This window comes from Pongo pygmaeus, chromosome 15, assembly GCF_028885625.2.
Source record: "Pongo pygmaeus isolate AG05252 chromosome 15, NHGRI_mPonPyg2-v2.0_pri, whole genome shotgun sequence".
Classification (NCBI taxonomy): Eukaryota; Metazoa; Chordata; class Mammalia; order Primates; family Hominidae; genus Pongo; species Pongo pygmaeus.
Window position 1 is genome coordinate 88,768,648 of NC_072388.2, and position 514,630 is coordinate 89,283,277.

The 514,630-nt window shown below is 42.1% G+C and overlaps 4 protein-coding genes and 1 pseudogene across 27 annotated transcripts; 3 read left to right on the forward strand and 2 right to left on the reverse strand.

The window, feature by feature from the left end:
- Window positions 1-14,385: 14,385 nt before the first annotated feature.
- LOC129012369 (cysteine and histidine-rich domain-containing protein 1-like) lies at window positions 14,386-38,584 on the reverse strand. Its single transcript, XM_054447992.1, has 4 exons — window positions 38,505-38,584; window positions 37,736-37,937; window positions 34,811-34,887; window positions 14,386-15,172 (listed from the first exon to the last, which is right to left on the reverse strand). The coding sequence occupies exons 1-4, from the start codon at window positions 38,582-38,584 to the stop codon at window positions 14,452-14,454; spliced, it is 1,080 nt and encodes a 359-aa protein (XP_054303967.1). The 3' UTR covers window positions 14,386-14,451.
- A 10,895-nt stretch (window positions 38,585-49,479) lies between these two features.
- On the reverse strand, window positions 49,480-230,250 carry EFCAB11 (EF-hand calcium binding domain 11). 16 transcript variants are annotated; one of them, XM_063651985.1, is made up of 7 exons: window positions 230,028-230,167; window positions 229,346-229,441; window positions 225,535-225,580; window positions 209,502-209,603; window positions 208,519-208,609; window positions 132,112-132,181; window positions 72,178-73,832 (listed from the first exon to the last, which is right to left on the reverse strand). In XM_063651985.1, exons 1-6 carry the CDS (start codon window positions 230,100-230,102, stop codon window positions 132,115-132,117), a joined length of 477 nt encoding a protein of 158 aa, XP_063508055.1. In that variant the 5' UTR covers window positions 230,103-230,167; the 3' UTR covers window positions 72,178-73,832; window positions 132,112-132,114. The 16 variants fall into 16 exon arrangements, with proteins under 16 accessions (XP_054305858.1, XP_054305856.1, XP_063508055.1 ...); XM_054449882.2 differs by lacking the exon at window positions 132,112-132,181 and adding an exon at window positions 130,885-130,975 and having other exon boundaries at window positions 230,028-230,161; XM_054449883.2 differs by lacking the exons at window positions 72,178-73,832; window positions 132,112-132,181 and adding an exon at window positions 49,480-51,113 and having other exon boundaries at window positions 230,028-230,188.
- Window positions 230,251-230,325: 75 nt separating this feature from the next.
- On the forward strand, window positions 230,326-321,876 carry TDP1 (tyrosyl-DNA phosphodiesterase 1). 9 transcript variants are annotated; one of them, XM_054449871.2, is made up of 17 exons: window positions 230,326-230,418; window positions 230,976-231,122; window positions 238,512-239,077; window positions 241,566-241,609; window positions 242,789-242,844; window positions 246,282-246,378; window positions 250,873-250,907; window positions 255,618-255,710; window positions 259,615-259,782; window positions 260,234-260,312; window positions 263,994-264,179; window positions 264,796-264,844; window positions 266,995-267,061; window positions 268,445-268,552; window positions 294,177-294,279; window positions 307,689-307,797; window positions 320,584-321,876. In XM_054449871.2, the coding sequence occupies exons 3-17, from the start codon at window positions 238,519-238,521 to the stop codon at window positions 320,655-320,657; spliced, it is 1,827 nt and encodes a 608-aa protein (XP_054305846.2). In that variant the 5' UTR covers window positions 230,326-230,418; window positions 230,976-231,122; window positions 238,512-238,518; the 3' UTR covers window positions 320,658-321,876. The 9 variants fall into 9 exon arrangements, with proteins under 9 accessions (XP_054305846.2, XP_054305849.2, XP_054305851.2 ...); XM_054449870.2 differs by lacking the exons at window positions 230,326-230,418; window positions 230,976-231,122 and adding an exon at window positions 231,135-231,413; XM_054449872.2 differs by lacking the exons at window positions 230,326-230,418; window positions 230,976-231,122 and adding an exon at window positions 231,381-231,722.
- Window positions 321,877-337,552: 15,676 nt separating this feature from the next.
- KCNK13 (potassium two pore domain channel subfamily K member 13) lies at window positions 337,553-464,753 on the forward strand. The gene is made up of 3 exons (XM_054449877.2): window positions 337,553-337,730; window positions 338,164-339,305; window positions 463,014-464,753. Exons 2-3 carry the CDS (start codon window positions 338,972-338,974, stop codon window positions 463,904-463,906), a joined length of 1,227 nt encoding a protein of 408 aa, XP_054305852.1. The 5' UTR covers window positions 337,553-337,730; window positions 338,164-338,971; the 3' UTR covers window positions 463,907-464,753.
- On the forward strand, window positions 384,406-384,726 carry LOC129013328 (glutaredoxin-1-like; annotated as a pseudogene).
- Window positions 464,754-514,630: the final 49,877 nt, after the last annotated feature.

The window sequence follows — 514,630 nt, forward strand, 5'->3', positions numbered from 1 at the left end:
CCTGACCTACAATAACGCATATGGCACATCTCTTCATTGGTAGTCAGCCCACCATCACCCCCTACAAGCCCATATTTTAAGGCCATTTTATAAATTCAAATGTTCCCTCCAATACAGTGAAAATCCATCCAGTCATGCTCAGGTGATGTGATGATAGACACCTAGTCAGAAACTTATTTTATTTATGTCGGTTACAAATTAAAGTCATCATTCATCCTCCTAGCACAGTAGTATCTTGCCCCTCTGTGACTTTGGATGCTGCCAAGGTAGTCACGAATAGATTTCATTCATCTTTCTAGATCCTGTGTTCTTGATATTTGTAGCTCAAGAATGATTCTACACCACTGGCCCTGCCCCAGATCCTCCTGATAGGCTACTCTGAGTAACCAAGCAAATGAGAAGATGACTTTCTCTCCCAGGCCACACAGATCACTAAACTCTAGGTTTATTAAAATCTCTCTCTAGACTGGGCACAGTGGCTCACACCTGTAATCTCAGCACTTTGGGAGGCCGACGCAGGTGGATCACTTGGAGTCAGGAGTTTGAGACCAGCCTGGCCAACATGGTGAAACCCCACCTCTATTAAAAATACAAAAATTAGCCAGGAGTAGTGGTGGGTGCCTGTAATCCCAGCTACTTGAGAGGGTGAGGCAGGAGAATCGCTTAAACCCAGGAGGCGGAGGCAGGAGAATCGCTTAAACCTGGGAGACGGAGGTTGCCGTGAGCCGAGATCAAGATTGCACCATTGCACTCCAGTCTGGGTGACACAGCAAGACTCCATCTCAAAAAAAAACAAAAACAAAGACAAAAACCTCTCTCTAAACCCACCAGCACACTGCTACCTTTGCTGCTGCTGTGCATATTCTCTTTGAACCCCCATTCCCCACCCCCAAGCCCCAAACCAGGTCTTATAATTCTTTGCCCCTTCATAGTGCTCAGCACAGGGCTGGGGCAAACTTGTCAAATTCATCAGTCACACGGGAAATAAAAGTCACAGACAACTTTGAACCAAGCCAGGTAAATAGGGTTTGTGCAAGAGTCAATCTATTCATAGGACCAAGTACATTTCCAAGCTAGAGACAAAATTGGCCATGGAAACATATTTTTCTGAAATGTAATTTCTCCAACTCCTTTAACTATCTGCCCTCAGGTGCATTAGGTTTTTCTTTCTAGCGCTATTGTTCTGCAACTTGATCCCTTTTCCTGCCTCTGAGAAATTCAAGTTTTCCTGAACTTAGGGTTTTTAGTACTTTAGATTTCTAAGAAAGGCAGTTTATTAGGAAACCTTGTGTGTACTCAAGTTTGCAGCAGGTCCCGGTTGGCCAGCAGGCTAAATGTGATTCCTTGAAATTCTGTTCCAGGCGTGGACTCCCGGGAGCTAAATGTAACATTTAGTCATCAATAGGATAATTTAGCTTCATTCTTTCTACTTGCCTCCTTAAGAAGGGATTGGAGTTCACGCCGGTATTCTCTAGAAAACGGAACTACCTTCCCATCCTGTAGAAGTATGTTATGATTGAAAGAGCCACCTATTTCCTGCATTGGCTTCTTCTCTGCTTTCGGATTTAGGCACGGTGTCTTTTCAGATGTGCTGACTTTTTACGGCTTCAGCAAGGTAATACTGTATAAATGTCGTTGGCCGTTTACCATTTGGGATTCAACGCCACGTCTGGATCTTGTTATGTAGGCATTTTCAGAGCATTACAGCTCAGCTGTGAAAGCACTCTGGCTTAAAGCGAAAATGCAGTAGAACCTTGCTAATCTAACAACTTAATAACACTTGCCACCCCTTCACAGCAAGGACTTAATGGTAAGACTCAAAGTGAGGCTTCATGTTTTAGAATGCACAGGAATGCATCCCACAGATGACTGTGTTATCATCAATAATCTCCAACTTTGCTTATTAAAGCACATGCAGCAACGTTACTTTAACACCACGCTATCCTTTAATTCAGCCACCAAAGATAACCTCAAAATAACGAGAACCTGACTGAGACCTTCTGAGCTATGCTTTGCCTTCTCTCCTCCAGCACCAAGAGTCTATGAAAAATCTTTTCTTTCCTTCTTTCTTTCTTTCTCTCTCTTTTTCTTTCTCTCTTTCTCTTTCTTTCTTTCTCTTTTTCTTTCTCTCTCTCTTTCTCTTTCTTTCTTTTTTCTCTGTTGACAGAGTTTCGCTCTGTCGCACAGGCTGGAGTGCAATGGCATGACTTGGCTCACTGCAACCTCCACCTCCCGGGTTCAAGCCATTCTTCTGCCTCAGCATCCCAAGTAGCTGGAATTACAGGCATGCGCCACTATGCTGGGCTAATTTTTGTATTTTTAGTAGAGATGGGGTTTCATCACCTTGGCCAGGCTGGTCTCAAACCCCTGACCTCAGGTGATCCTCCCGCCTCAGCCTCCCAAAGTGCTGGGATTGCAGGCGTGAGCCACCATGCCCAGCCGGGCTTTCAGTTTCTTTAGGTGTCTTTAGAGGAATGTTCTAAACACGTTTTAGGTACAGGTATTCAAAACCCAGGTTAGATTATCCGCTTTTCTAAGGATTTTATTTTCACATAGCTAAGTCTAATTTTTGGTTAGAATGGGTTAGTCCATTTTCTTTGCCTGTGGGGGCGAGGGAAGCTTTCATATTCAAAGTTAACTTGTTTCTGATGATCTCCAAGTGATTTCTATGGCATATACTAGTTAAAATTTGTTTTCTATTTATATTTCTCTCTTCATAAAAATACTGTGTTTAAAAAATAAGCAAGACTAAAGAAGTGACCTATTTTTATTTCTGAAATGTAACTGATCTCACCTAAAATTTTACTGACTCTAATAAAGTTATTACAGTTGAAATTTTCCTGTGTCTGTGTGTGTAATATTGTTATAGTCTTCTATCTGATGAAACTTTTTACAGATCTTGGAAGGCAGCCCTCAGTAACTAAGTTTAATGGAGATACACAAGGGAAAATTGATGACCTTAATGTATTTACAAGTTCCCATGAAAATGACTACCAATCTATTCAATGACGATGTTTTATTTGAATATGGTGCTTGTAACTGAATACAACATAAATACCCTGTAAACGTGGACACAACCATTTTAAGCAACTTGAAAAACACACTGATGGTTCATGTGATGCAGATTTCCTGTATGTGGGGCTTTAGAATGCCAAGTCTTTGGTTAATTCTTTTTTTTTGAAGAAGAAGAAGAAGAGTCTCTGTTACCCAGGCTGGAGTGCAGTGGCATGATCTCGGCTCACTGCAACTTCTGCCTCCCAGGTTGAAAAGATTCTCATGCCTCAGCCCCCGGAGTAGCTGGGACTACAGGCATAAACAACCATGCCTGGCTAATTTTTGTATTTTTAGTAGAGATGGGGTTTCACCATGTTGGCCAGGCTGGTCTCGAACTCCTGACCTCAGGTGATCCACCCACCTTGGCCTCCCAAAATGGTGGGATTACAGGCGTGAGCCACTGCGCCCTACCCAAGAATGCCAAGTCTTTGGTTAATTCTGAATAGGGTCTAGGTATGATCTGTATGAACTGCTTTGTGGAGATCCTTTATCTTTTGGCAACAAATTGCTCAAAGCTTCCAAAGTAATTGTCACTTACCCTCTGATTACTTCATGTGAATCTAGAGACGGCATTTGTCAAAGGTGGAAAAGATGCCTCAGAGTTTGCCCTGGCCCAAGTTGTCCCAAAGTCATGTCAGTTTAGCATCACTTCTTGTAAGTAAATTACCACATACCAGACTATTCTAACCCAAAATATTCTTCAAGAAAAGGATGTTCTTCCATAGGAGTATATAAACACAGGTATTTCTCTTGTCGTAAACCCGGCATCACCGAATGTGGCAGGAGAAACTTGAGCAGTAATACAATAGTCCAAGCAATTGTTAGCTGATCTCTTAATCTTCAAGGGACAGAATTCCTAGAAAACCAACAGAGCATCTTAACTATTCTAAGAAGTTTTTCTGGGTTTCATGATCAGTACGACCTTGCCTGCCAAATTCTTGGAAATCTACAGAAAATCTGTCATAAATTTGAAAATTATCCCTGAAAAATGTGTGTGAGATTATGTCCCCCGCCCTGCTCAAAACACTCCAATGACTTCCTATGACAATTGGAAGAAAATTCGGTCCTTACCACGCCTCCAAGGTTCCTCATGGGCTGACCCTGCCTTCACGGGTAGCATGCATGCACTGCCTCCCTGGGCTGTGGCCACTGTGGCCTCTCAGACTCCAGCCTAGAGCCCATGTACTCACTGTGCCCCTGCTGGGAGCATCCTTCCACCACTAACTCACCTACAGCCATGACTTGTTCCCTTATTCAGAGCTCTGCTCAGACGTCTTCCTTCCTCAGAGAGGTCTTCCCTGACCCTCTTGCTAGGGGCTGAATTATATTCTCACCAAATTCCTATGTTGAAGTCCTAGCCCCCACTACCTCGGCATGTGACTGTATTTGGAGACACGGTCTGTAAAGAGGTGATTATGTTGAGTTCACTTGAGTGTACCCTAATCCAATAGGACTGGTGCCTTTTTAAGAAGAGGAGGTTAGAACACAGACACTGAAGTACACCAGACATGTGTGTACACACAGAGACAGCCAAGTGAACACACAACAAAAGGCAGCTATACGCCAAGGAAAGTCTCAGAAAGAATCAAACCTGCCAACACCTTGATCTCGGACTTCTAGACTCCAGAACTGTGTGAGAATAAATTTCTGTCATTTAAGACACGTGGTCTCTGGTATTTTGTTATGGCAGCTCTAACAAACAAATACACCCCTCAACCTGAGAGCTACTTCCCTGACTTTACCCTGTATCCTGCCGTATGTCTCCTCATAGCACATGATAATATGTTCCTATTTATTTATGCATGATCATCTCTCTCCCCTGTGTACAATGAAAGCTCCTTGACAGCAGGCACTTAGTCTTGTTCTCTGCTGTATTCCCGATGTCTAAAGTAGTACCTGACACATAGTAGGCATTCAATAAATATTTGATTAACAAATTACTAAATATATGTTAAATAATGCACAGTAGCCAACTTCACCATAACTCTAATAGGAGCTTTGAGCAGTATATACACAGATACTGAGGTCTCATGTTTAAATCAAATGAACCAACTTATTCCCTAAATGTATAGTAACTTGTATTGAAATGACTGTAATCTTGGCAGGCACCTTGTAAATGACATTGAAATAGACCTAATAACTAGAGAGGCACTGAGAGGAAGCTGTGAATATGAAATCAAATTCAAGAACATATATGTATATATTTTTGCTGCTTTCATGGTCATTATACTATATTTGGAATAATTAGGAAAAAACACACCACAAAGAAGCTAATGTTCAAAAGGCAGAGATACTTGAAAGTCTTTGAACACCTCACTAGAAATAATTTAACCAAATAAGATTAAAATTCCAGATCAAAGGTAGCAAAAATAAAGGGAAGAAAGGCAGTTGTGAGACTTCCCATTCCCACACATGTTTAACACTATGCAAATGATGAATAGAGATAGGGTTCCCATAGCAAATAATTCCGTTTTCAACATCTATAAGGAATAGCGTTGCATCACTGTTCTTGGAAATATAGCTGGTAGTTTCCATCACTCATGATCTGAATGATCTAGGAGCACATAAACAATAGAGAAAAAGAATAATACTGAAGGATGAATCTTTACTATTGTGTAATAAATCAGCAAATATGTATTGACTACCTGCTTCTATGTGAAATTCTAGCCATGGTGTTATAGGAAAATCCACCATTATATTCAAAAGCTTCATGCAATTTACGTAGTCAAGGAAATCTACACTGAATGGCACTGGGCATTAAGCCCCTTGCTGGAATGTAAGCTAGGGTCACGACACTGACTCACCTGTATATTTCAAGATCCTTACACATAATTAGTGCTCCATTAATAATTTTTGAATGAATAAAATGAATATCAAAATAAAAGTCAACATACGGCTGCACTTCAGAAATGTAACAGCAATGGCTCAGCTTCTTGAGTCATGAATTCAAAGCTGTTAAACAAACAAAACCAGGCTACTGGTCATCCAATTCAGTGATATAGATTACCTGCAACTTTGAGATCAGATAATATCCAGTGTCTACCATGGACGGCTCTCCTGGCAGTGACAGGGAACGTCTGTCATTTTTGTCTCCCTTGTATGTGTTCTGTCCTTCAAACTGAGGTGTGGGAACAGCATCTAGATTTCCCTTTCCACATTCTTGGGTCACACAGTTTGAGTGGAGTCGAACCCCTCCTCCAACCCCGGGCATGAAGACAGACACCTGGCACAGGCCGGGTCACCTCGACGTTTCCTTCCACTTGACCACAGGGCCTGGCTTAGGGATGTTAAGTGGCCCAAGACAGGCCCATAAGACTCAATCCCAGGATTCATACTGGGACTTTTAAGGGGAAAAAGTCCTCTCTTTCTACCAGACTTTAAACTTTTGGATATAGGCCTGTTGCTACTCAGTTTAACCATGTCAGCAGGGATGTGAACAGACTCTGTAGGTGGAGAATGTGCGTGTGTGTGTCTGCGTGTGTGTGTGTGTGAGAGAGAGAGAGAGAGAATGAATGAGAGAGAACCACCACCTCATCACTTGGATACAGCTGTGCCTGAAACTGGAGATTCCCAGTGATCCCAGTTATGCCACCAACAATTTCCTTTCCCATACTCACTTCAGCAAATTTGAGTTGGCTTCCCGTAGCTTGCTAGTAAAATAATTCGAACAATACAGCAACACAGGCAAGCCTCAAATTAGTCTGTTTCTCAGTGGAACACTGCATGGCGAAAATAGTTGTCAAAAAAAAAAGGGGGTAGAAATTTATGGATGGGCCAGGTGCGGTGGCTCATGCCTGTAATCCCAGCATGTTGGGAGGCCGAGGGGGGAGGATTGCTTGAGCCCAGGAGTTCAAGACCAGCCTGGCAAGGGTGAGACCTTGTCTCCACTAAAAATAAAAAGTTACCTGGGCATGTGACATGCACCCGTGGTCCCAGCTACTCGCCAGGCTGAGGCGGGAGGATTGCTTGAGCCTGGGAAGTGAAAGCTGCAATGAGCTGTGATCATGCCACTGCATTTTGGCCCAGGGGAACAGAGCAAGATCTTGTCTCAAAAAAAAAAAAAAAATTATAGATGAACCTGTAACTGATTAGTTACCTTTGGACTCTCTATTCCTCATCTGTGAAATGGGGATAATAATAAAACCTGCCTTGTGAAGGAGTAAATAAATCAATATATCAAAATACTCCCAATGTTAACCAATACTGCTGTTAGCCCCATTTAAAAAATTATGTCCATGCAGAGTTCTGTTGTTCTATGTGAGGGTACTGCTTTCGCATCAGATATGAATCAGTACCAAGTTGAAATAATTATTCATGAGGTCTCTTCATTACTGGATACATTGATTATTCATTCTGTCTTTCAAAAATGAAGTCCATATCTGAGTCTGGGATTTGGCCTGACACCGGAATCCACAGGGAACACCCATGGATAAACAAGAGGCCCCTGAAGGACAGGGTCCTTCATCACTGCACAGAGCCTATAAGGACCAGGGAACCTGTGGCTCCATCTGCACCTGTGGAACCAACCACAGTTCCCATCTCTGTGGAATCCAATAGGGAGATGAGTATTTTTAGAGGAACCAAGGGAAAAGGATAATGGTAGCTTTAGCTTGAGTCTTGAAGCTGTCGCAAGAGAAAATAACAGTGTTGGTAATTTCTCCTTCCTGTTTAAGCACTTCAGCAAAGTGTCTTCCCTTAAATTAAACTGGGAAGTAAGAAAAACCTAGTTCCCATGCCAGCTTACAGACCCACAGGCCCACTTGGCCACAGACTTCTAGCACACAGGAGTTCTCTTAGAGAGTAACTGGGGAACTGGGCCAGACTGCAATGTAAGAATTTCTCTCTTATGTGGAAAAAAAAAAAAGAGATTTAATCATCCCAAAGACATGTTAATGTCCCCTTCCCCAAACCCTTTTTATTCTTTCTTCTTCTCTTTTCTCTCTCTCTCTCTTTTTTTTTTTTTTTTGAGATGGAGTTTCATACTGTTGCCCAGGCTGGAGTGCAGTGGCACGATCTCGGCTCACTGCAACCTCCACCTCCCAGGTTCAAGCAATTCTCCTGCCTCAGCCTCCCAAGTAGCTGGGATTACAGGCACCTGCCACCATGCCCAGCTAATTTTTTGTGTTTTTAGTAGAGACAGGGTTTCACTATGTTGGCCAGGCTGGTCTCAAACGCCTGACCTCATGATCCACTTGCCTTGGCCTCCCAAAATGCTGGGATTACAGGCGTGAGCCACCGCGCCCGGCCTCATTGTAATCATTTTTAAGTGTACATTTCAATGGTATTGAATACATATACATTGTTATGCAACCATCACCGGCAACCATCTCTAGGACATTTTCCCCTTCTCCAACTGAAACTCTGTACCCGTTAAACATAATTATCTCCCAATTCCTCCCTCCTCAAGGTTCCTGGTAACCATCTTCTACTTTCTGTTTCTATGAATTTGACTACTCTAGGAAACTCATATAAGAAGAATCATACAGTATTTGTTCTCTTGTGACAGGCTGATTTAACTTAGCATAATGTCTTCAAGGTTTATCTATGTTGTATAGCTTTGTCAGCATTTCCTTCTTTTTTAAGGCTGAAGAATTAACATTCCACTGTATGTATGTACCATCTTTGGTTTATCCATTTATCTGTTCATAGACACTTAGGTTGTCCACCTTTTGGCTACTGTGAATAATGCTTCTATGAACATGGGTGTACAAATCTATGTTGGAGTCTCTGCTTTCAATTCTTTTGAGTAGACACCCAGAAGTGGAATTGCTGGATCATATGGTAATTCCATGTTTAATTATTTGAGGAACTGCTGAAATAATTTCCATAGCAGCAGCTCCATTTTACATTCCCACCAGCAGTGCATAATTATTCCAGCTTCTCTGCATTTTTATCAACAACTGTTATTTTCTGATTTTTTTAAATGATGGCCATCTAAATGGGTGTGAAGTGGTTTCCCATTGTGGTTTTGATTTGCATTTCCCTAATGATTAGTGGTGCTGAGCATCTTTTTATGTGCTTATTGACTATTCATATATCTTTTTCAGAGAAATGGCTATCCAAGTCCTTTGCTCATATTTTAGTTGGGTTATTTGGTTTTTTCTAATTGATTTGTGGGAGTTCTCTATGTAGTCTGTATACTAATCCCTTATCAAATATATGATTTACAAATATTTTCTCCCATTCCATGGGTTGCCTTTTCACTCTGTTGATAGTGAGTGTCCTTTCATGCACAAATTTTTAGATTTTGATGTAGTCCAGTTTATCTATTTTTTCTTTTGTTGCCTATGCTTTTGATGTAATATCCAAGAAATTCTTGTCAAATCCAATGTCAGGAAACTTTTTCTCTGTTTTCTTCTAAGAGTCTTATAATTTTAGCTCTTACATTTAGCTCTTTGACACAGTTTGAGTTAATTTTTATATATGATATAAGGTAAGGGTCCAACTTTATTCTTACGATGTGGAGATCCAGCTTTCCCAACACCATTTGTTGGGCAAGAAAACCGTTCAGTTTGAAAATCATCTATAATTGTGAATTAAAAATTTGTTCTCTTCTCAGTTCTTTCAGTGTTTGCTTTATGTATTTTGAAGCTCTGTGAATAGGTGCATGTACGTTTAGGACTGTTGTGTTCTCTTAATGAATTGATCCTTTTATTATTGTGAATTGCCTTTTTTAATCCATGGTTATATTGTTTATTCCGAAGTCCACTTGGTCTGATATCGATATAGCCACCTCTGTTTTCCTATTATTAGTGTTTGTATAGTATATCTTTTCCCATTCCTTTATTTTCATCCATTTGTTGTCTATCTATTGGGTTTCTTTTAGACAACTCTGAATTGGGTCTTGCTTTCTTATCCAGTCTCACAATATTTGGCTTTTAATTTAAGTGCTGTTATTTAATATAGCCTCTGATAGGGATGGATTTAAGTCTACCACTTTATTATTTTATTTCTACTTGGTTATCTGTTTTTATTTTTTCCCCTCTTTCCCTGCTTTCTTTTGGATTGAGTATTTGTAGGTTCCATTTTTTTCTCTATTGTCTTATCACCTATGTCTATCTGTTTTATTTTTTAGTGGAGTACAGTATAGGGTTTACAATATGCATCTTTAACTTACTGCAGGTCTACTTCCAAATTATAGTATATCTCTTATTATATAACCAAGAATCTTACAAGAGTATATTTTCATTCCTCCCCTTGGGTCTTTTATGCAATTGTTGACATACATGTTACTTCATGTAGATAATAAATCCACAATATATTATTGTTTTGGCTTTAAACATTCAACTCATTTTCAAAGAAATTTGTAAATAAGGGGGAAATATATTTTACATTTGCACACGTATTTACCACTTCCAGTGTGCCTTCCTTTATGTAAATCAAATTTTCCACTTGGTATTATTTTCCTTCAGTGCAAAAAGCTTTGTCTAACATTTCCTTTTTTTTTTTTTTTTTTTTTAAGAAAATGATGTTTATTCCAGGGTAAGGCATTGCAATGGAATATGTATGCCATGATAAACTATATGCATATTCAGGGAGTTAAAGAAAGACAAAAGTTTTTAAAGAAAAAATGAGGAGAATTGCATAATTGTTGGAAGATATTTATCCTTGGGTATAAAGATCAATAATAAGAGTGACATTCATCTGACGCTAGACAGGCAGTTGTTGGGCAGATGTTCTTACAGAAGCATTTTTTCATGTGTAAGGTCGTGATGGACTTTGTGCAATCCTTTAACATTTCTTATCGTGGAGGTCTCCTGGATGAAAAGTGTTATTTTGTTTATGTTATTGTTTTAAAGATTATTTTTGCTGGATATAGAATTCTGTGTTGACTTTTTTTTTTTAACTTTTAGCTCCATGACAACACATATTTATTGTCTTCTGGCTTGCATTGTTCTTGACAAGAAGTCTGTGAATATTCTTGTCTTTGTTCCCTGTATGTAATATGTCTTTATTATCTGCTTTTAAGAATTTCTTTTTTATTACTGGCTTTCAGCAATTCACTATGACATGTTTTGTTTATATTTTTTTCTGCTTGGGGTTCATTGAGCCTCAGAGCTATATATTTATAGTTTTCATTAAATTGGGGGAAATTTTGGCCATTATTACTTCAAATAAATTTTTTGTTCTCCCTTTTCTGGGACTCCTATTTTTTGTACATTAGACCACTTAATATTTTCCCAAGGGTCATTAACGCTCTTTCTTTTTTTCTTGAGACAAAGTCTCACTCTTGTCCCCCAGGCTGGAGTGCAATGGCACAATCTCGGCTCACTGCAACCTCCGCCTCCCAAGGTCAAGCTATTCTCCTGCCTCAGTCTCCCGAGTAGCTGGGATTACAGGTGCCTGCCACCATGTCCAGCTAATTTTTGTATTTTTTTAAGGAGAGATGGGTTTTCACCATGTTGGCCAGGCTGGTTTCGAACTCCTGACCTCAGGTGATCCGCCCACTTTGGTCTCCCAAAGTGCTGGGATTACAGGCGTGAGTCATGGTACCCAGCCTCTTTTTTTTTTTTTTAAGAGAAACAAATCAATAAAGCATTTTTTTATTAACCAATAGTAAAACATATGCTACCTGACAATAACTGTGTCCCTTTATGTATGAGTCTAAGATAAATATCGTTCAGATTTTTATCTGGACAACAATTTCAAAGGCTCCTTAAGAAATAAGAAACAAAATACCATGGTTACTAATGTAACCAGACTAAATATAAAAGCTATATATATAAGTGTGTGTATATATATCTTAAAAAATCAATGTTTTGATCAATGTAACTAATCTGAGTTTACAATAACTCACTGCTTTAAATAATATTTCAATCACATATATCAGATTAAGATCCTGTTTGGGGAAAACAGCCTCAGAAGGAAGTATTAAAAAAAAGGTGGCCTGCTGCGGTGGCTCATGCCTATAATCCCAGCACTTTGGGTGGCCGAGGCGGGCGTCACAATGTCAGGAGATCGAGACCATCCTGGCTAACATGGTGAAACCCTGTCTCCACTAAAAAATATGAAAAATTAGCTTGGCGTGGTGGCGGGCGCCTGTAGTCCCAGCTACTCGGGAGACTGAGGCAAAGAGAATCGCTTGAACCTGGGAGACAGAGGTTGCAGTGAGCCGAGATCGTGCCACTGCACTCCAGGCTGGGCAACAGACCAAGACTCCATCTCAAAAAAAAAAGGTATATTAATCATTACTTTTAATCAAACTAAGTATCAACCTTTCCCCCAACCTGTAAAGACTTCGTGTCTCTAAATGGTTCCTAAATCATGAAAGATAACTTGAAGATTTTTAAGTAGATCTCAAGGTATTAGATACTTATACACACAATGTGGGCCCAACTTTTACTGCCCAGAGTTTCTTGTCATGGTAATGTAACGGCATGAAAGTCTGGTCGCCAGATCTTTTTGTTTTTATTTGTAACACAGCTAAACCTTTTAACAGTTATATTAACTACATCTAAGTTATTTGCTAATGGTAGTAGAATGATATATATGCTTTATTAACAAAAATAGTACTTCTGGAAATTTTTCTTTGTAAGAATTTCATAAATACTAAGGAAAAGAAAAGACTCAGGGGGTTTGGGAAATAAACTCCTTTTATTTTCTTTTTAACTCTATATAAGTTTAATTTATTCCCAAACTTTCTAAGTTCTTCCAGAGTTCTGGACTTCATAATATTTCCTAATTTTTCTTCTTGAGTTCTGCACTGCTTCAGAACCTATCCAAACAATCTAATTCTGTGTTACCTATATTTAATATAAATAAAGTAAATATATAATCAACATTGTATCACTAGAATTGTGAAGCTCTTCATGAATTACTTTAAAAAAACTCCAAAAGAATTAAGCTATTTTATTTAACATGTAATAGATAGATATAAAGCAAGTCCATATATTTAGTTTTCTGATACCTTAATGTATTTCCACAAACCTTTTAAGTCTACAATTTTATATAGTTTTCCATCAGGGAGGCAAGACATATATAATTTCTTTTTATATTTAACTAATTAAAGGTTTTAAGAGGGTTTAGTCTCTAACTAAGTAACAATTAGTCATAACACCATACAAACACATTTAAATATTCAGGAAAGAGGTTTTTAAGATTATTGCTTAGTCTTATAAAATGGTGAATTTTAACCAAATTGATACCTCTGCATTCTTACTTATGCTTCCTATACTCTTACATCATACTGTCAGCAATGTAAGTTTTGATGTAATTTAAAAATTCGAGTAGTTGTAAACAAATTCTAATTTGTTAAACAGTTCATATATTCCCCTTTACTTACTACACTACCTTGGAATTAATCCTCCTTAAAAAAGTAATCATCCCACATAGAAAAAACTGCAGAGCTTCTCATCTCCTCCTTAAATATTTTCAAGTACTGCAAGAGCACAAATCCATGAAAAACTGATTAAAATTTGACATTTCATCTTGCTTTACTAATCATGGAATAATAGAAAGACATAAAAACCATGTTCCTTAATATTTCTGTGCTCAACCGAGAAATACAAAGAAATACTGCAATTATAGTTATGGGCTATTTCCATCCTCTTCAAGTACAGGACACAACTATGGTTCCTACCAGTAAGGAGAAATTAATAATCAATCTTATATAACATAAAAGAAAGACGAGAGGCCTAAAAAGACAAACTGACTTTGGCTTTTAAGAACCTAATGTTAACCCTGAAATGCCAGATTCAGTAACACAACAATAAAACAAAAGATTACGGCAGCAAGCCACCACTTCACACAATATTAAGAATTCTGAAACACAGGATAGCCTTCCTCCCCTCTCCCACTCAATCTGTTGTGTCTTCTTTCTGTTTTTCCTGCTTTTTCACTGCAGGCAGTTCAAGGCTTGCCCACTGCATCGGTTCAGCTTTTCGCACAGTGATCTCAATCTTTGTTGCAGTCAAAGTTATGTAACTTTGCTTTACATCAATCACACCCCATAATTTCACATTTTGATCAAATTCCTTCTCTCCTTCAAATACAATGTGCACATTTAACAATGTGCTATTGCTTCTACTCGACTAAGTTCTGGAAGTGAATTTTTAGCATATGCTTGAAATGGTAAGTCCACCTCCAGTCTGATGCCAGTCATGTCTACATGGAACAACTTTTTTCCCGGCATCCTTTTTTTTCTTTTTTCTTTTTTTTTTTTTTTTGAGATGGAGTCTCGCTCTTGTTGCCCAGGCTGGAGTGCAATGATGTGATCTCGGCTCACCACAACCTCCGCCTCCCGGGTTCAAGTGATTCCCCTGCCTCAGCCTCCTGAGTAGCTGGGATTACAGGTATGTGCCACCACGCCCAGCTAATTTTGTATTTTTAGTAGAGACAAGGTTTCTCTGTGTTGGTCAGGCTGGGCTCGAGCTCCTGACCTCAGGTGATCTGACCATCTCATCCTCCCAAAGTGCTGGGATTACAGGCGTGAGCTACCGCGCCCAGCGTCCCAGCTTCCTTTTTAGTCCACATGTGTTTCCCTGTTGTACAGACCTCTTGGGCTAAGAATGTATTAAAATCAGAAGTTTTTCTTCTACAACAGCTCCAGTATTTCATCCCCTCATGGAAAATAGCTTCTCCAGAATGATATACACAGACTTTTTCTAGACTCTCTAGACCCTGATACGTCTTTGAACACCCTCCATTCTTACATGAGGTGCCAATCTTAATTTCTTCGTTGTCTTCTTTCTTATCTTCTTCATTCCCTGATGACAGTTTATCAAGTGCTTGTTTTAGGGAGGCAGATATTTTTAATTCCGAATTTGTCATTGGTTCATCTGGGCTTGGCCGTTTTATTGCTTCTGCTGGCTTAGGGGCTGGAATGATGCGTTCCTGAAATTTGGGTTTCAATTCAGATAGTTCCTTCTTCTCAGTAGTCTTGACTTCAGGTTTGACTGGCTCAGGTGGCTTCTCACTATTATGTCTACCTTTTGTACAGCCTACAATGCTTAAGAAATCAGAAAAATCAGTTGTTCTTCTCTTATAGCAAGACCAACCCTTTGAAGCACCGTGAAAGACTGGAACACCTGGGTGGTATGTACAGGCATCATCGGAATTGGTCTCATGATCAAAGCGCTGACCGCAACCCCAGTTGTAGCCCGCAAGGCCATTTTCTTTTCTCACCGTTGCAGGCAGGCAAGGCCCAAACACCAGGAACGGCAAGAGGATGTGTTAGCCACTCCCGTGTCGCTAGCACCGGTTTGACGACTGAGGCAGCTGCCGGCTTCGGGAAACGACCGCTCTTTCTTTCTTTTTTTTTTTTTTTGTTTGTTTGTTTGTTTGAGACGGAGTCTCACTCTGTTGCCCAGGCTGTAGTGTAGTGACGCAATCTCGGCTCCCTGCAACCTCCATCTCCGTGGTTCAAGCAATTCCCCTGCCTCAGCCTCCCGAGTAGCTGGGATTACAGGTGTCCACCACCGCACCCAGCTAATTTTTTTGTATTTTTAGTAGAGATGGGGTTTCACCATGTTGGTCAGACTGGTCTTGAACTCCTGACCTCAGGCAATCCACCTGCCTCGGCCTCCCAAAGTGCTGGGATTACAGGCGTGAGCCACCGCGCCAGGCCTTTCTTTTTTATTCAGACTTTTTCTCTGTGTGCTTCAGTCTAGATAGTTTCTTTCATGATTTCTTCTAGTTCACTGACCTTTTGTTCTTCAGTGTCTAATCTCTAATTAAAATTTCCAGTGAATTTTTCATTTCATTTGGTTCCATTGAAATTCCATTGACTTTATGTTGATGGTTTGTATTTCTCTCCTCATGTGGTCACGTTTTTATTTAAACTCTTGAGCGCATTCATAAGAACTATTTTAAAGTCCTCATTTGATCATTGCATTATCAGTCATTATGGGATGATTTCTACTGATTAGTTTTTCTTCTGGTTATGAATCATATTTTCCTGCTTCTTTGAATGTCCAGTAACTTTTGATTGTGATTATTAATGTCACATTGTTTTGTGACATTTGTGTCTGGATTTTGTTGCCTTTCTTTAAAGAGTATTGAAGTTTATTTTGACAGGCATTAATGTACTTCTGGATCAGCTTAATCCTTTCAAGCTTGTCTTTAGGCTTTGTTAGGTTGGGTCTAGAGTAGCCATCACTTTAGGACTAGTTTATCATAATACTACGGCATGACTGTTCTGGGGTCTCTAATAAATGCCTCAGTGGTTATAGTAAGCAAAATTATTCCACCAAAGATGTTCACATCTGAATCCCCAGAACCTGGGAAAATGTTAGGCTACATGACAGAGGGAAATTAAGGTAGCAGCAGCTGGAATTAATGTTGCTAATCAGCATGCCTTAAAATAGGGAACTTATTCTGGGTTATCCAGGTGGGCTCAAGGGTCCTTAAAAGCAGAATAGGGATGCTGAAGAAAGAACCAAAGAGATAGCAGCATGAGAAGGACCTGGCTCAATGTTGTTGGCTTTGAAGATGAGGAAGGAAGCCATGAGTTAAGGAAAGTAGGTGGCCTCTGGAAGGTGAAAAAGGCAAAGAAGTGGATTCTTCCCTACATCCTTCAAAAAGGACAGCCCCATGCCGTGATCTTGGTCCAGTGTGAGATCTGTGTTAGAATTCTCATCCACAGAACTGTAAGATAATAAATTTTTGTTATTTTAAACCACCATATTTATGGTAATGTATTACAGTAGCCACAGAAAGCTAATACAATGATCAGTGAGATTTCTCCACACCGACTGGATTGTCTTCCAGATCATCATGAATGCTGAGAATGTTCCAGTTTATAGCTCCCTGGTGGTTCTTTCACTCTGTTTTGTTTCCTTTGTCTCAGGAATTATACTTTTGCTGTCCAATATCTGAAAACAATTGTATCATATAATTTTCCAGTTGTCTAGCTGTTTACAGGTAGGAAGGAAACAAGTAGAACTGGTTATTCCAACATCGCTAGAGGCAGAAATAATATGTTCAGTTTTGCATATTGAGAAACAAACTTATATAGTATGACTTTTCAAAAACTTCCTTCAACACAGAGCTGAAGACTCAACTCAGTTCCACCCTCCTCAATTACAGCACTGCCTTCTTTTGGTCTTAGCAGCCACCACTGAAGATAAAAGTAATTCCCTGTGTCTTCACAGCAGCCTTCCCTCCGAATGTGTCTGAGTATTAATCTCTTCTTTTAAGGAGGTCAGTTATACTGGTTTAGGGCACACCCTGGTGACCTCATTTAAGCTTAATTACCTCTTTAAAAACTCTATCTCCCAATATAGTCACACTTTGAGATATTTGGGGTCTTTGAATGCATGAATTTTGGAGGGACGTAATTCAGTACATAATAGTGCCCTTCCATGCTTAAAGTTACTGTGTTTTTTTTTTTTTGAGACGGAGTCTTGCTCTGTTGCCCAGGCTGGAGTGCAGTGGCACGATCTCAGCTCACTGCAAGCTCTGCCTCCCGGGTTCATGCCATTCTCCTGCCTCAGCCTCCTGAGTAGCTGGGACTACAGGCACCCGCCACCACGCCCGGCTAATTTTTTGTATTTTTAGTAGAGATGGGGTTTCACTGTGTTAGCCAGAATGGTCTCAATCTCCTGACCTTGTGATCTGCCTGCCTCGGCCTCCTAAAGTGGTGGGATTTCAGGCGTGAGCCACCATGCCCAGCCAAAGTTACTGTTTTAAGAACACTGGGAATCTTTTTCTTCCGTTTCTGTGGCCCATTGACTGTTCTTCCTCATTTAAGAGCAGCAGCAAATATTAAGAAAAACTTGATTTGGCCTGGTGCCGTGACTCACACCTGTAATCCCAGTACTTTGGGAGGCTAATGCAGGGATCAATTGAGGTCAGGAGTTCAAGACCAGCCTGGTCAACATGGTGAAACCTCATCTCTACCAAAAAATATAAAAATTAGCTGGGCATGGTGGTGTGCACCTGTAATCCAGCTACTCAGGAGGCTGAGGCAGGAGAATCACTTGAACCCAGGAGGCAGAGGTTGCAGTGAGCCAAGATGGCACCACTGCACTCCCCGCTGGGTGACAGAATTAGACGCTGTTTCAAAAAAAGAAAAGAAAAGAAAAACTTGATTTGCTGGACAGGATACCAGGATATGGTCAGGATACAGTTCTTGCTCTCAAGGGGCTTACTTTTTGTGGCGGCATTATATTTTTGATATATAAAAATCTTCACTGTTTTTGTTGTTGTTATTGTCCTTAGTACTTTCTTCTACCCACTGACCCACAGACAGATTCTCTGATACCCGGGACTCTCACACAAGCCTCTTTATATTTATATACCTATAAAGGGAATTGGGGCAGCTGAGTCCTGAAGGGCCTTATAGTAAAGAATGAGTAAAAATCTCACAGTTAACTGACAATGAAATATCAAAGAAATGAGGATGTCTCCATCAGATGATATTAAAGACCAGCTACGCCTCCATAAACCAGAACATGGGTTCAAATAAAAAACATTAGAAAACCCCCAAACTACCTAGAATTTCTTTTCTGCTACCCTTGTGGCACAGAAACTCAAGAAATAAATTCAGTAAAGAAATGCATTTCTTGCACCTTGAAATCCATACCCATGGTATTGTCTAACTGGGGAGGTAGGACATTTCCATAAAAAGAGAAGCACTGACGCTTTTAGATGCTGAGGGTAAATAAGTTGTGTAGGAGATACTTTCTATAGTAGGTCAAAGCCTGTAGAGATGGAGAGGACATTGAGAATGTGAGTGACCTTCTTGCAATATTAACTGACCATACTGGTTAGGGTAATGCAAAGTATCTCCAAAGCTAGCTGCTAGAACAAACGCCAAGTGTCAAAGGCTAACCACAAAAGAAGTTTACTTCTTGCATATTTAACAGTTTGACAGAGGCAACCCTGGTTGCTAGATGGCTTCCTCCACACAGTCATTCAGGGACCCAGGCAGCTAGATCTCCCCAGAGCAAGGGGAACAATTTAACAACACTATAGGGCAGCGGATCCCAACCTTTTTGGCACCAGGAATTGGTTTTGTGGAAGACAATTTTTCCATGGACTGGGGTCAGGGGATGGTTTTGGGATGATTCAAGCACATTACATTTATTGTGCACTTTATTTCTATTATTATCATATTGCAATATATAATGAAATAATTATACAACTCACCATAATGTAGAATCAGTGGGAGCCCTGAACTTGTTTTCCTGCAACTAGACAGTCCCATCTGGGGGTGATGAAAGATAGTGACAGATCATCAGGCATTAGATTTTCATAAGGAGCATGCAACCTAGATCCCTTGCATTCACAATAGGGTTTGCTTTCCTATAAGAATCTAATGCTGCCGCTGTCAACAGGAGGCGGAGCTCAGGTGGTCGTGTGAGCAATGGAGAGTGGCTGTCAATACAGATGAAGCTTCGCTTGCATGCCCACAGCTCACTTCCTGCTGTGTGGCCTGGTTCCTAACAGGCCATGAACTGGTACTGGTCATGGCCTGGGGGTTGGGGACCCCTGGTATAAGGTATTGCTATGAAAGGAATCATCCTAGTTTGCATTCCTTGAGCACTTTCCGGGGAGCAGGCAATGTGTTGGGGCTCCCCATACAATCCTCACAATAACCCTGTGCTGAGGAGCCAGGTCCCAGAAAGATTCACACCCAATTTTGGCCAAACCCAGCCAGATTCTTAATCTCTCTGCTCTACATCAGCCTCTGGATTTATGTTGCTCTTACATTCCTGAGACGTGCCAGTTAATTCAAAAACATGTAGAGCAAAAATGAATTTTCTCACAAGACACAAAGGGACAGCAAAGCAGGAAAAATGCTCTAGTAGGTTGCAAAAGACTCCAGTCATGGAAATGGTTTTGCCACATTGCATTAATATGAGCAGTAAATAAGCAGTTTATGGGGGAAAACTGAATACATTAAAATTTATTCATGGAATAAAACAAGAAAAAAACCGCCACTGACTGATGGTGTACTGGCCAGAGTAGCCTGCAATAGGTAGTATGCAAGTCTCCATTCGCTACCCCATCAGAATTCTAACATACCGAGTCTCTCATCATATTAGTGGTGTTCCCAACCAAAGGCCCCTGTTATTCTTGGTGGCCCTGCTGAAACTTGTTCTTAGTATTGTCACCTGGGTGAAGCCTGGGGCCAAAGCCTGTGATGATAACAAGAAAGATCAAGCCCTGAGTGCTGAGGGCAGGCACTGCTGTAAACACATGCATCAACCCGTTTCATCTTCATGTTCACCCAACAGGAAGTTTCTGTTATTATCTCCATTTTATCGGCGAGGGAACTAAGGCGCTAAGAGACTGAGCAACTTCCTGTGATGGTTACTTGTATGTGTCAGCATGGCTGGGCCAGATGTCCAGATATTCTGGATGTTTCTGTGAGGGTGTTTTTAGATGAGATTTACATTTAAATTGGTATGCTTTAAGTAAGGAAAATTACTCTCCATAATGTGGGGGAGGCTCACACAGTCAGTGGAAGGCCTGAATAGAACGCAAAGATGACCTTCCCTAAGCAGGAGAAATTCCGCCTGCAGACAGCCTTTGAACTTCCTCTGCCGCACCCGCTCTTCCTGGTTCACCAGCGGACAGCCTTTGGACTTGAACTGTGTCTCTTTCCTGGGCCTCCACCCTAGCAGCTTCCCCCATCAGACTGTGGAGATTCTAGACATGCCAGATCTCCACCGTGATGTGAGCCAATTACTTAAAATAAATTTCTTCCTACACACACACACAGACACACACACACACCTTATTGGTTTTGTTTCTCTGGAGAACCCTGATTAATACAGATTTTGGTACTGACAGTAGACGGTGGTCAATGGTTTGGTTGGATGGTCAGGGGCTTCGAAGGAAAATGATTAAGAAATTGATGGCAAAGAAGTCTAGGAAAGAGTTATGTGGATAGACTTCTAAAGGGACAAAAAATAGGAAGGTATTTGTGTCCCATGTGAGTGCTCATTAAAGGGTGGTTTCAGCAGAGGAGAACTTTAATAATCAAGCAGATAAGCTGACCAGTTCTATGGATATCAGGCAGCCTCTTTCCCCAGCCACAACTGTCATCGCCCAATGGGCTCATGAACAAAATTGCCATGGTGGCAAGGATGGAGGTTATGCATGGGCTCAGTAACATGGACTCCCACTCCCCAAGTCCAACCTGGCTATCACCATAGCTGAGTGGCCAATCTGCCAGCAGCAGGAACCAACACTGAGTCCCTGCTATGGCACCAGTTTTCCAGGTGATCAGCCAGCTACCTGGTGTCAGGCTGATTACATTAAACTTCTTCGACCCTGAAAGGAGCAGCATTTTGTTGTTGCTAGAACAGACACTCTGGATACAGATTTGCCTTCCCCTCGTGCAGGGCTTCTGTAAAAGCTACATTCCACAGACTTACAGAATGCTTTCTCCACCATCATGGTATTCCACACAGCATTGCTTCTGATCAAGGAGCTTGCTTCACAGAAAATGAGGTGTGGCAGTGGGCCCATGCCCATGGAATTAGATGGTCTTGCCATGTTCCCCACATTCCTGAAGCAGCTGGCTTGATAGAGGGTGAAATGGCCTTTTGAAGACTTTTAGCACCAGATAGGTGGCAGTACCTTGCAGGGCTGGGGCAAGGTTCTCCAGAAGGCCATGTATGCTCTGAATCAGCCTCCAAAATACAGTGCTGGTTCTCCCCATAACCAGGATTCATGTGTCCAGAAACCAAGGAGTTGAAAAAGAGTGGTGCCACCCACTATTACCCCTAATAACCCACCAGCAACATTTTTGTTTCCTGTCCCCACAGCTTATACTCTGCTGGCATAGAGGTCTTAGTACCAAAGGCAGGAATGCTTCCACCAGAAAACATAATAATGATTCCATTGACCTGGGAGTTAAGACCGCCACTCAGCTACTTGGGGCTCCTCAGGCCTCTAAACATCAGGCAAGAAGGGAGGGACTGTGCTGGCTGGGGTGATTGATGCTGGCTGCCAAGGCAATTTTGGAGTGCCATTCCACAATGGATGTAAGGAACAGTATGTCTGGAATACAGGAGATCCCTTAAGGCATCTCTTAGTCATGCCCTGTGATTAAAGTCAATGGAAAACTACAACAGCCCACTCCCAACAGGACCACTAATGGCCTAGACCCTTCAGGAATGAAGATTTGGCTCATCCTACCAGGTAAAGAACCACAACAAGCTGAGGTACTTGCTGAGGGAAAAGGGAATATAGGTAGCCATAAATACCAGCTACAGTCAAGTGATCAGTTATAGATACAGGGACTCTAATTGTCCTGAGTATTTCTTCCTGATTTTGTTATGAATGTGTGTGTTTTCCTCTCTTATCCGCTTATCGTGTAACATAAGCTGTATTGACTTTGTATCTTAGTATTTAAGTATTGTTACCTTTACATCATATACTTAGGCTACAGGATCTCAAAGTGAAGAAGAAAGATCATTCATGGACTTTGCCTCCTCTTCTGGGGAAAGGGTTAGTAGGTTTTTGGCTGTACACAGGATAGTTCTATCACATTAGGCAGAGCTATAACCTTATGATTGTCTTTGCTTGAAGATTAAGTACAGTTTAGGGAGATGTGTGGGGGTGCCCAGTCAACAGGAGTGGACTTGGGATGGTTAATTTTATGGGTCAATTTGGTGGTCCATGGTGCCCAGATATTTGTTCAAACATTATTCTGGATGTTTCTGTGAGGGTGTTTTTGGATGACCTTTACTATTAAATCAGTGGACTTTGAGTGAAGCATATCGCCCTCCATATGAGGCTTCTGCAGTTAGTGGAAGGCCTGAATAGAACACAAAGATGACCTCCCCTGAGCAAGAGAAACCCCACCTGCAGACAGCCTTTGAACTTCCTCTGCGGCACCGCTCTTCGTGATTCACTGGCAGACAGCCTTTGGACTTGAACTGTGACTCTTTCCTGGGCCTCCTCCGTCAGATTATGGAGATTTTAGATATGCCAAGCCTCCACCGTGATATGAACCAATTGTTCTCTCATGTGTGTGTGAATCCTTTCTGTTCTGTGTCTCTGGAAAACCCTGCCTAATACACTTGCCTAAGATTATATAGATGATAAACAGTAGAACTGGCTTTAAATCCTGCAGTTTGGTGCCAGAATCCACACTCTTGATGTATACCATTCTGTTAGCCTTTATCAGTGTAATAGGTAATGTCCATTTGAGGCCAATAGTGATAGCTTTTTCCCTTGTCTTCATATTAACTGACCATATTGGTTAAGGGGATTCCAAGTGGCTAAGAAGCTAGCTATTAGAATAAAAAACTCCAAATGTCAAAGGCTAATCACAATAGAAGCTTACTTCTTACATATGCGTCAGTTTGATAGAGGTAATCCTGGTTGCTAGGTACTTCCTCCACACAGTCATTCAGGGAATCAGGCTGCTATAGGCTCTGCCTCCTTCAACATGTAGCTTCTAAGATCACCCTGGGCTTTGATTCCACTCTAGCCAGACAGAAGGGGAAAGGAGAATGGTACATTAGGCATGGAAAGTTTTTATACTTACTACTGCTAAGGAATTTGTTTGATTTAAAAGGAAGGCAGTTTAAATTGTTTTATTCTGAAATTATTTTGTGTGTATGTGTAGGTATGTGTGTAAAGTTTCCAATCTCTCCTTCATCTTATTTCAAACTCCTTAAATTAACATGGTATAAACAGAGAGGCAGGTGTATTTCTTCAGGAATCAACCAAATTGGCTGGAAGAGCTGTTTTACATAGAGGATATTGAGAGAGAAGATTGGAGATAAAGTTGAAGCCAGATTGTGGAAGGCCTTGAAATGCTTGGCCAAAGGGCTTGGACCTTATCCTCTGAGAGATCTCAGGTTCTTTCTCTCTCTCTCTCCTCAACTAACTGCCCTTATTCTCTACACCAACGAATCACAGGCTACATTCACCACCACGTGACGTGGTAATATTTAACTTGTCCTTTGTTTATTTTCTTTCTTACCCCACACCCATCACCTGGATAAACCGTATACATCTCAACAGCAAGAACAATGACTTATATTTTTCTCAATGCTGCACAAGCCTAGGACAGGGTCTCATATGTAATGTTTAAGGACTACATTCTGTTGACGTGCAAGAGGTGTATGTCCCTACACCTTCAAATGCCCTACAAATTGTCGAATGTAACTATAGCATATCGTTTCCTCCCCAAATCTGGTATATTTTGACTGAAAAATGTGAATAATATCTTGAAGCTTCTAATGCCTTTATAAGCTACCACATTCTGATCAGAGTTCTTGGCAAAATGGCTTAATGAATTATGCTTCCTTGTTTTGAGATCACATCCTCCAACTGTTTTCATATCATAAAGCCAAGTCATCATCACATTTGACATTCTGTTCCTTGAAATTTCTATTATTGGGCTAGGAATGTCTTTCTCAGGCCTCTTTATTTTCTCTTTATTTCAAACACTAGGACTAGCAGAACTGGTTTTTTGACAAAGGAACACAGCCTTAAGAAAAAAAAAAATCACATTAAGCCAGGTGTAATGGCATGCACCTGTAGTCCCAGCTACTTGGGAGGCTGAGGTGGGAGGATCACTTGAGCCAGGAGTTCAAATACAGCCTGGATGACATAGCAAGACCACATCTCTTTAAAAAAAATAACATCATAAAATGTACTGCATAAGGAACTACATGTCAAGAACAAAACTCTGTTTATGTGATAGTCAGCTAGGATCACTCACTAGCTGAGAAATTCACTCCCGCCCACAAGCCTGTGACTCAAATTCATGGCTCAGCAAAATTACAAATGACTGTATATCGTGGATCTGGTATTTATAAACAATCAACACCACACATGCTGATCATGCGGAAGGCAAGCATTTATGATATAATAGGTAAATGTGACAATAGCATTGACCCCACCTAGTTACCAAGCCTGAAACATGTCTACATGAATACATATGCATACACATGTGAGTTTGGAGATATATATATTTTCACGTTCTCTATGGTTACCTAAGACGTTATCTCAGAATAGTGGCTTGCAACAACAATCATTTCTTCTTGTGTCACACAGTTCTAGAAGTTGACTGAGTTCAGCTAGGTGGTTCTCGCTCTGGGACTGGCCATGGTTGCAGTCAACATGTAGGGAGAGCTAGAATTTTTTTTTTTTTTTTTTTTCCTGAGATGGAATTTCACCCTTGTTGCCCAGGCTGGAGTGCAGTGGCACGATCTCAGCTCACTGCAACCTCCGCCTCCCAGGTTCAAGCAATTCTCCTGCCTCAGCCTCCCAAGTAGCTGGGATTACAGGCTTGCGCCACCACGCCTGGCTAACTTTTTGTATTTTTAGTAGAGACGGGGTTTCTTCATGTTGGCCAGGATGGTCTCAAACTCCCGACCTCATGATCCACCCATCTTGGCCTCCCAAAGTGCTGGGATCACAGGCATGAGCCACCACACCCGGCTGCTAGAATCATTTTAAAGGCCTCTTCATAAACATGTCTGGGGCCTGGACTGGGAAGACCCAAACAATTGCAGACTAGAGCATGAAGACAGGCGGCTCCTTGGGCATCTCCCTCTATTTGTATTTGGTCTCCCCATTTCGTTGTTCCACTACGGTGGCTTCAGGGTAGCTGGACACTTACACGGTGGCTGGTGACTCAGGGCTCCAAAGGCATGTGTCCCAGGAGAGAGACGTGCTGTACTCTAACATAATCACATGCTTCCCATCACCTTTGCTGTCTGCTGCTGATTAGAAGCACATCACAGGTCCCACCCACACTTGTGGGGAAGAGCATGACACAAGCTGTGAATACGAAGAGGCAGGGATCATGGCGGCCATCTTAAAGTCTGCCACACTTAGTAAAATTTAGCAATGTTGCCCCAGGTCATGTAGCTAGTGAGCAGCACAAACAGTATTTGACCCCACACAGTCTCACTCCAGAGTCCCCATTCTCAAATAGTACCCCATAGGGCCACTCAGTGTGAGTGACTATTTTTCAATAGTTCTCATTTTCATTTTAAATGAATACATTCTCCTCTGTGTCCTCAGTTAGTAAGAGACTACACTACTCCCGCCACACTGGCAGAATCATGCTTCTGGGTCTACAGAGCTGAAGACCAGACTCTGACATATGGTGACTTCATGCAGGTAATGCCATACCCATCAACAAAGTTCCCTGCTGGCACCTGTTCCATGATCGTCCCCTCGAGTCACAAGAATATACCTAACATATTTGTACAAACTGAAAAAGAGATCTTGTCAGAAGACTATGCATTTCCTTAGAACATCATCAGGCCAGAAGCCCATGGGCAGGAAAAAATGGGTAATGGAAAAATGGAAAACAAGTGGGAGAAAGTTCTGTAGATGCTGGGACTTCAGCTTTGGAAAGGCCCGTGGCCACAGCTGATTTTCTACAATGCAACTGGCTGAAAAAATACATCTCTGCAAAAATAAAGAAAAGCCTAACCGAGTGCAGCTGCCATCCTCCCAGTAATGAGATTTGGAGGATTATTGCTGAGATGAATGGAAGATATCATATGGTCACTGCTAGAAATATTTGCCATCCTGGTCTAACTACATGAATAGACACTAGAGTTCTTAGCAGACCCACATATGTTTGTTTTTAATTAAAATGTGCTGAATGAACTGTTAGCAGCACTGAAATAATGAAGAAAAGCAATATAAGACAAATCGGCTAATTGACAACTCCAAACATTCTATTTTATACCCTTCAGTTATGTTAATGGAGGTTTCCAATATGTTCTAGCTGAAATAATCATTACACAAACACAGTTACATAATAATCTAAGGGGTAGATGAAAATATAAATAACTACAGCAGCAAAAACCACAAATGGGTCAAAGGATTACAAATTCATTTTCTCAGTCTTTATTCTAAAACAATTTAGTGAGTGCTTATTGGTTATTATGTGCCAGGCGCTCATGGGCTAATGCCTATGATGAAATCATCCTAGTGTTTCCAAATATACACTTTTGTTTAAGATAGCGTGTTCTGTGAGTACCAGGGCGCTGTGTAGAGTATATTTCCAACCACATGATGAAACAAAACAGCAAGCGACTCTTGAAAGGGAGAGACCATCATTTTAAGTCATTTCAAAAGCTAGTTCATGTGAAGGCAGAGACTCTGGCCAAGATCTTAACAAATTACATTTTATTAAGTGCACAAGAAATTAACACAGCTGCCTGAAGGAAAATATGTCCTGGGATTGTGTACACAGTGCAAGGCCAAAGGGCAACCATATTCCAAGTAGACCGTAAACAGGAGGTTTATTGGAGGCCTTTCCAAAGAACGTGGCCAAATTTCAGCCGTGAGATAACCAGAATTCCAGCCAAAATTGGGAGTGATGGAAACTGTCACATGTCTTTGGATGTTTTGTGGAGATTAATCCCTTGGCTGTGCAGTCTCTGATGAATGAAGGAGAATAATTCAGAGTCACTGAACACCCTTGCTCCTAACTGGAGGGGCAGGATATCAACGAGGTAAGTGAACGCCAATGCATTTAGAGTTTATTTACAACTAAACTGCTAAAGCCTCAACTCATCCATATTCAATTAGAGAAAGTTGTGGTTCATCCAAGACAAGACGTGAGCCAAAATTTGGGGCGAGGGTGACATCATCTGAAAGGGCTGGAAATAAAGTGTAAATTTGAGTATCATCTGTATATAAGTGATAATTAAAGCTGTGCAACTCATCATGTGCCAAAAGAGGTCAATAAAAATGAAGAACAACAGGGTCCCAAACCACATGTTACTTCTAAAATGGAGATTTATTTTTTTTAAGGTGGTGGGGGTGAGCTTTTATTTCCTGCTGCATGATCTCAAAACAGATACAGATCACCTGCAAGGAAGACTCACTTCTTCTGCAGAAAGTCACTGAATTACTTGAACATTGAGCTAAGGAGAGGGGCTTTTCTGTGTGATCTATACTATAAGGAAGTAAGAAGTCATTCCATTTAGTTTGGGGAAGACCTCCCCAACCCCCTAAAATAGATCACTTTAGTAAATAATATCTAAGAGAACCACCAATTCAAGCTGATACTTGATTGTCCTTTTCAAGTCTGGTGTTAGATTTGGGCAGGAAACACAAGTTGCTTTTATCTGGGTGCTCGATAATTTCATTCATGCAGTGAAGAAATAGGTTCTTTATTCTCAGCAGTGTTTGAACACTTTAACAATGGGATAACTGAAGTAAGATGCAGCTTAAATCAAATGAAATGGAGACTTGCTCACAAGGACTTATTCATTATAAAAAGGGCAGCTCTTGTCCTAATCGTTCCTCTAGAGATCTATGACTTAGGGCTCTTTTTATTTTTGACTACCAGCTACCTTTCCAAATCATGGAAGCTTTCTAAAAATACCAAGTTCCTCAGTAGCTGGAGCTGAGCAGGGAGTGAGCCCAACCATAAATGATGGGTGTTATGGGTTTAAATTGTTTCCCTCCCAAAAATCATGTGTTGAAATTCTAACTCCCAGTGCCTCAGAAGGTGACCATATTTGGTGACAGTGTCATTAGAGAGGCAATTAAGTTAAAATGGGGTCACAAGGATGGATCCTAATGCAATATGGCTGGTGTCTGTATAAAAAGAGGAAATTAGAACAGACACGTACAGAGGAAGGACCATATGCAGACACAGGGATATGACGGCCATCTACAAGCCAAAGAGGGAGGTCTCAGAAGAAGCCAATCCTGCCAACATCTTGAACTCAGACTTCTATCCTACAGAATCGTGAGGAAGTAAATTTCTGTTGTTGAAGCCACCCAATCTACAGTACTTTGTTACGGCCACCCCAGAAAACTAATACGATGGGGCAAAAGGAGTAGAGCTAGGGCCGGGCGTGGTAGCGCACGCCTGTAATCCCAGCACTTTGGGAGGCTGAGGTGGGCGGATAACCTGAGGTCAGGAGTTCGGGACCAGCCTGACCAACATGGTGAGATCCCATCTCTAATGAAAACACAAAAAGTTAGCCAGGCGTGGTGGCGTGCGCTTGTAATCCCAGCTACTTGGGAGCCTGAGGCAGGACAATCGCTTGAACCTGGGAGGTGGAGGTTGCAGTGAGCCAAGATGGCGCCACTGCACTCCAGCCTGGGCAACAGAACGAGACTCTGTCTCAAAAAAGAAAAAGAAAAGAAATAGAGCCAGGCCGAGCACAGCGGCTCACACCTGTATAATATTCTGTGTATTTTTTTTTTTTTTTTGGTATATCTTAAATTTGTAAAAGAGTTTCTAAAAGCAAAAAGAATGGTCAATTCATCCATTCCTGGAGATACTTTATTTAAATTTGCTTTTGAGTGAAGTCAAACCATGAATGAAGGAGCTGCACAGTGGGACTTCATTTCACCTTGAACTCCCTAGAAAGGCCTTGCTCCTTCTTGCTGCATTTGAGTTTATGCAACTGTGGTTGCACTTTAGGGATCAGCCCTATGAGCGCCTCTTTGCATTTGTTAAAGTGGTTAATGATCTTGTCTATTACTTCATACAATTTTTTCCCTTACTAGACCTCATTATTCTGAAGATATTTTTTATAAGCAGACGAAAATCCTTTTAGAATAAGGAGGAGCATAAATAAATACATGATTGTTATATCAAATGCAATAACTGTCTCTGCTGGTGGATAATAGGCTCATGCCTCTAGAAGGATGAAAGCAACTTTTACTGAACTCCTACCGTGAGCCAAGCCTTCTGCTAGAGGCTTTAGACAATTGTCTGCCGAATTTTAATTTTCACAGTCTTATGAAGCAGATTATGAGAAAGTGTAGGTAACTTGTCCAAAGTCACATTGTAAATGACCAAACCAGAAAACCACAGTATTTTATGATCATACAAAGAATGGAAGAGGGAAAGGAGAAAAGCTTGTGTTAATTTGTTGAGAACCTACTTCCAGTGAACCAAGTATTTTTCATCCTGATTTAGAAATAAGGAAACTAAAGCTCAGAGGAATATATAAACGTATAAATATATGTAACATATATATTAAAAATATACGTTATATATAATATGTATTTGCTCAAGGTGACATAATAGATGATTATATTAGGTAGGTCTATTTCTAGAATGAGAGGAGACATTTAAGACGAGGAGATTCCATGGAAAATACATAAGCTGGCTCTATTTCTTTTTTTTTTATTTTGTTTTTTTAGAAACAGGGTCTTACGCTGTCACCCAGACTGGAGTGCAGTGTTACAATCATGGCTCACTGCAGCCTCAACCTCCCCAGACTCATGTGATCCTCCCATCTCAGTCTCCCAAGTATCTGGGATTACAGACAGATGCCACCATACCCAGATAATTTTTGTATTTTTTGTAGAGATGTGGTTTCGCCATGTTGCCCAGGCTGGTCTTGAACTTTTGGGTTCGAGGGATCCACCCACTTTGGCCTCCCAAAGTGCTGGGATTACAGGTGTTAGCTCCCGCCCCCACCCTGTGCTCAGCCAATCCAGAGCATTTAAATGTTTACTCACATATAGAAGGGATTTCTGTAGGTCTGTGGGTGTGTTCCATGCCTCTAACTGGTAGGTGATATCATATGGTATGCACCATTATGCCTCATGCACATTCAACTCAACATTGCTTTCTGAGATGGAGACACTTTGTTATGCATGGATCTTACTCATTCCTTGTAGGGGCAGGGTTATGGGCTAAATTGTGTTCCCCTCAAAATTTGTATGTTGAAGTCACAATCTCCTAATACCTCAGAATGTGACTGTATTTGGAGACAGTGTCTTTAAATGGACAATTAGGTTAAAATGAGATCACTAGGGTAAGCTGTAATCCAATATGACTGCTGTCCTTATAAGAAAGGGCAATTAGGACACAGACACAAAGAAAAGCCATGTGAAGGCTAACAAAAACAAGCAACAGGGAAAGGACTCCCTATTCAATAAATGGTGCTGGGATAACTGGCTAGTCATATGCAGAAGATTGAAGTTGGACCCCTACCTTTCACCATATACAAAAATTAACGCAAAATGGATTAAAGATTTAAATGTAAGACCTCAAACCATAAAAATCCTAGAAGGCAACCTAGGAAATACTCTTCTTGATATTGGCCTTGGCAAAGAATTTTTGGCTAATTCCCCAAAAGCAATTGCAACAAAAACAAAAATAGACAAGTGGGACCCAATTAAATTAAAGCACTTCTGCACAGCAAAAGACACTATTAACAGAGTAAACAGACAAGCTACAGAATGGGGGAAGATATTTGCAAATCATGCATCCAACCAAGGCCTAATATCCAGAATCTATAGGGAACTCAAACAAATCAACAAGGAAAAAGTAAATAACCCCACGTATTAGTCCATTTTCACGTGCCTATGAAGTACCCAAGACTGGGTAATTTATAAAGGAAAGAGGTTTAGTTGACTCACAGTTTCACATGGCTGGGGAGGCCTCAGGAAACTTACAATTATGGAGGAAGGGGAAGCAAACATGTCCTTCTTCACATGGCGGCATCAAGAAGTGCTGAGCAAAAGGGGGAAAGGCCCTTATAAAACCATCAGATCTCATGAGAACTCACTATCACAATAACAGCATGTGGGTATCTGCCCCCATGATTCAATTACCTCCCACCAAGTCCCTCCCACAACACATAGGGATTATGGGAACTACAAGTCAAGGTAAGATTTGGGTGAGGATACAAAGCCAAACCATATCATTCCACCCCTGCCCCCTACCCACATCCCATGTCCTCACATTTCAAAACACAATCATGCCCTTCTAATAGTCCCCCAAAGTCTTAACTCATTCCAGCATTAACCCAAAAGTCCAAGTCCAAAGTCTCATCTGAGACAAGGCAAGTCCCTTCAGCCTAGGAGTCTGTAAAATCAAAAGCAGGTTAGTTACTTCCTAGATACAATGGAGGTACAGGCATTGGGTCAATACACCCATTCCAAATGAGAGAAATTGGCCAAAACAAAGGTGCTACAGGCTCCATGCAAGTCCAAAATCCAGCAGAACAGACAAATCTTAAAGTGCTGAAATAATCTCCTTTGACTCCATGTCTCACATCCAGGTCACGCTGATGCAAGAGGTGAGCTCCCATGGCCTTGGGCAGCTCTGCCCCTGTGGCTTTGCAGGGTACAGCCTCCCTCTCAGCTGCTTTCATGGGCTGGCATTGAGTGTCTGAGGCTTTTCCAGTTGCACAGTGCAAGCTGTGGGTGGATCTACCACTCTGGAGTCTGGAGGATGGTGGCCTCCTTCTCATAGCTCCACTAGGCAGTGCTCCAGTGGGGACTCTGTGTGGGGGCTCCCACCCCACATTTCCCTTCTGCACTGCCCTCACAGAGGTTCACCATGTGAACCTCCAGAGGTTCACAGAGGTGCTCCATCCCTGCAGCAGGCTTTTGCCTGGACATCCAGGCTTTTCCATACCTCCTCTGAAATCTAGGCAGAGGTTCCCAAACCTCGATTCTTGTCCTCCATGTACTGGCAGGACCAACACCATTTGGAAGCTGCCAAGGCTTGAGGCTTGCACTCTGAAGCAATGGCCTGAACTGTACCTTGGCCCTTTTAGCCATGGCTGGAACTGAAGCAGCTAGGATGCAGAACACCATGTCTCAAGGCTGTACAGAGCAGGAGGGCCCTGGGCCCGGGTCCAGGAAACCATTCTTCCCTCCTAGGCCTCCAGGATATTGATGGGGGGGCTGCCAAAGGTCTCTGACATGCCCTGGAGACATTTTCCCCATTGTTTTGGTGATTAACATTTGGCTTCTTGTTATCATGCAAATTTCTGCAGCAGGCTTGAATTTCTCCCCAGAAAATGTGTTTTTCTTTTCTATCACATCATCGGGCTGCAAATTTTCCAAACTTTTATGCTCTGCTTCCTCTTGAATGCTTTGCAGCTTAGAAAATTCTCCCTCCAGATACCCTAAATCATCTCTTTCAAGTTCAAAGTTCCACAGAACTCTAGGGCAGGGGCAAAATGTGCCAGTCTCTTTGCATAGAAAGAGTGACCTTTACTCCAGTTCCCAACAAGTTCCTCATCTCCATCTGAGACCACCTCAGCATGGACTTTATTGTCCATATCACTATCAGCATTTTAGTCAAAGCCATTCAACAAGTCTTCAGGAAGTTCCAAAGTTTCCCACATCTTCCTGTCTTCTGAGCTCTCCAAGTCTCTAGGAAGTTCCAAAGTTTCCCACATTTTCCTGTCTTCTTCTGAGCCCTTCAAACTGTTCCAACCTCTGCCTGTTACCCAGTTCCAAAGTAGCTTCTACATTTTCAGGTATCTTTACAGCAGAGCCCCACTCTGTGTGTTACCAATTTACTTATGCAAATTAAAATTTAAAAATGGGCAAAGGACATGAACAGACACTTCTCGAAAGAAGACATACAGTTGGCCAACAAGCATATGAAAAGATGCTTGCTCAACATCACTAATCATCAGAGAAATGCAAATCAAAACCAAAATGAGATACCATCTCACACCAGTCAGGATGGCTATTGTTAGAAAGTCCAAAAACAACAGATGCTGGCAAGGCTGCAGAGAAAAAGAAACGCTTATACGCTGTTAGTGAGAATGCAAATTAGTCCAGCCACTATGCAAAGTAGTCTGGAGATTTCTCAAATAACTTAAAACAGAGCTGCCATTTAACCCAGCAATCCCATTATATACTCGGTATATACCCAGAGGAAAATAAATCATTCTACCAAAAAGACACATGTACTTGTATGTTCATCCATGTTCTATTCACAATAGCAAAGACATGGAATCAACCCACTGCCCATCAGCGGTAGACCAGATAAAGAAAATGTGGTATACGTATACACCATGGAATACTACGCAGCCATAAAAAGAATGAAATCATGTCCTTTGCAGCCACATGGATGCAGTTGAAGGCCATAATCCTAAGGGAATTAACGCAAGAACAGAAAACCAAATACTGCACGTTCTCACTTACAAGTGGATGCTAAACACTGAGCACCTATGGATATATATATATGGGAAGAACAGACCCTGTGGACTACTAGAGGGGGCAGGGAGAGAGGGGCCAGAATTGAAAAACTACCTATGAGGTACTGTGGTCACTACATGGGTGACGGGATTTGTACCCCAAATCTCAGCATCACGCAATATTCCCAAGTAACAAAGCTGCACATGTACTTCTGTGTCTAAAATAAAAGTCGATTTTTTTTTTTGAAAAGGCCGTGTGAAAACATAGGGAGAAGACAGCCATCTCTACCCCAAGGAAAGGGGCCTCCGAAGAAAGCAGCCCTGCTGACACCTTGACCACAGACTACTAGACTCCAAAACAGTGAGAAAATAAAATTCTGTTGTTTGAGCCACTCAGTCTGTGATACTTTGTCACAGAAGCCCGAACAAATTAACACAGGCAGCAAAGTATTCTACAGACCACAAACACCACAGTATTTTAGCCAGTCTGATGGTGGACATTTAGATTGAAACTAAACACAAATATACATCCTTGGACAGGGCCTCTTGTGAGCACCTGTGGGAGTAAATACGTAGAAATGAAATTGCTGTTACAGGGGACGCATGTTTTCAAATCTACAAAATGCTGCTAAATTGTTCTCTCAGATATCTCTGTTGATTTACACTCCCAACAAAAGTGAATGACGGCACCATTTCTCTCACAGCTTAGCCAACATTTGATATTCTCAGGCTCAAGATTTCTGCCAATGTGATTGGTCAAAAAAAAACCCATATTGTTTTAACTGCACTTTCCTAAGTTTGCATGAAGCTGAATATTTTTTAATATACACATTGCCTGTTCTTATTTCCCCTTCTATACATTCTCAGTTCATATTTTTGGTCTGTTTTTCCTTTGGGGTCGTATGACTTTTTCCACCTGATTTGTAGGGATCACATATATTCTAGCTCACAATTCTCTGTCTGCTAGATCTTCTGCAAATACCTTCTCCAAGGCCCCCACTTGTCTTTTAATCGAGTTCATGGTGTGCTTTTGACAAAAGGTTTTAAATCAGGTATAATCAGATAGACCTCTGTTTATAGTTTGTATTTTTTGTATTGTCTTAAAGAAAATACCCTCTGGCTGGGTGTGATTACTCACACCTGTAATCCCTGGAGGCTGAAGCAGGTGGATCACTTAAGGCCAGGAGTTCGAGACCAGCCTGCCCAACATGGTGAAAACCCGTCTCCTCTAAAAATAGAAAAAAAATAGCCAGGCATGGTAGCACATGCTTGTAATCCCAGCTACTTGGGAGACTTGAGGCATGAGAATCACTTGAATCCAGGATTTGGAGATTGTAGTGAGGCGAGATCGCGCCACTGCACTCCAGCTTGGGCAACAGAGTGAGACTCTGTATCAAAAGAAAAGAAAAAACATTTTCTCTCCAAAATTCAAAAAGGTATTCTCTTATAATTTCTTCTGAGAGTTTTAGTGTATTTTCCCCATGTTCCAGTCTTTAGTACCTCTTTAATGTATTTCAGTGGTGGCAATAGGTAGGAATTGTATTTTCTTTACGATTTTTTTCTTTTCTCTTTCATTTGAGAGTGAATTGTCCCAACGCCACTTACTGAAATATCAAATGCTTACTCCAGCCATTAAAAATATATATTCAGCAAAGCACCCACAGACCATCTCATTTTGAGTAGTGTAATTTCCTGATAAATCCTCCATAATGTATTAGGAGAAAAATGTACCCCTAGGTAAGTAAATAAGCTGATCTAAATGGGTATTTGGCTATGAGCCAAGCAAATGCTAGAGGTTGTCTGCCAAAAAATGGTTTTGATATTGGAAGAGTTGATGTTAAGCCCTTCTTCCTGACAGTCATTGGATAGTGGGGCCAGGTGTCTTTTGAGGCCACTCTGAGTTTGTAATGATTAAACCATGTCCACGACATTTAGGAGAAGACTTGTCCTTCCATTGTCCCCACCAAGGGAATGTGCTTCCTGCCCAGCAGAGTGGTGACCCCTGCACAGAAATCTCTGGAATGACGTGCTAAAGCCAGCCACAGTGTCGTCTCCGGAGGATGGAAACAGGGTGTTTGTGAGGAGGGTAATTTTTCACTGAATTCCTTTTCTATCTCTCTTAACTTTGTTGACCATATGCATATACAATTGATTCAAAATAATAACTTTTTTTAAAAGCCAAAAAAAAAAAAACCCTGCCAAGTATGTCACTAAGACACTAAGGAAAATCAAGAAAAAATACGTTCCTGTGGCAGTCTGCTAAAAACAAACAAACAAACAACAACAACAAAAAAACAACGACAAAAAAACAGATACATGAGAACTTCTTTTGCCGGGGTAATTAAACTGGAAATTATGTTTCACCTTGTTTGAATAATTTAGAGAATTGTTTTTCATATATTCCTTAGTCACAAGACACTTTGTTCAAGCTAGATCTTCCTCAAAGACCAACATATAAAATAGATGAAAGTATTCCTGTTTAAAAATGGGGATCCCCATCAGCGGCCTTTCAGGCAGCTCTGTGGGGGTCCCCAGGGCTCTTCTGAGTACATTGAGAACCTTCCTTTAAAGTCAGTGTGTTTGAGAGTTAGATATATAATTATCTTTTGCACCTTCTTCATGTAGTAATACTACACCCCACTTTAAAATTTACAGCATTGTGTATTTGCTTATGCTGTAAACATTGCTTGAGCACCTACTGTTTGCCAGACCCTAGAATAGACAGGAGGAGGAAGTGACTTAAACGTGGTAAGGTCTGAACAAAAGGTCGAAGTGTGAATAGAAAACAACCAGGAGGGCATTCCAGGTCCAGTAGACTGCAGAGGAAAGCTGGAAAGCTGGGAAGAAGCAGACTGGCAGAGCGGGAAGATGGGGGTGGGTGCACTCAGTGTGCATAGATGCACGGGGCATCTATTGGTCCTAGCAGGTGCTGAAACTGGAGAGGGAGGGAGCAGTAAGTTATTATTTCCTGGTGGATCTTTCTAAGTTTGGACTTGGCATGCCATGAGGAAGCGATTGAAGGGTCTTAGACAGGAGATTGACACAGTCATATTTGTGCTTTGGAATGACTGCTCTGACCTAAGTGAGCATTGCAAGGGGACAAGATTAAGGCAGTGAAACTGGGTAGGGAGGTCTTCGCAGCCACCCAGGGAGGAGATGATGATGGACAGACTTGAAGGCCTGGCAGAGATAGAGCAGAGGGGGTGACTAAAACGGAATTAACTGAATGTTGGTGGGAGGCAGAAAAGGGATGTGTCTAGGAAATTTCTGGAGTTCGGGCTGTATAACTGAGTGGGGTTAGATAACTGGGGCCATTCAACAAAGCAAGGAAGATGGGAGAAGGCATTTGGGCAATAGATGATGAGCTTCATTTGGGGGAAGGTTTTGATTGAAGTACCTGTAAGACATGAGGTGGAAATCTCCAGTAGGCAATCAGATAGCCGATCTGGGATGGAGGTGAAGGCCTGAGGCCATCCTCAGTGAGCTGATAATAGTAGTCAAGAAGATACTTGAAACCCCCAGGAGAATGTGAGCAATGAGAGAGGAGAGGCCCACGCAGGCAGATCTGGGATGGAGACGAGAGGCCCATGCAGGCAGATCTGGGATGGAGAGGAGAGGCCCACACAAGCAGCGGATGGTTCACATGAATCTGGCTGAGATGCCTGAGCAGTGAGGAAGGAAGAGAGTCAGGGAGAGTGGAGGTCAAAGAAACCAAGGAGGGAAATTGAGGATAGGAGGAATTATCAGCAGGCTCAAACCCTGCACAGAGAAGAAGCTTAGGGACTGGAGAACTCATTGGACATAACAACTAGCAGCTCACTGGAGAGAATGAGGAAAGGCAGTTCCCAGAGACATGGGCAGCGGGGAAACCATACACCGGGCTTGGGGAGTGAATGGGCAGGGAGAAACTGGGGAAAAGTCGGGTATGACCACTCTCCAAAAACGGCGATGATGAAGGAAGTGTCAGCTACCTCCAGGTGGGCCTGCTTCAGTCCTCTGATGAGCAACACAGAATGACTGGACCCGTGCCTCTCAATTCCAGCTGCGCTTCTAATTCCAACTGCACAACAGAAGCACCTGGGGAATTTTTTAAAATAAAAAAGTACCAAAGCCAGGGCCGCAGATTTAATTGGTCTGGGGTGGGGCCTGGGCAAGGGTATATTTTTAAAGCTCCACAAGAAAGTCTAATGTGCTGCCACCATTAGGACCATGGCTCCAGTTATTCCGTATTTTGAGCAACAAAGGATTGAATGAGCTTGCTTGGGGAGAAGTCAGAGGTGGTCCTCTGACATTGATCTGTCTTGTTGGGACACAAAGGAGAGGTTCGTGAAAGAAAGAGTCCCGCACATTTAAATGTGTCTGTGTGGACCCAATTCTTTTCAGTAGAGATAGGTCCTGAAATTAGGGGAGCACCAAAAATGTGTTCTCCATTGCTGGAGAGTAGGATTTCACTGGACTTTTCTAGAACATAAGAGACCTGTCCCCCAAATCATTCTGACTCTATACTTGCCAAATCTCCTTTTGATTAATAATTAAACTCTACCTGGTGATTTTTAAAATCATACCTGTTTTCCATAATTTCCAAGAAATACATGCATAGGATGAAAAAATAAAATGCTGCAGAAGTAACCTTCTACCTCCCACATCGCCTCCACCTGCAGCTGCTTCCCAACGCCAACCACTTGACTGTTTCTGTTTTTGTTTTTCCTGGTGGTTACCTCCATAACCTTAAATCATATGCTTACTCTTCTCCTTCATAATTTACCAACAGCATACATGATCTACCTATTTTGAAAGGTAAATGTCTACTAACTGCCTCCACTTCCCCTTCTCCCTTCCAAAGTTTGGTGGTTTTAGTACTATTTTTAATCCTTCCATTGGTTACTTACATAATTTTAAGTAATATACTTAAAATTCCAGTTCTCACTCCATGAACTTACCTTATTTATTTGAGACAGGACCTCATTCTGTCACCCAGGCTGGAGTGCAGTGGCGTGAACATGGATCACGGCAGCCTTGAACTCCTGGGCACAAGCTAATCCTCCTGCCTCAGCCTCCCAAGTAGCTGGGATTACAGGCACGTGTCAACGCACCTGGCTAATTTTTAATTTTTTCTTTTTGGAGAGATAGGATCTTGCTATGTTACCCAGGCTGGTCTCAGACTCTTGGCCTCAAGTGGTCCTCCTGCCCCAGCCTCCCAAAGTGCTGGGATTTCAGGCATAATCCACCACGTTTGGCCTCATTCCATGAACTCAACAATATTTCTTAACTCCACACAGTATGAGATGGAGATACCAGCTCCCCCACTTTCCCCTTTCAACTTCTTCCAGCTTGATCTTTGTTTTTCCATTGTTCTGATTGGTAACATTACATTCTGTTCTGCAACCATGATGAGTCCTCTGTGCTTGGTCTACGGGTTAATTCTGCTAGTTCGAAGCCAATGAACTGCATTAACATTATTGTGAGCGGGTAAATATTGTTCCCTGGAGAGCCAAGGACTGCATTAGGATCACACTTCTTCCTCTTGCATTCAATGTCACCACCTTTTGGGTGACTCAAAGGAGTATGTTCCCAGGAGTACAGCCAAATTGATTTTCTTTTATTACATCCCTGCAGTTACTCAAAATTACAATTCATTTTATTTTGCCTCTATTTGGACCATGATTTTCTTGTACCTTTTTGAGTTTTTCCTAGAGTTTTTTTTTTTTTTTTAATAGAGAGAAGAAACATATTTTGGTCCTTGCCACATCACGAATATTTTCTAGCTTCTTACTCCTTCCATCTGAAGCATCGAATACCTTCAATTTTTCTTCTTACAGAGAGATTTATTGGACCATGCTGACTTCCTGCTTTAACTTGGACTTAATGACTTTTAGACCTCTACACAGCTACCATCTTTCCCCTGTGTTGTTACTGGGAAATGAATATTAGAGATAACTAACACAAACTTTTTTCCCATCAACTTTTATCTTAAGTTCCGGGCTACATGTGCAAGATGTGCAGGTTTGTTACATAGGTAAACAAGTGCCACAGTGGTTTGCTGCACAGATCAACCCAATACCTAACTAATGGATGCTAGGTATTAAGCCCAGCAACAATTAGCTATTCTTCCTGATGCTCTCCCTTCCCCCACTGTCCCTACACAGGCCCCAGTGTGTGTTGTTCCCCACCATGTGTCCATGTGTTCTCATCATTCAGCTCTCACTTATAAGTGAGAACATGTAGGAACACAAGCATTTCGATCGCTGCAAAGGGACAATCTCATTGTAAACAAATCCATTTGTCATGTATTCATTTGTCTTGTCTAAATTTAATTAGTGTGATTTGTCATAAAAAGACTGATCAGCTATGGACATATAAAGAAAATTCATGTCCTGGGCCTCAGAGATTAAGTATTAGACCCCGGAGGTAGCCACCCAACCACCCTGAGAAGTCTCACCATAACCATCCAAAATCCTTCAATGCATCTGTAGTGGGAACTGGAACATGCTGCCTGGAGACACAAAGGACTCAAAGGACTAAGGCACTCAGTCCCCTGCCTCAGTCCCAGATATCTCTGAAGGACCAGCCATCTTCAGAAGTCCCCATAGGGTGAGCTGAGCCCTCTCTCACAATTGCCAAGAAGTTCAACTTCTGTCCAATCCTTCTTCCTTCATTCTCGTGCAGGTTTCCCCCAAAACTCTCCCCTAGAAACATTTATCTCAAAGTCTATTTCCTGAGGATCCATTCCTACAACCACACCTTTATCACATACCCTAGAATTGTAATATCAACAAAAACACAATAAAAGGTCAATTGCTGATGGGGATAATGAATTATTGTGGGAAGTGGTTGTTTTACAGGCAGGAAATGAGATGAGGATTGGGTTTCAGTCCTAGGGGAGGCAGGAGAGGCTGGGATCCAGGGCACCTAGGGAGGGGAGCAGGAACTAAGCTTTGTCAGAGGTAGGAATGGAAGACAGAGCGTGAGATGCAGATCATCACTGCAGGTACTAGAATGGGGTATGAAGCTGAGGAAGTGGTGATGATGGTTGTGACTGTGAAGTTTCTTGGGGAGAGGAGCTCTCTGTTTGTAAATTCAGTTTTTCCTTCTATTGTACATGGACCTTGAGACCCTGGTGGGTGGGTGGGAGGGTAGAAGGGATGCGAGTGGATGAGGACCTGAACTGAAACAACTGCAGCAATTACAACATGTTCTGGAATATTCAGGTTGGTGAACGTGTTTGCGCTCATTCACTTAAAGTAACTTTAAATTCCTATTAATTCAAACTAGAATGAGTTTATATAGAATCTATGCTATAGGAAGGGAGTTGGGAGGGGGAGCCAGCTTTCTAAGGCCAGCATTAGAAAATGTCGGTCCTATTAATACAGAAACGGAAATCCAAATACTGCATGGTCACACTTGTGAGAGTTAAACATGGGGACACACAGACATAAAGATGGGAACAATAGACACTGAGACTCCAAAAGAGGGGCGGAAGGGAGGGGGGAAATGGCTGGGAAGACTTCCTATTGGGTACCATGTTCACTATTTGGGTGATGGGATCAATAGAAGCCCAAACCTCAGCATCACGCAATATACCCTTGTAACAATTCTGCACATGTACCCCCGAAGCAAAAATAAAAACAGGCCAGGCATGGTGGCTCACACCTGTAATCCCAGCACTTTGGGAGGCCGAGGCAGGCGGATCACCTGAGGTCAGGAGTTTGAGACCAGTCTGGCCAACATGGTGAAATCCCAACCCTACTAAAACTACAAAAATTAGCTGGGTGTGGTGGTGGGTGCCTGTAATCCCAGCTACTCGGGAGGCTGAGACAGGAGAATTGCTAGAACCCGGGAGGCAGAGGTTGCAGTGAGCCGAGATCACACCACTGCACTCCAACCTGAGCAACAAAGAGTGAAACTCCATCTCGAAAATATAAAAATAAAAATAAATAAAAACAAAAAAAGAATATGTCAGTCCTTGCTAAGTTAGTTAAAATTAACTTCAGCTTAATTAGAAATGATAGAAAACCTCAAATAATAATAAATTTAACAAGATACACATGTAATTGTCTAATAGAAACCAAGTCTGGAAGTGAGCAGAGGGGAGACTGTCCTGGTACCTGGCAGTTCTGCAAACACTAGGAAGCCAGTCTCCATGTTCTCGCTCCACCAATCGCAACAAGAGTACCTACCTCATGGTCTTTTTTTTTTTTTTTTTGAGACAGGATGTCACTCCGTCACCCAGGCTGCAGTGCAGTGGCTGTTATAGCTCACTGTAGTGCAGCCTCAACCTCCTGGCTCAAGCAATCCTCCCACCTCAGCCTCCAACGTAGCTAGGACTACAGGCACACACCCCCATACCTAGTTTATTTATTTATTTATTTTTTGTAGAGTCGGGCTCTTGCTATGTTACCTAGGTTGTTCTCAAACTCCTGGGCTCAAGTGATCCTCCCATCTCAGCCTCTCAAACTGCTGGGCTTACAAGCATGAGCCACCACTACACCTGGCCTTCAGAATTCTTATTACACTGTGTGGAACAACAATTTCTGTAGATGCATTTATACTTTGGTTGCCCAGGCTGGTCTCGACTCCTGGCCTCAAGTGATCCTCCCACCTTGGTGTCCCAAAATGCTGGGATTACAGGCATCAGCCACCATGTCAAACCCACCTCATGGTCTCAAATGGCTGCTGGAGTTCCGGCCATTGCATCCCTACCAGAGGAAGGATAGCAGGAGAAGAAGGGCATGGTCACACTGAGCTGCAAGGGAGGTTGGTGGTCATGTGCCCAGTTATTAATAAAATATGGGAGCTCTAGTACCAAGGCAGAAGGGAAGAACAGGCATTGGGGGCAATCCACAGCTTCTGCCACAACTGCCTTCCCTACACCAGACACCTGGCATCACCTCTACCCTTCATCTGCCAGCTCAGCCCCCCTCTAGGGCTGACCGACTCCCACACAGAGTAGTCAGTGAGTTAATGTCCATGGTCTGTAGGACTGCTGCTTGGCACTTCTGTGCCTGCACACCAGAGAATTGCACTTCTCAATCAGTTTCCCTCCCAGCACCCCTCTTGCATGATGGCGGCCTGGCCAGCTCTTGCCAATGCTCTCTCTATGGAGTCTAGTCTCTCTCTGTCGTGCCCTCAATCTCTCCAGACACTGGCTGGGGCCCTTTTCTGACGGACCCACCACCCAGATCCCAGTATCAGGCCACCCAGCTTCCCGGGTCGCTTCCTGCTTAGACCTTTGCCTCACCTCTCCCCACCTCTTCATTGAGTTGCTCAAACTACACCTGAACTTGACATGCTTATTAGCTTCTCACCAATGATGACAGTGAGCAAAGTCTTTTTTTCCTGGAAAGGACTAATTCCAAAAAATCATAATTCTTAAGAGCTATATATTTTTCTTTCAAAAGAAGAACTTGAATCCCAAGAGAAAATGTACACCCTTGTAGTTTAGATCACAAGGGCATGACTTGTCAACTCAGAGAGTGGCCTACAGCCTTGGTTCCATCTCTTGCTAGCTGTGGGACTTAGGCATATAACTTACCATCTCCGAGTTTCGGGTTCCACAGCTGGAAAGCTATCCTAAGCACAGCACCTACCTTTCAGCACTATAAGGAAGATTATGGAAGATTAAATGAGGTACACTGCCCGGTGCATGGTAAGCACACAGTAAATGTTACTTATAATAATAATAATTGACTTACAATAACATGAATTTTAAATATCAGTAAATTGGCACCGATTTTTTTAGTTGCTAAAATGTTACTGCCTGGGCTTTTGTGAGAAGTAGTTCAGTGCAGTCAGTGTTTTAATTTTTCATTCTGAAATCTTGTCTAACTCCTTACTTGCTCCTTTCCCTGGTGGACTCAAGCAGTGGAGGTCCCAGTGTGCCTTACACCTGAGGAGGTGTGGTGTGTATATCAAAATCAAGCCTGCTTCCTTTTGGTAAATAGTTACACCACACCAGGCAAGGGCCTGCCTACTCCAGTGGGACAGATGTATTTTTCCAAACCCATCAACTCAGAGATCGGTTTATTGGCCCAACCACATCTGCTGCCCTTCATATTACATCTTGGAGTGGCAGTTGAGGGCCTGGCCAAGTAGAGAACTTGTCTTTTGGGGATGAAGTAGCATTCTCCCCCAACTCTCACTTCCTTTTCTATACTTGGATTTCTTTCTGCAGTCTCATTTTATCTTTGTCTTTTTGGCTTTCTTTGTCTACACAATTGTTTTATTTATTTATTTGCCCCCATCCCCCTACTTTTTTTGCAATGGGATCTCTCTATGTTGCCCAGAAGCATCTGGAACACCTGGGCTCAAGCAATCCTCCCATCTCAGCCTCCCAAGTAGCTGGGACTACAGGCCTGAGTTACCACACCCAGCCCCACAATTGTTCCTTTTTACATATTAAATAAATAACCTATGCTTAATTTAGAAAATGCACAAAAATGAAAAGACGGGGAAAAAAACCAAACATGTAACCCCTGCACCTTGGTGTGTACCTGTCCAGAACACAACACATGCACACAATTTTTGTTTTCTCGGAAATAAAATCATATGAGCTAGACCAGTGGTTCTCAATCAGGGTGATTTTTCCCCCATAGAAGACATTCAGCAATGTCTGCAGACATTTTAGGTTGTCAAAACTGGGGCAGATGGTGATACTGGCATCTAGTGGTTGAGGCCAGAGATACTGCTAAACATCCTAAAATGCACAGGCCAGCCCTCCACAACAACAAATTACCCAACCCCAAATGTCAAAAGGCCCAAGGTTAGGAAACTCTGGTCTAGACCACGGTTAAGCAAACTATAGCCCTCCTGGTTGGCTACCTGTTTTTATAAATAAAGTTTTATTAGCACACGGAGATGTCCATTCATTTCTATGTCATCTATGGCTGCTTTGACTTACAAGGCAAGTGAGCAGTTGTAACAGAAACTGCGTGGTCACAAGGCCTAAAATAAATATGAGCCACACATGAAATTTTAAGTTTTTCTAGTAGCCACATTTTTTAAAAGTACAAAAAAAGCAGGGGAAATTAATGTTAGTAATATGCCCCAAATATTATCATTTCAACCTTGAATCAACATAAAAATTAATGAAATATTGTTATATTCTTTTATTTCCATATTAAGTCTTCACTTACAGCACTTCTCAATTCAGACTAGTCACATTTTTTTTTTGAGACGGAGTTTTGCTCTCATTGCCCAGGCTAGAGTGCGGTGGCACAGTCTCAGCTCACCACAACCTCCTCCTCTCGGGTTCAAGCTATTCTCCTGCCTCAGCCTCCTGAGTAGCTGGGATTACAGGCATGTGCCACCATGCCCGGCTAATTTTGTATTTTTAGTACAGACCGGGTTTCTGCATGTTGGTAAGGCTGGTCTCGAATTCCGAACTTAGGTGGTCCGCCCACCTCAGCCTCCCAAAGTGCTGGGATTACAGGCCTGAGCCACGGTGCCCAGCCCAGACTAGTCACATTTTAAGTGCTCATACAGCTGGTGGCTATTGTATTACACAATGCAGGTCTACATTGCATTTTTCACTAAACTGCTTTTTTTATTATTTTATTTTAAATTTTATTTTACATATATTTTTGAGACGAAGTTTCACTCTTGTTGCCCAGGCTGGAGTGCAGTGGTGTGATCTCAGCTCACCACAATCTCTGCTTCCTGGGTTCAAGTGATTCTCCTGCCTCAGACTCCCTAGTAGCTGGAACTACAGGCACGTGCCACCACACCCGGCTAATTTTTTTTATTTTTAGTAAAGACAGGGTTTCACCATGTTGGCCAGGCTGGTCTCAAACTCCTGACCTCAAGTGATCCCCCTGCCTCGGCCTCCCAAAGTGCTGGGATTATAGGTGTGAGCCACTGTGCCCTGCCACTAAGCTGTTTTTTTTACTTAATGGAAATAAAAGTCTTCTCATGTCCACCATACATTTTTATATCACTTTTAAAGCGTTCAATTTTTTTAAAAGATTCCAATTTTCTGGATGTTTATATTGCTTCTGAGTTTCACAATTATGAACGATTCTGCCATGAACATTCTTAGATAAAACTTTTTCACCTCATCTGTAATTATTTCCTTAGGATAAACTCCCAGATGTGCGTCAATGAGCAAAGAAACATTTTTAAGGGTTTTGAAATATATATGTTTTTAAGAATAATAGCTTCCCTATAAGATTATTACAAGAATTAAGTTAGTACATGTAAATCGATTTTATTAATTCAAATAAGGTCAATAAAACTTAAAATAGTAGGCTGGGCACGGTAGCTCACGCCTGTAATCCCAGCACTTTGGGAGGCTGAGGCAGGTGGATCACAACGTCAGGAGATTGAGACCATCCTGGCTAACACGGTGAAACCCCGTCTCTATTAAAAATACAAAAAATTAGCTGGGTGTGGTGGCGGGCGCCTGTAGTCCCAGCTACTCAGGAGGCTGAGGCAGGAGAATGTCGTGAACCCGGGAGGTGGAGCTTGCAGTGAGGTGAGATTGCACCACTGCACCCCAGCCTGGGCAACAGAGCGAGACTCCCTCTAAAAAAACAAAACTAAACAAAAAAAACTTAAAATAGTAGAGCCTGGCACATAAAGGCACTCTATAAATACCATCTATTATTGGTATCAGTATTGCTCCCGAATTTATCTCCAGCATTGTGGTTCTAATTATACCTCCACTAACAATGTCTGAGAATGCTTGTTTCTGGTATACTCTTTCTAATACTATTATTTTTATAGCCCTTGCAAATTTTATATACGAAATTGGCTTCTTGTTATTGTTGGTTTAATCTGACTGTAGTTCATTCGTTTTCTTCAATTTAGGATGTTTTTCTTGGGTAGAGTTGTTACAAGCTCAGTCTATAGCCACATGTTTAAGAGTTGGACCATTTTTCACCAGAATGATCAGGACAATAAGTGACCATTTGTATCAGTCAGCTTTCACTAGGTTATGTGTTGTAACAAGTACCCCTAACATCTCAGTGGCCCACAATAACAAGTATGTATTTCTCACTCACATTGCACGTGACAGCCCAGGCTGAAAGAGCGGCGCCCATCGGGGACATGCCATTCCCATGGTAGAGGGAAAGAAATAAATAAGAAAGAAAGCAAGGGTGAAGCCTCCAAAGCTTCAGCTCCTACCCGCACACACTCCCTTCCGCTTGCATCTCATCGGCCAGAGCAAGTCATGGTGCCAAGTCCAATATCAATGGAGCAGAGAAGTGTATTCCCACCATAAGAGACACTGCAAGCGACATAGCAATGTGTGGGAACTGAGATAGGGAGCAATCCACCAGTAAAATCGATGCAATTAACTAATTGTGTGTCTCTACTCGCCTCAAGTCAGGATTCCCCCTATATGGTTCATTACAGTTCTCATAGAAATGATAAGCCCCATCCCCGCTAGCCACCGCGGGAACAGACAACAGATACTGAGCTGCTGTACTGCTTCCAATGGGCTCTAAAGACAAACTGGTCTGGAGAGACTCAGCCTAAACGAAACATGAGGACATCTCCCACTCCCTGCATGAAGGGGCAAACTTGCCTATCAACGAAAAGAACTTTGTGCCTAAAGTCATTACATCACCAACAAGTAGGAAACAATAAATCTCTGATCTGATCTAACCGTCATCAAACAATCATCCATCATACACAGAGAGTGTAATGGTTCCCTTAGAATAAAGAGGATGGGATTTATATTGTAGTTGGCCTCACCTGTGAGATCAACAGTTGCTATCATCAGTAGCATAGTCACCACCATTACCTCCAGTGCCTTTTAAGGTCAAGCCAGTTACCATACCCAGCCAACAGCACCCTGGTTGGCACAGGATGTTTACAGACAAAAGGACCGACCCCTGTCCTAAAGAATTGAGCCCTTGGCTCTGCTAGCCTGGCTGGTTGGAAAATTATTATGCTACTTGAATCCTCATAAAAATGTATTCCTAAAATCCTAACACTAGACAGTTTTAGAATTAATAAATGTATATTAAAATTACAAGCTATTCTACCCCAACCCCGAAAGAAACCATTCTAGGAACATGAAAAACAAAAAAGAGCGAGGCATGTTTCCTAAGGTAAGTCACTTCCTATTTGAATCATTTATTTATATAACAAGCCTTTCTGGACTGATTAAGGAAACTGTCAGTTACACTTACCAGCTGTTCCTCAGGTTGGGGAGAAGCACGGCGTTTTCCTCCTGCTTTACATGTGAGTGCCTGTGCTGGAGATTTTTGTCCTCGTACCCAAATTCTCCCCCTTTCTGTCAGTCTCTGGAAGGATTCGATGCTCGAAGAAAAACACTTCTCATCCTGAACCAGTGGCAAAGGGAAGAAAACCAACACGATCCTTTACATCCCCCTGGGCTGCTAGGTTCCTTGAGCCTTAGAAAATGATCAGGAACGAAAGTACGGTATTTTCTTCTTCATCCGTTTTTAAACTTTAGGTCTCCCAACGCCCAGCTCAAATCCTACCTGTCCTATGAAGGCATTCCTAACGACCTCAGCTGAGAATGGTTTTCCTTCCCTGAACCTCAATTGCAGCTTCCTGATTTTACCCCCCACCAGCACTGTCTTCACTGCCTGGTAATGTTGGTTAACTTCCCAAGTGGGCTGTAACAGCTACTGGTTTTACAGGTTCATTCTAATCTCCTTTCTTCTGAGGTTTGGCGTGATTGGTTCAGGGTGAGCCTGTAACCCCAGAGGGACCGTTCTGCATTTCCTCTTCATAGTTAAGTATGCCTTGAGAGAGAGAAGCTCCTGTTTTCTCCTGGGTCATGAGCTAGAAGGGAATTGTGAGCCTGGAACTTCGAAAAGCCATCTTCCCTGGACTCCTGCAAGAAGCCAATGTTGGGAGACGGAGAATCCTAATGACATACTTTGAACCCCTAGATCCAGTTATGCCTGAAACTCTTAGCCTGAACTTCCCAATTACGGGAACAAATACATTTCCTTTTCTGCTTAAGTGAAAAGTCTGTCTTGTCTTTCTTTTCTTTCTTTCTTTCTTTCTTTCTTTCTTTCTTTCTTTCTTTTCTTTCTTTCTTTTCTTTCTTTCTTTCTTTTCTCTTATAGAGACAGGGTCTTGCTGTCTCTAAAAGGAGGCAGGCTGGAGTGTGAAATGGCACCATCATATCTCACTGCAGCCTCAAACTCCTAGGCTCAAGCAATCCTCCTGCCTCAGCCTCTTGAGTAGCTGGAACCATAGGTGCACATCACCATGCCTGGCTAGTTTTTGTATTTTTTGTAGACAGGGTTTTACTATGTTGCTTAAGCTGGTCTCAAACTCTTGGGCTTAAGCTATCCTCCTGCCTCAGCCTCCCAAAGTGCTGGGATTACAGACATGAACCACTGTGCCAGCCAATTTCAGTTGGTTTTAATTTTTTTCCTTCCTTCCTCCCTCCCTCCTTCCTTCCTCCCTCCCTCCTTCCTTCCTACCTTCCTTCCTTCCCTTCCTCCCTCCCTCCTTCCTTCTTTCCCTCCCTCCTTCCTTCTTTCCCTCCTTCCCTCCTTCCCTCCCTCCCTTCTTCCTTCCCTGCCTCCCTTCTTCCTTCCCTCCCTCCCTCCTTCTTTCTTTCCTTCTTTCCTTCCTTCCTTTTCCTTCCTTCCCTCTCTCTTTTTCCTTCCTTCCCTCTTTCTTTTTCCTTCCTTCCTTCCTTCCTTACTTTCCTCTCTCTTTTTCCTTCCTTTGTTCCTTCCTTCCTTCCTTTCCTCTCTCTTTTTCCTTCCTTTGTTCCTTCCTTCATTCCTTTTTTAGAAACAAGGTCTTGCTGTGTTGGTCAGGCTGGTCTCAAACTCCTGACCTCAAGCCATCCTCCTGCCTTGGCCCCCCAAAGTGCTGGGATTACAGGTGTGAGCCACTGCATCTGGCCTCAGTTGGTTTTTATTATTCACGACCTAAGTGACTAAGAAGCTCACTCAGAACTCCTTAGGAAAAAAGAAGAGTATGATGCAGGTGCTTTAGGGTATAAAACCTCCAAGATCTCTCCATCCTGCTGCTCTGTTCTTGTCGTCATGTGGTTGAAGCTGGGTTGCCTCAGATTTGGGTTCCAGCTGATGGGAAGGGGAAAGAGCACGTGGAGGGGTAGGCAGCTGGCGTCCACAGGTGCAGCTCTGGAGCCGGCACACCCACTTGCCCAAACATGCATGTGATAAGTAGCAGTGATACGGCCACCCCTAACTGCGTGGGAAGCTGGGACATGGCTCTGTCTGGGGAGCTGTGTGTCCAGCCACAGCTGTATTTCTGAAAGAAAGATGTGGATGCACAACCAGCAGTCTAAAGCACACCAGGTGTTTGTGGATTAAAACAATTGCAATAGCACATCCAATTTCAACACATGCGAAGTCTGGAGTGAGGTGAAGAAAACACTGTTTCACAGGTGTAAAGTGCTGGTGAGAAGAGCCCCTCAGGGTCTACTGTGGGGGGCTTGGACTATGGCAATTTAGCGAACCTGGAACTACATTTTCTAGAGTTCCTTCCCTGTAGGGTTTCAAGTGAGGGCTGACCAGGAGAGAAATTTGCATGAGATATGGAAGGTGGAAGTGAAGCAGCAGCTCTCACGCTCCACAGGTGGGTGTGGGGCACTGTGCATGGTTACTGTAGCTCCAATGCGTTGCCACTGATCTGCTGACTCACCCGGTGGCTTGGGGCAGCCAGCCCTGCAGTTCCTCAGCAGCTGCCCCATATCCTCTTCAGCATCGCCAAATCCTCCCAGGTGCAAGTGTTCTTCAATGATAAGGGACAGCAACTCCTGCTTCGGGTTATCCCATCACTGAGTGGGGCTGCAAGAGGCAGACACGGCTTATAGGTTGTGGCCTTTCTTCACATAAGGGTCTCTCAGCCTCAGCACTGTTGCTCTTTCAAGCCAGATAACTCTTTGTGGTCAGAGGCTATCTTGTGCATTGCAGTGTTTAGCAGCGTTCCTGGCCTCTTCTCACTAGATAGTCGTCACTCTCACCTAAGTTGTGGCCACCCAAGCTGTCTCCAGACATCATCTCCAAATGTCCTCTGGGGGACAAAATCGTCCCAGGTTGAGAACCACAGCCTTCACATCCGGCTTTTTTTCTCAACTGCTGGCTTTGTGACCTAAGGTAACCTCAAGCCCATCTGCAGATACAGGTCTAGCAGCTCTGCTGAGATCTCTCCATCAGCTGCTACAGTCACGGAAAAGCCAATCCTTAGACTCAGTCCCTTATTCCATGTTACTCACAGCAGTTCTGCTCAGAGATGAATTATGACTTCTATGTGCTGAGCCAATTTGCCTTCATGGACCTTCTTCTACTGTTAAAACATTTAAAAAAATTATAGTTTAGGCCAGCTGTGGTGGCTCACACCTGTAATCCCAGCACTTTGGGGGGCCGAGGTGGGTGGATCACCTGAGGTCAGGAGTTCAAGACCAGCCCGGCCAACATGGAGAAACTCCATCTCTACTAAAAATACAAAAATTAGCCAGGCTTGGTGTCAGGTGTCTGTAATCCCAGCTACTAGGGAGGCTGAGGCAGGATAATTGCTTGAACCTGGGACGCCACTGCATTTCAGCCTGGGCAACAGAGCGAGACTCCTCCCTGCCCCCCCAAAAATTATATTTTGTAACTATGTTGGTATAAAAAAATACTACCCAGGCTGGATTCATTATTATGTATTCACTATTATACTCATTTTCCTCCAATCTTAAAATAAATTATAACTAAAATTGGGCTCTGCAAGTATCCAGGGCTGTAGACATTGTGTGTCTGATGGAGAAGTCGGTCTTGGGTCTGCTCCTTTTGCTGAAACCCTAATGACACCTGCATTAACTTCACATGATTATCGTCTCTGTAATCAGAACAAAAACTCATGCAACAATGATTTGTTGCTTTCAAGGCCAACCTGAGTTTGGGGAAATCACTCCGAGTACTCGGTGCTATATTCGATGGCAGCAGAGCCAAAGTGAGCGAAGACCCTTGGTGAGCTGGCGATGAGCTTACCAGCTGGGTCAATAGGAATGATAGTGGCTGTATAGGGAATTCAAGGGAAAAGATGAGTGTGAAATAAAACTCCCTTTAAAAAACACATCAAAGAAAACAAGTATGTCTCAAAATGAAATGGCAGACATGTGTTTTCGATGTATTTCCCATTAGATTCTTAATAATAGGATGTAAATCATCAACTGGAGTCAGACGGACCAATCCCAGGGCCCCAGTCCCCACCAACGATGGCTGTTTCTGATTAGCTTGGAGCCTACTATTCTCAGGAACAATGAGCGCTTCTTGGGGTCTGTGAGGGACAGGAAATTAAGCCATCAGGCTTCTTGCCTATTATTTCCATACTTTCCTCAAGTTGGAAATCCATCAACTTTGAAAGAAAGACAAATAAACTGGTCAAAGTGGAAGGAAGTTCAGGATGCAGTTTTATTCCACACTCCCCTTAACAAGCTTGTCCACAAGGGCTAGATATCCACTCCAGAATTAAAACACCTCCCTTAACACCAGATGTTTTATAGATGGGTACCATAGCGGATGTTAGAAAGTTTGTATCAAAACACCAAATTTTTCCTGTAGCAAAAACTCTGCTTTTTTTATATGGAAATATCAGGAAACCATTTTACAGTTGAACAACCAAACCAAAGGCAGTGGGGTTTAAGATAAATGTTATGAAAATTGCATAAAACATTATATCAAAACCCTTGGCAGTGTCGAAAAGCAAGATTTCTGAATCCAATGAGTAGCCGAAGAAGAAAATTCAATTCCATTTTTTCACTTTGCCTGCCAATTTTTATAGCACTTCATTTAAAATGGAATCTCTAAAGAATCAATTCAAATTAGCTTTACAGTTTTCCCCAAAGAATCCGCTTTAAAATAAATTGAATTGGAGCATGTGACATAATAAGTGAGCATAAAATTCATGTTAACTAGAGTCTGAAGGAAAAACTTCTCATAATAAGGAAACAAATAATCTCACTTGACTGAGCTAAAAATAGTCTTTAGATTGTCAGTTTCAAAACTGAACAAAAACAGGGGGAGTTGTTGTAATAATGACATGGCGCATTTCCCCCTAATGAAATGGCCTTGAATTTTGTAATAAATTATAAAAAGAGAATTCTTTGGGTGAAAAGGAGATTCCAGACATGAGTTACTTTCATAAATATAGTGACAGTAATGAAAATACCTTCCATCTGGGACTGAGCGTCTTTGGCCATTCTCTCCAGAGGCCCCACCATCGAACCCAGGGCAGAGCTGGGATTAGAGCGGGGTTGAGCCGTAACAGGCTGCTTCTCCTGTTCAGAAAATAGCTTTTGCTTCTGCATTTGTTTTATTTTGATCAGGTAGAGCTATTATAAGTTTTTACTTATGTTTTTTATAAAGTTTATTTAGATCTTAAGCTCCTGAGGACAATGACTATACATATATATATATATATATATATATTTTTTTTTTTTTTTTTTTTTTGGAGAGGCAGGGTTTCACTCTGTCATCCAGGCTGGAGTGCAGTGGCATGATCACAGCTTAGTGCAACCTCAAACTCCTGGGCTCAAGCGATCCTCCCGCCTCAGCCTCTGGAGTAGCTAGGACTACAGGCATGTGCCACCACGCCTGGCTAATTTTTTATTCTTTTAATTTTTAGTAGAGGAAGAGTCTCGTTTTGTTGCCCAAGCTGGTCTTGAACTCCTGGGCTCAAGTGATTCTCTCACCTCAGCCTCCCAAAGTGTTAGGATTACAGGTATGAGCCACGGCGCCTAGCCTGACAATATCTTATCTGACTTTGTAACTACCCAGTACCTATCATAGTGTCTGACACACAGTAGGAATTCCATTATCATTTGAGGGAGAAACACAAGACTGAATAAGCCAATGAATCAATCTATTGTTTAAATCAGATTAAACTGAGCTTTTAGATTATATCAGTTAGTTTGGGAAATGCACGGTTTTTAATTAAGAAGGGGATAGTTGGGTTGTGGTGATTTTTTTTCCCCTCTATTGAAGTCAAGTGACAAATAACTTGGTTTATCTTTGAAGAAGTCTTGGTGGAGATTACTTAAGGCTCTGCCTGAAAGTAACCATACAGGCGAAGTTTATCTTAAGGGGACTCAATATCTTGAAATGTAATTATGTTGTAAAGTATGGGCCATCTCCTCTTTTCACAATACCATTTGGGCTTCCTTGCATTTCCACTATGCTCAATCAATATAACTTAGTAAAGACCGTGTTTTATTTCCTGCCACCTTTACCTATCTTTCCATCCTTCCACCTATCCATTCATTAGTCCATCCATCTATCTGATTATCCGTCTATCAAGTAGTTAGAGACACAGTGATGAATAATAATAGCTAACATTTATTGAGTGCTTATTACATCCCAAGGACTGCAATAAACACTCTGTGCTAATTAACTCATTTAATACTCCCAAAAGTTCTATGAAGGAAGTACAATTATAATTCACATTTTACATACAAGGCAACTGAGGCACAGCAAGGTGAAATACCTTGCCCATATTTACACCACTAGGAAGCAGGGCGGTCGAGATTTGAACCCAGAGACTCTGGCTCCAGAACCACCTGTCTGCTGTATTAATTAGGCAGATATGGTCACAGAACATAGACTTTGCATTCTAGTGGAAGAAATAGAATTTAAACAACTAATTATGTAATTTTAATAATAACAATTGCTTTGAAGGAAAAGTACAGCGTGTTATAAGAGTCTATGAAAGATGTCTGGGTGCAGTGGCTCATACCTGTAATCCCAGGAATTTGGGAGGCCAAGGCAGGTGTATCGCTTGAGCCCAGGAGTTCGAGACCAGCCTGGGCAACATGGCGAAACCCCATCTCTACTAAAATCACAAAAATGGGCTGGGCATGGTGTCGTGCACCTGTAATCCCAGCTACTCTGGAGGCTGAGGCATGAGAATCGCTTGAACCCAGGAGGCAGAGGTTGCAGTGAACTGAGATCGCGTCACTGCACTCCAGCCTGGGCGACAGAGCAAAACCCTGTCTCCAAAAAAAAAAACAAAAAAACAAAAACAAAAAGTAAGAAACACTGAGCCTAGTCTGAGGAAATTAGAAAGCCTTCCCTGCTGAGGAGGTTGACCCTTGGGCTGAGATGGGCTGAGAGATGGCTGGTGGATGGGCAGTGAAGTATAAGCAGGAAAGAGAGTTCCAAGTAGAACGGCACATGCTGGAGAAAGAGGTATCTGTGCTGAGGAACAAAAAGCGGCCAAGTGGCCGTTAGTGTCTACTGATGTCAGTATGACTAAAACTCAGCTCAAACGAGGGCCTATTCTGGAGCTCTCGACCCCACTGACCTTCTGTACTCAGTTATGGAAGTCAGAAGTCCAGGAGAGAACTGGTCATCTCCCCCCTCACCAGTGCCCACCACACCTCACCTGTCACCAACTCTTGTCTCCTGGTGCCCCCCCATATCAAATCAGTTGCCCCTCACAGATCTATCAAATCCATTCATTTCTTTCCGATCCCATCCCACCTCCTTTCATTTCCTACTTGGATGTCTGCAGCATTTCCCTGTATCTGATGCTCTGTGAAACGTCCCCCAGATCCCCACATGCTTGCCCTCCGCCCTTTAGCCAGACTGATATTTCCACCTCTGCTGTCACTTAGAAACCTTCAGTGGTCTTCCATTGCTCTTGGAAAAAGACAAAACTCCTGACCATGGTCTCTGAGGCTGAGCATGGCCTGTTCCCCACCTAGAAAGTCAGCTCTGTCCTGGGCCCCATGCTCTGCCTCACAGAATCTCAGCCGCCGTGGCCTTCTTGCTTTGGTCTCTGTAGTGTGACCGGCCCCTCCTGCTGTAGGGCTGTAGCGCCTGCTCTCACCTCTTCTTGAAAGACACTTTTTCTCCTCTTTGTTTCATTTGCTCTTACTCATCCTGTAGATCCCTGTTGAATAGGGAAGCCTACCTATGTCCCTGCTCGGTTATCTGACCTGTCCCCATTACAATCTCTGTCCAGCTATCTCTCTGTTATGGGTGAAATTAGGTTTCCCCCAAATTCCTGTGTTGAAGTCCTAATCCCCGGAACCTCAGAATGTGACTATATTTGGAGATAGGGCCTTTAAAGAGACAATTAATGTGAAATGAGTCAGCTAGGGTGAGCCCTAATCCAATGAGTAGTGTCTTTATAAGAGGAAATGTAGACTCAAAAAGAACCAACCCAAATGTCCATCAATGATAGACTGGATTAAGAAAATGTGGCACGTATACACCATGGAATACTATGCAGCCATAAAAAAGGATGAGTTCATGTCCTTTGTAGGGACGTGGATGAAGCTGGAAACCATCATTCTCAGCAAACTATCACAAGGACAAAAAAACCAAACACCGCATGTTCTCACTCATAGGTGGGAATTGAACAATGAGAACACTTGAACACAGGAAGGGGAACACCACACACCAGGGCCTGTCATGGGGTGGGGGGAAGGGGGAGGGATAGCATTAGGAGATATACCTAATGTAAATGACGAGTTAATGGGTGCAGCACACCAACATGGCGCATGTATACATATGTAACAAACCTGCACGTTGTGCACATGTACCCTAGAACTTAAAGTATAATTTAAAAAAGTTAAAAAAATAAAAACCCTTTTTCTGTCAAAAAAAAAAAAGAGACCCTATGGATGGGTACGCAGAGAGGAAAGGCCACGTGAGAGCGCCATAAGAAGGCAGCCATCTGCCAGCTAAGGAGAGAGGCCTCAGGAGACACCAGCCCTGCCTGTGCCATGATCTTAGTCTTCTCGGCTCCAGAACTATGAGAAAATAAGTCTCCGTGTCTAAGCCACCCAGCCTGTGGTATTTTGTTATGGCTGCCCGAGGGGACTGACATACTTGCTTTCACAGAACTGGTCACAGTTGTAATCTGTTTTATTATCATACTGTCATCTTGACAAGAATGCAAGCTCTGTGAGGACAGAAACTGGGTCTGGTTTTGCTCGGCCAGCTGTCCCCAGAGCCTGGCACGGGGCCTGGCATGTAGTGGGTGCTCAATAAATAATTACTTTCTCACTGAATGAATGAATGGACAAATAAAAATGTGTGAGTGGGCCAGGTGTGGTGGCTCACGCCTGTAATCTCAGCACTTTGGGGAGGCCAAGATGAGCGGATCACTTGAGGCCAGGACTTCGAGATTAGCCTGGCCAACATGGTGAAACTCCATCTCTATAAAAAATACAAAAATTAGCTGGGCATGGTGGCACGTGCCTGTAGTCCCAGCTACTCGGAAGGTTGAAGCACGAGAATCACTTGAATTGGGGAGGTGGAGGTTGCCAAGAGCCGAGATTGTCACTCCAGCCTGGGTGACAGAGCGAGACTCTGTCTCAGAAAACAAAATAAAGCAAAAACCAAAACCATATGAGTGAGTGGTCACTGAATGAATGAATGGACAAGTAAAAACATGAGTGACTTGATGAACACACACATGAGAGAAGCGATCATTACTGCTATTAGTGGGTTTTACCTCTGGGAAGATTCACTTTAGGCCTGGCTTGCATCTAGAAGCAAGGGCACCTTGTATTGACTAATATGGGTATTAGTATGCATTTATGTAATTTCACCAGATACAGCCAATTCCTGGAATTTCAAGTTTTTAGCCCCTGAGAGAAATACTGTTTAATGAAATTTAATCTCATGGATTTTATTTTTAAAGAGGCAAATCTCTCTCTGTAGGGTTAAAAAAGATCATTCTAACAAATATAAGTCCAACATCCTCGCAACGGGAAGAAAATACAAAAGTGAGAGAAACGTCCTCATTTGTATCTAGCCAGGTTGATTTATGGCACGCTTGACTTTGGCTTGGAAAATGTCCTTGCTGGTTTCCGTGGGGGCAATGACACCGTGAGAACACTGCGGAATCGCTAGACGGGAGGGAGGGAGGGTGGAACACATACACGAGAATTTCTATCGAAGTCTTTGGAGGAACCTTCTTTTCTGAGAAACTCATTATTCACTTAATTATTCATTCTGTTTATTTACTGTATAGTTATTACACATAAATATGGTGCAAATCCCCAGAATCCTCAAACACCAGATGCCAGTTTCCCTCCACAGTCCCAAAAGACATAGCCAAGCCATCACTGTGAGAATTAAAACAACAGCAACTAAAACCCAATTAAAATTGTGCCAGCATGTTCATTTCCAAAAGAAAAACCCTGCAAATGAATAAGCTTTAGTCACTCTCCCGACTGCTGCTGCAAAGAAACAAACAAACAAACCTTAACACGAAAACTGAAATATCATTAATATTTACATCACAGCTACATTGAACTTAGTATCTGCATGGAAAGGGCATTGGTGAAATCAATTTTATATCATTTCTTCCATTTTCTAAATCAGGTGATTGGGAAAAAAATGCTGTTTTGCTTTTCAAACTTTCAATGTGTCTGGCAAAGCCCAGTGGTGGTGGGGAAGAAGCCAGGTAGCGCTACGTTACTGATGGGGTCTTGGGATTCTTGGATTACACAACCCCTCCTCTTACTGATCTGAGATGGGTTGAAATGGGTGCATCTTGCTCACCTGAGTGCATGAGCGGGCATCCTGAGGAGGTGAGCCTGCAACATGAGCTCTTTGGACAAAGTCGAATGATGTATAAGCCAAATGCCGCCAGTCAAGGAGGCTTCCTGTGAGAAATGGTGGGAGGTGCAGAGAGGACCCCAAAAACAGAGGGCAGTGCAGGGCTGATGGCTGGGATGGAGGATGCATGTAGGTGTGTAGGGAGGAGGGGAGGGGTGTGTGTGGGTGTCATTGCAAGTCTCCAGTCCTCTGGTGACATTGGCTTCATGAAGAACAAAGTGGTCTCTTAGATGAGTATGTGATGGTGGCTGTCCCTAATAAAGAGTCACGTTGTACCTGGGAGATGTGTCTAGACTGTTCCACCCACACCAACATGTCTGCCTGGGGGGCCACTGATCAGACACACAGGGACCTTTGAGACACAGGCCACTGGTTCTGCTACTGGAAACACTTGAAGCGCCTCTAGATCTGTGGTGCCTCCCCAAACCTAGAGCTCAGACCTGAAAGGCCAGGGGTCTCCAGCCTCAGTGTTGAGGGTCTGAGGATGGACTCTGGGCCAGACTGTCCAAATTCAAAGCACCAGCTCTCCCACTTACCATTAACAGTCCTCATCCTTCCTCCTGAGAATCAAGACTGTGTCTCGATTTTTATAGTTGCCACAAGAATTAAATTCTATGGCCGGGTGCAGTGGTTCAGGCCTGTAATCCCAGCACTTTGGAAGGCTGAGGCTGGCTGATGACTTAAGGTCAGGAGTTCAAGACCAGGCTGGGCAACATGGCGAAACCCAATCTAAAAATACAAAAGTTAGCCGGGCGTGGTAGCATGCATCTGTGGTCCCAGCTACTCGGGAGGCTGAGGCACAAGGATCATTGAACCTGGGAAGAAGAGGTTGCAGTGAGCTGAGATCGTGCCATTGCACTCCAGCCTGGGTGAAAGAATGAGACTCTCTCTCAAAAAAAAAAAAAAAAAAAAGGAATTACATTCTATAATTCGTGCAAAGTGCTGAGAACGGTGTTGACCAATGGCAGGCATACAATAAACCAGCAGTCTCTAACCTTTTTGGCACCAGGGATCAGTTTCATGGAAGAAAATTTTCCCACAGATGAGATGGGAGGATGGTTTTGGGATGAAACTGTTCCACCTCAGACCATCAGGCAATAGATTCTCTTAAGGAGTACACAACCTAGATCCGTCTGCACATGCAGTTCGCAATAGGGTTCATGCTCCTATGAGAATCTAACGTTGCTGCTGATCTGACAGGAGCAGGAGCTCAGGTGGTGATGTCTGCTCATTCACTGCTCACCTCCTGCTGTGTGGCCTGGTTCCTAACAGGCCATGGATTGGTACCAGCCCCAGGGGTTGGGGACCCCTAAAATAAACATTGGTTTCTTTTTTTTTTTTAGATGGAGTCTCACTCTGTCACCCAGGGTGGAGTGCAGTGGTGCAGTCTCGGCTCACTGCAACCTCCGCCTCCCAGGTTCAAGCGATTCTCCTACCTCAGCCTCCCGAGTAGCTGGGATTGATTACAGGCACCCACCACCATGCCTGGCTAATTTTTTGTATTTTTAGTAGAGATGGGGTTTCACCATGTTGGTCAGGCTGGTCTGGAACTCCTGACTTCAGGTGATCCACCTGTCTTGGCCACCCAAGGTGCTGGGATTACAGGTGTGAGCCACCATGCCCAGCCTAAACATTGGTTTTTAATAAGTTAATAAGTTCAGTTAATAAGTTAATAAGTTCAGTGCATGTGGCAATTTAGCACAGCACGAGGAAACCCTGTTTTTCCTGCTTTTTATCCCAAAGCAGCTGACATGATTATTTGTTTTGTTCTTTAGCATAAGAATGTTGCTGTTCCTGGCATCTCTGATTGAAATAAATTCAGCACCTCCTGTCCCACAATGCCTTATGGCCATTTTGGTTACCTGTTGCAAATATTCTCTATTCATGTAGCCTAATTTGGGACCTTTTTACTAAGAAGGCAAAAACATTTCCAATCTGTTTGGCACCCATGTTATAAAGTATCAGACCCACCAAAACACAAAAGGTCTTCATTAATAATATATGGAATATGAACTCTGTAGAATATTTCATTATTGCTTTCTTATTAACATAACATTATTAATCTGTTGCTGTTTTAAGAAATTCATATGTATGAAAGCCTTGTATATTAAGTTATTGCTCAAACTAGATATATTAAACTGACACCCATGAAACCATGAAAGAAATGTGGGCGAACTGAAAACATCAATTTTAAATTAAAATAAAATCATTCTCCCTGTCTTAGTCTTTGATTTTCAAAGCAGCTGCTCTTTCAGATTAGCACCGCTTTACTTCCGTATCAGAGGTCAAAGGTAAATATGCATGCACCCCAGCCGTGTCTCTCCTGACAGACATGTGAAGTAGAGCTGCTCCAATGTCTTTTTTTTTGGGTGGGGCAGGGAGTGGAAGGTTGCTGAGGAAGCAGGGGCTGACGGAGCGGAAGGTGAAGTGTATGGCTCTGTGAGTTCTTAGCTACAGCACTGTGCAAGTCAGCCACAGGGACTGTAAGACTCTGGAAGGCATCCTCATAAAAATGCAGAACTGGAAGATTCTGCAGGGGTCAGCTAGTTAACCATTTCCCAAGATATGATCCATGGAACATCAGTTCTTTATGATGGCACTCTCTACATACACACACATACACAGGCACCCACATCCAACGTGGTTCCATGGTTCATCAAATAAGTCTGAAACTCTGCACATTCTACTCATCTCTTGGAGTGCCATAATAGACTTCAGCATTTCAAAAGTTCTGTGAACCCCTGTATTAAAAAATACCCATTTATCTTCCTTGACCAAGTATTTCCCCAGCTTCCCTGGCCATGACACTCTCTGCTCATATAATGCTAATTCGTGTATAATGGTGCAATGGAACAAATGTTTGTGTCTCCCCAAAATTGGTAAGTTGAAATTCTAACCCCCAGTGTGATGGTATTAGGAAGTAAGGCCTTCAGGAGGTAATTAAGTCATGAAGGTGGAGTCCTCATGAATGAGAGCAGGGCCCTTATGAAAGAGACCCCAGAGAGATCTCTCACCCCTTCTACCATGTGAGGACACAGTGAGAAGAAGGGTGTCTATTAACCAGGAAGCAGGCCCTCCCCAGACACCTAATCTGCTAGTGTCTTAACTTTGGACTCTCCAGCCTCCAGAATTGTAAGAAATAAATGTTTATTGTGTAAGCCACCCAGTCGATGGTATTTTTGGTATAGCAACCCGAATGGACTAAGACAAATGAGCATTGAGCAATCATATCCAAGTCAACAACTTCACTGAAATTTATGAAGAAGCAGAAATTGAAGCCCAAGAAGTGGTTGACTTGCCAAAGAGTACAAGAGATAGGAATTGAGTGGAGTGCAGAATTCCGGCTTTCTGATTCTTAGCTCTATACTGCACCATCTTGCAGAGAAATTTCCTTTTAATTCATCAATGTACCAAGATCTGTCATTTATGAGGCATTGTGCCAAGGATTAAGGACACTGGTCCCCAGGGAAGCTGGGGAACTACTTGGTCAAAGATGATAAAATACAAAAAAGACACATAGCCTTAGCCTTTGGGAAGTTCATCATCAAGAGTCAGACAGATATGGAAATATGCCAATCACACTACAACATGGGGAGGACTCTGAAGAGGCTTCTGTGAGATTCCAGAAGAAAGCATGACAACCCTCTAAAGGAGCTAGGAGAGTTGTCCTACAGGGGGTGATGTAGGCATGGGGCCTTGAAGGATGCTATAGTTTGTTTGTCTCCTCCAAAGCTCATGTTGAAATTTAATTGCCATTGTAACAGTATGAAGATGTGGGACCTTTAAGAAGTGATTAGACCATGAGGGCTCCACCCTCGTGAATAGATTAATGCTGATATTTAGGGAGTGGGTTCATCATCAAAAAGGTATGTTTAACCCCCTTTTCTAGCTCTCTCATCCTCTTGTTCTCTGCCATTAAATGATGTGGGAAGAAGGCCCTCACCAGATGCTGCCCCTTGATCTTGATTTTGGACTTCTCAGCCTCCAGAACTGTAAGAAATAAATTTCTGTTCTTTATAAATTACCCAGTCTCAGGTATTTTGTTACAGCAGCACAAACGAACTAAGACAAAGGATGACCAGGCATTTTCCAGGCAGTTTGCTGCAAAGTGTTTGTCTCTCCCTCAATCCCTTTCTAAGGAGTTCCTACAATAGCTCTCTTATATGGGGTACGGTTTGCACACATCACCATGCTAGTGCCACAGGACTCTGTCAGCTGTTTGGACCAGGATGGGCTGCTGACCTAGAGCAGCCAATCTAAAATCTGACTAGCATTGCACAGGAGCACCTAGGGAGTGCTGTCTAGGCCAACAGAACTTGCTGCAGTGATGAGAATGTTCTATTCTGTGCTCTTCAGTATGGCAGCCACTAACCACATACAGCTATTGGACACTTGAAGTATGGCTACTGGATATGGCTGTTCAGTGGTGAACTAATTTTTAAGTTTTATTTAATTGTGTTAAAAATTAAAATTAAATAATGACATGCACTGTTGGCTACCACATTGGACAGCACAGCCTCAGACTGATTAACAGATTCACTTGGTGATTCTAATTTAAAATACAAGTTGGCTTAGATTTACGATTTTAAGTTGAAATCCAAGCTTACAAATAGTGTTGGAACATTCAAGAGAACTAAGACAATAGATTACAGAGTTTAATTTACTATTCTTAAAAACTTGTTGAAATACATGGGAAGATGTCTTTGTTCATTGGAGAACCAAAGGCCTTAAAAGAGAATTGATTGAAAGATTTGAAAGATTCAGAATAAGTCTTCTGGTCACAGTGAAATTAGTAGAAATCACCAAAGAAAACTAGAAAACCCACAATTTTTGAAAATTTAACATCTCATTTCTGAACAGCGCATGTGTCAAAGAAGCAATCACAACAGAAATTAGAAAATGTTTTATGATAATTATAAAGAAGATAAAATGTATAAAAACTTCTGAGATGCAGCTAAAGCAGTACTCACAGGAAATTTATAACCTTAAATATATACATTAGAAAACAAATACTGGAAGTCAATGATCTTAATTTCTCAAGCAGCCAAAAAACAAAGAGCAAAAAAGAAGGGAAATAATAATAATTAAGAGCAGAAATAATGAAACAGAAAACAAACAGAAAAGAAAAGCAGCAAGACCAAAAGTTGGCATTTTGAAAAGTTTAATAAAATTGATAAATTCCTAAAAAGATCAATCAAATAAAGTGTGATGGTTAACATTAAGTGTCAACTTGACTGGATTGAAGAATGCGAAGTATTGTTCCTGGATGTGTCTGTGAGGGTGTTGCCAAAGGAGATTAACATTTGAGTCAGTGGGCTGGGGAAGGCAGACCCACCCTCAACGTGGTGGGCACCATCCAATCAACTGCCAGTGCGGCTGGAATAAAGCAGGCAGAAGGTGGGGGAAGCTGACTTGCTGAGTCTTCTGGTCTTCATCTTTCTCCCGTGCTGGATGCTTCCTGCCCTCCTTGGAACATCAGACACCAAGTTCTTCAGCTTTTTCACCAGTAGCTCTCGGGCCTTTGGCCACAAACTGAAGGCTGCACTGTTGGTTTCCCTACTTTTGAGGTTTTGGTACTTGGACTGAGCCACGACCAGCTTCCTTGCTCCTCAACTTGCAGACAGCCTATTGTGGGACTTCACCTTGTGATCATGTGAATCAATTCTCCTTAATAAACTCCCTTTCGTATATACATATATCCTATTAGTCCTGTCCCTATAGAGAACCCTGACAAATTCAGAAAGATAACTGAATATATATTTTATACGTGCAGGTAAAATGTATGGAAATGTAACAGAATTATGAAAGCCGCCTTAGAGTGATTCATACAATTTTCCAGATTTATAAATAGAAGAATAGGATCTGTCTATAAAGTAAAAGCTTAAAGGAAGAATTAGGCTTGTTAACCATTACAACTTTAATGTAGAAAACATGAACTTTGTAAAATCAAATTAGTCCCTGAGTAATCTCACAATGGCCATGCCGGTTTTCCGAGGCTATGACTCAGTGCCAAGCTGAGGCCAAGCCACCAGGACTGCAGAGAGAACAGGGGGAGGGCTCCTCCCAGTATGCGGGTGTGCGCCACTCATTAGCAGCCTTTTCGAGACCTGCTGCAGGGTGAATCTAGGAACTACACCTTATGGGTGGATGGCACCTTACAGTTTTCTCAGCACTGTGAGAAATTACCAAGTTCAAAAGAAGTAGAAAGGCCTTTCTTTTCAATAGGTCCAAAGCTAAGGGATTTCTTTCCTTGAAACGTATATTGAAAGCAGTATAATAGAAAGCTGGAGACTTTCTTTTTTTGAATGTTTTCAAAACGCAATTCAAACATACTTTAAACTATATGAGGTCTCTTCTTTGTCAGAAACCAATCCGAGTCATATAAGAGGCTGTGAACACACTTCCCTATGGCAAAGGCCTGACCCTATTAGGGAGGCCATCGTTGAGGCTGCGGTCAGAGGGTCCTATAAAGGTGCCGTAAGTGGCCGGGCGCCGTGGCTCACGCCTGGAATCCCAGCACTTTGGGAGGCCGAGGAGGGCGGATCGCCTGAGCTCAGGAGTTCAGGACCAGCCTGGGCAACATGATGAAACCCCATCTCTGCTAAAAATACAGAATTAGCTGGGCGCGGTGGAGCATGCCTGTAATCCCAGCTACTCAGGAGGCTGAGGCAGGAGAATCGCTTGAACCCGGGAGGCAGAGGTTGCGGTGAGCCGAGATCGCGCCACTGCGCTCCAGCCTGGGCAGGAGAAGCAAAACTCCATCTCACAGGCAAAAAAAAAAAAAAAAAAAAAGTGCCGTAAGTGGTGCTCTACACAGGTTTTTTGCTAAGTATTCCATAACATTATTCTGAAAAGTTATGTACTCCTTTTTCCATATTTTTAATTGATACCTTAAACTTTTATTATAAATTTAAATAGTGGAAAGGTATAGAAGTTCCACCATAAAGTAAGATCTGATTTTTTTTTTTTTTTTTCAGACGGAGTTTCACTCTTGTTGCCCAGGCTGGAGTGCAGTGGCATGATCTCGGCTCACCGCAACCTCCGCCTCCCAGGTTCAAGCGATTCTCCTGCCTCAGCCTCCCGAGTAGCTGGGACTACAGGCGTGCACCACCACACCCGGCTAATTTTTTGTATTTTTAGTAGAGACGGGGGTTTCTCCATGTTGGTCAGGCTGGTCTTGAACTCCGGACCTCAGGTGATCCGTCCGCCTCGGCCTCCTGAAGTGCTAGGATTACAGGCGTGAGCCATTGCGCCCGGCCAGATCTGAATTTTTTTAAAAATAAACTTTTTACTTTAGAACAGTTTTAGGTTTACAGAAAAATTAAGATAGTATAGAAATTAATATATATCACGCACTCAGTTTTCCGTATTATGAACATTGTATGCGTATGATACATTTGCTGCAATTAATGAGCTAATGCTGGTACATTATTAACTAAAGTTCATACTTTATTCAGATTTCCTGGGTTTCCCATAATGTCCTTTTCCTGTTCTAGGATCCCATCTAGGCTATTGCATTACGTTTAGTCACCATGGCTCCAGAGGTTCCTCTTGGAGTTTCTTAGGCTTTCTTTGTTTTTGATGGGCTGGACAGTTTTGAGGAGGATTGGTCAGGTATTTTGTAGAAGATCCATTCACCTCTTAAGAACATATCTTGGTTACTTCTAGTTTTTGGTGATGATGTAGAAAGCTTCTATAAACGTTCATATGCAAGTTGTTGTGTGGATGGAATTTTCAAACCAGTTGGGTAAATACCTAGGAGCTTGATTGCGGGGTTATGTGGTAAGACTATGTTTAGCTTCATAAGAAACTGCCAAACTGTCTTCCAAAGCGGCTGTACCATTTTACATTGCCCCTAGAAACAAATGAGAGTAGAAATTATCCAACTGAAACAGGGAGAGAAAGGAGGAAGGGGAGGAAGAGCATGAAGATGTGGTGGAGAAGAACAGAGAATGAGAGATGTGTCAGATAATATTGATATAAAATATGTACAACTGGAGTTTGAGAAGGCCATTCTCTTCAAGATTGTGGTAAATGGAGTATTTGAAGAAATCGTGGCCAAGAGATTTCTATGTTTGATGAAAGACATAAAGTGTTCTGGAATTTTGGTTTCAATTTGTAGTAAGGGGGAAAAATCTGCTCATAGAAGTTTGAATGTCAGCCAAGGAGCAGGTCAGATTGAATGAAACTTAGATGGTCCAATATATGCAATTCTAGGAAGTAAGGAAGGAAAGAAGAAAGGGAACAAGGAAGGAAAAAAAGAAAGAAATGAACAAATCCTATCCCATGGGCCGTCCAAGACAAGTAGCAATAGTGAAAGCTTGGTAAGGAAATGGACTCAAGAACTCTCTCTGACACATTTGACCTTAGAAAAGTTATTTAAAATTAAACTTGGCTTCCTTATTTAAAATTAAAAAGATGTTCAAACCTGACTTCTACCTTAAAATGACTGTTGCTATGACAATACACACAATATATTTCCAGCCCCTTGGTCAAAATTTTTTTCTATAAATTCAATATTATTGGAATTGCTCTTTCTGAAGTCACACACTTTAGCCAACTTAACTGTTTTGCTCTCTGTTAAAATTTTTTTCAAGGATCAGTAAAGCATAAAATGGGGAGTATATTTGGATTTCAGTTTACGTTTTCACATAAATGTGCATTTTCTCTGAAGTTAGAATTAATTCTTTTTTATTCACATTTCTGAGTATTTCGTCAACTTAATAATCTAAGAAACATTTCGATTAGACACTCTATATTTTATTATGTTAAATTGTTTTAAGCTACTTTTCAATCCCTGTGGCCAATCCAATTTAAGCCTGTTTTATAAGAAAGGTTACTTTGTGAGCTGCTATTCCTAATGCCATTGAATTTCAATTTGTGTGTGTATATGAATTTTTTAACTGCCTAGTTCTGCAGTTCCAAACAAATTTCTCAAAAGTTATAAGCTACAAGAAGGAAAGTAGCCAACAATTCATTTTTATTAATCCTAAATTACAATTCTGTAAGTGAGGTGTGAATACCAAGTAGGCTGATTGGTGAGATACACTGTTTAGAATTTATATACATAAGTGAGCGTTGCTCAGTGGGAATGCACACCTATTTCAAAGATGCTTCAATTGTTCGCAGCATTTCTGAAACTCCTCTTTGAATACTGCCTTTAGAGATTGCAGCACATTTTAATCTTTGTCTTTTGAAAGTGGGTTTAATAACCCAAAGTAATTTTGGTTAAGTTTGGTGATGCAGAAGATGGAAAATATATATATATTTTTTTGAGACAGAGCCTCACTCTGTCGCCCAGGCTGGAGTGCAGTGGCACAATCTTGGCTCACTGCAACCTCTGCCTCCCAGGTTCAAGTGATTCTCCTGCCTCAGCCTCCCGAGTAGCTGGGATTACAGGCATGCGTCAACAAGCCCAACTAATTTTTATATTTTTAGTAGAGATGAGATTTCACCATGTTGGCCAGGCTGGTCTCGAACTCCTGACCTCCGGTGATCCACCCGCCTCGGCCTCCCAAAGTGCTGGGATTACAGGCGTGAGCCACCAAGCCCAGCTTGGAAATTAATTTTTAATACCTACTATGTGCTAAAGGCTTCTCTTGGATTGTCCAGTGAATCTGGGTAAATTCATTTTAGGTTTAAAATGAAGTGTCACCATAGAATATGAATCAATGTCATAGATGATTTTCCCACTGCAGGTAATAATGCAGCATCGTAGGAAAGGCATATGTTTTCGGTCAGGCTGACAGGTTTGAATCCCCACCCTGACACTCTTCTCCCATCACCATCACTTAGCCTGAATCAAGTTACTTAGATTTTCCGGGACTGTTTCCTCATTTATAAAAGAGGATGACTAATATCTATCTCAATAATTTAAAAAATAAAACAAATATACAAAATACCTGGCATAATTAGTCCCCCTTCCCAAGGTGACAAAGTGAAGGGAAAAATACTCATTATGATGAAGATGATCCCGGATGTTTTTCAAAGTGAGTCTTATTATTTTATGGTTGCATTTTCCTATTATCTTGTCAGATATGAGTTCCAAAAGTATTTGTTACTTCTCTATTTTGGGCAAAGATGTTTTGTTTTTGGTGTATTTAGGAGAAGGGACTGTGTGTGTTGAGTTTACCTGGTTGTGGGGTGGTATGGCAGAGGTAGTTGTGAACAATGGGACTGAAAATATAAATTGATACCCGATTATGGAGGGCTTTGAATGGCATATTACAGGGTTCAACATTATCCAATAGAAAAGATGGCCACCGAAAGCTTTTGAGCAGAGACAAAGTAATTTTGTCTGTGCTTTGGGAAGATAACGGACGTGTTAGATTAAAATTTGTTGACAGCAGGGTTTGCTTCTTACTTGCACATCTTTTACTCATCTTTATATCAATGAGTAGAAGAACAAATGACTAGGTGGAAAGATGGAAGGGGGAATAAGGACAAAGGCAGAATGATCAGGAGGGGATGGAAGACAATGCTGTGAGAGTTTACAGAGCCAGGCTCAAAAGGATTCAGCAAGTGTCTGGATGACGGAGCTAAGGAAGATGGGGGGACTCGAAAAGAACTCTGCGGCAGCTGGCTTGGATGACAGCTCTGGGCGGGGGGTGGGGCAGCGGCTAGGAAAAAGAAACACAGAATGGGAAAATCGTTTTGAAAATGAGAGGAACAATGAGTCTGATTTCAATTCAATGAGTTTGCATGGCAGTCCGATAGGCAAATGAAAACACAGGTCTGGAGTTGAGCCGAGGTCAAGATAAAGATTTGTTTGTAGAGTCATACCCATAAAGATAATAGCTGAAATCTTGGTGGTGATGAAATAATCCTTGGAGAATGTGTGGATCAAGAAGATTAGCCAAATACAGGGCCTTGGAAAATGCTAATACTTACAGGATGGCTGTAGGAGAGGAAGCAGGAAAAGACAGAGGGGAAAAAATGGGCACAGAAATACCAGGAGAGACCCATGTCATGGAAACTGAAAGGGAAGGATTTCAAAGGTGCAGCTGTCAGGGCAGACCCAGGAGAAAGGACAAGTGTGATGAGGTTAGAGAAGGGCTGGTACGTTTGGCCATTCATTAGCAGCTCACTGGTGACCCCTTTGAGAGCTGCTGCCATGGGGAAGATGGAGCTGGGTTACAGGGAGAGGGCAAGTCAGGGCAGGGGAATCGTAGAGAGAAGGGGGCAACAGCTTCTGCTTCCACCTTTAACTGCTTCTTCTCAGTCTCGTTAGACTTTTCTCTGCTGTCCTAGTAAATGTTAACGTTGCCCAAGACTCTGTCCTTGGCTCGATGCTTACAACAGTTAGGGTTCTCTTGGTTTCAAATAACAGAAAGCAACTCCAGCTGGCTTGAGCAGAAAGATTTATTGGGAGGATGCAGGGTTACCTCACAGGACCCAGAGGGTTATGACTGGGCCTTGGACATAAGCTTTAACCAGAAGCCAAGCACCATGGGGCTTCTTGTCTCCTTTCTTGTTCCCCTCTCGGTGTCTTTTTCTTTTTTCTCCGCTCTCAATGCCAACTAGCTGCCTTGGGTTTCCAGGCCGTGGTAGAAAACATGTGTGCCACTCACTCCTGAGTCAGACCCACTTACTCAGCCCCTCAGAGGGGCACTGCTGTCTCTCACTCATGCCCACTCTTGGTGTTTCCCAAGGGAAGAGATTGAGTTGGTCAATAGATGTCCACCCTTGAGCCACTGAACTGAAATCAGATCAACAAAGTCATTCTGCACAGACAGTAGCATGTGGACTGGGGACAAAGACAGTGACTAGGACCTGGAAGTGAGATGCTCAAGAAAAAGCTTACGGGATGAGGATTTGGATTGGGCCCAGGGCAAGTGAAAAGAAGGGGAAGGTGACATGAGTGGCTTCTCATTCTCTCTTTCTGTATTTGCCGAGAGCCTGGATCTTCCTAAGTAGCAAATCCGAGGAGCACTCTCCCTCCTAGACTACACTTTACAGCTAGACAGACATACGGTTTTCTTCTAAGAAAGAAAATGGGATGTCTGCTCAGATCTTAAAAACTTCCCCTGTCTGCGACCAGCCCTGGGTATACCTGGGCCAGTCCCCAGTGGCCATGTCCATACCCCCTGGGTGAACCAGAGTTGATTGCTCCAAGGGGCCAGAGCCTCTATGTGGGGTCTCTAGACTTGAAACTGGATGAATCATGAGCCAATTCCTTTTCAGGATACTGTGAGGCTGTCTGTGACTAGGGGAGAGAGGCAGAATCTGAAGGTGCTGGTATGGTTGGTTCTGGTTATCCTGGAAACCCACTGCACCACTGCCGTCTCTATGTTAGTTCTATCAGATAGCCCAGTGTTTTCCAGTACATTCTCTGGCAGTCTAAGCTAGTTTGGGTGGTTTTCCGTCATTGAGACAAAAAAGAGCCTTGACTAGTCCAGGGTCAAGGGAGTTGCCCAACAGCTATCCCCAACTTGGCCTCTTGCCTGCAGCATCAGCTGTAGGAAATGACCCCTCCCTTTCCCCTGTCATGTTTCCCGGGAGAAATGAGGTCCGAACAGTGACTGCAATAGGAGGTTATGGCTTTCTGGAAATTCTGAATAATGCCACTTTGTTCATGTATTACTCCAATTTTGATATCTTAAAAAATCTGAAGTATGCATCATTTATGTTCTGAGATCAGGATCAACGACTCAATTATTCAACTTATGATGAAAATACTTGCTGAACAAAACTCTACCCAAAATCAGAAAGTAACAATTCATCAACTTTTCATCAACTGGAACAATTCGTACATAAACACAAAAGCTACTCAATGATACCATTGATCCACTTTGTTTTTGAAATAAGATTTTATTTTTACTTGATTTTCAATGTTTTCTTCATTTTAGATAAAGTTTAGCTTAACAGGTTTTGAATAAGACTTTATTTTTTAAATGAACTTTTAATTTTAGAATAATTTTAGATTTATAGAAAAATTGTGAAAATAGTAGAGGGTTCCCATATACCTCACCCAGTTTCCCCTACTATTAACATTATTTATGAGTAGGATACATTTGTCACAATTAATGAACCAATAGTGATACAGTATTATTATTAGCTAAAGTCCATACTTGATTTGTTTCTACTTAATGTCTAGTTTTTTTTTTTTTTTGAGACGGAGTCTTGCTCTGTTGCCCATACTGGAGTGCAGTGGCACCATTTTGGCTCACTGCAAGCTCTGCCTCCCAGGTTCATGCCATTCTCCTGCCTCAGCCTCCGGAGTAGCTGGGACTACAGGCGCCCGCCACCACACCCAGCTAAATTTTTTTTTTTTGTATTTTTAGTAGAGACGGGGTTTTACCGTGTTAGCCAGGATGGTCTCGATCTCCCGACCTCGTAATCCGCCCACCTCAGCCTCCCAAAATGCTGGGATTACAGGCGTGAGCCACCGCGCCCGGCCAATGTCTGTTTTTTATTCCATGATCTCATCCAGGATACCAAATGACATTTAGTTGTCACATCTTCTTAGGCTCCTCTTGTTTGACAGTTTAAAACTTTATTTTTATTGGCCAGGCATGGTGGCTCACGCCTGTAATCCCAGCACTTTGGGAGGCCGAGGCAGACAGATCACTTGAGGTCAGGAGTTCAATACCAGCCTGGCCAACATGGTGAAACCCCTTCTCTACTAAAAATGCAAAAATTAGTCAGATGTGGTGGCGCACACCTGTAAACCCAGATACTCAGGAGGCTAAGGCAGGAGAATCACTTGATCCTGGGAGGCGGAGGTTGCAGTTAGCCGAGATCGCGCACTGTACTCCAGCTTAGGTGACAAAGTGAGACTCTGTCTCAAAAAAAACCCACAAACATTTATTTTTATTAAGGTTATCGGCTAATAATTTGTATGATAATGATGCTTAATGTTTCTATATTACAAATTTACAATTTTACTTGACCTTTAAATGTTAACACTTAAAAAGTGAATTATATTAAAAGTTCTTTGACTAATGTTCATGTTATGCATTCCGTACACTTATAAATAAGAGTACTGATACCAGTATTTTGGAATTACCTTCACTAAATGCTGAGTGTCCAGCATTGCTGTTCTTGCTCCAGGATAGCAGTTATTGGAGCCCAGCAGGACAGGCAAGGCACGGGGAACGTGAACACACATGGCTAAGGCTCTGGGTGCAGGACATGACTGCTAGGAACCAGGGGGTGTGCAGCAGAGGGCAGCTGAGAAGCTCAAGGCTTGCTTCTCTGCAGTGAGACTCCCAAGCCTAAGCCATCCTAAAGGGTTCTGCAAACATGTCTCTTGCCTCCAGTACCCTTACCACTCTGTTCCTCCTCTGTATACAGCCCGAGAGGGCTTGCTCGTGTTAGCCCAAGCTGGTTTCTTTGTCTTGCACAGACAGTGCCCTAGGACCACTTTACAGTGATGATTTGGACTCAGGGACATTATCTTAGAGAAGTCTTTATATATATTTTTTAATTGAAAGTGTTTTTTTAGAGACAGGGTCTTGCTCTGTCATCCAGGCTGGAGTGCAACAGTGTAATCATGGCTCACTGAAGCTTCAAAGCCCTGGGCTCAAATGATCCTTCCACCTCAGCCTCCCAAGTAGCTGGGACTACAGGTACACATCACTAAATCCAGATAATTTTTTATTATTAATTTTTTGGTAGGGATGGGGTCTCGGTATGTTGCCCAGGCTGGTCTCCAATTCCTAGGCTCAAGTGATTCTCCTGCTTTGGCCTCCCAAAGTGCTGGGATTGTAGGCACGAGCCTATCTTAGAGAAGTCTTAAGCCTATGCTTCCCAAGGCCTGGCTCATTGCTTGGAACATAGTAAGTATTCTGTATGTGTAGGTGCTATTATTTGTTCAACCAATGTTGAGCAAATGAAGGAAACTGGCACCATTGGCAGGAAAAGGCTGCCCCTCTGCAGATATTAGGAGATGATGAGATTCAGGGTGGGATGGTGAAGATAATGAAATGAGTGAGTGGAGCACCGTGGCCTGCAGTGTGGAGAGGGCAGGGGGCAAGAAGAGTGAGGAGGAAGGGGACCACCAGTGCCATCCCTAGCCCCAGCTCTAGCAATGGCGGCCTGACTCAGGGCTGCTGGCCACACAGAAGGAGACCACCGGCAGCAACTACCTCTAGGATTCTGAGATGCAAGTCCATCATCAGCATCCAAAAATTATGATTAAAAATTTAGTCAATTACTTATTGCATGCCTGTGCCAAAATATCTCCCGTAACCCATATATGTGTGTGTGTATATATACATATGCACCTACTATGTACCCACAAAAATTAAAAAATTTTTAAATGTTTAATCACAAGTCTGTAGCATGACATCATTAGTAGAGTAGAGTCTGCTGACATTACAATCTATTGATCTCCCCAGAGTTACCAAAAGTAGTTCACAATAGTTAGGCTTCCTTCTGTCCATAGTTCAGAGCATATTCAAAGTCTCTAAAGCTGACATGACCATCTGAGTCTCGATCTACTTCCCTGGAAAATGAAACAAAAAGTCATTTACACATTATTCTCGTTAACACCTATGCACCGAGAGCACATTAGAATCTTTATTTATTTGCATGTCTGTGTGAGAGAGGAACCTATTTTATCTACTTGAAGGCTGAGATTGATGCCTGTTTTTTCATTGATAATAAAGGTTTGCAGGAAAGAAAGGGTATTTATTAAAACTTACAGAAATAATATATTCCACATATTGAAAGAGATGAAGCCAAATACACAGATTATATAAGAAAAAAAGAAATGGCTCTTTCTAATTATCTTACACATGTCTTTCTGTGATATGTCAAAAACATATGCAGGCCACATGCAGTGGCTCACACCTGTAATCCCAGCACTTTGGGAGGCCAAGGTGGGTGGATCACCTGAGGTCAGGAGTTCCAGACCAGCCTGGCCAAAATGGTGAAACCTCATCTCTACTAAAAATACAAAAAATTAGCTAGGCATGATGGTGGGCCCCTGTAATCCCAGCTACTTGGGAGGCTGAGGCAGGAGAATTGCTTGAACCCAGGAGGCGGAGGTTGCAGTGAGCTGAGATCACGCCACTGCACTCCAGCCTGGGTGACAGAGCAAGACTCCATCTCAATTAAGAAAAGAAAAAGTGTGTTTGAAAACATAACTGATGAGTAATGGTCCCAACTCCTCTTCGGGGGCATTCTAAAACAATGCCTTACAAGTAGCTTCTGCAGTTGATGCCAATTATATTTTGTTCAAACATCAAATTCATATCAACCATGACATAGGACTTTTCAAAGCAAAGACTGGCCCAAGCAAGAGAGCCACTAATCACTGTAATAGTTTTAAAGCAGGCTTTTAAAATATTGAATTCTAAAATAAACTTTCTGAATATTTCATGCCAAAGTCTCTGAAGTCTATAATGGTTCTGGATAGAGTGATGATAATTTTTCATTCTTTTGAAGTAGAGAAAAATCCCTACTTCTCTGCCCCAGGGCAAAACCATGTTGCAGTGTGTTCATATAAAATGATTGCAGACTGCAGAGGCCATTATTCTTGTTACTTCTTTTGGTAAAATATACATGATGATTTCATGCTACACAGGACCAAAAGCATAGTGTCAGATCTCTTCTAAGGGATTAGAAATAATCAGTATCACATTACTAACTACAGAATATAAATCATCACTTTTATTAAGTTAGATAATTGAGGATTCTTAATATTGCCTAAGTATTTTTTCCCAAGGAATTGGATTAGATAAACGGCCTTTTTTCTTTCCACTCTGAACTGGTATGGTTGAACTATAAATCTCAGAGGGTGAGTTAAGCGAGTAACCTAGAAAAATAATGTTTAGAATAAACTGCTTCTGATAATATTTTGTGTGTGTGCGAGTGTGCTTATTCACTTATTGAGATGCTGAATGCTTGTAGAGAAGCAAATCCCTTTGCCTGACTTTCTCAGTAAACGACCTTATTGTTATTGTATTAACTTTTGGTTGAGATAGAGTCTCACTCTGTCACCCAGGCTGGAGTGCAGCGGTGTGATCTTGGCTCACTGCGACCTCCGCCTCTCCGGCTCAAGCAATCTTCCCACCTCAGCCTCCCGAGTAGCTAAGACTACAGGCACACAACACCACGCTTGGCTAATTTTGGTATTTTTTTGGTAAAGATGGGGTTTCACTATGTTAGCCAGGCTGGTCTCGAACTCCTGAGCTCCAGCCATCCCCCTGCCTCGTCCTCCCAAAGTGCTGGGATTATAGGCATGAGCCATTGTGCCCCGCCTGTTATTGTATTAACTCCTAATTTTTCTTGCTGCTTTTGCTAGAGCTTTCCATCATAAAATGAGTACAGTATAACCAAGCACTGTTAAAACTGGAAAGTTTATTCATAACATGTGGGGTGGCATTTTATTCACATAATGAATGGCAGGGCATCATCATTTTAAATTTATATTTCAAATGAGACATGCTGAAATACTTTATGTCTTTTGACTTTTCGTCCTCATCACATATATACAAGCAGGCCTGGTCATCTCACGGAGAGTGCAGAGGAAATTCAAGTTCAGAGCTATCATTTTAAAAGCTAACAAATACTGTTTTTCATTGCAGACAGAATTGTTCTGAAGAAGGAAGGTCTCAGCACCCACACTCAAATCACTGTGACAGAGAAGATGTGCGGCGGGTAGAATTAGTGACTGGCTGAGGAGAGGAAGGAAATGTCATCAGGTTAAAAAGCCCTCTTTTTTCTGTTACAGCATTCAACCCTAACGTGAGTTTGCTCTAGTTTTGAAACTAGAATGCGTTGTTTTGGTGTCATCAACAAACCCTCAGCACTAAAAAATTCAGCTCCCCCAACCCCCCAACCCTGACTCGAAAGAAACTTTAGGAGGGTAAGACCTTTGTCTTGTTTGCTGCTGTGGCCCCACTTCTTGTCCCACAGTAGAGGATGAATGTTGAATGAATGAATTTGTGGAATAAATGAATCTGAGGAAACAGCTGATAATATTATAGAAAATCTATTACCTCCCGGGAGGTACTAGGGAATTAAAGAAAGAAACTGTCACCTCATTGTCTTTACCGAGTCTAAAAACACTAGTGGCCGGGCGTGGTGGCTCATGCCTGTAATCCCAGCACTTTGGGAGGCCCAGGCGGGTGGATCACCTGAGGTCAGGAGTTCGAGACCAGCCTGGCCAACATGGTGAAACCCAATCTCTACTAAAAATACAATAATCAGCCAGGCGTGGTGGCGGGCGCCTGTAATCCCAGCTACTTGGGAGGCTGAGGCAGGAGAATTGCTTGAACCCAGGAGGCAGAGGTTGCAGTGAGCCAAGATCGTGCCACTGCACTCCAGCCTGGGTGAAAAGAGCAAAACTCAATCTCATAAACAAACAAACAAACAAACAAACAAACGCACGCCTGAGAAACACCTTAGACCCATCATTCAGGGACACATAAGTAAGTCGATTACGGCTTCCATGCTCAACCACATTTTGCAAAACATAGACTAGGTAGAGACAAGACCACATGAGAGACAAGCTTTGGAAAATGAGGCTCAAAACATGGGGCAGTGGAGTGAGGGAACCCCCTGAATGTCAGGCTGAATCATTTAGAGTTAAGAAGCAGGAAATTGTGAACCAACTTAGAACACTGGGTACACATGGTCTAACCCATAGTCAAAGACCACGCACTTCAATCCAGTTAAGCAGCTCCCCTTTTACCAGACACAGGGATATAGGTATAGACACATATACAGACTATCTCAGAAATGGCTTTTCAAAGGAATTAAAGTTTATGCAGATGTAAAAGAGGAGAATTAACAACAACTGCTTCTAGAAATGTAGGCCCAATGAAATTAAAGGCTTTTTTGGTGTGTTTGTTTTTGAGATGCAAAAGGGAGACCTGGAATTGATTTTGGGAGTAGAGACTCAAGAGAGCAGAACTGGCTGGGTGCGGTGGCTCACACCTGTAATCCCAGCACTTTGGGAAGCTGAGGTGGGTGGATCACTTGAGGTCAGGAGTTCGAGACCAGCCCGGCCAACATGGTGAAACCCCATCTCTATTAAAAAGGCAAAAATCAGACAGGCGTGGTGGCATGTGCCTGTAATCCCAGCTACTTGGGAGGCTGAGGCAGGAGAATCGCTTGAGCCTGGAAGACGGAGGCTGCAGTGAGCTGAGTTCACACTCCAGCCTGGGTGACAGAGCCAGATCCCATCTCAAAAAAGAAAAAAAAAAAAAAGAGCAGAACTGCTCTGTATTACTTGGTATGAACAATTTAGGGCCATCTGGGAGGAAGGAGATGACAAGCCAAGACAAGAGAGGGTACAGGCACAGGGAGATGCCATATAAGAACAGTCATGAAATTCCCCAATGATGCCATGATCAAAAGTCCTTCAATTAACTGTTACATTTCCTATGTACTTCCAAATTGTTTGTATTACCTGTTCTAACCTCTCCCCTATCTTCACCAAGGGGCGTGCCAGGCACACACACACTGTGGGGGATGGTGACTTTGGGGTGTCAGTGTTGAGTCAGGGGCTGAAGATTGAGTCAGGAGATGAGCTCTGTCTGAAGGTGCAGCAGAGAGCAGGAAAAGCAAGCAGGGAATGGCAGGATGATCTATCCTCTGAATTCTCTCAGAGAAATGAGAACTCAGAGCCATAAGCCTGCTAGGAATTTGCAAGAATCTTGGGAAGTGCTTCATAATCCCCCAGGTGTAGAATGGAGGTTCCAGGCAATACTCTATGGACTTCGAAGTACAGGAAGACCTCAGATGACACAGGATACATTCCAAATTTGCAGAACTAGACTCAGTCCATTCAGTTGAATTCCAACAGTTTTTAAATTTGTTAAAGTACAAATATTTTGATTCATTGTATTAAAAAGTGGTTATAGGCCAGGCACGGTGGTGCACACCTTTAATCCCAGCACTTTGGGAGGCCATGGCAGGTGGATCATTGGAGGTCAGGAGTTCAAGACCAGCCTGGGCAACATGGTGAAACCCCATCTCTACTAAAAATACAAAAATTAGCTGGGCATGGTGACGCACGCCTATAATCCCAGCTACTGGGGAGGCTGAGGCAGAAGAATTGGTTGAACCCAGGAGGTGGAGGTTGCAGTGAGCTGAGATCGCGCCACTGCACTCCAGCCTGGGAGACAGAGCAAGACTCCGTCTCAAAAAAAAAAAAAAAAAAGAAATAGTGGTTATAATTACTTTCATCAGCATGAACTTTAGCATTTTTCTCTCTCACATCCAGATTTTTTACACAAGATTCTAATTGCTCTTTTTTTGGCGCTGTGTGGGCTTCAACAGCCCAGGCTGGATGCTTCCCTGACCCAGAGCTAAGAGGTCTCAACCCTGAAGGAGCCAGGGTTTTACACTGGGACGCTTTTCTTAAAATTATTAATAAAAGGGTGGGAACGTATTGCTCTAATACATTCTGAAGGAAAACCTAGGGTTTTTTAAATTTAAAAAATGTCAATAGTTGGCTGGGTACGGTGGCTCGAGCCTGTAATCCCAGCACTTTGGGAGACGGAGGCGAGCAGATCATGAGGTCAGGAGTTTGAGACCAGCCTGATCAACATAGTGAAACCCCGTTTCTACTAAAAATACAAAAAATTAGTTAGGCATGGTGGTGGGCGCCTGTAATCCCAGCTACTCAGGAGGCTGAGGCAGAAGAATTGCTTGAATCCAGGAGGCAGAGGTTGCAGGTAGCCGAGATCGCACCACTGCACTCCAGCCCAGGCGACAGTGCGAGACTCTGTCTCAAAAAAAAAAAAAAAAAGAAAAAAAAAAAAGTAAATAGTCAATGTCTCTCACAAGGAGTAAATGTTTCTTGTATGAAAATGTTGACATCATAACAATTTCTTAGAATGTTCTGAAAGTAGTTATTTCTTGGAAAATCATTTTTCTTGTAAAATTATTCAGGAGTACCCCATGTCTAAGTCTCCAAAGCCAGGCTTCAGACTAGAGTACTTGCTTTTACCCAAGTTACTTAAAAAAAAAAAAAAATGAAAGAAAGAAAAAGGAAATGGTTTAAATTTGATTACATTGAAACGATGGAATCTTTTCTATCAAAATGACATAAAGACTATGAAAGTGATATTTTTAAGTGGGAGCAAGAATGCAGAATGGTATTCGCATCATCATTGCAATGTTTTCATTTTTCATTTTAATTTTAATTTTAATTAATTAATTAATCTAGAGACAGAGTCTTGCTCTGTCACTCAGGTTGGAGTGCAATGGTACAATCTCAGCTCACTGCAACCTCTGCCTCCCAGGTTCAAGTGATTCTCCTGCCTCAGCCTCCTGAGTAGCTGGGATTACAGGCATGCGCCACCACGTCCGGCTAATTTTTTGTAGTTTTAGTAGAGATGGGGTTTCACCATGTTGACCAGGCTGGTCTCAAACTCCTGACCTCAAATGATCCGCCCGCCTTGGCCTCCCATAGTGCTGGGATTATAGGCGTGAGCCACTGCGGTCGGCCCCATAACTGCAATTTTATAAACATTTATATTCTTTTGGGCAGAAGCTGAAGGCTATATGTTACACAGAAACTTGTCTTATGAAGATGGTAGGGTTTTGGGTAATTCTGTCTTAAGATATTCCTTAATATTACTTATATCTTTTTCAACTGAAAGAATATTTTCTTTCAATTTAGTCTGAATTTTCCAAACAATTGGCCTTATTTCAAATTGTATAAATCCACAACAGCTAGTGCTGGGCTTCTCAACGTCAGCACAATCGATATTTTGGACCAGACAATGCTCTGATATAGCAGAGAGGGGGCTGTCCTGGGCATTGCAGGACGTTTAGCAGCATCTCTGGCCTCCACCTGCTAAATGTTGGTAGAACCCTCTCCCACCCCTCATGCCCAATTGTGACAGCCAAAAATGTCTCCAGAAATTGCCAAGTGTCCCTTGGGGGACACAATCACCCCAGTTGAGAACCATTGAGCCAGAGGAATCACAGTTTAAGGCAATCCTTTCGAACATTCCAGCTAAATCTATACTTGCTAATATAATTGCTTTAAAGACTTTTTCTTAAAAAAAAAATGATTTCAGGGTCAGCTGAGGCACTTGTTTCTCAAATCATGCAGATGACTGTCCCAACACTCTAAGGTTTTGAAATGAGCCCAGAGAGGACCCCACTGGAGAGGCAAACTCTTGCTGGTGGTTAACAGGGCCTGTGCCAGACATATCTGTGTTCCCAACAAACACACTGACAGATAGTAATTATTTTGAGTCACTGTGATAATCCCATGAGATTTTGAAAGTTGATGCCATATTTGATGCACCTGAAATGTGAATGAGAAATTTAATGTGGAGGCCAAGATTTAAGTGAGAAAAGTTTTCTTAGTGGAATTTTTGGGGTGGGGGAAAAGGGAGAGAGCAGCTTTTTCTCTTTGATTCTTTATGGAATAATTTAAACCAAAGTCAAAACTGCCATTACATTAGGGACAAAGCTGTCATACTGACTGAACAGTGAAAGTAAAAATTACCCTCCAAGCAAGGAGCCCCTGCTGGGGATGAGAGGACCCGCCAATTGAAGATGTAATGATGACAGCCTCTCCCGCAAGCAGCCTTCTCTTCTGGGGAGCCCGCTGCTTCTTCCCACTGGCGTGCTTGCCTCTTTGTTGATGAGAGTCCTGCAGGGCTCTACAGCAATTCAGCTGGTAATGTGTTTATTAATTTTACCTTTCTAAAGACATGTGTTAAGAAAAGCCATTCGGATACACAGGAAAGACTAAAGAGATATGCAGATGATTTCTGGTCTTTTCTAGGCTCCAACATGACTTTGGCAGATGCGCTGCATTCTCTTCGGTGTGTACTGGGGTTCCTTTGTGTCCGTCCCATGGTATGCAACCTTCTTTGACTCCAGCCATTGCTGGGAAAGCCTCGCCCGAGCCAGTAACAGTATCTTTTGCTGTTTGGGACTGCTCTGACACCTGGGGTGGCACCCCCTACCTCCCAAATGTGGAAGCATGAAAAAGAGTGTTAAGGCCTTCTTCAGGCACAGAGCAGGTAGAACCTCTTGACCAGTTTACACTCCAGCTCACTCTGCTGTTCTCTCTTTCCTTCACTGTGCATGGCTCCAGTCTCAGGCTGGTAATTAACACTTAAAAGCCTGTGCACGAATTATTGAATCAATGTACCAAAGGAGCACAGGACTGTTGTGGAGACTGCACCCTTATGGCAGGAAAAGGCTGTGGCAATACCAAGCCTCACCTCTGCATCCCAGATGGCCACATGTGGGTAGAACAGAGCAGGTGGCACCCCTTCACCAATGCACAGAGCATTAGTCAAGCACCCCTGGACCAATGAGGCATGAGGCCCGGGGGATAATGGCTGTCTGCTTTGGTGCTTTACGTAGACAACTCTGAGGTCATTCTCTTGGCTCATCAGAGGTTCCGGTGGGATCAAGCTCCAATTGCTCATAGTAGTAATGAGCTTGGTGACAGACACTTGCACTCCCTCATTCTCTGTTTCACAACCACCTGTACACAAGCCCTCATCAGGCTCTGCTTTCAAGAAGAACCCAGGTTAAAACACAATGGAAAGTTTATTTTGAGGGATGAAACTTCACACAGAGCATTTACATTGCCATCAGCAATAGCACGTCATATCAGATTCTCATTCAAGTAAAAGAGATCTCACTACTTGAAAGAGATCAGACTATTCCTCTATTTGCAAAATGCTTTTTTTTTGGAGGAAATTAAATATTGCCTTTAAGAAGAGCTCTGAAGTTTGAAGTTCCAAGCAATTAAAATGCCAGAGTTAACCAGAAAAAAACACTGCAGCAGTCTTCTTTTTACTAATATACATGTCTTATTAATAATATTTAGTCCATTAATAGTAAATAGTATTATTGGACTTTAAGTGCTCCTTCAGAGTGAGGACAAGGGATTCCTGAATATAAGATTCTTACAGGGTCCTTTTGGATGCAGAGGTATAGTTATGATCTGACCATAAGCAAGTGGTGGACCTGGCTGTTTAGGATGAACTGTGAAGGGTAAGAGAATGTCCAGATCAGGCCAGGAATAAAGAACTACATAAGCCAGGCAAAACGGCAGCCTCATTAGCACTCGGCTCAGCCTACTAGCCTAACAATTCCATGGACATTGTTCGTTTCTTCCCCAACTTCCATCTTACCTGCTCTGTGCCATGTGGCAGCTGTGTGACTGTGGGGGAACAGACCCCCACCCCAAGCTCTAGAAGTGGGATCTCACTGGCCTTAACCAATGGCTGTAATCCCACTCTCCTTACCACAGTGACTGGCTCGAGGATTGATTGGCTTAAGCCAGTTAACACATGTCATTCCTCCCTGGCCACTACTGATTGGTAAAGAATTGGTACAAACATAATGAAGTCCAGGAATTTTGTTTGCAAGTTGAGAAGCTCTTTCAATGTGGACATCTGAGATGCAGAGGTGAGGCTTGCTATTGCAACAGCCTTTTCCTACCATAAGGGTGCAATTTCCACAACAGTTCTACGCTCCAATGGTACACTGATTCGATAATTTGTGCACAGGCTTTTAAGTGTTAATTACCAGCTTGAGACTAGAGCTATATACAATGAGGGAAAGAGTCAGAGAACAGCACAGTGAGCTGGAGCCTAAACAAACCATGCCTGAAGCCTCCCCTATGTCAAGACTCTTAGTCACTGACCCAATAAATTCCCTGTGTTGTTTAAGGCAGTCTGAAATGGATTTTCTGCTACTTGGAAATGAAAGCATCCTGACATACAAAGGATTCTGTCTGAAATCTTTTCCAAACCTTGCAGTATTTGGAACCTGATGGACAAGACAGCAGATACTCAATAAACATAGTATTTTTGAAATGATTATTCCATTTTAAAGAAACCATAAATAATTTAGATTTCTCTTTGGATGCGAGCTCAAGATTCTGGATTATTCTCCTCAGCTCTGCATTCTAAAGAAGTAACTTGCTTGCTGTATCCAACAGAAAGTTCTGTTTATGGTGCCTTAATTGTGATTCTTAATGCACTGAAGAGGCTATTGAGGGGACTAATATATATTTTCCCTAACAAGTGATGGAATAAATTCTCCAGTCCAAGAAAAAAGGAAAAATGGATGTAAAATACAGTCACAGCTTACCAAAGTGACTAACCATAAATAATGACTCACTTTTCCCTATTTACTGAATTTTAAGAATGAGGAATCTCACTGACAGCTAGACATATTTTAAAAGGAAGAAAATGTAATTTCAGTATGTCATTTCGGATTATTGACCACTTGTAGACATGTAGATAAATGCAATCAACATATAGCCCAAGGCCCTGGGCTATATTTCCAGGAAATAATTTGATATTCCTTCTCTATCAAGTGTTTTAACAGAGCTGCTAATAAACAGGGATATGATCATGTTTCTAACTTTGATTCTCTGGAAGAGAAATGACAATGTAAGAAAACAGCACAGATCAGACAGCTTTCAGGATAAAGTGCAAAAGTCAAAGTGAACATCTTTGAACTAATCATAACAAATCTGTTTCCTACACTTCTGAGTCACTAAGATCTTCCATTTTTCCCCCCATGCCATAAATGTGCAACTACCACAGGCCCACTCTGAATATGGCCGGGAGACAGTGTGGTCCAGCAGAAACCCCCCAGGAGGGAGCTCTCTGCTCAGCTAGGCTGCTGCCAAGCCCTGGGCAAGTTTCTCAACTGCTATGACTTTGAAGCTCCTCACTTGTCAAGCTGAATGGCTAGGCTAGAAGATTGCTAAGATTTGGTTCAGTTCTCAATTTTGATGAATCTAAGCCGGATCTTAGTTGTACAACCAGTATCTTCGTATGCAGAAAATTGGAAAATGCAACCCAACTCCTGTTAGCCATGTTTAGCCTTTTAAAAAAAAAGTAGTTTGAACCTTTGACCCCATGGACATTTATAAGGAAACATAAGTATATATAAATGTAAAGAAAAAAGATCCTACCATCAACAATATGAAATATGAATGGAGATAAAGCCATTTCTATTTCAAATATATAATCACTTCAGCTGAGACACCCAGTATCATCTTGAACTTGATTATGAGATAAAAGAAATGGGACAGAGATGGCAATCATTTACTCTCTTAAGAACAGCTATTCTGAAGAGCTTTTCACTCTATGCTCAATAGATTTCTAGCAGGTTATGATCTGGCTAGAAAGAAAGCATAATGATGAAGAAAATTATGTTTTCAATAACACAGGCTTTTTACAGTACAAGTCCTTCCACAAAGGAGGCAATAAAATGAACTCTGACCACTTTAACAGATGGCATAATGGCTCAGTGCACAGACGTGGCCTCTCTGAAAGCAACAAGTTCATCTCCTTGACTGGAGGTTTAGGAATGAGCTGAACTTTCAAGTGTAATGTAGGAAAGATTACATATTTCCATACAAGAAAGCTGAGTATTAGTGGGTTCAGAAGCTTGGAGAGATGGACTGAAAGAATAAGGCTTAATGAGTTTCATTTTGCTAATGCAACAAATAGAGTTGAAGTTGAAATGTGAACTATAAATATCAAGCCATTTGTAAATGCCCTCCTAATTACATTGTTAGCCATTGTTTAGACGGAAGCTTGCCTTTTAAAAAGCATACTTCCTCAGAGTCAGAAAATACCAATTGTCAAATAATGCTTATTTTCTTTAATAGTATAATATTTTGAGTGGGATATATTTTTAATAATACGTGATAGAAGGACTGTAGAGTCGTTTGTTTTCTTTGGGAAATTTGATAAATCAAAAGTTTATCTGGGAAAATAAATATGCCATAAAATTCAAAATATTTTTAAAAATAATAATGTTATCAAAACAAAAGATAAATCCTCAATTCAGTAATTAAAACAGTATGATTATTACTCAGGAATCAATAAGAATAATATCCAGAAATATGTATATATAGGAATTCTGCAAAAATCAAATGAGGCAATTCAAACGAGTGGGGATGGAATAGGTTGGCAGGAAAAGAAGCCGGGATAATTGGCTATCCATTTGGGGATGGGTGGAGTTTGACTCCATGGTAGAGCCTGCTTTGTGTTCAACAAAATTTACTTCCCTCTCTTCCAGGGAACATAGCTAGACTACATTTCCCAGCCTCCCTTGCAATGAGATGCAACCGGGAGTCCTGGCAATGAATGTTAATAATATAATGATATAGGAACAAAGACTAGCCATTGCTCCATCTAATTAAAAGCTAATATTTCAAAGGCCTGTATAGGACCTTATAATCACCCTAGGGGCTGTGACATGGCCAGATCCTGAAGGATATTCTCATACAGTGTTAGCAAATACTCACCAGTAAGTGAGTAATTTACTCTATAGATCTTGGTTATAGAAAAATTACTTTAAAATTCTGTGAAGATAGCTTTTTTTTTCCATTAAATGAGAGTGCAGGAACTTATATAAAAATTAAGATTTGTTTTTAACAGCTTATACTTTAGTTTTCAATAATCCATTTGGGAAAATCAGATTTTACATCTCAGCCCATTTCTCATTGATGCGATGTGCATCACTGGGCCACTAGGAAATCTGGCCTTAGTTCAGCATGACTATAATAAATTATTTATGTTTTCATTTACAACATGCTCCTAGCATTTAAAACCTCTGGGTCTGTGGACAATAATACATGACATAAAAAATGAAGAACATTTGATAATGAAACAATTCCCTCAAATTATCAAAAGCACTCTATTAATGGAGTCCACTCACAATAAAAAAGTCACACCAAATGGAATGACCAAAAGGGCTTTTAACAAGAGAATTTCAGTCTAAAGAGATAAAGGTTCAGAGGGCCATATACAAGCATTTAGAAAATTATGAAATGCATGAGGAGTGTGAATATGGGCAAATCAATCAAATCCTAGGATTAAAACTCAGGGACTCCAAGTGAAAGTTCAGAGGGGACATTTGAGGACTCAAACCTGGAAGTGCTTCTTCATCTAACAGTTAGAATTTGTTTTCTATCTCTGCACTAATTCTCAAAGTTGTTATGGAGATGGGAGAAGAAAAAGGAACATACCGTGAGGGAGGTCTTACAAATTGCATATGACATCCTCATTCCCCGACCCTGTCCACCTCTCTCCCTCTGCCTAGCACTAAGCATTACTCCCCAGACAGGTGACCATTGTGCTGAAACTGGTGTGCCATCTGCCTTAGTGAGTGGGGGAGGCAAAGAGTCCTCAGAGGTTTCAGGCCAGGAACAGACACTGGCTCATGAGGGATTTCAATAATGCGTAAATCACTAAGAGACATTAGGATGTTGGGGAGCTCTTCCTACCCTTGGGAAGAAACTGCTCTCCCATAAATTGCCACACTAATACCAATTTCAGGGATTCAAATTACTGGCCCAATCCAGCAACACACTTTCTGCTCATTATCTAGTTTCTCCTGCCTCCAGGCAGGGCCACATCATTGATTACGGAGCATTTCAGCCACTAAAAAAGATCACGCTCATCATTAAAGGCATTAAGTGTTGATCTGTGCTGGCTAAGTGACTTAAAAGGTTCGTGCCCTTCTAGTAACAACTCAAAGAGGCTATTTCAGGATATTTATTAAACAAATTAAGTATTTACATTATGCTCAAGCACAGAGGCACAGTCACCGAGTGCAGAAGTGTAAGAAGACAAAACCAAGAGAATTCATGTTGGAGAGAACTCGGCATTTTTAGTTCTTAGAAGTGGGGGCTGAGGAACCTTCAAATGTCTGAGAAAGAGAATGAATTGGGCAGGGAAAGGGTTCTACCTCCCTCCCCCCCGTCAATGGCGTCCCAATGACCACCTCTTTAAAAGGGGATAAACAATGATTAAAAACTGCAGAGACAATTTAGAAAATCTCCTTCAAGGCCTAAAGACTAAAGGAAACAGGTATATTAACCCTACAATTTTCCCCCACAATTTAAAATTTTAGGACCCTAATAATGATGACCCGGATTTTAGAAGTATTTTCTGTAGCCTATAGTACACACTATGGTGAAGGAACCCATGTTTTCTTGAATACAGCTGCAGCCCATGAATGCTGGACCATCAATATGACTGTGATTAGTGTTCTTCCTCACCTGCCTATGAACTTACAGTGGGCAGAGGCCACCTATATCGAGTTCACTGTGCTGTTCCCAGCATTTGGCACAGTGTCTGGCACACAGTGGTGTTCAATAAGTATCTGCTGAATATGAGCACGTGAGTGGGAGAGTTTGGAGATGGGAGAAAGAACTCACCACCCCATGATCTTACATCAATTGCTGTGAAAATGTTGGCACTTTTCCTTCCGGCAGCATAAGAACATTTGGATCCTGCTATTTAAATGTAAAACAGATGTTTCTCCCCATTGTTACAGTCTTTATAATTTTCATTTTTAATGGCCATATGCAATTTTATCGAATGGACTTGTAATAAATTATTTTTTGTTGGACTTTTGAGCCAATCCAGTCTTTTCACTTTTATAAATGTATCACTGAACACGCTGAGTAACTATGCAGAGGTGGGTGGATCACCTGAGGTCAGGAGTTTGAGACCAGCCTGACCAACATGGTAAAACCCCATCTCTACTAAAAATACAAAAATTAGCCAGGTATGGTGGCGGGCACCTGTAATCCCAGCTACTTAGGAGGCTGAGGTAGGAGAATCACTTGAACTCAACAGGCAAAGGTTGCAGTAAGCTGAGATTGTGCCACTGCACTCCAGCCTGGGTGACAAAGTGAGACTCCGTCTCAAAAAAAAAAAAAGGATTCCTGAGTTCAGTTACTCATTCACCAGGCAAACACTAAGAGCCCCCTATGGTCCACGCACAATAGGTTCTAAAGATACATGGGTGAGCAGAAAAGACAAGCGTCCCTTTGAGTTTTTATCCAATCCTGGGAGAGAATTCTACAAGCAAAATTAAATAATTCTATTCATACAAGCAAAATAACATTACCAGTGTACTAAATGCCCTGGAGGAGTGACAGAAGGTTCCAGGAGAGGGTGGGACATAGGGGCGAGAACTGGGCAGCAGGTCAGGGGAGCATGACCTGGCTGAAATCTGAGAAGCATGGAGCTAATAAGGGAGGTGCAGGTGGGGAAGAGTTCTCCAAGCAGAGGGAACAGCATGTGCAAGGTCCTTGTGGCAGGACAGAGCAAGGTACATTCAAGGAACTGAAAGAAGGCAAATGTGACCAGGCACAGAGTAAGGATAAGCATGGAGCCAAATGAGGCTGTGGGGTGCATGGGCTGGAACTATTCAGGTCCTGTAAGTCAATGTAAGGACCTTGGTCATGATCCAAAGAGTGATGGGAAGTCATCAAAGTGCTTCAAGGAGGGGGCTGACGTGCTTGATATAAATTTTGGAAGTTTATCTTTGCTTAATAACAACCCGCCCCAAAGGTATCCATGTCCTATCCCCAGCACCTGTGAATATGTTGTATTATGTGGGGAAGGAAACTTAGGGTTGCTGACTCTAAAATGGGGAGATTATCCTAGGTTATCTAGGTGGGGCCAATGTAATCTTGGGGGACTTTAAAAGCAGGAGAGGGCGTACAAGAATCAGAGGAGCCAGAGAGATGTGAAGATGCTAAACTGCCAGCTTTGTTGATGGAGAAAAAGCCATGAACCAAGGAAGGCAGGGGACTCTGGAAGCTGGAAACAGTAGACATGGCTTCTCCCCTTGAGCCTCCAGCAGGAATGCGGCCCTGCTGACCACCTGGATTTTAGCCCAATGAAGGCCATTTTGGGTTTTGGCCTCCAGAAATGTAAGATGATAAATTTGTGTTGTTTAAAGCCACCAAGTCGGTGGCAAATTGTTATTGTGGCAATAGGACTCTAATACAAAGGAGATGATCATGAATTTAGTTTTGGATATTTAAGTTTTACAAGTCTTTGACACAAAGAACATGGACATTTGGAAGTATTATTCATCTACAGCCACTCTCCTAATGAGTAATATGATCTTTATTTAATTATTTTACCTTCCATGATCTCAGTGTTATCATATATAAAAAGAAAATAGATTTAAGGTTGGTTCCAGTTCTAAATCTCTGAGCTTATAAGCCTGGAAAGGAACAAATATGCTTTTCACTTAGATTCCTGTCAGAATTTGGCAATCAGTGGGGAAAAAGTGATATTAAAAATAGTGATCTAAACTAAAGGGGGAAAAGATTCCATTTCTAAAAAGTACCCAAAATATGAAATAACTAGAAATACCTTAATAAGAAATGTGTTGAATTTATATAAAGAAAACTACAGAACTCCTTTGAGACATATAAAAGGATATTTGAAAATGTGCAGGGACAAGCCACGTGTGTATTCCTGGACGGGAAGACTGAACATTGTAAAGATGCCAGATCCTTCCCAATTAATTTATAGGCTGAATGCAATTTTCATCCAAACCCCAAAGGGAGTTCTTGGAACTTCACAAAAATGATTTTACCATTCATCTGGAAAATAAACAGGCAAGAAGAGCTGAGAACAAATTTGACAACAAGAAACACCAGGTTTTAGAACACATTGTCAGAACTAGGGGGGGAAAGGTGTGTCCCTGGAGTAAGAATAAGCTGACCAAGGGAATAGGATAAATGTCCTGGAAAGGTCACCTCGTATGTAAAAGGGATCAGTACAGCACAAAGTGATAAAGTCATTATATATAAATGGGGATTATTTAACAAAGGATCATGGAAAAACTGGCTATTTGGAAACAAAAATGCTTAGATCATCACCCCATGCTATATACCAAAATAAGTTCCAAATTCATTAACATGTTAGATTGTCCTAAAATTCAAACCAACCAAGAATATGGAAGCAGATATTAATCTGGTCTCTAGACAAGGAAAATTTTCTTAGTACAAAAGCAATTGAAGAAATTGTGAAGGAAAAGATCACAGATTTGAATACATGAAAACTTAAAATCTTTGCACATCAAAAATCATAATAAAAGAAAACAATAAGCTGGAAAAACAGTTGTAATAAAAATAGAAACAAGTAAATGTTTTCACTACAGAAGAGAAAATGGGCAAATGGTATGAATAGATAATTCACAGAAAAAAGAACAGAAAAGGCTAATAAACATGTAAAAATGTTCAAAGTTATTAGCAGTTGGAGAAATAAAACAAAAAAATAAGATACTCTTTCCACCTATTAGATTCGTAAACATTTGAAAGATAACATTCGGTCATTGGTAAGAACAGGGCGAGAAGGGCATATACAGTGAGGGGAGCAGAATTTGTTTATTAGGCAATTGGGTAAGAAGAACCGGGAGCTGTAAAAATGATAAAATAACTTCATACTCTCTGATATGATACCTTGATATCTAGGAACATCTCCTAAGAAGATAAAAGTGAAGACAAATTTGTTTATTGTAGGGTTATTTATAAAGGAAAATGGCAAAATGACTGAAAAGCATGGGATATAAAACTCACACTCATCTTAACAAAAACAGAGAGAAACAAGGAAGAATCAACACCAAAATATTAATGATGATTATCTTTGGTTTGGTATGAATATGGTTGTTTGGTTTGTTTTTTGTTTGTTTTGTTTTTTCTTTCTTCAGACCTTTCTCTATTTCCAACATATCCTATGAGGAGCATTTGTTACTTCAGCCAGATCTCCTCCTAACCGTCCACCCCCACCCCACCTTCTACCCTCCACCCCCTATAAAATGCCTACGTGCTCAGCACACAACCACTTCTCTATTTTGTGAGTTTCCCATTGCGAGCAGCTGATAGCTGAGGGAAAATTCATGCTTGATAAAATCATCTTCTGAGTGATGGCCAACCAAGGAAAACCATTTCACACTTAGAGAGTTTACATAATGTGAGTTTATAAGAAAGGAATGAAAGAAAAGATGTTACGGGCAGAACTTTTAGAGAAACAACCGTGCTTGACTCTGCGGAGAAGGAATGCAGTTCCAGGGTGCCCGGTGTCTGCGCACATTCCTCGGCTGCTGCTCTCTTTCAGTGACTACATGGTCTGACTATTTGACTCGTTTGACACTCTTTAGTAATAAATATATCCCCATATGGAAGTTTTACTGAAAATAGCTCCCTGGGGGGAGAAAAAAAAAAAACAACCTTTTTTTTTTTTTCCACTTTGAATCGAACCACAGGTATAAAGTAGCTCTGAACTTGGTGTTCAGTGCTACAACCTCTAGAGCACTGTACAGAACAAATGCCCTGAAGTGAGAACTTTTCATGTCTTCTTTTCTTCCCCCTTTGCTTTTCTGTCCCTTGCTGAAGTGAGCTGTGGTGAGGGCTTCAGACCTGCCGCCTGCCAGCAACACACGGTCTGGACCACTGGGAGAAAGGGCTCTACTGACTTGCCCACCATGCTTCCAGAGTCCAAGCCTCTCCCCAGAACAACAACACGTAGTCATTTTTCCTTCAAGGGACTTTAAAAATCACCCAGCAGGCCAGGCGCGGTGGCTCATGCCTGTAATCCCAGCACTTTGGGAAGGCGAGGCGGGCAGATCACCTGAGGTCGGGAGTTCGAGAGCAGCCTGACCAACATGGAGAAATGCCGTCTCTACTAAAAATACAAAATTAGCCTGGCGTGGTGGTGCATGCCTGTAATCCCAGCTACTCGGGAGGCTGAGGCAGGAGAATCGCTTGAACCTGGGAGGTGGAGGTTGTGGTGAGCCAAGATCACGCCATTGCACTCCAGCCTGGGCAACAAGAGCGAAATTCCCTTTCAAAAAAAAAAAAAAAAAAATCACCCAGCCCCACTCTTTCATTTTACAGATGGGGAAATGGAGGCTCAGATGCATGAAACTGCTTTCCCACCTAGCATAGCAGAACAGGTCTCTGGATTCATGGCACAGTCCTACACCCAGCTAATAACTCTGGGCTTTTGAAGATTTTGAGGGTCTTTGCCAAAAACCCAAGTTGGTCCCATTGGACACAGAAAGGAACGCCAATTTGTAATACACTGCCATCTCAAAGCTGTGTACACACTGCAAGCAGTACCAGGAACAAGACATTGGGACTCCCCATTTCAACTGCTTGATCATTTCCAGCTTATGTGGGAATATGGGATAAACTCTAGGATTAGGATGACTTTGGTGTGCAGTTAGCCTAAACTTTTCACAGTCATGCAGAATTAGGGGCTGAATAAGATGTGAAGATCTGTCTCTGGAATATGCGGCAATTATGACATCACAATGAACATCCTCCCCAGAGCCCCGCAGAATAGCCCAAGAGAACATCCCAACAATTTGAGGGTGGGAAAAGAAGGCACAAAAACTTTTCAAAATATCAGTGTTTCAAAAATGATGTCATAAGTGTATATTTGAAAAATTTGTTTAAGTTCTTAGTTAGGTTTTCCCCCCACGGATGCTGGGTTGGGCTTAAGAAAAAAGTCTTTCACAAAACCTGAGTTTAATAGGAGCACTGGTATCATAATTAGAAGACTTTCATTATGAAATCCTTTTTTTTTTTTTCCAAGACAGAATCTTGTTCTGTCACCCAGGCTGGAGTGCAGTGGCACGATCTCGGCTCACTGCAACCTCCGCCTCCCAGGTTCAAACAATTTTCCTGCCTCAGCCTCCCGAGTAGCTGGGATTACAGGCGCGTGCCACCACGCTGGCTAATTTTTGTATTTTTAGTAGAGACGGGGTTTCACCATGTTGGCCAGGATGGTCTCGAACTCCTGACCTCATAATCCACCCGCCTCAGCCTCCCAAAGTGCTGGGATTGCAGCCGTGAGTCATCGTGCCCGGCCGAAATCTTTTCTAATTAGTACTATATAGATTGCTGTAAATTTGAGTTTTGGGCAATGGTGAGGAAATAAACTGATGGAGGAAAGTGAGTACTTCTGGAACATCCTAAAGATTAGGGTTTTGACTCGTTTGTTGGGTTCAACTGGAAAAATAAAAATCAAGAAGAAAAGAATTTTAGCATTTTTAGCATTTTTTCCTATTTTTGTGAATAATGTCATTGGTATTGTGGTAGGCATTACATTGAATCTGTAGATAGCTTTGGGTAGTACCGACATTTTCACAATATTAGTCCTTCCAATCCATGAGCATGGGGTATCTATTTTTTTGTGTGTCCTCTTCAATTTCTCTTATCAGTGTTTTATAGTTTTCCTTATAGAGTTTTTTTATTTCTTTGGTTACATTTCTTCCTAGGTATTTTATACTTTTTTTTGTGGCTATTATAAATGGAGTTGCTTTCTTGATTTCCTTTCAGTTTGTTCACTGTTGGCAAATATAAATGGTACTGATTTCTGTAAGTTGATTTTGTATCATATAACTTTACTTAATTCATTTATCAGTTCTAATAGTTTTTTGGTGGAGTCTTTAGGTTTTTCTAAATATGTTGTCAGCAAACAAGTATAATTTGACTTATTCGTTTAGGAACATGACAAAGTACCAACATCTCCTTAAAAAGAAAGTCTTTGAAACATTAGAGCGAAAGATAAAAAATTTGTGAACTAACATGAAAAGTAACCATAAAAGAAATATGTTCTTCTCGTAATACAGTTAATTCACTCCTAGCACACTTTGCTGGCCCTCACCATTACTTGTATGTTAAAAGGCTTAAAAGGGAATTTTATAAAATAAAGCATACATTCCTAATCTTTAACTTCTGAAAACTAAACAAAGCAAAACCCTTAGTGGAGATACAGATATTAGTGGCATGTTTCCTAAAGCAAACTCAAAACAGAGATACTCTTTATTTTACATTTTATTTAGTAAACTAGAAGAGGGTCTTGCCACGGTGAAAAGGCAAGAAAAAAAAGAAAAATTAATAGGAAAGAAACATCATTAATTGCTACAGCTGCGATTATATGACCCAGAAAACTCAAAGGGATCTACTAAGAATTTTAGAAGTAAAATAATGCAAGGATGATTATCATATAAAACATGCTCTAAAAATAATAACATTCCTTTTCAACAACTATCAAACTTTTTGTTTCAAAATTAGATTTCTCTTATAACAAGGAAAAAATATATCTGTATTTAATACACATTTATTGAGTACCTACTTGGTAATTAAACCAAGGTAGAATATATCAGTCCAATAATAAAAGTATAAATATTTTATAAAAGAAAAAATAAAAATAGGCAATACTTCAAGGTAATTTGTAGGTTTAATACATTTCTAAATAAATAATAATACGATATTTTATTATGTAAAAATTCTGAAGTTCATATCAGAGATTAACTGGGACAATAAGGGGCAACTCAAGAGAGATCAGAATGTATCAAAAAGCAACCCACATTAAAAGAAACAGGAGCATTGACTAACACCTGTAACCCCAGTGCTTTGGGAGGCCAAGGTGGGAGAACCGCTTGAGGTCAGGAGTTTGAGACCAGCCAAAAACTGGGCAACACAGTGAGACCCTGTCTCTACAAAAAATAAAAAATAAAAAAATTAGCTAGGCATGTGCCTGTAGTCCTAGCTATTCAGAAGGCTGAGATAGGAGGATCACTTGAGCCCAGGAGTTCCAGATAACAGTGAGCTATGATCATACTACTGCATTCTAGCCTGGGTGACAGAGCTGAGACTCCTTCTTAAAAAAAACAAAATTATAAATATAAACTTAGATCCTTACTTTATACCATAAAACAGAATAAATACATTGTAAATAAAAATTTAACATACAATTTCCCAAAGGTAGACGAAAATAATAATATATTTATCCCAGGTAGGTATTTAGATTCACTATTTAAAACACACAAGAAAATTACAAGTAAAATGCAGCTGCAAGGCCAGGCGCGGTGGCTCACGCTTGTAATCCCAGCACTTTGGGAGGCTGAGGCGGGTGGGTCACTTGAGGTCAGGAGTTCGAGACCAGCCTGGCCAACATGGCGAAACCCCATCTCTACTAAAAATACAAAAATTAGCCGGGTGTTGTGGAAGGTGCCTGGAGTCCCAGCTACTCAGGAGGCTGTGGCAGGAGAATCACTTGAACCTGGGAGGCAGAGGCTGCAGTGAGCCAAGATCACGCCACTGTACTCCAGCCTGGGTGACAGAGTGAGACTCTGTCTCAAAAATAAATAAATAAATAAATAAAAATAAAAAATTGCAGTTGGGGTAGGGAGTAAACCAAGATAAAAGGTAAATATGGATATGAAATTGTGATAAATATTATATGTAAATGTTGACATCTAAAATACATGAAAAGCTCTTATAACTCTATAAGAATAATTCAAAATTACCAATGACAAATGGTTAAAAGTTACAGAAGGAAAAATATTTTAAATACCAAATTTAAGTAAACGTTCAACTTGCCAGGTAAGTGAAGTGAAATATAACTGTAATGTCACACTTTACACTCACCAAAATAGCAAGTAAAGACAAGTGAGAAAGACCAGAGTTGGCAAGCCTCCAGGGAACAACATACTATGATTCAGTGATAGTGTTTCAAATTCTTTGGAAGACAGACAACAAGTAAGTAGAACTACAAAAGAAAGAAACAAGAGGGAAAGAGGATGTAGGGAGAAGAAGGGAAGGAAGGAGGGAGGAAGGGAGGGAAGAAGTAAAGAAGAAAAGATTAGGTTTTTGACCCATTAATCTTATTTCTGAAAATGTATCCAAAGAAAATATACTTTAAAAATTTCTGCTCTTCAACGAACACAGGTAAGGCAATGAACAGACAAGCTACAGCCTAGAAGAAAAATCTTTGCAAAGTACGTACCTGATAAAGCAATATGTAAAGAACTCTCAAAACTCAATAATAAAGCAAATACCACAGTAAAAAATAGGTGAGAGATTTGAACAGATACTTCACTAAAGGAGATATGATGGAAAATACGCACATGAAAAGATATTCAACGTCATTAGTCATTACAAAAATACTGACTGAAACAACAGTGAGAGATACCACTACATGCCTATAAGAATGGCTAAATTTACAAAGATCGAGTGTTAGTGAGGATGCAGAGCACCTGGAATTCTCATTCACTGCTGGTAGAAATGAAAACAGGTACAGCCACTTAGGAAAAATTTGGCAGTTTTGTCAAAAAAACTAGACATATAATATATCTGCCATACGGTCCAGCCATTCGACCCCTAGCTACTCATTCAAGGGAAAAGAAAGCACATATCCATTGGGACTTGCACACCAGTGTTCACAGCTGCTTTATTTGTTTAATGGCCCCAAACTGGAAACAAACCCAACGTCCATCAACATGGTACATTGTTACAATGTACTCAGCAATGGAAAAGGAATGAACTGTTGATACATGGCATCCCATGGATAAATCTCAAAATAATTACACAGGGTCAAAGAAGCCAGACCAAAACAAGTACATATTATATGATTCCATTTATATATTGTAGAAAATGAAAACTAATTTGCGGTGTCAGAAAGAAGTTCAGTGGTTATCTGAGAAGGGGGAAGGGGGAACAGGGAGGTGGGAAGGGGTAGGAGGGTGGGAGCAACTGCAAAGGGACACAAAAAAACTTTCTATTTTTTTTTTCTTCCTCCAGACAGGGTCTCACTTTGTCACCCAGGCTGGAGTGCAGTTGCATGGTCATAGCTCACTACAGCCTAAAACTCCTGGGTTCAAGTGATCCTCCCTGGTCAGCCTCCAGAGTAGCTGGGACTACAGGGGACTACAGGGACGTGCCACCATGTCCAGCTAATTATAAAAAAAAAACCCCATTTCTTTAGAGATGGGGTCTTGCTGTGTTGCCCAGGCTGGTCTTGAAGTCCTGGCCTCAAGCAATCCTCCTGCCTTGGTCTCCCAAAGTGCTGAAATGACAGGCATGAGCCACTGTGCCCAGCCCCAAAGAAACTTTTAATGGTGATGGCTATCTTCAATATTTGACTGTAGTGATATTTCATGTGTATACATACCAAAAATTATTCAAGTATGTTAAATTATTAAATATATGTAGTTTATTACACATTGGTTATATCACAATAAAAATGTAAAAAATAATTTAGATAAAAAATCATTTATACCATCACCTTTTACAATAGTAAAAATCTGTTAGGAAATCCCAATCCAACAATAGGAATATGACTCAGTAAACTATGGCTCATCAATTAACCATAAAGCTTTTCTGTTATTAAACATAATACATATAAAGACCACATAGACATAAACTTCCTCATAGTAGGACACAAAACCACATATACAATATTATTACAGCTATACAAAAGCCTAGGATTACATAAGGCTAAAGACTGGAAGAGGCTATAGAGAAACCTAACAGTTGTCATAGTAAAGGAAGGTATTACAGGTGTTTAAGTGCAGAGCTGTTGATTTTTTCTCTTTATTCACAAAGAATAGCATGCTTGCTTTTTAGAGGTTTAGAAAGAGGTAACATCTTTCTAAAGCTCTCTCCAAAGGAGTTGGGAAGTCCTGCCACCAAAGAGACAAAGAAACTTAAGGAAATTTAAATGCTGAATTCCCCAGCAAAATATTCATCATTTGCCTTTTTCCTCTCTCCTTCCACTCTTCTCCATTCCACCGCCCCCACCACTCTCACACTTTTGGCCTTCCCCTGGACACTGCCTCACTCAGGTCCTTCTCATTCCTCCCCTAGCTACCATCACAGTGCTGCACACTAGATTTCAGTCCCTACACTGCCATCTAGACAGGCGACATCACATATTTCCCTCATCAAAACATTAGAAGACTCCCACTCGGCCCACATAATACAGTTCACTCCTTCACATAGTCTCTCAGGAGATACAGTAACCTCTACTTGCAGCCTTATTTAAACATTATTTCCTTATTCCCAAACTGCAGCCTCTTATTTGCTATTCCATAATTCCTATGCAGTACTCCAAGTTTTAGGGGTATAAAAATGAGTAATAGATGTATGATGGTTAATTTCATGTGTTACCTTGGCTAGGCTATGATGCTCAGTTGTTTGATCAAATACCAGTCTAGACATTGCTATGAAGGTAATTTTTAGATTTTTATATATTATATGTATATATATGTTTTATACATAATAACATATATTATATATATTTATATGTATATGGTTTCTCTTTGTCACACAGGCTGGAAGGCAGTGGCCTGATCTCAGCTCACTGCCACCTTGAACTCCTGGGATCAAATGCCTGGCTAATTTTTTATTTTTTGTAGAGATGGGGGTCTCACTATCTTGCCCAGGATGGTCTCCAACTCCTGGACTTGAGCAATCCTCCTGCCTTGGCCTCCCAAAGTGCTGGGATTACACCTGTGAACCACTGTGCTGGGCGGTGATTAACATTTCAATCAGTGGACTTTGAGTAAAGCAGATTGCTCTCCATAATGGAAGTGGACTCATTCAATTAGTTGAAGGTCTTAAGGGCAAAGACTGAGATCTCCCAAAGAAGAGGCAATTCTGCCTCAAGACTGCAGTAACAACTCTTACTTGAGTTTCCGGCTGGCAGCCTTCCCTATGAACTTTGGACTTGCCAGCCCCCACAATCCTGCAAGCCAGTTCCTTAAAACCAGTCTTTCTCCCCTTATGTATATAAATCCTATTGTGTCTGTTTCTCTGGAGAGCTGTAATACCATATGGCTCCTATGCTTATAAAACTCAGGCAAATCTAGGAAATAGGAATATAAACAAATAATAAAACCCAGTGTGGAGGGTACCACACTGGCCCTTCTGCCATAAAGAATGAAAAATATATTTTAAAAAATCACTTTCAGAGATTGGACAACAGAGAGTAAGGCCTGTGGTCCCTGAAAAGAAAAACAAATGAAGTGAGCCCTGGGATGGTCCTAGCTTTCTGCCTAGAGGCACCATTTGGATGGAGGTACGGGGGAGGGAAACTTGAGCACAGAGACCCTAACCTATTTCACACCAGGAACACACCCTTTTTAAACACCTCCTCCTCTATGTGACAAAACTATTTTCAGCAACACTCATGTAATAATGAGCAATAATCATGACTTTCTTGATTTAGTCTCTGGTTTTAAAACACACATGAACAATCCAAAAAGGAGAATAAATATCACTTTACAAAATATCATTCAAATTTAGTAAAATCATCCAGGTGTAAACTACAATTTACACATAACAAACATAAACATTACACCTGACATTTCCCACTTTCTCACTATTTTCCATTTTAAACACAAATTAAAACTCTGAAGTAGTCATATAGATAAAATTTAATAACTCGAGGTTTTTTTTTATGTTCACAACCACTGTGTTATCATTGTTTACACTGAATCTATTGTTAAAACACTGGAGCTTCTGGTGCGACCAGAGATGAAAACACTAACTGCACCTGAAGCCAGTTCAAATGATTCTGAACTGTTATAAATGTATTCTCAAAATAAGCAAGTGTGGCTGCTTATTACAACTAAGAAATAAAAGTGTACAATTTAAAGTTTATATATGTATTATTGAAACTCAAAGTAACCTCAGCAATTACTTAGAATGTAGGCATATAAGCATGCTTGTTTTCTTCCCCTGGCAGGAGTAGGTATTTAGAAACATGGTGATAAAAGAAGATAGACGTTGAGTCACTGTTCTAAAATTCTCTTCAGACAAATACTCCTAAATTTTCAGCACCTAGGTTGGATTGGTCCTCCCACCCCACCCTTGGCACACCACTGGTTGGGAGAGGCTGAGAGTCTAGAATTTGTAGGGCAGAGTACAAGAGAAGGAGCTAAGCAGAAAAAAAGCTCCAGAAATTGGCCTGGGTGTCACTTGAGTCTGGGCAAATATCCTATGGACACACAGAGTGAGAATCCAAACCCATGGGAAAAGAACTTACAGGTACAGATCAGCTGGATGGCCACAGGACTTCACAGAGGGCTTGTACATGCTGAGGTTCTGACTACTGAGAGTGGAGACCTCACTGAATACCTACATTATTCAATAGACACCAGAAAGGCCATACCTCAGAAATAGGGCTAAATCAGTTACGGAGTAAAAGCTATTCTAGAACTATCCTAACAAAGCTTATAAGCCAGCCTGAAAATATCAAGCTGATTTGCAAGTAAACTTAGAACCTTCCCGAAGACATCTCAATACTCTTTAAAAGAAGACATCAAAATCCTGCTACTTGGCCATCATAATGGTTGTAATTGTGATAGGCAGAATTCCTAGGAATAACCCCCAAGATTACACACACTGAACATATGAAAGTGATGAGCTATAACTCCTGTGATTGTTATATTACCCAGGTGGGACTAATCTAAACCTGTGAGCACAGAACTTTCTCCAGTGTGTAGTAAAAGAGGAGGTCGAAGAGATTCAAAGCCCAAGAAGAATATGACATACCACTGTTGCTTGAAGATGCAGAGGATCACATGAAAAGGAATATGGGCATCCACCAGGGCCAGAGAGTAGACCCTGGCCAACAGCCTGTAAGAAAATGAGTACCTCAAACCTACAGCCACAAGGAACTGGATTCTATTAACAACCTGAGTGAGCTTGAAAGTAGATTCTTCCCATGAACTTCCAGGTAAGAGCCCATCCCAACCAACACCTTGATTTTGACCTCCTGAGACCCTAAGCAAAAACAATGAGTCCACCATGCTGCTGACCTTCATAAGTGAAATGAAAATGGGTGTTGTTTTCAGCTGTTAAGATTGTGGCAGTTTGTCATGCAGCAATAGAAAACTAATATAATAATACTCAGAATCCAATCAAAACATTATTATACATGCTAAGAAGCAGGAAAATGTGACCAATAAGCAGGAGAAAAATCAGACAATGGAAACAGAACCAGAAACAACAAAGACAATAGAATTAGTTGACAAGAACTTTTAAGTATGATCTAGTATTTAAAGGAAGGCATGGACATAGTAAAGACAGAAATGGAAAGTATTTTAAAAAAACCCAATGGAACTTCCAGAGATGAAAAACATAATATCTGAAGTTAATAATTCATGGACTGGGATCAATGTCACATTAAATATTGCAGAAGAAAACTTTTGTGAATGTAAAGATACAGGAATAGAAATTCTCCAAACTAAACCTGAGAGAAAAAGAAATGAACAGAGGAACGGAAAGAGCATCATTGACTTGTGGGGCAATATCAAGTGGTCTAACATATGCATAATTGGAGTACCAGAAGGTTGAGGAAGAAGAAAAAAACATTCAAAAGAATGATGGCCAAACATTGTGTAAATTTGATGAAAACTAAAATTCTACAGATCCAAGAAGCTCAATGAACTCTAAATAAGATAATGAAGAACACTATAGAAAAAAACACCATAATCAAATTGCTGAAAACTAGCAATAAAGACAGTATCTTAAAAGCAGAGAAAAAGACATATTTGTTCAGAGAAAAAAATATATAAAAACTACCACTGACTTCTCATCAGACACCATGGGAACCAGTTAGAATTACAACGTTAAAGTGTGGAAATATATATATTTCAAAAACAAAAGTAAAATAGAAACATTTTCAGACAAACAGAAACTGATAAAAATTTGTGGCCAGCAGACATTAAATTTAAGGAAGTTCCTTAGGCTTATGCACATGAAATGGAAAACTGGATCTACAAAAAGGAAAGAAAAGTACTGGAAATAAAGGTAGAAAAGGGGGATAGAGGAAAACAAATGACAAATGAGAGAAATAGGAAATGTGAAGATGTAGACTTAGACCCAATGATATAAATAATTACATTAAATGTAAATATACTAAACATTAATTAAAAATCAGGATTGCCAGAAAAGATGAAAAAGCAGACTCAACTGTAGGCTCTCCTCAGGAAATTCACTTTAAATATAAAGACACAGATACGTTAATAGTAAAAGAATAAAAAATGATAATCACAGCAAAGAAAGAATAGCCACATCAATATCACTGCTGAACAAAAAATACTTCTGGAGATAAAAGATATTTCATAATTATAACAGGGTTAATTAGTCAAGAAGACATAATAATTCTAAATGTATATATGTACCTAATAACAGAGCTTAAAAATACATGAAGCAAAACATTGAGAGAACTAAAAGGAGAAACAGACAAATCCATTATCATAGCTGGTTATTTTTAACATTTCTCTCTCAGTAAATGAGAGAACACAGAGACAGGAAATCAGTGAAAATAATATGACCAACATCATCAACCAACTTGACCTAGCCAACATTTATACAGCCCCACTTCTGACACCTAGAGGATATTCATTCCATTCAAGTGCTCATGAAACATTTACCAAGATAGATGCTGGGACCCCCCCTCCCCAACAACAAAAAAGGTATAACACATTTAAAAAGATTGAAATTGAATAACGGAATGAAATTAGAGATCAATAACCACCAAAAAATTGGGAGAACTTTCAAATATTTGGAAATTAAACAGTACATTTCATAATAACCCATGGGTCAAAAAAGAAAATTCAAGAAAAATTAGAAAGTATTTGGAATTAAATGACAGTGAAAATCCAACGTATCAAAATTGCGGCATGCAGTTAAAGCAGTCCTTAGATGGAAATATGTAGTTTTAAATGCTTACATTTGAAAAGACTAAAATCAATGATCAAAACATCCACCTTAAGAAGACAGAAAAAGAGCAAGTCAACTAAAATAACTATAAGAAATAACAAGTAACAATGGCAAAAGTCAATTAACTGGAAAATGAAAAAATCATAGAGAAAACAAATGAAACTAAAAGATGCCTCTTTAAAAAAATTAATAAAGTTGATAGCCCTGAGCTAGACTGATGGGGGAGGGGAGAAGAAAACCCACAAATCACCTATACCACAACTGAAAGTTAGAGCCTAGAGTCATTAAAAATATCATAAGGAAATAGTATATGTAATTTGTGCTAATAATTTTGAACTTAGATGAAATGGAAAATATTCTTTTACATTTTATTTCTTGAAAAAAAGAGAGAAAGAGAGTGAGTGCAAGTATGAGATGTGAAGCAAGTATGGCAATATGTCAAAATGTGTTAAATTTTGCTGGCAGGTACCTGGATGCTTGTTATAATATTTTCTGTATGCTTGCAATGTTTTATAACTAAAATAGTAAGTTAATTGAAAGAAAATTACTTCCCAGGATCATTCAATCAACAAATAATTATTGATCATCTACTATGCGATAGGTATTGGAGCAGGGTCCTGGGAATATAGTAGCCAATAAGACTGACAGGTTTCTGCCCTAATGGAGAGTAGGGTGGTGGGGGAGACAAACAAAACAAGACTCTCTCTCTCTCTCTCATATACATATATATGTAAGCTCTGTTATTATGTATGTGTACATTTAGAATTATTATGTCTCCTTGATTAATTGACCCTGTTATAATTATGAAATATATTTTATATATATATATATATATAGTGGCAAGTGCTATGTAAGAAATGAATGCATGATGATAACATATTTACTAGAGGAAAGGGTTGAAAGTTTGCTTTAAATAGGGAGGGTTGGGGACCTAGGGAATATGAAATATGAAGGATGGGTAACAGTCACACATGCCAAGGGAATTGAATTCTAACAAGAAGGAACTATAAATGTGGGAACTCCCAGGCCAGAGAAAGCTAGAAAGACTGGAACACAGAGAGGAGGAAAATGGTTTGAGACGAAGTTGAAGAGGTTAGATTTTTTTTTTAATGCAGTAGGATGTCATTGGAGGTTTTAGGCAGAGGTGTTGGCTTTATGGTATCTTGGTCACCGTCTAAGAAACGGACTGTAAGAAGAGAGAGCAGGACGCTGTTGCAAAACTTCAGGTGAGAAAATATGACTTATAGTAGGATGGTAGAGATGGAGATAAAAAGAAGTGAAATAATTTGAGATTTGCCAGATACGACTTGAGCTGAGTGTTTAAAGACTTGAGCTTGTCATTTTTTTTTCCATAAGAATGCCACTAAAGGCAGAATAGCCTCCCATTCCACACTTCTGACATCATCATTACTACTATAATGGTTAAGTGCAGCCGCCACTTGGTCCCTTAAGTTACTAGCTTCAGGCACTTCTTCACAATCAACCACAGGGGATAGTTTGATTAATCATGATGCCACGGCATGACTCGATTACTAACATTCCATTTCCCATTGACAAGCTGCTCAGCACTGCATTTTGGGCCAAAGACACAATCAAACCATTCCCAGACCACCTGGGACCACTCCTGGTACCATTTATTATATCAGTTGGGATTCGGTTAGGAAATCAGAAACCACAGTGGTTATTTTAAAAGAGATAATTTAATATAAAAGAAATAGGTTAGACAGGTATTGAAGAACAAAAAAGGCAAAAGAGGAATTCTGCAATTAAAAGGTAGTAACCATTAAAACACATGAAGCCTCTACCATCCTTAGGGCTGAAGAAACAAAGGGATGAGACTGAGGTTATTAGAACCTAGGAGGCTGCAGGAAGGTCCTGTGGAGCTGGAACCCAGACCCCTGGAGAGGGTGCTAGAGGCTGAAGCTGGTGTCTCTGAGGGAGGACACCGTAGGAAAATGCACCAAACTAGAACTGCAGATAACTGGAGTGAGGAACTGTTACAGGAGTGAGCCTCACAGGAACTGCAAGAGGACAGGAAGGAACACTCGCCTCTCCCTTCTCTGGCAGCCCAGTAGCCTCTGTATCTCAGGAGGACAGGACCTAAAGGGAAGCAGCTGGGAAATGAGAGATGTGGTTTATCGGGTAGGTCTGGCCCCACCATGCAGAGTATAGAAGGGTGAGTTTGGAGCCCAGAGACAGTTGAAGGACCAACATGCACTGCTTTTTCCATGACCATGTTTCATGAAGCAATTTTATTCACTCTTTTTTTTTTTTTTTTTTGAGATGGAGTTTTGCTCTTGTCGCCCAGGCTGGAGCGCAATGGTGCAATCTTGGCTCATTGTACCCTCCGCCTCCTGGGTTCAAGCGATTCTCCTGCCTCAGCCTCCGAAGTAGCTGGGATTACAGGCATGTGCCACCACGCCCCGCTAATTTTGTATTTTTAGTAGAGACAGGGTTTCTCCATGTTGGTCAGGCTGGTCTCGAACTCCCGACCTCAGGTGATCCACCTTCCTCGGCCTCCCAAAGTGCTGGGATTACAGGCATGAGCCACCATGCGTGGCCTTTTATTCACTCTTGACATGCATCTTCATATAAACGTTTTCATGATCACCAGAGCCACTTTTTGAGACATAAACTCTTTTCCAGGGCACCTGGAAAAGTCATCTGGAATACAGGACTTTGATTCCATGCTTAGTACTGACAGTGGAAATTTTTACCTAAAGCCATTTAGTAGCCATTTGCATAACATTATAATAGGTGTGTTTTTTCATTCAACCTGAGATGCATGTTTGTGATCTCTAATTAATATATAACCACTTATTGTATTGATATGACTGGTCTGTTAACTGTACCCTAAAAGTGTATAAAAACTCAAGAAAATGTAAGCATTTATTTTTATGACTGACTTTATACGTTTTAATTTTTAATCAGAATTTTAAACTTTGTGGTTGAACATTATTAGCTGATTAGAGAAATAATATTTGTTATTTTCACCCTCAATTTATGAAGGTGAAACAAGCTTCACTGGACTTTTTTCATGAGAAAATACTTTTCTGAGTATGATACGGGTAGAAATCAAATGACGACAAGGAAGTGATTCTGAAGAAACCAAGACCCAAAGAGTTCATATTGCTTTTCCCCAGAACTATGATCCCTAACATGCTGAGTTCAGTTTAAAGCTGTAATCGATGTTGACATGCTAAAAACATAGTGTTTGGTTTTTTGTATGTACTGGCTATGAAGCAATGAAACCGTCAGAACTTATGGGGTGTTTACTTACAAAAATTCAGTTAAAAACCACAAGAATTTTTTGAAAGAAAGAATATTGGATTAAATAGCTTATGAAGCAGATGTTCAATATTTTACATATAAACATTAGGGCTTTACAGGCTTAAGAAGCAGCAGTTCAGCTTGCCAAAATTAAGATCCATATACAGCTGGGGAGATATTAGTGAAAAGACTGTATCAAAGGCATTTACTTGGAAATATTGGGTGAATCTGCAGCAAAGAAGGTGGCTCAAGCACTACTTTTCAGTGCCACCATAGCTCGGCATATCCAGGCACTGGCTAACGATCCAGAAGGCTAACCCATGGAGCAGTTAGAGCTGGCAACGTATTTTTCATTGCAGCATGATAATTGCACTCATATTCCTGTTTATGTGCAATTGGAACATGATGGTGATATGAAGGAAGAGTTCTTTTTTTCAATTTTGTTGCTGACATACATAACTAAGTCTGAACTGTATAAAACTATGAAAGATTATATTGTCAACAAATGTGGTTTGGAGTTTAAATTGTGTGTAGGGTATGTTCTGACGGTGCAGGAAATATTCTGAAGGAGTTATCCTGATTAAGGAGCTTGTACCAGAATGTAAATCTATGTTTTGTTTCTCTCATGAGAAAGTCCTGCTATGAAAAGAAATGTTGGTGGAACTAAACAGTGGGCTTAATGTTGTAGTAAAAATTGTGAATTAGGTAAAGGCTAGTGCGTTAAATCTTAGATTATTCTCTTGTGTTGCATGATACTATGGAAGCAGATCATAACCAGCTGTTGCTGCATGCTGGGGTATGATGATGACCAATAGGCTGTGTTTGAGAAAGTTTGAACTACAAAACAACTCTTAAATGTTTCTGCAAAATAAGAAGACAATTTGGCCCCAACTTGTTGAAGATATGAATTGGACAAAGAGGATTGTTTATGCATCTGATATCCTCAGTATTTTTAATGATCTTATCACATCCATGCAAGGAATTAATGCAACATGCTTTTCAATGACAGGTAGAATCAAATGGTAAAAATGAAAGTTCAAAGCTTGGAAGAACAGTTTCTGCAGATTGCTATGACACATGTTCCAAAATGTAACAATTTTAAATGACATAGTGATGATTCTGATATTGCACATCAATGAAGAGCAAAACACCAAACACCTTAAATTTGATAAAGCATTTTGAATTTTATTTTCCATCAAAAGAAGATCTATGTCTAAAAAATCCATGGATCTAGGATCCATTTATGTCACCAAAAGATAATTATATTTAATTATAATTTACAGGATATATTGCTGGCACTCACGTCTGTTGAGGGATTGAAAGACTTTGAAACCATAGTGGCACTGGCTCCATCTTAGATAAAATTTTAAAATGAATAAACTGAGATCACTGAAAATTGCTCTAAAATCTCTCCCTCCATTCCATTCTGTGAGACTGGTTTCTTTTGTATCATTATTAAAATAAAGCATAGAAATTATTTAGATATACCTTATTCCCTACAAGTAGCCTTAATGGCAATTTTACCTAGATTAGGTAAAGTATCAAGTAGGAAGCAATCCAATTTGTCACATTAAAAACTTTAAATATTTATCTACATTGTGTTCAAAGTGTACAAACAGACATTTAATATGGGAATTCCATTTTCCCTTAAAATGAAGAAAACTTACAAGTGCAATAGCCCATCTATTAATTGCTTACACGCACACTTTCAATGAACAAACATGAACAATTTTTGTATCTTTTTTTCTATACCCCAGTAATATTTATTGCAATATAACTTCCTGTTTGCTAAAAATTACAACTTTTATTTTATGTCTTTTTCAAAAATTTCATTTTTCTAGTAATTCACTTTTATTAATTTTTACAAAGTATCAGTTTGCAACAGATTGGAAATTTATAAAAAGTGGTTCTTTTCCACGAGAGTTTAAGAAGCACTGCCTTATAGGATGTAATATAAAGCAAGCCTTTCCTTCAATACATATCCCTTTGAAAAGCATTAGTTAGCTTATAAAGTACCTCCTACCACCAGACATGCTTTCAGTTACTTTATTTTGAACAGTACTAGTTGAGCCTGAAACAACCTCAATCAATGCCAGGTTTTGATGCTTACAGAAGTCACCTAATGAAATTGTCAAAAAAATTTCACAGATCTAGTTCTCATGCTTAGTGCTATACACTCATAATTGCAAATAGTGGCTATGGTTGTAAACAAACCTTTAAAAATCATTTTAAAAGCAACAAAGTGAATGGTTACATATTGGAGGTCACAAACATACATCACAGGTAAAATGGAAAAAAGAAAAAACTCCATACCCATCATAGGTGAGATGAGAAGGCCCCTCCTGATGTACATTTTACAAGGATCATTGCTGGACTTATTTATTGGGTGGAGAAGAGACCTGAAGTAGATTGACGGGGGCAAAGGCAGAATCCTGGAGCTGGGTAAGAGGCCGAGACGGTGGTGGAGGTTTGCACTGGGTGACACAGTGGAGGTGCTGAGAGGTGGTCAGAGTTGAGATTTGTTGACAGCTTGGATGTGGAGGGTAAGAAAAAGAAAGGAACTTGGGATGACTTCCAGGTGTCTGGCACAAGCAACACAAAGGATGGAGTTACCATTAATTAAGATGGCAGAAAACCATGGGAAAAGCAGGTTTTGGGGAGAAGATTAGGAGTCTGGTTTTGAACATGGAGATGTCTATCTCACATTCACGTACAGAGTTTAGAGTAGAATACTCGCAGAAAAGATAAAAACAATTTCAATGTCACTAATAGGGACTGGTGAAATTATGGCACATTGATATGACTGCTGAAAGAACAGGAGTTACAAAGAATGTGATATCACTACAATAATATGAAATTTTGTCTATATGAAAAAGCAAGTTGTTGAATGGTACGACAGCATTTTAATTAGATATCTCTATATAATCTACGTATGTATGTGCATGTATATATTAGTTTACATACTCAGAAAAATTTGGATCTATAGACACCAAATAATTTAGCAGTGTTTACCTGGAGAATGAGAATGGTGAAGGGAAGAATGGAAGGAAAAAATTGTACTTTATTTCTATATTGTTAGAAGTTTTAAAGAAAGAGCATGTATTACAAGTTAGTAAAAACTAACAAAGATTGAAAAGATTGAAACCTTTTAAAAAGTGTTTGAAATGATGCTTGCTTCATATATAAGCAAACTTTCTCAAATACAAGCACATTTTGTCAAGGTTGTTCTTTGAAATGAAGTAGCATTTTTTGATTGCAGCTTTTATCTGAGGCAGCAAGTGGTCTAAGATATGGAGTGGGTGGTGGTGAAGAGTAGAAGAGAGAAAGAAGGCATGCAGAAAGGGGAATGGCAGGCAAGGGGCAGGCATAACTTAGAGATCTAAATCCCAAGCTAGGGGCTGGGCGTGGTGGCTCACACCTGTAATCCCAGCACTTTAGGAGGCTGAGGTGGGAGGATCATTAGAGGTCAGGAGTTCGAGACCAGCCTGGCCAACATGGTGAAACCCCATCTCTACTGAAAATATAAAAATTAGCCAGGCGTGGTGGCCGGCACCTGTAATTCCAGCTACTTGGGAGGCTGAGGCAGGAGAATCACTTGAACCTGGGAGGCAGAGGTTGCAGTGAGCCGAGATCGCACCACTGCACTCTAGCACTCCAGCATGGGCGACAGAGCGAGACTCCGTTTCAAAACAACAACAGCAAACTCAAGCTAGGGGCAGTACAGGATCTCTGGCCATGTTTTTGCTTGGCTAGCACAGTGTTTTTAAGTTTTTAAATGTGGATGTCTTTAGGCAACTTGGGAGCGCTCCAGTTTGCCATAAGCCCTACCACTCCTCATGATTTCGCATGACGCCTATGTCACACATGTATGTTTCTGTAGGCAATGACTCTTCCAGCCTTGCAAGCACTGAATTCTTACTCTGGGCGCAGCACTATACAGATGCTCCTTGACTTACCATTGTAAGTTGTAAGTTGTAAATATCGTAAGTTGAAAATGCATTTAATCCACCGAACCTACTGAACATCATAGTTTAGCCTAGCCTACTTAAATGTGCTTAGAACACTTACATTAGCCTACAGTTGGGCAAAATCATTTAACACAAAGCCTAGTTTATAATAAAGTGTTGAATCTCATGTACTTTATTGAATACTGTACTGAAAATGAAAAACAGAAGGGATGTGTGGGTACTCAAAGTACGGTTTCTACTCAATGCCTATCTCTTCAACACCACTGTACATCCTAAAAGTCAGGGACCATTTGTATGAAATTCTGCCTTATACTGTCTTGGTCGCATAGGTAATGCCAGAAGATCAAGAGCATTAACAGAATTTTCCCCACAACATTTTCATGTCTCATCTATCCCCCTTTGAGCCATATCCATTTTCTTACACAACAATAAAAATTAAAATTGTTACCATATCATTTTTAAAGTTCCTACTTATGTTGCAAACAATGTGAAATATACAAATCATCAGGTAATGGAATCTTGACTTTTTATTTAATTTTGGCAATTCTTTCTTCTCTGGACCGACAAGAGTTTTCCCTATTTAAGTACAGAGTAGCACATAAAGGTCACATGATGAATATTGTTATTAAAGTAACTGTGGCAGGAACAGATGGAATTAAATGATATGATCTTTGGAATCTTGTGACTGTGCAAAAAGTAGGTACTTCTGAGTAACACAGTCTGAAGGCTAGGAAAAGAAATGCTGGCAGGTAAAGCCAAAATAAAGTCATAAATTCAGCATATCTTTTGGCAGGCATCTTTTCATATATTAAATAATATCCACCCTAAGATTTCTTGAAGTTATTGTTCACATAATTATTTGTTGGATGAATGATGAATGAATAAACAAAGGAATGTTCTATATGTGACATTTCTTTATTTCAATGAAAAGAGAGCCTTAAATAGTTCTCGCTGAATTCTTTCAGTGTCAATATCTAATATGGCCCCTAGGCTGGTGTGTGGCACTCAAGTTCTGAGCATGGAACATGGAACTAAGTAAGAGAAGCTTTACTACAAGATATGAAAGGGAAAAGGCTATAATGTTTAATCAAATGTATCCAGGGAAAAAAATTTGAAAATGTTCTTTTCAATAATCATGGAACATCCATTGTCTTTTTAAGGTTTCTTTCTCAGAACTGCAGAAATCATTTAGTCTAGGAGAACACTGTGTGGCTTAAATTTATTTTCTTTCTCTCTAGATTCTCTGCCAAGAACTACAGAGCAAAATGAAATGATGGTGTGGGGAGACAGCTGCTAAGTAATCTCTTTATTGTATTTCTAATAAAATAGCTACACCACTTCTGTTGCTAACATATAGCCATATTAGTTCTGAAATAAGCTATTATGATTTTTTCCCCTCAGTGGGCTCCAGTTGCAATAAGTAATACATCATTTATAATTGGAAATATGTATCCCTTAAAGAAAAGTTTGTGGCCGTGTGTGGTGGCTCATGCGTGTAATCCCAGCACTTTGGGAGGCTGAGGCGGGCGTATCACGAGGTCAGGAGATAGAGACCACCCTGGCCGATGTGGTGAAACCCCGTCTCTACTAAAAATACAAAAAATTAGCCGAGCATGGTGGCGCTTGCCTGTAATCCCAACTACTCGGGAGGCTGAGACAGGAGAACCGCTTTAACCCAGGAGGCGGAGGTTGCAGTGAGCCGAGATTGCGCCACTGCACTCCAGCCTGGGCAACAGAGTGAGACTCTGTCTCAAAAAAAAAAAACAAAAAACTTTTTGTTTAAACTTTTAAAGACTTATGAGTCTACTGCTTGAATTTGCAACCGCTTGAATTGCAACTGCTTGAATTTGCAACCGGCAACTGGATTTGCATATGTAATTTGATACTGACTGAGCCCCTTCTCCAGGCAAGGCACTGGGAGTGCAAGGAATTAGAAGGGAAGCCGCCTCCGGCAGAACTCTGCGGAAGACATTTGTGGGAAGGAGACTTGCAAAGCTGTTCGGGAAAGTAGGAAGGTGCATGGATGTCAGGGCAAAGGGCATGCTTAGAAGGTAGGCTCGAGTGCCCAATACTGCAAGGACTGAAGTACCCACGGATAGCAGCAAAGAGGTTCAGGGCAGTTTCAGCAGAGTTACTGGGGCAGAAATAAAATCACAGTGGACTGTAGAGAAGTGACTGCAGCTTAATGCAGAGCTTCAGACAGAGAAGATAATTGATGCAGTTAGGACCAGAGGAAGTAGAAAAGGGCAGAATCCAAAGCTATGGTGGAAGGATTTGTCTGGGGCTGGGGGATAGCGGAAATAGTACCCCTGCCATTGTGACCAGAATGAAGCGGTCAGTGTAGTGCTGAAGAAAGTTGGCCATCATCCTCCATCACCCTCATCCTTACCAACAGTGTATAGTAACTGCAGAGGGAAGCAGAAAGTAAAAGACATTATGCTTTGATGACTTCTATTTTCTTGGAGAAATAGGAGGCAAGGCCATTTGCTGAGAGTGACAGGGAAAATGGGGCAGGAGCCTGAGAAAAGTGGCAAAGGTTTGAAAGTGCTTCTGTGGAAACCAGAAAGAGCTGCCTGAGAGAACACAGCAGGATGCCCGGAGGCAGAGGCCCAGCATGTTTACACTGCTGATTGATACAGGCTGAGGTCCCTTATCTGAAATGCCTGGGACCAGAAGAGTTTCAGATTTCTGATTTTTTTCAGATTTTGGAATATCTGCATATACGTAATGAGATATCTTGGGATGGCACTCAAATGTAAAGACAAAATTCACTGATACTTTATAAACATATGTATAGCCTGAAGGTAATTTTATATAATATTTTCAATAATTTTGTTTATGAAACAAAGTTGTGACTGCAACCAGTCACATGAGGTCAGGTGTGGAATTTTGCACTTGTGGCGTCACATCAGCTCTCATAAAGTTTCAGATTTTGGAGCATTTTGGATTTCAGATTAGGGATGGTCAACTTGTGTGTGTGTGTGTGTGTGTGTGTGTGTGTGTGTGTGTGTGTGTGTGTGTGTGTTTTTTTTTTTTTCTTTTTTTTTTGAGATGTTGTCTCACTCTGTCGCCCAGGCTGGAGTGCAGTGGAGTGATCTCGGCTCACTGCAACCTCCGCCTCCCGGATTCAAGCAATTCTCTCACCTCAGCCTCCTGAGTAGCTGGGATTACAGGCGTCCACCACCACGCCCAGCTAATTTTTGTATTTTCAGTAGAGACAGGGTTTCAACCATGTTGGCCAAGCTGGTCTCAAACTCCTGACCTCAGGTGATCTGCCAGCCTCGGCCTCCCAAATTGTTGGGATTACAGGTGTGAGCCACTGCACCTGGCCTAACCTGTATATTTTTATTGCAGACACTCAACAACCTAAGCGTAAAGCAAGAAGATGGAGAGTCGAGTCGGCCCAGGGCTAAGATTTTGCTAGGCAGGAGTAACGGATAAACAAGGGTGCTAGGAAGTTGAGGGCATTGCTAGGAGTATGAGGGGCCATAGGCTCCAGGCTAGACAGGGAAAGAAGGGAGTACCACAAGAGGTTTACAGTCTGAGAAAACACAGATGGTCAAGGGACTGCAGGTCTTGATGAAAATCAAGTGTAATGGGCCCAGCATAAGACTCAGGACAGAGGGGACCCTGCCCTGGGCCCTGCATTTTAGAGGGCTAGGCTCAGTCTCATCTTTTGCTCTAGAGTCCTTCCATGGAGCAAGGACTCTATTGGACCAGCAGATATGCCCATCCAAAGCTCATACCCCTTACCTTTTACACCACATTCCAGGTACCTGGGACCCTAGAATTTCCTTCCAACACAGCCCTGAGGCTGCTTTTAGTATCTTTGCAAGCCTCTTCCTGAGGGTCTGCCCAGAGTGGTTGTTTGAAGGGGATGTGGATTAAGCATGGATGTTGGGGGCGGCGTGTCCACACAGTGTGTGAGGCTCTTCACCATCGGGAGCAGGGCTAGGGACCAGATGTCAGTACTCCCCTGTGCCATAAATGTTCCACATGAACCTCCAGGAAATTGATGAATCCCAAATAAAACTCCTGCCTTTTAGCTCATTATTAATGTATATCTGTCAGGGTAGAAAGATAAAACAGATTTTATTTAATAGTTTACCTTGATTTATAATGTTTAAATATATAGACATGGCTGGGCACAGTGGCTCACACCTGTAATCCCAGCACTTTGGAAGGCTGAGGTGGGCAGATCACTTGAGGCTAGGAGCTCGAGACCAGCCCGGCCAACATGGTAAAACCTCGACTCTACTAAAAATACAAAAATTAGGCGGGTGTGATGGCGCACGTCTATAATCCCATCTACTTGGGAGGCTGAGGCAGGAGAATTGCTTGAACCCAGGAAGTGGAGGCTGCAGTGAGCCAAGATTGTGCCACTGCATTCCAGCCTGGGCGACAGAGTGATACACTTGCCTGAGAATCTGCACAGGTGAGGGGCGTGCCTGAATGATGGAGTCAGCTGCTAAGAGGCCAGAGGAGGGGTTATTAGACTTCTGGTCAACATGGCAGAGTAAACACTTGCTGAAAATCCTTAGGCCTCTGCAACATACAGAAATAACAGATACACTATTTATTTAAACCACATAAGCCTTATACTATTTATTCTCTATTTGCATATCCATCCAATCAATTTTCTGCCTTGCCCTGTGCCCTTCTGGGTCACATTATCTGGGCTCCCTTCCAGTTAGGTTTGGCCAACAGAAGTTCTAGCAAGAAATTGGAGTGTGGGAGAAGAGAGGATGGGATATTTCTTTCCTGTAGCCTCCCTGCTTCCTTCTGGTAATGGCTACTTTCCTCCAGATACAGCTTCTACCAGGCAGCCCCTTCTCAATAGCTCCAGCTCTCCTGGGCTCCTGTAATAACATTTCCTCCCTTGCCCTTTTAGAACCTGCTGTTCTTAGTCTCTGGGCACCTCAAACGACCTTGTTGTATGCTTTATTCCTGGCCTTATATCTGTAAATAGTCCCTTCGTTCAAATCTCTTGAATTTAGGTATCTGAATAATATTGTTTTCTGCTGGGGCCCTGACTGATAGAACCATTTTTAAAAACAAGAAAGAAAAGTCTCTGTGAATAAAAAAGGATAATAAACCCATGCTGGTAGTGATGTGTAAGACTATGGCCATTGTGAGATTGGAGGTAGGGGCAGGTGCTGAAAAGACATGGGGTCTGAGGTTTCTATATCTGCAAAGGGAAAAGAATATGAATGCTGAGCATGACTCCACATAAATCTAAGGGTGGGGTGGGGAGCTGTGGGGGTGATATCAGTTTCTTTTTTTTCAGTGAGGGTCAAGGCCCAAAATTACCTATGATTAGAGATGAAGATAAGACACCTATATATAACTAGGCTCTGAGTCTGCATTTCACATGGGCATAGAAATCACTTCCCTGCAGTAGGATTCCCAAGCTATGCCTAACTTATGAATTGTTTCAGAGCTGAGGAATTCATAGGCCTGGGGTTGAGACAATTCCCAAAGGAACCTTTATAGGGCAAATCTGTAGGGAAGTTAAGCTCTTAATTAAAGAAAATTACAAAAGGATATGCACCATGATTAAAAGCAGTTCAATGAATGGGGAGATTCATATCCAAGGAAATACGTACTACAGAACACTCTGAATAAAGACTTTAAAAATCCTCAGTCATAATAGAGATTACTAGCAAGATTGTAAAATCAGAAAGTTGTGAAATAAAAAGAGGTAGAAATGAAAAGGAACCAACTGAAAGTCCTAGAATGAAAAAATATATAATTAGCAGGATTGACAGAGCTGAAAAGAGATTTGATGAACTGGAACGTATAACTGTGGAAATCTCCCAATATGCAGTACAGAGAGATAAAAAGGAAAAAAAAAAACAAACAAACCCTGAAAGGAAAGTCAAAAAGACACAGAAGACACAAGGGAAAGTGCTAACATTAAACTTAAAGAAATTTCAGAAGGAGAGAAAATATTTAATGCTGCAAATATCAGATTAAGGGAGAAAAACAATAACAGCATTTCACATATGTAGAAAAATATTCAAAGAAACCCAACAGCTATTTATAATGGAAAAATTGAGCAGATTGGGAATACAAAAGCATTTTGCTTCCACCAAAACCCTACAGCAACATCATTCTAAATGGTGAGACTTTAGAAGCATTTCCTTAAAAAGGCTAAAAGCACATAAGGATGTCCACTATCATTTCTACTACCCAACATTATATCAGAGATCCTGACTCATAAAAAAGAGTTATTTCAATGTGGTATTTTAGATGATGTGTTTCCTGGTAATGATCCAGGGTATAGCTAAGGAAGCAGGCAGCTAAAGTAACACAGATAAATTCACTAGAATTGATGATGTGAAAGAAATGAAAATCTAAAGGACTGAGTAGTTTTGATGATGGCAGGGCTTTGAGTTTTGGGGGAGGCTATATGTGACATAGGTGACTACGAGGTTAGTGGACTGACATTATTATGGACAGAGGACAAATCAGTCAGATAGCAGGATGATCAAAACAGTAGGGTCTACAACAGAGTGGGAAACAATGGACTCCGAACAGCATTGTGCTTCTGGAGCAGGATTCTCTCAACTGGGAAAAGCTCTCAGGGAAGAGTCAAATTTCAGTTAAGGCAAGAAGGCAGGTACAATGTTCTACCATCCAGTTAAGGACGTGGGTGTGTTTACTATGAAAAAAGGATTCCAGGAACGTCTTTCACAAGTCTGAGAGAGAAGGGTGGAGGCTGAGTCAGAACAAATAAAGAGCAAAGTAGAATGGGGATGGGACAACCAGAGAGAATGGAGGGGCTTCTTTTTCTAACAGAGTGGTCAGACTGTGAGCCTGGGGCATTAGCTGGTGTTGGGGATGGAGGTCTCTCTGTTAGTCTGCCACAGCCCAGATACTTACAAGAGGATCCATTATATGTGTTAAGAAATGGAACATGAGGTCTCTTTGGGGTCATGATGGGAAGAATAAAAACAAGAGGGAAACAAGTGAGGTGGTTTGGTAGGCAGCTTGTATTAGTCAATTCTCACACTGCTATAAAGAAATACCTGAGACTGGGTGATTTATAAAGACAATAGGTTTAATTGGCTTACAGTTCCACAGCCTATACAAGAAGCATGGTGGCTTCTGCTTCTGGGGAGGCCTCAGGAAACTTACAATCATGGTGGAATGCAAAAGGGGAGCCAGAACTTCACAGGGCCGGAGCAGGGGGAAGAGAGAGGAAGGGGGGAGGTGCTTCATATTCTTTAACAACCAGATCTCGTGAGAACTCACTCACTATATAGTACCAAGGGGGGATGGTGTTAAACCGTTAGAAATTGCCCCCATGAACCATCACCTCCTACCAGGCCCCACCTCCAACATTGGGGATTACAATTGGATATGAGATTTGGGTGGGATATGAGATTTGGGCAGACCCAAACCTTATCACAGCTCAAATGGCCTGGTTGAGTCAAAAGGCAACAAAGTCAAGTCTGACCTCCAGATGAGATCCACTAGGCATTCCACATAGATTTGCCACTTAAAAGTGCCCTTGTACTATACTGTAGTCTACGCTTACACATATTCAACACAAGTATATTCAGATTTCTCAATATGAGAAATCTAGAAAAACTGCAATATGACATTAAAGCATGTTTCTAGAACAAACACCCATGTCTTAAATACAATAAATATTTAGTAGAGGGCTATAAACTTGGAATCTAGAAGTATTTTATAGACTAGGCTTATACTGAAGATACTTGAGATATTTTATTTTACAATTGCAATGAAGAAATTGTTTTGTACTTTGCATAATTAACCTTAGAGAAATAGATTTTGGACATCACTTAACTATCCCCCAAAAGCAATAATCTCCATTACATTTGCCTTATCATTTCCTCTGATGCAGAACACAGCATGTTCAAGTCTTAGGAGGCATCTCTTTCAGTAATGACCATTGAGCAACAAATATCAAAACAAGCAAGGATTGGCATCTGTCGGCCTATGAATCTGGAATGTTAATTATGTAAGACAAACATGATGTATTCAAGAAAATAGTACTCATTCATCCGCTTTTTTTCAAAATGGAAAAGCACTACATTTTATTTGTGGTTCTCTGCATTTTAAATAGGCAATTCAATGAAGCAATAAATGTGTTCATAATGAATAGATTTTTCTACATAGGGATCTCTTAATGGCAGTGGCGTAACTGAAGATTTAACCTGGTGAACATAAAAGTAAACAACAGAAACACATAAGAATAATTTGAATTGGTCAGAAAATGATGTTTTGGTTAAAAAGAATATTATTGTTGAGAATAAATTTTAGGTTGTGATAAAATGCATCATTGTGTAAAAAGATGAGACTGCTGTAATTAAGTTACCAATATCTAAAATAAGCTACAGCTCCCTGCACACACCTGTCTCCTCACAAAACTGCCATGCTTGGGCACTCTGGGGAGTCCCTCTGGCCTTCCAGTCTCCCGTGTCTTCTTCCTCACACTGCCTTGTGCTTTTTCTCCTTTAATCTAAATTCCCACTACTTTCCTCGTCCTGAACCTTTCCACTGAGTACCATGGAATTTCCATTTCCTAGTTAAACTATCACACATCCTCATCTGCCTCAGCTAATGCTCATTTCACCTCATGCCTTGATTGGAACTTGGTTCTTCGTTGGAGACATGGCTTCTCTCCATATTTTCCCCAGTCCTTTCACCGCCTGACTCTTCTGGAACACCCCATTCTAACGATTTCCCCTTCTCTCTTATGTCTTCAGCTTTCTCTCTCTACTGCCTCCTTCCCATTGAGTGAAAGTAATCTCAACCTCCCTCTCTCCCCATCCTTTCTCTCTCCCCTACCGCCTTAATCTTCCCTCTTCCTCAACTACTCTCTTCTTCCCCCCGCACCCCCAATCTGCTATCCCCTCTCCCTCACTCTTTAACTTACTGGAGCGTGCCATTCTACTGATATTGTTCTGGAAGCAGTCAATGACTCAACAACTACCTCCTCGTTACTAAGTCAAAAAGACCATCTTAATCCTCCTTGTACTTCTTGGCAGTACTTGTCACTGCTGACCCCGCCCCCTCCTTTCTTCTTGACTCTATTCCCCTTGCCTCAGTGCCCACATAGTCTGGATTCTGTTACTTCTCTGGGCACTGTTTACTGTTTTTCAGGGACAGTTGCACACTCTCCTTTCTTTAATTATCCCTTAGATGTTGGTACCCCCAGGGTTGTCTCTTAGACAGTCTTCTCTTCTTATTCCAACCCTCTGAGCGTTCTCACTCAGCCCATGGCTTCAGTTACAGTTTCTGTGTTGACAGCTCTCTCCTCTGTGCCTCTAGTCCAGATGCTCTTTCTGAGCTTCAGAACAATGCATCGGAGTGCTGACCGGGCAGCTCCTCCTAGGTACCCTACAGGAACTCAAGTCAGATTCCTCTTCCTTCTCTCTAAACCTGCACCGCCTGTGTTCCCTCTGCTGGTGAACAGTATCATGACTCCCAGGTGCTGAACCTGAAACCTAGATTCAGTCTTGATGCCTATCCTTCCCTCTCTAGCCACACCCAACCATTTACCTAGTTCTGTAAACTTCTCCACACACCTCTCTCTTAAGTGTATGCATGTCTCTCCAACACTTCAGCCATATCCTAGTCCCGGTTCCATCAGCTCTCTGATTGCCACAATGACCCCTAGAGGGTCTCCCTTGCCTCTAGACATCCATTCCCTATGGCCAGAGGGATCTGTCTAAAATGTAATCTGGGCGGGGCGTGGTGGCTCACGCCTGTAATCCCAGCACTTTGGGAGGCCAAGGCAGGTGGATCACCTGAGTTCAGGAGTTTGAGACCAGCCTAGCCGACAGACTGAAACCTCTTCTCTACTAAAAATGCAAACATTAGCCAAGCATGGAATCCCAGCTACTCAGGAGGCTGAGGTGGAAGAATCGCTTGAACCCGGGAGGTGGAGGCTGCAGTGAGCCGAGATCATGCCACTGCACTCTAGCCTGGGCAACAGTGTGCCACACTGTCTCAAAAAATAAATATAATATAATATAACATAATAAAACATAACATAATATAATATAATATAATATAATATCCCTCTCATGTCTTAAAACCTCCCAGTATCTTCCAGTTCCCCTCGGAGGAGGTCCTGCCTCCTGAACTCACACAGCCCTTCGTGATGTGGCTGCTGTCCTCTAGTTCAGCTTCTGTCACACCATCCCCCTTTACCCTGTGCTCAGGTTACACTCCTCTTATTTCTGCAGTGGAGCCATGATCTCTTCCATGGGGCCCTCTGCACATGAGTTTCCATATACCCAGAGGAATCACTCTGTTTTTGCCTGGATAACTCTTATTCATCCTTTAAGAATCAGCAGAGAGACATTAATTAGTCCTGGAAGTTTCTAAACAGGGTGAGGTGCTCCCATATCACCCTGCGCTTTTCCTATCACAGCACTTACCACACTTTATGGGACTTATCTATTTAGCTGTAGATGACTTAGCTCCACGGGCAAGGTCCACTCCTGTCTAGTACACAATGCTATCTCTACACCAGCCCAAGCCCACTATATAATAGTCTCTATGTACCAGAATGGTGGTTCTCAAACTTTTTGGCTTCAGGATTTCTTTATACTCTTAAAAACTGAGAACTCTAGAAACTTCTGTTCATGTAGGTTATATCAACAATATTTACTATACTAGAAATGAATATTAAAACTGAGAAAAATTTAAAATATTAATTCGTTTTAAAATAAGTTATTTGTGTTTTAACATAAACATATTTTTAAGAAAACTCATTTTGCAAAACAAAAGTAAGAAGAATATCATGATTTTACATTTTTGTAAGTCTTTTACATGTATTCCCTAATAAATTGTAGCTAGATTCTCTCCTGCTTCCGAATTTCCTTTGTAGAGATACGGCTGTAGTATATAAAGAAAAATATGGCCTCACATAGATTCATAGTTAAAAAGGGGAGGAGTATTTTCATAGTCTTTTCAGATGACTGTAGATACTCTTGTGCTACACTATAACTCAGTAAGTGGTATTTTCTTAAAGACTAGCTGCAGTGTAGAATTTGAAAACATATCAATTAACTTTTCATACTTTATTATGTTAACATATATTGGGGCATCTTATACTTGCAATGGATCTTTTATCTAAGCAAAATTCATGATTTTGTAACATCTTACACTGGTCATCAAAAAATATTTATTCACTGACTTAAACGGATCTTCTAAACGTTAGCACATTTCATTATACACTATAAAAACCATATTTAATATCACCACTGAACTCATCAGAAAAGCCTTCATGTATTGAGAAACTGTCAAGCTCACAGTGGTGAACAGAAGTTTCTCAAATTCTAAATTTCACTTGAAAGCTTGAATTTTATCATTGGCAACAAATACTGTCAGTTGTTTTCCTTGAAATGACAGGCTCACTCCGTTCAGTTTTGAGAAAATGTCGACCAAATACTAAAGGCTGAATAACAGTAGTTTGTCCGTCAGTCACTCTTTCAAATAAAAATGGTATTCCAGTAAAATAGTGGCCACTTCTGATTTCAACTTAAACAATCATGAAATCCTTTTCCTGGAGACAATCTTTGTGCTTCAGTGTATTACAGAAATGCTGTATGGATACTTCCCAGAATATTAAAAAGATGTGCATTTGGGGATTGCGACAATAAAATTAATACTTTTTAATATTTCCTTCAAAATATTCTTAAGTGAGACTGACAATTGTTTTAAACTGTGAGGGCAAGGGGGTGATGAATACAATGATTATGACTATGGTTTTTGCTACTGTCTTCAGGCTAAAATTGAATGAAATAATTCATACAATTTTACTTACCATTGCTTTTGCACCATCAATGCAAATGTCAATGGTGCCTTAATATTGTGAAAACAGTTTTGACCTCACAGACCCCTGGCGGCCCTGGATCACATACAGAGAACTGCTGGGTGGATGAATGAATATATGGAAGGCCATCACTACCCAGCTTAGATGCCTGTGACAATGCTGCCTGGGGCACTGGCCCTATGTCTGAAATCCAAGCTAAGCAACTTCTGCATGGCTAACACTTCCCCCAACCTTCCTCACTCTCAGCCTTCCCAGTCACTTCCTCCCAGCCACATCTCCACACCTGATACCTGGTTTCGGCTCAATCCCTGGGTGTTAACACCTAGGCCTTAACAAAGACCTGGTTGGAACTCAATTTCCTGGCCTCATTTTTGTAATTCTTTCTGGGACTTGGCTTTGGGTATCAGCCCTCTGGCCTCAGGCCCCATGATCAGGAGTAAGGTAAACCCTCCTTGGTGTTGTTTCTGGAACACTATGAGGTAGACTGCCAGGGGGACTTCCAGCTCTGTATCTAGCACCATGGGTGTGTTGGAGGACGCAGTGAGGGGAGGGGGCGGGGTTATAAGGATTAGGTATTTGGTATAAATTGATATTGTTTAGGAATATATCTAACATTAAAAGTAAAAAAATCTGTTTTGTTGTTTTACACTTTGCATGATGAAGTGACATATTCTTTTACTCTTGCAAATAGGGGTTAAAAAGTCTTCATTTGGTTAATAAACATAAGCTAAAGAAATACCTAACATATTACAGTTTTTAAATTATGTGCTCATCCATTTCTCTTCCATCAGTACTTTCTGAATATGCATCATGAGTTCATCCAAGTAAACGGATCATTTAAATATAAAAGTTAGAGTTAGGCATACCACAGGACAAGGTATCATTTTCTGAAAGTAGCTTTCAGTAAATAGCAAATTAATTTAGAAACAAATTAATATGATTTTCAAGGAGGTCTTAAAATTGAGTTACTCATTTTATCATTATAAAAGAAATGCTTTCTTCTCCTTGCATACTTCTTATATTACTTTCTAAGCATTCTTGAAATAAGGTTTCAAACTAAGATTTCGACGTCAGCACAACAACCTCCTTGCACTTTGAACAGCCAAGTGCCATCACAGTGATGTGTCTATGTGAAACAACCCTCTGGTATTTCCAAGAGTCAATAGTGGAATGAAACGGCTCTCATGCCATTCTTCAGCTCTCTTGTAAGGAGTGCCCAGAGGATTAACTTCTGTGGGGCTTTGGGAAGACATCTCATGCTGCCCCTGGCAGTGAAGGGCAATGTCTTAGGTGAGCAGTACTGTATGGGGTGATGGAATGCCCAAAGGACACTGTGATTCTGTGCTTTAGGGAGAAGCAGGCTGAAGACGGACAACGGGGAGACGGATGCGCAGTCGGGAGTCCTGGGTGGAGTTGTGCGTCTCTGGACAGGGGCCCCAGGGTGGCTGCTTTCCTCTTCCTTCACAAACAGGAATACACTAACCTCCAAAATGAGGCTGACTTAGGTCTCCCCAGCATCGACAGGCAGTTTTACAGAGTTAGTATCTCAAGTTCTAGACGCAAATTGCCCTGATTTGAATATTGGCTCCATTGTTTACAAGCTGAGTGACCTTGGGCAAAGGACTTAACCTCTCTAATCTTCAGAGTCCTCATCCATAAAATACACAGAGAAAGTGCACCTATCTTGCGGAGTTATAAGTGTATAAAGAGATAATCCACATAAAGTGCTTAGCACAGTGGCTAGCATGCAGTAAGTGCTTAACAAATGACAGCTATTAGTATTATTAGCATTATACTTCTGAAAGTGTAAGCTGTACATCCTCTGGAAGAAGAAGAAATGAACCCAGGACACTTCCCCTACCAATCTCAGGACGAACATACTAAGAAAAAGTTGAAGATTCTATCAGATTTCTTGGACACCAATGAAAGAACGTCACTAACCATGAAGAATGTTTCCATCATAATGGGGAAGGACCTCTTTAGACATAACATTTGGATTATTAACAAAGTATTATTAAAAAGATGTAGTCTTACTAGTTGGGAACTCAAAAGGATACCAGTGCAAGGTCTCAACCACGACTCCATGTTTAGTCCCTTCAGCTCTTCAATTCTGATGAATTCACCTTCACTCCGCTTCAAAAATTGATCTCTAATGGCAGGGCCAGGGACATCATCAGCTACCCAGGCTTCTCTGAACATGAATTGATCAATATCAAGAATACCATGCACAACTCCCTGTACTCACAACTCAATTCTTCGTTTACTCCCAACTTCTCTTCAGCATCTTTGAGACTCCCAGGACATTGGCCCCTCTACATTCTCTAAGTCTATGAATGGCCTCCTGGTTTTAATTATTCTCTTCCTAGTCTGCAGCCTACGATGCCATGACTTTGGTCATACTGATGACTGTCTTTAGTTCTCTGCCTCCTTGATCTTCTATCACACCCAACCTAAAAAGCCCAACCTTGACGTCAATCCAGTCATAATTCTTCTACCAGGCTTTGGATCCCATCTCTCCTATCTAAGGAAGGGTCTTGCTTTTTTCAATCATATTCCTTTACTTCTACTATTTCTGCCCAACACATCTATGTCTTAAATATCTCCCTGGATTCCAAGTAGCTTATTTAGCACCTCATTCTTCAAAAGGAATTTATACCAGTTTTCTCCACTTCCTCATTACCAATTTACTTCTCAACCCAAAGCAATCTGGCCTTTGCCTTCCTTATCTTGCCCAAGCTGCTTTTGTTAAAATTATCAATCCTTTTTATATTGCCAAATCCAAATAACCTTTTTAAATTCTTACCCTTTTTGATCTCCTGGTGGCATCCAAAACTGCTAATCATCCCTTCTTTCTCTAAACTCTTACCTCACCTTCAAATTCAGTGTTGCCCAGAGTTGCATCCTTGCCTTCTGCTTTTCTGATTCTATAGATTCCTCCAGTGTTACCTCATTCAAACCTAAGACTTAAACCACTGAGAACACTCACAAACTGACACCATGTAGCTCAGATGTCTCTGCTGAGTGGAGGCCCATATGCACACTGGTTAAGAATGTAGACTCTAGGCTGGGTGTGGTGGGTCACGCCTGTAATCCCAGAATTTTGGGAGGCAGAGGCGGGCGGATTACCTGAAGTCAGGAGTTCAAGACCAGCCTGACCAACATGGGGAAACCCCATCTCTACTAAAAATAAAAATACAAAATTAGCCAGGCATGGTGGCACATGCCTGTAATTCCAGCTACTCAGGAGGCTGAGACAGGAGAATCACTTGAACCTGGGAGGTGGAGGTTGCAGTGGGCTGAGATTCCACCATTACACTCCAGCCTGGGAAACAAGAGAGAAACTCTGTCTCACAAAAAACAAAAGAAAAGAAAAGAAAAGAAAAAAAAGAAAGAAAAAAAAAAAGAATGCTGACTCTGAATTCAGACAGACTTACCTTTCAAATTGTCTTTGCATTTACCAGCTGTCTGGCCTTGAGAAAGATACTTAACTTAAAACTCAGTCTTCTCAGGTTCAGAATGAGAGCAATCATATCACTATACAGTTCTTTGGAAGATTAAACAAAATAATGTATGTAAAGCACGTAGTTAACAATCAATAATGTTAGCTATTGTTGTTATTATAGGATTCTCTACCTAAGCTCTCCCAAAGTAACTCAAACTTTACATATTAAAATATCAACTGAATGCCCTCATGCTTCTCCTTTTATTGCAGTAATAATCATAATAGCTCTTTCAAGGATTAATTTCTATCACTATCCTGTAAGTTAAATATTAGTGACCTCATTTCACATATGAGGAAACTGAGGCTTAGAGAATTACTCTGCTTGAAATGGCAGAAAAATGGCAGTTAGGATTCAAATCTTGGTCCTCTGACTCCAAAGTTTATGATGTTTGGTACCGATATATGACTTCAGTGTTCAATTCCCAAGCCAAAACCCAGGACATTTATTTTGGACTTCTTCCCTCTCACTCAGCTACATCTAGTGGTGTGCTGCAGAACTGGGTCGAATGAAAAAAATCTCTGATTTGTAGCATTTGCTGATTTCAAGCTATGAAGGTGACATTATTGAAAAGATGGGCAGAAATGTCTTGAGAGCCTGCATAGGTCAACTCCAGCACAGCACTTGATCCAGTAAGCCCCCAAATCCTCTTAATTTGTATATAGATCATTTGGTTGAAAGCCATTTGCCAAAACCAACTTAGTCCAAATCAAGTTGGTGAAAGCAACACTGTGTTAAAACAATCTGGTTGAGGCTGGGCACAGTGGCTCACGCCTGTAATCCCAGCATTTTGGAAGGTCAAGGCGGGCGGATCACTTGAGGTCAGGAGTTCAAGACCAGCCTGGCCAACATGGTGAAACCCCGTTTCTACTAAAAATACAAAAATTATCTGGGCGTGGTGGCAAGCGCCTGTAGTCCCAACTACTCAGGAGGCTGAGGCAGGAGGATCGCTTGAACCTGGGAGGCGGGGGTTGCTATGAGTCGAGATGGCACCACTGCACTCCAGCCTGGGTGACACAGCGAGACTCTGTCTCAAGAAAAAATAAATAAATAAAAATGAAAATAAAGCATTCTGGTTGAAAAGGAATAACGTTCCTATCGGCTGCAGATTTTTTCTCTTTTTGTCTTTTTTTCCCTCTACTTTTTCCCTAAATAAATGTTGGCCAATTAGTCCCCTGGATATCCAACTGCAGGCTATTAGTTCCAATGTTTTAACCTTGTGAACCTCCACTCCCACTACCCTTCACCCTCCATGGTCCAGCTTTACTGTACATCCTTCGGTTCTCACAAATGTGATGGTTGCTTCACCTCTAGGCCTGTGCCCGGGCAGTACTTCAGCCTAGAATGTCTATCCCTCCACTCCACCATCTTTGTCTGGCTGACTCCTGTCCCTTCACTTTCAGTTTAGGCATCAGCCATGGGAAATTACTTGGAACAGACTAAATGTGAAACAATGGGAATTAGATTGGAAGAGTACAAATGTCCAACAATTGGCAGATTGTGTAAATGAACTGCACTAGTTTTCAAAACATAGATGGTGTAATCTATTTTGGTAGGGAAGAATGCACATCTACATGGAAAAGAATCTAAGAAGTTAGTGTCCAGGGGGTTTTGCAGTGGTTTTCTAAATGTGAGTGGGATTGTGGGAGGTTTCTTTGCTTGTCTGTAGCTTCCATAATAAGTATGCATTGCTTTTGTAATAATGAAATCTGTTTTTTTTTTATTTTGGTAAGATACTCTTATTGCTAAGATCTTGGTATTCCACCTGTTCATTATTATAATCAATTTTGGACAAGGATTACTGGCTGACTATTCGTTGGACAGAAAAAGAACCTAGAAAATAATGGAAAACAGGTCATATTTAAGAACACATAAGTCATCACATGTTGCACAAAAATGACCAGAAATGAAGAAACCAGATACCCAAGAGATTAACTTTCAACTGAAGTGTAATTTCAGCAGGATTAATGGGTTAACTAGATTATATTTAGCTAAATTCTATGCTATCATTAACTCTACCACCTTGAGAACTCTAGTGAATCTTTTATTTTCTCTGTGCCATTTCTCTTGTTCTCAGGTTAGGAAAGCAATCCAATCTCTTAGGGTACACAAGCCCCCTAATTACCATCAGAGCTCTACCTAGATATTGGCATCTCTTCTGCCACATGTTCCTCTCCTCCCCACCACTACTAGACTACCCCCTGCCTCCCGGCGAGCCACGTGCTCTCTGCTGCAGTGATACAAATTTCACGTTCCTAAATGTGTCATGTGGTTTCAGTTCTCTAAGCTTCTGCACATACTATGTTCTCTGAAATGATTTTAGAACATATGGTCCTGCGCGCGCGCGCACACACACACACACACACACACACACACACACACACACACACAGTGATATGGTATAATTAATATTAGCACACCATGGAGTATTAATATTAATCCTACCTGCCTTATAGACACCATGTGTCTTCCTTACCTTGGCATTCTGAATGTTTCTAGACTGTGCGACCCAAAGTGTGGTCTGCTCACCAGTAATATCATATGGGAGCTTGTTAGATGCTAATTTTAGGTCCTACCACAATATCTACCGAATCAGAAACTCTGAGGATGGAGCCCAGGAGGGACATTTTAAAGGCCTTCCAGGTGATTCTTATGCACATAAAGTTTGAGAGGCGCTGCTCTGCATAATTGTTAACATTGCCTGGATGAATTAATAGATGAATAAAAACTTGGGAAACTCCTTTACATTTGTTTTAAACCTACCTCCATTCTAAGCCCTTGCTTTTGTATGTGTAAGTCCAGATATGTATGTATGTGTGTGTATATGAATTAATGAATCAATAACCAATCTTGTCAAAATGTCCAGTGAAATTTTACTTAATTATTTGATCACTGTAGGACATTTAACTTTCTCCTCTAAAAAGGGAAAAGAGGAAGTTAATAGAGGATTTCACGCTACAGGGCCTCATTTATTATTAGTTGGTTAGTGGCTTCTTGGGATTCTGTAAGCTAAATCTGTATTATAATTCCTAATTTTGGAAGGAGAAACTGAGCCCTAGGAAGTTAAACACTCAGTATCTTGCCTAGGACCACACAGCAATTTAGTGGGAGGCCTAGGCCCAGGCTGAACAGACTCAGAATTCCAATTTGTTGCTCATCCACTGAGCCAACAGTGTTCCTCTACCTTTAGTTATATTATAGGAATTAACTTACTAGACAGCCCGTGGAAGGTTACAGTAAACACTTTATTTTGTGGTCAGGTAATTAAATGTGTAAAGGTCCCTTACCTTCTATCCAGCCATTACCTATAGGACATTCCCATTTGGCCAGAAGTGATTTGTTGGCTTTGTAATATAGGCAGCCTTTGTACATCTCCCTCTGTAGCTGCTGAAATCTTGGCTTGCACCCAAATGCCCCACTTGGGTTTTGTTCAGAAAAGATTTCCTCCAGCTGCTTTATTTGTTCCACGATTACATGTATGAGCTTCCAGAATGTATAAGATCACAAGTCAAATGAAAGGCTTCAGCTCCCAGTTCACATAAAGAGATAAAATTTGAAACCAAGGAAACAACAAAACTTGGCTAAATGAAGGGCTAAGCATAAATGAGGCTGAATACTATTCCTGCTAAAAGGTCAGCACATGCTAAAATGCTCAAGGAAAACAGACACTATAGGGTAATCATAGGATCTTTGTGCTATATTTATGGTCACACTGGCAAAGGGATTCAGACTTCCCCTTTAGCACTGACAATTTGGGGCAAAGCAAGCTGAGAGAAACGAAAAGCAAATTTGGATCTAACAATAAACAAAACAACCATATAAACAGGGCTCCTGTTTTAAGAATTGGAAGACTATATCCCAAAATGAAATTTAGACATCCTGGAGATTGGCCATCACTCAAGTCAGGAGGCTTGGGATCATCATAAAGAGATGCGGGTCTAAGGCAAAAGGCTAAAGTAAAAGGAAGAGGGATAGCAGTTATTTGCAGCAGATGGAAGCGTCACCAAAGAACACGCAGAGAGAGACCTACAGGTCATAGCGCACGAAAGGAAGATGACCTCTAGTACAAAAATGGAGAATTTGCCAAAGGATACCAATGAATGCCAAAGGATACCAATGAATGCCAAAAGAGTCTTTGGAAATTTAAAAAGAAAACCTGAAGTTGGTTCCATGAATCTCAAAATAAATACTGGAAAATACTTAGGAGTGGACAGAGGCCCTAACATCAGTTGTGCTTCCAACACATCACACATGTTTATTTGCTGTGATTAAGTTTACAGGATTCAGGAGAACGCAGTCTTGTTGTATCATAGATGGGACAACTGTCATATGCAAAGAAGATCAAATACAATGAGACCTTCAGAAGATTATGCATAAGCTGTGAAGATACTCTTATTTGAAGCAATCTGGACCAGAAGTTAATCAGTTAATCTTTAAAAGTCTGTTATAAAGGGAAAACCACACACAAAATGGAGACACACTGTTGTGGATGCTGTAGTGTACCACTCAGATCCCCCAGCTGCTGGAGTGTTACCTGCTGATTGTTCTCAGCTAAGAACCTCCTGAGACTCACGCTCAGCCAAAGAAGTTTGCCTTGTTCGAGGTTATGCCCCTCCCCTGGGAAGCAGCCCACATCCAAGGTCTGATCAACACAGGAGGACAAGTTCCAATGGCCTCAATCTCCATCTGTGAGTCTGTTCCCCAGGAGCCCGGCCCAAGACACGTACATAAGTTAAATGTTTCATTTTAAACTTAAAATAAGTTTCCTATCTTGGTTTCCTGAAATTACGAAAACTTTACGACCACTGGGAAACAATCTCAATGTGGACTCTTCCTAGATGTTTTATTCCTCACACACCTCAATCTTTAACAGCTATTTTACCCGCAGCTAATGTGACATATTTTTAAAAGCTTTAACTGTATTAAAATATACATAACATTTACCACCTTAGCCATTTTTAAGTCCAGTCACATTGTTGTGCAACAATCGTGCAACCCACCCATCTCCTGTCCCCTGTCCCTTGTCCCCATCCAGAACTCTCCTCATCTTGGAAAATGGAAACTCTGTACCCATTAAACCCCAACTCGACTTTCCTACCTTCTCTCCAGCCCCTGGCAACCACCACTCTCCTTTCAGTCTCTACAAATCTACAGGTACCTTAATAAGTAATATTTCGTTAAGTCTTCCCATAGCCTTCAAAGTTCATTTTCAGGAAAAAGCTGCTGTCTTTTTGTACTTTTACATTCCATCTGTTTGCCTGATATTTAATTAAATTACATAATTACAATAACAAGTTCAACTGGCACAAATAGGCTTGGGAACAAACACAAGCAACAAATAACATAAACAGGTTTGGCAGCAAATAAACTCAGCTAATTGGAGTAGAAGTGCCTGAGCATACTAGAGAGAAGCCAGTTACAGTTCACCACGTTGCGGGCATTCACTGGACTGCTCGGCATAGGGTCTGGAAGCTTCCTTTAATCTGATGAATTGGTTAAGAAAGCTTCCTCTACTATATAAAAATATATATTGTTAGCATTTATTGAGTACCTACTATGTGCCAGGCATTGTGCTATGCACGTAACTTGCATTATGTCACTGAATGCCCATAATCCTGTGAGGTGAATATTACCATCATTCTCATTTCATGCACCAAGAAGCCTAGGCACAGAGAGGCACCTAAGCAACTTACCCAAAGTCACACCACTAGGAAATGGCGAGGCTGAGATTTTCAAGGCAACGTGATTCCAAAGCCTGTCCTCACTTCATCTGCCACACTGGCTCTTAAAATGAATATTAAATAAAAGGGATACCAAGAATAAAAATACAGAAGTGATCCTTTGTTTTCTATGGCATCATACAAAATGACAAAATATGTTACATCCAATTTCTTTAAAAGACTGTAATTTAACAAACAAGGGTGTACTTACATCCTCACAACAAAAGAATGTAGGTAGTACAATCCACAATTGTTATTTGTTTACATAGGAATGATTTCAGATAATTAAAGACAGAAGAGTTAGGCAATATTTGTAAGGAAAGAACTGAAGTCAGACATCTTAATTATGCTCTCAGATTAGCACAAGAAAGAGAATAAGCTACAAATGAAAAAATGGAAAGTTTATAGACTATAATAACAGCTAAATGTGTTACATCTCAGGACAACTCTTTGAATCAAAGAGAGGGAGAGAGAGAGCAAGAGTGCCAGCACATCTAAAATGATTCAGTCAGATAGCAAGTGCTTAATTAGAGAGGTCTCATTACAACCATCTGTATCAACACCCATATGGAAAAAGCCAAACTATGGTTTTAGTAGAGGTATTTCCCCCGAGAAGATAAGCATGAATTTGTGGTTGTCTCTCAAAAAAAAAAAAAAAAAATGACATCTCAAAGCAGATACAAACACATTTTTTTTAAAGAGGCATTTAAGATTGCCAAATCCTAATGAGTAAAAGCAAGCTCCATGTAATGGCCCATAGGAGAGCTGGGCAGAGAGAGGGGCCCGCATCCTACATACACGGCAATGTGGTAGCTCCTCTCCACATCCACTAGCAAGAGACTGCCCATTGCTCCCCTCCTCATTCAGAATACTAAGCTATAAAGACAGCAGCAGAGATTCCCAACAAAGCCGCACACAGCCAAGAAAGTCCTCTGCAGCAGTTGGCTGTTCTCAGTATCAGCAATCCATGAACTGGACATCATCAGATACATCCCTATGATCCAGCTGTCTCCCAGATGTCCCCAGACAGTTGCTCTTTCATGGAGCCATCTAACCTCAATGCACATTTCTTGATAAAATATCTTCCCTAATTGTCCAAAAGACGCCTTAAATACTTGAATACACAGCCCAAATTGCCCCCATAGTGAACCCCACACCTGCTCCTCCTCCCCTGTCCCCTGCCATACTGAATGGAGCTACCATTCACTCAGGATCCCAGGCCTCTTCAACTTTTCCATGTCCATCCACTGTGCATCCTGTCACCACGATCCTGTAGATTTAGACATGAAATATCATTTGAATGTACCTGTTCTTCCACCACTACTTTAGCTTAGGGCCTAGACTCTTGCAATGGGGCCTCTTAAGAGTGATCAGGAAGTCTCAGTAACTTGGTTGGGGGTTTGATACACAATCTCCTCATTTACTGAGCTCCAACTTCCTATCTAAATACCATGTTCAATTCCTGCATCACCCAGGTCAGAATCCCTGGAAAAATGGGAAAGAAAAAAGAGGACTTTCCCTTAGCACTTTAGGCATGAGGAATTTTCAGTGTCCCACTTACAGAATGAAGAATATCAGGTAATACCAAAAGTTCTTTTGTAGCCTGAATAGGACAGCTTCTTTTCTTTCCTTTTTTTTTTTTAAATAAATGTTAGGCCAGGTATGGTGGCATGCCTATAATCCCAGCACTCTGGGAAGCAGAGGCAGGAGAATCACTTGAGCCCAGAACTTCAAGACCAGCCTGGGCAACATGGTGAAACCCCATCTTTACAAAAAATACAAAAATTAGCTGGGCAGGGTGGTGTGCACCTGTAGTCCCAACTACTCGGGAGGCTGAGGTGGGAGGATTGCTTGAGTCTGGGAAGTTGAGGCTGCAGTGAGCCATGATAGTGCCTCTGTACTCCAGCCTGGGCAACAGAGTGAGACTCTGTCTCAGACAATAAATGAATACATTGTATTGTGTATATTTAATATACACAACATGATGTTATGGGATACATATCGATAGGAAAATGGTTACTATAGCAAAGCAAATTAACATATTCCAACTAACTATTGCACAGTTACCCATTTTTTTGTTTTTGTGGCAAAAATAGCTAAAATCTACTCATTTCACATGAATCCCAAATACAGCACAATTTTATTACCCATAGTGCTCATGTTGTACATTAGGCCTCTAGGCTTGTTCTTCTTACACATCTGCTACTTTGTATCTTCTGACCTGTATCTCCCCATTTGCTGGCATGCCCCCACAGCCCTGGTAACCACTGTTTTATTCTCTCTGTATATTTGACTGGGTTTTTGTTTTTGTTTTTTAGATTCCACATATAAGTGAGATCATGCAATATTTGGCTTTCTGTGTCTGGTTTATGTCACCCAGTATAAAGCCCACCAGGTTCATCCATGTGGTGACAACTGTCAGGATCACTTTTAAGGCTGAATAATATTCCATTGTATATATACACCACAGTTTCTTTATCCATTTGTCCAGCAATGAACTCTTAGGTTGTTTCTATATCTTGGCTATTGTGAACAATGCTGCAATTATCAGCAGATATCTTTACAAAGTGGTGGTGAATTTTATTTCCTTTGGGTATATTCCCAGAAAAGGAATTCCTGAGTCATATGGTAGTTCTATTTTGAATTTCTCTCTCTCTCTTTTTTTTTTTTTGAGACAAAGTCTTGCTTTGTCATCAAGGCTGGAGTGCAGTGGTGCAATCTTGGCACACTGCACCCTCTGCCTCCCAGGTTTGGGCGATTATCCTGGCTTAGTCCCCCAAAAAACTGGGACTACAGGTGCGTGCCACCACACCTGCCTAATTTTTGTATTTTTTTGTAGAGACAGAGTTTCACCATGTTACTCAGGCTGGTCTCGAACTCCTGAGCTCAAGCAATCCGCCCACCTTGGCCTCCCATAGTGCTGGGATTACAGGTGTGAGTCACCATGCCCTATTTTGAATTTCTTTAGAAATCTCCATACTGATTTCCATAATGGCTGTACCAACGTACATTCCCAACGGTCTACATGAGTTCCCTCCTCAACACCTTTGCCAATATTTGTTATCTTTTAACTTTTTGATAATAGCCATCCTAACAGGTGTGAGGTAGCATCTCACAGTGATTTTGATTTGCATTTCCTTGATGATTAATAATACTGGGCACCTTTTCATATACCTGTTGGTCATTTTTATGTCTTCTTTGGAGAAATGTCTATTTAGGACCTTTGCCCATTTTTAAATTGGGCTATTTGTGTTTCTACTATTGAGTTGTATGAGTTCTTTATCAATTTTAGATATTAACCTTTATCAGATATATGGTTTGCAAAAGCCAGCTTATTTTCAAGACTCTTTTATCCAATCAACAGACTGTTTCCTTTTGGCAGTCTCTTAAACTACAGTGATTCATTCTGGGCAAAGACAGAAATGCCTCCTAAGTAATTTCTCCTAGCTGAGAACTACACGGATACTACTTGGGGCTCCCAAAACAGTTCCCTCCTAGAGTTCTCCTGGGTGCATCTAAACTGAAGCAGAAAATATAGACCTGGCTTTGAATCTCAAACTCTGCCACTTACTAACTATGGGCTGCACTCAAGTTTTCCAATCCTCTGAGTGTTATCTTTCTTACAGAGAAAAAGAAGATAATGGTATTTACTTACAGGCTTGTTAAACTCAACCACAAACAATAAAAATCAACTAAGGGCCAGGCATTGCCTTGCTCATCTGGATTCAAAGATGCATTTCACAGTTCTGCCTTTTGGGCACTCCCAGTCAAGTGGCAAACAGATACAGACCAAAAAGTGCTATAATCATGATGCACGAAGAAGGAAAGACTGGTTGGAGGGTGAAGAATCCAAAGAGAACTTACTTGAAACAAGGTAATTATGTAAAAACATGGTTCCCGATGCCTGGCTCACTATAAATGCCTTTGGGTTGCTTTCTTTAACACCCTATGTGGGCTTATAGCTGTTACTGACCTGGTCTTTTTTTTTTTTTTTTCTGCAAGTTCCTATAAAAAAATCACCAATGAAATGCTGGATGGTCATTGGTTCCATTTTTGGAGAAGCTCCTGAGTAACTGTAAGATGCCTTCTCTGAAGCTCTGTCATATCTGGCACTTGCTCCTCTAATCCTAGGTGAATGCTGTGGAATTGGCCCTCACCAGTTCATCTGGAAACTGGGCAGCTTTCTTAAATTTCTTTCCACCTTCAATAAGAAGGCTTCTCAGAAACAAGAAGTTCTGAATTATAGTCTAGACAGGAAAAGTTTGTAGTCTGGTGTGCAGAGAGAAAATGATATCTTTTTATTCTAATACTTCATGATTTTTTTACTTCTGTATCTCACTATCTTATACAAGAGAATAAAAAGAAAGTAGGCCCTAGAAATAATAAAGTAGAAACCAGAAATTCTGATATCCAGCTTCTACTCACGGAGAAGAAACTAAATAAATAACTTGGATCACAGATGCTTTCAGACCCTGGACAAAGCATCTAAGGTAGCAAACAGAATCTTATGGTACAGGCTGTGGCAGTTTTAAACTACGTCCACAAATGCTTTGATGTTCCTCCCTTCAAGAGTGGAGCCTGACAGCCTTTCCCCTAAACGTGGGCACTGGGGCTACCTCTAGCCTCTCCCTCTCCTGGCTCTCTTGCCATGTGGTGAAGACAGTCAAGCTGCCCTGATGACAGGGCCATGTGGTAAGAAACTGAGGCCTCCTGCAGATAGGCACTAACTTGCCAGGCATCTGAGTGAGCCACCTTGGAAGCCTTCAGATGATCAATACCTTGACTGTAACTTCAAGAGAGGACATCAACTAGGACAACCCAGCAAAGCCACTCCCAGATTCCTGACCCACAGATACTGGAGAGATACTAAATGTTTATTGTTTTAATCAGCTGAGTGTCAGGGAAATTTGTTACTCGGCCACAGATAACTAACATGCAGGTCAACAGGCTAATAGGCTATAAATGATGAAGGGTTTGTTTTGTTTTTAGACAAGGTCTCACTCTGTCGCCCAGAGTGAGTGCAGTGGCGTGATCACGGCTCACTGCAGTCTCAACCTCCTGCGCTCAGGTAATCCTCCCACCTCAGCCTCCCAGGTAGCTGGGACCACAGGTGTGCATCACCACATCCAGCTAATTTTTTTTTTTTTTTTTTTTTTGTAGAGGCAGGGTCTCCCTATGTTGCCCAGGCTGGTCTCCAACTTCTGGGCTCAAGCGATCTGCCTGCCTTGGCCTCCCACTTGAGCCACTGTACCTGGTCAATGATGAGGTTTTTGCATTCAGGATGGCATAGTTTTCTTAGTTAAAAAACAATTCTCTTAATTGCTTTCTCTGGAGCACAGAAATATGATATACATAAGTGCGGGTGGTGAGACAACACCAAAAGTTCACACTAGTTCTCCTTTATTCAGCACTTCACATCCCTCACCCCAAAGAAAGAAACTGTAGTTTAAAATACTAGAATTATATGACTCAAAAAAGAGTGGTGGATTGTGACTTATTAAGAAACAATTTAAAATAAGGCCTATGGTAAGGCAGTAATAATGAAAGCAAATATCTTATCACGAAATTGTAAAAATCAGGCAAATAAAGCAGAGTAGTCCTAGACAAAATTATTAGATAACAATGAGCTCTGAATTTTATCAGATCTGGTGGTCTGGGCACTTACATAATTTCACTTATTTAAAACTATAACTTGGTATGGGTAATGTGAATTAGTCTTTAAAGGTCCAAGGTTTTAGATCTGCAAACAGAAGAAATGGCATTTTCCTCTCATTTATTATTTATTACTTTTCTCTAGAGTTAAATTCTCTTATTCACAAATATTTCTTGTATATCTAATTTCTGCCAGAATCAAAATGGGAATGAAATGGCAGAAACTATAGTCTGCCTCCTCAAGGAACTCAGAGGAGAAACTCGTGTTTCTCACATGAGTGTGACCTGTGGCGGAATTTTACAACAGGAATGTATAGGCCCATTTCTACAAACTCAAATGCCAAAGGCAGGGGAGTAGGGCCTGGAGATCTCTGTTTCTGATGCTCAGTCAGTGTGGTGAACCACCAGGGTGGACAATAATACAACACAGTCCATTTACTCTGTCATCAAATATTTACACAGCACCTGAGCTGTACCAGAGGTGCTAGGTGCCAGGGATGCCACTGTATGCCAAAAAAACAGGTAACCTGAGGTTAGGAGGGTAAGAGAGTTGGGCACATGAAGGGAGAGGTAAGGCTATTCCATCATAGACAGAGGAAACAGGGAGAGGAGGGTGCATGAGGAACACTCTGATCACGTCTGCAAATGTGGAGTCATACCATGCAGTAGGCTTGATTAGTGGAAGACAGAATACATAGTATAGCCATGCATTCCGAGCTTTTTTATTTGAATGAGACCAAATTGGCCCTCTGATACCATCTTCTCACTTCATTGCTGAGAAACTCTAGATGTTGACCTCCTCACAGTCAGGCCCCAAAGGAGGGAACAGAACCTAGGTCCTATGACTCTGGTTCTAACGTACATTTTCCTTTATTGGCTCTCTTTAGGACTAAAAGATATCTTCAGGGCCAGGTGCGGTGGCTCATGCCTGTAATCCCAGCATTTTGGGAGGCCGAGGCAGGTGGATCACCTGAGATCAGGAGTTTGAGACCAGCCTGGCCAACATGGTAAAACTCAGTCTCTACTAAAAACACAAAAACTAGCTGGGTGTGGTGGCAGGCACCCATCATCCCTGTTACTCGGGAGACTGAGGCAGGAGAATCGCTTGAACCCAGGAGGCGGAGGTTGCAGTGAGCCGAGTGTTGCAGTGAGCAACAAGAGTGAAAACTCCATCTCAAAACAAACAAACAAACAAACGTCTTCCGGAACCAGAACAAGGCCAAAGTACATTTCTCAACCATTCTAAAAAGCTTGTGTTGTTACTATAGGCATACTACTTCACATGCTGTCAATCTGGGGTGTTTTCAAAAAGATATAATCGACCAAGAAAAAGTAAGGTAGATGTGAAAAATGTCTTTGAAGCTATTTCAGTTGCTACTGTTAGAAAATGTTTGAATTTAAACTCTACTAGGCATAAAATAAGCTTATAGAAAACACTAGTTTTGGAATCTGAATCAATGACCCAGAAATAAATCTTGGAGAGGGATAAGTGAAATTCTGAAAGAGTGGAATCAAAGAATATCAAACTATTATTTCCAAATGGTTTGTAAAAATAATGTTTCTGGGTTACAGTGTGAAAACAGGTACATTTTAAATCTCCAGGTATTAATAATATACTGGCATTTTGTAACATAATGCTAGTCAGTTAAGGAGTAAATTTCCTTCCAAGGGGTTTATTACTTGAAGTGACTGAAGGATCTTGTTTTACAGTCTCCCCAGTAACACAAACTCTTCTCCATTTTCAGGGCCTTTGCCATCTGGTACGCACTTCCACTACTTTTCTAAAGTTACTCAAAGGTCAACATTTTGTCCTTCTCCTAAACAAAACCAAACTCAGACCTCTTATTTCTTGACTTTTCTGTTCTTCTTGCCATCTTGAAACACTGTCTTCTCTTTGTTTCCATGAAACTGTAAGTTCTGGTTCTCCTCTGACATTCCTTTTCTGGCTTTCCTCCTATCCACTGACATCCTCTAAAGCCTCTGCCTATTACACTTCTCTTTCTAACCATCCATTTATACTAATACGACACCATGATTCCCTACTCATCTAGGCTCTCCATCCTTGGAACCAACCTTGACAATTCTCTTCACATTGCTTCCCAATATCCAATAAGCTACTGAGGCTACCTGATTCTGTGTTAAGATTTGACCTTCCCTTTCTAAGATTTGACTTAGCCTTCATATGTCTACCTCCTTTACCCTAAAAACAAGACCTCATCACTTAAGCCTCGGTCAGTTACTTAGTTCTCTGGTATCTGCTGCAGCCTGCAAACAGATGAAGACCTTTCTCATCATGTCCCTTCCTTGCCCAAGAATCAGTACATGCCCTGCTGAACCCAATCCCAGTGGCCCTTACCTGCAATGTCATTCCGCTTTACAAGTTGCTATGGTTTAAATGTGTCCCCCAAATTTCATGTGCTGGAAACTTAATCCCCAAATTTATAAACTGATTAGAAATGTGGTCTTTCGGAGGTCATTGGGATTACATAAGACCATCAGGATGGGGCCCTCATGAGAGGACTCTCGGCTTTATAAAAAGAGGAAGAGAGACCTGAGCTGACATACATGCTCTTGCCATCTCTCCCTGTGATGCCTTCTGCCATGTTATGATGCAGTAAGATGGTCCTCCCCAGATGCTGGTACCATGTTCTTGGACTTCCCAGCCTCTAGAACTGTGAGAAATAAATTTCTTTTCTTTATACATTGCCAAGTCTCAGGTATTCAGTTATAGCAACAAAAAATAGACAAAGACACAAACCAAATTTAATTCTTTGTCCAAAATTCAACATGAAATTCCTTCTTGGATGAATCTTTCCTTACCTAATCTCCTTCCACAGTGAATTTTAGTTTCCTCAGCAGTCACATCTGGATCACACTCTCTCACACTTGCTGTAACTAAAAGCCAGCTCTTATAGAAACCATGGTATTGTGGGACCAGCAGAAGGGTCTCCATAAATGTTTGCTAAATTGAATTGAATTATATTGCAGCTCTGCCAAAGTTCACTTTTAATTATATAAAGATGGAAAGAAAATAGAAAGCACATCCTGTTTCAACTGTAACAGTTATTATTTTAATTTCTTAAACAGTAATAATAGAAACAGATACTAAAAGCATTTTTTATTAGAAAAATCACTGGGACAAAAATCTTTTAAACATTTTTGTTAGTTTTCTTTCCTGTAACACTTTTGATATATTTTATCACTCTGAATATAGAGGGGATTTTTGGCGCCTGAGGAGCTGAGGATTGATGACAATGGGCAGTCTCACACATGTGAAGGATGAATTGTGTCCAGAAAACTGTGGGTCAGAGAGATATTTTCCAAATGGGAAATGAATTCTGACAGAAAGCTACCTGGTGGGAAATGAAGGATGACTTTGAAAAGCTAGTAATCATGATCAAATTTTAGTTGTGCTGACTAGTCTGAAATACACACATGGAACTACAATACATAAGCTGTTCTTAAAAGAACTGAATTATGCAGAAGAGGAACAAAAGATCTTATAAAATCTGAGCATTCACATCATCAAACATGTTAATGTATCACAGATAACAAGTCTGACTTATAAAATAACTGATGTCTGAGAGCACTTTAGTAGGTTTCTAAATCTTATCTCCTGGAGAAGGTAAGACTAAGTTAGCTCTGAGTTAGGTAAAACTAGCAGGAAGCTGCTATAAGAAGATAGATTGTTCAAAATCATAAGTAAAATTACAATTATACGTATGTACTTACATCTAATTTCCTCTGCATTATTTCTTTCTACTTATATGTGAAATGTTTCCATACATTTACTAAGCATTTAATGTGCATCTTCTATGTGCCAAGCACTATCCAAAGCTCCAGGGAGTTGATGATCTCTGTCCAAAAGGAATTCACAGCCAACTAGGGGAGTCCACAGACTTAGTAGAAAAAAAAAAAAAAATGAAGAGTAAAGGACAGGAAATAACTAAAAGGGAAGAAATAATATGAAATGGAAAATTTTAGGTTTAATCCTAAATTTATTAAACTAAGAATAATCCAACAACTCAATGTTAAAGAAAGCCAGCTAAGAACTCTGCCAACTTGATGATAGTCAGATTCAGAAGTGATCTATATGACCAACTCCTAACAATTCTACAGGAAATATTACACAATAAAGAAAATCTTGGAATTAAGCAGCATACTCTATAATTTAAGAAAAATAGAATGAAATTCAACTGCAAAAGCAAACTTGTTTGACCACCTGGGATGTTCTCCTCTTCCTTGCCAACATCTGAGCCTCTCCCATCCTCTGCAGGCTTTCTCCTCTCACCCCAGCAACTGCTCCCCCTTTTCTAAACTCATTGTTGGTTTGCCTGCTGGCACTAGGTAGTGAATGAACTGCTACTTTTTATTTTCCATGTTATTTGCTTTTCTTCCCAAAGAGATCATATGCTGTTCCCTGAGGAAAGGAAGTGTGTCTTCTACTTCTCCGTATCCCCAGCAATGGGGATGCACCCTGCACATGATAAATGTTTGTTGAGCATATGCTCATTTTATGTTCATATATCTGTGAATATTAATGAATACAGTTGGTTGAGAAAAAAAGTACCTAGGATGAAAAATTGGCAATGCTACATATTTTGCCTGATTTTGAAGTATTTCTGAAGAATTCAATACAGCCTGTACTAACTAGTCAAGTAAAAACTACAAAAACCATTCCAATATTTTTAAAACTGAAAATTCATGTATTCTGAATTTTAAAAACTCTTTAAACTTAGATAAGATAGCAAACAAAAGATCATCAAACTTTTCTTTAACCAATAACCTTTATTTGCATCTTCTTCCACTTCTCTCAAGCTTATTTATAAAATTATCCTAATATAACCAATGAGGAACACTATTTAATTTTTAAATAACTAGTTCTAAATAATGCATAATTGTCCTAAACAAACAGGATTTACATGTTTATGGAATTCCATCCCCAACACCCACATACTTAGCCTATTTTAAATGTCCTGGACCCAAGCTCAAATGCACTCCCTTTAACACAGGAGTATGTCAGAGGCAAAAATAATTGCATAACTGAGCCATACTAACAAATTAGTGATTATACGAATGAGTGTCATGGGCAAGGCTAGTACAGGAAGCACAAGTTTCAGGAACTGTTGGATGGCCCGACAGTCTACCCTAAAAACAATTCCTCTCCCATCTGTTTGCTGATGCCCATGTTTCTTTCTCTTTTTCCCTTTTCTTTCCTTTTTCCTTTTGTTTCCTTCCTTTCTTTTTTTTTCAGATGGGGTCTCACTCTGTTACACAGGCTGAAGTACAGTGGTGCAATCACGGCTTACTGCAGCCTTGACCTCCTGGGCTCAACTGATCCTTCCACCTCAGCCTCCCAAATAGTAGCTGGGACTACAGGTGCACGTCAACATGCCCAGATAATTTTTGTTTTGTTTTTTGTTTTTTTTGTAGAGACAGGGCTTTTTTCATGCTGCCCAGGCTGGTCTCGAACTCCTGGCCTCAAGTGATCTGCTTGCCTTGGCCTCCCAAAGTGCTGGGATTACAGGCGTGAGCCACTATGTCCAGCCACATTTCTTTAATATTAAATTAACAGACAAAAGACTTAAAATACAAATATCCCTATGCATCAGTGTTGTTTGGTGCTTCCCTAGAGCTGACTCAACTTTGTGCCCATTCTTGGTCTCCAGGGTCCCTGTGATTTGGGAGAGAAGGATCCCACCCACAGCTCCAGAGATTATACTCCACCAATCGGCAGGATGCCCTCAGTGACTAGTTCTCAGATTATTAGATACTCCTGGACCTAATAATTGGCTCAGGGGTGTCCCACAACCTTAGAGAGAAGCCAAGGGCTTATGACCGTCTTCAGTAGAGCAGCACTTTCAGCTCAGGTTGGTGAGGTTACGGGTGTGAGGCTGGGAGCCGCTGCAGCCAGTGCTGCATCCTTGGCGGGAGTCAGTTCAAGATCACCACTGACACGGGGCAAGGGCAAGGCTGAAAGAACACCAGAGACCTGTGGCCAGGGGCTGGATCAGATTGCACCAAAGGCAGTCCCACTTCTGCATGGTTCTGCTGTGAGAGTCAACAAATCCCTTTTATCACCTAAAGCAGCTGGAGTTACAATCAGCCACACATTATATCCCGGGAAGAGGCAACAGACTGATTCAAAATTGCATCATAAAGTTCATATAAGTTGTATCCGACAAAGCCTCTCTTGAAATCAGGTGTTGATTTAGAAACTGACATATGAGTCCTGGGTGTCTGAAGAGGGAAGAGATGCTATGGGGAGAGAGAGAGAGAGAGAGACACTTTATTTGAAAAGGATGGCTGGAGGTCTAAAAAAAATTTATTTTTATTTTTGAGATTGGGTCCAATGCCCAGGCTGGAGTGCAGTGGAACAATCACGGCTCACTGCAGCCTCAACCTCCTGGGCTCAAGTGATCTTCCCACCTCAGCCTCCAGAGTAGCTGGGACTATAGGCGCACACCACCATGTCTGGCTTATGTTTATTTTTTGAGATGGAGTCTCACTCTGTTGCCCAGCCTGGAGTGCAATGGCGTGATCTCAGCACACTGTGGCCTCCACCTCCCAGGTTCATGGGATTCTCCTGCTTCAGACTCCCAAGTTGGTGGGATTACAGGTGCCCACCACCATGCCCGGCTAATTTTTGTATTTTTTTAAACTAGAGATGGGGTTTCACCATGTTGGCCAGGCTGGTCTCGAACTCTTGACCTCAAGTGATCTGCCTGTCTCAGCCTCCCAAAGTGTTGGGATAAAAGGTGTGAGCCACAATGCCTGGCCTGAGATAGGGTTTTGCCATGTTGCCCAGGCTGGTCTAAAACTCCTGAGCTCAAGTGATCCGCCCACCTCAGCCTTCCAAAGTGCCGGGATTATAGGCATGAGTCACCGTGCCTGGCCTGACAAAATTTTTAAATATTATCCTGCAATTTTGTCTGATCCTGCTTGACTGTCAGAGGACTTGTGTTTTAAAGGAGATGAAGTTCAATGACAGGATTTTAGACACTGTCAGGGATGGTTGGAAAGACATTTTTGGGCAGGGGCCCTTCTGGGCACCCCTAAATGACACCGTATGGCAAGAGCCCCTTCTGTTCCCTTCAGATCTGAATTGCCCTCACCAATAATAGATTCCCTTCTTCAAGCCCCAATTACACGCATGGTCAGGGCCACACAGTAGAACCTGTTGCTTCCCTGCTTAAAATTCCTAAAGTCAGACCCCATGCCTTTCAGGTTCTATCCCCAAAACGTGGCCCACGAGGCCTGTGGGACAAAGCTGCCTCCTGGCCTCTCCAAGGGCCCCCTCCAGCACCTGCAGGTTCTCCCTCTTCAAGATTCACCAGCCACTTCTCAAAGGCACCAAGAGTGTTTCCTCCCCAGGGTCTTGCACACCATGCGTATTGCCTAAAATGTTCTCCTAAGCCCTGGGCCCACACCCTCGTCGCTTGGCTGACCCAGCCTTGATCTCCTTGTCTAGGCTGAAACGTGTCTCCCTCAGAGAAGCCACCCCCACTCCAGCTCAATCAGGCCCCGGGCTATAATCATTCATGATGTCCTTTGGTTTTCTATGACAGCAGGTAGAGAAATGTGTAATGATCTCATTTTTTAAAATGTTTTATTTATCTATGTTTTTATTTTTATTTTTTTGAGAGAGTCTCACTCTGTTGCCCAGGCTGGAGTACAGTGGCACAATCTTGGCCCACTCCAACCTCAGTCTCCTGAGTAGCTGGGATTACAGGTGCCTGCCACCAAACCCAGCTAATTTTTGTATTTTTAGTGGAGACAGGGTTTCACCATATTGGCCAGGCTGATCTCGAACTCCTGACCTCAAGTGATCTGTCTCGGTCTCCCAAAGTGCTGGGATTACAGGCGTGAGCCACCGCGCCTGGCCTGATCTTGTTTTTAGTGTAATTATTTACATAAGGTCTATTTACCTGACTAGATTATAAACTGAGTATGAAGCCAGGAACCAGGTCTCCTGCCTCACCATCAGCAAATAGGACCTGAATTGCTGAATGATTCCATGATTTCTGGTCACTGCTGGTGCTATACCTTTGTCTTGTTCTTTAGTCAGCGACCCTGCCTTATATAGGCAGTCCCTACGTTTATTACTATCTGGCGTATTGGTAATTCAAACCTAAAATCAGTCATGGATGACCTCAGCCAATCCCCGGCCCTCCCCAAACCTCACCTCAACCAATGGAGCTTCTGCTGGTGCCATCACCATGTTAATGTGTGGCCTTTTTCAGAATCCATAAATTTAGAAACAGTATAAGGAAAGAAGTGATGAGAAGTAGGGCAGGCTTTGGAGAGCCAGCCCCAGGGAACAAGCTCCTCTTAGGGCTGTTCTGCCTCCAACGTGATCCTGCAGCCCCAACACAACTGCCCTTGCATGGCCTTAATCTTTTATTTCACTTTATCCTATGTGCTAAATAATCTACCCTTGCTTGACTTAATATGCACTTAATAAGTATTTTGTTTTAATAATGCAAATGTCTCTGGGAAGATTAAGGAAGTTATCAGTTATGCACATGTTAGTATGAATTAGTTAAATCAAAATACTTCTGTACTAACATCTGCTACGCCGAGGAAATGAGAGTTTTGCTGGGTTGGGGAAATAGGGAGGAGGCAGCTGGTGACTGTGGAGGACACAGTGGTTTAAATATACATAATTTGAAGTGCAAACCACTCCAACTTACAAACCATATCATAGCAAGAGAAACCTTTGGGAACCCCTGTGGCAGGAGGGCACTAAAGAAGGGGTGAGCTCAGCACCCAGAAAGGCAGAAGAAAGTTCCCCCTGCTTTTCTTTTGTATCTCAACCCTAATAAGAGCCTTAGACATCAGGGTATGGATGAACCACACTAGGGATTAACGATGCCTTATGGGCAAACCTGGAAAATTAAGCGCCATTCATTACATTGTTGGGCGCCACATTCCAGGTTCCAGAATCAGCTTCCCAATCATTTGGAAACCAATCCATTCTTAATTGGGGGCTGTACTTCCTTTGTCTCTTGCACAGGGGAAAACCCTGAACTAAGCCCATAACAGGCGTGCAATAAACACCTGTTTAACCGATAGATTAACAGTGTGCAATCTCATCATCAACTCAAGTGAATATGGTCCCTGAAGAGAGACTGGCAAGACCAGTAGGACTAAGCTAAAATAAAGGTTTCTCTTGCTATGATGTGGTTTGTAAGTTGGAGTGGTTTGTACTTCAAATTATGTATATTTAAACCACTGTTACGTATAGGACTATGTGGTCCTCAGAAGTTTATAAAGATACAAAACATTCCTATTAAAAGGAAAGATAGGTCAATTTTGTATGGAATTCCATCAAATTAAGGCATTTACAAGAATACACCAAGATAAAATACTCCGTAGAGTTAAGCAGAAAAACTATAAAAAGCTCTCCTAAAAAGACTGCAACTGGGGGTCCCAGGTCTCTGCAGCACCAAGTGAGTACCTGTCTTCAGGGATGCAGCCAGCCTTCTGTACCTGGAGGAGGCCAGCTCTGGCTACCTTTACGCTGCAGTTCCTTGTTTTAAGTGCTCTGTATGCCAGATTAGTGTATTTACATTTTCTGTAGCCAAAAACTAAGGATAAAGACACTTCATATTCTACCTTTGAAGCCCATTTCACATTAAGTGCTGTGACTTCCCTCATAGGGACCAATTATAAATCAGAAGGAAAATGACATACCCTTCGTGAGCATAACAGACACCAAGATACTATGCAAACCTGCTTTCTTACAGAAACAAATGTGCACACACTAGGTCTCATCCTAGTATGTTAAAGAAATATAGCTCACATCTGTAATTCCAGCACTTTGGGAGGCTGAGGAGGATCACTTGAGCCTAGGAGTTTGAGACCTGCCTGGGTAACATAGTGAGACCTCAACTCTACAAAAAAAAATTAAATTATCCAGATGTGTTGGTACACGCCTGTGTTCCCAGCTACTTGGGAGGCTGAAGGTACAGAAGGCTGGCCGCATCCCTGAAGACAGGTACTCACTCGGTGCTGCAGAGACCTGGGACCCCCAGTTGCAATCTTTTTAGGAGAGCTTTTTATAGTTTTTCTGCTTAACTCTACGGAGTATTTTATCTTGGTGTATTCTTGTAAATGCCTTAATTTGATGGAATTTCATACAAAATTGACTTATCTTTCCTTTTAATAGGAATGTTTTGTATCTTTATAAACTCCTTCTGAGGACCACATAGTCCTATACGTAACAGTGGTTTAAATATACATAATTTGAAGTACAAACCACTCCAACTTACAAACCCATATCACAGCAAGAGAAACCTTTATTTTAGCTTAGTCCTACTGGTCTTGCCAGTCTCTTTTCAGGGACCATATTCACTTGACTTGATGATGAGATTGCACACTGTTGGTACATGCCTGTGTTCCCAGCTACTTGGGTGGCTGAAGCAGGAAGATCACTTGAGCCAAGGAGTTCGAGGCTGCAGTGATGCATGTTCATACCACTGCAGTCCAGCCTGGGTGACAGTGAGACCCTGTCTCAAAAACAAAAACGAAAACAAAAATATCTCTAATGTACTTGGTTCCTCCTCCTCATACTTTAAAAATGTTAAATCCTGCTTATTAGAAAATATTAACCATCTCGGTATCAGTGATACAGTTTTGCTGAAAAGTAGTAGCATGGAATTCATTTTAAAAGGGGGTAGTCGAATCTCAGCAATCTCTAATGTATTGGGGGCTCCTGCCTGGAGGTCACAGATCTTGACCCACTTGTCCTTATTACATAATGTCTGATCACAACTGTAAGACATTGTCACTTGCATGAGGTTAAAAAAAATTCTATACACTCATGTAATGTTACCAGAATTAAAGGATTAAATGACAAAGATATGCCACTGTTAAAAGCATGAACTATAGAATCCACAGGACCGAGTGTGCATTCTGCCTAAGAGGCCACAAAAAGTGACTTCACCTCTTTCTAGGCCCTGCTTCCTCAGCACAAGATGGGGATGGGGACAACAGCTACCTTGGGTTGCTGTGAAGAGTAAATAAAGCAAAGCACAGAAAGCATTTGGTCTACAGTAGGTGGTAAAAACCTTTAGAGAGTATTATTTATGACAACAACATCCTAAGAGACCTCACAAAGAATCTAGTGTCCTAACTCCCAACAACAACTAGACCACACATCAAGCTCTCTTTGCAAGTGTGGTAAGGGCTGGTGAGTCCCCAGAGGCCTTGTTTTGGGCTAAGCTGTCAGCAAGGAGCTGCAGTCACATTCACAGGGGACACAAAAAGCACAGGATTCTCCTTAGAGTTCTGCCACCTGAGAAAGGCTTAAAGAGTCCTTCTTTCTCCTGACCAGATGGAAGGCAGAATTACAAAAGGAAATATGATGGCTTCTTCATTCCTCAAGAACAGTGAGGTTGGTAGAGTACATAGAAGATCTTCCCAAATGTCTCAAATTCCCAGGTAATGCCCCCTCAGCATTATAAACATAGGTGTTTAGCATCTGTTTTCAGAACTGATGAAAATTAACTGTATCTAGAATTAGACATTAAGCTAAAATAATTTTAAAATAATCTTAGATTAGGAAAATACTGGAGCACTTAGTCTGCAATAATTTCATGATCTATCTACTATCTAAGAAAGGTAAAACCTTGAACATCTCCAGTATTTCTCCCAGGAAGGTGGGGAGATACACCATTTTCCTGTCAGACATTCTTGTTTGATATTACAGGGCTTTTACGGGAAGACGCTATCCTCCACTCTACTAAAGCCATATAAGAATCCAACAGATGTTATATGACTCATAGCAATTCAATAATTCCAATTATAAATGTCCCTAAGCTGATCCCAAAAATGTAATATGTAATAGTTAATACATACAAAAGAACATATGTAACTAATAGGTATATCATGAAGCATAATAAAACCAAAACTTGTGAACTCACCCCCAATGTCAGAACTAGAAAACTAACAAGATTACCATAGCTGGCTGGAAGCGGTGGCTCATGCCTGTAATCCCAGCACTTTGGAAGGCCAAGGTAGGTGGATCACAAGGTTAGGAGTTCAAGATCAGCCTGGCCAATATGGTGACACCTCATCTCTACTAAAAATACAAAAAAAAAAAAAAATTAACCGGGCATGGTGGTGGGCGCCTATAGTCTAGCTACTGGGGAGGCTGAGGCAGGAGAACCGCTTGAACCCGGGAGGTGGAGGTTGCAGTGAGCCAAGATCGTGCCACTGCACTGCAGCATGGGTAACAGAGTGAGATTTTGTCTCAAAAACAAAAACAAAAACAAAAAACCATAGCTCCCGCTGTGTTCCTTCTTGATCTGAGCCCTGTGCCACATCTTCTTAAGTAATCACTTTCCTGAACTTTTCATTTCTCATTCTCTTGCTTTTCAAAATATTTTTCTTTCAAATATGGGTCTTGAAATGTGGATTTTTTAGTTTTGGTTAAACCCTGTGAAAATCTTTGAGACCTTTATCTCCATGTGGGTCTGAAGTTGGCAGACAAGAGTGCAGAAGGGACTGGACTGAGATGGCTCAGCTCTCACCATGCTTCCCTAACAAGTATTACATGCCCCACCACTCATCTCCCAAAACAAACTTCTAATGATTCTCTGGTTTCTGCCTATGGAAATCATAAGTTTCCCTACATTCTCACTCAATATAGGCATCTGTCTATATAACTATTATCTGAAAGAGGGTAGAGCCTTTTGTCAACCCAGGATGAATCTCTGTACGGTTGTTTCAATGGGTGGACCTGGGGCTGACCACCTCATTGGTGAGGAAGTCTTCCTGCCTGGAGGAAAGGTAGCAACCAACCCGGGCACTTTCTAGGCAATTATCTGTGAATCCACTGCAAGTCCCTCCCCAACTCCTCCTTATAAACAGGAAATGAAGCAGACCATGACTGCCTGGTTGACCATACGGTTCGATCAATACATTCGCTACTAATTCCCACAGACTTCCCTCAAGTCCTGTTAAGGATCATGATTTCCTTATCCTTCTTCCAGAAAGCTATGCCTCTGGCAGCATCCCATCCCTGTTGAAGAAACTATTAAAAACTGTGAAGGATCTGAAGATGTAGCCTCCTTGCAAGCTGCCGCATGCCACAGGCTCACAGATGCTGGCAGAAGACCCAGGACTACTAGGTCAGAAACGAAGGACTTCATTACTCACGGCACAGCAAGCAGCAAGAGCATCAGCACGTCTGAGTCAGTCCTTGCCCCAAATTCTCCAGGCTGATGCAGCTGGGCCCAGAGGGATGCCTGCATGTGCAAGTGGCTGCATCATAGAAGAACCTTGAGTTTATGGAACCAGGAATTTTTAAAAAATTTTTTGAGACAGAGTCTCCCTCTGTTGCCCAGGCTGGAGTGCAATGGCGCGATCTTGGCTCACTGTAACCTATGCCTCCCGGATTCAAGTGATTCTGCCTCAGCCTCCCGAGTAGCTGGAATTACAGGCACACGCCACCATGTCCGGCTAATTTTTTGTGTGTTTTTACTAGAGACAGAGTTTCGTCATGTTGGCCAGGCTGGTCTCGAACTCCTGACCCTCAGGTGATCCACCCACCTGGGCCTCCCAAAGTGCTGGGATTACGGGTGTAAGCCACAGCACCTAGCCCAGGATCTTTTTAAATGGTCAGTAAGCAAGCTTTTCCGTTGCTCCGGAGGGAGACACTATCTCTGTCTCTGAAGGCTGTTCTCTATAAAAACATCCTTGAAAAGATACTCTGGGAAGAAGGGCAGCGAGTGCCTCACTCATAAACCATGTGGAAATGAGAGAGGCCTGTGCAGAACAGGTTCCCATCATATGTTATACGTCAATAAAAAATTTATTTAGATATATTTTATTATATGACTGCTTTAATTTTGTCTTGAACACACAAACATCAGTCATATTTACAGAGCCTTTTGGAGGAACGTGTGTCTGTGTGCAGCAAAGGATTCTTTAAAAGATGGGTATTTGTTAGTTGGCACATATGAGGTTGGTAGGTTCAGGCATTCAGAAGTTTTGAGGGGAATCTTTCTGACTTTTTTTTTCTATTGAGCAGGGACAATAATTTTTCTCTGTAATATTAGCTTGAAATTTAATGACTTAAGGAGGCTTAAAGAGCTCTTAAAGAAATTTAATTAATGATTGTAAAAGACTTAAAGATCTACAGTGAGACAGAACTAGAAAAATACTGAAAATTGTAGCCAGAGTGTGTATGGCCAACCAGTCTCCTGGTATGAGGTAAGCTCATCTTTACAGTGATGCCCCTACTTTGCATTATCCTATAATTTGCACCTTTTCCTCCCAAATCTGCCAGTTTTCCCATGTTACTAATGTACTGACCTCTCCTTTCTATTACCCAGTAATTTACACCTTTTCTTTAAGTCCATCATATTCCCTGCATTACTAACATACTGACCTCCCCTTGATATTATCCTGCAATTTACACCTTTTCCCCCTGACTCCATCAGATTTCCCATGTCACTGCTAATGTACTGACATCGTACAATCTGTGCTGCATTTCTTGCAATTTGTACTCATTTTTCAGAAAAGGTGGGGAAGAGCTGCATTGTTCCTGTGTCTAGGGTTAAAGAACACAGACTGCTGAGAGTGGGTTCTCCGGATCCCACCACAGCCCTATGACAGGGCTCCGATTTGGGAAGGCTAGGCAGTGATTACATATGGAGAGATGGGCCCTGAACTGATGGCTAAGTAACTGATGAAAAGGAAGATGTAAATTTTATCATCCATCCCTTTAAGAAAGTTTCAGGGGCTCCACAGAATGACAAATGTCTGTAACAGCCTAATTTACATTACCATATTCTTTTCCTTTGTGTTCTTATGAACAAGATGCCTTCTCATATAATAATTCAACAGTTTCTCTCCATTTGTTCTATTGCTATTTGCCATGTTTCCTCCTGGCCGCTTACGTTGGGTCTTAAACAATTCAGTTGATAAGACAAAGGGAGGCAGGGTTAAGAACATTCAGACCCAGAAAGCCACACACGCAAAGGCACAGAGGTGCAGGTCTAAGCCTTTAGGGAAGCTGAAATACTTCCGCATGAGTGGGGCACAGTGCAAGTAGGAAAGAGTGCCTTGTGTAGGGGTCTGGGTAGATACTCCACTGACCCGAGGCTTTAAGCAGGGAGAGTACTGCGCTGCTATTTGAATTCAGAATAACCTCTCCGATGGTGATATGGAAGATATGTCAGAATGCAGATGATACTGGAGGTATGGAAACAAAGTGGGAGAGTGAGCAATAAGCTCATAAGAAAATGAAGGCAGGTAGTATGGGCTGAATTGTGTCCCCCAAAAACTCATATGCTGAAGTCCTAACCTCCCAGCACCCTAGAACGTGACTGTAATTAGAGATAGGGTTGTTAAAGAGGTGATTACATTTAAGTGAAGTCATGCAGGTGAGCCCTAATCCAATATGACTGTATCCTTATGAGAAGAGATTAGGACACACACACACACACACACACACACACACACACACACAAACACACACGGAAGAATATGTGAAGACACAGAGAGAAGGTAGCCATCTGCAAGCCGAAGAGAAAGAGCTCAGAAGGGACCAACCCTGTTGCTTTCTCAGATTTCTAACCTCCAGAACTGTAAGAAAATAAATTTTGCTGTTGTTTAAGCCACTGTATTAGTCTATTCTCACACTGGAATTAGTATTAGTATTAGTCTATGTCACAGATAAAGACATACCCGAGACTGGGTACTTTATAAGGAGGTTTAATTGATTCACAGTTCCACATGGCTGGGGAGGCCTCGTAATCATGGTGGAAGGTGAAGGAGGAGCAAGGCACATCTTACATGGCAGCAGGCAAGAGAACTTGTGCAGGGGAACTCCCGTTTATAAAACCATCAGGTCTCGTGAGGCTTATTCACTATCACAAGAACAGCACCGGAAAAACCCACACGCATAATTCAATTACCTCCCACCAGGTCACTCCCATGATATGAGGGGATTATAGGAGCTACAAATTCAAGATGAGATTTGGGTGGGGACACAGCCAAACCATATCATTCTGTCGCTGGCCCCTCCCAAATCTCATGTCTTCACATTTCAAAACCAAACATGCCTTCCCAGCAGTCCCCCAAAGTCTTAACTAATTTCATCATTAACTCAAAAGTCCACAGTCCAAAGTCTCATCTGAGATAAGGCAAGTCCCTTCAGCCTAGGAGCCTGTAAAATCAAAAGCAAGTTAGTTACTTCCTAGATATAATGGGGGTACAGGCATTGGATAAACACACTCATTCCAGATGGGACAAGTTGGCCAAAACCAAGGGGCTACAGGCCCCACGCAACTCCTAAATCCAGTGGGGCAGCCAAATCTTAAAACTCCAAAATGATCTCCTTTGACTCCATGTCTCACATCCAGGACACACTTATGTAAGAGGTGGGTTTCTACAGCCTTGGGAAGCTCTGCCCCTGTGGCTTTGCAGGGTACAGCTCCTCTCCTGGCTGCTTTCACAGGATGGCATTGAGTGTTTGTGGCTTTTCCAGGTACACAATCCAAGCTGTCAGTGGGTCTATCATTCTGGGGTCTGGAGGATGGTGGCCCTCTTCTCATAGCTCCACTAGTCCCAGTGGGGACTGTGTGTGGAGGCTCCAACCCCACATTTCCCTTCTGCATTGCCCTAGCAGAGGTTCTCCATGAGGGCTCCACCCCTGCAGCACACCCCTGCCTGGACATCCAGGTGTTTCCATTCATCCTCAAAATCTAGGCAGAGGTTCCCAAACCTCAGTTCTTGACTTCTGTGTACCCACAGGTCCAACACCACATGTAAGCCTCCAATGCTTAGGGCTTACACCCTCTGAAGCAATGGTTTGAGCTGTATATTGGCCCCTTTTAGCCACAGATGAGATGCAGGGCACCAAGTCCTGAGACTGCACAAAGCAGCAAGGTCCTGGGCACAGCCCACAAAACATTTTTTCCTCCTAGGCCTCTGGGCCTGTGATGGGAGGGGCTGGCATAAAGGTCTCTGACATGCCCTGAAAACATTTTCCCCATTGTCTTGGTGATTAACATTTGGCTCCTTGTTATTTATGCAAATTTCTGCAACCAGCTTGAATTTCTCCCCAGAAAATGGGTTTTTCTTTTCTATTGCACTTGTCAAGCTGCAGATTTCCAATTTTTTAATGCTCTGCTTCCCTTTTAAATATAAGTTCCAATTCCAAACCACATCTTTGTGAACGAATAAAGTGGAATGCTTTTAAGAGTACTCAAGTTGGTCGTAAGCGGTGGCTTACGCCTGTAATCCCAGCACTTTGGGAGGCCGAGGTGGGTGGATCAAGAGGTCAGGAGATTGAGACTATCCTGGCTAACACGGTGAAACCCCGCCTCTACTAAAAATACAAAAAATTAGCCGGGTGCCTTGGCAGGCACCTGTAGTCCCAGCTACTCGGGAGGCTGAGGCAGGAGAATGGCGCGAACCCGGGAAGCAGAGCTTGCAGTGAGCCGAGATCGTGCCACTGCACTCTAGCCTGGGCAACAGAGCAAAACTCTGTCTCAAAAAAAAAAAAAAAAAAAAAGAGTACTCAAGTCACCTCTTGAATGCTTTGCTGCTTAGAAATTTCTTCCATCAGATACCCTAAATCATCTCTCTCAAGTTCAAAGTTCCACAGATCTTTAGGACGGGGGCAGAACGCCGCCAGTCTAGTGCACATGCAGCCCTGGACATCTAAGGGCATCACAGATCTGTTGTTGCTCAATCTCAGGTGGCTGAATGCTACTTGTCCCTCTAAGAAGTTGGGGGATGCTGACTGCTTGGGGGTCACGTAACTAGTTAGCAAGCCACAGTCTCGTTCGTTATCAGAATTAAACAGACAAATTATTCCACCAACTAAGAACTGCCATGCAGGGGAACTGCCCTTTTATAAAGACCATCAGATCTCATGAGACTTACTCACTATCATGAGAACAGCATGGAAAAAACCCGCCCCCATGATTCAATTACCTCCCACCAGGTCCCTCCCATGACACATGTAAATTATGAACCTACAATTCAAGAATTGATTTGGGTGGGGACAGAGCCAAACCATATAGCCACACAATTGTGAGGTACTTTGTTACAGCCAACTAAGATAGCATGGGTCAAGAATGTTGAGGTGGAAAAAAATGGAGGCAGATCGGGGTGGTAGATGAGACAGAATTTGGTGACCAGTTGGTTATAAGTGATCAAGAAAAGAGGTTGATTTAGAGGTTCCAGTTATGGGTAACTGGGTAAATGGTGGTATCATGAACCAAGGAAAGTTACACAAAAAAGGAGAAGGATCAGCAGGTTAAAGGTAATATAAACCATTTAGAATATTTGGAGTTTGAGGGGTCATTGAGGATACCCAGAGAAAGAGGTTCAGTAGGAGTTGAAGATAGGGGTGAGACACTGAGAAAACCAAGCTGAGCTAAAGGAATGGAACTGGGAGTCCTCCATGTGGGAGTGGAGCCTGTGAGTGAAATATCCCAGAGAAGTATACTGGTAAGGAAGAGAAAATTGGAAAGGGCATGCAGGCAGCGCACCATTCACCAAGGGCGAGTAGAAGCATTGGCTGTTAAAGGTCGGACTCAACCCAAGAGACATCAGTGTCAGATGCCAATGGAAAAGGGCATCTCAAGGAGGTCATTAGTTTGAATGTTGAAAAGGATTCAGAGACTGAAAGGTGAAGGTTACTTTTGGCAACTGGGAGGTTGTTGGTGAGCACAGCAAAATTATTTCAGTGGAGCTGGTAGAAGTGACAGCCATACTGTACTGAGTTCAGAAGTAGAGACTGTGGGGAAATGAAAACAACAAGCAGACTACTTTTCCCAGAAGCTTGGCTGAGATAGAGCTAGAGAGAAGGCAGGGCCTAGAATGGGTTCTATTACTAGCATCGGTGGTGGTGGTGGTCGAGGAGGAGGGACAAAAAGAGGAGGAGGAGGAGGAGGAGACGGTTCCGTTAAACAGATGAGGCTGTATTTAGATCATATCCTAAGGTCAGAGGGTGCTGGGCCTCTTGGACATGCTATCTCCAAGACAGGGTCAAACATCACCATTACAATGAGTTATTCCTATTCCCATTTGGGTAGCTGATTAGGACTGGGGAAATTTCTATTCAAAATATGCACATGATTATGTATGTAAGATGTGTTTTTAAAAAAGTAAAAAACAAAACAACATGTGCATGGGTTCAGATAGTCCATTTGTAGAGAATTCTTGATAGGCTTCTGTGCAATGCAAGGCAGATTACATTTGTTTGATATTATGAAGGGTTAAGTTGGGGGTCACAAGAAAAAAGAGGGGGGACAGTAAATCAAGGAAGCAGTGAAGAGAAACTTTACCTCTTGGCAGCGCTGCCTGTCATGGCTAAAGTTAAGTGAATTCCAATCCCCATTTAGGCATCTACTCTCCCAGACTACAAGTTCCTTGCCTGCAGGACATGTCTTGTTCAGTGTTGTAACCTAGGGCACCTGCACAATGCCAGGCTCCTGGTAGAAGCCCAACCAACACTGAATGGGGAAGCTCTACAATGGCTGTAGGACCAGGTCTTCATGAACTGATGTCTACATCCTGCTTACAAGGCAAGAATGAGCCCACGGACTATCCACAATTGATGTCTACATCCTCTCGTAAGGCTAGGATAGGTCAGAGGCATGTTTGACTGAGATAGTCACAGTACTATCTACTTTCAGAGTTGATGACCAAAAGTATTTTTTTTTTTTTTTTTTTTGAGATGGAGTCTGGCTCTGTCGCCCAGGCTGCAGTGCAGTGGTGCAATCTCAGCTCACTGAAACCTCTGCCTCCTGGGTTCAAGCAATTCTCCTCCCTCAGCCTCCTGAGTAGCTAGGATTATAGGTGTGTGCCACCACACCCGGCTAATTTTTGTATTTTTAGTAGAGACGGGGTTTCACCATGTTGGTCAGGCTGGTCTTGAACTCCTGACTTTGTGATCTGCCCGCCTCGGCCTCCCAAAGTGGTAGGATTACAGGCATGAACCACCGCACCCGGCCAACCAGAAGTATTTTTGAGTGAAGTCAAGGTTACATGCAATGAAATCGGGTAATGGGGCCAAGAAGAGAGAGGTTCTAAAAGGGCAGAATAAAGTACACTGGATAGGATTAGTACTGGGTATAAGAAATCTAAAGATAATTCAGAACAAGGTGGCGAAGGTGCACATGATCTTATTTCCTTGCTTCTCTAACACCATTTTTCACAATTTAAAAATTTCTAAATTTGTAAAGCATCTTGCAATTGTTGGTATCTTAGCAGTGTGTCACAGTTTAACAGGCAGAACTTTTTCTGTCACTAGTGGTACATAATATGATGGTGCCCCTAGAATCAATGGTGTCTCAGATTTACTAAAATATGGTATTTTATTCCATGAAAGGGTTTGGCAGTTGTTTGGATCTACTGTTTTAATTAAAAGTCATCAGCTTTAGCAATGGGTAAATCCTAAATACAAATCAGAGTATCTCAAAAGGCACCCCTTCATATATTAAGACACTGGATAACTATTTTGAGAGGCACTGCACACTTTAATTTACCACTCTCAACCTCAAAACACTGAGCAGTAAGAACTCTGATTGGAAGAAGCACTGTGAAGCTTTATCATGAGTAATAACATGTAAGTCCCAAAGCTCAATAATAAAAGCCTGATTATTACCACTTTTGTTCAATTGTTTCCATGTTTGTTATTAAATCTGTACCTTCTTTCCAACGCTACAGAACGTTGGTCATTTTCTCAAATGGATAGGGGAAAAAACAAGGTTTGAGACTCTATGATTTCAAAAGACAGATGACTAGGAGAAAAATTCTAGCTTGCAGGTGGGACATACTAAAAGATGATCTGAGCAATGTTTTGAGACAATAATCCTTTCATTAGATGACCCCTGTGGTAGTTGTGGTATGTGGGGTTTGTATTGCAATTTTTTTACAAAGTCAAATCTAAAGCCATATAATGCAAATGCATTCTATTTTAACTGCCAGGTATGGGATGAATTAATTTACTTGCTTATTTTTAAATGAGTCTACTGGCCTTTAGAAGCTATTATTTATATAAAGGTACTTCTGAACTTTACAAACAGGTCAGATGCTACCCACTATTTAAATATTTACAATAAAGTATTACAGATGTATAAAGCAACAATCCATATCCAAAACAAGAAAATAAAAGATGAAAATCATCTCCAAATGCCCTTGTAAATCACATTTAAATCATTTTTATAGATTTGTTTTATCATACTGTATTAAAATATATTTTCTCAAAATATTCAATTATATGAATATCTAAATATATCTTCACAGCTTTATATATAAAGAATATGGAGTACATTTTACATAGCAATCAATATCTCTGCTTTGAGCAGTTATTTTAATGATTATTATAATTCAGTATCTAACTTTTTAAAAAAACTGACCTAAGAGACAATAACAAATGTGGGTCATTTATCTCAAACTTCTTTGAGGTCTAAATTCATTTTCTTTCTTGGCTCTTCTCATTTTCATCTTGTTTCTGACCACTTTACAAGACACATGTCTCTTTCTTCTTTTCCATAGTTCCTTTTTCATTCTTTTTTTTAATTGCTTGTTGCTAAGCAATGCGCATCACATTAGGCTATACATTTCATTATCTTAAAACATTGTCTACTTGGTATTATTTTCTTCTGTTACTTTACCTTGTTTGAATTAACCCAAAATGTACTTTCTGCCTTCTTTTGACCATTCTTTTGCCAAGACATGATCCCCCCATCTCCCTGTCCTCTGATCATTACTAAACTGCTATTGTATTCAATATTTAGCCCATTTTTTTTCTGTTCTCCACTGTTTTTGTTAAGCTCTGGTGGACAAACTCTTACATCATATGACTATTTTTCTTTTTAGTGTACTCGATCTTACTTCTTTCTTTTATATTTAAAGGCATTAGAAAGACATCTTTTATGAAATTTAGGTCATTTCCTATTATTTTCCTTTTATCACTTTTGCTATTCTAGATGTTGGTTCCTTTCAGTATCATAGCCTGTGTTATTGTTCTTTTCCTGACACTTCTTCTTTATGTTAGTGATATTATTAACTATGCTATAATCCTATAAAACCATATTCCTTATTCGATTTAAATTTGTTCCATTTTTCAGTGAGTTACAATGCGTTTAATTTATCTGGCTATGGTAAGCTACACAAAAAAAACATAAACATGCCACCCCTCCAAAAAAAAAAATCAAGGACCAAACAAACAAAAAAAACCCCAAACAATTCAATTACGTACAAATATATACCATAATTTTCTTTCACATATATCTGAATAAGTATTTTTGAAGAAGACTAAGAGCATACTTTACTTTTGCCAAACCAAGTTAATTTGTAGGCTAATTTGCACTGCTGGGCTCATATAGACTCTTGTTCCTATTATTATTCATGGAGACAATAATTTTTAAAGGAGGGTGTGGAAGGTTTATGATTCAAGATTACCCAATATTCAACTTGACTCACTCTGAGTATAACCTTATAAGCCTGCATTTCCTAATTATAAAAAGAGAAAAGTGATGCTTCTCCACCTATTACAACACAGGGATGTTACAGAAAACTTTTAGCAAAATTCATTATGTATAAACCCTCCAGAACAAACCTGTTCTATCAGAAATGCCAGATATATGTGTGGGTACGCATGTCAGCATTAGTATATCCTCTTTTAAGATTTGGCCTATTAATAGTTTTTCAGTTTCCATTTATTCTAAACATTGTGAGTATACCTTCCTTAGTATTTACTGTATGACTCTGCTATGTTCTGAACATTTGTGTCTCCCTAAAATTCATATGTTGAAACCTAATCACCAATGTGATGGTATTAGGAGGTGGGGCCTTCATAAGAGTAGGTCACAGGGAAGAGCCTTCATGAATGGGATTGGTGCCCAAGAGGCCCCAGAGCACTCCCTTGCTCCTTTCCACCATGTGACACACCATTCCATGAACCAGGAAACAGGCCCTAACCAGACACTGAATTTGCCAGTGCCCTGATCTTGGAATTCTCAGCCTCCAGAAGTGTGAGAAATAAAATTCTTTTGTTTATAAGCTACCCAGTCTATGAAGTTTTGTTATAGCAGCTCAAAGGGACTAAGACGAACTGCATTCTCCTGAATACTGGACTGCATAGGCAGATGAAGGTGCTCAAGTTAACTGATGTCATATTAAAAGAGTCTTAAGAATATTTCAAATTGATCCTAAACTGAGACTTCACTTCCGTTTTTCTTTTCTTTTGAAGGTGGTTTACAATTAGTTGAAAAATAATGAAATCTAAATAAAATGGAAAAAATAAATACTAATTACTTCACAGAAAAAAAGTGATAAAAACACACCAGCTGTGTCAGTCTATAAGTTCTACGACTTCTTGAGAGGCAGTTAGTGTAGCTGTTAAGAGCAGACTTTGGGGTTAGTTTGCTTGGTAGTTATCTTGGTTATTTCACTAAAATGAAACTAATATTACTTGTGGGACAGTACAGCATAGTGGTTAAAAATACAAACTCTGGAGTCAGACCACCTGGGTTTGAATTCTCACTTAACCACTTACATAGATGCCTCATGAAAAATTACTGTGCTTCTGCATCTCATCTTCCCCATCTATAAAATGGGGAAAGGATAGAAGTCAGAACCATGGTCCATCAGGTCCACTGATGGGTGGTACCACAGAAATCACAAACACACATGTCACCCTCTCTTGTGGTCTCCGCAGGTGCCCTAAAGTGACTATCCCAATTACTCTGCATTCTTATTACCCTATTTATTTATTTTGCATTTAGAACAACTGGTGATTATATGGTTGTTATCCCTGGTTTAGTTTACTTGATACTGTTCTGCCATTTAATGTTACAGAACAAAATTGTCTATTTCACGCCATATCCCCAACTGCCTAGCTCAATGTAAGCAAGTAACAGTTGCCTCAATAAGTCCTTGTTAAAAGAAGTAAAAGGCTGAATAACTGAGCTCTTCATCAACCCCCATATTTAGAGATACACAAAAATCTCAGTTTCTCCAAAATCCACTCTCTACCCATCAACAGAATTTTTATCGAAACTATTTTTAGAGCTACTTATATTTTTGGTCTACTTTATGACTTGGCACATATATATTCTTTTTTTTTTTTTCTTTGTCACCCAGGCTGGAGTGCAGTGGTGCAATCTCGGCTCACTGCAAACTCTGCCTCCCAGGTTCAAGTGATTCTCCTGCCTCAGCCTCCTGAGTAGCTGGGATTACAGACATGCACCACCACGCCCGGCTAATTTTTGTATTTTTAGTAGAGGCAGGGTTTCACCATGTTGGCCAGGCTGGTCTCAAACTCCTGATCTCAGGTGATCTACTCACCTCAGCCTCACAAAGTGCTGGGATTACAGGCACGAGCCACTGTGCCTGGCCTGGAACTAATATATTTTCGAATTCTACTATCAACTATATAAAATCTGTTCTAAATTTTACTTGTCTTAAATTTTCCTTCATTAAAGAGTAAAAGTATGAAGTTGAAAGTGTGCATGCACTTGAACAAAAATAATTTCAAATCTGGGTCTACAACCAAGATCAGTAGCATTAAACATAGGAGCATGTATGCTTAGGGTTACACAAGCATTGTAGTATTACTATAATCAATTAACAGAACTTTGACTTCTATTTATAATCCTCCCAAAAACTGGTTTGCTCAAGAGCACCTGTGTGGAGTGATACTGGTTTTCTAATCCCACTTCCCCTTTTAAGCACCTTTTTTCTACTTTACAAAAGAAAGGCACATTTCTTACCTAACATGAATCTTACAATCATGCATTGCCTGAGTGTTGAAAAACTTCCTGGGTGCCAGAGGGACAAATAAAATATTGGTATCTGTGAAGACTTTATTCAATGCATTATAAACTCTTCCTTGAGAGGTTCAAATACTACCTTGTCTTATTTGTTTCTGTTAAGGGTGAAGCACAATGGGAAATGTATGTGGGGCATATGTTGAGATGGTCTAAATTCAAATATGTTATAGAATACCGATCATTTTGATATAGTGACTTTGACTCTTTCCACACCATGGACAAAGAATGCACTGCCCTGGGAGAAACTCCTACAAAAGGAAGCCAAGAGATCATCTGTGAGAAACCATCTGTGATGTTTCATTTCATCCAGGTGAAAAACCTACAGCAAGTTTCTATGACTTCTCTCACTCTCTCACTCTCTCTTTTTTTTTTTCTCTCTCTATCCATTCACTCATCTACTCACCTTAAAATAAGGTTGCTTAAGATTTACATAAGCAATGGTGGGAAATACCGATTTCCTACAGAGTGTACCTTCTTTGAATTTTCACTGTTCTTAGGAACAAGAAAAGGCTTGGTGAATGTTCTACCCACCTCTCAGTCTGTGGCTCAGTTACATATAATATACAATTTAAAGAAGGCAGGGGTAAAAGGTCCTACAGCTACCGCTATGGTTTGGATGTTTGTCCCCTCAAACCTCTGGCTGAAATTTGATTCCCAGTGTTAAAAGTGGGGCCTAATGGGAGGTGTTTGGGTCCTGGGGGTGGAACCCTCATGAACAGATGAAAGTTCTCTCTTGGGGGTGGGGGTGAGTGAGTTCTTACTCTATTAGTTCCCACCAGAGCTGGTTGTTAAGAAGAGCCTTGCGCCTCCCCACTCTTTCATTTGCTTCCTCTCTTGCCATGTGATCTCTGCACATGCCAGCTCCCCTTTGCCTTCCACCACGAGTGGAAGAAATCTGAGGCCTTACCAGATGCAAAACGCCCAATCTTGAACTTTCCAGCCATCAGAATTTTTAGCCAAATAACCCTTTTACATTATAAATTATCCAGCTTCAGGTATTCCTTTAAAGCAACACAAATGGACTAAGATAGTTATCTTAACATAATAATATTCTAGTACATCTTTGAATAAAAGAAATTGATATTAGAGGAATGTTTTGTAGTTTCTTGAAAATTTGTTCAGACTCACAAAAGAAATATTGCCATTAAGCTTTGTCAAAAGGTGACTGAATATATAAATATAGTCATGGCTTGGTATCCATGAAGGACTGGTTCCAGGACCTCCCATGAACACTAAAATTCATAGATGCTTAAGTCTTTACTATAAAATATTGTAGTATTTGCATATAACCTAAGCACATCCTCTTGTATACTTTAAATCATCTCTAGATTATTCATAATGCCTAATACATTGTAAATGGCATGTAAAGAGTTGTTATACAATATTGTTTAGGAAATAATGACAAAGAAAAGAAGTCTGTATATGTTCAGTGTAGATGTAACTTAAAAAAAATATTTTCTGTCCTCAGCTGGTTGAATCCACAGACATGGAACTTGCTGATATAGAGGGCCAAATGTACATTTACTTTTTATTTGCACACAAATGCCAAGTCACCTGTCACTTCTAAACCACTTCTCTGTTCATTTAATTATTCTTCCCAAGTACCTGTTAGATATAGACAAATTTAACAGCATTGTGGAATCTACTACAAATAATGTCCATATAGTCAGGTACAGTGGCTTGCATCTGTAATCCAGCTACTCAAGAGATGGAGGTGGGAGACTGCTTGAGGCCAGGAGTTCAAGACCAGCCTGGGCAACAGAGTGAGACCTCATCTCCAAAAAAGTTTTAAAAAACTAGCTGGGCATAGTAGCACATGCCCATAGTCCCAGCTACTCCAGAGGCTGAGGTGGGAAGATTGCTTGAGCCCAGGAGTTTGAGGCTTTAATGAGCCATGCTCTCACTACTGCACTCCAACCTGGGCAACACAGGGAGACTCTGTCTCTAAAAAATAATAAGAAAACAGTAATTTTTAAATGCCCTTAACAAAAATTATACAATTGTATACCCTCTAAGCCTCACATTTACTAATGGTACAATAGTTCTATTTTTACTATTGGTCTACTGCATATCATCATCACATTAACAGGGTAAAGGAGAAAAATATGATTATGGCAACATGAGCAGAAAAAGCATTTAATAAAAGTGTTTATTCATGATAAAATTTCTTAGCAAAGCAGGAGCTCCCTTAATCTAATAAAGGTTATTTATCCCCTAAAAACATAACAAAACACAAAAACCTATTGCATATTCCATAGTTAATGTGAAATACTAAAGTTTCCCCTCCCCCCACCAAGATGGGGAAGAAACAGGATACCTGCTCACATAACTTTTATTTATCACTATGTGGGAGACCCTAGCTGATGTAGTAAGAAAAGAAAAAGAAATCAATGACATAAGAATTGGAAAAGAAGAAATAAAACTACTATTATTTGAAGATGACTTGATTGCATGCCTAGAAAACATAAAATATATACTATTACAATTACTAAGACAAAGTACTAGAATTAATAAGTTAACTTAGTATTATGTACTGAATGTGTGTGCCCACTCCTGCTCTAAATTCTGTGTCGAATCCCTCACCCACAATGTGACGGTATTTGGAGGTGGTGCCTTTGCGAAGTAATTAGGTCATGAGAGTGCGACCATCATAAGGGATTAGTGCCCTTATAAGAAGAGCAAGAGATCCCCCACTCCATGCACATGTCCAGGAAAGGACCCAGAAGCACACAGCCAGGAAGGCAGCCATCTGCAAGGCAGAAAGAGCGTCCTCACCAGAACCAGACCGTGCCGGCATCTGACTGCAGACTTCACAGTCTTAAGAACTGTGAGAAAATAAATTTCTGTTGTTTAAGCCACCCAGTCTATGGTATTCTGTTATAACAGATGGACTAGACTAAGACATTCAGTCATGCTGCTGGTGTAAGACCAGCATATAAAAAACAATTGTATATCTAAATAAGTAGAAAATAAAATTTAAAAATCTATGTAACTACATAAAAACCAAATATCTCAGAATTATCTGATAAAATATGTGTAAAACTTTTACATTAAAACTACAAAACAGCAAGAAAAATTAAAGAAGACCTTTAAAAACAAAAGGATATACTTTATTCATGCACTGGAAGACTTAAACATTTTGGCATTGTCAATTTTCCCCAAACTGATCTAGTCTAAAGATTCAATATAAATTCAATTAAAAACCCAGCCAGTGGGCGCAGTGGCTCACGCCTGTAATCCTAGCACTTTGGGAGGCTGAGGCAGGTGGATCATGAGATCAGGAGATCAAGACCATCCTGGCTAACATGGTGAAACCCCATCTCTACTAAAAATACAAAAAATTAGCCAGGTGTGGTAGCGTGCACCTGTAGTCCCAGCTACTTGGGAGGCTGAGGCAGGAGAATCGCTTGAACCTGGGAGGCGGAGGTTGCAGTGAGCTGAGATTGCACTACTGCACTCTAGCCTGGGTGACAGAGCAAGACTCTGTCGGAAAAAAAAAAAAAAAAAAAAGAAAGAGAGAAAGAGAGAGAGAAGGAAGGAAGGAAGGAAGGAAAGAAAGAAAGAAGGAAAGAAAGAAAGAAGACAGCAACTTTTGGGTTTGAAGTTGGCTTCTTGTTTTTTTCTTTTTTGGTGGAAATTGAAAAGCTGACTCTAAAATTTATTTTAAAACACAATGGGCTAAAAATAGCCAAGATAATTCTGAAGAAAACACAAAGCTCTAGGACTTACACTGCCAGACATCAAGATTACAAAGTTATATAATAAAGAGAGTGTGATACTGGCACAAAGATAGACAAACAGACCAATGCAACATAACAGAGAGTGAAGGGAAGAGTTAATGCTGCAGCCTCAAATCTGAAGGCAGCCTGTGGGCAGAACTGCTTCTTCCCTGGGGGACCTACATGTTTTCTCTTAAGGCATTCAACCGATTAGATGAGGCCCTCTTACATTATATAAAGTGATCTGCTCAGTCAGGCGTGGTGGCTCACACCTGTAATCCCAGCACTTTGGGAGGCCAAGGCTGGTGATCATGAGGTCAGGAGATCGAGACCATCCTGGCCAACTCTGTGAAACCCCGTCTCTACTAAAAATACAAAGAAATTAGCCGGGCGTGGTGGCAGGTGCCTGTAGTCCAGCTACTCGGGAGGCTGAGGCAGGAGAATGGCATGAACCCGGGGAGGTGGGGGGGGTGCCGGAGCTTGCAGTGAGCCATGATCACGCCACTGCACTCCAGTCTGGGCAACAGAGCGAGACTCTGTCTCAAAAAAAAAAGAAAGTGATCTTGCTTTACTCAAGATCTACTGATTTAAGTATATCTTAAAAATATCAAGACTGGTTTTTGACCAAACACTGAGGCAAATATGACAAATATTAAGACGAGATAAAGGGAAGTGGCTGAAATGCAAGTGTTACACCATATTATTCTCTATACTTTTCTATGTTTAAAATATTTCTAACGGACACAAAGAGATCAAAGTATGTATTTAGTATCTCGATATTTGGAAAGACTCCTGGTTTATTGCAGTTTTGGTAATTTACAGCAGATACACAATTCTCAGAGACAGCCCAAAGAGTCAGAAAATTTAATCAGGCTTAGAGATTAAATATATCCATTGTTAACTTTTTAGTTAGCTAATTATTATAACCTAAACCTAAGGTCGGTCTGGATACCTTCTTCACATCCTAAATAATCCACAGAAAAATCTCACAGATTTGAATTAACAAAGATCAAATACCATATCTAATATAAACAGATTGTTTTTATAGTCTTTAATAAATTCATTGATTCATTCAACATGTGCTCTGAACTAACCTGAACATCCAGAGGTATTCAAGAACAGACAACATCACTGCTCTCATGAAGCTTTATAGTCAAGCCTGACAGACAGACAATAAGGAAACAAAAACAAAAAATCTTCCCTGAGATTTGCTAAGTGCTATGAATGACATAAAAGCAGGCAGCAGACATTTACTGGGGATGGGAGATGGAGTGAAGTCACTTTGGATAGGAAAGGCCTCTCTGATGATGTGATATTTAAACAGGGAACTACAAATGCAAAGATCTGAAATAGAAGGTAGCAAACAACTAGATACACATGATCACATGGGCATAATAAATTAGACATAAGCTTTCTAAGCCTATGGAAACACGGCCATTTATCACGTGTAGTTTGAAGTTTTGGAATTCTTTTTAAAAAGTAAAACTAGAAATAATTTGTTTTCTATACATAAACATTTAAGTAAGTGTCATGCCTAGGTCATATAGCATGACTCCTTATGTGGTATTTAAGTAAAAACAGTATTAAGGTATTAAATTGAAATAAAGTAACACTGAAAATAAATAACAAGGAATCCTTAAGGTATTTACTGAAAGAAACCAGTAAAAGTCAACCTTTTTCTTACATATGTACCAACCATTTAGAAAAGACAACAGACTGTAAATATATTCCTGGGAACAGGTGTTATGGAATAAAGAAAGCAAACTTAGGCAGGGATCAAAAAAGCAGGTGACTACGAACAGTAAAATAATATTACAGTAAGACATTAAACATCTGTATCATATTTCAGCACATGTGTTAACGCTCACATTTTTCTTGAAGCTATAATATATTTTCTTGGGAATGGATACAGCAAATAGTGAATCTTCTCATTTCAATTCTAAAAAAAAATCTAAAGTATACTTGTAGAGAGGCAAGCTCTTAGTTATCAGCTATATCCCAGATGGCCCTCTAGCAGCATTTAAAGGCCATGCACTTAAGTCACTGTCTAACATACTGAGGTAGATAATATGGCCAATACAATGATGAGAATTACAAAGAGGGAAATAAAACAGAAAATGCTGTTGCTATGGTCTGAATATTTGTGCCTGCCCCAAATGCATATGTTAAAACCTAATCAGCAATGTGATGGCTGGAGGTGGGGCCTTTGGAAAGTAATTAGGTCATAAAGGCAGAACCCCCATGAATGGGATTGGTGCCCTTATAAGGGGCTGAAGAGACTAGAGTTCTCTCCTTTCACCATATGAAGACTGTAGTAGGCTGTTCTTGCATTGCTATAAAGAAATATCTGAGCTTAGATAATTTATAAAGATGAGGTTTAGTTGGCTCACGGTTCTGCCGGCTTTACAGGAAGCATGGCGTTGGCATCTGCTTGGCTTCTGGGGAAGCTTACAATCATGGCAGAAGGTAAAGCGGGAGCAGGCATGTCACATGGCCAGAGCAGGAACAAGAGTTGGAGCGGGGGAGGTGCTACACACTTTTAAATGGCCAAATCTTACAAGAACTCACTATCATGAAGACAGCACCAAGCCTTGAGGGATCTGCCCCCATGATCCAGACACCTCCCACCAGGCCCCACCTCCAGCACTGGGGGTTACAATTCAACATGAGATTTGGGTGGGAACAAATGTCCAAATCATATCAAGGACACATTTAGAAGGTACCATCTGTGAACCAGAAAGTGGGCCCTCCCCAGACTCCAGATTTGCCAGCTCCTTGCTCTTGGACTTCCCGGCCTACAGAAGTGTCAGAAAAAAATTTCTGTTGTTTATAAGCCACCCAGTTTATGGTATTTTTATTATAGCAGCCCAAACGGACTAAGACAGTTGTCCTGCGCTGTGATACTGTCTCTGTTTGCAGTTCTAATTGCTAAATTTCAGAAGATACCAAAGGGAAATACAGAAAGAACCATGGCAGTAAATTAGTGGTCAAGGACCAGACAAATGGAAAAAACAATTCAAATTCTCCAACCCAGAAGAAACACAGAGGCAGAGAAAAGCCTATGAGATCAGGAAGGGTTTGCATGATAATTAGAATGATTTTTCAAATCTGAAAATTAAGAGCCATGAAACAACACTGAAGATTAAACGGGGCTGTATGAAGAAAATTTCTTCCTTTTTTGGACAATTTATTTTAATCACCATGTTAAGGAAATGTATGGAACATCTTATTCATGAGGTGAGACAAAATGAAAGTAATTTTCAAAAAAACCCAAATAAAGTATTGGATAAAATCATGGATTCGAAGCCTTACTATGAATCCTGTTTTACTACTTATTAGCTGTGAAATATGAGACAAATTTTTTAACTTCTCTATCCCTCAGTTCCCCATCTATGAAACGGTGATTGTGAGGATGAAACGAGTAAAGGGCTTAGAACAGCGCTTGCCAAATGGTAAGTGCTTAAAAAACTTCAGCCATACCTCCACGTGTAGAAAAAAGTTAACACAGCAGACCTGACTGCAATTCTGCTTACAAGCCTGGCCCTTGACTGGCATCTCGGAACTTGGATTTCAGGAAGGCTCCTACCACCATTAACTGGTAAGAATTGATCACTGTGCTTAAAACTGTTTGTGCAAACAACATGGCTCCCACTGAATACTTGCTTTCCTTCTGCGAGTCTGAAATTCTGGCACATGCCAGACAGAGAATGCCAATGTGATCAGCCCACAATTAAACTCTGGGCACTGAGTCTCTACTGAGCTTCCCTGGTTGGCACATTTCACATGTTTGGTCACAACTTACTGTTGGGGAATTGTGTTCTCCGTGACTCCACTGGAGGGGAACAATGGGAAACTGGCATCTGGTTTCCCCTGGACTTTACCCCATGTACCCTTCCCTGTGCTGGTTTTGCATTGAATCCTTTCACTGTAATAAATCACAGCCATGAATATGACTGTAGGCTTTGTCTTGGAAGTCCTTCTAGTGAATCATCAGATCTAGCGTTGGCCCTTGGGGACCCATCAACACACTTGGACACAGTTAATCAATTATTTTGACATAGGTATAAGAACTATAAAATGCACTTTTATAAATATTGAATTCAAGTTCAAGAAAAGCGATTTTTAGATATAATACCTTGATAAAAACAGAAACACTGCATGATTTCTTCTCATAAATAATGAATGCAATAAAAATGTTAAGCTTCAATGACATGATCACTAAATTACATCAGTATTTCCTAATACTATGGTTTTAGGTTATATGAAAATAAATATTCAGCTTACAACTTCTAAATGATATTCAATATAAGAGCAATAAAAGGTCAGAAGTACTTGGTCATATTCTTTAAACAGCAATAGAAGACAAAGTAAAGCTAAAATGCCAGAATTACTAAGCTTTAGAAATGCATTACTAATTTTATATATTTTCTATATCTCCTACAAATAAGTGGATACTCTTTTCTAACACTTAATAAATCTTACTGTCTACCTAATAAATCAATATTTGGAAAGCAGAATTTAGAAGGAAAAGTTTGGGAGACAAAGTATTTAAGAATTCACATGAGTTTCTGTTTTTAGATACTCAGATCAATTCCCCACTGCAAAAAACTGAAGATGCTGGATAAGACACTAAAACAAAACCACCTTAAAAGGACTGAAAAATTAAAAAGAGCTGCCAGGCCAAATTCTTGAGGCTAGCTTGAACCCAAAGAGGTCAGTGGAAAGAAAGTCGGCATCCCAAAGCCACATTTGCCCTGAAGGCATTCACTCACATCATGCACTGGGGCTGCGGTCTGGTAGCCTCATGGTGGGGGGATGAGGCCAGAAGTGAAGATCCAGGACTTTGCCAATTTGGATCATCTCACAGGATAACTTTCCCACATTAAGCTGAAATCCAAAGGACTACATGAAAGTTTCCCTGTTGCTGAGCAAAGAAGTAAGAGAAAAATGAAACAAAAAACGATAATTCACCCTTGAGAAGTTATGAGTGTTGACTGACCCTCACTGGGAGGGTCCCTGGGATCCTGGGTCTAAACATACCTTGAGTGAGTACAGAAACTTCCATCTGTGGATTTGTTTTAATATAGTCCTGTACTGATCGTGCTCCAAGGAGCCTGGCAAAAACACATAAACCATTCTGATTTCATCCTGAGTTCGTGGAATTCCCAATAAATTATTTTTCAAGGTCGGTGAGCTCCAGAAAGTTGAATACAAACAAGTTTACAGGGAAACTAGTCACCATGAGCAAGAACTAGCAGAAGCAGACATAAATAGACCTCAACTAGAGGTTCTATGTTTAAAAATAAATAACTTGAAGTGACTTCAGGAATAGAAAACTAACATAGGGGATTTTAATAAATGTTTTATTATAATCTTTTAATACCTTTGTATTTTTAAGTCATTAAAAATACTTAAGAGTTTGAGATATGATGGTAGAAATTAGAGTTTTTCAAAGTAGCAGAAAACAATGTATTGTCAAAAGCAAGAGGTTTCTGATTACATATGTTTATAATTAAAGTTATAAACTTTCCAAGGCAATATTTTATTTATATTAAAATAGCAAAATCTGTACCAAATATAAAAAGAGGGAATTCTCCCTAATTCACTGTATGAGGCCAGCATAACCTTGAAATGAAACAAGAGAGGAAAATTAGAGCTCCATTTTAGACAAACACAAACGCACACCCACACGCACACACCACCCGAAGTAAAATATTAGCAAACTGAATCCAGCTGTGCATTAAAAATAGGATAGTACGATTGGGTTTGTATCAAAAATATAAAAGATGAACTGATATTAAAACTATACATATATATACACAGACATTCATCACATTAATGAATTTCAAAAATAACATCTCAATAGATACAGAAAAGGCATATAGTGAAATTTAATGCCAATTCTTGATTTTTTTTTTTTTTTGAGACGGAGTCTCGCTCTGTCGCCCAGGCTGGAGTGCAGTGGCGCGATCTCGGCTCACTGCAAGCTCCGCCTCCCGGGTTCACGCCATTCTCCTGCGCCCGCCACCACGCCCGGCTTATTTTTTGTATTTTTAGCAGAGACAGGGTTTCACTGAGTTAGCCAGGATGGTCTCGATCTCGTGACCTCGTGATCCGCCTGTCTTGGCCTCCCAAAGTGCTGGGATTACAGGCATGAGCCACTGCACCCAGCCTTGATTTTTTTTTAAATTTAGGTTCTGGGATACATGTGCGGAACGTGCAGGTTTGTTATATAGGTATACAAGTACCATGGTGGTTTGCTGCACCTATCAACCTGTCATCTAAGTTTTAAGCCCCACATGCATTAGGTATTTGTCCTAATGCTCTCTCTCCCATTGTCCCCCACCCCCCAACAGGCCCCAGTGTGTAGTGTTCCCCTCCCTGTGTCCATGTGTTCTCATCAATTCATGAGTTTTAAAAAACTCATGATAAACTAGACCAGATGAGAAATTCTTTCATCTGAGAAAGGATCTAACCCCTACAGCTATGATCAAATTAAGTGATAAAATATTGAAATCTTTCCCTTTTGAGTTTCAGAACAAGACACTATCACCCCTGTAAGTCCTAGCCACTGCATATGTCAGCAAAAAGAAATAAATGATATAAGGATTGGGGAAAGGAAGAAATAATTATTATTTTCCACTGATACCATCATCTTTGCGGGTCCTTAAAAATCTACAAAGTTAGCAAGGTTATTGGCTAGAAGATTAACATACAAAAAGCAATTTCATTTCTATTGTTTCTACAAGTAATTTAAAAAACATAATTTTCAAAAGCTACCATTTACAATAGCAACAAAAACTATAAAATATGTAGGAAGAAATCCAACAGAAGAAGAAAAAAAGCTCTGTGCAATATAGAGTAGTAATTAAAAGTACGAACTTTATATCCAGGCATCATGGGTTAGAATCTTGCCTCTGCTATTTACTAGCTGTGTCATCTACAGTGAGTTGATTAACCTCTCTGTGCCTCAGTTTCCTATGTGCAATATCTCATAATAATAGGATCTACCTCAAAAGACAGCTGTAAAGACTGGATACAAATAGAATGGGGGTTGACATATAAGAAATAACAGTGTAAGTGAAAACCATTGTGATTATGATGGTGATAGTAGTGTGATGGTACAGAAAAAGAATTTTCTGAAATACCCAATGAAAAATATATTTATGTATAGGAAGACAATATTATTAAGATGTCAACTCTCCAGAAATTCATCTGTAAAGTCAATGTTAATCGAAATGTGAACAGAGTTTTTGGTTCTTAACAAGCTAGTTTCTGGAATTATTATGAGAAAACAAAGAGCTGGAAATAATCAATACACTGCTAAAGATGAAAAGTAAGGAGGGAGACTTGCCCTACTGATATTAAGATTTTATGAGGACAGTGAGAAATTGGTGCAGAGACAGATTAAGTGACCAATGAAACAATAGGAAACACAGGAGCAGAGGCAGCAAAGCAGAACAGCAGAGAAAAGAGGGCACATTCAATAAACAGAGCTGAAAATACTGATTGTCCATATGGAAAAGGGGAAACTGGGTTCTCACACACGCCCTACTCATAAATCAATTCTAGAAGAATTACAGATTTAATTTTCAAGAGCAAAACTTTAAATGTTATGAAGAAAATACAGGTAACAGGTCTCTGACTTTGGGGGTAATGAAGGGTTTCTTAAATAGGACACCAGCCCTCTAACTATGACAAAGATTCATAAATTTAACAAAACTAAATTTTACTTATCTCTCAAAAGACACTTGAAGAAAGTGAAAAGACAAGTCACAAGCTGGGAGAAGATATTTGTTAACTAGACCGAATATTTGTACTGAGAACACATATAAAGAACACATTCAAATCAATAGAAGATGCAATCGAAAAATGGGTAAAAACCATGAACAGGTATGTCACACAGGAGACTAGTAAACGTGAAGAGATAAGAGAGAGAACTCATCATTGATCAGGGTAATACAAATCAAGCTGACAATGAAATATTAAACCCACTCAACCGGGAAAGATTAAGAAGTCTGGCGGCCGGGTGCGGTGGCTCATGCCTGTAATCCCAGCACTTTGGGAGGCCGAGGCGGGCGGACCACGAGGTCAGGAGATGGAGATCATCTGGCTAACATGGCGAAACCCCGTCTCTACTAAAGATACAAAAAATTAGCCGGGCGTGGTGGCGGGCCCCTGTAGTCCCAGCTACTCACTCACAGGAGGCCGAGGCAGGAGAACGGCGTGAACCCGGGAGGGGGAGCTTGCAGTGAGCCAAGATCGCACCACTGCACTCCAGCCTGGGCGACAGAGCGAGACTCTGTCTCAAAAAAAAAAAGAAGTCTGGCAAGAGTTGGAGAGGATGCCCATCAACAGAATATACTGTTGGTGGGAATGTAAATTGATATGAATTATTGAAAATATCATTTGGCATTATGATATTCCAGCACTATCTAAGTAAACATTTGTGTACCTTACAACCTAGCAATTCCATTCCTAAGTACATATCCAGAGAAGCACTGCACATGGGCACTAGGGGTTATGATATAAAAGTGTTCATACAGTATTAATAAGAAGAGAAAAAGGAAACAAAGACAAACTGTGGTAAATTCATACAATGGAATGCTATACTATTTTATTTTTTTAGAGATGGGATCTTCCTCTGTCACCCAAGCTGGAGAGCAGTGGCACGAGCATAGCTCACTGTAGCCTCAAACTCCTGCAGCTTCGAACTCCTGCAGGCCTTGAACTCCTGGGCCCAAGCGATCCTCCCACCTCAGCCTCCACAGTAGCTAGGGCTATATGTATGTGCCACCACACCTGGCTGATTTTTATTTTGTATTTTTTATAGAGACAGGGTCTTGCTTACTGCTTGGCGAGTCTTGAACTCCTGGCCTCGACAGGTCCTCCCACCTTGGCCTCTCAAGGTGCCAGTATTATAGGCGTGAACCACTGTGCCCAGCCGCTAAACACATTTTAAATGAATGAATTATATATAAAACAAGGATAAATATTAGAAACACTATTGAGTGAAAAAAAGCAAGTCACAAAGACTACATACATTTGAAATTCTTTTTTACAAAGTTTAAAAACAAGGAAGATTAAACATTAGAGAAACATATAGGTATATATATGTATATGTGCATTTTTTTTTTTTTTGAGATGGAGTCTTGCTCTGTCACCCAGGTTGGAGTGCAGTGGCGTGATCTCGGCTCACTGCAACCTCCGCCTCCAGGGTTCAAGCAACTTTCCTGCCTCAGCCTCCTGAGTAACTGAGACTACAGGCACACGCCACCAAGCCCAACTAATTTTTTCTATTTTTAGTAGAGACAGGGTTTCACCGTGTTAGCCAGATGGTCTCGATCTCCTGACCTTGTGATCTGCCCACCTCGGCCTCCCAAAGTGCTGGGATTACAGGCATGAGCCACCACGCCCAGCCATGTGCATGTATTTTTAAAGCATGGGAATAATAAACACTCACTTCAGGATATTGGTTCCTATGGAAAAAGGCAGGAAGATAGGATGGAGGAGTGGGCGGGTATATGTGAGTTAATGGTAATATTGTAGTTCTCGGGTTGAAGGCATTAATTTTATTGTTAAACACACTAACTTAAATAAAGCAGTCGTGTATGGAAAAATTATGTTTAAAAAATTAACCACACATTTACAAATTTACATCTAGTTACAATCTGATTCATAGTATTACACCATAGTTTTAATTTATGCAAACTTAATACGCCATTTTGGAATAATTTACCATAACATTTAACTTATTTATACAACCTGTTGGAAAGACTGGCATGTAAATACGGTTGAAAATAAGGAAGGAAAACAGTATACATTATTTCCATAAAGCTAATTTAAGCAAGTATGATAAACAGTTCCTTCAGTACTAAGAAACTAAAAAGATGTCATCAACAAAAAGCTAAAAGCACTGAAACCTATGTTTCTGTGAAACCTAAGGAATTCTAGCTAAGGAAATCTAGAAACGCACACCAACTTTATAAAAATAAAGAATAACATTATTATTCTATAATCCATTACAATGGAAAACACACTGTGCCAGGGGCCAAGAACCCTGGTCCTAATCCTATTCCATGCCCACATTCACCCCCACCAAGGTGTGAGACCTTGCATGGGTCATTTATCCTTGCATGTGTAAAATAAGAGACTGTACCATATGCTCTGAGGCTCTTTTTATGGTGAAAATCTATGCATGACCCTATAAGAAACTGTTCTTATGAAGAATTAGCAAAATCGTGATGTGATTTTCTTTTTCTCATTTTTGTTTTTGTTTTGTTTTGTTGAGACAGGGTCTCGCTCTGTTGAACAGGCTGGAATGCAGTGCCATGATCTCGGCTCACTGCAACCTCCACCTGCCAGGTTCAAGCGATTCTCCTGCCTCACCCTCCTGAGTGGCTGGAACTACAGGCCCATGCCACCACGTGTGGCTAATTTTTGTATTTTTGGTAGAGACCAGGTCTCACCATGTTGACCAGGCTGGTCTTGAACTCCTGATGTCAAGTGATCCATCCACCTTGGCCTCCCAAAGTGCTGGGATTACAGGTGTGAGCCATCATGCCTGGCCTCTTTTTTTTTTTTTTTTTTTTAGGAGGCAAAGCATCACTCTGTCATCCAGGCTGGGGTGCAGTGGTACAATCGTAGCTCACTGAAACCTCCAATTTCTGGGCTCAAAGGATCCTCCTGCCTCAGTCTCCTGAGTAGCTGGGACTACAGGGGTGTGCCACAATGCCCAGCTAATTTTTTTTCATTTTCTGTAGTGATGGGGTCCTGCTATGTTGCCCAGGCTGGTCTTGAACTCCTGGCCTCAATCCATCCTCCCACCTCGGCCTCCCAAAGTTCTAGGATTCCAGGAGTGAGCCATTATGCTTGGCCTGCAATTTTCTTTTATAAGTATCATCATATGCAATTTAATACTCAAATGCCTTCAGATGATCACAATGTCCACAAGCTCTACGGACAGAATGAAATATTAATACAGCATTGCCATCAGAATAGTTAAAATGCAAAAGTTGTGTTACATGTAGAGAGTTGCCAAGTGGTAGACAAATTTGCTTTTTGGTAGGTCACACTTGTTTTATGGTATAGCCTTTTCATGCAACTATACTGAGACTAAAAAAATCATAATTTAAGCAGTAAGCATTTAATTCTATAACGTAAAAGAACTTGAAAAATAATGTAAATCTTAGAGAAATATTCAAACTGGCTAATACAGAAAAAGAAAGATGAGCAACTGTTCAAAGTGAGTATTGCAATAGGCAGAAAATCACCAGGGAGACCCCATTTATATGCTCAAGTAACACTACACACATGCTCTCCAAAATTCTAGACTTTGGACATGCCAAAGAGTCCCAGGCTTTTTTCTTTTTTTCACGTTCTCTCTAAAACCTCTGGGAAAATATATATTCCTGTTATATATCAAAAGATAATCCCTCCCCCACAAAAAGTGAGGACAGGCCACAAGTGGGTGAAAATTTCTGTGACTCACACATAAGAAAGAATTAGTACCCAGAATATATAAAGAGCCCCTATAAATCGTTTTAAAATAGACTATGCAATATTTTTTTATGTGGGCCAATACATAAATAGGAAATTGACATTGAACAGGAAACCCAAAGGGCTAGGAGACACGATGAACTTTGTAAGTAATGAGAAAAATTAAAAATCACAATAAGATGCCATTTCACACCCATCAAATTGGCAAAAACTAGAGTTTAGTAACAAGTGCTGGTGAGTATATGGATAGAAAGGAATTCTGGTGCACTGAGGGTAATACTGTGAACTGGCCCAACCACTTGGGAAACAAGTCAACTGCTGATATGAATACACTAAAGACCCTGACACTCCACTCTAAAGGGTAAACCTGCTTAATGTGGGCTGTATTTTAGCAAACCAATCCCTCCAATAGAGCTATGTCACTAAGAAAGCTGAAATTTCTATCTATTACTCTCTTGCACTTGGAGTCGAATTTTCAATTGATTCTGGAGAGGAAAAGAAGGTGCTGGTTATTGTGCTCCCTGGTGCCCCAACAGAATACTATACAGCAGGGAGAATAAATGAAAGACACATGGATCAATGTGGATAATTCCTAAGAATATAATAAGAGAAAAAGCAATATGCATATATATGGTATAAAAATAAGCAAAACAATACTCTGTATTATTTAAGATATATAAATCCACGTCATAAAATATAAAGACATACATGAATGATTAAAAAAAAAAAATCAGGACAGTGATGATCTCTAGGGCAATCAGGCAGGGCTACCCAGGGGGCTTTAACCATGGCTAGAATGGAATATTTTGTTTCATAACCTGGAAGGAACATAAATGGACAAATTTTCTGATTTGAATATTTCATATATGCATCATACACACTTACATACCACACATACATCTGTAAGAAAATAAGAAGCACAGCTGAAAAAGCCATGAGGGCTGCCTAAAATGTCTTGCCCTGTCACATTCAGGCTTTGTCAGCTGTTTTCCAGAACCTTCCCGAACACAGCCAGTGGGAAGAAGGATTGGCCATGCCTGGAGATAGATAGTAAATGTGGTACTGACTTCTACAGTTTTATTCTAAACAGGAGGTTTAATTCTCCCTGATTAAACCACAGAATCAGGGAGAGTTAGAAAGAATAAAGCAAAACAAACATCCAGGGAGTGGAATTAATATCAGCAAATCACAGAAAGACTTCTAGAGCTTACCTTTGCCATCATGAAAGGTAAATTATTGCTTTTTTTTCTTTTTTAATAACAAAGTCTTTTCGTTAATTAGGAAGATTCAGTAACTGCTCTTGGTAATGCATTTCAACGTCTTATAAATCACTGGAAAGTTTAATTCGGTGGAAATTTTAAGTCAGTATATTATGACTACATATGGTATGAAGACACACGGAAAGGAAATAGTTTACATTATTTCCTGATCTTCTAGTGTAAATCAGACACTCTGAATCATAACCATCATAACAGAAGATCTGTATTGCCTCATTTAAAAGAATATATGTTTGTAAACTTTCACATATTTTATTAAACTGTTAATTTTTTTAAAACTTCCCCTATTCTGCCCAGAAGAGAGGTATTCAAATGATAAACACTTCTTGGTCTGATGCATAAGCAGGCCTCAAAATCATTTTTTTATGTCTTGTATCGCCAGTGGAGAGAAACAAATGATGACTATGTTAACTTTACATATGACTGCCATTTAGATTAGATATTTGGCCCTTATGATCATTTTACTGCTTGTAACCTAAGGATAAATAAGATGGTACAAAAGATAGGTGCTCACTAATTGAAATAATAGACATAATCTAGGAAAGTTGCCCTAAAATGAAAGCCTATCACAATTTCTTCTGCATTCATCTGTAAAATGGCCCAAGTGGACTCATCAGTTTCTTGGGCCTGGCACGCACCAAGAAAGTATCTGTTGAACTGAATTTAACTGATAATGGGAAAGAAACATGAAAAGAAGCTGGGGACCCCAAGCCAGGATACAGCAACCCACTAGCATGACTTTGTACACTGGGAATGCCAGAAAACCTACACATCTTGAGAAATCTAAGGTCTTTCTTTGACTCTTCATTTCCCTGTAAGGTACAGGGACATAAATATATAATACAATATAAATACACAACATGGTGTGAAATATGATATGACATAATGGAATGTAACACAATACAGAATATAATATGGGTTGAGTTATCCCTAATCCAGAATCTGAAATCTGAAAGCTCCAAAATCTGAAACTTTTTGATATTATATATGATATTCAAAGACAATGCTCATTGGAATGTATAAGATTTCAAATTCTCAAATTGGGCATGCTCAACCAGTAAGTATAATGCAAATATTACAAAATCTAAAAAAAAAATCCAAAATCCAAAACACTTCTGGTCCCATGCATTTCCGATAAGGGCTACTCACCCTGTCATATAAAAGAAAGAGGTAGCACCCATGACTAACACAGCATCTTGCCCCGCCTACCTCTCAAATTTTGCTCAGACCTTGCTGCCTCTTGTTCGCTGCAACCCAGCCACTCTGGTTTTCTTTGAGTTTCTCAGTCCCTCTAGGCTTATACTCATCTTAGACCCTTTGCAACTGCTTTTCCTCTTTCTGGATGGCTCTTCGTCATTTAGGTCTCAGGTCAAATGTCAGCCCTCAAAAATGTCTTCCCTAACTTCCCAATTTTAAGCAACCCCTTCCCCATTCAAACGTTTTCTAGAATTTATTCTGTTTTACTTTTCTTATAGTGTTTTATCTCTATCTGAAATTAACTTGCTTGTTTACTCAGTTATTATCTGTCTTCTCCCAAGGAAACTGTGAACTCCCTGACAGCAGGGACCTTGTTTGCTGTGTTGGTGGCTCTATTCCCAGCATCCAGAATGGCCCCTGGTATACAGAAGGTGCTCCAATAACCACTTTCCAGTAGATTAATAAAAATATGCCAGCCCAATTTAAAATCCCTAATCTCAAGGCTTCCAAGAATATAACAAATGTGTTCCCTATTTTATCTAATTCATAGTGGGGTTACTTAAAAATGGGGGAGGGTAGAGGAAGATAGAATACTTAGAATTAGATTATTAATACTTAAGATTAGATATTAGAGAGAGTTGATACCACTCAGAACACCACTGAACTAAATGCTGTTATTTAATTTACGTATTTTAATCATACTGATCTGAGCCATTCAAGACTAAAAATAAATCCTTTCACTATTTTTACTCTAGGCACTAATTTAATTATATTCTGTTACTAAAGCTATTACATTATTTTCTATCCAAATTACCTTGTACTTTTCTAGCAATGGTATTAGCTATCTCAATACATCACAGGTATTCTTGCAGTATAAGAGATAGCAAGAGGTGAAACACAATGTGAACATATTACTGAATAAAATGCTTCTAAAATGTGGTTCCTTCTCTCAGCCAGAAAAAGGAGACACAACACATTAGGTCAGTCATTAGGAGGAAACAGCCCCATGAACAATGGTGCATCTGCGTTACACATGAATCTGGCTCTCCTACATGTCTACTAGAATTTGAATAACTGTGTTTTACTGAATACACATTTAAAAACAGAAAGCTACCCCTTACAAAACAAATTCAAGAAGCGTTCAAACACAATTTTGCTGGCACAGTTTCAGAATCTAACTATAGTGAGATATTTTGTCTCAGATTTAAACCTCCTCATTTTTCAAGCTAACTTGTTGTAACTAAAAGGTTTTAAAATAATGAACAACCACAGAACTATAAAAAATATTCCACTTTCATAAAGCCAAAGATCATTCTGTCTGATATGGTTTCATTTTGAAAACTTCATGCATTTGAAAAAAATTATATACTCCAGGAAGAAATGGTCATTTTCAGTGAAAGAAAATGTTACTGGGATACAGCTTTAGCACAAAAGTGAAATATACACTGTTAAGCAAAGGCTGTTTTGCTATTTGATGAATAGAAAACTTGTTTCCTTATAATGGGTAAAAGAGAAGGGAAGGGGCAATTCTGGGTGTTTGCAAATGAAGAACACAAGAATGCAAAGTTTTTAAAACGGATTTGAGAAAATATTAGCACTTTAAATCAATGTTAATTTTGGACTACGTTCAAGAAACTACAAGAGATAAAGCAGAACTATGGTATCAGGGCATGTGAATAACCACAATTTATTATCTACCTTTAAGATCACTTCTTAGGAGTGCAGAACTTTGAAATGCACTAAAACTTTGGTTAAAGCATCATCTCAAACCACATCTATCATATGTACACAATGGAACAAAAACTCGGGGCTAATGTGGCAAAACGCATGGCATCAGATGGATTCCTTTTTTTATATATTTATACACATATTTTATTAATTCTGTTCCTCTAGAGAACTCTAAAACAAACATATCTTTTTTTTAATTATTATTATACTTTAAGTTCTAGGTATATGTGCACAACGTGCAGGTTTGTTACATAGGTATACATGTGCCATGTTGGTTTGCTGCACCCATCAACTCGTCATTTACATTAGGTGTTTCTCCTAATGCTATCCCTCCCCCAACACCCTACCCCCCCGACCGGCCCTGGTGTGTGATGTTCCCCACCCTCTGTCCATGTGCTCTCATTGTTCAACTTCCATCTATAGATGAGTGAGAACATGCAGTGTTTGGTTTTCTGTCCTTGTGAGTTTGCTTAGAATGATGGTTTCCAGCTTCATCCATGTCCCTGCAAAGGACATGAACTCATCCTTTTTTATGGCTGCACAGGATTCCATGGTGTATACGTGCCACATTTTCTTAATCTAGTCTATCACTGATGGACATATGGGTTGGTTCCAAGTCTTTACTATTGTGAATAGTGCCACAATAAACATACGTGTGCATGTGTTTTTATCGTAGAATGATTTATAATCATTTGGGTATATACACAGTAATGGGATTGCTGGGTCAAATGGTATTTCTAGTTCTAGATCCTTGAGGAATCACCACACTGTCTTCCACAATGGTTGAACTAATTTACACTCCCAACAACAGTGTAAAATTGTTCCTATTTCTCCATATCCTCTCCAGCATCTGTTGTTTCCTGACTTTTTAATGATCGCCATTCTAACTGGTGTGAGATGGTATCTCATGGTGGTTTTGATTTGCATTTCTCTGACGACCAGTGATGATGAGCATTTTTGCATATGTCCGTTGACTGCATAAATATCTTCTTTTGAGAAGTGTCTGTTCATATCCTTTGCCTACTTTTTGATGGGATTGTTTTTTTCTTGTAAATTTCTTTAAGTTCTTTGTAGATTCTGGATATTAGCCCTTTGTCAGATGGGTAGATTGCAAAAATTTTCTCCCAAATGGGATCCTTTGTTGGGGGTGGTCACCTAGACCACCCCTCAGGTTTTGAGATTTTTTACTTTCTTCTATGCTGTTTGGTCAAAGTAAGTCACAAGTCAGCTCTGATTCGGGGGGTGGAGAAATAAATTCTTCCTCCTGATGGGAAGAGAGCCAAGTCACTTTACACAGGTGCAGGCACAGGGATGGAAGGAGCTGTGACCATCTCTGCAAACAATCTACCACTGTATCCTATGAATACATATAGCCCCTTTCTAGTGAAATGGGTCTGAATAATAAGGCCTGGAGGATTCACAGGAGATCTCTTAAGTCAATGAAGTCAATATGTGAGATATTTACTATAGTTACCATAAAAATTCCTCTCCTTACCCATGCACACGAAGCATGAAGACTTGTACTTTCTAGGTATAGAACAATGCTCCACGTTAGGGAGAGATCTAGACCCAGCACTAACCACCACTAAGAGAGAGACAGATCACATTGATGAAGAGTTGTATAGCAATGCTAGTCAGGTGGCATGTACTTAGTGCAAAATGACAGGTATAGAGCCTACTGTCACAAGCACTGAAAAGAAGGGATACTCATTGGGGAATGAGCTGATCAAAACACATCTTTCAGGAGAGGACCCAGTCTCATGCTGAGGAAGGGACAGAGCTCACAGACCAGGGAACAGGGGAGACGCCATCTCAAAAGAGTTATCATTTGCAAAAGGGGATGTAGAAAATGGGCACAAAGTATTTAGGTAACTAGTTCATCTGGAGAGAAGTAACAGGAAAAAGAGCCTAAAAGAAGAGGAGGAGTCAGAGAGTAGCCAGCCTTGAAGACCGAGTTATGGAGTTTGGCCTTTAGCCTGTACATTTAGTTGGGAGGCCTAGACACTAAGTGATGAGAAGAGGGCTGACAGCAGAAAGACACTGAATGAGGAAAGGGACTTGGTAATTGAATAGATTCAGAGCAAAGACAGAAAAGGAAAAATCAATGACTGCAAGAATGAAACAGAAAATCATGATATCACTGACGAAACAGAAAGAACAACAAAGGATGAGGATGGTGACTTTCACTTTAAATATGGTGAACTCAAGGTGACAACAAAAATGTGAAACATTTTCAGCTATTTAAAGTGTGGGACTTTGGGAACATTAACCTCTCCAAGCTCAGTTTTCTTATCTGTAAAACAGAAATAGTAATAATACTGTACATCTCATAGGTTATCATGAGGATCTCATAAGGTTATCATGAGGATTACATGAAATACTGACAATGCCTGGCACTCATTTGAGCACTAAAATAAATAAATAAATAAAATAAAGGTAACTTTCCCCATCATCATCATCATCCAGTTTATCATTTGACAAATAGCCCAATAACTCTTTTCTGTCACATCAATTAATGACTACTTGATATATCTGTTAATCAGGTTTGGTTTTGTTTCAATACAACTGAGATAATTTAAAATATCCTATTCTAATGGCAGTCCTTGTAAATTTCCTATAGCATTTGGGTTTGGGCGATTTATAGCTAGAAAATGGCTTCAATTCTATGACAAATTCATTACTGCAACTCATTGAAACTAGTATGTCAGCTGACGCATCTAAATTAGAAGTGAACATTTGATGTCTATGGTTTTTCCTAAGAAATATAAACTAGTAGGTTTTAAAATGTGGTTCTTTACATTGAAGAACTGAAGACAGAAAATTGTGTGTGATTTAATGATAATTTGCAACATGCTAAAAATCCCTTTGAGATGAAAGATTTTGTTTTGCTTTGTTTGGGGAATATGAAAATAAGATTAAAGAGTATAACATTTTATGGTAATGTTGTAGCCAGGAGGGGAACATTAGCAATGGGAAAATTGAGGGAAGGAAAATCCCAAGTCAGTTTGAGAATTTAACATTATTAGTATACTGGACAGTGAAACAAGTATTTATCAAGCACATAGTAGGTGCTTAATGAACTTTTGTGAAATAATGTTAAATGAAATTAATGAAACCAAATTATTTTTCTTTTCTTCTCTATTTCTTACCATTAGATCACTGTACTATTAATTATAATATTCTTCAAAGAGTGAGTAAACAAAAGGTTTAGAAAGAGAGAATCAAGGTATTCTAAAGCTAGAAGTCCTTCAGAAGTAGAAACTGAAGTCCAGGGAGGTTAACAGATATCAGTTTCCCTAGATCAGTTTCCCATGACAGATGCCTACATCAGTTTCCCACGACTATGATATTCAAACTTGGAAGAACTGACCAACAGCCCCTGCACATCCCACCACCCCATGATGGAGAAGAGTTACAGAGAAACTCAAGCCTGTCAATTCTGTGATTTGTTTGAGGGTCTAACAAAAGGTTGAGATGAGCAGATGGATTCTGAGAAATGTAGACTTCAATTATTTAAGCCATAAATGTTTCCTATTATGATGATGTTTAAACAGTTCATGACAGTAAAAAATACAGATGTTTTTGGCCATTAACACAGTCACATTTTACAGTATTGCAGTATGAGGTTTTTGATATTTTTATCAAAAGATTGTATGACCAAATTGCCAGAAATCAGGCATTTTATAAAAAGAATGTACAATTCAGCTAAAGTGTTTTCATATATCCCCAACCTTAGGGCTATGAAAAGGGTTATGGCCATAGATTATATAGCTCTATTTTTTACTATGAAAATTTATATGCTGTCTAGATCTTTATTCTATTGAAACTGAACTGGAAAGGTCCTTAAATAAAATGGTTCCTTCAAAATCTACAGACTGTAATAGATCTGATTGATAAAGAGATTCAAAATCCCTTTTTAAGGGTACACCTGTGGGGAGAGAGAAAAAGGAAAGGCAAAGATCCTCCTTTACATGGTGGCTGTATCTATTTGTGTTTCCAATGTGGAGTCAGACTGTCTGGTCCAAGCCAAATTCCAGCAGTTAATGGGATCTTAGCTAAGTCACTCAGCTGCTTTGTACCTGTTGCCTCATCAGTAAAATGGGAACAATCACAGTAGCCACCTCATGGGGTTGTTGTGAGGATCAAATAAGTTAATGCAAGTAAAGCATTTAGAACAGGGCTTGGCACACAGTGAGCACTAGATATCAGTTAGCTATTTTTATCACTCCCTGACATCTACCTACTCACTGGAATAGCCCCCCAGCTGGGCAGGATGTGATACCACTGTCATCTCTCAATTATTCATAGTGAAGAGGAGGGGTGGACCTTTCAAGATTAATACCCATTTGTCTGTTGTCAAATATTCCTGAAGTCAAAAACCTTTCATGTTCTCCCACTTTCCCTAGGGTTAAGTCTGGACACCATAATAACAACATGAATAAGCAGTGAGAGCTAGTTACGGGCCAGGCACAGTGTTTTTACAGGCATTCGCTCACTTAATCCTCCAAACAACTCTGGTGTAGGTTCTCTTAATACCTGCAGTTTATAAATGAAGAAACTAAGGCACAGAGAAGTTAAGTAACTTGCCCTGGAAATCCAAACTCCAAAATGCTCCAAAATCTGAAACTTTCTGAGCACCAATATTACACCACAAGTGGAAAACTCCACACATAAGTATTTAAGACAAACTTTTTATGCACAAAATTATGAAAAATATTGTATAAAATTACCTTCAGGCTTTGTGTATAAGGTATATATGAAACTTAAATGAATTTTGTGTTTAGTCTTGGGTCCCATTCTTATATCTCATTATGATATGCAAATATTCCAAAATCTGAAAAAATAAAAAATCTGAAACGTTTCTGGTCCCAAGCACTTTGGATAAGGGATACTCAACCTATAGCTAGTTCTCCTCACCTTACCTCAATCCATCTTATCGAAGGTATTGTTCTATGTAGGTATACAATGGAGATCAATTGTGAAGTATCTAGGATACTCAACTACTAGTGGGAAAGAGAGGGATTCTCTCAGCGGCAGGTTTGTTCTAGACTGGCTGAGCAGGAAGAGCTAACATGTGAATGGCAATGAATTTCAGGGGTCAAAGGAGATCACTGAACTCAGGCTACATCTAAGCTGGCACCAAAATCCCAGGGGAGCCAAGATAGTAGGCAAAACAACAGACTCTCTAGGCAGTGGTAAAACCTGGATCCAGTTGGTGCTCCAGATGACACATTTAGTGTACAGTAAGAGCCAGCCCAGAGCTAGGGAAAAGACACAGTCCTGGCCTTTAAGACAGGAAGCTAGAGAAAGGGAGCTGATGTTTGAGATGAGCCCTCATGCTAATCAGAAAAATGCATGCTGGGCTGGACAAACACTGTAGAGTTAAAGAGAAGGCTGAGTTGGGAAAATGGTCCCTAGGATCAGCCCAAATAGAGGCTATTCTTGCCACATTTTAATCCATTCGCCACACTACACTAGGAGAGATCATCTAAGTCTGGTCACGTCGGCTGGGCACGATGACTCACGCCTGTAATCCCAGCACTTTGGGAGGCCAAGGTGGGCGGATCACCTATGGTGAGGAGTTTGAGACCAGCCTGGCCAATGTGGCAAAACCTCGTCTCTACTAAAAATACAAAAAATTAGCTGGGCGTGGTGGCATGCGCCTGTAATCACAGCTACTTGGGAGGCTGAGGCAGGAGAATCGCTTGAAGCCAGGGGGCGGAAGTTGCAGTGACTGAGATCGCGCCATTGCACTTCAGCCTGGGCGACAGGGCAAGACTCTGTCTCAAAAAAAAAAAAAAAAAAGTCAGATCACCTCATTTCCCTACATTTCGATGGCTTCCCGGTATCCTCAGGATAAAGTCTGAACTCTTACAAGACCCTCATCACCTGGCACTGCCTATCTCTCCAGTCTCATCACTCTGCATTCATCTTCCGGTTCCACCCACCCACTGAAAAAAAATAGGTGTATTTGATAGTAGGCTAACTATGCGTAACAACTCTGTTATTCATGCTCTCCCGCTGACCTCTGCAGATGCATTCTGTCTAGAATATGTCCCCTCTCCTTGCCTGGCTAAGGCAAAGTCAGGCAAATGGAGACCATCCTCCAGGTCTCACGCTGGCTATCACTTCTCTGATGTCAGCCTTGGTGCCCCCTCCCCAGTCTGCAGTAAGCGTTCTTTTTGTCCATAGTACTTTGTAGTCATCTTTCAGGATTAACCATCTTGGATTCTAACCACCTATATCCTCAACTAGACTCTAAGCTCCTAAAGGGCAGAGCAGTTTCTATCTTGTTCATTTTCATACAATTCCAGTATCTGCAATGCAGAAGATTCTAACAAATACGTGTTTCCAAAACGAAGAAAGATATAAGCCTGAGAATAAAAGAGCACAGGGAAAGATCTCTCTTACAGTGATTAGGGGACAAAGAGAAGGCAGGAGTGCATTTTGGCCATGTTAAGTGTGAGGTGAAGGCCACACATACAATCAGGGGTTTTGAGAGGATTTAAAATGTCTAGTGACTGGGTGCAGTGGCTCATGCCTGTAATCCCAGCACTTTGGGAGAATGAGGCAGGCAGATCACTGAGGCCAGGAGTTCGAGACCAGCCTGGCCAGCATGGTGAAACCCTATCTCTACTAAAAATACAAAAATTTGCTGGGTGTGATGGCACGCGCCTGTAATCCCAGCTACTCGAGAGGTTGAGGCATGAGAATCACTCGAACCAGGAGGCGGAGACTGCAGTAAGCAGAGACTGTGTCACTGCACTCCAGTCTGGGCAACAGAGTGAGAATCTATCTCAAATACATACATACATACGTACATAAAAATGTCTAGAGAAGGTCTAAGTTTCGTCACTGAATGTTTAGTTACAAAAAAATGGGTGTCTTAGGGTACTCATGTCACTTGGAGTGTTGCCAGCTTCACTTGGAAGACAGGAGAGTCGGACGGGTTTTTATCTTGTGGGGAGAAGCAGGAAGAATGGCAGAGGAGGGAGAACAAAAAGATTCAGAAAAGTTAAGCTATTTCTATCTCTTTAGAATTAACATGAACCTAATGATTGGAGGACAGGGTAAAAAAACAAAGAGCTAAATAAAGAAAACTGGAGACAATGTAGTATAATATTCGGATGTACAAAGTACAAACTGTAAAGGCTATTTTGTTTTAATAATTAACAAAGGTGCACCTAGTACACACACTATGGATCAGGCTTAGGGAAAACAGACAAATGAATCCAAGACTACTCATTTTGTGAGAGCTTAAAGCAAACAACTTTTAGCAGTATTTTAAAGCAAGCTAGTAAAATAAATAGAAGTGAAGTCCAAGGGATTTAAACATGAAAATTTGGGGAAAAAAGAACTTCGCAAAGCAAAACAGACAAAATACAAGGCTAACCAAACAAAGGCTAAATCAAATAAATAGGCATTGCCGTGTGCCCTGGAGAACTGCCAAGGAGAGTGAATTTCAACAAAGAATGCTTCTGCCACCAGTTAGGAAAACTTCAATTCCAGAAAGGCTGAAGGAATGCTGCAGGCACTGCCGAGTGACAAGGGGGGTTTGGGGGTGGAGAGGCAGCAGGTCAGACGTTATTTCAGACTATGTAGACAAACACGAGAACCTTCCTCAAGACAAGTAAAGGCAGCCCACTCCCTCCCAACGTGCTCCACACACAGCTCCTTGTAAGAAACAAATCCAGGTCAAAGATGAGAAATTTGCATCTTCAAGGACTGCCTGTAGCAGCCTTCTCTTCTCAATTTGCAGATAAAAGGACCCTTGTAAACACTTCTCAGCCACCATCCTAGTATCCACAGTCTTGAGATGAAACAAGCCCATGTAGCCCAAGCAAAACAAAGCACCAGCAATCATTGTGTGAGCCTGGATGCTGGGAACATAGTCCTGTGGCTTTGGGGCTAGAATTGCTGTAGATCAACCAAGTATTATTCTCTAGGTCAGAGCACAGTTCGCCATTCAGTTGTGGCCTGTAGTAGTCATGGCAATAGAAACCACCACTGCCACGGCAGCAGTCCCCACTGACAGAGCACGTGTCCTGTGCCAGGCACAGGGCTGAGCCATTTGCATGAATTATCCCCGTTAAGCCTCCTAACAACCCGTCATTATCTTGATTTTATAGCTGTTCCCTCTACAGATGGGGAAACTAAGTCAAGCTGAGATACTTTTCAAAGGTCTCACAGCTAATAAGCAACGTTGCAGGGATTTAGATCCAGACAATTGTTCTAGAACATGCTTTCTTAGCCAACAGAATGGCCAGAAGTCCACAAAAGAAGGCAGTGGCTAATCAACCAGCATTTATTCATTGTTGGTATGCTATAGACTATGAACTATGTGGGTTAAAATGGAGGTAAAATGATTTCATTGAAAAAACAAAAAGAACTAGAATTCCTTTTACTTCCACTTAAAAAGAAATATCCTGAACTTTATTGGCCTTTAAAGAGAAAAAGGATCTCTATTCTAACGTCTAGCATGTCTATCCAGCAAATATCTAGGTTGTTCAAACCGTTAAGGAGACTAACAAAACAAAACAGGAGTTGATGATACATAGCTCAGGGGCTTTTTTTTTTTTTGGGCTGGCATTACCCAGGCTGATTTAGATCTCAACACTGGGGGACCTCAGGATCTGAAGTTCCTTAAGGTTTCCTGGGCTTCCCGGGCTTAGCATTGTTTTTCCTTCAAATTTCTATACTGCTCTCTTTACTGAAATATCTGTACATTAATATACGCTTTTTTTACATGATCTATTTTTCCAGCGGGACTGAGGGTGAAAATTACAAATGCATATTTAAAGCCATAGGAATATTTAAATTCTCCCTGTTTTTGTCATACGTTTTTAGTACTTTCTATGCGCAACGAAAGATAAAAACTTGTGTGCATGATTAATTGTAATGATGAAAGAATGCTAGGCAGTTGCTTAAGAAACGGGAACAACAAAGGAATAAACTACTGCAGGCATCACCAGGACTGGAATGACACTGCTCTGTGTACTCGATTTCCATGGCAACTAGCAATGGGAAGATGAATGTTTCATAGTCACTCTGCTCTGCAGTACACGTCTATAAATCAAACTTGCATAAAGAGCACAAGATTTCTGCTGTGGGCTGTACTCAGAGCTGGTTTATTTTCCTGTTACTGTATAATTATGGAAAAGAAGCACAAAACAATGAGGTCATTTTTAGTGGGGAACAAACTCAGAAATTACTAATACACCTGCGGCATATGATGCCATTCATCTAGCCAGAAACGAGAAGCAGGCAAGGCAGGCGTGAATGAAAACGCTGCCTGCTTCTGTGGGGAACTCGTTGGCTCTGGCTGAGAACTGCACATGACAGGCCTGGTGTGCCCTGCCTCCCCTCAGCTCAGCTCTGAGATGGAAGTAGGCGCACCTTAATTAACTGCCAAAGGTACGGCCAAAGTTTTCATTTTGATAACGGGGCGGACATGATACTCCATATTTAGCATGAAAGTTTATTGAGATGGAACAAGTATATATTTATCTACTGAAAATGGCTCATTGTATAGGAGTTAGGATGGAAAAATAATGTCTTGGCATGGAGACCTGAGTTTTGATCCAGGTCTGTGTAACCTTGGGTGAGCCACGTATGTTTGTTTGACTTCCATTTTCTTAGCTAGAAAATAAGAGAGATGGCATATGTGATTCCTAAAGTCCTGGCCACCATCCAGTTCTACGATTCCGTAATCTTTAAATCTTAAGGGTCTGAATCTTTCAATCGAATCTAATCAAAGATGTTAGTTGTGCTATTCCTAAAAAAAATATACCTTATACAGTTGTATTTTAAAATTCTATACTGGGCTAAAGCTCCTAATTAACAGTGTTTTATGACTTTACCAACCATGCTGATGCCTTCCTCTGATTTGTTCATTCTTCCAAACATGATGCTATCAAAAGCTTAATACAACTATCAGAGTTTTTCAAAGTTAAAAAATTTTTTACAATCTTATAACTTTTTTAAATAATATTTTAAAAAATATTTAAATTTATCTTTCTTGCTCTTCCATAGATGAGGGCTGCTTATCAATTCCTGCCAAGCAGAAAGCATCCTGCTTCTTGAGTCTGCAGCTCTCAGAAGCATCTTCAGGCTCTCTTGGAATTCATCTTTGTATGCTGGAGACCCAGCAATAATAATGTTGAGTAAAAGTTTGTGGAATAAATGGATGAATGAACTGTTGGGGACACTGTTGCTACACGTGTCAGCAACCCTGTGCTCCCTTCTCCAATCTTAAACATTTAGGCAGATTCAGATCAACATGGAAACATCCCAGGGTAGATGGGCAAATATCTGAACACCACATATAGCTAACAATATGAGTATCTCTTTTGTGAGTTCTTTACAAAATCCTTGTGGAACTTTACAACCTGGAAACATCGTCTCATTAACGCAGCATGAGGCATCATCAGACACAAGGAAGGACTCCGGTCCTAAGGCCCTGGCTAAGAGCATGGGATGTGGTGGAGGCTCAAAAAGAACTGAGTCTGTGCTTAAACTAGAAAAGAACAGGGTGAGGAGCACTTAATCAGCACATCCGTTATCTCAGGTGATGTTTACGCCAACTCTGAGGGGAAGACATTATTATCTCCATTTTACTGGAAAAACTGAGCAGTAGAGAATCTGCATAAGTAATTAAGAGACAGTTATAAAAATCTGGGTACAGTGGCTCATGCCTGTAATCCCAGCACTTTGGGAGGATGAAGCAGGTGGATCACTTGAGGCCAGGAGTTGGAGACTAGCCTGGCCAACATGGTGAAATCCCGTCTCTACTAAAAATACAAAAATTACCGGGCATGGTGGTGCACACCTGTAGTCCCAGCTACTTGGGAAGCTTAGGTATGAGAATCACTTGAACCTGGGAGGTAGAGGTTGCAGTAAGCTGAGATTGCGCCACTGCACTCCAGCCCGGGCAACAGAGTGAGACCTTGGTCTCAAAACAAACAAACAAACAAACAAACAAAAAAAGAGAGAGAGACAGTTATGAAATATGTAGGGAAATTCAAAACCTGATCTCTCTGACTCCAAAGCCTGGGTTCTTTTGACTGTATCTCAGGACACATTCAAGCAACAGGCTATTGCTCCATTTGGACTTTTTCAGGGCTAAACAGTAAAGGGTTAAACAAACCTAGCCCCCCCCCCAAAAAAAAGCAATGTTCCTGCTGTCACAGGAATATATTAATGGTAAAAAAAAAATCATAGTAATAATAACACAAGCCAATATTTTTAAAGACCTAAATTCGACAATAAATATAGCCAGGAACATCACCCTCCTTTTCTGTACACATTATTATTGTTTGCTCCTCCACTCTCCAGGCAAGCACACTAAAGGCTATTTCCAGGATGGAGTCAGATGTTACACAACTTTGCAATTTCCAATATGTGAATATTAACATAGGCCAATGACATTATTACAGAAGCTTACTAGAAATATATTCTGGTGGTCACCAGAGGGATTAGCTTTGCTTCCTAACCTTAGAAAATGCGATAATTTGGGCATATGTTTTCAGTACAAATTTTTCAAAAACTACGAAGATAACGCTTATTAAGAAAGGCTCCTGGTTAACCTTCTGTTCTTTCGATCAGTTTCTTAGCAGAGTTTTTGGCACCACCAACTGGTAAAAGAGGTGTACTGCAAAGGTGCTTGGCTCTCAATCTGTTTGATTCATTAAGAGAGGATCATGCATTTATTTCACATATAGTTTACGGTGAAGCAATTTATTTTAGTCACTAAATAAAATTAGAAATGCATTTCTTTGTTAGTCAAATAAATAATAATCCACTTTGGCTTTTTCACCTGAGAAGAAAGTATGTTTTGGTTAGTAAAGGTCATCAGAGAAAACTCAATCTACCCACCAAAGTTAATTTGATTTATTCTGCCATAAACTCATACTCAAAAAGCAAACACTGAGAACTACAATGAAAATTAGAAACTAAAAGAGAGAGCAAACTAAATGGTATCAAATACTATGCTAGCCTACAGTGTTTATATAAGACATTAATTTAACCAGAAATAAAAATGATTGAGGAGGTAATTTCACATTTGTTAAAAAACTGAACTTTTCCCACCAAGATTCCTGTCTCAAAGATGGATGCTGCCATTTGACATGTGAATATATATGCTATCTAGCCGTCCTTCCTGTTTAATTGAGCCACACCTAGCAATGGATACCAGTATCAAGAGAGCAGAGCCAAGCCCTTAAGGCACAACTCCGATCTCTGCACAATGAATCATGAAAATAAATATCCCTGAAGAACAGTCTAATTTTTCCCCCCAAAACAATTTGTGTTTTCTAGGGAGAATGGCTCAGAAAAAAAAAAAGAAGAAAAAAAGAAAAAAAAACCAATCAATTTGTGGATACAAGTTGTCTATGAGAAGTACATCTAGCCACTTGTGATGATAAATTTGTAACCCACAGAATAAATGGCACCAACTCTATGACAAAACTGGTCATTGAAGAAACTTCTTTACTAGACAATGTAAAAGAGACAGAAAAAAGGAAAGAACCATCCAAAGAATCAAATTTGACTCTGATGGCAGGGTTTGGTTAAAAGCCATCTGACAGAGTTTAAAACTACTGTGACAATTTTGTGATAATAGCAGTTTAAATCGCTATACAAATGTGTACTCAATTCATATTTGTTTAAGCCTCCAAGTCTAAATCTGCAATTGAAAGCCTAGTAAAGAAGACCATTTGAAATAGGCCCAGAAAAAAGTAAAGGCCAGCAGCTGCTCTATCCAATTTAACACATAATTTGAACATGTAAACTTTGATCAGATTAATTCTATTTCTTTGCTCATTTCATTCATTCATTTGTTCATGTATTCGTCAAATACTCTCTCCTGCAAACAGAGTTAAATTTTTACAAGGAGAGAACAAGAGTGAGACCCTCCTGCCCCTTCCTCTCCTTGGACAAGAGTCTCGATATACCACGGCAAGGATTTCTAATTGAAGTCATGACTGGATTATGAGGAATCCTAACAATAAGACTTGGGTTAAGAAAAGCATTTTTAAATTTTTATTTGTTTCTTATATCCTTTAACATGACTCATGTCATGAGTCTCACTAAGTCTGTGTAGACATTTTTTGAGGTATGACTGACAAAAAATTGTCTATATTTAAGGTATACAAGATGACGTTTTGATAAAAGCAGACTTTGTTTAATGACTCACAGTCAAGCTAATTAGCATATCCATCACCTGACATGCTTCGCACGTGTGTGTGTATGTGTGTGTTGAAAACACTTAAGATCTGCTCCCTTGGCAAATCTGAAGTACACAACACATTAACTATAGTTACCATGCTGTACATTAGATCACTAGAATATATTCATCTTATAACTAAAAGTTTGTATCCTCTGACCGATATCTCCCCATCTTCCCCACTCCCCAGCCCCTGGCAACTACCATTCCACTCTTTTTCTCCAAGTTTGACTAGTTTGGATTTCACATATAAGTAATATCATGCAATATTTGTCTTTCTGTGTCTGGCTTCTTTCACTTAGCATAATGTCCCCAGATTCCTCCAGGCTGTCACAAATGGCAAGATTTCCTTCTTTTTTAAGGCTGAATAATATTCTGCTGTACACACATACCACAATTTCTTTATCCATTCATCCAATGGTGGGCACTTACGTTGTTTCCATATCTCAGCTATTGTGAATAATGCTGCAATTAACATGGGAGTGCAGACATTTTATTCTACCTGTAAATTCAGTCTACTCCATCATTATCATTACTAGGCAGTGGCATTCCTAAACAAGAAAATAACATTTTGAGGTTACGAAAACACTTGACCATTAACAAGTACCAGCAACATGATTATAATCAAATAAAAAATTCTGATTGCTCTAGGGGCTCGGTTCTGTGACTTCTTTGACCAAAAAAATAATAATAATTGCGAATTAGTTCAGTTTGGTTTGAATTGAGCAATAAGGGACTCTCAGCTTTAACGGTAAAATGGATAGAAATGCCGTTGATGTGGAGAGTCACTGTAAGGACTAAGTAAGGCAACACGTAGTCAGTAATCAATGAACGAGAAGCACTGTGACTGCAGTGGACGATACAGTGCAATGAAAGCTGGGGAAGAGCGAGAATCAAGGACTGGCTCTCCAGGCAGGGTGTGAATGCTGTGAGAAGCTGGCAACAATGAACCCTGAGAAAAAGGACGGGGGCAACTGGAGGCACTTAGTTGGGGAGAGCAGCTTTCTAGGATGGGTATGAGTATATCTTCAGGCAGGGATAGGCATTATAAACAGAAGTGGGAATGGCTGATGGAGAAATGTCTTAGATCAAAAAAAGGGGAAGAGAGAAGACCAGAACAAAAGAGAGGAATTAGGAAAAACAGAAGAGACCCCTTTTCCTTAGAAATAAAATTAAAGGAAGGTTGGGAGTGGTGGCTCACGCCTGTAATCCCAGCACTTTGGGAGGCTGAGGCAGGTGGATCACCTGAGGTCAGGAGTTCCAGACCAGACTGACCAACATGGTGAAACCCCATCTCTAGTAAAAATATAAAAATTAGCCAGGCATGATAGCACATGTCTGTAATCCCAGCTACTTAGGAGGCTGAGGCAGGAGAATCGCTTGAACCCAGGAGGTGGAGGTTGCAGTGAGCCGAGATCACACCACTGCACTCCAGCCTGGACGACAGAGTGAGACTCCATCTCAAAAAAAAAAAAAAAAAAAGAAGAAAGAAAATTAAAGGAATACAGAAAAGAGATGAAGAGAAGTCAGTTAACCCAGGAAGAGGCCATGATCTTCTCCATGAAGAAAAAGGCAAGATCACCTGCAAAGCACAGTAGCGGGAAAGGTTTGGTACAACCATCACAGAGAATACATCCTTACAGAGAGAGCAAGAGATTTGATCTCATATGACAACTCTAATGAGCTGGCTTGGGTATTGTACTGAGAAGAACTCTGAGTTCTGCAGAAGAGGGCAGCCACAGGTACAGGAGGGGTCAGTGGCAGGCATGTCAACTACTTGCTATCCCTATAACCGGGAACTGAAGCCAGCTGAGTTACATTTCTCCTGGATAGCAATAGGGGTATTGTATGACCTGAGTGACAGGCATACCAGATCTCTGCATGAAATGGAAGGCATTCTGAAATGACACAGGACCAGGGTGGGGGAACTGAGTACAGAAGACAGATTCTGGTAGCCCAAACACTTTGGTCATGTAGAGATCAGTTTCTGCCTGAACTGTGACATGGTCCCATTCTGGGATCAAGGCCGGCACCAGGGGATCTAAGCAAGGGGATCCAGGAAGGTGGATAGCAGAGTTTAGAGATTTCTCAGACATTATACTTGATGAGAGAGAGAGAGAGAGAAATACTAATTCACTGTGGAATGTATGATGGGGAGGCAGACACATTAAGGAAAGAAAGCAAATGGTAAGTAAGCTTCAGATCTCAGATCGGCCACGAGCAGGTCCAAGCACCTGAGCCCACTTAACAGTGCAGGCCCTGCAGTATGGGTCAGAACAAAGGGCGGGGGCCTTGGACAGAGGCCTAAGTGAAGATAAGGAGGAAAAAGTGGTGTCAACATTGATTCTTGGGCTTAATGGTAGCTAAGGAGACTAGAGGTGTGGCATGTGGAGGACATGGCACTGGGAGAAAGGAGGAGGGTTGGGAATAATGAGAAGAGTCCAGGATCCATGTCTAGCCACCGGTAACCAGTCCTGGGATTTTAAGATTCTAAAAACTCCATGAGTGGGAGGCAGGTAGAAATGAGTGATAAACACGCAGAGTAGGGGGGAAAGTAAAGGGTATTAGTATTAGTACTTGTTCTGCCTTTCCTGGGGCTGGCTTAGGAAATGGGTGAGCCAGAGTCTACCAAAGGAGCCATCATCAGTAGCTTCAAGGGCTGGGGTAGGCAGAGGCAAGAGCGAGTGCAGGAACTACGAGACTTCACAGTAAGTCTGTAGTGGATTTAATCACTGCTTTGCCCTGATTTTCTCCAGCAGCAGGTTGCAACCAAGGAGAGAAGAAGAGCAGATTATGTGGCCCAGCTGGAATTTATAAAACACAATGCTAAACTCACAGTAACTGATTAAAGACTCTTCCAAGTGAATCAAAGTATAATCCTCCCTTATGAAGAGAAAGTCATGAATTTCGTTTAGCACTCCCACTCCAGTTAAAATTATGATAAAACTCCATTCAGCAATTTTCAATATATTTGGCTTTTATAATTTATTTGGCAAATACTTTGGTCTTGTGATATAATTCCATAGGCAAGATGCGTAACACATGGGTTCCTATCAGAGCAATCTGAACTGGAATGCCTTCTACAGTTTGATGGATGAAATGTTGCATCAGCTTCCTTTTGTATATTTTTTCAAATGAAATCTCAAGTATAACAATCCAAACCAAACCATTTCATAGGAACAGGGAAAAGCCATATAATCATGCAACCAGTGCATCAAGGATGCTCTTAGGGCAGAGTGAATAGGCCTTGCTTCCTAGTGTTTATGCTAGGCAATGGAGGGACACAAAAGCATGCTTCCTACCTTCAGGGTCTCTAACGCTGTTAAAAGAAGTGAGAAAGGAATATGACAGTGATTAAGAGCATAAGCTGGAAAGGCAGCCGCCTTGGGTTTGAATCTTGGTTCCATCAGTCACCAGCTGGTGGCCTTGAGCGAGTCCTTAGACCTCTCTGAGCTTTTTCCTCATCTGTAAAGGGGGGGCATACAGAACCCAACCCGACAGGTTCCTGTGAGGATTCGTTCAGCACAGTGCCTGGCACATGGAAAACACTCAGTAAATATTAGTTGCCAGTGGCATTGCGGTTGCTACCATTAAATATGTCAATATGGCAAGTGTTATAGGAGTTCTACAGAAGAGGAAAGATATTTTGTGGGCTGGAGTGATAAAGGCTACATATGGCCGGGCGTGGTGGCTCGCACCTGTGATCCCAGCACTCTGGGAGTCCGAGGAGGGCAGATCACTTGAGGTCAGGGGTTTGAGACTGGCCTGGCCAACATGGTGAAACCCCATCTCTACTATAAATACAAAAATTAGCTGGCCATAGTGGCGGGCGCCTGTAATCCCAGCTACTTGGGAGGCTGAGGCAGGAGAATCACGTGAACCTGGGAGGCAGAGGTTGCAGTGAGCCGAGATCGTGCCACTGAACTCCAGTCTAGGAGACAAAGTGAAACTCTGTCTTAAAAAAAAAAAAAAAAAGAAAAAAGAAAGAAAGAAAAGAAAGGCTACATAGAAGAATGTTCAGATAAGGAATGGATACCATTCAGATATGTGGATGGGGAAGTGGGAGGAAGAGGAAAGAGAGCAGTGAACCTGCCATGAACAAAAATGGTAGGAGAGAAATGAGACAGTATATGGCAAGAAGACCAGAAAGGCAGAGTAGGATGAAATACTGGGGGACATGCAAAAAAGGCACAGCCGTTTCTGTCTATACGGCCTTGTATGTTTCTGTCTGTAGGGACCTTGTATGTCAGGCTAAGGAATCTAGACATTATTTGGTAGGGAATAAAAAGCTATTGAAATTAGGAAGTAACATAAATAGAAATGATAATTTACTTGAATTATCCAAAATTTAACTAGGGTAGGCCAGTGATTTTCAAACTTTAAGGTGCATATGAATCACCTAGGAATATTAAACATGTCTGACTCAGTACCTTTGGAGTGGGGCCTGAGATTAGGCATTGCTAATAAGCTCCCTGATGCTGATGCCACTGGTCTTTGGAGAACTCTTTGAATGTCAAGGATGCATCTATTCGAGGTAGCCTGATGGAGGAGAATGATGGGGTAGGAGGTAGGCAGACAAGATGGCCAGACATAAGGCAGCAAACTCATAGGTTGCTGTCATCAATAAAAATGTAGTACTGGAAATCTTTGGTCTTGATTTTAGTCTATATATAAGGTGGATAATCAAAACTTTGATGTAATTCTTAATTCCTGGCCTACTTTGTCATGGTATTTTAAAACAGTGTTAAGTATCTCATAAAATATGTATTTTATTAAATACAGATTTCTCTTATTTTATAAATATGACATTCAATATTACCAAAATTCCACCTAGAAGTTAGCTATCTACTACAAAAGAAAAACATGAGAAATTGATTCCTTTTTCTATAAAGGAAATGGCATGAATACATTCATGATGTGTGGCTATTAATAACTTCAAGGATGACTGAAAGGGTTAGCAACATTTGGTCATAGAAAGAAACCATGGCAGCAGTTTCCTATGTGACAGCTGAATTAAAAGAAAAATAGCCCTCATGCTATTACAGCAAGAACAGCATATTCAGCCATATATGTAGATGAGGAATTGGATACATCGGCCACAACACTTGCTATAGTGACATCCCAAAAACTAAACCCAGGGTTGGGTAGCTGTCAAACCCAGTAATTTCCTCTTGAGAACAGTCTTTGTCACACTGACAGACCACATCTATATTCATGCTGTGGTGGATTCTGAATAATATCTGTGGTACGCAGAGAAAATAAAGGAGACGGCCATGCCATTCTCCATGATAGATGACGCCACCAGTGAATTTCAGAGCTGGAGAAGCCTGCCAGATCGTATAACACAGCACCCTTTTTCCTCAGATGACAGCGCAGTCCAGAGAGGTTCACTGATTTGTGGAAAAATGGGTCAGAGGCAGAGCTGGGCCTAGAACTCATCCTGGGGCTTGACTGGACTCCTGACCTTAACATGGTGCCAGTGTGGTATTTAAAGAGTAAAACAAATAATGGTAATAAAAAGCCTGGTTTTTTCCCAATGAAATAAGCCATTCATTTATATAAGATGAAGTCAACTATTCAAGACCTACAAAACTGTGCTAGGAGTGTTGGGAGTGTGATGATGAATACCCTACTATGCCTTCTCACGTTTAGCTTCCATTCTGACACTGGAAATAACACATGGGTACAAATAACTATGAAAAAGCACGAAGAAGAAAGATATTTATGAAAGGTTAGGAGTTTAAAGCAGAAGGTGAAGACAATTTCCTTTTTGGGGGTTGCAAGGTGGCAGGGTAGGGCCGGCTTTCAAGATAAGAACTATCTTAACAGCTGGGCCTTGAAGGATGAATAGAGTTTGTATCCGGATGGGTTTAACACAAGAGAGGACTTCAAAATCTGAGCTTCCTAAATGTGAAGAGACTAAATATTCCTTCCAAGCTAATAATATATCCTTCATAAGTTAGCTTAAATTAAGAAACCAAAATAACATAATCTATTTGAAAATCTATGTAACAAAGTCATCTTCTCTACTTGCTTCCTGGTCCAGTTTCTGAGTTTCAATTCCTCTGTTTCTAAAGTTCATACTGGTAAAAAAGACAATCAAAATCAATTAAGAACCCTCTGAAAAATCGGTATTTTCTTAAAATGACTAGAATATAATTATTTCTATAGCTGAATTTTTAAAGTACAGTTTTCTTCAATATATCACATGTGAAAGTCCCTAGAAGTCCCTCAGAGAGGAAATTCTGAGGTCAGCTTGAAAAGCTTACACACATTCATACTCCCCATCTTGTAAGCATGTGCAACAGGACAATCAGAAATGGGAATCTCTGATAATTTTGAAACAAAACCATTGAAATAAAAACTAAAGCATTTCCATTGCAGAGAAGACACAAAATTTCATGAAATAAAAATTGGGACCTCAAGAAGTCTACTTCTTCGGTCATGCCATTCACACAGAAGGTATAGCTGATGACTGTTATCTATGTATGGCTACAAAGAATGAAATATGATTTCTAGGTGTTTTTATGGATGTTTCTATACCCGGAAGCAGGCAGATACTCAAAGACCAATAGTCATAGTCACTAAATTAGGTACTCATTTTAATAACTGTGATCTTACTGAAGTTGCATGATTATACACAGAATCATTCTGAAGCACAAAATAATGACTGGAAATTTTCTCTTGTTAGAGATGGACCAGGAAAATGATACTCAACAAGTTGGCTGCTGGCAGAAAGGAATTATGGGAAGCTAAAAACTATAATGAGCGATAACATTTCAAAAGAGAGGCAAATGACTAACCTGCACATTGTGCACATGTACCCTAAAACTTAAAGTATAATAATAATAAAAAATAAAAATACAGTAAAAACATAAAAAAAAAAAAAAGAAAAAAAAGTAAATGCTCTCTGAAATCACTTTCCTTTAGGCCCTCAGCTCTGCAAGACTCTTCAAATCAGCATAACAGAAGCGCCTATTAGTTTGTTTTACCCAAGCTGGTGACAGTCCTTACCTCTATAACAGCTGTGATATAACATCTATATAATTTTTCTGCCAAGAGAATATCCATCACTCCCTTTTACAACTGCATTCCTAAGCCCCAGCCCCCACTAATACTCTGATTTTGAAAATATCTTATTCAACAAGCAATGACATTCTCATTTTCACCCAATTTCTAATATTCAAAAAAGGAGAGTTAGATGTCCTATGTCCTTTGACCTTCTCTTGTGTAATATGAAGAAAGGGATTCTTACACCAAAAATATCAGGATATAACTGTAAATGTCTGCGGTCATGACAGGAGCATTTGGTGCCTCAATATTGCCACTTTACATCAGCATGTGGCAATCTGCCTGTGCACTCAGGGTCTTGGACGCTGGGTCAGGTCATGGACCTTATGCACATTCACATTTCATCTCATGACTGGGAAGCAAAAGCAGCTTCCCAGAGCTTTTTGCCAACTGACAGGTGGTGGGAATGTACAAATAGCAGTGCTTACAATGAGATGGAGAAGGCTCCTAGGCATGGAGAAGTAAACATATCCATGCAGAGAAAAATGCCAGCCAGAAATACCACAGGGTGTTGATGGCAGGCAAAGTCAAGAAAGAACATTAAGTCAGCTTCCTGATGACAGCCGAGGCTAAATCATGCACCGAAAACGCCTCCAAAATAAAGCAAAAAGAGACCACCAGAGATTAATTCATGAAAATCACATGTAGACAGAGGAAAATGGAAAGCAAAGCCACATGTGGCTATGAAGCTCCTGACTGCATTTTAAAGGACTCTTTCCTAGTTTATGAGAAATAAATTAAACCATGAAGAAAACAGAATTTTACTGTCACAGGGTATTTGGAATAAGTGGCAATGGATCAACAATTATTTATTAACTGCAGTGCAAAAGGCAACATGCCAAGGACAGTGGTGATTACAGATATAAGTACATAAACTCAAAGAACTTGTACTAATTTATGGGGATAATCATAAACACTGTGTTTTCATTTATCAAGTAAGTGAATGAAAAAATACATAACAATAAATACTATCAACATTTAAGGAAAGAAGACTGTACAATGTAGAGAAAGAAAGGCTTTATTGAGGAGCACCTTTAAAGATGGTTTAAATCTGGACAGGTAAGAGTAGGGAAAGGCACTGCAAACAGAATGAAGTATAAATGCACATCACATAATCAAAGGAACAAGTATCATGCCAAAGGGAACAGAGGAATTTGGGACTGATGAAAGATGAGTTTGAAAAGGGGACCAGATGTTGGAAAAGAGACCAGATGTTGGAAAGCCAGGTTAAAGAGTTTTAATTTTACCCCTTAGAGTCACTGAAGATTTCTGAACATTAAAAACAAAAGAAAGCGCTACAAAAATTTCAGTAAGTTTTATTAGTGTTAAAGAAGAAAGATGTTTTTTACTTAACTTTTAATTGCTCAAAACAGCTTATTATCTAACATTAATTCTACAGTACAAACAGTACTATAGTACAAACAGCTCTTATGTCTCTTGAACTGCCATTTTTAGTGGGTAGAAATTCTGACTAATAATGAAACATCATCTTTGATATAGTACACAAATACACAAATTGTGACTACCAGCTCTAAGAGGAATACAAAGTTATGTTTCTTTTTTTTTTTTTTTTTGGAGACAGAGTCTTGCTCTGTCACCCAGGCTGGAGTGCAATGGCGCAGTCTGGGCTCACTGCAACCTCTGCCTCCTGGGTTCAAGCAATTCTCCTGCCTCAGCCTCTCGGGTAGCTGGGTCTACAGGCACGTGCCACCACACCCAGCTAATTTTTGTATTTTCAGTAGAGACAAGTTCTTTTTTTGAGACAGAGTCTTGCTCCGTCGCCCAGGTTGGAGTGCAGTGCAGTGGCGTGATCTCGGCTCACTGCAACCTCCGCCTCCAAAGTTCAAGCAATTCTTGTGCCTCAGCCTCCCGAGTAGCTGGGATTACAGGTGTGCACCACCATGCTGGGCTAATTTTTTTTATTTTTAGTAGAGACGGGGTTTCACCATGTTGGCCAGGCTGGTCTCAAGTGATCCACCCGTCTCGGCCTCCCAAAGTGTTGGATTACAGGCATGAGCCACCGCACCCCCCCAAAAGTTTTAAGTTTCAAACACTGAAAAACGTCTCAAATTTTGAAATCCAAGTATTAAAGATTTTATAATATCTTTAGACATAACAAATGAGTAGCAATTTTGAATTTTGTATATGAGATATCCCTTGGTTTATGAAAGTAATTTGTTCCTCACAACTTTTCTCTTGGTAGAAAACTTGCTTTCATTAATTTATGTGGAAAAAGTTATAATTAGCTTCCCCCAAGCAATCACTCATTTAAAAATAAAATCTGAAAAATCACTGTTTCCCCTTATAAAACAAACACCTCTATAAAACAAGAGCTGAAAGTAGACAGGGGAGCTACTACAAAATAACAAGATACAGCAAAATAAAAAAGATACGAGACATCAGCAGATAGAGCTCAAGAAAGAAATGTAAGAGAAAAGTAAAACCAAAACAGAAAAAGAAAAATGCCAAATTGGATGCAGCACAAAGGAGAATAGATATTGTTGAAAATACACTAAGAGACATGGTAATATACTAAGAGCAAAGCAAGCAATTAAAATAAAAATTAGCAAAAAACTTAAAAGGACTTCCAAAATAGGCAAGAATGTGACTCAAAAATGTTAGCATTCAATCCATTACATATTTTTATTCAAATACAATGACCCAGATAAGCATTTTTGAACATGAAAGACAGTGGGGAATATAATTCTTATGACCCCTACTTGAGGATAAACTTCAGCTAAGCAGAAACCATAGCAAAAGGCCTGGAGGTGAGCTTTGAATTCATTCAACTGTAGAGCTATGACTAAAACAAAACAGGAGATTATGATTGCACAACAGAATGGGAATGTTATGAACCCTAATGATACGTTTCCTAAAAAAAACACATTGCTTTCATTAATGATAAAATCACTAAGGTAAACATCACCAGAATACCTAGGCAACAATTCACAAACCTTACAAAATTATTTTACATTTAGTTCTCAAACACTTTCAGAATTAATGAATGATACACCAGTGTTCTACTAAATTATAAAGTGAAATGATTCCTTGATGCCTACGTCCAAGTCTCTTTCTTTGGATCGTTTTTGTTTGCTTGGTGAATTGCTGTTGTTTGGTTTGTAAAATTAAAGTGTAATATGGGCAAGTACTTCCGAAAGAGCCTACTCTTGATCTCTAGAAATTTCTTTGGGAAGAATCTGGCAGTCACTGAATTGAAGACTATAAAAACTTATTCAGTCATTCAAGCCACAGACGACCCTGGCCTAATTAGAATTCTCCCTCTCTAGCTGCCTTCTCCTAGTGCTTTTCAGAGATCAGCTTTTTTTCTGCACCTGTGTAGTGAATTGTGGACCTGGGTAAAGAAACCCATACATGCTGGTCAATTAAGTGAAAAGCTACTCAAGCATCTCAAAAAGTGAATGTCTAACCTTGGAAATATTAAATACTTTTGCATCGCTAACAGCTTCAGCAGCTGATTTTTTTATTATTGAAAATTGTTTGCATGACTGAAATAAGGATATGTGTGATATGTTAGACATCTCTGTTTCTTTGGCCTACTTCAATTTACACAAACAGGAAATATTTTTCCAGTTCACAACTTCCTTTAATATGTGTTATTCTTTTTTTTTTTTGAGACGGAGTCTCGCTCTTGTTGCCCAGGCTGAAGTGCAGTGGCACGATCTCGGCTCACTGCAACTTCGACCTCCCGGGTTCAAGTGATCCTACTGCCTCAGCCTCCTGAGTAGCTGGGATTACAGGTGCCCACCACCACGCCCGGCTAATTCTTGTACTTTTTAGTATAGATGGAGTTTCGCCATGTTGGCCAGGCTGGTCTGGAACTCCTGACCTCAGGTGATCCGCCCGCCTCGGCCACCCAATGTGCTGGGACTACAGGCGCAAGCCACCACGCCCAACCGTGTTATTCATTATTTAGTCTAATTTTGGGATTGTGATATTATAAAAATACAATTGAGAGTTTAAAAAGCCCATATTCAGTCAACAAAGTATCTTCTTTGGCTGTATGTTGCAGTGGTTTCCAAACTGTTTTGGTCTCACAACCCTAGGAAGTACAAGATTTGTGGGCATATACTCCACAACACGAATATATTTATTTATAGAGGAGCACATGTGTTATTATATTAATATACTACGTACATGGTTAAAGTATAGAAATTTCTAAAGAATTAAAGATAAAAATATTTTATTTATTAATGGCAAATAACTTTCTGATGTCTCTAGAAATTATTAATACTTAACAAGAACAATGTACATTAATATACTTTATTATTTCTGAAAATCTTGGCTTAATATTTTATAAGTGAGCAATTTAAAATTCAATTTGTTTTGATACTTGGTTTTAATGGATAGTATAGGTACCTCATGAAAATATATAGATCTAAATGGGAAAAGGTCATCATGCCACTGACTCCATCCTCTGATAATGCAAAGATTTAGGAATTTGAAAATTTGTTTTGTTTTCTTAAATTATTATTTTGTTGTTGATGCCAACTAAAATTCAGCTAGTAAAGTCCATCTTTCCTGATATCTTGCTATTGAATTATATATATAATTATATATGTTTATATGTTAATAATATATAATCATATATACAATTATTAATCATATAATTATGTTATATATAACTAATTATATATTATATTAATTATATAATTATATATTGCATATATAATTAAATAAATGCAATTAAATAATTATATATTATAGATTACATATATAATTATATACTAAACATTATATATGCTTAAATATCTATAATTATATATTACATATATACAATTATATACATTAATATATATAATTCCAATCATAATTATATACTACATATATAATTCAATATATAATTATATATATAATTCAATAGCTTTAATACATTTTCAAGATATACTCTAACCCATGGAAAGATGGACATATAAATACATATATATACATATATATTTTTTTAAGAGATAGGATCTTGCTCTGTTGCCCAGGCTGGGGTGCAGGGGTGCAAACTTGGCTCACTGCAGCCTCGAACTTCTGGGCTCAAGAGATCCTCCCATCTCACACTCCCAAATAGCTAGTAGCTAGGACTACAGGTATATGCCACCATACCTGGCTAATTTTTGTATTTTGTGTAGAGTCAGGGTCTATGTTGCCCTGGCTGGTCTTGAACTCTTGGCCTCAAGCAATCCTCCTGCCTTGGCCTCCTAAAGTGCTAGGATTACAGGCATGAACCACCACACCAGGCCGAATTTCTGTTTTTAATAATTGTGTGCTAAAATCACCACAACTTTGCAGCTTTTTGAGATGGAGTCTCACTCTGTTACCCAGGCTGGAGCGCAGTGGTGTGATCTCAGCTCACTGCAACCTCCACATCCCAGGTTCAAGTGATTCTCCTGCCTCAGCTTCCCGAGTAGCTGGGACTACAGCGCATGCCACCATGCCCAGCTAATTTTTGTCTTTTTAGTAGAGATGGGGTTTCGTCATGTTGGCCAGGCTGGTCTCGAATTCCTGACTTCAGGTGATCCACCCACCTCGGCCTCCCAAAGTGCGGGGATTACAGATATGAGCCACCATGCCTGGCCAGGACATTCCATTTTAAACATACCAAACATGCAGATATGAATTTTAATAGGTGACATTATGTTTTAAAATAACATTTTCAAACATCTATTTCAAAAACGTTCTCCCTGTAGCATAGCTTTTCTTCTAAGAAGGTGTTACTTTCTCATTCATCGTTAAAACATTGCCTGTATCTTGAATGGCTATATTTAAATACATTTTTCAAAAATCTCTATAAGGTAGTATCTACTAAAACCATTTAACACATAAAGTTCATCATATTTGGACAACTTGTCTTTTTGTAAAAAGAAAATGAGTATCAATTTTTAGTTCCTTTGTTAAAAACAACTTTTGTATGGTAGAAGTATATTGATATTCACTACCTATTTCATCACAAAATACAAAGATGCTACATTTTAAAGGATTTGCTTTTACAAAATCAACTAAGTAATGTTTTCCCATAAGCATTTTGTATGCATCTGGCTTTAACTTCTTTGCTCTTGTTCAATAGCTTGCTCAGTAACTTGCTTGTCAACGAGGCAGCAAATGAATTTCATATATGTCACTGTTAATGACAATGACTGCAAATCTTCATTCAAATAACCTATTTACTAATTTCTATTGAGAAGGGCTGGCTCTGGTCATATTTCATTAAGTTACTTTTATCCCAAATGGGAACATCTGCCAGATGTCCCCCAATATCCATTCTCTCTCCCTCTTCCTTGGTATCAGAACCTCTATTCGTGGGCACATCATTGCCCAGAGCAAAGACTACATTTTCCAAAACCCTTCCCCCTTGCAGCTGTGCATGACCTTGGAACTAAGTTTTGGTCACTGGGTTATAAGTGGAAATAATATATATCCTGAAAAGTGCATACCTTCTGCTTTCTTCTCCTCCTAACCAGCTGGAATTCAGATTTGACTGCTGAAACTTAATATTTGACTGCTGAAACTTAAGCAACCATCTTGAAGCAAGAGGGAGAAGCCAGGTGTTGATACAGCCAGAGCAACAAGAAAAGGGGCAATCTGGATCCTTCCCGACTGTGTGGTCAACACTCACCCCTGGTCTGCCTATGTTTATATGACAGAGAAATGAATTTCTATATTTTTTGAGTTTCCATTCTTTTGGGTTTTCTGGCTCTCGCTGGTGTGCTGAACGCTAATGAATACACCTGTTAACAGGGTTGATGAAGAGCTCATGCTGGGAGTCAGAGAAGAGACAGCTCTGCTGTGTTCTCACGTCAGCATGTGTTTGCACTATTAATATTACCTTCAATCTGCAGTTTCCTAACAGAAACTGCTTTTAAGCCACTTGTCCATTTTGTCAGGATTCGTTCATAAGAACCACATAATATAATCTTTAAATCCACTTTATCAGGTATGTGTGAACAGCAACATGTGCCAGTAGCTTTGAAAGCAAGGGAACAAGGGGGCTACCATCAGGCAACTCCAGCTGTTCTCTCCAGACAACTCAAGAACCACATGTAACCTGTGTTTGTCTGAAATACAGACCATGTGAGGACACCAGCATCCATGCCAAATATTACTAAAGCTCCATTTTCCCTTGGTTCACACGTAAGTATCTGAAGATGTTCTTTCTTCCTGTTCCTCTCCTGCCCCTACTCATAAGTGCTTGTATGCACCTGCCTGGTGTGCAAGCGCTCCCCCAACTTTACAGTCCACTGTCAGGGGTGTGGAAGGACTCATAGCTAACTATAGATTTCCCTCCTGGACCATGACACTATTGCTGCAAGAGAAAAATGTTCCTGACTCAAAAATCAGAATAAATAAGTGCTTTCCATAAAGTCAAAAACATATAAAAGCAAATGGTAAATCAAAAGGTGGTGTACAGAAGGATTTTGATGCCTTACCTGAATACTTCAAGAACAGTCCTTTCCGGTAATTTGGGAGCCACCTGCCTAAATGCTTTTTTGAAATCTTCCAAAGTTAAAAATCCACGATCTATTTGAAAACGATAAAAAATATTCACTTACTTTGATAAGACCTATCAACTGTTACTTCAGCCATAACATTTGTGCAAAACTTATTTTAATATATTACTAGGAGAAAAGCAGTAGTGTATGGTTGATTTCACATATAAGGTAATCTGAGATTGTCTCATCAGAATAATTTAAGATTCTAATAATACTTTCCTTCAGTGCAGTCCCAGCTGATCTTGAAGGTCACTTCTGGCCCTATCATTTTGCTGATTCTCTCAGTACCAGGGATAGCACTATATAGAGACATGCACTCTAACAACGGTGTTAGACTTTGAGTCTTTGCAAGTTGCCAAAACAATGCAGTCTTCAAAATTCATGTCTTTTCCTTTGCTTGGTAATAGAATCATGAAATATTACTATTTAGAAGGAAACCATAACAGCAGTCAAGACATTGAACCTAGACTCCATGAGTCTTTTCATTCTGTTTATGATCTGTGGGGCCTAGGGGGTCTACAGCCACCCACCCTGTCAGCCACACCCTATGTGGGAAAACAATTCCACCAATCATATGTAGATCAGAGCAAGAGTTGATGAAGAAGCCACACGGTCTCCCACACCTCCATAGGTGGCTCGTGGCCTATATCCCCCATGGCCAGTCCTTTTGCGGTCCCCATGACAATCAAGGTACAATATATTAGTACAACTATATAACTGTAAATACTATTTCATCTATGGTAAATGTCAAGAAATCACGACGGAGAAAAAAATGTGCATCAATACCAAAGGTAACAGCTAATGAATACAGTAATATAATCTTCCAAGTATATTATATATTTGATTTACTGGGTATATAATCCTATTCGCAATCCCTTAATAGCAATTTTTTTACATCAAAACACTTTAGAGACACTTACAGTACGTGTCAAAGGCTGTGAAGATGTGTCTTACTTCATTCTGATATCGCTGAGCTTCCTTCTTTTTCCTGACAGTATTTAAAAACCCCTCGAGTAATATACCTAAAAGTTGGAGAAAAAACAATTTGTCAAAGATTATTGTCTTCCTCTTTAAGAAAAAATTAAACAGAAATGAACAGTAATAAATCCCACCAATAATCAAATTTTATCTTAATTTTGGTGAACAGTATTTACTCAAGATCTGTAAAGTTTCCTGAAGACCGAAAAAGGCATTTTGCTAAATGCTAACATTTAACAGACCCGACACTAGAAACCAATAGTGAAAACACAAGACACTTTTAGGGTTCACTGAGTTTTTTCCAGGGGTAAAGGAATGGTGACCTTGAAAAAAGTGTAACACTCTTCCTTCCAACAGATCTAACAGCCATGAAACTACTTATTAAACAAGGTCTCATAATTTTTCTTTCCTTACGCTTCTTTGATCCCTTTTTTCCTAGCCAGATGTCACTATGGCAGGTTTTTTTCCAACTGGGAGATCGGGTCAGAGAAGTAGTTTCTTAAAAGTCAATACCAATTGCACACCACAGATAAAGGTGGGGAGAATATTACATAAACAATAGAGCTGGCACCATCTCCAGCCCTGGATACACCCCACAACGTGTGGAGCAGCCTCAGGCTCAGCTTCCTGCGACTCTCATAATAAAAGAGCCCAGCATGATAAAATGAGATTGGATACTGTGCTTACAATGTCTATTAAAATGAATTCTAATGTGATCTTTGTAGTAGGTTTAAAGAGCGAAGCCAAGAATTTAAACATTTTAGTGAACTGAGCTCTACATATATAAAAAGAGCGGTTCATTTTTATAACTCAGAATTTCCATAAAAAAATTAGCACTCTGTTTTAAAAATAGCCTCCAATCATACAATAACCACATGTACATTTTTTCTTTTAGTGATGTAATACTAAGCTGTATACCTTTTCTAAAATAGTTCCAATCATTTAAAAAAATGTAGAAATCATTTTCTTAATTTCCTACATCTTTATTTATATTTAAAGATTTATAAACTGAAAAAGAAATCTGTCTGTTTTTAAATGATTCCTTTTAGGACCTACTGTGGGCCAGGCACTGTATTAAGCTTTGGAAATAGAGGAGAAAAGAGAATACACATGATTCCAGTCCCAAAGGAGCTACTGATATGGTGGGGAAGGCAGTCATTACACAGGTTCAACTGCAAACGCACACCTCATTGCAAACTGTGGCATGGGCAATGAGGGGAAAGACAGGAGGTTGTGAAAAAGATTCACAGGAATCTTCATGTCAAGTAGACTCTGGTGAAGGAGAGATCCGTTCAAGGAGGAGATATTTAAGCCAAGACCTAAACCATGAGACAATACCAACTGCCTAATGTTGGGAAGAAGAGCATTGCTGGCAGTAGGAACAGCCTGTGCCGAGGCAAGGTGGGAAAATGAAAAAAGGCTGCTGTGGTTGGAACAAAGTGAGCCAGAGAGAAGTGATACAAGATGAGGTTGGGGAGGGCAGCAGGGGCCAAAACTCACAGGCTCTTGTGGGCCACGGTAAATAATTTGGGTTTAAGTTGCAATAGGAAGTCAACAGAAGGTTTGAATTGGGAAGTTATAAGATCTGAGTTTTGAAAGATCTTTCTGGCTATTATCTTGATAAAAGGACTGAGGTCGGGGAGCAAAAATGTAAAGAGAGAGACCAGTTAGGAGCCTACTGGCAAGAGATGTGGTTGCCAGGTTGCTGGCAGTGGGGATGAGAGGAATGGAAGGTTTCCAGATATATTTTAGAATCTAAATGACATAGCTTGATGAAGAACTAGATGTGGCGGGTGAGAAAGAAGATGTCAAGAATATCCCGTAGATTCTGGCTTGAAGAGCTACTTAAAGAAAGGAGAAAGTCTGGGGGAAGAGCAAAATTGGGGAGGGATGAAGAGTTGCCATTCAGCTGTGTGAAGTGTTCAGTGCTCTGGAGACAACCAAGAGGAGAAGTTCAGGAGGTGGCCAGCTGTCTTCTAGGCAACAGGGCATATCTCCCTCACCTACCAGAGTGCCTGGCAGGTGCTCAATCATACGTACTGTAGCAAATTAGCATATATAGTATTTTTTTCCGTAGTTGTGGGGATACACGTTGATGCAGCTCCATTCTTATCTAATCACCCTTATGACAGAGAACATAATGCCAAATTGCTAGCTAAGGTTAAAACTGAAGTCTAGCCATGCCATGTGCCCATAAGGTCATATCCATAACTTTAGCTTCATGAACACCAAAAGCTAGTCAATTAAGTAGCATCTAGAGTAGCTGAAATTCTTGAATAATGTATTCACTGATAATGGCATGTCCTAGGAGACCCTTCAGAAACGTACCCCAGTCCACCTCTCAAGGCTTCCTAGTCAACTTCCTGGTGCTTCCCCAAGCCAAGAGGCCCTTTCGTACTGCACACCTTTGCATGTATAGAACACACTGCCTGGAATAATGCACTTTCTCCTTTTTTCTCCTAGTGAATGTCTACATCTCCTTCCAGATGCAACCCAGGCATCATCTCCTGTTTGAATATGTCTCTGATTTCTCTCAGCTGAGTCCTTTTTCTGTGACCTGACAGCCCTTTGTTCATCATGCAATCATAGAAGTGATTAGGATCTATGGTAATTATTTGGCCACATGTCTGGCCTGAGACATGCTGAGGGAAAGCAGTGTACAGTGTTCTCAAAATTTTATCCCACGTTTAGCATGATGCCTAGCAGACAGTAGGCATTCATTACATGTTTGGTAAGTAACAGTCAATGAATAATAACAAACAAGAAGATGTTATTTCTAGTTTTTAGCAAAAAGCATTAAAATGTGTGTGGGTTTTTTTTTCCCCACTAGAGACAGGGTCTCGCTCTGTTGCCCAGGCTGGAGTGCAGAGGCTAGTCACAGGCATGGCCACAGTGCACTGCAGCCTCAAAATCCTAGCCTCAAGTTATCCCCCACCTCAGTCTCCCCAGTAGCTGGAACTAAAGGCATATGCCACCATGCCAGGCTTAAAATGTGTGTTTTAGACCAGGTGTGGTGGCTCATGCCTATAATCCTAACACTTTGGGAGGCCAAGGTGGGCAGAGAGGTTGAGGTCAGGAGTTCCAGACCAGCATGGCCAACATGGCAAAACCTGTCTCTACTAAAAATACAAAAATTAGCCAGGTGTGGCGGCATGCACCTGTAATCCCAGCTAGTCGGGAGGCTGAGGCACAAGAATTGCCTGAACCCAGGAGGTGGAGGTTGCGGTGAGCCGAGATAGTGCCACTGCACTCCAGCCTGGGTGACAGAGCAAGACTCTGTCTCAAAAAAAGAAAAAAAAAACCATGTTTTAAATGATCTTATAACTCTGTAAATGAATGCCAAAAAGTAGGTCTCTTTCTATTCACATAGCCAGCAAAATAAACTGTCACTTCACAAACTCCAATTTCTTAAAACATATGATATAGTAAAAATCAAACAAAATTCAGAGAGAACTACATCCATAATATTTGCTCTTATCATTGCATTTGACTTAGAGAAGTGATAAAGGGAAAAAAGCACAATTCCATGGTTCATCATGTAATTCACAAGGGAAAAAAAGGACCTGAGTGGTGATATCTTTTAAATTACATATTCAGATAACTCATGAGCATTTGGAGCTATGAAGTATTGAGGTCTTTATTTCACAATATTGAAGGATAAAAACAAATGGTCTTTAGCTTTTACTAGGAGAAAATGTATGTGGATTTAAACTGCATGCCTATTACCACTTAAAAGGAAAACCCATCCAATAACACAAATTACTCCGTATGTGTAATCAATTTCTTTCACACTATTTTCCCACACAATCATATACTTTTATTTCTTAAAGTCCATACTCTAGGGGTTAAACTCTTCAAGCATATATTGTGTGAACATATCCCCTCCCTTCTATGCCCTTAATTGTCTTAATCTTCTAAGGCAACATTTATCCAAATACAAGCCCCTTTTCTAAAAAGCACAGAGGAGTTTTTGTTCAGCTCAGCTCTCATGTTGTAGTAATATGATCACTTTCCAAAGCCAATACATAATAACATGCTATTCCTGAAGCTCTACAATGAAAACACATTAATGTAAGCTGTATACATCTAGCTCTTTAAATAACCTAGAAATAGAGTTCCTACTACTAGCTCCACCTGCTGTCACAACATTCAAACCTAAAATTACCACTTCACAAAGGCTTTCAGTAATTCTACTGACATCAGATTTCATACCCAATAAGAAATGTATTACCTGTGTCCCCTCCCACCCCGCCTCCAGAGGAAGAATATGTTCAGAAAATTCTAATTTCAAATACAATGTTGAGTCTTTTGTGCACACTGTTCCACTACTAATAGTTACCTAAACATACTTTACTGTGGTTACAAATTAGCATCACAACATTAGGAACCACACAGATCTATGTGTTTATCTGTGTTTATTATTAATGTGTCTGCAGAAGGTATTCAGAAATTGCCTGGGTCATTAGACTCTATCAATAGTTGGCAAACTATTTCTTTTTTTAGCTGTAGGAAAGATTCTTCTTTACATGAAAATGGAAAGCCTCATGTGTAGAGGAGATGAAGGTAGAACTATTTGGTTTTAAGCGGGTGGGCTTCCCATTCTTCCCTATCCAACAGTGTCTTTGAATGTGTCCCCAAAGGATCTAGGATTGAGGCTCGTGGTTTAAAGACCACTGGACCAATGATCTTTACAAATCCCTCCTGACTCTGCAAGTCCATGCATTTTTTTGTACAACTGGAAAACATCTCCTTCCATTTTACAAACAATACTTGGCAAAATGGACTCTCTTCATGTTCTATAACATATATATATATATATATATATATATATATATATATATATATATATACATATTTTAGATGGAGTCTCACTCTGTCGCCAGGCTGAAGTGCAACAGCGCGATCTTGGCTCACTGCAACCTCCACCTCCTGGGTTCAAGCAATTCTACTGCCTCAGCCTCCCGAGCAGCTGGGATTACAGGTGTGCGCCATCACACCCGGCTAATTTTTGTATTTTTAGTAGAGACGGGGTTTCACCCTATTGGCCAGGCTGGTCTCGAACTCCTGACTTTGTGAACAGTTCACCTCGGCCTCATAAAGTACTGGGATTACAGGCATGAACCACTGCACCTGGCCAACATGTACATATTTTTTAGTTTCCAAACTACTTAATACATGTATATATATATATCTATGACAGTATATATATATCTGTCATAGAGAGACAGAAACTATAAAGGTTATTTTTTTCTACTTGTTTATTTTTAAGCAGTTTCTTAGGAGGGTAATCATCTTTCACCACAGATATATTCAAAAAGTCTAACAAAACCGTATAAATTTTTTACTTGAAAGTTCCATTAAGTATAGTTTTTTGTGGTTCACAGTTCTAAGCTTCAGGGTCAGTGCACACAGAGAAATCCTCTTGAAAATGAAGGAGTCTAGCATCTGGCTATCACAGTGAGCTCAAATTAGAACCGCAATAAATCTGGGGAGAGTGAAGGAGAAAACAATAAAAATGGCAAGTTATTTGGACAGTAAGCCTGGTCCTAGATTTAGTAGAAAGGAAGGGTTCATGTTCACTGTGCCACATATTGATTTTTCCAGGAGTTAAAAAAAATGCTTAAAAATTAGGGTTTAAAAGGATGAAGCAGTCTTTCAAAAGAGATAATGCCTTCTCTAGTCTGAGACACAAAATTCAAATTATGACTTTTGGAGGCCATGACAGTGAAGGGGTGAGAGAAGGATATAATGTGTTCGCACAGAAAGACTGTAAGGATGGTAGGTGAAAGTGACTTCAAAAACAGTGAGTTGTCACCTATGATAAATGAATTCAGAGGATAATATTTTCTTCTAGCTTACTACAGATGTGTAGGGAAATAAACAGAAAATAATCTACCTTAATGGAAGAAATCAAGTTTTACTATATAATTGGAGGGAAAATGAGTAAAAACAGTTAGAGGCCAGGTGTGATGGCTCACATCTGTAATCCCAGCACTTTGGGAGGCCAAGGCAGGCAGATCACCTGAGGTCAGGAGTTAAAGACCAGCCTGGCCAACATGGTGAAACCTTGTCTCTACTAAAAATACAAAAATTAGCCAGGCGAGGTGGTGCCGCACCTGTAATCCCAGCTATTCGGGAGGCTGAGGCAGGAGAATCACATGTTCACCTCCAGGCTTGAACCCAGGAGGCAGAGGTTGCAGTGAGCCAAGACCGCACCACTGCACTCCAGCCTGGGCAACAAGAGCAAAACTCCATTTCAAAAAACAAAACAACAACAACAACAACAAAAGCAAAAAAAAAAAAAAAAAAAAAACCAGTTACAGTAGAATAGAGAAATCTGAACCAATAAAATCTTATTTCTATCAAACCCAGGCAGGAATTGTTACTTTTTTATTATATACATCTCCTGCTCATAAAGCTTAAAAGGTTCCTCAGTGTTAAACAGCACAAAGTCCTAATACCTTATTCTGGACTTTAAAGCTTCATCCTTCCTTCCATGCACACCGGTCCTTAATCCTTCCCAGGTCTCATCATGCCAGCTGACTCGGTTGGATACAATTCATTTATAGTTATATACTATATTCCTTGCTGTTGCAGAGGTTTAAAAAAAAAGGTAAAAATCCAAGGAGAGTGGATTCTGTTAATGGGAGGACTACATTAACAGCATGATAGCTGATATATTTAGGTATGCAAATCTGAGATGGGCGAGAGATTTGTAAGGGAACAGGGATCTAAGAAGAAGAGATTTCAGGCACTGAGGTGGACACCACAGGAGAAGAGGGTCTCTGAAGAACTCTACACAGAGAGCACAGCACCAGCAACAGGAGCAGGAGGCGGGGCACACAGCTGGCACCTGCACTGCATTCATTTACTGCCTCTTTTCTCCTTTGCTCCATCACTGTTTCAAATCCCACCCATCCTTCAGCATGTCCAGCTCCAGGCCCACACCTCCTCTAGAGGGCAGTGCTGCCCTCCTGAACTCTTAAGAGGTTTTCTTGCCTATAATAGAAATCTAACATCTGGCCGTAAAAGAAGTGGCAATATTTCTTTCATCTTCCCAATCACATAAGATATATACACATTTTTTGATGGAGTCTTGCTCTGTCGCCCAGGCTGGAGTGCAGTGGCGGGATCTCGGCTCACTGCAACCTCTGCTTCCCGGGTTCAAGCAATTCTTCTGCCTCAGCCTCCGGAGTAGCTGTGATGACAGGCACCCGCCACCACACCCAGCTAATTTTTGTATTTTTAGTACAGTGTTTCACCATGTTGGCCAGGCTGGTCTTGAACTCCTGACCTCGTGATCCACCTTCCTCGGCCTCCCAAAGTGCTGGGATTACAGGCATGAGCCACCGCGCCCAGCCCACATATTTTTAAAAATGTCTTTAGGTCAGTGTCTGCGTCTCCTAATTCTTCCCCATCTCTATAGTGACACATATTTACCATTTTCTAAATGGGTAATTAAATAAACACATGGATGGGTGAATATCTGTAGGAGATCCCACAAAATGCTCCTATGATTATAATTTCAAGATAAGGTAACCTTAATGTGTATGCAGTTTCCTGATTATAGAAAAGAACTAAGAGGCCAATTGAAATCTGAAATCAACCAAAACCTTCATCCCTGCTATACCTTGGTCGTTGTTCCATAGGGGCCAAAATAAAAAACCATACACAACAGCAGGTGTTTTATGACAGAAACTAAGACCAGAAAAAGGATATTTAAATTTAGAAAAATAATACCTTTAATAGTCAACTGTCTGGTTTAGAACAAGCCAGACAAGATATTAATAAATAAAAGCATGCAAGCCAACTGACCATTAACCTAATCATCCACAAATTATTTTTCAATTGGACCTTACACTGGATAGCAGTCACACAGTCCATAATTACTGCTATGATGAATCAATCTCTTTGATTTTTCCATCATTCAAAGTTGAGGGTTAAAAGTAAGTTCCTGGAAAGCTTTTTCAAGTATCAAAGTAGAATATGTTCATTAATTTAAAACGGCAATAGTATAAGGAAACAGAAAAGATGCTCAATCTAATCGCCTAGTGAAAACAAAATTCTGAAGTCCTTTTTTCTGGTTTTTAACCTTAGGCATATTTTACATAGAACCGAGATAATAACACAGAGACAAATGTATGAGGATTCAGTAGGACAATGCTCATTCAGGTCTTATTTATAGCTTTTAGCATCGAAAAGCCCTGTGAATCTTAGCTGTTGTTATTTATAGAGAATGGTCTACAATTTATTCTGGAATAAAGTCAGACCATCTAAGATCTGTATACTTGGAACACACAGCCTTTGCCCTTCATAGAATTGCCCGGACATTAAACACTGGTCTACGTTGAGAAAAGATGAAGCAACAGCCTTACAAAATTCACTACTGCATTTATTGAACAGCTCATCGACACTGACATCCACTCACCAGTCTCCCCTCCATGAGACATCACAGAAGAACTATCCCAGGGCAGGAGGACTTACGCCTCTCTAGAAAAATTGTTTTGTTGCATGGACCCTGATTGCAGCTGTGCTTGCTCATGTTTTCCTATTTGCTCTGGATGCTAGGTAGTCCAGAACCAAATTTGAAATTAATGTCTAACAACTATAGAGAACATGGTGATTTTTGTGTATTGATTCTACTCCTGACTTCAACTCATTGATTCATAAAGTTCCTTAGGGGAATGAATACTGGCCTCAATTTTGTCACAATTAGGAATATGACCCATGGCACTATTAAAAATCAAAGGAAGGGCTCATCAATTGGTTAAGAGGGTGAGCTAGAGGTCAGATCACGTTGGTCTGGTACTTACTAGCTAGCGGTACCACTTTGGGCAAATTATTTAACCTTGCTAGGCTTCTGGATTTATTTTTTATTTTTAAACTTTTTAGTACTTTTTTTTTTTAGAGATATGGTCTTGCTATGTTGCCCAGGCTGGTCTTAAACTCCTGGGCTCAAGTGATCTTCCCACCTCAGCCTCCCAAGTAGCTGGGAATATAGGTGCATACCGCCATGAATGGCCAGAGTTTTTTAACTTCTAAAATAGGGATAGCCAGGCACAGTGGCTCATGCCTGTAATCCCAGCACTTTGTGAGGCTGAGGTGGGAGGATCACTTGAGCCCAGGAGTTAGGGACCCTGTCTCAAAAATAATCATCTAAAATAATAAAATATAATGAGGATAACAGGAGCCCTGTTCCGAAGTAAGAAGAACAACAGATAGCAGAGAATTCCCAAGTCACAGCTGTATTATACAGAACAACTTTGGAAGGTTGATTACCTGAATAAATAGTTCCCAGGAGGCCAAGGCCAGCATTTCAGACCTGTCTTTTTTTTTTTTTTTGAGACAGGGTCTCGCTCTGTCACCTAGGCTGGCGTGCAGTGGCGTGATCATGGCTCACAGCAGTCTCAACCTCCTGGGCTCAAGCAATCCTCTACCTCAGCCCCCCGAGTAGCTGGGACTGGCATGTACCATCAGGCCTGGCTCATTTTTGTATTTTTTGTAGAGATGGGGTTTCGCCATGTTGCTCTCGCTGTTCTCAAACTCCTGGGCTCAAGTGATCCACCCACCTTGGCCTCCCAAATTGCTTGGGACTACAGGCATGAGCTACCACACCCGGCCAATTTCAGTTCTTCAAGATCCAAACATTAAGAAGAGAGATAATATATGTGGAAAAACATTTAATCTGCACATGAGCCCTCTTCCTTCAAGATAAATACCATGTAAAATTGACTCGTATCAATAAGAGGGAAAGAAGAAAAAGCGGATGGTTTGAAACTGGTTTAGTATTGAACATTTCTAATAGAAAAATTGCATGTTAGCAGCAATCAGAGTACAGCAGTGATTTCTTGCTAGGCTATTTTACTCCTTTTCTTGAATGTTTGTGGTCTTGAGTTTCTCCAAATAAACACACACACACACACACACACACACACAGAGAAACACACACACACACACACACAGAAACACACACACACACTCACACTAGAGTACAGCTGGGAGAATACAGACGGGGACTGTATTCTTTCTTCCAGAATCCATACCTCTCTGCATATTAGAGAACTAGTTAAGGAAAGAAAACATTCAGTGTGAAGTCAAATCCTTAATTCAAAATCAGAGAACATACAGAAGAAAGAAAGTCTATGAGAATAATGAATGTTAAAATGCCTTCAGCAATAGTCACACTTGATGTATCAGAAAAGCCACTGTATTAATCTTTTTTCATGCTGCTGATAAAGATGAGACTGGACGATTTACAAAAGAAAGAGGTTTAATGGACTTACAGTTCCACACGGCTGGGAGCCCCCACAATTATAGCGGAAGGCAAAGAGGAGCAAGTCATGTCTTACATGAATGACAGCAGACAAGAGAGAGCTTGTGCTGGGGAATTCCTCTTTTTAAAACCATCAAATCTTGTGAGACTTATTCACTATCAGAAGAACAGCCTGGGAAAGACCCGCCCCCATTATTCAATTGTCTCCCACCAGGTCCCTCCCACAACACGTGTGAATTATGGGAGCTACAAAATGAGATTTGGGTGGGGACATAGCCAATCCATATCAGTAACATAATAGAGAAACACGATATTATGACTAGGGGAAGATCTTCATCCAGAAAGAATAACTCACTGAATATCAGGGAACTCTTAAGAAAGAGAAATCCTATCAATGCAAAGAATGTGGGAAATCCTTTTGCCAGAAAACAAAACTCTCTGTAGATTGGAATATTCACAAAAAACCCTAAGGAAAAAAATGTAGAAAAGGCTTTATCAAGAAGTTGTAACTAATGGAACATCAAACATTATTCTGAATATTTTGAAAGTGAAAATTTTCAACATGAAATTTAAAACCTGGAGCAATTCTATCAAGTTAGGGATTATATCAAGAACATGTTCTCCTAGCAATAATCCTGAAAGTCTTATTTTAAATGTGATTCTAAACCTTGTATACAAAGTATAACAGATTTTAAATCTAAATATTAGTAATCCCTGTTCTCCTTTTTTCCCCCCCACTCAGTGTGGGTAGTAGTTTCTCATTTTTATTGATTACCTCAACAAAATCAGCTTTTAATTTTTTCTTGTTTGTCCTCTTTTCAATTTCAACAATTTCCATTCCAATCTACTATTTCCTTTCCTCCACTTATTTTGGGCCTTATTTACTCTTTTTTGTAGTTAAAGGTAGAAGTTAATTAAAGGTAGAAGCTGAGGTCATCAGTTTGAGACCTTTATTCTTTCCTAAACATAGAAAGTTAGTGCTACCACTTTCCAAGTATTGCTTTCAATCCTTCCTACAAAATTTGAAATGTGGTCTTTTCATTCAATTCAAAATACTTCATAATTTTTCCCTTTTGATTTTTTCTTTGACCTATGAGTTATTTAGAAGTGTGCTATTTATTTGGAACTTTTAAACTTTTACTTGGAACAACTATTTGCAACTTTTCCAGACAGCTTTGCTATTGATTTCTAATATAATTCCAGCACAAAGAACATACTTTGTACTTTAAATGTATTGACATGTTTAATGGCCCACAGTATGACCAATTTTATTAAATATACTGTGTAGACTTGAAAAGAATGTGTATTCTGCTGTTGTTGGGTAGAACATTCTATAGATGACAATTAGGTCACACTGGTTGACAGTGTTGTTCACGTCTCCTATATCCTTATTGATTTTATGTCTACTTGCTTAATTATTGATAGGGGTTTTGCAACCTCCTACCATCATTATGGATTTGTCCATTTTTCTTTACAGTTTTATTAGTTTTTTGCTTCATGTATTTTGAATATCTATTAGGGGATTTTTTTTTTTTTTTTTTTGAGACAGAGTCTTGCTCTATCACCCAGGCTGGAGTGCCGTGGTGCAATCTGGGCTCACTGCAACCTCCACCTCCTGGGCTCAAATGATTCTCGTGCCTCAGCCTCCCGAGTAGCTGGGATTACAGGTATGCATCACCATGTCCAGCTAATTTTTTTGTATTTTTTCATAAAGACGGGGTTTCATCATGGTTGGTCTCAAACTCCTGGACTCAAGTGATTCACCTGCGTTGGCCTCTCAACGTGCTGGGATTACAGGCTTCAGTCATGGCACCTGGCCAGGGGCATAAATGTTTAATTCCCTTAATGAACTGGCTCTCCTTATCCCTGGTAATATTCCTTCTTCTGAAGTCTACTTCATCTGATATTAACATGCTCACTTTGGCATTCTTTTGGTTAGTGTTCAGTACAGTATATATTTCTAATCTTTTTTGCCCTTATATTTAAAGTGGGCTTCTAGGCAACACAGAGTTAGTTTGTACTCTTTTATCTAATTTAACACTATCTCCCTTTCAATGGGGCTGTTGAGATCATTTACATCTAACTAAAACATTAATGATTGGATTTAAATCTACCATATTATTTGTTTTCTACTTGTCTATTTCCATCTATTTTTTGTTCCCATTTTCTTCCTTCTTTTGAATTAATTAAGTTTTTTAAGAGATGAGGTCTCACTCTGTCGCAGGCTGGGGTGCTGTGGTATGATAATGGCTAAGTGCAACCTCAAACTCCTGGGCTCAAGGGATCCTCCTGCCTCAGCCTCCCAGGTAGCTAAGATTATAGGCATGTGACATCATGCCTGGCTTTTTTTTTTTTTTTTGCTTTTTTGTCAAGACAGAGTCTCATACTATGTTGACCAGACTGGTCTTGAACTCCTGGCGTCAAGCAATCCTCCTGCCTTGGCCTCTCAAAGTGCTGGGATTACAGGTGTGAGTCACCACCGCCAGCCGACTGTTGTCACTTTTATCTTTGTTCCTATTCATATGTGTCTTTTTTTTCCCTAGATACACTTATGATTTTTTAACATACTAAAAAAGGAAAGATACTAATAAGGATGTTATTAGATCAACTGACAAAATATAGATGATACATCAGATAAAACACAGTATCAACATATATTTATGAACATGATAAGCATACTTTGGTTATATTCAGTACAGAAGAGAAGGGAATAGTGGTAGAAAGTACGAAGGAGAAGGAAGATGGGTAAAATGTTAACAATGTCAATCTGGGTAAAAGGTATACCTTATACAGAGAGTAAGCTATTCTCTGTACTACTTTATTTTGAACTTTTTGGAAGTTTTAAATTATGCAAAAAAAGGTAGTATTTAAAAAGCCAAACCAACATGCTCTGGATCCTATCCCCTTACACAATAGGTCTCTTTCCCTCCCTCTCTCATCTCCCTTCCTCCTCTTCACTAGATCATTCTGCTAAGCTTGGAAACATGTTCTTCCATTTAAATAGTAATAAGAAGAAGCAAACAAAACATCTCTTGATCCATAGCCATTCTGGACTTAATGAAAGACTCATCTACTCACACTGTCACACTTTATCATCACTTTCCACTTATCTTCAACCCACTCTGCCCTCACCACACTTTGAAATGCCTCTTGCTAAAGTCACCAAACACCTCCAGGTGGTCAACTCCAAAGGATACTCATCAGTTATGCCACCTCACCTTTCAGGAGCATTTGATAGTGCTGACCACACCTTCCTCATTAAAATATCTACTTCTCTTGGCTTTTGATCAAACACTCTTGATTTTCCTCTCGCCCCTCTGTCACTCCTAAGTCTCCTTCACCATTTCTTCATCTTCCACCTGACTTCTACTGGCTAGAGTTCTTAACATTCTCAGTCCACTCTATCTCTCTAGGTGGTCTCATCCATTCTCCTGATTTTAAAATCTGTCTACAGGTTGATGACTCCCAATTTCTTCAGCCCAGAACTTACTTCTGAAATTCATCCAGTCTGACTGCTTTGACATAGTAAATTAACACTTCTCAAACATACTCAAAATTGAGCTCTTAGTCTCCCTCACCCCCAAGTATTGCCTGCCCCCTGCTCCCACCCCACTGCCCCACCCGTCTGCCATCTTCTCTTTTCAGTAGGTGCCATGTCCATTCATCCAGCTGCACAAGTCAGAAAACCTAGTATCATTTTTTGAATGTTAAAATTATGAATGATTTTTTCTTTATGCACTTCAACAGTTTAAAATTTCCCTGTGATAAACATATTTATAAGTAATCAAAATTAAAAGAACCTCAAAAGAAGACATACAAACGGCAAACAGGCATATGTGAAAAGGTGCTCAATATCAGTGATCAGAGAAATGCCATCAAAACTACAATAATATCATGTCACTGCAGTTAAAATGGCTTTTATCCAAAAGACAGGCAATAACAAAGACTGGCAAGGATGTGGAGAAAAGAGAGCTCTTATAAACTGCTGGTGGGCATGTAAATTAGTACAATCACTACGGAGAACCATTTGGAGGTTCCTCAAAAAACTAAAAATAGAGCTACCATATGATCCAGCAATCCCACTGCTGGGTATATACCCAAAAGAAAGGAAATCAGCATATGGAAGATATCTGCACTCTCATATACTGTTTGTTGCAGCATTGTTCACAATAGGCAAGATTTGGAAGAAGACTCAGTGTCCATCAACAGATGAATGGATAAAGAAAATGTGGTACACATACACAATGGAGTACTATTCAGCAATAAAAAAGAATGAGATCCTGTCATTTGCAACAACACAGATGAAAATGGGAGGTCATTATGTTAAGTCAAATAAGGCACAGCAAGTCAAACACTGCAAATTCTCACTTATGGGATCTAAAAATCCAGACAATTGAACTCATGGACATAGAAAGTGGAAGGATGGTTACCAGAGGCTGGGAAGGATAATGGGGGAGTTGGGGAGAGGTGTGGATGGTTAATGGATACAAAAAAAAAATAAAACAGAAGACCTAGTATTTGATAGTACAGCATGGTAACTATAGTCAATAACAACTTAATTGTACATTAAAAAATAACCAAAAGAGTATAATTGGATTCTTGGTAACATGAAAGATAAATGCTTGATAGCATGGATACTCCATTCTCCATGATGTGACTATTAATACCTAGTATTTGATAGCACAATAGGGTGACTAGAGTCAAAATAATAATTCAACATTTTAAAATAACTAAAAGAGTGTAATTGGACTGTTTGTAACACAAAGGATTAATGCTCAAGGGAATAGTTATCCCATTTCCCATGATGCGACTATTACACATTACATGCCTACATCAAAACATCTCATGTACCACCTCTCCATATATACACCTACAAAAATTAAAAATTAAAAAAAAATAAAAACAACCAAAACCTTTCTTTTGGACAATGAGAAACAAAACAAATATGTGCTTAAATATAATGCTATATAGTTTTTATTTATTTATTTAGAGATGGAGTTTCACTCGTTGCCCAGGCTGGAGTGCAATGGCGTGATCTTGGCTCATTGCAATCTCTGCCTCCTCAGTTCAAGCGATTCTCCCGTTTCAGCCTCCCGAGTAGCTGGGATTATAGGCGCCTGCCACCACACCCAGCTAATTTTTTGTATTTTTAGTAGAGATGGGGTTTCATCATCTTTGCCAGGCTGGTCTCAAACTCCTGACCTCAGGTGATCCACCCGCCTTGGCTTCCCAAAGTGCTGGGATTACAGGCATGAACCACTGCACCCAGCCTAGTTTCTGTTTTTAATTTTCATTTTGTAAGTGTTATTAGTCTGCTTTCATGCTACTGATAAAGACATACCCAAGGCTGGGCAATTTACAAAAGAAAGAAGTTTAATGGACTTACAGTTCCACGTGGCTGGGGAAACCTCACAATCATGGCAGAAGGCAAAGAGGAGTAAGTCACATCTTACATGGATGGCAGCAAGCAAAGAGAGAGTTTGTGCAGGGAAACCCCCCCTTATAAAGCCATCAGATCTCGTGAGACTTATCCAGTATCATGAGAACAACACGTGAAAAACCCGCCCCCATGATTCAATTACCTTCCACCAGGTCCCTCCCACAACACATAGGAATTTGAGATGAGATTGATGTAGGGACACAGCCAAGCCATCTCAGTTGTCTAAATAAGGTACTAAAATTAATATTAACTTTCATATTACCAGAAGTATTTGGATTTATTGAAGACATCACAGAATCCACTTCTATCTAGAAAAGAGGAAAAAATAATAGAACATGTAATTTTATCAAATGTTTTCACAGTGCAAGTTCTTAATTCTTTGGGTGGGAATAAGGATCTATTTTATGAGAAACCAAGTTTGTTGAACCAAGCAGACAAGTAATGATACACAATAGCTATAATAGCCATTTTATTTTTCCATCAACATCTATAAAATAGCAGACACTAATCTGATAGTCTCTAATAGCCCCCAAAACTTTATTCCATTGACCAAAACAGTTTAAGCACAGAACATCAATTTGGCTGTCCCATATATAATATAATCTAACAGGCAGCCTTTCTACTTTAGACAAATACAATTGTTATAATGGGCTCTATGGCTCTATTTTTAAAATTTTTTTCCTGATTATAAAAGTATCACATGATTGATGTAGAAAGCATGAAAAATACAAAAAATTATGCAGAAAATTTAAAAATCAGCCATCCAATGAAAATCACTGTTATCATTTTAGACTAATCAGCTTTTTTCCCCTATGCATCTTTAAACATTTGAGACTTTACTGTACAGAAAATACGAGGACCTGCTTTCACTAAATGTTAAAATATAAGCCCTTTACCACACTGTTACAAGGGCTTTATAAACATTATAGTATTAGAGGCTTGGCAGCATCTGACATAATTTCTCCACTTCTGGTCTCCAACTCTTCCCAGTCTTGGATTTCCTGCATTTTCCTGGTTCCTCTTGTCCCTGCCAAATGCTTCCCACTCCAACTTCTTCAAGTCCCCTCCTACCCTTAAATGCTGGTATTCCTCAACGTTCTGTCCTCAGACCATGGCTCTTCCTATTCTGCATATTCTTCCTGGGCAATGCCATCCAGCCTTGTGTTTTGAGCAACCACATGGACACCAAGGAGCCCCAAGTCTATCTCCAGCCCTACCCCCTCCACCCAATTTCAGATTCCTACATCTCAGGGAAGCAGTAAAATCTAACAGCAGATTTTCACCACCATAACCTCAATAGCCAGCATATTATTTAACGAGTGAATGCACCTGGAATGCTCATAGCTGCCTCAAACTCAATGTGTTCCAATCGAAACTCACTGACTTCCTCTGAACCTACTCTTAAATTTTCTCTTAATTGGTGGCATCGCTATCCCTTCAGTCCCAGTGGTCATGTCACTCTTACCACCACCACATCCAATCAGTCATCAGGGCCTAACTTGTCCCACCACCCACAAAGTGTTCCTAGATACTTATCAGAGTAGTCTATCTTCTCTAGTCTAAATGACCACCCAGACTGTTAGAGTTACCACTAGAATTAGGCCTTCCTTCTTTGTTCCCTTCACTTTCTGTTTTTCAATCTCTTCTCTTTCTTGGTATCTATCACAGTTTTATGTCTTTCTACATTAAACTCTGAACTGCTTCGAAGTAGAGACTGTGTTTCATTCATCTTTATATCACTAGCAACTAGCAAGTACTCCTTTTATTAAGTAGAAACAACAAATTTCATTATGTATGGGTGGGCACGGTGGCTCATGCCTGTAATCCCAGCACTTTGGTAGGCTGAGGTGGGCGGATCACTTGAGGTCAGGAGTTGGAGACCAGCCTGGCCAACATTGGTGAAACCCCGTATCTACTAAAAATACAAAAAAAAGGAAAAAAAGAACCAGGTATGGTGGTGTGCACCTGTAGTCCCAGCTACTCAGGAGGCTGAGGCAGGAGAATTGCTTGAACCTGGGAAGTGGAGGTTGCAGTGAGCCTAGATCACGCCACTGCACTCTAGCCTGGGTGACAGAGCAAGACTGCATCTCAACAAATAAATAAACTTAATTATGTAAACAACTGCATGAACGTATAAGTGATTTATTATATAAGTATTTTATTGCTTCATGACCTGCAGTCAGTAAATATTTCATTTGCTCAAAAGCAGTATTAAAAAATTAAACCCCAAACCTCAACCTAGTCTAAAAAATCTGTTGAATTTCACAGAAATTATATATTAAGTGTCACTTGCATCATAAAAGTTCATTGTACAAATGACTAAGTTTATAGGTGACATGCTATTAGTAAATACCGTTTAGTGACCTGCGGTTAGTAAATAGTTCATTTGCTTAAAAAATAAAATAGAAAACCTCACCTCAATATGAAAAGTAAAATCTGTTAAATTTCATGGAGTGTATGTACAGTATGTTACATCACTGTATCTGTCATTAAATTCCTCATTCTAAAATTGAAACCAAATAGACTCAAGGGTGATAAAGGCAAAAATGAGACAAGATACCTCTCCAGGTGAATCCAAGTTAAACACAATGCTTCACAGGCTGACTCTTTTTAGCTGACCTGCTTTGTAATTCCAACTGAAATGATTACAGGTAAACAGGAGAGCTGCAATTTCTAAGAGTCGGCCCTGACTACTTCTCTGAGCTCCATAATAAGCTTCTCAGTAACTAGGCATCCCTTCATAGTTGAGCCACTCTGAACCCACCTGAGCTGTCCATGCAACCTACTTGGGTCAAGAGAATATATTAATACTTATTGTGCATCACAACTTCACAGTAAGTATGTTCTGTTGACACAAATAGGGCGGAGAGGCATGACATCACAGGGTCCCTGGCTTCGCTGGGCTTTCAATCTGACAGAAAGGCACAGTCCACTCATGAGGAACAGCTGGGCCCTAATTAACTGCCAAGCTGTCTGGTCTAAAGAGAGTGAGGGATGGTATTCCAGGCTGAGCCCTGAGTGCTCCCTTTGCTTGATGGTGGCAGCTCAATTTCTTGAATCTGGACAATATCTTGACTCTGACTAACTCCAGCTTAACAAGAAGGGGTTGTCTCTCGAATGAATGTAACAGGAAAGCAGAAAAGCATAAAGACAGGGGTGAACAGGAAACTTGCCCTACTCAAGTAGGAGGTTCATGGGCTCAGCTCAACTCTCATTATTGACGAATTGGTGCAATCTTTTCTGGAGAGCAAATATCTAACAAAATTTTAAACGTACATATTCCATGACCTAGCAGTTATACTTCTAGGAACTTATTCCACAGATATACAGCCACAAGGACATAAATGTGTGTATCATTGCAGCAATGTTTGTAGGAAAAAAAAAAAAAAACCCACCTATATAACCCCAGACAGGAACCTGGCTAAAAAGAATAATATGCAACCATATTTTAAAATGTGGTAGTGATGTGTGCTTTTAGGTTGATATATTGTTAAATGAGAAGAGCAAGTTAAAGTAGGCACAATATTTACCCATTTATGTTTTCAATAAAAGACTATGCATGTGTATGTCATGGATAGAAAATTTCAGAATTACACAAAAAACTGTTAATGGTAATCCCCTAGCAGTGGGACCCTCTGGTAGGCGGGGAGCAGATTTTATGCTCAACTTTATACCTTTCTGCACTGTTTTAATTTTTTGACCGTGGATGTATTTTATAAACAAAACAACAAAAGTAAAACGAGAAAGAGACTATGTCATATTCTATGTAAATTTCTCCTGTTACCAACACTCCCCTCTCAGTCTTCCCTCTTGGCACCTCTCTAGCATCTCCTATTTATAATAGTTATTAGCAGCCTGGTGGTGAGATAGGCTTGTGTAGACTCCAGTGGAAAAGATTTCTACTTCATCTCTGGGCTGAGGTGTTAAGAGGAAGCTAAAATTCAGCACTGGACACATCTGAAATTGCTTATAAAGCAATTTATAAACATCCTAAGCTAGCCCTGTGAACTTTTCTTAGGATCCATTCACCTTTGATCGTCTACCCCATCCCCAAATATATAAGAAAGCTCTACCTTGGAGGGCTTGTACCCGAACAGCATTACAACAGCAGTTTTAAAGTCCTCTCTGCTGAGATATCCTTTGTGATCTTCATCACATGCTTTAAATACCTGAAGAACATTAAATAGCTTTAGTTAATGAGACAGAAATGGTTTCTTATTTTTATTACTAGTTTATTATATAGTTTGGACCTCGAAAATCTAAAACTTGGCCCAGCAGTAGAGTATGAAAATAGAATTTCATTATCCCAATATTAATTCTCAAGAAATCTTAAAGATGGACTGAAATTTTCTTAAAGATGGGCTGAAATTTCCCTCAAAGTGCAAACGAGTTAACCGCTAGGTGAAGCAAATTAATTCATTTAGGCCACTGAGATAAATTCTACCCAAAATTCAGTCCTGGAGTTAAGAAGGTGAGGCAAAGGGGCTGGCTTTGAAAGGCGGGAGAGATGCAGACTCAAGGTTACCATTATAGACTATATAGAGAGAAAGGAGATGGAACTTGGAGGTAGCCGTAGTCCTGGACGAGGAGCCAGGAGCCCTGCAGCTCCAGGATCAGTCATTAACCACAACCCTTTGGACAGGCAGCCCAGGTCTTATCTGTACAACCCGGCAGAGTGAGACCCAGGCGCGGGGAGGAAGCGAGAGGCCCAGGCCAAGCTGAAGTCCGAGGCTCAGTTGCCCTCCGGACACCTACTTCCACCCACTTCCTGTGTTCCGAGGGACTGGCTTCCCACGTCCGCGACCTGGCTCTGGCCTCGGAGAAGAACATCGCGACTGCAACAACCGAACGCCAGCAACCCAATCAGCGACCACCGCTTTCCCAGCCTGGCTCGCAGCCTACCGCGGCCACGCCCACCGCGGTTCAGGAAGCCGAACTTCACCGCCCAACTCCGACGTCTCCTCCCATTGGACAACCTGCCAGCCACTCGCGTTAATCCCGCAGGGCTATTGGCCAGAGCCTTTGTTTAATCACGTTTCCTTGGAGCCTCCCTGGCAGTGAGGCGCCCAGGCCTGCCCACAGCACTTGGCTCCATCCCCTGACTGTCCCCTTAACTCGTTGAGCGTGGCTGGAAATCCAGGCGCTTGTAGGTGTTGGTTCAATTCCTGGCTCATGATTTATTTCATTCTCTCCCTCCATCTTGCAATAGGTTACTTTTAATCATTTAGATCTATGGCACTATGTTAAACATTATAGGAGACAAAAAGAGTGTGAACAAACATAAAAAGAACCAAACGAAAAGAGCCAAGTCCAGGATTCTCGTTCAGATCAGCAAGTCATTGTGATCGAGCTCCCAGGGTAGCTACTACATCTGTTCTGTCCTGCAGATAACCCCAGCACCTAGCATGGTGCCTGGCACAAAGTAGATCTTCAATGAAAGAACGAAACGAGCCGTTATGTTTACACAAATATATTTCACTCAGTCCTCTGGAAGAGATGCCTAGTGTGAAAGAGATTCCAAGAGTAAATACCATAAAGAGCACCGAGCCCAAATCCCACAGAAAACATCCTTATTAAAGGCAAGGAACGTGGGGCGAGTTCCTTTTCTCAGAAGATTTTAAAAGAACGCAACTGTTTCGAAGAAGGAACAGACATTCGAGGTTCTGAGTCCTATGGGAACTCATTTAACTTTTTATTTTACAGGAGATTTCAAAGTCTGCACCCAGCCCCTCCCAGGACACAAGTCTCCTTGCAGCTGCCTTTATCCTAAGCGTATCCTCTCTCCACTTTAAACCAAACGCCGCTGCATGGAGCCCAGGGAGCCTGAGCCATGAGAATCCTGTAAAGAGGGTGAATCTTGCTAGTAGTTAACTAGAGAGAAGTTAGGGGACGGCTTTCTGGTTCTCCTCTCGTTTTAAGAAGTCTCCAGGAAGTAAGCCAAGAGCTAGGGGAGACCAGGTTTCCCCAGCCCCGTCCCGGGTAAACACCCGGCGGGCTTTAGGACCCAGCGGTGGGCTCCCCGGAAGGGGAAGGGGCCGGGCCTCGAGGCACGCGCCGCTGCCGAGGTTTTGAACTGCGCGCATGTGCGGCGGCCGCCGAAGGGGCGGGATCCCAGGCTAGCGTTGGTTCTGTGTGCCTCAGGTACGTGCTTGGGCGGCAGTGGGGGCCGACACGGTGCGGTCTCTCGCGTGCTGCGGTCGGGCCCGGGATCCTGCTCTTGGCCGGGTCGCAGTTCGCGGGCTGCTGGGGTCCGGCAGGGCTGGAGGCGGACCGCGAGGAACCGGCGCGGCCGGGAAGACGGGGCAGGGTCGCCTTGGCCCCGGGGCCTCGGTTTCCTCGGATCACAGCGCCTCAGGGGGCGCGCACGGGCGCCGCGGAGACCTGTGTCCTGCCGGGGCGCGGCGCTAGGGGCCCCTGCTCGGGTTTTTATTCCCAGACCTAAGCTTACAGGTGCGTGGTCCCAGAAAGTTAGTAGGAAAGCGCCCACCACGTGCCAGGCGCTTAAGCTTTCTGTGCTTGGTTTCCCAGTATAGGAGGACGGTCACGGTACGTAGTATAGAGTTGTCCTGAGGGTGAAGCGAGTTTACACCCGATGAGGCGCTTCGAATCGAGCCTGGCCGGCCCCAAATGAGCACTCAGTAAGGTTAGCAGCTGCTGCCGTCATTTCCTCACGTTCTGAATCTGCTCCGTCCCCAACGCCTTGAGCAAGAGCCCTCTCACTTCTTTGTCTCCAAACCATTCTCCACAGAGTTGGAGCACACAGTTGTATTAAAAAGGCAAATCGAAGGCCGGGCGCGGTAACTCACGCCTGTCATCCTAGCACTTTGGGAGGCCGAGGAGGGTGAATCACTTGAGGTTAGGAGTTTGAGATCAGCCTGGCCAACATGGTGAAACCCCGTCTCTACAAAAATAGAAAAATTAGCTGAGCGTGATGGCGGGTGCCTGTAATCCTAGCTCCTCGGGAGGCTAAGGTGGGAGAATTGCTTGAACCTGGGAGGCAGAGAGGTTGGAGTGAGCCGAGACTGCGCCGTTGCACTCCAGCCTGAGCGGCAGGGCGAGATTCTGTCTCAAAAAAATAAATGTAAATCGGACTCCCCTTCTTAAAGCCCTCAGTGGGGCCCCATTGTTCATAGCATAAAATCTAATTTCTTTAACAAGTCTTCTCCCCTCACCCGCTTCATCCTGGACCACTGCCTGCCTTGCCTAAGTCCTTTCTTATGACCTCTTTCCCACCTCTGCAGGCTGGGTTCCCTCTACTTGGGAATGCTCTTCACCCCATCATTTAGACAGCAGGTTCCTTTTGGCCCTCTGGGTCTCATTTATATGTTACTTCTTAAGCATATTCCAAAGGCCACCCCTATTTTTCTGTCTCATACTTACACAATGTAATGAATGTCTAACTCATCTTGGCTATTAAAATTTTTATGTGTGGGTCTGTCTCTTCTGCCCTGAAATTAGCTCTGCTAGGGTAGAAACTATATTGTTAACGCCTCATTCCCTGTTTTTGGTACATAGTAGCTGTCCAGTAAGTTGTTGAATTAATGAACTCCAGGGGGTAAGCATGATATCCATTTTACAGACTAAAAAACTGAGGCTCAGCAGTTAACTAACCTGCCCAAGTGCACATTTACTCCCTAGTCATGGCTGGGTTTGAGACAAGGGCCCATGTTTGCCTATTACTGGCCACACAGGAACTCAACTGAGGAGCATGGCTCCCAGGGCCAACTGATGGTCTTTAAGCTCCATGAGAAGGAGCAGCTGGAGGTGAAAGAGAACTGCCGCAGCTGGGTCTCGTATAGTGGGGAGTGAGGAAACACTAGTAGCTCTAAATAGAGTACACTTTTATATCCACAACATGTTTTAAAGTCCTTAATAAAAGTGCTAACAGTGTCCTGAGCTAGCATTTGGTGGGAAAATTTCTTAGATTTTTCATGTTAGTGCAGTGTTTGCCAAATTTCGCTCACACTCGCCTGCCTTCTCCCCAGTTTGCTTTATTCTCTTAACACATATGACACAGGATTTTTTTCAGGGCTGCTTCACCAGCTGGAGACCTCCAGCCCTGGGCTGGCTGCAGGAGGTGCCCTGCCCACTCAGCCTGGCAGAGTGCATTTGTCTTTCATCCCCGCCCAGATCCCGTGGACACTATGCTCAGGCCGAGAGGAGTGGGTGTGTGAGTGAGTGAGCAAGCCTGGAGGCCCGGCTGGCTGTTCCAAGTGCTGGCCCAGTCGCAGGCTCCATGCAGGGCTTGTGGATGGCCTGGGCGTATGGCAAGTGACTCTGGTAGCAGATTCTGGTGTCCAGACGAGGGGGATGCAGTGGTGCCCTAACACTTGGAGACACCAGGCAAATAGGGATGTATTAACAGCTCTTTTAGTCCCGCCATCTGCAGCCCAATGAATGGGGGTGTGTGGCAGCCAGCAGCTCCCTCTCCCATTGCTTCACCAGCGGAATGGAGTGCTTACAGGGTTATAGCTCTATTTGCACTCGCTGTTTAGCGGGTCCCAGTTTCTTGTCCTGCGTCCAAGAGTAATGAGGTTAGGCTGACAACTGAAGGGGAAATAGGCAGAGATGAGTTTTACTCAGTGATGAGACAGTTCTCAGCAGAGACAGGACCCCAAGTGGATGGCCCCTGCCCTGTGACCCCAAGGTGGGCAGTTCACTGGTGTGGCTGAGTCTGGGGCTTTTATGGGCTCAGAATGGGGGAGTGTGTGCTGGTTGGTTTGTGAGTACACAAAAAAGGCTAAAACAACGGCACCACTCAAAGGTGGGCATGACAATGTAAAAAACCAATTAGGGAAAGGTAGGTATATGTAAAGTAGGTGAAGGGTGGGGATTAATCAGAGGAAAGCGTGCCAAGTGGGAAGAGAGGTTATCAGTCCAGTCCGTGGATTTATCCAACACTTGTAGCTTGGCTTTCAGGCTTTAAACTGTCTTTGGTTTGCAGGTGGGGTTTCACTGGGGCCCTGCCCCTATCTGCCTAGGGATTTGTCTGCCTCCTGCCGCTATCACATAGACTATCATATACTTAATATTTTTGTTTGAATCCAATCATTCTTTTACATAAAATAAACTTTATTTTGCATTTCAAATATAACGTAGCCATAAGATACCTTCTATTGATGGTAAACAAAATTGTTGGTGCCTGCAGAAGAGCCCAGACCCTGCTATTTGTTCAACATCAAGATTAAAAGCATTTCTACAACACTACAACTTTCTTCTTGATTTAAACAGGGAGTTTGGATTGGAATGGAAAGGGAGGTACTTTCATAATGTCAGGTCCCAATCACTTCCACTTTAGGAAACATTGTGCTGTCCTGATTGAGTGCCAGGATTCAGAATCAACACAGCTATATTGTATTCTGATTCTTTCAGTACCGCTTACAAAAAGTGTGACTTTAGATTTATGCTGTACCAAGCACTGCCCAGGCAGGGAAGACAGACGATAAACAATTGAAGGAAAGCTCTCAGGTTCTACATTTCTTAAAACTGTATGACTTGATTACAAAGCACTATGAAATGCTGGGCACCAGAGCCTCTGTGAGGGCAGTAAATTCTGTTACTGGTAACCAGTTATCCAAAGTAAAAGTTTGATATTGGTGTTTACTAGCAGTTCTTTTCCAACTGGGCACGAGCCTTGATGTCATAAAGAGGTTGGTAAGCTGCTACACTTAACAAGACACAATTAGTCTATTGCACTAAATTGTAACCCAATAAATTGTATTAGGTGGTAATAAGCAACTCAGGCATAGTTTTGAGTTTTGGCAGGTCCAAAACTTTATAGAGCAGAACCCCAAAAAAAGGCTTTGTTCTCTAGAAAATTCTTTTTTAAAGCTTTGTTTTATTTTTACCCACTTGTCCTACTTTGTTGGAGGGAATTCCACTTCCATATGGTTTTAGAAAATGTAGATAATGATAAAAACTTAAAAACCTTTGAAATTCTCTAAATTCACAGAGTTGCTAAGGATTTTACCTACAGAATTCTCAGGGTTTGGAAATTCGGTTTTATTTATATAATGCAGGCAACCATATTTGTTATGATAGCCTCTTAAGATTCTGCAACTGCTTCTGAGAGTGGAAGCTGAATCCTTTCTCACCAAAAACTAAGACCTGCTACTTGTTTTAGAATGGGCAAGGTATCTAGAGAACAGCCTGAGGACTAATGGAAGATTCTATTACTCACTGCCTTGGTTTAGAACTGTTGTAGAATTCAAAGGAAGCTAGAGCTGACATTCAGAGAGTGGTTTTTCCTAAGGTGGTTCTTTTGTTCCTAAATAACTTCAAAGTCACAAAACTGTAGCCACTGAAATAGTTTCTTCAAAGTGAATTGTAACAGCTTAAATACCTCTATCCGGCAACTTCTAGACTCTGGAACACCAGAGGAGCCTAAGGTTTTAGGGGTTTTTTTTTGTTTTTTTTTTAAACCGGAAGGATTAAAAACATTTAAGAAAACACCTCTGAGCTGCTTAAGTAGGTGTTGAGTAGTAAATCCATCTGAATCTCTTTCATGGAGGAAACTGGGCACTCAGACCCCTTTAACCATGACAATACAGTTCTACAGACCCGGTTATCGAGTTTCTTAACCCTTAGCAGATTAGAAACAATTTACGGAAAATATACCTATGCTATGAGTTTTAACAACCCCTTGAAGTGGGCTGGACAGAGTGTAGAAATGAATAGAAACTTTTAGAAAGCAGATACGAAGGCTCAAAAGAGCCAGACAGTCTAGGGTCACTATTACAGGAGCAAGTGGTCCCAGCCCTCTCTACCGTCCATAAGGCTTTGGCTGTGAGATAGTGTGTTTGTGCCGGGTGGGGTAATAGTGACCCAGAGCCATGAAGAATGGGCCAGATTATTGTCTTGATGCATTCTTGCATAAAAGCTCCTTGAAATGTGTAATTTACAGAAGGCTTGCTTAACTTGACTGGTAGTTAATTGAAAAAGGTTAAGAGAGAAATTGTGAAAAGGGATAGCTACCTTTAAAGTATTTCCAACCCTCCCCTGCCCTGCCCTGCTGTGTCCACTGAAAAATCATGAGATCTGTACATTTAGAAAGGAGAGCTTAGTTCTTATAAAGGGCTATAGCCTGCAGTGTGGCCTGACAGGCTGGAAAGCACAGCCTCAGGCAGAGACCTTTAATGGCATCCCAGGGAGGAGAGGGTAGAACAGGGATTTATACTGAATGGGTTGGCCAAGTATACGTATTCAACAGGTGTGGGAGGAGGTATGAATAGTCACCGAGGAGGGCACGTGTGCATGCGTAATGAGCAAACCTGCGTGTTTTGTGCATCTCGTGTTCACTTTGGGATGGAGACTTAACGTTTGAATGAATTACAATTAGGCCCTCTGTCAAAAGGTGAAGGAGGGACATGAAGGCACTCAGTGCTCAGCCTCTGAGGACTGGTCAGAACCAGTCTGTGGTTTCTTTTCAGGAGAAAGTTACTCCATTGTCCAGTGACAGCTGCAGTCATGGCCTGTGGAACCAGAGGGGTCGGTTAAGCATCTGGCAGTAGGTGAGCTGCAATTGTTTAGATATTACTTATCTTCAGGCCAGTGCTTGTTTAGCTGCTGAAGAAAAAAGAATCTTGTGGCAGGTAGAACATAGTTTATTCTTTAAAGGTAGCAGGGTGTGATTTAACCCTTGCTTGGCATGGCCTTAGGTCTTGTTTATGATTTGATGTCATATTGTCACAGAATCTATTCTGCCAGTCTTACGATCTCTGGTCAGTTGTGTTTAAACCGCACAAGGGAGGGGATGTAACAGGCATGTCTGAGCTCGCATCCCATCATGGCCCAGAACTCAGTTTTTAAGGTTTCTCTGGGGTCCCCTTAGCCATGATTTTTATTTTTAGTTCTCATCTAGAGACATATGCATATGTATTTATTTGCAAATCTTTTGATGTAGAATAATGTAGAATTCTCTTTTTGGGGGGAATGTAGGTTTTGCGAAGGGAGTGTCACCATCTTGGTTTACTCCACTCAATGCATCTTTTTCAGCCTCATTAAAACAGCAAAAACTTGAAGATACTGTTAATCTGAGCACAGACTGTTGAGTTTTGTAATTTTCCCCTGGGTCTTGTGCTAAAATGTTAAAAGTATCACATTGAGGAACTGTTCTTTAGCTGTCTGGAAAGTCTACTTAGATAGTCCTTTACCACTGGATTGACGAGATTTTGTAGGTAACACCAAAAGTGACTATTTCGTGTACTTTCCTATTCTCAAAACAAGAAAGTAGAATTTGACTATGTGGCTTAAAAAATAAAAGTGTGTTGCTTCAGTACAAGTTATTTCTGTGCGGATTTTAGTAAATTTATGATGTAGCCAATAGGATAATTATATCTTGATACAATTATATCCAACTAATTATAATTAGCTGGGTCCTCATGGAAGTCGTATAAATAATGTACATATCTAAGTGGTCATTTGGCATTCCTCTTGAAGACTTTGTTAAGCTTTATGGTAAATGGGTTGTCTTTTGGGAAGTAAGACGTACATAATCACTGAAGTCCTGTGGGTGCCTGTACTTGGGTGAAGGCTAGGTTTGTACATTCCAATTTGACCTTAAGCATTTGAACATAGATTAAATGGACCTTAATCCCAAACGCTTATTGGAAGTTTCGGGGTCAAGAATGAATGTGTGTTTTATTTTGGCATTTGTCTTGATGCATTCTTCAACCCCCTTTCCTAGGATATCTAAGAACAAAGTTTAGATTGAAAGATAAGGCCGGGCATGGTGGCTCATACTTGTAATCCCAGCACTTTGGAAGGCCGAGGTGGGTGGATCTCTTGAGTCCAGGAGTTCAAGGCCAGCCTGGGCAACAATAGTGAAACCCTGTCTCTACCAAAAAAGAAAAAAAAAAATTAGCCAGACATGGTGGCGTGCGCCTATAGTTCCAGCTATTTGAGAGGATGAGGCAGGAGGATTGCTTGAGCCCAGGAGGCAGATGTTGCAGTCAGCTGAGATCGAACCACTGCACCACTCAGCCTGGGTGACAGAGTGAGACCCTGTTTCAAAAAAAAAAAAAAAAAGGAAGGTGACCAGGACTTTTGCTTGTGATTTGGCAGAATCTGATAGTGGATTCTGGTAATGTGCTTATAAACACCCAAAAATCAGCTGATGTTAGGTGGTTCAGCCTCTGGAAGGTGTCAGCTCATCTGACAGGGAAGTTGAGAGCAATAAAGTTATTTTGCCAATGCCCTGATGAGTGGGAAATGCTGATGTTTCCACTTTTTCATTTCCAGGAGTATAATGTCTCAGGAAGGTGATTATGGGAGGTGGACCATATCTAGTAGTGATGAAAGTGAGGAAGAAAAGCCAAAACCAGACAAGCCGTCTACCTCTTCTCTTCCCTGTGCCAGGCAAGGAGCAGCAAATGAGCCCAGGTACACCTGTTCCGAGGCCCGGAAAGCTGCACACAAGAGGAAAATATCACCTGTGAAATTCAGCAATACAGATTCAGTTTTACCTCCCAAAAGGCAGAAAAGCGGTTCCCAGGAGGACCTCGGCTGGTGTCTGTCCAGCAGTGATGATGAGCTGCAGCCAGAAATGCCGCAGAAGCAGGCTGAGAAAGTGGTAATCAAAAAGGAGAAAGACATCTCTGCTCCCAATGACGGCGCTGCCCAAAGAACTGAAAATCATGGCCCTCCCACCTGCCACAGGCTCAAAGAGGAGGAAGACGAGTACGAGACGTCAGGGGAGGGCCAGGACATTTGGGACATGCTGGATAAAGGGAACCCCTTCCAGTTTTACCTCACTAGAGTCTCTGGAGTTAAGCCAAAGTATAACTCCGGAGCCCTCCACATCAAAGGTAAGAGGATGCTGGGTGTCAAGGAGCTGTTGAATTGCCCTTGGGAGTCTCTCCTCCATGAAACAAGGAGGGCAGCCTAGAATGATTTCTGATAACTCTTCTTTGTGTTCTTAACTACTTTCAGGAAAAAAATTCTTGACAGGCAAGTGCATTAGTATAACAGCAGACTGTTTACTTAACTCAGGCAGAGCGTGTGTTCTCAAAACCCTGTAGCTCAACCCCTTGTATCACTTAGCACAATGTTGTAGCATTATTTAACTTTTTAAGATTAAGCTTGATGAGTAACAGTTTATCAACAAGGTAGCAAATACTTGACAACAGTAGTAGTTCTCCATGGGCCCTGGACCAGCAGCCTCAGCATCACCTGCAACTTGTTAAAAATGCAAATTATTGGGCCCCATTCCCGATTCATTAAATTGGACTCTGAGGGTGAGATCCTGCAGTCTGTGTTTTCACGAGCCCTTCAGGGGATTCTACTGCCCAGTCAAATTTGAGAACCACTGCTTAAAAGCCTGGTTTTAGTTCCTGGTGAAGAAGAAGAAGAAGAAAAAACAAAATAGTGCCTGAGTGCAAATAGATGTTTCAGTTATGGATCAAAAGATGGCCTTAGTTTGCTCTCCTTATTCTTCAGGGAGCATCTGCAGGGGGAATAGCAGGAGCTCTAGAATCTGCTTTCTGGCCTCACCACTCATTTGCTGTATGGATTGTTAACACAGGATCTAACATTCTCTGAATTTGTTTGCTCATCTTTAAACTGGAAATGCAGAAAAATGGGAGCAAATAAATATATGAAGTGACCAGTGTAATATATTCACATGGCAGATACAATAAACATTATTACCCTTATTTCAGATTTTTTCCTGTCCCATATTTAAGAATAGTAATGTTCACTGTCAGCAGTGTTTTTTTTTTTGTATATATATCCAGTATATAATTGTATATTGTGTGTGATGTATACATGTTGGAGTGTTCCATACTGTAGAGTGTTCTACAGGTTCTACAGGTTTTCTTTTTGAGAATCTCTTATCTTGGTACTTTGTCAAGTTTTTTGTTTGTTTGAGACAGACTGACAAATACTTAGAGAATTTTGCCAAGTTTTGCTCTATATAATAAAATAACTGGCTATTAGCACCAAGATATTGTGGTAACATGATAGGAGCTCTTACATATATTTTCTCCTTTAATCCTCAGGTCAGTCTTATGAGTAGATGTTACAGTTGTATTCCTTGGATAAGTGATGCATCTGCACTTTAGAAAAGTGCCCAAGGTCATAGAGCTGGTAATGACATTCTGGCATCAGAATCCATGCTGTTTGCTATAGCACTCTACCATGTGCCATAATTGTAGATGGTTGAGAAGATCTCATGGAGGAAGGGGGACTTCAAAAGGCCTTTGAAAGATAGGCAAAATTTAGAAGGGTAGAAATACATGCTGGTGCGGGCAAATGGAAGAATATTTGCAGTTTATCTCTGCAACTCTCCCAATAAGGTAGAAACTTCCTTACGATTTTTTTGTTGTTGTTCTCTGAAAATCTTTCTACCCCAGCATCTAGCTCAATGTCCAGAAGATAGGAGGCACTCAGTAAATATTTGCCAAATGAATGAGCCCAGTCTTAATTCTCAGAGGCAGTTTAGTGGGTATGAGCGAAGGTGCTGGAGCCAGACAGCCTAGGTTCAAACCCCGACTCTACCCCTTCCTAGCTGTGTGTCTGTGGGCAGCCTCCTAAGAAGGCTTCTCCTATATAAAATAGAAATAACAGACCCCACCTAGAAAATGGATATGAGGAGTAAGTAATATATGGGAAGTGCCAAGAATGCTGCCTGATATCTAACAGGTCTCCACAGGTGTGGCTGTTGTAATGGAAGGTCATGATGATCGTGTACTTCCTCTCGTGGTATGGTTTGAGAAGTGAGCTTTCCAACCTATCTAACATAAAGCTTGAATGGGTACAAAGTGGGACTTCCCTAGAGATGACCAGGAACACCAGGAATGTGAGTTTAGAATTGTGAGTGCCTCTGTCCTTTCGTTCACAGGCCACAAGTGCTTTCCAGTCTTTCTGGAAAGTCTTTCTAAACTGTCCAGGTTTATAAAATCTTTCTAGAAAGTTTTTCTAGTCTTGAGTTGGCAGATTTCCTGGAGAGGGACTTGAATGGGTACTTGGAGGAGGTAGAAGTTCAGAGATCTGAAAAGAATATGTATCTTTATTGTCCATATTGAGTTTCTAAACTTGATCAATCATTCAGTACTGAAGTTGTAGATTTTAGTTTTGCATTGTTTTATAAAAGAATATATGATAAATATTAAATACCATAGGGAAATTTTTTTTGAATTTTATGAAACATTAAAGTCTGACTTTGTAGTAACTGTTTAGCTTACTGTGTTCTGAGTCAGATCTTGATTGTCGGTGACTGTTGAATGAGTTAGTAGTGATTATTATGACTAGAGGATTTTTGTGAGTGTGAATTTGATATATGTTTTGTTTTCTCAGATATTTTATCTCCTTTATTTGGGACACTTGTTTCTTCAGCTCAGGTGAGTATACCTTTAAGCTGTTTTTTCTTTGGGTGAAAGTGACAAGTAATTAAACAACTCCATAAGAAAATATGAGAGGTGTAGTTTGGGGTTCTCAGTCCCGTTCAAAGACTGAGATGGCACATACCCGGAGGCTGGCTCAAGTGCCACAGTAATGGGATCCATGGCCATCAACATAGAATGGGGATGTCACTATCAGGAGAGCATTTGACTGAAGTCAGGCTCCGCTGGCCAAGAAGTCACTTTGGACATTCCAGCTTGAAAGACTAGAATGGGACACTTCTTTTGGGGATACTGATTAACTCATGGGACTGAGTTAACTCGGGTGCATAGAATGGTGAGGTATGGATAGAGTAGTGAAGGACAAGTCAAGTTTGATTTAATTTAGAAAAATGTGAATTTTCATGTTCAGTGGCTCTTTCCTGACTGAGCTGGTCCCTTTGTCTTGATAAATCATGTAATGGTCCAGACCCGCAAGTAAATGGTCCAAACAAAGGGCCCTGTCCCTGAAGAAAGGCAGGCTTCCTTTATGTTTGGTTTGGCATTGAAAGTCCTGGTTTCCATTTGGAAGGTGGGGAGCATTTGCAAATGCTCTGTTAGCTCGATTGAGTTACTAAGTCCAGGATTACCCAGGTGTGGGGAGGAGCCTCCACGGGTAAGACCAGTACAGTACTTGCATTTAAGATGTAATTGTTAGAAGCCTAGTGAATGTCTGGTCCCAGGTGGCTGTGTACAAAGCTAGCTAATAAGTTAGCCTGAAAGGAAATGTTCTTTTCTGAAAGTCCTGAGATCTTTGTCTCCAGTATCTGTCTTTTTATAATCACCTAGGGGAAAAGGGATAAATTTATAAGTCCTTTTATTTAAATTAATCTCAGGGCCATTAGACATAATGTAATAACACCCTGAGGACAAGTACAGATGCTGCCAAAACATGCAGAGATAATTTCCTGGGAACCTGTTATCTCATGTACTTGGCTCCATTTAGGTTCTTTTAACCATGCATTTAAGATAAATTATAGGTTTGTTAGTATTGCAGCATAACCCTCCAGGTTTATAAATAATACATGTAGTGTATCACTATTTTAGAGTTTCCTTAAATGTAATAACTAAACAATTCTCCTTATGAACTGTTTGGCAGAATTACCCATGGCTTAGTTACTCTTCTTTTCTCCCATCTAGTTTAACTACTGCTTTGATGTGGACTGGCTTGTAAAACAGTATCCACCAGAGTTCAGGTGAGTTCCTCAGGGTGACAGACAACACTATAAACTGACACCTAAGATTTGTATTTCTCAGGTGAAAGCCACTCATCTTTTGAGTTTTTCTTTTGAAACCGTTGAAATCACACAGACATTGTTATATTCGGAAAACAGCATTCTTTGATCTATTTAATCCTACACATTCTTTTTATGGATTTTAGCATTTTCCTCTGTGCTCTTTCAGGAAATAGATAAGGACAGGCTTTAACTCAAATAACAGAACTTCATGTCCAGTCTTAATATGAAGGAAAATACCATCTCCACATACCTTCTAGATCTTTGAATGTGCCAACATGTGGCCAACGTGCCATGCTTTCTGTAGCACATCAATGCTGTTCTGTTTTGAGGATCCCTTTGTGTTTCTGAGATGAGGAAAGGAGGCTATATCTGTGGCCTTCCCTTATCTAGGCTCTGGAGGTGATGGATTTTTAGTTCTGCCTTCTGCCTGCACTTCATCAGCCTCTTGTTAGGCAATACAGACCAAATAGGGCATCACACAGTGAGGTGCCACCCCTCCCTATTTCTAACACATTTATGGGGCAGATTCCCATAACAGCAAGTAGGATGGAGGAAAACACACAAGAAAAAATGATTGTCAGGGTCCTCAAAATTCTTGGTACATTTAGGGCATCAGATTGTGGAAACCTTTGACATTAACAGTAGATAAAATGCTGTTAAAATTTTTCAAGCAGCTTTGGCACTTGGGGCTTTTTTTTTTTTTTGACCTGTAACACACAGAATTAGTTTTAGCTGCATGTAAAAGAATATTCAAAATAACAATGGCTTAAATAAGACAAACTGTTTCCAGCCTGACACATTCATATGGTAAACATTTATGGTCTAGATGGGAGCACCAGGGTTCTCGGAAACTTATCCACCTACCCTTTCTGTTCCACCATCCTTGTATATGACTTCAGTTTTCAGAGTCACCTCGTGGCCCAGTATGGCAGCTAGAGCTCCAGCTTACTCGTCTATTCCAGGTAGCAGGAAGGGGAAAGGAGGAAAAGGACAAAAAGGCCCACATTCTAGCTATGCCCGTCTAAGCAGCCTTCCTGGAAGTCCCACACAACACCTGCATCTATTTCATTGAGCAGAGCTCAGCTGCATGCTAACCAGGTCTAAAAGAGGCTAGAAATGTCTTTTAGCTTAGCACACCTTTTCCTGAATTAGCCTTTTGTTAGGGAAGGAGGCGAGAATGGCTGTCTGGAGGCAACAAGCAGTTTCTGCCTTAGCTCCTCCTGGCAGTAGTATCCTTGGGTGTCACATTGGCATTTTCTGTTCTTCCTCCCTTTTCTTAAAGACCTTGAAATCAAACTGTCACCCCATTAGAGTGTTGGCAAAGTGCAGACTGCAGTTCCTTTGTATCTGTTATGAGGTAAATTATCTCGCCCCCAAGAAAGATCTGTTGGAATCCTAAGCCTCAGTACCTCAGAATGTGATCTTATTTGGAGATAGAGCCTTTACAAAGGTAATCAAGATAAAATGAAGGCATTAGGATGGACATTAATCCAGTATGACTAGTGTCCTTATAAAAAGAGAAATTTGGGTGCAGAGACAGAGATAAGACCATGTAAAGACACAGAACGCCATTTACAAGCCAAGCTCCCAGAAGCTGGGAGAGAGGCTTGGAACACATACGCCTCACAGCCTCAGGAACCAATCCTGCCAGCACCTTGATCTTGGACTTCTGGCCTCCAGACCTGAGAGACGATATATTTCTGTTGTCTAAGCCTCCCAGTTTGTGGTGCTTTGTTTTGGAGGCCCTGGCACACTAATACAGTATCCACTGGACTCTCAGTAACTAAAGGGACGAAAGTGTCCTTCTCTCTTCATCCCCTTGTTGCCAAACGCGTCTTGGGAAGGCTATTACGAGCCTTAGAAGGATGAGGAGTGACCTAAATGGTAAGTTTAAGTAACATCCAGAATTTGTATGTTAGACAAATTAAGATCATAAGGATTTATACCTCAGTATGCTGTTGTTCAGATGCCATCTTTTTGTAATAAGTTGTAGAACCAATAAATTTGAAAGAATTAATGAGGACTTTCTATCAGTCATATTTAATCTTTTTTTATAAGATGACTTGATCTAACATTTTTTATTTCTAGGTACTAGATGCACGAGTGTTTCTTACATTATTCTGTTTTTCTTACCTAATTTCTAAAAATCACGGGTGCATGTTTCATAGTTTTATTTTACCTGTCATGTTAGAATAAAGCTATTGGGCAAGAGGTAGTGAGGTATTAGTACTGGAAGTACATTTTCTATGATGTTTCTCTCTAGTTGATTGTTGTTCCTTTGTGAATGGTAGAGAATCATTCTGCAGTGTGATTGATAAATGTGGAAGTGGCTCGGTTGTTTATCTTTCTTGATTGCTTATATCCAATTTTTGTTGTGTTGGGAGAGCTTGTAGAAATATACCTATTTCTAAGGATTATCTTGCTTTGAATTAATCAGAAAGATCAAGAATCCCTCAAAAGCCTTTTTAATGTATTCTTGAAGAGTGTTTTTATATTATATTTGGAATTCAAAAATACAGTATTTTCAACGTAGCTTGGGCTCTGTTTCATTGAAATCTAACTACCCATTAGTGAAGCTGCGTCATGCTGTGGGCCTGGCCTGGGCCTATTCTCTGTTGTATCCTGGGTCTAGCTCAGTACATAGTACACAGGAGGAGTTTGGTGAGTATAGATGTGGTGCGAAATGAATCCACCGTGTGGTCCAAAAGAAGAAAAAGAAAAAAGCACTATATTATATAATAATTATTATATATCTTTAATTTATTTAGACTTAAATATTTTAACACAGAGCTACTTATGTGCCCTTTTGGGCCAAAGAAGATAATTATTCAAAGACTTTCTTGAGTCATTACCCTTCTGTATTACAACAGAGCTGCAGGATCAGGCCATGTAGCCCCATTGTAAAGGTATCTGGTAAATGAACATTAGCTGATCATTGCTCTGTGTTAGCCCTGTCTTCACTCAACTACAAAGGCTGGAAACAAATATCGAGTGATAAGGAAGCTAGCTAGCATTCCTTAATGAGGCGAGTCCAGCTTCATGAATGAGTATTTTTATTTATTTATTTATTTATTTTTGAGACAGAGTCTCGCTCTGGTACCCAGGCTGGAGTGCAGTGGCTCAATCTCGGCTCACTGCAACCTTCACCTCCCAGGTTCAAGCGATTCTCGTGCCTCAGCCCCGGAGTAGCTGGGATTACAGGCACGCACAACCATGCCTTGTCTAATTTTTGTATTAGTAGAGACGGGGTTTCACCATGTTGGCCAGTCTGGTCTCGAACTCCTGACCTCAGGTAGTCCACCTGCCTCGGCCTCCCAAAGTGCCGGGATTACAGGTGTGAGCCACCGTGCCCGGCCATGAATGATGTATATTAAATACTAATGCTCTCTTTTTAGGAAGAAGCCAATCCTGCTTGTGCATGGTGATAAGCGAGAGGCTAAGGCTCACCTCCATGCCCAGGCCAAGCCCTACGAGAACATCTCTCTCTGCCAGGTAAGCCACTTACTGCCGTTGGAGAGCAAGCGTAGTCTGAGTTAGAAGGAAACTTAGACATTTAGTCCACCCTCTCACTTAGTGCAGAAATCCTCTCTCCAGCATCAGTCATCAATAGATAACTTGTCTAGCCTCAGCTTAAACACTTCCTGAGATAGAGCATCCCATTCATAGTACTCCTCAGGGTTGGAAAGGTTTTTCTTTTTGTGGGCCTGAAGTCTTCCTACTAATTTCTACTCATTGGTCTTAATTTTCCCCTTCTGGAGCCACACAGAATAAGTAAGTCTTTCATCTTACACATGTCAGTGATTCATATATCGAAAGTGATCTGTCCTGTCTCCCTTAGTTTTCTTTCTCTAATTCAAACATTCTCTTCAGTTTTACTCAATGTAGTATGGATTCTGAGTCTTTCCTCAGCCTGCTAGTGCTCCCCTGGTTGCATGTAGCTTGTCAGTATGCCTTTTGAAACCTGAGTTTCAACACTGAACAGGTCCTCTGGATGTAGTTCAGTGGCTATGGGTTTCTTTTTGTGAGTATCCTGTGAGTGCAACTTAAAACTTGTAGTTTTTTGTGACACCTTATGTAATTTATATTAGCTGCCATTGACACTTCAACGGTAGTCCTTCAACTGCGGTTTTTTTTCACATCAGTTGCATCTAAGGTCTAAACAGGAGAGACCCATAGATTAAAAAAACTGTTAGGAAACTATGTGAGTCGTATGCTGTGTATGATCTAAGTCCAATGTGGAGACATTAAGTGGTCTTGTAACAGGCATATCCACTTGGTTTGCTAGGACCAAAGCAAAGCAGAAAAGAAAGCTGTATTAGTTTGTTTGCACTGCTATGAAGACATACCTGAGACTGGGTAATTTATAAAGAAGAGGGGCTTAATTGGCTCACGGTTCTGCAGGCTATACATGGCTGAGGAGGCCTCAGGAAACTTTCAGTTGTGACAGAATGTGAAGAGGAAGCAGGCACATCTTACTTGGCCGGAGCAAGAGGGAAGAGAAAGGGGGAAGAGCTACACACTTTTATCAAACAACCAGATATCATGAGAACTCACTATCATGAGAACAGCAAGGAGGAAGTCCACCCCCATGATCCAATCACCTCCTACCAGGCCCCTCCTCCAACATTGGGGATTATAATTTGAGATGAGATTTGGGTGGGGACACAGACCCAAACCATATCAAAGGCCAAAAAACCGTTATTGCCCAGTTTCTTTATATATTCCCATAATTTTGTCCTAATACTTTGCAGTTAGCATACAACGTGGCCAGTGAGTCTTGGACTTTCATTAGGACCCATTTCTTTAGACTCATCATTAAAAAGATCTATTACACGTGGCATTTTGAGCAAGAAACATGTAAAGTAGAAAGGAAAACAAGGAATACAGAAGAATTTCTCACATTTATGATAACTACTTCCTATAGAAATGGTGGTTATGAAGTAGCTGGTGTAATAGTCACCTTTTCCTATTTCTTTTGGCTGTATTAGTTTGTTATGAGAAAACACGAAAGATGCTTTTTATAGCCCTTTTCTTATCGTTAGCTTAGTGAAATTGGCAAAAGATTTCTGCTCTGCAAGTACAGAGACAGAGTGAATTACATCCTTTCTGGATTTTTTTTTCTCATTTTCCTTCTAGTGTCTTTTTTCCCCATCCACAAAGATGTAAGAATTCCAACTCACATTGTATCACTCTTTTTCCAACTATATGTGATATCTGTATTTTTTTAAGATTATTACAGTACAAGAGCTCAATCTTGTCAGTTTTAAACATACCTCACAACATTTTCCTTATGATTTAACCCACTGCACTTCATAGAGTTGTCATTTTAAAAATGCCTTCTATCCAACATGGGCTCATCTCATGCCCATAGATGTGCCTTTGCTTAGCAGTTGCCAAAATTCCATTGTTTTGCTTCTATTTCCAGCAACGTAAGAGGTTAGACTGCAGTAGGGTAGCTCCCATCAAACCTTATAGTGGGCAGAAAGTAAACTGACACAGAAATCCTGAAAACCGGTGACTAAATGAATGGAAATAAAGTCTTTTTCAAATATTACCTACCTGTACTCATTTAGGAGAGTGGTTCCTGTGCTTGATAGTGTGTTCCAGGCTGGCCACCAGAGGGCATAGTGAGCCACTTCTTCCAAACCTCTTGGAAAGAGCTGTGAAGAAGCTCCCAACTCTAGGCTGATGTACAGGATTGTGTCCTCCTGATCTCTTGAAGCACCTTTATACCTTGTCTGTAAGATAAAGTCTTTTTCTAGCAACGTGAGTCATTGAAACTGAGACACATTAGTCAGAGAATCGGTGGCTGCTGACCCTCTCCCATTTTGCAAACGTGGGACCTAAGGGCAGACGTTGAGACCTTGTGGTGGTCAGAGTCACATTGCCTGCACTCAGTCCCGGCTCTACATGTGTGTATTAGTCTGCTTGGATGCTATAACAAAATTACCTGGGTGACTTTTCTTGGACTTGGGTTGCTGAAACAACAGACACTTATTTCTCACAGTTCTGGAAGCTGGGAATCCAGGATCAAAGTGCCAGTCAATTCAGTTCCAGGTGAGGGCTCTCTTGCCAGCTTATAGATGGCCACATTCTCATGGTGCCCTCATGAGGGAGAGGGAAGAAGACAGACACACAGGCTGTCTGGCAGCTCTTCCATAAGGACACCGGTCCTGTTGGATCAGGATCATCAGGATCCCACCTTTATGACCTCATTTAACCTTAATTACCTCCATAAAGTCCCTCTCTGCAAATAGCCACATTGGAAGTTGGGGCTTCAACATATGAATTTGGTGGGGGACACAAGTGTTTAGTCTACAACACTTATTCTGGGCTTGTCACTGGCTTGTCACCTAATTTCTTTATCTTTGAAATTGATTGCTAATGCTGTTCATCCTAGAGTTTACTAAAGGACTTGGTGCACTAGCCCAAAAACAGCACCCAGTAAACAATATCTATTGAAGCTATTATCCTTGTTTTTTGTGCTTAGACTTACCCAGAATCATGTGACTTGTAGCAAACTAAACAAAAGCCAGGTCTCTTGACCATTGTTCTTTCTCAGCTAAATATCAGTTTATAGAGTGGCAGTCTTCCTTCTCATTTGGTAATTTTGAAAACATGAAATAGAATTCCCTGCACTTTCTTCTGTGGCCAGAATGCACAGATGCATGCTGGTCTGTGAGCATCTCCACTCCAAACAGGAGCTGTGTTGTAACTCACCTGTGTATTCCAGTTGCTTATTACTGCCCCCAGCAAAGTTTCACCCATGTCATGTGGTAAGGAGGCTGGGGTAGGTAGTGGGGAGAGATTGCAATAGTGATTGCCACAATTGTAGAGTGCCTACTGCATGCAGGCCTCCGTTTCTCAGCATTTTACATATGTGATCTCGTTCCTAACAACTCTGGATCTCAGAATGGTACCTTTTTAAAGAGGAGAAAGCTGAGGCATAGAGTTAGATGTATTTTCCAGAGTCGTACAAAGTTGTGAAGGCAGGATTTGAGCCCGTGTACTGCGTTCCTAATTGTGAAACTTTTATGGTTATTTAAACTCTTTCATAACCTGCATCTTGTGACATCTTCTTAACCAAGATCTGGCATTAGTGGGTATTAAATAACATGTTTCCTATATACATACCCTCCATTATTTTGTAAAGGTGTCATTTTATAACATGAAAATGGATTTCATATGTTTTTATTTTCAGCACTTGCTATGCTAATATAAGAACATTTCTATTTTAATTTAACATCCTAAGTCTATTTCTATTTTAATTTAACATCCTAAGTTGCCACCACTTTCAGTGTTTCTTTTTTTTTTTTTGGAGACGGAGTCTCGCTCTGTCACCCAGGCTGGAGTGCAGTGGCGCGATCTCGGCTCACTGTAACCTCCGCCTGCTGGGTTCACGCCATTCTCCTGCCTCAGCCTCCCGAGTAGTTGGGACTACAGGTGCTGGCCACCACGCCTGGCTAATTTTTTCGTATTTTTAGTAGAAACGGGGTTTCACCGCATTAGCCAGGATGGTCGCCATCTCCTGACTTCGTGATGTGCCCGCCTCGGCCTCCCAAAGTGCTGGGATTACAGGCGTGAGCCACCGCGCCTGGCCTTCAGTGTTTCTTTTAAATATGCTCTGAAAACTGTGTATCATTAATTTCTGTATAAGCCAAATATCTAAAACTTTGCATAGAGACTCACTTGTTTTACTAGTTTTTTGTCAACTAAAGAATTTAGGCTTCTCAGTCCTGATTACTGTAATTAAAAATGTAGTGTATATTGAATCATTCTGGGTAACAAAATTTGTTTTTTTTTTTTTTAATGAGCGTCCCCAGATGCTATTATAAAAGCTGTCTTGTTATTCAAGGGCTTGTCTGGTAGAGATCAGTAAACATAGTTTTAAAAAAAAAGTTGGGCTGATTGCTTTCTAATGTAATTTCCAGTAGATATGGATATTAGTGAGTTGTTTTTAAATAAATGACTTCTTTTTCATCCTAGGCAAAGTTGGATATTGCGTTTGGAACACACCACACGTAAGCACTTTTTGTGAAATAGGGGAACCCCTCAAGCATTGTCATTTGTCCGTTACATGGTTATTCTTAGGAGAGACTGAGCACGGTAGGCCCACCTAGGATCTAGCACAGTGATGCTTAACTGAGCCTGGGGGAGCTATTCTTTTATTTAATGCTCTTATAAAAATTATTTGGTCTTTCCTTTTAATTTTATAGATCAGGAAACTGAGGCCCAGGTTTAGGTATGTGATTTTTCCTTGGGCCAGTAGTGGAGACAGGAATAGAACCTATTTATTCTAACTTTAATTAATATATACACACAATTTTTCAAGATGTGGTCTCACTCTGTTGCCCAGACTGGAGTGCAGTGGCATGATCACAGCTCACTGCAGCCTCCAACTCCTGGGCTTAAGCAATCCTCCCACCTCAGCCTCCTGAGTAGCTGGGACTATAGGCACACGCCACCATGCCCAGCTAATTTTTTTGTAGAGATGGGGGTCTCACTTTGTGACCCAGGCTGATCTCGAACTCCTGGGCTCAAACAGACCTCCTGCCTTAGCCTCTCAAAGTACTGGGATTACAGGCATGAGCCCCTGTGCTGGCATTAACTTTAGCTTTAAATTTGTTCTTGTTTGCTCATTGCTAAAATTTACCTTATTATTTCCTTTGGTCCATTCATCACTACCCCCTTGCCCCTACACACATACTTTAGAGGTTAAACTCAACAGAGCTCTTTTTTTTTTTTTTTTTTGAGACAGAGTCTTGCTCTGTTGCCTAGTGTGGAGTGCAGTGGCACAATCTTGGCTCACTGCAACCTCCATCTCCTGGGTTCAAACGATTCTCCTGCCTCAGTCTCCCAAGTAGCTGGGGTTACAGGCCACTGCCACCACACCTGGCTAACTTTTATATTTTTATTAGAGATGGGGTTTCACCATGTTTGCCAGGCTAGTCTCAAACTCCTGACCTCAGGTGATCCACCCTCCTCTGCCTCCCCAAGTGTTGGGATTACAGGCGTGAACTACCATGCCTGGCCAAGAGCTCTTAATTCAGAGTTTAAAATGCCTAGGAGGCTGGGCCCTGTGGCTCATGCCTGTAATCCCAGCACTCTGGGAGGCCAAGGTGGGTGGATTATTTGAGATCAGGAGTTCGAGACCAATCTGGCCAACATGGTGAAACCCCATCTCTACTAAAAATATAAAAATTAGCCGGGCAGTAGTGGGACGTGCCTATAATCCCAGCTACACGGGAGGCTGAGGCAGGAGAATCGCTTGAGCCTGCAAGGCGGAGGTTGTGGTGAGCCAAGATCATGCCACTGCACTCCAGTCTGGGTGACAGAGTGAGACCCTGTCTCAAAAACAACAGAAAATGCCTAGGAAAGTAATTACAATTGAACTTTTCCCAATTAAGTATCTGTAGTTTACATTTTGTTGAAATGACATTATCTTGTAGAAGATTGAGCTCGTGTCTCGAAATTACTTTTAGTTGCTTATTTTTAAAAAAAAATTTTTTTTTTTTTTTTTTTTTTTTTTTGAGACAGTCTCGCTCTGTTGCCTAGGCTGGAGTACAATGGTGCAATCTCGGCTCATTACAACCTCCGCCTCCCAGGTTTAAGCAATTCTCCTGCCTCAGCCTCCCGAGTTGCTGGGACTACAGGCATGTGCCACCACGTCCAGCTAATTTTTGTATTTTTAGTAGAGATGGGGTTTCACCATGTTGGCCAGGCTGGTCTCGAACTCCTGACCTCAGGTGATCCACCTGCCTTGGCCTCCCAAAGTGCCAGGATTACAGGCGTGAGCCACTGCGCCTAGCCTATTTTAAAAATGTTTTAAGAATTAAATACTTCTTATGTTCTTGACACAGCTCAAGAGGATATAGAGTTTTTATTCTTACAGCTTTTTCTTTGGTGAGAGAAGCAAGACAAACATGTGAATTAGAAAAGGAGAATCACCTTCCAGATCATAGTGATGGAGGGTAAACTGCCTTCCCCACGTCACAGGGTAGAGCTAGAAACAGTGAACGAGGCAGTCTTTGAGACTGCATACACTTTGGCACACAAACCCTGCTCTGTCCGGTTTCTGTTGGATGCCATGCAATCCCGTGGTCTGTCTCACAGTGTTTTAGAATGGGAAAGCTCTTTGGTTTCTTCTAGAGCTGGGAGCAGAGTTAATTCTTATGGCTCCAAGAATCGATAGAGGGGAAAGAGAAAGCCAAAGCAGCTGAATGTCAAATATCCAGATCCAGGCCGTAGCCAGTAGCAAACCACAGGATGGGCAAGGCATGCCTCTTTCCACTAAGATCTATAGCCAGGCCCCCACCACACATCATTTAGTCCTCTTTCCCACCAAGGCCATGTCTCCCCCCACCTCGCCTACCCCTGTACCAGTAGCATGAAGTGTTCACCGTTGCTGCCACCAGCCCTGTGAAGCCACATGTGGTGAAAGGAGTGCCCTGGCATCTGGCATTTGTGATCCCAACAAGCTCTTCCGCTGGCCCAGTTTGTGACCTTGGATAATCCCCATTAAATGTCCAGCTGTAGATTCCACAATTGTAGAATGAGAATAACTCCTCCTCTGTATTGCTGTGAAGACTTGGTGTGGTAACATACAACAGAGCTTCTAGGATGGCACCTGGTAGAGAGGTGCTTGCCATATGTTAGTTCTCTTCCCCCTTTGCAGGAATAGCTGCGCATTTGGGTTGGGTCCCTTTCGCTGCCCCACAGCTTAGCAGACAATATGGCAGGTCAGCATTCTTCAAGGGAGATCTCATTCCTCACCCTTTTCTATCCATTTTTAACTGTGACCTTATTAACACTACCATTTTGTCTATGAAAAGATGAATATGGCTACTCTCAAGTTCATAATTCTATTTGTGTGATTTGCCTGATAATCGATGTCTTGACTAATGGAAATATTTGTAAACCTTCTATCATGAATCCATAACTGACTTATTCTTAATTACAATCAGCTGCTGATTTGGCAACTGTGTATGTAAATTTGCCCAGATTTCAGGGAGCACATTTCACAAATGGAAAGAAGATGGCACAGCAGCTGTCATTTCTCCAGCTTTGCATTAATTTACTGTTTGCCAGCTTGGGTTAATTTCTCGTTTTGGCAAGAGCTAAATATCTCATTCTCTTGTCTGTTCTCGTATCCTTTTTCTTATCTTTTTATGATAATTTCATCCTGCCCAGATAATGTTCATGTTGTTTATTTGGAGAGAGCCAGTGGTTCACTTTTTTTTCCCATGTGTGAATTGAGTTTCATCAGTAAGTATTAAGTAGCATTTTGGCCTCAATGGAAATGATAAGTCGAGAGAGTTACAGCCATGAGAAGTGACACTTTAGTTGGAGAGAGAGAACTTAGATTCCTGAAATATGGAAATAATCCTATTGAAAACAACAGGGAGATAAAAATCATCCATTATTAGATTAGAAACTAAAGCTGTGTACCGAAGGAGTAATAGGAATGTACAGGTGAGAGTGTTTCACATTTAACAATTTTTTTTTTTTTTTTTGAGACAGAGTTTCACTCTGTCGCACAGGCTGGAGTGCAGTGGTACAGTCTCGACTCACTGCAACCTCCGCCTCCCGGGTTCAAGTGATTCACCTACCTCAGCCTCCTTAGTAGCTGTGATTACAGATGCCCACCACCACACCTGGCTAATTTTTGTATTTTTAGTAGAGACGGCGTTTCACCATGTTGGCAAGCCTGGTCTCAAACTCCTAACCTCAGGTGATCTGCCAGCCTCATCCTCCCAAAGTGCTGGGATTACAGCCATGAGCCACTGTGCCTGGCAGCAAAATGTATTTTTGCATTTCATTCACAATAGTCCTGAAGTGGGGTTGATCTTTAGAGATACAAGTGGAAAACTGAGGCTCGGGGACACTAAATGGCTTACCTAGGGTCAAAGGGCTTCTAAATGACAAAGTCTGGAGCTCAGGTCTTCAGATTTCAAATGGAAAGCTTTTATCTATATCCTATTCCCTCTCTCTCACTGCAATTAAAATAAGAGAAATGTGTTCTACTAGAGGCCTGGGGAGGTCACATGGAAAAAGAGTGGACCCCACTAGGTCTGATTTGGGTTAATGAAGAATAGGCAAGACTTACCCCAAGCCCAGATAACACACTTTTGACAAGTGTGGCATCTATGGACACAAAAAACCACTAATGGTAATGAAGCATCTTTTAAACTTCTTAAAATTTCAGCTCATAATAAGAAATACACTTTACATTTCAGTGTATTGTGCACTAACATACCTTTGTGCCAAAACAAAATTTCATGAACCAGTAATTAAATATATACAGTATTCCAATTTATGCTATTTTAGTTGTTTAAAAAATGCCAGCCATGATGCAGCAAGAGGTTGTTGACCATACTTTGAATCTCAAACACCAGACCAGAAGGTTCCAGTGGTCTCTAGTAGTAACAAGTGATGCTGAGTAGATAATAAGGGGCCAGGCTGGAGGGATGTGAAGTGCCAGGACTGGCCAGGTGGACAGAATGGGGTGAAAGTTCTTTTACCACCAAATACTCAACCTTTTTGAAAGGTTTTCATCCTATCACTTAGGCAGACTTTCATCGTGGTAATGTATAGAAGATTATAAATGTTGAATTTGGGTAATATGAGAGTTTAAAAAAATTCCTTTAGCTATGTATTACATTTGCATTGGAAAGGTATTACATATTTTGAAAGTACTATTAATGCTTTTTGATACTTTGCTGTTTTTAAAGGAAAATGATGCTGCTGCTCTATGAAGAAGGCCTCCGGGTTGTCATACACACCTCCAACCTCATCCATGCTGACTGGCACCAGAAAACTCAAGGGTTCGTAGGGGCTTGCTCACTTCCTGGCAGTGTGTGTGCTGATAAAGGTCAAAAGCCAGAACATTCACTTTATTCTTTTTTCTATTTTTTTTTTTAGTTGTAAAAATAACACACATGGCCTAGAAAAAGAGTTGTATGCAGAAAAAGTTACTGTATTCTTTTACTACCTGCCCCATTCTACCTTCTTGGGGTAACCAGTGTTAACAGGAGCATCATCATCCACAGCTACCTCTATTGTACATGTAAACATACATTACTATTTACACACAGTAGTCTCTTCCTAGTTTTTAGAGAAGTGGCATCATATACACTCTACAGCTAAGTAGAGGGAACAGCACATGCAGAGATCTGAGGCAGAAAAGGGGTTACAGAATGAAAGATCTGAACCTGTTGTTTTCCCAGTAGGATTTACCAGATAGCTTTTGTGATTTCTCCTTATTCATGTACCCACCTGTGTTTTTGCTTACCACTTCCCAAACAGGAATCAAAGGAAAAGTTGGGGTAGGGCCTGGTCATGTTAATAGTGTGCTAAATATTTCCCCATTCCCCTAGTTGGTGTATTTTCTTTGAAACAAATTTACGCTGGTGTCTTTTTAGAGCCTTTAGTGTGTCAATAAAGTTGTGAATCTCCAAGAGAAGAATTGAATACGAAAGCTTTTATGAACTTTTTAAACTACTAACCCTCTGTACTTGGTGCATATATGCTAGATCCAGGTTTTGATCCCCTTTTCAAGAGGGGTTTGCTTTTTAAAAGGGATTTTTAGGGATTTGCTCAACAAGTTCAGCTATTGTTCTTGATTATGACTAACTTTAATTTTCTTTTGTTTAAGCCATTTTGCACATCTCTGCCTCTCCTAAAGAAGAGCTGGTTAACAGCCTTCTGTGTTGGGAGAAACTCGGATGTTTGTCTAGCACCATTTCCAGGTTCACGTTTTCTCTGTCATCCTCCTCTGCCTCACCCTGCCCCATATCATTGGCTAGCTTGGGCTAGAACTCCTAATTTGGAGTGTATTACTTTCAGCTAAGCTCTGCTGAGCCCAGGTTACATCTTTTTTTGTTTGTTTTTTTGAGACGGTCTCACTCTGTCACCCAGGTTACAATGCTGTGATGCGATCACGGCTGACTGCAACCTCAACCTCCTGGGCTTAGGTGATCCTCCCACCTCAGCCTTCTGGGTAACTGGGACCGCAGGCACATACCACCACACCTGGCTAACTTTATTTTTTGTAGAGACAAGGTTTTGCCTAGTTGCCAAGGCTGGTCTTGAACTTCTGGGCTCAAGTGATCCGCCTGCCTCAGCCTCCCAAAGTGCTGAGATTACAGGCATGAACCACCGTGCCCGGCCCCAAGTTACATCTTAGTTTGAGCTGAAATAGCTTTCCAGCTTCCTTCAACAGGTCTTGCTTCAACCTGAGTGCGCTGCGCAGGACAAATGTAATCTCCCTCCCTTAAGGCAGTCCTTCAGAGTTTGAAAGGGAGTCTTGTCTCTGAGCCTTATTACATCTCTTGTTCCCTCCCCACTCCCTTGCCCCACCATAGCATGTGGCTTTGAGACCCCTAGCCGTAATTCCTGGTCGTTTTTCTATAAACATGTTATAATTTTTCAGTATCCCACTTAAAATATGTTTTTCAAAATGAAGTGTGGCTCTGACTGGTCCAGGGTTGAGGGGATAGCTGCTCTGTCTCTAAGTCTCAGCTGTAGCACTTTCTTGATCTACTGAATTTATGGTTAACTATGCCTTTGGTACCATAAGAGCTTCTAAGCCAACTCTCCTGAGCTGCCAGATTGGGTTTGGGGATTCATGTGGCCCTATCAAAAGGCAATGAGATTAATGTAGCTTGTTCTTATGAAACAATAATTAATGTTACTAAAGGGATTTCTCAGGTTAGCCCTCAGCCTCATGTGGTTCCAAGAATCCCGCCCTGGGCCTCCAGCTCGTTCTGAAGTTGGAAGCTTAGCTTACGGGCAGTAGTACTGTCTTGGGATTCTCTCGGGTGGTTGCTAGGAGGGAAGAGGCAGGGATAAGGGCTTGGGTGTTTCTTTTATTTAAAAAAATATTTTTTAATTTAAAATTTTAGAAAACTTATTGACTAGGTAGGAACGGTTCAAAACTCAGAAAGTACCAAGACTATGAAATCTTCCTCTGGCAGCCATCCTGGTGTGGGATCCTATTATTTTATGCTTGGTCTATATTCTACTCTCTAATGTTTTGCATTTCATGTTGTTTGTGGTAATTTAAAACTTTTGAAAGCAGTTTTTGTATACAATCTCACTTCATAATTGGTCTACCGTGGTTCTGCTAATCCCCTTCAGCTGCCTCATGGTCCACCTGTTGATTTCTCACTTTTAAAATTAGAACAAGAGTTGCAGCCAAAGCTCACAGTAAAAAAAAAATTAAAATTATTTGGCTCATTATAGTAATTTTCTCATTTTGTGATGTGTTAAAAATGCCTCATATCTCAGCATCTTAGTTTAGAAAGTCATTTGTCCTGTTCCTCATCCAGAACTCACCTGTGAGTGAATCTCTGCTCCAGGAGGAGCCTCACTCAGCCTGGGAACTTTGAGGTGCTATTGCAAAGGAGGTCTTCCACATCTATCCAGCCCAACCTGGTCATTTTACACACGGAGGCAAAGGCCCAGAGAGATCACAGGGCTTACCCAAAATGGTATAGTCAGCTAGCTGATCTGGGTCCAGAACCTGGGCTCCAGCCCTTATCACACCGTGCTACCTCCTGTGCTAAGTGTCTCCCCAGGGTGGGAAGCGGGGGTATGAAATGCCCCTTGCTAGAAACCTGCAGAGTTGAGAAGATGTACGGCTGAGAGTCCTTGCAGTTCTGGATGGCTTCTGCCCTGGTGGCCTGCATCTTGCCAGTCTTCTTCAGGGGCTGCCAGGTGAAAGAGAAATTGCGCAGTTTCTCTTTCAGCTCAATAGATAGAACCCAGGGTAGGGAAAAGGAGAGTAGCCACAGAAGGGGAAAAAAGTAACACCTGATACTTTTGACTGCTCCTGTAAGTCATTGCTTTGCAACAGCCCAGTGAGGCAGCCTTGTTAACCCCGCTTTTTTGCATTTGAAGAAACTGAAGCACAAGAGGTTTGAAGCCATTTTAATAATATACTGTATGGAGCAGTTTATAGAAGGATTGGGATTAGATGTGGTTGTTTTCTATTTATGGATATAATGTAGAAGTTTTGGCAAAGAGCATTGTTTTTCTCTAGGGAAAAAGAATTAATGAAATGAAAGATGTCTGTAATGCTTCTTCAGTGAATTAAGTGTTTGAAAGTTTGAGGTTATTGTAATGTCACTGAATGTGATATATACTTAATCCAGGCACCAGAAAGTATAAGACAAAAAAATATGCTGCTATAGGACCTACATTATGAAAATGGATTTGTTGATTGAAAATAGATTTTTCACATGCTCTTTTGGTATAGATAACACAATTCTTATTTCACATTTGGCTGAAGAGCTGCATTGATGCAGACAAGGGCAAATTCTTGCTGGGATTACCACTAGTAGCATAGATTTGCTCTAACCATTAAGAGTAGAATTCTTAACTCTTGTCATCAAGTCTTAGAAAGCAATATATAGGTGCAGAGGTAAGAGGAGGAATAAGGAAGGTTTGGCAAGTGAGAGGAAGCATGGAGGGATGTGGGTTGGAAGAGGTGGGCAGAGCCCAGGTCTTACTGAATCTTAAATTCATGGCAAGACATTCAGGAATAATTCTGAATGTGATGGGAAACCATTGGAGTGGTGTGCTCAGATTTATGTTTCATGTTTCCTAAGATTACTTACCATGTGGCGATACCGAGAATTCACCTCTTAGGATGAAGGCATAATCGATACAGAGATCATTGTGATCAGTTGTGTGCCTGACTGTTAAAGGTTATTTTTTTAATTCCAGAATATGGTTGAGCCCCTTATACCCACAAATTGTTGATGGAACCCACAAATCTGGAGAGTCGCCAACACATTTTAAAGCTGATCTCATCAGTTACTTGATGGCTTATAATGCCCCTTCTCTCAAGGAGTGGATAGATGTCATCCACAAGCACGATCTCTCTGAAACGAAGTATGTGTCAACTTATCAATTTGGGGTGCTTATGATAGGCTTATACCTTGGGAGCCTCATGAGGTCTGGCATGCAGGGGCCTGGAAAGAGGTGGGGTGAAATCTAGCCAGACTTCAGGACGTGATGAGGGGATGAGCAGATTCTATCACATCTGTATCTTGTGGTTCTCAGGCATTAAAGTGACAGCCAGTGAATCTTCATGTTTACCTTAGCCTCCAACTGGAGTACTCTCACAATTATTGAGTTCTTTGTCTGGTACTTTACATCTTGTAGGTGTTCCATCATTAGTTGATTTGCTTGAAAATGAATTTGAGAGTCAATTCAAGAAAATAGATTGGCTCTTAGATCATTTCTTGATTATATTAGTTTTCATGTGTATTTTGTCTTTTTTTTTTTTGGTGCCCAAAGCACATCACTATATTTTATAACTTGTGTTTTTATGTCTTTTTAGTGTTTATCTTATTGGTTCAACCCCAGGACGCTTTCAAGGAAGTCAAAAAGATAATTGGGGACATTTTAGACTTAAGAAGGTAACAGAACTTTTACTATTTTAACATTTTTTAAAAATTTAATGTATATTCTCTCTTTTAAAATAATTATATATTTTGATGCAGCTTCACAATATTTCTGCACAATTCTGGGCAAATAGATACTTGATAAATTGATAATTGTAATTCTTAGTAATTACTGCTTTTTAAGTGTTTTGCCTCTTTTATAGCTGTAGGCTGTTAATGGCATAAATATATGGACCTTTTCTAGTTTTCATATTGTAATAAAGATAGAGGCTTCCTATTCATACACATATTGTAGCTTTGATTATAGCTTTTGATTGTTCAGCATATCAAGTTTTAAGATATAAGTTCAACAAACAGAAAATGTTGAGTAAAGACTACAACTGAGCTATAATATATTTTGATTATTAAACCAGTGCCCTTAAGAAAACTAATTACAAAAATAATACTTGCTGCTGATATGAAAATGCACAAAGAAAGGTCATAAAATAAGTTGAAGATTAAAGTTTTTTTCATCTCTTTTTAGGTGGTTTACTGACCTTAATAAATTCCCTGGCCGGGTGTGGTGGCTCACGCCTATAATCCCAGCATTTTGGGAGGCTGAGACAGGCGGATCACGAGGTTAGGAGTTCAAGACCAGCCTGGCCAACGTGGTGAAACCCCGTCTCTACTAAAAATACAAAAATTAGCCGGGCATGGTGGCAGGCACCTGTAATCCCAGCTACTCGGGAGGCTGAGGCAGGAGAATCGCTTGAACCTGGGAGGCGGAGATTGCAGTGAGCTGAGACCACACCATTGCACTCCAGCCTGGGCAACAAGCGAGACTCCGTCTCAAAAAAATAAATAAATTCCCTAAAGTGGCTTTCTTAAAAGCCTTAACCTCTTATTCCATAAACTATTTAAAGTGTAAGAATTTTCCCTTGGTTAATGAAACTTTTTATTTTAATTTCCTTTTATGAAATAAGACCACAGCTTAAAGCAGGCAAGATCTTGAAGACATCTTTATGTCTTGGCCTAGAGAGGAAGTTCAGCACATTGGCCTGCGCCCAGCCTTGAAGGCAGATATCCATAGCTGGGTTCAAACCCTGCTTTGTCATCTACAAGCCATGTGACCTTGACTTGTTGCTTAACATACATCGGTTGTCATCTATAACGTGGACATAATAATAGTACTTCCCTCCCGTGATTGTGAGGATTAAATGAAATGATGAATGTAAAACAGTACAGGGCACATGGTAAGTCTTCAGTGCACATACACTGTTTGTGGACGAATGTCTAATGGTTTAGATAGGCTAGATAATAGCACGTATTGTGTGTGATCACCATCTGATATTGAAAGTTCAACTGTATGTTAAGAGTTTTCAAACCACTTTTTACACACAGTTGCTCGTGTCGCACCACAGCTTTCTTCCAGGAAGGCAGGCCGGTGATTAGATGCCTGTTTCCACTGAAGTGTAAATCTAAGCCGGAGGCTTGTCCAGGATAGGGTGGCCCTTTATGGGCTGAGCACTGCAATAGAAACTGGGTGTTGTAAGTTGTCGGTTCAGCTTTGTTTCCTACACCATGCTGTACCCAAGGTGGACATAGAAACTTTGGGCTTTTTGGGAAGTGTATGTGTAAGTATTAATGCCTAAGCTGCGTTAAGGAAAATAATACATATTAAACAAAACGTCAGTCAGAAGATGAGCTACAGTTTATTTTTCTGCTCTCTCCAGCCCTCTAGGTAGGCATTCAGTACATATTTAAGTGGATACAGTTTCCAAATGTTTTCTTAATTGTTTCTGCAGCTTTGCATAATTATCAGAGCAGGAAATGCAGATCAGTCTTCTGCAGTGTTTTAGCTGGTATGTGTATGTAAATATTCTCTTTTATGTTTAGACCATCACAGCTGCCTGGAGCTCAACTGTTAAACTATGAATGTTAAGCCTCTTTCAAATGATAGGAGTCAAAATATGTAATCCTTCTAGGTATTGTTTAAGTGTTGGTAGCAAAAAACTCACTTTGTTTCCTCTGCTCTCACACTACAACAGTCAACACAGAAAACTGTGACCAAATATGTGTGGGGTTTTCCTCATACACTAAGCAGGGGACACCAGTTGGGTGTCCTCTAATTCACTTCAATTCTTGTGCTTTCTTCCTGGACATGTGTAAAGAAAGTGACTTTAAAGAAAGTGATGATATAAAGAAAGTGATGGTATTAAAAAAGTGACTTTTTATTCCAAAGCTGGCTTACAGGAATAAGTACAGGCTTCCTGTCTTAAGGATACTGCTTTGCTCTTGGAGCAGAAAGTGGACACTTTTAAAAGGGGACCTAGCATGAATGGCACGCAGAGGAGGAAGCAAGCAGGTGGATACTTCCTTACTTTCTGCCTTCTCTACCAGGCAGTCCATTTGGTCTCTTCCTGGGCAGAACTAGGTTGTAAAGATGGCTGAAACTCTCCAGGTGGGAGAGTTTCTTAGTGGGCATACTTTGGGTTGTAAATTTACTGCTGTCCCTCGAGGCAGTCCCCTGGTGGGAGAAAGTTCTGCTCTGGAGCTTCTAAGCACATAGATGAACTTGCCCTGTAGGGAGTGTCTGGTAAAGGAAAAGTAAAAGGTTATATTGCATTTCTAAAAGGCTAAGTAGGAAGTGGGGAAGGAGTTGGGGAGAACAGAGAAAAGTAGGGAAAAAGTAATTGAAAAAATACTTTTTTTTTTTTAAGAAATAGGGGGTAGCCTCAGATCCCATAGATTGAGGGCTCCATCCCACAAGACTGCCCCTCTCCCTCAGACATCAGTTGCAAGTCTGGGCCTCCAGAACTTCTGACTGACCAGCTTCAAGTTGAGGTTCCCATGACCCTCTCTTTGGGTTTCATTTGCTAGAGCAGCTCACGAAACTCAGGGAAACACTTAACGTTTACTGGTTTATTATAAAGGATACAGATGAAGAGATGCATAGAGCAAGGTATGGGGGAAGGGGCACAGAGCTTTCATGCCTTCTCTGGGTGCACCACCACTGTCCAGCAGCCTGCAGGTGTTCAGCTGTTGGAAAGCTCCCTAAACCCTGTCCTTTGGGTTTTTAATGGAGGCTTCATTACATAGGCATGGTTGATTACATCACTGGCCATTGTTAGCCCCTCCTATCCCTGGAGGTTGGGGGGTTGTGCCAAAAGTCCCAATCTTCTAATCATGCCTTGGTCTTTATCGTGACCAGCCCCCATCCTGAAGTTGCCTAGGGTCTGCCAGCCATCAGTCTCATTAACATACAGAAAGACATCACATTGGAGATCCCAAGGATTTTAGTAGTTGCATGCCAGGAAACAGGGATGAAGACCAAATACATATTTCATAGTATCAAAGCTGCATTAAGCAATTGTGATTTCAAGTAAAAAAATCTAATTTCATATGACAAGTTGGTGGTTTATCTGAAATTTCTTCTGAAATGGGCCTTTTTAAACCTGTTTTTGCTTTTAGTACAAATCAAATAATTTTGGAAAGGAGAACTTCTGTCCATCTACTCCATTAAAAATATGTTTTTAGTATTTAAAAAAATTTTCCCAAAGAAGAAGTATGTATGTGTGGGTATGAAATTGATCACTAGTACTTTCAGCTTTTCTTGTTAATTAGGCTTTCCAAGAGCAGAAAACTGTTTTCAGGTATTACAGCATGTCTGTTAAGATTATTTGAGTCACTTTAACATTCACTTTTATTCTTTCCCAGCTTCTGAAAGACCATGCTTCATCCATGCCTGACGCAGAGTCCTGGCCCGTCGTGGGTCAGTTTTCAAGCATTGGCTCCTTGGGATCTGATGAATCAAAGTGGTTATGTTCTGAGTTTAAAGAGAGCATGCTGACACTGGGGAAGGAAAACAAGACTCCAGGAAAAAGCTCTGTTCCTCTTTACTTGGTGAGTTCTCATCCTCATTGAGGTAATTTACTTTTATTCTCTACACAGGAGAAGAATTGAAAATTGGTCCTCTTTGTAATGGAGAGATGTTTTATTCTGTGATTCTTTTTTTTTTGGCGTGGAGGGGGGCGGGGTGCGGAAAGAGCAGTACATTAGCATCGTCATTTGTAATCAAGTTGCCTTTGCCTTAATATCCAGTGCTAAGAGCTTGCCGATTCGTTCAGGAGCTCCATTGCAGACACAGACTGGCCTGTGATTTTTCTATCCTTTCTTTCAGGTTGTTGAACCAAGGAAGAAAATATTTGATGTAGCATAGCCAGCAGAATTATGGGCATTTTAATTATTTAGAGACCTGTGAATTAATAATTAATTTTCCATTCAATGTTAACTTGAATTTCAAAGGAAAAAATATTCCAGTTGAAGTATAATTTTACGTCAAATATAGTTCCTGTTGTTTAATTACTAGTTCATTTTTTTATGAGAACTTTAAAAAATTTAAAGCATATTTTCTAATTTAAAAGTTTTTAACAGATTTTCATTTTCTTAAAAGCTGATTATCATTCTTTTTCTTCAACATGGTACATTCCGAGTTTTATTGTTTTCCTTTTGTTTTTAGATCTATCCTTCTGTGGAAAATGTGCGGACCAGTTTAGAAGGATATCCTGGTAACTCTTGGGGAGACTGTCTTGGTCGTGTTTTATGTATATTTCATGAATGTCCTGGTAAAGTTTTACCAGTATTGGTTAGAAATCTGGAGATGGTTTTCACTTAACTATATAAGGATCATGAAAATAGGCAATATGAAGCTCTGCGTTCCGCAGATGATACCCTTCAGTTTGGGTGTGTTATTAATCCTTACAGAAACCCTCTGCACAATGGTTTTCATTTTTACCAGTAAGGTAACCAGCAGGTTGGTTGTCCAGACAAGATAGCCAAATAAAATCAACTTCCCCTTACTCTTCAATGCCTTTTCAGAGCTTATCTAACATACTTTCCTCTCATCTCTCTCCATATCCTCCCTTCCTGTGTTTGAGGTACCATGTGGTCCTTTTAAATGCCTGCTATAGATACATTTAAGGTCCAGAATTTTTAAAATTTTGCCTTTGGTGTAACTTTGTTGATGTGTCTATTCTGTCAAGGGCATCATCTGCAAATGCCTAAGATTTTTTGTAGGCATCTGTCAACGTTGTCCATTTCCCTCATACTCATACCAGGCACTAAACCTTTATTTGGAATTCAGCAGCCCCGCTAGTTAATGTAATCAGGAGATGTTAACCAAAAACCCAAATAGTGGTTGTCTCTGGAAAAAGCAGAGTCTAATTGGCATTTGCTGATGGCTGAAAGCAGAATGTGCTGAATTAAACTAATTTAGTCCATTTATTGCTTATCAGGCTCAATAAGAAAAATCTGCCAGAAAAATTTCGCTAACGTTTGGAGTGTATTTGCCCATTTTTTTTTGTTTGTTTTTTAATGGCAAAACCAAAATTACTTCACTGAGACCCAGGGATACAGTGGTGGTTTTTCTTTGGTACTCTTTTTGTGCCTCTAATAGGCTAGATTCATTCAAAGTGTACTTTCAATGGGGGAACAACATGGTATTTTTAACAAAGTTGTTTTATAACTGGCTTTGAAACTGAATGGTTTTAGTTATTTGAAGTTGAAGACAGGACATGCCGTATTTGATATGTCAGAGATGTTTGGATATAGATCTCTTTGGGTGTAGATCAGTGTGGAGAAGTTCCAGCACGTGTTTGGAAAGTCACTGATAATCCACTGTGGAGTTTTCTTCGTTTCAAAAATGAGCAAACATTGACTTCTAATTGTATTTCCACTTGGAACTTTCTTTATTCTCTTTGCAAGAATAAGGCTTTTAGAATTCCTTTTTTCAAACTGAACTGTTTACTGGACGTTTTGTTTTTTAGCCATTCTTTTCTGTTTGTCAGAATCTGCTCAGCCAGTACAAAGTCTATTTGGAAATAGTGTGTAAAGATGAAGTAGAAGGAGCACTGACATCTCGTCCTAGATTTTCCTCCCCAAGCACCACGGTCTTGGGCAAAACAGAGGCTGTCCAGCTGTGTCTTATTTGCATAAGGAGGGTAGGATGGGCCAGGATTCTAACACTTCAGATCTGTGCAGTTATAGATGTTAAACTATCATCACCAAGTAATTCAATTATAATTTTTTGTTTTCAAAGTGTACTTTTAATGGGGAACAACGTGGTATTTTTAACAAAGCTGTTTTGTAACTGGCTTTGAAACTGAGTGGTTTTAGTTATTTGCAGTTGAAGCTTTTGCAGGAAAAAGCTCTATTCCGCTTTACTTGGTGCGTTCTCGTCCTCAATGAAGTAATTTACTTTTATTCTCGACACAGGAGAAGAATTGTAAATAGTCCTTACGTTCCTGATGGGAGAAATCTTTTTAATGTGTTCATAATTCTTGCTCTGAATGTTGAATGGGTTTCTAAAAAGTGATTAGCGAGTTGTCATTAGTTTTCAGTATGTTTGTGTTATATGAGCCTTATTTAAAGGCATCCCATGACTATACTTCGTAAAGTATATAATCATCACTTATTTTTGCTTATAAGTCTGGATGTTTATAAGATTTGCATAAAGTTAATACTGAAGGAAGGAAACCTCATTAAGAGAACATATTTAATGCAACTATAGACATTTTCTTTCAAATAACTATTCTATAAGATGAAGTAATAGTAGTTTTTTTCCTGTTACCTTCTTGCTGTTTATTATAAATTTTCCTCTTAATGAGGGATCCTCAAATTATATTTCATAATTTTTATTGTTTTATTTTTCTTTTAAAAGCTGGGGGCTCTCTTCCCTATAGCATCCAGACAGCTGAAAAACAGAATTGGCTGCATTCCTATTTTCAGTAAGTAATTGGTTTAGACTGCTGCTATTGCTTCTTTAGGAATTAGAGTGTTATTTATGTCACTGGTTTGTTTTTTTTTAAAAGGAACTTTATGTAATATAGCTATATTCTTTCATCTACATATGTTAGTGATAGAAATAATTTAAAACAAGGTTTTGAATTTTTTTTTGGAATAGGTTTTTAATACCAAAGAGGAAAATTTATTGCTGTGAGGTTTCTATTTAAATATTGGCATGCCAAGAAAGACAAATAAAAGATCATGTTGGGTAATTTAGAATTTACATAAGCAGCATTTTAGTTCATTTTTCCAAAATATAAAGTATCATTATTCTGTCTGTACCATCATACATGCAGCTGCAAGCTTGTTGAGGGCAGATTCTATGCCGCCGTTTCCTGAGGATACAGGACAGTATCTGGCGTGTTGTCAGAGTTCAGTAAATGCTGAGTGGACGAGTGAAGGGAATGTCCTTCACCCTCCTCCAGCCACGGCAGTTGCACAGCCTGCATATGCAAGGCCAGTCTGTTTCATGCTTGCCTCAACAGGTGTTTGCTGTGCTGGTTAGCCAGAAATGAAAGCAGGATTACTTTGAATTACTTTCAACTGTAATTCAGTGTGTAATCCTAGAGCTTTTCTTTAATGCTTTCTTGAGAGGTTTTTCCTTACAGAGGACATTTCTTTAAATTGAACTCATTTCAGTATATTATTAAATTCACTTGAATGAAGACAGTGATGGTACCTACCTAAACCTGATTCTGTTTTCACAGACGATCTGTTAATCTGGAGGGACCATTCTCTTATATTCATAAGTAAAGATTGTTGCTTCATGATACAGGTTCCCATAGAACCATAGTCTGCAATATTGGAAACTTAGAACCAAACTCAGATTTGTGAATGTCAGCATTTGACTAAAGTATTTCTGCCCTCGCTTTTCAACATTCATTTTTTCATATACTGTTTGTATTTTGCCTTTTTTGTATTTTGTTTCATTCAACAAGCTTTTGCTGAGCCTCTACTCATAACACACCATGGAAGCATGATTCTTCCCTTTAAGGAGCTCACAGTTCAGGCAGGAGACATATACACACATGCTGTTAAAAGCGCAGCAGAAATAATATGTATGCGTGTACGTATGTTCATGGCAAAAATGGAAAGGCTATATGCTGAAAGGTTGCAGTGCTTCTTGTGAAAAGTGGGAAGTTTATAATTCTAAAATGGGCATGCGTTACTTGAATGGAGTTTCATAAAATATCACAAGTCACAGAGTCGTGTAGCCACTGTTGATTTTTAGATAATAGGCTCTTTCTTTTCATGCAGTTTCCTAATATTAGGATTATGATCAATTTTATTTCGTAATTAGTAAGTTTTGTCTTTTCTGTCACTAGCAAATGGTCAGCTGAGACTTCTGGCCGCAGCAATGCCATGCCACATATTAAGACATATATGAGGCCTTCTCCAGACTTCAGTAAAATTGCTTGGTTCCTTGTCACAAGGTAAATAGTCCTTACATTCCTGATGGGAGAAATCTTTTTAATGTGTTCATAATTCTTGCTCTGAATGTTGAATGGGTTTCTAAAAAGTGATTAGCGAGTTGTCATTAGTTTTCAGTATGTTTGTGTTACATGAGCCTTGTTTAAAGGCATCCCATGACTAATCCCTTTGTAAAGTATATGATCATCACCTACTTTTGCTTATAAGTCTAGATGTTTATAAGATTTGCATAAAGTTAACATTTACTTCTGTTATTTAATACCTCAATAGGGGTTATGCAAATTGACATTTGGGGTAAGTACAGAAGAATAATGAAATGTTAAAATTAATATTTTTTTCTTAATTAGTTTCTCCTTAGGTAATTGAAACCTGAAGCAATCAAATCTCTTATGTGTCCTTTTCTAAAACATCTTTAAGGTGTAATTCACATACCATAAAATCTGCCCATTAAGTCTCTACTGTTTAATGGTTTAAGATAGTCACAGAATTATGTAACTATTGCCATAATCTAAATTTAGAATATTTTCATCACCCTATAAGAAACCACCTACCTGTTGGCATTTTTGTGTCTATTTTTATAGGAAGATAAATTGCTATGCCCTTTGAAAACTAGAACTTTAGTTCCTGACTCCTAGGCTGAACCCAACGATTAGGCATCTCTTCATGATTCAGTAACATAATTAATGTCAATAGCAACTAATTAAAGTATCACAGAGTAGAATTATTTCTTTAAGAGAGGAACAGCACTCATGAACAAACTTTTAAACAAAAGAGCCACTTACATCTTCTTGGAGAGAGAGAAAGATTTATTTTAAGGAATTGGCTCATGCAATTGTGGGGGCTGGCAAGTCCAAAATCCATAGGGCAAACCAGCAGCTTGGAGATTTAGTAAGACTTGATGTTGCAATCTTGAGTCTCTTTCTACTTTATTGGAAAAGTTTAATTTAATGTCTGTTTGGGTGTTGTTTTCCCTCAAAGTGTAATAAAAAGGTGATGTACTTCACAGAAATTACGTATTATTGATTCTGTTTTAAGGGCGTTAAGGGAAGTGGAGATTAAAGTAACCCTGTGAGTAATCTTTTTCTAAAGGCAAAGTTTTTGTAGTTCAGTTCAGTGGCAGTGTGTGCTTGACTGTGGGAACACAAAGAGCCAGGAAGCACGAGCCCTGCCATGCATGTGATGTTGTATCCTAGTTGTTTACCTGTGTGAGGACCATAGTGGAAGCACTGTTAGAAATGTATTGCCTTGCTGGGGCAGAGGCAGGATCAAATGAAAGATCAGCTAAACTAAGTAAAGAGGTGCTATTGTAAGTAGGCCTAGAAGTAAGCCTGAGAGAAAACCCAGACGGATTAGAAGGAACTAGTGAGGACAAAGGCCATGGAGGTGGGAAAATACACAGGGTTTTCAGGGAAAATCTGAGTGATTCCATGAGGCTATGTAAAAGGAAACACAGGTTCAGATACCTTTGGCATGTATTTTCTAAAGTTAAGTCAAACATCCACTGTCAGTTTACTCATTTAACATTTGTCAGTTTTGTACTGTGAATATCTGCTTTAATGTCGAATGGTTGTTACTAAATTAAGCAAATTATAGTTATTTGAAGTTTATTGTAAGAATTTGAAATTTGTCATTATGGATTTGTAGCTTCTAGTTTTATTCTGTAATAACTGGACTGAAAGCTATATCTACTTTCCTAAATGTTTAAAGATGAATAGCAACAACATTCATTCAGCAATTTCAATATGCCAGACTGTTCTGGGTGAGCAGTCATGTGTATTTACTTATTGAATTCTCACAACAGCTGCATGAGGACCAGGAGGCACAGAGTGATTAATAAGCTGCCTACTATCATGCAGTAATAAGTGGTGGAACCCAGATAGGAGCACGCCTCTCCTCTGCTGTGTGATGCCCCTCTTAATCAACGTACAGTTTTAGTGTGCCTGTTTCCTACAAAGACTAGTTAATTCCAAAGAAATTGTGTCAGGCTTTACTTTGATTGTTGTATAAAAGAGGAAAAGGACATTGAGTGTTCCAATATGATTGAAGGATTTCTAAGAAACATAACTTAAATAACAACTTAGATACATAGAGCCCACTCTCTCAGCCCCTCCATAACAAAGGAAAGTATAGATTCCAAATATAAGTGGCATCTACCAGTAAACAGCTCCCTTGATTAGGTTTGGACATTTTGTTTTGTCTGTCAGTTTTTCTGAACCTGTCAGAAAGAATGTTCCCAAACCGAGCTCACCTTATGTAGATGGAGATTTCTTTTCCCAGCATTCTTCTTTGCTCTTGTGGCACCTGTCTTATTACCAAGCTTAAAGCCTGAATGTCCTCTTTCACTATTCCTTCAAATGTTTGGCAAACATTTACTGAGGTCCTCCTGTGGATGCCAGGCACTCAGGATAAAACAGAAGATTTAGATAGTGTCTTTGAGATGCTCACAGTCTCTGATGAGAGGAGCCAGACACAGAAATAATTACAATAGGAAGAGACCAATTCTGTGCTTGAGGTGGGCACATGGGTGCTTTGGAAATAGCTATCAAAGCCTATTTACCTTTGAAATGTTTCAAAACTTTCCTCTTCCAGTCCTTGGAATTACCAAGTCAGAGACTTATCACCTGGACTTCTGAAAGGGTTTCCTATCTGTTGTATCATCACGTGGATGTTCTTCATAGGCCACTCATCCTGGTTGCCCATGCCCCTTCTACCTTTCTGAAATGTAGAGTTTCCTCATTGTCCCATGTTCAGAATTCCCCACGTCCTGTAGGCTAAAGTACAGATTCCTCAGTTTGGAAGTCATGCCCCAGCCACACCATTTTCACCATTCTTACCCATTAATCCCCAATAGGAGCCTTGAGAAGAAGCCAGGCTAGCCTCCTTTGCCCCTGAAATCATCCAGCCCGCAGCCCATGTAGTTTCCTCTCCTGATCCTTTCATCCCTTTTCTCTCTCTCTTCAGTTGCTGTTCATCTTTTAAGAGTCGTGTTCAGGTCCCATCTCCTCCTGGAGCCTCTTTCAGCCTCTGCTGGTCCCTCCCTGTCCAGATCCTTAGATCCGTGTGCCACCAGTGGAGCTCACAGCTCCTACCTCACTATTTTGTCTCTCAAGCATGAGCTTTAGCATTGTCAGACAGTACTAGATGAGATGGTCAGGTCTACTATTGAACAAGTCTTGCCTTGGACAAGTTTCTTAACCTCTCTGAGCCTCAGACTTCTCAACTGCACAGCAACTATGAAGGTTTAAGGTGCCAACCATGGTGACCTGTGGGAATAAGAAGAAAGGGGCAGGGGAGAGAATTGACCTGCATTAAGTAGCCACCATGTGGCAGACACTTCTGGTGCTTTACCTACATAGTAGTGTCTTTCAGTCCCCACAAGAGCTGTGAGGTGGCGTTATCCCCTCCCTCCACTCAGTGAGGAATAAGGCGGCAGAGTTGAGGCAGTTCTACCCATTACTCAGCAAATATGTATTGCCCGCTTTGGCAAGAATAGGGTAATTAAGATGAGGTTCTCACAGAATTTACATTTGCATGAAAGAGATTTACCAAAGAATTCATTGTATGCATATTAGTTAATTACACTTGTAATGCTTTTTGACTATTCTACATAGGTGGGTTTTTAGCCAAAACATCACTTCTGTAGCCTGGTGGCTTCCATAATGCCCTAGATTCCTGCATTGTCAATGTTCTTTCCGTATTCACTGTGGTTACTTGTGTAATTATCTGGCTTCCCCTCTAGACTCTGTGAGGCCAAGTCCATGCCTGTCTTGTTCAGCATACCCTGGTGACTGGCCAGGTGCCTGACATGTGGAGGCTGATGAAGCTTAGGATTGAAGTGGTAACCATGAAAGCGCTGCCTAGACTGCATAATGGAACATGGGAGGGCCCTCAAAGGTGATTCCTGAGTTTGGGGTGTGGAGATGGGGATTGTCACTGATATCAGTATAGAAGTCAGGGAATGGAACTGGCCTACCACAGTGGGATGATGGTGAATTTGATTGAAGATTGATTTATCATGATGGAGACTTCAGGTGGAATTGTTTGTTGGAGATGAACTTGAAAGTTTGGTGTACATATAGTATGTTTTGGAGTTTTGGTTAGTACTGATTGTTGACACCATAATCCTTTGTGACTTCCAGAGGAGAATATAGCAGATCAATGCCTGGGCATTGAGGAACATACAAGAAATACATATCAGCTGGGCTTTTCATGCCTACCAGGGGTTCCATTGCCAAACAAATGAATTGGATTCAAGCCATCCCTCCTGGGCTGAAGAGCAACTGGTCACATATTTTCCATTAAATAATTTTTCTTCTACCTAAGAAAAATGTTTTATATATATTCTATTTTGGGTATCAGATTTAACCATTTATCCAGCACATAACTACTGAGCACCTACTATGCACTACACACTTTTCTAGGTGCTAAGAATGCAATAAACAGTAAAACATCTTGACTTTATGTTCTGGTGCTAAGAATTACACAAAAAGCAAAGAAGTATGTTTATATATGCAAATGGTGGTAAGTGCTATAGAGAAAAAATAGAATGATAATTTAGGTGCACAATCCTTTATTCTAAATTCTTGGTACCAGATGTAGTTCAGTATTTGGATTTTAGAAAGATAATATGGTACCTATACTGTGTGTTAATATCCCTAGTGATATCTGGACCAACACTTCATAATAAAACATTTTGGAAGCAAAGATCACAGGTAGCCTCATGTCATCTTAGTTCAACTTTTGTTGCCCAATGAGTTAAGATCAAGTTTTGATATCAAATGAAATGAGTTAAAAGCTTTATTTCAAATTTGGTTTAGGTTATTGTTTTTAAATTTTCAGAGCTAACATGTAGTTCTTAACCAGCAGTTCCAGGCACAGTTCCAAGCACATTTTATATATATATATATATTCATGTAATTCTCATAGCCGTTCTACAGTGTATCCATTAATCCCCTTTTCGGATGGAAGAACTGAAGCACAGAGGTTAAACAACGTGCCCAAGAATCCAGAGTCCCCACTCTCAAACACTGTCCTGTAGGGTATGAGTACCCGGGTTGGGGAGGGAGGCTGCTCCTTAAAGAAGAGGGTCAGGGAAGGCCTTCTGATGTGGTAAAATTCATGCAGAGACCTGAAAGAAGTAGGGGAAGAGCCATGTGGATGGGTCGCTGAGGGATGCAGGGTGGGGAGTGGGAATATGCTTACTGTGTTTGATTAACAGCAAAGTGAGTGTTACTGGAGTCAATAGGATGGGAGGGTAGGTGAGTTCAGAGCAGTAGTGGGTGGCCAGACTTTGCGTTTTTACCTGCTTTAACATATTACCGTTTCTTTGATGTCTCCTGGGTTGCCTGAGGCCTTATTAGTTGTTGGTCTATGGAAAGCAGTTCAATGAATGTTATAATTTGAATTGATTGGAATAATTGAGTGCTTTTCTAAATGCTTGTTCCATGAGATTTCCTAGAATAAGATGTGATTTTAAATAGTCGACTTCAGCTTATACTCAAATAGTGTGTCTCTCAACAGGGCACTATTGTTATTTTGGTCAAGATAATTTTTTGTTATACAAGATTGTCCCATGCATTATAAGTTATTTAATAACCTGGTCCTCACATACTAACTGCCAAGTCCTGGTGAAAGCTGAAAAAAAATGCCTTATACATTTCTAAATATTCCCTAGATTTTATGCTCTGGTGGACAATATCATCATCCTTGAGAATAAATTCAGAAGTTTATGAACAACTGATATATCCTTTCATTTAATATATTTACTTGCTTTAGAATAGTGAGGCAGGATTGTAGGAGAGCACTGTGGATTCTAGTCCAAATGAAGTGCTCATGCCCAGCAAATCTAATGCTCTGTCAACAAAGTAGCAGACATACTAGGTTTTAAGAATTGGATTTTAGCCAAAGGTAAATACATCAAAAGCTACATAAATTTAACTTTTGATATTTTTCTACTTTATTATTACTGATCCATATTAATGTTTGGGTTTGGAATGAATAACCAACTCCTCTTTATTAAGTACAATAAAATTAAAACAAATTCCCCAGAAAAAAATTATAGGAGTAATAAGCACAGTGAATGATAGGCAATATGAATTTTGACTTTTAACATGATGGACTTTAAAAAAATAATCTAGAGCTGCATATCCAAAGAAGTATTATGATCACCCTTTGAAAGTAGGTGCTTTGGCCAAAAACATTGCCATTGCTCAAGTTTTCTTTCCACTCTTCCAAGTTCTTTCAAAATAAGTTGACGTGACACATTAACAAAGAAGTATTGTTTCTTAATAGACACTCTTTGTTTCCAGCCTTGCATTAGTTTTCTGTTGCTATGTAATATATGATCACAAACTAAGGGGGCTTAAAACAATACAAATTTACTATTTTACGGTTCCCGTGGGTCAGGAATCTGGGCGTGGATTAGCTGAGCCCTCTGCTCAGTGTCTCACCAGGCTAAAATCAAGGTGCCAACCCAGCTGTGATCTCATCTGAAGCTTGGGGGTCCTCTTTCAAGCTCACAGTTGCTTGTGGCTGTAAGCCTGAGGTTCCTGCTTTCTTGTTGGCTGTCAGCCAGGCGTTCTCAGCTCCTAGGTGCTGCCCGTGGTGGTCTGCCGCATTCCTCATGGGATGCTTCTTGGAAACCAGCAGGAGGATCTATCTCAGGAAGGACCCAACTCTAGCCCACCCAGGATTATTTCCCTTTTGAGTAACTTAGTCAATTAATTGATAACCGAATTATGCAAGTGAAACTCCATCATATTCACAATTCTGGCTCATCCTCAAGGAAAGGGGATATACAGGCGTGTGCACCAGGGGCCATCTTTTGATTCTGCTTTCCACAGACTTCACTGATGGAGTTCTGCTCTTATTGCCCAGGCTGAAGTGCAGTGTCACGATCTCGGCTCACTGCAACCTCTGCCTCCCGGGTTCAAGCAATTCTCCTGCCTCAGCCTCCTGAGTAGCTGGGATTACAGGCATGCGCCACCATACCACGGCTAATTTTGTATTTTTAGTAGAGATGGGGTTTCTCCATGTTGGTCAGGCTGGTCTCGAACTCCTGACCTCAGATGATCCACCCACCTCGGCCCCCCAAAGTGCTGGGATTATAGGCATGAACCATTGTGCCCGGCCCACTGATATTTCTTTCCTGGTTCAATTTACCCATCTTATTCTCCAATTTTGGCTGGAATTAATTTTTTACTGTTTTCAAAATTGGGGTTTGTTTTCTATAGTTAAGCAAAAGTACCCTTGTACACACTCAAAAGACTGAACCTCCGGCTCCAAAGCTCTTTGAGAAGTTCTATACTTTCTTGGAGCCAAAAGAGGCAGCTGTACTGGAGTAAGGGACCAACCCCGCAGCATGACTGCTTTGGAGAACAATATTTACTTGGGTATGTAGAGTTGTTAAAAATAATAGTCCTATAAAAGATTCATAGAATCACAAAAGATCTGATTTCCTAATCTTAAAAAATCTCATCCCCTTAGGAAATGTATTTCGTATGGTTCCTATTGGGTCTACATAATATCTTATTGCCTGTTATGTCTCTACCCATCATAAGTAGAGGATGTTGATTTCTTGATCATTTGGACTTTGTTTCATCCAGTTGACATTTCACAAATGTGAAAACTGGCTACAGAAGGTCAGGAATTGGAATCTTATAAAAACGTTAGCCTTAATATAGTTTCTAATCTTCCCTTTTATTATTTTAAATATAAATCACAGTTTTCATTTCCTCTCTTTCATTATGTGTTGTGATTGAGGTTCTGACTGAAAACATTTTTCATAGCTCCTGGGTCATGTTTTAGTATATAGTTGCCATAGTTACCACATCACCAAGAATCATAAAATCTGCACCAAAACCTTTTTTAATGAAGTTTCTGTTGAACTATCTGTATTAGAAGTTTCCTTTTACTGTAGGAAAAAAATGAGTTTATAATTATCATGCTTCATTTCCTACCAGAATACTCATTGTGATCTTTGGTAATTATTCTTTAATGTTTGTGCCTTCTGGCAGATTAGCTAATATAGTGCCTAGTTCAGTACCTGGCCTGTAGTGGCTCGGAACTGAATGAATGGTATCCCCCTTAATCTAACTGCAGTTTATTTTCAGACTGCTTCTCAGGTTTTATTTTTTTCTGTACTGTCTACAATAACTATACTTCTCTTTCAAGTTCTAATTCAAATGCTCCCCTTAAAGTGAAACTTTTTCTAGCTCAGCACGCATAATTATTTTTTCCTTTGTGTTTTCATGGTGCTTTTTTTTTTTTTTTAAATATATTCTCACTGCTCCTGTAGGCATCGACCTGGTTGCTTCTTTATGGGTCCCTTTGCTTCCCTGTATCATGAGCTTCAGGTGAGCAAGGTGCCTGATCTTACTCATCTTTTTCTGCTTAGCATCTAACACTGCTTGGCACATGGTTTGTGACCAAAAAATATTTGAATCAGTGCCCTTTTAAAAACTTACTTTTTTCCAATAGGTAACATACACAATATATAAATGGTATATAAAGAAGGTATGTCTTCCCATTCCTGTTCCCCAGCCACCCTGCTCCTCATCCGGAAACGACTACTATTAGTTGCTTGGGTTTAATAGCTGTAACCCATCAACATTTTCAAACCCAGGGTCCACAGATGGTGACATTACCCAATCATCCAGCATATTATGGAGGAAATAACCTGAGACAGAGTCCAAAGATCCAAGTCCTAATTTGAGATTGCCACTTACTAGCCTTGCCACTTAAATTTTGGAAAACGCATTTATACCCTTGGCTTTTATCTCATTTATGGAATCCCAAGGATGATGATACAAAACATGTGGTTGTTTCCTATTAAACAGTATGCTGTGTTTAATATTAGTTCGCTGCTTGATTTTTCATGTCTCTCATTTTCGTTAGGCCTCTTAGGATTTAAGAAAGCACCTTATAAAGCCTTTGTCTGTTTTCCTTGTGTAACACATCCATATAAAATATATGACCTTAAGACATATTCAAGCTGGGTACAGTGGCTCACACGTGTAATCCCAGCACTTTGGGAGGCCAAGGCGATCGGATCACTTGCACTCAGGAATTTGAGATCAGCCTGAGCAACATGGTAAAACCCCATCTCTACAAAAAAAAAAAAAAAAAAAAGCAGGGGGTGCGTGATGGTGTGCACCTGTAGTCCCAGCTACTCAGGAGGCTGAGGTGGGAAGATAACTTGAGCCTGGGAGACTGAGGCTGCAGTGAGTCATGATGGCACCACTGTACTCCAGCCTAGGCAACAGAGTGAGACCCTGTCTCAAAAATAGAAGATCTTTTCATAGATATATAGCCTTTTCTAAACTAAATATGTGGTTATGTTTATTTTATTTTATTTTATTTTATTTTGAGACGGAATCTCACTGTGTCACCCAGGCTGGAGTGCAGTGGCGTGATTTCGGCTCACTGCAACCTCCGCTTCCTGGATTCAAGCGATTCATCTGCCTCAGCCTCCCAAGTAGCTGGGACTACAGGCGTGTGCCACCATGGCCGGCTGATTTTTGTATTTTTAGTAGAGATGCGGTTTCACGGTATTGGCCAGGCTGGTCTCGAGCTCCTGACCTTGTGATCCGCTCACCTTGGCCTCCCGAAGTGCTGGGATTACAGGCGTGAGCCACTGCTCCCTGCCATATGTGGTTAATTTTTAAATTGGTCACAATTACTCTATTTAATCAGGACAAGTACAGTCAGCCAGATTTATACATTCAGAGAAACTCAAAATTAACAGTTCACTTGAACTTATTAGGATGTTATATTAGCTGACGATTTCCTCTTTTGATTGGTTACTTGTTTTTATGGAGAGATATTTATGGTTTTAATAAGATTTTCCTCCCATCTGTTTTGATCCTACCATAAAATCATCCCATGTTTGATGGGCAGCCGGTTGTTAGGGAAATTATTGGGACATGATGACAAATGTTGTATTTAAATTTTACCACATGACTAAGCAGGAGGAAGATGAGGTTTAAGAGAAGCCTTGGTTAAGAAGATAGTGCCTAGGTGTAACTGGCAAACCCAATGAGAACAGTTACGAAAGTTGTCTATTGTGGGTGGTCAGAAGCAAGGTGGGTACCTAACACATGCTGGATCACTGTTAGAGTTGCCTAGCAACTGACAGGCAATGCGGATAGTCAGGGATGAGCAGAAATGTTGGTGCTGCCACTTTGGGAGAAAACGAGACAAGTGCTTGACTGCAAAATCACTGGCTTTTTGAGGAAACATAAAAGACATCCTCTCTCCTCTGCTTTTCAATATTACTATGCAGTACTCCTTCTCTAATGTCTGTTGCTTTGATTCTGAAACAGATTGTCTCTTTTTGTTCTCCTTTGTCCGAGTATTTTGGTGAAAATAAAATTGGATTACACAAGAAAATACTTATAGATGTCATTGGGTAGACTTGGTTGCCTGGCCCTGTGGCTCTAAGATATTGGGATTAGCTGGTATGCTTCATGTGCTTTGTTACAAATGATGGTTATCAGTACTAACACCTACAAGTGACTTCCTTTATACAATAGAGATGATTCAAGTCATATTACTACCCTCGCCTGCCTACATCTGGTACAAGCAGAGTGAAAACAGAGCATACCCCTTTCTGTACTCATATGCGAAAGTCTTGTGAGCATCATCAGTGATGGAAAAAAGCTTGAGACCCCTGACTTAGTGCCTCTAGACCCTTTGCACACTGGCATTGCTAGTCAGTAAGTGCACATCTGGCTTGAGATGAGGAGGTGCTACCTGGAGTTTCCCACCAGGGACTGGCCTCCAAAGAAAGCCTCTCACAAGTAATATAGCAAATACTTGTATGGTGCTTACTATATGCTGGCCAAGTGCTTTTTTATACTAGCTCATTTAATCCCCCAAATTAGGAGCTAGGTACTGTTACTATCCCCATTTTAGAGATATGAAAACTGAAGCATAGAGAGCTTAAATAGCATGCTCCCAAGTGACCCAGCTGGGAAGCAGGAAGAGCTAGGATTTAGACCCAGATAGTCTGGTGTGACTGTTTCTTGTTTATGTGCCAGGTGCTATTCTAGGTTTTAGTTATAGATGATGGACAAGACAGGTGTGGTCCCTGTTCTCATGGAACTTGCCTTCTGATTGATGTAGACCTATCGTCTCTCTGCTTTGGGATTGGCACAGAGACATTATTACAGGAGAGTCAGCAGGATGGTGACAGGCTGAGAGAAGGAAGGGAGGAAGTAGGTTGCCTATAAGGTTGTGATCACAGCTCTCTGGGAGAGTTAAACATGCTGTTAGCCTTTGTGGAGCTGATCATAAGCCCCAAGGAGGCTGCTCCTCCAGCTATCTCAGGTCTTAGTGGAAACCTTCCTTGTGCTATGCAGCACCAATGCTTCAGGCTCCAAAAAGACAAGAATCATTCCCAGGACACTGTGTACTGTGGGACTCAGGAAAACAAAGGTAAGGCACCTGCCTTCACACACTTTATAAAGGAATCATCTTCAGAGAGCTTTTCAAGGTCTCCCAGGACCTTGACAAAATGCTGACCATATATTGGACTATTCAGTCTTACTGGCCATGTGAACAATCCATCCGCTCTGCAGCCACACTCTTAAGACATTTGCTTCTGCTCTCTAGGCCCATTTCCCCATCTGTAAAACTGGGGGTTGGGCTAAATCAGTGAATTTTATGCTGTGTTCCTTGGAGCCCTGTGGGCTCTGGAAACCCCTTTCAGAAGCCACCACAACAGTGGGCAGAGAGAGATGAGTGCAGTTAATTCACCCAGAGATACTTGCCCTTGTTTGCTTAAAATGTTTCCTTTGAACAAAGGGTTCTCGAGGTTTAAAAAGAAAATTTTAAAAAATCGTTATAATAGATCATCTCCCAGGGCCCATTCTAACAAACATTTCATAGTTATATTAAAAGCATTAACCATTTCCAAACCTTACCTTTGTGATGTGCATTAAAATTTACTAAGCACTTGCACCTAGATTATTTCATTCATTCCTCATTATAGCCCAGTGTAATGAGCAGATGGTGTTAAGTCCTTATTATAAGTGAAGAAATTGGTGACCTAAGTACTAACCACAAGGTAACAGAGCTAGCCAAAAGCAAACTCAAATCTTACAAGTCTGTTGCTCTTTTCAAGTCCTTGTATTTATTGCCTTTCCACTACAGGAGATAGACTAAAACATTGGAACATTTCATTAGAAAATAAAACAGTAAGCAGTTTTTGGTTGTCACATGGGTTACTATTAAGTATGTACTCAAATTATTTGGTATAGTATTCTAAATACCAATTTTGACCTGAAATTTTAAAAACAATTTTTTTATCCTTCTTGGCAGTAATTTTTGTCATTTTGGATTATTGATGTGATGACTTCTAAAGTCCTTGTAGTTCCATCTGTGGGATCAAGGATAGATGGATCCTTTTAAAGACCAGGTCAACAGGTAGGCTGGACTATGCCATCGGGCACCAAGGCCTCCATTTAGAGTCCAACATGGCTATGAAAGACTGCTTGGTAGGGGGAGGGTCATGATAGGCCTGCGACTGAGGAACAAAGTGAGGTTGCAAGTAGATTTGTCCAAATCTGTTTGGTGGTTTGTCAGACTTTACACTTGCAAAACCCTACACCCAAGTGTCTAATCTTCTTTAGTGTTTTGCTCTTATCTGCTTGAAAACATGCATCATAATCATTTTCATTTTTCTTTTCCTGCTGGCTTTTCTTTGTTAATACACTGTATCTGTAAGACCTGATATCCACCCTGGAAACACCGCTGATGTGTTGCATCCTCTTAGTAGTTAATCTCCCAAGATTCTTCAACATCTGCAGAATTTTGAGACAGGATTTCACGCTGTCACCCAGGCTGGAGTGCAATGGCATGCTCACTGCTCGTTGCAGCCTTGACCTCCCAGGCTCAGGTGATCTTTCCTTCTCAGCCTCCCCAAGTAGCTGGGACTACAGGTGTATGCCACCATGCCTAGCTAATTTTTTTTGAGACGGAGTCTTGCTCTGTCACCCAGGCTGGAGTGCAATGGCATGATCTTAGCTACCTCCTGGGTTCAAGTGATTCTCCTGCCTCAGCCTCCCGAGTAGCTGGGATTACAGGCACCCGCCACCAAGCCTGGCTAATTTTTTTGTGTTTTTAGTAGAGATAGGGTTTCACCATGTTGGCCAGGCTGGTCTCGAACTCCTGACCTTAGGTGATCCGCCCACATCAGCCTCCCAAAGTGCTGGGATTACAGGTGTGAGGCACCATGCCCAGCCCATGCCTGGCTAATTTTTGTATTTTTCGTAGAGATGGAGTTTTGAAATGTTGCTCAGGTTGGTGTTGAACTCCTGAGCTCAAAACTCTGCCTTGGCCTCCCAAAGTGCTGGGATTACAGGTGTGAGCCACTGTGCCCCGCTCCTCTTCCTCTTTATTATTCACCAATATTTTCATTCCACCCTTTTTTGGCTTTCAAAATTAGTCATTGTCATTATTACTTTACAGTCACTTCTTGTTTACAGTTACCCACAAGTTTACTCATTTCTTTGTTCTTTTTCTTCCCGTTAGCCCTGTCCTTTCAAACAAATTCAGTTTTATTCCTGAACTATATCTTTTATAGTTATTTCATTGATGCCGTCTTACTGGCAATAAGCTCTTATTTGTTTTTCTAAAACTCCTTTTATTTTCTCCCTCATTTTTGAGTGATAATTTAACTGAATTTAAAATTCTTTGGCCGGATGCGGTGGCTCACACTGCCCACACCTGTAATCCCAGCACTTTAGGAGGCCAAGGCCGGTGGATCACTTGAGACCAGGAGTTCAAGACCAGCCTAGGCAACATGGAGAAACCCTGTCTCTACTAAAAATATAAAAATTAGCTGGACATGGTAGTTCACACCTGTAATCCCAGCTACTCAGGTGGCTGAGGCATGAAAATCGCTTGAACCCAGGAAGCAGAGGTGGCAGTAAGCTGAGATCGCTCCACTGCACTCCAACCTGGGCAATAGAGCAAGACCCTATCTCGGGGCGGAAAACTGGGACAAAGTAACTGCCAACTAAGATTTTTTTTTTTCCTTTTAAGATAGGGTTTTGCTCTGCCACCCAGGCTTGGTTCACTGTAACCTCCACTTCCTGGGCTCAAGTCATCCTTCCACCTCAGCCTCCCAAGTAGCTGGGACTACAGGCATGCACCACCACACCTGGCTAATTTTTATTTTTTTTTAGAGATGGGGTCTCACTATGTTGCTGTTCTCACGCTCCTGAGTTCAAGCAATCCTTCTGCCTCAGCCTCCCAAAATACTGGGATTACAGGCGTGAACCACCATGCCTGGTCTTTCTCTAAGTTCCTTAAATATTTTTTTCCATTGGCTTTTGAGCTCAGTTGTTGGTATTGAGAAGTTGCCATCTAATTATTGCTCCTTGTGGAAAAGCTGTCTCATCTCTGGCTGTTTTTAAGATTTTCTTTACCTTTGGTATTCTTCAATTTAGCTACGATGGATAAATAGGTATGGATTTATTTTTATTTAGTCTCAGCAGGGTTTGTTGTATTTCTTCACTCTGAAGAGCTGATTTTTCAACAGTTCGGTAAAATTATTGGCTATTACCCTCTCTCACTTCCTTCTTGCAACTCTTATGAGATGCTTGTTGGACCCTCTCATTCTTTCTATCTTCAGTTTCTTACTTTCCACCTCTTTGTCTCTGAGTTGCATTCTACCTAATTTCTTTAGATCTTTCTTCTGTTTCATTAGTTTTGTTTTCAGCTGTGACTCATATGGTATTTAATTCATCAGTAGAGTTTTTAATTCTAGTGACTGTATTTTACTTTTGGACCTTCTCGGATACCATATGTTTCATGGTTTACAGTTCAGCCCAGAGTCATGCTGCCTGAGTTCAAATTCTTACTCTACCACCTAGTACCTGTTGAAATCTTGGGCAAATGACTTCCATTTTCTCATCTGTTAAATAAGTATAGTAATAGAATAGGTATCTAATAGTTAAGAATGAAAATAAATAGAATATATAAAGGTATTAAAACAATGTTTGGCAGTTAATAGATGCTGCATATTAGCTGCCATTATTAGCAAATTTGTTTTATGCTTGTTTCATTATTTCTTTTGTATGTTGTTTACTTTGACATCTTTTGTTTTTGTTTTTTGAGATGGTGTCTTGCTGTGTCACCCAGGCTGGAGTGCAGTGGCACGCGATCATAGCTCCTGGGCTCAAGCAATTCTCCCATCTCAGTCTCACAAGTAGCTGGGACTGCAGGTGCACACCACCCTGCCTGGCTAATTTTTGCATTTTATTTTGATATGGGATCTTGCTTTATTGCCCTGGCTGGTCTCAAGCCTCTGGCCTCAAGTGATCCTTCTGTCTTGGCTTCCCAAAGCACTGGGATTACAGGCATGAGCCACCATGCCCGGCTTAAATCATTTTAAGTATACTTATTTTTAACTCGACATCTAATTGGTCAGTCATCTGAAGTTCCTGGAGGTCTAATTATATTTTCTGTTGTCTTGCTCATGATGGATTTGGATTATTTTCCCTTTTATTTTAAAATTTGTGTCTTAACTGAAGCTTTAACTATAAAATTATCTGTGACTTGAGTGGACAAACCTCTGTACCTCCAGATAGATTTTGTTTCTGCCGGTCTCTTCAAGAACCTGGAACCAATGTCTATGTTAATATCTTGACATAAGGTAGGGGCAGATACCTAGCATTCCAATATTTGAGAGATCAGGTAGAAGAAAAGGAGTGACCAGAGAGGTTGAAAGCAGAAAGGAAGCCACAAAGTATAGCAGAAAACAAGGAAAAATAATTACATTAATGTTTCAATTATGCCAGGGGATAGGAGGTACTGACGGTAGAAGTCTCATGCTACAGAGAGATTAAGATGAGAGTAAAGAAGTTTCCATTGGATATGGCAGTGTGGAGTGACTTTAAGTGGTTTCAGGATAGTGGTTTGGGGAAAAGTCTTATTGAAAGCACATAATAGATTGAAGGGTAAGTGTGGTTCTCTGCAGTATTGTACTGGAAGTTATAGCCAGTGCAATAAGGCAAAAAAATAAAAGACATAAAGATTATTAAGGAAGAAGTAAAACTATATTTGCAGAAGATATGATTGTGCATTTGTAAAACCCCAAGGAGTTTAAACATGATTTCAAGATTCACTATAAAAGCAGGGTAAGACTGTGGATATCAGCATAAGAATAGATAAATTGATCAAAAGAACAGAACAGAGTCCAGAAATAGACACATATATCATCAAACATTTTTGACAAAGGCACCAATGTAATTCAGTGGATGAAGAATGTTCTTTTCAGTAAATATTGCTAAAGCAATTGGATATTGATGCAGGAAAAAAAAACCTTAGCCTATCTTAGGCCATAGACAAAATTAACTTCAGATGTATGATATACCTAAGTGAGAAAGCTAAAGCTATAAAGCCTAGAACAAGAATACCCTATAACCTTGAAGTAGGCAAGATTTAGTACATAAGACATAAAATGCACTTGCAAGTAAAGATTTACACATGTTTGGACTTCAAAATGTTTTAAAACTTTATTTTGTCAAAAGACACCATTTTGGGATGGATGAAAAGGTTTTTCTGAGTAAGACCTCACACCCAGAAGCTATAAAGTCAAAAACTGCACCCTGGATAACTTCCTTCCTCGCCCTAAAATGGAAGAAAACAAGCAAAAAAGACCTTCTGAACTATAAAGCTTTTCATAAAGTTATAACTGGGCAGACATTTGCAACATAATTGTAATATATGAAAAGCACTGTGTGGTGGGCAGAATAATGGCCACCCAAAGATGACTTTGTGTAAATCCTCAGGGGCTGGGACTGTTAAATTATCTGGCAAAGGGGAATTAAGGTAGCAGGTGGGATTAGGTTTGCTAATCAACTGACCTTAAAATGGGGTGGTTATTGGGGGAGGGCCCAGTATAATCACAAAGATACTTAGAAGTGGAAGAGGGACAAGTAGAGAGAGAGAGCACTGCATGAAAAGGACTCAGCTGACCTCACTGGCCTTGAAGATGAAGGAACAGAGACATTCCAAGGGGAATGCAGACAGCCTCTAGAACTAGAAAAGGCAAGGAAATGAATTCTTCCTGAGGGCCTCTGGAAGAAACACAATCCTCCTTAAACTTTAATTTTACTTTACTTTGTGTAAGATAATGAATCTTTGTTTTAAGTCATTAAATTTGTGGCATTTTGTTAGAGCAGCAGCAGGAAACTAATGGGCACTGCATATCAAGAGAAAAAAACAGTATCATAGTTTAAAAATTGATACTTCACAGAAGTAAACATCAGCGTTCAGTAGTGATATGGGCTGGCTGTATCCCCACCCAAATCTCATCTTGAATTGTAGCACCCATAATCCCCATGTGTTGTGGAAGGGAGCTGGTGGGAGGTAATTCAGTCACGGGGGTGGGTTTTCCTGTGCTGTTCTCATGATAGTGAATGTGTCTCATGAGATGATGGTTTTTATAAAGAGCAGTTTCTCTGCACACATACTCTTGCCTGCCACCATGTAAGGCGTGCCTTTGCTCCTCCTTCGCCTTCTGCCATGATTGTGAAGCATCCCCAGCCATGTGGTACTGTGAGTACGTTAAACCTCCTTTCCTTTATAAATTACCCAGTCTTGGGTATGTCTTTATTAGCAGTGAGAGAACAGACTGTTATAGTAAATTGCTACCGGTAGAGTGGGGTACTGTTATAAGGATACCCAAAAATGTGGAAGTGACTTTGGAACTGGGTAACAGGCAGAGGTTGGAACAGTTTGGAGGGCTCAGAAGAAGACAGGAAAATGTGGGAAAGTGGGAACTTCCTAGATACTTGGAGAGCTCAGAAGACAGGAAGATGTGGGAAAGTTTGGAACTTCCTAAAAACTTGTTGAATGGCTTTGACCAAAATGCTGATAGTGATATGGACAATGAAGTCTAGGCTAACATGTTCCCAGATGGAGGTGAGAAACTTGTTGGGAACTGGGGCATAGGGCACTCTTCCTATGTTTTATCAAGGAGACTGGTGGCATTTTGCCCCTGCCCTAGAGATCTGTGGAACTTTAAACTTGAGAGAGATAATATAGGGTATCTGGCAGAAGAAATTTCTAAGCAGCAAAGTGTTTGAGGTGATTTTAGGTGCTCTTAAAGGCATACAGTTTTGTTCATTCATAAAGAAACTGTTTGGAGTTGGAACTTATATTTAAAAGGGAAGCAGAGCATAAAAGTTGGAAAACCTGCAACCTGACAATGCAATAGAAAAGAAAAACCCATGTTCTGAGGACTACAGAAATTTGCATAAGTAATGAGCCAAATGTTAATTGCCAAGACAATGGGGAAAATGTCTGCAGGGCATGTCAGAAGTCTTCACAGCAGACCCTCCCATCACATGCCTGGAAGCCTAGGAGGAAAAAATGGCATTGTGGGCCAGGCCCAGGGCCTTGCCGCTTTGTGTAGTCTTGGGACTTGGTGCCCTGCATCCCAGGCGTGGCTAAAAGGTGCCAACATACAGCTCAGGCCATTGCTTCAGAGGGTGCAAGCCCCAAGCCTTGGTGGCTTACACATTGTGTTGGGCCTGTAGGTACACATAAGTTAAGAATTGAGGTTTGGGAACCTCTACTTACATTTCAAAGGATGTATGGAAAAGCCTGGATGTCCAGGCAAAAGTTTGCTGCAGGGATGGAGCCTCACGTCATTAAGTGTTTATGGCTTTTCCAGGCACATGGTGCAAGCTGTCAGTGGATCTACAATTCTGCGATCTGAAGGATGCTGGCCCTTCTCACAGCTCCAGTAGGCAGTGTCCTAGTGGGGACTCTATGTGGGGCCTCCAACCCCATAATTCCCTTCCACACTGCCATAGCAAAGGTTCTCCATGAGGGCCCCATCCCTGCAGCAAACTTTTGCCTGGACATCCAGGCATTTCTATACATCTTCTGAAATGTAGGTAGAGGTTCCCAAACCTCAATTCTTAACTTCTGTGTACCCGCAAGGCCATCGCTTCAGAGGTGTGCTGCAGGGGTGGAGCCCTCATGGAGAACCTCTGCTAGGGCAGTGCAGAAGAGAAATGTGGGGTAGGAGCCCCCACACAGAGTCCCTACTGGGGCACTGCCTAGTGGAGCTGTGAGAAGAGGGCCACCATCCTCCAGACCCCAAAATGGTAGATCCACTGACAGCTTGCATGATGGGCCTGGAAAAGCTGCAGACACTCAATGCCGGCTCCTGAAAGCAGCCAAGAGTGGGGGCTATACCCTGCAAAGCTACAGGGGCAGACCCCGTCCAAGGTCATAGAAGCCTGCCTCTTGGATCAGCGTGAGCTGGATGTGAGACATGGAGTCAAAGGAGATCATTTCGGAGCTTTAAGATTTGACTACCCTGCCAGATTTTGGACTTGCATGGGGCCTGTAGCCCCTTTGTTTTGGCCAGTTTCTCACATTTAGAATGGCTGTGTTTACCCAATGCCTGTACCCACATTGTATTTAGGAAGTAACTAACTTGCTGTTGATTTTACAGGGTCATAGGCAGAAGGGACGTACTTTGTCTCAGATGAGTCTTCGGACTGTGGACTTTTGAATTAATGCCGAAATAAGTTAAGACTTTGGGAGGCTGTTGGGAAGGCACGATTGGTTTTGAAATGTGAGAACATGAGATTTGGGAGGGGTAAGGGGTGAAATGATATGGTTTGGCTCTGTGTCTTCACCCAAATCTCATCTTGAACTGTAGCTTCCATAATTCCCATGTGTCATGGGAGGGACCTGGTGGGAGGTAATTGAATCACGGGGGTGGGTTTTCCCAGGCAGTTCTTGTGATAGTGAATAGGTCTCACGAGATCTGATGGTTTTATAAAGGGCAGTTCCCTGCACACGCTTTCTTGCCTGCCGCCATGTAAGATGTGCCTTTGCTCCTCCTTTGCCTTCTGCTATGATTGTGAGGCCTCCCCAGCCATGTGCAACTGTGAGTCCATTAAACATCCTTTCCTTTGTAAATTATCCAGCCTCAGGTATGTCTTTATTAGCAGCATGAGAACAGACTAATATAAGTAGACACAGTTAAAAATACTTGATATGGTTTGGCTGTGTCCCCACCCAAATCTCGTTTTGAATTGTAGCTCCCATAATTCCCACATGTTGTGAGGGAGACATAGTGGGAGATAATTAAATCTTGGGGGCAGTTTCCCCCATACTGCTCTCATGGTACTGAATAAGTCTCACGAGATCTGATGGTTTTATAGGGGGAGACCTCTTTTACTTGGCTCTCATTTTCTCTCTTTGCCTGCTACCATCTTTGTAAGAAGTGACTTGTTCCCCCTTGCCTTCTGCCATGATTGTGAGGCCTCCCTAGCCATGTGGAACTGTGAGTCCATTAAACCTCTTTCATTTATAAATTACCCAGTCTTGGGTATGTCTTTATTAGCTGCGTGTGAACAGACTAATACAATACTTAATATCGTTAGTAATCAGAGAAGTCAAATATAAATTAGATATATTTTGCCTATTAGACTTGTAAAACTTTTAATAGATACTATCCACCCAGTGTTCTCAAGAGTCTAAGAAAAGAATACTTCTATATACTGTTGCTAATAATCTAAATAGGATAGATGCTTGAGACAGAAATTGGACAGAATCTATCAAAATCAAAGATTATGTCCCTGTGTATACCTGTATACAACTTGAATCTTTTCCAGTGAGAATATCTTTACATATCATTTGTGAAATGTCTTTTCAATCCATAAAACAGAGCCTAAGAGTAATACAAGAAACCTACAGAGAATGCAAAATGGAAGGAAACCTACGATGTCTGTGTTTGTGGCACGCACACTGCCATGGAGTTTTAGGAAAGGGGCAACAGCAGCATTGGCTGGAGTCATGGTTTCCCCTCCACATCAGTACAGCTGCTTGGTCTCCATCTTCTCCAGCACCCACTGTTAACATTCTGTTTTATTGCAGCTGTCTGTGAACATGTCTGTCCCCTCATCCCTGGTCCTCTAGAAGTGCGGTGGCCAAAGCCTCAGTCTGTACATTGTCTCATTGTCTCTGTACTCTTTGTGCTGCTGCTGCTGCCTAGACTGTTAAGTAATTAATGATGAAAAGAAATATTTTATCAGTGGACATATGTTCCCATAACAGCAGTCATCCTTGGGGACTTGTACATCTTCTAAAAAAAAAAAAAACTTAAAAGTGAATCTAATCAGCCACTCTAATTGGTGTTCAAGCAGGCATTGGTGATGGCAACTGTTCCATTACCAAAGTTCAGGTTTTGAAAGATGCTTGGAGCAGGGTTTGGCCCAGAGGTCATCTTCATAGCTCCCCACTTCCTTTCTTAGGCAGTTGTTTCCCCCATGTGTTACCATGAACATCCAACAAGTACTCCCCAGTGGTAAACCTCCAGTGAAACTCAGAGATTTTACCTTAGGATGAGACTACATCACTGGAGGGGAACACTCTAGTTCACGTGAGCATGGGTGTCTCTCATCATTGTAGACTCTAGCCTGGAAAGGGATTTTTGGTCTCATAGGCTGACAGCCCTCATTCTGGATACAGGAACCTAAAGCCCAGGGAGGAGAGGAATGGCTTAAGCAGTCACAGCTAATGGGGAAGCTGAGACATAAACTGCTCCTGATTCAGGGTCCAGGGCTCTTTTCTCAGCATGTGCCTGCCTGCCTTCTCCATGTGCCTAACATGCCATTCCTGTGCTCTCCTGAGATTTCCTGTACGAATTTTTTGTCATACGTTTTCAAGTTTACTCTTAAAAATTTAATCTTTGGGACAGAATGTTCATATTGGGGACTTAGGTCAAACCTGTAATAAGCAGTCACACCTCACAAGCTGTGGCAGAGTATTCTGCCACCATTTGCACTCCTTGTAGGCAAGGGGACAATAAACTGCCTAAATGAGCAACATATCGTTAGTCAGCTTAGCTGTGGTGGCTTGGTGCCTCATTCAGCTCAGACTGCTATACAGAGCAGCTTATAAATATATTTCATAGTTCTAGAGAATGGAAGTTCAATGTCAGGGTGCCAGCATGGCCAGGTACCGGTGAGGGCCCTCTTCTAGGCTGCAGCCTGCTGACTTCTCACTGTGTCCTCACAAGGTAGAAAGAGGGCAAGGCAGCTTTCTGGGGTCTCCTTTATAAGGGCACCAGTCTCATTCATGAGGACCCCATCCTCATGACATAATTAACCCAAAGCCCCTGATCCTGACACCATCACATTGGGGGTTAGGATTTCAACATATGAATTCTGGAGGACACAAACATTCAGTTCCTAACACTTGGTAATGGTCAACTTGTCTACCCTCAACCACAATTTCCAGAATTCCCTTTCTTGTATGTTTCCAATTAGGTGGGCCCCAAGGGAGATTCTTATATTTGGAGAGCAAACGTGAGACAGCAGCCTTTTTTTTTTTTTTTTTTTTTTTTTGAGACGGAGTTGTTTCGCTCTTATTGCCCAGGCTGGAGTGCAATGGCTCCATCTTGCCCCACAGCAACCTCCTCCTCCTGGGTTCAAGCAATTCTCCTGCCTCAGCCTCCTGAGTAGTTGGGATTACGGGTATGCGCCACCACGCCCGGCTAATTTTGTATTTTTAGTGGAGACGGTTTCTCCATGTTGGTCAGACTGGTCTCGAACTCTCGACCTCAGATGATACGCCACCTTGACCTCCCAAAGTGCTGGGATTATAGGCGTGAGCCACTGCGCCCAGCCGAGACAGCAGCCATTTTTATAACTCATGCGTTGTCACTGTGTCCAGCAGAAGCTGGACCTCACACCCTCCCAAGTCCTCCTTCAGCTTTTCTAACTCCTGGCCCTCACCAGGTATGTATTTTTTCTGTGATGAAGTCCATGTCTTCTGCAGGACACCCACACCTCCAGTGCCAGAGGCACAAAACCCACATGAGTTTCCGTCCTCACAGTCTTCAGTCCATGCCTGTGGCTCCAGCTAGTTATTCTCCACTTTATGCCTGTCCTCCTCTGGCTTCTGCCTGCTCTGTAGACTTCTAGCTCCAGCATCAGGACAAAGATAACACCCTTATAAAGACTTTAACCAGCTCCTACAATTACATGATAATAAATTCCTGTAAGAAATACACACACACATATATATATACAATTTCCTAGTTACGTTTCTGTGAATGAACCGTGACTGATACACCCCCAGAAGCTACTGTCACTCAACATGACTTTATTAAGGGTTTGGGTAGTGTTTCTGGTAGATGGTAGACCATGGGACCTCCAGAGTTCTACCCTAAGGATCTAAAGTAAATTAAATACCCCACCCCTCTTTAGTGATGAAGCATCACTCGGTATCCAGCAGCAACAACATAAACCACAGCACTTGGGAGAGAAAGCAGCCCAGTCCAGTAGACAAAAGAACAATGGAAGAATGAGGGCGGGGGAACAAAATGGTGAAAACGAGTTTTCAACAGAAGCCAGGACAGGCAGTGGACAATGGATTCCATGTGGAGAACAGAAGCTAGAACTCTTTGGAGTTATGGGAGCAAGAGACCCCTGTGGTGTCGCTGTGCCTCATGAAAGACATAGTGCTTTTGCTGTACATGACGGGTGTGTGTGTGCACACACGCACACACACCCCACCCTCCCTGCCCCCCAACCCCACAAGAGTTTGGAAATACCCCATCTTCCTGGCTGCCCCAGGTGCCCGTGATTCAAAGTATTACCCAGAATGTAAAAAGTTATTAAAGATGATATCTCAGGGAATGTTGATTTATCACCTAGACAACCTGCAAGTGACTTTCAGGCTCTCAGTGTTCACGGTAGTTTCTAAGGTTCCAAATGCTTAGAAATCTGTTAGAAGCCAAATAAAAGGAGGGATTGGAGGAAGCCATCTGAAAGGCTGTCCTTGTGATCTCTGTTGAACTTTACTTTGGAATAAGCCCTCAAATCTTGGAATGCTAAGAAAACACATCTCATGGGGAAGGAATGAGAACAGCCTTCCAGAAGATACCTCCCGTCTGTGTTGTCATGATACTGATAGTCAAGAGTTGGCCAGAAAGCAATCATCTAAAAAGTGAGAAAAACACCTCAGACCCACTGGTTGGTTTTGCCGTTAGACTTTCCTCTTCGCCCAGGAGATGACCTGTTTTTACTAACAGGTGAAAGACCTAAAAGCAAGATGTCATCTTGAACTTTTAAAAAAAGTTTTTTTCCTAGAATCATAATACCAGTTTATCATAAACATCAGCTTCCTCTTCACTTTATGTCTCAACAACGTCATTGACAGTGATGTTCATGATTGTGGTCCTTGTGCAAAGGTTTCCTGTCCTCAATATGGTTCATTTAGGAAGCCAGGAAAGTTTGTAAATAATGCTCTATTTTCTTAAGTCAGCCTAATTGCTTCAAGAGTTTTCCTTAGCTCTGATTTCCACATTCTTCTTTCTCTGTTCCCATAGAACCCTTAACAAACATTTTTTTTTAATCTTACTTGGTACATTGTTTTTGTTTGACTCTCCAATTCCAGCAGACAATAGTTCCAGCACATAGCTCAGAAAACATACTTGGTGCACCAGTGAGTGAATCTTGAAATAGTCACAGTCATCCACAAAGTCAGGCTCTAAAGAATTTTCTGAATAGCTGAGGTTTATATGTTTTAAAAATGAAATAGAACTTGGGTGAGCCTAACTGAAAAAATGTTTATGGTGGGTTTATGTTAATCTCTGCCACATTCGCTTATAAAAGAGTCTCCAAAGACGCCTCAGAGCTTAGTGGTCTCCATTCCTGAGCACCTTAATATGCACCTTGGCACCTCTTGCAAGGTCAATGTCCAGTCTCCTTCGTCCTGCTGCAGCTTGATTTTTTTTCTTTTTCTTGAGACAAGGTTTTAATTGTCATCCAGGCTGGAGTTTGGTGGTGCAATCTCTGCTCGCTGCAACCTCCACCTCCCAGGCTCAAGCGATCCTCCCACCTCAGCCTTCCAAGTAGCTAGGACTATAGGTTCGCGTCACTATGCCCAGCTAATATTTTGTAGAAATGTGGTTTTTCCATCTTTCCCAGACTGGTCCTGGGTTCAAGTGATCCGCCCGCCTCGGCCTTCCAAAATGCTGGGATTACAGGAGTGAGCCACCATGCCTGGCTTGTACCGTGATTTTTTTAGCCACAACTCTTTGAACATATAAAACATCATTCTGAATGTACCATTTATCTCTAGATACAAATAACAGTCTTTGCCCTCAGAGCTGTTTTCTTCACATTGAAAGTAGAAATTAGCACTACCTGGCAAAAAAACTGAAAAAGGAAATATGAAGCTTAAGATACTACTGCATAAGATAATATTAACTTTCTTCTTAAATGCTAGTTTTATATACAACAAAACCAGAAATCCTGGCTACTCCAGGATCGTGAAAAGAAAAGGGGCTTTAGAAACAAAAAAATAAAATCTAAGGAAAGATAATTATTTTAATAGCTGCCCTCAGGAAAATGCAGATGAGGGTGAAACTATCCCAAATTAGCAATTAGATAAATCTTGAGGATTAGAGAACAGCAGATTTTAAATTCTCTTTTCAAAAATGCAGCAACTCTGCTAGAAAATGAATGAATGTGATTGCAGCTATATATTTTTTTGACCGGTGCTCTTGCAGCTGTGGAAGTTTGACCCACACTGAGATGCCTCCCTGAGTCAGCCCTTTCTGTGTCCTTGTCTCTGCAGTGCGAATCTGTCCAAGGCTGCCTGGGGAGCATTGGAGAAGAATGGCACCCAGCTGATGATCCGCTCCTACGAGCTCGGGGTCCTTTTCCTCCCTTCAGCATTTGTAAGTTTACACTTCCAACTGCACAGTGGGTCACATGGGAGATGAACTGGGCTTTGTGTTCTCTTCCTTTAGTCACAACAGCTTGCCTAAGGTTGGCAGGAAACAGTCGGGATTCTTACCCAGAGCCTGCGCTCTTAACCACTGGTCTGTACCTCTGAGCTTACTGAACACTCACCAGTCTGGGTGCAGCAGGATACCTGCTTTCAAGGCATGTACTTGATTAGGAATTGACTGTGTGCTTCCAGCGAAATTAATAACATTTAAAATAAACACTGTGAACTACAATGTGAAGATTTATCTCAAGGCGGTAGATGACAAGTCACCAAAGGAATGGCCCAATCAAGCACAAGATGTTTTAGGTAGGGGTGACTGGAGGATGAAGTTGGGAATCCGGAGAGCTTGGCAGAGTATTTGAAAGATGCTTAGAATGTAGGCTGTATAGATAGAGGTGGGAATGGCATCAGTGTTGGAAAGGAATTGGTAGTAGCACAAACTGGGAAGCAGAGATTGGTTCACATCATTGGCTAGAGTTTGGCTGGGCGGGGCCGGTGGGGTGGCACAAAGGACATGTGCTTCTGGCCCAGTAAGCCCCCTGGAAAAGCACCATGTCAAAGTGGTCTCTCGAGATGTCCAGCACAGCCAGCGTGTCTCCCAGCTCTGGAGCCACTTGAGATTTCTGTGTCCAAACACCAGAAGGAGTGGCTTGCACATAGGGACTGGGGTGTACAAGCCATCTGTTTCTCTAAATGCTAGAATCACGCTTGACCCAGAGAGACATTCCCACCATAAGAGGCACATGGACTGAGATCTCCCATGTCACCTCCTTATACTCACCGTGGGTACACACACACAATACAGAATCGCCCACACAATGAGATGGCTAATGCTTTTTCCTTCCTTCCTTCCTTCCTTCCTCCCTTCCTTCCTCCCTCCCTCCCTCCCTCCCTCCCTCCCTTCCTTCCTGTCACTGTGGGCACACACTCAGAATCGCCCACACGATGAGATGGCTAATGCTTCGCCCACATGATCAGATGGCTAATGCTTTTTCCTTCCCTCCCTCCCTCCCTCCCTCGCGTCCGTCCGTCCCTCCCTCCCTTCCGTCCGTCCCTCCCTCCTTCCCTCCCTTCCTTCCTTCCCTCCCTCCCTCCCCGCCTTCCTCCCTCCCCCGCCCTCCTCACTGGCTATAGTTGAATTTATGACAAACACACATGACAAAGCTCCATTGTGGACAACACTGACTGGACCAGAAGATTTAGCTGAGGGGTTGGTGTGTGCTTGTCCTCAGACTTCAATCTGGACTAATCCAGTATTTTTTTTTTTTTTTTTTTAGACAGAGTCTTGCTCTGTCGCCCAGGCTGGAGTACAGTGGCACGATCTTGGCTCACTGCAACCTCCACCTCCAGGGTTCAAGTGATTTTCCTGCATCAGCCTCCCTAGTAGATGGGACTACAGGCGCCTGCCACCACGTCCAGCTAATTTTTGTATTTTTAGTAGAGACAGGGTTTCACCATGTTGGCCAAGTCTCCAACTCCTGGCCTCAAGCAATCTGCCTGCCTCAGCCTCCCAAAGTGCTGGGATTACAAGGTGTGTGCCACTGCTTAATCCAGTCTTAAGGCACGCTGGAGAGCACCCACCTTCCCAGCCCACCCCAGCATTGTTCACTGTTTCTCACACCATGCTCAGGTGAAGAGCTCTTTTCTCCCTTTCTCTCTCCTCTTCTCACCAGTCTATCCATTCTTTCTCTTTCCGTCTCAGTTTCACTACAAAACTATGTAACTAACCTCTTTTAATTATAAGATTTCAGCTTTATCACACAGCTTGTGGGAAACAATGAAGTCACATCACTAGGAGGTGTGATTATAGTGACTGTGGCTTTTATAATAACTGAGGCTGGAGTTCTGGCCCAATAATAAGTAATGGAATAAATTCCACATCACTCCTGTTTGGCTTATGTTGTCAGCATTTACAAAAGTCTGGTCCTTTGTGACTATTCTGACCATGAAAATGCTGATCATGAAAATGCTAATAGGAAGAAATGTATTGCCCTTCCAGGTCCTCTAAACCCTTCTGAGCTATTCATTTTTTGCCCCAGATATTCTTTCTCTGACTATCCATTAATGAAGGCTAATAGAGAAAAAGAAATAATCATTTGGAACCCCTAAACTGACCTTATAGGGGGGCTCTTCTATATTTTGGAATAAGAAAGAGCCCCATTATAGCACATTCTAGGTAAAATAGAGATTGCATTATTTATAAAGACCATCAGACAAGAATATAAAACAGATTCCACCCCTTCTAGACTATGCCAACCGATTCAAGAGCTAGGCCCCAATTAGGGTGATGATGTAATTAACAGTCCAAGATTTTAACAGATTTTCCAAAAGTTTGTTAGCACATCTCAAAAAACAGAGCCTGGAACAGTGCTTTCCAGCAGGCTTCCGTCATGACCCTGGTGAGGCCCCACTCACTATACCTGTCTTGTCATCAGCCATTGTCCCTTTGGTTGGGCTGTCTGTGTCCTTCAGTGAATCTCAAATGACTTGGGCAGAGTGCTCTAATCAGGCATTGTGGATGGTACACAGAATGGCTTTACCCTTCCCCTCCCAGGGAGCTCATAGGCTAGTTGGGCAGGGTGGTCATAGAGTCAGATGGCCACCTGATACACCTAAGCAATGAGACAGAGACATCCTTCCTGGGTGAGAGCTGGGTGCTGAGACCTGAGGGAGGTGCCTACCTGAGTGAGCAGAGCCAGAGGACTTTGTTGTGCGTTACAGAAACCAATTTGTGCCCACAGAAGCCCACAGATGGAAGGAGTTTACTGAAAAGATGCTGGGGAGATGTCATGGGATCAGAGGAGTTGCTGAGTAGCTGAGACTGGGGAGCAACGGGGCCAGGCCTTCTTAGGGGACTCAGCAGCGGCCCTCCCCCCTGGGTTACTGCAGCTAGCATGGCTCTGCAGCCCAGGTGCTGGCCATTCTGCATCCCAGTGACACCTCAGGCCTAGATCTGCCTTCCATGACTCAGGACTCTCCCAGCTCCATCCCCGGAGAATGAGCCTGTTTCCAGAGAAGGGCGGATGGATGTGAGCGAGGAAGTCACCCTGAGGGGTAGATACTACCAAGGGGTTTCACCCATAAGTGAGTTGATGTGCATCTTGTCAGTCTGTAAAAAGGGTTGTTGGGTTATTTTGATATAGGAGACTTTATCTTTAAGTGCTTATATCACAACATCTATGTTGTCTACTGCTATGTGAAGCTTCTGGAAAAAAAGTAGACCTTTGCTTGGCCTTCACAAAATTAACGTTGATGGTTTTGACCTTGAGGATGACCCAGAGATTTGTGCCATGAGGTAGTTTGTCATTTCGCTGAGTTTATATGTGCACAGGAGTGAGATGCTTAGCTTGTGAAGGAGAGGCTGTCCAACGGAACAGCCCAACGGTTCCCTCCTCAAAGCATACCCCAGGCTCCTACCTGAACGTTCCAGTGGCCTGGGACTACCCGCCTCCATGCTCACTTCAGCCCCACACACACCCTGTGCCTGCTGTCTTCCAGGCCCCTGCGGAGAGAATAAAGGATGAGGTGGAGGCTTCGTTCTCTGGTAACGCATGGATAAGTTGAGGAAACAGACACTGGTGATTACAATATGTGACAAGAACTAGGGTGTGGGGCATTCAAAACACAGGGGCTCTGAGAAGAGGGACCATGTAGTCTGTCTGGGGGGCTTGGGAAAGGCTTTGTTAAGGAGGTGGCATTCGATCTCACTCTTGAGAAAGGAGTATGAGCTTAACCTGCTGTCAGGGAAGAGGAGGCTTCCAGACAGAGAGAATAGTGCAGGCTGTGTTTGGGAAAGAGCAAACAGTTCTGTGTGCTTGGAATGGGGATGGGGCGTGGGTATGAGAGGCTTGGAATTCCAATCTGAAGGAGACTGGAGAACAGAACACACCACTGGCCTTGGTTCCACGTGGATAGTAGAAAGGCATCAGTTTTTTCAGCAGGGCTAGTGGTCTTAGGCCAGTTTTCAGAGAATTTGAATCTTATAAAATATAATTCTGAAATTAGGATTATGATTTATACTATTTAAAAGGTACTTGAGGATATAGCACATTGCATGTATTATCAAAATCATCATCTTAGCCATGTAAACCACACTATTTAACAAACCTGATTATTAATGAGTCACTGTTACTATTCACCTCACTCTCTTGGCATGTCTTTTCTTTTTTTTTTCCTTTGAGACAGGCTCTTGCTCTGCCGCCCAGGCTGGAGTACAGTGGTGCCATCATTGCTCACTGCAGTCTCCACCAGGCTCAAGCAGTCCTCCCACTTCAGCCTCCTGAGTAGCTGGGACTACAAGTGTGTGCCACTATGCCCGGCTGACTTGTTAATTTTTCTGTAGAGATGCGGTCTTGCCATGTTGCCCAGACTGGTCTAGAACTGCTGGGCTCAAGTGATCCTTCTCAGCCTCCCAAAAGATCTTGTCATTTCTCACTCCTTAATGCGTCTTGATAATCTGTTCCCTCTGAACACCCCCGCAACATCACACGCTGGGCAAATCAGCTGTTACTGCCGTGGCCCCCACTTCACCTCCCTGGGCCACATCTATGCTACTCCTCAGTCCACTGTGGGAATGGGCCTTGTAGACCACAGATCTGGTTTTGTTACCTGCTGGAGATCCTGTAAGGTAGAATCCAGCCTCCTTAGCAGGGCTTCTTTTCCCCTTCATGCTCCGATTCCTAACCTCTCATTCCTGGTACTTAAAGTTTCTGCTGTGCAGAACTCATGGCTCTCACTACAAGCCAGGTCCACCCTGCTAGCCAGCCATAATCTGTACTGAGAATGACACCTTTACGCCCCACCTCTGCCTGCTGCACCTGTCTCCACTCCAGGCACCCCTCCTCTGCATCCACAGCTTTCTAGAACCTGGGGCTCAGCACATATCCCACCTTGCATTGTGACCATTGACTCGTATCTCCTGGACCAGAGTGAGCTGAATGGGTCATGTGGGAGGCTTTTTGTAAGTGTCTGTTAGTTGAAGTTGTTTCCTTTAAGTTGATCCATACCGAACAATGTGAGAAGTGTATGAAACAGTATGGAGACTGTGATTTTGGTCCAGTGGGTATTGTGTGCAGTAGGTGCTTAAATGTGTTCACAAATTGTGTTGTAAAGCAATTTGCAGTATGGAATAGCTCATCTGTAGCTGTCTTGAAATTAAAATACACATACGCTTAGGAGTCCACTGCAGTACTTACAAATGCCAATCCCTATAAATTAACTTCATAAATATCTCAAAGATTTCTGTATCATAATCCTAAAATGTTTACTGACAAGAATGCAGTTTTTCATAAAATGAGGCCAGGAGTTAATATCTTTTTTTAGGTTTCCCTGTTCAGTACCAGCAAGACATGCCTTTTAGTGTTTTTGGCTTCACGTTTGCCAAATAGACTTACTTAATACAGAATTTTTTAGACATCCTTCAGACTGGACATCATCCAGAATTTACTTCCTTGAGATCAGCCCTCCTTCGTATCTCTTGGGTAGAACTCTGTGTCCGTACCACCCACATGTCTGAGGTATCAGCAGCCAGAGTTGCCACTTTTGTCCTTCACCAGTAGGCCGTGTCACTTGCTGTGTTCTGGGAGGCTCATTTGGAGCCATTGTTGCAGATAGTCAAGCTTAGTGCCCAGAATGGCACAGTGTCACACACTGCAGAGGCCTCACCTAGAAAAGGAATCCTGCAGTTCTCTACTTCCCCACAGCCATGATTAGGACCTGTCACTCTGGAACCAAGTTGCCATGTGATGTGACACTACTGTGAACTAAAAACACAGCAGGTGAAGAAGCAGCATTTCCCATTCATGATAAAGATGCCATTTGAAACCTGGGATTGATCTGGAGGCTGATAAGTCCCTGGTACCATGTGTTTCTATTTTTTTCTTGTTTTTTTAAGTGAATAAATCTGGAAATACATCCTTTTGAGAGAAACCTAACTTGTAAAGTATGTTGTCAATAGCTTCCCCTTTGACTAAGAACACTTTCAAGAGCTTTGGAGAGTCATGTCAAGGTACATTTGACTTTGTATGCCCAGTACTTAGTGATGCTTGGTATATAGTAGTAGTAGTAGTCGCCTAATAAAAGTTTGTTAATTTAAATCAAAGACTTTATTCTTTTCAGGTCTAAAATCAATTTATCAATTATGTAATGTTTTCTGGGTTGTCCCTTTAAGTGTATTTAACTTTTAAATTAGACTACAGTTCAGAAAGTCTCAATATAGGAAAGCTGTGATTATTTCAAAGATCAGTAGCTGTATTCCAAACCCAAAGGCCTCTGTGCATATATCAGGGAGGTACAAGTACTTCTGTCTTTGGACCTCATTCCTTTGGTGTTTATTGAGCACATACTCTGTCAGGCACTGAGTAGGCCCTAGACTTGAGCCTGCCTAGCGCACTGTGGCTAGAATTCCTCCTGCCTCTGGGAATAATACTGCACATAAGCATCTGAGAAGCCTGGATCAGGGTCCAATACTGCTTCCTTCTGGATGAAGGTAGCCCAGGTGTCCCTGTGCTGGTCTCAGCCTCTTCTGAGCCCCAGGGTCACTTGGTCCTGTGCTAGTGGGTTCCAAAAAGTCAAGTCTCTACTTTCTCTTTTCTCTGTTCTGTTTAAATTTTTTCATTGTAAACATGGTGTGTACCACAAGTACATGCACTCTTATGATGTGGCTCTGGCTGGAAGAACTAATACAGTTTACAAGAGCCGCCACCTTAACCCTCTCTTTGTCTTCCTCCTGACACCAATGCTGCCTACCTGCCTTGGGCCCAGCCCATCTGTTGTGGGCCCCCAGGGTTTCCCAGGAGGCCACAGCCAGGCAACGATTTGACATGGCGTATCTTGGTACCTGCTGATGTTCTCGCATCCAGCAAATAAAGCCACGGCCCTTGCGTTCTACTCCTTCCTCTCACCTGTCCACATCCTATACCATCTGCCCTGGCAAGAATTTGTTTTCCTTTTTTTTTTTTTATTATTATACTTTAAGTTCTAGGGTTCATGTGCACAACGTGCAGGTTTGTTACATATGTATACTTGTGCCATGTTGGTGTGCTGCACCCATTAACTCATCATTTACATTAGGTATATCTCCTATGCTATCCCTCCCCCCTCCCCCCGCCCCACGACAGGCTCCGGTGTGTGGTGTTCCCCACCCTGTGTCCAAGTGTTCTCATTGTTAAATTCCCACCTATGAGTGAGAACATGTGGTGTTTGGTTTTCTGTCCTGGCGATAGTTTACTGAGAATGATGGTTTCCAGCTTCATCCATGTCCCTACAAAGGACATGAACTCATCCTTTTTTATGGCTGCATAGTATTCCATGGTGTATATGTGCCACATTTTCTTCATCCAGTCTATCATTGATGGACATTTGGGTTGGTTCCAAGTCTTTGCTATTGTGAATAGTGCTGCAATAAACATACGTGTGCATGTGTCTTTATAGCCGCATGATTTACAATCCTTTGGGTATATACCCAGTAATGGGTTGGCTGGGTCAAATGGTATTTCTAGTTCTAGATCCTTGAGAAATCGCCACATTGTCTTCCACAATGGTTGAACTAGTTTACAGTCCCACCAACAGTGTAAAAGTGTTCCTGTTTCTCCACATCCTCTCCAGCACCTGTTGTTTCCTGACTTTTTAATGATCGCCATTCTAACTGGTGTGAGATGGTATCTCATTGTGGTTTTGATTTCCATTTCTTTGATGGCCAGTGATGATGAGCATTCCTGGTAAGAATTTCTCTGCCTGTTCCTACTGGTTGTCACCTTCTCTCTCCCCTGGATGAACTGACCCTTCCCTCCCTGTTTTCCCCATCTCAGGCTACTGCTGTGTTTCTACCCACATGTCAGGGTCTGTGTTCCTCTGCCCTTAAACCATCAGCTGCAATCTTTTGCCCATGAGGTGATGTCCGGACTCCTTTGTGTGACATCAAGGTCCACTGTGAGCTGGAACAGCATGTCCCCCAGGCTTCAGCCACCCACAAGTGTTTGTTAGCATATTAATGCACGTAGGCTGTAGCAGCAATGGCCCCTTTTTACTAGTAGTGTGATCCTGGGCTCTACTGCTCTTTGTCTCAGAGACTCTGAAGTAACTTGGTAGGAGAATATGGGAAAACACATTGGACGGATCCCTTAGGGACCTCAGATCTCTAGGAGCCAAAATGAGAGAAAGAGAATGAACTTTGAAGCGAGACAGAGAGGAGCTGGGATCCTGCTTACAAGCTGTGTTAGATTTGGCCTCCTTATTCTACTTGCGTAGGCCCCTTTTTCTCGTTGTACAATGGAAACAATGTAACTCATAGGATCTCATGTGAGATCAAGAGTTATAACCCATAAAGTGTTTACAACAGTGCCTTGTACTTAGCAAGTGCTCAGTAAAGGTTGCAGTTGACATTAGCAGTAGCAGCAACAGCATATAAGCCACACAGTTCAACAGAAGATTGAAAGCAGGGGCTGATACTCTGTGGGTTTTCAGTCAAATCAGAATCTTGATGTCACTTCTGTGATGATGTTGCACTCTTTTCTTTCCTTTTGAACTGCATTCCCCCAGCCCCACACAAACAGTCCTTTGCTTGTCAAAAACCCATCCTTCAAAATCCTGTTAGGTTTACACTTCTCCACAAAGCTTTTCCTAAGCCCCTAGCTGGAAGCACTTCCAGTTGTTGATCCTATACTGCCTTGCAGGAAAGTTGCCACCACCTTCCTGTAATTTACTTCCTTGCCAATTAGTTGGTCTTTGACTAAGTGTGTCCCTTCTGGGAAGTTCAGCTGCTATCACTGTTTTATCCAGGAAAGCCTGATGCCTTGTGTAGGGTTTTACCACTTGAGGTTGCTACTCGGATAGCTGCAAATAAAAACATAAATTACATCTCTAACTGAAACTGAAACATGCCTCCTGTTCCCTATGATTGAGCTAAGCTGCTAAACATAAATCATCACAGCGATAATCAGCTCTTTCACTCCCAAAGCTGAAGAAAGGAAAAGCCAGCAATTTCTTATGTGTGATATATGTCCACCCTCTCACCTGGTGTTTTATAAACGTATTGTCTTAACTGTCTTCTAAGTATCTGTGCCTGGGAGGGTGCCTTCCTCTGTTTTGTAAAATGCCAAGTGATACCACTGTGATATATAAATAATGATAATTAGAAGACAGCCTCAAATTATTTGACATTCAGATTGAAGGGGAAAGTAGTACTTTTTTTTGTAATAACCTAGAATTTGGATCAGAAATGGCATTCAAAATAAAAGCATATTGGTTTCTGTCAGACAGGGATAGTTCAAACCTTCTCATATCTGAGGTCAGATACCACAAAATGGAATTATGGGTCGAGCACACAGCCTCAGATCTGGGCCCAGGCTGTAAAGAACCATAACCTGTGGCCACGATATATTTGAAAATATCAGGACTAATAGAAGCTAAAGAAGAGAGAAGTCATTTTTTACCTGAAACTCCATAAAAGTATAATAATCATTAACTTGGAATCACTTCCCAGCCACTAGCTTCTTTATTTTTTAAAATGTCCAAATACCAGGGTTTCTAGAATTTGACTCATCTTGACCCTGCCTGCCTTAAATTTTCAAGGAATTCTTCCTTTGTCATAGTTCCTGGTGGTGAATGTGAGACCATTTATTTGCTTGGTGGAAGGAATGTAGGACCAAGAATCAGAAAGACGGTTTGATTTCCAGCCCTGCCATTTTTTTTTTTTTTTTTTTTTTTTTTTTTTGAGACAGAGTCTTGCTTTGTCACCCAGGCTGGAGTGCAGTGGTGCCATCCTGGCTCACTGCAACCTCCGCCTTCTGGGTTCAAGTGATTCTTCTGCCTCAGCCTCCTAAGTAGCTGGGATTACAGATGCGCACCACAACACCCGGCTAATTTTTTGTATTTTTAGTAGAGACGGGGTTTCTCCGTGTTGGCCAGGCTGGTCTCGAACTCCTGACCTCAGGTGATCCACCCGCCTCGGCCTCACAAAGTGCTGGCATTACAGGCATGAGCCACCACACCCGGCCTTTTTTTTTTTTTGAGATGGAGTTTCGTCACCGTCACCTAGGCTGGAGTGCAGTGGCTCGATCTCGGCTCAGTGCAACCTCTGCCTCCTGGATTCCAGCGATTCTCCTGTCTCAGCCTCCCAAGTAGCTGGGATTACAGGCATACTCCACCATGCCTGACTAATTTTTGTATTTTTAGTAGAGACAGGGTTTCACCATGTTGATCAGGCTGGTCTCGAACTCCTGACTTCAGGTGATCCACCCGCCTTGGCCTCCCAAAGTGCTGGGATTACAGGTGTGAGCCATTGTGCCCGGCCTTGCCACTTTTAATAGCTGTGTGGCCTTGGGCAACTATTTAACCTCCAAATATGTTTCCTCCTCTGTAAAATAGGAGTGATGACATCACAGAGAATTGTCCTGAAAATACTTATAATTATACTCATTTGTTTCCTGGAATAAGTACCATGGGCCAGTCATTGTTAAATAACTTAAATATCCTCACAGTAGCCCTATGAATTAGGTGCTCATATCATCTTCATTTCATAAACGAGGAAACCAAGGCCCAGAAAGGCTAAGTAACTTGCTTAGAGCCACACAGCAAGTAAGCAGTCTGCAAAAGCAAGAGATAATTAGGGTCTTCCTCAGATCCAGAGTGTGTCAAAGGTGACATGTGAACAAGGAAACCTGGGGGCAGGTGCTGCCGAGCTGGCCTGCCTACCCTCCGTGTCTTCCCTGTCCCCCTCCTCTGTGTCTTCCCTGTCACCCTCCTCTGTGTCAGTGCCCTCGCCCTCCCGGGATGTGCCTGCTCTGTGCTTTGCCGACCCTACCTTTGATTATGCTGTTCTCACGCTTGGTATTCTTCCCTATCATCTCTCTGTTTATTAAAATTACACCAATTTTTCAAGCCCTAGCTAAAATATCCTCTACAAAGACTTTCCTTATCCTTCTTGGATAAGGAAAATGACTAGAAGAAGGGCACTTCTTCCTATTTTGTCTAGAGTTTGTGCCTGGCATCTGCCACCTCCTGCCTTTCACTGTATTACTGATCACCATCTTCATCAGTGCTGTAACCCATACCTTTCCGTAGGTCTTGACATGCACAAAACACTTTCACACAGGTTGTGCCATTTGCTCTTACGCAGAAACTTATAAAGTAAGCAGGAAAGGAACTTTAGTTCCATTTCTACAGATCAGTATTTCTTGAACACCTACTATGTACCAGGACTTGTGCTAGGTGCTAAAGTTAGAAATGGTAATGTCTCCGGAAGCTTGATTATCTCATTTTTTACTTTTTTTTTTTTTTGAGATGGAGTTTCACTCTGTCACCTAGCCTGGAGTACAGTGGCGCAATTTTGGCTCACTGCAACCTCTGCCTTCTGGGTTCAAGCTATTCTCCTGCCTCAGCCTCCCAAGTAACTGAGATTACAGGCACATACCACCACTCCCAGTTAATTTTTTTTTTATATTTATTTATTAGAGATGTGGTTTCACCATGTTGTCTAGGCTGGTCTTGAACTCCTGACCTCAAGTGATCTGCCTGCCTCGGCCTCCCAAAGTGCTGGGATTACAGGCGTGAACCACCACACTCAGCCTTTCCCACTTTTACAAACACAGAAATTGAAACCTAGGCACAGTGGCTCACACCTGTAATCCCAGCACTTTGAGAGCCTGGGGTGGGTGGATCACTCGAGGCCAGGAGTTCAAGACCAGCCTGAACAACATGGTGAATCCCTGTCTCTACTAAAAATACAAAAATCTGCCAGGCATGGTGGTGCATGTCTGTAATCCCAGCTGCTCAGGAGGCTGAGGCATGAGAACTGCTTGAACCCAGGTGGCAGAGGCTGCAGTGAGCCAAGATCACACCACTGCACTCCAGCCTGGGTGACAGAGTGAGACTCTGTCTCCAAAAAAAAAAAAAAAAAAAAAGAAACCTAATAAAAGTGGCCAACTGTCCCACTCAACATCTGTTTTAGTCCCTGGGACCTGCCAGGCTCTTTGCCACCTCTGGGCCTTTGCAGATGCTGTTCCCTCCACCTGCAACATAATTCTTTCCACTCCCACCTGACCAAACTCTACTCATCTTTCAGAGTTTAATAAAGGTGTTGCTTTTTTTAGAGAGGCTTCCACTGATCACCTGCTCCTGCCAAGTCTAAAATAGGCCTGCTATTCTCTTATGGCACTCCTTTGCTTTTCTTCACAGCACTTAGCACAAATAGTAATTTTTATTTTACTTTTATAGATGTATTTGATGTCCCTCCACCAGACTGTATACTCCTTGAGGACAAGGATATTGATGTTTATGTTAACTCTTGTACACTCAGTGCCTGGCATCATGCCTGACCCAGAAGAGGGACTTGAGAAATAAAGTGTCGAATAAACGAATGTGCAGACATCAGTCATTTACTCAGCTTAGTAAATGCCAGAGAAAAGTCTAGAACCCAGATTGTCTGAAGCCCAGTCAACACGTACCTCCCCGTGCTCTCTGACACTGCCCATGACCAGCCTCCGCTTGCTAAGTTGCATGGTTACAGGGACTAAGAACCTCAGTCTTTCTTCTTTTTATGGGTTCCTAAGACATCAGCACTGTTGGGTATGTGCGTATTGAGGATTTGAAGGGTGGATATGTGTCTGGATGGGTGGACAGAAGGAATGAGAGACAGATGGACAACCAGAATGCCAGGATGATCCACAAAGGGGCAGGAGATGGTCAATGTATGGAAGCATGAGGGGGCACATCGGTCATGTGGTAAGCACCTGCACTGCGGCAGGCCTTGTGTTGGAAGGAAGTGGCAGTGTGAACATCAGCCTAGATATAGAACCTCCACTTCCACCCTGATTAAGATCTAAAATTAATACCCTATTCTAGAGTTCTTGGAATAAACCTTCCATTTTGATAGGTCTTAAAGAATTTTCATTTTTATACTTCTGTCACATTATATTGGAACACTTTCATTATACATGAAAGCAGCTTTTATTTCTTCTTACTCCAGGCAGCCTGTTACTATAGCAATGTTGGAAGTATTTTGAGGTATTTTTATACAGTGAGTTCTACAAACTCCCTGCAAACTGTACATAATGTTTGGTTGAAATGTGCTATCATATCCAAAATTGTCTCTCTTGTTTCTTTGTATCCTTTGTTAAACTTTTGCAAACTTTGCTATAACTTAATTCTTGAAAATTAAAGCTCTTATGTTTAGAAAAGAAAATAATTTAGGGCGGGGGGGTTGTAAATATATTTGCCTATGAACATTGAAAATAGCTCCGAAATAATTTGAATTTTATTTAGGTACCGTAAAGATATTATTGCTTCTTGGGGCCTTCTGGGTTTTTTTTTAACCCAGAAAATGGGGTGCAATCATAGATTTCCTCTGTGTGTCTGCAGGGTCTAGACAGTTTCAAAGTGAAACAGAAGTTCTTCGCTGGCAGCCAGGAGCCAATGGCCACCTTTCCTGTGCCATATGATTTGCCTCCAGAACTGTATGGAAGTAAAGGTGAGACACAGATAAAGGAAAACCACGGGTGGATATGCATAAGAAAAACAAACAGAGCCCAGGAGAAGCCTTTGGTCTCGGTGGGATCGTGGCTCATGGAACCCTCTGGAAGCTCAGGTTTGCAGAGGGCCCTTTGCCAGCCTGTGTGGGGCTGTGTAGCCACTGGTTAGTCTTGGAATCCCTTTGCACTCCTATAATTACTATACAGATCCTTCCTGACTTACAGTGGGGCTACATGCTGATAAACCCCTCATAAATTGAAAATATCGTAAGTCAAAAATGCATTTAAGGCACCAAACTTACTGAGCATCATAGCTTAGTCCAGCCTACCCCAAACATGATCAGACCAATTAAATTAGTCTACACTTGGGCAAAATAATACAAAGACTGTTTTATAATAAATTGCTATCTCATGGCATTTATTGAAGACTGTACTAAAGTACTGTTTCTACTGAATGCATATCACTTTCACACCATCATAAAGGTCAAAAGGTCATTAAGTCTATTAGAAATTAAAACCAAGAAATGTGACAATAATAAATCTATTGTAACATACATTTATGCCAGGCACGGTGGCTCACACCTGTAATCCCAGCACCTTTGGAGGCCGAGGCAGGAATATTGCTTGAGGCCAGGAGCTCCAGGCCACGTTGCCCAACATAGCAAGACCCAGTATGTAAAAAAAACTTGTTTTAAATAGCCGGGTGTGGTGGATCATGCCTGTAGTCCCAGCTACTTGGATGACTGAGGTAGAAGAATCGCTTGAGCCCAGGAGTTTGAGGCTATAGTGAGCTATGATTGAGCCACTGCACTCCAGCCTGAGTGACAGAGCAAGACCCCAACTCTAAGGAAAAAAAAAAGTTCTTATGACAATTTCCAAAAAGAAGAAAATAGCAAGGAAAGTGGTGTTTTATGTTTTTGCAAGCCTCTTTATGTGCATCTTAACAGGTGACACCTGAATTCTCATTGCTGTGCTCTCATTGAGGCTGTTGTGATATCACATCACATAGCCTCTGTATACCTGTGTAAAAATGAAAGTGAAAACAACAAATGATGGCTTAATACTACAATGAAAATAATGTTGACTTCACAGACCCTCCCAACCACCACTCTCACAAACCCTCAAAAGGGAGGTCCCCAGGGGCCACACTTTGAAAACTGCATGCATTGAGTCTTAAGGGCAGTGACCAAGTATCTTTCACAGTAGAAACACAATAGGAATAGCTGCAGAAGGTTCAGATGTCCTCAGAGGAAGGCTGGCTGGCATCAGTGTACCCACCTATGTCCGGCCTGCGTGTGTCCGAGCCTCATAGGCTGCTCTGCTGCTTTTATCAGCCCTGAGAATATCTGTCTTTAAGGTGTGTCCACACTTAGCAAACTCAGACAGGATGAGATATATAATCAAGACACACTTTATTTAAAATGGCAAATTACATCACCAAATCCGCATATTCTCCACTGGAAAGAAGAGGCCTACATGAGTAGCCAAATTATAATCTGCAGGTTTCTGAGCCAGTGTTAAATCTGAACAGAGAAAAGATTTTTTTTCAATTGGCAAATTTTAATGATATCACTCATTGATACCCCGAAATCTCCAGTTCTTACCAAGCTTGGCCTTGCCCAGTAGTTTCCTCTGTTCCCTTATGTTTCATGGGATCTAACAACTTCCCCACCCACTAACCATTCTCAGCTTTCGTGATGGACCAAGCCTCCTCTGTCCCACTAACCTTCTCAGCTTTCATGGTGAACGAAGCCTCCTCTGTCTGATGGGCCCTTTCTTAGATAGTGTTGACACATCTGACAAAGTTAACCCTATCTCATGCTGTCCAGTGTGCCATCCTGCCTCTTGCTGGTAACTTTATATTTCTCTAATCAATAGTTTGATACTAAGTTTCAGGAGGCATTCTTTTTCTCCTTTCTAAAGTGTGGAAATCCCCTATGCTTTTCTGTTGAGTCCTCTAAATTTGTTGTGTATTCATGCATATTTCGTTTTCGGTAGCAAGGCTATCTAGATTTTTATCAGAATTTAAAGTAGTCTGTCAGCACCTTACCTGCCGCCAAAAAAAAAAAAAAAACCAGGAAAATCCTGCTTTAAAATCAGGCCATGTTTATGTGCCAACTCCACAACTTATTAAGTAGACTTGGGCATTTAGTTACTTTCTCTAGGTTTTAGTGTCTCTGTCTACACAATGAGGAACTATGAGTACCTACATTGTAGGGTTATTGAAAAGATTAACAGATTATCTATAAAGTACTTACCTCAGAGCTAGAAGTCAATAAACATTAGCTGCTTTTATCATGATTGTTGTTATTAAAATGCAAAGTTCAGTTCCTGTCAACAGTAGATGTTGAATTAGTGTGAATTCCCTCCCCTTTTCCTTGATGAGCTGATGATTTTTAAATATCTAAAGCTTGTTCAAGTCTGTTCCTAAATCTGTCTACCTCTTCTTCCCTCTTTTGGCTTTGTGCTACTTGTGTCTTTTCTCCCCTTATCTGTTCTTTAGGTTCCTTTTCTTCCTTTTTTTTTTTTTTAACCCAAGTTCTCCTCCTCCCTGTTGGAAGTGGGGACTGACTGATTAGGCTTTAACTGCTGGGGTCTGGCCTCGGGCCCTGCGCTTCCCACCCCCAGCCCTGCACCCTGGCTGGATTCCACCCCCTTCATTTCTTTAGTCCTAATCTTCAAAGGACTAAGAAGGCAAAAATGGAAGCTCTAGAAGAGCCTTAAAAATGTTCCAAGGTCCCTTTCCTTCCAGTAAAGTAAGCATTCCCAGGAACTTAGAAGTTTACAACTAGGTATAGTGTCTTAGACCATGGAATGATAAATCTTTTATTTGGCCAGCAAGCAAAATGCTTTCCAATGTTTAAATGAGTTTTGTTTGTTTCTTCAGCATTTCTTTTGAAAGATACATATAATCTCAGGGTATGCTTAAGTTAAGCTAAAATAATAATAATAATTTTTTTTAAAAACAAAGATACATACAAGAGAGACTGGAGCATTTTATTTAATATTGGTACTGTTTTGTCCTCTACACTGCCTCAGTTGCATGTAGGATAATGCTAGTAATTCAGTATTACCAGTTCATATATAGCCAACATTCCTGGGGAGCTGTATGGACTATAGAAAGGCATTTACCAAGATTGAAAAAGTAAGCGGTTAAGAACATTTGAAAAGCACTTCATTTTAAAAAGTGATTTTCAAGCCATTGTAACACCTCTAAGATCTTGTCAGTGTTATTTTAAAGACAGAAGACTACAAAAAGCTTAGCAAAGGAATATACTGCTGTGAATGAAGTGAAGCTCAATGCGAGAGGCTGCTAGATATCTTGAAACCAAGAAAATGATCAAAGTAAAGCAAAAACTAAGACTCAGCTACTAGTATACCTTGCTTGGTGCAGTAGTTACTGTTTATTCATTCTCTCCACAGATCTATATTGAGAGCCTATTGTGTGCAGACACCATCTAGGTACTTGGAATATGTTGGCAAACAAGACCGGCACAAATCCTTACTCTCATCAAACTTACATTACTCTTCTGAAAAATCATACTTAACCAAACCCATTTTACTAATAGTAATTTTAAAAAAAGCCCCCCCACCTTTTAAAAAAAAAAAAAAAAAAAGATAGGGTCTCGCTCTGTCACCTAGGCTGGAGTGCAGTGGCATGGTCTCAGCTCACTACAGCCTCAAACTCCTGGGCTCAAGTGATACTCCCACCTCAGCCTCCTGAGTAGCTGGCACTACAGTGTGTGCCATCATGCCCAGCTAATTTTTAAAAAACGTTTTGTAGAGATGGGGTCTCGCTATGTTGCCCAGGCTGGTCTTGAACTCCTGGGCTCAAGTAGTTGTCCTGCCTCGGCCTCCCAGAGTGTTAAGATTACAAATGAGAGCCACCACACCTGGCCCAAAGAAGGCTTTTATAAAGCAAAATCACCAACTTTTAAAATCTAACACAGATTATTTCCATATGTCCCACTTGCTGTGTGACCTTGATTTTGAAGAGGAAGCAAAATAGATTGGTGTGTAATTTTGACCTTTCTTCCAAGGGCATCTGTTTTGCACTCCCTTGTTAGCTTATATTCACTTTGTTATCTTATATGCTATCGAGAGAGTAAAGGGTGAAAAAGTAATGAGCTAAGGGTGAAATAAAGCCTATCTTATTTGGACTTAATAAATTGTATGACTCCTTTAAGAAGTAACTGAACTTGGCCGGGCGGGGTGGCTCACGCCTGTAATCCCAGCACTTTGGGAGGCCGAGGCGGGTGGATCACGAGGTCAGGAGATCGAGACCATCCTGGTTAACACGATGAAACCCCGTCTCTACTAAAAATACAAAAAAATTAGCCGGGCGTGATGGTGGGTGCCTGTAGTCCCAGCTACTTGGGAGGCTGAGGCAGGAGAATGGTGTGAACCTGGGAGGCGGAGCTTGCAGTGAGCCAAGATCGCGCCACGGCACTCCAGCCTGGGTGACAGAGCGAGACTCCGTCTCAGAAAAAATACTATGCAGCCATAAAAAATGATGAGTTCACGTCCTTTGTAGGGACATGGATGAAATTGGAAATCATCATTCTCAGTAAACTATCACAAGAACAAAAAACCAAACACCGCATATTCTCACTCATAGGTGAGAATTGAACAATGAGAACACATGGACACAGGAAGGGGAACATCACACTTCGGGGACTGTTGTGGGGTGGGGGGAGGGGGGAGGGATAGCATTGGGAGATATACCTAATGCTAGATGACGAGTTGGTGGGTGCAGCGCACCAGCATGGCACATGTATACATATGTAACTTACCTGCACGTTGCGCACATGTACCATAGAGCCTAAAGTATAATAATAATAATAATAATAATAATTAAAAAAAAAAAAAAAAAAAAAAAAAAAGAAGTAACTGAACATGCAAAGCTTCAGAGGTACTAGTTATAGTCTATTAAGGAGGTTGTTTCATTTTCATTATTTTTAAAAAATACACATATGAGTACTTATATAGTATTTTTTTCCTTTCAAAGTTTTGGCATAATTCCAAATTTACAGAAAACTTACAAGAAGAGTATAAAGAATTCCTGTATACTCTTTACCCAAGTTCCTGAATGTCAATATTTTATCACATTTACATCCTCTCTCATATTAACTTTTCTGATCTATTTGAGAGTAGCAAACGTGATGTCCTTTTATCCCTAAATACTTTCATTGTATATTTCCTAAAAAGAAAGGCATTCTCTCACATAACTACAGTACAGTGATCAATATCAGCAGTTAACATTGATCCAAAACCGTATTCAAATTTCATCAGTTTCCTCAATAATGTCCTTTATAGCAAAAGAGAAAGTTCATGCATTGAGTTATGTCTCTTTAGTCTCCATTAATTTGGAACAGTTCCACAATTTTTTGTTTCATGGCATCAACACATTGCATAGCATGGACCAGTTATTTTATAAACTCTGAGGAACATTCTACTTTGGGTTTTCCACTCACTGTTTCTTTATAATTAGACTCAGGTTATGCACTTTTACCAAGAATACCAAAGAAGTAATGTGTTCTTCCTGGTGCATCATATCAGGAGGCACATCCTATTGATCTGTCTGATTACTGATGATGTTAACTCTGATTGATTGGTTAAGTTGGTGTTTACCAGGTTGTAAATAATTGTTGACAAGTATAATGTCAAAAATTTTTTTAAAATTTAAGTGGCTGAAACTAAACTAATAAACTGCAAATGTAGTTAATAGAAGAGGTCTTTTTTTTTTTTCAAAATTTAAAATATTTTATTTCTTCTAGAAGTCATTTTTTTTAAATTATACTTTAAGTTTTAGGGTACATGTGCACAATGTGCAGGTTAGTTACATATGTATATATGTGCCATGCTGGTGTGCTGCACCCATTAACTCGTCATTTAGCATTAGGTATATCTCCTAATGCTATCCCTCCCCCCTCTCCCCACCCCACAACAGTCCCCAGAGTGTGATGTTCCCCTTCCTGTGTCCATGTGTTCTCATTGTTCAATTCCCATCTATGAGTGAGAACATGCGGTGTTTGGTTTTTTGTCCTTGCGATAGTTTACTGAGAATGATGATTTCCAATTTCATCCATGTCCCTACAAAGGACGTGAACTCATCATTTTTTATGGCTGCATAGTATTCCATGGTGTATATATGCCACATTTTCTTAATCCAGTCTATCATTGTTGTACGTTTGGGTTGGTTCCAAGTCTTTGCTATTGTGAATAGTGCCGCAATAAACATACGTGTGCATGTGTCTTTATAGCAGCATGATTTATAGTCCTTTGGGTATATACCCAGTAATGGGATAGCTGGGTCAAATGGTATTTCTAGTTCTAGATCCCTGAGGAATCTCCACACTGACTTCCACAATGGTTGAACTAGTTTACAGTCCCACCAACAGTGTAAAAGTGTTCCTATTTCTCCACATCTTCTCCAGCACCTGTTGTTTCCTGACTTTTTAATGATTGCCATTCTAACTGGTGTGAGATGGTATCTCATGGTGGTTTTGATTTGCATTTCTCTGATGGCCAGTGATGATGAGCATTTTTTCATGTGTCTTTTGGCTTCATAAATGAATTCAACAACGCTTCATGCTAAAAACTCTCAATAAATTAGGTATTGATGGGACATATCTCAAAATAATAAGAGCTATCTATGACAAACCCACAGCCAATATCATACCGAATGGGCAAAAACTGGAAGCATTCCCTTTGAAAACTGGCACAAGACAGGGATGCCCTCTCTCACCACTCCTATTCAACATAGTGTTGGAAGTTCTGGCCAGGGCAATTAGGCAGGAGAAGGAAATAAAGGGTATTCAATTAGGAAAAGAGGAAGTCAAATTGTTCCTGTTTGCAGATGACATGATTGTATATCTAGAAAACCCCATTGTCTCAGCCCAAAATTTCCTTAAGCTGATAAGCAACTTCAGCAAAGTCTCAGGATACAAAATCAATGTACAAAAATCACAAGCATTCTTATACACCAATAACAGACAAACAGAGCCAAATCATGAGTGAACTCCCATTCACAATTGCTTCAAAGAGAATAAAATACTTAGGAATCCAACTTACAAGGGATGTGAAGGACCTCTTCAAGGAGAACTATAAACCACTGCTCAATGAAATAAAAGAGGATGCAAACAAATGGAAGAACATTCCATGCTCATGGGTAGGAAGAATCAATACTGTGAAAATGGCCATACTGCCCAAGGTAATTTATAGATTCCATGCCATCCCCATCAAGCTACCAATGACTCTTCACAGAATTGGAAAAAAATACTTTAAAGTTCATATGGAACCAAAAAAGAGCCCACATTGCCAAGTCAATCCTAAGCCAAAAGAACAAAGCTGGAGGCATCACCCTACCTGACTTCAAACTATACTACAAGGCTACAGTAACCAAAACAGCATGGTACTGGTACCAAAACAGAGATATAGATCAATGGAACAGAACAGAGCCCTCAGAAATAACGCTGCATATCTACAACTATCTGATCTTTGACAAACCTGAGAAAAACAAGCAATGGGGAAAGGATTCCCTATTTAATAAATGGTGCTGGGAAAACTGGCTAGCCATATGTAGAAAGCTGAAACTGGATCCCTTCCTTACACCTTATACAAAAATTAATTCAAGGTGGATTAAAGACTTCAACGTTAGACCTAAAACCATAAAAACCCTAGAAGAAAACCTAGGCATTACCATTCAGGACATAGGCATGGGCAAGGACTTCATGTCTAAAACACCAAAAGCAATGGCAACAAAAGCCAAAATTGACAAATGGGATCTAATTAAACTAAAGAGCTTCTGGACAGCAAAAGAAACTACCATCAGAGTGAACAGGCAACCTACAAAATGGGAGAAAATTTTTGCAACCTACTCATCTGACAAAGGGTTAATATCCAGAATCTACAATGAACTCCAACAAATTTACAAGAAAAAAACAACCCCATCAAAAAGTGGGCAAATGATATGAATAGAAGAGGTCCTTAAAAGCTGGTTGGCACGTGAGGTATGCATAATGTAGATTTAGCACATACATAATATACATAATCCTCCAAAAGATTTTAAAACCGTTTGTTCCTAAATGGTCTAACTATTCTCCCACTGCCTTATTAATTTTAAATAGCTCCCTACATTCAGATAGTAGCAGAATAAACTTCAGTCTAAACCTGTTAGAATTATTGCTAGAGTCCAGAAACATGAAGTATTTTTCTAAGGGAAACAAAGTTGATTGGATTATCCTTTCCAAATAAAATGCACAAAAGATATATTGCTTTAAATTGTTGGTATGGCTGGGTGTGGTGGCTCACACCTATAATCTCAGCGCTTTGGGAGGCAGAGGTGGGCAGATCACTTGAGGTCAGGAATTCAAGACCAGCTTGGCCAACATGGTGAAACCCTGTCTCTACTAAAAATACAGAATGTAGCTGGGTGTGGTGACAGGTGCCTGTAATCCCAAGTACTTGGGTGGCTGAGACAGGAGAATCACTTGAACCTGGGAGGGGGAGGTTGCAGTGAGCTGAGATCGTGTCACTGCACTTCAGCCTGGGTGACCGAGACTCCATCTCAAGAAAAAAAAAAAAATTGTTTATATGTTTTAGTTTTAAGGACCTGTTTTTGAAAGATCTTCAGAAATGAAGTTGTTTTTTTTTTTGTTTTTTTTTTTTAATGAAGTACCCCAAAACATTTTTTAGAATGATTTTGGCCATCTCCTTTAGTAAAATCTATTTTTGTTTCATAGTGCAAACAGAAGGCTAAAAGTAAACTATGAGTTCAGCTTTTAAAATTACTTTGTAATCAAGAAGCTTAAGGAAATCTAGAATTGAAATTGATTCTTTTGAAATAAATAAGTACTGAATTTTCAGCAAGTTGAATTTATCCTCACACCAGTAAAATGATTCTATTCTGCTGTATATAGTCACGGATTAATATGTGCAGTTCACAGAGAAAGGTGTTAATGGGTTGCAGATAACATTGATACTGCAATTACAAATAATTGCATTTCTACTAACTTGGTAAATTAGTGCAAAACACTTTAGAGCTTTCTTTGGCATTTCTAGCTGGCATGTCTCGTACATTCCTTGACTTCAGAGTAGGCTAATATAAAATGGCATTGGATCTTTTAGGATAATTGGTTCATCTCTTTGGCATTCCACCCTGCCCCCACCCCTACTTTACTTACTCCTGGTATAAGAATTAAAAGTGACTGCTCAGGTGAAGACACTGACAGTGCCTTCTGGAGGTCGTTCATCAAGTTTCGCATAGAGATGACAGCGGAAAATGTATGTGTGGGTGTTCGGGCGTGGGGGTGAGAGCAGAGTCATAAGTCCTTAACCCATGGCCATTTCTTAGGGGGTTGGAGAAAAGACCTTATTACCTGGCTAAACAGGATTTAAAGAAACTGTTAAGACCTACATAGTACATAGGGTGACAATCCTTATCCTCTGTGAGTTGAGGGAGGTGAGTAATCTCAATAGCAGCTAGCATTCATTAAGTACTTTTGTGTACTAGGAACTCATATGAGCACTTGACATGAATTAATTCATTGTATCCTCACAACCCCATGATGCAAGTACGATAGTACAATCCCCAATTTCCAGATGAGGAATCTAGGGCACTCAGAGTAACTTGGTCAAGGCCCCACTGGCAGTCTGGTTCCAGTGCCCAGACCCCGTTTCCCGTTACATGGTATTACTTCCCCGTGGAGGGCTAAGTTCTATAGTTAAAGAGGCAGAAGAGGCACACAGTATGACCACAGGGAGAGATGGGACAGAGACTCTGTATATAAAGAGATCAAAACCACATGGGCTGTCATTTTCATCCTTCCAGCCATGGCCTTAATGTAGGTCTCCTCTTTCTCACCCAGTCTTGCTTACTTGTTCATCTTCCCAGTTCTGGTCTCCTCCCACTGGAAGCCATCCTCTACAGTGCTACCATGCACATCTGGTCATGACCCCTCCCCTCTTTTAAATTCTTCCACTATAGTCCAGAAAAAAGACAGCTTCCCATCCCCGTAGCCTTGAATCCCAAACTCTGACTGCATCAAGATCATCTTTAGAATTTGATAAAAATGCATATTGCCAGGGCACAACCCAGACCTACTGAAACAAGATCTCTGTGCATGTGTCCTGGGGAAATGTTCTCTAACAGGCTGCCCAGCGTTTCTCATGTCAGCCGGGTTAGGGGACTGCTACACAGACGTGGAAAAGGTCAACTCCACCTCTGTGGCATGCCTGCTTGCCTGTCTTCCCCACTGGACTAGAAGCCCTGCGAGGTTTCATGTGTGGCTTATTCCCCTCTGTCCATAGCACCTAGCAAATCTCTGGCATCTAGCCAGCATGCAACAAATGTTTTGAATACATGCATGAATTATTACAAGGCAAGTTGTTCTCTCATGGGACAATTTAGGAGGATTGCATAAAGCAGGTTTTCCTCTCAACCAGTGAGTATTAATGCTGATTTCCAGGAGTGATGAGTTAAAAGAATCACAGCCACCTTCTTTTCTCCTCCTATGGTTATTTTTCTAGCTTTGCCTCCAGGTAGTGATGGGCTTTTCAGCCAGCTGTAGACATTCTACTCATTTAAACAGCAGAGTTTAGTTTTTGTATTGGAAAGGCTAAAAACTCAAAAAGCAGAGCTACAGGGAATTTGCCAACAGAGTGGTTACCAGGTCCTTGCTTCATCATTTATGACCTAATTTTGAGGGAGAGGAGTAAATGCAACAGTGATACTTAAGTTACTGGCTGAGTGGTAAATGCTTGTATCAAAAATCCTGCATTGCTGAATAGTATGTCTAATAGCACTCATATAGCAAGAATCGGGTGTCGTTGGCCTTGGGAATGAAGCAGAGCTGATGTTACCCAACGGAACAGTATACAGGAAACGATGGGTAAATAACAGAAGTCCAAGCACAGATGGAGTTTGCAGTGGAAGAGAGCAAGGGCTTGTTGAGGCCAATGAGTGCAATGGGGAGTCGGATCTGTCAGCCCTGCCAGACCGTCAGCCTCTTAGGAAACAAGCATGCAACACAGACCCAGGTGTATGGCTCTCTAACAAGCTTGTTTAGTTAACAAAGAAGTGTTTGGTTTTATGCTTTCAGACCATCCCAAAGCCAGAGACAGACAAACAGCGTTCTGATGATTTGCTGCCATCTTTGGTATTTTTTCCTACCTATCCTGCTAGGTGCTGCTGTTCGTATGATGGCTCTGAACAAATCGTGAGGCTGCGAGAAGACAGTAGCAGATACCATTGTTTGTCAGACCTTTCTGTGACCTACTGTCTGCCTCTGTTCAAGAGAAAGGGAAAGGTTGCCCCAGAGGCGAGTTCGCAGTTGGGAGACACTGCTTTAACTTGGTGGTCCATGCCAGACCCGCCAAGAGGCAGTTTACAATATGCATTCCAGCCCCTTGAAGTTTCTCTGTAACACTTACCAAGACAATAATATGGGGAGTTATTTTTAATCCTTGTGATGTATTTACGGTCTACCCGTATTATAGTTCTTTTGAAATGGTTTGACTCTAGCAGTGGCTATGTGTGGTAAAAGTGATTTGTTGAAATATTTTCAATTTCTGAAACATCAGTTAAAATGAAGAAAAGTTCACATTTATTGAGCACCTACAACAGGAGCTTTCACAGATGTTCTCATTTGTGCTCCATAGTAATCCCTGCCAGTTGCTAACGTAATTAATTCCCATTCCATAGAGGAGGAACTTGATGCCATAACCCACATGCCTTCCCTAGGGTATTAAGAGGGATGGAGGACGTGGAACTTGACGTGGTCCTCAGTGTTCTTTCCATTGTACCATACCCAGGCATGTTGTTTTCTTCAGCATTGGTCTACAGTTATTTATACAGAGGGCTTCATGTTTCATCAATTATTAACCCTTAACAATAGAACAAAAACATTTTATAGATGTGACTGTGGGCCTCTTGGTTACGTGTGACCAGCTGAGAGCTGCACCTGTGGCTGTACCAACTATTACTGTTGCTTTCTTCAGCTTCCTAAACAAAGAAAGGAATTGCTGCCCTTTGTTAGGCCTTTTCTGTCTGCCAGATACAATGTCTATGTGGATTTTTCTCAATCCTCGTGATAGCTCCACAACATGGTACAGATAAGGAACCTGGGGTTCTGGTTAAAGTGGTTTGCCAATGTGACACAGCTAGTAAGTGGCAGCACCAGGATTTGCCCCTGTGACTCTGCCTGCCTCCCTGTATTAGTCTGTCCTCACACTGCTAATAAAGACAATACTGGAGACTGGGTAATTTATAAAGGAAAGAGGTTTAATTGACTCATAGTTCCACATGACTGTGGAGTCCTCACAATCATGATGGAAGGCGAAGGGGAAGCAAGACAACGTCTTACATGGTGGCAGGCAAGAGAGAGCTTGTGTAGGGGAATTCCCCTTTATAAAACCATCAGATCTTGTGAGACTTATTCACTATCATGAGAACAGCATGGGAAAGACCCACCCCCATGATTCAATTGCCTCCCACCAAGTCCCTCCCACGACACGTGGGAATTATGAGAGCTGCAATTCAAGATGAGATTTGGATGGGGACACAGCCGAACCTTTTCATTCCCCATGTTCACTCACCCTAGTGTCCTAATAGGAGCCTTTGCTGAAAGCTGTTGTCTGAAGGGGGAGAATCTTCTGGGCTTGGTTCAGAAAATACTCTACCACAGTTTAGAGAGTCAGGCACATAAGTGCTTTTATACCATCAGGTGAGTGCATTTTCTATGATCCTATTCAAATAAATACTACATAATGTGTTTTTCCCCCAGATCGGCCATGGATATGGAACATTCCTTATGTCAAAGCACCGGATACGCATGGGAACATGTGGGTGCCCTCCTGAGAATCTTGAGGCACTGTGAAATTTAAGTGTAAGACATTGAGCCACAAATATGGAATCTCTTCTTTGTACTGGATGTTCGCTTCCCTTAAAGTCTTATTTGCACCCTTACAAAATCTTTGCAAAGGTCACTTTTATGAATGGATGTTGGTTAAACTTTTAATGGACATTAACATTCCCAATAAAAAAAGTATTATTTTCTTAATTCACTTTTATAGGTTTTGGAATGAAAATTAGTGAATTTCTCTATGTTAAAAATATGTACTGGTTGAGTATGCCCTGTCTGAAATGATTGGGACCAGAAGTGTTTCAGCTTTTGGATTTTTTTGAATTTTGGAATATTTGCATATGCATAATGAGATATCTTGGGGATAGGACCCAAATCTAAACACAAAATTCATTTATGTTTCATATACACCTTATATGCAATAACCTAAAGGTGCTTTTATATGATATTTTAAGTAATTTTATGCATGAAACAAAGTTTTGACAGCCTTTTGACCGTGATTCATCACATGAAGTCAGGCATGGAAATTTTCACTTGGAGCATCATGTCAGCACTCAAAAAGTTCTGGATCTTGGAGCATTTCAGATTTTCAGATTAGGGATGCCCAGGGTAGATGAGTCTCTCTTCTATTCCCAGAAACTTTCAGAGGAAACAGCTCATAGAAACATACAAAAGCACACAAGTATTTTGGGAAAAAATCCTAAAAGGTGACTTAATTTGATGCCTTAAATTCACAAGTGTGGAAGCTAAGGCCTAGAAGGTTAAGGATGTCCCCAGGGTCACACAGCGAGCTGGGCTCAGAGCTTGAGTGTCTTTGTGCTTTGTGTACATTGCGTTCTCCCTAGGGTGCTTTAGACCCTGTTTGTTTTCTTCTGCATGAGGCTGATTTCCAGTTTGTCATCAACCTCTTTATCTTATAATTTAGGATAGAGTTGAATGTTAGTCTTGAAAGATTTTCTAAAGTCTTTCAAACTGTTCCTCAGAGGCCTAGGATTTTCCAAAAGTACCTTAGGAACCTTGTAGGCTGCAGCGGGGGTGTGGCGATAAAGGAGGAGGCAGGGAGACAGGGCTGCAGGGCCTCCCACCTTCCAACAGACAGGCTCTGCTTTATCTGTTTTACATATTGGGATTCTGTAAAGGAAATTATCTGGGGTTTTGTATGTATTTTTGTGTGTTCTGCTTTTTTAAAATAAACTTGAAAAGCTACTGAACTAATTTAACCAGTTGATTTTGCAGGTAAGGCTTAAGCCTTTTGTGACCCTACCCTCTATGTACGAAAACATTACAACTCGACTTCAGATGAGCTCAACAGCCATGAAAGGAAACAGGGAGAGCCCCGGGGCTGGTAGTGAAAGGCGACATCATGGTGGGGCTGGCCCTGCAGTTTAATCCGAGTGTCCAAAGGACTGTGGCAAAGAATGTGCGATTCTCACCATGCCCTGGTCCCACCCACGTTGGGGCAGCATAGGCTTCCAGGTAGTGCCAGGCAAGCCTCACAGTCAGCAGGGCATCCTCATCACAGCTACAGTCAGTTGGCCTGCTCTGGAGCAGGACCCAGCCAATCAAGACGATGGTGGCAGATTGATAGCTAGACGATGGCTATGTGGGGTCACACGGGTACATTGCTTATCTGATCCACATAACAGCACAAGGAGGTGGATTGGCAAAATGGGTCAGAGCTCAGAGCTGGAGTCAGGTGGGCAGGGTTTGAATCTCAGCTCTGCCACTTACTGGCTGTGCAGCCTAGACGAGCTTATATAACTTCTCTGTGCCGTGGTCCCCCAACTACAAAATGAAGGTGGTGGTAATGGTACCCTTTGTAGAGGGTTGATGTGTCTGGTGACTTGGTGCATATGAAGTGTTAAGCCATGCCTGCACAGAATGCAAATAGTACAAGTGCTTGCTGCCGTCACTTACAGGTAGGTCATTAGGATTGTCTATGTTTTCCTGAAGGAACTTCAAAAGGTAAAATGCTTGTCCAAGGTCATGCTTCTACAAAGTGTGCTTTAGCAGCACCTGAACTTAGGTCAGACAGCACCTAAAGCCTCTTCTGTTAACTGCTGGACTGTACAACCAGAGCTCCAGGGCAGTGTGGTAGGCTGTATCTAAGGAGATGGACTGTTTTTTCCCCCAATCTATTGTGGACAGATAACATTTTTAGAATATAAAGTCAGGTGCTTGGATTGTCTCAACACTGTCAAATTGCTATGGAAGTCTCTGAATGCTTGCCTTGACTTTCCGAACTCAGCACCAGCTGGCCGTGCTGAGTCTCCATTTCCAGATGGGCCCTCCCAGGCCCAGTGGAGTACTACTCCAAGTCTGGCAGTAGTACTCACACTTGGAGCAGTATTCCTCTAGGCCCTGGGGGGGGCCCCACCTAGAAATGGGGAGAGAAGTTCTGCAGAATGGGCTGAATAGATAACATTGAAGTCACATTATGGAGAGTCCATGGTCAAGGAGTTTGCACTTGGTAGGTGTCCAGGCCCAACCCCTGACAGCAGTGCTGTGCACCTCGCCAAGGTGAGGGGCTTAGGGAAGGGCAGGGCTGAGCCAGGTCAGTGGGGGTAGGGTCACTACCCTGTGCTTTCTGGCACAGCTGATAGCACACATGGGAAGTAAAGTAACTCCCCAAAAATAATCAAGAACACATGGGAACACAGAAAACAAGCAGTTCTACCCATTGGTCTTTTTTTTTTTTTTTTTTTGGTTGGGGGACTGACCACAACATGCCTAATGTTTTTGAGGAAACCGTGCTTCCATCATTCTCCCATTGAGGTTTAACAATTACTTCTCCCTAACTGAAGAAACCCTCACCTCCCCTCTGTTGGCATGAAGCTGCGTGCCCCTGATTTGGAAGGCTGTATTTTTCCACTTAACAGTAACAGCTAATGTTTCCTGAGTTCTTCCTGTGTTTCAGTGCCTGTGCCTAAGTGCTTTACACCTCATCTTCACATCAACCTCCTGAAGAATGTACCATTATTAGCCTTTTTTTTTTTTTTTTGAGATAGACTCTTGCTCTGTCACCTGGGCTGGAGTACAGCGGCACAATCTTGGCTCACTGCAACCTCCACCCCCCAGGTTCAAGTGATTCTCCCAAGTAGCTGGGACTACAGGCACCTGCCACCACGCCCAGCTAATTTTTGTATTTTTAGTAGAGACGGGCTTTCGCCATGTTGGCCAGGCTGGTCTTGAACTCCTGGTCTGCCTGCCTAGGGCTCCCAAAGTGCTGGGATTACAAGCATGAGCCACCATGCCCGGCCTTATTAGACCTATTTTACAGATGAGGAAACTGAGGTTCAAGGGAGTTAAATAACTTAAAGTCCACGGTAAGCGATGGAACCAAGACTCTGCTATCTCAAAAGTGCACACTTTCCTGCATTGCCCTACACACAAGTTCAGCTTGGTTTTCCTGGATTCTTTAGTGGAAGTTATATAGTTATCTGTAATATAAATTAATACAGTATTACATGATTTCCAGTGTGAATATGGTACTAACTCCATATTATGCCTAGGTCAGATCATCTTATAAAATCTTTGACAAATTTTCCAAGTTTAGTAGCCCACTTAAGCAAATCCAGGACAAAAGAGTACCATAAACTGTACAATTTCTTATTGTGTTTCTATCAACTAGTAAGTTAGGTGGCCATTGCTTATATAATAGGATTCACACATCCAAAAAATGAGAGATCAAAGGTGGTCTGTGGCCATATGCTCCTGGGAATGTCAGCAATGACATGACCAAGGCCCACCTGGAGGCCGGTGATCAACTCTGAGCCTGGTCTGTGTCCACTGGTCCTTGAGCATTAACATTGGCCAGCAAGAACTGAGCGCTTTGTGCCAGGAACTCTTCTATGTGTTTTGTGTTTAATTTTCATAACCTTATCAAAGACATACACCATCATCCCCATTTACAGATAGAGAAATTACAGTTATGTTTGAAAAGTCACATAGCTGGCAAGTGGCGGAGCTGGAATTTGAACCCAGGCATTTTAGCTCCAGAATCATCCTATACTGCCGTGAGGATCCAGGCAGCAGATGTTCCCAAGGTCCAGCCAAGGGGCAGGCTTTGAGATATGATTTGGCTGTGTCCCCACCCAAATCTCATCTTGAATTGTAGCTCGCATAATCCTCACATGTTGTGGGAGAGACCTGGTGGGAGGTAACTGAATCATGGGGGCGGGTTTTTCGCATGCTCTTTTTGTAATAGTGAATAAGTCTCATGAGAACTAATGGTTTTATAAATGGGAGTTTCCCTGCACGTGCTCTCTTGCCTGCCACCTTGTTAAGATGTGCCTTTGTTTCTCCACCACCTACCATGATTATGAGGCCTCCCCAGCCACGTGGAATTGTGAGTCCATTAAACCTCTTTTTCTTTATAAATTACCCAGTCTCAGGTATTTTTTCATAGTAGTATGAAAATGGACTAGTACACTTGGCATACGTGATATGTAACTATAGATACAAGACTGGTTATGCTTTCATCCACTATAACAGCAAATCGTGGTTGACATGACAGAACCAACTAGCAGCACATAAAGTCACCCACTAAATGTCACATCAGTGTGCAGGACTGAGCCACGGAATTAAAGCCAGACCTGCAAGTGGAGTGGGCTCCTTTCAGGTAAGAGCATCAAGGGCTGAACACTTTGCACTGTTAAGTATGATCTATTAAATTTTCTGAAACCTACCGTTTTTTGTTGACTCACTAGATCTAAAGCACAGAGCTGGAGGAATGAGGCCAATGTCAGAAGAGAAGGCAGCATGGGAGATACCAGAGATGGGGAGGGCAAGAGGCAGCCCACAATAGTGGGTGGTAGGTGGTGTGCAGAGCATGCAAGTCTTGGTGCAACTCCTGTCCTATATTTCACAGAGTTCCAATCAAGTCTGTTTTAAAGCAGAATTCAATTGATGTGTATAAATTATATTTTACTCACAGTAGGCCTAGAAGAAGCTCCACAGTCTGACCAACTTTATGGTTCATGTATCTAAGGCACATGTTTCAGCGTCTCCTGTTGCCTTTGTAGCAAGGTTTTCAAAGAGCCCCTTGCATTTTTTTTTTTTTTAAAGAGATGGAGTCTTGCTCTGTCACCCAGGCTGGAGTGCTGTGGCACGATCATAACTCACTGTGGCCTCAAGCAGTCCTCCCACCTGAGCCTCCCCAGTCACTGGGATTATGGGCACAAGCCACCACACCTGGCATCCATTGCTTTTATCAAGAACTGGAAGGCATCTGGACCAGTCTCCTTTTTCAGTATACACAAAGAGAAGCTTAGAAAGGAAAGGCAAAGGGGAAATTGCATCCATGGGGCATTTATTATGGGTAACTCAAATCGTAATTTATGATCATAGGTAATTGTATATACATCTTCACACAATGGGGCAGGTGATACTATCTTAATTTTATTATATAGAGGGAAAAATAAGGTTCAGGGTTACACAACTGGTTAATGAACAAGATCTGTGCCCCATCTGAGGTGCTAAGTCTGTCTTAGCTAAGCCAGTGCTATCCCTTTCTGGACCTGAGGACATAGATGATACTACTGTGTATGCCCTGGATGGCTGTTTGCTCATAGGTTCTTTAGAAAGTAACATGACAACTGAATGCTGATTTTGTTCTCATATAATTGACATTACTAAAATTTAAAAGCCTCAAATGTTTGCCACTCAATATTTTATGAATATTTTTATGAAAGAATACATTAGATTTCTTTTATAGTTACAAGAAACCAGGTTAATTAGATTTGCACAATGAAAGAGACTTTAACAAAAGTCTGGGAAGTGCGCTGGAGCCAGGGAATCCCTAATGTAACAGACTGTCTCCAACTTGGTCAGCTCTGCTTTCCAGAATATGGGCATCATTCTCAAGCAAGCTCTCCACACTTGGAGGCCAAGATTCCCCCATGGTGCTAGGATCCCATCTTTCTTCCAGCTCCTTATTCCAGAGAAAATACTCAACAGCCCCAGCAAAAGTCCCTGGACGCATGGGATTGGCCATCTTGAGTCACAAGTCCATTCCTGATCCAATTACTCCAGCTCCTGGGGCTGCCCCTGATGGGGAGGGAGGGAGCAGATGGGAAGTTCTTCAAAGGGAGATGGAAAATGCCTGATGTCTCCTTCAGGGTGAGAAGCGTCTCTAGGTGACCTATTAATATTGCACCACAGAAACCTATGCCTCTTAAATAATTTGTGCAAACTTGTAGAATATATTGAAAAGCAAAAGGAAACCAAGTAGAGAAATATTTTTTAAAGTTTCTTGAAAAAGACGCACAAATTAGTGAACCCTTGTGTCCTACAACAGTGATTTTTTAAACTATGGGTCACAACCCTTTAGTGAATCCTGAAATCAATTTAACGGTCATGACCAGCATTTTTGTTTTTTGAGTCAGGGTCAGCACCGTCGCCCAGGCTGGAGAGGACGAAATCAATTTAAGAGTCATGACCAGCACTTTTTTTTTTTCCTTGAGACAGGGTCAGCACTGTCCCCCAGGCTGGAGTGCAATGGTGCAATCATAACTCACTGCAGCCTTGACCTTCCAAGCTCAAGCAATTCTCCTGCCTCAGCCTCTGGAGTAGCTGGGACTATAGGCACGTGCCACCATGCCCAGCTAATTTTTTTTTTTTTTTTTTGGAGTGACAAGGTTTTGCCATATTGCCCAGGCTGGTCTGGAACTCCTGGAGTGAGCCACTGTGCCCGGCCATGACCAGCACTTTTTAATGAAAATATCTGTGTGTAGCACACAGTAGACTTATTTTTGCTTCAATTTACATGTCTATTAGTGTGTTCCTTTCCAGGTTCCCTCATTCATCCACCCTGAATGAAGACAGATACTCACCTGGTAATGGCCTGAGATCTGACTGAAGCCTGAGAGGTGACTCAGCCAGAAGACACTCAGGGTTCATTGGAATTGTCTAGTCCCAGCTCTGTTTCCTCCAAGCGGTGAGACCTTGAGGCATTGCAGTAAAGCCTCTTGAGTCTTCCTTTTCTCATTTTAGGGACAGGACTAATACCTGTCCTGCCTGCCTCATGGGGTTGTTATAAGGATCAAATGAAGTGGTGCTCTTGACCAGTGGCAAGAACTTCAGAAATGTGAGTTGTAATGATTTGTATTTGTTAGCAGTAAATAAAAGTGCTTGGAACCGGCAGCTTCTGGGGCAATTAAGTGTAGAAGATAAAACCCATGCCTTTTGGAAACTAGCATTCTTCCACAAATATTGCTTCCAGACTACTAAATGGAAGTTGTTTCTGGAAGATGGATAGATTTAAGAATCTTGGCCACAGAGCTCCTTTTTGCATCCCACAGAAAGGGGCTCCGCTCACAAGGAAGTCTTCCTCCCTAGACTGAGCCTCCCAGAAGCACACCCTGAACAACTCGCTGAGCAGCATACTTCCTGTCCTACAAGTACTGTGTTAGTGATACCTGCTGCCTCCCAGAAAGAAGTGGCAGCATCTCATTGGTGGGGTTGGGGGAATTAGGGAATGCATGTTAATGTGAACCCCAAGAGTGAGTTGATAGCTGGTGAAGAGGGAGAAGATAGAGGTGAGGGCCTTTAGGTTGGCTGGCTAGGCTTGCCTCACAGTCAGTAAAGCCCCCTCATGCAGAGCCATTCATCTGCTGGGAACCACTGACCTTTTGGTTCAGATGCCTGATATAAACTCACTGATATGGGAGGGGAGGATCTGAATGGGTAGGGAGGAAGCAGGGAAAGTTACTAGGACAGACAGATTCTAAGGCTTCTCTGCAAGGAAGGAAGGAGTTGTGATGTGCTACCAGGGAGGTCCAAGGGAGAAGGGTCTGGGCAGTGTGCACCACTGGTGAGGGTGTGAAAAATGGGCTGGTGACTGGCCACCAAATGGCTTGGGGAGAAGTGGCTGGAGAGAGGGTCACCTGTGTGGTGGGAGGGATCAGACAAGTGTTTTTAGATGTTATGAGAATGTCTGAGTTTGACACGAGACACTCCTAAGTTTGCAAAGAAAGGATATACAGCCACCTTCCTTCAATATCAGAAACAACATGCTGGGGATTAAAAATAATTACTTGGCCAAGAACCTTACCATTTACCAGGTGCATCCATACAGTAAATATCTGAGTGTCTCTTACATGCCTGGCATGTCCCACTTCACCCACAGGAGGAAGTCCATTTTATAAATGAAGAAACTGAGGCTCAAAGAAGTATGTGAACCTAAGGTTTCAGTCTTCTTAAAGATGAGAGCAACCTGCTTCTTGATCTCCTCTAATACCATAGCACACTCAAGAAATGAGCATCTTTAATTGTGCTTGGATTGGCAGAATCTGCCTTTAGGTAGAGAAGCAGACGTAATGGCTTTAATGAGCTACTTAACTACTTTCTAGAGACAACCAAGAGACACTTTTGAAGAGCCAGTCTGAGACCTGGTTCCACTTTTCCATCCCTTCTGTGTCCCTGCCCCCAGCTCCCACCCCCAGGACACATCTGGCAGTGAAGGGACTCCAATTCCTGTTCTTGGGAGTGGCCCCTACTTGTGCTCAAAGTATAATTAAGTGGCTTAAAAGTAAGTGCAAGGGTCGGGAGAAGGACTTGACTGCATGAGGGAACTTTTGGAGGTTATAGAAATGTTTCTACCATAATTGAGGCGTTGGTAACATTTAACAAAACTCCTTGAATTATATACCAAATTGGTAATTTTTATTGTATGTAAATTATAGTTCAATAAAGCTGATTTTTAAAATACTCTGTAAATCCTGATATGTGCATTCATTGTATGTAAATTCTACATCAGAAAGGAAAAAACTAAACAGTTGTTGAATTCCAGTTAATGATATACATGCTGAAGTATTTAGGGGCAAGTATATGGATGTCTGCAGTTTACTCTGAAATACATAAAATGTAAGATATATTAATGGACAAGTGGACACATGATCAAGCAAGTAAAGAAAAATTTAATTGTCCAATCTAAATGGTCAATTTACAGGCTGCCATTGTAAAATTCTTCTTTGATGTGTTTGAAAATGTCATTATACAATGTTGGGGGAAACCAGGTGACTTCAGGTTTTTGGCAGAGCCAGAGAGTTCCTATTGGACCAATTCTTTAGCAAATAAAAACTGTAAGCTCTGGAAAAAAAGCCTTCCTTAAAAACCAACTTCTTAAAGATACTGAAATAGACCAAAAGCAGGCAGGTACTGGAGAGGAGTCAGTGGAGGAAGGGCATGGGACTGTGTGAGTTTCCTGTTTTTTAACACCGTCAGTTAGCCTGAGGCCAGGTGTCCATGCACCGTGCAGGACAGGTAAGCCTCCAGTGTACAATCTACAGTCTCGCTGGCTTGAGGAACCAGAGTAGAGAGCTCAGAGCACCACAGCCTCTCGAGAGTAAAAGGGGAAATAACAGAAAAGCAAGCCAGAGAGGGGATTCCTAAATTCTGTATATAAACTGCTCAAATCTCTAGGTGACCACTGAACTATGCATGCAGAACTAAGGCTAAAAGAACTGAACTAAAAGTTGAACTACTTCCCACTGCAGGGGAGACAGTTTTGTCACTGAGTTCAACCAAGTTAACTGCATGTTTTAAAATAATTATTTTTCAGAGGAATATAAGAGAATCCCGAGTTTCTACAACACGACGTAAATTATACACTAAATACAATGTCTAGGATACAATCCAAAATTATTCACTATCTGAATAAACAAAAAATTATGCCTCATTCTCAAGAGAAGTGACAAAGGAGATCAACTCCAAGAAGTTCTAGTCAAAGCTATTAAAGCAGCTATTAAAACTGTGCAAGAATGTAAAAAAAGTTCCCATGGTAATGGCCGAAAAACTCCCAAATTTGGTGACAGACATAAAGTTACAGATTCAAGAAGTTCAGTGAATAATAAGCAGGATTAATACAAAGAAAACCCCATCTAGGTGCATCATAGTCTACTGAAGACCAAACTTAAAGAGAAAATATTGAAATCAGCTACAGGAAACTAGGGAGTAATGATTTAAATGACTGCTGACCTCTCTTTAGAAACATTGGAGGCCAGAAGACAGTGCAACATCATCTTTAACACGCTGAAAGGGAAAAAAACTCACCCCAGAGATCTGTATCTAGCAAAAATATATTTCAAGAATGAATACAAAAAAAACTAATATTTTCAGATAAAAGGAAACTAAGAGAATTTGCAGATCTAAATTACAAGAAATGCTAGAGGAAGTTCTTCAGGCTAACGGGAGATTTTACCAGAGGGAAACTCAAATCTTTAAGAAGGAATAAAAGCCACTGAAAATAGTAAACATCCAAGTAAATACAAAGGAAGTCTTCTTTCTCCTCTTTAAACTGTGCATTACTGTTTAAAGTAAACAATAGGCGGGTTTGGTGGCTCACACCTGTTATCCCAGCACTTGGGGAGGCCGAGGTGGGTGTATCACGAGAACAAGAGATCAAGACCATCCTGGCCAACATAGTGAAACCTCGTCTCTACTAAAAATTAAAAAATTAGCTGGGCATGGTGGCACGTGCCTGTAGTCCCAGCTACTCAGGAGGCTGAGGCAGGAGAATAGCTTGAACCCGGGAGGTGGAGGTTGCAGTGAGCCGAGATTGTGCCAATGCACTCCAGCCTGGCGACAGAGGAAGACTCCATCTCAAAAAAAGCAAAAACAAAAACGATTGGTGGGATTTTAGCATATGTAAATAATTTGAATGACAATCATGGCATAATAGATGCAGGGAAGGGAATAGGAAAGGACCCTATACAGTAAGCTGTCTATATTTTATGAAAAGTGATACCATGTTAATTAGCTGTTAGCTGTGAAACGTTCATCCCTGGAGCAACCACTTAATAATGTAGAGATAGAGCTAAAAAGCCAATAGATAAAAATGTCTGCTCTGAGAAAGACATTATTAAGAGAATAAAAAGACCAGCCACAGACTGGGAGAAAATATTTGCAAAACAGTTATCTGATAAAGCTCTGTTAACCAAAATATACAAAGAATTTTTACAATTCAACAGTAAGAAAACAATGAGATTAAAAGATGGGCCAAACGAGGAGTTTGAGACCAGTCTGGGCAACAAGGAAAAAAAAAAACAACTTGGCTGGGCATGGTGGTGCATGCCTGTAGTCCCAGCTACCCGAGAGGCTGAGGCAGAAGGATCACTTGAGCCTAGGAGTTCAAGGCTATAGTGGGCTATGATCATGCCACTAAATTCCAGCCTGGGCAACCGAGCAAGGCTCTGTCCTTTAAAAAGAAATAGGCTAGAGACACCTCACCAAAATACACACGTGGCAAAATACACATAGGAAAAGATGCTCCACACATCATATGTCATCAGAGAAGTATAAATTAAGACAATGAGATACCACTACACATATATTAGAATGGCCAAAATCCAGAACACTGACATCACCAAATGCTGGCAAGGATATCGAGCAACAGCAACTGTCATTTATTGCTCATGGGAATGCAAAATGGTACAGCCACTTTGAAAGACAATTTGGCAGCTTCTTATAAAACTAAATATAGTTGCCATATGATCCAGCAATTGTACTTCTTAATATTTACCCAAAGGAGTTGAAAACCTATGTCCACACAAAAACCTGCACACAGATGTTTATAGCAATTTTATCCATAACTGCCAAAACTTGAAAGCAACCAAGATGTTCTTCAATAGGTGAATGGATAAATAAGCAGTGGTACATCCAGATAATTGAATATTATCCAGCGTTCTTAAGAAAATGAGCTATCAAGCCATGAAAAGGCACAGAGGAAATGTAGATCCACATTGCTAAGTGAGAGGAGCCAATATCAAAAGACTACATACTGTATGATTATACCTATGTGACATTCTGGAAAAGGCAGAACTTTGGAGACAGTTGAAAGACCAGAGGCTGCAGGAGTGGGGGTGGTAGGATGGTACCTTCCTCTCAATTTTGCTGTGAACTTAAAACTGCTCTGAAAAATACTCTATTAACTAAAAGGATCCAGTTAATCCAAAAGAAGTCAGGCAAGGTGGAACAGAGAAGCCAAAAATAGTGGGGACAAACAAGACAAATAGTAAAATGGCAGACTTAAGTCCAGTCGTATAAACAACTACATTAAATGTAAATGGTCTCTATCTGCACTAAGACGGCAGCCACAGGCCACGTGCCATACTTGTTAATTGACATTAAATAAAATTTAAAAGTCTCTCCATTGCACTAGCCACATTTTAAGTGCTCAGTAGTGACTCCCATATTTCACTAGTATATTGAACAGCACAGATATAAAATATTTCCATTATCACATAAATTATATTGACCAGCATTGGTCTGGTCAATCATGGAGATTATCAGAACTGACACAAATTGCCCCCAAAAAGACCCAACTGCATGCTGTTCACAGCAAGTCCACTTAAAATATATAAACTACACAGATAAGTTAAAAGTAAATGGATGGGAAAAGATACCATGCAAATGTCAAGCAAAAGAATGTGGTGACTGGATTAATATCAGATAAAGTAAACTTCAAGGCAAAGGGTATTACCAGAGATAAAGAGGGACATTTCATATTAATAAAAGGGTCACTACACCAGGAAGATACAATAATTATAAATGCATATGTTTAATAACAGCTTAAAAGTACATGAAACAAAAAGTGACATAAAGGTAGAAATAGACGATTACAGTTATAGCTGGTGATTTTAAATATTCCTCTCACCAATCAATAGAATAACTAGAGCAAATGTCAGTAAAGATAGATCATAAAAATACCATCAATTACTTTTAACTGACATTTATAGAACACTACAGCCAACAACTGCAGAATACACTTTCTTTTCAAGTGCACATAGTACATTCACTAAAATAGACCATCTGGTTGGACCATTAAATAAGTCTCAACAAATTTAGGAAGATTGAAAACATACTGAATATGGTTCTCTGAACACACTGGAAATAAGTTAGAAATAAATAATGTGTCTTTTTAAACTCCAGATATTTGGAAATTAAGCAACACGCTTCTAAATCGTGTGCCGCCCAAAAATCAGAAAATATGAATAAAATATGAAAATACAACATACCAAAATTTTTAGGATGCAGCTAGCACTAGGCTAACAGGGAAAGGTACAGTTTAAAAATACTAATGAGACAGCCAAGTGGGAGGGGGTCGCTGGAGAAGCTCCAACCAGCCTGCCCACTGAGGTGGAGCTGGAGCCTAGGGAAGTTCAGGACCTTTGCAGCAGGGAGGAGCCCGGCCCCTCCTCTTCTTGTGTGGAACCTAGGATTCAAGCTGCCGGCGGGAAGCGCTCTAGCAAGGACTCTGGCCTAGTAAGAGTCCCTGCTTCTCCCTTTTCACCCAATAAAGTCCTGCGTTACTCACCCTTCAAACCCTCTGCAAACCTAAATTTTCATGGCCGTAGGACGGACAAGGACCCCATCTTTAGCTGAACTAAGGAAAAGTCCTGCAACACTAACATTGGCAAAAAAGAAAGGTCTAAAATCGGTGATCTAAACATCCACCATAAGAAGCTAGAAAAAGAAGAAGAGTAAACTCAGAAGTAGAGGAATGAAAAGAATAGGGTGGAAACCCCAAGTGCAACATATCCCAGAAATCCAAGATTGGCTTAACATTAGGCAATCAGTGAAATACAACATATTAGCAGAATAAAGGAGAAAACTACATGATCATCACCGTAGATGCAGATAAGGCATTTAACAAAATTCAGTACTCATTCATGCTTCATTAAAAACAAAAAACGGCCAGGCGCGGTGGCTCACGCCTGTAATCCCAGCACTTTGGGAGGCCGAGGCGGGTGGATCACGAGGTCAGGAGATCGAGACCATCCTGGCTAACACGGTGAAACCCCGTCTCTACTAAAAAACAAAAAATTAGCAGGGCGTGGTGGCGGGCACCTGTAGTCCCAGCTACTCGGGGGAGGCTGAGGCAGGAGAATGGCGTGAACCCAGGAGGCGCAGCTTGCGGTGAGCCGAGATCGCGCCACTGCACTCCAGCCTGGGCGACAGAGCGAGACTCCGTCTCAAAAAAAAAAAAAAAAACAAAAAACACCAAAAAACTCAGAAAACTAGAAACAAGAATAAAAGGAGACTTCCTTAATCCGATAGTTTCTTTGAAAACCCCACAGCTAACATTATATAAATGATGATAAAAGGAAAGTTTTCTCCTAAGATCATAAGACAAGGATATCTGCTTCCACTTCTATTGAATAATGTACTGAGGCTCTAGCCATTGCAGACAAGAGGGGGAAAAGAGGATAAAGATCAGGAAGAAAAAAGCAAAACTTGTAGATGACATGATTATTTACAAAGAAACTCCTAAAGGAATCAACAAAACATCTACAACTGATGACTAAAGTAGCAAGGTTGAAGAATTCAAGTACTTTTGCAACAATCATGTATTTTTATGGACTACAGCAAACAATTGAAAAGTAAAATTTTGAAATTCCATTTACAATAACATCAAAAGAACATAAAATACTTTAGAATGAATTTACAAGAGATGTGCAAAATCTCCATATGAAAACTTGGTTAAGAAACCCTAAATAAATAGAGGAATATACCTCTTTCATGAATTGTCAAGATGTTCTTCCCAAAATAGATCCAATACAATTCCAGAAATCAAGATCCCACAGCTTTTTGGATGAAATTAAGCTGATTCTATGATTTTTTAGTGGAAGTGTAAAAGTTTTATAACATCCAAAGAATCTTGAAAAAGAAGAGCAAAGTTAGAGGACTCAATTATAGTCCCACTAAAGACCTACTATAGAGCTATAAGTAATGTAAATCCTGTAGTATTAGCATAAGGGTGGGCAAATAATGAACAAATTAAATTCCTGAAACTCAGGCATATTTATCTTTTCAACAAATGGCATTGGAATAACTGGAAATCCACCTGGACAAAATGACCTTTGACTCTTACCTCATACCATAGGGAAACAAACTTAAATGGATCATAGACCCAAATATAAAGGTGTGGGGAGACAGAAAACCTATGCAACCTTGAAGGAGGTAATGATTTCTCAAAGGGCACCCAACACAGAAAACATATTTAAGAAAATAAATAGGCAAATCAGAGGTAGAAAATATTTGCAAGATATGTATCTGAGAAAGGACTGGTATCCTGCATATATAAAGGATCTCTATAATTCAGTAACAGAGAAACTAATTTTTTAAGTGGGCAAAATATTTCAACAGAAAATTCACAAGAGAAGGTACACAAGTGGCCAGCAAGTGCATTAGGCATCAGGGAAATGCAAATTAAAACCACAGTGAGATATCGCTACATCCACCAGTATTTTTAGACATCAGGGAAATACAAATTAAAACCACAGTGAGATATTGCTACATCCACCAGTAGTTTTAAAATTAAAATGACTGATACTGCCAAATGTTGACAAAGATACGGAGCATCCAGAACTATTGTACACTGTCAGTACAGCTGCTTTGGGAAAATGTTGGGCAGTTTCTCATAAAACAAAATACATACCCTACCCTATGACCCAGCAATTCCGCTCCTAGGTCTTTACGTAAGACATATGAAAACATGTCTACATAGTTGTACAAGAATGTTCCTAAGTTTTATTTATGATGACCAAAATTTTCTAACAGCTCTCCTTTCTATCAATAGGAGGAGAATGAATAAACAAACTATGGTATACCCAAACAATGAAAAACTAGCAATAAAGAGGAAGGAATTACTAAGACATATAACATGGGTAAATCTCAAAAACATAATGTTTTCCACAAAAGAGTACATACCGGCATGATTCCATTTATATGGAGATTTAGAACAAAAAAACTGAGTTCTATAAAAGCAAAAGTAATCGATGGTAGAAAAATTCTGAACAGTGGTTTTCTCTGGAGGAATGTGGGTGGGGAGTTACAGGGAAGGGACTTAGGGGGACCCTGTTGGTGATGTTTGGTTGGTAGGTTGGATAAGTGATTTGCAGAGGTGTACGCATTTGTCAGAACTCACCTAATGATACACTTAAGATTTGTGCATTTCATTGTATGTAAATTTTATCCGAAAAGGAAAAAAATTCTGCAAGTAAATATTGAACCCTACGTAGTGATATGCAGGCAGAAGTACTGAGGATGAGGGCGGAAGTGTTCCAAGCTCTGCAACTTACTCTGAAATGCATCCAAACAAGATGGGTTGATGGATGGACAGAGGGACGGGTAGATATCTAATAAATCAAGTATAGTAACATGTTAATTGTAGAATCTAGGTGGTAGGTATACGGGTGTTCACTGTAAAGTTCTTTCAACTTTTTAGAATGTTTGAAATTTTTCATAATAAAATGGATTTAAAAGGTAATTACAGTACTCACCCTGGGTGTATACACATGCACCTCTTCTTGTGATGCCCCTAAGGATCTTGCCCCTCAGAAGGCTAGATGAAAGAGGGGCATTGGGGAGTGAGTAACAGAGCCTAGTGGACTGCTAACAGCACCAGGGTTTCTGATGAAAATGCACTCGCCAGAGCTGTATTTCTTTATTCGAAATCACACGGTTTTACTCAACAGGGCTCCTAGCCCTTCTGTCTCTGCTCCTGGTGCGTAAGGGTGGTGTGTGGGGCTCTGAGCCTGAGACCGCTCTCTCGGAAGGTGGGAAGATGCCCACGTATCCATTCCTCGCCGCGTACAGATTCGCTCCCACACGCCCGGGCTGGTGATTCCGGAGGGCCGCGCGGGGCTGTGTGCGCGGGCGGGGGCGGGATGTGTCTGGAGGGGGCAGAGCGCCCTCTCCCGGCCCGGGAGGGCCCACACGGACCGGCTGAGCGTCCCACCAGCCCGTTCTGCATCCACTACCCAGATCTGCGCGCCCTGGTGGGAGCACTGCAGCCCCGGGTCGGCCCTTCGAACGCCGGGCGTCTACCCGCGGAGACCAGCGCAGGAGGCGGGCCCGCGCGCAAGGAGGCGGGCGACAGGGTGGAGTCGCCGCAGCTGGCAGCCGCACTGCTCCACCTGTTGCAGCGTCGGAGCGCGCCCGCCTGAGAAGGCAGAGCGCGGTGCGGACCTGTGCTCCGCGCGCCGGCTGGCAGGGCAGGGCCGCGGCTGCCAGGAGGCCCGGGAACAGTCCCGACGGAGCGGCGCGGAGAGGACGCTCCCCGGAAGGTGAGATCTGAGCGCGGCAGCGGCGCCAGCGCCCCCTACAAGGCGGGGTCTCGGGGAGGGGGCCCCGGCGGTTTGCTGGAGAGCCTTGCTACTGTTCTGCATGAGGTGGGGGATGCCTTCTGCGCGGACCCCGCGTCCAGGCAAAACTCTGGAACGCACTAGGCAGCCAAGCCTGGGGGGAAGAGATGGAACTCTCCAAGGGCAAGGTCTTCCAGCCCCCAGTATTTGGCCTCCTCTCCGGAAGCGGGGCTGGCTCGCGGTGCGCGCTTGGTCCGGGCGGAGCCTACTAGTAGGCGCAGAGGACGCCCCCGCGCAGGATCCAGAGACCAAGGGCGCTTTGGCATGGTCAAGGCGAGGGAGGCTGCCCGGGGGAGAAGCCCCTAACTTCCTTTGCTCCCTGTTCCAACCTCCCTTTCTGGTCTCCTCTCTCCAGCCCGTCCGCCCAACTGATGCGAAGCGTTGGGGTCCGGCGGGAGGTCGGCGCCCTCCGACGCCGCAGCCCTCGGACGCCGCTCAGCACAGCCCCTCTCTGCGTGCGCCCGCCCTGGACCCCCTCCATCCCTAAGCCCCGGCAGCCGATTCAGTGACTCGGGAGGCCACGGGCTCAGCGAGACACCACGACCACAACTAGGAGGCATCACCGTCGATCTACCTGGGGAGACACCTACAAAGCCAGCAGACTGACACCTGCGTCCTAGCCGTCGGCGGTCTGCGAAGCGATAGTCAAAGGAACCAGGACCCCGGGGCTCTGCTTACCCGCCGACCTCCGGACCCCTCCCCGCCCCGCGACCTTCTCTTTGGGGGAAACTCGAGTTCGCTCGAGCTTGCCCTGAAGACGCGCCACGCCCCCTCCCCTATCTGAGCCAGACAGGGAGCCGGGGTGGAAACGGCGCCCTCATCCCAGCGCCAAGCAGACGTGGACTCTGCGCCCGTTCCCCGGGACCTTCAGCGTTAAGGAGAACTCCGAGGAGAGCAGGGGGAGTGGAGGGGAACGGCGGCGACAAAGCGGATTTGAAACTAGAAGTCAAGGAGGACGTGGGGAGCTGGCGCCGCAGGAGCTACCGAGGCGGCGGCCGGGGGAGCCTTGCGGCCTGCGGGAGCTCCCGGCGGTCATGGGCGAGCCGGCGGTGGGGCGCCCGGGAGCTGGCTGAGCGCCGGGGCCCTTATTTCCCGTGGGTGTGAGCGAGACTCCGCCGACGCCGGGTGCCGTGGGCCTGGGGGCTGCCCCTGGGGGCCCAGCCATGGCCGGCCGGGGTTTCAGCTGGGGCCCGGGCCACCTGAACGAGGACAACGCGCGCTTTCTGCTGCTGGCCGCGCTCATCGTGCTCTACCTGCTGGGCGGCGCCGCCGTCTTCTCCGCGCTGGAGCTGGCTCACGAGCGCCAGGCCAAGCAGCGCTGGGAGGAGCGCCTGGCCAACTTCAGCCGCGGCCACAACCTGAGCCGGGACGAGCTGCGAGGCTTCCTCCGCCACTACGAGGAGGCCACTCGGGCCGGCATCCGCGTGGACAACGTCCGCCCGCGCTGGGACTTCACCGGCGCCTTCTACTTCGTGGGCACCGTCGTTTCCACCATAGGTAAGTGTGCTGGCCGGACTCGCTGACAACCTCCGGGCGGCCTCCACTTCCTCCGGGGGGCAGGACCGACCCTCTCATCCTTTCATTCATCCATCTGGGCGCCCAGCCCGACTCCACTGACATGAGCTGTCGCCTGATCAACAGGTGGTATTGCCTCCCCGCTGCTCTAATGTGGCCCAGGCACCGGCAGCTTCAGCGTCACCTGGCAGCTTGTTAGAAATGCAGTCTCAGTCCCCTCTGCAGACCTGCTGAGTCAGAATCTGCATGTTAACAAAGTCCCCAAAGGATTGGAATGAGCCTTAAATTGGAGACGCTCTGCTCTGGGAGATTTTCAGTCTAATGAAGGAGACAGGGCTTGAGTTCATGGGGAAGAAGGCTTTTACAGATAGGGACAGGAAACTAAACATTTACTGAGTCAGTCAGAGGGGAAGTGCAGATTTTAAAAGATTCTGCCCTCGACTTCACACTTACCGAGAAAAAATCGGAACACCAGACTGGAAGTGAGGAAGCAAAAGTGCCAATGACGGTTCAAAAGATGTAAAATTTTCCACCAGGAAGAACCAGGGAAGTGACCTTTGGGCTGAATCAATTCGTGTTGGGCATAACTTGAGTTTGGGAACTGAAAGCGCGTTGCACTCTGGAGTAGGAGAGAATCGCACTCAGGGGCTCCATGAGCTGGTTGGAGAGGTAGAAGGAAGACTAGGAGGTTCTGCTGGCTAATGGGATGGAGGCAGGGGTAGGACCTTCACTGACAGACTGAGGAGCTGGAACTTACTTAGAGGCACCTGGGAGCCATTGAGAATTTTTTTTTAGCAAAGATGTAGCACAGCTGCAATCAGTTGTGTTGATTTCCCAGCAGAAGGAAAATGATTTGGGGGAGCCTTTGCACCACACCCCTAAAGATTGTTCATCCTTGAAGAATAATCAAGTGATTAATGGGGGTTGGGGAAGATGCTGTAGAAATAAATTCTGAGGGAGGCAAATAGAGACCAGGAGCAGGGGAGGGAGCTTGGAAAAGTTAGACGGAGAGGAAGTGGCCTCCAAGCTGCAAAAAAGGCTGGCAGTTGCAAACAGCCCAGGGTGCATGTGCTGAGCGCTCTGTAGCTGCTGCCCGTGTGCACTCTGGAAGAGCTCGCTGGTGAGGTGGGACGACAAGTTGAGCCTCCTTGAGGCTCCCACACATGGCTGTGCTACATAGACAGTCTGCCAGGAGAAGCAGCACAAAAGACAGATTGGCTTCAGGTCAGATTCATCATGAAAGACTTCCCAGAGCTAGTCCAGGAATCCAGGGCTTCAGCTGATACATAGGAGGCGATGCAGAGGACCAGTATGATTAGGGACACACAGGCTGTATCTGAAGTGCCTGGCTCCCAGCCCCCATCCCATCCCAGATGGCGCTGCCCATCAGCAGGCCATGATGGCACCACCATAACTGGGTATCAGGCAGGAAAACTTGCAGCTGAGCAGAATGGGCCCAAGATTGGTGAAGGAGGAATAACACCCCCATGGTTCTCCTCGCAAGCCCACATTCTCTGCTGGACTCTTAGCCGTGTTCCACAAGCCCCTCCTCACATCACCTCCCACGTCTCAGAAGACAGTTCCAGAATCTCCACATAGGCAAGACTTGGGATGAACAAACTGATTAGTCACTTTGGAAGTGACCTTGACTCTACTGTGTTTGCATAGCAAGTACAGGATTTTTTTTAGATTGAATGGTTACTTAGGATGGTTTTGATGGGAGATTTGAGGGCTGAATCTTTCCCACCACCATGAAAAACCATCTCTTGGTGCTCCCAGTGGGCACAGAGGCAGGAAGGAGCAGAGTGTGTGTGTGGACAGGTGCATCCGTGTAGCGGGAACTGAGAGTGGCATGGGTAGGTGGCCATATAGGAACATGGGCTTTGGGGATACGAATATGACAATGTGGCATGGAGGAGTGGAAAGAAACGTGGACAAAGAGTCTGGAGTGGGAGCTTTTCATCCTGCCTCTGTATCTTGGGCAAGCCTCTTAACTATTCTGAGTCCCATCCTTTTCTCATCTGAGGCATCTACAGAGTGCCCACCTTGGTATCTGGTACATCAGCTGTTTGGTGAATATTAGTCCTGCCCCCTGCTCCCTCCCTCTGCCTAAGCCTGCCCCTGTCACAGGGTTCTTGTGAGGGACAATGAGCTCTTGTAAGTGCATGCATTTTAAAAGGTAAAAACATTATTTAAGTGTGGGCTGATTTTTATTTCTCATTTGTAACATTTCCTTTTAAATTGTTTCACTAATTGTTGTAATAACAGCACTGGCTAACCTTTATCAGGCCCATATTAGGCACATACTGTATGATTATTACGTGAATGTGCAATGTAGCTCATTGCTGTGTGACATTCACACTTCATTTCAGCCAACACAACTCCATGAGGTAGGTATAACGCTCCCCCGTTATAGATGAAAAAACTGAAGGTTCAGGTTTTTTGTAAAATAAAGTATAAAGAAGAAAAAAAGTTATATACAGTAATATCATCCAAATTAACCATTGTTAATGTTTTGGTCCATTTTCTTCTAGTCTCCTTTTTCCTCTGCGTATGCTCATATACATATACATTTTTAAAAATTAGAATTATATTCTATAAACCACTTATATCTTGCATTTTTATTGTAACATTACATGATGGTGTTTTTCTTCTAAAAATTAATTCCACCATGCTTTATTCTGCAGACTTTGAGGTAGCAGACAAAATATACAGTAAAATAATCATAAAATACAAATAAAACTTCAGAACCAGGGAAAAGAAGAACAGAAATATGGAATGCAAGTGGAGCTATGAAGTTGCTAGAGAGGAACTTTGTCTTAGTTTGGGTTCCCTTAGAAGCAGACCTTGAGCCAAGAATTTGAGTGTAAGCAGTTTATTGGGAGGAGCAAGGGATACAGGTAGGTGCAAGAGAAAGTGAATCAAGGAAGGAAAGTAAGTTAATCCAGGGTATGCTATTAAGGCAGGTGCCATAGTGGGCAACTGGTACCTAATCCCAAATGGAAGCTTGGAAGCAATGCAAAGCTCCTGACCCAGATATCCCATGCAAGAAAGCTGGGATGTTTACACACCCACACCTGTCAGGAATTGGTTAAAAAGCTGTCTGGGGAGGATGAGGAAGGAGCACAGGGATGTAATTCCCAGGTACTTCTGGCCTTATTTTCTTTCATGGACAGCCCAAGGGTAGCCGTCAGGCAAAGATAGGCTCTGCTGTTGGAAATCAGGCCAGAGTGCCAGGAAATGATAACTTGATCCCAAGGAATGGCGGGGAATCCCATGGAAGGGAGAGAACCAGCAAGCTTCAGATTTGGTTTCAGGCTTCATGGCAGACAGAGTCATGACCCGTACTAGAATTCTTAATATCAGAAAGGAGGAAACATAAATCTTTCCCAGTACCTAATTCTCCTTTTTTGAGACAGAGTCTTGCTCTGTCACCTAGGCTCAAGTGCAGTGGCACAATCTTGGCTCACTGCAACCCCTGCCTCCCGGGTTCAAGCAGTTCTCCTGCCTCAGCTTCCCAAGTAGCTGGGATTACAGGTGTGCGCCACCATGCCCAGCTAATTTTTGTATTTTTTTCTTTTTTAGTAGAGATGGGGTTTTGACACGTTGGCCAGGCTGGTCTGAAACTCTTGACCTCAAGTGATCCTCCTGTCTCAGCTTCTCAAAGTGCTGGGATTACAGGTGTGACCCACTTTTTATTTTTTTATTTTTTGAGGGAGTCTCAAACTTTGCCGCCCAGGATGGAGTGCAGTGGGATGAGCTTGGCTCACTGCAACATGCATGCCTCCCAGGTGCAAGCAATTCTCCTGCCTCGGCCTCCCAAGTAGCTGGGATTACAGGTGCAAGCCACCACACCCAGCTAATTTTTGTATTTTTAGTAGAGAGAGGGCTTCACCGTGTTGATGAGGCTGGTCTTGAAATCCTGGCCTCAAGTGATCCGCCCACCTCAGCCTCCCAAAGTGCTGAGATTACAGGCGTGAGCCACCACACCTGGCCCCAGCACCTAATTCTCAAAAGTATTTTCTCTTTGGGATTATATATAGGAGAAATTGTGTAGGACAACAGATGATATTCACAAACAATATTTTCCTGAAAAATGCAATCAAGGATTTTATGTAGCTGTTATCTAATTGAGACCTTTGACTTAAAAGTCAAAGCTTAGAGTGGAAAACAGTTGCCAGTTTCTCTACAGGTTAAACATAGAACTACTTTATGACCCAGCAATTCCATTTCTAGGTATATATCAAAAAAAAAAATCAAAAGTAGGATTCAAACAGATATTTGTACGCCAGTGTTCATAGCAGCATTATTCACAACACCCAAACAACCCAAGTGTCCATCAACGGATGAATGGATAAACCAAATGTGGGCTACATACAATGGAATATGATTCAGCCAAAAAAAAGGAATGAAATTGGCCAAGCACGGTGGCTCACACCTGTAATCCCAACACTTTGGGAGGCCAAGGCAGGTGGATCACAAGGTCAGGAGTTCGAGACCAGCCTGGCCAATATGGTGAAACCCTGTCTCTACTAAAAATAAAAAAATTAGCTGGGTGTGGTGGCACGTGCCTGTAGTTCCAGCTACTCGGGAGGCTGAGGCAGGAGAATTGCTGGAACCTGGGAGGCGGAGCTTGCAGTGAGCTGAGATCGCGCCAATGCACTCCAGCCTGGGTGACAGAGCGAGACTCCATCTCAAGAAAAAAACAAAAAGGAACGAAATTTTGATATATGCTATAACATAGATGGACCTTGAAAATAATGCTTAGTAAAATAAGCCAGACACAGAAGGACAAATATCGTATGATTCCATTTATATGAGGTACCTAGAATAGGCAAATTCATAGAGATAAATTAAAATACAGGTTACAAGGGGCTGAGGGAAGGCCAGAAGTGGGAGTTATTGTTTAATGGGTACTTTCAGTTTGAGATACTGAAAACATTTTGGGTATAGATAGTGGTGGTGGTTGTACAACATTGCAATTATATTTAATGCTATTGAATTGTACACTTTTAAATGGTTAAAATGATAAATATGTTAAGTATATTTGACTGCAGTAAAGAAAACCTCAGGGCAGAGTATTAAAACACAATTCAGAAATGTTGATTCTGAAAAAGACTGGAGATCAGACGTGAAACAGGGATAAACTTAAAGTACTCAGAAAAGTAGAATGACAGTATGTCTTGTAAATGATCTTCTGTGAATATCTTTTCTCTGAAACCAGCTTTTGTTAGGAGCTTGTCCCCGTGTTTGCTGGTGTATCTGTAGGTAGCTTCTGTCCCCAAAGGGTTTGAGGGACTCTGCATTTGACAGCGTCGGGGAAGGCTTAGGTTTTGCTGCAGTAACAAGCTACTCCCAAAATCTCAGTAGCTTAATTAATAAAAGTGTACTTCTTACCCACACCAAGTTCACTATGGGCGCTGGAGATGCTGCAGGGCGGTTGTCTCTGTGTTGCCCCAGCGCTTCAGGCATCTTCTGTCTCTTGGCTCCTCTTCCTCAGCACATGCTTCCAGGATGGCTCTGGAAGGGGAAGAAAGGGCTGAAGAGTCAAGCACCAATGATTAAATGGCCACCACCACCTGGAAGTAGCACAGTTCCCCTCCACTCCCATGTCCTTGGCCAAATCAAGTCACAGAACCACCACATCCTACTTCAAAGGGTCAGGGAAACGTTATCCCATCCCCTTTGTGGCAAGTTGCAGAAGAAATGTTTCTTCCAGTCTAAAAAAGCACATGTTGGGCCCGGTGTGGTGGCTCATGCCTATAATCTCAGTACTTCAGGAGGCGGAGGTGGGTGGATTGCTTGAGGCCAGAAGTCTGAAACCAGCCTGGCCAACATGACAAAACCCCATCTCTACAAAAAAATTGAAAACATTAGCCAGGTGTGGTGGTGCAGGCCTGTAGTCCCAGCTACTTGGCGGGCTGAGGTGGGACGATCACTTGAGCCCAGGAGGTTGAGGTTGAGACTACAGTGAGCCATGATCATGCCACTGCACTCCAGCCTGGGCAATAGGGCAAGACCCTGTCTCAAGCAAAAAAAAAAAAGAAAAGAAATGCAGACTCTCAGGTCAACCACAGACCAACAGAATCAAAGTCTATGCTTTAATAAGACACCCAGGTGAGTCCTGGGCACATTCAAGTTTGAGAAATCTGGAGTCTAGAGGGCCGTTCATGTTGTGATGTTGCTGACTAGGACAAGCCCTTCCATGCTTTAGAACATAGACAAACTGGTGGCCAGGCAGGTATGGTGAGGAGGTGAGCTCATCTGCTGTTTTATGACCTCCTCGCCAGCTGGAAGTCAAGTGCGCTAAGGGCAGGTTCATTACACACCATCCAGATGCAGGGATGTGCCGGGTTCAGGCTGAGAAGATGACTCGGCTCATGAGGACCTGAGATGCTCAGATGGAGAGGCTCAGCCTCACCTCATATGTGACTAGATTCTCAACAACAGTTTTTATTTTTATGTTTATTTTTTTTTTTGAGACGGAGTTTTGCTTTGTCACTGAGGCTAGAGTGCAATGGCGCAATCTTGGCTCACTGCAACCTCTGCCTCCCGGGTTCAAGCGATTCTCCTGCCTCAGCCTCCTGAGTAGCTGGGATTACAGGTGCCCGCCACCACACCCAGCTAATTCCTTGTATTTTTAGTAGAGATGAGGTTTCACCATGTTGGTCAGGCTGGTCTCAAACTCCTGACCTCGTGATCTGCCCACCTCAGCCTCCCAAAGTGCTGGAATTATAGGCATGAGCCACTGCGCCCAGCCCTATTCATTTTTATTAAACAGAGATAATTATGTAGGTGCCCTTTTCTGGCCCGGGGTGTGGCCCATGATTGGCTCTGCATGGCTGTACTCTAAAAGACCCCCATGGGATTCTGGGGCTCAGCTGGTAGGTGTCTTGTTGGCCCTGGTCAGTGTGTAAATCTAAGTGGTGCTGAACTGAATATTGCTTTGGGAATCTTTTTTTTTTTTTTTCTCATAGTAACAAGGCCAAAGAAAGAGCTTTTGAAATCAAAGTATATCAAGTCCAAACAATAAAATATTGAAAGTCACTATTTTACAGTATAAAGTTACAAACTGACATCAGAGAAGATGAGGCATTCAGAAAGAATAAAAATATCCCACGAATGCATTAATGATATATATTAATGGATGTTATGCATGGGTCAAGATTTAAATCATACATTGAACACTTTAGATGTTACCCAGCATTTGTGCACAAACCTTATGGGATAGGCAGGGAAGTTATTCCTAATTCCATTTTGCAAGTACGGAACCTGAGGTGCAGACAGCATAAATATCTCGCTTAAGACCACACAGCTATAAAGTGGCAGCGTTAGAATTAGAACCAAGTTTTGTTTTGTTCAGTGTCTAGTGACAAAATATATATTAATTTTGGAAGACTGGAAATATATGGGAAAGTATAAAAAAAGTAGAAATCATCCATAATTCTACCAACCAACAACAAACACTGTAAATAGTCGGGAAATCATATTATACATATTATATTGAACCTAAAGTGCTATTTTTAACATCTAAGCTGCATCATTATTTCATGTACCATCAAGAAAGAAACACTGCCAATTAAATTCTGACATGCTACCTGTTGTGGGATGCATCTCGATTTCAGAGATATTAAAATTTTGGGGAAAGGTGTATCTTAAAATCACTGAAATGTATTTTGTATCTCATTGCTTTCTATATAACCATTATAACATGAGCAGATTGTTGTAATTAGGCAAAAATGAATCTCCTTATAATTAATATCTCTGATTTCTATTAAAGTTGATTGATTCAAAATGTTGATCAAAAAATACTTACAGTTCATCTTCTCTGAATCAACTAATTCTTCCCCCATTTTTCTGCTGGGAGCAGGGGGAATGCTGTGTTAATCAAAGTGTGTGCTTTATAGTTTAAGGATTTCGACCCTGTCTAAAGACTAAATGTGTCATATTTTTTCATCCTTTATTCTCTGTTCAATGTCTATAATTTATTATTTATTACTTAGATAGAGAAATGTTTTTATTTCAGTTCAGTTTCGTATTTCAGTCCTTTCCTTGTGCTTTCTTCCATTGTCTTCGTGCTTAAATCTTTTTCCATCCAGATTCCGTAAGAATGCAAGCTTTTGTTCAATATTTTTGCAACTACTCTCTGTTTCCAGTTATAGCAGTGGCTTTTAAAGCACTTTAATGTATTGTTTCATGTGAACAATGGCGGGTGCGTTTGGAATTATAGCTGAGGAGCAATGTGTGGACGTAGGGAATGAGAAAACAGGAAAAGTAGCTGGTGAGAGCTTACTTCCACTCAGGGTAGGGTGAGAGGGCCATACCTCCTCCAGCTTCTAAAATTTCATGGGGAAGCTCAGACAATCCATTCTGAGAATCCTGGATTTGTTCAATTATTTGTTTCCTGCTGGGAACATTTCAGTATCTGGAAATTAGAGCTGTGTTGCAGGACATAGCCCTCACTCTCCATTGCCCAGTATTTGGTATTCATATATGCTCATCTTAGCCCGTTGCATTAGAAATTCTTGTTTATATTATAAAATAGAATGGCTTCCTTTTCTTTTATCCTAAATTCCATCCAGTTCTCTCTTTCCCTCTATCCCTTTCTCTATGAAGGAGAGATGGGTTTGGTTTGAGCGTTAACCCAAATAATTCTTGGGCTCCTTGGGGTCCTGTCCAAGAAGCTGTCTTCTTTTGAAAGAAGCATGGTCTGTTAGCCAAAAGTAATGAAAAATACATTTGATTTTTGCTTGCATCTTAAAAGAATCTTAAAGAGTCTCCAATTTATAACCAAAGGAAACTTCTTCCTTTTCCCCTCTCCCAATCTCTCATATCTCAAAGGAGTTCTGGAACCTCTTATCCCTAAACTCCTCCCCAAGTTTCTCCCAACCATCAGCCCTCTGCCTTTCTGTCTCTCCTGGTCCCATCTCCCCACATCTCTCTCTGCTCCCTATTATCAGGATTGACTTCACTTCTGCAACATCATTTAGCTTTCTGTCAGCATATTTCCTGGATTCCCCACAGTAAAGGACAGTCCTGGTAGTTGACCCAGCAAGCAACAATCTTTTCCCCTTAGAAGGAAGGAGAGAATCGGGAGGCCAAGGTGGGCAGATCACGAGGTCAGGAGATCGAGACCATTGTGGCCAACATGGTGAAACCCTGTCTCTACTAAAAGTACAAAAAATTGTCTGGGCGTGGTGGTGCACACCTGTAGTCCCAGCTACTTGGGAGGCTGAAGCAGGAGAATCACTTGAACCTGGAAGGCGGAGGGCTCACTGCAACCTAGCCTGGGTGACAGAGTGAGACTCCATCTCAAAAAAAAAAAGAAGGAAGGAGAGAAGAGTAGGGGAAGATGGTGATCATTAATTAAAGTCATTAATGACTTTACACCTGGGTAACATTTCAGCCATTAGAGGAGGACATTTCTGTGCTCAGACCCAGAAGCACGCAGTCCTGCCGAGGACGGTGGAGAAAATCACCTCATCAGAAGGCACCTCTGTCACAACACGGCCCTCCCTTCATCCTCCAGCCTTTTTTGCCTCTCTTGGTTCAGCTGATGTGAATTGCCAGACATTTTACCAGGACCTTCAGCATACCTACTGCGTCTTCCTTTGGCCAGAGAGTCATCTTTATAAGCCTAATTAGGTGCCAGGGTTTATTTTTCCCATTCTCTAATCAGCTCTCCTGTGTCTCTCAACTAATCGCCTCTCCCTGAAAGGGAAACACTATAATCCGTGAACTCAGGGGTCAGACTGTGAATATAAATGAGTGTAACGGGGTGTAGGACATTAGGGAGCAGTAGGGCCTTGTGCCCTGGAGATAGCAGCCCCAAAACAGGCATTCAGATTCTCACTTTGAAACAGCATTGCGCTGGCCAGACAGGTCTGATGGGTGGAGTCCCCCAGTTGAAGCTTTGATGATCACGAGCTCTGGGCTTCCTTATCTTTGGGAGGGAGGACAGGGAGCGCATAGCATCGCTCTTGAGTGTAGCAGAGCTTGCTTTTTATAGTTCACTTAAAGGACGCTTGTTCACAGAGGGTGAACCTTGCATGCACTTATTTCTAAAAGGAACTAAGGGCAGTTACACTCTCTTAAACTCTTCTGATTTCTGCAACTACACATAGTTATTGAAATCTATAAGTATGTATGGACTATTAGCTTTTTCACATTATTTCCTATATACTTTCTCAAGAATTCCACGTTTATATGAATGCAGAATGGTTTAACTATCCTCAAAGATTTGGACTTGGGGGTTATATGTGATTTTTTTTTTTACTATTGCATATAATAAAAGTATGAAATTTTGGATTTCACCATGGTTAAACACAGTGCACATCTTTGTGTACGTTTAGTTCTAACAACAACCCCATAAGATCGGTACTATAAATACTCTCGTGTTGCAAACAAGGATCCTGAGGCTCCAAGAGCTTCTGTGCTCCGTCTGAAGCCACCAGCTGGAAGAAGTGTGGCATCTCCCTTCAAACCTTACACTCTGAACCACCACTTCTTTGCCTTTTCTTCCTTTGGGGTCCTTGTTGTGGGAAGAATCGCCAGTTAAAGTGACCGTGTGTGTGGTCTCTTTTACAGTGTGGTGGCCCTTAGGTGACCTGGGATAGTCTAAGAAGACAGAAGTGGTCTGGTTAGCAGAATCTCAGGGGAGGCTGATGATGTCTGTACTACCACAGGTGTAAGGTTTGGGTAGCGTGCTGCCTACCGCCCAGGAGTCCATGTAAACAGAGACTTCTGCCTCCCACCGGCAGTCCTCTCAAAGCTGCAACCTCTCTGCCACCACCATGACGAGGGGTACCCGCCCCCGCGACTTTCACCTCCAATTCAGACATATTTGATCCCAGAAGTCACTTCCTGACTTTGCCTATTAGCTCTCGGCGTGTTGGCACCAAGTTTCTCTGTGTCTTGGGTCTTCCCTCCTTTTAAGCAGCTGATGAAGATCTCAAGGTGTGGGCCCTGAAGATCAACCAGGGCTGTGGTTTTCAAACTGTGCTCCACAGAGCCCATGGGGTTCATGGTATTTTAAGGGCTGTCTCAAGGGCCAAGAGGACCCCTCAACTTGTTGTGTTTTTTGTTTTTTGTTTTTTTTTTCTGGAGACAGAGTCTCACTCTGTCACCCAGGCTGGAGTGCAGTGGCACGATCTCAGCTCACTGCAACCTCTGCCTCCTGGGTTCAAGCAATTCTCCTGCCTCAGTCTCCGGAGTAGCTGGGATTACTGGCATGTGCCACCATGCCCAGCTAATTTTTCTATTATTACAAAATAGAGATGGGATTTTACCATGTTGGCCAGGCTGGTCTCAAACTCCTGACCTCAGGTGGTCCGCCCACCTCGGCCACCCAAAGTACTGGGATTACAGGTGAGAGCCACTGCGCCCGACCAAGTTTTTTTGTTTTTTTGAATGGGGGATGGAGCGCAGGCTGGAGTGCAGTGGCACGATCTCGGCTCACTGCAACCTCTGCCTGCCCAGGTTCAAGTGATTCTTCCACCTTAGCCTCCCGAGTAGCTGGGACTACAGGCACGCACCACCACACCTGGCTAATTTTTGTATTTTTAATAGAAACAGGGTGTCACCATATTGGCCAGACTGGTCTCGAACTCCTGACCTCGTAATCCGCCCACCTCGGCCTCCCAAGGTGCTGGGATTACAGGCATGAGGCACACCTGGCCTCAAGTTTTTATCTATTTGATTGTTTCAGAGCAGAACTTGATATATTTATATGTCTAAAATATTTACCTTGTTCAGCCACTTTTTTATTGGCTTAAATTTTTTGGTATGTAGGAAAGATTTTTATAGAGCCAAATACGCTCATTTTGACCAGCAGCATTTTTTCTATAGCTTTTCATAAATTCAGGTCCCCTCCATGGTTGAGATAAAGATTCTTACCCATTCTCTGTTTAGCTCTTTAACTCATCTCAAATGTTATTTAAATTATTGCTTTTAAAAAGGTTTTGTGAAATTGACTGTATAGTGATGCTTTGACTTATTTCTAAAATTATCACACAATGATTTGAGAATATGCATTTTGCAGATTTCTCCTTTTTATTTGTTGTTTCTTTATATCCTGGTGTCTGTATATATTTCAGTTGGTTTTTCTCTTATGTTACTGAATTTTGGACCTGGAGGAAACATTATCCACAACCACCTTCCAAACAGAAAACACACCCAAAATGGCATTTCATTTTATGTTTATGGGAATATAAATTCAGTGCTATTGCTTTTATCACTTGCATAATTTTATTACTATTTCATTATAATAGTATTGCCTTTATTTACCTCTGAATGTTTTATATGCTAACACCTATTTTTAAACTGAGATAAGATTAAATTTCTGCATCATATTAGCAGATATCTGCTGACTTTTAGACCATCTCTTTAGTTACAATCTTTAGTAATTTTTTTAAATTAACCACTTAACACATTTTTGTATTTTTATTTTATTATTTTATTTTATATTTTTAAATTTTATTTTATCTTTGTAGGGAAATTTGATGGACTTAATATTTGGTTTCATTGGTATTATCCTCCTTCATCCTATTTTTCTTATTTTTTAAGTCTGTTTTCAATTCTATATTTTTATTATGATGGCTTAGATGTTCTTTTTGTCATTTAAATGTGATCAGAATGAAATCATATCTAAACTGAGGATAAAAACCATTTCTACAACTATTTTTTATGTTTATAAATAAAATTGAGACCTCAGTTTATTGGTGATACAGAATCTTTCAGCTTGGGGTTCAACCCATTTCCTCCAACCTCCATGCATCCCCAGTCCTTGTTGTATCTTGTTCTCTGGAAATGCTTCTTTAAACAACATTTTTACATCTTGGAATCTACCTTGTATCATCACATCTTTTAACTGAGAGCCCATGACCTCTTTAACCTCTCTAGTGGTTTATGGACTTTTCTTTTTTTGAAACAGAGTCTGGCTCTGTTACCCAGGCTGGAGTGCAGTGGCGCAATTTCGGCTCACTGCAATCTCCACCTCCCAGGTTCCAGTGATTCTCCTGCTTCAGCCTCCTGAGTAGCTGGGATTACAGGCGTGCACCTCCATGCCTGGCTAATTTTTTTATTTTTTGTTTAGTAGAGACAGGGTTTCCCCGTGTTGCCCAGGCCAGTCTTGAACTCCTGACCTCAGGTGATCTGCCCACCTCGACCTCCCAAAGTGCTGGGATTACAGGCATGAACCACTACACCAGGTCTAGACTTACCTTTTCTGATCTCCCCATCTTTCTCTCTAGTTTCATTCTTCTCATGCCTCTGGACCTTTAGGCTTTGGTTCATCATTCACTTAAACCCCATTGGATCTCCTCAAGCTTTGCTTGTGCCTTCAGACAGAAAGTAAAGGCAAAATAATGAACCTTTGAGAGAATGACTTTTCCTATGTGATCTGAAAATGATGCCCCATTTAACACTTAGTGGAGTTGGAGGAAAGAGGAAATAACACCACATTGGTTACCTATTTCTTCTGTGTTTTCTGTCTGGTGCTTTCCTTACTCCTAACTCTTTAGCCACTTTTATTGGTACTTAGGTCTCAACGTACCAGTGTTCCTTTTTGTTGCCTGTAGTACTGCTTCTTCAGAACGACAAGTATATTGACTGCAGGTTGCATTGGGTTACATGTAGTAGGAGACCCCAATACCAATGATTTAAACACATAGAAATTTATTTTTCTCATATAGCAAGAAGTTCAGAGGTCTGTGGTCCAGGGCTGATATAATAGTCCCACAAGGCCACCAGAGTCCCAGAACTTTCTTTCTGTTCTGCCAGGCTTAGATGGTGGCTCTGTCTGTCTTTTGCTCATAAAACAGAAATCGTAAGCACTATCAAGACATGAAGAGGGAAGGAAAGAGGTAAAAGGTGTGGGCCAGCTGAAAAGAACTTTCTGGGAAAATTCCAACAACTCATTGGCGCAAACCATGTCAGATTGTCCCCCAACTCCCATCTGTACGTGAGCTCAATGCTATCTCAAATGCAGCTAGAGTTTCTTTATTGAGACAGAAGGGAAGTCAATATTGTGTAGACAACTAACAGTGTACCTCCTGGAAAAAGAAAATATTGTCTGAGCATGTCTCTTTCTGGAATTGTTTTGGAAGGTACTCTGTGAGCAGTTAATGTCTTGATCAATTGTTTTTCTATTCTGGGGATTTTTTTTTTAATTTTTTTTTATTTTTTAGAGACAGAGTCTGGCTCTGTTGCCAGGCTGGAGTGCAGCAGTGTGATCTCTGCTCACCGCAAGCTCCGCTTCCCATGTTCACTCCATTCTCTTGCCTCAGCCTCCCGAGTAGCTGGGACTACAGGGGTCCGCCACGATGCCTGGCTAATTTTTTGTATTTTTAGTAGAGACGGGGTTTCACCATGTTAGCCAGGATGGTCTCGATCTCCTGACATCGTGATCCTCCCACCTTGGCCTCCCAAAGTGCTGGGATTACAGGCGTGAGACACCGCACCTGGCTTTTTTTTTTTTTTAGACGATGTTTCTCTCTTGTTGCCCAGGCTGGAGTTCAATGTCACGATCTCAGCTCACTGCAGCCTCTGCCTCCTGGGTTCAAGCAATTCCCCTGCCTCAGCCTATTGAGTAGCTGGGATTACAGGCACCCACCACCATGCCCAGCTAATTTTTTGTATTTTTAGTATAGACAGGGTTTTGCCATGTTGCCCAGGCTGGTCTCGAACTCCTGGCCTCAGGTGATCTGCCCACCTCAGCCTCCCAAAGTGCTGGGATTACAGGTGTGAGCCACCGTGCCCGGCCAATCCTGGGAATTTTTCTTCAAATGTTTCCTTAATGTTAGTTCAGAGAATCCCTGCATTTTTATCTTGTCACACTTATTATTCTCAAGTTGGGTATTTGTGTTTTAAAAAGTCTACTAGGTACTTTTGCTTTGTTTTCATCTATTTGCTTACTTTGATATTGTGGATTTGATTCTCCATGTATCTTCCAGCTCACTAATTCTTTTCTCCATTATCTGATGGCCGTCTGCTGACAGTGCTTTCAGCAGATACTATTTCAGCAGCCTACTGTGTGTCAGGCACTGGCCTGGCATTCCTCTTTGCTATTCTCCTGCTGCCATCCTTTTTATTATCATGTGATAGTTATTGATAGTACCTTATTTTGATCTCTCTCTTCTCTCTTAACATGGATTTTCTTCATTAAATCTTGCTCACTTGTGGGGTTCCTCCCCTTTCAATTTCTCTGCCTGTTTACTATAAGCCACTCCCATTCCCAACAGAATCATGAAACCTTTCTTTAGGGTTCAAAATCTAAAAACTGAACTTAGGCTACATTTGTCATTTTCCTCAGTAAGGCCTGTCTTATTCCTTCTAGCTGCTGATACTTTTGGCTCCAGGTGTTATATATTTGATATTTGGAATAGAGACATGCTATACTATTTCTCAACCTACCATATTTTGAGAGGACTTAGTTTCTTTAACAGACTGTGACTCAGTAACAGCAGCTGTATAAAGAAATGTATAAAAGGGCCGGGCACAGTGGCTCAAGCTTGTAATCTCAGCACTTTGGGAGGCCAAGGTGGGCGAATCACCTAAAGTCAGGAGTTCGAGACCAGCCTGGCCAACATGGTGAAACCTGGTCTCCACTAAAAATACAAAAATTAGCCAGGTGTGGTGGCGCACGCCTGTAATCCCAAATACTCGGGAGGCTGAGGCAGGAGAATAGCTTGAACCCAGGAGGTGGAGGTTTCAGTGAGCCAGGGTCATGCCATTGCACTCCAGCCTGGGTGACAGAGCAAGATGCAGATGCAAAAAAAAAAAAAAGAAAAAGAGGAAGGAAGGAGGAAGGAAGGAAGGAGGGGAAGGAAGGAAGGAAGGAAAGCAGGCAGGTAGGCATGCTTTGAATACATAGCGATGTAGTTGTGTGGAAAGAAGGAAGGAAGAGAAAAGAAAGGAAAGAGAGAAAGAAAGAAAGAAAGAAAAAGAAAGAGAAAGAAAAAGGAATGTATAAAAGGCATGCTTTGAATACACAGGGATGTAGTTGTGCTGAGTACTCAGCAAAGGGTGAGTTGATTTCACAGGCTGATGGATGAAGACTGAGCTCCTGGAGCTGATAAAGTAACAATCATCACTCCTTCTTCAATTAAGTAAGAACATTTTTCCTGGAGGACATGGGGCCTAGGGTCTGTTTGGGAAGAGATCATGACCTGCTCATTCTTTGAACAATCCTATGAGTTAGAGAAAGTCAGGCTCAAAAAGAGTGAGTAACTTTCCCAAGTCCACACAGCTGTTAAGGAAGCATATTGCTTAGGAATTTTGATTGCCTTCAATGTTACAAAGCCCTGAAAAGTAGCGAAAGCACACAGGGTTTTACTCTATGCCGTAGAAAAGGTCTGCCCTGCAGGTACTGCATGTAGACAATTGAGAGTTGCTGTGGGGACTGCACAAAGTCAACCAGGAGTCGGGCCTCTTCAGCTCGGTGGTGTAACCCTAGTGCTCAGGTTCAACATGGCTGCTGGTGTGCTGGCCATCATCACATCGACATGCTAGGCAGTAGGCTGGAGGAAAGGGAGAGCGAGGGAGTGTCCCTTCCCTTTTGAGGCACTGTCTTTGGGCAGTTTCTCTAAGAAACAGACTCTGGGCTAAGAATTTGGGAGGAAATGATTTATCAAGGAAGTGCTCCCAGAAAAAACTAGTAGGAGTGTGAGGGAATTGAGGATGAGAAAAGGGAAAAGTCAAATGAGGTTATTTTATGGAGCATAAATTACACCTTAGAATTTGGCCCACCTTGAGGCAAAGGAACTGGGTTTTTATACTCCCACACCAGCCAATCATTGGCTGTGGCTGGTGGGGTAGAGGGGCCTACACCACCCAGGTCTCAGCTGTGTGCAGTCACAGGTGTGAGCCATTAGCAGCAGAGCCTGCAACAGCTGGGAGATGGACTCACAAGTCTCAAGGGGTTTAGAGGAATCTGGATGGGGCACAAATAGTGTCTACTATAAGGGGCTTCCCAGAAATTCCAGTTACTTCCCCTTATATTTCATTGACCAGAACTTTGTCACATGGCTGCAAGAATGTCTAAGAAATGAAGTCTTTATTCCAGCTAGTAATGTGTCAGAAAGCAGTACCCAGGAACTCAGAAAGAAAAAGATCCTGGCCCTGGAGCCCCTGAGAAGAGCTCTGCAGGCCCTGCCTGGGTCATGTTTTCATGACAGACACTTATTGAGTGAGGTCAAGGCCACACATCCACCTCTGGTGTGAGCAGGGAGCGGGTGTGTTAGGAGGCACACAACTGAAAGTGGAGAAGGAAGCAGGTCCCAAAGCAGAAGACTCTTCGTAGATGAGGGAGAGGAGGAGGGAGGGTTGTCCCTGGACACACACTAGTGAGAGTCACTTGGTGGACAATGCTACTGTCGTCAAAACGGGATGCCAACCAAACACGGGATACCAAAGTGAGGATGGCTGGAGGGATCCCGAGTTGAGTTTTGAAGGTATTGAATTTAGGGAGCCGTTGGGACCTTGGAATGGAGACATTCAATAAGCAATTGAAGGCAAGGTGTAGTGGCTTACACCTGGCCAACATGGTAAAACTTCGTTTCTACTAAAAATACAAAAAAATTAGCCGGGCCTGGTGGCAGGTGCCTGTAATCCCAGCTACTTGGGAGGCTGAGGCAGGAGAATTGCTTGAACCCAGGAGGCAGAGGTTGCAGTGAGCCAAGGTCACGCCATTGTACTCCAGCCTGGGTGACAGGGTGAGACTCCATCTCAAATAAATAAATAAATACATAAACAAACACTTGGAAAAAAAGAAGTCTGACGCTCAGGAAAGAGGTTAGGACTAGAGGTTCCAGATGTCAAAAAAAATGTTTTTATTGTTACTATCTTAGGAGGATGGGATCAGGAATAACAGGTTTTCAGACTTGCTTTTATGTTTGCAGCCATCGTCCTTTTAACAACAGCAACAGTAATAAAACTCAGTATTGTTTTTTCTCTTTCTTCTTTGTATCCCCAACCCCAGGGTTCCCTGTTAGGATACTCCTCACCCCAGACTGTCTGGGATCACCTGTTTTGGATTCCCCAGGGCTAAGAGAAAGCCCTAAATAGCTAACCCGCCCAAGTCCATTTCCTTAAAAAAAATCTGTGACCCTGGAGCAAGGTTTCTCCACCTCAACACAAATGGCATTTTGGACCAGAGTTTCCTCTGTTGTGGGGCAGTCCTGTGCATCATAGGGTGCTTAGCACCACCCCTGACAGTGTGCCCCTAGCTGTGACAACCAAAACTCTCCAAATGCCCCCTGGGGGAGAATGACTGCCCTAAAGGGAACCAAAGGATGAGAATCTGCCAGAAGAAAGTCTCTTTGGTTCTCTTCTTTCCGCAAGCCTTTCAGGCACTGCGAAGGGCTCAGTGCTGAGCACTGGGACCAAAGAGAGGAATAAGTCCAGGTTTCAGAAATTGAAAATATGTAGTGATTTCCATTAGTTGGGAAGTTCTAGGCCAAAGGCAAAATTTGGAAACACAAGATTGTGCGTGTGTGGTCCTCTCTCCCCAGACTTTAACTTCAATTATTAACTGCAAGGTGGGTTTTCTTTTTAAAAATACTTTTTCCATTAAAAAATTCTTAATATGTATGCATTTGGATGCATTTTCAAATCATTTCAAAGTATTTAAAGTAAAAAACCAGTCTCCCTTTTCTCCCCCATCCTACTCTCCGGAAATAACCAACTCCAAGAGTTGGATGTGGATCTTTCCAGAATTGTTTTCTCATCCACAAACATGTAAGCCCAAGCACACACACATGAGTTCCTTCATACATATATTTGGTTCTTTATGTAGTTTTTGCAAATTCATTTTTTATACCTACTGATGGTTCTTCTTTAACAGCTTTATCAATGTATAATTCACATACCATAAAATTCATCTATTTAAGGTATACAATTCCATGGTTTTTAGCATATTTACAGAGTTTTGCAACCATCATCACCATCAATTTTAGGACATTTCAAGTTCTGAAAAAAGAAACCTCATACCCTTTAGCGTTTGCCCCCTGTTATGGTTTGAATATGGTTTGTCCCCACGATAACTCATGTTGAGGCTTGGTCCCCAGTGTGGCAGTGTTGGAAGGTGGCGCCTTGAAGGAATTATTAGGACATTAAGATCCATTAATGTCTTTCTCTCGAGACTAGGTTAGTTCTCTCAGGAATGGATTAGTTCCAGTGAGAGTGGATTGTTATAAAGGGAGGTTGCCTCTCATATTTTCCCATTTTCCTTTCCATTTCTCCACCATTTTTTGATGCAGCGTGAAGCTCTTGCCAGAAGCCACTAGATTCAGTTGCTCAATCTTGAACTTCCCAGCCTGCAAAATCATGAGCTAAATAAACCTGTTTTCTTTTTCAAAACGGAGTCTCGCTTTGTTGCCCGAGCTGGAGTGCAGTGGCATGATCTCAGCTCACTGCAACCTCTGCTTCCTGAGTTCAAGTGATTCTCCTGCCTCAGCCTCCCTAGTAGCTGGGACTATAGGTGTATGCCACCACACCCAGCTAATTTTTTTTTTTTTTTTTTAGTAGAGACAGGGTTTTGTCATGTTGGCCAGGCTGGTCTTGAACTTCTGACCTCAGATGATCTGCCTATGTCGGCCTCCCAAAGTGCTAGGATTACAGGCATGAGCCACCGTGCCTGGCCTCCTCTTTTCTTTATTAATTATCTGGTCTCAGGTATTGTGTTATAGCAACACATAATGAACTAAGACACTATCCCCTCCAGCCTTAGGCAACCAATAATCTACTTTCTATTTCTATAGATCTGCCTATTCTGGACATTTCATATAAATGGAATCATACAACATGTGGGCTTTTGTGACTGACTTCTTTCACTTAGCATGTTTTCAAGTGAGCCATGTTGTAGCATGTAGTAGTACTTCTCTCCTTTTTGTTGCCAGATAATATTCTGCTACATGGATCTACCACATTTTATTTACCAGTTAATCAATTGATGGACATTTACATTGTTTCCACTTTTTAGCTACTATGAATAATACCATACAATGTCGAATAAGTTTATAAAAACATATGTCCACAGAACACAAGTTTTCTATGTGGACATATGTTTTCATTTCTCTTGAGCATGTAGGTTTGGAATTGCTAGGTCATGTAGTAACTCTATTCTTTATCTTTGGACAAACTTCCAAAATGGCTATAACATTGTATATTCCCACTGACAGTATACAAGGGTTCCAATTTCTCCACACCCTCTCCAACACTTTACTATCTCTCTTTGGATGTGAAATAGTATCATATTGTGGTTTTGATTTGCATTTCTCTAATGACAAATGATACTGAGCATTTTTGTGTGTTTATTGACCATTTGTATACTATCTTGAAAGATCTGTTCAGATTCTTTGCCCATCTTTTAATTGGGTTATTTGTCCTTTTATTACTGAGTTATGAAAGTGCTTTATATATTCTAGGTTCAAGTCCATTAACTGATATATGATTTGCAAATATTTCCCCCTTCTGTGGGTTGTCTTTTCACTATCTTCTTGATGTTCTTTGAAGCACCAAAGCTTTAAATTTTGATAAAGTCCAATTTATTGGATAAAGTTCTATTTTTCCTTTTGTTGCTTATGCTTTTAGTGTCATATTATAAGAAACCATTACCTAATCTAAGGTCATGAAGATTTATACTTATGTTTTCTTCTAAGAGTTTTATAGTTTTGCTCTTACATTCAGGTTGTTGATCCATTTTGAGTTAATTTTTGTACATGGTATGAAATATGGGTCTGCTGTGGTTTCAGTGTTTGTTTCCTCCACAACTCACATGGAAATTTAATTGCCATTATAACAATATAAAGAGGTGGGACCTTTAAGAGGTGATTATGTGATGAGGGCTCTGCCCACATGGATGGGATTAATTGTGTTATAAAAGGGCACGTTTGGCCTCCTCCTCTCTCTCCTTGCCTTTCCACGATGTGATGTATTCCTTCATGTGATGACAGTAAGAAGACCCTTTCAAGCTGTCAGTGTCTTGACCTTGGACTTCGAAGCCTCAAAATTCCAAGAAGTAAATTTCTGTTCTTCGTAAATTACCCAGTCTGTGGTATTTTGTTATAACAGCACAGAATGGACTAAGACAGGATCCAACTTACTTCTTTTGCATGTGGATATCCAGTTGTTCCAGCATCATTTGTTGAGAAGACTATTCTTACCCCCATTTAATTGTTTTAGCACACTTGACAAAAATCAATTAACCATAAACATGAAATTGATATCTGGACTCTCAATTCTATTCCATTGACCTATCTGTCCGTCCTTATTCCAGCATCTTGATTACTGTGGCTTTGTGGTAAATTTTGAAATCAGGAAGTGTGAGTCCTCCAATGTTGTTGGTTTTTTTTCCCCCAAGATTGTTTTGGCTATTCTAGGTCCCTTGAACTTCATGTGAATTTTAACATCAGTTTATCAATTACTGCAAAGAAGACTTACATTGAATTAATTTGGGGAATTTTGCCATCTTAACAAGATTAAGTGTTCCAATCTATGAACATGGGATGTCTTACCATTTATTTTGATGCTTTAATTTATTTAAACAATGTTTTATAATTTTTTGGAGCATAAGTTTTGGACTTTTTAAAAAATTTCTTAAGTCATTCATTATTTTAATGCTATTGCAAATGAAATGGTTTTCTTGATTTTATTTTGAGTTGTTTTTTGCAAGTGTGTAGAAATGGAATTAGTTTTTGCATGTTGGTCTTGTATCCTATGGCCTTGCTACACTAATGTATTAATTCTAAAAATTTTCAGTCAATTCCTTAGGATTTTCTGTATACATGAATATGTCACCTGTGTGTAGAGATAGTTTTAATTCTTTCTTTCCCATCTGGATTTCTTTTATTTCCTTTATTTCATGCTTGACTAGAACCTCCACTGCAATGTTGAATAGAGATGATAAGAGTGAACCTCTTTATCTTATTCCTGATCTTGAAGGAAAGTTTCAGTCTTTCATTATTGAGTATGAAATTGGTTTTGTAGATGGCCTTTACCAGGTTGAGAAAGATCCCTTCTATTTCTAGTTTGTTGAATGTTTTTATCACAAAGAGCTGTTAGATTTTTGCCAAATTCTTTTTCCACATCTATTGAGAGGATCATGTGGTTTTATTTTTTATGCTATTTATATAATGTTTTGCGTTGATTTTTATTTTTTATTACTATTCATTTATTTATTTATTTTGAGATGAAGTTTCACTCTGTCCCCCAGGCTGAAGTGCAGTGGCGTGATCTTGGCTCACTGCAACCTCCACCTCCCAGGTTCAAGCGATTCTTGTGCCTCAGCTTCTGGAGTAGCTGGGATTACAGGCGTGTGCCACAACACCCAGCTAATTTTTTGTATTTTTAGTAGAGATGGGGTTTCACCATGTTGGCCAGACTGGTCTTGAACTCCTGACCTCAACACCCGCTTTGGCCTCCCCAAAGTGCTAGAATTACAGGTGTGAGCCACTGTGCCCAGCCTAATTTTTGGATATTAAATCAATCTTAGACTCCTGGGATAAGTCCTACTTGATTATGGTGTATAATTTTTTTAATATGTTGCTGCATTTGGTTTGCTAGTATTTTGTTTAGGATTTTTGCATCAATATTCAAAAGAAATAGGCCGGGCATAGTGGCTTACTCCTGTAATCCTAGCACTTTGGGAGGCCGAGGCGAGTGGATCACCTGAGGTCAGGAGTTTGAGACCAATCTGGCCAACATGGCGAAACCCTGTCTCTACTCAAAATACAAAAATTAGCTGGGCATGGTGGCACATGCCTATACTCCCAGCTACTCAGGAGGCTGAAGCAGGAGAATCACTTGAACCCGGGAGGCGGAAATTGCAGTGAGCTGAGATCACGCCATTGCACTCCAGCCTGGGTGACAGAGTGAGACTCTGTCTCAAAAAAAAAAATATATATATATATATTTATTATTTATGTATATAAATTTATATATTATATATACTTATATATAATATATACTTATATATAATTTATATAATATATAAATTATATATTATATATTATGTTATATATTATATTATATATTATATAGAATATATAATATTATATATTATATAGAATATATAATATTATATATTATATAGAATATAATATATACTATATTATATTATAATATATATTATATATAATAATAATATATAATATATTATATTATATATTATATTATATATTATATAGATATTATATAAATATATAATATATAAATTTATATCTATCTATCTATCTACCTTTTTCCTCTTCTTGTGCCCTTTTTCCTTTTCTTATGCCCTTTGTCTTGTTTTGGTATCAGGATAATACTAAGATCTATAGAATTTGTTGGGGCGTGTTCATTAGTAGTTCTTGTATCTTTGTGAGGTTGCCCAGGATACTTAACTATGATATGGATGTTCATTAATTTAACCATTTCTCCTATTGTAAGACATAGGTTGTTCCTAATTATTTGCTGGCACAACTGCTTTATACACCATATTTTCATTGTAGTATTTAAATTGTAAATATTTTATAGGTACTGCCAAGTTTTGGAGAATTTTTAAATTTAAATATTGTTAGCTAATTTGCAATAATCTTATTCTCACTGCTAACATATACTATATTTTTCCTCTCCTGTGGTACTATACAAAGAGCTCTACATAGATAAACTTTCATCCTATGAGGTAGGACTATTATTTTCCCCCATTCTATAGGTGGGAAAACTGAAGCACAGAGGTTACATAACTTGCCCAAAGCCACACAGCTAGTAGGTGGTAAAACTTTGTTTCAAACTTTGTTCAGCCATGATTTAAACTGGGAGAAGTGGTGGGTAGCCTCCAAGATAGTCAAAATTCTAGTGAAAACTGAAATGAAACCTATGGCCCCGGTTCAGTATTTCTTTTTGTCATCAGTGGATGTTTTTGTGTTTTATTTGATGTTACTGATGAATGTATTTTGCAGGCTATTGCTTTGAAGAAACAGGGCTGCCAGGTTGTACACTAAGGAAGACATCTGGGTGTCCCATGCTTGGTTTGAATGGTGTCTTTCTTCCCTGCTTATCTCCTTAGAACCACAACCAGCACTCATCCCATATCAAATGTAAACCTCAGTTTGCTTCAGTCAGAATTTATTGAGTTCTTACTATTGGCCCAACCTGACTGCAGGAGTTCTTAAGCCGGGCCCATGGATAGAATTCAGAGCATCTGTAAATGTAGATGGTAAAATAATTCCATCTTTATATTTACTGGCATCCAACTAACCCCTGACGGACTAACCTTGAGCATGTCTTCCAATGATGAATGATGAATGTAGGTAACAACCCTGACATAGGATGAGCAGGGCCTGTAGCTTTGGCACCAGTAAAATCACAGATCCGTTCCCTCCACCTGACAGTCAGGGCAGATCCCTTATCCTTCACCCTCACCACTACCTTAAAATCATGGTGGTTATTAGCCTTAATTTTATTATTTCATTTTATGTATATACATGTGTATATGTATATATATATATTTTTTTTTTTTAATTGAGATGGGGTCTCACTATGTTGCCCAGTCTGGTCTCAAACTCCTGGGCTCAAGCAATCTGCCTGCCTCAGCCTTTCAAAGTGCTGGGATTACAGGCAAGAGCCACTTGCCCAGGCTATTATTTCGTGGTTTAATAACAAAGCACATTTAATGTGTTGCTCATTTATTTCATTGTTTAGTAACTGTATTTTAATATAGCTGCTTTTGTAATTTTATACATTTTATTTCATTCATTAAAAATAAATTATTCTAAGAAGGGACCAATACACTTCTCCAGACTGCCGAAGGCTCCGGGTAGCAAAAAACAGGAACTGAGAACCAGACCAAGGTTAGGCTAGTTTTGAATGAAGAGAAAAAGGGAACCTGCCACTGCCTCCATCCCTGCTTCTCATGATAGAGCATTCATCCACTTGTAGTTGTTTGAAAACGGACTTGCAACACTCTCGTTGCTCAATCACTGTGCATAATCTCAGCTCTTTGTGATGATTCAGAAGGCATTTCAGGATGTTGCCAGGTGCTGAGGGTCATCATTGGCAGCATTATTTACCACAGTCCCTTAGAGCAGTGGGGGAAGAAGCAAGCATTTGGAAATGTCCTATTTATAGAGTACCCTTTGTACAGTGTAGGGGACTTTGTTCAGAGTTCCCGCCCTGCTTCCTTGTCTCTGCCTTCTCAGCTAGTGATGATGTCCTTCTGGTGCTTAGCCCACCACCTACCCTGTGGTTTCAGCATGCCACCACGTATACTTGGCTGTAAATGCTGATTTTGGAATATATAATATTGCTTCATGGTGATTCAATGCTGCTTCTTGCTTAAGTTTATTTATTTATTTATTTATATTTTTTAATTTTTGAGACACAGTCTCGCTCTATCGCCCAGGCTGGAGTGCAGTGGTGTGATCTCAGCTCACTGCAACCTCCACCTCCTGGGTTTAAGTGGTTCTTATACCTCAGCCTCCCGGGTAACTGGGATTACAGGTGTGTGCCACCATGCCTGGCTAATTTTTGTATTTGTAGTAGAGACAGGGTTTCACCATGTTGCCCAGGCTGGCTTCTTTCTTAAGTTTAAATTAGAAATTGCCACTGGCCTTGGACCAAAGGCAACATGCTTTATTAGGTCCACAGATGTTGATGAGTTGGTAAATGTTTAACAACAAGCTTAAAAAAAAAAGAAAAGAAAGAAAGCTCTGATTCATAGCATTTGCCTATTTCTGTGGTGTAAATATTCCCACAATGGCTGATTTCAAGCCACAAAAGTGAACTCCCTGAAGGCAGAAGGCGGAATAGAGAAGAGATGTGCACAGTCAGCTCTCAGGCACCTTTCCCAGCCAGCTCCACCTCACTGCTGTGGACCTCAGAGTGCTTAAGAAAACGTGAATTCACTGTCAACTTTTAAACATCAGATTTCCCAGTCGAAATATAGATTTCTGATTTCTCTTGGGAAAATGGAAAATTGGGCAATGTCAGGCCCACATTCCTCTGTGCCAGCCGTTCACTGAAGAGGAGCTACAGATGATCCCTTTGGGGAGTGATATGGTTTGGCTCTGACCCCACCCAAATCTCATCTTGAATTGTAACTCCCACAATTCCCACATGTCATGGGAGGAACCTGATGGGAGGTGATTGAATTATGGGGTTGAGTCTTTCCTGTGCTATTCTCGTGATAGAGAATGAGTCTCATGAGATCTGATGGTTTCAAAAACAGGAGTTTCCCTGCACGAGCTCTCTTTGCTTGCCACCATCCGTGTAAGACTTGACTTGCTCCTCCTTGTCTTCTGCCATGATTGTAAGGCCCCCCAGCCATGTGGAACGTAAATCCATTAAACCTCTTTTTCTTCCTAGTCTCGGATATGTCTTTATCAGCAGCATGAAAACAGACTAATAGAGTAAATTGATACCAGTAGAGTGGGGCATTACTGAAAAGATACTTGAAAATGTGGAAACAACCTTGGAACTGGGTAACAGGCAGAGACTGGAACAGTTTGGAGGACTCAGAAAAAGACAGGAAAATGTGGGAAAGTTTGGAACTTCCTAGAGACTTGTTGACTGGCTTGGACAAAAATGCTGATAGTGATATGAACAATAAGGTCCAGGCTGAGGTGGTCTCAGACAGAGATGAAGAACTTGTTGGGAACTGGAGCAAAGATGACTCTGGTTATGTTTCAGCAAAGAGACTCAAGGCATTTTGCCCCTGCCCTAGAGATTTGTGAAACTTTGAACTTGAGACAGATGATTTAGGATGTTTGGCAGAAGAAATCTCTAAGCAGCAAGGCATTCAAGAGGTGGTATTGAAGGTGCTGTTAAAGGCATTCAGTTTTATAAGGGAAATAGAGCATAAAGTTTGGAAAATTTGCAGCCTGCCAATATGATAGAAAAGAAAATCCCATCTTCTGAGGAGAAATTCAAGCTGGCTGCAGAAATTTGCATAAGTAACGAGGAGCCAAATGTTAACCCCCAAGACAATGGGGAAAATATCTCCAGGGCATGTCAGAGGTCTTCACGGTAGCCCCTCCCATCACAGGCCTGGAGGCCTAGGAAAATAATGGCTTTATGGGCCAGGCCCAAGGTCCCCGTGCTGTGCGCAGTCTAGGGATTAGCCAATCCAGCCATGACTGAAAGGGGCCAAGGTACAGCTCAGGCTGTGGCTTCAGATGGTGCAAGCCCCAAGCCTTGGTAGCTTGCATGTGGTGTTGAGCCTGCAGGTGCACAGAAGTCAAGAATTGAGGTTTGGGAACTTCTGTCTAGATTTCCGAGGGTGGTGGAAATGCCTGGGATGTCCAGGCAGAGGTTTGCTTGAAGGGGCGGGGCTCTCATGGAGAACCTCTGCTAGGGCAGTGTGGAAGGGAAGTGTGGGGTTGGAGCCCCAACAAAGAGTCCCTACTGGGGGCCCCTACTGGGGCACCACATAGCGGAGCTGTAAGAAGAAAGCCACTGTCCTCCAGACCCCAGAATAGTCAATCCACCGACTGCTTGCACTGTGTGCCTGGAAAAGCCAGACAATACCAGCCATGAAAGCAGCCGGGAGGGAGGCTGTGTCCTGCAGAGCCACAGGGGCAGAGCTGCCCAAGACCATGAGAACCCACCTCTTGCATCAGCATGACCTGGATGCGAGACATGGAGTCAAAGGAGATCATTTTGGAGCTCTAAGATTGGACTGCCCTGCTGGATTTCAGACTTGCATGGGGCCTGTAGCCCGTTTGTTTTGGCCAGTTTCTCCCATTTGGAGTGGGTATACCCAATGCCTGAACCCCCATTGTATTTAGGAAGTAACTAACTTGCTTTTGATTTTACAGGCTTGTAGGCAGAAGGGACTTGCCTTGTCTCCAATGAGACATTGGACTGTAGACTTTTGAGTTAATGCTGAAATGAGTTAAGATTTTGGGGGACTGTTGGCAAGGCATAATTGGTTTTGAAATGTGAGGACATGAGATTTGAGAGGGGCTAGGGCGGAATGATATGGTTTGGCTGTGTCCCCACCCAAATCTCATCTCTAATTGTAACTCTCACAATTCCCACGTGTCGTGGGAGGAACCCAGTGGGAGGTAATTGAATCATGGAAGTGGGTATTCCCATGCCATTCTCGTGACAGTGAATGCGTCTCATGAGATCCGGTGGTTTTGAAAACAGGAGTTTCCCTTCACAAGCTTTCTTTGCCTGCTGCCATCCATGTAAGGCGTGACTTGCTCCTCCTTGCCCTCTGCCATGATTGTGAGGCCTTCCCAGCCATGTGGAACTATAAGTCCGTTAAACCTCTTTTTTGCCAGTCTCAGGTATGTCTTTATCAGCAGCATGAAAACAGACTAATACAGGGAGCTCAGTGCTTCTTCTGGTCCCACCCGCCTAGGCTGAGTGTCACCTGCCATTCGTCTCTATGTTTGACCTCTTTCCTGTCCCTTGGCTTAAGTGCCAAGGTTCCTCTTGCCTCTGAGATATATGAACCAAGTGATCTTATCACCTAGATTTTTAATCAGAATCTCAAGAAAGAGTTAGAGGGCCCCACATGATATTATTTTTTTAAATTGCATCCAGTTTGATCATGAAGCAGTCAAGGTTTTCCTGATGGGGTGCATGGAGATTTTATTCCATTCTTGTTGATTTCCCTCTGGGTGTCCCAATCAGTAGGCGCAAGAGCTTTTCCACTTAGGATATTTAATTAATGAGAATCGAACCGGTAAAGAATGAACTCTATGGCTGGCTAAAGGTTTTCCTATGGGAAATTAAGACCCACTAACTGGAAATGGTGAAAAGTGACAAGTTCAGAGGAAACTCAGTAGAGTCATTAAAAATGTATCAAGTCCTATACAGTAGGCAGTTGACACAGCACAGTCAAAGAAAAATAGCATCTCTAAGGTCTTGTTGGATACCATCCATGTTGATTTTGGATAATGCCCAAAAGCCTGTTTCTGGGGGAAAGACTGCTCTTAAACCTGGAATGCAGAACCCTGGGCATGCCAGATGCCTCATTATTTATGAGTTGCATGCAGACAGTGATGCATGGAGGGTAAAAGACATGCCAATACCCTCTTCTCGGTGGGGTAGAGTGCTCCTGCAGATGATTTAGGAAGTGAGGTTTGAAACAGTCTATGGGGAGAGTCCTGGAGTTACCAATGCTGGCAGGGCAGAAGGAGAAGACCATCAGAAAAGCAGTGGTAGCTATGTTAAGAATTGCATTATTATGTACTTACCTAAACGTTGGCAAGAATGCTGTTATTTAAGAATAAAATCAATTTCATTTTGGGAAAGAGAACTCCATTTTTTTTTTGAGACAGAGTCTCACTCTTTCCCCCAGGCTGGAGTGCAGTGGCGCAATCTCGGCTCACTGCAAGCTCTGCCTCCCAGGTTCATGGCATTCTCCTGCCTCAGCCTCCCGAGTAGCTGGGACTACAGGTGCCCGCCACCATGCCCGGCTAATTTTTTGTATTTTTTAGTAGAGACGGGGTTTCACCATGTTAGCCAGGATGGCCTCGATCTCTTGACCTCGTGATCCGCCCGCCTTGGCCTCCCAAAGTGCCGGGATTACAGGCGTGAGCCACCACGCCCAGCCGGGAGCTCCATTCTTAAAGACACTTTTTGTAAACGTTAACCTTGCAAAACATTTTTAGTGACTCCTCTGTGAACAACTCCATGTTGATTGGGAGGGAGAGAGAAACTCACTGCTAAACCACATCCATATGGCAGGTTTTTCTTTCTAATAATTGATATTCAATGAAAAGAGGAGAGGCTTTGTCATGGGGAAAATGTAGGTTATGAAACACAGATGCAGTAAGAGCACACTTAAAAAGAAAGAACAACACTGAGGTTTGCAGGCAAGAGATAAGGAAACATGGAGGACAGAGGTTAAAGGGAGCATTTTGGAGGAGCAGGAAAGCCCTCTAGTGATTAAGAGGATGGGTGGGATCAAAAGATACAGAAGATCAGCTTTTCAGAATTGAGTGTTTTCATTTCTCTGCCTTTAAAGAAGCATCACAAGGCCAGGCTTGGTGGCTCATGCCTGTAATCCCAACACTTTGGGAGGCCGAGGCGGGAGGAGTTTGAGACCAGCCTGGGCAACACAGCAAGACCCCATTCTCTGCAAAAACTAAAAAATTAGCTGGGTGTGATGGTGCATACCTGTAGTCCCTCTACTCAGGAGGCTGAAGTAGGAGGTTTGCTTGAGCCCAGGAGGTCAAGGCTGCAGTGAGCCATGATCACGCCACTGCACTCTAGCCTGGGTGACAGAGTGAGACCCTGTCTCAAGAAAAAAAGACAAAGAAAGAAAGTATCACGATACTCAGAAACAGGTGAGGGAGACTAAACACCCACCATTTATTAGACCCTTAATTTGCACTGGGTGCTAAGCTTCCTCTGGATATGGGGTGGACACTCCAAATAGGGGCCCCAATTCCAGTAATTAAATGTGTTGAGCCAGGCACTGCACTAAATGCTGGTGTAAGTGCATCATCTCATTGGATCCTCACAACAACACTCCATGCAAGATGAGGAAACTGAGACAGGAAATTTGCTCCTCACTGCACAGCCAGCAGAAAGAGAGGCAGATCTGCTTGGCTCCAGGGACCACGCTTCTTCTAGATGTCTGTGTCACCCTCAAAGCCTCAGATTGTATTGTGAACTAATCAACTAGTTGAGCAGAACGTTCCCCAAACACATGGTGTGGAATTGCTATTGTTCTCCCAGCACTGATGAAGAAAATTAACTCACAATAATATCAGTTGGAGATGGAGTCAGTCCCATTTCCATTTGATTTTATTCTTCCTTGATAGTTTTCTGAATAAAAGCCTGTTACTATTGCCCTGATTTCTCTTTGCCACCTCTACATTTTAAACAAATCTAGGGCAAGTCAGGAAGCAGGATGGATGCTTTTGATGCTATATTCCGAGGCACCCCTCGTCCTCCCCAGCGTGCCCAGCCTAAATTAGATGAAGTGGAAATGTTGCAAAAGGGCTGAAGGGGCCCCCATGGAGAGCAGATGGTGGTTGGGGTTATTTGAGGTTTCCTGGGGAGATTCTCTGTCTCCCATTCACTTGCAGAGAACATTATGGGCTGTCTCAGTTCCATAGGGTGGCATCCCTCCCAGCCATCCTCCCAGAGCATTCTAAAGTTTCCTTGTTCATGGGTGGAGATTTACGTCAAATCCTCATTCCTGGAACTCTGGAATACAGTCTGAAGTCTTTCTTGATATTTGGATAGCCTTGAATGTGCTTATTCTGTAACTGAATAAGTGCCTAGCATTTGGTAATACTGATTTATTATATAATTGACTTGCCATATTGGGATTTGTTTTAATGGGATTTGCGGGGGGTGCCATTTTCCACCTCTGGCCTCTTTCTCTCATGACAGCAGATCGATCTCTTCTGCTTGAGCTTTCACTCCATGGAAAAGGGTGAGACAGACATCTCTGAGGTCGTGCTGTCTGCATGGAACCAGGAGCTCCTTGTCTGTCTCTATCTCATTCCCCTCTGTGTGTCTGCACCTTGCACAGGGCTGGCATGCCATAGGCCTCAGTAAATATTTCCTGAGTAGATGAATCAATGGAAACTACATCCCATATGCTTTGACTATAATGTCCTTGCATTGTCTCCACTGAATGAGAACCAGGTATTCACATGACCTCCCAAAGTAATTGTTTCTTCTGACAGCCCCAAGTACTACGAGCCAGCCATAACACTTGTCTAGTGTTTGCTCAATTGAATTTTCACCAGTGAGGCAAATACAAAGGGCTTGATTTTCATAATGAAACTGATTCTATTTCTTGTCATCTATGAGTCAACATCAGAGTATGGAGTACTTGCTTAACTTGCTTCCTCTTCCTGTGGCTAAACCAGATCAAGTCCTAGCTCACATCAACTCAAGTCCTAGCTCCAGTCACCTGGAAGGAGACAAGACTCAGTCCACATGTCAGGGGCAGCACAGCATCACTGGGTTTATTTGGCACCTGGAGAATGATAGTCTTCATTATCAGGGACTTTTCTTTTTTTTTTTTTTTTTGAGATGGAGTCTCACTGTCGCCCAGGCTGGAGTGCAGTGGCGTGATCTCGGCTCACTGCAAGCTCCGCCTCCCGGGTTCATGCCATTCTCCTGCCTCAGCCTCCCGAGTAGCTGGGACCACAGGCGCCCACCACCACGCCCGGCTAATTTTTTGTATTATTAGTAGAGACGGGGTTTCACCATGTCAGCCAGGATGGTCTTGATCTACTGACCTCGTGATCCTCCCGGCTCGGCCTCCCAAAATGCTGGGATTACAGGCGTGAGCCACCGTGCCCAGCCTATCAGGAACTTTTCTAAGAATTAAAGTTTTGTCTAGAATTGTGTTTGTCCCAAATTGTTTTTATCTTAACCATTTTGGTGAAAGCATTTAAAATAAATGGATTACATGTTATCCCACCTCTTCAAAAAATGTGTGCCAAATATAATTTAAGCCCTTTTGGATGTTTGAAGTTCATCTTTATGGGCAGAGAATCACAGCGTTTCTGTCAAAAAAGGCAACACCATCAAGGAACCACTGCAGCTAGCTTTATTTGTCCCTACATTAATCTGTGATATCTAGAGTCCTTTCTTTTCTCAGATATCCTTTTGTGCTGAGATCAAGTGGCTCTTTCTAACAGGGGTGCACGGCACGATCTCCTAGAAAACTAAAAAAAATGTATAACTGCCATGATGACTTGACTGAGCTTTTGATTCAGTAGCTCTGAGGTAGAGCCTTGGTAGCACCATTTGAAACAAACACCAAAACTTCCTAAAGCGATTCTGATTTTTGCTCTTCCTTGAGAGTCAGTGTTATAGTCAACATATCTTCTGCTGCTTCTAATCAGCTATGTTATTTTTTTTCAGATGTATTTGGGTGAAGACCCCAGAAGGGCCTCTTTTTACTTTTTCCCTAGTAAGTTAGAGCAGTTATTCTCAAACTTGTTCAGACGGTCTAAGAGTGGAAAAACTTAAGCTGGTTTTTTTTTCTATTCTCTCACTCAACAACAATCAACACAGAAGGCTTCTGCGACCAGACGTGTGAGGGTATTATCCTACATATCAAGCAAGCCGGTGTCCTCTGCAGCAAACACCAGCTGGAAGTCTTCTAATTCAGTTCAGTTCTGACACTATGTATCTGGAGATAGAGTCAGATCTCACAGGTCGAGGGCTCAGTCCCTAACCTGCCCCCCACCTTCAGGTGTCAGTTGCAGGCTCCATGTTTGACCTGTGCTTCTGACTGACTGGCAATAAATCGGGTCCCACAGCTCTCTCCTTGGGTTTGCTTACTTTGCTGGAGTGGCTCACAGAACTCAGGGAAACACTTAGGTTTACTGGTTTACTATAAAGGATATTACAAAGGATACAGATGAAGAGATGCATAGGATAACACCTATAGGAAGAGGTGTGGAGCTTCCAAACCCTCTTCGGAATGAACCACCCTTCAGGAACGTCCATGTGTTCAGCTATCTGGAAGCTCTCCAAACCTTGTCCTTTGGGGTTTTTATAGAGACTTTATTATATAGACATGATTGATTAAACCATTGGCCATTGGTGATCAACTCAGCCTTCAGCTCCTCTCCCCTCCCTGGAGGTTGCGGTGTGGGGCTTTAAGTCCCAACTCTCTAATCATGCCTTGGTCTTTCTGGTGACCAGCCCCATTCTGAAACTACCTAGGGGCTGCCAGTCAACAGTCAACTCATTAACATACAAAAAGACATCACATTAGAGATTCTACAGATTTTAGGAGTTATAAATCAGGAATCAGGGACAAAGACCACATATGTATTTTACAATATCACAGGTGGTGAGATGCCTGAATTCTTAGTCCTCTTTGCAAAATACAACAAAACATAATAAATTATTCTCTTGTGAAAACTAGGAACAATTTTATTAACAGTATGTATGACCGTGTTTTCTGTATTATCTTAGTCAAGGCCCTTTTGCTTGCAAATATTAGGAACTCACCTGAATCAGCTCAAGACAAATTGTAGATTGTATTGTAAGGATATATACACGGGTAGTTCATGGAACTGCAGAGCAGGAAGCAAATTTGAGACTCACAACAGTGCTAGGCCAGAAAGTGGAGAATCAGCAAGAATTGGCGGCCATATTCTTGGGTTCTTGCCTTTGCTTCTCTCTTTCTTTTGCTTTTGACTTCTGCTTTCTGCTTCTTCTCATTCTTGGCTGCTGATCGCCACCCCCCAGCCCTGAGTTTTTGTCCCCTCAGTTGAAACAACTAACGATGACTGCCTACTGTTTCTTAATCCCAAGTTACATTCCTGAGAGAATCTGATTGGCCAAATGTGGGGGTCAGGTGTTTATCCCTTGTCCACTCAGGTGAATTTTGGGGGCTTGGATCCAGCAGCACAAACATGGCTGCCACACAAAGTACTCAGGGAAGGGGAGTGGGAGATGAAACCCAAACCTCGTTTTCTATATTTTGTTCTACCTCTTAGCATAAACCCTCCTTCCTATACACCCAGAAATGCCTCTGCCCAATAGAACCAGCTGTCTTAGTTCATCTTGTGTTGCTATAACAGAACTGAGACTGGGTAATTTATAAAGAAAAGAGGTTTCTTTAGTTTATAGTTTTGGAGGCTGGAAGTTCAAGGGCGTGACCCTGGCTTCTGGCAAGGGCTTCCATGCTGCATCTTAACTTGGTGAAGGTCAAAGGGGAAGCAGATAGGCATGAACCCCAGGGGCATTCTGGCTTTATAACAACCCACTGTCAAGGGAACTGATCCATTCCCATGGAAACTAATCCAGTCTCACCAAAGCGAGAACTCACTCAATGCCACAAGAATGACATCAAGCCATTCACGAGGGATCTGCCCCCGTGACCCAAACACCTCCCTCTAGGCCCCACCTTCCACCACCACCACATTGGGGATCAAATTTCAGCATGAATTTTGGTGGGGACATATTCAAACCATAGCCAAACAATAGCACCAGCCATCTCATTGACTGTCACAAACTGTATTCCCCATCCCTGATGGGAGAATATTCAAAGTCCTGTTGAGCTGCAGCACGCAGGGGCTCACGCTCCCCAGATATGAATGCTCACCAGCTGCCATTTGTGGACTAAGCAATCAGGTTAAGCCATGCACAACACGCCCAGTATACAATACTGGAAGAAAAACAAGACAATCGCAATAAACCATTCCTCTTTAGAAAAAGGAATAGGGTATAGGAACCCCCATGTATCTCTCATCCAGTTATTAGCCATTAGTAATGAGTATATAATGAGGGGCAGAGGAAGGGGAAATGAAACTCTTTAAATCCAGACCTACTCAAACTAACATAAGCAAACAAGGAGAATTCATCACAAGGATCCAGGTCTCTCTCTCTCTCAGTGTTCCAGGGCAGAAACTTCCATCCTGGGGAGGGGATGACTCTGTCTGTCTCTGGGCCTGCATCTCATGCATCTGCCTCATGTGTCTGTCTCTATGCCGCACGTGCCACACACTCACCTGCAGGTTCCTCATAGATTTTAAAATGTGAATTCACAAAACCGGGATGTTCCCAAGTACCACGGGGGTCACACATCATTTCTGGTAACACAGGGAAGACAGTGTATTTTATTAATGGCTATTTCATTGGCATTTATTATTTATTTCCATTTTTGTTTATTTAAATGGCACACAAAAATACTCTGATTTCTTGGCTCTCATTGCTTAGGGTGAAGTTAAGTTAAAGTTTTGGAGTGCTATAATTTATATAACAATATTAAGCACTTGACCACCCAGGCTGAAGTTCAATGTGGTCACATCACAGAGAAAGCCCTTCTGGAGACCATGAAAACCCCATCTACGGCTGGGCATAGTGGTTCATGCCTGTAATCCCAGCACTTTGGGAGGCCGAGGTGGGCGGATCACCTGAGGTCAGGAGTTCGAGACCGGCTTGGCCAACGTGGTGAAACTCCATCTCTACTAAAAATACAAAAATTAGCCAGGCATGGTGACAGGTGCCTGTAATCCCTGCTACTTGGGAGGCCGAGGCAGGATAATCGCTTGAACCCCGAAGGTGGAGGTTGCAGTGAGGTGAGATCATACCACTGCACTCCATCCTGGGCAACAGAGTGAGACTTGGTCTCCAAAAAAAAAAAAAAAAAGAAAACCCCATCTACATTGCACTGGGGATGGAATTGTCCCCCTTGATTTATTTCTCTCTCATTACCAAGGAGTACTAGGATTCTACTGCAAATCTTTAGAAAATAATTTTGTATTTACCTTTGAAATTAAAGAACAAGGCTGGTTGCAGTGGCTCACGCCTGTAATCCCAGCACTTCGGGGGGGCCGAGGCAGGTGGATCATGAGATCAGGAGTTCAAGACCAGCCTGGCCATGATGGTGAAACCCCATCTCTACTAAAAATACAAAAATTAGCTGGGCATGTTGGCAGGTGCCTGTATTCCCAGCTGCTTGGGAGGCTAAGGCTTAGAATTGCTTGTACCCAGGAGGCGGAGTTTGCAGTGAGCCGAGAGCACGCCTGCACTCCATCCTGGGCAGCAGAGCGAGACTCTGTCTCTATTAAAAAAAAAATGAAAAAATTAAAAAAAATCACCTACTATTCAGAGTGACCACTTATGTTTTTGTGCGATTCTTCCCAAACACTGTGTATATGGCTGTAACATAGTTTAGATGAGACGTTTTTAAATATGTTAGTCCACTCTGCTTTCTCAGTCAGTAGAGTTTTCTCAGCGCAGCTGAACTTTCATGTGAGGAATGTTCAGGACTGTGCATTGCCTCTGACATTGTTAGGAGCAACTGCAGGTGTAGAGGCTGTCAGACGTGGAACTCTTCACCCTTATTCAAGATACCCCTTGGTGGCTTTGTCAATGTCCTAAATAAACTCTGCTGCATCTTGTTTCTTGTTAATGACCTCTTTTTCCTACAAGTTGAATATATGAAAAATTCCAAGAAAAATAGAATGCTCATGGATTTGGCTCCAGGAGATTGAGGATTGATTTATCCCTAGAGTGAGTTATTAGAAAGGTGTTTCTGGCTCAACAGTTGGCTGTATATATAGCATCAAGTTTCCCATTTGGGACAACTAGGGAGAAAAGTGCTGATTGTTTAGACAAATGTTGAGGACTCTAGACGAAAGTCATCACGATTGCACAGCAAAGTAAACCCTGCGTAATTGAAGCAGCAAGCCAACAGCCGTGACAACCTGACCACACAGCAGATAAATAGACAATAGGTGGGTGAGGTGTTCACGGAATTCTTCACGAGGATCTGGGACCTCTGCTCAAGGGGGAGGGTCCCAAAGCCACATCCTTTCCCATACCAAACCAACATAATTTTTCCTTCCAGGGGAGGCAAAAAGCAGGGCAGACCGTCCCAAATTTGTGCTTATTTTGTTTTGACATACACACGAAACTCACATCTCCTTCCCTGATGGAGACTAAGAACCCAACTAACCATGCAGCTCTGGATTCTTCTGAAGCTGCTGTTCTATTTGCACATTACCTAAGGCTCAGCTTGCTCCTGCCCTTCCCATCGCAAGCCAATATTAAAATTAATTTGTATGTTAGGAAGTACAGAGGGGCCAGAATAAAGTTTTTCTGGAGTCGATCCCACTTTGGAGTTAATAGCATAGATAATATACACTTGGATAATTAGGGTTTAGCCAGAGTAAAAAATAACTCAATGAAACTAAAAATATCTTCATTTAGGAACCTTGATGTAAACAAGTGAGTCCATGTTTTCACCCAAGAAACTCTATAATAGGTGCCGTGGCTGCATTTTGGTGACCTGTTTATCACTGGCCAAGTCTCAAACCTCAGCAATGCTGGCCCTAATGACATCTAAACTGGAAGCTGATTCTGCCTGAAATTACATTCAACAAGCTACTTTTTGGCTGGTACTGGTGACCTCGGGGACATAAGGCCTACTTCTGTTTGCTGGAGAGAACATTGCCTACCTAATAGAAGAGGAAGGCCTAATCAGTCCCAAGGATGTTAGGGCAGGCCGCAAAGTGTGAAGCGGTGGATTGAACAAAGGAAAGCAGTAATTTCATCAGATTAGTAGTGGCTATTTTTATAACTTTGATTTGTCCATGTGAAACACAGGAATGACTCTGAAAAATAGTCTGAAGACCTGCAACTTTTAAAATTGTATTTGCATCTCAGCACTAGGTTTGTTTGTTTGTTTTTCGTGGGACGGGGCCTGGCTTTGTCGCCCAGGCTGGAGTGCAGCGGCGTGATCACATCTTACTGCAGCCTCCAACTGTTGGGCTCAGGTGATCCTCCCATCTCAGCCTCTCGAGCAGCTGGGACCACAGGTGTGTGCCACCATGCCCGGCCAATTGTTTTATTTATTTGTAGAGACAGAGTTTCACTATGTTGCCCAGGCTGGTCTTGAACTCTAGGGCTCAAGCAATCCTCCCAACTCAGCCTCCCAAAGTGCTAGAGTAACAGGTGTGAGCCACCGTGCCTGGCCAGCACGAGATATTTGAGTCAAGCAGATGCTTCCACGTGCTTTACAACTAAGGAGGTTGCAGTATATGATGGAATTATGTCATTCGAGGTTCTTCAATCCCCTGTGCAGTTTCTCAGTCTGTGACATGGGGTGATAATAATCACACCTCAGAGTTGTTCTGAGGAGTAGACCAGGTGACATAGGCAGGGTGTTTGGAACCATGTCTGCTTCACAGTGGGCGCAAAATACATTTTTGCCCCTGTTGTTCAGTCTCTCTCTGAAATCGCTTCTGGCACCAAATGGGCAGGAGATTTGATTTCTCTGAAATCTTGATCTGAAGCCCCAGCACGTCTCCACTCTTATATCTTGTCCTGGACCAGTGTGTTGTCCTCCGTATGGCAAAACCAATACTTAGACGAGGGGGCAGGGGCATCACATTCAGAAATTCTCCCATCGGGTGGGACACAGGAGAGGGACACAAGACTACAAACTGGGTTCAGTGTATACTGCTCTGGTGATGGGTGCACCAAAATCTCACCAGTTGGCCGGGCATGGTGGTGTAATCCCAGCACTTTGGGAGGCCGAAGCAGATGGATTGCCAGAGCTCAGGAGTTTGAAACCACGCTGGGCAACATGGTAAAACCCCATCTCTACTAAAATACAAAATAATTAGCCAGGTGTGGTGGAGTGCTGCTGTAATCCCAGCTACTCAGGAGGCTGAGGCAGGAGAACCACTTGAACCCGGGAGGCAGAGGTTGCAGTGAGCTAAGATTGTACCACTACACTCCAGCCTGGTCAACAGAGTGAGACTCCTTCTCCAAAAAAAGAAAAAACCTCACAAGTCACCACTAAAGAACTTCCTCATGTAACCAAATACCACCTGTTCCCCCGAAAACCTATGGAAATAATTTTTTTCTTTTTTGAAATGAAGTTTTGCTCTTGTTGCCCAGGCTGGAGTGCAATGGCGCGATCTCGGCTCACTGCAACCTCTGCCTCCCAGGTTCAAGCGATTCTCCTGCCTCAGCCTACCAAGTAGCTGGGATTACAGGCATGTGCTACCACACCCGGCTAATTTTACATTTTTAGTAGAGACGGGGTTTCTCCATGTTGGCCAGGCTGGTCTCGAGCTCCCCACCTCAGGTGATCCACCCACCTCGGCCTTCCAAAGTGCTGGGATTATAGGCATGAGCCAACGTGCCCAGCCGGAAATAAAAAATTTTTAGAAAGAAATCTCCCCATTGAAATGGACTCCTCCAGATCTATACGGGCTCCAGGAATTCCCTTTAAGGCGGAATGTACAGCTGTGATGTAGAGCTGGTAACAATACCAGCCAGCATACAGAAAGCTCACGGGCTGCAGATTCAGCTGATAACTCTCTCATCAACTATAGTATCTTCATTAATTGATGTAAAATTGAAGCTTAGAAGAATCAAGTAAGAATCTTGCCTGTGCTGCAGTGCTGGGTGGCAAAGGCAGGATTCGATCCTGGATGATTGGACTCCAGCACCCATCATCTCAATCCCTACCCTATGCAGCCACCTTCAGGATGTTGTCTTCTCTCCTGTCTCCTTCCTGGATATTGGGAGTCAATGACACAGACAGTAGAGTCTCTCCCATGAGCCCCTATGAAATTCTTCCCATTATTCCTCATAGCCTCTGGGAAGTGGTGCTTTTCCGCAGAGCTTCTCAGTCAGTATGGCTGTGCTGTCTTAGATGTTAACACTGACTTTCTATCTCCCTGTGAGTTGCTGTCTTCCAGTTGAGTTGCCAAGCTTTCATCTAAGGTATTAGACATTAGATTTGGGAGAATTTTAGTTCTGTTAACATTCTGGGATTTTTTTCCCCCAACTTTTATTTTAGATACAGGAGGTACATGTGCAGGTTTGTTACATGGGTGTATTGCACTCAGGTAATAAGCATTATCCCCAATAGGTAGTTTTTCAACCCATGCCTCCCTCCTGCCCTGCTCTAGTAGTCTGCAGTATCTGTTATTCCCATGTATATGTCTGTGGACGCTCAATGTTTAGCTCCCACTTATAAGTGAGAACATGCAGTATTTGGCTTTCTGTTCCTGTGTTATACACTTAGGATTATGACTGCCAGCTCCATCCACATTGCTGCAAAGGACATAATCTTGTCCTTTTTTAAGGCTGCATAATATTCCATGGTGTATATATATAATACCACATTGTCTTAATCCAATCCACTGTTGATGGGCACCTAGGTTGATTCCATGTCTTTGTTATTGTGACTAGCAACCTGAGGAACATACAGGTGCATTTATCTGTTTTGAAAAATGATGTATTTTCCTTTGATATATACCTAGGAATAGGATTTCTGGATCAAATGGTAACTCTAAGTTCTTTGAGAAATCTCCAAACTGCTTTCCACAGTGGCTGAAATAACTTACATTCCCACCAATAGTGTATAAGTGTTCCCTTTTCTCTGTAGCCTCGCCAGCATCTGTGGGATTTTAAGGGCAATCTGAGTTATTTTATCCAGGACCTTTTCCCCTGAAAAACAATGCAGGTATTTTTGGAGATTCAAATACACATAAAACTGGAGCATCCTGTCCACCCCAGAGAGACAGACAGATTTTCTTTTCTTGGGGGACGGAGTTTCGCTCTTGTTGGCTGTAATGCAATGGTGTGATCTTGGCTCACTGCAACCTCCGCCTCCAGAGTTCAAGCGATTCTCCTGCCTCAGCCTCCCGAGTAGCTGGGAGTATAGGTTCCCACTACCTTCCCCGGCTAATTTTTGTATTTTTAGTAGAGATGGGGTTTCACCATGTTAACCAGGCTGGTCTCAAACCTGGGACCTCAGGTGATCTGCCTGCCTTGGCCTCCCAAAGTGCTGGGATTACAGGCGTGAGTCACTGCACCAGGCCCAGACAGTTTTTTGTTGTTGTTTCTCTCTCTCCTGGACCAGAGAGATCTCTAAGTGTATCTCCTACCTCTAAAGACCTTGCCTTTTCAGCTTCCATTCTCAGCAGCTCAGTGAGGCACGGGCCATACCCAGATGTATAAGATCAGTCTCTAGGCTTCCTGAAGACCCTGTCTTTCCTCTTCACATTTCTGTTGGGCAGGAGTCAACTTCTCTTGTCTCTTTTTCTCTCCTGATCTTACCCTTTTCTGACAACTCATTCATCTCGCTCCTCCACTCAATTTTCCTTTGACATGAATTTTTCTCTTCTCTGCCGAGCATCCTAATCTTGTTCTTCCTCAAGGACACCTTGGAATAAAAGCCTGGCATGTCCCTGAGTGCCTCCTCCTCCTGTGAATGCCTTTCGGCCCCTCCCTGCATTCTTGTTGGGTGTCAGGAACTGAGTGGTTTCTGGGCCTTCTCTCCAGACCCCTCTTCCTCTCTTAAAACAGTAACATCTTTGAAATCTATGATCATATAGGCCCTTCTTTGATGAGTTTCTGGAAACCTCACTGAAAACACGTTGTCTGAAGACCGTTTTCTCTCTTGGCACAGCAGCACCCTGAAGGCAATAAGACACCTTGTCTCTGTCACACATACATTCCTATCTTTGGGGACTCTTGGGATTTGCTTGATAATAGTATCTTTTTTATGTCTTTGAAGACTTTCAAAGTGAAAGTCTTCACTTGATGAATCCTGCCAGAATTGTCTCACAAAGGTGATGTGCATTCTGTTTCTTTCCTGGGCCACGTATCCTCCTGGGATGGTCAGATTAAGCCCAAGGGAGATGCCATCCTACCCAGGTTGGGCAAGGAAGGTGGAAGAGTCTCAGGGGTCCCTTTCCATATGAGGTGTCACTGTCTTGAACTTGGGGATCAGCTACTTTCTTTTCTTTTCTTTTTTTTTTTTTTTTTGAGAGAGTCTCACACTGTCACCCAGGCTAGAGCGCAGTGGCATGATCTTGGCTCACTGCAACTTCCACCTCCCGGGTTCAAGCGATTCTCCTGCCTCAGTGTCCCAAGTAGCTGGGATTATAGGCACCCACCACCATGCCTGGCTAATTTTTGTTTTTCGGTAGAGATGGGGTTTCACCATGTTGGCCAGGCTGGTCTCAAACTCCTGAGCTCCAGTGATCTTCACGCCTCGACCTCCCGAAGTGCTAGGATTACAGGCATGAGCCACCAGCCAGGATCAGCTACTTTCCAACTCCATTTTGCTACATTAGGTAAATGGGTTACATAAATAGGGTGAGGTTGGGTCCATCCATCCATCCAAGGCATTCAGCAGCACCGTGTCTCTCATTCACGCAGGTCCTCCTGTCTCCTGATTGTCCAAGCTCCTTTCTGCTTCAGGCCCTTTTCTTCTCTCAGCCCTTTTCTTCTCTCAGCTTTTTATAAAACTGTGTCCCCATCTTCAGCCTCACCTGAAGACATGAGATCTTCTCTCACCCCCTTGGTGAAGTAGTCTTCACCTCATTTATTCCCTCTAGAGTCCTTACCTGAAATCACAGATGTTAGAGGAAAAAGGGGTCCCTTGACTTTAATATACAGGATAAATCAAGTGACAGAACAACCAACATTGGAGCAACACAAGTTTTTATACAGTTGATGGGGACATTCTGTGTATGCAAACTAAGTACAACCCACCCTGTGGCCCTGGACTGTGGTTGTTGAGGGTACCAGGGTACTCATGGGTTAGAGTCCCAAGCTGTGAGTCTTTAACTACAAAATCCATTGTCTCCCCAAATCAAGGAAGTTGTTTTTTTTTCTTCTGGCCATTTTTCTTGAAGACCCTTGAATCTAACTCTAAACAGACAAGGACAGGCAGCAATTTGTGTCCAAAGAGAGCCCGGCACAAGGGATCTGTTTATTTTATAGCTGTAATTTCTGCATACGAAAGAAAAGGTCCTAGGTTAAAAATAATAATAACAGTCCGACAAAGGTTTTGTGCTTCCTAGTAAGACTGCATGATGTTCCAAATCATTGTCTAGGCCTTAGCAAAAGCAGGGGCATAGAAGGAGGTTTTCTATGGAGACAAGGAGCCCTCCAGAGACCTGGGCAGGCTGAGCCGGCAGTGCTGGTGTCAGGAGGCCAAGTCCTGGTTGGGTCTGAATTCTTGGGTGTCTGGTTCTTCTGACACTAGTTATCCCTTTGACCTTGGGCATTCCATCTCCCTGGGTTTCAAGGTCTTTGAAAAATGAGGTGATTCAATCAGAATAGTTCTGCTCAACTCCTATAATACCTGCCAACTCCCTTTTTATGTCAAAAATAATTTATGAGCTGGGTGCCGTAAGGCCCCACAGTAAACACAGAACTTCTGAAGAGATCTCATTTTGACATACTGTACCATCTGAAATGTTTTCCACATCACATACTAATATGCAAAATAAGAAAGGTGCTGGGCACAGTGGCTCACACCTGTAATACCAGCACTTTGGGAGGCTGAGGCAGGAGGATCACCTGAGGTCAGGAGTTCGAGACCAGCCTGGCCAACATGGTGAAACCCTGTCTCTACTAAAAATACAAAAATTAGCCAGGCGTGGTGGCTCATGCCTGTAAATCCAGCTACTCGGGAGGCTGAGGCATGAGAATCATTTGAACTCAGGAAGCAGAGCTTGCAGTGAGCTGAGATCTCGCCACTGCACTCCACCCTGGGTGACAGAGTTAGACTATGTCTTCAAAAAAAAAATTTGTGATACTATCATGAAATTTTATAAATATTTATTATCCTGAAATGAAATTTTATAGGTAACATAAACTATACATATATTTCAGAAAGACATTATACTGCCCTAATTATAAAAGAACAAACAACAGAAAACATTTATAGTAAAATAATATGGGCCAGGTGCGGTGGCTCATACCTGTAATCCCAGCACTTTGGGAGGCCAAGGTGCATGGATTGTTTGTGGCCAGGAGTTCCAGACCAGCCTGGCCAACATGGTGAAACCCCATCTCTACTAAAAATACAAAAATTAGCTGAGAGTGGTGGTGCACGCCTGTAATCCAAGCTACTCCAGGAGGCTGAGACAGGAGAATCGCTTGAATCCAGGAGGCAGAGGTTGCAGTGAGCTGAGATCACGCCACTGCACTCCAGCCTGGGAGACAGACTGAGACTCCATCTCAAAAAAAAAAAAAAGTATATAAATATATAAATGCTAGGGTCTGACTCTAATGAAGTGCTCAGGTGTTTGTACCTACAGCTAGGCTGACACGGGTGCTCTGTACTGCACACCACTGCTTTACTGTCCATGATGAGATTGCCTGAGATGGTGCACATTTGGTTACTCTTAAAGTACATGTTGGCCGGGCATGGTGGCTCACGCCTGAAATCCCAGCACTTCGGGAGGCCAAGACAGGCGGATCACGAGGTCAGGAGATTGAGACCATCCTGGTTAACATGGTGAAACCCCGTCTCTACTAAATACAAAAAATTAGCTGGGCGTGGTGGCGGGCGCCTGTAGTCCCAGCTACTTGGGAGGCTGAGGCAGGAGAATGGTGTGAACCTGGGAGGCAGAACTTACGGTGAGCCGAGATGGCGCCACTGCCCTCCAGCCTGGGTGACAGTGTGAGACTCCATCTCAAAAAATTATATATATACATGTTGAGCCTTCCCTCAACTTATAGGGCAGTTGCCTGCCTGGAAATTTCAGTAAACGTTACAATTGTGCAAAAACAAAGAGTGTGTTTATTTGTAAAACAAGACTTAGGTTCGGCTCAATACCCATGCAATACCTGCAACTGAGGATTCTTCCCGGGGAGACCGCAGCTTGTTGGCATGGCTCAAGAGTGTGTGAACTGCAAAATCCAGCCTGGGAAGGTGGTTGTGTTCATCAAGCCCACCTGCCCATTCTGCAGGAGGACCCAAGAGATCCTTAGTCAATTGCCCATCATAAAAGGGCTTCTGGAATTTGTCAACATCACAGCCACCAGCCACACTAACGAGATTCAAGATTATTAGGAACAGCTCACCGGAGCAAGATTGGGGCCTCGAGTCTTTATCGGTAAAGATTGTAGAGGCGGATGCAATGATCTAGTCACTGTGCAATAGAGTGGGGAACTGCTGACACAGCTAAAGCAGATTGGAGTTTTGCAGTAACCACAGAGCAGGCCACATGCTGACTTTCCTCCTCAAGAGCTGGATGGCATTGCATGTGATGACAGCACTTCCTGGTGGATGAATTTGAGGGGTACAAACAGCTTTTTTCTTCTTTTGCCTCGGTATTTAAAAGTGGATCAACTTGCTCTTGACCACGGGGCCAAGAAGGTTGACAGGCCATCTTGGTTTTCTTCTTGATGTGCTCTTTGGTTTTCAGAAGACTGTGACAAGTTCTGGCCTAGGATTTGCTCACTCACCCTCAATTGTTCTTTCTCTTTGGCACGTGTTTCTTACTGTTCTCCATGTGTTGGCATGCCTCTGCCTCTAAGCCACTGTTTTTCAACTATGTTTCTACAGACTCCTTCTCCACAATGATGAATTCATAGCTGGTTTTCTGCTACTGCCCATTAGCTGAAATCATTTTTCCACTTGACTTTATGGAGTTGGTGTTATGAAATCAGTGGGTATTTTGAATGTGTTCTTTCAAACTACTGCATCTCTCTGGAGACTCAACCCCACACCATCCCATCCCACCTTGAGAATCACTGCTCTGAACCAGTGTTGTCCACCTTGTCCTCTCACAGATCTCATAGGAAATGTTCAACAATTCTGTGAAAGGTCTCAGGACTCAACTGGAGAAATCATATGAAAAGTTAAGCATAGTTGGTCTTGCTGTCATATGGATCAGAGGCACAAGTGCAGAGGCTGTGGTCATGTGGAACACTCTGTTATTTAAGATGGCCATCCAGATAATCCTGAACACTGTATATTTATTTGATTTAGAGTACCAGCAAAAATTAAAGCACAAAATGTAAAACATCTGAGAAAACTTACAGCCCCCTACCCTAAGAGTGTATCTGTGAAAGTGCCTCCAATGCTTTGAAAACTTAAGAATCCCTTGGGCCAGGCACGGTGGCTCACGCCTGTAATCCCAGCACTGTGGGAGGCCGAGGCAGGCAGATCACGAGGTCAGGAGATCGAGACCATCCTGGCTAACACGGTGAAACCCTGTCTCTACTAAAAATACAAAAATATTAGCCGGGCGTGGTGGCGGGCTCCTGTAGTCGCAGCTACTCGGAAGGCTGAGGCAGGAGCATGGCGTGAACCCGGGAGGCAGAGCTTGCAGTGAGCCAAGATTGCGCCACTGCTCTCCAGCCTGGGCGACAGAGCAAGACTCTGTCTCAAAAAAAAAAAAGAATCCCTTATGAAGTTTGCCTCCTTCTAGATTTGTAAGATTATTAATTTCCTTCTTCAGTCTCTAGTGAGAATGTTTCTTTTCTAATAAAACCTATAGTTGAAAAAAAAGAATTAGGTTCTAGGCTCAGATAAATGCAGACATGTATACATAAATATCCAGTGAGACATTTGGAAGTTGTACAGGATGCAGGACTTCCTTTTCTTTCCTTTTTTTTTTTTTTTTTTGAGGCGGAGTCTTGCTCTGACACCCAGGCTGGAGTGCAGTGGTGTGATTTGGCTCAGTGCAAGCTCCACCTCCCAGGTTCACGCTATTCTCCTGCCTCAGCCTCGCGAGTAGCTGGGACTACAGGCGCCCGCCACCACGCCCGGCTAATTTTTTTGTATTTTTTAGTAGAGACGGGGTTTCACCATGTTAGCCAGGATGGTCTCGATCTCCTGACCTCGTGATCCGCCCACCTCGGCCTCCCAAAGTGCTGAGATTACAGGCGTGAGCCGCCGCGCCTGGCCCCTTTTTTTTTTTTTTTTTTTTTTTTTTGAGAAAGGACTTGCTCTGTCACCCAGGCTGGAGTGCAGTCGTGCAATCACGGCTCACTGTAGCCTCAATCTCCCGGGCTCAGGTGATCCTCCCACTTCAACCTCCCGAGCAGCTGAGACCACAGGCATGCACTACCACGACGAGCTAATTTTTGTATTTTTTGTAGAGACAGGATTTCACCATTTGCCCAGGCTGGTCTCGAAATCCGAGACTCAAGTGATCCATCTGCCTCAGCCTCCCAAAGTGCTGGGATTATAGGCGTGAACCACCTCACCTGGCCGGGATATTTATTTAATGTGCTGGACATGTAACAGCCCTACCCCCTCCACGCTAAATGCCAATCATTGTGACAGCCAAACTACCTGTCCAACTCATATTTCCTGAATGCCCTGTAGGGGCAGCGTTGCCCCTGTTGAGAACTGTCTTCAAGGAACCCAGAGGTGTGCTACTACAGCTTTAATATGCGTGCAGATTACCAGCAAGACCGTATAAAAATTCACCTGAGCCGGTGCGGTGGCTCATGCCTGTAATCCCAGCACTTTGGGAGGCCAAGATGGGTGGATCACTTGAGGTCAGAAGTTCAAGACCAGCCTTGCCAACATGGTAAAACCCCGTCTCTACTAAAAATACAAAAATTAGCAAGGCGTGGTGGCAGGCACCTGTAATCCCAGCTACCCGGGAGGCAGAAGTTGCAGTGAGTCGACATCGTGCCACAGCACTCCAGCCTGGGCGACGGAGTAAGCATCTGATTCAGGAGCTCTGGAGTGGGCCCAGGATTTTGCATTCCAGGTGATGCCACTACTGCTAGTCTGGGGCCACACTTTGAGTAGCAAGGACTTAAGGAGTCACATAGTGCCTCCTGAGCTTAGTGTCTGTGGATTCAAGGCATGTCTTTCTAAAGGGGCATGTCTTTGAGAACCACATACTATTGAATCTCCTGGGGTACTTACCAAATATGCATATCCCTGGCCAAGTATAGTGGCTCACACCTGTAATCCCAGCACTTTGGGAAGCCAAGGCGGGCAGATCACCTGAGGTCAGGAGTTTGAGACCAGCCTGGCCAACATGGTGAAACCCCGTCTCTACTAAAAATACAAAAATTAGCTGGACGTGGTGGCAGGTGCCTGTAATCCCAGCTACTCAGGAGGCTGAGGCAGGAGAATCGCTTGAACTCGGGAGGCAGAGTGTGCAGTGAGCTGAGATGGCGCCATTGTACTCCAGCCTGGACGACAAGAGCAGGACTTTTGTCTCAAAAAAAAAAAAAAAATCCCTGAGTCTCTGAGTCTCACTCTGAACCCCCTGACCAGGAACTCCCTGCATTAGCCTATTAATACTTAATTCCCTGAGTGTTGCCTTAAAGCCACTAAGTTGAGAACCCCAACTTCATTTCTAGACATCTCCAGATCTTGTGGATCTTTGCAAAACAAAGCTCTAGTTCTCCGTCCAAATCTCAGATTCTGTGCAAGTCAAGAAACTGCCCTGGGGTGTCAGATAGAGTATGGTGAGTTGGCCACCACTGAGGTTCTGGAAATTTTCTATTTATTGACTGGGTATTAGTTACAAAGATGCTCAAGCCATTTATACATTTATTCACTTTTTTCCCCGAATGTGTTACCTTTCATATATACACAGAGAAGAGGACCTCTCCTTATTGGCTCTAGGAGATGTGGTTGATTAGCTCAAGGAAAGAATGAGGGGAATTGTTAGTTGCTACTCAAGCCCAATTATTTCCCAGCTGTGCCCTTTTTCTGTGAATTTCATTGATTCTAGTCTGGCAGTGGGAGAGGACAGTATGGAAGACAGTGAAATGTTCGCTTTTGTTGTCCTGAGACCAAGCAGAAAGATGTTGACCTGCACTTATTTGGAGAAGGTTATCTGGGGTATCTGGAGAAGGGGCTGAGCCCTTTTGTCTCTAGATGCAGAATGTCCCTCTCTGTGACATCACTGCCCCAGATGGCTTGGCCACAACAATAAAGCCACTTTCCCTCTGTGCAGGCAGTTGCTTATCATAGAGTATTACAGCTAAACCTTCTCTTGTGACTATTTTTTACCTAAATAAATAAGGTGACTGATTTCTTCAGGTGAATCGACTTCTTTAGTAATTTTCTGGCCCCACCCCTTCCACGCATCCCTCACAGGTGGGTCATTGGGCCACACTCCAGGCTCTTAAGAGAGAATCCACTCCTCCTGGGGAGTCTAAGGATCCTAGGCTAGTTGTTTAGCAGAAAATCAACCTTGGGGCTGGCCCCACCCTGACCTTATTTATATCCCAATTCTGGGAGCTAGGACGTCTTCTCTTAGATTAAGGCTCTGCCTCAGCACCGTGTCTGGTCCCTATGTCTTTGCCTGGAATTCAGCCAAACATCCTGCTCTGCTCGTTCTCCTTGGCCCTTCTTACCTTTTTCTCACATTCCTGCACCGTCCTGCGTATCTCTAACGATGCCATTTACGTTGCGTTCCGTGGGTAAGGCGGTGCTACTGACATGCAGGGACTCCCACCCACCAAGTGAAGCTTTTAAAAAGTTTTTTTAAATGAAGCAGATCATTTCACTCACTTCACTCATCATCTATTCTTGCTCTGCTGGTTCATGTGTGAACACAAACATCCAGAAGAACTGGATGAGCAATACAGTTGATTCATCCCGGCCAGTAGAGCATCTCTAGAGTATCTGAGAAGAGCCATTCAGTTCTTCCGTGGCTCAACTGAAAACAATGCAAATCATCAATCTTGTCGTCGCTGCAAATATTGGTAGAAAAAACGCAAGAGGAAATACAATAGTTAAAATTGCAAGTGATAAAAAATGTGTTGCAAATGAGAAACTACAGAAGGTAAACGTGGCAAAGTTGAAAAGTACAACAACTGAACTGCAAAAAGTTAAATGTGATAGAAAAATGAAATAAAAGCAACAGAAGGAAAACAATGCACATGGTAAAATTTTTTTTTTAATCAATAGAAGGATCACATCTTGGCAAATCTGGATATGCAAAATTTGACTCAGGAAAATTGATCTTGGTGGAAATGTGATCATCCAAGGAAACTCAGATTGTCAAAAACCATGATGGACAGCATTCATATAGACAAAAAGTAACTGATGAACCAAATATTTTTGGTAAAATTTATTGTAAAAAAAAAATCTGTTGAAAAGATTTTTTTTTTTTTTTTGAGACAGGGTCTTGCTCTGTTGCCCAGGGTGGAGGGCAGTGGTGTCATCACAGCTCATTGCAGCTTCTTCCTTCTGGGTTCGAGCAATCCTTTCACCCCAACCTCCTGAGTAGCTGGGACCACAGATGTGTGCCACCATGCCCTGCTAATTTTTTATATTTTTTATAGAGACAGGGTTTTGCCATATTGCCCAGGCTAGGCTTGTCTTTAACTCCTGAGCTCAAGCTATCTTCCCTCCCCAGCCTCCTTAAGTGCTAGGATTACAGGCATGAGCCATTGCACCTGGTTGAAAGGTTGTTTTTTTTTTAAATGGAAAAACATGGTACTGGTTTACCTGCATGGAAAAATTGTTGAAAGAATTAAAGTAGCTTGTAATGGAATTCACTGAGGAAAAGACTGTCTCAATAAAATTTCTTCAGTGGTAAATTTCGGACGAAAATATATATTCATATTCATAAAGACAAAACAAAAATGTTTTTAAGTTTAAAGCACAATTGAATCAAATAGAGTGTTTGAAAATGGTGGGGTACAAATGAAACCTGATGACTGAATCAATGCACCATCTTAGATTGGATCCTGGAGCAGAGAAGGATGTTGATGAAAAATAGGTGAAATCCAAATGAAATCTGGAGTTTAGTGGGTAGTAAAGTACTAATGGTGCTGTTTTGAGTTTTGACCTATGTGCCATGGTAATGTAAGATCTTAACATTGGAAGAAACCAAGAGGGGCCGGGCACGGTGGCTCATGCCTGTAATCCCAGCACTTTGGGAGGCCGAGCTGGGAGGATCATCTGAGGTCAGGCATTCCAGACCAGCCTGACCAACACGGTGAAACCCCGTCTCTACTAAAAATACAAAAATTAGCCGAGCATGATGGCATGTGCCTGTAGTCCTAGCTGCTTGGGAGACTGAGGCAGGAGAATCGCTGGAACCCAGGAGGCGGAGGTTGCAGTGAGCCAAGATTGCGCCACTCAACTCCAGCCTGGAAGACAGAGTGAGGCTCTGTCTCAAAAGAAGAAGAAGAAAAAAAAAAGAACAAAAGAAAAAGAAACCTAGAAGGATGTACAAGAACTTTCTGTACTATCTTTGAGACTTTTCTGTAAGTCTGAAATTATTCCCTAAAGTATGGTGGGGTCAAAATGCCCTAGACCAAAGAAAAAGCAAACTCGAATTTTCATTGCAGCTCTTCTTGAGTACCTTGGCTTACTTCCCAGTGGATCCCCTTAGCTGTGCCAATTTATTTCCAGTTTCTAGCTAGAGCATCATAGTTGTTGCCACCCTTTGTGGACTTGTGTGTACTTCCAGCCATCTGCCCCTCCCCACGTATCTATACTCAGGCTCCAGACAGCTTCCTGTTGTTTCTCTCTGCACCCAGGCCCCCTTGGACTTCTCTGGGTGTAGACCAGGGCGCTCAAACTTGGCTGCACATTGGAATCACCTGAGGAGCTTTAACAACTACTGACGTCTTGTTGCCACCCACAGAGATTCTGATTTAAGTGGTCTGGGGCATGACCTCGGCTTCGGGATTTTAAAACCTCTGCAGGTGATTCTAAGGGGCAGCCAAGTTTGAGAAAATGGTGTCAACGTAACTAGAAATTCCTTTGGTCCTGGGAAAGCCCGGTTAAGCCTGGCCTTAATTACAGCAGACCTTCCCCATTCTCAGGACCATGGAGGTCACCTGCATTCTAAGGTAGATGCCTGCACATGTATATTGCTCCCAATCTTTTTTTCATGTATGTTAATTATAGCCTCCGGGCAGAGATTTTGTTCCATGCATCTTTGTGTCTCCACCACCAGGAGGTGTACGTTCCTGATTCTCTGGGTGTTCCTGTGCATCATCCTTTAGAGTGAAACCTAGATTGTTGGTTTCTCTCCTGGAAAGAGATGGCAGTGGCTGTCCTGAGGGATTTCATTGCTAGTTGAGCATCGCCGGTGCTCACCAGGTAGCAGCCTCACAGTGTGGGTTTCCCCTTCTGCTAGATGGCCCCTCTTTGCAGAGCACTTTCTTTGCAGAGCAGAGACTTCGGAGTGCCCTCCAACTGTGGCCTGGGCAAAACCAGCTCTCTTGTTTGCATTTAAATCCAAAGTCCGATCCAAATCATTTGACTTCTGCCAACCCAATGCAGATTCTGGCAACCAGGAGGAATTGCACCTTCAAAATTTTGGGACTGGGACCTGGTCTCATTTCAGCTCCTGAATGTAAATGGTCCCAAACACAGAGAGGAGTTTTGGGGTTTCATTGTTTTGGGGTTTTTTGGTTGGTTTGTTTATAACAGCAGTAGATGGACCTTACCCCAGAGCGACTGAGTGTGAATCTCTGAAGGGTAATTACTGGGGATCTGAGTCGTAAACGTTCCTCACATGATTCTGGAAGAGCCAGCCCGCTCCTGCTGATCACTGGGCTCCACTGGGAACTGCATCACCACAAAGCACCAAGGGCCCTAATTCAGAACCGGGGGATCCTCAAGAAAAATCTCCTGTGAAACTTACAAAGAAGTCATGCCCAAGCCTCATCCTGGAGAGTTGGAGTCAGAAGGTTCCAGGTGGTGCTGAACATCTTCTTGTGTTTTATAAACTCCACATTCAATTCAGATGTCTGACCCAGGGGCCCTTTCTGGAAAGGGTCAGCCAGCAAATATTTCAGGCTTGCCGACTATATGGTCTCTGTTGCAACTGCTCAACTTTGCGACTGTAGCCTGAAAGCAGCCATGAGTTTACATAAATGAACATGCATGGGTGGGTTCCAATAACGTGTTATTAAAAAAAAGAAAACAAAAAACATGCAATAGGCCGATCTAGGTTGTGGGCCATGGTTTGTCCACCCTGATAAAACCACCTGGGGAGCTATAATGTGTTCTTTTATGCCCAGGCAATTAAATCAGAATCTCTGTGGGTGGTGCCCAGGCACTGGTATTTATTAAAAGCTCTTCAGGTGATTTTCAATCAGCTAGGATTAAGAACCACTGCTGTAGCGCATGGTCATTGCACTACTCATTCTAAGGAGCAGCATCTTGCTCTGATACAGTGTTTAAACTGCTCCAGAAGGTTCTGTGTTTCTTTGTGTTTGTTTGCTTGCTTTGTTTTCATTAAATGGAATGATTCCAAACATATTTTTCTATGTCTGCCTGCCAAAAAAAATTTTATTGAGATATGACTCATATACAGTCAAGGATATAAATCTTAAGTGTACAACTTGATGAATTTTTACATTTATTGTTTGCACTCTTCTTCACATATGTCGTAGCCACGTAACCACACAGATAGAAACATAAGAACACTCAAAGGAGTCCTTTTTTCCCTTCCCAGGCAATAGTCTCCTGAAGATGTTTGAAGCCTGCCTTTAAATCTGTCTTCTGTCTGAATGGATGTCACTAAGTCACCAAGTATTTGGCAATTTGCCCATAAATATTCTCGGCATTATGGAGGCAAAAGCAAACATGGCTGTGGTTGAGATTTTCTCTTGCACAGTTCAGTTATAAACTATTGCATAGTTATAGCAATTTTCAGTTGCTATGGCAGACCGCATCTGTGAAAAGGAAGTTCCGTGCACCGTGTTGGCTCATGTACATCAGGGGACAATGAGGCCTGTCAAGCAGCAAGCCGCCTGTAAGCAGCAGGCACTGGTTAAGTCAGCTCACCAAACCTCCATGGATGCTTTGGGAAAGGAGACAAGCCCAAGTGGATTTAGACCGCTCATTACAACATAGCAGGCAGCATGAGCTTCGGGTTTGCAAAGGTTCCCCTTGCCCCACAATTCCCAGGGGGCCATGCGCAGCAGGCCAGGTGAATGAGGCATACCCCACGGGTCTGTGTCACAACTGCTCAGGAAATCCCCAGTCTTACAAGGGGTTGCAAGAAAATGCGCTCATCTTTTCTCCTACTGGGAGATATTACCCTTATTTTTTTAGTTGAGGTGAAATGTGCATACATAAATTAACCATGTCAAAATACAGTAATTCCTCCCTTATCTTTAGAGAATCTATTTCAAGACCCCAAGGGATGGTTCAAGCCTCAGATACTACTGAATCCTAGATGATACTGTGTTTCCTGCACATACATATCTATAATAAAGTTTAATTTATAAGGCACAGTAAGAGATTAACAACAATAAGTAAGAATAAAATATAACGATTATAACAATAGCCAGCATCACTACTGTCGTGCTTCTGAGCCATTGTTAAGAAAAAGAAGGGTGACTTGATACAAGCACTGCAACAGTGGATCTGATAGCCTAGACAGTTACTCATTGACTCAAGAGCAACAGTGTATACAGCTGGACAAAGGGATGAACATGTCTGAAGTGAGACAGAGTGGGACAGTGAGAGGTCTCATCATGCTCCTTAGAACGGCACTCAATTTAAAATTTAGGAATTGGGCTGGGTGCAGTGGCTCACATCTGTAATCCCGGCACTTTGGGAGGCTGAGGCGGGTGGATCACCTGAGGTCAGAAGTTTGAGACCAGCCTGGCCAACATGATGAAACCCCGTCTCTACTCAAAATACAAAAATTAGCCAGGCGTGGTGGCGCGTGCCTGTAGTCCCAGCTACTTGGGAGGCCGAGGCAAGAGAATCACTTGAACCCAGGAGGTGGAGGCTGCAGTGAACTGAGATTGCACCATTGCACTCCAGCCTGGGCGACAGAGTGAGACTCTGTCTCAAAAAAAAAAAAAATTAAGAATTGTTTATTTCTGGAATTTTTCATTTAATATTTTGGACCATAGTTGACCACAGGTAACAGAAACCTCAGAAAGCAAAACCTTACATAACGGGGGACCACTTGTATACAACGAAGTGGTGCTTAGTACATTCACAGTGTTGTGCACCCATTACCTCTATCTGGTTCCAAAGCATTTTTATTGCCCCCAGTGAAAACCTCATACCACTTGAATGGTTATTCCTCATTTGCTCTTCCCTTCAGCCCCTGGCAACCACCAACTTGTTTTCTGTCTGTATAGATTTATCTGTCCTAGACAGTTCTCATTAAATGGAATCCTTCAATATGTGACCTTTTGTGTCTGGCTCCGTTTCTTACCCACACAACAGGTGGGTTCGATTGCTTGGCCAGTGACAGTTCAATGACTACAACCAAGGAGGACTTAACAAAGAGATTTTATTACTTGCAGCAAGTAAGAAGAACACTGGGATAGTTCCCAAAGCAGTGCCTCCCCAAATAATGGTTGAAACAGGGCTTTTATTGGGCTGGTAGCTGAGTCATTGTACATAAAGGTAGAGTAAATGCAGTGAAGGCACTGTCACTAATCATGCTTCTACATATGTGTATAGGAAATGGTGAATAAGCAAGCTCTTCCCTGGGAGGAGAGTTTAGTATGGTAATGAGGGGAGTTGGGCAAATTTCATCTCCAACCCAGGCATCTCTGGATCCAACCCGTGTTTGTTTCCTAGGGCTGAGTTTCTTCCTGGAACTTTTTTGAAACATCAAGAACTTAAGATGCAAAAGTTAAAAGTACATACTTTTTCACAGTGCATACCCAAAATTCCGGGATTCTGGGTTACACTTTCACTTAGCTTAATGTTTTCAAGGTTTATCCACATTGTAGCATGATTCAGTGCTTTGTAGTTTATAGACATGTGGGTTTCCACCTTTTGGCTTTTATGAATAGTGCTGCTATGGACATTCGTGTACACGTATTTGTTTGAGTACTTGTTTTCAATATTTTTGGATATTTAAGAGTAGAATTGCTGGGTTATATGATAATCCTGTTTAACTTTTTGAGGAACTGCCATACCATTTTCCACAACAACTGCAACATCTTACATCCCCACAGGAATGCATAAGAGTTCCAGTTTCCCTGCATCCTGGCCAATACTTGTTATTTTCATTTTCAAAAATAACCAAAATCAGACCTGAACTGAAGGAAAATAGAGGCATGAAAAACCATTCAAAAGATCAACAAATCCAGGAGTTGGTTTTTTGAAAAAATTACTAAGACAGATAGTCCACTAGCTAGACTAATAAAGAAGAAAAGAGAGAACATCCAAATAAACACAACTAGAAATGGCAAAGAGGATGTTACCACTGACCCCACAGAAATAAAAATAACCATCAGAAACTGCTTTGAACACCTGTATGCACACAAACTAGGAAACCTAAAGAAGATGGATACTTTCTTGGACACATACACCCTCCCAAGACTGAACCAGGAAGAAACTGATTCCCTGTACAGACCAATAACAAACTCCAAAATTGAATCAGTAATAAATAGCCTACCAACCAAAAAAAAGCACAGGACCAGATGGATTCACAGCTGAATTCTACCAGATGTACAAAGAAGAACTGGTAACATTCCTACTGAAACTATTCCAAAATATTGAGGAGGAAAGTCTCCTCCCCAATTCATTCTATGAGGCCAGGGTCATTCTGATACCAAAACCTGGCAGAGATGCAACAAAAAAAGAAAACTTCAGGTTAATATCCTTGATTAACATTGATGCAAAAATCCTCAATAAAATACCTGTAAACTGAATCCAGCAGTACATCAAAAACTAATCCACCACGATCAAGTAGGCTTCATTTCCGGAATGCAAGGTTGGTTCAACATATGCAAATCAATAAATAATCATCACATAAACAGAACTAGTTACTAGAAAAATGCAAATTAAAACCACAGAGATATACCAGTTCATACCCACTAGGATGGCAGTCATTTTCTGTTTATTTATTTATTTATTTAGAGACCAAGTCTCACACTGTTGCCCAGGCTGGAGTGCAGTGGCATGATCTTGGCTCACTGCAAGCTCCGCCTCCCAGTTCAAGCAATTCTCCTGCCTCAGCCTGCCAAGTAGTTAGGATTACAGGCGCCCACCACCACGCCTGGCTAATATTTGTATTTTTAGTAGAGAGAAGGTTTCACCATGTTGGCCAGGCTGGTCTTGAACTCCTGACCTCAAGTGATCCGCCCACCTTGGCATCACAAAGTGCTGGAATTATAGGCGTGGAGCACTGCACCTGGCCTTCTGTTTATTTTTTAACTTAAAAAAAAATTTAGGTTCAGGGGTGCATGTGCAGGTTTGTTATATAAGTAAACTTGTGTCATAGGAGTTTTTTGTACAAATTATTTCATCACCCGGGTACTAAGACTGGTACTCAATAGTTATTTTTTCTGCTCCTCTCCCTCCTCCCACTCTCCACCCTCAAGTAGGCCCCAGTGTCTGTTGTTCCCCTGTCTGTGTCTATGTGTTCTCATCATTTAGCTCCCACTTATAAGTGACAACATGCAGTATTTGGTTTTCTGTTGCTGTGTTAGTTTGCTAAGGATAATGGCCTCCAGCTCCATCTATGTTCCTACAAAAGACGTGATCTTGTTCTTTTTATGACTGCATAGTATTCCATGTGTGATGTGTGTGTGTCTGTGCACTATTCCAGTGAGGATGACCAAGTCTCCCCACAAGAGTTTACTTTGAGTTTTATCTACTGTGTTAGTCTGTTCTCACGCTGCTATAAAGAACTGCCTGAGATTGGGTAACTTATAAAGAAAAGAGGTTTAATTGGCTCACAGTTCTAAGTGGCTGGGGAGGACTCAGGAAACTTACAATCATGGGGGAAGGGGAAGCAAACACATCCTTCTTCACATGGCGGCAGGACAGAGAAGTGAGTGCCAGCAGGGAAAATGTCAGACGCTTATAAAACCATCAGATCTTGTGAGAACTCACTCACTATCATGAGAACGGCATGGGGGGAACTGCCCCCCATGATTCATTTACCTCCCACTGGGTCCCTCCCATGATCTATGGGATTATGGGATTAAAAGTTATGAGATTTGGGTGGGGACACAAAGCCAAATCACATCATTCTGCCCCTGGCCCCTCCCAAATCTCATGTCCTCACATTTCAAAACACAATCATGCCCTTTCAACATGCCCTCAAAGTCTTAACTCATTCCAGCATTAGCCCAAAAGTCCAAGTCCAAAGTTTCATCTGAGACAAGGCAAGTCCCTTCTGCTTATGAGCCCATAAAATCAAAAGCAAGTTAGTTACTTCCTAGATACAATGGGGGTACAGAATTGGATAAATACACCCATTGCAGTCTGTGGCTTGGGAGGTTATTGAAGTTGTTGAGGGAGAGATGGTGGTGGCATTGGCCATAGGAGAAATGGACTGACTGGAGTATGATTTGGAGTCCATCGTCACTAGGACTTGAAGGACTGAACATGACAATGAGGGTGAGGGAGGCAACCAGCCAATGTCTAGGTTTCTGGCTCACTACCGAGGTAGGAACTGCTATGGAGAGCATGCTGCAAAGAATAAGAATAATATTTGTGCCTTATCAGAATTGCCCATTTATGTAAATATTGACTTTCATCGACAGGTTTCTGTTAAATTAATTAAAAAGAATGTTTTGTAAAAGGGACAGAAGAGAAGTTGCTGAAGCAGCACTTGGCAGCCTCTGTCCTTTGCCTCCCTGTAAGCACTGTGGCTTCCTTAGGATGTGTTTTACACCCACATCAGGAAAACCTTCTGGGGAGGGATGTTGTTACGCCATGGCAATGTCATTAGCTAAATGGTGTTTGATCATTCCCAAGCATTGTAATGAGATAGCTGAATCCTTAAGCAAATAGGTCTCCTGGGTCCTGTTTCTGTTCTTTATTGTTGGCTGTTTTATATTAACTCTATTTTCTCCCATGATAAATGTAGTATATGCTCATTATAGAAAAAAGTCAGGAGCCCAGAGCAGCAAAGGTCAGGAGGGAAATCACTCATAGCCCACTGTTAAGGCACCCACTTTATTAGTACCTTGTTGGATTGCCTTTCAGCCTTACCTTTATGCTTTTTATTTTCTTTTATTTTTTTTGAGACAGTCTCACTCTGTCGCCCAGGCTGGAGTACAGTGGCACAATCTCAGCGCACTGCAACCTCTGCCTCCCAGGTTCAAGTGATTCTCCTGCCTCAGCCTTCCGAGTAGCGGGAATTACAGACGTGCAACACCACACCTGGCTAATTTTTGTATTTTTAGTAGAGATGGAGTTTCACCATGTTGGCTAGGCTGGTCTCGAACCCCTGACCTCAAGTGATCTGCCCACCTCTGCCTCCCAAAGTGCTGAGATTACAGGTGTGAGCCACCACGCCCAGCAGTTGCATTTTTAACCTATATATTTTATATATTTTTCTTTTTTTTAATTATTATTATACTTTAAGTTTTAGGGTACATGTGCACAATGTGCAGGTTAGTTACATATGTATACATGTGCCATGTTGGTGTGCTGCACCCATTAACTTGTCATTTAGCATTAGGTATATCTCCTAATGCTATCTCTCCCCCCTCCCCCCACCCCACAACAGTCCCCAGAGTGTGATGTTCCCCTTCCTGTGTCCATGTGTTCTCATTGTTCAGTTCCCACCTATGAGTGAAAACATGCGGTGTTTGGTTTTTTGTCCTTGCGATAGTTCACTGAGAATGATGATTTCCAATTTCATCCATGTCCCTACAAAGGACATGAACTCATCATTTTTTATGGCTGCATAGTATTCCATGGTGTATATGTGCCACATTTTCTTAATCCAGTCTATCATTGTTGGACATTTGGGTTGGTTCCAAGTCTTTGCTATTGTGAATAGTGCCGCAACAAACATACGTGTGCATGTGTCTTTATAGCAGCATGATTTATAGTCCTTTGGGTATATACCCAGTAATGGGATGGCTGGGTCAAATGGTATTTCTAGTTCTAGATCCCTGAGGAATCGCCACACTGACTTCCACAATGGTTGAACTAGTTTACAGTCCCACCAACAGTGTAAAAGTGTTCCTATTTCTCCACATCCTCTCCAGCACCTGTTGTTTCCTGACTTTTTAATGATTGCCATTCTAACTGGTGTGAGATGGTATCTCATGGTGGTTTTGATTTGCATTTCTCTGATGGCCAGTGATGATGAGCATTTTTTCATGTGTCTTTTGGCTGCATAAATGCCTTCTTTTGAGAAGTGTCTGTTCATATCCTTTGCCCACTTTTTGATGGGGTTGTTTGTTTGTTTCTTGTAAATTTGTTGGAGTTCATTGTAGATTCTGGATATTAACCCTTTGTCAGATGAGTAGGTTGCGAAAATTTTCTCCCATTTTGTAGGTTGCCTGTTCACTCTGATGGTAGTTTCTTTTGCTGTCCAGAAGCTCTTTAGTTTAATTAGATCCCATTTGTCAATTTTGGCTTTTGTTGCCATTGCTTTTGGTGTTTTAGACATGAAGTCCTTGCCCATGCCTATGTCCTGAATGGTAATGCCTAGGTTTTCTTCTAGGGTTTTTATGGTTTTAGGTCTAACGTTGAAGTCTTTAATCCACCTTGAATTAATTTTTGTATAAGGTGTAAGGAAGGGATCCAGTTTCAGCTTTCTACATATGGCTAGCCAGTTTTCCCAGCACCATTTATTAAATAGGGAATCCTTTCCCCATTGCTTGTTTTTCTCAGGTTTGTCAAAGATCAGATAGTTGTAGATATGCAGCGTTATTTCTGAGGGCTCTGTTCTGTTCCATTGATCTATATCTCTGTTTTGGTACCAGTACCATGCTGTTTTGGTTACTGTAGCCCTGTAGTATAGTTTGAAGTCAGGTAGCGTGATGCCTCCAGCTTTGTTCTTTTGGCTTAGGATTGACTTGGCGATGTGGGCTCTTTTTTGGTTCCATATGAACTTTAAAGTATTTTTTTCCAATTCTGTGAAGAAAGTCATTGGTAGCTTGATGGAGATGGCATTGAATCTATAAATTACCTTGGGCAGTATGGCCATTTTCACGGTATTGATTCTTCCTACCCATGAGCATGAAATGTTCTTCCATTTGTTTGTATCCTCTTTTATTTCCTTGAGCAGTGGTTTGTAGTTCTCCTTGAAGAGGTCCTTCACGTCCCTTTTTCTTAAGAAACTGCCATCATGTCAACGTTTTCCACAATTTTAATAGCTCCATCTTAGTCTATGATGGGCATGTACTATATTTTATTTGTCCCCCCTTACTGGACGTTTAGATTTTCACTGTTTTTTTTTTCAGTTATATATAATGCTTTAAGTAATCTACTTATGGATAAAGCTATTTCTGTATTTAGCAGCTTTTCCTCAGAAGTGAGTAACAGAAGTGAAGTTTCTGGATAATAGGGCATGAATATTTTAAAGACTTTTCACCCATAATTTTTTTTTTTTTTTTTTTTTTTGAGACAGAGTCTTACTCTGTCACCCAGGCTGGAGTGTAGTGGCACAATCTCAGCTCACTGCAACCTCCACCTCCCAGGTTCAAGTGATTCTCCTGCCTCAGCCTCAGCCTCCCAAGTAGCTAGGAATACAGGTGCCCGCCACCACACCTGGCTAAATTTTTTTTGTATTTTTAGTAGAGACAGGGTTTCACCATGTTGGCCAGGGCGGCCTCAAACTCCTGACCTCAGTTCACCCATAATTTGACATCGCTTTGCAAAAGGGTTGTACTCACTTACTGTTTAAGGATGGAGTGTGAAATTGTTGGGTTTTGTTTGAGACATGATATTCACAAACTGGCCGAAGGCACTCAATGAACATGAAAAAAAAGGGAGAAACTAACTTGGAGGAGACCAAAGGTATTATAAAACTAATTTTTAAAATGTAGCTGAGCTGATAGAAGAAAAGGTTTGCATGGTTTGCTCTGTGACACTGTTCATTCATTCAATACATACCTAATAAGCCTTCATATCCAAATCAAAATCAGGCAGGCTGTGGAAAGATCTGGGTAGATTTCCCAGCACGGTTCCATCACACACTATCTCAGCACTCTCATGGAGTGGCATTTTTCAGATGAAGACTCTGAAGCTTGTTAACTTAGCCAAGATCACATGGCCAATTAGTGGCAGAGCTGGGACATAAGCCCAGGGTGACAACTGCTTTAATTGTATTTATTGAACTATAGCTATATTCAAACAGCCTGATAAGCATCAGGGAAATGAAGGTGAGAAAGCAAGTCCCACCCCCAGGAACTTGCACTCACTGAGGAAGCTCAAAGGCACCTGGTACTTTGAAACTGTATCAGTCAGCTAGGGCAGCCATAACCAAGCCACTGGGTGGCTTAAACAGCAGAAGTTTATTTTCCTACAGTTCTGAAGGGTGGAAGTTTGAGATCAAGGTATCAGCAGGATTGGTCTCATCTGAGACCTCTCTTGTTGGCTTGCAGGTGACTGCTTTCTGCCTGTGTCTCCATGTGGTCTTCCCTCCATGTGTGTCTGGGTCCTGATCTCCTTTTCTTATAAGGACACCAGCCAGATTGGATTAGGGCCCACACTAAGGATCTTGTTTTCATTTAAGTACCTCCTTAAAGACCCTGTCTCCAAATACAGTCACATTCTGAGGTACTGACAGGTTAGGACTTTGACACAGAAATTTGGGGTGGACACAATTTAGTCCATAACAAAAGGCAACAGAATGAGAAAAGCTGCCAGTCCTCATTTATGAGACATGGCTAGTAGTAGTAGTAGTAGTATTTTTGAGACAGAGTCTCATTCTGTTGCTCAGACAGGAGTGCAGTGGCATGATCATGGCTCACTGCAGCCTCAAACTCCTGAGCTCAAACGTTCCTCCTGACTCAGCCTCCCATGTAGCTGGGACTATAGCCATGCACCACCACACCTGGCTAATTAAAAGAAAAATTTCTGTAGAGATGGGGTCTCACTATGTTGCCCAGGCTGAGACAGGGCTAATTCTAAGCCAGTGACTCAACCCCAGCTGCCCTTTCAAATCACCTGGGGAGTTTTTAACAGATAGCAATGCCTCCAGAGATTCTGACTTAATTGGTCTCTGAGGGGCCTTGGCATAGATATTTTGTAAAAGCTCCTTGCTGATTCTAATGTGTACCCAGGATGAAGAACCTTGTTTCACTGAAATGCCAAAGAAAAATCTGAGCTGCTTTCATTATCCTACACTGTCATGCTTTCTGCCCAGAAAACAATTAGTTTTTCATGGATAGGATACTTTCTAATCAGCAAAATATCAGCACAGCAGCAGAATTGTGCGTCTCCGGTTAATATGCACTCAGCTCGCAGTGTTCTTTAGCTCTTTCATTCATTGAAGTCATTAGTCGTTTGTTGAATGCCTGTAATATGTAGGCACTGTGCTGATGGAATAGGCCAAATAATGGCCCCTGCCCCAAGACAGGTTCTGTTCCCCGGAACCTGCGAATAGGGAGATTATCCTGCATTCTCCAGGTACGCTCAACTTCATCACATGAGGTCTTAAAAGCAGAGAATCTTTCCTAGCAGAGGTCAGAGAAATATAAGAAAGGCACAAGAGATTCAAAGCATGAAATGGATCACACCCACCATTGCTGCCTTTTAGATAGAGAAAGAGAATCCCCAGACAGGGAATGTGGACAGCCTCAATAAGCCAGGAACTGGAGCTGGCAACAGCCTTCAGCTGATAGCCCACAAAGAAACGGGGACCTCGGTCCTGCAGCCACAAGGAATTGAATTCTGCGGGCAACCTGAATGAGCAGGGAAGTTATTCTCGCCTAAGATCTCCGGGAAGAAGGCAGCCCTGCGAACAGCTTGGTTTTAGCTTGCTGAGACCCAGGTCAGACTTCTGACCTACAGGAGTGTGAGATTATAAATGTATGTTGTTTTAAGCCACTAAAGTTGTGGTCATTTGTTGCAGCAGCAATAGAAAATGAATACAGCTAAACTCTGAAAAATACAATAAGAAGACAATCTCTCTGTTGTCATGGAGCTTAGCAACTCAAATTTGCAAAATTTGCAAAATTTGTAAAAGTAGAAACAAGTGAGGTTTGTAGTAACTCAAGTGTTAGGCTGAAGAAGTTATTGAATGGAGGGTCCCTGGATGTTAGGTGCTATGTGAGACCCAAGCTCCACGCTTTTTGATGGAAGTTCCAGCTAAAAGGAGAATGAATAATTTTTTACTGTAGATAGAATGAAAAGGGACGTTTTTGTAATACAAATCTAGAAAGAAATGATCATTTAGGAAGGATAGGCTTTTGTCAAAAAATAGTAATAATAGCTCCTCAGACTTTAAAGCAGTTCTTATCCTTCCCCATCCCCAATCCCCAGATCTACTTAGTTTTTTTTTTTCTTTTTGAGATGGAGTCTCACTCTGTCGCCGAGGCTGGAGTGCAGTGGCGTGATCTCGGCTCACTGCAAGCTCCACTTCCTGGGTTCACACCATTCTCCTGCCTCAGCCTCCCAAGTAGCTGGGACTACAGGCGCCCGCCACCACACCCCGCTAAGTTTTTGTATTTTTAGTAGAGATGGAGTTTCACCGTGTTAGCCAGGATGGTCTTGATCTACTGACCTTGTGATTCGCCCGCCTCGGCCTCCCAAATTGCTGGGATTACAGGCGTGAGCCACCTCGCCCAGCCGATCTACTTAATTTTAATATGAAAGCTCATGGTAAAATCATATGTACAAATAAGGAAGTGCTTAAACACACACACACACACACACACACACACACACACACACACAATGATGGAGTATGTCAAAGAGACACAGGACTCAATTGAAAGCACTCTCAGTGGCCAAAGCTGGAATGATTTGAACAACAAAATAAGTAAATTAAAGTTGGGTCAGGCACAGGAGTTCACACCTGTAATCCCAGCATTTTGGGAGTCCGAGGCAGGTGGATGGCTTGAGCCCAGGAGTTCAAAACCATCCTAGGCAACATGGTGAAACCTCATCTCTACAGAAAAATGCAAAAATTAGCTGGGCCTGGTGGAATGCACCTATAGTCCCAGCTACTCAGGATGCTGAGATGGGAGGATCACCTGAGCCTGGGGAGGTTGAGGTTGCAGTGAGCCATGATCATGCCACTGCACTCCAGCCTGGGCAACATAGTGAGACCCTATTTCAAAAAAAAAAAAAGAGAAATTGGAATTGGAAAATAACTTAAATATAAAGTAAATATCCCCAAGTCCACACTGATTTAAATAAATGATTCAATAAGTAAATTGTGGAACAGAAACAAATCTCCTCTGAAGAAGAATTTAACATAATTTTTATAAATTATTTCACCCTCAAGGAAGTGGGCGATGAACTCCCCACTCCTAAGTGTGGGCTGTGCATAGTGACTTCCTTCCAAAAAGCACAATATGGAAACAGCATGGGCCGAGGAATGTCTAACTTTGCAGTGGAAAAACCTGCCAAACACTGCCTCACCTAGGAGCTCAAGGTTTTAGCCTCATCGGTGATAAGTTATGTTGATAGTGTATCCCCTTGATGTGATGTGACATGACGTGACATGATGTGACGAGAATAGTACTTCCCCTCTCTGGCCTTCTTCCCCAAAACCTATGACTCTATTCTTATTGTTGTTGTTGTTGTTATTTTCTGAGATGGAGTCTCGCTCTGTCACCCAGGCTGGAGTGCAGTGGTGCAATCTCGGTTCACTGCAACCTCTGCCTCCCGGGTTCAAGCGATTCTCCTGCCTCAGCCTCCGAAGTAGCTAGGACTACAGGCACACGCCTCCATCCCTGGCTAATTTTTATATTTTTAGTAGAGACTGGGTTTCGCCATGTTTGCCAGGCTGGTCTCGAACTCCTGACCGCAAGTGATCTGCCCAAAGTGCTAGGATTACAGGTGTAAGCCACGGTGCCCTGCCTCCAGTCTAAACATGAGAAAATATCAGGCAAATTCCAACTGAGGGACATTCTACAAAATACCTAACCAGTACTTCAAGATTGTCAAGGTTATCAAAACCAAGGAAAGTCTGAGAAAATGTCAGACCAGCAGAGCCTAAGGAGCCATGACTAGTAAATGTAATGCGGTATCCCGGATCCTAGAACACAGAAAAGACATTAGGGAAAAATAAAGGAAGTCTGAATAAAGTATGGAATTTAATTAATAACATATCAATGTTAATTAGTTGCGATGAATGTACCATATACATGGAAGATGTTAATAACAGGGCAAACTGAGTGCAGGGTATGATATGGAAACTCTGTATTATCGTCACAACTTTTCTATGAATCTGAAACTATTCTAAAAATAAAAGTTTATTTTTAAAAAATGAAAAAAAAAATGTATGCACCTTAAAATGTTTTCTCCATGCCTGGCACCCTATATGTTTTGTAGCGTGAAAACAGCCTTTCTGTATTTTCTGCAGGGAATGAAACCTGTGTGTATGGATCTGAGCCGGCCCCCAGAGCAGTCCTGTTTTGGGGACAGGACATTTGTTCTTTGGGTAATTTAAAGGTAAAAGTGCTCACCATACTTTATTTTTTTTTGTACACTGGTTTCTCTGCCTCACATACAACTCACTCATCATAGTATATTAAAGCTATTTATGGCCAGACATGATGGCTCATGCCTGTAATCCCCACACTTTGGGAGGCTGAGGCAGGAGGATTGCTTGAATGCAGGAGTTCGAGACCAGCCTGGGCAACATCTCAAGACCCCCATCTCTAAAAAAAAAAAAAGAAAAAAATGAGTGAGGGGCAGTAATGTGCTCCTGTAGTCCCAACTACTCATAAGGCTGAGGCGGGAGGATCCCTTGAGTCCAGGAGTTCGAGGCTGCAGTGAGCCATGATTGCATCACTGCAGTCCAGCCTGGTAGACAAAGCAAGATGCTATCTAAAAAAAAAAAAAAAAAGGCTATTTAATGTTTCAAGAGTATGTTTCATCTAACAGAGTACATTCTGTGACCATTCTGAGTGTACTTTTGGGAAATAAGGAAGCATATATATTGTAGAAAACAGATGGAGCTTTGGTAGTTGCCCAGGTTGAAGGCAAACCTGGCTTGACCCCAGACCTACGGGAATCCAATTCTTGTCCCCCGTGTTAAATAAGACCATTTAGAATAGCTTTCCACAATAGGATTGGAGGCAATTTTAAATCAGTATGCCCATGGAAGTAAAAAATATGGACCCTCTAGCCTATGGAGGAAGAACAGGAATTGTGTATCTCATCTTTAACACTGGATCGATGGTGCAAACATTTACGTACTTTGTGTAGCAGTTATGTACTCCATCTTCAGTTGAAATGTATTCTTTCATTCCAGGAAAGATTTACAATTTTCTAAGCGGCAATTTACTTCCAGTCCCAGGGAGGATTCAGTTGGTGGTTAAAACAAACAAACAAACAAACAAAACAAAATTTTTAAGTAGTAAAAACACCTGTATGTATTTAGGCATTTTTTCAGGGGCTTCTTTATCCTCTTTTACCCCTTGGCCAGCTGCTCCCTTTCATTCCTGTCCTCACTTCCCTTCAGCTCATTGCCTGCACTGACTTCTCACTGTGCGGCACGTGTGGGCTCTCAATTGATGGGTGAATGCATATCCCAAACAAGCATGGCAGCAAAAATAAAGGGCCAGCCCTCAGCACCTTACCATCCTGGAGACGGAGGTACACACACAGGTAAGATAAGGAATCCTCTGTGCGTTTCAGCCACCTTCATGGCTAGCCTGTTCCTCTGAGGCCACAAACCCTTCCAAGCTGGCTCCACTCTCGAGAATTTTCTCGAACATTCTATCTCTCACCGAATACTTTTCCTGAGCATCATTCTCCGAATTGAGCAAGAGATAGTGTGATACTTGGCAGAATTCATCCCTATTCCCCTTTTTAAAAAATCTGATATTTGATACATACAGAAGAATACATGTAACATAAATGTAAGGCATGCATCCTGCTAATAAAATGGACACCTTGAGCCTCCCCGCCCCACACCCAACCTGAGGACGGAGGCATTATCAGTACTATTCTGTTCTACATCTTCCTCCCTGCCCCCCAAGAGGGACCACTACCCTGAACTGTGTAATTATCATTCTTTTGTTTTTTCAAAATTTATACTTTTATCACGTAAGTAGGTAACTCTAAGCAATATATTGCTTCACTTTTGACTTTGAGGTTACAAAAGAAGCAGCATGCCACATGTGGTCAGCTGCAACTTTCTTTTTATTCTCAATCTTAGGTTTCCAAGATTCATCTACATTGTGTCTAAACTGGAACCTATTTATTTTTGCTTCTATATAATATGGTATCATATGAATATTCCACAGTTTACTTATTCCTTCTCCTGGTTTGGGGGCACTGGGGCTTTTTTCCAGGTTTTTGCCATTGTGATCAATGCCATAGTGAACACTCTTGGCAGATGTCTCCTAGAGGCACATGTGTGAGCGTTCCCTAGTGCAATTGTTCACAAGTGTCAGGTGGCATCAGAATTGCTCGGGAAGAACACATATTGCTGCGCCCCATCCCCAGAACTTCTGATTCAGTGGGTCTAGGGTGGAGCCAGAGATGTTGCATTTTTCATAAGTTTCGAGGTGAGGCTGAAGCTGCTGCTCCAGACTCCACTTTGGGAACCACGGTCTAAGGTCTAGGAGTGGGATGGCTGGGCTGTAGGGTGTGTGTGCCTGCTTCACATTATAAAATGATGCCCAATTGTTTTACTATGTTGCTGTGACTTTATTTTCCTGTGACAGTATGAAAAGTTCCACTGAACCACATTTTCACCAGCTCTTAGTATTTTTCATCCCCCTTCTCTGCATTCAATGTGACTGAAACTTAGACACTGAGACTGGTGTGTTTGACATTTTATTTAAAGAACATAGGGGACTTTATGTCATTTGGGTGTGTTTTTCGTTGGGCTTAACAAGCAGAAGAATGGGCTCTAACAGGTTTTCCAAGGAAAGTAAACAGTGAACAATTCATATAACTTTAAGATTGTCTTAGCAGAGTCAGGGAGAGCCCGATGGTGTAGTCATTTAGGTCCATTTTAAGTAGCCATTACAAAAGCGGAGATGGTTCCTAACATGTTAGCCGAGACCATCAACGGACATGTTTTGTCTGTTCTTTCATTGGAATATAATGTTGTTTAATCAAAAGGCACTTCATTTTGAAAAGACTCAGGGGAGATGTGACTGAAATTGCTTGTGACAGATAAGATGATCATGGATTAATTTATCACATGCTAGAACTGGAAGAAGATGGAGAAGGACATTTATTTATTTATTTATTTATTTATTTATTTATTTATTTATTTATTTTTCAGACAGGGTTTCACTCTCTCGCCCAGACTGGAGTGCAATGGTGCAATCTCAGCTCACTACAGCCTCCGCCTCCCAGGCTCAAGCGATTCTCTTGCCTCAGCCTCCCGAGTAGCTGGGATTACAGGCACGCACCACCACGCCCGGCTAATTTTTGTATTTTTAGTAGAGATGGGGTTTCGCCATGTTGGCCAGGCTGGTCTCGAACTCCTTACCTCAAATAATCCACCCGCCTCGGACTCCCAAAGTGTTGGGATTACAGACATGAACCACCACACCCAGCCAGAGAAGGACATTTAAATAAATAGGAGTGTTGGCCGGGCACAGTCGCCCATGCCTATAATCTCAGCACTTTGGGAGGCCGAGGCGGGCAGATCACCTGAGGTCAGGAGTTCGAGACGAGCCTGGCCAAAGTGGCAAAACCCCATCTCTACTAAAAACACAAAAAATTAGCCAGGTGTGGTGGCAGACACCTGTAACCCCAGCTACTTGGGAGGCTGAGGCAGGAGAATCACTTGAACCCAGGAAACAGAGGTTGCGGTGAGCCAAGATCGCACCACTGCACTCCAGCCTGGGCAACAAGAGCAAAACTCCATCTCAAAAATTAAATAAATAAATAGGAATGCAGATTTCTTTGTGCAGTAAATGGTACAATTACTTGGCTCATGAGGTAGCAAAGTCGAGTATGGTGGGAACCGTATCAGCTTTCATCAGCGAGACCCAAGTTTGATTCCATCTCCTCTAGAGAAGCCTGAGTGTGAGAATGGGCACAAGGTGCTTGGTCTCTCCTTAGCTTCAGCTTCCTCATCTATGAATTTGGATCACTCCTGTGTGCCTCGCAGGGCTGCTGAGTTTCCATGAGAACTTATGGAAAGCACCTGGCACATAGTAGGGCACTCAGTAAGTGTCATGTCTCCTCTTTTTCCATTCAAACAGATTTTATAAGAACAGTAACTATTCCTCTTCATACCTATTAGGATGGCTGTTATTATTATTATTTATTTATTTATTTATTTAGTCATTATTATTATGTTTTTTGAGATGGAGTCTCATTCTGTCACCCAGGCTGGAGTGTAGTGGCGTAATCTCGGCTCACTGCAACCTCTGCCTCCCGGGTTCAAGTGATTCTCCTGCCTCAGCCTCCCGAGTAGCTGGGACTACAGGCATGCACCACCACGCCCAGCTAATTTTTGTATTTTTAGTAAAGACGGGGTTTCACCATGTTGGCCAAGATGGTCTCGATCTCTTGACCTCGTGATCTGCCTGCCTCAGCCTCCCAAAGTGCTGGGATTACAGGCGTGAGCCACCATGCCCAGCCATATTATTTATTTTTTCAGAAAGAGTGTCACTCTGTCATCCAGGCAGGAATACAGTGGCATGATCGTAGTTCACTGCAGCTTTGACCTCCTAGGCTCAGATGATCCTCCCACCTCAGCCTCCCAAGCAGGTAGGACTATAGGCGTAAGCCATCACACCCAGTGAATGTTTTGTAGATTTTGTAGAGGCAGGGTATTGCCCAGGCTGAGGATAGCTATTATTGAAAACAACAACAACCACAAAAAGGAAAATAGCAAATGTCAGTGAGGAGATAGAGAAACTGGAACCCTTGTGCATTGCTTGTGGGAATGTAAAATGGTGCAACAGCTACGGAAAACAGTATGGTGGGTGCCCCCAAAATGAAACAGAGTTACCATAGGATCCAGCAATCCCACTTCCGGGTATACCCCAGAGAATCAAAAGTAGGATCTTGAAGAGATATTTATACATCCATGTTCACAGCAGCATTGTTCAGAATAGCCAAGAGGTGGAAGCAACCCAACTGTCAATTGATGGGCGATTGGAAAAACAAAATGTGGTCTATACGTACAATGGAATATCATTTAGCCTTAAAAAGAAGGGAAACTCAGGCACATGCTAACAACATTGAATGAACTTTGAGGACATTACGCTAAGTGAAATAAGCCACTCACGAAAGGACAAAGAGTGTGTAATTCCATTGATACGATGTAACAAGGGGAGTCAAATCCATAGAGACAGAAAGTAGAATGGAGCCTGGGCGCAGTGGCTCAAGCCTGTAATCCCAGCACTTTGGGAGGCCAAGGCAGGAGGATCACCAGATGTCAGGAGTTTGAGACCAGCCTGGCCAACATGGCGAAACCCCGTCTCTACTAAAAATACAAAAAATTAGCCGGTGTGGTGGCATATGCCTATAATCCCAGCTACTCGGGAGGCTGAGGCAGAATAATCACTTGAACCTAGGAGGCAGAGGTTGCAGTGAGCCAAGATCTTGCCACTGCACTCCAGCCTGGGCAACAAAGTGAGACTCTGTCTCAAAAAAAAAAAAAAAAATAGAAAGTAGAATGGAGTTTACCTGGGATTGGGAGGAGGAGGGAATAGGGAATTATTTAGTGGGCCTATAGTTTTCATTTTGCAAGATGGATGAAATGAGGTCTGCAGATGGTGGTTGTACAGTGTGAATGTACTTAATGCCACTGAACTGTGCACCTAAAAGTAGATAAGATGGTAAGTTTCATGTTATGTATATTTTACCACAATAAAAACAAAAAGAATAGTAACTATCGCCATTTGTACCTCAGTTCACTGTTTACAAAGCCCTGTCCCACGTCTAATTCTCATAACACCCTGAGAGACACTATTTCCATGATCCTCATTTCCTGCCACTTCACCTTTCCTGCCTTGCCTTGGTATTTGTACTGATACTCTGCCTTTCCCACTGTACACCATTTTCACGTTGGAACAGCTGTGTGCATGAGTCACAGCTTCATAGCTTATCTAACGTTTGGACGACAGGATCATTGTAGACAGGAGACATTTGACCTGTTCTCTTCCTTGGCTCTGCAAAGAGATGTCAGCAGGAAGAGAGCTCACATTAATGAGAACTTACTATGGGCCAGATGTTTGACAAGGCTGATCTCATTTAAACTTCACCAAACAAATCTACCTCCGAGGTAGATTCAATTACTAGTCTCATTTTATACGTGACAAATCAGACGCAGACCTCAAAAACACTACGCTGAGTGAAAGAAACCAGTTGCAAAAGACCATATACTGTGTGATCCCATCTATATGAAATGTCCACAACAGATAAATCTCTAGAGACAGAAGGTAGATTGGTGGTTGCCTATGGGATGGGAGTTTAAGGGGAAATGGGAAGTGACTGCTGGTGAGTATGAGGTTTCTCTTAGGGATGATGCAAACATTCACTGTGGAGACTGTAGAGATGGTTGCACAACTCTGTGAATATCTGAAAAGACATTGAATTGTGCACTTTAAATACATAAACTGTATGGCGTGTGAATTATATCTCAATAAAGCTGGGTTTTCAAGTCTTATTTAGAACAAAAACAAAACAGGCAAAAAAAAAAAAAAACCAGTTAAGAAATTGCCCAATGTTGCAGAGCTAGCAAGTAACAGAGCTGGGATTTGAACCAGGCACGTTGAGTTCAGAGTCCACACTTCTGGCTTTCTCTCTTCCCTTTGACTGCCTGAGAAACTCTTCCTGCTCCTTTGAGATACAGCTCAACTCTACTCTTCTGCAAGACTTCCCTGCTTTCCGGGCAGCCTCCACGATCCCTCTCCTGGGGCCTCGCTATCCAAAAAACAGCTCCTCTAGAGAGCTTTTCACAGTGCACTGTGAGGCAGTCTACCCATTTGCTTTCTCAGTATAACTCCATGGGTGCTTCTAGAGAAGAGAAAATGGGTTCTTACCATCTATATTCCCAGGGCCTACCTCGGGTCAGGCACCAATTATGTGTATCAAGTCCCGACAATGTGGCTGAAACCCTGGGACATAGGCCAGATCCTTCTACCAAGCATCCTTTGGCACCAGAATCAAATAAGACTCCTGCTTGTGGTTCCAATTACTCAGGAGGCTGAAATAGGAGGATCTCTTGAGCCCAGGAGTTCGAGGCTACAGTGAGCTGTGCATGCCTCTGCGCTCCAGCCTGGGCAACAGAGTGAGACCCCGTCTCTATCTTGTGTAGCCTGTGCAGTTGGTAAGATGGGAGACTAGGTCAGAATGTATAGAATTTGGGGGAAATGCATTGTTGCCTCTAGAAAAACATCTGCAAGTTCATGTCCAAGTGGTAGAAATAAACACTATTTCCTTGTACATAGAGGTAACACTTCTCAACTTTTCTTATTGACTGTCTTTCTTCCTGTTGTAGTTTGTGGAACATAGCCTTAGAAGATTAGTCAGAACTGAGCTGAAATTGGACATAGGCAGGAATTTTAAGAAAAATTAACTCTCCATAAGAAAGATCCAACGTTTATGAAATGTTGATGTTTGTAGACACACACACACACAAAGACTGAATGGAAACACATCAAGGTATTCACAATAATAGCAGCTCACGTTATTTAACTCTTACGTGCTAAGTGCTTTACATTAGTATAGGATAATAATATGATAGATTACATTATAATCTCATTTAATCCTCATACTATTCTTCATCTGCCACTTTACTAACAGAGAAACTGAACTGCAGAGAGACGTGTTTGATCCCTTTTCTGAACGGTGGGATTATGAATGGTGTTTTGCATTTTCTGAATTTCCTACAATGAAGATATATTACAGTGAATAACAAACATGAAATGTTATTATAATCAAACGTTATTAAAAACAAACCATAAGAAACAGGAACTGCTGAGAAGAAAACACTTTCCTAGATGATAAGCCTCCCCTGAATTGGGAATTGTGGAGCTCACAGTAGCCTGCTCATCATAGACATGACTGATTTGAGAGTTTTTACCCTGCCTCCAAGGTTTACTCAATTCATCTTACTTTCAGAATCATCAATAGATACCTTACATTGCACGTTGTTAAATCGCAGAGAACTGGGCCTAGTGGCCCACTTGGGGAACTCACACCTCCACACTGCTGACCCAGGTCTTCTAATAAAAACACACACATCTCTACTGAATCCTGCAATTGGGACTCATTCGAAAAGAAAACAAAGATAAGGTTGAAGTGGGTTTCATGAAAGAAAACTCTTTATGTGCTTGATGACTTTTTGGCAAAGGAAAGAGGGGAAGTGTGCTGCCGTCAAGCGTCTCCTTGGGCCACCTCAGGGTCCAGCCAGCCCGACATGGCATGAGGTCAACATTTGTCTCACTGAGGACCAAGGGAAGGGAGGTGCTGAGGTTCACCGACATCTCAAACTGTTTCAAGGCTGATAAAGGATGCTGCATAAATGATTTTTCAGATTTCTAAAACATAAAGATGTTGAGGTTCCATTGTTTTCTATTTGATGGCCACTACCCGATGCCGGGTCTCGAGAGGACCTTTTCTGCCTTCCTTGCCATATGGCAGATGACTTTCACAGGCCTGTGGACAGATGTTAGAGAGAAGATGGCCTGTAATGTCATTGGCAGGATGTGGCTCCCACATCAGGGTTGGGCATGAGAAGTGTCTGGCCTTGTTGGAGAGAGGTTGGAGGGTTTTCGGCTTGCTTTCAGGCTTTAAGCCATGCTGGTGCCCTCTTCAAGAAAAGGACTCTTTTTTGTTCTGTGTTTAAGTTTTCATTTCTGGTTGAGTGTAGGGATCTGGCATTGTTTGTAGAGTATTAAAGCCCCCAAAGGGCTTGACCTATCAGAAGAGTCCACCTTCGTGGTGACAGCCAGGATGTCGATAAGCTGCTTTTTTCCCTTCAACAGATGAGAACATGCATTCAGCTGTCATCACTTCTCGGGCATAAAGGAAACTCACTTCACAGGTGCTGGGAGCACCAGGGCACACCCTGCATCACAACACAATGTCTGCAAGACACACACACACCTGGCCTGGGCAGCAGTATGTTGGGCAAGACCAGGGGATGGCATCCAGAAATAGAGATGTGCCACCAAGAAGGAGATTGGGCTGGGGGTCATGAAAAGTGGCCAGAATGTGGATGACAGCAGATGGGACAAGCAGAAGGCTGAACGTCAAGGAAGCTCATGCACATTGAGCTCACATTTCATGCCTCTGGCTGCTGTTTCTGCATTTCCTGCAGATGAAATGGATGGAGTATATGGTCCTTGGTCTATTTTGCAGGTCTCCCATGTGCCATCATTGTCCCTTCTAAGTGGGAACAGGTAGATGGAAGCAGGTGGCTGCTGACTGAGGTCCGGTGCCTGGGGATGAGGAATCTGGAGACTCTTGGCAAATAAATCCTGAGTCCAAGTGAGAAGAGAAACTCCTTTAATAAGGACCCCAAGGAAGGCAGAGCAGAAGTCTCTGCCTCAGAGCAGGGACACAAGTGAATTGATTTAAGGAGGAAGGAATTAAAAAAAAAAATCTTAGCAAAACCTGAACTGCCTAAGGTTTTATTGAAAGCAAAATAATCAATACCCATGATAGTTATTATCACAAAGACAGCACACAGCATTGTGTAGTAAAATAGTTACTTACTGGCTTTCTTGCCAACTGAGTTTTGAGCTACTTGAAAGCAAGGAGTCCTTCATCTCTGTCCTGTCATCTGGCTGGAATAGACATTGAATGAAGCTCCAGGACCCAGTGAATGGAGAAAGCCTGGCGAGAGAGGGAAAGTGCTCCATTCCTCCCGCCCCTCATTCCAGGTTGAACCGAGAGGATCAAATACAGACCCAGTATTTGAAATAGCACTTTGGACGGCGAAAGATTACCCCCACAAAGGTCTTTAAAGTCTCAAGGTGATGTTCATTAGCATCGCCATGTGTATTTCTCTGGCCAAGACAGATAATGAAAGAAATGAAAGGAAAAACAAAGCAAGGGTCACTCAATCGCAAAACAGGCAGGGAGAGTGCAGTTTCTAGAAGGAATTACCCACAGGTCAGAGCAGTTCTCCAAGTCATTCTGATTCATGTTTCTTCATGTTTGTGCTCATTTAAAAACAGCCAAAGTCAACACAGAAAAGCAGTAAACCTGCCTTCGTGGCCTTTGGTTTCCTTTCTCTTAAGGGGCCACTGCCTACTGCACCCCACTGCATTTCCTGCTAGTAACAAGGTACCCAATGAATTTGGCAGCCTTTTTCTTTTTTCAGCTTTTCTGCCTTTGGCCAATGTTTCCACTCTTGTTTTATTTTATTTTATTATTTATTTATTTGTTTATTTATTTATTTTGAGATGGAATCTTGCTCTGTCACCCAGGCTGGAGAGCAGTGGCATGATCTCGGCTCACTTCAACTTCTGCCTCCCGGGTTCAAGCGATTCTCCCACTTTAGCCTCCCCAGCAGCTGGGATTACAGGCGCCCGCCACCACGGCAGCCTAATTTTTGTATTTTTCATAGAGAAGGGGTTTCACCATGTTGGCCAGACTGGTCTCGAACTCCTGACTTCAGGTGATCCACCCACCTCAGCCTCCCAAAGTGCTAGGATTATAGGCGTGAGCCACCGTACCCGGCCCCACTCTTGTTTTAAAATGACACGTTGAGAACAAATGAAAGAAGGCTATTAGTTGTAAAGTTATTTCTAAAAATGGAGGAAATAAATGAGATGTAAAATTGTGAACAATGTAATTGACTCCCAGCTGTGTGTTCATCACATTAGAACTGCAAATGTCAGAATTTATTTTCCTACTCAGTGGTTTGACAAAATGGTAATAAGTTGCTTACACACACGATTGTGCGTTTAAAAAGCCTGTAGCTTCTTATAATTAGAGATTGATTCCACCGTTAGCCTGGCAAGTGGTCCAGCTTTTAGCGTGAAGACAGGATCAGTTCTCAATGAGGAGATGCTGTTATCTATGGTGGAGTGGGGAGATATTCTAGGGCTGATTATTCACCCATTGGCATCCTCTGACTTGAGTCATTTTGGTCATTTCCCTGCTTATCAGTACCCATAACAGAGAAAAAAATGTAGGGTCAAGAACCTGAAAGTCAAAGCAATTAATTTGACTTTTTACTTACAGCTTTTTATTTCCACGCTATTTTTTTCAAAATGTAAATAGCTTTATTATTATTTTCTGTTTGTAGAAGTAATATGTGCTCATTGTAAAAATATATATATGTAAACAATTCAGAAATATATCAAGTATAAAGTCCTATTGCAAATTCTACTCCCCCAAAATAACTACTATTAGGAGTTTTATCTCTATCCATACAGGTCTTTCTGTCCATGACTGAAACATATACTACCATTTTGGTTTCCTAATGGGATCATATTACTTATGGAATTCTGTAACTTTTCTTTCTCCCAATGTGCTGATGTCATATGGTTGATAAAATGTGACAGTGTGTTTAAAGTGTTTAGCCCAGCACCTGTCACACAGGACTCAGTAAGTAGTGACATTTATTCAAGGGAGATTTGGAGGTTGTCTTTGGCTTTCACATCAGCATTCCCTATTTACCATGGATAATTGAGAATTTATATAAAATGTCGGAGAAGAGAGACTTACAGAAAGGAATCTAAAAATCCATTCTATGGGGCTTGACATGGGATCTCTGAGATCTCAAAGATGCCATGTACGGCTGTGTGATGCGTGCACTGCACAAAGGCCCCCAGCTGAGGGGTAAGCCCACCCTGCCTGTGCTCCATAGCTGCACCCATGGGGACTTTTTCTTCTCAGAGGGGAGTTTCTTTCCAATTTGCACAGATTGGTGCTATACCTGCTAGTGACATCTCTTTGACTACTGGTAAGAGGTTGCTTCTGGGGTTAATCTTCTGTTATATGGCCCAGAAGAAATGGCCAGGCAAAGAGTACGGCCAGAAAAAAACACATCGAGGCAGGCAGTGTCTAGAAGGCAACAGTGGGGCTCCGGGGAAGTCAGCAAGATCAGCAAGGCACAAAGGGTTTTGTTCCGTTAATCAGGCGCAGTGGGGCTCAGAAGGCTCTAGAAGGATAGAATCACATGGGACCAGTGTGGTTCAGACGTCCAGTTAGCACTGGAGATGCTAACTGGTGAGGTCCATCCTCTCACAGAGCTTTCACTTTATCATAAAGTGCATAAATACATGAGAGGTAATTTGAGATGGGGCAAGTGCTGTTGAAAACAAACACAGACTGTGATGATTGAATGCAGCTGGGGAGCGGGGCAGGCTACTCTTCAGGTGGCCAAGGGTCTGGGGAAGTGATATTGAAGCTGAGACCTGCATCCAGCAGTGTGAATGAGGAACCGGGGAAGAGCATTCCAGGCAGAGAGAATAGCAGATGCAGAGGCCCTGTGGCAGGCCAGCGTAGCTGAGGCACAGTGAGCAAGGGGGAGAGTGTGATGAAATGAGGCTGGGTGTGAGGCAAGACTTCGAGCATGCGGGGCCCTGTAAGGCAGTGAGGAGCTGGAGTTCTTTCCTTTTGTACAGCGTGTTGCCGTTGAAGGATTCTAAGCAAGGGAGTGATGAGATCCAATTTATATTTTTAAATGATTACTCTCATAATGAAACATTAACAATTTACTCTGATGCTGGGAGGAAACAGTGTTGTACGTGGGCAAGAAAAGAAGCAGAAACATCCGCTAGGGGCTGGGTGTGGTGTCTCATACCTGTAATCCCAGCACTTTGGGAGGCCGAGGCAGGTAGATCGCTTGAGCCCAGGAGTTCAAGACCAGCTTGGGCAACATGGCAAAACCCCAGCCCCACTAAAAATACAAAAATTAGCCGGGCGTCATGGCACACGCCTGTAGTCCCACATACTGGGGAGGCTGAACCATGAGAATTGCTTGAACCTGGGAGTTGGAGGTTGCAGTGACCCAAGATCACACCACTGCCCTCCAGCCTAGGTGACAGCGAGAGTACGTCTCAAAAAAAAAAAAAAAATCCACTAGAAACCTGCACAGTGGTCCAGACCAGCAGTGAGGTCTTTGACTGTGGGGTGACTGTGCAGATGGCAGGTAGTCAGATTTGAGATGTTAGGATGCAGGACCCACCATTTCAGGGGAACCAGGCAAATTATCATGAAAGAGACTGGAGACATAAGGGTTAAAACAGGCCCCTTGGCTTTGGGGTTCGAGGTTGGAGTGTGGTTACAGCAACAGGGAGAAAAACCACACCTGAGAGCCTCTGAGCCATCATGCGAGGCTCCTTAAATTCAAGACGTGGATTCTCCCAGTGCCTGTTCTCACCTATAAAAGACTTAAGAGACTTGTTCATTTCTTCTGGTTCTTGAAGTCCTACCACCCATCAAGAACATTCTGGTTCTTGAAGACCCATTGAGAAGCAATGAACGTGAACATTTTAACATACCATACTACAAAGTAGTAATTTGATACTGGGGGAAGAGGGAACAAAGGAATGGTGCTATTAACTGTTCAACATTGGTGCAGGGCTGGGGACTGTGAGGTATCATCCCTTCCAGACGAGTCCTCTCTCTCTAAAGAGAGAAATCTGGTACCAAAACTGGACAAGCACGGAAATAAATTGAAACCCATTTCATTTTAATGTCGCACCCTTGAAAATCCCACAGGATTCCCTGTAAGATCCTGCTGTACCCTCTGAATTATATGAGGAAGATTAATCATGCCCAGTAGAGTTTGCGGGTTAAGGATTTGGATGGGAACTGCGGATAAATGTGCCTGTGACTTCTGTAAGTTTTAAGTTCCTTGATGAGAAATAAATCAGCAAAGGTCATTGTCTCCCCAGGGCAGCGGATGTTTTAATGATCATTCCTCTGGCTACTTTTGACAGAATTCAGATTAAGGAAGTAAATGATGGCAACTTAAAGGCAACATGTGGCAGAGGGGACTTGAGCCTCCCGCAGCTCTCAGCCACCCGCTCTCACATTAGGGGAAGGCATGTTATTTCTCAGCTGACCAATTTAAGCTCCTACCCATAGCAAATGAGAAGGAAGGGCGTCACTCCACCACCTGCCACCCCATCCCCTGGAAATGGGGGTCCTCCTGGACACTGTAGCTTCCCCAGGTCAAAACCAAGAGAGCTAAACCCTGCTAGCAGCCCTTCCTCCTCCATTACTTGCCCGTCCCTCAGGAAGTGACTCAAAGGTTGACTGCATTCCCAGGAGGGTTTGTCTTCAATGCAAACACACACAAGAAAGTGGCGTCACACTTTGAGGCTTGATAGTATAACCAGAGCTATTTGTTTTAAACCATAGCTCTTATTTCTTGCAGCTTTCTTGAACTATAATTGACATACAATAGTCTGCACATACTTGACAATTTAATGAGTACACAAATGCATACAAATACATGCATTCCTGAAACCATCTAAGCGATTTAGGTAAGGAACAGATGCGTCATGCCCAAGCATCCTTATGCCCTCTTGGGTTTTTTTGTTTTGCTTTGTTTTGTTTCTGAGATGGAGTTTCGCTCTCATTGCCCAGGCTGGAGGGAAATGGCACGATCTTGGCTCACTGCAACCTCTGCCTCCAGGGTTCAAGCGATTCTCCTGCCTCAGCCTCCTGAGTAGCTGGGATTATAGGTGTGCACCACCACACCTGGCTAATTTTGGTATTTTTAGTAGAGACGAGGTTTCACCATGTTGGTCAGGCTGGTCTCGAACTCCTGACCTCAAGTGATCTGCCGGGCTCGGCCTCCCAAAGTGCTGGGATTACAGGTGTGAGCCACCACGCCCAGTCTTATGCCCTCTTGGGCTTTTGTTTTGTTTTGTTTTTTTGGGGGGGACGGAGCCTTGCTCTGTCACCCAGGTGGAGTGCAGTGGCACAATCTTGGCTCACTGCAAGCTCCGCCTCCTGGGTTCACACCATTCTCCTGCCTCAGCCTCCCAAGTAGCTGGGACTACAGGCACCTGCCACCATGCCCGGCTAATTTTTTTTGTATTTTTTAAGTAGAGATGGGGTTTCACTGTGTTAGCCAGGATGGTTTTGATCTCCTGACCTCATGATCCGTCCGCCTCAGCCTCCTAAAGTGCTGGGATTACAGGCATGAGCCACCGTGCCCAGCCTTATGCCCTCTTGTAGCTCACCCCTCCCTTCCCTCTCCCTGGGTAACCAGCGATCTGCTCTCTGTCACTACAAATTACTTTGCATTTTCTAGAATTGTACGGAATTGGAATTGCACAATATATGTTCTTTTTTGATTGGCTTCTTTCACTCAGCATAATCATTTTGAGATTTATTTATATTGTTACATGCATCAGTAATGTGTTTTCTTGTTTTGGCTGTCCAATTCTTTTTTTTTTTTTTTGAGACGGAGTCTCGGTCTGTCACCCAGACTGGAGTGCAGTGGTGTGATCTCGGCTCACTGCAAGCTCCGCCTCCCAGGTTCACGCCATTCTCGTGCCTCAGCCTCCCAAGTAGCTGGGACTACAGGTGCCTGCCACCACGCCCGGCTAATTTTTTTTATTTTTAGTAGAGACGGGGTTTCACCGTGTTAGCCAGGATGGTCTCGATCTCCTGACCTCGTGATCCACCCGCCTCGGCCTCCCAAAGTGCTGGGATTACAGGAGTGAGCCACCGTGCCCAGCCTTGGCTGTCCAATTCTTTAAGCATCATTTGTTAAAAACATGTTTCATTTCCAAGTAAATTGCCTTGGCACTGTAAGGGAGGAAAAATACGTTTTCCCTGTATCCTCCTAGGTTCTTAAGTTGATCCTGTACATTAAGCTGACAAAAGACGGATTAAACAAACAGGTTTATTAACATGTGCTTATGTATGGGAGCATTCACTGGTAACAACAAGGTTGGTTAGGACTTGGGCTTACATAGTACTTTAACAGAAGATCAATATATTTTTAAAGAAGTGACAAGACACAGGAAAAGGACTATAAGTTTCTAGGGGAGCAAATTGTGGGAAGGTAAATGTATGGGGGAACTAGTGGAAGATAAGGGCTAAAGGACTAGTTAATAAGGTTTGTTACGTAGATTTCTCTGGTGCCAATTGCTGGGCTGATGAAGATCTAGAGTTGTCTCCTGTGAGTAAAATTTGTCCTTCCTGGTAAAGAAAAAAGGTAGGGACACCTTTACAAATTTATGTCCCTATTTTAGGAGAAGAGCAGAAACTTCTTTCTTTCTCTCCCTCTTTCTTTCTTTCTTTTTTTTTGAGACAGGGTCTTGCTCTGTCTCCAGAGCTGGAATGCGGTGGCGTGATCTCGGCTGGCTACAACCTCTGCCTCCTGGGCTCATGCCAGCCTCCCTCCTCAGCCTCCCAAAGTGCCGGGATTCTCAGCTTTTCAAATATCTGCTTCTTCTCAGTTGCCTTCAGCTCGGAATAATCCTTATGCCAAAGCAGCACATTTGGGGGTGGCATATTCTGCTACCCTTCAGCATCTTTGTAAAGAATCAGTTGACCATGTATGTGTGGGTTTATTTCTAGGCTCTCTATTGCATTCCACTGATGTACATGTCTGTCTTTACGCAATCACATTATCTAGATTATTGCAGCTGTATAATAAGTCTTGAAATCAAGTAGTGTAAGTCTTGTTAAAAGAAAAACTTCAGGCATTTTAAATTTAGTAGAGTTTAACTGAGCAAAGAACGATTCATGAATCAAGCAGATCCTAGAACTAGGACAAATTTAGTGAGACTCTGGGGCTGCTATGTGCATGGATAACATTTCTAACAGAAAAAGGGAAGAGATGTACAGAAAACAGAAGCGAGGCAGAGAAAAAGAGCCCAGTTGGCTCCAGCATGGCGTTTGCCTTATTGAACATAATTTTGACAGTTGGCCGCCTGCAACTGACTGACACTAGACTGAGACTCAGCTATTTGTCACAAAGGCAAATTCCTATTTGCTTTTCAATTTGTTTATGTACTAAGTTAGGTTGCAATTTGCTATGTAGGACTTGGACGGAGGCTTCTAAAGCCCAAATTTAGTTTAACAATGTCTAACATTGTTCTTTTTCAAAGTTGCTTTGGCATTCCAGGTTCTTTGTATTTCCATATGCATTTTTAAATTGTCATTTGCTACAAAAATGCTGCTGGAATTTTTATTAGAATTGCATTGAATCAATCTGGGGAGAACTGACATCCTAACAAAATATTGTCTTCCGAGCCATAAACATGGCGTATCTCTCTACTTATTTAGGTCTTTTTAAGTTTCTCTCAGTAATGTTTTGTAGTTTTCAGTGTACTGGTCTTGTACATCTTTTGTCAAATTTCCCTAAGTATTTTATATTTTTGATGCTATTGTACATTATATCTTAGTTCCATTTTTTATTGTCCATTGCTAGTAGATAGAAATAGAATTATTATATTTTGTGTCCTGCAACTTTGCCAAACTTATTTATTAGTCTTGCTTCTCTGCTAGATTCCTTTGAATTGTTTACATAGATAATCATGTCTACTGTGAATGAAGGCTGTTTTACTTTCTCTTTTTTTTTTTTTTTTTTTGAGATAGAGTCTCACTCTGTCACCCAGGCTGGAGTGTAGTGGGACAATCTCGGCTCATTGCAACTTCTGCCTCCCAGGTTCAAGCCTCCCAAGTAGCTGGGATTACAGGAGCCCACCACCATGTCCTAGAGATGGGGTTTCTCCATGTTGGCCTGGCTGGTCTCAAACTCCTGACCTCAAGTGATCTACCCGCCTCAGCCTCACAAAGTGCTGGGATTATAGGCTTGAACCACCATGCCTGGCCTCTGTTTTACTTTCTTTACAATGCTTTTTATCTCTTTTTCTTGCCTGATTGCACTAAAACCTCCAGCACAATGTTGAATAGAAATGGTGAGAGTGGATATCCTACACTTGTTCCTGATTATAGGGGGAAAGCATTGTCTCTCATCATTAAATATAATGTTAATATTAGCGGTAGGGTTTTTGTATTTACCTTTTATGACACCGATGAAGTTCCTATCCATTCCTAGTTTGCTGAGAGTTATCATCATGAATGGATGTTGGATTTTGTCAAACATTGTTCTGCATCTACTGAGTGATTACATGGGTTTTTTTTTTTAGTCTATTGATATGGTAAATTACATTGATTTTCAAATATTAAACAAATAGAAAGGTGGGGCGCAGTGGCTCATGCCTGTAATCCCAGTACTTTGGGACGCTGAGGCTGAAAGATCTTTTGAGTTCAGGAGTTTGAGACCAGCCTGGGCAATATGGCAAAACCCTGTCTCTGCAAAAAATACAAAAAATTAGCCAGGTGTGGTGATGTGTGCCTGTAGTCCCAGCTACTTGGGAGGCTGAGGTGGGAGGATCACCTGAGCCCAGGAAGTTGAGGCTGCAGTGAGCTGAGATCACTCCACTGTACCCCAGCCTGGGTGACAGAACAAGACCCTGTCTCAAAAAATTTAAAAAGAAAACAAAACCCAGAGTAGTCCTGGGATAAATTCTTCTTAATTATGATGTATTATCATTTTTATACATTGTTGGATTCAAACATGCTGAAATTATGTAAGAATTATTGTGTCTGTGTTCATGAGAGATACTAGTATGTACTTATGTCTTTTTTTCTTTATTTCTTTTTTTGGAGTAATGCTGAACTCATAGAATGAATTGGAAAGCACTTCCTCTTCTTCTATTTTCTTTAAGTTTTGAATAGAATTGGTATTATTGATTCCTCATTGATCCTTACTGATTTTCTTTCTATTTGTTATGTCATTTATTGAGAGATGGTTGGCCAGGTGTGGTGGCTCACACTTGTAATCCCAGCACTTTGGGAGTCCAAAGCTGGAGGACTGCTTGAGCCAAAGATCCAAGACCAGCCTTGGCAACATGACAAAACCCCATCTCTACAAAAAATTTGAAAATTAGTCAGGTGTGGTGGTGCATACTAGTAGTCCCAGATACTGGGGGGTGGGGAGGTGCCGAGATGGGAGGATCACTTGAGCTCAGGAGGCCAAGGCTGCAGTGAGCCGTGATCACGCCACTGTACTTCAGCCTGGGTAACAGAAAAAGACCCTGTCTCAAAACAAAACAAAACAAAAACAAATACGAAAGTGAGAGAGAGAGATAGTTGTTGAAATCTTCAGCCCTAATTTTCAGTTATAATTGCAAATTTGTCTATTTCTACATTCAGTTCTAGCAATTTTTGCTTCAAGTGTTTTGAATCTCTGTTATTAGGTGCATAAACATTTAGAATTTTCATGTTCTCTTGATGATTTTGTCTCTTTATCCATTATAGAAGATCTTCTTAGAATTGATCCTCTTTACCATGGTAATATTCTTTGCCCTAACCTATACTTTTCTTTTGTGACTGCCACTCCAGTTTTATTTTGGGTTAATGTGGAATATCTTTTTTAGTTGGGGAGCAATCTCGCTCTGTCACCCAGCCTGGAGTACAGTGGTACCATCTTGGCTCACTGCAACTTTCGCCTCCTGGGTTCAAGTGATTCTCCCGTCTCAGCCTCCCAAGTAGCTGGGATTACAGGTGTGCATCACCATGCCTGGCTAGTTTTTGTATTTTTAGTAGAGATGGGGTTTCACCATGTTGGCCAGGCTGGTCTCAAACTCCTGACCCCAGGTGATCCACCCACCTCAGCCTCCCAAAGTGCTAGGATTACAGGCATGAGCCACCTTGCCCATCTGGAATATCTTTTTTCTTCCTTTTGTATCTAACCCTTTGTGTCTTTATACTTAAAAATGGGTTTCTTGTAGGCAGCATATAGTTGAATTTGATTTCTTTTTTTTTTTTTCCAATCTGACAATCAGTGCCTTCAAATTTGGTGTTCAAAGGTTTACATTTAATATGTTTATTGGTATGATTGTGTTTAAATATACCATTTTTTATTTTATCTTTTTCTATCTATTATTTGTTCTCTTTTTCCTCATTTTCTGCCTTTTTAAATAATTGAGTATTTTTATAATTCCATTTTGTCTTCTTTGTTGGCTTATTAGCTAAAATTCTTCAGTGTGTTATTTTAATGGTTATTCAGGAACCATTAAAGGTTTATAAGGTTATAACCATTAAAGGCTTAAGGTTTATAATATACATGTTAACCTATCACAATCTACCTTCAAGTATTATTATGCCACTTCAAATATAATACAAGTATCTTAAGATAGTGTATTTGCATTTCTATGTGCTGCCTGCTGTCTGTGTCTGCAAACTCTTGTTTCATATGTTTGTACATTGTTTTAGTTGTTTAAGAAAGAAGTGTATATCTAGTTCCTGTTATTCTATCATAGTCAGATGTGGAAGTCCTAAGAGATTTTCAGGCATATTTTTCTAATTTTTTCTTTTTCTAGAGACAGGGTCTCACTCTGTCACCCAGGCTGGAATGCAGTGGCACAATCATAGCTCATTGCAACCCTAAACTCCTGGGCTCAAGCAATCCCTCCTCAGCCTCCTGAGTAGCTAGGACTACAGACATGCTACCACACCTGGCTTGTTTTTTTGGTTGGGATAGGATCTCCTTCTTTATTTCCCTCCTGGTTTGTGATGTTTTTATCAGTTTGTGTACACTTAATATTTTAAAAATATTAACATTTTAATTATGGCAGACATCTTTTCTTAGATTTCTTAGATTGTCACTTGCCTTTTTAATGTACAAGATATTTTGAAATTGATATATAGTCAAAGTTATTACAATATTTTCCTTTGAGATTTCTTCTGTTGTGTTGGGGCTTATATCTCTTATCTCTGTCCATGAGATATTTATGTTTAATTATCCTAGTATTTTTAGAGGTCAATATTCTTACATTTAATGATTTTATATACCTGTGATTTAATTAATTATATGCTGTGAGGTTAGGTTATACTTAATTCTTTTTAAAAATATCGAACGTTCCTGGCCTCACTGACTGCATAGGTCTTTCTTTCTCTCCTGTTTTGTGATGCTGCTTTTACCATTCATAAGTCTTATGTTTACAGGGGCCGGGCATGGTGGCTCAGGCCTGTAATCCCAGCACTTTGGGAGGCTGAGGTGGGCGGATCACCTGAGGTCAGGAGGTCAAGATCAGCCTGGTGAAGCCCTGTCTACTAAAAATACAAAAAATATTAGCCGAGCATGGTGGTGCGTGCCTGTAGTACCAGCTATTCGGGAGGCTGAGGCATCGCTTGAGCTCGGGAGGTGGAGGTTGCAGTAAGCCAAGAGCACAGCACTGCACTATGGCTTGGGTGACAGAGTGCGACTCCATCTCAAAAAATAATAATAATAACAAGTCTTAGGTTTACAGGGGTCCCTTTTGGAACTTTTATTCTCTTTTATAATGTGCCTGCCCATTCTTGCCCTAGCACCACACCATTAATCCTATAAAACATAAATCTTATAAAACACAATTATTCAGTCAGGAGTCCTTTCTGGGGCACTTCCCATGTTATACATGCCACGATGAGATCCTCTCCCTGCCTTCAAGGGCCTTACTGGCCCATCATGGCCCAGAAGGTGAGAATAACCTGCAACCAGATCATTTCATATGGATAACAAATGCACCACAGTAAAGAAAGTAACTCTGCCGGGAGAAGCTGAGCAAGGTTCCACAGAGAAAGTGGCCATTGAACTAGACCTTGAATGGGAAGAAGAGGCACAGGGTAGGCAAACGATGTACAGGGGCAGCAGCACTCCAGAGGTGCAGAGTGACAAGGTGCCTTTGGAATAGCAGAAGCTCTGCTGCGCAGTGGGAGGGATCAGAAGGTGGCGGGGAAAGTTCAGATTCTGGCAGTCCCTTGGGACCCTGCTAAGGAACACATATTTTATCCTATGAGCAACAGGGTGCTAATAGAGAATTTTAGGAAAGAATGTAATAAATCATATTTGCTCTGCTAATCATCACTTAACTTGTGAGATGCTGGACAGACACAAATGAGTAACAACACACTGTTCTTGCTATCCAGCAGCTCCCAGTCAAATACAGGAGGTCAGTATTTTGCACTGAATTACAAATACACTGTAAAAGTGCTATTGTGATGGTAAAATCCAGTTGTGCCTCCCTGAAAGATGAATGAGGTCAGGAAAGGTTTATATATTGCATGGTGTATTAGTCCATTTTCATACTGCTATGAAGAAATACCTAAGACTGGGTAATTTGTAAAGAAAAAGACATTTGCCCAGGCGCAGTGGCTCACGCCTATAATCCCAGCACTTTGGGAAGCCGAGGCATGGCGGATCATGAAGTCAGGAGTTCAAGACCAGCCTGACCAATATGGTGAAACCCCATCTCTACTCAAAATACAAAAATTAGCCAGGCGTGGTGGCGCATGCCTGTAGTCCTAGCTACTCGGGAGGCTGAGGCAGGAGAATCCCTTGAACCCGGGAGGCAGAGGTTGCAGTAAGCCGAGATCACACCACTGCACTTGAACCTGGGCTACAAAACAAGACTCTGTCTCAAAAAAAAAAAAAAAAAGAAAGAAAAAGAAGTTTAATGGACTCATAGTTCCACATAGCTTGGGAGGCCTCACAATCATGGTAGAAGGCAAAGGAGGTGCAAAGGCACATCTTACATGGCGGCAGGCAAGAGGGCACATGCAGGGGAACTGCCCTTTATAAAACCATCAGATCTCGTGAGATTCACTATCACAAGAACAGCACAGGAGAAATATGCCCCCATGACTCAATTACCTCCCACCAAGTCCCTCCCAGGACATGTGGGGATTATGGTAGTTACAATTCAAGATGAAATTTGGGTGGGGACACAGCCAAACCATATCACAGGGTTTGCCTGTTGCTGTGGCTGGGGACAAGCCATGAGGTCATCACAGCAGGCATGGTGAGTTGTGAAGAAGGTTTAAACCAAGGTGCTAGGGTCATGATGATGGAAAGAAGAATTCAGAAGGCATTTTTAAGAAGCAACTTGAGTACACACTGAATTCAGAGACATGGGAGAGGGCAAAAGATGATTAAGGTTTCTAACTTAATTCCACAAATGCAAATAGAGCACTTACTATGTCCAGGCATTGTGCTAGGCACCGGAGACATAACAGCGATCAAGTAATCCACAGCCCTCCAACTGTTTAGCATCTAGTAGGTGAGACAGTAAAGTGAACCAACAATTACAATACAGAGCTATGGCTACCAGAGGGGTGTGTACATGTTGCTCACATAAAGATACATAAGCACTCACAAGAGGGACCCATAACCTAGTCTTCAGAGATTTCATGGAATTGTAATGTTTAAACTGACTTGAAGTACGCTGTAGAAATTTCCCAGCCAAAGAAGGGAGTGGAAAACTGAAAGAGCGTCCCAGGCTGAGGTACAGAAACTGGAGAGGATGTGGCTTGTTTGGGGATGATAGTTAAGTATGGCTGGTTTTGAACCTGGGAAGTCTGGTTATACAGCCCATGTGCTTAACTACTATGCTCTCCTGTTAAAGGTAATATCTGGGCCAGGTGTACTGGCTCACACCTGTAATCCCAGCATTTTGGGAGGCTAAGGCGAAGGATTGTTTGCGGCCAGGAGTTCAAGACAAGCCTGAGCAACATAGCGAGACCCTGTCCAGACAAAAAATAAAAACAATAAATGAAATAAAGGTAAAATTCTCAATCTGTCTCTCAAAGGTCTTCATGAGTGAGACACTCCAACCTGCAAAATCCAGAGACATATTTGGAACCAGCCACATCAGAGAAGGTCTGTCTGATGCACAGGAAGGCAGGTTTCCAGTTTCAAGTGTACGTGCTAACAGGAACTTCTTCAAGGAAGCCCATGGTTAGCAGAGTGATATGGTTTGAATTTGTGTCTCTGCCCAAATCTCATGTCAAATTATAATCCCCAGTGTTGGAGGTGGGGCCTGGTGGGAGGTGATTGGATCATGGGGGCTTTGTTGCTGTTCTTGTGATAGAGATGAGATCTGGTTGATTAAAAGTGTGTGGCGTGAGCCAGATGTGGTGGCGCATTCCTGTAGTCCCAGCTACGGGGGAGGCTGACTGATGCAGGAGGGGATCACTTGAGCCCAGGAGGCAGAGGTTGCAGTGAGCCAAGATTGCGTCACTATACTCCAGCCTGGGTGATAGAGCAAGACCTTGTCTCAAAATGAAAAAAAAAAGTGTGTGGCACCTCCTCCCTTCTTCCTCCTGTTCACACTTTATGATGTGCCTGCTTCCCCTTCACCTCCCTGATTGTAAGTTTCCTGAGGCCTCCCCAGAAGCCAAGCAAATGCCTGCATACTTCCTGTACAGCTGTGGAACAATGAACCAATTAAACCTCTTTTCTTTATAAATTACCCAGTCTCAGGTATTTCTTTCTAGCAATGCAAGAATAGCCTAATACACAGAGCCTCAAAAGTAACCTATTTTATTTTTTTACATTCCCACCAACAGTGTACAAGAGTTCTCTTTTACCACATCAACAACACTTACCTTTTGGCAGGAATAGCCATCCTAACAGGTGTGAGGTAATATCTCACTGTTGTTTTAATTTGCATTTCCCTGATGATTAGTGATGTTGAGCATTTTTTCATGTAACTTTTGGCGATTTCTATGTCTGCTTTTGAGAAATGTCTGTTGAGGTCCTTTGCCCATTATTAAATTATCTGTTTTCTTGCTGTTGAGTTGTTTGAGTTCCTTATATATTTTGGATATTGGCCCCATATCAGACGTATGGAATAGAAATATTTTCTCTCATTCTACAGGTCATCTTTTTACTCTGATTATTTTCTTTGCTGTGCAGAAACTTTTAGTTTGATGCAATCCCATTTGTCTATTTTTGCTTTTTGTCGCCTGTGTTTTTGGGGTCATATCCAAAAAATCATTGCCAAAACCAATGTCAAGAAACTCTTCTGTGTTTTCTTCTAGTAGTTTTATAGTTTCAGGTCTTATGTTTAAGTCTTTAACCCATTTTGAGTTGATTTTTATATATGGTATAAGGGTCCAGTTTCATTCTTCTGCATATCAATATCCAGTTTTCCTAACATCATTTATTGAAGAGACTGTCCTTTTCCCATTGTGCATTCTTGGCACTTTCGTCAAAGATCAATTGACTGTAAATGTGTGGATTTATTTCTGGGCTCTCTGTTCTATTCCATTGGCCTATTATATATCTGTTTTTATGTCAATACTGTGCTGTTTTGGTTACAGTAGCTGATATGGTTTGGCTGTGTCCCCACCCAAATTTCATCTTGAATTATAACACCCATAATCCTCACATGTTGTGGGAGGGACCAGATGGAAGGTAATTGAATCATGGGAGTGGGTTTTTCCCATGCTGTTCTCATGATAGTGAATGAGTCTCACGAGATCTGATGGTTTTATAAAGGGCAGTTCCCCTGCACACATTCTCTTGCCCGCTACCATGTAAGACATGCCTTTGCAGCTGGTGTGGTGGCTTACGCCTGTAATCCCAGCACTTTGGGAGGCTGAGGCAGGCGGATCACGTGAGATCGGGAGTTCCAGACCAGCATGACCAACATGGTAAAACCCCATCTCTACTAAAAATACAAAATTAGTCGGGTGTGGTGGCGCACGCCTGTAATCCCAGCTACTCAGAAGGCTGAAGCAGGAGAATCGCTTGAACCCGGGAGTTGGAGGTTGTGGTGACCTGAGATCACGCCACTGCACTGCAGCCTGGGCAATAAGAGCAAAACTCCATCTCAAAAAAAAAGACATGCCTTTGCTCCTCCTTTGCCTTCCGCCATGATTGTGAGGCCTCTCCAGCCATGTGGAACTGTGAGTCCATTAAACTTCTTTTTCTTTATAAATTACCCAGTCTCAGGCATGTTATTAGCGCATGAGAATGGTCTAGTACAGTAGCCTCATAGCCTATTTTGAAATCAGGTAGTATGATGCCTCCAGGTTTATTCTTTTTGCTCAAGATTGCTTTGACTATTTGGAGTCTTTAATGGTTCTGTACGAATTTTAGGATTGTTTTATAAGTAAACTATTTTAATTGACATAGAGTCTCCCCATTCAAGGAGGTTTCATTCCATGGGTTTCTGAGGCCTAGGAGATTTGTAGCACAGGATCATGCTGGACTGCATTGTAGTAAGGGCCTGGTCTGGGCCTTGACATTTCCCCAGCTTTGCCCCTCCAACACTCAACTCTGCCCATCCCCATTGCCACCCTGCTGACACTTGCCTGAGCATACTGTGCTCTTCCTATGCACTAGAAGTTCCCTAAGCCTGCATTGTTTCTCCTGCAAGCCTACCTAGACCACATGTACTGATTCCTCTGGCCTCAGCTCAGATATCCCCCGCCTCCCAGGGGAAGCTTTCTCTGACCTCCCTGACTCTCCTTCCCCTGGCCTTCCCAGACCTTAGTCAGAATTAGGTATTCCTCCCATTGTACTCCCTAAAGCTCCAAGAATAAGTAGGACTTAGTGATTAAGGCACTTTCTTTGGAGTCAGAAAGACTGTAGTTCTCATACTGGCTCTGCTTCTTCCTAGCTGTGTGACCATGAACAATTTCTTTTACCTCTATAAGTCTCTGTAAAATAGAAACTTAATACCAGTACTACCTATCTCACAGTTTCCTGAATAAAGTGATCCATGTAAAAGTTTATAGCACAGAGCCTGGAACCTAGTACGTGCTGGATAAATACTAACTGTTGCTGTTATTATCATCACCATAGTTTACTTATCCTTGTTTATGAGTCTGTTTTCACTATTGCGCTTGCAGGCAGGAACTATGTTTACTTTTTGTCATGATCTAAGTACATAACCTGGCAGGCAGTGGATATGCAGTGAATATTGTGGTATGGATGAAGGCTCCATTTATGGAAAGCACTTGATCTGATGTCATCAGGAGTACTGAAAAGGGATCATGAGAAGAAACATGGGCTGCAGTCTGAAGGCCTCTGAGCTGTGAAGATCAGCTTAGATCTCTCTCGACTTAGAGGCAGGGAGCTGTCTTCAGACATGGCAGCCACAGCTTTATGCCCTGTGTGCCCAGCCTTTCTCCCAAGAGCAGTGACATCTGGCAGCCTTCATCTGCCCACCAAAGAATGTGCTTAGAGCAGGCCACCCAGCCTCTGTCCTGGCATCACCAGGTGGTGGTGGGTGGGTCTTGGCATGGATCTTGCCCCCTGATGTGGTTAGTTCCAGTTGGACTCAGCCTCTTATCTGGTCTGCATCTCTGATTGGCCCTATGCTCTGACTTCAGTCAGGATTTTATCCTTTGTGTCTGCCTGACCCTAATTAGGCAGCATGTGTTCTATTTGGTTTGCTCTGAAACCACGAGAAAGTTCTGCCCTTGCCAGCAGTCCTGAATGATCTCTACCAACACTGAATGTGGGCTTTCCTACAACAGCACCACTTCTACTACCCACGATGCTGTGCTCTCCTACCCATAATGCCTGCTCTTCTACCCACAATGCCTGCTCTTCTACTCACAATGCTGTGCTCTCCTACCCACAATACCTGCTCTCCTACCCACAATGCCATGCTCTCCTACCCATAATGCCTGCTCTCTTACCCAGAATACCTGCTCTCCTACCCATAATGCCTGCTCTTCTACCTACAGTGCCATGGTCTTCCACCCATAATGCCTGCTCCTCTACCCACAGTGCCTGCTCTCCTACCCACAATGCCTGCTCTCTTACCCACAATGCTATGCTCTCTACTAAGCATGTGCTCTACCAGCCTAGCCCATCCTGCAGTCTGTTTCTTGGTCAACCTGTCCAGCTGCCATTGCATGATTGGTTACAATGACACAAGAGGATAAACAGGACCATTCAGACATACTCAGAACTATCAGAGGTATCAATAAGAATGGCTTATAAAAAAACTAATCAGTTTGTTTACATAAATGGTTACTTGTAGGTTAAGGACATTTGTAAATCACTTATTCTCTAGATAATTTCAAAATTTTCCCTTGGACACTTGCTTACCCTATTAATTTTATTAATTTAATTAGCTAGCCCTTCCCATATGAGATATCGCTTTGGAAAATTTAGGTGGGAATAATTGCAAAAGCTGTACAGGAAGAGGTGAAGTTAATCTGACTATGTGCTATATGTACAAATGAAAATAATATTTGTTGAGCCCTTACTATGTTTCAGCCATCATCCTAGGCTCTGAGGATACAGCAGTGAACAAGACAGACAAAAATCTCTGTCCTAGTGGAACATGCATTCTAATAGGAGAGACAATAAATAAATAAATACATAAAATATATGGTATATCATACTGGTGATATGTGCTGTAGAAAAATTACAGTAAAGCAGGAAAGAGGGATGGGAGTTCTGAGTTTTCTTTAGGGTGGCGGGGGAAGGCTTCACTGAGAAGGTGGCATTTGAGCAAACACATGAAGAGGTGAAAGGATGAGGCTTGCAGCTATCTGGGGGAAATGCAGAGGAAGCAAGAGGTGCAGCGGGGGCCTGGGATGGAGGAGGAGCAGCAAGGAGGCCATGGAGCCAAAGAGACTGAGTGAACAGTGGAGGGGCTGGAGAATAAGTTAGAGGTAGGATTGGGGAGGGGAAGATTGGGGCAGCTTTGTGGGCTCTTGGAAAGACTTTGGTTTTCACACCAGGTGAATGGGGGCCAATGGAGAGTTTGGGGCTACAGGGTGCATGATCTGACTTGTTTCCGAAGGATGGCTCTGGCTGCTACAGGCTAGGGAAGGATAGCTGCAGGGGGACCATTCAGGAGGCTCCTACAAGAATTCAGGGAAGACAGAATATTTTGGACCGGAGAGGTAGCAGGAAAGGTGATGAGAAATGGTTGAGTTCTGAATATATTTTGGTAGGTAGAACAAACGGGATCTCTTGATGGATCGGATGTGTCAGAAAAAGAGAGGAGTACAAGATGACTATTTTATTTTAGGCCTCAACAACTGGAAGGGGAAAGTTGCTATTTTTTGAAAAAAGAAAAACTGTAGGTGGATCAGATTGGAGGGGAAAGAAAGGAATTCCATTTTGGACCTGTTAATTTGAGAATCAGTATTACATAGCCAAGTGGAAAAGTAAAACAGGCAGCTGGATACATGAGTATGTAGTTCAGCAGAATGAGTTCAAACTAGAGATAAAATCTGGAAGACAGGCCAGGGGTGGTGGCTCACACCTGTAATCTCAGCACTTTGGGAGGCCGAGGCAGGCAGATAGATCACTTGAGGTCAGGAGTTCGAGAGGAGCCTGGGCAACATGGCTAAACCCCGTCTCTGCAAGAAATATGAAAATTACCCAGGCATGGTAGCACACACTTGTAGTCACAGCTACTTGGGGGACTTGAGGTGGGAGGATCACTTGAGCCTGGTAGGTCGAGGCTGCAGCGAGCCACGTTCGTGCCACTGCCCTCCAGCCTAGGTGACAAAGTGAGTCTGTCCAAAAAAAAAAAAAACCTAAAAGACATCAGCATAGAGATGGTGTTTAAAATCATGACACCAAATGATATCATCAAGGGAATGAACAGAGAGAGTGGAGAAGCGGCCCCAGGACTGAGGGATGGGGTGCCCCAATACTTAAAAGACAGAAATATGAAGAAGAGCTAGCAAAGGAGACTGAGAACGAGAAGACAGTGACTTAGGAAGAAAACCAGAGGAGATTTGTGTCTTGGAAACCAAATGAAAAAAATAATTTAGTGTGCCAAAGGAGAAGTTTCGAGAATTGAGAGGCCAGGCCAGGGTTTTGCAAGGGAGCAGTTGATTCTCTGTGAATACTGAAGCCACATAGAATTGTGACAGGAATAGTGTTGAAGAGAAGGACAACTGTGAGACAGGTACTGAAATATTCAAGGAATGGGGGCCGAAACAAGGAGGAGCAGCAGGCGCATTATATACTCCATTTTGCTGAATCTGACCCCCAGTCCTGTGGGGTATTATGATCATTCCATTTCACAGATGAGGCACAGGGGAGGTTAAATACCATATCCAAGGTCCTCGTGTGCTTGAGTGGCAAAAGCAAGATGTGAGTCCCTGCTTTTCCCCATGGTGCTCTTCTGCCTCACATGCAGGAGGCCACCTGCTCTCCTTCTCCAAGCTGGAGCCTTCCAGCCCTGACAATGTATGTCTCGAGGGTATCTTTCCAGTTGGCTGTATTGGGGTCCAGTCCAGTGGTTATACTTTCTCATGTTGCATAAATGCATAGGTTTGCATTCTGGATAAACCAGAGTTTATTCTAGATACAAGTAAACATAGAAAGTGCACTTACTGGAATTCAAGCAGCAAGGAATCTCATATAATCAGACACTCCCATCAATGCTATTTCAAAATAATTTGTGCTTATTTTGATAATTTTGATGTACTGCAAGAATCTGAAATGCCATCTGGACCATCAAAGATAGTTTTAAATATAATCTGGTAAATTTGTGTGATGAGCACATTCTGACATACTTTGATAATTGCACATTTGTATCTACTATCTATTGTAATCCTCAGTTAACCAGAATATTAATTGAACCAAAATTCATTCTGGATAAAAATCCGCTGTACTTGTGCAGGCCCTTTTCATCCCATTAGAGTCATCCTGTCTTAGTAGTCAAGCACACTGTAACCACGAAAAAAAAGTGTTGGCATTTATTTAGTGTTTAATCTTTTAGAGATGGAGTCTCACTGTGTCACCCAGGCTGGAGTGCAGTGATGCAGTCATAGCTCACTGCAGCCTTAAACTCCTGGGCTCAAGCAATCCTCTCGCTTCAGCCTCCCGAGTAGCTGAGACTGCAGGCATGTGGCACCACACCCAGCTAATTTTTTAAATTTTTTGTAGAGACAGGGTCTTGCTATATTGTCCAGGCTGGTCTGGAACTCCTAGACTCAAGTGATCCTCCTACCTTGGCCTCCCAAAGTGCTGGGATTACAGGCGTGGGCCACCATACCTGGCTTGGCTTTTCTTTTTTCTTTCTTTTTTTTTTTTTTAGACAGAGTCTCGCTCTGTTACCCAGGCTGGAGTGCAATGGTGTGATCTCGGCTGACTGCAACCTCTGCCTCCCAGTTCAAGCGATTCTCCTGCCTCAGCCTCCCGAGTAGCTGGGACTACAGGCATGTGCCACCACGCCCGGCTAATTTTTGTATTTTTAGTAGAGATGGGGTTTCGCCATGTTGGCCAGGCTGGTCTCGAACTCCTGATCTCAAGTGATCCATCCACCTCGGCCTCCCAGAGTGCTGGGATTACAGGTGTGAGCCACTGCACCCAGCTAGCATTTATTTTTTCGAAGGATCAGATGGCAATGGCAATGAGCCCCCGACCTTGGGAATGCCTGCTGGTGGTGCTTGGTCCCATGCCCTGGACTGAGCTGAACAAACCTTCAGGCTGATTGCAGGTTAGAAGAGAGGCGACCACAGCTGGAGCAGACCTGTCAATGGCCCAGAGCCATGGTTTCCCAGAGCTCCAGGGCCTCCTGTGAGAAGCTGGTGAAGATACCAGGGCTGGCCTGGTGTTCCATCTGCCATGACAAGACATGGCCCCAGGGACCACAGATAGACTATGGGAAATGTCCCTGCACCCATGCCCTCCCAGCTGGTGTCCATCAAGGAAAGAGGTGGAAGAACAACGATTATTTGCTTATTATCTGTCTCTGGTAAGAGAGAGAAAAAAATGTGGGCTAAGTCAAAATTCCTAAAAGGAAGCATTCATGAGTCGACCCAGGCCTTGACCTGTAATCGTGGCCACCTCTTGGCCAAGCACTGGGGACCAGAAGGGAAGGGGGAAAACACCAGGATGGGCACAGTCCTACTTTTGAATAGTTTACAGCTTTGTTTTCATGTTTCTTTTTCTTGGCTCCCAAAAACTAGAGAAAAAATATATGTCAAAGAAGGCTTCCTGGGGTGCAGTGTTTGAGAAGTGAGTAGGTGGGATAGAGGAGAGAGAAGGTTCCCTTCCTCACTTCCTGCCTGCCTTCTTTCCAAATATTTGACAAACATCGTCCTTGAGTCAAGATCTCTGTCCTTATGCTGCGTATGTCCTACTGGGGGAGACATGCAAACGTAACAAGACCTAACAAGCAATGTAGCCACAGCCTGGGACAGGCCAGAAGAGGAAGGCCTCCTTAGAACTTGACAGTAGTGTTGATTAGCCAGGCTTGCGGGAGTCTGTGGGCCCCCAGTTGGAAGAGGGCACACTTGGGAGCTCCAGAACCCGTCAACCATCGTACTGTCTTAGTCTGTTTGTGTTGCTGTAACAGGATACCCTAGACTGGGAGGTTTATAATGAACAGAAATGGATTGGCTTGCGGTTCTGGAGCTGGAAAGTCCAAGGTTGAGTGGCCAGCATCAGGCAAAGGCCTTCTTGTTGCATTATCCCTTGGTGGAAGAGCAAAGAGAGGGTGAGAGAGAGCAAGAGATCAAACTCACAACCTCAGGCCCTTTTATAGTCGACATTAATCCACTGAGAGTGGAGCCCTGATGACCTAAACACTTCCCATTCGGCCCCACCTCCCAACACTGTTGCTTTGGAGACTAAGTTTCCAACACATGTTTTTCCAGAGACCTATGCAAACCATGACAATAGCTAAGACCTTTCTGCCCTGATTAGAAATCAGAAACGGAGCCAGGACTCAGGGCCTGCCTGTCCTCTCTTTCCAGGAGTCTGCTGCCCTCAGGGCCATAAACACAATCAATCAGGCAGATGGCCTGGATCTGTCTGTTCTTGATAACTGGTTCTTGTCAAATACAAATGGAAATGCTATTCCTGCTGTAGGAGGGCAAAAGTGTGATTAGATGAGAAATCTCCCAAGGTGTACAATGGAAGACCCAATTCACAGAAAGCATTACTCAGCAAACACGGGGCTTGGCACCGTAGATGTCAATCACAGCCTCCCCTTAGAAGGGCTGACTCTTAGAACTCTAAGGCACATATCTAGTGTTTTATCTATATTAGGTTATTTAATTCTCACAAAAGTCCTACGAGGGTGGTACTGTTAGTATCCTGTTTTATAGATAAAGAAATTGAGACACATAAGAGGTTAAATAATTTGCTTAGGTTAGAATAATGACCCCACACTGCTGGGGTTTAAATTCCCCCTGTATCCCTTTCCAGATGGGTGTCCTTGGGTGAGTGAAGGGGCTGAGATCTGAACCCAGATAGCCTGACTCCAGACTTGGTATTCTTAATAATTGTGTGTGTGTAGGTGTGCGTGTGTGTGTGTGTATGCACATGCATGCATACGGAGGGGGTTGCAGGACAAGCCTCTGCTTTTGAGGAGCTTAAAACTTAACAGAAAATACAAAGATGTATTGATTAGGCCTTCAGGCTGCGGCAAAATAAGAATATACACAATTTAGAAAGAGAAATTACTTTTCTTGTGAGGAAAGTGGAAGAGAGATATATTCAAGTGTGTTACTGGCCTACAGTAAATGCCTAGACATTGACAAAACAACCTGGCACTTTAGAGAAATTCACCTGCTTTTGTTGCCTCAAAACCACTTCTGCAAAGTTAATGGAGTCTTTCTGTTGCACCTGCCCTAACTCCCTTTTGCCTTTGTGAATAAACTCATCTAGAAGACTCAAAAGCACAAAGAGAGAACTGAGTTTTCATGAACAATTACATGTAATAGTTTAGGGTATCTGGTGTGTGCTGAGCTCATGGCTAAGAGTTCATGAATGACTGTCCCTGTGAGGTCACGGCCTGTACAAACAGAAAGAGCATTTAGCAAGGGCCTTGAAAGATAAGTACATATATTTTGGGTGATTTTTTATTTTTGTGTTTGGGTAGGTGGAAATGTTAATTTTTTTTCTAATTAGAAATGTAATACTCATGCCTGTAATCCCAGCACTTTGAGAGGCCAAGGCAGGCGGATCACCTGAGGTCAGGAGTTCAAGACCAGTCTGGTCAACATGGTGAAACCCCGTCTCTACTAAAAATACAAAAATTAGCCGGGCATGGTGGCAGGCACCTGTAATCCCAGATACTCTGGAGGCTGAGACAGGGGAATCGCTTGCACCTGGGAGGTGGAGGTTGCAGTGAGCCAAGATCGCGCCATTGCACTCCAGCCTGGGTGACAAGAGCAAGACTCCGGTTCAGAAAAAAAAAAGAGAAAGAAAAAAAGAAATGTAATACCTTTCCCCTGCTATCTGCCACTAATAATCAGTTGCGAAAAAATATTAAATATTCTTTTTTAATATGTACCCAAAAGAATTAAAAGCAGAGACTCAAACAGATATTTTCACACCCATGTTCCTAACAGCATTATTCACAACAGCCAAAAGGAGGAAATGACCCAAGTGTCCATGGATGGATAAATGGATAAACAAAATGTGGTCTATACATATAATAAAATGTTATTCAGCCATAAAAAGGAATGAAATTCAGATCCATGCTATAACATGGATCAGTCTTGAAAACATCATGCTAAATGGAAGAAGTCAGATACAGAAGGACAAATATTACATGAGCCCACTTATCACTTATATGAGGCTCACAGAATAAGCAAATTTATAGATAGACAGTAGTATAGAGGCTACCGCGGTGGGACGAGGGAACAGGGAGTTACTGTTTATAAGCACAGAGACTCTGGGATAATGAAAAAGTTCTGGAGATGGCTAGTGGTGATTGTACGCATCGTGCATGTACTTACTGCTACTGAACTGTACATTTTAAAATAGTGAAAATGGCAAATTTTATGTCTATTTTACCACAATAAAAATCAATAATAAGAAAACAACCAAAAAATATGTATGGTGGGAGAAAAGATTCCATCTGCAATATCTACAAAAGCTATGAAATGGGAATCAGTGTGACAAGATTTGTGCAGAATTCATATGAATTACAACATTCTACTAAGGCTCATTTTTAAAAGGTTTCTATAAATGGAGAGAAAGACACTGTGTTCCTGGTGGAAAAACTCAGTTTGGTGAGGATGTCATTTCTCCACAAATGAATCTCTAAATATAAGGCAACCCCTATCACAATCCAAATATCTTTTCTGGAACTTAACCAAATGATTCTAAAGCTCATCAGGAAAATTGAACATGAAATAAGCAAGGGCATCTTTGAAAAGAAAAAGGGAAAAGGAGGAGGAAGAGAAGAGAGGCAAGGGAAGAGCCCTCACAAGCATTAAGAAAAGGAGAACTGGGCTGGACATGGTGGCTCACACCTGGAATCTCAACACTTCAGGGGGCCCAGAAAGGAGATCATGTGAGCCCAGGAGTTTGAGACCAGCCTGGGCAATGTAACAAGACCCCGCCTCTACAAAACATCAAAAAACTTACCCAGGCGTGGCAGTGCATACCTGTGGTCCCAGGTACTTGGGAGGCCACGGTGGGAGAATCACTTGAGCCTGGGAGGGCGAGGCTGCAGTGAGCTGTAATTGACCACTGCACTCCACCCTGGGCAGCAGAATCAGACCCTGTCTCAGAACCAAAAAAAAAAAAAAAAAAAAAAGGAGAACTGTCTATGTTTTTGGTACCAGCCCCAGCATAGACAATGGATCAATTAAACAAAATATAAAATCCAGAAACACATATGAGAATTTTGTCTCTGGTAAGTGACATTTCAGGAGAGTGGATAAAGAATGGACTATTCAGAGATGGTGCTGAAGAGCCTACACATGAGAACTAAAGACACACTAGCACAAGTCAAACAGGGGAAAAGGAGAAAGATCATTGGATTGTATCAATGTCAATATCCTGGTAGTGATATTATGCTGTAGTTTTGCGAAATGTTGCCATTGGGGAAAACTGGGTAAACTATAAACAGAATCTTTCTGTATTATTTCCTACAACTGCTGTCAGTCTGCAATTATCTCAATAGAAATTTCAATTTTAAATAGTGATAAGAAAAATAAACTTTTTAAAATGTTATGTGCCTGCAATTAACAAGGAATTAAATATTACATTGTTTTTGAAAAGCACAGCCATAAGTGAATACTGGAATATTCCTAGGGTAAGGAAGGAAAGACTTTACTCTCTGTGACCCCAAAAGCCAAGAGCCACAATAAAAGAAGTTGATTTACCTAAACGAAAACTAAACTTTAATGTAGCAGCAAAACATTTATGCACAAATAAAAAACAAACACAAATTGGGGAAAATATTTGCAACATATATAGAAGACAAAGGGTTAACTTTCTTTAAAATATATAAAGAGCTCTTACCAACCAATAAGAAAAACCATAAATACCCTAATAGGAAAGTGGGCTAAAAACGTAAGTAGGCAAGTTACAGAGGAAGAAATACAAAAAGCCAGTAAACACATGAAAAATGTAGGCAATGAAGCAGAAACTCCTGGAGAAACAACATGAAAATTCTGGAAGAAATATAGTTTAAGGAAGCTGAGAGGTGATGTCTTATTTACTGATAACAATGAACTCCACATCTGGCATGTAGTAGATGCTTTACTAATGTTTGTTGAATGAATAAGTGGAAATGATGAACACAAATGGCTTGTCAAGGAGAAGGAACATTCCAGATGCAGGTAGGAGAGAAAAGTAGAGTCACAGAACAATCATTAAGGAAGAGAAACGCAAGTTAGGTGAATTCATTTTACAGCCCATTTTTGCCAGTAAAACTAGAAATTATGTCATCAGAAGAAAATCCCTTTGTCTCAACTCCCAGAAACCTGCAGTGAAGACACTCAGATAGGAGAGCCTCTGAGATATGGTTCAGGGTTTAAATCATTCTCTTTGGTGCCTTCTGTCTGCATCTGCAGCTGCTCATTCCTCTTTCTGTTGCCCAATGGATAACAATGACTTCACCCTTTCTTAGCCACATGCTTGAGCCACCAAGTCGGACCCCACTGAGCATAACAGTGTGACTGACACAAAGCACATCAGGTGCAGGATGAACTTGAACTGCGGTTTGCGCTGGGTGCTTCACGCTTACTAACTGAGTTGGCAGTTCCATCTAACTTCACGTTTCTTATTTATTTATTTATTTATTTATTTATTTGTTTATTTATTTAGAGATGGAGTCTCGCTCGTAGCCCAGGCTCAAGTGCAGTGGTGCAGTCTCGGCTCACTGAAGCCTCTGCCTCCCGGGTTCAAGTGATTCTCCTCCCTCTGCCTCCCGAGTAGCTGCAAGTACAGGCATGCGCCACCACCCCCAGCTAATTTTTGTGTTCTTTTAGTAGAGATGGGATTTCACCATGTTGGCCAGGCTGGTCTCAAACTGCTGACCTCAAGTGATCCTCTTGCCTCAGCCTCCCAAAGTGCTGGGATTACAGGCATGAGCCACTGTGCTCGGCCCACATTTCTACTTTTAAAAGTCACTTACCAAAGACCCTGGCATTTGGGGTAGCAGCCTGGAGTTCATGGGAGGTGTCTGTCTTCAGTCTCTGTTCCCTTTGTGGAAAAATAAATCCTAATGAATGAGCCCATCCTTTCCCCATGACTAGCTAAAATGCCATTGCGTTACAATATTTTTGAACTTTTCCTCTGCCAGTTCCATTATTATACCCATCCCATGTGTGCCACCAATGTCACAAAGCTTTTAAAGAATGGATCTATACTGGCTTTGGCCAAAGGAAAGTTACAACTTCTTTCTGACACTAATAATACTAAAATTAACATTTTTAAGGAAAGGCCCCAAAAGAACCCCCTCAAAGAACCATTTCTTGCAGAGCAGTGATTCATTTAGCTATGCCCAGAAGGCACCTCTAAAAAGAATGAGGCTTGAGTTGTATCTCTTTCAAGACTTTTTTAAAGAAATGGAAGGAAGGGGGAAGGGAAGAAAGAGACTAGAAAAGAAGGAGAGAATGGAGAAGAGAGAAGAACAACTTAATTTTCTACTGGGGTTGCTCCCTAGAGCTACTGTCATAGCAAATGTGAGGTGTTTGCCAAACATTTCTTGGAGATTGTAGGTAATGCAGTATACCTAGTGGTTCAGTAGTACCACAGGAAATTTCATGATTTTGTAGGAAAGAGCTACAGACTGAAAGAACACATACTGTAAATAACACATTTATTTCAAGTCTTTATGATTCTGTCATTTTGTATCCCTGGGCCATGCTTTATTCTTGACACTTAAGTAAAACCATAAAAGGTGAGCGAGCCACTAATCCTTTGTAGGTCTTTGACTTTCAAATGGGATTTCTGGAAGCATGAGGGTCCCACAAAGGGGCCTGTATTAGTTTGTTTTTACACTGCTCGTTCATTTCTCACTGTATTCGTTCATTTCACACTGTTAATTTCACATACCCCTTACCCATGGGTAATTTATACATGAAAAAGGATTTAATGGACTTACAGTTCCGCGTGGCTGGGGAGGCCTCGCGGTCATGGCAGAAGGCGAAGTGGAAGCAAGACATGTCTTACATGGTGGCAGGCAAGAGAGCTTGTGCAGGGAAACTCCCATTTTTAAAACCATCAGATCTCATGAGATGTATTCACTATCACAAGAACAGCACAGGAAAGACCCACTCCCATGATTCAGTTACCTCCCATGGGGTCCCTCCCACAGCACATGGGAATTCAAGATGAGATTTAGGTGTGGACACGGCCAAACCATATCAGGGCCCAAGAGGCTGCCATGGGGAGAGGGAGAGTGCTGATCAGGGTGGGGCTGGGACCCACCCTAGGCCAAGAAGTATAGCTCATCTTCTTCTGCTTTTTACACCAACTGCCACCCCTCCAGAGGGGCCTTGTGTATCTGTCCTCTGCAGCAAGAAATTCAAAAAGGCAGGCAGATTCAGGTATACTTGGCTCAGAGGTCTATCAAAATAAAGATATAGTCATCGTTCTTCAAAATGTCTCAGAGCCAGATTTTCTCACTCACATTGAAGAAAAGGCACAAAGACACCTTTCATCAGTTACATGCCCTGCATTGGTAACATTCTACTTAATTGAACCATTTCTTCTTAGTCTGAGGGAGGGCAATTTAGTTCAAGAGAAAACATAATTATATCTGCTTGCTTTTAAGGAGTAGTTTCACAATTTTAGAAGTTAAGAAGCACTGGAATTGGGACACCTCCTTGAGATAAGTAAATCACGTTGTTTTTCACCTTAAATGAGGGTAAAATCAGAAATAATGACAGCATTTACTGCTTCTGGCATTCATTCCAACCATCATCCTGGCTGACTGTGAGGAGGGAAAGCTTGTGAAAGCAGAAAACACAGCACTAAATGCCCCCGAGATGCAGTGACTCTCAGGGAAATGAAATGTTTTAAATTCTTCTTCGCGAGCTGATGCACTCTGATTCCCATGCAGCCGATTTTTGTTACTTCTGAGTGCAAGAACTACTGTGATTTGTAGTAATGCAGATGATTTAAAGAATCTCTATTTGTCATACCCTAGTTTTCAGCTTGTACAGTTAGAATAGCTGTAATTTATTTTTCACTTATAAACTCCTTGTTGCTGAAGAGTCTAGAAACATCCCCATAGTTCAGAAGTTACCTGGAAAACAGTTTAATCTGTGCTACATTCATAATCTTTTGTCAGAGATGCTTTACTGTTATGGAAATGAGAGAGGAGTCATAACCCTAAAAATATCAAATTCCAAGAATATCTTTAACTTTGGGAAGAACTGGTAACCTCTGTATTGATAGCGGTAACTGCTGCAAAATGATAGCTCAAGCATAGAGTGGAAATACGTTCCCTTTGGCTTACCTGGCAACTTTTAATATGCTTTAAATCAGCCTGTAACGTATTTTTTAGTTGAGAAGTGTTACAGATAGAAATTTTCTTTGGGTTGCCAGGTGCAGTGGCTCACGCCTATAATCCCAGCACTTTGGGGTGCTAAGGCAGGCAGACCACCTGAGGTCAGGAGTTCAAGACCAGCCTGGCCAACATAAAGAAACCGCATCTCTACTAAAAATACAAAAATTAGCCAGATGTGGTGGCAGGCACCTATAATCCCAGCTACTTGGGAGGCTGAGGCAGGAGAATCACTTGAACCTGGGAGATGGAGGTTCCAGTGAGCCAAGATTGCACCACTGCACTCCAGTCTGGGCGACAGAGCAAGACTCTGTCTCAAAAAAAAAAAAGAAATTTTCTTATTTATTTGGGTAGACTGTGGGTCTACCTGCCTGGCCTGTGGAAGGAGAGCTGCAGAGGCAGGATGAGTCCTCCCCAGAATCCTGGGATGATGGCATGAGCAGAATGAGCTCTGACTGGTGCCCTGCACACGCACACCCAAATCACAGAATATTGACATTGGAAGGTCCTTAGACCTCATCTGGAACACCGTATCCTCATTTAACCAAAGGGACAACCAGAATAAGTTGTGGGCATGACACAGTGAGGTTATTAACTGGGTCTGCACTAGCACCCAGGCCCTAACTAGCTAGCTACATGACTTTGAGCAAGTTACTTAACCTCTGTGTGCTTCAGATTTCTCAAGTGTAAAAGGGGGATGAAGGGTTCCCACCACTCAAGGTTGGCATGAGGATTGTGGGAAGCACCAAACTCAGTGCCTGGCTCTGAAAAGCGGGCACAGACTGTCATTATGACTGTCCTCATTACGGCACAGTTCTGGCAGTCAAACAGCTTTGTGCTTAGGGACCTAGAGAGGTTTAACCCTCATACCACAGTCATGAACCAAAAGGCCAGGAGCGAAGGAAGAGCTTCCCAAAGGCGATCTATTTTCATTGCTTTTCTCACCACCAGGTAGCAAAGATATAAAGAGTACAGTTATTCTGGAAGCATAACATTTATTGAGTTACTTAATTGCCAGTCCTCCTTTGGTCTATTAAATCATGGAGCAACCCTGTCTTGAATGGAAAACTCCAGAACAGTGATTCTCCTGCTGTAGGGTAATCATTGTTCTAAATGCAGGGAACTGGACTCAATCCCAGACATGCTGATTTGTAGGTAAGGCTCAGGAATCTGCATTTAAACAAGTTCCTCAGATGATTTTGATACCAATGGTTAAGGTGCCACACTAGAAAACACTGCCTAGAACACTGGGGACCCAGGCCTGCTCATTCGCCGAGGCAGTCCACCAAGCTAGCAAACACCGCTGGCCAAAAGCCGGTTCGGAAGTGACTGCCTCAATCCTCTATCACATTGTTGCATCTCCCTCTTCCTCTTCCTACCCCCACCCCTTGCTAATAATCCCAAACCTCATTTTACAAAAATAAACTGGGACTAGCACCCACCTGGCTCACATGGCAGGAGGTGTATTGGCTGGGAAGAACCACTTTCCTCTGTTCACTTCCTTTATCAACATGTAGGAAGTAGAAGGTCCTTGAATACTTTGGAAGTCAGTTCCATCCAAAGGAAGAGAAGGGAGCAACTATTTTCCTGTCGGCCACAAGGCCCCACGGTTAACCCAGAACTTCTGAAAACGGCTCATTTTACATACTGTACCATCTGAAATGTTTTCTGCATCACATACTAACATACAAAACAAGTGAGGGGCGGGGTGTGGTGGCTCACACCTGTAATCCCAGCACTTTGGGAGGTTGAGGCGGGCAGATTGCTTGAAGCCAGGAAGTCGAAGCCAGCCTGGACAACATGGCAAGACCCCATCTCTATAAAAGATACAAAAATTAGTCAGGCATGGTGGTGTGTGCCTGTGGTCCCAGCTACTGAGGCTGAGGTGGAAGGATTGCTTGTGCCCGGGAGGTTGAGACTGCAGTGAGCCGAGATCACACCACTGCACTTCAGCCTGGGTGACAGAGTGAGACCTGTCTCAAAAAAAAAAAAAAAGTGAGAGTTGCTTTTGCTTCCAGGACCCCAGAGATATTGTATCCTTCACTGGGTTTTGTTGGGGAATAGGGACACCATTCTTTAGACTCTTCCCCAGGCACACTTGACTTTTGTTGCCTTCCACAAACCAACCCTGTCTACCCCAGTGCCGTGACTCTAGCTCGTAGGTATTTCCCTGCGTGGGGTTTGTGGCCATTGCGTCAGACCACTATTAGGCACTGGTTTAAAATGCAAGTTTTCTGGTCCTACTCAACCTCCTGAATCAGAGTATCCAGTGATAAGGCCTAGAAATCCCAGTTTTTAACAAGCTCCTCAGGGGATTTCTTGGCATACTAAAGTTTAGGACCTTTGTCCGAGGTGATCTAAGTTTGCTTCTACCTTATTCACTGACATGGTTTGTCTGTGTCACCACTCAAATCTCATCTTGAATTGTAATAATCCCCACGTGTTAAGGGTGGGGCCAGGTGGAGATAAATGAATCATGGGGGGGATGGTTTCCCCCACACTGTTCTCACAGTAGTGAATAAGTCTCATGAGATCTGATGGTTTTATAACCTCTTGCCTGCCACCATGTAAGACGTGACTTTGCTCCTCATTCGCTTTCCACCATGATTGTGAGGCCTCCCCAGCCATGTGGAACTGTGAGTCAATTAAATTTCTTTCCTTTATAAATTACCCAGTCTCAGGTATGTGTTTATTAGCAGCGTGAAAACAGACTAATACATTCACCTTTTATTTGCAGTATAAAAGTTAATTTTTATAAACTAAAAAGTTAATGTTTAAATACTGCAAATAAAGAGGTAATCAGATCTTCCGTCCTCTCTGAAGCTTGGCAGAAGTTTTTATGAAGTTTTAAGAAGTTTTATTTTGGGCAGATATCTTTGATGTCATCTGCAGGTGACTCAGAAAAGGAGTTGACTTGATTTTATACACTGCCTTGTGCAGGTCACCTTCTTGTGTGTTATTTCTAGTACTTTATTTCCTGGATCAGGTTTGAAACTCCTGGAGGGCAGAAACTATCGTCTCACTACTACCTCCTCCCCTTGCTCTCAACACAGTGTTTGAAACCTACGGAATACTCAGTGCTGCCTTATTTGATTGTCGCGGCAGCACTTTCCTTCCATGCCTCTCTCAACATGAGAAACGGGGATTTCCCAGAGGAAGTCAGCTTTGATGGGGGACCCCTGCCCCTCATATGGTAAACCTTTATCTGTAAGCATTTTCTTCAGGATACTCATAGAACCTTATCTGCAGACGGGCATTTAGTAGCCTGTGAAGTACAGATGCCCCCTGGACCTCTCCACACAGCTCCTAGCACACATATCCCAAGTCAGTTACTTGTCCCAGTCTCTCCTTACCTTAAGTTTCTTTAAGGGACTCTCATCACCACTCTGGCACTCCCAAAAGTTAGGTTTTTTTAAAATTTCTAACATTTTATACCTTCTTTTTCTGCCGGGGACAGAGATGATTTTAAGGAACAGCCTCCAACTGAGGGCAGGGGTAGGAGGAAGAGAGCATTCTACTATTGATAAATATTTGGCTGCTTCTCAAATTGGGCTATAAGAATAGTGCTTCCATAAACTTTTTTGTGCATGTCTTTTTGAGATGAAGCAGGGATCCCTCTTAGGAGCCTGCTGGCCCACTCTCAAACCCCTAAGTATGGAAATAAAAGAAAATAATTGAGTTCCTTCAGGGGAAATTCCAGGTACCTAGGTACCCCTGAGAAGTAAATCATCCAAGCATTTAACTAAGAGAAGGTTTTACTCATATGACTGTCAATCAAAACAAAATTACAAGCCTCTATCACTTAATTATTTATTTATTTTGAGACAGAGTCTCACTCCGTTGCCCAGGCCGGAGTGCAGTGGTGCAATCCCAGATCACTGCAACCTCCACCTCCCAGGTTCAAGTGACTCTCCTGCCTCAGCCTCCCAAGTAGCTGGGATTACAGGTGCCCACCAGCACACCCAGCTAATTTTTGTATTTTTAGTAGAGACATGGTTTCTCCATGTTGGCCAGGCTGGTCTCCAACTCCTGACCTCAGGTGATCCACCCGTCTCAGCCTCCCAATGTGCTGGGATTACAGGCATGAGCCACCACACCCAGCCTCAATCATTTTAGGAGATTTATTTGCCAAAGTTAAGGATGTGTGCCAGGGAGACAGGTCTATGCCTTTCTCTGAAGATGATTTTGAGGGCTCCCAATCTAAAGGGGAAGGGTGGGATATTGAGAAGTATACAATTTTCCTGTAAGAGTGGGATAGGGAAAAAATAGACATTCATGCCTTTGTCTGGCTCAGTGAATCGGCATGTTTTACATAAGATGACATAAACAAATGGGGCAGAGGAAAAATGCAGGGAATCTGCATTTTATGTCAGATAGCTTAGACAAAATTGGGCAGGGGAACAATCAGATATGCGTTTGTGTCTGGTGGACAGGGTTGACTGCACCTGTAAAGATAAGCTATCAATTTGCATTGCTGTGGTGAAATTTGAACAGCTCGCTAGGAATTTCCTTGTGGGCAAAATATGGGGGAGGCTGTAGCTTTTCGTCTTGTAGCCATCTTATTTAGGAACCAAAAGGCAGAGGCAGGTTTGCCTGACCCGGTTCCCAGCTTGACTTTTCCCTTTGGCTAAATGAGTTTGGAGTCCCAAAATTTAATTTCCTTTCACATAATCTCCTGGTAAATACCAGTTCACTTGCCTAATCGTGTCACCAGTCCCTCCAGCTCATTTCCAGCTAGGTGAGAGAGGAGACAGACCTGCTGAGCCCCTCCTTGGGGAGGCTCTTCTCTGTAGTGCTGAGGCTGTGCTAAGCAACAGATTTATTCTGCACGCAGGAGCCCCAAGGCACATGGGTAGACTATGAAGGAAAACTCATAGAGGCCAGAGAAGGCCAGTTTCACATCCCATTGTTCCTTCTTGGTAATTTTTCAGTGGTGTTTGTGAGGAAGGAACGATGCCAAAGGAGCGATATCCTTACCTTGATTTTCATAATTCATGAAGACTGCTTTTTTTGATTTGTATAAAGCAGATTATGATTGTGAACCCTGAACATTTGAGACATGTCTAAGTTAATTTAGAAAGTTTATTTTGCCAAGGTTGAAGACACACGCCTGTGATGCAGCCTCAGAAAGTCCTGACGGCGTGTGCCTAAGGTGGTTGGGGCACAGCTTGGTTTTATAAATTTTAGGGAGACATGAGACATCAATTAATATATGTCTGGAAAAGTGGGACAACTTAAGCAAAGGCAGGAAGAATGTAAGTGGGGAGGGAGCTTCCAGGTCACAGGTAGGTGAGAGACAAATGGTAACATTCTTTTGAGTTTCTGATTAGCCTTTCCAAAGGGAAGCAATCAGATATGCATCTATCTCAGTGAGCAGAGGGGTGACCTTGAATAGAATGAGAGACAGGTTTGCCCTGAGCAGTTCCCAGCTTGACTTTTCCCTTTAGCTTAGTGATTTGGGGGGGGGGGGGGGCCCAAGATTTATTTTCCTTTCACATGATGAACACAAACATGGAGCAATGTGAAATTTCACAGAGACAAAACTAAGTTCTGTCTACTGGCATCATTCTGTCTTGCAGAACTCAGTGGGCAGTGTTCTTGATGGGAAAAGATTGACTTTAAAAAGTTATAAAAGGGGCCAGGTGTGGTGGCTCACACGTGTAATCCCACCGCTTTGGGAGGCCAAGGTGGGCAGATCACCTGAGGTCAGGAGTTCCAGACCAGCCTGGTCAATATGGTGAAACCCTGTCTCTACTAAAAATACAAAAATTAGCCGGGTGTGGTGGCAGGTGCCTGTAATCCCAGCTACATGGGAGGTTGAGGCAGGAGAATTGTTTGAACCTGGGAGGTGGAGGTTGCAGTAAGCCAAGATAGTACCTCTGCACTCTATCCTGAGTGACGGAGCCAGATTCTATCTCAAAAAAAAAAAAAAAGTTATAGAAGGGCTTGGAAAAAGATTTTGAGTCACCAGCTTGTACCCTTGCCTTAGATTTATAGGTGTACAGGGGTTCCTCGAGTGTGAGGTGACTGAAATTGTTAATTTCCTACAGAACATTTAAGCGTTTGGTGCACAACTATAGCTTTCGAATATAGGATCCAAACCCTGGCTTGTCAAATTTAAATCCTGATACAGTGTTAACATGAGCATGTTCTGGTGTTATTGTATTGTCTGGAGTGGTAACTTAACCATAAAACACTTCAGTGTAAAGTGTTACACTGGTGTTATTGTATTGTTCTGGTGTTATTATATGAGTGGTCACTTACCATAAAACACTTCAGCAAAAAGTGTTATAAGTGTGTGGGTTTGCATAAGTTCACTTCAATTTATACCTGAGAGGCAGTTGGCCATGCAAGTGTCTATTTTGGAATCCGTTCTAAAGAGGTTACTATTAAGCACGATCAACATTGTCATCAGAATCTGTACCACAGAGTGAATTGGCTAGGGTAAAAAATGTAACTAACCTGCACATTGTGCACATGTACCCTAAAACTTAAAGTATAATAATAATAAAACAAATAAATAAATAAAAATAAATAAATAAATAATAAAAATAAAAGAAAAAAGAAAAGTTAGAAATAATTTTCAGTCAGAGAAATGAGTGTTGTGAAAGACAAAAGGCTGGCCAAGCAGATTGTGTGAAACCCACTGCCCTTGCATGAATGAGGCAGTAAATTCACCCAGCAAACCTGCCCCCTTCCAAGCCTCACTCATTGAAGCCTAGAGCTTCAGTGTTTCTATGTCACCTAGAAATCAATAATAAACAAGAGAAATGGCCAAAATAAGTGAGCAGGTGCTAAAGAGAATATCCAAATGACTGTGAAACCTATGAAAAGATGTTCAACTTGATTAGACATGAAGGAAATGCGGATGAAAACCACTATGTATCCACCAGAATAGTTACAATGAATATCAGCAAGAATATGAAGAATATACTGGGTGTGGTGGCTCGTGCCTGTAGTCCCAGCTACTTGCGAGGCTGAGGCAGTAGGATCACCTGAGCCCAGGAGTTTGAGGCTGCAATGAGCTATGATTGCATCACTGCACTCCAGCCTGCGTGATGGAGTGAGACCCCACCTCTAAAAATTCAAAAAGAATATGAAGAATATGAACTGAAGCTCCAACTTTGATGAGGGGAGGGTAAATTTGTACATCTACTTTGCTGAACATATTCATATCATGTGAGTCATCAGTTGCATTCATAAGTGTATGTATCCAAGAGAAATGTGTACATATGGTCACCAAAATTGTTATTGAACTGAACTGGGGTCCACTTGCCTGGTGCAGTAAGGCCAGATCTTCACACCAGGGTTTGAAATGGGGAGAAAGGAGGGTGTTTGTTTGCAGGGCACTAAACAAGGAGAATCAGGCAGCTCAGGCTTAAGATCCAAACTTCCCAATGGCTTGCAAGCAAGGGAAAATTTCAGGAAAGTAGAGGTTACAAGCAGAATTGTAAGTCAATACATGAAGATTATACATTGGTTTGGCCTAAAAGGGCAGGATATCTTGAAGCAGGGGCTTACAGATCATAGGTAGTGTATTAGTCCGTTTTCACACTGCTATAAATAAACACCTGAGACTGGATAATTTATAAAGAAAAGAGGTTTAATTGACTCACAGTTCTGCATGGCTGAGAAGGCCTCAGGAAACTTACAATCATGGCAGAAGGGGAAGCAGGCACGTCTTACATGGCAGCAGGCAAGAGAAAGTGCAAAGAGGGAAGAGCCGCTTATAAAACCATCAGATCTCGGCCAGGTGCAGTTGCTCATGCCTGTAATCCCAGCACTTTGGGAGGCCGAGGTGGGCGGATCACAAGGTCAGGAGATGGAGACCATCCTGGCTAACATGGTGAAACCCTGTCTATACTAAAAAAATACAAAAAAAATTAGCCAGGCGTGGTGGCGGGCACCTGTAGTCCCAGCTACTCAGGAGGCTGAGGCAGGAGAATGGCGTGAACCCGGGAGGTGGAGCTTGCAGTGAGCCGAGATCGTGCCACTGCACTCCAGCCTGGGCAAAAAGAGCAAGACTCTGTCTGAAAGACAATAATAAATAAATAAATAAATAAATAAATAAAACCATCAGATCTCATGAGAACTCCCTCACTGTCGTGAGAACAGCATGGAGGAAACTGCCTCCATGATCCAGTCACCTCCCACCAGGTCCCTCCTTTGACACGTGGGGATTATAATACGAGGTGACATTTGGGTGGGGACACAGAGCCAAACCATATCACGTAGATTCAAAGATTTTCCGATTTCCAATTGCTTAAGGAAAAGAAGTTTTATTTAAAAATTGGGGGTCAGGCTGGGCATGGTGGCTCACACCTGTAATCCCAACAGTTTGGGAGGCCAAGGCTGGCAGATAGTGCTTAAGCCCAGAAGTTTGAGACCAGTGTGGGCAACATAGTGAGACCTCACCTCTACAAAAAATCCAAAAATTGGTTTTGTTTGGTATTGTAAACCGATAGTCCCAGCTACGTAGGAGGCTGAGGCAAGAGGATTGCTTGAGCCTAGGAGGTTGAGGCTGCAGTGAGCCGTGATCACACCATTGCACTCCAGCCTGGGTGACAGAGCAAGACCCTGTTTCAAAAAAATTAAATAAATAAATAAATAATAAATAAAATAAAAATTTGGGGTCAGCAGAGAAGAATGTTAGCTCTGGCTAATGGGCATAACTTCCTCCAGGATGCTCAGGAAGAACTTTAGAACAAAGGCTAGCACTCAGAGTTCAGTCCTCAGCTCCCCCATATCTGAGATGTACATGACAGTGGATCCATTTGGTGGGGGACCAGGTTTCTGAAAAACAACTCAGAGACATATATTAAGATGTTATTTTTAGTTTCTATAGGGAACCAAAAACCTTGTGACTTTAGCTTCCTTAGCTATTGTTTTAAGCTACCACTACCTTCTTGGTCATCAAGTTGCTCATTTACTTCTCAGGGGTACCTAGGTACCTGGAATTTCCCCTGAAGGAACTCAAGATTTTCCTTTATTTCCATGTTTGTGGGTTTGGGAGTGGGCCAGCAGGCTCCTAAGAGGGGTCCCTACTTCATCTCAAAAAGACATGTACAAAAAAGTTTGTGGAAACATTATTCTTATAGCCCAATTTGGGAAGCAGCCAAATATTTATCAACAGTAGAATGCTCTATTCCTCCTACCCCTGCCCTCAATTGGAGGCTGTTCCTTAAAAATCAAACAGGTTCAGCAGCCTGCTTGATTTGCAAGTTGAACCTCCATTAAATTCCACATCCCTTGCAGGCCTTCTCTTGAAGCCCCTTTAAGTCCCTCACACCTAATTTTCAATGGAAAATGGAGCAGAGAACTGAAGAAGAGGAGGAAGATAGAGGGAAAGAGGTGCATGTTGAAAACACTGAAAGTCCCAGACAGAAGATATTTCATTATCCATCGCTATGTGGCAAACCTCCCCAAGTGAGTGGTTTGACCAACCATGGATATTTCTCACAATTCTGTGAATTTCCTGAACTTAGCTGGCAGTTCTTTGGCTCAACTCACTGTCAACTGCTGACTCTCATGACTGCATCCAGCTGTAGCCTTGGCTGGATTTTACTCAGTACCTGGCACTAGGAATCTAGTCATCTAGGAATGGCTGGGCCTGTCTCTCCAGCTGAGTGGTCACCCTTCTTACATGGTGTCTAGGGGATCCAGAGAGAGGAAGCTGAAGTTCCTAAGCTTCTGACAGCCTAAGCCTGGAACTAGTACAGCATCGCTCCCACTATATTCTGCTGGTCAGAGCAAGTCTCAGGGTCATCCAAGATTCGAGGAGAGAGGAAACAGGCTTCATCTCTTAATGGGAAAAACAGCAAATGCTTACAAGGATGGGAGCAATTTGTTTGAAATCATCTTTGGAAACTATGTACCACAAGCAACAAGAGGAGAGGAGAGAAGTCTACATTGCAGACATGGGATCTGAATTCAGCCAAGCCTCCATAACCTGTGAAGATTGCCTGGCTTATTGATGCCTCAGTTTCCCCACCAGTAACTTGAAAAGCTTGGACTAGAATGTCATGAAGTCTGTCCAGCTTTGAGAGTTGTGGTTCCATAATCCACATAAATACAGTGGGCCCAGTGAGGACTCAGGGCCTCCTGCTGATCTTCTAAGTCTTCCATCATTGAACCCACTTCCCATCCCCCACCTCACCCTCAAGAATAATCCACAGGAGTCCGTTCTTGCCTCCTTTCTTCATCCCAGTTGAAATTGGAGGGGCTTTTTACCAAAAAAAAAGGTCTGCCAATTCTTTTGTAGTTTCATCCCACATGAGAAGGCTTAAACTGTTAGCATCAAAAAGGTTGTGGGAAAGTATATGCAAGTCAAGCTTTGGTTCCTTGGAGTATTGAGAAGAATGAATCAAGAGGTATGCTGCAGGTGTCTGCACAGGTGTTTGACTGCAACTTGAGAAAACCTGCTGAGAAACATATTTTTCTCAGTTTAAAAATAATGAAAGAGGCCTGGCTCAGTGGCTCACACCTGTAGTCCCAGCACTTTGGGAGGCCGAGGCAGGTGGATCATGAGGTCAAGAGATCAAGACCATCCTGGCCAACATGGTGAAACCCTGTCTCTACTAAAAATACAAAAATTAGCTTGGCATGGTGGCATGCGCCTGTAGTCCCAGCTACTCGGGAGGATGAGGCAGAAGAATCACTTGAACCCAGGAGGCGGAGGTTGCAGTGAGCCAAGATCACGCCACCACACTCCAGCCTGGCAACAGAGCAAGACTCCGTCTCAAAAAAATAAATAAATAAATAAATACAAGAATTAACCAGGTGTGGTGATGCAACCTGTAATCCCAGCTACTTGGGAGGCTGAGGCAGGAGAATCGCCTGAACCTGGGAGGCGGAGGTTGCCATGAGCTGAAATCACACAACTGCACTCCAGCCTGAGTAGCAGAGTGAGATCCTATCTCAAAAAAAAAAAAAAAAAAAGCAGTAATGAAAGAGGCTGGTCTGAAGGTAGTGAGTTATTTCAATTGATTGTTCACAGTTACAGATAGCACTCTTTGTTCTACTCCTTCCCCCATTCTCACTACGGCACTTGGCTAGTCTTAAAAAAAAAAAAAGTAATGAAAGATAAAACACCAGAAAATAATTAAATCATTCGTGTTATCATCACCTCGAAATAACCTGATTGAAAATTTTGTGTATTTTTCTTTTTTTTTTCCCCCTTTTCTATGTATGTCTGTGGCAGACATTGTCAGTTCTGGGGTCCATCTCTTCACCCAAGGGAATCTGATGAATCCTGACCAGAGGAATCTTTCCTCTTATAGATAATTGGTTTTCAGAGTGGGCATGTAACTTGGGCTGGTCAGTGGTATATAATGGCAATTTTGCCAGAGGATTTCTGGAAAGGATACACAAAGTAGGAAACCATTTTTCTGACTCTGGACACTGGTGTGTGAGGTAGTGGTTCCTGTAGCTGTTGGTATGAAGGGAGCCAGCTGACATGGTGATGGGGCTAGAGCTGGGAAGGAGTCGGTCTTAATTCATGCATCATATTCTAAAGCCACCATATTAACCAACCCTGGAGCTGCCCTCTCTCTCAATTTCATGTTCTAGGAGCTAGCCCCTGCATGTTTAAGCCACCTCTATTTATGATTTGCTGTTCCTGGCAGCCAAAAGCATTTTAATTGCTGCAGTACATAGCTACATAAATATATTTTACAAAGTTTATTCCTTCATCCAACAAATATTTAATGAGGATGCCCCATATGTCAGGCGTGACTCATGCTGCAGACACACTGCAGACACACAAAGTTGCTCTGCTTTTTTCCACTTAACATTTTCACCAGTCATTGAGAACTCTTTAGATATACAATTTTAATGGCTACTTGATTTAGTCACTTCCCCATTATCTGATATTTAGGTTGCTGAGGATTTTCATTATTAAAAGTAAAGACATGGTGAACATCCATGTGCATAATTGGTCACATTAGTCATAATTTGGGAGATACATTCCTAAAAGCAAAAAAAAAAAAAAAAAAAAGATAAAAAGGATACCCTGATGTGATTATTATTATTATTTTTTTTTTTTTTTTGAGATGGAGTTTCGCTCTTGTTGCCCAGGCTGGAGTGCAATGGCACAATCTCATCTCACCGCAAACTCCGCCTCCCGGGTTCAAGTGATTCTCCTGCCTCAGCCTCTGGAGTAGCTGGGATTACAGGCATGCGCCACCACCCCGGCTAATTTTGTATTTTTAGTAGAGGAGGGGTTTCTTCATGTTGGTCAGGCTGGTCTTGAACTCCCAACCTCAGATGATCCGCCTTCCTTAGCCTCCCAAAGTGCTGGGATTACAAGTGTGAGCCACCGCACCCGGCCTGATGTGATTATTATGCATTGTATGCCTGTCTCAAAATATCTCATGATACACCTACTCTGTACCCATAAAAATGAAAAATAAAAATAAATATATAAATAAAAACAGAAAAAAAGTGTCTGACACATATTCCCAAATTGCTTTCCAGACAGTTTATACCAATTTTTATGTCCTCGTGTAGCATTTGAGAGTTGTCTCTGCATATAAGAACACTCTTGAAATACACAATGCTTTCTTCTACCCTCAAGTATTTCTAGAAAAAAAAAACCTGATTAAAGTCTACAGGACACAACAAATCAAGGGCATACCAAATGAGAGGGGAGATTGTTAATGAATGAAAGAGGCTGAAGAGCTCTGCTAAATGTGGGTGCAGCCTGTTGGATCCTGATTCATGCAAATCATCCATAAAAAGATAATTTTGAGAAACCTGAATATGGACTGGGTATTATTTGATATTAAGGAATTAGTATTAATGTTATTAGGTATGGTAATGGCACATAAAGGCCTTGGCAGTTAAAGATGTGTCTTTATTAATCAAAGAAATGGTATGTTATCTGGAATTAACTTTACAACGCACCAGCAAATAAAGAGGATGGGGTGGGGTGGGATGGGAGAAGCATGGTTGACAGAATGTTGATAATTTGGAAAACAGGAGTTTATTATACTTTCTGCTCTGCCTTTGTGCCTGTTTGAAAAATAACATAATACAAAGGTTTTACTTTTTTTTTTTAACCTTAATTGAATTTTGAAAAAAAAAATATGTAGTTGACAGCATATACATAAAAGGCTGGGAGATTATGGGCCTGCTCTTAATGGGCTCAGTGAAGTGTTCTGTGGGGGTGGACTGGGACCTTGGCAGTCCCTGGTAGCTTTATTCCTAGCCCCAAGGACAGCAGAGTGCCTGGGTTTGGTCCCAGAATCTGCCCTAGAAATTACAAGCACATGAGCAGAGGTCTGAAATGATTTAAGGGAACTAGACAAAATCAGCTGTGAGTTTCATTGACCTCCAAGCCAAACCTCATTCGCCGTTGGTTCTCGATCCACTCATCAGCTCCCAGACTCAGGGGCTGAACACCAATCAGATATCTGACTTCAGGCTTGAAGCACAGGAATATATTACGTATTGAAAAGTACCACCTGTGACTGTCAGTTTCATCTGTATCCCTACAAAATATGGGCAGACTGGAATGCATGGGGCATAACAGGTTTTTAAACTGATGTAATTATATAATTTGTTGGAAGAGACATATATACATTCAGAAATATATGTTTTATATGTTTTAGTACGTGAAAATTTTAAGGTTTCAGCTTGTGATGCCAGCCAACCCCCCCTCCCCGGCCCCCACCCCGGTTTTGGTACCAGGTTTGGCAGCCACTGCGGTCTGGGTGTCTGTATAAAGCATTGAACTATGGACACTTGGCTAATTTCCTTCCCTCCATTCTGCTCCTGGCTTGTACCCTTGACAGTGATGACAGTGAGCTACACTCAGCCTAGTCAGGTGGAAAAAAGCACAGGCCTGGGAGACAAGACGATCTAGGTTCTGATTCTGGTTTTATTACTTTAGGCAAACCACTCAGCTTCTGTAGTCTTTTTCTCATTTGTCAAATGCAACTAGTAGACTAATAATACCCAGCTCCCCAGTGTGGGTGTGAGGAGTTGCTGACAAGCACACAGCCTGGCAGAGGAAAGGCCTTTGATAATAATCCCTGAGCCCTTTTCCTCTACCAAAAAAGGACCCTGAGGGTTATTATTCACCATCTGAGCCATCTTCAACTCTCAGCATTATGGGGCTCAAAAAAGGGGAGGGTTTCTATGGAAAAGCCTGCATTATTAGCTTACTTCCACACTTTTCAGCGCTGACAGTAGTAAAACCACCTCTCACACCTCCAACTGCAGACATGAGGAAGCTGTCTCCCTTTGCTTCCATAAATACCACCATTTGTACCATTTTCTGTTATTTTTGCTGATAGGAGAGATGGCAGTCATCCATCAAACAGTAGATAACCAAAAATCATGATTATCCCTCCCTTAACAAAATTGAGTATGTTAAAACCAAAAAAATAAGATAGAATCTAGAAATGTTAAATCTCTGGAACATGTCACTAGAAACCTCATTCACTAGAAAAATCAGCTCATCAAGTGTGTCTGCTGGCATCAGCACTTCACTGTCTGTGCCTGTGTCTCTCATCCCAAAGTGAGGCTGCATTTGGGCCCCTAAACCCAGATAACTCCATGGTGCTTCTGTGTTGGCCCTTGACTCATTGTGGCTTGATTTTTTTTTTTTTTTCCAGACAGGGTCTCACTCTGTCACCAGGCTGGAGTGCAGTGGCGCGATCTCGGCTCACTGCAACCTCCACCTCCCAGGTTCAAGTGATTCTCCTGCCACAGCCTCCCAAGTAGCTGGGATTACAGGCGCATGCCACCACGCCCAGCTAATTTTTGTATTTTTAGTAGAGACAGGGTTTCACCAGGTTGGCCAGGATAGTCTCAATCTCCTGACCTCATGATCCGCCCACCTCAGCCTCCCAAACTGCTGGGATTACAGGCATGAGACACCATGCCCAGCCCACTGTGGCTTGTTTTGTGGATAGTTTATCTCAGCCTTGGATGCTGGGGTCAAGGACTATGTCTGTGTCATCTTCTTTGGCTGTCAGTCCACATGGGCCGCTATAACAAAATACTGAAGACTGGGAGGTTTATCCACAATAGAGGTTTATTTTTCATGATTCTAAAGACTGGGAGGTCCAAGATCAAGGCATCAGCAGGTTGAGTATCCTGTGAGAGCCCTGCTTCCTCATACATGGCACCTTCTTGTGTCCTCCCACGGAGGAAGGAATGGATGAATCACCTCTTTTATAAGAGCACTAATCCCATTCATGAGAGCACCACACTCACAACACACTCACCTCCCCCAAAGACGCCACCTCCTAATACCATCACCTTATGGGTGATGGATCTCAACATATGAATTTGCGGGGCACATAAACACTCAGACCATGGCAGTGGCCCAGACATGTAGTGAGGGCCTTGAACTTAACAGGTGCTCAGTAAATTATTGCTATCACTGTGGCTGGGAGCAAATCTGTAGCAACTCCTGTTGCTCAGCTTTCTGAGAGTAGAATGACTGAATCACCTCTAAAACAGGTGAGGATGACCTGAGAATGTTCTTTTCTAGTTGTCTGAAAGGACCATCCCCCAGCCCACACATCTCTCTTCATGTTTCTGAACCTTCCCTATTTTCATTGACTTCATCCAGCTTCTAGAATAAATGGCCCCAGATAAATGTGTCCCCCTTTTTCTGCCTGTTTGCTGCATCCAGTTCCCTGTGTTTAGTAACTACAGCAGCAATACTCTCTGGTCTTGCAGCTTTGGGGTCTACATTGAGCCTCCACTGCCAAGAATTGCTGAGGGACTTTGATTTTGAAGAGTTCCCAGAGAAGAGATGATGGTCTGATTTTCTGTCTAGGATGAAGGGCCCTAAGTAATTCTCAATGGAACTATTCCCTGTCCCTCGATCTTCCCTTCCCAAATCATCCTGGCAATTCCATTCCATCCCATCTAGCTCAAAAGCTACACTTGGTATCTTCCTCTAGTTTCCTGACTACATGCTGTTAATTTCTTACCCAAATGCAGCTCCTTGTGTGCTGAGACAGGAAAATTGTATTTAGTTCTGAATGGTAATAGAGTATGCACACCCGGATGTTTGGGAAAGGTGGCCCCTTGGCTTGACTTGAGCAGACCAGCAGGTCATAACCCCAAAAGCCCACACATTTCAAGGTCTGGTCTGAACACTTCCAGGGTGCACTGGGAGGCAGCCGTTGACCGAGCTGTAGCAACAAGGAACTATATCAGCTTGGTGACAAGTGGGGTATTATCAGGAGGGAGGATCATGAGAGAGCTCTTGTGATCCAAACATGGGACCCAAGTTAGAAATTTGAACTTGAAAATAAGGAAAAACTGGGCTGGGTATGGTGGCTTATGCCTGTAATCCCAGTGCTTTGGGAGGCTGAGGCAGGTGGATCACTTAAGACCAGGAGTTCATTTTGTTCTGACTAGGAGAAATTCTTCTGCCTTGGGATGCTGTTGATCTATGGCCTTTCCCCCAGCCCCCTGCTCTCTGAAACATGTGCTGTGTCAACTCAGGGTTAAATGGATTAAGGGTGGTGCAAGATGTGCTTTGTTAAACAGATGCTTGAAGGCAGCATGCTCTTTAAGAGTCATCACCACTCCCTAATCTCAAGTACTCAGGGGCACAAACACTGCAGAAGGCCGCAGGGTCCTCTGCCTAGGAAAACCAGAGACCTTTGTTCATGTGTTTATCTCCTGACCTTCTCTCCACTATTATCCTATGACCCTGCCATATCCCCCTCTCCGAGAAACACCCAAGAATGATCAATAAATACTTCAGAAATTAAAAAAAAATAAATAAATAAATAAAAAATAAAAAATAAAAAAAAATAAAAAAAAAGACCAGGAGTTCGAGGCCACCCCAGGCAACAAGACAAGACCCTCATCTCTACAAAAAATTAAAAATTAGCCAGGCACGGTGTGCACAGCTGCAGTCCCAGCTACTTGGGAGGCTGAGGCAGGAGGATCACTTGAACCTGGTAGTTTGAGGCTGCAGTGAGGTGTGATCGCACCACGGCATTCCAGCCTGTGAGACAGAGAGCAAGATCCCATCTCTTTAAAAAAAAAAAAAAAGAGAGAGAGAGAGCTTTTATGGTTTGATTTTAATAAGAAACTGACTCAGGCAGGCATGCTCAGTATTCTTTTTATTTTTTAATGGTGTTTGTAGTCAGAGTGACTCTGATGCCAACCCCTCCACCTATCAGCCTTCTCATGTTTACTGAATCATTTGCTTGGAAAGAACCCTCATCCCTCTGATGAGAGTGGGCTGACCCTCATTGCCCCTTCATGAGAAATCCTGAGTGTATCACTGCTCTCTTTTCTATTTCTGTTTTTCTTAGTAACATCCATTGTTCTACAATATGCATTCTTAGCAGTATGCCTGTGTGCACAGGTAGAAAGGTCAGGAGGGTGGAAATGTGAACAGTTAGAGGCAAAGGCAAAACAGACGTTTTATAGTTTATCAACGTATAGCATCCAGTACTTCTGTTGTTATTCCAAAAGCATGAAGTGTGTGTTTGAAGAATTTTGTTTAAAAGATGGATAGATCTTGAGCAAATTTCTCATTTCTATGTATGCTAGAAACGCCCGTAATCCCAGTGCTTTGGGAGGCTGCTGTTTCTCTGCCTGGAACATCCCGACTTCCCCATCCCACCACCACCACACACATTCACCCTTCTTGCCTGCCTAACTCCTCTTTAGCTTTCAGGTCTCCCTGCTTCATCTTTTCTAAACCCCACTTCTTAGATGGGTTACTCTCTTAGGAGTTCCCATAGAATCCTGTACTCCCTCTAGCACCACACTTACCACACAATATCATAATCACCTTACTGGACTAGGGCTCCATGAGGGCAGGGACCAGACCTGTCTTTTCCACAGTTCTATCCCCAGGTCAATAACTGTTTGTAGAATAAATGAATTCTGATGAGTCTGTATAAGCCTTTTCTTTGTATGAGTCTTTGCTTCTCTCTCTAAACATGCTCTGTTGAGTATGGTTGTTCAGGTTGTGGACTATACAAGGATATCTAGCAGAGAAGGGAAGGGAGGCTGAAATCCAGCCCACATTCTTATCACCAAGCCATTTTTGGCTGGCTGTGTCCACTATGAGGATGAGGTGCTATTCTCCTGATTTGCACAATAGCACCACACGGGCTTTCAGCAGCCTAGCTCTGAACAACACTTAGTGTCTTCGAAAGCAGGTAAGAATTCTCCTGCTCATTCCTAGAAAGACTAGGGCTGAGTGATTTTATGAAATTCTCTCTTTAGGTCCTTTGCCAGCCATCAAAGCCAAGACCCAGACCCCATTCACAGCAAAGATTTCTCTTACTCTTCTCTCATTTTTCTCTCCTGCAGGGTTTGGGATGACAACTCCAGCGACAGTAGGAGGAAAAATCTTTCTGATCTTTTACGGCCTTGTTGGGTGTTCCAGCACCATCTTGTTCTTCAACCTCTTCCTGGAACGCCTGATCACCATCATCGCCTACATCATGAAGTCGTGCCACCAGCGGCAGCTCCGGAGACGAGGGGCCCTGCCCCAGGAGAGCCTGAAGGATGCAGGGCAGTACGAGGTGGACAGCCTGGCCGGCTGGAAGCCCTCTGTGTACTATGTCATGCTGATCCTATGCACGGCCTCTGTCCTCATCTCCTGCTGTGCCTCAGCCATGTACACCCCCATTGAAGGCTGGAGCTACTTTGACTCACTCTACTTTTGTTTCGTGGCTTTCAGCACCATTGGCTTTGGGGACCTGGTCAGCAGCCAGAACGCCCACTATGAGAGCCAAGGCCTCTATCGCTTTGCCAACTTCGTCTTCATCCTCATGGGTGTCTGCTGCATCTACTCCCTGTTCAATGTCATCTCTATCCTCATCAAACAGTCCTTGAACTGGATCCTGAGGAAAATGGACAGCGGGTGCTGCCCGCAATGCCAGAGAGGACTCTTGCAATCACGCAGGAATGTGGTGATGCCAGGCAGTGTCCGGAACCGCTGCAACATCTCCATAGAGACAGACGGAGTGGCAGAAAGTGACACGGATGGGCGCCGGCTCTCAGGGGAGATGATCTCCATGAAGGATTTGCTGGCAGCCAACAAGGCCTCGTTGGCCATCCTGCAGAAGCAACTGTCTGAGATGGCCAACGGCTGCCCCCACCAGACCAGCACACTGGCCCGGGACAATGAATTCTCAGGGGGGGTGGGAGCCTTTGCAATCATGAACAACAGGTTGGCAGAGACCAGCGGGGACAGGTAGAAGCCAGGAGTGGATGCTGGGCAGACGCCAGAGTAGAATGGAGGATGATTGCCACCCAGGGGACGAGCTCAGCCCCGCGCCTTGGCTCTGTTCCTTCTGGGAGCTGTTCCTGGGAGCCTCCACAAGCATCTTTAGAAATCTGATCTCGGCTCCAACCAACAGCCACCTTCCAGGGATGGGGGGCCTGAAGCCTCAATGCTTGTCTCCTGATCCTTATTCTTTAAGTCTAAATTCAGTCTTTTCAAAACAAATCACAAAAGCAGCATTAGACATTGCCTTGTTTCTTTAATCTTGTTTGAGAGCTTTAGGTGCCTGGGGAGATAGGTTTTACTTAAGCCTTGATTTCCTGAAGCTCTCTCTGTTCCTTATTTGGGAACAAAAATTGTGAAGACTCATCTTTCCCTAGAACTCTGAATGGATGAATTTTTAAAAGCAGGGAGAATGTTTGGGGATGTGTCTGGGCTTTCTTTTTGCCAGGCTTCCTTCAAAGCAGACCTGCCAGTGGTGTCTGCATAGGGAAAATGTCTGTTGTACTCTTTATACCTGTTTCTGTTTTTTGTTGTCCCTTTCTTTTTATTTTTAAGGCCTTAATGCCTGGCTGTGGCGTCTGTGAGACCTCAATGTAATAAGAAAATTAAATTCAGCTTCAGGCCTTTAAACAGCAAGATGGTGGTGTAGGGGTGTGGGAGGGGGAGAGACTCACTGTTGTAACTGAAGAACATAGCTTAACATTTTCCCTTTGAATGGTCACACAGACCATTTCATTTTTACCAGGGCTTGGGGGCCCAATACAAAGATGATGACTATTTATTAAAACGGAAAATTTAATAAATCCTCATTTTATTAACTAAGATTCCATGAGTGCTCATTGTGGCCAGTGGAGGACAAGCACCTAATTAAACAGGCATTTATTGGACTCAGAGAAAAAGGAAATGGGAAATTGACCTTCACGGATATGAGCGTCATTTTGGTGTCTTGACTGGAGAAACATTCTAGGCCAGATAATGAAATCCGGCTTTTTTTGGTTTGATGCATTTCCTTTGTGCCTTCTGAGACTGTAACGAGTCTAGTTTTATAACCTCCCAACTAGATTAATCATCCACGCTAGGAACAAAGGCTGTTGACCTTCATATACACAGAAGAATGCATTTGGGGGGATGACAGCAGCATTCAAAAATGACAGCTGTTGTTTTTCTAAGGTAAGAGTGGTGCACACACAGCCCTTTCAGAATTGATGAGGAAAGGCCGGGCGCAGTGGCTCACACCTTTAATCCCAGCACTTTGGGAGGCCGAGGCAGGCAGATCACCTGAGGTCAGGAGTTCGAGACCAGCCTGGCCAACATGGTGAAACCCTGTCTCTACTAAAAATCCAGAAATTAGCCAGGTATGGTGGCATGTGCCTGTAATCCCAGCTACTCAGGAGGCTGAGGCAAGAGAATCACTTGAACCTGGAAGGTGGAGGCTTCAGTGAGCCAAGATCACGCCACTGCACTCCAATCTGGGCAACAGAGCGAGACTCTTCTCAAGAAATGATGAGGAAAGAGGGCCACCGTAAAGAAGACAAAGCTGAAAACCTATGTCTCGTGAAACTGAAATGTTGAGCAGAGAACATGAGAGCTGGTGGAGGACCCCTTAGAAACCATCTCATCCAGCCTCCTTGTTTTTGACACCAAGAAACAGACACAAGGGTTGTCCCTTGTCCGAGGCCTTGGGGTGGATAGTGTACAGCTAGGGAAGGAACCTAGGGCTCCTGATGGTGAAGTCCAGGCTCTTGTCCCCTACTCCACACAACCTTGCCCCCTTCCTCAACAGGTCCCTCTTCAGGCTCAGTTGCCTTTCCTTCCAGCTCGCAAACCCAGATATTTTCTTTACCAGAAGTGCCTGATAGAAGTTCGACAAGCAGCAACACCCGGCTTTGAATTTAGTGCTGCACGGCTCCAAAGTCAGAGATCTTAAAGTGTTCTCTATATCACTCTTAAAGGGAAAGCATCCTGTAGCTACTGCAAAATGCTTGTTAGGAACCTGTGACCCCAAACAGAGCTTCTCATGGGCTCTGTACTGTACCAGGTGCTGTGGGGATGGAAAGAGGAGCACCTATGGAATTCCTTGATCTCCATATTTCTAGTACATGGGTTGGAGTAAAGCAAGTGGTTGCATCTCCAACACAGGTTCCTGGGGGCCCTGATGGTGTGCTAGAGGCCAAGGAACAACAGCATACCCAAGGCTCATCTTCCTAGAGGGTCAGTTGTACTAAGCAATTTTTGCAGAGAGATGTTATATCAAAACACATGACTTTCTTTAAATAAGATCCAAAATGGGCATAAACTTTTTTTTTTAAGGGGGACGGGGTCTCACTCTATTGCCCAGGCTGGAGTGCAGTGGAGCAATCTTGGCTCACTGTAACCTTCGCCTCCTGGGCTCCAGCAGTCCTCCCACCTCAGCCTCCCAGGTAGTATAAGCAAGTTGTTTAGTAAAAGGAGGTGTTAAAGACATGCTAGCATCAAGCAGAGACTTTCTCTGTGATGTAACCAAAAGGACTGGAAGAGTCTTGCAAAGGCAATAAATTTCTCACTGTGTGATTAATTAATTCCACACTTGAGGGCCCCTAAAATCATCTCATGTTCTACCCAAATCATTGGTACACATCCCACATTTGGGGCAACAACATTCAAATCACAGAATACCCCCCAGAAAGCACAGTTTCTGAGGTCTGGCCAACCACATAGTGAAGAACAGTTCTTGGTGTCAACATACTTGGTTTGAACACCAGTCCTGATAGTTCCAATATGGGAGAGGTTGGGCAAGTGTGTCAACCTCATTGTGCCCCATGGGGAAATGGTAACAACACTGGCTACCTCGCAAAGCTGTGGAGAGGGTCAAATGAGATGAGCCTCAGGGGAGGCTTTGTGAACCCCCAGGAAAGGCACAGACCGATGGGCCACATGCTGGGGCGAGGGGGGGATGCTGCGTCCAGCAGTGAAAGACTTTGTTTTATTCTTGCACCTGGTATCCAACACTTGCCACATGGTTTCAAGGATGGCTCTTGATTATTAAATGGTGGTGCCACTCCTGGTGATACAGTTATACCAAACCACAAACCGCAAAGTATTTCTTTCTCTTCCACTGGGTCTTTTTATTTCGATATCAGCTGAGGCTATTGAACCACTTGACATAGTAAAATGTTTTGGAAAGGCTGTAGTAATATCCTATATCTTACTAGCATTTTTACGGTTTTTAAGTCTTACCTGTTCATAATTCTAATATTTTGACCTTCATAACCACATTGTAGATTTCTAGCCTAGAAGTAGGCAGGGCACTTATCTTCAAACTGCCCTTGATCTTTTCCAGAGTAAGAGGGAAAAATAATTATTTTATATATGAGTTGACTGGGATTCAGATTAACAGTGGTTCTAGAATAAGCTTTGAAATTATTTACTGTGGTGTTCTACTGGTAATTTTCTATTTCCCTGATTTCTTCTACATTTATTAATTGGAATTCTTCTGTATGGAAGATATTTTTCCTTCTCTATTGTTTTAAAACGTTAAAGAACTTTCTTCAACATTTCTCATAGAGTAGGTTTCCTGGCAGTGAGTTCCCTCAGGTTTTGTCTGAGAAAGCCTTTGTTTCTTCTCTATTTTTGAAAGGTGTTTTTGATGGATATAGAATTTTGTACTGACAGGTATTTTGTAAAAATCAGCACTTTAACGATGTCACACCATTGTCTTCTGACTTGTATGGTTTCATATGAGAAGTCTGCTGTAACTCCTTTCTTGTTCTGTGAATGTAATATTCCTTTTTTCTCTGGCTGCCTTCAAGATTTTGTCTTTTGTTTCCTGCAGTTTGAATATAGTATGTCTAGATGTGGGGATGTGTGTGTGTGTGTGTGTGTTGTAAAACCAATGTAATAATTGCCACAAGCAAGATCCACTGATGGATGCTAAAATTAAGGGTGTAGAAGTTTAAGCCAAAAGGGATATTTGCAGTCTCAAAGGATCTCAACCAAAATATTTGGTAATTACAAAGAGAAAAATAGTAACTTTACAGTGGAGAATTCTGGCAGATATCAAATTAATCAAGTGACCAGAGTTAACCTCACCATTAGCACCTACCCATCATGCATCACCTGATTTGATGCGTTGAGAAGGCACAGCATCTCTGTGGAGTCTTTCACAAGAACTTCAATCTAATCACGAGAAAACACCTGATGAACCCTGAATCGAGGGGCATTCTACAAAGCAATCAATACTCTTCAAAAATCTCAAGATAGGAAATGTAAGTAAAGCCTGATGAACTGTTACAGATTGGAGGAGACTGAGGAAGCCTGGTAAATGAGGCGGGGGCACCACAGGCCTTAATCATCAGCATATTCCATCTGGATTTTTTTAAATGGAATCCAACAGCTCATTGACTCATTTCCTTAACATGGTGTCTGTGATTCAGTCCCAATACAGACAACTTGCATGTTGCAAAGAAAATCCACTTGATGACTGTAATTATCCAAACTTCTGACTCACCTTTTTCACTACCTTAAAACATGGCTTTTGCCACTAACCAAACACAATTCTGTCCCTGAGCTAAAGAGCCAGCTCCAGAGGGTGAACCAAGCTGGGGTTGGGGAGGAGGTCGGGCCTCTTTCCACACAGTTCTGGGTTTATTTTCCATGAAGGCTTCTTCTTCATTCAAGAAGAAAGTGGCCTTCATCCAAGGCCATTCCTATCCCAATGACTGCAATCACACCCTGAGAGAGGCAAGCCCATCTGGGACTATCTGATACGCTTGCTGTCCACAGAAATTGCTTGGAGGATTTCAAGAGCAGCTCCTTTGCTGCCATCACAGGAGTTTGGGGATGTAGAGGACATCTACTACCTGGAGAGGGTGAGGAAGCAGAAATCTTGTGAGTGGCCACATCTCAGGTTTACAGCCTGCCCAAAGGGTGTGTAATCCCAGCAGGTTAATTTTCTAGAACCCAAGAAGCAGGATGCATTACAGGCCCTCTGTTTTCCTCTGGGAGCTTTTACAAGGCCAAAACATCTGACTGAAACAATGACAGGCTCAGCAGCTCCCTGATTACACTCTATCCTGGAGCTCAGAACCCATTTCTGTAGGACCCATAACTGGATAGTCTAGCAAACACTCCCCCAGAAATGTACCCCCAACCCATCAACTGATGATGGGATACATGAGAAGGGCATTACTTACCATTTGCTGGCACACGAATATACCACGGGTAGGGGGGTGGTGAGAAGGAGAATAGAGATAGTTATTTTAACTCTCCCTTTATTTCTGGGGAAAGAAAATGATTTTTTTTTAAGTCACGTTACTGGAGAAAAGTAACACCTGCCTCCAAGTCTAAGTTAAAGGTCACAGAACATCTGAATCACATTTCCTTTTCTTCTCCTTTTCCTTCTCCACCATGAGGGCCTTCTGGAAGGTTCTCCTCCATTCTGGGGCTATTCGACACTCCCTTTCCCAAATCTCCTGCATGCCCAGCTCTGGCTATGGGGCCCCTTGTGTCCTTGATTGGGAGGCATTTGAGGTCAGTGCTTAGGGGGTTTCTTGATGCAAAGTCTTCGGAGCCTGGGGCGCCATCTAAGTCCCTCTGAATGAGAAGCTCTATAGGTAGGCCTGGAACTCTGCATTTGTAGAGAACTTCAGAGGTGTTCTGAGAGGGAGTTGCTGGCCTGCCTCATTCAGCATCATCAGTCTGGATCTGGGCCCTGCTTTTGGCTCTGGCCTGTTCTCGCCACTGGCAAAGGTTTCAGTCTGGGTCCTTTTGAATGAGTTGCCTGAGTTGTGTTGAGAGATCCAGTCACCATCTCCATGCACTTGCCCCACCCCTACAGGCTGCCTAGTTTAGGGCCTGCTCATCCTCGTATAGCCTCTGTGTTACAAATTCCAACACCTTTGGCCTAACTCTCCACCATTTAGGGTCTGTGTGGGAGCCTGTCCCACCAGTGGTCAATTCTCAAACACTGTCCCCTCCCTTGTGGACCCAAGCATCATCTAATTTTGCTCAGGCTGGAAGCTGCTTATGTTGTCAATGCTAAGTGAGAAAGGGTCCCTGGAGCTGGCCAGAGCCAAGAGTATATGGATGGGCTGAGCTGAAAAAAGCAGACTGAACTCTGACGGAAGCATGACATCAATGGACTGACACAGCTAATCTGCAGAAAGAGGAGAGGATGGAGGTGAGTGGGGGCAGTGTGAAGTCAAGGGCTCATGGTAGAGGAGGAAGGGGCAGACTCAGGGAAAGTTTGGGCCCCCATGACTTCCAGTGCTGGCCTATGGCAGGCAGCCCCGACACACAGGGCAAGTAGGACCAACCACAGGAGCCACACCAGGTAGAACGATGCCAACTTATCGAGCCACTGGGCACACCCTGCTTCTATTGTCTGTCCACCTAACAAAACACCCTTTGCCACTTTCTTAAGTCCCTGGTCCCTGGACGATCACCTGGGCCTGCCCTAAGCTCTCTGGGTAAACACTTTCCCAGCCTCCTAGCATCAGAGATCATGCCATTGTCTCCAAGAACCTGCCCCACCTCTAAGGGCTGCCTAGTCTGGGGCCCACGCCTCCTGTTCTAGTCTGCTGTGTTACAAATTCCAACACCTTCAGTGTAGCTGTCCCTCCTTGCAGGAGCAAGGAGAGGGGTCCGGAGCCAACAGACAGCCTCAGTCAGTCGTTCATCATTCTTAGTGCCTCTCTGTGCCAGGCACTGGAAAAGCGGTGAATAAAACAGACCCAGGAGCAATCTTGTCCTCAGGCAGCCTGGAGTGTCGTGAGAGGGCAGCAAGGGACCATGTAAATGAATATGGAACTTCTGCCCCTAACCAGTGGTGGGAACAAAAACAACGTGGGAGCCAGGTCAGGCATCTGGCATCAGGGAAGAGGAATGGTTTCTGCTGAGCTGGTCAGAAGCCCAGGGGACAAACATAATCTGGGGGCCTTAATCTAGGCCCATCACTTAGATTAAAGGAGTGATGGGCCTCACTGGGGTCTTCATGGGCTGGACTGGATTCCCAGCTGGGCCGCCTGAGAACCCTGGCCTTGAAACCTCCTCAACCAAGGCACTGGGTGTATTGGTCCGTTTTGCATTACTATAAAGGAATACCTGAGACTGGGTGATTTATAAGAAAAAGGGTTGATATGGCTCACTGTTCTGCAGACTGTACAAGAAGCATGGTGCCAGCATCTGCTTCTGGTGAGGCTTCAGGAAGCTTTCATTCATGATGGAAGAGAAAGGGGAGCATGCGTGTCACATGGTGAGAGAGGGAGCAAGCTGGCAGGGGTAGGGGGCAGGAGGTCCCAGACTCCTTAACAACCAGATCTCATGTGAACTAACAGAGTGAGATCTCACTCATTACTGGGAGGATGAGGATGGCACCAAGACATTCATGATGGAACCACCCCCATGACCCAGACAACCCCCATTAGGCTCCACCTGCAACACTGGGGATCAACTTCCATCTGGAGATTTGGAAGTGACAAATATTCACACTATATCATGGGACAAAAGGCTCAGGTCATCCTGAAAAAAATCCTTCAGGCAGAGGACAGGGGTAGGACAGGCTTTGGATAGGTAGGACAGGCAGATCCAAATTAGATTCCTGGTTCTCGCTGGGAGGGCTAGGAAAAGTGGCCCCTGCTCTCTGAGCTTCAGTTTTACCATCTATGAAAATGGAACTGCACAAGGATGACACACCAATGCATGAGGCGTTCCATAAGAAAAGAAAGACCCAAAGAAGATGCACCCATTCTAACCAGAAAGATGCACTCCAGCCGGGCAAGGTATCTCATGCCTGGAATCCCAACACATTGGGAGGCCAAGGTGGGCAAATCGCTTGAGCCCAGGAGTTCAAGACCAGCCTGGGCAACATAACACAACCCTATCTCTACAAACAAATACAAAAATTAGTCAAGTGTAGTACCAGCTGCCCAGGAGGCTGAGGTGAGAGGCTCACCTGAGGCCGGGAGGTCGAGGCTGCAGTGAGCTGTGATCATGCCACTGCACTCCAGCCTGGGCAACAGAGTGAGACCTTGTCTCAAACAAAATAAAACAAAAAAAGATGCATTCCTCAGGAAGCCTGCTGGGAACCCCTTATGCATAGACTGACTCTCCACCCCACGTGTCCTAATGGTTGCAAGGGGTGGCACATGACTCTCCAAATCAGGGCAACTTGTCCACCAGGCACAGCTAGCACTATGCCCTGGGCCCACAAAACCAGTAGGGGCCTGCAAAAATGCTTTAACCTTTTTCAAATCAGAAGAGCAGGCTGGATGCAGTGGCTCATACCTGTAATTCCAGCACTTTGGGAGGCCCAAGCAGGCAAATCGCTTGAGCTCACAAGTTTGAGACCAGCCTGGGCAACATGGTGAAACCCCATCTCTAGAAAAAATACACAAATTACCTGGACGTGGTGGTGCATACCGTAGTCCCAGCTACTCAAAAGGCTGAGGTGGGAGAATGGTTTGAGCCTGGGAGGCAGCGGTTTCAGTGAGCCGAGATGGCGCCACTGCATTCCAGTCTGGGAGATAGAGCCAGAACTTCCTCAAAAATTTAAAAATTTAAAAATAAATAAATCAGAAGACCACAAGAATATGATCTGCCCTTGATAATATTTCTCTTTCTACCAATACAATCATAAAATATAATTTTAATATGTTTTATAGAGAAAAGAGACCACAAAAATCATACCACGGCTCTGCTCAAAGTGCAGGTAATTGAAACTTCACTCTTAGTGATTTCTGCATTGAATGCAGGTCCCTGAGGATCCGGGGCTTCCATGCTCCCTCGGGGTAAATGTCTGTCAGCCAGTGTTCCTAATAACAGTGGAAACAGCCAGAGAGGGCAGGGCGTGGTGGCTCACACCTGTAATCCCAGCACTTTGGGAGGCTGAGGCTGGCAGATCACATAAGATCAGGAGTTCGAGACCAGCCTGGCCAACATGAAACCCATCTCTACTAAAAATACAAAAATTAGTGGGGCATGGTGGTGCATGCCTGTCCCAGCTACTCAGGAAGCTGAGGCGGGAGAATCCCTTGAACCCAAGAAGCAGAGGTTGTGGTGAGCCGAGATCGCTCCACTGCACTCCAGCCTGGGTAATCTCTAGGGGGCAGTGTTAAAAGAGGTAAGGAGTGGCTGAAGGTAGAGTCCACGACGTTGCTAAGGGTTGGACTTGACCCTAAGCACACTTGTTCTATTAGCTCCACTGGAACTGCCCTCACTCCATGCTAATTGGATTAATAGTAAATAGCATAAATACATGGACAAATAGGCTAACAGGTTAGTTTGAAATCATAAATGAAATTAAATGCACAGAACCCTAGTATCTGGAGAAAGAGGCAAGATTGTAATCAGTGGAGTACGGCCAGGCATCCCCCACCTTCAGGGGGCTCACTGCCTAGCGAGAGAGATGCAGAAGGAAACAAATAATCACAAACTAATATTACACTAAAGGGACAGTGAGAATACAGAAGAGGAAAAAGTTATGCCTCAAAGAGTCAGGGATGATTTCATGAAGAGGCTACATTTACAATGGGTCTTGATGGATGTGTAGGGATTTGCCAGATGAAGAATCAATGTGAGAAAATGAAAGAACATGACATTTGGAGTAAAGCAGACCAACACTTCAATCCTAGCCTTGTTCTTTTCTATTGATGTGACCAGAGACAAGTTATTTCGCCTCTCTGAGATTCAGTTTCCTTATCCATAAGATACCTACCCTTAGGAGTTCCTTAGAGGATTAAAGGCAATAATATACATACAATACCTGGCACCTGATAGGCTTTTTGTAAATAGTAGCTACTAAAAGGAGAAGATGTGTTCGAAGCTGAGGGTTTGTACAAAGGTGTGTTGCAAGCATGAGTCACACAAAGATTGGGGAGAGGGTGGGCTGGAAGCGTGGGAGTCCAGAGAACCTGGGTCTGAATCTCTTGCAGTCCTTGACGTATCAGCTGTGTGGCCCTGGGTGAGTTATTTAGCTTCTCTGCAACTGTAAAATGGGGTAATGACAGCACAGCCTTGGAGAGCTATTATGATGGGACAATGAGTTAGTGCAAGTAAAATGCCCAGCGCAGAGTGAGCGATCAGCAAATGGCAGCTATTACTGCTGTTTCATCATCACCATTGCTTTTTTGTCATCATTGGGAAGAGGAAGTGAGGGAATGGGCTGAGAATGAACAGATCGTATCTGGCCCTCCACTGATCTTGATATGATCTATTGATTGGTTTATCATCCCTTCATTGTCTCTCCCTATTAGAATATAACCTCCAATGAGATGGGCTCATCTTGTTCACTGCTCTATGCCCAGTATCTAGCAGAGCACCTGATGCATAGGACAGTCGGCCCTCCGTATCCATGGGTTCTGCATCCACAGATTCAACCATCCTCTCATTGAAAATATCCAGGGTCCGGTGCGATGGCTCACAGCACTTTGGGAGGCCAAGGCAGGTGGCTAACTTGAGTCCAGGAGCTCAAGACCAGCCTGGGCAACACAGTAAAACTCTGTCTCTACAAAAATATGCAAAAAAAAAAAAATTAGCCAGGCATGGTGGTGCATGCATGTAGTCCCAGCTACTGGAGAGGCTGAGGTGGGAAGATCACCCAAGCCCAGGAAGTCAAGGCTGCAGTGAGCCAAGCTGTGATCACACCACTGCACTCCAGCATGGATGACAGAGTGATACTCTGTCTCAAAAGAAAATATTCAGAAAAACAATTCTATGAAGTTCCAAAAAGCAAAATTTGGATTTGCTATGCACTGAGTGCATTGAATCTATGTAAATGAAGTGATGTGTAAGCATTGTATTAGGTATTAAAAGTAATCTAGAGATGATTTAAAGTATACTGTGCACAGGCTATATGAAAATACGGTGCCATATTTATATAGGGGACTTAAGCATCTGCAGATTTTCTTATCTAAGGGATGTCCTGGAACCAATCCCCAACAGATACTGAGGGACAACTGCACATGCTTGATAAACACATGTAGGATGGATGGATGGATGGATGGATGGATGGAGCTATGCTTGCAAGTGACAGAGACAGGAAATAGCCAAGGGTCCCTGGTGAAGCCCCGCCTTCAAGCCTAAAACAGCCTGAAGGGTGAGAAACCAGACCGCTAGTCCTGGATGACGCCTGCGCTTTCCTGACTGATTCTCTCTGAACGACACCCACCTGCACACTGGGAGGATGGGGTGGAGCCTCAGGAAGTTCACACCATTTGCAGAGGGGAGGAACCCGGCCTCTTCAGTGTCGGGGTGGTGACCTGGGATTCAATCTATGAGGTGGGAAAGCTGCTACCAGGACTCTTTTTCGCTTTGCTGAGAGTTATTTTTCCTTTTTCCTTTTCTCCCAATAAATTCCGCTCCTCACCCTTCTATGTGTCCGTGAGCCTAATCTTTCCTGGTTTTGTAACAAGAACACGGTTTTAGCTGAACTAAGGAGAAAGTTCTGCAACACAAGAAAGGAAGGAAAGACAGCAACTTCTGAACCTAAGTGCAGGGTCAGCAGGACCTTCAAGAGATTCCTTGCCAGCCCTCAGCCACTGGCCCTAGAGATCCTGGAACAGTGATACGATCACCTGTGCTTCAGTTTCTGCATCTGTCCCACGAACATGAGGAGACCTAGCTTCCAAATTGTGGTGAGGATTAGACATAAATAATGTGAAGTACTTAGCAGTGCCTAGAACAGAGGAGGCACTCAAGAGAGGTAGCTGCCATTATTATTACTATTACAATTATTAGTAATAATAAAAAGGTACTTCAAAAATTGTTACAATCGCTACTACAGCCCAAAGGAACCTCTCTTTTCCACTGAACAGCATACTGACAGCTTCTTCTGGTTCAGCTGCAAAATTCCCTTTGGAGTTGAGGCCCATTTGAATCATCTGTGTGTTATTCTTTCTCCTGGCTGGCAGGGAGCTCTTGGGGCACATGCCTGCGTTCTCTGTCTCCATCACACTCCCTCTCTCTCTCTCTCTCTCTCTGTTCCTCTCTCCCTTCTCCCCACCCTCTCTCTCCTCCTAATTCTACCCAGCCCCAACCCACCACCACTATCATTAACCAAAAATGACCCTTCGCCCCCTCCTTTCTTCCTCCTTCCTGAGTCCTCTCTGGGTCTTTTCACAGAGCCTCAGTTTCCCCATCTGTAAAAATGGATATGACACTACCATCTCACAGGGCTGTGGGAGGATTCAGTGAGACGAAGTAGGCAAATTGCTTAGCCCAGTGCCTGGCACATAGTAAATGCTCAGTAAAATGACAGTCATATGGTTATTTTCTTATTTCTATATTTGCACCTCATTTCCTTCACTTCATTGAGTTTTTTTGTTTGTTTGTTTGTTTTGATTTGGTTTTGTTGTTGTTGTTTTTAGAGACAGGGTCTAGCTCTGTTGCCCAGGTTGGAGTGCAGTGGTAGAACCACAGTTCACTGCAGCCTTGAACACCTGGCCTCAAGCATTCCTCCCACCTCAACCTCCCAAAGTGCTGGGACTACAGGCATGTGCCACCATACCTGGCTCACTATTTGTTATGAGTCTTTGAGCCGGGAGTTGAGCTCTGGAACCATCTCTGCACGATTCCCAATGTATATCATAGGATCAGTTTGGAGAAGGAGCAAAGGAATGAGGAAGATTAAAAAGGGGGAAAGAGTGGAGGGTCATGAGCTGTCCCTGCTCCCAGAAACAGTTCTCTTTCTGTTTGAAAGAGAACAGCCTGCTGAGGAGGGCTGGTGTTTAAAACAAAATGTGGTTCACACTCCTTCCTTCTCGTGAGACGAAGTCACCAGAGACATGCTTCTGGAGATGGGACTGGCACGTAAGTTCAGGTGCATGGGGGTGGGTAGGAGCCCAGGATGAAAGAGCCCATGGCCTCTCCTGCCCCACAGCTGTTAATGATGGGAGGCGCCTTTATGACATCCAGCCATCACCCCAGTGGTATGAGGCAGAGATAATCACCTGCATTTCACAGATAAGGAAACGGAAGCCCAGAGAGGCTAATTAACTTGCCTAAGCTCATGCTGTGCCAAGAGGGAGCAGCAGGGACTCTAATCCAGCCCCAGCTATTTTTTAACCTCTTAGTGTCACACAGAACAAAACTTGCATTGTGAATAGCAGCAAGGAGAAGAGCCCCTGACTCTTTGAGGCTTTAATGAAAAGCATCCCGGTACACAGGCAGAGCGCCCTCCTTCAGGGCCCCAGGCATTAGTGTGGGAAATATCCGGAAGATGGACAAAAACACACACCTTCAACCCACATAATAGGAGGCCTCCAACCACTCCATTTGCTAAGAAACTACCATTTATTGAGACCTACTATGCGCTGGCACTATTACAGTACGTAACTAGTCAAGCATGAGCAGGGAAGGAGAGGACCTTGAACCCACCTCCCGACCCCACTCCCACCCCCTCTCCAACCAGGAATGTCAGGCGACTATCAGGTGATGGTCAGGCAGTTGTTAACTATCTCCCTAAAATAATAATTGGTGACAGCCAGGACCAGGAAAAAAAAATTTCCCAATAGACAGAAAAAACCTGAAACTGGTGATCAGTGGCTTCCCGGGAAGATCTCAGAAGTTGGGCAAGTGGGCTTAAGCATTGGAAAGAGGCAAAATGGCAGAGTTTAACTGGTACATGACCTAGAGACACTTAACTGGTAAAGGAAGGACACCTCAAATGAGCATGCGTACAACTCCAGTAAACACACTGGGCATGCTCCCCCCAGGCACTAGCAGGCCACTGCACATGCGGACAGCCCGCCGCAAGGGAACAATCAGAGGAGAAGAGATGCAAGACGGCAAGACTCCAGAAGGGTAAGACCCCAAGTCAAAGGTCAAACTGTGCACTTCATCTCTCAAGTCGCCCACTCGGCCCTCTTCCAAGTGTACCTTACTTCCTCTTGTTCTTGTTCTAAAGCTTTTTTTTTTTTGAGACAGAGTTTCACTCTCGTTGCCCAGGCTGGAGTGAAATGGCACAATCTCAGCTCACTGCAACCTCCACCTCCCAGATTCAAGCGCTTCTCCTGCCTCAGTCTCCTGAGTAGCTGGAATTACAGACGTGCGCCGCCACGCCAGACTAATTTTGTATTTTTAGTAGAGACAGGGTTTTTCCATGTTGGTCAGGCTGGTCTCAAACTCCCGACCTCAGGTGATCTGCCCGCCTCAGCCTCCCAAGTTGCTGGGATTACAGGCGTGAGCCACCGTGCCGTGCCCAGGTTTTTAATAATTTTTCACTCCGGGCTCTAAAATTTGCTTCTGTCTCTCCTTCTGCCTTATGCCCCTCAGTCAAATTCTTTCTTCCGAGGAGGCAAGAACTGAGGTTGCTGCAGACCCATACGGATTCACCACCACTAACAGTACTATGCTAAACCCTTTTGTATATTTTATTTCGCTTAATGCTCAAAGCAATCCTAAAGGGACCTTTTTTTTTTTTTTTTTTTTTTTTTTGAGACAGAGTCTCACTCTGTCGCCCATGCTGGAGTGCCGTGGCGCAATCTTGGCTCACTGCAGGCTCTGCCTCCCGGGTTCACGCCATTCTTCTGCCTCAGCCTCCCGAGTAGCTGGGACTACAGGCGCCCGCCACCATGCCCGGCTAACTTTTTTGTATTTTTAGTAGAGACGGGGTTTCACCGTGTTAGCCAGGATGGTCTCGATCTCCTGACCTCGTGATCTGCCCACCTCAGCCTCCCAAAGTGCTGGGATTACAGGCGTGAGCCACCGCGCTCGGCCCAAGGGAACATTTTTTAATCCCATTAGACAGATGAAAAACTGAGACAAACTACATGGTCCGAAGCAATAGAAATGTATTCTCTCCCATAGTTCTGAAGGCTACGAGTCCTCTGTTTATAAGAACACCAGTTACACTGGAGTAAGGGCCCACCCTACGTTAGTCTTAACCCACCCAACTTAATTAATTATGTCTAAGGTCATGCAATTATTAGATGTCATTCATGTGACCGTCCTCTGAACCCCCAGGTTTCTGTGGAGGTTTAAGGGAACACCCTCACTGCTACTTGAGTCTCACTGTGTCAGCTTCAAGTAACCAGTGTCATTTGCAGACCTGGATGTAAACCCTTGGGGGTTTGTATCAGTTTGCTTTTGCTACAGTAATCCTGCATGACAAAAAAGTCTCAAAACCTCAATGGCATACAACAATGAGCACTGATTTGGCTCACGTGGCCCAGCTCTTGGCCAGGTGTCTCTCATCCTCCTAATGAGTCCGCAAGCTGCCTGGAGCATTCTTCTCATGGTGATGGCAGAGGCACAAGAGGGCAGGTAGAGACGCAAAAGATCAAGCATAAATGATTAACCATCACTTCCATCTGACTGTATTAACCAACATCAGTCACATGGCCAACCCAAAGTCAAGGGCAGGAAAACATATTCCACCCATGGAAATGAGGGGGCTGCGAGGTCACATGGTTACCAGAAAGGGGTCCCAATCCAGACCCCAAGAGAGGGTTCTAGGATCTCACGCAAGACAGACGGGGCCAGTGCATAACGTGAAAAGCAAGTTTATTAGGAAAATAAAGGAATAAAGAATGCCTATTCCATAGGAAGAGCAGGGCTGCTGGCTGCCCATTTTTATGAGTATTTCTTGATTATATGCCAAACAAGGGGTGGATTATTCATGAGTTTTCTGGGAAAAAGGTGGGCAATTGCTGGAACTGAGGGTTCCTCCCCTTTTTAGACCATATAGGGTAACTTCCTGACGTTGCCGTGGCATTTGTAAAGTGTCATGGTGTTGGTGGGAGTGTCTTTTAGCCTGCTAATGCATTATGGTGAGCAGCGAGGATGGCTGGAGGTCACTCTTGTTGCCTTCTTGGCTTTGGTGGGTTTCAGCTGGCTTCTTTACTGCAACTTGTTTTATCAGCGTGGTCTTTATGACCTGTATCTTGTGCTGACCTCCTATCTCAATGCGTAACGTCCTGGGAAGGCAGCCAGTAGGTCTCAGCCTCATTTCACCCAACCCCTGTTCAAGATGGAGTTGCTATGATTCAAACGCCTCTGACAACATGGCAAAAGGTGTGGATTCAGGGAAAAGGGGAGATTTGTGGTCATTCTCTCTCCCTCTTCTTTTGTACCTGGCAGCATTTGGGGATACAAATGAGACATGGGAAGATCTCGAGTTCTCTCCAGAGGACAATGGATTTGCTGACTTCTCACCTCCCCCTTACTGGGATGAACTGGTGTTGCTTTGACTAGTCACACTTCAGTGTGTTGTGAAAAAATATTCACTGTGCTTTTTCTTTACTTCATTGTCTCTCATGATAATATTAATGATAATATAATTTACAGTTGTCTGGGTCTTGAAAGACTACAAGGCATTTATTGTCTTGCTGCTCCTCATATTACCCTGCAAAGCATGCAGAGGGGAGAGTGAGCCCATGATAATATATAATTAATAACAACAGCAACAATAGCAGCTGGCACTTCGTCCGCTCTTGCTTTGTTCCAGGCACTGATGAACACAACTGACTCATTTAAGATAAAGTAATTGCTCATCACTGGGGCTCTGGAATCAGAATCTGCCTTGGAATCTCAGGGGGTCTGCTTCACAGCTGTGTGGCCTTGGGCAACTTACTTAACCTTTCTGTATTCATTTCCTAAAGCTGCTGCAACAAATCGCCACCAACTTGGTGACTTAAAACAACAGAAATTTATTCTCTCCCACAGTTCTGAAGGTTAGAATGTGGAGCCCTGATGATAAGTAAGCAATAAGGAGGAAGGGGCCCCAGGTAGGGGAGGGCCCCAGAGGGGAAGAACAATGAACAATTGTTCTGAGAGACCAGCTAATCACAAATAAACTGCAGGCACCACAACTTCGTTCTGCAGGTAGCCCTTTTGGCACAACCCCATGAAACTTCCCTCCAGCCCCTGCCTCTTTGCAGACAGCCCCTTCTCTGCTGTGCTGCCCGTTGCTTGCTTGCTTGCTTTCTTTTTTTTTTTTTTTTTTGAGACTGAACCCAGGCTGGAGTGCAGTGGCATGATCTTAGCTCACTACAACCTCTGCCTCCCAGTTTCAAGTGATTCTCGTTCCTCAGCCTCCGGAGTAGCTTGGATTACAGGCGCCCGCCACCACACCTGGCTAATTTCTGTATTTTTATCAGAGATGGGGTTTCACCATGTTGACCAGGGTAGTCTCGAACTCCTAACTTCAAGTGATCCACCTGCCTCACCCCGCAAAGTGCTGGGATTACAGGCATGAGCCACCGCGCCCAGCCCCATTGTTTTCTTGTAATGTATTTTCATACTGTCTCTAATAAATCTGCTTTTCTTTACCTACAACTGTCTTGGTAAATTCCTTTAACACTCATGCCACTGGGCCCAGCTATTTGCTACCTATGACATAGAAGTCCTCTCTTTATAAGAACACTGGTCATACTGGAGTAAGGGCCCACTCTATGTTGGTATTAATCCACCCAACTTAACTAATTATCTCTGCAATGACCCAATTTCAAATAAGGTCACGTTTTAAGGTTCATGGGTTTTGGGAGGACACTAGCCAACTTAGTACACACTCAAAGACTTGTTTTTTTCCTTTTCCATCTATGAAATGGTGCTGCTAGTAGGTTCTATATTAGAGGATTGATACAAGGATTGGGTAAGAAATAGCTAGACAGCTCTTGGTTCAGAGCCTGTCACACTGAAAGTGCTCGTCACATAGAAGCGGTCATAATCACTGTCACCATCATCTCTACTTTGTAGTTGAGGAAACCAGATCCAGAGAAGGAAAGTTGGCTGTGCTCCTCTGTGTGATGAAGCCAAGTTTTCTAATTCCTGAGCCAGTATGGCATGCATACAGTAGATGCTTAATAAATGTTCATTGACAATGAAAACCAAAATTAAAATATGAAGCCCCTCAACCAATGGAATGGACCTCTCCTCTCAGCCAAGGCATCCCTAAGCTATCCTGATGGAAAGTGGGGTTGGATGTGCCTCATTATACCCTCCTCCACTGGGAATTCAGGTACAGCTGACCAACTTTTAAAGACATTAAAACAGAGACCTTAAGGCTGACAAAGCAGACTCTTGGCAGCAATAAGATACCAACATAACAGATAGCAGGCCCTAGAAGAAATCAAAGCATTTTACCCCAAAATATATTTCTTTGACATATTTTGAAATGGCCTTGCAAAGCTGTCTCTTATGGGGAAAACCCTTCCTTTCCAGGAATTTTTCTAATCCAGTAGAGAATTAAGAGTCTGCCACCTTTTAAAGTCTAATAAGAAACATTTACAATTTAGTCTCTCTGAAGCCTGCAACCTGGAGGCTTCATCTGCCTAATAAAAACCTTGGTCCTCACAATCCCTTATCTTAACCCAGACACTTTCTTCCATTGATTCCAGGTCTTTAGATAAACTCTTTCAACCAGTTGCCAATCAGGAACTCTTTGAATCCACCCACCTATGGCCTGGAAGTACCCCCTACTGCCCTTGCCACCCCTATCTCCACTTAAAGTTGTCTCCATTTTCTGGACAGAATCAATGTAAACCTTACATGCATTGACTGATGACTTATGTCTTCCTAAAACACAAAATCAAGCTGTAGCCTGACCACCTTGGGCACATATTCTCAGTTTAACCACCCAATGGGTTCACCTTGCCTGCTGCCTAGACAGAGCCAATTTCTCAAGACAGGGGAATTGCAACAGAGAAAGAGTAATTCATGCAGAGCTGGCTGTGTGGGAGACTGGAGTTTTACTGTTACTCAAATCAGTCGCCACAGGCATTCGGGGATCAGAGTTTTTAAGGATAACTTGGCGGGTTGGGGGAAGCCAGTGAGCCAGGAGTGCTGATTGGTTAGGTAGGTGATAAAATCATAGGGAATTGAAGTTGTCCTCTTCATGAGTCAGCTCATGAGTTGGGGCCGCAAGATTAGATGAGCCAATTAATCGTTCTGGGTGGTGCCAGCTGATCCATCAAGTGCAGGGTCTGCAAAATATCTCAAGCACTGATCTTAGGAGCAGTTTAGGGAATGTCAGAATCTTACAGCCTCCAGCTGCATGACTCTTAAACCATAATTTCTAATCTTGAGGCTAATTTGCTAGTCCTACAAAGGCAATCTAATCCCCAAGCGAGAAGGAGGTTTGTTTTGGGAAAGGGCTGTTATCGTCCTTGTTTTAAACTATAAACTATAATAACCTCCTCCCAAAGTTAGTTCAGCCTATGCCCAGGAATAAACAAGGACAGCTTGGAGGTTGGAAGCAAGATGGAGTTGGTTATGTCAAATTTCTTTCACTATCTCAGTGACAATTTTGCAATGGCAGTTTCATCAGGACCTCCTGAGGCTGTGTCATGGGCATGTCCTTAACCTTGGCAAAATATACTTCTAAGATGATTGAGACCTGTCTTACATACTTTTTGGTTTATAGCAACAATCTGAAATCCAGTGAGCATGGAGCCCTGTGATCACTCAGGGTTGGAACCTAGAGGCCTGGAACGCAAGCCCTCTGACTATGAGAGCTTTCCACCTGTACCCCTGCTCCCTGGCTCTTCCCTGCCCTTAAAACCAGTTTTTTATTCCATTGCTCTCTGCTGGGGGTTAGGGCTGACACACCTGGGTAATAATGTTTACCACAAATTTTGCAAATGGGATTCCATTAATTAGCCAGCCTGTTGCTGTCAGCTGCCTGGCTGGAATTCTTTCAGCAGCTGGCTTTTTGGCTGTTAAAATGCCACAGGGACTTGTTTCTTGATGCATTTCCCCAGGGGGTTTGCTCTGTCAAGAAGGCTTTGCCAAAACAGAGAAAGCCAAAACTCCTGTTAACGAATTGCACCTAATCTTATCTCCATGTAGGCCTCCCTAGCTGATTCGTCCTGGGAGTTGGGGAAGCTTGTGGGAACACATATGTATGCACTGGAAGGGGGAGTGGGGGTTGCTGGCATAATGTGGGCAAGTTTGGGCAGAGCTGGGCCCAGGCAGGTTGTGGTAGAGACAGAGGTCAGCTCAGAGTTCAGCTCAGATGGGCCTGTTTGGCTCTTGTCCCAACACCCATCTGTATCACCCTCCCCCCATGGCCTCAGTTCTATTCTCTTGCATTTCCCCCATACGCAAGCCACTGGATCAGACTCAGGTCTCAGGAAACAGGCACAAAACAGACATGGCCCCTGAAATCTCAGCTCGGACAGGGGTTAAGGCAAACGCAACCTCCCTAATTAAGTCAATGAATGAAAAGACCTTCAGAAAAGAAGACAGGAACACAACCTGCTGAGAGGATCAGAAAATGCTTTATTGACAGGTGGCGTCTGAGTGGGTCTAGAAGGTTGAATGGGAATTCAATGGCTGCTGGCAGAGTTACAAGTATGAGAAAAAGCAGGGAGGTGGGAATCCCAGAGCATATACGAGAAACATTGATTTCAGCCAATTTGGCTGAAAAACAGGGAATTAGAAGCAACTATAGAGGCGATAACAAATAATAATAACAATTCCCTCTGAGAAGTCAATCTGTAAATAAACAAGCTCTAGAAAATGTCTACAGGCTCATCAGAGTCCCAGTTTCTTAATGTGATGGGTGATCCAGAAGCTATTAGTAAGCAGTCAGCAAGGGTGTCCCCAAGACTGTGGCTAAAACACACTTCCACCCACAGCCCAGCCCCTGGGACTCCCCTCCATATATCCCATTCCATTTTGTCCTCATAGCGCCTGAGGAGGTAAGATTATATGCCCACTCTACAGATGGGGAAAGTGAGGCCCAGGATTTTGACGTGGGCAACAACATGTTCAGGGTCTCATAGTGTGAAGTGCTAAAAAAAAAAAAAAAGCGGTGAATAAAGGAGGCAGATTTTTCCAATGATCTTACAGTCTTTTCAGTTTTCTTTAATAATTCAATGCATGTGTTCATTGAGGCACTGGGGATAATAGGGTGACCCCAGGCTAGGAGGGGAACTGAAACATGAGCCAATGATTAGAGCAACACAGTGTTGCCGTAACTTAGGGAATAGAAGGAGGGATTCCCAATGCTGCCACGGAGCTCAAGGATGTCTTCCATGGGAGGTGAAGCCTAACTGAAATCTGAAAGAACCTCATCCTGTGCAGAAAGATGGACAGAGCCAGGAATTACAGGTAGAGGCAACAGCCTGTGCAAAGGCACAGAGACATGAAACACAAATTGACTAGAATATAAGTTCCGTGAGAACAAGAGCTTTGTCTTCATCAATATGTCCAGGCCCTGACCATAATAGGTGCTCAATGAATATTGAATACGTGAATGAATAAATGTATCAACAACTGAATTTTATTAACTTTCAGGAAGAGTTCAAACCACAAATTGTTTTAATCTTTTCCAACTTGTCCTTTCACCCATGTCTTGAGGAATCCTCCTTTCCACCCCTTAGGCAGATCCCAGCATGTCTGTCCCTTCTAATATTAAGAATAGTCACATTTTTGGAAGACTCACTCTATTAAGAAGTTCACTCTAGTCCAAAGCATCCTCCATCCCCAGCTCAGACCCAATTCATGGCTCAAGACCGCACAGTGGGGAAGGGGCAGAGCCTTTCCTTATTCCTCTCCTCCTCCCACTCTGCTGCTTCTAATGCCCCAGTGTCATGGCATGGGGAGGAGGGATTTGAGGAAAAGTTGCAGTCTTTCATTGAATCAGCTGTCTGCAGTGAGCTGCACTGCATTTTGTTTTGTTTGTTTGTGTGTTTTTCGAGACAGGGTCTTGCTCTGTTTCCCAGGCTAAAGGATAGTGGCATGATCACAGCTCACTGCAGCACTCCTGGGCTCAGGTGATCCTCCCACCTCAACCTCCCAAGTAGCTGGGATTACAGACATGCGCCACTACCCCCAGCTAATTTTTTGTATATTTTGTAGAGATGGAGTTTCACCACATTGCCCAGGCTGGTCTTGAACTGCTGGGCTCAAGCAATCTGCCCATCTTGGACTCCCAAAGTTCTGGGATTACAGGTATAAGCAACCACACCCAGCCTGCATTACATTTTGGAAGGGCCATTCTTCACTGTCCTGAACTGTTGCATATATCACAAGATGTCCAGCACCCCTGCTCACTAAATACCAAGAGCATCCTCCCAATCACTGGGACAGCAGAAAACACAAACACCCCCTCATGCTGACAAACGCTCCCAAGGGAGTGATATCTGACTCTGAGAACAGAGTCACAGCAGAGGTGTTTGCCAAGCTCTCCTGGCTGACCCCACATGGTAAAAATGCCAGCTCTTTCTTGAAGCACATTGGGGTTCTAAAGAGGCTCCCTGTAGGGACCTTCGCAGGCCCGGCCCCCTGAGTGTGGCCTTGCATTATCCAGATGACTTATGATCCTCAGTTCCTGCCCAGGGATACAGACCCTCTCCCTGCTGGGGCTTCCTCACACTGGCAGACAGCCTCTTGGTCGGGATCCATCAAAGGTTTGAGCCAGCTAATTTCTGTGGCATTCTCCTGTCCCAGGAGGAGTCACAGATGTGCTGGCTGCCTTATGGCTGCCCTGTCTTTTCGGCAGCCACAGCAAGCTGCCTTCATCATCATCTCTCTGCAAGTGAGGGACAGACATCAATCTCTGTCCCTGTGGGTATTGTCCATTCTCATGCTGCTAATAAAGACATATGAGAGACTGGGTAATTTATAAAGGAAAGAAGTTTAATGGACTCAAAGTTCCACATGGCTGGAGAGGCCTCACAATCATGACAGAAGGTGAAGGAGGAGTAAAGGCATGTCTTACATGGTGGCAGGCAAGACAGCTTGTACAGGGGAACTCCCATTTATAAAACCATCAGATCTCTTGAGACTTGTTCACTACCATGAGAACAGTATGGGGGAAACCATGCTTATGATTCAGTTATCTCCACCTGGCCCTGCCCTTGACACATGGGGATCATTACAATTCAAGGTGAGATTTAGGTGGGGACACAGAGCCAAACCATATCATTCTGCCCCTGGCCCCTTCCAAATCTCATATCCTCACATTTCAAAAACAATCATGCCTTCCCAATGGTCCCCCAAAGTCTTAACTCATTTCAGCATTAACCCATCAAAGTCCACAGTCCAAAGTTTCATCTGAGACAAGGCACGTCCCTTCCACTTATGAGCCTGTAAAATCAAAAGCAAGTTAGTTACTTCCTAGATACAATGGGGGTATAGGCATTGGGTAAATACACCCACTCCAAATGTGAAAAATTGGCCAAAAAGAAGGGACTACAGGCCCCATGCAATCAGAAACCCAGCAGGGCAGTCAAACTTTAAAGCTCCAAAATGATCTTCTTTGACTCCATGTCTCACATTCAGATCACACTGATGCAGGAGGTGGGTTCCCATGGTCTTGGGCAGCTCCATCTCTGTGGCTTTGCAGGGTACAGCCCCTCCTGGCCCCTTTCACAGGCTGGCATTAAGTGTTTATGGCTTTTCCAGGCTCATGGTGCAAGCTGTCAACGGATCTACAATTCTGGGACCTGGAGGATGGTGGCCCTCTTCTCACAGCTCCAGTAGGCAGTGCTCCAGTAGGGACTCTGTTTGGGGCCTCTGACCCCATAATTCCCTTCCACACTGCCATAGCAGAGATTCTCCACGAGGGCCCCATCCCTGCAGCAAACTTTTACCTGGACATCCAGGTGTTTCCGTACATCCTCTGAAATCTAGGCAGAGGTTCCCAAACCTCAATTTTTGTCTTCTGTGCACCTGCAGGACCAACGCCACATGGAAGCTGCCAAGGCTAGGGGCTTGCACTCTCTGAAGCCACAGCCTGAGCTGTACCTTGGCCCCTTTTAGCCACAGCTGGAGCAGCAGGGATGCAGGGCACCAAGTCCCAAAGCTGTACACAGCAGGAAGACCCTGGACTCAGCTCAGGAAAACATTTTTCCCTTCTAGACCTCCAGGCATGTGATGGAAGGGGCTGCCATGAAGATCTCTGACATGACCTGGAGACATTTTCCCCATTGTCTTGTCAATTAGCATTTGGCTCCTTGTTACTTATGCAAATTTATGACACCAATTTGAATTTCTCCCCAGAAAATGGGTTTTTCTTTTCTACCACATCGTCAGGCTGCAAATTTTTCAAACTTTTATCCTATGTCACCTCTTGAATGCTTTGCTGCTTAGAAATTTTTTCCACCAGATATCCTAAGTCATCTCTCTCAAGTTCAAAGTTCAACATATCTCTAGGGCAGGGGCAAAATGCTACTAGCCTCTCTGCATAGCAAGAGTGACCTTTACTACAGTTTCCAACAAGTTCCTCATCTCCATCTGAGACCATCTCAGCCTGGACCTTATTGTCCATATCACGATCAGCATTTTGGCCAAAGCCTTTCAAGAAGTCTCTAGGAAGTTCCAAACTTTCCCACATCTTTCTGCCCTCATCTGAGCCCTCCAAACTGTTCCAATCTCAGCCTGTTACCTGGTTTCAGAGTCAATTCCACATTTTTGGGTATCTTTACAGCAGCATCTCACTACCTAGTACCAATTTACTGTATTAGTCTGTTCTCATGCTGCTAATAAAGACATGCCCAAGACTGAGTAGCTTATAAAGGAAAAAGGTTTGATGGACTCACAGTTCCACATGGCTGGAGAGGCTTCAATCATGGCGGAAGGCAAAGGAGGAGCAAAGGCACATCTTACATGGTGGCAGGCAAGATAACTTGGGCAGGGGAACTCCCATTTATAAAACCATCAGATCTCCTGAGACTTATTCACTACCACAAGAACAGTATGAGGGAAACAGACTCCATGATTCAATTATCTCCACCTGCCCCTACTCTTGACACATAGGGATTATTACAATTCAACGTGAGACTTGGGTGGGGACACAGCCAAACCATATCACTGTGGGTCCCCCAACTCCACTCATATATGTCAAGTTCCACCAAAACTTCTCCCACCCCATGCTGCAACCCAGTGCCCACAGATGTCTGAAACTTAGCAAACCTGTTGCCAGGGAACCAGACGCCAGTCCCCCTTTCTTATAGGAACCCCGGCCTCAAAGATGATTCTCGTTAAGACTCACTCACTTATCTTGGGATGGAGAAGGGAAAATCCAAACACTACCTACTTCCATATGTACTCTCCTCTCTACAATGTCTAGTCATCTGTTATAGAGGTTGTTATGGCAGCTGGTGGGAGTTGGCAGGACTAAGCCCTGCAAGGTGCAGGGTATATCTGGCACCTATCTTGGCACATGGAAAAACGGGTTTTGACCCAATTTCTGAAACAGCTGTGAATGTCTCCTTCCATCTCCCCTTAAAAATGAGTGAATAAACACAATGTGTTTGGGGAACTGTAAGAAGTTTCTTGTACCTAGAAGTCAAGTTGCATATAGAGAAAAGAGTGAATGGGTCAGCTGGAATTCCAAAATGTGTATTCTTAGTGTTTATTATGTGCTTAGCTCTGCACTGTGGGCTTCCTGTGAATTATCTCTTTTAAAATCTAATTTTACAGAGAAAGAAACTAAGACTCAAAGAGGTCAAGTGACTTACCCAAAGTCATCCCAATGAGGTGGTAAAGAGCTGGGTTATGAACCAGGATGGTCTGGGGACAGCCTTATTCTGAACTCCTGCTCTGATTAAAGTCAGGCTCTAGGAAGATCTATCCCACTTGACTGTAGCTGGGACCACAAACACCCATGGAGAAGCTCAGCCAAAAAACCAGAGGCTTAGTTACCTGAGTGTCTATTATACCAATAAACATCATTCTCAGCCTGCAGGAAGCAACACTGCCAGTTTAATAATAAATTAATCCCTTATAAAACCAGTCCCACTAAGCCATTCCTCCCCCGCACATCCTCTCCCCACACTTAGGGTCAATATCTCTGTCCTAAGTCTCTTGCTGATGTCTGATTGTCAAATGTTGTCATCAAGATGCAAATCAAATGCAGAGTAAAACTGAGAATCTTTCCAGTGATGCAGGACTTTGGGAAGCCCATAACAGTTATGTCGGGAACTTCTCCCATCACAAGCAGAAGTCTGGCCCAGGGAGGATCTGGTGGAGGCAGGTTAGTTAATGCACCAAGATGAGGACTTCAACAGGGCGTCTGGGAGTAGAGACATCAAAAGACAATGATTGGACTGTGAGAATTTAGAAAGGCCATCCAATATTAAGTTTTTTGCTAAAGTGACCTTTCTGCGTGTGCCGTGACAATCAATTTGGAGTGAAATATTTAGTATCAAACTCTCATATAAGATTTTCAGAGTAATTACTCTAAGAGGCCATCTCCAAATAATCAATATCTGATTTAGTCTTTCTTCACTTTTAGAATTCATGAAGAGAGCCATTACAACCTAAAATTTTGTTGTGTGTTATTTTCATAATTATTAGTCTTGTTTTTCAAAATTGAGTCCTAGTCATATTTTTTTTCTCTACTTCCACCTTCTATTTCATTTCAGTCCTTGCTTTAAGAGACTTATAGAATTAGGAGAGAAAAGACTGAGGTTAGAGAGCAGTGAATGGGGAAATGGAAAGAAGTTAGGAGACAGTTTGCGTAAAGGAGACACAAAAGAGCCAAAGCTTTCAAACTTCAACTGTGCCATGACGGAAGCAGTGAAGGTGGTAATGGCAGCTCGTGAGGGGCGTTACCAAATTTGGTGGACATGGCATGACCCTAATGGGTCTGGGGAGGCTTCAGCCATTCCTTTATCCACATATATTCATTGAGTGCCTACTGTATGCCAGGAGTGGCACTGGGAACTCAGAAATGAAAAAGACCTTACACCTCATAATCTATTAGGAGAAGGAGATACATAAATAGGGCATTACTTTTTTTTTTTTTTTTTTTGAGATGGCGTCTTGCTCTGTCGCCCAGGCTGGAGTGCAGTGGCACAGTCTTGGCTCACTGCAACCTCTGGCTCTCGGGTTCAAGCGATTCTCCTGTCTCAGCCTCCCAAGTAGTTGGGAGTAGGCACACCCCCACACCTGGCTAATTTTTTATACTTTTTAGTAGAGATGGGGTTTCACCATGTTGGCCAGGCTGGTCTCAAACTCCTGGCCTCAAGTGATCTGCCCACCTTGGCCTCCCAAAGTGCTGGGATTACAGGCGTGAGCCACTGCACCCAGCCAATCATTACTTTATAATGTGATTAGAAAGGAAAAAAGCTAATAGTCAATGACAAGGGAATTCTCTTGTTATGGGTTGAATTGTGTCCCTCTCCAAAAGACATATCTTGACCTCAAGTACCTCAGAATGTAGCCTTATTTGGAAACAGGGTCATTAAGACATATCTTGACCTCAGGTACCTCAGAATGTGGCCTTATTTTGAAACAGGGTCATTATAGATGTAATTAGTTAAAATGAGGTCATATTGAAGTGGATGGACCCCTACTCCCATATGACTGGTGTCCTTCATTTTTAATTTTTTATTTTTTTTTGAGGCAGAGTCTCACTCTGTTGCCCAGGCTGGAGTGCAGTGGTGCGATCAGCATGCACCACCACGCTCAGCTAATTTTGTGTTTTTAGTAGAGACAGGGTTTTGCCATTTTGGCCAGGCTGGTCTCAAACTCCTGGGCTTAAGCAACCTGGCCGCCTCAGCCTCCCAAAGTGCTGAGATTAGAGGCATGAGCCACTGTGCCCAGCCAATATGACTGCTGCCCTTTAAAGAAGATAGTTGTGGGCGGGCACAGTGGCTCACACCTGTAATCCCAGCACTTTGGGAGGCCGAGACAGGTGGATCACCTGTCTGACCAGCCTTACCAACATAGTGAAACCCCATCTCTACTAAAAATACAAAAAATTACCCGGATGTGGTGGCAGGCCCCCGTAATCCCAGCTACTCGAGAGGCTGAGGCAGGAGAATCGCTTGAACCTGGGATACGGAGGTTGCAGTGAGCCAAAATGGCACCATTGCACCCCAGCATGGCGAGTGCAAAACTCCGTCTCAAAAAAATAAAAAAAGAAGAAGAAGAAGATAGTTGTGTGAAGACAGAGACACACAGGGAGATCACACATGGAGGCAGAGACTGAAGGTGTGCAGCTGCAAGCCATGGATCACCAAGGAGTGCCAGCAACAGCAGAAACTAAGAGTGAGGCGTAGAACAGATTCTCTCCTGGAGCCTTCAAGAGAGAGCATGGCCCTTCCAGAACCTTGATCTTGGACTTCTAGTCTTTGAAACTGTGAGACAGTACATTCCTGTTGTTTTAAGACACTTAGTTTGTGGTATGTTTTTACAGAAGTCCCCGCAAACTAATGCATATGCTGAGTGAAGAAGAGACAAGAGCTTTCTATTTATGCACAAAACATAAATAGAAAGAATTCAAAGCATACCATTACAAAAAATGGTCAAACCACAAAGGAAGACAGCAAGAGAGGAAGAAAGAAACAAATTATCTACAAAACAACCAGAAAACAAATTATAAAATGGCAGTAATAAATTCTTACTTATCAATAATTACTTTGAAATTAAATGGATTAAATTCTCTAGTCAAAAGGCATAGAGTGGCTAAATTGATTTTTTTAACACACCAACTATATACTGCCTACAAGAGACTCACCTCAATTTTTAAGGATACACAGATTAAAAGTAAAAAGATGAAGAAAAATATTCCATGCAAATGGAAACCAAAAGAGAGCAGGGATATCTCATATTCATATCAGAAAAAATAAGCAACAAAACTATAAAAAAGAGGCAAAGAAGGATATTACATGATGATAAAGTGGTCAGTTTATCAAGATGATATAACAATTTTGAATATATTTGCACCTGACTTAGGGATACCTACATATATAAAGAAAATGTTTAAGAAACTGAAGGGAGGCTCGGTACTGTGGCTCACACCTGTAATCCTATGATTTTGGGAGGCCAAGGCGGGTGGATCATTTGAGGTCAGGAGTTCGACATCAGCCTGACCAACGTGGTGAAACCCTGTCTCTACTAAAAAATACAAAAAAATACAAAAAAATTAGCTGGGCATGGTGGCACATGCCTGTAATCTTAGCTACCTGGGAGGCTGAGACAGGAGAATTACTTGAACCCAGAAGGTGGAAGTTGCAGTGTGCCGAGATTGCTCCATTGCACTCCAGCCTGGGTGACAGAGCAAGACTCCATCTCAAAAGAAAAAGAAAGAAAGAAAGAAACTGAAGGGAGACATAGAGCTCAATACAATAATAGTAAGGGACTTTAATATCTCACTTTCAACAATCCAGACAGAAAATTAATAAAGGTCCTGAAGAAATAGAAAATCTAAACAGATCAATAATGAATATAAAGATTGAATCAGTAATAAAAAGTCTCCCACCAAAGAAAGACCCAGAACCAGGACCTAGTGCCTTCAAGAGTGAATTCTTTCAAATGTTTAAAGAAGAACCAATACCAAGCCTTTGCAAATTTCCAAAAATATCAAAGAAGAAATACTTCCAAACTCATTTTACAAGGCCAACATAACCCTGATGCCAAAGCCAGACAAAGGCATTACAAGAAAAGAAAATGATAGGGCGATATATCTGATAAACCAAGATGTAGAGACCAGGCTCATGCCTATAACCCCAGCACTTTGGGAGAATTGCTTGAGCCCAGGAATTCAAGACCAGTGTGAGCAACATAGTGAGACCCTGTTGCTACAATTTTTTTTTTTTAATTAGCTGGGCATGGTGGCACATTCCTGTAGTCTCAGCTACTCGGAAGCTCAGGCAGGAGGATTGCTTGGGCTCAGGACGTGGAGACTGAAGTGACCCACGATCACACCACTGCACTCCAGCCTGGGTGACAGAGTGAGACTATGTCTCAAAAAACAAACAAACAAAAAACAGATGCCAAAATTCTTCACAAAATACTAGCAAACCAAGTTCAACAGCACATTAAAAGAATCATTCACCATGATCAAGTGGGATTTATCTCTTGGATGCAAAGATTGTTCAACATATAAGACAAGTTTAGATATTTTCCCCTCTCCAAATCTCATGTTGAAATGTATTCCTCAATGTTGGAGGTGGAGCCTGATGGGAGGTGTTCGGATTATGGGAACAGATCCCTCATGAATGGTTTGGGCTATCCCTTGGTGATAAGTGAGCTTTCACTCTGACTTCACATGAGATCTGGTCATTTAAAAGTGTATGACACCTCCCCCTTGTCCACTTTCTATTGCTCTCATTCTCACCATGTGATGTGCCTGCTTACTCTTTGCCTTCCACCATGATGAGAAGTTTCCTGAGGCCTCCTCAGAAGCAAATGCCACTATGCTTCCTGTAGAGCCTGCAGAAACATGAGCCAATTAATCCTCTTTTCTTATAAATTATCCAGTCTCAGGTATTCTTTATAGCAATGCAAGAATGCCCTAATACAATATGCAAATCAATAAATGTGATACATCACATTAACAGAATGAGGAACAAAAGCCATACAATCATCTCATTCGATGCAGGAAAAGCATTTTGGCAAAATTCAACATCCCTTCATGATAAAAACTCTCAACAAATTAGGTCTAGAAGGAATAAGCCTCAATACAATAAAAACCATATATGAGGCTGGACGCAGTGGCTCATGCCTGTAATCCCAGCACTTTGGGAGGCCGAGGCAGCCGGATCACCTGGGGTCAGGAGTTCAAGACCAGCCTGGCCAACATGGAGAAACCCTGTCTCTACTAAAAATACAAAAATTAGCTGGGCGTGGTGACGTGCATCTGTTGTCCCAGCTATTCAGGAGGCTGAGGCAGGAGAATCTCTTGAACCCAGGAGGCAGAGGTTTCAGTGAGCCAAGACCCCGCCTTTGCACTCCAGCCTGGGCAACAAAGGCAAAACTCCAACTCAAAAAAAAAAAAAAAAAAAAAAAGTTGAAAGCTTTTCCTCTATGATCAAGGGCAAGACAAGGATGTTTACTGTCATCGCATTTATTGAATATATACCGGAAGTCCTTGCCAGAGCACATAGGCAAGAGAAAAAAATAAAAGGCATTCAAATAGGAAAGGGAGACGTAAAATTGTCTCTGCTGGTGACATGATCTTATACATAGAAAACCCTAATGACTCCACAGACCAAAAAAAAAAAAAAAAAAGACTGTTAGAACTAATAAAGAAATATAGTAAAGTTGTAGTATACAACTATCAACATACAAAAATTAGTAGTTCTTATACATTAAAAAAACTATCAGAAAATCAAGAAAACAATCCCAGCCACAATAGCTATAAAAATATTAAATACTTAAGAATAAATTTAAATGAGGTAAAAGATCTGTGCATTAAAAACTATAAAACACTGATGAAAGAAATTGAACAGCCAGGTACAGTGGCTCATGCCTGTAATCCCAGTTCTTAGGGAGGCAGAGGCGGGAGGATAGCTTGAGCCCAGGAGTTGAAGATCTCCCTGGGAAATATAGTGAGACCCTGTTCTCCACAAAAAGAAAAAAAAAAGGGAGAAAGAAATTGAAGAAGACACAAACAAATGGAAAAATGTTCTGTGTTCACGGATTAGAAAATTAATATTGTTAGGCCAGGTGCAGTGGCTCACACCTGTAATCCCAGCACTTTGGAAGGCCAAGGTGGGCAGATCACCTGAGGTCAGGAGTTTGAGACCAGCCTGACCAACATGGCAAAACCCCATCTCTATTAAAAATACAAAAAAAAAAAAAAATTAGCCACGCATGGTGGCAGGCACCTGTAATCCCAGCTACTTGGGAGGCTGAGGCAGAAGAATTGCTTGAACCCAAGAGGTGGAGGTTGCAGTAAGCCAAGATTGCACCACTGCACTCCAGCCTGGGGGACAGAGCGAGACTCTGTCTCAAAAAAAAAAAAAAGAAGAAGAAGAAGAATTAATCTTGTTAAAATGTCCATACTACCTAAAGAGATATGCAGATTCAGTGCAATCCCTATCAAAATTCCAATGTCATTTTTTTACAGAAATAGAAAAAAACATCCTAAAATTCATATGAAACCACAAAAGACCATGAATAGCCAAGGCAATTATATTAGTCCATTCTCACATTGCTATAAAGAACTACCTGAGACTGTGTAATTTATAAAGAAAAGAGGTTTAATTGGCTCACAGTTCCAATGGCTGGGGAGGCCTCATGGAACTTGCAATCATGGTGAAAGGGAGAAGGGGAAGCAAGCACATCTTCACATGGCAGGAGTAGAAAGAGAGAAAAGGGGGAAGTGCTACACACTTTTAAAGAATCCGATCTTGTGGGAACTCACTCCCTATCACAAGGATAGCAAAGGGAAAAATCTGCCCCCCATGATCCAATCACCTCCTACCAGCTCCCTCTTCTAATATGTGAGGATTACAATTCGACATGGGATTTGGGTGGCGACACAGAGCCAAACCATATCAGCAATCTTAAGCAAAAACAACAAATCTGGAGGCATCACACTATCTGATTTCAAACTATATTACAAAGCTATAGTAATCAAAACATCATGGTACTGGCATAAGAAGAGAAACATTGCTCAGTGGAACAGAATAGAGGATACAGAAATAAACCTATGCATTTATGGTCAATTTATTTTCAACAAAGGTGCCAAAAACACATGATGAGAAATGAACAGTTTCTTTAATAAAGAGTGTTGAGAAAATTGAATATCCACTGCAGAAGAGTAAAATTTGACTCTTATCTCATACCATATACAAAAATCAAGTCAAAATGAGTTAAAGACTTAAATGTAAGACATGAAACTGTACAACTGCTAGAATAAAAAGGAGAAAAACTATGTGACATTGGTCTGAGAAATTACTTCTTGGATTTGACCCCAAAAGCATAGGCAACAAAAGCAAAAATAGCATAGGATTGCATCAAGCTAAAAAGCTTCTTCAAAGCAAAGAAAATGATGAACAGAGTGAAGAGACAAACTACAGATTGCGAGAAAATATTTGCAAGCCATGTATCTGGTAAAGGGTTAGTATCCAAAATATATAAGGAACTCAAACAATTCAATAGCAAGGAAAAAGATACTCAGATTAAAAAATGATCAAAGGACCTGAACATACATTTCTCAAAAGAAGACATACATATGGCCAACAAATATATGAAAAAATGCTGAACATTATTAATCATCAGGGAAATGTAAATTGAAATCACAATGAGATATCATCTCACACCTGTCAGAATGGCTAATATCAAAAAGAAGAAAGATAACAAATGCTGGTGAAGATGAAAAGAAAAGGGAATTTTTATACACTGTTGGTGGGAATGTAAGTTAGTACAGCCATTATGGAAAACTGTATGGTGGTTCCTCAAGAAACTAAAAATAGAACTACACTATGATCTAGCAGTTCCACTTCTGGGTATATATCCAAAGGATTTGAAGTCACTATATCAAAGAGATAGCTTCACTCCCATGTTCATTGCAGCATTTTTCACAATAGCCAGGAGATGGAACCCACCTAACTGTCCAACAGCTGATTAGATAAAGAAAATATGGCATATATACACAATGGAATACTATTCAGCCTTCTGGACGAAGGGAACTCTTTTATTTGCAACATGGATGAACTTGGAGGACATTATGCTAAGTGAAATAAGCCAGGCACAGAAAGACAAATTCCACATGATTTCTCTTATATGAGGAAACTAAAACAATCAAACTCACAGAAGCAGAGAATAGAATGGTTGTTATCAGAGGCTAGGGATGGGGGTAATGGGGAGATGTCGGTCAAATGGTACAAAGTTTCAGCAAGACAGGAGTAATAGGGAGAATTTTTTTTTGAGACAGGGTCTCTGTTGCCCAGGCTTCAGTGCAGTGACATATCATGGCTCACCAGAGCCTCAAACTCCTAGGCTCAAATAATCCTCATGCCTCAGCCTCTCAGGTAGCAGGGACTACAAGTATGTGCCACCACACCCAGCTATTTTTTTTTTTACAGAGAGAAGTTCTTGCTATGTTGTTTAATTAATAGATAAACTGATTCTCAGAGAGAAAAGAAAGGGAAATGGAGTCAGAGATTGACTGCAAAGGTAATGGGGGAGTTTTAGACACTATAAAGTGTTCTAGAACTTGATTGTAGTGGTAGTTTCATGAGTATATACTTTACCAAAACTCATTAAACTATATACTTAATATGGGTAAATTTTATGATATATACATTATAGCACTAAAAAGGTGCTTTTTTGGCCAGGCATGGTGGCTAATGCCTGTAATCTCAGCACTTTGGGAGGCCGAGGCGGGCGGATCATGAGGTCAGGAGTTCGAGACCAGCCTGACCAACATGGTGAAACTCCATCTCTACTAAAAATACAAAAATTAGCTGGGCATGGTGGTGTGCGCCTGTAATCTCAGCTACTTGGGAGGCTGAGGCAGGAGCATTGCTTGAACCCGGGAAGCAGAGGTTGGGGTGAGCTGAGATCGTGCCATTGCACTCCAGCCTGGGCAATAAGAGCAAAACTCCATCTCAAAAAAAAAAAAAAAAAAAGGTGCTTTTTTTTTTTAAGACAAAATACTTAAGCAGACATGGCACTTCATAGAAGAGGCCATATAAATAGCCAGTGAGCCAGTGAAAAAATGATCAACATCATTAGTCATCAGGGAAATATAAATTATAACCACAAATTATAACTACATTCCCACCAGATTGGCTAAAAGTAAAAGGACAGATAATACTAAGTGATGGAGAAGATGAAGAGCAACCAGAACTTTTGTACATGGCTGATGAGAATGTAAAATTGTACAACTACTATGGAAAATAGCATCTCTTAAAGCTGTGACCCAGCACTTCCACCCAAGAGACATGAGTACATGTATCTACCAAAATATATGTACGGAATGTGCATAGAGATCTTATTGGTAATAGCCAATGGCCAGAAATAGCCCATGTGTCCATCAACAGATAGACAGATGAACGTGTTGGAGCATAACTATTAAAAGGAATACTAGACAACAATAAAAAGGGAATGAATTGTTCATACATGCAACAACATAGATAAATCTCAAAAAGTATATTGAATGAAAGAAGCCAAATACCAAAATGTATGTGCTATTTGGATCATTTATATGAAGTTCTAGAACAAGTAAGACTAAGTGATGGTGTTAAAAATCAGATCAGTGTTTGTTTCTGGATAGCATATGTATAGACTAAAACGATGCATGAATTCCAGCACTTTCGGAGGCCAAGGCAGGGGGAGTGCTTGAGCCCAGGAGGATCACTTGAGCCCAGGAGTTCAAGACCAGCTTGGGCAACATGGTGGGATCCTGTTTCTACAAAAACAAAAACAAACAAACAAAAAAAAGCATGATGAGAACTTCTGGGGTACTGGGGTACTGGAAGTGTTTTGTATCTTGGTCTACATGGTGGTGGCAGCACGTGGATATAGACATATGGATGTATACATATACAATTTGTCATGCCGTGCTATTTATTTTTACTTATTTATTTTTGTACTTATGGAGCACCTCAATTTTAAAAGTCCAAGTTTTAGAAATAGCAAAAGCTAGGAGAGAAGGTGGAAGAAGCTGTGGGAGCCATCTTCACTGAGCTGCTGGCTCAAGTCACAAGCCTCTCCAACGGAGAGGACTTGGAGAAATTATCCAGTGAGGTCCACGGCTGACTCTCCAAGATGGCTGTAATTGGAGAGAAGGGAGCCAGGCATGAGGAGGGGCAGCCAGTTGGATGAGAGGAAAGTCTTGACAGAGTGTATGTCAGAGAAGCAATAGACAGGGAGAGATTTCAAGCAGGTTGGTGGTGTTGAATGCAATGCAGTGGTCTAGAAGGATAAGGGCAAATATCAATATCTCAGATATTGTCCTATTAGAATTTCTGAGGTGCTTTCCACTAACACCTTCATATTCCCCTGGTGGGAGGTAGCCTGGTCCTGCCTTCCTCAAGGGCAATTTGGAATATGTCAGTGATTTAAAAAAAGGCTAGGTGCAGTGGCTCATGCCTGTAATCCCAGCATTTTGGGGGGCCAAGGCGGGTGGATCACTTGAGGTCAGGAGCTCAAGACCAGCCTGACCAACATGGTGAAACCCTGTTTCTACTAAAAATACAAAAAATTAGCCAGGTGTGGTGGTAGGCACCTGTAATCCCAGCTACTCAGGAGGCTGAGGCAGGAGAATCACTTGAACCTGGGAGGTAGAGATTGCAGTGAGCCAGGATTGTGCCACTGCACTACAGCCTGAACAACAGAGCCAGACTCCATCTCAAAAAAAGAAAAAAAAATTGCTGACTTTGACTCACTCATTCTACTTCTAGGAATTTTTCCTACAGAAATTACTAAATGTGGGCACAAAGATTTCTGTACACTCACTGCAATCATAATAACAGCTAATTTGTGCTAAGCATTTTGCGTGTATTATCTCATTTTATCATCAGAAAAGCTCAATGAGATCAATGCTAATTTTATACCTATGTTTAAAATGAAGAAACTGAGGCATAAGGGGATTGAGTAACTCATCAAAGACACACTATATGTGGGAAAGTTTGGATTTTAACTCTGATCTTTCTGACAGAGTCTCTGCTATCAAATATGAAACCAGTATAAATATCAAAAAATAAAAGGTTGGTATAAATTATGGCATATCCAACAGCCAAAGTATTGCTTTATCATATATTTCTTTCCCACTAGAAGGTCAGCTTTGTGAGGATAGGGACCTTGTCTGGCTTTTTCCTCAATGCTTAAAACAGGGCTTGGCACGTAGTAGATTTTCAAAAAATATTTGTTGAATGAAGAAATAAGCCTACATAATGAAATATTTTGAGTTTTTTTTTTTTTTTTTTTGAGAAAGAGCTGAAATTGTGGAAAACAGACGCTCTTATCACGCAAGTGGTTGACCTGCAATGAAAGGTGCATGCACAGCCTTGCCAGGCGTCTGTTGTTAAAGTGAGGGCATTGACTGGAAAAGAATAGGACCCTGCAACATGGAATGGGGACGTGTGGGAGGACCCTGATGAAGCTGGGGATACTGAGTTTATAAACTCTGATGCAATTTTTTTTGCCAAAAGAAACAGTTTCCCCATCCCCAGTAGTGGCAACATCCCCTCCACAACTCACGCTGCCATCAGCCTTTCCACCTTTGTCTGAGGAGATAAACCCTGTGCTGCCTGAGGCAACAGTAATGGCCTCTCCTGAGGCAGTTGCCAGGTTGATTATGATAATATTGATTCTCCTCAGGAGCCATCCCCAACACCCCTGTCTGCTTCTAGACCTATAACTAGACTAGTCTAAGTCCTGTCAGGCCCATAGAGGTGAGGTTGAGAGTGTGGCCCATGAGGAAGCATGGGAATGGATATTAAGGGTGTGGGAAATGGTGGAAGGAACATAGAGTTGGATCAGGCTGAATTTATTGATTTGGGCCCACTAAGTAGGGTTTCTGCATTTAATGCTGCAGCTTGGGGCGTTTAAAAAAAGGTTCTAATAGGTTATTTGCTTGGTTACCTAAATTACGGATTGAAAGATGGCCCACTGTGAGTGAGCTGGAAATGCCTGATCTCCCTTGGTCTGATGTAGAGGAAGGGATCCAAAGGCTTAGGGAGATTAGGATGGTGGAGTGGATTAGTCACTTTAGACCTACTCATCCCAACTGGGAGGGTCCAGAAGGTATATCCTTGACCAATGTTTTGCAAAATAGATTTATGAGGGCAGCGCCTGCATCTTTGAAGATCCCTGTAATTGGTCTTCTTTGTACGTCAGATCTAACAGTGGGAATCACAGGCACTCAACTACAAAATTTAAATGCAATAGGAATAACTGGATCCCGAGGTGGCAGAGGCCAGGTGGTGGCACTCAACTGTTAAAGGCAAAGTGGGCGTAGCTACCGTAATGGACAGCAGAGGCAAAGCAGCAATCAGAATATTCTCACTCATGTGGCGCTGGTTACTTAATTATGGTGTTCCCAGAGGTGAAATTGATAGAAAGCCTACTGCATTCCTACTTAATTTATACAAGGAGAAAACTTCCAGGTCGAATGGACAAAAGACTAATTTGAATTATAAAAACAGAGAATCATGGCCCCTCAATCAATTTCCAGACTTGAGCTACTTTACAGACCCAGAACCCCTTGAATGAATGGGGAGGCTAGGTCCCCTTGAGGAAGGGCCCCACTACATTATCAACAGTTTATGCTGTAAATCTTTCTCCCATCCTTCCCCAAGGAGACCTCCAGCCTTTTACCAAGGTAACTGTGCATTAGGGAAAGGGGAATGATCAGACACTTCGGGGACTACTGGACACTGGCTCTGAGCTGATGTTGATTCCAGGGGAACCAAAATGTCACTGTGGTCCTCCAGTTAAAGTAGCGGCTTATGGAGGTAAGGTAATTAATAGAGGTTTAGCTCAGGTCAGACTTACAGTGGGTCCAGTGGGTCCCTGGACTCATCTTGCAGTCAGTTCCCCAATGCCAGAATGCGTAATTGGCATAGACATACTTAGCAGCTGGCAGAACCCCCACACTGGCTCCCTGACTAGTAGGGTGAGGGCTATTATGGTGGGAAAGGCCAAATGGAAGCCATTAGAGCTAACTCTACCTAAAAAAATAGTAAATTGGCTGGGCGCAGTGGCTCACGCCTGTAATCCCAGCACTTTGGGAGGCTGAGGTAGGCGGCTCACGTGGTCAGGAGTTCAAGACCAGCCTGGCCAACATTGTGAAGCCCTGTCTTTACTAAAAATACAAAAAATTAGCCAGGTGTGGTGGCGGGTGCCTGTAATCTCAGCTACTCAGGAGGCTGAGGCAGTTGAATCACTTGAATCTGGGAGGCAGAGTTTGCAGTGAGTAGAGATCGCGCCACTGCACTCTAGCCTGGGTGACAGTGCCAGACTCTGTTTCAAAAAAAAAGTAACAAATCAAAAACAATATTGCATCCCTGGAGGGATTTCACAGATTAGTGCCACCATCAAGGACTTGAAAGATGCAGGGGTGGTGATTTCCACCACATCCCCTTTCAGCCATCCCATTTGACCTGTGCAGAAGACAGATGGATCTTGGAGAATGACAGTGAATTACTGGAAGCTTAAAATCGCAGCTGCTGTACCAGATGTGGTTTTATTGCTTGAGCAAATTAACAATCTCCTGGTACCTGGTATGCAGCCATTGACTCGGCAAATGCTTTTTTCTCCATTCTTGTTGATAAGGCCCACCAGAAACAATTTGCCTTCAGCTGGCAAGGCTAGCAATATACCTTTACTGTCCTACCTCAGGGGTATATCAACTCTCCAGCTTTGTGTCATAATCTTATTCAGAGAGACCTTGATTTTTTTTCACTTCCATAGGATATCACACTGGTCATTGATGACATTGATGACATTATGCTTATTGGATCCAATGAGAAAGAAGTAGCGAACACACTGGACTTATTGGTGAGATATTTGTATGCAAAACGATGGGAAATAAATCTGACTAAAATTCAGGGACTTTCTACCTCAATAAAATTTCTAGGGACCAAGTGGTATGGGGCCTGTCAAGATATTCCTTCTAAGGTAAAGGATAAGTTGCTGCATTTCGCCCCTTCTACAACCAAGAAAGAGGCACAATGCCTACTGGGCCTATTTGGATTTTGGAGGCAACATATTCCTCATTTGGGTGTGTTACTCTGGCCCATTTATCAAGTGACTAGAAAGGCTGTCAGTTTTGAGTGGGGTGCAGGACAGGAGAAGGCTCTGCAACAGATCCAGGATGCTGTGAAAGCTGCTCTGCCACTTGGGCCATATGACCCAGCAGATGCAACGGTGCTTGAAGTGTCAATGGCAGATAGAGATGCTGTTTGGCGCTTTTGTCAGGCTCCCATACGTGAATCACAGTGGAGGCCTCTAGGATTTTGAAGCAAAGCTCTGCCATCTTCTGCAGATAACTACTCTCCTTTTCAGAGACAGCTCTTGGCCTGTTACTGGGCTTTGCTGGAAACTGAACATTTGACTATGGGTCATGAAGTTACCATTCGACCTGAACTGCGTATCGTGAAGTGGGTGCTTTCTGACCCATCTAGCCATAAAGTGGGTCGTGTACAGCAGCATAACATCATCAAATGGAAGCGGTATATACGTAACTGGGCTCGAGCACAAGCCCTGGCTGCAGGCATAATTAAGTTACATGAGGAAGTAGCTCAAATGCCCATGGTCTCCATTCCTGCCACCCTGCCTTCTCTCCCCCAGCCTGCACCGATGGCCTCATGGGGAGTTCCCTATGATCAGCTGGCAGAGGAAGAGAAGACTAGGGCCTGGTTCACAAATGGTTCTGCCTGATATGCAGGCACCACCCGAAAGTGGACAGCTGCAGCGCTACGGCTCCTTTTTAGGACATCCCTGAAGGACAGCAGTGACGTGAAGGGAAATCTTTCCAGTGGGCAGAACTTCGAGCAGTGCACTGGTTGTGCACTCTGCATGGAAGGAAAAATGGCCAGATGTGCGCTTATATACTGATTCATAGGCTATAGCCAATGGTTTGGCTGGATGGTCAGGGACTTGGAAGAAGCGTGATCGGAAAATTGGTGACAAAGAAATTTGAGGAAGAGGCATGTGATGGACCTCTCTGAGTGGTCAAAAACTGTGAAGCTATTTGTATCCCATGTGAGTGCTCACCAACGGGTGACCTCAGCAGAGGTGGACACCACTCAGCCTCTTTCCTCAGCCACCCCTGTCATTGCCCAATGGGCCCGTGAACAAAGTGGCTATTGTGGCAGGGATGGAGGTTATGCATGGGCTCAGCAACATGGACTCCCACTCACTAAGGCTGACCTGGCTGCAGCCACTACTAAGTGCCCAATTTGCCATCAGCAGACACCAACACTGAGCCCTCAATATGGCACCATTCCTTGGGATGATCAGTCAGCTACTTGATGGCAGGTTGATTGTACTGGACCTCTTCTATCATGGAAAGGGCAGAGGTTTGTCCTCACTGGAATAGATGCTTACTCCAGATATGGCCAGATATAGGTTTGCCTATCCTGCATACAATGCTTCTTCCAAGACTACCATCCACGGACTCACGGAATGCCTTAACAACCATCATGATATTCCAACAGCATTGCCTCTGACCAAGGCATTCACTTTATGGCTAAAGAGGTGCAGCAGTGGGCTCATGCTTATGGAATTCACTGGTCTTAGCATGTTCCCCAACATCCTGAAGCAGCTGGATTGATAGAATGGCGGAATGGCCATTTGAAGTCACAATTACAATGCCAACTAGGTGACAATACTTTGCAGGGCTGGGGCAAAGTTCTCCAGAAGGCCATGTATGCTCTGAGTCAGCGTCCAATAGACGGTATTATTTCTCCCATAGCCAGGATTCACACGTCCAGGAATCAAGGGGTGAAAGTGGAAGTAGCACCACTCACCATCACCCCTAGTGATCCATTAGCAAAATTTTTCCTTCCTGATCCAGTGACATTACGTTCTGCTCGCCTAGAGGTCTTAGTTCCAGAGGGAGGAACGGTGCCCCCAGGAGACACAACAATGATTCCATTAAGCTGGAAGTTAAGCTTGCCACCTGGACACTTTGGGCTCCTCCTACTTTTAAGTCAACAGGCTAAGAAGAAAGTTACAGTGTTGGCTGGGGTGATTGACCTAGACAATCAAGATGAAATCAGTCTACTATTACACAATAGAGGTAAGGAAGAGTATGCATAGAATATAGGAGATCCATTAGGGTGTCTCATAGTATTACTATGGCCTGTGATTAAGGTCAATGGGAAACTACAACAGCCCAATCCAGGCAGGACTACAAATGACCCAGACTCTTCAGGAATTAAGGTTTGGGTCACTCCACCAGGAAAAAAAACAAAAACAAAAACAAACATGACCTGCTGAGGTGCTTGCTGAAGGCAAGGGAATACAGAATGAGTGGTAGAAAAAGGTAGTCATCAATACCAGCTACGACCACATGACCAGCTGCAGAAACAAGGACTGTAATTGTCATGAGTATTTTCTCCTTTTTTTGTTAAAAACATGTTTATGCATGTATACACTTGTACTAAGAAAATATCTTCATTTTATTTCCTTTTTTTTTTTTCTTTTTGAGACTGAGTCTCACTCTGTCGCCCAGGCTGGAATGCAGTAGCATGATCTCAGCTCACTGCAACCCCCGCCTCCCAGGTTCAACCGATTCTCACGCCTCAGCCTCCTGAGTAGCTGGGATTACAGACTTGCACCACCACTCCCGGCTAATGTTTGTATTTTTAGTAGAGACAGGGTTTCACTATGTTGGCCCGGCTGTTGCAAACTCCCGACCTCAGGTGATCCACCCACCTCAGTCTCCCAAGTGCTAGGATTACAGGCGTGAGGCACCTTCCCCTACCTCCTTTTTCCTTTATCATGTGACGTAAGATTTATTGACTTTATATCAGCATTTAAGCATTGCTAACTTTATGTAATAGCATTTGGGCTGGGGCTTGATGCATTTCTGGTCCTACGAAGGATAGTTGTATCATGTTAGGCATAATTCTGACCTTATTAATGTCTTTATTTGAAGATTGTGTATGATCTCAGGAGATGTGTATGGGTTCAAGTTGACAAAGGGTGGACTTGCGATGGTTAATACTGAGTACCAACTTGACTGGATTCAAGGATGCAAAGCATTGGGTGTGTCTGTGAGGGTTTTGCCAAAGGAGATTAACATTTGAGTCAGTGAGCTGGGAAGGGCAGAACCACCCTTAATCTGGGAGGGCACCATCTAATCAGCTGCCAATTCGGCCAGGATATAAAGCAGGCAGAAAAACGTGAAAAGATCAGACTGGCTTAGCCTCCCAGCCTATATCTTCCTCCCGTGCTGGATGCTTCCTGCCCTCGAACATCGGACTTCAAGTTCTTCAGCTTTGGGACTCTGACTGGCTTCCTTGCTCCTTAGCTTACAGACAGCCTATTGCAGGGCCTTGTGAGCATGTGAGTTGAATACTCCTTAATAAACTCCCCTTTATGTGTGTGTGTATACATATATTCTATCAGTTCTGTCCCTCTAGAGAACCCTGACTAATACAGATGGGCTTATTGGGACATAACCCCATCGTAAGTCAAGGGGCATCTGTATCTAACATAGCATGGAAAAAGGAGCAGGAAGAAAAAGCTTCTGTGGGAAGAACAAATGGGTTTCTTTAGAAAGGACAAAAGGGTTTATAGGAGAACAAATGGGAAATAGAAAAGTTTGTGATTGTTTATGCAGAAGTGAGTGGTCTTTCCATTTTCTTCACGCCCATGAAACTCCCCCAGAGTGGGGATTTTTGGTAGGTTTCCTCTTGGTCTCTATCCTGGGAATGGGCCCACCCATGAAGAAGGAATTTCTGGCAGCTTCGTTTCCCAGAAGTTGCTGCTTGTAGTCAGATAAGGGAAGTTCCAAAAGGGCTTCTTTCTGCATCTGTTGACTCTCAAATGTCTTCATACAATCTTAGTAATAAATTAAAATAATCTTCATATCAATTCTGGGGTTCTGAGTAGTCCCCACCATGTTTAAGCTGAGACCTGAAAGTTAAGCAAGAGGAAGCCAGGCAGAAATGTCTCCAAGCAAAGGTTGTACTTCCCCACCCAGGGCTGGCTGAGGCATTGAGTACCTGGATGGGAAGTGGAGTTTAAGATACATCCCAATCAGCTGGGCGCAGTGGCTCCCACCTGTAATCCCAGCACTTTGTGGGGCTGAGGTGGGCGGATCACCTGAGGTCAGGAGTTGGAGACCAGCCTGGCCAACATGGAGAAATCCTGTCTCTACTAAAAATACAAAATTAGCCAGGCATGGTGGTGCATGCCTGTAATCCCAGCTACTCAGGAGGCTGAGGCAGGACAATCACTTGAACCTGGGAGGTGGAGGTTGCAGTGAGCCAAGATCGCGCCATTGCACTCCAGCCTGGTCAACAAGAGCAAAACTCTGTCTCAAAAAAAAAAAAAAAAAAAGATACATTCCGATCCTAAAACTCTGGGTTTCCTTGAGACAGAAAGGAGATGAAAATTAAAATTGGGGCTCAACTTTAGGCTTGGAGTCAGAATGTCTGGGTTAGACCTGACTGCTCATCAGCTGTGTTGTCTCTGAGCCCCAATTTCTCATCTGCAAAATGGCAGTGACACACCAACCTCAAAGCACCGTTGTGAGGTCGGATGAGCCCGTCTAAGAGAGCAGACAGCGGGCATTCAGCAAGTTTAAGTAGAATCTGAAGTCTGGCTTTAGCTCATCTCTTGGTATCAGGTGCCAAAGGCACGGGCCTGGGGTCCAATGACATGGAGTAGTCTGGCTCCAGTCTGAAAGTGCCAGTCTCTTTCCAGCACGGGTTGCCAGGTAGAGCCTGGACAGAGGGAGGGAGGATGAGCCTGCAGATTGCAGAAGCAGCCCTGAAGACCAGGCTTTGAGCAGGATAGAGGCCAAATACCAGCCTTTCGGCCAAAGGGCCCAAGGGCCACGGTGAGAAAGAGCAGGCCAGCCCCGGGAGTGGGTGGGCAAGGAGCATCCGGTCCGAGAGCGCCCAGGGCGTTTGGAGGCGCGAGGGGCAGACACGTGCTCCACAGAGCACTTCTTACCCAGGGAGGAACCGGCCCCTGCGCGGTATTTGGTGTGCAGCGCTCTCTGCTGGTGAGTATCTGAACTGCATGCACCTGTCAGAACCCGGGAAAATTCATTCCTTCTTCACAGGAAGCACTCAAGACAGTCACAGGCAGCCTGGGCTCTAAAGCTGAGTTTAGTTTTGCTGGCAGATTACCAAACCTCAGGTCATTTTATCTGAATGCTTCATTTGAAAAAAAACTTTTAACAAACTTGCCTGCTGAGCACTGTTTTAAGTACATTACAAATGCCACCCAGCTTTTTATTCAAAGTTACGCGAGTAGGGTCTATTAGCATACCCATTTTACAGATGAGGACACTGGTGCCAGGGCTTACACGCTGACATGTAAGCGTGCATGTAAGCTGACATGCGGCAACCGGGGGACACCCAGGAAGCCCAGCCACAGGGTGCCTGCTCTTCACCATTCCTGTACCTGCCCCCCTTTTTTTTCTTTTTGATATAACAGCTTAATTGAGATATAATTCACATACCATACAATTCACCCACTTAAAACTCACAACTCAGCGGTTTTTAGTGTGGTCACAGGTGTCTGCAACCATCACCAGAGTACGTTTTAGAGCATTTTAATACCCCCCCAAAAAGCCCCTTACCCATTTGCACTCACTTCCCGCCCCCTCCTTCCTGCCTCCAGAAAACCACTAATCAATCTTTCTTTCTTTCTCTTTCTTCTTTCTTTCTTTCTTCCTTCTTTCCCTCCCTCCTTTACTCCTCCCTCCCTCCTTCCCTCCCTCTCTCTCTTTCTTTCTTTTTCCTTCTCAAAGTCTCTCTCTGTTGCCCAGGCTGGAGTACAGTGGTGCAATCATGGCTCACTGCAGCTTTGACCCCCGAGCTCAAGTGCTGCTCTCACCTCAGCCTCCCAAGTAGCTGTGTCCACAGGCATGTGCCAGAACACCCAGCTAATTTTTGTATTTTGTAGAGATGAGATTTCACCATGTTTCCTAGGCTGGTCTCAAACTTTTGGGCTCAAGAGATTTGCCTGCCTTGGCCTCGCAGAGTGCTTGGATTAAAGGCATGAGCTACCATGTCTGGCCCACCAACCTACTTTCTGTTCTCTATGACTTCACTTAATCTGAACGTTTCGTATGAATGAGAGCAAATAATATGTGCTGTTTTGTGACTGACTTCTTTCATGTAACACAATATTTTCAGGGCTCATTCATGTTATGTATGCATCATACTTCACTCCTTTCATGTCTGAATAATATTCCTATGTATGGATATACCACATTGTGTTTCACATTCCTCAACTGAAGGACAGTTGGGTTGTTTGCACTCTTTTGCAATTATGAATAATGCTGCTATAAAATTTCATATACAAGTTTTGGGGGGACATATGTTTTCAATTTTCTCAGGTATATATGTAGGAGTGGAAATTCTAGCTCGTATGGTAACTATGTTTAACCTTTTGAGAAACTCCTAGACTGTTCCCCTCATTATTCTTTTTAAAGGTAAGAACACTGAGTAAGGCCCCCAGATTCTCTTCCTACCTTCTCTACCCACCTCCACCCCCCCAGGCAGTCGGGAGAGGGCGAAGCTTCCTGCTTACTGTGGGTGGTTTCTGTCGAATCTGCTTTCTATGTCCTGAGGTCTCCCTGAAGCTTATGAAAGTCAAGAGCAGGCTGGGCATGGTGGCTCATGCCTGTAATCCCAGCACTTTGGGAGGCTGAAGCAGGTGGATCATGAGGTCAGGAGATCAAGACCATCCTGGCTAACATGGTGAAACCCGTCTCTACTAAAAATACAAAAAAATAGTTGGGTGTGGTGGCACGTGCCTGCAGTCCCAGCTACTTGGGAGGCTGAGGCAGGAGAATCGCTTGAACTTGGGAGGTAGAGGTTGCAGTGAGCTGAGATCGTGCCACTGCACTCCAGCCTGGGCAACAGAGCAAGACTCTGTCTCAAAAAAGAAGAAGAAAAGAAGAAGGAGAAGAAGGAGAAGGAGGTCAAGAGCAGAGGCTCCCTGTCCTCTGCTTGGTGCCAACCTCCCCATCCCTTCCTGCAGCAATGAATCCAGGACAGCCCAGCTGAATGGGGGAGATGGCAAAGAGTAAAAGAATATGCTGGAGAAACAGGCGTTGGTGAGTATTTAGAGGTGATTATCCCACCACGCCACCTAATGGGGGAACGACATGAACAAAGAGCAAAGGCAGTCTGGGCATGGTGGCTCACGCCTGTAATCCCAGCAATTTGGGAGGCCGAGGCAGGCCAATCACTTGAGGTCAGGAGTTTCAGACCAGACTGGGCAACACGGTGATATCCCGTCTCTACTAAAAATACAAAAATTAGCCAGGTGTGGTGGCAGATGCCTGTAATCCCAGCTACTTAGGAGGCTGAGGCAGGAGAATCACTTGAACCCAAGAGGCGGAGGTTGCAGTGAGCAGAGATCAAGGCACTGCACTCCAGCCTGGGCCAGAGTGAGACTCCATCTCAGAAGGAAAAAAAAAAGAACAAAGGCAGGAATGGAGCAGGAAAGGCAGGAATGGAGCAGGAGAAGGTATAGGGGAAGTCCAAGGGGCCAAGAGAGGAGAGGAGAGGTGATGAAATAAAAAAATATGGAGGCCAAGGGTGACTGCCTTAGACACTGCTCCTGGAGGCTGCTTGTGGTCTTCAAGATGCTTGGATAGCTCACCCATGAGTGTTTTTTTTAAAGTTGAGCACCAAGTCTCATTTGCATATGCATGTATTTATTATCTCTGTGTGTAAACAAATCCCCATATGTGTATTTATATACAGACACCACCATAGAGGTCTTTCCACATGGACATGCACTCCATTAGGGTCTGGGGATCTATTTCTTGTTCCTCAGTTGTCCCCGTGTTCTCTTTCCTAAAATTTGATCTGAGGACTAAGCTCTGATTTTTTTATCTTGCCCAAATTCCTACCTAAGGGGTCTAGGGAGTCATGCCCTACACCCCATAAATTCTTATCAGATGTGTTTTATTTGATGCTATATATCATGACTTACTTTCCAGTCTGACTTTGGAATAACATTATGAGACAAGGAAAAAATATTTAACCCCAAAATTATATTTCCTTGCCATACCTTGAAATTGCTCTGCAAAGTCTCTTGTGGGAAAAATCCACATTCTATAGAGAATCGCTTTTCCCCTTTGTTTACCTTCCTTTCTTTCCAGATCTAAGAGGTAATCAGCTAAGATCCAGGCACTCTTTTAGGGCTAATAAGAAACATTTTATAACCTACTTTCTCTCTGAAGCCTTCTGTCTGAGATTCCTCTGCACAAACTTGGTCTCCACATCCTTTATGTTAACTTGAACATTCCCTTCTATTGATCCCAGGTCTTCAGATAAACTCAACCAATTGTCAACCAGAAAATGTTTAAATTTACCTATAGCCTGGAAGCCCCCGCTTTGAGTTGTCCTGCCTGTCTGAACCAAACCAATGTATTTCTTAAATGTATTTGATTGATGACTTATGCCTTCCTAAAATACGTAAAACCAAGCTTTACTCTGACCACCTTGGGCGCATGTTCTCAGAATCTCCCGAGGGCTGGGTCATGGGTCATGGTCACTCATATTTGGCTCAGAATAAACCTCTTCAAATATTTTACAGAGTTTAACTATTTTCATCGACAATAATATGGCGCCCAACATGGGGACTCTAAGAAGACTCAGGACCCTGAAGGAGTTGCCTGAAACCGGAGCTAAGGTACCAGCAGGGGCTCACTGAAGCCTCACTGAGTTTGAGCTTCTCCTCTGGTGGGACTGGTAAGTCCTCCTGAGCCCTGGACCTCCCATTTTGGTTGATGGTCCTTGATTTATCCTGAGCTGTTTTTTTTTTCTCTCTCTCTTTTCTCCTAGAAAGTTGGTTAAAACCTTAATTTTAGTTTCAGTGGTGCATTCAAAAGGGTCTTTATCCATTGCCTTTTCTCTCAAAATTAATCTCAATTGGCTTGTGGGCACTCTGCGTGTGGAACTGAATGGTTATTTTTCATAAGTAAATGAGAGACTGAGTTCCTCAGCTCCAAAGAGAAAGGGCATATTGCTCCTCCCAGCCGAAAGTCACCTCAGGGTGACTGGGGTCCTTGTGGGAATGTCTGGGGGGTTGACCCCCCATGACTTGCAGCAGCCCTATAGGAAACTCCCAACAAATATTAATTTAAAAAGGCTTGTCCAGGAAATGTGTGTAAGGGCTGATTGCCCAGCCTTTTAAGCCCACTCAGAGGTGATACACCTCTGAAGAGAGAAACTGAGACACGTAAGAGGGTGGAAATGACTCAGTGGTGACACACAGTGGAGTCCTGCCCACAAGCAGCACGTATCAGTCCACCACACAAAACCTTAGGCGACAGGTCAGTTCTCTTTTGTTTATTTTATTTTATTTTTTCGAGGCATTATCTCACTCTGTCATCCAGCCTGGAGTGCAGTGGTATGACCTCAGCTCACTGCAACCTCTGCCTTCTGGGTTCAACTGATTCTCCTCAGCCTCCCAAGTAGCTGAGATTACAGGCATGTGCCACCATTCCCCGTTAATTTTTGTATTTTTAGTAGAGATGGGGTTTTGCCATGTTGACAAGGCTGGTCTGGAACTCCTGACCTCAAGTGATCTGCCTGTCTCAGCCTCCCAAAGTGCTGGGATTGAAGGCATGAGCCACTGGGCCTGGCCAAGTTCCAAAAAAAAAAAAAAAAAGGAAATAAACCCTCCAAAACAAGAAAGGCAAGGAGAGTGGCCCCCTATGGGCACCCAGCTGGGTTTAGGTGTAATAATTGTGGCCTCTTTACTTCCGAGTATTATGTAAGTGGGAAGATCTTACTAAAAATGACCTAGGTCTAAGTTTCCAAAATGGGGAACTTTTGATATCCCTAAATTGATTTTCTTGAACTCCAGATTAGAAAAATTAGGCTACAAAATCAAAGAAAATGAATGGGAATTGTACTTTAGCTGGCACCTAGAATCATCAAAAAGAGGGAATAATAAGCTTCCCTCCCTCCAGGAAGTTAATTAAAAGTTCTTTGAAACTGTCTCAGAATTAAAGAAATTAGTAGAAGCCACTTCTGAAATCAGGAAGGCTCCAGAAACTGTCTCCCCTTCTGCTCCTTTTGACCCTCTTCTCTCTGAACTTCCTTGTCTGGGCAATTTCATTTTTCCTCCTCCTTCCCGTACTCTCTTGCCTCAAGCCACAGGGGGACCAGAAATAGCTGGAGAAAATAACATTGTAGTTGTTCCTTTTAGGAAAACCCACAGGCAGAGGGGCTCCTAACATAATATATAAACCCTGGACCAAGTCAGAGTTAAAGGCCCTGGTATCTGGATTCCCCAATCAGAGTGAGGATCCCTTTGGATTTGCTAAGGAATTTCAATTAATGCTTTAGACTTATGATCCGGGGTTCTCTGACCTGTATCAGCTGATTGAGTTACTGGTCCCCAAAAACAAAACCGAAGAATGGTTTAGAGCAGCAGATTAGAAACAGCCTTTAGAAGATTTTGACAAAATAGATGCAACTGGAAGAGAGAGATGCAGAGAAGCTTTGCAATCGCCTCCATGAAACTGTATCGCGGATATTTCCCAAGGTCATAGATTGGGCAAAGGTGCAACAATGTAAAATATGCCCAAATGAAACCGTACCTGACTTTTATATCAGGTTTGAAAAGACACTCAAATAGTTTTCAGGAATACCTCCTGAAAACTTTGAACATGGTAGAAGTGACATCTTACTAAATTCTGGGTTTAGTCAAGGTTTAGATAAGCAGTTAGCAACCCTAATAAAGAGGAACAATGTGGCTTGGGCTTCCTTGCCTACTAGCCACCTAGTTACCTTAGCTGACCAATTGTCACAAACAATCATTAAGAAAGAAAAGGAAACACTCCCTAAAATTATGAGTTTACAACTAAAACAACTTAGTAACCAAGTTGGGAGCTTGCAAGGGTCCCATGGTCCCCAGAGATCTAAGCTACCCCAAGAGGAAGCAATTTGCCACTATTGCAAAAAGAAAGGACTTTTGTTGTTGCTGTTGTTGTTGTTGAGACGGAGTCTCACTCTGTTGCCCAGGCTGGAGTGCAATGGCACAGTCTGGCCTCACTGCAACCTCTGCTTCCTGGGTTCAAGCGATTCTCCTGCCTCAGCCTCCCGAGTAGCTGGGATTACAGGCGCACGCCGCCATGCCTGGCTAATTTTTTGTATTTTAGTAGAGACGGGGTTTCACTGTGTTGCCCAGGCTGGTCCTGAACTTCTGAGCTCAGGCAATCCACCCTCCTTGGCCTCCCAAAGTGCTAGGATTACAGGCATGAGCCACTGTGACCAACCAAGAAAGGACATTTTAAAAAAGAATGCAAAAAACTTAAATGGGTGCTTACACAAAGGGGGCACAGGGCCCCAGAGGAAGGCACCAGAACAATTCAAAAATCAGAATAGGGATGCTCCCAGGGAATAGAGATGGCTTTCCCCCTACTTCT

What these genes read in the sequence shown, in the direction of transcription:
- LOC129012369 (XM_054447992.1), bottom strand. Translation starts at nt 38,584, where the DNA reads ATGGAGGTAACCACCAGGAAAAACAAAAACAGAAACAGTCAAGTGGTT. An exon ending in ATTCACTCCCCAAGCCCGGT is followed by an intron (nt 34,888 to 37,735) that starts GTATGGTTTCCC and finishes TTTTGTCAAAAG; the next exon opens with CACACCATGAACTCGATTAA. An exon ending in GATCTAGCAGACAGAGAATT is followed by an intron (nt 15,173 to 34,810) that starts GTGAGCTAGAAT and finishes TGCAACGGTGAG; the next exon opens with AAAAGAAAATGGCCTTGCGG.
- EFCAB11 (XM_063651982.1), bottom strand. Translation starts at nt 230,102, where the DNA reads ATGTTCTTCTCCGAGGCCAGAGCCAGGTCGCGGACGTGGGAAGCCAGT. An exon ending in AACACAGGAAGTGGGTGGAA is followed by an intron (nt 229,442 to 230,027) that starts GTAGGTGTCCGG and finishes AATGTTCTTCAG; the next exon opens with GTATTTAAAGCATGTGATGA. An exon ending in AATAAATCCAAATACTTCTG is followed by an intron (nt 209,604 to 225,534) that starts GTAATATGAAAG and finishes TCCAACTTTTAG; the next exon opens with GTATATTACTCGAGGGGTTT.
- TDP1 (XM_054449871.2), top strand. Translation starts at nt 238,519, where the DNA reads ATGTCTCAGGAAGGTGATTATGGGAGGTGGACCATATCTAGTAGTGAT. An exon ending in CAGTTTAGAAGGATATCCTG is followed by an intron (nt 264,845 to 266,994) that starts GTAACTCTTGGG and finishes TTCTTTTAAAAG; the next exon opens with CTGGGGGCTCTCTTCCCTAT. An exon ending in GCTTGGTTCCTTGTCACAAG is followed by an intron (nt 268,553 to 294,176) that starts GTAAATAGTCCT and finishes TTGTCTCTGCAG; the next exon opens with TGCGAATCTGTCCAAGGCTG.
- KCNK13 (XM_054449877.2), top strand. Translation starts at nt 338,972, where the DNA reads ATGGCCGGCCGGGGTTTCAGCTGGGGCCCGGGCCACCTGAACGAGGAC. An exon ending in CACCGTCGTTTCCACCATAG is followed by an intron (nt 339,306 to 463,013) that starts GTAAGTGTGCTG and finishes TCTCTCCTGCAG; the next exon opens with GGTTTGGGATGACAACTCCA.